This window comes from Giraffa tippelskirchi, chromosome 9 (genome assembly GCF_054371585.1).
Source record: "Giraffa tippelskirchi isolate mGirTip1 chromosome 9, T2T-mGirTip1v1.2.pri, whole genome shotgun sequence".
Taxonomy (NCBI): Eukaryota; Metazoa; Chordata; class Mammalia; order Artiodactyla; family Giraffidae; genus Giraffa; species Giraffa tippelskirchi.
Window position 1 is genome coordinate 48,443,187 of NC_137283.1, and position 509,997 is coordinate 48,953,183.

The 509,997-nt window shown below is 49.3% G+C and overlaps 21 protein-coding genes, 5 long non-coding RNA genes, 1 other non-coding gene and 3 pseudogenes across 109 annotated transcripts; 16 read left to right on the forward strand and 14 right to left on the reverse strand.

Annotated features, from left to right (window-relative positions):
• Positions 1-341: 341 nt before the first annotated feature.
• On the reverse strand, positions 342-81,474 carry RBM6 (RNA binding motif protein 6). Of its 7 annotated transcripts, none has more exons than XM_081525419.1 (21): positions 81,389-81,474; positions 69,277-69,387; positions 64,359-65,637; positions 62,611-62,700; positions 61,254-61,323; positions 46,830-46,903; positions 17,178-17,252; positions 12,598-12,658; positions 10,254-10,520; positions 9,718-9,878; positions 8,794-8,891; positions 8,059-8,101; positions 7,837-7,918; positions 7,526-7,611; positions 6,624-6,770; positions 6,217-6,312; positions 4,907-5,167; positions 3,807-3,881; positions 3,032-3,129; positions 1,330-1,459; positions 342-588 (listed from the first exon to the last, which is right to left on the reverse strand). In XM_081525419.1, the coding sequence occupies exons 2-21, from the start codon at positions 69,318-69,320 to the stop codon at positions 463-465; spliced, it is 3,363 nt and encodes a 1,120-aa protein (XP_081381545.1). In that variant the 5' UTR covers positions 69,321-69,387; positions 81,389-81,474; the 3' UTR covers positions 342-462. The 7 variants fall into 7 exon arrangements, with proteins under 7 accessions (XP_081381545.1, XP_081381547.1, XP_081381546.1 ...); XM_081525421.1 differs by having other exon boundaries at positions 64,359-65,913; XM_081525420.1 differs by having other exon boundaries at positions 80,840-81,474.
• A 7,446-nt stretch (positions 81,475-88,920) lies between these two features.
• Positions 88,921-99,881, forward strand: MON1A (MON1 vesicular trafficking associated A). 4 transcript variants are annotated; one of them, XM_081525560.1, is made up of 7 exons: positions 88,921-89,202; positions 92,469-92,587; positions 94,929-95,068; positions 96,348-96,833; positions 97,852-98,617; positions 99,344-99,491; positions 99,584-99,881. In XM_081525560.1, the coding sequence occupies exons 3-7, from the start codon at positions 94,942-94,944 to the stop codon at positions 99,722-99,724; spliced, it is 1,668 nt and encodes a 555-aa protein (XP_081381686.1). In that variant the 5' UTR covers positions 88,921-89,202; positions 92,469-92,587; positions 94,929-94,941; the 3' UTR covers positions 99,725-99,881. The 4 variants fall into 4 exon arrangements, with proteins under 4 accessions (XP_081381686.1, XP_081381687.1, XP_081381689.1 ...); XM_081525561.1 differs by having other exon boundaries at positions 92,469-92,564; XM_081525563.1 differs by lacking the exon at positions 92,469-92,587 and having other exon boundaries at positions 88,992-89,202.
• Positions 99,882-104,125: 4,244 nt separating this feature from the next.
• On the forward strand, positions 104,126-117,712 carry MST1R (macrophage stimulating 1 receptor). Of its 5 annotated transcripts, none has more exons than XM_081525451.1 (20): positions 104,126-105,580; positions 108,452-108,640; positions 108,715-108,843; positions 109,017-109,187; positions 109,915-110,075; positions 110,694-110,859; positions 110,973-111,109; positions 111,540-111,701; positions 111,798-111,891; positions 112,045-112,254; positions 112,364-112,510; positions 112,600-112,762; positions 112,933-113,034; positions 113,113-113,316; positions 113,589-113,669; positions 113,824-114,005; positions 114,135-114,244; positions 114,497-114,662; positions 115,048-115,184; positions 117,176-117,712. In XM_081525451.1, exons 1-20 carry the CDS (start codon positions 104,339-104,341, stop codon positions 117,429-117,431), a joined length of 4,209 nt encoding a protein of 1,402 aa, XP_081381577.1. In that variant the 5' UTR covers positions 104,126-104,338; the 3' UTR covers positions 117,432-117,712. The 5 variants fall into 5 exon arrangements, with proteins under 5 accessions (XP_081381577.1, XP_081381573.1, XP_081381575.1 ...); XM_081525447.1 differs by having other exon boundaries at positions 104,256-105,580; positions 112,954-113,034; XM_081525449.1 differs by lacking the exon at positions 113,113-113,316 and having other exon boundaries at positions 104,256-105,580.
• A 4,044-nt stretch (positions 117,713-121,756) lies between these two features.
• Positions 121,757-130,316, reverse strand: LOC145520080 (uncharacterized). Its single transcript, XR_014064205.1, has 2 exons — positions 129,001-130,316; positions 121,757-122,463 (listed from the first exon to the last, which is right to left on the reverse strand). It is a non-coding gene; the product is annotated as an uncharacterized LOC145520080 (long non-coding RNA).
• Positions 126,526-145,978, forward strand: CAMKV (CaM kinase like vesicle associated). 8 transcript variants are annotated; one of them, XM_081525442.1, is made up of 13 exons: positions 132,768-132,852; positions 133,323-133,453; positions 133,566-133,840; positions 141,501-141,609; positions 141,720-141,851; positions 142,035-142,109; positions 142,325-142,463; positions 142,607-142,727; positions 142,882-142,957; positions 143,056-143,192; positions 143,351-143,429; positions 143,670-143,757; positions 144,054-145,978. In XM_081525442.1, exons 4-13 carry the CDS (start codon positions 141,515-141,517, stop codon positions 144,624-144,626), a joined length of 1,515 nt encoding a protein of 504 aa, XP_081381568.1. In that variant the 5' UTR covers positions 132,768-132,852; positions 133,323-133,453; positions 133,566-133,840; positions 141,501-141,514; the 3' UTR covers positions 144,627-145,978. The 8 variants fall into 8 exon arrangements, with proteins under 8 accessions (XP_081381565.1, XP_081381568.1, XP_081381570.1 ...); XM_081525444.1 differs by having other exon boundaries at positions 133,323-133,847; XM_081525446.1 differs by lacking the exon at positions 133,566-133,840.
• LOC145520075 (uncharacterized) lies at positions 140,441-147,303 on the reverse strand. The gene is made up of 3 exons (XR_014064201.1): positions 147,158-147,303; positions 146,667-146,708; positions 140,441-141,187 (listed from the first exon to the last, which is right to left on the reverse strand). It is a non-coding gene; the product is annotated as an uncharacterized LOC145520075 (long non-coding RNA).
• A 137-nt stretch (positions 147,304-147,440) lies between these two features.
• Positions 147,441-165,587, forward strand: TRAIP (TRAF interacting protein). Of its 2 annotated transcripts, none has more exons than XM_081525589.1 (15): positions 147,441-147,646; positions 154,122-154,179; positions 154,674-154,757; positions 156,774-156,813; positions 157,741-157,868; positions 159,058-159,152; positions 159,580-159,693; positions 160,442-160,529; positions 161,277-161,366; positions 161,805-161,893; positions 163,736-163,891; positions 164,117-164,165; positions 164,429-164,578; positions 164,684-164,734; positions 164,942-165,587. In XM_081525589.1, the coding sequence occupies exons 1-15, from the start codon at positions 147,549-147,551 to the stop codon at positions 165,065-165,067; spliced, it is 1,416 nt and encodes a 471-aa protein (XP_081381715.1). In that variant the 5' UTR covers positions 147,441-147,548; the 3' UTR covers positions 165,068-165,587. The 2 variants fall into 2 exon arrangements, with proteins under 2 accessions (XP_081381715.1, XP_081381716.1); XM_081525590.1 differs by having other exon boundaries at positions 159,061-159,152.
• On the reverse strand, positions 148,539-150,858 carry LOC145520070 (small nuclear ribonucleoprotein G pseudogene; annotated as a pseudogene). The gene has a single exon (XR_014064196.1). The product of XR_014064196.1 is annotated as a small nuclear ribonucleoprotein G pseudogene (transcript).
• Positions 165,588-169,129: 3,542 nt separating the features above from the next.
• Positions 169,130-178,241, forward strand: UBA7 (ubiquitin like modifier activating enzyme 7). Of its 5 annotated transcripts, none has more exons than XM_081525501.1 (24): positions 169,130-169,322; positions 169,407-169,575; positions 169,672-169,806; positions 169,916-170,022; positions 170,340-170,430; positions 170,523-170,658; positions 171,054-171,151; positions 171,236-171,382; positions 172,036-172,218; positions 172,380-172,487; positions 172,645-172,725; positions 172,807-172,962; positions 173,058-173,223; positions 173,302-173,507; positions 173,605-173,669; positions 173,761-173,944; positions 174,021-174,095; positions 174,349-174,532; positions 175,038-175,111; positions 175,381-175,473; positions 175,566-175,757; positions 177,310-177,402; positions 177,478-177,578; positions 178,034-178,241. In XM_081525501.1, the coding sequence occupies exons 1-24, from the start codon at positions 169,267-169,269 to the stop codon at positions 178,143-178,145; spliced, it is 3,012 nt and encodes a 1,003-aa protein (XP_081381627.1). In that variant the 5' UTR covers positions 169,130-169,266; the 3' UTR covers positions 178,146-178,241. The 5 variants fall into 5 exon arrangements, with proteins under 5 accessions (XP_081381627.1, XP_081381628.1, XP_081381629.1 ...); XM_081525502.1 differs by having other exon boundaries at positions 172,036-172,131; positions 174,349-174,523; XM_081525505.1 differs by having other exon boundaries at positions 169,173-169,322; positions 174,349-174,523.
• On the reverse strand, positions 170,773-176,727 carry LOC145520079 (uncharacterized). Its single transcript, XR_014064204.1, has 2 exons — positions 176,150-176,727; positions 170,773-175,914 (listed from the first exon to the last, which is right to left on the reverse strand). It is a non-coding gene; the product is annotated as an uncharacterized LOC145520079 (long non-coding RNA).
• A 167-nt stretch (positions 178,242-178,408) lies between the features above and the next one.
• INKA1 (inka box actin regulator 1) lies at positions 178,409-184,184 on the reverse strand. 2 transcript variants are annotated; one of them, XM_081525617.1, is made up of 4 exons: positions 184,113-184,184; positions 182,352-182,570; positions 180,514-180,633; positions 178,409-179,252 (listed from the first exon to the last, which is right to left on the reverse strand). In XM_081525617.1, the coding sequence occupies exons 2-4, from the start codon at positions 182,556-182,558 to the stop codon at positions 178,452-178,454; spliced, it is 1,128 nt and encodes a 375-aa protein (XP_081381743.1). In that variant the 5' UTR covers positions 182,559-182,570; positions 184,113-184,184; the 3' UTR covers positions 178,409-178,451. The 2 variants fall into 2 exon arrangements, with proteins under 2 accessions (XP_081381743.1, XP_081381744.1); XM_081525618.1 differs by lacking the exons at positions 180,514-180,633; positions 182,352-182,570; positions 184,113-184,184 and adding an exon at positions 179,986-180,169.
• Positions 182,427-189,737, forward strand: CDHR4 (cadherin related family member 4). 2 transcript variants are annotated; one of them, XM_081525527.1, is made up of 19 exons: positions 182,427-182,475; positions 182,863-183,047; positions 183,394-183,556; positions 183,629-183,711; positions 184,198-184,308; positions 184,918-185,021; positions 185,208-185,344; positions 185,602-185,785; positions 185,882-186,035; positions 186,265-186,358; positions 186,593-186,796; positions 186,877-187,016; positions 187,248-187,398; positions 187,489-187,709; positions 187,935-188,077; positions 188,567-188,623; positions 188,725-188,812; positions 189,041-189,071; positions 189,592-189,737. In XM_081525527.1, the coding sequence occupies exons 1-19, from the start codon at positions 182,427-182,429 to the stop codon at positions 189,645-189,647; spliced, it is 2,355 nt and encodes a 784-aa protein (XP_081381653.1). In that variant the 3' UTR covers positions 189,648-189,737. The 2 variants fall into 2 exon arrangements, with proteins under 2 accessions (XP_081381653.1, XP_081381654.1); XM_081525528.1 differs by having other exon boundaries at positions 189,044-189,071.
• Positions 185,553-191,984, reverse strand: LOC145520072 (uncharacterized). Its single transcript, XR_014064198.1, has 5 exons — positions 190,284-191,984; positions 189,609-189,707; positions 187,298-187,381; positions 185,927-186,014; positions 185,553-185,777 (listed from the first exon to the last, which is right to left on the reverse strand). It is a non-coding gene; the product is annotated as an uncharacterized LOC145520072 (long non-coding RNA).
• On the forward strand, positions 191,592-228,773 carry IP6K1 (inositol hexakisphosphate kinase 1). Of its 13 annotated transcripts, XM_081525596.1 has the most exons (9): positions 191,993-192,256; positions 193,053-193,135; positions 205,388-206,468; positions 208,339-208,426; positions 211,245-211,595; positions 220,434-220,644; positions 222,377-222,558; positions 224,650-224,825; positions 225,344-228,773. In XM_081525596.1, the coding sequence occupies exons 5-9, from the start codon at positions 211,373-211,375 to the stop codon at positions 225,875-225,877; spliced, it is 1,326 nt and encodes a 441-aa protein (XP_081381722.1). In that variant the 5' UTR covers positions 191,993-192,256; positions 193,053-193,135; positions 205,388-206,468; positions 208,339-208,426; positions 211,245-211,372; the 3' UTR covers positions 225,878-228,773. The 13 variants fall into 13 exon arrangements, with proteins under 13 accessions (XP_081381723.1, XP_081381724.1, XP_081381726.1 ...); XM_081525598.1 differs by lacking the exons at positions 205,388-206,468; positions 208,339-208,426 and having other exon boundaries at positions 191,735-192,256; XM_081525600.1 differs by lacking the exons at positions 193,053-193,135; positions 205,388-206,468 and having other exon boundaries at positions 191,735-192,256.
• LOC145520069 (aminoacyl tRNA synthase complex-interacting multifunctional protein 2-like) lies at positions 214,649-215,488 on the forward strand (annotated as a pseudogene).
• Positions 228,774-229,077: 304 nt separating the features above from the next.
• GMPPB (GDP-mannose pyrophosphorylase B) lies at positions 229,078-231,558 on the forward strand. 4 transcript variants are annotated; one of them, XM_081525616.1, is made up of 10 exons: positions 229,078-229,132; positions 229,350-229,483; positions 229,599-229,679; positions 229,767-229,815; positions 229,953-230,095; positions 230,306-230,464; positions 230,551-230,629; positions 230,704-230,831; positions 230,915-231,097; positions 231,176-231,558. In XM_081525616.1, exons 2-10 carry the CDS (start codon positions 229,355-229,357, stop codon positions 231,305-231,307), a joined length of 1,083 nt encoding a protein of 360 aa, XP_081381742.1. In that variant the 5' UTR covers positions 229,078-229,132; positions 229,350-229,354; the 3' UTR covers positions 231,308-231,558. The 4 variants fall into 4 exon arrangements, with proteins under 4 accessions (XP_081381742.1, XP_081381740.1, XP_081381741.1 ...); XM_081525615.1 differs by having other exon boundaries at positions 229,129-229,242; XM_081525614.1 differs by having other exon boundaries at positions 230,915-231,558.
• On the reverse strand, positions 231,528-260,439 carry RNF123 (ring finger protein 123). 17 transcript variants are annotated; one of them, XM_081525481.1, is made up of 40 exons: positions 260,199-260,439; positions 258,764-258,907; positions 254,848-254,965; positions 254,483-254,567; positions 251,812-251,891; positions 251,591-251,685; positions 251,200-251,254; positions 251,002-251,087; positions 250,620-250,706; positions 250,333-250,400; positions 250,016-250,141; positions 249,530-249,644; positions 249,341-249,445; positions 248,794-248,919; positions 248,592-248,684; positions 248,441-248,514; positions 247,638-247,755; positions 247,383-247,476; positions 247,116-247,177; positions 246,856-246,927; positions 246,550-246,670; positions 245,926-246,027; positions 244,621-244,727; positions 244,033-244,231; positions 243,512-243,657; positions 243,135-243,218; positions 242,293-242,400; positions 239,609-239,786; positions 238,813-238,887; positions 238,574-238,661; positions 238,398-238,485; positions 238,233-238,317; positions 236,817-236,956; positions 236,523-236,711; positions 236,361-236,436; positions 236,066-236,150; positions 232,395-232,537; positions 232,142-232,236; positions 231,932-232,017; positions 231,528-231,858 (listed from the first exon to the last, which is right to left on the reverse strand). In XM_081525481.1, the coding sequence occupies exons 3-40, from the start codon at positions 254,927-254,929 to the stop codon at positions 231,738-231,740; spliced, it is 3,939 nt and encodes a 1,312-aa protein (XP_081381607.1). In that variant the 5' UTR covers positions 254,930-254,965; positions 258,764-258,907; positions 260,199-260,439; the 3' UTR covers positions 231,528-231,737. The 17 variants fall into 17 exon arrangements, with proteins under 17 accessions (XP_081381607.1, XP_081381609.1, XP_081381617.1 ...); XM_081525483.1 differs by lacking the exon at positions 260,199-260,439 and adding an exon at positions 259,318-259,883 and having other exon boundaries at positions 254,848-254,958; positions 258,764-259,216; XM_081525491.1 differs by lacking the exon at positions 260,199-260,439 and having other exon boundaries at positions 251,200-251,372; positions 258,764-259,503.
• On the forward strand, positions 233,124-234,954 carry AMIGO3 (adhesion molecule with Ig like domain 3). Its single transcript, XM_081525586.1, has one exon. It carries the CDS (start codon positions 233,333-233,335, stop codon positions 234,869-234,871), a length of 1,539 nt encoding a protein of 512 aa, XP_081381712.1. The 5' UTR covers positions 233,124-233,332; the 3' UTR covers positions 234,872-234,954.
• Positions 257,507-262,456, forward strand: MST1 (macrophage stimulating 1). 5 transcript variants are annotated; one of them, XM_081525540.1, is made up of 18 exons: positions 257,507-257,600; positions 258,476-258,623; positions 258,702-258,814; positions 258,895-259,009; positions 259,091-259,227; positions 259,310-259,430; positions 259,574-259,692; positions 259,887-260,055; positions 260,225-260,355; positions 260,442-260,544; positions 260,687-260,823; positions 260,913-260,940; positions 261,033-261,161; positions 261,320-261,397; positions 261,540-261,686; positions 261,767-261,873; positions 261,976-262,115; positions 262,222-262,456. In XM_081525540.1, exons 1-18 carry the CDS (start codon positions 257,507-257,509, stop codon positions 262,381-262,383), a joined length of 2,178 nt encoding a protein of 725 aa, XP_081381666.1. In that variant the 3' UTR covers positions 262,384-262,456. The 5 variants fall into 5 exon arrangements, with proteins under 5 accessions (XP_081381666.1, XP_081381668.1, XP_081381669.1 ...); XM_081525542.1 differs by having other exon boundaries at positions 261,976-262,058; XM_081525541.1 differs by having other exon boundaries at positions 257,541-257,600; positions 260,913-260,948; positions 261,041-261,161.
• A 434-nt stretch (positions 262,457-262,890) lies between these two features.
• Positions 262,891-271,425, reverse strand: APEH (acylaminoacyl-peptide hydrolase). Its single transcript, XM_081525539.1, has 22 exons — positions 271,392-271,425; positions 271,184-271,316; positions 270,572-270,698; positions 270,107-270,194; positions 269,932-270,007; positions 269,679-269,842; positions 269,376-269,513; positions 269,189-269,280; positions 269,066-269,106; positions 268,859-268,980; positions 268,347-268,407; positions 267,145-267,242; positions 266,631-266,682; positions 265,698-265,786; positions 265,133-265,271; positions 264,564-264,647; positions 264,396-264,476; positions 263,961-264,049; positions 263,660-263,850; positions 263,450-263,552; positions 263,251-263,357; positions 262,891-263,157 (listed from the first exon to the last, which is right to left on the reverse strand). The coding sequence occupies exons 1-22, from the start codon at positions 271,401-271,403 to the stop codon at positions 263,052-263,054; spliced, it is 2,193 nt and encodes a 730-aa protein (XP_081381665.1). The 5' UTR covers positions 271,404-271,425; the 3' UTR covers positions 262,891-263,051.
• Positions 271,426-276,294: 4,869 nt separating this feature from the next.
• BSN (bassoon presynaptic cytomatrix protein) lies at positions 276,295-355,008 on the reverse strand. Its single transcript, XM_081525435.1, has 12 exons — positions 354,730-355,008; positions 311,678-312,086; positions 302,216-303,082; positions 294,621-295,109; positions 287,531-294,175; positions 283,245-285,336; positions 282,142-282,932; positions 281,917-282,016; positions 281,265-281,396; positions 280,972-281,026; positions 280,515-280,607; positions 276,295-277,632 (listed from the first exon to the last, which is right to left on the reverse strand). Exons 1-10 carry the CDS (start codon positions 354,927-354,929, stop codon positions 280,986-280,988), a joined length of 11,766 nt encoding a protein of 3,921 aa, XP_081381561.1. The 5' UTR covers positions 354,930-355,008; the 3' UTR covers positions 276,295-277,632; positions 280,515-280,607; positions 280,972-280,985.
• A 214-nt stretch (positions 355,009-355,222) lies between these two features.
• Positions 355,223-359,248, forward strand: LOC145520073 (uncharacterized). Its single transcript, XR_014064199.1, has 3 exons — positions 355,223-355,319; positions 356,469-356,604; positions 358,622-359,248. It is a non-coding gene; the product is annotated as an uncharacterized LOC145520073 (long non-coding RNA).
• Positions 359,249-365,187: 5,939 nt separating this feature from the next.
• On the reverse strand, positions 365,188-417,706 carry DAG1 (dystroglycan 1). Of its 10 annotated transcripts, XM_081525519.1 has the most exons (5): positions 414,776-415,095; positions 386,045-386,112; positions 384,978-385,048; positions 380,738-381,139; positions 365,188-370,041 (listed from the first exon to the last, which is right to left on the reverse strand). In XM_081525519.1, exons 4-5 carry the CDS (start codon positions 381,020-381,022, stop codon positions 367,639-367,641), a joined length of 2,688 nt encoding a protein of 895 aa, XP_081381645.1. In that variant the 5' UTR covers positions 381,023-381,139; positions 384,978-385,048; positions 386,045-386,112; positions 414,776-415,095; the 3' UTR covers positions 365,188-367,638. The 10 variants fall into 10 exon arrangements, with proteins under 10 accessions (XP_081381645.1, XP_081381651.1, XP_081381648.1 ...); XM_081525525.1 differs by lacking the exons at positions 384,978-385,048; positions 386,045-386,112; positions 414,776-415,095 and adding exons at positions 408,050-408,219; positions 417,591-417,676; XM_081525522.1 differs by lacking the exons at positions 384,978-385,048; positions 386,045-386,112; positions 414,776-415,095 and adding exons at positions 416,170-416,229; positions 417,591-417,676.
• A 14,426-nt stretch (positions 417,707-432,132) lies between these two features.
• LOC145520066 (NEDD8-conjugating enzyme UBE2F-like) lies at positions 432,133-432,693 on the reverse strand (annotated as a pseudogene).
• A 7,107-nt stretch (positions 432,694-439,800) lies between these two features.
• NICN1 (nicolin 1, tubulin polyglutamylase complex subunit) lies at positions 439,801-444,127 on the forward strand. Of its 4 annotated transcripts, none has more exons than XM_081525645.1 (6): positions 439,801-439,990; positions 441,259-441,435; positions 441,701-441,814; positions 442,263-442,334; positions 442,651-442,755; positions 442,830-444,127. In XM_081525645.1, the coding sequence occupies exons 1-6, from the start codon at positions 439,859-439,861 to the stop codon at positions 442,869-442,871; spliced, it is 642 nt and encodes a 213-aa protein (XP_081381771.1). In that variant the 5' UTR covers positions 439,801-439,858; the 3' UTR covers positions 442,872-444,127. The 4 variants fall into 4 exon arrangements, with proteins under 4 accessions (XP_081381771.1, XP_081381772.1, XP_081381773.1 ...); XM_081525646.1 differs by having other exon boundaries at positions 441,265-441,435; XM_081525647.1 differs by having other exon boundaries at positions 441,319-441,435.
• AMT (aminomethyltransferase) lies at positions 442,870-449,284 on the forward strand. Of its 5 annotated transcripts, none has more exons than XR_014064186.1 (10): positions 442,870-444,717; positions 444,821-444,988; positions 445,504-445,584; positions 445,896-446,027; positions 446,423-446,501; positions 446,783-446,928; positions 447,015-447,195; positions 447,323-447,374; positions 447,803-447,958; positions 448,060-448,948. XR_014064186.1 is itself a non-coding variant. In XM_081525606.1 (10 exons), the coding sequence occupies exons 1-10, from the start codon at positions 444,628-444,630 to the stop codon at positions 449,062-449,064; spliced, it is 1,245 nt and encodes a 414-aa protein (XP_081381732.1). In that variant the 5' UTR covers positions 442,870-444,627; the 3' UTR covers positions 449,065-449,284. The 5 variants fall into 5 exon arrangements, 3 of the variants coding, with proteins under 3 accessions (XP_081381732.1, XP_081381733.1, XP_081381734.1); XR_014064185.1 differs by having other exon boundaries at positions 447,323-447,369; XM_081525606.1 differs by lacking the exon at positions 447,323-447,374 and adding an exon at positions 448,984-449,284 and having other exon boundaries at positions 448,060-448,190.
• Positions 449,232-452,118, reverse strand: TCTA (T cell leukemia translocation altered). The gene is made up of 3 exons (XM_081525656.1): positions 451,865-452,118; positions 451,466-451,520; positions 449,232-450,488 (listed from the first exon to the last, which is right to left on the reverse strand). The coding sequence occupies exons 1-3, from the start codon at positions 452,085-452,087 to the stop codon at positions 450,446-450,448; spliced, it is 321 nt and encodes a 106-aa protein (XP_081381782.1). The 5' UTR covers positions 452,088-452,118; the 3' UTR covers positions 449,232-450,445.
• A 446-nt stretch (positions 452,119-452,564) lies between these two features.
• Positions 452,565-499,883, forward strand: RHOA (ras homolog family member A). 3 transcript variants are annotated; one of them, XM_081525652.1, is made up of 7 exons: positions 452,565-452,690; positions 456,613-456,692; positions 476,438-476,610; positions 489,773-489,930; positions 494,104-494,224; positions 497,995-498,125; positions 498,640-499,883. In XM_081525652.1, the coding sequence occupies exons 4-7, from the start codon at positions 489,775-489,777 to the stop codon at positions 498,811-498,813; spliced, it is 582 nt and encodes a 193-aa protein (XP_081381778.1). In that variant the 5' UTR covers positions 452,565-452,690; positions 456,613-456,692; positions 476,438-476,610; positions 489,773-489,774; the 3' UTR covers positions 498,814-499,883. The 3 variants fall into 3 exon arrangements, with proteins under 3 accessions (XP_081381778.1, XP_081381779.1, XP_081381777.1); XM_081525653.1 differs by having other exon boundaries at positions 476,442-476,610; XM_081525651.1 differs by lacking the exon at positions 476,438-476,610.
• Positions 499,884-500,945: 1,062 nt separating this feature from the next.
• Positions 500,946-502,074, forward strand: GPX1 (glutathione peroxidase 1). 2 transcript variants are annotated; one of them, XM_081525649.1, is made up of 2 exons: positions 500,946-501,253; positions 501,518-502,074. In XM_081525649.1, the coding sequence occupies exons 1-2, from the start codon at positions 500,993-500,995 to the stop codon at positions 501,872-501,874; spliced, it is 618 nt and encodes a 205-aa protein (XP_081381775.1). In that variant the 5' UTR covers positions 500,946-500,992; the 3' UTR covers positions 501,875-502,074. The 2 variants fall into 2 exon arrangements, with proteins under 2 accessions (XP_081381775.1, XP_081381776.1); XM_081525650.1 differs by having other exon boundaries at positions 500,946-501,115.
• Positions 502,075-504,145: 2,071 nt separating this feature from the next.
• Positions 504,146-504,248, reverse strand: LOC145522088 (U6 spliceosomal RNA). The gene has a single exon (XR_014065904.1). It is a non-coding gene; the product is annotated as a U6 spliceosomal RNA (small nuclear RNA).
• Positions 504,249-509,997: the final 5,749 nt, after the last annotated feature.

The following is a 509,997-nucleotide window of genomic DNA, read 5'->3' on the forward strand; positions in this document are numbered from 1 at the left end:
ACCACCAACAAAGTCAGAAGAGCACTTCTAAAGGTCTAATGAGTAATAAACCCACATATGGAAATAAGTTCAGCCCTAGCAGTTACAATAATGAGACGCTGTTTTCACTAATTAGATTAGATCTGACAGTATTCACACAAGCCAGTGTTCAAAGGTCCCTGCAACCCGTCCTCTCACACTGACAGTAGGTAGTGTTCCAGGGCTCACTAAAGCCCTTGCTGCCATTTCAGCATCACCTCAAATTGGCCCACATCAAGGGATTCTCTCCCTCCTACCATTAGCCGCAACCCCCACCCATCTCTGGGAGAAAAATTTAACCACCCCACCCCCCAAAAAAAAAATCACATTGAAAAAAAGTTTATTTAAAAAAGTTCTAGCAGCAAGAACAGTAACAAAACAAAAAGAGAGACGGACAAACAAAACAAGAAGGAGGTTGTGTCCTATGGGACTTGTCTCCACTCTTTAATCGAGTTCTTTATACCGAGCAAACATGACTCTTCGCACAGCATCTCGGTAAGTCTCATTGGACTGTCTCTTGCTGGTTCTTCCTGGAGTTCCCACATTGGGACCCCTCATCCGACTTTCAGTCTGTAGAACAAAGACAAACATTGAAGTGGGCTCTGTAAATTAATTAGCTTCAGGGCTGGTCTTTAATATTTCTGGACTAGTAAGGAGAGCAAGATTTAGGAGAATTTTTAAAGAATGCTTAATTAATAAACACTCAAGGTGAATAAGAAGGATGGTGACACCATGACTTCAGGATTCAACATCAGAAATATGAGAAGCCAACCTCTTATACTTGACATTTTCAGACGGGGACTAAGACAACACAAAATGTGCACTGTTCCCTTGTATCACCTTTTCTATCTTCTTTTCCTGAAACATGAGGGGTGAGGCCCTTCATGAGAACCAGGACTAACATCATGCTCCTCAAATTTTAGCCATCAAAAACCTCTGATGACAATTCATCTCTGAGATGCCTTTGTACCTTTTATTGCTGGTTCCCTGGTTCTTTTCACCAAATTATTCTTCACTCTCAAATGGCCTGATTCCCACGCTGCCCCATGTCTTACTCTTTGTAACAGTAAAAAGAGCCCCATTCAGACTTCTCTCTCTGCTTCCCATTGCTAATCAAACTGCGAAGAGCCTAGCATGCCTAGCTATAACCTAGTTATCAAGACTGACAGGCTTCTCAGCTCTCAAGTTCTTTGCCAGCGGTGGAGAAAGCCCATCTAATAGGCTGGGACATAGTTGTGGGCCACAGAATGAGAGGAAAGCTAAGTATACACCAGGTTCATGATACCCCTAACAAGACGGAAACCATTTCACCTCCTCCGCTGAACCCAATCCTGGATGGCCATATCCGAGGCCTGCCCCCTTCCTCCAGCCAGTGGCCTGTTGGACATAGCCTCCTTTGCTGCTATTGTCGATGCCTTCTTTACCAACAGGTTTACGATCGCTGCAAAAGAAGCATACATACTAAGACACCAGTGATATGCTTGTGAGCCCAATAAAAACCTCTGTCCTCTTGATTCGGATATGCCTCCTCTTAAGAATATTAAACAGTTAAAAAAATAAAAGAGTATTAAACAGTATCTTTCAGTGCTTGCTCTCTACGAAACCAGCTTTGTCCTGGGGATACAGAGACTAAGACCTGACCCTGTCTATGGCAAAGGATGTGAGAAGGATAATATGTCAACAGATGGTTACAGCACACTGAAGAGCTCAGCCATGGATGTGGCAGCAGTAGATATCTATTATGGAAATAAAAAAATCACAAACCTGAAGTGGTATCATCACAAATGAGGAATTCTAACAAAAAGGTATATACCTGAACTGGTTCTCAATGAATGATGAGCTTGTGAGCTAGAAAAAGCATGGGAGGAAAGGAGAACACAAGCACGGAGAAGTGAAAGAGGAGTGGTAGGAGTTGACCAAAGGCTGCTTGAGCCAGACTATGAAAAGCCATGAACATCATGCTAAATCATGACCTTTTTCCCCAGAGGCATGTTCTGTCCTGGCTACCAGTTCTTTCACTTACCAATGAAGAGACCTGCTCAAATTTCACTACATCAACACCCTACTTAAAATCATTTCATAACCTCCTAGTGCCCTAAGACAAAATCTTAAGTAAGGTGTTCAAAGAGCATGAACTTCATGAACTGGACTGAGCCAGCCTCATCTCCTTGTCACTCAACCACATTTTCCCAGTATTCAGCTCATCAGGCTATGTACAACTTCTCAAATGCATCACGACTTCTCTCTCTTTCATCCATGAAACATGCAGTTCCCTGCAACTGAAATGCCTCCCCCTTCCTCACCGGATTTCTGTGTCTGCCCTATGAGACAAAATACCACTGAAGCCTTCCTTATTCTGTGTTCAGACAGCCAAAGATAATATTTATCTTATCCCCCTGAATATTCCTTGCACTCGGTACAGTATCTGTACACAGTGGGCTATCAGAAAATTTTATAACTCTGGACTCAAAACTTGGGAGCTCTCTAACCATAAACAAGCACAGGAAGCTACAGATTATGTAACACCAACCAACCACTTATTCAGCACTTATGTAGCAACCCATTCCAGTATTCTTGTCCGGATAATTCCATAGACAGAGGAACCTGGCCAGCTACAGTCCATGGGGTTGCAAAGAGTCGGACATGATTGAGCAACTAGCACACATACACGTGAGAATGGAGGTTCCCTGTAGAAAAAGTGCAAGAGTGTGACATTCTTATCAGGTTAATAAAGAGATACAGCACTACTGATGAGAAAAGAAAGGGTTCCCAACCACAGCCACTCCAGCCCTGGTTTTGAGCAGCTAAGCAGCCAATGATTCCTTCATGCAAACATATATACTGCCTGTGTTAAGACAGGTGGTCAAAAGACTGGGGTGAACCTCATGCTCAAGAGTTCAGACAGAACCTGTTCCCGATAACCTCACTATCTGAGATTAGAAAAAGGCAGCAAGTCGGAGAAAGAGATCACTAGGCCTTGAGGTGCAGGCTGAGTGAAGAGTTTCTAGTTTACCTGTCAGTTTCCCTGGAGTATTTAATGCGTTTCCTTTCTGGAGAATCCAAAGACTGGAGCTTTTCCCTGCGATCATTTCCTTTTTCTTTAAACCTTCCCTGTTGGTAAGGAGAAGAACAGATCTGAGATTTCCATCTGAGGGGGTGGGGGAGTGGGAAAGTTTCACTTTATTCTGGGTATTTCTTATAACCAGAAGGGAATTCAACTGGTAACTCCTGGAATCTCTCACTTTAAACATTCGTGAGAAAGTAGTGGCTTCTCTTAATGGTAAATTTGCAAATAGGTTATCTTCCCCTCCTCTGAGAAAAAGATAGCCTCCACAAATGGATTCCTAACAATCACATAAGACCCGTCATAGGCCGGTAAAGCCTGTAGCTGCCTAAGTGAGTCTGCCTAATTGTGTGGTCTAAATAGCAAGTCCATTTAGCTCTCAGACTAAGCTACTTCCTCCAACTTGGCTTTTAACCATAAAAGATGCTATTTCAGCAGCCCGGGCCAACATTCTTTCATTGATTTTAAAAGCTGGGCAAGAAAGAGGAGTGTTATTTGATCTACCCCGAGACCCTAACATTACTTTTGAAGAAACAAATTTTATTAAAGTACAATTTATAAATAAAAAAATGCAACCACTTTAATGTAGTTTGATGAGTTTTGAAAAATGTACACACCATCTTTTGGGGCTTCTTTGTTCTCTATCTTCAGCACAGCCTGCATATGTTACACCAGAAAACTAAAAGAGTTGGGGTCAAGGGGCTAACATGCCACCAAATCTTACCTCCCGTTCTCTCCTCTCCAGATAGGCTAACTCCTGCTCAGACTGTTTTATCTTCCGGTGGATTTCCAGGTTTTGCTGAGAAGAGAAGGAGTTCTTTGAGTGTAGGTCTAAAAAAAGAGTGGTCCAAGCAATGCCTCTAGGCCTTTTCTGATAGCTGTGTTAGGACTGTGGCTCCTTTCACCAGCCAACTCTCCTAAGTGATCACTGTACTACGCAAGCAGCATCCCCTAAATCTTGCATTAACCTCACCAATGGGAACCCATGTTCTGACACAAAGATTAGTTCCATGTTGTGGCACAAGGCAGAATTTTATCCTACTTCTCCCCAAAATGTAGAAGACATAAACCTGGTTTCTATCTCTTTATCCAAGGTAAAAATGGGAGAGGGGACTCTGAAGACACCACTGAAGAAAACCAAATACCCACATGTTCTGCCTACCACCACCATCACCAGCCATTCTCAGACTGTAGTCACTCTTTCAAGCCCAGAGAGAAACATGAAAAGGAACTCCAAGGACACAAAACAACAGATTGCTCTGAGAGTCCTGTACTCCTTGAGGGTACCCCACTCCTCATGAGTGGCTTCACTACACAATGCCCTCTGGAATATATAAGAAACTTAAGGTGTCTACATGAAGATATGGCAGAATGTGACTCACCTTTCGAGAAAACTGCACCCTGTCAGAGCTAGATGGAACCAGGTAAAGCCACCAATATTAGAGAAGTAAAGGGCTTTATCTGAAGACCAACTGTGAAGTTAACAGTAGAGCTAAGATGAGAAACCCAGCAAGTGAGTGTCCTTTTCCATGACCCCTGCTCCTCCTGACTTCAGCACAGCCTCCATCCTTGGTGCCTCAACCCCAGCCATGCTGCTTGCCTTGTGTCTACACACTAAAGTTTTCTGAAGCTGGGCACAGTCTTAATGCAGAGCGACTCATGAACAAAAAGGTGGAAAAACAACTCATTTTTGAATTAGACTGATTTAATTAGAGAAGCTGGAGGAAGAGACAGGGTGAGAAGGACAGCATAAGCTTCTTCATTTACTGTAATGATCAATGATGACAGTCAAAGTTCAGAAGGTCAGGGCCCGTTCCCTAATACCTTGTGCAGATCTGAAAGCTGCTGGTGTTTGATTAAAACTTCTTTATTGGGAAACTGTCTTCTGCAGAGCAGGCAAGCCAGTTTATTCCAGTCAGTGAGCTTGTCTTCTTCATTCTCCTTCTTGGTCAGCTCCTCCCGCTGTGGGGGCTGTGCTGTGCGGGGCTGTGGAGGAGGGGTCTGCTCCTCCTCCTCTTCCTCCTCATAGTCACTGTCTCCTCCATATTCACCCAGGAGGCCGATCAGAGGGTTTACCACCTTAGGCTAGAAGGAGAAGGCCAGGGATTAACACAAACTCAACCTGTATCTGGGGCCTGTTTTCTAGATATTCTGATATGGGCATGTCATTTCTTCTCTTCTGGTTTGGATAATGAACTGGGTTCAAAACAGGCCCATTGACCACACTGTTCATTTTCCAGATGGAGGCAACATGGCTTGAACTTGATTTTTCTCCTTGTCCACTGAGATAAGCCAGAAATGTTCCCTTAGAAGTTATGCTAGCAATAGAAGAGTGATGAGAAGAAGAGAAATGGAAACTCACATAGCCCTCAAAGAGTTTAAAAGTTACAAATTACTTTTAAAGAGACAGAGATAGCAGTCATTTCCAAGTCATTGTAACCCATGGAGAAAAGACAGCTTTCATCCAGGCCACAGAAACCCCTACAGCAAGAGAGATTTAGAAGAAGGACTATAACTAACTAAAGGATAAAGACCCAGGTAAACAGATCCAGCTCCTGAATCAACAATGTAGAGCAGCAAAAAGTATTTATCATGAGTTTATATAAAATGTTAAATAGTGACGCATGATCATTGGCCTAGCATCAAAATAACTTTTGATTACCTTGAGACTATCCCTTTTAAGGCATCTGAAAAATGGGTACCAGTGTTAGCCTTGTTCACTCTGGCAGGCAAACGATAAAAATGACATATGCATGCACTTGACATCTAAGATGTTTTCATGCTGCATCAAAAAGTAGAAAACATTAGGGCCAGGAAAATATGTTTCCTTGGTCATTTAGAAGAGAAGAATTAACAAAATCAAGATGCTAACTTAAAAATGGCTGGCATTCTCTGGTCTGGTAGGAACGGCACAAGGTAGAGAGTAAAAGGACAAATAACGGCCTCTGAGTCTCAAGGAACACTCCTATTAACAGACAGGAAAATTCACCTCATGTTTATACTCAAGAGGAGTCCTTGTCTGTGAGACACAGAGAACTACAGGACCAATACCGAAGTGAGTCATCAACCTTTGAACTTTCTTTCCCATTCGCAATCAGCCCCAGCCCTAGCCCAGCACATCAGCTTAGCCTTACTGGTGGAGGACTCTCTTCCTTCTTCACAGTGGGAGGCAGAGGCTTCTTAAACACATCTTCTGGGGGAGCTGTCCCCTCACTGGCATTTTCCTGAAACTGACCAAAATCCCAGGTAATTTGTATATGATACTCATAAAAGCTGGGTTTAGAGTTCACCTGTTGAAATGAGTCTGATTTTCCAAACTTCTTAATTTGTGAAATATCTGTGATATTACTATAGTGATTCCAAAATAAAAAAAAAGGTTTAAACACATTCCATTTAGTATATATTGAGTGATTACTCTATGTCAGGCACCAGATAGTACATTTATATACATTATCTCCTTCAGCCTTTACTACAATTCTATCTAGAAAGATACATGCATTTAGTGTGTACCGTGGCAAAAAGGATTCACAAGTCCTCTTACCCTCGTGACTCCTCGGTCTTTTTTCTCCTTGCTGTCTCTTTTAGATGTTTCCTTCTTGCTACTTGACTTTCCTTGACTGCTGGGTTTCTTCTCCTTGATATCTTCTTCCTCAGGGGACCCAGGATCCTGGGGTACATAGACTTCTTGCTGCAAAACAGTTAAGTCTATAGAACATTTCACTTTCCCAGAAATTCCAGGTCTAAGGAGCACAGGTCTCTTCTGAGGGAAAGAAACAGCTTTCTCCCTCTTGCCTAAGAGGAGAACATATCAAACAACCTAAAAACCCATTCCAGGGGTCAAGAGGTAACCAGACCACTCACTGTCCATTTTTCCCAAGAGCAGCACTGTTCTCGCCTGTAATGTCACAAGGCATTGATTTTTTTATATACATAACAGTTAACATGAAGATTACCATCTTTAAAATCCACCTACATAATTTTAACTCAATATAAAACCTGGACATTTAAAAACACCCCCCCACACACAAAAAAAAACCAAAACAAAACATACACACCAAAATAAGGACTTCCCTTGTGGTCCAGTAGTTAAGAATGCCTGCCAATGCAGGGGACAAGGGTTCCATTCTTGGCTTAAGAAGATCCCACATGCTGCAGAGCAACTAAATCCATGCACCACAACTACTAAGCCCATGATCTACAGCCTGTGAGCTGTAACTGCTGAAGCCCCATGCCTAGAGCCTATGCTCGGCAACAAGAGAAGCCACTGCAATGAGAAGCCCACTCGCTGCAACGAAGTGTAGTTGTAGTCCCCACTCACCACAACTAGAGAAAAGCCCGTGCAGCAATGAAGACCCAGCACAGCCAAAAATAAATAAATAAATCTTTTTAAAAATAAATAAATAAATAAGAATCATTTACAAAATAACAAAGCCCCAAACTCACCTGTGTATTGGGGTCATAATAAGTTCCTGCCAAGGGGTCATAATAGTAGCCAGTAGCAGAATCATATATGTAGCAGTCAGATGAAGCTAGAGGGAATAAAACCAGAGCCAGTGTTAGCCCCTGTCCAAAGAAGCCCTTGCTGGGGACTCATCAAGAACAATCTAAGAAGGAGGCCGGCCAACCTGAAAACCTGTAAATGGAGCTCTCTGAGTGAGCACCCCTTGTCTCTTGCCAACTTTGTGACCATCAAGATTTCAATTAATGGCAATCAAACCAGAAAGAACAATAGAAATAAGACAGAGGTCACTCACACTGTTGTCCTTGTCGATTTACATCGGAAGACCAGTCTGAATTTCTGCCACCTCCCCGCCTATCTCGGAAATATTTTTTACCCTATCACAGAAAAACAAGTTAAAATTATGGAACTTCGGGTAGGCATTTACCTTAACAATCACCCACTACAGTGAACTGAAGATCACTTTTTCAGTCACTTGAGGATCTTAACAAAGCACTCCCCAACTGCTGAAGCCTACCTGATAGTAGTGCATATGGTCAGAATGGTCCCCAGAATCATTTCTGCAACAAACAACACAACATGTCTTGAGCCTGCTACCAAAAGCCACTTGAGGGGTGCCCAACCCTAACAGATCTGCTGAGAAACTCTATTCCTCCCGTGGCATGGAAAGGAATCAACCCAGACAGCAGCAGGTCTGGTGATGCAGAGACTCCCGAAGGGAGAAGCAGCGGGACTCCTGTATAACTATCTGCTGGAGGAAAACAGCAGTTGAGTTGAGGGTACCAGAACAGAGCTGCCCCCTCCCTGTAAGCCTGCCTCTCTGATGCTGCCACTTCCCAGTTACCACTTCTGGGTCAAGATGAGTGAAGGAGTAAAGAAGAATAAGATTTCCCAGCACTGTGGGGGTATGAACAAAGTCAAGACAGCATTTTCTTAGGATTCCAGGGAGCAAGGATATATTGCAATTTTTTTTTGCACATCCAAGGCTGTACCATCACCTGGGGCCCAAAGATACTGGAAAGTTAAGAGGGGAAAAAACTAAAGTACTCAGTACTACTATTTAAAAGGAAAAAAAAAAAAATCTAGGGAAAGAACAAGGCAAGCTATAGAAAAAGAAAATATACATGTGTATCTGAAGCCAACTCACACTGGGAAAGCAAGCTTTACTATCTGTATCTCCAGTCAGAGGTAAGAGCTGCCTCCCAAACATCTGACTGGGATAACACAAAGGAGTCCCACCCCTCTGCTTTACCTTCGTTTTCCAGTGGCCAGGTTTACAGCTACCATTTTCCCAGCAATGCTAAATGGTGGATCAAGGTTCTGCAAGATCTTCACTACTCGAAGAGCTTCCTGGGGAAACAAAGACTCATTTGAACCCAAAGAGAGAAAAGGACATGTCCTGTGAAAGAAAACTGAACATGGATTTTCCTTCTCAAAAAAAAAAAAAAAACAACTTTATTAAACATTATGTTCTGGTCATAATTATAATACTAAGAGCACACTGGCAAAAATAAGCAACTCTCAATGAATCGTTGATCAGAATAATGGTCAGTGTAGGCATCAGTTCTTAGTATCAATTTCAAAAGTTCAAATCCTCTTCTTTTAGTCTGCAACTGTCACTGCATCAGATTCAGTTTACAAAGTCTCTTGTGATTTTTGAGCACAAAACATAATTTTCATTGCTACCCTTGCATTACTTACATGGAAAAGGGCCCCACAACTAGAAATTCAAGGCACAAGAATCTATTAAAGCAACACTTTGAGGAAAAATGGCGAATGTTCTGTTACCATCAAACATAAAACTGTGATTGGTCAAAATGATTTTAAGAAATTAGAAAACTCAACAAAATCTTGAAAAGGTTCAGTACTCAGATTTGCCAAGTGACCAAGCTGTCACTTTATTTTAACTGGAAACTGAAATGTCACCAGACAAAAAATGGACCTGGAAAGCCACTCAGAGTTCCAACTTTCAAGGGCAGTCACTTCACCTGAATGAGCCAAAGGAAACAATAAGAGGGGTTATGGTACCAAGTGGCACATGACAATTCTAAGGATCAAGTCCTTCAAACCTTCCTGAGGTTTCCATAGCCAGTTGTTCCTAGGCCATCCTGGGGTGAAAGAAGAGGGTGAGGGGCCTGGGGGATGGGGATGGGGGTGATGGACAACTGCAACTCACTGCGTGGGAATCCAGGTCAATAAAGCCATAGGTGTGGCCCATGTGGCCCGTTCTGTTCTTGATGATACGGATGTTGGCAGTAGTAAGGCGGACGTAGGGCTCCAGTACTTCCACTATCACCTCAGGTGGAGTGGAACGATAGATGCGTTTTAGCATGATTGCTGAACAAACCAAGCACAAATGGGAGAGGAAAAAGGAAAGAGAGAGAAAGGTTTACAATTTTGAAGTCTTCAGAGTTTGAGTGTATTTTTTTTTTAATACTGCAGATGTTACCCTGCTCTACCAAAGGTGATTCTATAACAAATACTTCACACTTTTCTTCACAATACTTAGAAATCTAAAGTTATGCCTTATTGCATTTGAATAGCAACTTGCTAGTTGGAGGATATAGATTCTGTCAGCGAGGCCTGCAAAAAACAATAGCGTCTACAATCAGGTTGAGCTCTTCTACTAGGGTGTAGGAAGTCACAGTACAGGTCATCTATGCTCCAACCGTGGTGGTCACAGACTGGTACATGCCCTGACAAACCACTTACTTTTACTTTCCCCATCCTGGCGTGTCTCCCCAGACCATGGGTCCTTCTCTCGGTCTCTTCGGAAGGTGAGCCCTTCCCTTCGAGGAGGCAGATACCTTTCTGATTCTCTCTTTTGATGTCCCAAGCGTGGTTCTTGTCCTTCTTCCCTCTTCTTGGGTTCAGATTCCTTATCAGCTGACCTTGAGGGTTGGCTGGCTTGTTTTTCTGATAGTGCTGGTATGGATGTTTTCTGAGGCTGAGGGTAGGTTACTAATTCTTGCTTGGCTTCTGTCATTAGATGAACAGAAATAGAAAGAGAATCTCCAACAGGTTTTAATCCCCCAAACACTACTCTTGTGATTTCTCCTTACTTGCCAACAAATACTCACACTAGAATGTTTTATTTTTGTTTTTTTTGGCCACACTGAACAATATGTGGGATCTTATTTCCCTGACCAGGGATTGAACCTGTGCCCCTGGCAGTGGAAGCTCAGAGTCTTAACCACTATACTGCCAGAGAACTGGCTTATATCCTGCAAGCTGTATGGCTTGCAGGATCTTAGTTCCCTACCCAGGGACTGAACCTGGACCAAGACAGTAAAAGTGCCGAGTCTTAGCCACTGGTCCACCAGAAAATTCCCTGGAATATTTTTCAAAGTAAAAAAAAACAAAAAACAAAAAACAACCAACAGCAACAAACCTACAAAAAAGTCCTCTGACAAACTTTAAGCAGAAAGGCTAATAAGACAGTAAATTGAACAGTTTACAGAAGAAACTTAAGTATTTAAAAAATTTAATCTTATGAGTGAGTTTTTTATCACTTCCCCAACATTTACATCTTTCATGAGATCCTGAACTTTACTATTATACCACTAATAAGAACAGATCTGAGGACAAAATTATTAAACATATGGTCTTTCTAGGAGTTTGCTAGAAACATTTACATCAAATGTGTTATGCCTAGGAGTCTTTCTTTTTCCAGTGTTACAGTGCTAAAATAGCTGCTCAAATTCTGCAACACTAGACACCCTAGTCTTCTGCAAAAGTAAGAAGAGACCTACCTGTACAAGGCTCATTTACATGCCAATAACTATAACAGGTAAACGCCCTTCAAAATATAAGTGATTCATTTCAAATCTCTTTCTATATCAGGATAATGTGTCCAGTTAATTGGGGGCATTTTTTTTTAAAACAATTAATTCATTCTTAAGGGAAGTCATGTGGCTCAAAGAGACATTCTGCGGGAGCAGTGTAGAGATTACTTAACAGTGGTGACAGGCGACTAGTGAATGCCTGCCACGTATGTTTCTAGCTTAAAGCTGTTTCAGCCATCTTAGTGGTATGGTGCTCAAGGGTTTATATAAACCATTTATTCATTTGTTAGAACAGACTGAAAAGATGACTTTCTGGAGGGAAAACACAATTTTGCCTAACTGGAGTAATACAACAAGTCTCCCACCTGTCGATAGGAAAGTTATTTACTCACCTTGCCACGTGACAGTTTGGTCTCTAGAGCATATACAGCCTCCCCACAAAGATTTTCAAAATACCTACTTCGCACCCCTCACTCGAGAGAGAATCTCCACTTACAGGCCAAAAGCCCAGCTAAAAAATTCCTTGGAGGCACACTAAAGTCTAACCTTGGAACAAACAGATCTTTTAGAAGACTACCAGGATCCCAGCACTGAAGTGTATTTTACTGTCAGATACTAGCTTTCCTTACAGGATAATATCAGAAAGAGGCACATAACAGTCATTGTTATAGGACTACTGTTACAGATCCCTTTGACAGACTGTTAAGGTTGTTTACCTAGAGGTTCTCAGCAAAAATTAACTTTAAAACCAAGTCACTGAGAAGCTGGTAGGTTTATCACTCTATAAAAATAACACATTCCCTCAATCCTAATTTTGTCTTGTTTATACTTTTACTGTTACTTTAAGGAATGTTTTTGTGTTAAGATCCTCAAATGTTTAGAATATAAACGAGAAAACAATAACAATAGCAAATTATCCCCAATTGAAGAAGTGGGGGTGGGGGGTCACATGGACTAATGCCATGTAGACTCTTCCTCAACCTAATATCCTTAAACTGTAACAATATTCTAAGTAACAATGCTGCTGACCTCTGGTCAGCTGCCCAGGCTAAGTAGCCCATAACCCATCTCCTGCCCTTGGCAGAACTCTGAGACCCAAAACTATTTACTAACAGGTCACACAAAGTTAGCTATCACATTGTACTTTTAAGAATTTTACAGATGAACTTGTATTTAGGGATGATCACTCTTTAAAGCCAAGGAAAGCAGGAAATCTGTCATGTTCAGTGTAAAAAATAATAACTACCACCTCCGCCTCTACTACCACTCACCTTCCCTTGGGCACTTGCAAAATGAACATGAAGATCGGTGTCCACCAGTGCTGGCCTTACACTGCACGGGAAAAGAAAATAATTCAATTTGACAAAAAAAAAAAAAATTAACCATATATATATATCTAACACAGTGACAACTGCCAAAAATGAAAGAAATAAGCCATATCCCAGATTCCCATAAAACCTAACCAGTCTGATATCCTCTACTCATCAGAGCTGGCTGGCACAGAATCCAGTGAGCTGCTGTCTGAGAGCTGCCTCTAGCAGGGTATCTGGCTGGACCTTTGAACAGCCCCAAATACCTTTGCTCTGGACAAAGATTTCTCTCGGAAGTAAACTTAACTAAGGAAACTGGACTATTAAGTGGTTTATAGGAGATTCTGCCCTAAAGCTGTGACTGCTCAGCCTGCATCCCAAAATCTGATTCTGAACTGGTTATGATGGCCCGATTCAGGCTTGGTTGGAACCGAGAAGAATTCAGTGATCAATTCCTTTCTCAAACACTGATCTTAAAAAGGGCATGGAAGGAGGAGGAAGATCCATAGGTAGCGCCTCTGGTAGCTGTTCTGAGGATGTTAGAAGTGTTACAGAGCATTTACATTGTATTATCTACTATACGTAATCTAGAGATGATTTTAAAGTATATGAGGGAATGTGCCTAGGTTATATGCAAATACAAAATCATTTTAATAAGGGACTTGAGCATCTGTGAATTTTGATACCAAAATATAGGGGAACCTACTCCCTATAGATACCGTGGGAAGATTGTACAGCAGAGCTTTAAGTGGGGGAGTTATGATCCTAACCTAGGTAGCTATAGTTTTAGACACCATAAAATTGGTCAGTTTGGGCTGCTGTCTATGGGGTCGCACAGAGTCAGACACGACTGAAGCGACTAAGCAGCAGCAGCAGCAAGTGTTCAATTCAAGGATTTCTAGTACATCTATAGTAAGATCATCACCAAAATTTAACTTTAGAACATTTTCTTCATCTCCCAAAGAAAAACCTAGTGTAGTCATCTTCCATTCTTACCTTTAGTCCCACAGAATTGATCTTTTGTGTCTGGCATAGTATTTTTAAGTTCATTCATGCTGCAGCACTGATCAGTACTTCATTCCTTTTTATTGCCAAATTGTATTCCACTGTATGGTTATACTACATTTAGTTTATCCATTCATCAACTGATAGGCATTAAGGCTGCTTCCACTTCTTGGCTATTATGACTACTACTGCTATGAATTTTTTTTAGAAGTCAGTGCATTTCACATCAGGCCAAAGATTCCATATGCAGGACTGGCAGTTCAACCCTTCCAGAGAAGCACAGAAATTACAAAATACCCCTGAAACAGCTAAAGGAGTGGCCTGATGTTTTAGGGGACAATCTAACCAAGCCATTCTGCTCTTTCAAGTAACATCCTTGGCAACAGTTGTATAATTCTGACATCAGATACCAACATCTTTTTTTTTTGCTGGTTAACAGAAAACAGTTCAAAAATTTCTCTTTAATGCTAGCTCCCTCCAGCTCTGATTATAATAAACAATACATGTGCATTATAACTAATTATGGAAAGAGATGGGGGAAAATCACTCATAATTCCAAGATGTAGAGACAATCACTATATAAATGCAAAATGTTCTCAAAATTCTAATGGCCTTTTTGCAGAAATGGAAAAGATGATCTTCAAATTTATACAAAAGTGTAAAGAGACATTGAGTAGCCAAGACAAGGAAAAGAACAAAACTGAAGGACTCACACTTTGCAACTGCCAAAACTTATATAGAGCTGCAATAATCAAAACAATGTGGTACAGCATGAGGACAGACATATAGATCAACAGAATAAAACTGACAGTCTATATAACTAAATCTATATATCTATGGGCAAATTATTTCCAATAAGAGTACCAGAACTATTCAATGGGGAAATAATAGTTAACTCAATAAATGGTTCACAGAAAACCGAATATCCACATTCCAAAGAAGATAGACCCTTACTTCATATCCTGAACAAAAATTAACTCAAAATAGATCAAAGGTCTAAATATATTTAAAAGCCAAAACTATCAAATCCTTAGAAGAAAACATAAGGATACATCTTCAAGACCTTGGCTTTAACAATACTTTCATGATACCAAAGGGCAAGCAACAAAAGAAAAAAAAAAAATAGATGAAATGGATTTTATCAAAATTAAAACTCTGTATATCAAAGGATACTATCAAGAAAGTAACACACAGTAACAACACACACAATGGGAGAAAATATTTGCAAATCCCCTATCTGACCCCGGTTCGATTCCTGGGCCGGGAAGAATCCCTGGAGAAGGAAACGGCAACCCACTCCAGTATTCCTGCCTCGAGAATCCCAAGGACAGAGGAGCCTGGTGGGCTATAGTCAATGGGGTCACAAGAGTCAGACACAACTTAGTGACCTAAACGACCATATCTGATAAAGGATTAACATCCAGAATATATAAATAAAGAACTCTTACAACCTTTTTTTTTGCAGGGGGACCCACAGCGCACAGTTTGTGGCTTATAAGTTCCCTGACCAGGGACTGAATTTGGGTCATCACAGTGAAAGTGCTGAGTCCTAACCACTGGACCACCAAGGAATTGCCAAGAAGAACTCTTACAACTTAACAAAAAGACAAACAACCTACTTAAAAATGGGCAGAAGACTTGAATACACATTTTTCCAAAACAGATACACAAGTGGCAACAAACACAAGAAAAGATGCTCAACATCACTAGTCATTAGGGAACTGCAAATCAGCATCACGATCATGAAGATGAAATACTATTTCACACCCACTAGTGGTTGTTAAATAGTTTGATGACTACTACCAAAAAAAAGGTGGGGGGGCATTGGGGGGGCAAGAAAATAACAAATGCTGGTAAGGATGTGGAAAAACTGGAACCCTTAAGACACTGTTGATGGGAATGTAAACTGTGCAGCTGCTTTCTATGGAAAAGAGTTTAGTAGTTCCTCAAAGAATTAAAACATGAAAGTACTATATGACCCAACATTTCTGCTCTTGGGCATAAACCTAAAAGAACTGAATACAGGTTTTCAAACAAAAACTTGTACCTGAATATTCATGGTATTCTTATTGTCAATAGCCAAGAAATGGAAACAATGCAAATGTCCATTGCCTGATGAATAAACAAAACGTGGCATATCCATTTATTATTCAGCCATAAAAATAAATGAAATACTGATACACACTATAACATAGATGAACCCTGAAAACATGGTAAGTGAAAGAAGGCAGACAAAGGGTCACATAATACATGGTTCTACTTACGTGAAATGTTCAGAATAGGCACATTCAAAGAGATACAAACAGAATAGTGGTTTCCAGAAACTGAATGAAAGGGGAATGGGGAATGACTATTTAATAGATATGGGGTTTCCTTCAGGGTGAAGAAAAAGTTCTAGAATTAGTGTTGGTGATTGCACTTCACTGTGAAAGTACTGAAGGCTACTGAATTACATGCTTTAAAATGGTTAAAACAGCAAACTTTAATGTTATGTTTAGTTCATCACCATTTAAAAAGTAATTAAATGTCTTTCTAAATTGACAGCTTATGGTATATATCCATGAACTATGAATGCTTTGGTTAATGACAACTATATCTATTTAAATTGTATTTCAAAATGTCAAGCTAAAGCCATTACTTAATTTTATCAAGTTCTACAATACTTTTAGTGAATCTTGGTTCAGAAACTTTATAGACTTTTCAAACTTACTTTTGAAACTAAATAGTGTGATGAAAAATGATAAAATGTTATGTTCACACTCATTTGCAATCAAACTGGACATCTAAAAAGAGTATAGCCTAAAATCTTTAAATATACCATTCAAGAAGAATATGAAGTTAAACAGAGGATAAATACTACGTTACCTTAAGTTCTATATCTTTGCTGCTGCTGCTGCTAAGTCGCTTCAGTCGTGTCCGACTCTGTGCGACCCCATAGACGGCAGCCCACCAGGCTCCCCCGTCTCTGGGATTCTCCAGGCAAGAACACTGGAGTGGGTTGCCATTTCCTTCTCCAATGCAGGAAAGAGAAGAGTGAAAGTGAAGTCTGACTCTTCGCGACCCCATGGACTGCAGCCTACCAGACTCCTCCGTCCATGGGATTTTCCAGGCAAGACTACTGGAGTGGGGTGCCATTGCCTTAACCCCTGAATATTCAAAAAAAATGTATACCTCTCATAGATTCAGCCTCTGTATATAGATTTTTCGAAAGATTAATAAATCCTCTTTAACCTCTCCCAGGAAAGGTAACTGGGGGTAGGCTTTAAATCAAGGGACTGTTTTTCTTTCAGTTCAAAATCAACAAAAACATGGCATATGTCCCTGGGAAAAGGTCTCCATCTACAGGCCTTGAATCCTCTATGGCCACAGGCAGTAGCTGGGATGACCTTGCCCTGATCTCCAGTTCATTTGAAGTGAACCAAGAAAGAAAAACTTTGCCCTCGGCAATGTATAATACACCAGGCACATTCCTGGAAACGTGGAGGAACTATGACGCTGGATCCTTACTTCTAAAGAGAGGAATTCTAGGCACTCACCCATTTGCAGTACCAAAAATCCAGGCTTGGTACATACTCGAGTGTGACCTCTTTGTCATGGATCATTAGAGTTCCCTGTGAAGACAAAGACAGAGCCATCAACATTAACCCTTGGAGAAATGAAGAGACAGGAAGGCACAGAGAGCCTTTCCAGTCCCCCACGCTGAAACATTTTACAAAGAGTGAGCTTATTCATGGACAAAAGAAAATGGCTGTTATAAGCCAGTCTTGGGGCAGTGTCTGCTGGCAGAGCAAGCTTAAGCTTAGGGAAAGGGAGTGGGAGAAGGTGAGATTGGTCTTCGGCCTTGGCTCTTGTGGGTTGGGGGCGCTGTCTTTGGGCAGGTTAGGCCCGGTCTATTCCTCCAGAGGTCATATAATCCCAGCAAGTCCCCCACCTGGCTAGGGAGCTAGCACACTATCAAGAAGCAAACTTCTTCCTTCTCAGCACAGAGGCACAGGAGCCCTCTCAATTTCCTTCTTTGCCATGGCTAACTCAAATCCCTGTGGTAAGGTAGTAAGGGCTCTTCACTTTGGTGCCTGAAAACTTTTTTTTTTGTAATACTGCTGCGTGGCAAAAGCACCAAAAGAAAGAGATACAACACTGAAGACAGGAAGGAAAGAGGACTGTGAAAGCTTCACGGCAGGTCACATCCTTAGAGCAGGAAACTGAGTGGCTGCTGGTGGTGGCGGCGGTGGCGGCAGCGTCACTGCGGCTTGGAGCCTTTGGAGTGAGCTGGCCGTGAGAAGTGAGGAGCAACCACTGGCATATGAACACTTTGGGAAAGTCTGGCACAGGAACAGGTGGGGAAAAGGGGTTCAACAAGCCTGCAGTTACAGAGCTCCTTTGCCTCTGCATTTTGGACAAAACACGAATTCTTTCACACCAAGAAAAATGAAATAAATTTTGTTTAATAATAAACACTAGACAGCAGATAGGTGTTAGAGCAGAGGGAAAAAAAAAAATCTCTGCCTAATGACAAGGGACCCTCACCCACACTTGCAAGTGAACTAACCGAGGATGCGACTCTGGAACTAGCCCCTGCGCTGTGTTCATTCTCCGCCCTCTAGGGTCCTCTGTGTCTCCTCAGACAGGGCTCTGAGTTATACAAGGCATTTCTTTGCAATTGGACCTCAGTTTCTTGCTTGAATCCATACATCTGTCAAATAATGCTTTACCTCTCTGCTTTTCACACCAAAAGAGTCAAGAGAAATACACAGAATAAAATTATTGTCTTGTCAAAACCAAAAAAAAAAAAAAAAACCTGCCCGCCTACCTAGGTCTTAGAATCTAGTCTCTGAGAAACTGTTTTGTGGTTTGCTCTCAAGACCAGAGGATGATGATAACAAAAATTTGCTAACCAACTTGAAGTGCTTACTCAGAGCCAAAGATTAAGTGTGTTGTTATCTTCTTTAACCCCTAAATGATGCCATGATCATTCTCTCCACTTCACAGATGAGGAAACATGCTCAGAGAGGCAAGGTTACCTAGCTCGTCAAAGGCAGAGTCAGATTCACTTCTAGGGCTGTAGGTAAGTGGCTACAGGCTGCATTTGGCAACTCCTGCTCACTCTAAGGGTTAGGTAAGCTGCCCGAGGAGTCAGTCTAGAAAAAAGAGACAGCTGTGTAGACAGGGAGGGTCAGGGGATTATCACTCTGCCAAGCCCTATCATATAGGAGGTTGGTGAAGATGGTATCCTTCCACCCAGAGGCAGTATATCATTTAAGTCACTTAAAAGTATGGACTCTCAGTCAAGTTCCCTAAATTTGTATCCTGCCTCCACTCCATGACATTCAGCAAGGTCCTTAACTTCTCTGAGCTTCAGTTTCCTCTATTTGTAAAGTAGGAATAACAGTATGTATACCTCATAAGGTGGTTATGAAGATGAATTAATTCATGTCAAATGCTTAGCATGGGATATAGTTAGGCTTAATAAGTGTATTTCTCACTTGCTTGTCAGGGGTTAATATTTCACACCCCATTTCAATCTATTGAAAGACTAAGCTTTCATAAGGGCAGGGTCATTGCCTGTCAGAACCTATATTTTTATGACGGCCTTTAGTGTTAGTTTTCAACTGCTGGACCAAATCTGATCAACCAGGCTAAATCTTGCTGGTCTTTTGTTATCAGTACTCAGCCCACTACTTAGTACAGAAATGGAACTTAATAAGCATTTATGGAATGAAAAAAAAGACTTGAATGCATCCAACTATGCCTGGAAGACTGGCATGCTCAGCATATAGTAGCTCTGAAGGAAGATTCTGCTGTCATAGTGCACATCTATACACCCAGTCCATAAAATATGTGGGATGCTATTTGAACAGTGAACAGTGCCATCAGAACAAGGCACTACTGTGAATCGCAGTCAGTTGCAAACTCTGATTTCACCACTTGGAGGCATCACTAGATTCAGGAATTCCTAAGGCAAGGAGCACATTCTACTTCTCAGATAACAAATACAATGTTCCAGGAGCCTCTGAGAACTTGCTGTCAAGGGTAGGGAACTCCCCCTGCTAGGAGTACTCACAGAGGATCAATTGGAGATCACCTTCAATTCATGTTACAAAGGTCATGTATAATTTTTTTTGACTGCACTGCAGAGCTTATAGGATCCTAGTTCCCTGGCCAGGGATTAAACCTGTGCCCACTGCAATGGAAGCACAGAGTTCTAACCACTGGACAACCAGGGAATTCCCCATGCACTGTCTTATTTCTCAGGGTCCTCCATCTACAACTAAGACGGCCCTTTCTTTTCCACCCGCATATGGCTAGATATAAGGCTACCAGAGACCACTGCTAAGGAATACAAAATGGTTGTGAAAGCCATCACTGTTGAAAAACAGCCAACTGTTTGAATAAGAATAAACAGACACAGAAAAAACTTGAATGGTTGACTTATTCCCCAGTTGCTATCATACATCAGCTGCTCAGATATACCAAGCACAGGTGTGACATATACTGTACTCCCCCCATGCCTGTCAGGTCTTTTCCTCAGGTTTCACAGAGTCAATATCTGCCAGTGTCTCCTAGGGAAACAACCTGTGGGGAGTTGGGTAGGATGATTTCATCACTGTTTGGTTGTCCACATTTCATTGTCTATTACCTACCATCTTCATTCACACACTAGAAATTTTATTCATCATTTGAATTAGTGGGATATTTATTAAGGCCTGAAGCAACCCCATGAAGACTACAAGTCTGATTAACCACATCAAGCTCCTAAAGATGTACCACCATATATTTGAAAGTAAAACCAAAGACACCTACCCCCCTTTCTCAGTCGTTGAAGATTAGGCTTAAATTAGATTAAAACCTGCTTGAATCCTCCTAAACCGAAAGCTCTCACTTGACAAAGTCACACAGATGCGTTCCTAAGTGTATCTTAACGTGAAGCTGCAAGGACTGAGAGATAATTAAACTTCTGAACAGCAAAGCGAGTCCTTGCTCTCCACCTCAGGGACAACCATACTCTGTGCCTGAGGGCTGCTAAATTCAACATGCACATTTCCATTTCCCTTTTCATCTGCTGCTTTTGGAGACTTGATAACTCCATTTTGTGACCTGTGAAAAGAACTTGGGTCAGAGAATTGAGACTCTACCTTAAGTTTTAGCTGGTTTATAACCAAGCCCAAGGATTCTTACGGTACTAGGGGGTACAGGAGAAAATGGAAACAAAAGAAAATTTCTGGCAGCAGCTCTGCATCTTTGTTGAAGATCTCCCACAAGCACAGTCACAGTTCTACTTTGTACTGAGAATACAGCTGCTGTGTGACATAACAGGTCATCCCATTCAAGAACGGAGAGAGACAGGCAGGATCAAGGGCAGGGGGAAAGTATGTGAGCCTTGTGAATACAACTTACACTGAAAACTCAGCAAGCCCTCTTTGTAGATTTGTGCTTCTTCCAAGCACAGGATGGGAGAATCAGGTTACTGATGGCTGAAAACTGGTACTATCAGAGATAGGAATCTTTATTCACAAAGCAATTACAGTTTACAAAGGCATTCTTCATGAACGTCATCTTGATCGATCCTTGCAAATAGGGGATATATAAAATCTATTTCCACGTGGGAAAGTATGACTGAGATACACAGAACAACTTGTTCAGGATTATAGAGCTAGTTAGCAATATACATGGGACTGAACAGCAGATTTTCTTTTCACCATCTTGCTTTTCTTTGTTTTTAAACTTCCCGAGTGTCAGCTAACTTGTAACACTTGCCACACCACCGAGGTGGCTTCTGATGAAAAAGCGCACAAGCGAACGTCTAAAGAAATTCACAGGCGATGGCACCATAGGAATTTTTAGAGAAACTGTCACAAAGATCCTGATAGTGTTGCCAGTCCTCCAAACTGGCCTGCTCAAGGTATTCTTAATGTGCTTAAAGCACCTACGATTACTTTAGGTGCTGTATCTAAGACAAAGATGGCTGCTAACTGGTACACTACAGGGAATTTCAATGACAACAATCAAATGGATGGGCAGAAAGAATAAACCAGTAGGAACAAAATAACAGGCTTAACACAGATGTACAGTCGTCTCTTGATAACCACGGAAGACTGGTTCTGGGACCCCACGGATACCATAATCCAAAGATGCTGCAGTCTGGCACAAATGGTGTAGTAGAGCTGGCCCTCTGTGTCTATGGATGCAGATCTGTGCATGTGGAGGGCTGATTATACGTCATTCCCCTCAGTATAAAAGGGAAGCTTTCTGTAGAAATCCTTTGTAAAGCAGCTAGACTCACTCTTTCTGGTACAAGGATATGTAACAGCTCAAACATCTCGTAAAACTAAGTATTCTCAAAGGCCAAAACAAAAATGAGGCAGAAAGAGGAAAAGGACAGGAAGGAAGGAGAGGCCAAGAATCCTGATGAAACTACACAGAATGCTCTGTGACAACCTTAGCTTGGTCCACTGACTCCCAGGTACCCTTTGCTTAGAATGGCCTTTCACCTGACAGGAGCCAACTTGTCCTCTGAGCAAGCACGAGGTGAGGTCCTGAAGGGAACTCCGCTAGAAACAGAATCGAACTTGAGGGTCCAAATAAGACTGAGGAGCAAGGAGACAATGCCCTCTGGGCAGCTACTTATCTTGATATCTTTTCTTGTCCAGATGAAAGCACAGTAAACATGTTTTCTAAAATGCTCCTTAATAACACTATTTTTCTACCTGACCAATTTACCTGTCACTTCCTAAAAGGAAACAACTTGTATCATGCTAAAACTAAAACCTTATATGTGTTCTCTGAAGCCATACAGCTGGCCTGCGTTTCACTGAGCAACCCCCACCAGGCTCAGCCTTGGTGGAAGTAAGGTCTCAAGATGAACTCTGCTCCAGGAACACAACACAGGTCCCAACGACACAGGCATTTGGTGCTGTGAATATGAACTGCCCACTCCACCACCACTCCCTGCCATTCTTTTGTGGATCTTAAAGTGAGATTCTAGCTCCTCTAGAGAACGTCTCTGTCATTGTCAAAGAAAAGCAGTGATCTGCAGTTTTGGAGATGATGTCATAAACTTAGTCCAGGAAGACTTAGGAAGAAATCAACTCATCTACCAGGGAATATATGAGACTCTCCCATTCTGAGTCATCTGAGCAAAAACAAAGAGGCAACGTAAAAACAAACAAATAAATGAAAAATCAAATAAATTAAATGATCAAAACAGCCAAAAGTCTTTTCTTTCCTTGTTAGAAGATGAGGCTCTGTTACTGCCAGGCAGATGAGGCACTCAGCAAATTCCTTCACCACAAAGAAACGATTTACAAGCTCCAGCTAACGGTACTGAGAAAAATCAACAACTACGAACCACTAAGATGCAAATCATTTTTGAAACTTTCAGTTTGTTATAATTTTCCATAGTTTAGAACAATGTTTCAGCCAAAATTTATAAAGACCTCAGTTAAGATTTCTCTGGTTAATCAATTATTAATTTCCAAATAAAGATATGACCTAGATCTTTGTGGAAGAGGACATCAGCTTCGAACATAGCTTACTGATGCTCAGAATTCCTTTCAGAATTCAGGCTTCCATAACCTCCATTTTATTCTTTCATATTCTGAGATAACTACTGTTCTAGTTTCCCTGGCTCTTTTCTTATGGGAAAAGTGGACCCTAAATTCGACATACACTCAAGCTTCACTGTCTAGGTCTCTAAATGGAGTCACTATAGGGGAAGAAAAAGGAAGTTTCTAACATCACTGTAGAAAATATAAAGCTTATTTTGTTTTGTTTTGCTGAATAACATTCAAACCATTTCTCTCATTTCTTTTTCTTTCAGAGCTGACAACTGGAGGTAGCAGAAACAACCAAGAGAGTAGATAAGGCCCACACGTCCTAAGACACTCCACAGGCCACACAGCTGAGCCCACCACAAAAGCCGTACAATGTTCCCCAGGCGTCCCCCAAAGAATCAGCAGCAGCTATTCTTCCGGCCTCACCAATGAAGAGATTATTTCTCCTGGCTCTTTATCTCCAACCTCCCAACCAAGAACCTTAGCTCTCTCAAAAGCAGTCTCTATTAGCCTCTCTGGCTTCAATGTCCTGGGCTCAGACATTTCAGAGAACCCAGCTGACATACTTTCTGCAGAAACAGGGCCTTGAAAAGATGAATAAAATAAAAAGCTGCCAGATTTCTGAACACACACTGTTCAACTGCAGGGAAGCAACCACCCATCATTCTTTATTTCTTAGTCAAAACGCCACAGACCCAGTGCCACACTGACAGAAGCAACAAGACCAACGATGCAAGCTTCAAGTCAGAGAAGGTTCACTGGGACAGGATCCTTCACTCTTTTAGATCTACTCCTTCTCACATGCAAATAACACAGAATTATCAAGCTTCAGCCCCTAATAAAAATAAGGGATGGCTTTTCACATGGAAGATGTGCCCATGTTAAATTGGTCCACACTGAGGAAGCAACATCTGCTGAGCTGTAACGTCATGGCTGCTACTGTAGCAGGTATGTCTAGGAGAGAAGGGAACGATCTCTGCACAGGGCAGAAATCCAGGAGCCTGGGAGGAGACAAAGCCAGGAAGTCTCTAACACTATCCCAGCTAGAGGTACTATCAAGTGCTACAAAGGCACAGCCTCCGGCCATCAAGAAACCCTCCTGCTCAGACCTGTATGCTCTAGAAATCTAACACACACTTAACCTTTGGATGCCTTGAAATATTCTCAAGACCTAAGGATACACCATCTAGTATATTAAAAGGTATTCCTTTTATTTGTTTGACGATCACCAGAATAACCAAGATAAGTGATCATATACATAAAAATTTCTCCTCTTTTTAAGAAAAACTCGGGGAAACATATTAAAAAGGGGAGATTTGAGCAGTGTCAGGAAGCATCCTGAAGTTTACAGCACACAGAAGAGCAGGCATGTCTAGATTTTTTAGGATAGTTCCGACTTTGTGTTTTGTCCTGTCAAAAGGCAATGCACACCAGTTTGAAGTTTAGGAAGGTAGTCAGACATTACAACACAGCTGGCTCCTCTCCAAAATATTTCAGTTCAGTATACTGAGATTATTTGTTCTTGTGGGAAGACTTCTAGAGTTTTACAGATTAAAAATGCCTTTAACCTTTTCCCTACTGCCTCCTCATCCCACAAAATCCGTAGCCAGAACAGGCTATGTTTTCATTATTCAAGAGCAGCTATTTCCTCACAGCAGATGAAATATGGGGGGTTCAGTAGTGAACAAAATCTAGCAATGCTCTCATGAAGATTATTTTTTACGACTATTTTTCAAAGCACGAGAACAACAAACAAGTACCATTTTAAACAAATAAGGAACACATATCTTTACGTGAAATTCTTATCAGGAGAAACACACACTGGAAAGTGTTTTTTATTATTACCAGAAGTGAAGAAAGACAAATGGAGTGAGAAAGTTTATGCTAAGAGGTCAACTGTGTGACATAGTTCATCACATATAAAATGCACTGTGAGCAGCACATACAATGGACAAAGCTGGATGTACCCAGAGAGGAGAAAATGATAAACCACACTTAAGTGAGAGAGCCAGCAATAAGTAAGATCAAGATATATATATAGATAGATAGATAGATATTTTTTTTGATAACATAAGCCTGGCAGAAATGTTAGTGCCTTCAGGGAGGGAGCATTCTATTTCTGCCCTCTATAAATCGTATAGTTTACAAACAATAAGTCATAGAACAACTCATACAGAAAGGCTATACCCAAAGCTGCCTAGTTAAAATATGGTCTTTATCATGCTCTAACTTCTCTAGCTTCTGAATTCAAATATTAGACACTAATATCAACAGGTTTTAGAAAAGGCAGAGGAACCAGAGATCAAACTGCCAACATCCACTGGATCATCGAAAAAGCAAGAGAGTTCCAGAAAAACATCTATTTCTGCTTTAGTGACTATGCCAAAGTCTTTGACTGTGTGGATCACAATAAACTGTGGAAAATTCTGAAAGAGATGGGCATACCAGACCACCTGACCTGCCTCTTGAAAAACCTGTATGCAGGTCAGGAAGCAACAGTTAGAACCGGACATGGAACAACAGACTGGTTCCAAATAGGAAACGGAGTACGTCGAGGCTGTATACTGTCACCCTGCTTATTTAACTTATATGCAGAGTACATCATGAGAAATGCTGGGCTGGAGGAAGCACAAGCTGGAATCAAGATTGCCAGGAGAAATATCAATAACCTCAGATATGCAGATGCTGCTGCTGCTGCTAAGTCGCTTCAGTCGTGTCCGACTCTGTGCGACCCCATAGATGGCAGCCCACCAGGCTCCCCTATCCCTGGGGGAGAACACTGGAGTGGGTTGCCATTTCCTTCTCTGATGCATCAAAGTGAAAAGTGATAGTGAAGTCACTCAGTCGTGTCCGACTCTTAGTGACCCCATGGACTGCAGCCTACCAGGCTCCTCCGTCCATGGGATTTTCCAGGCAAGAGTACTGGAGTGGGGTGCCATTGCCTTCTCCAATATGCAGGTGACACCACCCTTATGGCAGAAAGTGAAGAGGAACTAAAGAGCCTCTTGATGAAAGTGAAAGAGGAGAGTGAAAAAGTTGGCTTAAAGCTCAACATTCAGAAAAATAAGATCATGGCATCTGGTCCCATCACTCCATGGGAAACAGATGGGGAAATAGCGGAAACAGTGACTTTATTTTTCTGGGCTCCAAAATCACTGCAGATGGTGATTGCAGCCATGAAATTAAAAGACGCTTACTCCTTGGAAGGAAGGTTATGACCAACCTAGACAGCATATTAAAAAGCAGAGACATGATTTTGCCGACAAAGGTCTGTCTATAGTCAAGGCTGTGGGTTTTCCAGTAGTCATGTATGGATGTGAGAGTTGGATTATAAAGAAAGCTGAGCACTGAAGAATTGATGCTTTTGAACTGTGGTGTTGGAGAAGACTTTTGAGAGTCCCTTGGACTGCAAGGAGATCCAACCAGTCCATCCTAAAGGACATCAGTCTTGGGTATTCATTGGAAGGTCTGATGCTGAAGCTGAAACTCCAATACTTTGGCCACCTGATGCAAAGAGCTGATTCATTTGAAAAGACCCTGACGCTGGCAAAGATCGAGGGCAGGAGAAGGGGATGACAGGATGAGATGGTTGGACAGCATCACCGACTCAATGGACACAAGTTTGGGTGGGCTCTGGGAGTTGGTGATGGACATAAACCTGGCATGCTGCGGTTTATGGGGTCGCAAAGAGTCGGACAGGACTGAGCAACTGAACTGAACTGAACTGATGCCACAGTGTCTATTTAGCTACTATGTGTCTATTTAGTGTTTATTTAGCTACTATTTAGTGTCTATTTAGCTACTATGTATCTATTTATTTAGCTACTATTTAGTGTCTATTTAGCTACTATGTGTCTATTTAGTGTTTATTTAGCTACTATTTAGTGTCTATTTACCTACTATTTAGACACTAATATCAACACTGTCTATTCCAGTGTCTATTTAGCTACTAGTCCTCAGTCTGTGTGACATTTTAAAAAATACAAAAACAGAAGTGTACATTTTAATATTTTATTTATATATTTTATTATTGTTTAGTATTTTTTATTATTAGGATAATTTTATTATTGGGATAATTATTTTATTAGTAGTATTTTATTATTCATAATTTTGTTATTATTAGGATAAAGTTAGAAAAAATAGGTTTCATACATTACCTAAAAGAATTTGGAATCTGGTTCTTAGCCTGGAAAATTACAAGACTTGGAGTAGTCTCCCAATGCCTATTTGCTTCCTTATTCTTGGAAGCAAATCCTTGATTTTATGGGTACATGGCTGCCTGGAATAAGAACTTTCCCAATCTCCCTGCAGTTACATGAAGCTGTAACTAAATTCGAATAAACTGGAAATAAGCAGAAATAGTACTTGCAGAGTTCAGGAAGCATTCACTCTTGAAGGAGGAACCATGTCCATTCTCGTCCTTTCATCTTTACCACTGGCTGGCAAGTCAAAGTGATGGCCGACGCCCAACGCGCCACCTCGGACAATCAGGTCGCAGCCACACGTTGAGGATGATAGGGTCACACAATGAAAAGAGCCCCAGTTCCTGACGATCATACCACCCTAAGAACACCTGGATAGCTCAGACTTCGTTTATGTTAAAGAGAAATAAATCATCTCAATTTAAGCCATGGTTAATTCTAGTTTTGTGAGTGAGTTTTCTGGTGTGTTTTGTCACTCACCAAATCTAATCCTAACTGATCTAGATGCTTTTGGAGATTATCGGTGATAGGCAGAGGGAGGTATTATTCTGCCCCAGACTAGGACCTTAAAAAAAAAGGTGAAAACTAGTTAAATAGTGGAACAAAAGATACAAACAGTAACAATGAAAAAAACCACATGTTTATATTCTGCCAGTCACCGGTACTGAATCTCTATCAGTAACCTAAAGATCCTGCTGTCAACTTCACACTCAACAAGCATCTTCACCTCTCCCTTCCCAATGCCTTCCTTTTCCAGATGTTTACTTTCCATTCAAGGTACTACCGTTCTTCTAACCTCTGAGTGGCCTCTAAGTCTGCTCTCTCTCTTGTCCCTCTCTCCAACAGCCAGTGTTACCAAACCTTAGAGTCTTCTTTCAAGCCTGACTTTTCCATTACATACCTGCTCCCAGCCTCTAGTGGAAGCCATAACCTCCTCTCATCTCAATTTCTGCTCCAGATTCTAACAGACTTTTTACTCTGCAGTTTCTCCCCTCTAGTCAAGTCTATATTCTATTACAAGAAGAGTTTCCCTATAGTGTCATTCTTGTGGTTCCCTCATGTTTTTAAAGACTAAATGTAGGCCCTTGACAACCTACTTTGTACTTTCCAAGCTCTTCCTTTCACTACTGCCTGGAGTACGACAAACAAGATGTGGTGACCTCTGTTAGAACACCAATACTATATTACCATCTGCTACCAAACATAATAGGGTAGAAACCTAACAGAAGTACCAGAATCTGGCAGGTCAAGAGGCTACTCAAGTTGGGAGGGTAAGAGCCCTCTAACTGTGCAGAAACTAAAAAGATCACCAAAGGCTTATGAAGAAGGAATAGTCAGAAACCCCACTTTCAGTGTGCATTGCCATAGAGAAACAAATATTTAGCACATTATGTGCTGCCAGTTCAGTTCAGTCACTGAGTTGTGTCTAACTGCAACCCCACTGACTACAGCAAGCCAGGCTTCCCTGCCCATCACCAACTTCCAGAGCCTGCTCAAACTCATGTCCATCAAGTCGGTGATGCCATCCAATCATCTCATCCTCTGTCATCCCCTTCTCCTCCTGCCTTCAATCTTTCGCAGCATCAGGGTCTTTTCCAATGAGTCAGTTCTTTGCATCAGGTGGCCAAAGTACTGGAGCTTCAGCTTCAGCATCAGTCCTTCCAATGAACATTCAGGACTGATTTCCTTTAGGATGGACTGGTTTGATCTCCTTGCAGTCCAAGGGACTCACAAAAATCTTCTCCAACACAGTTCAAAAGCATCAATTTTTCAGTGCTCAGCCTTCTTTATGGTCCAACTCTCACATCCATATATTGGAAAAACCAAAGCTTTGACTAGACGGACCTTTGTTGGCAAAGTCATGTCTCTGCTTTTTAATATGCTGTCTAGGTTGGCCACAGCTTTTCTTCCAAGGAGCAAGCGTCTTTTAATTTCATGGCTGCAATCACCCTCTGCAGTGACTTTGGAGCCCAAGAAAATGAAGTCGGCCACTGTTTCTCCATCTATCTGCCACAAAGTGATGGGACCAGATGCCACAATCTTAGTTTTTTGAATGCTGAATTTCAAGCCAGCTTTTTCACTCTCCTCTTTCACCTTCATCAGAGGCTCTTTAGTTCCTCTTTGTTTTCTGCCATTAGCATGGTGTCATCTGCAAATCTGAGGTTACTGATATTTCTCCCAACAATCTTGATACCGAGCTCAGTACTCTCTTGAAATTACCTAAGCACATGCCTGACAACACAGAATCCCATTCATCCCAAGTACTCAAGAGACACAAGAGGCACTTTCCTAGGCAAGGCACCCAAACTCATGTTCTCTGACCTTAAAGAGGTCCAGTTAAGCTTAGAAATATGACAGGAATAAACTCAAATGTTTCTATGAGCTGTCTTTCTTCCAGTTCATAGTGAATTCATGCATTGCTCCGGATTCACAGCGCACAAGAACCAAGTTAAAGAAGGAGAAAAACACCTTTACTCTATATCTTTAAACTCAAGATACCTCAGGAATTATTAAAGAAAAAAAAAAGTTGACTCTGAGCAGGAGAACCTGTAAGGAATGAAAAGAAGAAAACTGACTGTTCAACTGCAATTTCTGGATATGCTCAAAACCAAGTAACAAAGGATGATCCATGCCCAGGGCAGCAAGTGCTTAAAAAACCAAAACAAAATAATCCACAGTCCAAGGGAAAATTCAAAATGGCAGTGTGAATGCCCAAGGCATCCAAGACAGAACTGAAACTTGGTCATTGGAACTGTGAGTATTCCATGTTTTCAATACCACACCACTCCAGTATGGGGCCTAATCCATTAGCAGAAAGCTCTTGAAACAACAACAACAAAAAGCTCTAGCATTTCCACTCCTAGACATATACCCAAGAGAACTGAAGTTTGTTTATACAAAAATCTGTACATAAATGTTCATTTAAGATTCAAATGAACTTATCTACGAAACAAAAATAGACTCACACACATAGAGAACAGACTTGTGGTTGCAGGAGTGGGGGGAGGATAGATTGAGAGTATGAGAGTAGCAGATGCAAATTATTATATATATAATGGATAAACAACAAGGTCCTACTGTACAGCACAGGGAACTCTATTCAATAAACCATAATGGCAGATAATATGAAAAAATGTATATATATAACAGAATCACTTTGCTGTACAGTAGAAACTGATACAACACTGCAAATCAACTATACGTCAATTAAACAAATTTTAAGAAGACATACCACATTCTGAATCTGTGAATAATGTTATTGTGGGGAAATTTATCCTAAACCAGGAGTACTTTTTGTCATGAAACCACAATAGTGAATTCTTTCATTGATCCTGTAAGTGAATTTGAATACTTGTTTTAATAAAAATGCTATCCAATATTTTATTTTTGAGATTATAACCCTGGAATAATCACTGAAACTGTGTTCAATTTCTTTGCTTTCTTTAAAAAAAAAGGAGGGGGGATTCTCTTTTCTGAGAGATAATTCTTGGGAAACACCAGGTCATATTCAGGTAGTATACTTGTTTTCAGCATTTCAAAAATTCTAATAGATAGCCCGTATATATCTACCTTAAGACTAGACAGGGTGAATAAGGTGTCCTGTTGCTTTTCCACTTCTAGCTGAATATGTATCAGGAACCAACAATTTACAAAAGAAAAAGTAGTAATCAAATATAAAAACATTCTATTTCACTAATAACCTAAGGCAAAATTAAATCATTCCCTTCTTTGCTACACTGGTAACATATTTAAAAAATTATGAAATATTCCAAACACATAGAAAAGTAGATAATACAATAACAAATATTCATGCACCACTACTCAATACAAATATTTTGTTATTAATACTTTGCACCCATTGGGACATGGGAAAGACAGGTATTCTCAAATACTGTTGGTAAAAAAATAAATAGGGCAATTTCTGGATGGCAATTTGACTACATTTATTAAGTCATAAAATATGCTTACCACTTGATCTGGCAAGTCTACTTGGGGGAATTAACTTAAAGAAGTAATTAAGGATGTGTGACTATTTAGCCACAAGAACATTCATCATAGCATTCCTTAATAAAATAAAGAAGCAATCTCAAAATATCAAATGAAGAACTAGTTAAATCTTGGTAAACTATACTATGGAGTATTATAAAGTCATTAAAAGTGATGTGAGAAAAATGTATTTAATAACAAGGAAGTAGGTCCACAATACTTGAAGTGAAAATGTTATAAAATCAAGTGCTCAAGATTATCTTACAGAACAAATGGCAACCCACTGCAGTATTCTTGCCTGGGAAGTCCCATGGACAGAGGAGCCTGGCGGGCTACAAGTCTGTGAGGCTGCAACTTGGCAACTAAACAACAACAAGATAATCTTACTTTGTAAATACAAAGGTTATAGATGACATGTGTATAGGAAAATTTGGAAGGGCACACATCAAAATAACAGTAATAATCTATTCAATGATTACAGACTATTTTATCCAAAAACAGAAAAATAACACATTCTTCTGAAGCTCAGATGGAACATTCACTAATATAGACAGCATTCTGAGGAAAAAAAAAAAACACCTTAACACTTTTAAAACAGAAACCATACAATGTATGTTCTAAGATCACAACAGAATAAAACTAGAAATCAATAACAGAAAGATAGCTGTAAAATCTCTAAATATTTGGAGATTAAATAACACATTTCTAAATAACAAATGGGTCAAAGAGGAAAAATCTCTCAGAACTTTTTTAAATTTGAAACTAACTGAAGCTGAAAACACAACTTTTTGAAATTTGTGGGATGAAGAGAAAAGAAAGCAGTGCTCAGAAGGAAACTTATAGCACCAAACGCACATAACAGGAAAAAAGGAAGATCTAAAACTCAATAATCTCAACTTCCACCTTCGAAAACTATCAAAAGAACAAGTTAAATCCAAAAGAAGCAAAGGAAATAAAAATCAGCACAGAAATCAACAATATTGAAAACAGAAAATTCATAGAGAAATATCAATGAAACCAACAGCTGGGATTTTTAAAATATCACTAAAATGGAAAAATACCTAACCAGACTAAAAAAAGAGAGATATAAACTATTAACATCAAAAATGAAATAGAGGCCATCAGTATTGATTTCATGGACATTAAAAGGATAACAAAGGAATATTATGAACAATTCCATGACCACAATTTGATAACCTTGATGAAAAAGGACCAATTCTTAGAAAAACACAATTTGCCAAAACTCACACAAGGTGAAAAAGACAATCTGGATAGGCCTATATCTATTAAAGAAATTATAATCTTTAATAATCTTCTAAAACTGAATGCACCAGGCACTGATGAGTGCACTAATGAAGCCTACCAAACATTTAAGATAATTATACTAATTTTCTACAGTCTCTTCCAGAACACAGAAGTACAGGAAACACGTCCTAATTCATTCTATGCAGCAGTGTGCTGTGCTAAGTCCCTTCAGTCATCTCCAACTTTTTGCGACCCTATGGACTGATCCCGCCAAGCTCCTCTGATCATGGGATTCTCCAGGCAAGAATACTGAAGTAGGTTGCCATGCTCTCCTCCAGGGGATCTTCCCAACCCAGGGATCGAACCCGCATCTCCTGCAGCTCCTACACTGCAGGAGGATTCTCTACCGCTGAGCCACCAGGGAAGCCCTCTGTGCAGCAGACATCACCCTAATATTAAAACCAGACAAAGATATTACAAGAAAATAACCAGTATCGCCCATGAATGCAGATGTAAAAACTGTCAACAAAATACAAGCAAATCAAATCCAATAATGTATCAAAAAAATTATATGTTGTAACCAACTGGTTACAAGTATGCAATGCAAGGTTGGTTCAACTGACAAATCAATTAATATAATCCATCATAACAGGCTTAAAAAAATACAGTCATATCAACAGATGCAGAAAAAGCATTTACAAAATTTAACAGTCATTCATGATAAAACAGAAGGCAATGGCAACCCACTCCAGTGTTCTTGCCTGGAGAATCCCAGGGACAGGGGAGCCTGGTGGGCTGCCGTCTATGGGGTTGCACAGAGTCGGATATGACTGAAGCAACTTAGCAGCAGCAGCAGCAGCAGCATGATAAAAACTCTGAGCAGAATTAGATGGGAACCTTCTCTACTTGCTAAAGAACAGGGGTGGAGTGAGGGTGGGGGAGAACCTTAGAGATGGCAAATTAACTTATGAAAAGATGTTCACATCCTATGTCATAGGAGAAATACAAATTAAAATAAGTTACATGGGGCTTTCCAGATGGCTCAGTGGTAAAGAAGCTGCCTGCCAATGCAGGAGATGCCAGAGATGCAGGTTTGATCCCCTGGAAAAGGAAATGGCAACCCACTCCAGTATTCTTTCCTGGAAAATCCCCTGGACAGAGGAGCCTGGCAGGCTATAGTCTGTGGGGTTGCAAAGAGTTGGACACAACTGAATGTGCAAGCACACTCACACACAAAGAGCCACATAGCTATTAGAATGGTCAAAATTCTGAATACTGACACCACCAAATGCCAGTGAGGATATAGAATTCTCATTCATTGCTAATGGGAATGCAAAATGCTATAGCCACTCTAGAAGACAGTTTGGCAGTTTCTTACAAAACTAAAAATACTCTTACCATGAGATCCAGGAATTACACTCCTTAGTGTTACCCAAATGAGTTGAAAACTTATGCCATATAAAGACCTACACATGGATGTACTTCATAGCAGCTTTATTCATAACTGCCAAAACTTAGAAGCAATTAAGTTGTCCTTCAATGGGTGAATGAATAAACAAACTGTGGTACATTCAGCCAATAAAGTATTATTCAGAGCTTTAAAAAAAGAGCTATCAAACCACAAAAAGACATGGAGGGATCTTCAATCCATATTATTATGTGAAAGAAGCCAATGTGCAAAAAGCTACGTACTATATGATCCCAACGACATGACATTCTGGAAAAAACTATGGAGACCAAAAAAGGGATTTGCAACCTAGCAACCATTAAGGAAAGGATGAACAGGAAGAGCACAGCAGGTTTTTAGGGCAATGAAACAGCTCTGCGTGATACTCTAATTACTGATACATGTCATCATAAACTGATGCAAACTCAAAAATGTACAGCACCAAGAGTGAACCCTCAGGTAAACTATGGACTCTGAGTTGATAATGATGTATCAGTGTTGTTTCACTGATTGTAGTAAATGTACTGCAATGGATGGTGAGAAAGGCTGTGGGTGCAGTGGTGGAGGTGGGGTGCTCAATTTTTTGTGTGAACCTAAAACTGCTTTAAAAACAAAGTCTATTCAAAAGGAAAAAAGGAAAAATCCACTAATTCATCTTTTTTAAAAAAACAATAAAGAGATTACTGGAGAAGTTAATGCTTTTCACTTAACTTGTGTTTTCTACTTTTTGTACAGTGAAATGAATAACCACCACACAGAAGAGTGGGTGAGGTGGTGGAGAACTAACCTAACGAACTTGAGAAAACAGTATTTTGATATATACTCTCATGCTAAAGACAAAAAAAAAACTCTACTCAAATACTGTAGTCCACTTTTACAGGGGTTTAATTAACAATTCTGAAACTAATTTATGTATACTCTAGGATTGAGCAAATAAGTCAATATATTGTGGATGAGACCCAGGATTTTTACTTTGGCAAAAGGAATTACAAATAAGGAATGAGGTAAAGCTAGAATGAACTCTGTAATACTGGATTGGAATTAGGAAAGATAACATGATGAAATTATGGTTTTTTAAAATATATACACAGATATAAAAATGCATACATGTGTATACACCATACTTTTTAGTTCTGTTCACTAAATAAAGGATAAAGAATGGTTCATCCTTAAAGCAGAATTCTAACAAACATGTAAGAAATGATGGAAATAGAAAACTACCCTTAGACAAAATCCACAGTAGCAACTTTACATGCATGCATTATTAATGGATGCTAAAATTAAGTGAAAAGGGCATGCTAAGAAATAGGATATTTATATAATCTCAAAGTATATCCTCACAAAAGTTACTAATTATAATTAATTAGTAAGTTAATTATACCTCAAATAGTAACTTTACAGTGGTGAAAGCTGCAAACACCACCTTAACCAAGTGCTCTGTTAGTATCTCTAGTAATAGAACAAAAGCACATGCTATCTGATGACGTATAGGGAAAGACACACATCACTTCTGGGGTATTTTTGCTGAAAATGCATAACCTGAATTTAATCACAAGAAAACAGACAAATGCAAACTGAGAAAAGTCCTACAAAATAACCTCCAATACTTTTCTGAAGTGTCAAGGCCATGAAAGACAAAGGAAGACTAAGGAGCTGTCACAGAGAATAAAAGGAGACCTGTGCTCAGTTGCTCAGTTGTGTCAGAGTCTTTGCAACCCTTTAGACTGTAGCCTGCTAGGCTCCTCGGTCCATGGGATTTTTCAGTCAAGAATACTGGAGTAGGTAGCCATTTCCTCCTCCAGGGGATCTTCCCAACTCAGAGTTCGAACCCATGTCTCCTGTGTCTCCTGCACTGCAGGTAGATTCTTTACAGCTGAGCCATCAGGGAAGCCCCATAAAAGGACATACTACAACTCAATACAACATGTGATCCTGGATTGCATCCCAAGCCAGAAAAATGACATTAGGGGATGACTGGCAAAATCTGAAAAGCTCTTTATATTAGATAATATTATATCTATGCTAACAATGATTTTGATGACTACACTATGAAATGTTGGAGTGAAGAGTATTGGTCTTCTTTCTACTATTTTTGTATCCCCTTTAAAGTCTGCGATTATTCCAAAACGAAAAGTCTTGAAAATAAAACATGCTTAAACAGCCTCCTACTACTAGACTATATGGAGACATGTTCATTTCACTCACTAATAGGCATATACCACCTAGTCCAGGGTCTTACACATCGAAGTGCTCAGTATCGCCACCCTAACAAAAGCTAAAATGAGTTGCTTCTGATATATCCAATGTGACTCCAGACAGACCAACCAGTTTTCATAGCATGGTATGTCTCATTTACAATCAAATGGTATTAAAATAAAATATATACAGTATATGAATCTTTTACTTTGAGTCTCTATAACTACTTCGACATGCTGGCTCTAGGTAGAAGGCTCTGTGAAACCTTCCAAAATAAAGTCAAATGAAAAGCTGATCCAAAGACTTCCAACATTTAATATCCTACAACCAAGAGCTATGAAAATCAGCACTCACATTTCAAATTTTCCCTGGAAAAATGACAGTGAAATACAATCTGTTTAAGGAATTCTCAACTTTTTGGTGTTTTGAGTAGTAACTGCTGCTTTTTGGTCTAATGCTAACTAGCTTACAGTCCTTCTTTGTGTATCAGGCATCCAAATGTCAGCTCTTCTACCATACAGCCCTGCAATCCCACTCCTGGGCATATATCCGGAGACAAACATGATCTGAAAGGATATATGCACCCCAATGTTCATTGCAGCTCTGTTTACAATAGTCAATACACGGAAGCAACCTACATGTCCACTGACGGAGGAATGAATAAAGTAGATGTGGTACATACACACAATGGAATGTTACTCAGCCATTAAAAAGAATGAAATAATGCCATTTGCAGCAACATGGATGGACCACGAGAGTCTTCTACCAAGTGAAGTAAGTTAGAGAAGGAAAAGTATCATATGACATCCCTTATATGTGGAATCTAAAAAGAAATGATACAAATGAACTTGCTTACAAAACAGAAAGAGACTCACAGACTTAGGAAAATTAGCTTATGGCTCCCCAAAGGGAAGGGATAATTAGGGAGTTTGGGAAGGTCATCTACACATTGCTATATTCAAAATGGATAACCAATAAAGACCTATTGTATAGCACATGGAACTCTGTTCAATGTTGTGTGTCAGTTTGGATGGGAGGGGAGTCTGGGGGAGAATGGGTACATGTATGTGTATGGCTGAGTCCCTTCACTGTTCACCTGAAACTACCACAACATTGTTAGTTGGCTGTACCCCAAAACAAAATAAAAAGCTTAAAGTTTGAAAAAAAAAAAATGCCAGCTCTCTCATGGGGGAAAGCATTTGTTCTTTTTGTTTTGTTTTTAAAGACCTTCAAAAACCTTACAGTGTGCAGGAGTGCAAGATTTGAATCTGGCCTTATTTCCCATCCTCCAAATCTAAACCCCAAGCTCACTTCTGCCCAGCAGGGAACCCTCTTGAATGCACAGACAACGTATCTTAAGCCCTTATCACCTTACAAAGCAACCACTCAACCCACCAGAACTTTACATATTACTCTCCCCAACCAAAGAGTACCTCAACCACCAAGTGAGGGAGTGTGACAGGAAGGCAAGTTCAGTGATGCCTCTTCAAGAGAAAAGTGTAAATCACTCAGTCGTGACTCTTTGCAACCCTATAGACTGTAGCCTGCCAGGCTCTTCTGTTCATGAATTCTCCAGGTAAGAACAGTGGAGTGGGTTGCCATGCCCTTTTCCAGGGGATCTTCCTGACTCAGGAATTGAACCTGGGTCTCCGGCATTGTGGACAGATTCTTTACCATCTGAGGCACCTAGGAATCATTCAAAAATCTCTGCATCCAAATGTGGTAAAATGTTACCATTTGGGGAATCTGGGTACAAAGCACATAGGAATTCTTTGCATTATTTGTGCAACTTACCTTTAAGTCTGAAATAATTTTATTTTTAATTTAAATGTATCTCTGAATAGGAATCTTAATGATTATGGTTGCATGACTTGGTAAATTTACTAAAAATCACTGAATTATACATTTAAAATGGATGAATTTTATGATACTTAAATTATGAAAATAATAATTTTTTTCCTTTAAAAAAAAAAAAAAGAACCTCTGTATTGCTCTGGTACTAGAGGTCAAAGATGACAGCCACAGTGTCAATACTGCCAAAAGAAACCCTCTGAGAAAGATATACATATACAGGGAGGGCATAGCCTCATCAGTGATTTGGCCTTCTCTACCCCCACACCTCAATTTTGAGCTTTGGTTAACAATTCCAGGAAACCAAGAAAGATCCACATTGATACCTACAAAGCATCTAGTTAAAGGAATATCACCTAAAAAAAAAAAAAAAAAGATTTCCAAATGGCTTTTTTGGGGTTTTTTTGCATGGCTTGTGGGATCTTAGTTCCTGGACCAGGGATCGAACCTGCAGCTCGGTAGTGAAAATGCCAAGTCCTAAATTACTCTGTCAACAAGGTCCGTCTAGTCAAGGCTATGGTTTTTCCAGTGGTCATGTATGGATGTGAGAGTTGGACTATAAAGAGGGCTGAGCGCAGAAGAATTGATGCTTTTGAACTGTGGTGTTGGAGAAGACTCTTGAGAGTCCTTTGGACTGCAAGGAGATCCAACCAGTCCATCCTAAGGGAAACTGGTCCTGGGTGTTCATTGGAAGGACTGATGTTGGAGCTGAAACTCCAGTATTTTGGCCACCTGATGCGAAGAGCTGACTCATTTGAAAAGACCCTGATGTTGGGAAAGATTGAGGGCAGAAGGAGACTGGGACAACAGAGGATGAGATGGTTGGATGGCATCACCGACTCAATGGACATGAGTTTGGGTAAACTCTGGGAGTTGGTGATGGACAGGGAGGCCTGGCGTGCTGCAGTTCATGGGGTCACAAAGAGTCGGACACGACGAGCAACTGAACTGAACTGAACTGAAGCACTGGACCACCAAGGAATTCCCTTTCCCTTTATTTCTGTGTGGACACTAAAAAAGAAAGCCACTTGACTCTATTGAGCAACTACTGTGCACAAGCCTAACAGCCACTTCAAATGTCCACTTCAGATGGGGCTTGTTACCAATTCCATCCATCACCTTTCAGACTTTTAGCTTAAATGTTCTTCTATGGTATGTAGATACTATTAACAAATAAATTCTTCATACATTTTAAGATCAAAGTCTTAAATCTCTAGCTTTCAGACAAACTGACAGACTACCTTTTTTTTTTTTTTTTGGTAAGTGAATCTGTATTTTATTTTAGACCTTGATTCGCTCCTATCAGGCTGGGACCCTGAACTAATTTCCAAGCAAAGTTTAAAGACTTTTTTTTAAACTTCATATGCCATAAAATTCACTCTTTCATAGTACCTTGTACAATTCAACGAGTTTTAGTATATTCACAAGTTTGGTCACCCATCACCACCATCTGATACTAGAACCCTTTTACCACTTCAAAAAGAGACCCTATTACCTATTAGCAGTCACTCACTCTTTCCTCTTGCTTTCCCTCTCTTTAAGTGCCTGGTAACCAATTATCTACTTTCCATGATAATACTTCTTTTTCTTCTTTATATTTTCCTTTGGAAACAGCATTTATATAGATAAAATACAAATTTCATTTGGTCACAGATTCTAGTAAAATAAGCGTTAGTATACAATATTAGCACCACTAATGTCACCATGTGAGATTAAAGGTAATTATTAACTTGGATGTTTATCCAGGACTATCAAAGTCACATCAATACTCTTAACAAGAAATGTGTATATATTATATATAATATATGTTAAATAGGTACATATTTATGTATCTAGCTCACTCACATACAAATGAGCAAGATGGTAGAATGACAACACCTGAACCCTTAGCCCTGTGGACAGTGAGACACAAAGATGCAAAATAACCTCCAAGGTCAACTTGAGTGGAGAAGACACCTAATAAACATTTGATGCCAGCTGCAGCTTAAGTGACTCCTGTGCAAAACTACCAGCATTGCTAGATTCAGAAATAAGGCTCTCCACTGTGGGATGCTGGAATGGCCATGGTCCTCTGCCCTCACATGCCTGTGCACTTGTCCCTCAGATGCTGTCATGACAGGTGCTACCCAGCTTCTTTCACTTTCAGTCCAGACACCTAAGTTTCAGGGAAGAGACACTGGACAACAGCACTACACAAACTGGCTGCCACTCAAAGCAATGCTACCACTTTTTAGGTATCTCTGAGTCCCAAGAGGTGGATTAGCAGCCAAGAAAAACCCAGGCAACCAAGTACAGTCCAGTGTTGTAGAATCACTCTGTACTACTGAATATATACCAGGTGCTTCACATACATTACATGTTGAAATCTCACAACTGCTCTGAGGTAGGTACTGTGATTGTGGAAACTGAGCTTCAGAAATTACAAAACAGTTAGGAAGTGATGAAGCTGGAATCTTAAACCTGTCTGTGCTCCTAACACTATGCTGTCTGGAGGTTTACAAAGTCATAAACCAAAGCTATAACCAAGACCACAGAAAGTCTGTGCCTCTGTGTAATCCCTGAACTACGTAATTAGTTATACATATTCTGCTTTTTTTTTCAATAACTGTCTTCAATCAAGTTCCAAAATTAGCACTTTGGACAATCTCATTTTTATAAAAAGTCAAACATTAACTAAAAATACAAGCTGAATGAAATAAGACAACATCAAAGTACAAGGTTAAAACATACATGCACATTTCCAATTTAGAACAAATCAGGAACTAAATTACTTCAATCCACAGAAATGAACCATGAAATATGTATAACAAAAATAATTATAATCTTCATCATAGGAGATACATTAGAAATTCCCCTTAAAACTGCCAAATGATAAGTGTTTACTTCTTAAATTCAAGAACACTAAATTGAATCCAATTTAGAGTACCTTTTACAATAATTGGAGAAAGTCTGAGATATTGGAAAGCCAGGCTAGTTATCAGAGTTTAGGGTTTTAGAGTCACAGGCTAGATTTCCAATGTGGTCTAACTATACTTCATGCTCCACGGAAGGTACGTTTCTTGCACTTTCTCTCGAGAAAACTGGTGATCTGAACATGAGGCAGTAGAAACTCCCAGAGAGACCTGGAAGCGGTACACTGAAAATCAGTCCCAGTCAACAGGCTAAATGAGAAGCATTGCTGATGTAAAAATAATCCCCTGGGCACTGCCCCCAAATCCTTTTTTAACCATATACGCCATGAAGCCAAGACTGGAGTTGCTGCAACTTCAGGACTTTCTTGTTCCAGTCAGATGAGAAGCTGTCATGTTAATAACAAACACTCAATGTTCACTGCATGCCAGGCTCAGTTCTAACCACCTTACATGCACTAACTCATTTAATCCCTAGAAGGATGAGAGGACACTAAGACACAGAGGTGTTGTGTTAGGCCACTTGCCCAAGTTACACAGTAGAAGGTGACAGAGCTGGGAAACAACCCCCAGCAGTCTGCCTCCGGAGTCCATGCATTTACTCACCGAGCAGGTCAGATGGAGAAAAGAGGTCATGTATTTAACTACTATGATATACTGCTTGGTGCCCAGCCAAGACTCAAATCACTGGACAGATAACCAAACTGCATAATCATATCACCAATCCTTAAAATCATTTTTAATTTTCCTCAATACCCCAACTCTCCAAAGAGGGAGAATCTTCAATAATTGTCAATTTACAAAAGAATGACATGACTCAAGCCACAAGTTATACAGGTGAGCTCTGGCCAGAATGCCACATTCTCTTCAGTGAAGTAGTTTTAGCATGAGGGTTTAGGCAACATCACAGCCTTGAAGGAATTAATAAAGACTCTTATTTTTTGGTTACCTGGAAAGCACACAATTTAAGTATTAAAATGTCTCATACAATATTGCTACCAACCTAAAGAAGATTCAAAAAAACTGGGTCTTTGCTCATTTTTTCCATCGTGCTCTCAGAACAGTCTTCCCATCCCCCAAAACATAAGCTTTTCCTATTCATCTCATTTCAGGGAACAGATTCCATTTAAGATTTGGCTTCCTTCACATACCTTCAGAAATACCCTGGCTATTCTGGTATCTGCAAAAGCTCAAACTCTCTTAAGTTTGTTGACACAAAAAAACACTCATAAAGCTTCATGTATTCTACAGCCTTCATCCCACGTACTAGGATAAGTCAGTGTCTTAAGGAATTTTCATGTTAGATGATAACAGCATTCTTTTCCTTGGACTTTATAAAATTAGGCTGATACTGTCATGTAGCCAAGTCATCTCTGGCTAAAGAATGCCACCGATGCTAGGAAAGTTGAGTAAAATCTCCAGAAATAACTTCTTCTCCCAGAGCCCTATAAGGGCATTTTAGTGACTGTTTGGTTGAACAGAAATAGTCAACAAACATCAACCTGCAAATCTGAGAGAATAAAATGCTGCAGACCAAATGACAATGGTTTGAGAGGGCGAGTATAACTGGGCAACCACTGACACAGATATTCTAACACAATGCTTCTTACTCATCTCCTCAGGTCCCAGTGCAATGGCACACACAGTGAAAGGAGGTAACAGTCACCCTCAATCCCCAGGGACTTGGACAATAACGAAAGCCAAGGGCATATGATACTGCTAGAAATACCTTTCCCAGGAGGGGATGGTATAAAACGCTCTGCACCTCACAGTGTTTGCTGGCTTTCCAGTTCTCCTACACAGAGATGGTATGAGTTGACAGACCTCTGCAGGAAGTTATTTTCCCAGACAGATGGCTGTTGGCTAAGAGCTGCCCTGATAAGTCCCCTTGGCCACCATGCTCAGTACTGCTGCAGAGCATCCTATTAGTTTGATGTTCCCATTAAGGCGCTGGGAAAGAGCTGGAGCGGCTTCAGTCATCATCCTGAACAACCTCATTATGTACACATACCCCATAGTATCTGACAAAGCAAGCTAGCAGAAGGCTCCTTTCTCCCCTTCCCCTAGACCTGTAAGTTATCAGTCTATGAAAAATAAGACATTTCACATTGAGTCAGACAGCAAAGAGTTATAAAAAATTCAATACAAACCATCTCATAGAAACCTCCTCAGAAGCATACATACAGACTACGCAGAGGTGCCCTGAAGATAGTGACTCAGAATCCATACTGATTTGGTCTATAAGTAAAACTCGGAAGGAAGGAGAAGAGATGAATAGACATCTTTCACAAACACTTCCTCCTTACCCTAAGGACTTCTTCCCCCACATTCTTATGGCTCTCATAAGATTCTGAACTTTTGAACTGGGATTTTGAACTGGGAGCTTAATCCACATCCATTACCTTAAAGAATATTCATATGTGAAATTTTTTCCCCAAAATATGGTTGGAAATTATTTGACATGAAGAAGAGGAAGAGGAGGATGAGATGACAGTATAGTCTCAAATGCTTGCTAGATACCAGATACTATGGTAAGTATTCTGTATACATTATTCACCAAGAGTCACTACTCAAATGCCATGTTATTCTTCAAGAAGTTTCACTAACCACTTCATCTAAAACTGCCCTCATATGCATTCTCTTAATGCCCTGCTTCAGTATTTTTATAGCATTTAGCACTATCATGTATTATTTTAGGTTCGTCTACTTGTGCATGCTCTGACTTCTATAACTAAAACAGAAGTTATATGTTTCTTGTTTACTGCAGCGCCTCCAGCATCCAGAAAGGTACTTGGTACACAACAAGCACTCATGAACGCAAGATTTCATGGATCTGCTCCAGAGTCCCCTGAGATACAAGTAACAGAGGGAACTGAGGCCAAGGGAGATTAAGAAATTTGCCAGAGACAACCCAGCTAGGAAGTAACATTAACATCTGACCACAGAACCTACACTCTTCTTTTCTATGCTGTTGCTGCTGCTGCTAAGTTGCTTCAGTCATGTCCGACTCTGTGTGACCCCATAGACGGCAGCCCACCAGGCTCCGCCGTCCCTGGGATTCTCCAGGCAAGAACACTGGAGTGGGTTGCCATTTCCTTCTCCACTGCATGAAAGTGAAAAGTGGAAGTAAAGTCGCTCAGTTGTGTCTGACTCTTAGCGACCCCATGGACTGTAGCCTACCAGGCTCCTCCATCCATGGGATTTTCCAGGCAAGAGTACTGGAGTGGGTTGCCATTGCCTTCTCCTCTATGCTATACCACCTAATTACAAAAGTTCTTCCCAATATCCCATTCTCAAAACTTTTCTTATCAAAATGATTTGTACACATCTGAATTGTGGTGAAAATGAAAGTCACTCAGTCATGTCTGACTCTTTGAGACCCCATGGACTATATAGTCCATGGGATTCTCTAGGCCAGAATACTGGAGTAGGTAGCCTTTCCCATCTCCAGGGGATCTTCTGAACCCAGGGACCAAACCCAGGTCTCCCACATTGCAAGCGGATTCTTTACCAACTGAGCTATCAGGGAAGCCCTGAGTTGTCGTAAAGGTTATTAAAAAAAAAATACTGATCACATCATGAAGTCTAAGCAGTTCAGTGAGAAGATTCTACTGCATGGCAGTATTAGCAGGGTGACCTCTGTCCCATGACTAGGGGAGAATAAAAATCTAGGGAATGAGGTCATCTGGATAAGAATATAGCGATGTCTTATTAAGAAATAACTTTAGTGAACACTGAAAATGTTACCAGACAGAAATCTGGAGTCTGTTTGAGAGGACACTCTATGGAATCCATGAATACTATATAATCTCTGTTATTCTTCTTAGTCTGAGATTATAAGCTCTTAGAAGACAGAGGCTGTCTCTTACTTGTTCTCCTGCACAGAGTAACGTATGGTACCCTAAGCATGAGGATGGCTACCCATCAAAACAATCTATTTCACATGTAGAAAAATTCTGGCCTTGCTCTTGTTTTATCCTGGTGTACCATTCACTGGGCAAGGGTCATTCATGAAGGATCTAGGAGTCCTAACAGTGTTCAAAGAATGTGTGGGAAGGGTGGGGGGAGAGATGTCTATAGGCCTCACCCCCTTGACACTGCTTATATAAATGAACATTTTTCCAGATGTGGCTCTAACAGAAATCCAGCATAAGGATAATCCTTATTTTTAAAGAAGCTTGCCATAGTTTTACATGACATCACTCTTTAGGAGGCTGGATACTTTAAATAGATAGGATTTGGGGTAGGGATAGAGGGAAGAAGCAGTTAAGACACAATATTGTTATTTTTTCAGATTAATCAGCTATGATAAAAAGCAACACCCCTCTAGGAGAAACACACAGTTGGGAGAATGGCACAAAAGAAATGGCAACTGCCATAGCTTGCCAGTTCTGTTTCTACCACTCATACACAGTATTTAGAGCAGTGGCAAAGGATTTAAAAGTTACTCACTGATAAAAACAAAATACTTATGGGTTAAATGAGTGTTCTCAAATTAGCACAGATTGTTAGAAAGGAATCAACCATAAGTATACAGACTAGGACTTTTATTCTTCTCTCCAAAAATTGGCAGGTAGCATTCTGTGGCACATAATCAGCATCTGCTAAACGACTGACTCAATGATGGACACTGAACAAATCAAACAGGAACTCTGTCAAGGGGATATAGCCCTAATCCACTTACTGCCTAAGGATCTAGCAGTAGTTACACTACTAACAACAGGAACAGATATGTCAGGTTTCTTCTAATTACTTCTTGATCCCAAAAGATTTTGAGTTATGTCATCCTCATTGACATAAAGGGAGAATATGGTCAAAGAAGGGAAAAAGTGCAGTGTAATGAGCCATGCTGAATGGAACAAAGCTGATGAGAGGGCATTAGGCTATGAAAGAGGAAGAGTTCTCATGCAATACTAGTATGCCCCGGCAGAGCCTTCTTTTAAGATTCTGGGTACATCGTAATCACAGTATTAAGCACAGGCAGTGGGTATGTAAAAATCAAATTTTATCACTAAGCTTCTTTTTCCCACTTCACAGATGGAGGAACTAAGACATCACAAAGAAAACAACTTTCCCAAGGAAATATGATGACAAGAATTCTACCCATTTCATAATTCCTCCCAAAACTATCAGGCAGGGTTCAGTTAAAGACCCAGATGATAGTTCTATGTGGCAAGCTAAATACATCTAGGTGTTTCAAACATAAGGTAAGTACAGATTTCGATTCACCAGCTCTGACTATAATGCAGCTAAGAACTTGAGTGCGGAACTCCAATTTGTAAAGAACAATGACGAATGCACAAGACCCCCACAATTCAGCCGGTCTCTTCTCCCCAACGGCCCTCTTGCAAAAGTAGCACATGCAGGCAGGACCTGACTGCCACAGGACTTGCTACTGGTAGTCTTCACCCGAGGTCTGGGTATTAAGTACTGACCTAAAATTCCTGTGCCAGGAAGTTCCTTGAGATCACAGATAGGCAAGGATCGTTTTTTTGCATCTGGATCCCAAGCTCAGTCACACTCTGAAGGGAAGAACTCCAGACCTGTCATTTTTTTCCACCTACTGTCTTTGGAATATGATCCAACGATAACTGAATGCGTTTCTAAAATACACTCTGTGCCCATTAAATTTTCTAGAGAAACTTCCTCAGCCTCTTTTAAAGTTTCTCTTGGTTGGAATGTGGAATGCTCTAAATATAGATTTCTGGTACCTTTCCAAAATTTGATCATTTAAAGCCCTCCCTCCCCACTCATGAAAAATATATCCTTTCAGCATCATTTGACCGAAGTATAAAGCAACCTGGTTGGCCTCCATGCATCCGATGGCATCTTCCAAGAGTGAAAACTCCACGCAGACATAGCCATAGTCGTAACCTGGGGACAGCATTTAAATACAGACGGGAGTGGTGTTAGTGCCTTGAAAACACAAAAGACACACTTTAAATCCCCTGTTTCCGAACCCCTTAAACACAAGCCCTCCCAATGGCCCCTCCCTCCCAAGCAGAAAAAAGTACTGCTTCCCCAAACAGAAAAAAAGTACTGAAGGAAAGTCTGGATGTTTCTGGATTTAGAGAGTCATTCCAAAATGGCCTTTTCTATTAACCAAGAAGATCCTCTGCCCTCTTTAGCACTGATGATCTGGTGAGGGTATCCCAGAATTGGGTAATCCCACAGAAAGCTCAAAGGGGGACCTGAAACATTGTAACCACAGGCTAAGTCTTCTGGAAAAACAAAGTCAACAAGAATAGGAAAGTATCTGGATAAAAAAAAATGTATCCCAAAACAGGAAGGAGAAGCAATTATTCAAAAGCTATGCTAATAGTCACCACTTTTCAAGCAGAAACCACCTTCAAAGACAGAAGTGCTGACAGACTGAGGCAACTATTCTGTTTGGATACCACAGGAAGCTTCTGGTTGGCAGGGGACAGACCATATCAGGTCTTCTTTTTTTTTTTCCTTGTTTCAACTCAAGTCATAAACCAGCTAAAATCTTTATGAAAGGAAGAAGGTGTAAAAGCATAAATAAGTACAAATAGTTGGGTCCAAAATTGTGCTTATGCACAAAGCTGGGGTAGGCTGGGGAGAGACAGGAATTGTTAGCAATCAATACATGTTAAAGAATTAAACATACCATCAGACTACAAAAGACTCTTCACCTTTTTGCTGAGAACTGTCATCGTCGACACTCATGACCCATGAAATGGGAAGTCATGGGATTTACAAATTGATACACTCTAATACTAACCCATCCTATAATTTCCTTGATACTGCCACCATATGACTACAATACACCTGTTAATGCAATGCTCCTCAAATGGCTTCCATGCTTCCTCCACTGCCTCACAGGATAAAGAAGCTCATCTTTAGGAGTGACACTGTGCAGATGGAACAGGAATAAAAAGATGTGATCTGTTCAGATGAGAAATAAAACTCAGGGAAAGAGAAACCACATGAAACCTAGGTCAATTCTGAGCACAAAGTATATATAATAATAGGAAACTGATATCACTGGATCAAGGTAATAACCCCCCCCAAAAAAGCCAATAAAACTAGGGCAATAGAAAATAGAACTTAAAAACAGACCAAATTTGGTGAAATGGGTTGGATTCCTTGTCACAAGAAATGAATAGCCTGAAATGTTTTATTATGATAGCAGAGTTGTGACTTTACATTTGTTAAATACTTCAAGTTCATTACAAAATGTTACAATGGTGCAATTTGAGTCTCGCTTTGCATTTTGGGAAATAACCAGGAAGAAAAGAAAGCTACTAGAAATCTCAGCACCACCATCAGTGGACAGAGACTTTCTACCTGATTTTACAGCTTTGAACAACACAAACTAGAATTCCTAAAATCTCTATTTAAACTTACCACAACAAAATCAGTTTTCTCTGATTAGTAACTATTTGAAGAAATGAAACTACTTTAAAAAGATACAGTATATGCATTTGTCTTTATCCTATCACAATAGCAGAAATTGTTTTGTTATGTAATTCCTTTCAAGTGGACTTTCTTGATTAAATTCAGTGACCATCTCACACATAAAACATTCTGCTTTTTATAAAGGGCTCTGAATATTCTTGGGAAACACTGCAGAATAGTAGAAGCAACAAAGGTGCGTTTTCTCACGAAGTATCTACTGTAAACATTCAAATGCATGTCCACAATCAGAAAAGGGGCAGCCGTAGAACAAGCATTCTCTCAAGTGTGTTTATTACCTCAACAGAACATTATCAAAAGAGCATCCAGGTGTGTGGAAAGCAAACCCTCTTCATAGCTACCAAAATGAAAAACACAGAGAACTGACACCAAATTGGCAAAGTCCTGAGTTTCCTTTCTGTTCTTAAAGAAGTAACTATTGTGGCCCAGAGGAGCACACAGAATCCGTGTCTAGAAAAAGAATGGACTCATGACAAAAGTCACAGCTCGCTCAAGGACAGACTCTGATAATTACATCACTGGGAGGAAAAGATAGCCTAGAGGAGACATAAGGGACATCTAATAGCGCCTCTATACAGTCCTGAGATACTACATGTTGACAATGTACTGTAGATATAGTATTAAATTCGGAAGTCCAACACTCAAAATTCTTCTGCCTGAAGCTTTGGCTGTTAGACAAAAACAGAAATTTAGTTTAGGGAATTCCCTGGTGGTCCAGTGGTTAAGATTCAGCATTCTTACTGCTGGGATCTGGGTTCAATCTCAGGTCAGAAAACCAAGATTCTGTAAGCCGTGTAGTACAGCCAAAAAAAGAAAGAAAAAAAAAAAATTTAATACTTATAATTTTAAAAATAAACAAATAAAAATTTAAAAGTACCCAATCTTGATCCAAGTCATTTTGTGTGTCCAAGACTCATAGTTGTACTATGAGGATTTTCATAAACTGCCAAAACCTGTGATGATACCAAGTAATATACACACAGCCCTTGTTGGTACAAAGCTGTATTCTAAACATTTTACATATATAGTTAATTCTCACAGGACTATCATATAAGGTAAAGATTATTAACTTCATTTTACCCATCATGGGGAAGCAGTCAAAGAAAGAATAAGGAATTTGTTCAAAATCATCTCAATGGTAAGCAGAAATACAAGGTTTCAAACTCTGGCAGTCCAGATTCAAACAAGTGCTATTAACCACTGCACTGTATTAAGTTAACCTGATTTCTAAACTCTACAGAGCCCAATCACAGAAAAGACCCCAGAAGTCTGAGCACAAATAAGACTATGCCTATGGTTACGAAATACTAAACTTTGAGCACATTAGATATTCTGAAATGTCTACAGTAGAACCATTATTGCAAGTGGGCCCGAGTGTGCAAGTTATAAGGCATTCACTCTCTTGAATTGAATATATTGGCTATCAAAATTCTTTTGAAAAGACAAAAAACCCAAAAGTCCTGTTGTGAATGATGGTTATAAAATTTACAATGTAAGATACTTGATTTACTATGTTGAAATACAGTATTTTAAAAACTTAAAAAAATGAAACCAATTATATATTATAAACTGTGTACAGAAAAAAGGACTGGAATTAAATACAATGAAGTTGCATCTAACTCAGAGGTTAGAGACCAAAGTCAGCATAGGAGATGAAAACCATGCTCTGTCGATATACTCAAACACCTGAAGGGGAAGAACAACATACCATCTCTCAATATAGATTAAGTCCAGCACTGACAGTTTTTCCTCCAGCGTCGCAACAGATCACTTTTCTTTTGGCTGCCACCAGATGAAGAGGTTGGCTTGCATGTAAGGGCCATAATGTATGAAAAGCATATCACTTTAAATGACAGAAACACAGCCAGTACAGTGAATGCTCACACTCAGAGGAAACTGGAGAGACCACCTGAAGCCACAGCCGGGTCACACCCCCATCTCTCATGCTCGCTCCATGAGAGGGAAGATGGGGTCCATGTGGGGCAAGGGAGATGGGTTGACCAAGCACAAATTTGAAAATAATGTAATGTGACACAACTGTACATGAAAATGATTGCAGTGGTTGTATTGTTATATTGAGATAATTGGGATTTTTTTTTCTTTAGTTCACAAATGTAATTTTACAATTCACAGAAAAAGTTCTAGTAGACAAATATGATGCTCTACTTGGAGACCTAACTGTTCTGAAGACCACCAACCAACCTTACCTTCAGAATTGCTAGGAACCATCTGGAATCACCAAGATGGTAAACTCAAGTGTTAACAATCCCACAGACAGATTCTCACTTAGAAAGAGTAATAAAGTCTCTTTTATCACCTTTTTCTTCCACCGTCACATGCTGGGAAGAAATCTGGTGAGCTGATGGGTCTTTTTGGCTTATTCAGATGACTATTAAAAAGCGTATCTTACTCCATTTTCTAACCTAAATGTATAGATTTCTCATAGAAATATGAATGCTTCTTAGACTTTTTTTTTTAACACTGAGACAGATGAGAACAAACCAAGGGAAAGAAATCTATAAAGGTAACATTAAATTTTCAGTTCTTTCCGTCTTCATTAACTATGTGATTGCTTGCTAACCCCAAAAGTATCTGTGATAAAAGCTAACAGGTGCTTAGAGGAAAGCGAGATACAGGAAACAAAGCCCTGATAAGTAATATCCAAACCCAGAATTAATCCTTTAGTCTCTGCCCCTAGAAAAGCTGACTCGGTGATGCTAACAAACATGGCTCTTCACCATTCAAGACAACTGTTAGTCTAAACCAAGCCCAACCTTCATAACACTTATACATCAAGATTTTGATTTAGGCAAATGAGATAAGCACCCTTATATTCAAAGTGATCTAGAAAAACCCAACTAAACATAAACAAGTCCAGCTGAATTGCCCATTAGGAGAGTACTGGCTGACGAGGAAACAGCCCAGAATGTACATACCAACTATGAAATGTAAAAAAGAATCAAGATTGTAAAGAATATAGGCAGAGGGGAAAAGAAATTTTTAAAATGTTATCTGGTATCTTTGAGGAAAAAGAAAACACATGGATTTCCCCCTGTAAACAAGGAGTATTATTTCTGTGGAAATGAAGCATTATGAATATAAAAAGCAACATGAAAAATCTTAATAGAAATTCAAGAGGGCTTAGTACTATCGGTCTTACTTTCCTAATTCCACTTCACTGGGAATACAATGTTTAGAAGAAAAGTAGAACATTATCAGGTTAGAGACGTTACTAAGTCAAACAAAACTGATCCAAATGTCTGAACTCCCATCAAAGGAAGTAATGCGACAGGGAAGGCTTATGTGAAAGTCTCCAACAGGTACTTTGCTCTGTTAAAATCTCAAATTTATTTGAGTGTGTACCTGTAGCTTTCATTAGGAAAATATCTAATTTATATGTCAAACTATGATCTGGGAAGAATGAAACTGGCCCACGTGATATCCATCACTTTGACATCTTAAAGCCCTTTAAATTCTCTCCCCTTCAACCATGCATATAAGGATTGTTGGTTCAAAATAAAACACATGAAACGAGGAAGATATGCCCTGATGATTACTTGCTAAATTTTTGAAAACTGCATATCGTTCAGTATTTTATCTAGCTTTCCATCTACACCAACTGGTTATTTTTGATATATAGATATATAGTTGTATTTTTTTTGGTTTGTATTTTCAAGCAGTTTTCAAAATCCAAAATCAATCTTAGGGTCACTTCATCCTGATGATGGTTCTGTGGGCCCAGCTTGACAGTTGTCAGAAAATTATCACCTTTATTCAACTCATGTCAATTCTACTGACATTAACAATACTATGTGAGTACAGAGGAGGGGTGTGCCCTGGCCCTCAGAGAGCTGAGTCTAATGGAGGAGTTATGACAAGTAGATAAGCATAGATCATCTCAAAATGCTACCTAAGTCAAAAAAGGGAGTATCTATTCTTTTTTTTTTTAAACTATAATTGACAAACAACATTATATTACTTTTAGGATATAACATGATGATCTGATGTATGCATAAACTGCAAAAAGATTTCAGTAAGTTTAGTCAACATCCATCAACATACATAGTTAAACAATTTTTTTTCTTGTGATGGGAACTTTAAAAATCAACTCTTATATTGTAATTAGCCTCCAATTAAAATAAATTAATTAAAAAAATCAACTCTTAGAGCAACCTTCAAATACACAATAAGGTACAGTTAACTATAGTCACAACCCTGTATGTTAGATCCACAGGACTTTCTTTTTATCTGGCAATAACTACTCTTCATAGAGCCAATGATCTAGTCCAAATTTTGTTCACTTGAAAACAAAAAAACCTACAGAGTAACCATTAGGAATAGGAATAAGATCTGCTCATGCCACTACCACCGCCCCCCACGCCAAGCTTAGGACACTCTAACCTGCCCCGGCTCCAAGCTAAGGACACTCTAACCTGGCAGGAAAGACAGTGCAGGAACGGCAGAAGGATCACCCAAGACAGAAGCAGCATCAATGCTGAAGCAAACTGCCCGTGCAGAGATGATCCCAGAGAGGTCCCAGACTAAATGGGGAGGGTCTTTTCATTTCTGTTCCTCCAACACTAGCATAATACCTGGCAGGTGATGGCACTCGTCAATGCCACATCACTTGTAATGAGTATCATCCCTGAAGCAACACACAAGAAAGTAATTTCTACAGTTCTGTACATAAGCAGGAAATAGCTAATTCACCATTCGCTCTCAGGCAGGACATTTTTCTCTGAGCCTGGGTTATCTCACAGGCCAGGTACCAATGACAGTTAATTCTTTTCTAGAGTGGTTTCGAGGGTCCATGAGATAACGCATGTTAGTACTCCTGTGCTTCTATTACAAGGCACTATTAGGAACTTACCTGGTAGCTCAACTGGTAAAGAATCCGCCTGCAATGCAGGAGACCACGGTTTAATCCCTGGGTTGGGAAGATCCCCTAGAGAAGGGATAAGCTACCCACTCCAGTTTTCTTGGGCTTCCCTGGTGGCTCAGACAGTAACAAATCCGCCTGCAATGAGTGAGACCTGGGTTCGATCCCTGGTTGGGAAGATGCCCTGTAGAAGGAACGGCTACCCACTCCAGTATTCTGGCCTGGAGAATTCCATGGACAGAGGAGCCTGGCAGTCCATGGGGTCGCAAACAGTAAGGCACGACTGAGCAACTCTCACTACTCACTATTAGGGACTCAAGATGAGACAGTTGTCCCTGTTGGTGCTCAGTCACTAAGCTGTGTCCAGCTCTTTGCAACTCCATGGACTGCAGCATGCCAGGCTTCTCTGTCCTTCTCTATCTCCCAAAGTTTGCTCAAATTCATGTCCACTGAGTTGGTGATGTTATCTAACCATCTCATCCTCTGCCACCCTCTTCTCCTTTTGCCTTCAATCTTTCCCAGCATCAGGGTCTTTTCCAATGAGTTGGCTCTTGTCATCAGGTGGCCAAAATATTGAAGCTTAAGCAACAGTCCTTCCAATGAATATTCAGGGTTGATTTCAGTTGCCTCTGTGTTGCTGCTAAAATTTTAAACGGATAAATTTCCTCACTGATTTCCAGCGTATACTAAAAACATATCTGATTTTCCCACAGGTACAAAGGTATTTTTATTTTGACTGGGAAGGAAAAATATGGCCCCCACTGCCTTGGTCCTAGTACAAAAAGGACAATTCACCAATGTCCCAAGGGGCTCTGGGAACATTCCAGAAAGATAATGTCTTCTTAGCTGGAAGCTGTTCAGGATGACAGCACACCACACTAGCCCAGCCACTCACCTATTCCAAAAGTGAACTAGTATCAGAGAAGAGTTACTAGACAACTGGCATGCTGTGAGACTCATGCTCACCAGAACACGAGCCTAGGTCAGCTCTGACCTATAATAGAGAACTAATGCCCAACTAAAGGCAACAGGTACCAGCCAGAGGTAGCTGTAGAATTTCCATCTGTGGTATCATAGAAAGATATTGGTCTTTGTTCCAGTTTCCTGACACAGAGCTCCTAAAACTCTGGGAATTTCCTGAGTGTAAGAGTGATGAGTCTTTTGTTTTAATTAGATGACTCTTGGTGGGCTCCTAGAGAGCTTCAGGATGGCACCTGGTCAACAGAAAACCAAGACTTCATTAGAAGCACGGAACTTTCAACCTCATTCCCTAACTTCCAGGGAATGGAAAAGGAAGTGGCAATTGGGTCAATCACCAATGGCCAATGAGTTAATCAATAATGTCTACATAATGGAACTGCCTAAGAACCTCTAAATCATAAGATTTGGAAAGCTTCCATTGGTGAATGCATCTACATTATAGGAGGGTGGTACACCCTGACTTCATGAGACAGAGGCTCTTACTCTTGGAACCCTTCCAGACCTAAGTACCTATCTACCTCTTCACCTGGTCCTTTATAATAAACTGATTATTTCCTTGAGTCCTGTGAGCCATTCTAGCCAATTATCAAACCTGAAGAGGGTGTCGGATTATGGGAACCTCCAACAGAAGTATGGGTAACCTGTGATTGGTATCTGAAGTAAAGGCACAGTTGTGGGACTGAGCCCTTAAACCTGGAGTCTGATGCCAACTCTAGGTAGTTAGTGTTGGAACTGGATTGAATTATAGTCACCCACTTAGTGCCAGAACTGATTGATGTTAGGGCTTCCCTGGTAGCTCAGTTGGTAAAGAATCCATCTGCAATGCAAAAGACCCTGGTTCGATTCCTGGGTCAGGAAGATCCGCTGGAGAAGCAATAGTTTACCCACGCCAGTCTTCTTGAGTTTCCCGTGTGGCTCAGATGGTAAAGAATCTGCCTGCAATGCAGCAGGCCTGGGTTTGATCCCTGGGTTGGGAAGATCTCTTGGAGAAGGGAAAGGTTACCCACTCCAGTACTCTGGCCTAGAGAATTCCATGGGCTGTATAGTCCATGGGGTCGCAAAGAAGCGAACACAACTGAACATCTTTCACATAGGAGGAGGAAATAAAATCTCTCATCATCTCTCTGCCTGCATGACACAGAGGCATATACTGCTTTCTGCTGACATCATTTCAGAACATGTTAAGACGTCCATTTCTCAATTTACATGAGGTTTGTCACCCTGCTCCCCTATGTCAAGTTCAACTGCAAACACCACTGTAATCAGCTAACTTACCGGCAGCACTTGTCCTCCATGCAGCCATTGTAAAATACAGGACTACTCTTAGTTAAGGTTTACCAAAGCTTTTCATCAGATTTGCTTGTACACTGTCAAACATAGTCATTGTCTGATAAACTAGGTGAGCACGTTCTAGGACTTGATATTGATCCGAACGATAAAATGAAAAATTTTAATTTTCTAACAAATATAAAATTTTAAGTACTTACACAAACCGAACAGAAAACTTGACTCCCTCAACATAACACCACTGCATAGTTTTAGAAACTAAAGTTAAGTTTGTCAGAATTTCTGACAAAAATTTCTTGAAAGGATCTACTCATCCAGTATATTACTTCCAGAGTTAGCACTAATACTTTCAGGTTGAAGAAACACATCACAAACTGAACTAATACTTTCAGGTTGAAGAAACACATCACAAATATTATTTAACCTCCAATTCACACATAACCTCACACATTGCTGCCAGGAATTTTTGTAGCTTGGAGTGTGAGATAAGATAACAGGACTAATATTTTTTTCTTTGATTTGGAGAAAAGCAATTGCAAGAAATAATGTGACATAAATTCAATTGCAAGGTTACTAGGAAAAACCCAATGAAGCTTAAGCTTCACTCATTAAGCAATGCTTTTCCTACCCTGTCACCATCACTCAGGTACATCTGATTCAGTTTTTAAAATGTTATCTAAACAAGGTCCTAAAGGTCCTACTGAATAGCACAGGGGACTAAATTCAATATCCTATGATAAACCATAATGGAAAAGAATATTAAAAAAAAAATGGCTATATGTGTACAACTGAGTCACTTTGCTGGAAAGCAGATTGGTACAACATTGTAAATCAACTATTACTTCAATTAAAATAAATTTTTTAAAAATGAGGGCAGGAGGAGAAGGTGGCAACAGAGGATGAGATGGTTGGATGGCACCAATGACTCAACGGACATGAGTTTGCGCAAACTCCAGGAGGTAGTGAAAGACAGGGAAGCCTGCTGTGCTGCAGTCCATGGGGAGGCAAAGAGTGGAACACGACTTCGAGACTGAACAACAACAAAGTACTCCAGATCATTTTACAACTCCCTGAAGGCAAAGCAGCCCTTTCTTAGTAAGAAGAAATAATAGAGACACGTCCCCCGTAACGAAATTGAAACAACCAAGACCTTTAAGGTCTCCAAAGGTCTCCTGTACAGAAAACAGCTCCTCTCTGGGAATTTACAAATTCTTACAACACAACTACATTTTTAGAGGTTGAAAATATTCTTTTTTAAAAAACATGCATTGGAATGGAGGTATAACCAGCCTTCCACAAAACACAAAAAACAGTCAGGTCTATTTGTACATATTTTTCTCTACTTCTTGTCTGACCATTTCCTATAATACTCATGAAAAGTTGATTAATTTCATTTCTCTGACACTCAGAGGACATCAGTTTATTTGATCTCTCTGACCAATCATTATCTTCAAGCATTCACCCAGCTGAATAAGGATGTTCTCTTACATAACCACAGTAGTACCAACTTCAGTGAATTTAACAATGATTCACCACTGCTACAATCAATATATAAAACTGTTCCAGCATGCCCCTCAATTCACTCATGCTTCCATCTTACAGTCAACTCCTCCCCCAATACTTTGGCACCACTATTTTCTATTCTCGTCATTTTTCTTTTTCCAGAGAGTCACATAAATAGGATCATACAGTATGGAGTTTTTTAAAAAATTATGATCAAATACACAAAACATAAAGTGTACAATTCAGTGACATTAAGTACATTCACCATGTTATGCAACCACCACCACTATCTAGTTCCAGAAGAACATTTTCATCACCCCCAAAAGGAAATCCCATATCCATTAAGCAGTCACTCCCCATTTCCCTCTTCTCCAGCCCCTGACAACCACCAAACTACCCAATCCACTTTTTGTCTCTATGGATAGGGCTATTCTGGATATTTCACGTAAATGGAATCAGACAATACTGTGGTCTTTTGTGCCTCACTTCTTTCATTGAGTATGAAGTTTTCAAGGTTCATCCAGGTTGTAGCATGTATCAGTACTTTGTTTCTTTTTACTGCAGTATATAGCCTTTTGAGCCCAGTTTCTTTCACTTAACATAATGTCTCTGAGATCCACCCATCTTGTTACCTGCATGCAATACTTCCATGCATAGTACCATCATTTTTGCTGCTGAGTAGTATTTCACCATTGTATGTATATACCAGAGTTTGTTTGCCCAGTCACCAAAAGACATTTCATTCTTGATACTTTCCCCAAAAATGTAATCATATAAGTGAAGGTATTTTACAATTAATAGGGCTACTATTATATCTGCACTTGGCAATAGAAAAATTCAAATGTACACAACAGGTATAGGTTCATTATGCATTATCTGAAATTCCAAAATCTAAATATCCCCTAAGTGTCAAGTTTTTCAGTAAATTTTCAGTGAAGTCATTTGGAGATACATCTTGACCTATACTATAGTCTCTTTATCGTCTTTTTTAAGTCTTCTTAGTGAGAATATTCATTTCACTGCAGAAGTATTATATCTTATACACATTCCACTGGGGGATATAATTCACATATAAGCTATTGGACCACATTTACCTTTCTATAATCAGAAAAATTCATAAATTCATCTGACCCCACAGATTTTAGATAAAAGTTGTGGCCCTGTACTTACACAGTCCTAAATGAGACAAAAATTAAGCTGATAATTACTCGAGTCAGTGAAGAGGCATTAAGCTTTTCTCTGTTACAGACTAGCTCCCCAATACATCAACTACAAGGAGGAACATTACCCCACAACCCCCCTCGTATGAACAACATTCAACCTACATGGTCTTTGCAGGTTATCCTAACCTAAAAACTTGATGGCTGTTTATAAAAGACAACATTTCTGCTGAAATTCAGACATAATCTTTGAACAGGTACATGTTAAAGTTCTCAGAACATCTGACTGTCTCAAGATATGTTCTTCAACACTCAGGAAGAGTGCACTGCTGTAAAACCTAAAGTAACCTGTAATGCCATGGGGTCTCCTCACTTGAAAGGAGACCACAGGGGCTCTCCAAATACATTATTCCATATACACCACATTATTCATTCCATGCATACTGGGAACCCATCTGGGCTAGGCAGAGAGTCAAGAACTGGGGAAACAGGAGGGAACAAGCCAAACAAGGCTCCTACTGTCATGAAGCTAACTCTCCAATGAGAGGAATAAAACACACAAAACCACTGAGAAAAATATCTAAGCGATAAACCCTATGATGACAACGATACAATATAAAATGACTGAGAAACGATTTTAGATTGGATGGTGACTCAAGGCCTCTGAGAGTTGAAACTGAAGCCAAGAACTAAACCCCCAAAGAAAGTGAGAATCAGAGAGAAGAGCAGTGCAAAGGCTGTGACAAAGCAATAAGTCCATATGGTCAAGGATGAGAGAAGGCTCAGGATGGCTAGATCATGGTTAAGAAAGGTAGAGAGTGTATGTGATGAGGTCAGACAAAAAGCCAAGGGCAGGCTCATGCAGGACTGTGTTAAGTCAGAACAAGAAGTTGGGAGTTTCTTCCAATTGAGATGGAAGAGTGTTAAAGGGTTTTAGGGAGAGGAATAACATGACATGACTGATAATTGCAAAAGCTCATTCTACTTGCCATACAGTGGTATGATACAGACAATATGGGACTGGTAATCCAATCCTTTCAATTCTTTCATTTTAAAAAGTATATATACGTGTGTGTGAGCTTATATAAATATGGTGTGTGTGTGTGTGTGTGCACACGCACACACACACGTGCGTGCGTGCACTTATACAAATATGGTGGCATCTGTGGTAGCTCAGACCAAGTTAAGAATCTGTCTGTAATACAGGAGACATGTGTTTGATCCCTGGGTCAGGAAGATCCTCTGGAGAAGGGAATGGCTACCTACTCCAGTACTCTTGCCTGGAGAATTCCATGAACAGAGGAGCCTGGCAGGCTACAGTCTATGAGGTCGCAGAGTCAGACATGACTGAGCAACTAACACTTTCAACATTTTCATATATGCATATATATTTTTAATACACTATCACTTCATGTATTAAAATGCCAAGAAAAGGCAGAATTTCCTGAAAACTGATTTTTTTTAAACTACTGTCCTGAATGATTTCACATGTGTATCAATGTCTCTGGTCTTCCAATTATGATTTTAATAGCTGCCAGAGCCAGAAAATTTAAGGACTTCCTCTGTGAACCCTACAGATCAATGTAGGTTTTACTCTGCTAATAAATCTGACAATACACGTAGAAAGCCAATGAGTACCAAAGAAATGAAGAATTAAAGTTGCCGTTATTTAAATACCAAGAAACATCTTTTTCCTAAACACCAATATTTAATGAAAGCACAGTTCATGAAATAAGAGCAAAGCTGAAGTTATTGCCCTGTGAGTCAAAAAGCAGCTGCAGCCTATAAATTCTATTTTTAATTTCCAAAGTTAACAGTAAATCAGAAAAGTCTGTATGCGACACATGCCCCTCATCCCAAAAAGAGTGGTGTTTGAGAACATACCTACTCTTAGTCATGTTTCCACAAATTTAGAGCTGACATGTTTCAAACAAAGAAATAATTAGCTTTCTGAGAAATAATGCTCCTGAGTTCACTGTCAAGTTACAGAAAAACAATTTCTGTACTTAACACAAACACTAGATTACTTCAAGCACCAAAATTTTTGTGGACAGTTTTATTCTGTAAAACCAATCAGAAGAAGTTATCTAGTTAATGCAAAAATGTTATTCCATGGTGAACTGTTTAAAGGTAAACTATATACTCAAAAATATGGCTTGCTCTTACTTGAAGAGTTCTTTAACATGAATTACTGAAATCCTAAGACTGTGAAAAGACTAATGCTCTACTTTCTTTAATTTAAAATAGATCACTTTAAAATTACCTTTATTTGTTTCATATTGGGTAGTCCTAAAAGTACTGGTCCAATACCTTGAGTGCTTGGCATTTCACTTTTGACAATTTTTTCTATAATAAGATTTGAAGAAACTGACCAAATTGGGTACTCTAAGATACTAGGAGGATATTCTGAAAATCTAATCTGCAGTTTAGACCACAGAACAGAGGTCAAAAAGAAAGGTCTTCTGGATCTATTCATGGATTTCAACAAAATAGCTGGTGCAGGACTCTGTCCTCAGGAAAGACTAAAATCTCAAGAAACCACTCATTTGTACAATTTCTCTGGCAAGTTGAAAATTCCATGCTGAAGCAACGAAACGTAAAGTTTTACATATAGTAAGGTAATTAAAATCTTACCGGGCTCAAACAGAAACATTCCACCACCATGAAGAACATCAGCAGCAAGTTTAATGACTTAATTGCATAAAATATATTTGGGGACAAATTCTACGACGCTCACTTTGTATCTCATAGGCACTCAGAAGTACTGGAACATAGATCCTCATCACCCGTGAGTGGACAAACATCCACAAAGAACTACAGCTAAGGGTATAGCTGGCTGTTGTTTGAAGGCATCAACAGGAGGCTTCTGGAAATCTTAATTATGGCTTCTTAAAAAAAATTTTGAGGAGCACAAGATGCACAGATCTGACAGACTCTTCCTAACCCAAGGCTGCATGCAAGTCATGAAACTCACCTGTGTTATACTCCTTTAACTGCAAGTCCTTCACAGGCATGCCATCAGGAGTCCAAAAGGCGTTAAGAATCTGTAAGAATATGGTATGCATACTAATGACACACATCATAATCAAATACTGAACTTTATATTTCCCCTAGTGGTTTTTATTCTACAAACTTTAAAGCTATGATTACTTTACAAAGGCCAAATTAAGCCAAGTACACTCCAGGTATTCCAAAACTATTCAATGAGTAGAACATAATTACTCAAAAATTCTCACATACAAAAAAAAAGGCAGAAGAGCATAACCTCAAGAGCTCAAGCTCTGAAATGAGACTGCCAGTATTCCAAGTCTCTCCTCCTCATGTGGTGTGCAACCTTTCGGCACCCAGAGTCTCATTTTCTAAACGTAAGATCATGCGATGAGCTCCTTCCTATCCAGGGCCATGGTCCCTGAACTCCCTCAGCCTGGTCAGTTCTTTTCCCCATTTTCAAATGGACTGTTCTCTCACTTGCATTCAGGCCTGGGCTCAAATGTCACTTCCTCAGTGATGTCTTCCCTACCTGTCCAACCTAACACCACCTGTACCCAAGTGATGCTCTAAACCGTTACTTTAGTTTTCTTCACAGCATACATCACTGCTTGAATTTTTTTTTTTTTCTGCTTATTCTTTTTACTATCCATGGAAGCAGTGACTTTATAATGTTCACTACTGTTTCACTCAGTGCCTAGAACACTGCCTGGCATACAAAGGTGCTTCATTTTTGAATGAATGAATAAAGAGTACCTGCTTCATAGGATGTTGTGATAAATAAATGAACTAATGCTTTTAAGTACCACACAATGCCTAACACAGAGTAAAGCTCTGTTTGCTCTGGTGGTTGTATATTCTGACCAAATTCTTCCTTAAGGTCATCCATAATTTAGTTACCAAGTTCTTTAACACTGAGGAGTTAGGCAGTTCCCAGTTTTTACCACTATAAATAAACTGCATCTTTATGTAAGCACTCCAACCCTCCTCCCTCCCACTTGGATTATCCCTTCAAGGATGATTATCAGGTCTGAGAACAGCAATCACTTGTTATATATATATATATATATATATGTATGTATGTATTACAAACCTCACCTCAGTGAGTACTCAGTAACTGGTGAAATACGAATGATCTCTATGGATTATACTAAAGCTACTTTCCTGGTTTAGCTACTGCTCTATAGGCGGGGGAAGGCTGGGTGAACAATAACCAAGACTTCCCTGAGTATTTCTTTGCACCTTCGTGTGAATCTACAATTTCTCAAAATAAAGTCTTTAAAATTTCTTAATTGACCAAAAAGAAAAGGAAAAGGAAAGAGAAAAAAGAACATGAGCCTTACCTCTTCCTTTGTGGCATTTTCAGGCACCCCATTTAATCGAATAAGCTTGCTTGGTTTCTCCTCACTTGTGCCAGTCCTATAATCTTGATCCTTGAATCCGAAGCAAAAAAACTTATTTCAGAAAAAAATACATGTTAATGTGCAAAATGAAACAACCTGAAATACAGGTACTCGGGATAAAAAAAATCAAAATGACTTGCGCCATATGAAGATATAAAAAGTTATAACTGTCTCTTTTTCTGAGTTCCAAAATTTGATTTTTTTTTTTTAAAGTGGGATCTTACTTCCCCAACCAAGGACTGAACCTGGTCCCTGGCAGTGAAAAGGCAGTCTTAAGCACTAAACCACCATGGAATTCCCCCCAAATTTTATTTCAAATCATTAGAATATAAGTGTTCTAAGATCCATGCTCATTGCAGGAATTTTGAAATAGTAAAGCAGAAAATGAAGAGAAACAACATTGAAAGGGACTTTTACAAACAGGAAAAAAAAAAATCAACTAGATTCTCAAAACTAGAATTTTCTTTTCCTGAATGAGAAAACAGCACATAAATAAAACCAGATGTCATTTATCAAAGATGTCATCTATAAACAATCTCCAGAACAAAATCAAAAGGTGTCATCTGACGATGTAACTTAACAGTACAAAATCAGAGAAATCTGCATTTTCCATATGCACAAAAGTCTCAGCTCTGATTCTCCTCCATTTCAAGCTATAAAAGGGTTTAACCTTTGGGAAAAAAGTCTCCTACAACTACCTGACCACACCTACTGTTCAAGCATAATTACAAATAGTGTCCTCTTTTACTCTTGAAAGTGTCCTGACTTGAACAATAAATTATATGGCCATCCAGTTCTAACATTCTCAAAATCCATTTTTTAACCAAATATCTAACCAGCCTGTCTTAGAATTACTATCCAAAATAACAGAAACTGCAATAGAGATGGGTAACACCTATTTTTAAAGGTAATATTTTCAATGTCCAACTGCAAACATAATTCTAAGATTATATGTATGTTAGATTATATATTAGACATATAGAAAATCAACATTCAAGTCAATTAAGTTAGCTTCAATACTTGCAACATTAACATTGCCTCCTCCTAACTAGGTATTTTCTATCTCTTATCCTAGGTATTCTCTAAATGATTTTAAGTAAGAAAATGAACCCCAAACAGCCACGAGGCCTGACTATGTAAGAGATGAGAGAACCAACTCCCAAAGACAAATACTTTCAAACTAAATTATCCCAAGGCATTTAAATCAGCACCATCAACAAGATAATGAAGAGACACACATCAAAAGTATGATCTGAACTGAGGGCCCTTTCTCTAGAGATGTACACTCCACTCGTGACTACAAATCTTGCTTTTTAATGGCTGTATAAAGTAAGACCCAGGACTAACGGACTCTATACTTCATCCTTCAGAAAAGTCTTATGAAGAAGCAAAACTCAACAAAGCAATCCAGGGCTTCCCTAGTGGCTCAGTGGTAAAGAATCCACCTGCCAATGCAGTAGACATAGGTTCAATCCCTGATCTGGGAAGATCCCAGATGCCACCGAGCAACTAATCCATGCGTGCAACTGCTGAGTCTGTGCTCTAGAGCCCAGCAACCCCAAGAATAGCCCACCGCTCTCCTCAACTAGAAAAAAGCCCGCACAGCAACAAACACCCAGTACAACCAATAAATAAGTAAATAAATAAGATCTTAAAAGGCAAAACAGTAGTCCACTCTATTAACATACCTGAAGGTCCCGTTGGGCATCTTGGGAAGTTTTGCCCTCGGGAAAAGACTTGCTCTGGCCATAGCCAAATATCTGGCTTCCGGGCAGTCTGTGATCCACATCACAGTACTCCATGCTTCTGTAATCAGTGTCCTGACGGCCAAGGAAGTCCAGCCCACCTTCTTCTTTAAACATACCAGCATTCGAACTCGGTTGTTCACCTCCAGAATGCTGTGACTTGTCCTGGTCTTGAAGAGGACTTTGGCTGTTCTGAAAGTCTGGTGGAGATGCATGGTCAAAAGCTACACCTTGTTTTTCTCCTTCTCCTGTTTCTGAATGCTCAAATTCTCCCTTTTGAATGCCAAAAGCAGGTCTTTCCGTTGTATGGTCATGTGCAGATTCTTCTCTCTTGTTCACATTCAGACCAGAATGTTCTCTGTTTTGTGTGGAGGGCTGAACGTAATCCAAAATATCTGGATCCGCAGAGGGCATCTCCCTATCTTTAAATTCCATACAAGGTCCCCCCTCTCTGCCCCTAAAATCCTGATCAGTCCTGGATCGGTGTCTACCTCTGAAATCTGCATGTGGTGTATTTCTGTCCCTAAAGTCTAGATCACTAGTACCTGAACCTCGGCCTCTAAAGTCCACTTGGGTTCCGTCTTTGTCCCTGAAGTCCAACTCAGATACATCTCTATTCCTAAAATCAGAACGGGACTGATCTCTGGCCCTGAAATCCAAATCTGGTAAATCCCTTCCCCTAAAATCTGCATGGGCTCCATCCCGCCCTCTAAAATCTAAGTCGTAAGTACCCCGGCCCCTGAAGTCAGGAGGAGGAGCATCCCTACCTCTAAAGTCACCAGTATGAGCCTCCCTGTCTCTGTAGTTCATGTGAGATGTCTCCCTGCCTCTGTAGTCCAGAGAAGTACCGTCTCCACCCCGATAGTCCACAGGTGGTCCTTCTCTATCCCGAAGGTCCCCAGAGTGGATGTCCCTACCTCTGAAGTCCAGCTGTGATGAATCTCTGCTCTGGAAATCAGAAGATGAAAAATCTCCCCCCCTGAAATCATGTCCATGGCCCTCCCCTCCTCGATAGTCACCATGCTGTCCGTCTCTAGCTCCATAGCTGAAAGAATGCTCCTCTACATTTGCAAAGGGAGGCCCCGAATGCCCCTGGAAATCAAAGGGAAGTGAATCTCTGCCAGGAAAGTTGCCAGAGTGTCTCTCTTGAGCATGACTCTTAAGGGGAGGAGGAGGATAATCCCTGTTCCACCCGGGAGCAAACCTTTCTTCTTGGCTCCCACTGTAGAAACAAAGACAGTGTTATTCATATTGTCCAGAGAGTTTGAAATCTACACACCAGCATATTCTTCTCTAATCACAGCACATTCTTCTGTAAACATTTTTTTTTTTTTTGGCAGAGTTCTGTAACAAGGTCCTAGATCTGCAGAAAACAGCAATGTTTTGCTATTTTAAGACGAAGTGGCGGAGTAAACTTTTAAGTTCCCATTTCAGAACACGAGGAAAGTCAACACAAGGTTTTCAACATGACTGCTGCAGAAAAAGCTTTCACCCAGTCCTGCAACAGGGAAAATCCGCAACACCAGATAAGCTAGCAATGGTGACACTCTACAAAAATTTCCATTTCCTACAGCCAGGGAACTTAGAATTCCAAGATCAACATGATGATTCCTATACATCAGAAAAATCAACGCGCTGTAAATTTTATACAGTAGGTTTCAGGATGTGTCTTTCTCATTGGTGCAAACAAGAGTAACATTCCAAAATATCTGATTGACAGCTACAGAGTGGACACCACCCAATCAGAACGGATGCAGGCCCCAAATGAAGAAAACACTGGCTGTAAGCCACTAGTTGGAGTACACTAGTGTTCACCAGCTGAGCATCACCCCTGGCTGCATCTAAACCTCAGTTCCATAGTGGCTCCACCTAGAATCGCTCTCATCTGGGTCCTATTATTATAACTACTCAAGGGTATCTCAGAAGGCAGCATGAATCATGCCACACAGCATGTGTAAGTTGACCAAACCAAGCAACAGCATCTAGGAGCTTAATGCTGAAAGGGACCTAGAGAGAGCATTAGGCTTTCATGCTTTATCCCCAGGTCCCAAATGAAGAAGCTGATTTTTTAGATTCTAATGCCTCATCTAATTTTTCATGGCAACACAATATATTTTAAAACATTGTATTAAATTCACATTCTCAGTTTACAGAACTCAAGACATAAATGAGAACTGGCCCTATCTTTCATACTACCTAGCTCCAGACCATTTTATATGTTTTGACTTTGGTAAAAGACAGGGAATTTAAATAGGCAATTAGGTACCTAGGATACTGAGCTTGAAGGGGAGAGGAGGGCATGAAAAAGGAAAACGTAAAACAATCTGAATGGTTACTTCCTATTCAGCAGCAAAACAAAAGTATTAAGAGATCAAGTTCCACTCAGTTCTCTCCTCTCAGAAAATATAGGCTCTATTATATGACCCTTCTAAACTCAGACTACACTGCTATAGAAAGACTCAACAGACAACTGCTTCTGGATTACTCAGTTCAAGAGCAACAGTTACAATCCCAAACCCTTTCCTGGAGTAATAGAAATTTAACAATAGTAACCCAAACAGTAGAATGATGCATATTTAATAGATTTTCAGAACATAACTTCCATTAGCTTCATTAACACAAAAATATTAACATTATTTATGTGTATGGGGTTCATCATAAGAGAAGCAAGTTTAAATGTGCTTCATAAATAATACAACTTAACACTAAAATTAAGACACTACCACTAGTTCTAATGTCACCCATATTTAAAATCATTCAGATCCCAGTAGTTAGCTTGTAGGAAGACTTAAGCCTAAGCAGACATTCATGGGCTGAATGCTGAGCTATCTAAATCTACATGTTCTCTGACCAAAACACATACAACAGTCTTTGAATACTACCCTAAGGATTACCTTACCAGGTAAAACTGAAATCAAATACATCTACAGTATTCACTATACTAGGGTTCTCAGAACTGTATTTTATGTAGACCATTCAAGAAACAGTTCTACTAGTTTAAAACAGTGGTGGCTATGAAAATCATTTTCAACCAAATTTTTAAGACAAGTTGTTAAAATAAATACAAAATCATTTTCCTGCAAGATACCTTTTTTCACCCAAATCAGTCCCCTCCCAAAAGTTACGCTATATAAACTATGCCTCTCTCTGATCAAAGACCTTAAAAAATGGCATGTAATGACTTATATTTAAACTAAAATTAAGGTGGGGAAATACAATTTTATATAATAGATTCAAAGAAAAAAATGTTCTGAAAAAAATTTTTCAGTGATGCAACAGAGCTAAAGTTATTTCTTTAGCTCTGAAGGCTTAGTGTAAGCAGCCTTACAGAGAAAATTATCCATAAGTATAAGGATAGATTTTTAAACATTAAAGTACAAATGCACTAATCTAGACTAGGGATCTGCAAATTTCTTCCATGAAGAGTCAGACAGTAATTACATTAGGCTTTACAGTTTCTGTCACAACTATGCAACATGAAAGCAACTATAGACAATTTGTAAACGAATGATCAGGGCTATGTTCCAGTCAAACAAAAATAAGCTGCAGTCGGTTGACCACTGATCCAGACCTTACTTTTTTTAAAGGAAAAACATAACCAGCATCACTACCACTGCTTTAAAGATTGCTAAGCAGAAAGTAAAGATCCCTTTATTCACAAAACTAGCTTTATTAAGTGTTACATGGATTTATTTTTAAACTTACTTTTCTACCTAAATTTTCCATGGGAACCCCAAACTTCAGAATAATAAAATAACTGTTGAATTTGCACAGGAAGATCCTGCAGACTGCCAAGTCCAAAAGAAAACTTACTTGTAACAAAAGTTTCAATTGGAGCATAAATTTTTTATTTTTTTGGCCATGCCGCAGAGGCTTGTGGGATTTTAGTTCCCCGACCAGGGTTTGAACCCAGGCCCCTGGCAGTGAGAGCATGGAGTTCTAACCATTGGACTGCCAGGGAATTCCCTGGAGCATAAATATTTTTTAATGTATAACTTTAAAAGTAAGATTTCTTTGCCATACACAAACTGCAGCCATAAGTCACATTCCTATAGCATTTCGTTAATTGCAAACACAATGCAAAAGTTTTAAAATATCATCATCAGTGTTTATTACACTGGCTATAAAAATTCACTCCCTACAAATCTATGATATAATTCATTTACAACTATGAATGGTACCACCTTCTCCACTTATCAAATTGATAATATAATTCACTTTACTGAATTATAAAATCAATAAAATTTATATAGTTTTATTGTATAGAAAGAATGTAATTCATTCTCCCTACAAATCTATAATATAATTCATTTACAACTATGAATGGTACCACGTTCTCCACTTATCTTTGTACCCAGTAACCCCTAAAATTGTAATGCAGCTTAGGAAACTGCATCAAGTAAATAATTTTTCTTTCTCACAACTATTTCTGGTGGCTGAAATACAATGTGTCATAGGAAAGACAGAGCTCTGGATTCTAGACATAAATTACTGAACTTAATGAAACATTCACATTCATTTATAAACACTTATATACATTTTTACTAGCTTTCCTTATTAGTTGAGTACATATTACTTTGCTAAAAAAGATAAAAAATATTTTTAAAAGCTGGGGGATTTTTGTTAATATTTTAAAAATGCTAATACACAAAATACTTGGCATGCTAGGTATTCACTCTCACGATCACTCTAGAAATGACTAGAAAAATTTTAAGTAGTTTCTATTTTTAAAAATCAGAAAAAAAAAAATCAAAGCTATTTCTACACAAAGAAAATATCCCTCTTTATAGTAGGCCATAAATGTTATACAGTATCTACATTGTTATAATAGACATTTCGATATTCAAATTTTAAGACTTACCGAAAAGGTCCTGTTCTGTTAGCAGATCGAGAATCCCCCCACATCTCTTTCTATGTCAAGAGGGCCCAATAAGTATATCCTTTTGCTACCAAACTCTGGTTATAGCAGTACCTGCACAAAACAAACCACAATAAATGAGTATGTGGGTACATGAAGTAAAGACTAAACCAATTTCCTCCTGTTTGGCTTATCAGGGACCACATCAGCAAGGATATTTTTAGAAGTCACTTTTAAACATTTACATATTAATTTACAGCAACAAAAACACATTTTAAATTTAAATTTTAAAAAGGGCACCATCAATCTCTCAAAGTACTAAGAATGCTTCATAAAACATTTATTAAATTTTCCAACACCCATTCTATATTCCTTTTTGGAAACAGCACCTTACCATGTTTATTTACTACCCTCAGTCCACATGGTTGATCCTACACTATTCAGCATGGCCAATCAGAATAGTCTATTACCACAGTGATTGCTCTGAAGATGAGCACATGACCTAAGCCTAAGAAGTCCTCATAAAACCTCCACTCCAGCTACTGAAAAAGAGGCAAACTTTTTTTTGGTCACACTGCACCGCCTGTGGCATACCAATTCCCCATCTGAACCCTGGCCCAGGCAGTGAGGAGCCAAGTCCTGACCAATGAACCACCAGGGAATTCCCAAAAGGAGGCAAACTTTTACGACCTTGGATTTGGCAATGGTTTCTTACCATGACAACAAAAGAAAAAACAGATAAAGTAGACTTGATCAAAACTGAAAACTTTTCTGCATCAGAGTACACTATCTAAAGAGAATGAAAACACAACCCACGTCAGCAAAAATAGCAGACTATGAAATTCCAAAGCCTTCTTCCTCCACAGAAACGTGAGAAAACAAGCAGTCTGAACCAACTTTGTCCGGCCTTTAAAAAAGTCAAAGCTTTACAATGACCAAATGAATGCTCAATGAAGAAAAAGTCATCCTTTAAATAATCAGAAAGTTTTGGGTGATCCCTGACCCACCCCTCACCCCAGCATGGCAATGGTTTTTGTCTTGAAGCAGTGGCAGCCCACTTTCCCAGCTCCCTCCCTTAAACCAAAAGGAAAGGTGATTTGTAAATTACTATGTACTTCTGTTCTAGTAATGTTCTGTTCTATATGGGGGAGAGGCTAAAGGACTGATGCAAGGTACTTGCCTCTGTTTTACCTAACAGAATTCTGAGGGGAAAAGCGGTGGGCACTGCTAATAAAACTAAAAAGCAGACTATAGACTCACAGATATAGGAGAAGTCACGGTGAAAATACTGTGAGAAGTCAGACATTTCCAAGGCAATATATATACATGAAAAAATTTAGAATGCCACAAGCATACCCAGGCAGGACACATGAGTTCACCTGGACTTACATCCTAGTTTTCCTCACCACAGTGCCCCTTCTACTTACTGCTGTGCTGCATCTACTGGGGGTGGGATCTAGGCAGCTGAGGTGGCAGGCCTTGTCTGCAGGTTCAGATCTTGGCGGTGGTAGTAAATAGGCAAATGAGAGTTTTGACGGTTGAAATGAAAAGTAACTCCACATGAACAGTGGTTGAACAGGGGTCATTCTGAGAGACAACAAGCATCACATTAAGCTATAGACTACAATCCAGTGATGCACTTCTCATGGATTCCTTTAATTTTCAGCTTTACAAGCACACTCCCCCAGAACATAAAGAAAGACTTTGGTTTCTTGGAAACCAACCAGTGGGTTTGGGAATAAAGCCTCCCCATTGTAGGTCAGTGGCCTTTAAGGTTAGAACCATGATGTCAGATGACTCTTTTCGAGCTTCCTCTGCCTTGATTCTTGATTAATCAAATATTCTTGGCAAATACTTTGATTCGGGTCCATCCTGCACAGGTCCAAGAAATCGACCTCTAGCAGCACAATATCAAAACCTGGGGCCATCCCTCTCAAATTATGACCTAAGTTCCAAATGCCAACAAAGCAGACTGGGGGTCCCATTCCATTAGTTTTAGCTATGGTCTACAGCAGGCCTGTTCCTGCTTTAAGCACTCAAATTTTTCCAAAGTAAATGCTTTGGGGCAAACAGGACACTCAGTTATAGCATCAGGGGGTCACGACAGGCGGGGATTGGTGTGAGCATCTACCCAACTAAGATCCAACTATGAGTTTTTAAACAGCAGCAACTTTAATATGCCCTTTTGGAGCTAGAACTAGTGGCTGCTGGAAGTACCCTTGCTCCCTATCCCCTACAAATTCTCATTAAAAAAAAAAAAAAATTAAATGTATTCATTTCAGTTACAGGGCCTTAAAAAGACTGCTCCTCAATTGTGATAGTGGTTTTTCAGGCTTCCTCTCCAGACCCATGCTTTGCCTAGCATCATACCACATTCAAAAGTTAAAATTGAAACTGGATCTACATAAATGTAGAAGCTAAAACTATAATGCTTCTAAAAGAAAACATAGGGAATTCCCTGGCAGTCCAGTGGTTAAGACTTGGCACTTTCACTGAGGTAGCCCAAGGTCAATCCCTGGTTGAGGAACAAAGATGTCAAAAGCCAAAAGGCCAAGTAAAAAAAAAAAAAGACAACCACTGAGATGGTATCAGCAAAGACTTCTATAAAGGAACCAGAAAGCATTAATCATAAAGAAAAATACTAAAGTTAAAATCTGTTCTTCAAAAGACACTGAAAAATGAATAGGTAAACTACAGAACAGGGAGTAAACATTTGTAACACATGTCTCACAAATGCTCACTATTATTAGTCATAAGGAAAACAGATTAAAACCACCGATACACACCCACTAGAACAGCTAAAATTAAAAAGACTTACAAAATCAAATATACAAGGATTTCCAGCAATCAGAACTCAACATATACTACTCAAAAGACCGCCAAATGGTACAACCAATTTAGAAACTGGTCTGAGAAATACTACTCATGACCCAGCAACTGAACGTCTAAGTATCTGCTTAAGATACATGAAAACAAAAGACAGGTAGAAAAATGTTCACAACAACTTTATTCATAATAGCTTTAAAAAAAAAGAGAGAGAACAACCCAAATATTCTCCAGTGGGTGATGACATAAACACTGTTTGGTGTTGGAAAGGGGATCCTCCCTGGGGTAGTGTATTTCACTTAGATATCAAATGGAAAGGTGACTTTTTGGTAAAATGAGAGAAGCATTAGTAAGAAAGCGAAGGGAAAGTCACTCAGTCGTGTCCAACTTTTTTCGGCCCCATGGACTATATAGTCCGTGGAATTCTCCAGGCCAGAATATTGGCGTGGGTAGCCTTTCCCTTCTCCAGGGAATCTTCCCAACCTGGGGATCAAACCCAGGTCTTCTGCATTGCAGCTGGATTCTTTACCAACTGAGCTACCAGGGAAGCCCCCATTAAGGGGAGGTGGAAATGGAGAATCAATAAAAATCATTTTTAAAAAATTATTTTTAAAATTGTGAAATACATTTAAGTTTATCATTTTACAGTTAAGAGGGATTAAGTACATTTACAGTGTTTTGCAACTTTTATCCCCATCCATCCAAGCTTTTTTCATCTTGTAAAACCGAAACCCTGTACCCATTAAACGGTAACTCCCCACTCCTCTCTTAACCTGGTCCTCGGCAACCACCATTCCACTTTGTCTATATGGTTTTTGACTACTCTAAGTACCTCTTAATTGCAGTGGAATTAAAGTATTTCTTCTTTCATGACTGGCTTTTTTCACCTGGCATAGTGTCTTCAAGGTTCATACATATTATAGCATCTATCGGAATTTAATTTCTTTTTAAGGCTGAATAATATTCCACTGTGTACACTATATTTTACCTACTCATCCACTGATGGACATTTGGACTCTCCCATCTTTTGGATAATGTGAACAATGAGCATGCACATACAAATATCTGAGATCAGTTCTTTTGAAGATATATACACCCAGAAGTAGAACTTGTGGGCCATATGGTAATTCTAGTTTTAATTTTTCAAGGAACCACCATACTGTTTTCCACAGCAGCTACATCATTTTACCTTCCCACCAACAGTGCGCAAATGGTTCTGTTATGGACTGAATTGTGTTCCCCACAGCTTCAAGTCCTAACTCCCAGTGTGACTGTGTTTGGAGATGCAGCCTTTGAGGAGGTAATTAAGGTTGACAGAGGCCACAAGGGTGGGGCCCCAATCCAACAGGACTGGTGTCAGTGGAAGAGACACCAAAAATGCATACACAGGGAAAAGCTAACGTGAGGACATGGCCAGGAGAGGGCCTTCTGCAAGTCAAGGAGAGAGGCCCCACCAAAACCTAACCCTGCTCATGCCTTGATCTTGACATCAGTCTCCAAACTGCGAGAAAATAATTTGCTGTTGTTTAGGCCACCTAGTCTGTGGTATTTTGTTATGGCAGCCCTAGTAGAATGACACAAGTGCCAATTCATCCCCATCCTCACCAACACTTACTACTCTGTTGTTTTGTATTTTAATAACAGCCATTCTAGTGCATGTGAAGTGGTACCTCACTGTGGTTTTCATTTGCATGTCCCTTATCATTAATGATGCTGAGCATCTTTTCATGTACTTATTAGCCATTTGTATATCCTTTGGGAGAAATGTGTATTCAAGTCCTTTGCCCATTTTTTGATACAGGTTATTTGTTGCTGTTGTTGAGTTTAGGAGTCTTCTACATATTCTAAATATTAATCCCTTACCAGGCACGTGATTTGCAAATATTTTCTCCCATTTTACCTTTTACCTTGTTGACAGTGTTCTTTGAACACAGAAGTTTTTAATTTTAATGAAGTCCATTTACCTATTTTTCCCTTTGCTGACTGTGCCCTTGGTGTCATATCCTTTAAAAGATCATTCCCCAAACCAATACATAAAGCTTTCCCCTTCAGTTTTCTTCCAAGAGTTTTAGAGTTATAGCTCTTATATTCAGGAGCAAGATCCAATCTTAAGAACAGCATTTGTGGAAGGCAAAGTTCTGCATATTGATTTGTTTAATATACAAGCCCACAATCTTCCTGAAATGTTTTTGTCTACTAGAAGATTAAAGACTGTAGTCTGAAGAACCTACCCATATCTTGTTCTATCACTATCATTTAACTATTTTTTTTTTTTTTTTTAATATTTGGCTGCATTAGGTCTTAGTTGCAGCACAGGCTCAGTTGCTCTGTCGCATGTGGGATCTTAGCTCCCTGACCAGGAATCGAATCCACACCCCCTGCATTGCAAGGCAGATTCGAAACCACTGGACCAGCAGCAAAGTCCCTTAACTCCTTTTTTGACCTATACTACCACTCTGCTTTTGTTTGTAAGCATTCATATAAAACACATAACCGCCCCCCAATACAAAACCTTTAAACATCAGTTGACTAAATAAATGAATGTCCAACAAATATGCTAACTAGGCTCTATTATGTTCCCCAGCACTGTTCATGATGCTGTCCCTGGGTGCTATGGACTATACTGAATGTGTGTGTCTCTCCAAAATTCATATGTTTAAGTCCTAATTTCTGCCTTGATGGTAACTGAAGATAGGGCCTTTAGGAGGTAATTGGGTCATGAGGGTAGAGCCCTTAGGAAAGGGGTTAATGCTCTTCTAAGAAGGAATAAAAGAGAGTGCTCTCTCTCTCTCTCTGTACCATGTGAAGATACAGCAAGAAAGCAGCTGTCTGCAAACCAAAAGGATCTCACCAGGAACCAAACTGTCTGGCACCTTAATCTTAATCTGCCCTGCCTCTGGAACTGTGAGAAATAAATTTGTTATTAAGTCACCCAATCTAGGGTATTTTGTTATAGCAGTCCAAGCTAAGACACTCGCCAATCTTGTCCATTCCCAATTTAATCACTATCACTACCATCTCTACAATTATAATTTCCACATCTCCAAAGCTTAGACTTTCCTATAAAGTCCAAATGTCTGCCAGAAATGGCCATCCTATAGGAATCTCAAGCTCATGTATAAATTAGACGTCACTACTGTTGGGAAACATTTAAACACTTCATTAGAGCCACTTGTTCTTATGAACAGAAATTTTCCAGATTTTAAATATTCTTATATCCTCATCCCTTACATCAGCAAATTACAGTCAGGTTCCTAGTTTAAAAGTGAATTTTATAAGATAGCAAAGTGAGTTTTATAAGATAGCACAGTGTGGTGGTGAAGGGACAGGAGTGCAGTCTCTGGACCTACTGTGCTGGGGTTCACAGCTAGACTGCTGGGAGGGAAATCGTGGCTCGGCCACAAGGTACATCCTTGAGCAAGTGATTTAACTTAATGCCTCAGTTTACTTATCTGTAAAAATCCGGAATAAAGATAATGTCTACTTCATAGTTATCAGGATAAGATGACAATGCAAATTCACTAGAGCAGTGCCTGAAAGATAAATTGCTCAGTAAATGTTACTACTATTTTAAGAGTTTATTTCAAAAATGATTGGAACTTAGAATGTTCCCACTGATGCAGACTCATTTGGCTAAATGACTGACATTAAGGTTTGATTTGCCATAAATTAAATGCAGACATTTTCCATAAATTAAATCATCAGTTCCAAGATTTTCTCAACTATATATTTAAAGCACACATGCAATATATTATGCCAGAAAATACATCCTTTGCAGCCATCTATGACAGAAGTGTTAAGATGTCAACTTAGAAATGTACAAAGTGGTAAACAATTTTTTCAAAATTTTAGGGGTGAAAAATTTTTTAATCCTTTTAGATGGTTCAAGGGAATTTCAAGACCACTGGCCTACGTGAATGTGTTTTAAAGTCAGACTGCCTGGGTTTGAATTCAAACTCCAGCTTCTGGGAATTCCCAGATGGCCCAGTGGTTAGGACTCCATGCTTCCAATGCCAAGACTATAGCTTCAATCCCTGGTCAGGTAACTACGATTCTGCATGCCTCTCAGCATAGTCGAGGGGTGAAAAAAAGGAAGAAAAGATTCCAGCTTTCTATGTGTCTTTGGTAAGTTATATTTAAATTCTATATGCCTTGAAGCTCTCCTCCTACACAACGGGAATAATAGTGGTACCTACCTCATATCATTACTATAAGGAGTAAATGAGATCGTGCATAAGAAGAAGTATATTGATAGCAACATTATTATTATGAATAATAGCCAAACACTGAAAAGAATCCAAATGTCCATCAACAGGCAGATGGATAAACAAACGTGATATACTCACAAAAAAGAATGCAACATGGAAGAATCTCAAAAAATTATAAGTGAAAGAAGCCAGATATCCCAATTGTATGAAATTACATAAAAAACATAAAACTACAGAGGCAGAAAGCAGATTAGTGGATGCTAGGACTTGCAGTTAGAGTGGGAAGTGGAGATTAACAACAAACAGAAACTAGGGAATGTTTTGAGGTGTTGGAAACATTCTAAATCTGAATTGTGGTGATGACTGCATCAAACTGAACAGTTACAGTCAGTGAATTTTATGATATATAAGTCATGCCTCCAAATTTTTTTTGAGAAATTTTAAAGCAACAATGTACTAAATATTATTATTACTGCTGCTATGCTCAGGTGTTTAAAATCACAATCACATTAAGCTGGAAAGGACCTTTGTGAGTATGTCTAACTTTACTCTCTCAAACAAGAATAATAAAGGCAAGAATAGCTGAGGACTGACTCTGCCACAGTTATGCATTTTACATGGGTTCTCTCATTTAATCATCACAGGTCCTCCATGGGGTAAATTCTGTTACAATCCCCACTTCAGAGACTCTGAAAATGAGACTCAAATAGTTTGAGAGGCTTGTCCCAAAACAATATAACTAATAGGAGGAAAAGCCAATCTGCAAACTCAAGACCATCTGATTCCAAAGCCCATCCTAAAATTCATATGAAATTTCATAGGTCTCTGAATAGCCTTGAAAAAGAACATAACTGGAGGACCCTCACTTCCCAATTTCAAACTTACTATAAATTTACAGTAATCAAAACAGTGTGGTATTGGTACAAGGACATACAGAACAATGGACTAGAGATCCCAGAAATGAACTCTCACATACATGGTCAAGTTATTTTCAACAAGGGTGCCAAGACCATTCAAGCAGAAAAGACAGTCTTTTCAACAACTGGGCATAGGGTAACTGGAAATCCACATGCAAAAGAATGAAGTGTGACCCTTGCCCACCACCATACACAAAAGCTATCCCAAAAAGGGTTTAAAGACCTAAACCTAAAATTTAAAACTCTAAAACTCAGAAGAAAACAAACCAGAAGCTTCAGGCATTGGATTTGGCAGTGATCTTTTGGATATGACATCAAAAGCAGAGTCAACAAAAAAAACACACGAACTGGAATTCATCAAAATTAGAAATGTCTGTGTTTCAAAGAACACCAGCAAGAGAATAAAAAGGCAACTCATGAATGGGAGAAAATATTTGCAAACCACATATCTGATAAGGGATTAATATCCAGAACATACAGAAAACTAAAACTCAACAACAAAAGACAACCTGATTCAAAAATGAGCAAAGGACTTGAATAGACATTTCTTCAAAGACACACAAATGGCCAATGAACACATAAAAAGACTCTCAATATCATTAACAATTAGATAAATGTAAATCAAAATTACAAGATGACCACTTTATACCCATTAAGATGACTATTAAAACAAAACCAAACGAATCGAACAGAAGCTAGTAAGGATGTAAAGAAATGTGAACCCTGTGCATTGCTGTTAGGCACATGCAATGCATGCAGCCACTGTGTAAAACATACAGCAGTTCCTCAAAAATTTAGAACAGACTTATCATACGATCCAACAATTCCAATTCTTCCGGGTATAAACCCAAAAGAAAGGAGAGCAGACTCAAGTAGATATGTGGACCCTTCCATGTTCATTGCTTCATTATTCACAACAGCTAAAAGGTGGAAGGTGGAAACAATCCAGTGACTATCAACAGATGAAAAGATAAAGATAATGTAATATAGACATACAATGAAATACTATTCAGCCTCAGAAAGGAATGAAATTCCGATAGATATTATAACATGGATGAACCTTGGAGATATTCTGCTAAGTAAAATAAGCCAGTCATGAAAGGACAAATATAGTATAATTTATGGTTCTATGTATACGGGGTACTTAGGACAGGCAAATTCAGAGAGATGGAAAGTAGGATGGTGGTTGCCAGGGGAAGGGGTGGGGAGAATGGGAAGCTATTGTTTAACGGGCACAGAGGTTCAGTCTGAGAAGATGAACACGTTCTGAAGTTGGATGGTAATGATGGTTGCACAACAACGTAAAGGTACTTAATATCACTGACAGGTACATTTTAAAATGGTCAAAATGGTTAAGATAAAGGGAGGCAGAAGGAAGAGATGCAGGGACTACCTCACACCCATTCAGGTGGTTACTGCCCAGAAAAACTCAGAAAGTAACAAGTGTCAGGATGTGGAAAAATCAGACCCCTTGTGTATTACTGGGGGGAACATAAAATGATGCAACTGCTGTGGAATACAGTATGGTGGGTCCTCAAAAAACTATACACAGAAATTATCACATGACCAATTCTGGGCATATACACAAAGATACCGAAAGCAGGGGCATGAAGAGATATTTGTATACCCATGTTCACAGCATCATTATTTACAGTCGCCAAAGGTGGAAACCCAACCGACCAGCAAGTGAACAGATAAGTAAAATGCAGCCTATACATATCAACTGAGTATTGTTCAGCCTTAAAAGAGAACGTAGATGTCAATTACATCTCAATTTTTTTTTTAATTTAAAAAAAGGAATGAAGTTTGGATATACACTATGACATGAATGAACCTTAAAAACATTATTTTACCTGAAAAAAGTCAGACATGAAAGGATAATTATTGTATGATTCCACTTACATAGGGTACCCAGAACAGGCAAATTCAGAGACAGAATACAGATTAGAGGTTACCAGGGACTAGAGGGAAGGGGCAAAGGAGTTACCTGCTTAATGGTTAGAGTTTCTGTTTAAGGTGATGAAAAAGTTTTAGAAATAGATGTGGTGATGGTTTCATTACATTGTGAATGTAATTTATGCACTGAATTGTATGTGAATTTTACATATAGAAATGGCTTAAATGGCAAATTTCATCACAATATATGCAACAAAATACATTTATCACAACTTTGTAAAACAAAAAAGTACTGTAATATATGAAAAAACATCGAATTAGACACCTTAAATGGGTGAAATGTATGGTGTGTGAATTTTATCTCAACAAAAATTTTTTTCTTTTTAATTTTTTGGCTGCACCATATGGCATGTGGGATCTTAGTTCCCAGACCAGGGATGGAACCTGCGCCCCCTGCACTGGAAGCATAGAGTCCTAACCACTGAACTGCCAGGGAAGTGACAAAAATTTTTTAAAAAGGTAACAGTGGTGGCTAACACTTAGTGAACACTTTCCTCACACCAGGCACTGTCCTAAAAGGATTACGTAAACCTCACAATAACCTTCGAAGTGGCTGCACTTCTTAACCTCATTTCACACATGAGGAAACTGAAGTTAGGTAATTTGTCCAATGTTGCTCAGTTAGTGGAGGAATCAACAGTTCAAACCCTATTAATTTCTAGAGCTCCTACAGTTCCTATCACAGTGCGATAGGAAGGTTATAAAAGGTACCCAATAGATGCCCCCTTAACTAAGTGAATGAAATGAACAACTACTGTGGAAGTCTAGCAGAAAAGTCTATTCTAAGCAAGATGACTCCATGATTTAGATGTTTAAAGTTTCAGAATTTTCCAACAGTTTTTTAATCTTAATACAACTCTGAGTTAGATTATTAACACATTATTTTATGTATTTAAACACTGGCAGAAGAGTATAACCTTGCCCACGTATCTTCAATAAGACAGGAACATTCACTTTGTAACCTCTCCATTGAGGTTACATTCTCCTATGAAAGGCTACAAAAAACTAGGCTCCCAAAGGCAACAAAAGTAACCCAATTCTGGTAACAGAATTCAATGAAGAAGGATGCTACAGATGTCCAAAAACAGCCTATCCTATGGGCTAGGTACCCGGTGATACTAGTTAACCAGGCAAGGTTCAGGTGCAATTTTTGTGTGTTTCACTAAAATGATAACATACCATTAGACATTGCTTGTCCTACCCTCACTTATCAGTTCTTGAAACCTCTCCCTATAGTCCTCACAAGTCTGCTGATGTTGACATTATTAAACCATTCACAGTGGTGGCACTACTCAACAGGAAGTTGAAAACTAACAAACCGAGGGCACAATCCAGAGTTCAGAAAAATGAACCGGGTGACCGGGCGCATCAGAGTCTACTAAACTCCACCTAGATCCCGCAACTCTAACGTTCACAAGCAAACCTGGAATGTGCAAAAAATACAATTACCCTTACAGTTTATGTACCCTACAAAACAAGACCCTTTCCTTTATTTACAAAAAAATGCACGCCCAGAGTTAAGCCCAGTAGCACAAGACCAATTCTAAAGTTAAGAGAAAAACAGACTTATTGATACACCACTAAAAGGAATCTAAAGAGTGCATAATACGAGGAAATAACCCTGTCCTCCCACATTCGCCCAACTGGCACAGGACCCACCAGACCACTCCCCGGGATCCAGGTTCTACAGCCCGGCGAGCTGGGCTCCGAGCTCTCGCGCCCTGTTGTCCGGCAGAGCCCACTCCGGTCTGTCCAGGTCTGAGGGCGAAGCTACGTGCTAAGCACAAGAAAAACTCCCTCTCGAGCGATGCCTCACAACTGGATCAGATTCCTGCAAATGCAGGGGAAAAAAAGAGGAAGAAAGGGCCGCCTGCCTGCAGCCCCTCGGACGAAGAGCACCCAACCGTAACCACGCGCCAGCCACGGACCCTCGAAGCCGGCCGCCCCGAGAGGTAACCGGTAATTCCACCGCCAGGCCGGGCCCCGCCCCGGGCCCGCGACCGTTCTGGGGCGTTCCTCCCGTGGGCGGCGCCTTCCTCACCACACCGCCACTTGGCTCTCTTCTTCCTGAGCGAGGCCGCGGCAGCCCCGCGACACCGAAGCCGCAGCTTCCAGGCCGCGCGGGCCCGCGACGTCCAGAGCGGCCTGGCAGGCCGGCTCCTTCCCCGCTGGCTCCAGCACGCCCTCTCTACCACCCAAAGCCCTTACCGAGGCAGCGCGGCCTCCGCGGCCCGCTCCTCCTAATCCTCAGCTGCCGCCACCGACCCAGCACCGCGGAGACCGGAACTTCCTCCGCGCCGGGCCGCTGCCTCCACAAAAGCGCCGCCGCCTTTAGCGCTCGGCCCGCCGGGAGATGGAGTATCCAGCAGCGGGTCACGCCGACTCCACTCCCGGCGTACCCTGCGCGGGGGCCGGGGGCGGGGCGGGGGTGTGTGCTTGCCTGCGGGGGCGGGGCGTGGGGGGCACGCTATTGCCCACGTCCAATGGGAGGGTGCGCTCCCTGCCCCGGTCCGCTGGGCCTGCTGGGGGTTGTGGTTTGGCCCTTAGCCCACCACCGCTCGTCTTCTTTGGCTCTTTCGAGTATGAGCAAAGCGTGCAGTCTGTGAGTGGCTTGGCTTTCTCGAGATTTGCTCCCTGCCAGAGTGCGGAGAGGACCCTGGCCTGCCTAGCTTAAAAAGGACTTATTCTCCATTAATGTGAAGGAAATGGAAGAGAGCCTTCTCCGCCCTAAGCCTTCCGGGGCAGGAGTTTGTCGCCCACACAAGAGCCTGGCTCCCGACCCTCCCATAGGATAGAGGAGCAGTAATCACACGCTTGTCCTCTTTTCCTTCTGGTGGGTTTTCAAATTAGGCATTCCCAGCTCAAGAATGGAGAAGGCAATGGCAACCCACTCCAGCACTCTTGCCTGGGAAATCCCATGGATGGAGGAGCCTGGTAGGCTGCAGTCCATGGGGTCGCTAGGAGTCGGACGCGACTGAGTGATTTCACTTTCACTTTTCACTTTCATGCATTGGAGAAGGAAATGGCAACCCACTCCAGTACTCTTGCCTGGAGACTCCCAGGGACGGGGGAACCTGGTGGGCGGCCGTCTCTGGGGTCGCATAGAGTCGGACACGACTGAAGCGACTTAGCAGCAGCAGCAGCAGCTCAAGAATATCACTGGTGGGTAGTAGTACTTTGTCCTTCAAAGAGGTAAACATATGAAGGAACTAATTATTTTTGCCTTATGCCCACTCTCTTTGGGCAATAATAATTGCAACCCTTCATCACAACTCTGCTCCTGGCCTTGTGCTGACCCTTCATTATCGCATTTAATCATCAGTGCTATTCACAGATACACTGGTGGGTATCATCTGTCTTAAAGGTTTAGTAGCCCTACCTATAAAGGAAAGCCCTTCCTATCAAGGAAATTCCACTCAGTTTCCAAGAGGCCTTGCTAGCTCACGGGCCATAAATCTGGCCAAGAGTGACTTGTGCGAGGTTGCAGAGGAACTGGAAGTTATCTGCAGATCAGCAATCTAGTGGAAAACAGGGCAGCACAGCTCTCAGTGTGCAGCTCATGTCCAGACTCTTCTCACAGCTAATGTTCTTCAAATGGAAGCTCCAAGCTTCCAAGTGGATTGTACATTGTTGATCTGCTTGTTGATTCCAGCTACCCCGTATCCTCAGACAGTGGCCCCTCAGGGAAGGTAACCTGATTATAGAGCCTGAATTCAACAACATGGGATCAAAGCAGTCTGCTGCAAGGAAAGTCTATAAATCATTCTAAAATAAAGTAATCCTCATCTGTAGAGAAAAGTGATTAGGTTAAGTAGTCTTTAAAGTTACTTTTCCACTCTTCAGGCATCTTGTCTGGAAGTCATTCATTCAAGAACTGCATGAAGCACCTGCTATGTTCCAGGCACTGGATCAGGTTCTGGCATTAGAGGAACTTGAAGAAGGCTGATAAACTTTGCTGCTCTGGTGGTGATGGGGGTGGGGGTGGCTACTGAAGACAGAGGACAAACTAAACAAGATATACAGTCTCTGCTCAAAGGAGTTTGGTTTCCGTAAGGAGGAAGATGGAAAGCTGTTAGGGAGCTCTAAACAGAATAATATCATGATTTCTAGGTAAATAGGATCCCTCTGGCTTGTGTGTGGAGAATAGGCTGAAGGTGAAAAGGGCAGAAGCAGGCCAGCTGGTTAGAAGACTGCCTGGAAAGATGGAAGAATGTGGGAAGAGCAATTTTGGCAGGAAGAGGAGGAGCTCAGTTTTCAGTAGGTAGTTTTTGATGCCTAGTAGACAAGATGTGGAGTTGGCAATTGGCCACATTTGCCTCGAGTTCAAAGTAAAGGTCTTGGAGAAGGCAATGGCACCCCACTCCAGTACTCTTGCCTGGAAAATCCCATGGACGGAGGAGCCTGGTAGGCTACAGTCCATGGGGTCGCTAAGAGTCAGACACGACTGAGCGACTTCACTTTCACTTTTCACTTTCATGCACTGGAGAAGGAAATGGCAACCCACTCCAGTGTTCTTGCCTGGAGAATCCCAGGGACGGGGAGCCTGGTGGGCTGCTGTCTATGGGGTCGCACAGAGTCGGACACGACTGAAGTGACTTACCAGCATTACCAGCAAAGTAAAGGTCAGGGTTAGAGATGCAAATCTGAGAGATATCAGCATATCACTGGTGCTGGTACCTAAAGCCTTGGGCCTGGATGAGATGGCTTTGCGAATGAAGGAGTGAGTTATAGACTGGAGAGCAGAGTTCAGCCCTGAGTCCTGGGGCACACCAGCACTAAGAGGTTTCAGGGAAGAGGAAGAACACCTACACAGAATTGTGGGTACTTTGCTTCCCAAACTGGGCCATTATTGGTGGATCTCTCCCTTATCAGATAGTACTTTGTCCTTCCAAGAGGTAAACATATGAAGGAACTAATTATTTTTGCCTTATGCCCACTCTTCTTGGGCAATAATAATTGCAACCTTTCATCACAACTCTGCTCCTGGCCTTGTGCTGACCCTTCATTATCTCATGTAATCTTCACAGTAACCACATGATATCCTCTTTTGTAGTTATGGAAACCAAAGCCCAGAAAGATTAACTTGCTGCAGCTGGAAAGTAGAAGGTGAAGGTATTCCAACTCAGGTCAGTCCTACTCTAGGGCTCATGCTCTTGACAACTTTCCTCTTTTCCTTAGGGTGATGATGGAGGGTTTTCAGAGGAAGCATCTGGATTTTTCCTTTTTTTTTTTTTAATTTACACTAGCCCATAGTACTTGTAAGGCTGTTAATACTACCTAAGACCAAAAAGTGTGAACTGTTTAGAAGAGCTGATCCAGAACAGCACCCTCACCCAGAATAGGGAGTACAACATCCAGTTGCAGAGGTGGGTTGGCTCACTTTCAGCCCCTAAAATTCTCACACAGATGAACCCAGCAAAGAGGAAGGCCGCTCTGCTGCCTGTGGTTCATTGCTGCCTTGATCACACTTGGGGCCATGACTCTTCAGCACTGACAGTAGAGACTTGATCAAATGTTAAAATGAGAGACAAGAACCAGGAGAGATACAGATGATACAGGGACCACAGGTGAAATTTTCCAGCAGATTAGGAAAGACAGTTGCTTTACCAGGAACTGCAAAAGCATACGGAGAAGGCAATGGCACCCCACTCCAGTACTCTTGCCTGGAGATTCCCATGGATGGAGGAGCCTGGTAGGCTACAGTCCAGGGGGTCGCTAAGAGTCGGACATGACTGAGCGACTTCACTTTTACTTTTCCCTTTCATGAACTGGAGAAGGAAATGGCAACCCACTCCAGTATTCTTGCCTGGAGAATCCCAGGGACGGCAGAACCTGGTGGGCTGCCATCTATGGGGTCACACAGAGTCAGACACAACTGAAGTGGCTTAGCAGCAGCAGCAGCAGCAGCAAAAGCATAAAGGCAGGAAGGAAAACCTCTTTGAAATTTCCAGTAAAGGACTGACTATTATTATTATAAGTTCAGAATACTTCATATTATATAATCTTGTATTTGTAGGCAGGGGAAACTGTTGAAGATGCTGAAAGAGTCATTAAAGAATTTGCCCTGAGTCACACCAGCAAGACAGCAACAGGGCTGGAAAAAATCCCAGCCTCTGGATACAATCGGGCCTTTTCACTTCAGCTGCAACCTCTTCACAGCACCTCAGGTTCTGAAATGTCCACTCCAGTTATGAAAAAAAAGAAATCTGTGGAAGAACAGAGGTCTTTTACCTTTGCACTTCCTCCTGGTAGCTCAGATGGTTAAGAATCTGCCTGCAATGCGGGAGACCAGGTTTGATCCCTGGGTCAGGAAGATCCCCTGGAGAGAGGAATGGCAACCCACTCCAGTATTCTTGCCTGGTGAATTCCATGAACAAAGGAGCCTGGTGGGCTGTGGTCCATAGGGTCACAAAGAGTCAGACACAACTGAGCGAGTAACACTTATTACTTACAACTAGTCCTCATTACTGCTGCTGTAGAGATGACACACTGGGTCCATGCAAATCACGGCCTGGACAAAACAGAAAGGTGAGATTTTGAGGAGCCCCTGACTTGGAGGTGCAGGGTAGCCTAGTGTTTGTGGCAAAGCCCAAGGCTTAAAGCAGTGTCATACAGTGCCACAGAGCCATCACAGAATTGACAAGCTCTATTATCCCAAAAGACCTAGATTTATTTCTTTGTAATTCTATCAGCAAAAGTGACATTTAGGAAGGGTTGTCCCAATATTCAAATATAGGTCAATAGGTAGCTTAAAACAGAGGTTTTTTTTTAAGAGAATTATGTTTTTAATATTTATTTACTTTATTTATTTGACTGTACCAGGTCTTAGTTGTGGCACATGGATCTTTGATCTTTGTTGCAGCATGCAGGATCTTTAGTTTCAGCATGTGGGATCTAGTTCCCTAACCAGGGATTGAACCTCGGCCCCCTACATTGGGCACTCAGAATCTTAGCCACTTGACCGCTAGGAAAGTCCATAGAGTGACGTACGCTCCAGTGTTACAAACTCATTGGGTATATGGTCACTTGCTTGGCTAAGGAGATGCAATATTTCCAAGTGACAGTGGTGCTATCTGATAGAGCTGATGTGCTTGAAAGCAAGAGTGAGACTCAAAGAAACCCTGAGGTCACATGGAGACTGTTGTGGTTGGTTGCATATGTTAGAAATCTTTAAATTTGTCTTTGGGGATCAATTCTATGGGCTGCAACTTCTGGTTAATGGAATGTAGTCAGCATAATTCTGTTCAAATCAGAGAATATGAGATCTTCTTGGCTTATACTCTTGTAATATGGCAGGATTAATGAGAGTAAAACTATATCAGTGATATTTACTTTAAGGGAGGAAGTCTGTCCTCCTGAGCCAATGAGAAGCAAAATTACTGAGTGACCTGTGAAGACTTGGAGAGACTCCTCTTCTTTCCTTTCCAGGGGAACAGATAGTTAAGGAATTGGGCATTTTCTCACATATTCTTAACTAAAAGGGAAGAGAAATCTTCCCTTAAACTATGTGCATGGGTTTAATAGCCCTGAGCAAAGCCATCTCTCGTAAAAGGCAGCTTTCTCACAGTGTCAGTCACAGTCCAGTTTGTGGACGTGGGCTCCAAGTGGCAGCTGTATGAGACTGTGAGAAAAGCCCAGGGGCAGGGCTCCCCGAGTTCCACTGTAGGACTGAGATGGAGACAGGACACTGCATTGGGGTGCTTGGAGCTTGGTGCTTTGGACTTTTTCCTTCATCCCTAAACTGTTGGGTGAATTAACCATGAGGCTATTAAGTAATTTAATTGCTTCAGAGACACATGAGCAGTATCGTTGTTAATCCCTAATTTGATTTCTTTAAAGTACTCTCCAACAATAAAATTGTTGGGAAAGCTTTATGTTGTCCTGTTTGTTTTTTTAATCACTTTGCATCTAGGAAATTACAAATGTTCATAGGAGAGTTTCCTTGCCCTGGCAAATTACCTGGGAAGTTTTAAAAAAGATATGGATGCGTGAGTCCATCCCAGTCCAATTAAACCAAAAGTTCCAGGCATTTGTGTGTTTTAAGTTCTCCAGGTCATTCTATGTGCAGAATTGAGAACTACCATTCTAGAGATTCAAAATCCTCCAAACCAGGCTTCAGCAATACGTGAATCGTGAACTTCCATATGTTCAAGCTGGTTTTAGAAAAGGCAGAGGAACCAAAAATCAAATTCCCAACATCCACTGGATATCGAAAAAGCAAGAGAGTTCCAGAAAAACATCTATTTCTGCTTTATTGACTATGCCAAAGCCTTTGACTGTGTGGATCACAATAAACTGTGGAAAATTCTGCAAGAGATGGGAATACCAGACCACCTGACCTTCCCCTTGAGAAACCTGTATGCAGGTCAGGAAGCAACAGTTAGAACTGGACATGAAACAAATAGGAAAAGGAGTATGTTAAGACTGTATATTATCAGCCTGCTTATTAAACTTCTATGCAGAGTACATCATGAGAAACGCTGGGCTGGAGGAAGCACAAGCTGGAATCAAGATTGCTGGGGGAAATATCAATAACCTCAGATATGCAGATGACACCACCCTATGGCAGAAAGTGAAGAAGAACTAAAGAGCCTCTTGATGAAAGTGAAAGAGGAGAGTGAAAAAGTTGGCTTAAAGCTCAACATTCAGAAAACTAAGATCATGGCATCTGGTCCCATCACGTCATGGCAGATAGATGGGCAAACAGTGGAAACAGTGGCTGACTTTATTTTTCTGGGCTCCAAAATCACTGCTGATGGTGATTGCAGCCATGAAATTAAAAGACGCTTACTCCTTGGAAGGAAAGTTATGACCCCTAGACAGCATATTGAAAAGTGGAGACATTACTTTGTCCACAAAGGTCCGTCTAGTCAAGGCTATGGTTTTTCCAGTGGTCATGTATAGATGTGAGAGTTGGACTATAAGGAAAGCTGAGCGCCGAAGAATTCATGCTTTTGAACTGTGGTGTTGGAGAAGACTCTTGAGAGTCCCTTGGACTGCAAGGAGATCCAACCAGTCCATCCTAAAGGAGATCAGTCCTGGGTGTTCATTGGAAGGACTGATGTTGAAGCTGAAACTCCAATACTTTGGCCACCTGATGTGAAGAGCTGACTCACTGGAAAAGACCCTGATGCTGGGAAAGATTGAGGGCAGGAGGAGAAGGGGATGACAGAGGATGAGATGGTTGGATGGCATCATCAACTCGATGGACATGGTTTGGGTGGACTCCGGGAGTCGGTGATGGACAGGGAGGCCTGGCGTGCTGCTGTTCATGGGGTCGCAAAGACTCGGACACGACTGAGTAACTGAACTGAACTGATTCTAGAGACTCATATATTAAAACGTGATTGAAAAGATGTCCTTTTACCATCAAACCGTGTGCCTACATCCTTTACAGCCAGTGTTGCCAGGCTCACTTATGACATTTATCCAGCCCCCAAACTTTGACTGTCCTTCCACAATTAGTGGAGGAAACTACGCTAGGGAGGAAAGCAAGTCTCTTTTCCTCGAAGTAAACCTCTTGTTGGCTCGGGCAAGAGGAGCTGGGGAGTTTGGGCCTGCCGTCCACCCGGGGCTTTGGGTTTGGGGAGGTGCCTGGGCTTGGCTGGGACCCTACAGAAGGCGGTGCGGGATGCGGCCGCCCCTGGCCTGGGTCAGGCGCCGCCCCGGGTTCTGCCCAGACCCGCGACCCTCCTCGCCCCGCGGAGGCCGTGCACTGCGGACTACATTTCCCATAATGCACACCAGGGGCGGGCAGGGCCAGGCCCAGGGACTGGAGCCGGGCCTCCGCCGCGAGAGGCCGGCGAGTGCTGTCTTCCTGAACCGGCAATCGGGCAAGGGGCGGTGGGAGGGAGTGGTGGCCTGCGCCGTGGCCATGTCTGCGTCCGCAGGGGGCCGTGGTCCTGCGAACCTGAGCCATCAGTCCGGGCCCGGCCGGATACTCGTGCCCTCCCGGGGGTCCGGCGGAGGGCAGTGATCGGCAATCTCTGTATTTTCCCCCTACTCCCTTCCCCGAGAAACAGGTGAGTCCGACTGCCAACCCACGTGGCCTGGGGGCGCCGAGAGACTGGAGAGCTGTCATCTTTGGAGGGAGGGGCTTGAAGACGGGGCCCCTACTTTGCTACTTGTCTACTTGTTACTTGCGGTAGGAGAACTGGGTCTCTCTAGGGTCCCTTAGCAGATTCCCAGCTGGGGAATACAAAAGCGAGGCCTGGAACTCTTCCTTTGGCTGGAAGGGCAAAGTCCTATAGCGGGCAGTGGCCAAGGAGTACCCGCCCACACTTAACGCACACAGATTCGGCCGGGCAGAGTACTCTCAAAGATTGGCAGAGGTTGACTGTGGGGTGAGAAGGCAGCTCCTGAAGGTGTATTGGGGCTTGGGACTTTGCTCTCAAGGGTGCCCTGGCTCAGATAACCAAGCTGCCTCTTGTACCTGGTGAGGCTCCCCTTTCTGGTCTCGAGTTTGCTGCGGGAGGGTGAGCAGCCTTTGTCAGAGAGGGGAGTGGCCACCAGCAGTGGCAAGTACCAGGCTATACTCTCACCATGGAGTAGACATCCTGCTGAAGCAGCTACAGCAGAGCCTGACCTGGACCCTGTCTGCCACACATCCAAGCACCCTGGCACCATTGTCCCAGACAGCTCACTTGCCAAGGATCAAGGCAGATTAGGGCACTATCTGAGCAGGAAGAGGGAGCAAGAGTGCTAGGGAGCTAATAGGGAGGGGTTCTTGCCAGGCCCTCCCACTCTCCAGACCAGGCACCTAGAGGAGGGAGGCATACCAGAAGGGCTCATTGAGCTAACTTGTTTGGTGACATTGCTCAAAGGCACAGCAGAGCACTTCTGGGGAAAATAGCAAGCCCTGGGGGCTTCTGGAGAGGCCGCCAGAGAAGGGGCCCCATGGGAGACTCTGGGACTGGTTCCAAGAGACCTCTCTTGTTTAACTGCTTCAGCCACCCAGGAGCTTCTGCCACACAGGTTATGGCTCCAATAGGGTTTGGAGTGGAGTTTGCTGTGAGTCATTCACCCTCTCTGCTTAGTTTTTTCCCATGTTAAGTGTCCAGAGAACTATTTATTTCTTCAGGGCTTTTGACTGGATCCCCAGATTGGCCTTGGAGATCTTGAGGTACTGCATGATCTCAAGTGGTTGGGGAACTGTTAGGAATGAGGTGTATGCTAGCCCCAGCCAGCTGACTCTGCCCTCACTCCATGCAGGTACCATGTTGAGTAGTACTCAGCTATTCTGGTACTCAGCTCAGTTACCTGAATGCCAGGGTGTCAGTGGGAAGTGGGGCCTCAATACATTGGATAAGTGCTATAGCCCTTGTTTGAATCTTTAAGTCAGAAGCGCAAGGCTACAGAGCAGGAGCATGTGGTAGAAAGGAGTTCAACTTGGGAGAGATTTCTGGGAGCAGCAGAGAACCAATGGTCTGTCCTGCCACTTCAGGATGGAGTGAGAGTTCCCTGGAGGAACTCCCAGCCCTAGGCCCAAAGGCATCTCTTTGTCCCAGCATCACAGATGGGTCATTTCAGGTCAGAGCCCACCTAGCTTCATGAGGTCAGAAGCACATTTTCCCAGGCCTGTTCACTGAAGGCCTGGCTCAGGATGAGCAATCTCTAAGGACTAATTTCTATTCCAGAGACCACTGGACCAGTGTATAAGTGAAGGTGCACACGGTCTGAATGTTAACTAAAAATAACCATGATACGCTAAAGATAGCTGAGTGTATACATGCCTACTCTGTCTCAGAGTAACCAAATTACATGCCGTATCTCATTTAAACCTCACACAATCCAGGGAATCAATGCTATCATCATCCTCATTCCATAGGTAAGAAAGCTGAGACTTATAAAATCAAGTCGGTTTAATCCAGGTCCCTCTGACTCCAGAGCCATTTTTTCCCAAACTCTGAGGACAAGACTTCCCTGCAGGCTGGAGTCTCCTGAGGTTACATGGGAGCTGGGTGTTTTTTGAGGATCTTTCACCTTCTCCCTTTCAAAGTGATTTATCTGACAAGTGTTCATTAAAATCCTTCTCCCTATGGAGCTGACATTTTGCGACAGCTCATGGAGTGGCCTTCGATGTAGAAAAATAAAATAGGGCTAGGGAGATAAGAATCCAGGATATTCCGGGAAAGCCTCTCTGATAAGGTACCTCTTGAGCATCAACCCGAAGGAAGTGACAGAGTGACTCATGTAGATATTTGCCCAAGTAGTGGAATAGGTGAGGTGGGGGGCAGGAGAAAAACAGGGTGGTATGGTCCATGCAGAAAGTTCAGCAAGAGCAAAGTTCTGAAGTGAAAGAATACTCAGGAATTACATTTACACTATACTTGTTGTTGCTGTTTAGTCACAAAATTGTGTCGGACTCTTCGTGACCCCCACGGACTATAGCCCACCAGGCTCCTCTATCCATGGGTTCTAGGCAAGAGCACTAGAGTGGGTTTCCATTTCCTTCTCCAGGAGATCTTTCCAACCCAGGGATAGAACCCACGTCTTTCTTCTGCATTAGCAGGCAGATTCTTTACCACTGAGCCACCAGGGAAGCCACATTATACTTATGGAAAGGCATGAAATCAGTAAAGCTGGGTTGAAGCAGAGCAAGTAGGGGCAAGAATAGAGATGAGGTCGAAGAAGTAATTGGGAGTGGTGGTGCAGGGAAGCAGGTGTGGACAGTGGTTCTTATGCACCCCTGTGAAGAAGCTGGCTTTCTCACTGGATCAGGTATGACTGTTAAAGACTTGTGAGCAAAGAAGTTACATGACCTGACTTCTGTTTCAAACCAATCAAGTTATGTACTGTGAGAAGGACAGACTCTCCAAGGACAAGGACAGAAGCGGGGAGACTTGTTAGAAGACCGTGGCAACCATCTGCCAGAGAGGTCGTGTTGGCTTGGACCAGTGTGGTAGTGGTAGAGGTGATGAGACGTGGTCAGATTCTGATTGCGGGTGGTTCCCCCGAACATCAGTAATCTGTTTCATGAAAGTTGGACATTCTGTCCGGAATCAATAACTTTGTATCTGTTGCCCACTTTTTTTTGTCATTTAACTTTTTTTTTAATTGGAATACAGTCTGTTGGTGATGGATAGGGAAGAAGGGAACACTGATGATCTGAGGGGGAGGCGACAGCTGCTGAAGCCATATGCCTGGGTAGGTGTGATGGGCTGGAGTGGAGGCGTTAGCCCTCAGTGGAGCCAGGATAGCTCATCTTCAGCAAGAAAAAGGAAGGAAGAGTCTGGCAGGTAAGGTGAGGTGGTGGTGGGCATCTTGGAAGTTCTATTTGTGACTTCAGTTTCCTCAGTGAACTAGAAGGAAGATTCTCACTGATAGAGCTGAGAGTGAGCATGGGAGAAGATGAAGGAAGCTTGAGAAGAGAGATGATGTGAAGGTATCGACAGGGGGAGTGGGCAAGTGAGTACACATAGAAATGCGAGGCATGTGCAATGCTTCTGGACCCTCTCCTTAGAAAAAGGCACATCCCAGTCTAGGTCTCCATCTACGGAGCCAGGTCCAAAAGCCCTGGCTTCTCCTCTGCCTGCATCTGGACAGACTCATCTGTCTGTAGTCACTCTTTTTACACAGCAATGCAGACCCCACCCTGGCTTTTAAGTTAGCTTGTGGAAGAATGGTCTACGGGGTTGCCGGTTTGGGCTGTGTCTTCTTGCTCAAGACCTGGACATGCTCTAGTTGCCTTCCCATCCACTGCCCCAGGCTCTGTGGCTTTGTGGTGGCTGTTTTGGCCTGTTTTGGCTTGCTTCTCTTGGTCTCAGTTTCAAAGGAGACATTTCTGGACGCCTCCCCGGGTTTCTGTTGAGACCATGCAGCTTCTTAATTACCCTGGCCTTTTGTCAAACAAGGTGGCCCACACCTTGGTCTTCTGGGCTCTGACCCTCTCTGGGAACCACCACTCTTGACTGTCCTGGTGGACAGGTTTGGGTGGGCCTAGAAAATCCCCAAAGGTAGATGTTCTCCCAAATAAACTTCCTTTGAAGGTTACTCAAAGCCCGCTCTGTGTGGAGTGATGCTGTTGGAAAGTGGTCCCCCTTCTTAGTCCATGGTGCTCCAGGAGCAGTGTGGGAGTGGCCATCAAGCCAGTCTCTGGCCCCTGCTTCCCTGTCCGTCTGTTTTGCACATTGAACTTCTGTAAAAGAGTAATTTGAAGAAAGGATCCTGTGGCTTACCACAAAGATGACAAGAAGAAGAGCTTGAAAATAAGTTCTTTGGGTCAAGAGGGTGGTCAGAGAGAGAGGTGTGAGACACAGATAAGCTGGAGCTACGCCAGTGCTAGCGATGGTGACGTTGCTTCCCTGAAATCACTCTTTTCATGAACGTTTTTGAGCACCTATTTCATACCAGGCTCAGGGTATTTGCCCAAGGTGACAGAGCTAGTAAAGGGACAAGCCTCAGTTATTCCCTGTGGACTCTGCCCCAGGAGGGCAGAGGCAGGGTCTCCTGTGCTCACACTGACATCAGCCCCACCCAGGCCCCGGGCCTGCCTGCAGTGCCTGCCTCGTGAGTCCTTGGCTAGTCTCTGCTCCCCTTCTAGCCCAGCCAGTCAAATCTGTCTCCCCTAAAGTGTCAATGCCTCAGATGGAACCTGTCTTCTGTAGATGGTATGTTGCCTGCCAAATGAAGACCCTTCAGCCCGTCATTCGGGGCCATAAAGGCTGGGCCTCAGTGAATCCACCCAACTTCGTTATCCCTGACATCCACTCTCAGCCACATCCCCCTGACCCTGAGGCTGTGGGAGGACTGAGAGACCAGGCTCCGTCTGTCCTCAGTGTCCATCAAATGGGCTCTGAGAACCCACATGTCCGTAGTTGGTTTTGACTGGAAAGGGGAGCCCTGGTGCCAGATTCAATAGATACAAAATGCAAGTGGAAAAACAAGGCTCAGGCCTGAGGATAAGCCAGCTTGCTCTGACTCACTTCTTTCTTAGCGCTTAAATATCAAAAGGAACTGATCGGTCAACTCGAGTTTTGAATGGAGAAGTGTTCACGGTAGGATGTACAAGGGAAAATATCAGGATACAGAATGGTTTCAGCGCTTCTTTCCTGTCGCGACCTTGAGTGAGGTGCTTACACTTTCTCAGCCTCAGTTCCTTCATCTGTAAAGCTAGCCTGACAACAGTGCCTCCTCAGAGAGGAGTGATAAGGATTAGATAAAAATCCACATAAACTTAGCATGCTACCCTACCTTCAGAGGGGTTAGCAGCTATTATCAGTTTGTAGATACATAAATAAACAACGAACATTTTATATACATTGTTTTAAAAAAGAGTAGAGGGAATTCCCTAACTGTCCAATGGTTAGGACTCCATGCTTCCAACGCAGGGGGCATGGGTTCAGTCCCTGATCAGGGAACTAGATCTCACATGGCACAGGACATGGACAAATAAATAAATGTTTTTTTAAATTAAAAAATTTTTTTAAAAGACTAGAAAGAAATATACTAAAATGTGAACAGTGAGAGATCCTGAATGGTGGGGCAGTGGTGACATTCCTTTCTATTTTTCTTTTTTTCTATTTTCCAAGTTTTCTACAATGAATAGATACCATGTGTTCTTTCTTTCATAATCATAAAAAGAAGAGCACACTTTTTTTGAAGGGCATATTCAGAACCCATTCCCTAGAGGTCTGAGTTACCTGGGTCCTGGTGAGGGGTACTTTTCTGTACTTAACCACAGTTAATTGTGCCAGTGACCCCTGCCACTAGCACCTTCGCCTCAATGATGCCTTTGTTTGCTCCACAGGAGAGCCCAAAGGATGGCCGCTGACATGCAGAGGAAGAGAAGCAGCGAAGGCCCCGATGGCACGTTGGCGCCTTCTGATGGGCAGAGTGTGGAGAGAGCAGAGAGCCCCACACCAGGACTGGCCCAGGGGATGGAGCCAGGTACGGGCAGAGTCCTGGGCAGCCCCAGCCAGCTCACGGCCAGAGCAGCCCCAGGAGGGGCAGTCTCGATTCCCAGCCACTCTTTTGCCCCTACTCACTCATGCATGTGTTCACTCCCTCACTGGCTATTTGTCATGAGCTGGGGATATTGGAGGGATCCAGGCTCAGTCTGCCTCTGGCCTTCCTCTCCACTTCATGTTGTGCCATTTGCCCTGTGCTGTCTGACTCCCCATGTGGGCTTTCCTCCTCTTTCCTGGGTCTACAGGTCCCTCCCTGGCTCCCTCTCCCTCCTTCAGCTCTCACCTTAAATGTCATCTCCTCACAAGAGAGGCCTGCTCTGACCACACTCTGTACAGAACACTAGTTTTATCGGGGTTGTATTTGTGTGTGTAGGTGTTGCCCATCTCTCTCGTCCACAAGATCGAGAGCTCTTTGAGCACAGAGCTGTGGTACCCGTGTTGTACCCTGATGCCTGGTACAGTGCTGAACTCATAATAGAGACTCAAAACTTACCTCTTGAGCTCTTCTGTACCAAAAAAAAAAAAAAAAAAAAACCTCAGTAAAGGAAGATTGACCTGGTCTCTGCCTTGGAGGAGCTGCAGGCTAGTGAGAGCATTCCACTGGAAGGTGGTTCAGAGCCATGGGTCCCTGCATGGGCTCAGGGAGGTGTCTCCCAAGGAGAGAGATTCATTGAGCACAGTGGGTATTCCATGCACAGGGCAAGGTGCTGGGCACACAGTGGTGAACAACCAGGTTCCTGCCCTTGAGGGGGAACTCCACTGCAGTTGTGGAGAAGGGCAATAGCTGATAGGTGCCCCATGAGAAGTCAAGGAGGGGGGATATGATAGAGTGCTTGGGGCTAGGGGTCAGGTGACAGGGACAACTAACATCTTTGCTGAGAGCTGAAGTGTGACGGGAGAGCTGGCCTGGGAGGAGGTGGGAGAGGCTTCCTGACAGAGGGAACAGGAGATGCAAAGGCCCTGAGGTAGGCAAGGGTATTCAAAGAGCAGAGGGCGAGGGGCTGTGAGATGACAGTGAGAGGGGCAGGTAGATACCAGCCACCACCTCAGCCTGGAGGGGTTTGGGTCTTATTCCCAGTGTGACAGGAGGAGACAGATGAGCTGTAAGTCACATGACTTGTAGCAGACTATAGCCAGAGGGAGCGGTGGCTTGCCTCATCTCGACAGGCAGTCAAGCTAGAGTACTGTATGGGGCGCCATGCTGGTGAGTCAGTCTGCCAGCAGCTACCACTCTAAGCTCCAGTGCTTTTGGCTGGCAGGTGCTGGACAGGAGGGTGCCATGTTCGTCCACGCCCGTTCCTACGAGGACCTGACTGAATCAGAGGATGGGGCGGCTTCTGGGGAGAGCCCCAAGGAGGGTGCCGGGGGTCCCCCACCTCTGGCTACAGACATGCGTCAGATCAGCCAGGACTTCAGTGAGCTGAGCACCCAGCTGACAGGTGTCGCCCGAGACCTGCAAGAGGAGATGCTTCCAGGAAGCTCTGAGGACTGGCCAGAGTCCCCAGGGGCAGCCAGGCGGCCAGCCACAGAGTCCCCAAGGGATGGCGCTGGTGAAGGGGACGAGGAAGAGGCTGCCGAGGCCTGGCGACGGCACCAGAAGCATGTCTTTGTGCTGAGTGAGGCGGGGAAGCCTGTGTACTCCCGCTACGGGTCGGAGGAGGCACTTTCCAGTACCATGGGTGTCATGGTGGCCCTGGTGTCCTTCCTGGAAGCTGACAAGAATGCCATCCGTTCCATCCATGCAGGTGAGCCCCCTGGAGGGAGTGCTGGGAGGTCTCCCTGGCCACACAGTTCATTCACAGCAGGTTTTGGGCCCCCAGGGACTAGAGGGCTGGGATATACTGTGTGACCAAGTCCTTCCACCTCAGTGAGCCCCAGGTCTTCATCTGAACACAGGGAAACAACAGTGACTGCCTCATAGAGCTGTTGTGAGGTTCAAAGGTGGCTTGCGTACGGACTTTGCCCTTAGAGTAAGAAGCCTGGGGAGATGACCAAAAAATTGCAGGTCTTGAGTCCACCCAGCTCTTGCCACTTAAGTTAGCCCAAGAATGTGTGGGTTTTGTTTGTTTATTTGAGGCTTTTCTTTTAATTTTTTTTAAAAAATTTATTTCCATTTTTTTATGCCTTTTTTTTTTCTATTTTTGTTTTAATTTATTAAAAAAAATTTTTTTTGAGGGGGGGCATACTGTAGGGCATATGGGATCTTAGTTTCCCAACCCAGGGAACCCAAGTCCCCTGCGGTGGAAGGGCAGAGTCTTAACCACTGGACCACCAGGGAAGTCCCAAGAATGTGTAAACACACTGTCCTGAAGTGCTTCCTTCGTTTTAGCTGGCCCCAGTCTATGAAGCTGACTCCCTGGTAGCTCAGTCAGTAAAGAATCTGCCTACAGTGCAGGAGACCTGGGTTGGATCCCTGAGTCAGGAAGATCCCCTGGAGAAGGAAATGGTAACCCAGTCCAGTATTCTTGCCTGAAAAAATCCTATGGACAGAGGAGCCTGGCGGGCTACAGTCCGTGGGGTCTCAAGAGTCAGACACGACTGAAGCGACTCAGCGCGCGCGCACACACACACACACACACACACACACACACACACACACAGGCACGCACGCACACGCACACGCACGCGCGCGCACGTAAAGGAAGGTGACAAGCTCCAGCTGAGAAAGCGGGGCTCTGACGGTGCTCGGCCAGGTCAATCCGGGAGGGCTTTCCCGGGAGAGGGGCTGAAGCTGATGCCACCCCCATCCATCCACCCCATCAGATGGCTACAAGGTAGTGTTCGTGCGCCGGAGCCCACTGGTGCTGGTGGCGGTGGCCCGCACGCGGCAGTCGGCGCAGGAACTGGCTCAGGAGTTGCTCTACATCTACTACCAGATCCTAAGCCTGCTTACGGGCGCGCAGCTGAGCCACATCTTCCAGCAGAAGCAGAACTATGACCTGCGGCGCCTGCTCTCCGGCTCAGAGCGCATCACGGACAACCTGCTGCAGCTCATGGCGCGAGACCCCAGTTTCCTGATGGGGGCGGCACGCTGCCTGCCCCTGGCGGCGGCGGTGCGCGACGTGGTGAGTGCCAGCCTGCAGCAGGCTCGCGCCCGCAGCCTGGTCTTCTCCATCCTGCTGGCGCGCAACCAGCTCGTGGCCCTTGTACGCCGCAAGGACCAATTCCTGCATCCCATCGACCTGCACCTGCTCTTCAACCTCATAAGTTCCTCCTCGTCCTTCCGCGAGGGCGAGGCCTGGACGCCAGTGTGCCTGCCCAAATTCAACGCAGCCGGCTTCTTCCACGCACACATCTCTTACCTGGAGCCTGACACAGATCTCTGTCTGCTGCTCGTCTCCACCGACCGCGAGGACTTCTTTGCGGTCTCTGACTGCCGCCGCCGCTTTCAGGAGCGCCTACGGAAGCGCGGAGTGCATCTGGCGCTGCGGGAGGCACTGCGCACGCCCTACTACAGTGTTGCCCAGGTGGGCGTCCCCGAACTGCGCCACTTCCTCTATAAGTCAAAGAGCTCGGGACTCTTCACCAGGTGAGGGAGGGCCTTGGGGACGCTGCTGGAGGGAGACAGGGGCGTGGGGAAGGGGCGCCTGTTGGGCCTGAGCCCTGATGCTATCCTGAAGCTGTCGACCCCTCTGGGAATGAGCCAACTTGCTGCGTCTGTCTGACTGACACTAGGGAACCTGAACCCCTATCACCCTGCTCCGCATCAGGCTAGACCTCTCTGCTTCATTCATTTCCCAGAAGGCCTTGAAATACCCAATTCACCCAGGGAAGGAAGCTTGAACAGAGGTCTCCTGGGTCTCTGGCCCTGGAGCTACTCTGCCTTAGGGGTCAGTTTGGTCCAGCCCAGCAGGCAGGACTCCTCCACTTCCTCCAACAGAAAGGCCGGGGCCCGATGAGGCCTCTTCTATCCTTCTGTTACCCCCTTTTTGGTCCGGAGGGTTCCCAACTCAGTTCTCCTGGCCTGTCACTCTCTCTAGGATACCTAAATTCAGATTGGCTTCTCCACAGGGAGGTTCCCCAAAGCTGCCATGAACTTGAGGGCGAGGGGAGAAGAGGGCTGCACCCCCCCCGCCCCCCACCCCTGTCCTGGGCAGTCTTCAGTGGGGAGGAGACAGTGGCTTGGCCGTGGGTGGGATGGCATCCGGAGGGTAGGACACATGGTGGAGTCTCCCTGGCTAGGAATAGGCATTTCTGGATTTCCAGAGAAGCCAGTGGGAGTCATTCCTTTGCGAACCCACTCCCCCATCTCCAGCCCTGAGATTGAGGCCCCCTACGACAGTGAAGAGGAGCAGGAGCGGCTGCTGGGCCTCTACCAGTACCTGCATAGCCGCGCCCACAATGCCTCCCGCCCCCTGAAGACTATCTACTACACCGGCCCCAACGAGAACCTCTTGGCCTGGGTAAGGCGGCTGTGGGGTGGGCTGGGCTGCCTCGGGGTCCTGGGCAAGGTCCTTAGACAACCTGGATGACCACCCTGTGCCCCCTCCTCCAGGTGACGGGCGCCTTTGAGCTCTACATGTGCTACAGCCCCCTGGGGACCAAGGCATCAGCCGTCAGTGCCATCCACAAACTGATGCGCTGGATCCGCAAAGAGGAAGACCGCCTCTTCATCCTCACGCCCCTCACGTACTGATGAGAATGTGTGTGAGCGCAGCCCTCCTAGGCACAGTGGGCTGTGGAAGCCATGGGAGCCTCCAGGTGGCACTGGCCTCTCTGCCCCCCTCCCCCCGCTGCAGCAGCCAGCAACTATGGGGTGGTGTGTGCATTAAAGTGCTTTGGGAAGACACTGAGGGACCTTGTCACTGGTTCCTTCATTCACCCTCTCTCACTCACATACAAACCCTGGATCCTCCTCCCTAAGCCCTGCCCGTGCTTCCCCATGTACAGGGGCACATGCACATTTTTTGATAGAATTCTCTTATGATTTTATTTGATTTTATTATTTTTTAAAAATTTTATTGGAATATAGTTGCTTTAGCACATGCACATTTGAGCCTCTCTTTCCCCTCCCTTGCACAGCATCACATGCACTCAGAGTCTGCCCCTGGGCCGGGCTGTTTTCATTCAGCTGGAGTCCTGCCACATGTAAAGAGTTCTCTGGGACCCCAATGGCATTCCCCCCCAACCCTCTGCAAAGCCCCACCCCCACCCCCAGTCTGAGCCCCTGGTGCCTCCCCTGTCACTCCTTGGTGGGATCCCCAGTTGTGTGCCCTGAAAGACTACCCAACCACCTAGGAGCCCTGGTTGATGCTGTGCGTAAGGGGCTGCTGTTGTTCAGCAGGGGCTGTGCTGAGTGAGACAAGGACAGCCAAGGGGGAGGGTCTGAGCCCTGGCATGGCTGGGAGACCTTGGTGAGGTGACCTAGTGTTAAGCACAGGCAAAGTCAGAGTCCAGCCTCGCTGCAGCTGTAGGCCTCTGGGAAAACTGTCCCACCTTAGGCTTCCTCATGAAGGCTGTCCACCTCAGCTCCCCTACCTCCAGCCAGCACATTCCTCAGGATGGCCTCAAGAGTCAGCTGGAGAACCTGAAAGAAGATCCAGCTGACCTCTAGGGTAGGAGTGGATCCTGCCCTGAGAAGAACAGCCGATGCCCTCTTCAGTCACCCTGATGCCTGGCATGGCCCAGCCTACATGGGTCACCATGAAGATCCCAGGAGGCTCAGAAGTGAAGGCCCTGCCCCATTCACTCAACCATGAGAACTTTTCTGGAAAGAGCCTAAGGCACAGTGCAGAAAGCCTCTACCTTCCTGCTGGAGGCTCTCCCAGTTATGCCACAGCTTAACCATCTCATTGGGCAGGGGAGCAGAAGACCTCAGAAATATTATTGGAGAATAGTGTCCATGGAATATGGTCTTCAGACTATAGAGTGAATCACCCTCATGCAGTCTGAGTGCCAGACCAAGACACTCTGCCACTAAAACGAACCCATGCTAAAGAATGTGTCTGTGTGGGTGGTATGGGCCAAGGATGCACTGGAATGATTCACTTACTGTCCCAGGAAATGGCAGCATAGTCCTTCCCCTTGGCCCTACCCCTTGGCCTCACCCCAGATCATACCAGAATGGATTAGGCAGCAAGCTATCCGCCCAGACCCCAAAGCCCCTATGGAGCAGCCAGAGGCTTGGTGGCTGCCACTCACACTGCACATGCCCTGCATCTCTATTCTGCCTGCTTCCTGTTTTTATTCCTTCCCTGAATTCTGGCGAGGGCACCAAACCCATCTCTGGGGCCAGAATGATGCCAGGCTACCTGTCTCTGACAGCTACTGGTGTTCTTTCGGGTCAGCGGTCAGCCCCCCAGTGTCCCTGCTGGCTGCCCTGATCTCTGTAGGGCTCCCAGCTTCTTGCAGTTCAGCACCTATTCTGTGTGGGGGTGCGAAGAGAGAGTCACAGTTAGATAACTGCATATACCTAGGACAGTAGGCACTTAGGAGCGTGGGGTTTACCTGTTTGGGTAGCAAGGAAGGAACAACAGGCAAATAGGAAATGTGTTCCTAGTGGAAGAACCAGTGGAAGAACCTAGTGGAAGAACGTGCAAAAGGATGAACCTGGTATGAAACCTGATATGATAAAGAACCCGGTGTGACAGGTTCATTGGGTTACAGTGAAGCTGGGGTAGTCTTTAAGGCCTAGGGTTCTCAAACTCCAGGAAAAATTCAAGCAATGGGGAAGCCATTGAATATTGTAAAGCTGCTGAGTGATCTGGATATTTTGTGGTTAGAGAGATCCCCCTGCCACCACCAGGATGATCTTTTTTGGGTTGGAGAAAGAGGCTAGCACTAGTCCTTGGTGGTAGTGTTTACAGGGAAGTGAGAGCCCAGAGGGCAAAGTGGCTAACACTCTGCAAGGGCAGTGGGGTGGGTCCTTAAGCTGAATCTTGGCCGGGCCTTGGGAATTCATCTTGAGAAAGCACTTGTTCTCAGTACTGCAAGGCCTCATTAGCTGACTTCCCCCACTTGGCTTGCCTGCTCCCCTCCCGCAGACCAAGCAGATGAGGAGGGAGGAAAGGGCACTCTTATCGAAAACCAGTGCTGCTGTCCAAAATCTAGGCTACCTGAGAGGAGATGCCAGCCTGGAAGCAGTCAGCAGCTTGGCCACATGATGGCAGCAGAGAACCAACTGTTGACTAGTGCACACACATTCCCCCCTCCCAAACAGGTGACCAGGGAAGGCCCTTGAAATTTATTCCCAACCCCTAGAAGTCTCTCCCAATATCCTGAGCCAGGATGGAGGTCCCAAGAACTAATGCTTCGGTGCCAGGCAGGGAACATTTTATTTCAGTTTTGTCCCGCTTGACTACCTTGTAGACATGTTAACTGTGGAATATAGGAATGATGCCATAACTTCTGAAGGTGTCTATTCATTTCCGGGCAATTCAGGTTACAGAAGGGAGTGCCTTTTATGTTGCCTCAGGCACAGTATCCTTCCAGCACTGGGTGTGGCCACCCTGTGCCCTTCCCCACCTCCCACCAGTTGCTCCAGGAGCTCCAGCCTGGAGGGGTAGGGGAGTCCCGAATTAGGAATCGGTGAAGGGGGGAGTAAGTTATTCAGAGTGAACTGTGCTGGGGTAGGTATAGCACAGGGTGTGTGGGACCCACAAAATGGACTTGGCACCACCCAGATCAGGTAGGCTTCCTGGAGGAGATGCCATGTACCTTGCAAGAGAAGGAACGGGAAAAGGTGTTCCTGGAAGGAAGAACTAGGAGTATAGGCTGGAGATGAGTGGCGGAGGTTCTTGTAGGGCCAGGCTGAATCTTGTTGGGCTGTCTCCTCTTCCCACCCACACTTCTTACCCTACAAATCTCTGGGACTCAGAATTCACAGGTCACTCAGAACTCAACCTAGGGTCACTCTGTGAAGCTTTCCCTCTCTCCAGGGTCCATGCCCACTTGGCTAAGGGGGATATCAGGCTAAAGATGTTCCGCAGGACACTTCAGTGTTGGGAGGTGTAGTTCCCAAGGAGCAGATGCTGAGAGATTGCAAGAGCAGACTTGGGTTGACTCCCCTACTCCCGCCCTGCACAAATCACAGCCTGGAGAGAGAACTCTGGGCAACCACCTCATTTCGGAGACTGAAAGGCTGAGACCCAGCAAGGCTAACAGAACAGGTTAGAGGAGCCCTGAAAGCCAAAGCCCATGTTTCCCGCATATCAGGGAGTGCTGGAACAGAACCAGGAAGGAAGGCCAGCACTTTGTGTTCTGTTGTCCCCATCCCTACAACTGCCACCTACTGAGGCAGTGGTGGACAGACCAGAGCTAGTGTTGGGCCTCCATGTAAGTTGCTTCTCCTCTGAATCTAAGATCCAGCCAACAGTGTGGGCCCCATCTTATAACTCCCACTGCCCTGGGCAGGCTGGATGCAAGGCAGTAGCCTCTGACCGCCATCCTGTCGCAGTCAGCCCAGAGCAGGTCCACAGAGGGATAGTCCCAGAAGGGAATGGCAACCCACTCCAGTATACTTGCCTGGAGAATCCCACGGACAGAGAAGCCTGGCGGACTACAGTCATAAAGAGTCGGACACTACTGAATAACAATTTCACAAAGGGTAGTGCCACTCCTGGGGTCTCCTCACACCTCCCCTGTGGTTCTCCACACATTCTTGGCTTCTGATCCCCACAAGGAGGGTCCCCTGAGCCCTGACCAGGAACAAGTATCTGGAGATGTTGCCGTATCCTGGAGAGAAGTATACCAAGTGGTCCTCAAACGCGCTGGGGCAACCCCTCCCACTTCCGCCCAGTCGATCGTCGCAGGGCGGGACAGGACAGCTCAGATCTACTAAACGTCTCTCCAGGCCACTCCACACCCACTCACCCACAGGCCACTGAGAAAAAGGGGCCCAAGCATAGGTGTAGGACCCAGGCTTCCGAGGGCGGGGAGAGTCGGCTAGACAGAGGGGCGGGGCTAGGCCAGCCAGCCAGCCAGCGGGCCCCGCCCACAGCTCCGCCCCAACGCCCTGGTCCTGTCCGCCGCGCCAGGGTAGCTCCGACAGACTTTGCTCTAATCTCCGGCTGGGAGCGGCAACAGGAGCAACAGGTGAGGCGGCCTCTCTGTCTGCGTGTGTCCGCCCGCGCCAGGCGCTCGGACCCTGTGGGCAGGAAAGGGCGGTGGGCATCTCAGGAGTCCTGGTGGGGTCAGCTGCCCCGGGGCTCCCAGGATTGACCCTCGACGCGGGTCCCAACCCAGACTTCGAGTCTGCTCCCAGCCAGGCCCGGGTCTGCGGGAACCTCCACGGGGCCCTACCTGGGCCTCGATGGATCTCCACCCGCCGCTGTTGCAGCCTTTCCTCTTACTGCTGCTGCTGCTGCTGCCAGCACTGCCGGTGGTGCCCAAGACTGGCGGGTCCTGGCAGTGCCCGCGCATCCCGTATGCTGCTTCTCGTGACTTTGCTGTGGAGTACTCGGTGCCCAGCTTCTCCGCCGGCGGTCCGGTACAAGCCGTTGCGACCTATGAGGGCAGCAGGGAAGGGAGTGCGGTGTTCGTGGCCACACGCAATCGCCTGCATGTGCTTGGACCTGATCTGCAGCCAGTTGAGAGCCTAGCCACCGGCCCTGCTGGGGCCCCTGGCTGCCAGACGTGTGCGTCCTGTGGCCCAGGCCCCCACGGCCCGCCAGGAGACACAGATGCGCAGGTTCTGGTGTTGGAACCGGCGCTTCCCGCACTGATCAGCTGTGGCTCCAGCCTTCGTGGCCGCTGCTTCCTGCATGAGCTAGAGCCAGGCGGAACAGCCCTGCACCTGGCGCCACCGGTCTGCCTTTTCTCAGAGCACAATCGGCCAGAGGACTGTCCCGACTGTGTGGCCAGCCCGCTGGGCACCCTCGTGACCGTGGTTGAGCAGGGCCAGGCGTCCTATTTGTACGTGGCATCCTCACTGGACTCGGCGGTGGCCGCCAGCTTCAGCCCGCACTCGGTGTCCATCCGGCGGCTCAAGGCCGACAGTTCAGGATTCGCAGCAGGCTTCCCAGCACTCTCGGTGATGCCCGAGCACCTCGATTCCTACCACATCGAATACGTGTACAGTTTCCATGCCGGAGCCTTCGTCTATTTCCTCACAGTGCAGCCTGCCGACGTGGCAGCCGCTCCTGGCGCCTTGCACACGCGCCTGGCACGGCTCAGCGCTGTCGAGACCGACCTGGGCGACTACCGAGAGCTGGTCCTTGACTGTCATTTCGCCCCTAAACGCCGGCGACGAGCAGCCCATGAGGGCGGGCAGCCTTACCCGGTGCTGCGGGCAGCCCACGCTGCTCCAGTGGGCGGCCACCTGGCCGCTGAGCTGAGCATCCCTGAGGGCCAGGAGGTGCTCTTCGGGGTCTTCTCAGCTAGCAGGGACAGTGGCCCAGGTGTGGATCCCAACTCTGTGGTCTGTGCTTTCCCCGTCCACCTGCTGGACACTCTCATTGAGCAGGGCGTAGAGCGCTGCTGCGATCCTCCGGTCCCTCCCGGCCTCCGGCGAGGGCTGGACTTCTTCCAGTTGCCCAGTTTTTGCCCGGATGCGGTAAGCAGAAGGAAGCAACGCTCACTTGTGAGCAGTGTGTGTTGACTTCCCATCCACCGCTGAGAGGGTCTGGGAGGGGGAAGGCAGATGGAGAGAAGCTTTCTCTTCCACCCAGTTTCTTAGGGGGAGTCAGTCAAACACCATACTGAAAGCTCATCTCCTGGCCAGGCTAGATCCTATTGCTAAACCCTTTTCTTATTTCACCCTCTCGCTTACCGTGGCCTTTTTGGGTAATTTCCCTGGTTATGGGAAAATCGGATTGCATCATAACTGTCTCTCTGCCGGGCACACTTCCAAACTCTGGGTACAATGGTGGTTGTCCCTTTCTACCTGCCCCCAGTTTATACACTTAGGGACACCCCCAAAAAGCAGCCCCTCACCCCCAATCCACAGGCAGATACTCACAAATTCACCCAGACTCACATCTACTCACCAACAGTTTCACTTTCCCTGTGGGAACGCTTGTTTGCTCTGCTTTCCCAAGAGGGTGGGGCAGGAGTTGTCAGAGAATGCCCCCCTCCACCCCAGTTCCATAGATCCTTCTGGGCCTTGGAAGTTGGGGGCTTGTCAGGGAGCCTGCCTGCCCTAGGCTTTATGGACCCATTCATCACTGATTGCTCTCCGTGGGGTGACTGGGGGAGGAATCAGGACATAGTGGGAAGGCGGCCTGGCTCTAGTGGATTCCAGGAGACTCACCCCAGTCTTGTGCAAGCAACTATAAACATCTGCTTATGAGTAAAGGCCTAGGAGGGACTGGCTGGATTGGTTCACCATGTAGGAGTCCCAGGCTTTCTTTCACCATAGTTGGGGCCCTTCTCACCCCAGAAAGGAGGTCTCCCAGCCTAGGCTGAACTAGGTGCTCCTCCTGGCAAACCCTACGTAGGCTCCCTTCAGCCATGGTGTCAGGGAGCTGGAGCAGAGACTAAGAGGACGGTCCTTAAAATGCTTTTGCCCTGAGGACAAACCTAAAACTGACTTCTGAGGCCACTGAAACAGTCCCACCCTACTCACAAGAGATTAAACCAAGGAAAATGGGTGAATGAATGGCCTTGGACAAGTGGCCTTTCAGGGAACTAACCCATAGTCACTGGTCTCAGAGTCGTTATCTGCCCTGTGGCTCTGGCCCTGCTGTGACATTCTTTGCTGTCTCCTTTTGCTCTGATTCATGCCCCAGTGGCGGGAGGAGAGTTTACACACAACGAAGGGTGGGGGATCTTCAGCCTCTTCCTTCAGCTGACTCCATCTGGTTTGAGGAGGCCCTGGGGTGGGAATCCCTAGTCTGGGCTTAAGGAACCCTCTCTGCTCTCCTCTCCTTCTCTCTGGGGAATCAGGACCTCTCTCTGACTTGGCTAGAAGTCAGGAGATCAGAAGACACCCGGCACCACTTGGCAGTACAAGGCTCGGAAGGGCTAATCTCCAGCCCTGCCCACAGTCTGGCCAGGCCCCCAGGCAGTGTGTGAACCAGCCCGTCCCATGTTTGTCCAGTGACTGGGCACACAGCCTCTAGGACGAAAGCCACTCTGTGTTCCTTGTGGCTGCCCTCACGAAGCCTGAGGGCCTCAGAGCTGGTACCTGCCCTCCATAGGTTCAGGTGGGATTTGAGTCTGGTGGAGTCACCCTCCTCTATGGGGTATTGGTATTGTTTTCAGGAGGCCGGGGCCCCCAGGCAAGCCTAGGAATCCAGAACTAAGGCCCTGCAGCCCAGGCGCACACAGACAGGGTAGGGCCTCTGACTAGGGTAAGGCCTCTTTTCCAGCACACAGCCCCACCTGTCCCTGAGTCATACAGAAAACACCTGGCTGGCTTCCTGCTAGGATCAGGACTTTTACTCACCTCCAGTTAGGACAGACTCCTAGTCCCCACCCACCCATGCTATAGATCCAGTGTGTGGGGTTTCAGGGCCCAGCTCTATGCTGAGGTCTTGCTCTAAGACTTACAATCAGTGCTGAGGTCTCAGGACTGGGTTAAGCATAGATCATCTGACAGGGGCCTCCCGTCAGGAGGAGGACCCTTAGAGTTGGCAAGGGAGGGTCCCAAGTTACGAGGGCTACAGAGCCTTGCCTGCACCTTGCATCCAGCTCCAATACCCTTGCATCCATACCCTCACTTCTGGTTTCCCAGAAGCTTCCACAACCCTGACCTGGGGCACTGGGTGTCCCCCAAACACCTTCCTGATAAAAGCAGGGGAGAAATTAGTGTCTCCTGGCACCCAGGCCTTCAGGTCCTGGTTTATCCTATCTGTACCTCAAAGGACATACAGGTAGCGGCTGGAGGTGCCGGAAGATCTTTGGCGTCTCAGGGAGAAGGACCATGTTACCAACCCCATGCTGCCCAATTAATCTCAGAGTTCAGCTCGTTAAGCAGGTAGAGACATTGAAGCCTAAAGAGGGGACAGGGTTTGTTGAAATATGGGGCAGGACCAGCAGGGGGCAGGAGAGGACTCTGGTCAGGAACTCCAGACTGTCAACTCAGCTCCTTTCCTGGGAGGTGACAAGGCCTTTGACAGGTGGGCAGACCTCTCTAAGCCTGTTTCCTTGTCTGTAAAATGGGAGTGATGAGAGAAGCCAACTTGACAGCGTAGTAGTGAGGACAGAATGGGGTTGTTTCTGGAAGACTCCAAACATTATCAGAATGGCTGTGGCAGGGAAGGGCCAGGCATCGGGGGAGCCAGCCTTCTGGCCTTGGCCTTCTTCCCTGGCCTGGCTACATCTGAGAGCCCCATGGTGGAGGGTAGGGTGCCTGGCAGGTCCAGGGCCTTCTCCAGCCAGGCCAGGTGAGGAGTGGGAATTTAGGCCACTGTGGTCCCTGACAGAGGCCTGAAGGGTTTAGTGCATGGAGATGAGCCCTGACTCCTTCTTTGACCTTCCCCAGCCTGGTCTGGGGGCCTCCAGCCCCAACATCAGCTGCCGCCACTACCCTCTGCTCGTCAGCAGCAGCCTCTTACGGGTGGACCTATTCAACGGGCTGTTGGGACCAGTGGAGGTCACAGCACTGCACGTGACGCGCCTCGACAACGTCACAGTGGCCCACATGGGCACAGCCGACGGGCGCATCCTGCAGGTGGGTCCCTCGTCTCCGTGGCCCCTCATCCCCGGATCCCCGTCCCCATTTTGCTCACGGCCAACCTGTCTCAGGTGGAGCTGGCCAGGTCTCTCAACTATTTGCTGTACGTGTCCAACTTCTCACTGGGCAGCGATGGGCAGCCCGTGCGTCGGGGTGTCAGACGCCTTGGGGACCACCTGCTCTTTGCCTCTGGGGACCGGGTAAGGTGGACAGGGTAGGGCCTGGGGCTGGGCTGTTGGGAGCACAGGCTCCCCCTCGAATCCAGGGAGTCACTGACACACAGGTCTCACCACCCTGATTTACGGTGGGACCAGGGGTTCTAGGGGGCTAGGCCTCCCCCTTCAGCCACCCCTGAGATACCTGTCTGTCCAAGGTCTTCCAGGTACCGATCCAGGGCCCTGGCTGCCGCCACTTCCTCACCTGTGGGCGCTGCCTACGGGCACAGCGTTTCATGGGCTGTGGATGGTGTGGGGGCATGTGTGGCCGGCAGAAGGAGTGTCCTGGCTCCTGGCAACAGGACTATTGCCCACCTGAGCTTACTGAGGTATGGCCTGCCTGGTAGGGCGCAGTTAAGGGATGGGACTAGCTGGGCCTGGGGTGGGAGTCAGCAGGTCTTAACCATGATCTTCCTCAGGTCTGGGATGTCCTAAATAGCTACAAGGAGGGCACATTCAAAGACTTTGAGACAGAATAGCATTGAATGAGGACTAGCATGTGACCTAGAGCAGGGGTCCCCAACCTCCGGGCTGCAGATCAGTACCTCCTGTTAGATCAGCTGCAGCATTAGATTATAAATAAAGTACACAATAAATACAATGTGCTTGAATCATCCCGAAACCATCTCTCCTCTTCCTGGTCCATGGAAAAATTGTCTCCCATGAAACCAGTCCCTGGTGCCAAAAAGGCTGGGGACTGCTGACCTAGAGTGAAGGGATTCCCAGGTGGCGCTAGTGGTAAGGAACCCACCTGCCAATGCAAGAGATGCGGGTTCAGTCCCTAGGTCGGTTAGAGCCCCTGGAGGAGAGCGTGGCAACCCAATATTCTTGCCTGGAGAATCCCATGGACAGAGGAGCCTTGTAGGCTATAGTCCATAGGGTCACACAGAGTCAGACATGACTGAAGCGACTTAGCACCCAGCACGCAAACACGACCTAGGGTGACTGGAGTGTGTGGCAGGCAAGGAATATGGCAGAAAACTTAGGGGAAAGCAGACAGGGCAGAGAGTCCTGACCCTTAGAGGGACTCAGGCTATGTTCTCCTCTTCCTTTCAGTTCTATCCCCGCAGTGGACCCCTAAGGGGCAGCACAAGGCTGACCCTATGTGGTTCCAACTTTTACCTGTACCCTCCGGGTCTGGTGCCTGAAGGCACCCATCAGGTCACTGTGGGTCGAAGTCCCTGCCGACTGTTACCTAAAGGCAACTCAGACCTCAGGTATAACCTGGTCCCTGCTGTTTCTGTCACTGATGCGGGTAACCAAGCAGCCCCTTTGCTGTGAGATCCTGTCCTCAGCTTGCATGGCGTAAGCTGCGGTGGCTCTGCTTGTTTTGTATCTGGGGTGACTCCTCTATTCCTTATGAGCCTGCATGTTGAGTTATGGCCAAACTAGTCCCTGCACCAACAGTTCCTGTTGACCCAGGATTAAGGCATGGGTAGATAGATGCTCGGAGAAAGCAATGGCACCCCACTCCAGTACTCTTGCCTGGAAAATCCCATGGATGGAGGAGACTGGTAGGCTACAGTCCATGGGGTCGCTAAGAGTCAGACACGACTGAGCGACTTCACTTTCACTTTTCCCTTTCATGCACTGGAGAGGGAAATGGCAACCCACTCCAGTATTCTTGCCTGGAGAATCCCAAGGATGGCGCAGCCTTGTGGGCTGCCGTCTATGGGGTCGCACAGAGTCGGACACGACTGAAGTGACATAGCAGCAGCAGCAGCAGATAGATGCTATCTTTAAGCTCAGAGGAGACCTGTGATTTGTGGTGGGCAGGCCATTAGGCCTGTGTGACCCACCCCCACAGCCGACCTTGAGTTCCCTTGATGTCCCAGCCGACTGCCCCGGAAGGACTTCATAGAGGATTTTGAGTGTGAGCTGAAGCCCTTGAGCACGCAGGTAGCCGGGCCTGCCAACGTCAGCCTCACTGTGACCAACATACCACTGGGCAGGCACTTCCGAGTAGATGGCACCTCCGTGCTAGGAGGCTTTTCTTTCATGGTGAGGCCACCTTGCCTTGTCTGTGTCCTTGGGCAGGTGGGCAGTTCGGGCAGGGAAGGGTTTGGAGGGGAGAGCCCCTTATTCCAAGCTAAGCCACCTCCATGCCCTCTTAGGAGCCAGTGCTGACAGCAGTTCAACCCTTCTTTGGCCCTCGGGCAGGAGGTACCTGTCTCACCCTTGAAGGCCGAGGCCTGTCTATTGGCACCAGCCAGGCTGTGCTGGTCAATGGGACTGAGTGCCCGCTGAAACAGTAAGAGTCAGTGGGAAGGGGGACGGGAGGCAACAGGGTCCCACATAGGGGAACCCTCACCAGGTAGGGCTTGGATCCCCTACAGGGTAGGGGAGGAGGGCTCAGTCATTCAGTGGAGGGAACGGTCCAGGAGAAGAGGGAACTGTCCAGGAAGAAGAGTCTGTTGCTCCCTCCAGCCCAGAGGTGGTTTGGGGATGGTGAGAGAGCCCATTGCAGTGTCCACTGGCTGCAGCCAGCACTGTGGGGACCCTTTTCCCTGATTTCTTGGAGGCCTTACTGGGGCCACCCTGTCTTCAAACAGACCATGGAGTCTGGGCAGGTCGGGGAGATGACCAACAGAGGAACTGGGAGGGGTCTGTCGGCCCCTGGAGGAGCTGGGCCTTGCCATCACTTGGAAGGTGCCCCTGAGCCCAATCCCCGTGTTCTGCAGGGTCAGCGAGGGGCAGCTTTTATGCACCACGCCCCCTGGAGCCGCTTCTGCCAGCGTTCCCATTCGCCTGCAGGTAGGGGGCGCCGAGGTGCCTGGCTCTTGGAACTTCAACTACCGGGAAGACCCTGTCATCCTGGGCATCAGCCCCAAATGTGGCTATACGTAAGTGTCACCTCCTCGCCCACTCTGGTCTCTGAAGGATGAGGGATCCAGTCTCAAAGAGCACTCCAAGGCCCACCACCCTGCTCTCCTCCACAGCGGCTCCCACGTCACCATCCGTGGCCAGCATCTGACTTCAGCATGGCACCTCACGCTGTCATTCCATGATGGGGTCAGGGCAGTGGAGAACAGGGTGAGCAGGCGCTGGCAGCTGCTGAGTGGGCACTAGCCAGGAGGGAGGAAGGCCACGCCAGTCCCCTAAGTTCCAGCCCCACGCTGGGCTTAGGGGGCCGGGGTGGCCAAAGGTAGGATACTGGGGCTTACCGCTCTCACCTGGGCCCCACAGTGTAAGGGGCAACTCCCAGAGCAACACAGGTGCCGCCTGCCCGAATACGTGGTCCGAGGCCGCCGAGGGTGGGTGACAGGGAACCTGAGTGTCCATGGGGATGGAGCTCCTGGCTTCACACTGCCTGGTTTTCGCTTCCTGCCTCCACCCCACCCACCCAGCAAGGACCTGGCCCCACTGAAGCCTGAGGAGCATGCCATTAAGTTTGAGGTAAGTGTGGGGGGTGAGGGGTGAGGACAGTGGAGGGGGTAGGGCTGCAGCTTCGCCGAGGGAGCGTGGCAGAGGGGGCCCTGGCCAGCCCCCATGACTGTCTCTGCAGTACATCGGGCTGAGCACTGTGGCCGACTGTGTGGATGTGAACGTGACCGTGAGTGGCAAGAGCTGCCAGCATGAGCTGCGGGGGGATGTGGTGGTCTGCCCCCTGCCCCCCTCCCTGCAACTTGGCAAGGACGGTGCTCCACTGCAGGTAGGCAGCTCTGTTGGCCCTTCTCAGGAGACACGGGTGTGTGTGGGGGTCTACAGGCTGGGCCTGAGCCACCACCTAATGCCCCCCAGGTCTGTGTGGATGGTGGGTGCTACACCCTGGGCAAGGTAGTGCGGCCAGGTCTGGAAGGGGTCCCCCAGAGCACGCTCCTTGGTGTCCTCCTGGCTCTGCTCCTGCTTGTGGCTGTGCTGGCTGCCATATTGGTGCTCAGTTACCACCGGAGGAAGCAGCTAGGTGAGCCCTCCACTGCCATCCTGACCCAGCCCTCACCCCCAAACTATGACATCTCCAAGCCCCTATATCCTCTCTCTGCCAAGGCCGTGGGGGTCTGCCCACACCTCCCGGGTCTGGGTCAGCCTCTAGGACCTTGGAGTGGCTGGCTACCAGCAGGCATTTGTCCATAGTTCGTTCTCTGAACCTTGAAGACTTGGCCTCCCCGGACCGGACCACTGGAGCCATTCCTCTGCCTCTGTTCCACTCAGGCTCTGACTACAGAAATGGCCTTGGTGAGATACTGGAGGTGCTAGAAGGTAGGACCATACTGTCTGCTCCACCAGCCCCTCATTCCCTCTCTTCCTCCACAGCCCCTCCTATCACTGGCCGGGATTCCTCCACTCAGGTCCACAGAATATCCTCCTCAGACAGCGGGGATGGGTCCCATGTCCCATTGCTGCGGAAAGGATCCATCCAGCTTGGGGACCTGGACTCTGTACTCCTGGCTGAAGTCAAAGATGTACTGATTCCCCATGAAAGGGTGGTCACCCACGCTGACCGAGTCATTGGCAAAGGTATGGGTGCCAGACCAGGTGGAGCGGGGGCAGAGATGGAGTCCTGAGATGACATGGGCTCCAGGGACAGTCGGGCAGGACTCTGAGCCTCCATTTGCTCATCTGTGAAATAGGAACTCTGTCTTCAGTGGGTTCTGGTGCAGATTAAGTGCATATGGGAGGGCTGCAGGCTCTGCCATCATGAGTTGGAGCTCTGAGGTCTGGTTGCCGGTGGGTAGGAGTGGTGTGAACTCTGGGCCCTGGGGCCCCTCTCACCATCTCACCCTCATCAGGCCATTTTGGAGTTGTCTACCATGGAGAATACACAGATGAGGCCCAGAATCGAATCCACTGTGCCATCAAGTCGCTGAGTCGTAAGTGGAACAGAAGCTGAGAGGATCCCCTTCCCTGCTGTGCTACCACTCGGCTCCGTGACCCTGAGCGGGAGACTTTTGTTTCCTCCGTTTCCCTATCTGACCCCTTATCAAGGGATTCCCTGCCCTGGGCCTGACTCCAGCCTCTCTGCAGGCATCACAGAGGTGCAGGAGGTGGAGGCCTTCCTGCGCGAGGGGCTGCTCATGCGCCGTCTGCACCACCCGAACGTGCTGGCTCTCATTGGCATTGTGCTGCCCCCAGAAGGGCTGCCCCGCGTGCTGCTACCCTACATGCGTCACGGAGACCTGCTGCAGTTCATCCGCTCACCCCAGCGGGTCAGTCGGTGCTTAGCTGACCCTGGGTTCTAGGGGGTGGATAGGTAGGCGGGGCTTGGGCAGCAGCTGGGCATGAAGCTGCTCTGCCCTCATCTACTAACCCACCTGTGCCCCCCCACCCACCCCCAGAATCCCACAGTAAAGGACCTCATCAGCTTCGGCCTGCAGGTGGCCCACGGCATGGAGTACCTGGCCGAGCAGAAGTTTGTGCACCGGGACCTGGCTGCTCGGAACTGCATGTGAGTGGCCAAAGTGAAGCCAGGGGGCGGAGCACCAGGGCGTGCAGCTGAAGGTGCCCCCAGGGCAGGCCTACACTCCATTCCTTGCTCTATAGCCCTGGACATGTCCTTCCCTCTCTGGTCCTCCATTTTTCTGTCTGCCCAGTGCAGGCTTGGGCTGGACGCTGTGGCTCAGAAACCCTGTGAGGGCCTGAGATAGATGGGTTCGGGGCCTGGTGGGGACCAGTCCTGAGTGCGATCCTCCCCTCCCAGGCTGGATGAGTCATTCACGGTCAAGGTGGCTGACTTCGGTCTGGCCCGTGACGTCCTGGACAAGGAGTACTACAGCGTCCAGCAGCACCGCCATGCTCGCCTGCCTGTCAAGTGGATGGCGCTGGAGAGCCTGCAGACCTACAGATTCACCACCAAGTCTGACGTGGTGAGGCCCCACCTGCCCCAGAGTCCACCCAGCCTCAGACAACACTCGGCCTTGCCCATTCAACTCTGGATGTTGATGAACCCAGGGAACCCTGTGTTGGGCTGTGCCCACAGCCCATTTGCCCATCTCTGGGCAGGTATCAGGGCAAGAGATGGCTCTTCACAGGCAATCCGGGCCTTGACAAGCCCCAACTCTGGGCACGCTCAGGGATGGTGGGTGGGGACAGAGCGAAGATGCTTGTGAGGTATAGAAGAACGGTCCCGATTTGGGGGTGGAGTCCCTCATTTCCAGCTAGCTGGCTCTGGGAGGAAGCAGACCTGGAGGGGTCCACCTGTCCCCAGATTTGAGCTGAGAGTTGAGTCCCTTCACCTGTCCCCTCCCACAGTGGTCATATGGTGTGCTGTTATGGGAGCTGCTGACACGGGGTGCCCCCCCATACCCCCACATCGACCCTTTTGACCTCACTCACTTCCTGGCCCAGGGTCGGCGTCTGCCCCAGCCTGAGTATTGCCCAGATTCTCTGTGAGTACATGGACATGGTGATGGGGAGGAGACAAGAAGGGGAGGAGGGGGCTGGAAACGGAGTTCTTGCCTGGATTTCTGACTCATTCTCAGGTTGAACTAGAAAGGGACCCTCTCTGGGCCTAGTTTCCTCATCTGTGGACTGGTTCCACCAGCATTGGGGCTTAGTGCTAGAAGGAGATCATGGTTGCCATGGTAACAGCATTCCTAACTCAGAGTCTGGGTTGAGGCCAGTGATTTCATTTCCCAACACTCCTCTCCCCACAATCCCCGCCAAGGGGGGCTATTTTCCATCGTTTCCACTTACTTAACCTCAAGGAAAGGTTCCATTAGCTCCCACACTAAGCCCCCTCCACATCTCCAGATCAGAAATTGTTTTTCATTGGATATAGTTTCAGATTCCCTATTCCCAGAGGCATGGCGGCAGCTGTGTTTCATCGGTGCCTGTTGGCTGGTTCAGCTTCATAAGCAGCATGCATGCCTTAGCCATGCTCAGGTCTTTGAGGTTAGAACGGGAAGAACCAGGTCACAGGTAAAGGTGACTAATGATTCCTGTCTCACTCAACTTGTGTTCCAGAAGGGTATGAGTAACCCTTCCTCACAGCCCCCTGCCTTGCTTTTGCTTTTCATTATTTATTTCACTGATGCATCTGCTTCAAAGTCAGGGAAATTAACTTCTGCCTTCGGGTTAGGCTCCCTGAAACAGATTCTGAGATGGAGATTTACATGCAGGTGGTTGATTCCTAGGTTGGGGGGAAGGGAAGCAGGACAAGGTAGGCAGAGAAGTAGAGCTGTGATGCAGATGTAAAAGAGGCTGGCCATCCATCCCCGGGGACCTCTGGAATTGGGATTGCCCTTCAGAGTTTTCTGAAATTGAGACCCAGGGGCCCGGGTCTTTGCACCAGACATCCATCAGTCACTGCTTATAGCTGTCCAGGAGGAAGGCGTGTGAGCCTAGAGGAGGCATTTCTTTTCTGCCTAGGGCAATTCCTAGAGGGCACCTCAGTCAAGAGCCATCAGCAACCATAGGGAGAATGAAGGGGACAAACCGGGGGGCATGCCAGAGCATCCTCTAAACCAGAGGAAGTCCCTTGTCTCCGGTCTTCAGTTTTTCCTCATCTGCAAGGTTAGAGTGATCACAGTACCACCCTCAGAGATCTGAGAATTATACAAGGTTATCATGTATAGGGCACTTTTAGTATCATTTAGGGCAGGGATGACATTTCCAAGATAAAAGGGCTACTGTATTAGGACCCACCAGACAAACACAAAGAAACTGCTTGGGATCCATGGTGCCAATGAAAGTGAAAGAAAAGTGAAAGTGTTAGTTGCTCAGTCATGTCCGACTCTTTGCAACCCTGTGGACTGTAGCCCGCCAGGCTCCTCTGTCCATAAAATTCTCCATGCAACAATACTGGAATAGGTTGCCATTCCCTTCTCCAGGGTATCTTCCTGACCCAGGGATCGAACCGAGGTCTCCCGCATTGCGGACAGAATCTTAACCACCTGAGCCACCGGGAAAGCCCATATGATGCCAATGAGTTGCCCCACAATCTCGGGGCTTTGAATCCCCATTTCCTCAGACCTGGGCTTCCTTCCTGGAAGACCTATGATGATCACTGTGATGGCTTGTGAGCTAGGCCCTAAGTTCCGAACTTCATAGGCGTCTTCTCACTGTATGCCCCAACAGCTCTGTGATCAGAGAATGATCCAGAGGCACAGAGAGGTTAAGGAACTTGTTGAGATCACAGAGCCCAGGTCACAGGACACAGGAGTCCAGCCTCTCAACTCCTGAGGCAATTCGACCTCTGCCTGGGTAAGAAGGCAGGCGGTTATAATAAGAGCTTCCCTGTAATTGGGTGAGGCAAGGCATCCGCCATGTCACCCGCTCTCATCCACTGTGGCCTGCCAGGGGGCTAACCGCAAGTGGACAGCCCAGAATCTCTGGGTGGGGGTGCACCATGCCCCTAATGTTTTCCTCTACCCGGTAGGTACACTGTGATGCAGCACTGCTGGGCGGCAGACCCCATGGCACGACCCACCTTCGGAGAGCTAGCAGGGGAAGTGGCACTCGTGGTAGCTGCGCTGCGAGGGGACCACTACGTGCAGCTGCCCGTGGCCTACGTGAACGTGGGCCCTGGTGCCCCTGACAAGGCAATCATGCCCTCGGAACAGTCACCGTCCCCAACAGTGCACAGGAGCCCAGGGCGGCCCCGGCCCCTCTCAGAGCCACTGAGGCCCACGTGACCTCAGCCCCAGGCAGGCCTCAGGGCTTGGACCTGCATAGCGGTGGCAGTTACCCCAAGCTGCCTCTGGGCTGGCCTCTGCCGTGTCCTGGTCCCTGCACCTTCAGGGGCATAGGAGGACTGCAAGGCATACTGGTCTCTCACTCCTCAGGGGGAGCCAGTCTGCGGGGATCCTTGATGCAGTATTTATGAGGTGTCTGCTGCGTGCCTGGCTGCTGGGCACAGGGGACTCAGTGGTGACCACTGGCCCTTAAATCAGTAAATGAACAAATGAATATTTAAGTACACTTTGTGGTAAATGCTATGAAAGGAAAAGACAGGCTGCTCTGAGGGAATGGAGGACAGCCCTAGATAGATGAAGAGGGAGGTAAGGGAGTTCCCCCCGGGAGGTGACATTTTTGCTGGAATGTTGTCAGATGAGAACTGCGCCAGAAGCAGTTGGGGGAAGAGAGTTTTGGCAGAGTGAACAGCCCATGCAAAAGCCCTGAGGCTGGAAAGGGGTTGGGTCAGCAAAAAGGCTCCAGAGAACAGGAAGGGCAGGCCAGGCCCACATCCAGATTACAGGGCCCTGGGGACTTTCAGATGGAACCAAGAGGGGTGGGTTGAAAACCCAGACATGCAGCAGCCATGATGGCTTCTGCTGTTGCCCAGTCCACCTGTCCCATTCCCCAGGCCCTAGCCCCACTCCAGGGCTCCCTGCTCCACCTGCACCCTTCCCCTAACTGGCCGCCCCCACCCACTGTTAAGGCATGGAGACTTGTCCTCCTCCCCTCCATATCATGCCAGCATTGCTCTTGCAGCCTTGAGAGCGATGAGCCCGCAGTAAGGCCTCAGCTTCACACTTGCAAGGCACCAGCTTCGAGGTGCAGACGGCTCAGGCTATTTATACTCGTCAAGGCCACAGTACAATAGCCACTGGAGGGGCAGCTCCACCAGAGAAGGTGAGCATCTTCCTCCTTGGACTGCTGCTTCCCCATGCCCTTAAGGCTGAGGGGGCCGCTGGGCCCTGTTTGGTGTGGACACTTGGGAGACCAGGGTGACTGGGCCCCAGACCTGCACCGTGGTGGGTCCTCTCTCTTGCTCAGGCTTCCCATGGCCTCTTTCTTATCAGTTGGGGGACCCTGACTCACCCTAAGGGAAGTAGGCTCCCACCCCTTTGAGTTCTCAGCTCTCTGGCCTGTCATGCATGGAACCCTGGGTTTGGAGCAAGAGCCCCCTGGTAAGCAGAGTAGGGGTCTCCTTGGGACTGGAGCTGCCTAGCTGTTTTCTACCCATCTTTTGCCCACTCTGTCACCTCAGGTCAGAGGGAGGCCCAGATATGGGAACCTGAAGGACTCTGAGGACAAGTAGGTAAAGCTGAAATGGAGACTCAAGCTCTAGTGCAAGGGTCTGAAGATCAGGGCTCTAGAAGCTGGAGAGGGGTAGAGATGGACTCCATCTGCCTGTTTACCACCTCACCCCTGATGCCCAAGAGTGCAGGCACAGAGCAGGAGGATGTAGCCTTCCACACTCTGCCAGGGACCTCTGGGCTCCCTCCTTTGGCTTGTGTCACCCCTGAGGCTGGGAGAGAAGGGAGTGGAATGGTCCTGGAACCCTCCCACAGCTGTGGTCCCCGTACCAGTTGGAAAGGACTGTCTCCATCCCTCCACCTGGTAGTCCTGTGCTCTAATCTCATCCTGGGGAGCTAAGGGTGACCCCAGGCTTGGAGCTGGGTGGGGAGTGAGGACAAGGCTCAGACACTTCACTGAAGTTAGACTGAGGCTCCTTCCCCACTGGGTCTCTGCAGCTTAGGGACCATGGGTTTATCATGAGCCCGGATAAGAAAGGGACTCAGGGAACTTCTGTGGTGCTTCAGTGGCTAAGACTCCATGCTCCCAATGCAGGGGGCCCAGGTTCAACCCCTGGTCAGGGATTAGATCCCACATGCCACAACTAAGAGTTTGGACGTCTCGACTAAAGATCCTGAATGCTGCAACTGAAGAGTCCACGCGTTGCAACTAAGACCTGGTGCAGCCAAATATGTATATATATATACAAGAGAGAGCGATTCAGAGAGGTAGGGGATTCTCTGGATGGGAGGGAAGCTTATCGAGGAGAGGAATCTCAGAGAAGGGAGACAGAAGACGCTCAGCAGGTGTCAGTTTCCCGTGTAGCCAGAATGTGGGGCTTCGGTCCTGTTTCTGGGCCAAGGGCCTCCAGGACCAGTATTCTCCAGGGAGGGGACACACTTAAGCAGGTGCTTGACACAATTGCACCACCTCTCCCCAACACTGAAGCCCCCAAGCTCTGAACTCTGTTCTCAGAGCCTTTGATAGTCCTAAGTCCTGATTGAAGATGGAACTGCTTCAGGGTTTCCAATTCCTACTTGGGCCACCAGGGAAAAAAGGAGAGGTTAGTTCTAGCTGCCCCCCATGGACTGAGCAGAACAGGAGCTTTGAGAGGCTCATGAAGCCTGGGTTGCCTTTCCCTTATTTATTTATTTGTTTGTTTTTTGCTTCTCCCTTGGGGGAGGCCTGAGTAGTGGCCGGAGCAAGAGCGAAATTGCTGGTGGCCCTGGGCCTGTCACTGGGGTTGGATGGGATGAGTGCAGGTTTCTCCCACGGCTTTGGGAGTCCAGTCGTCCCATCACGAGCTGTGGGGAGTGGGTGTCAGCTCGTCCGCCTCATCTCCCTCCATTGCAGCCCAGTGGGCCTGGGGGCTGGCAGGTGCCAATAGAGGCTGGAGGGAGGCCAAGCTGGGAGCTGGGGCTGAGGAAGCAGCAGGTGACTCACACCTTCCTGATTGCCCACTGGTGTCAGTGTAGTCTGGCACCTGGAGGGCAGACATGAGGTAGACCAAACTGCTTTGATGGAGGACCAGGAGTCTGGTCTGGGATTCCCCTTATGCCAAAGCCCCAGCCTTTCAGAGAATTTCCATAGGGATCCAAAGGCTCTCTAGGGGTCACCCCTGAGGGCTCCAGGCACAACCCCATTTCAAACCCTGAGACCTTTCTGGGACAATGACTTCATCGGTCATTCCCTTGATGCAGCCCATGAGGCCCCGGGTCCACCTCTGGTGCCACTGCATGAACTAACTCCCTGCAGCTGTATGAGACCCGTCCCTCCCCCAGGGCTGGGTGGAGCCGGGGGGACCGTGGGTGCTGCTGGGAGGGTCTGAGGCTCAGGAAGGCCCAGCATGCATCTTTCACACTTAGTGTCTCTGCCTGGAGAGAAGCAGCCCTGAGAATCGATAACCGAGCGCTGATCTGGGATCTGCCAGGCCCTGGTGAAAAACACCTATTACTCCACGCTGGGCTGGAGAACTCTCCTCCGTGAAGACCCAGGAACCAAGCATCTCTTCACCCACAGCCTCTGCTCTACCCGTGTGAGAGTCTAGCCAGCTCAGAGGTGGAGCTACTCCAGCCTGAAGGAGGGGGAATGACTTGAGGAATCACCCCCAGCGTTCCCCATCCAGCACTGGGGGCCAGCTGAGCCTCAGTCTCCCCCTCCATTCTTTTGGGGGTTAATTCCAGTCAGAGTTTTTAGCCCGACAAGCCTAGATGCCAAGAAACGTATTACCAGCTCCTGTCCCTCTGTGGCTACCTATTTGCCCATAACTTCTGCTCCACCCCATCCAGGTCCTGGGACCTTGGAAGGGAAGCAGAGGTATTAATGGTCCTGACAGCCAGCCTGTGCTGTGCAGGTGGCGGGAGGGCCCTCGGGTTTGGCTCTCATCAGTCTCATTGTTGCTCTGTGGGAGCTCGAGCTCTTGGGGCCCGGTCGGTAATGGTTTCTATTCTGAGCTCAGATGGTGGGAGTGGAGGGACATTGCTGAATCCCTGGGGCTCTGCACGGGCAGAAGCAGACAGAGCATGAGATCCAGGGGCATCCTTGCCTTCTCTCTCATTCATTCCCCTTTATATTGGTTTAGTCACTCGCACACTTGTGATCTTAGACTGGGCAGTTGGGATCTGGGAATGCATCAGGGAAGACAGGGGACTCAAAAGCAGCTAGTGACCAAGATCGCAGGATTCAATTAGCTCTGAAGCCAGATCTCCCTTCCTCGTGCCACAAGTCTCCCCACCTCCCCCACCCCCCATTCCGGTGCAGCCGGGACCATGGAGACTTAGAGGCTCCCAGAGGCACACAGCCCACATGTCTGGGCTGTGCTCCTGCCCGGAGTGCCCTCCCTCCACAGATCTAAGTGCTACCCATGTGCAGCCTCTGGGACACAGGGCTAGCATCTAAGCTCCTGGACAGTAGGCAGGGATGAGCTGCTAGGGAACCAGGCATTGCTTTTCACTCCATTAGCAAGTGGTTGGCTGCACTGGGAGCCCTTTAAGACTTCTTTTTTTTACGTATTTTATTTTATTTACTTATTTGGTTGCACCAGGTCTTAGTTTTGATACATGGGCTCTTTAGTTGCAGCATGTGGGATCTAGTTCCCTGACCAGGGATCGAACTCAGGACCTTTGCATCAGGGAGCGTGGAGTCTTAGTCCCTGGACCACCAGGAGAGTACCTCAAAGGCTCCTCTGTAGTCCCCCTGGGCTACAGGGTAGTGACAGCTTCAGCCAGCCATCGGTCCTGCTGACATGTCTCTCCAAGCTGGGGAGCCCCTTCTTCAAAGGGGGAAAGGAATTCTTTGGGCTGCCCCATCACTCTGCCCCCATGGGCTCCTGCCCCGCTCTCTTTGACCCACCATCTGTTGTTAAAGTCTCCCCCACCCTCCACAGGGACTGTGCGGGAAGGCAGCCCTCCTCACATCCCCGTCGCAGGTGTGGTGGGAGGTCTCTTCTCGCTAGTCTTTAAGTTCTCCTTCTGGCAGCAAGGACTCCCTCCTCTCCTTCCTGACTCCTGGCTGGATGGGGGGCTACTCCCAGGGAAGTGGGGGGGAGGTGCTGGCTGCAGCCCCTCAGCCAGCTGTGGAAAGCAGTCAGGGTGGCTGTGCTCTTGTCCTCCCTCGTGGCTGGTGAGGCTGGCCATCTTTCACGCAGAGTTACGTAAGCTTGAGTCAATTGGAGCTCAGAGCGGTTCATTGTGGGCTATTTTTAAGCTGTAACACATCACAGCAGAGGGGTCACTGCACCATGGCTTGCAGGCAAGGTTGTTTAAACGTCTGTTATTTAAATTTCCCTGCACCTTAGAGCTCAAAAGTCACGTTTTCCCCGCACTCTTGGATTCTGCCTTTCACATCCCAGGTGAGGAGTGTATTATCAACCCCTCATCCTGCCATAGCTTCCTCTAGGACTGGGCTTTTCTGCACCATAACCGCCATTGCTTGGGATCAGGCAGGGAGTGGGGCAGGGCGAAGGTGCTAGCTCCATAGAATGGGTGCACCCTGGCCAGAAGAGACTTCCAGGGAAGCAGGAAGTTAAGAGTTCACAGGGAGGAGAGGAAAACACAGGGTGCTGGGTATAGAGCTGAGAGGTGGCGAATACAGCCTTCCTCCTGGGGGGCTTTGGTTTCCCATCAGGACCCACCCAGAGAAGGTTGATAACAAGGTCCTTTTGGGGGGCTTTTCAGAAGCCTGCCTTTGCCTGGGCTGTCCTCCTGCCTGAAGTGCCCTCCCTCCACAGATCTAAGTGCTACCATGTGCAGCCTCTGGGACACAGGGCTGGTGTCTGAGCCCCTGGACAGTAGGCAGGGATGAGCTGCTGGAGAACCAGGCATTGCTTTTCACTCCATTAGCAAGTGGTTGGCTGCACTGGGAGCCCCTTAAGACTTCTTTTTTACATATTTAATTTTATTTATTTATTTGGCTGCACCAGGTCTTAGTTGCGGTACATGGGCTTTTTAGTTGCAGCATGTGGGATCTAGTTCCCTGACCAGGGATCAAACTCAGGGCCTTTGCGTTAGGAGCGCGGAGTCTTAGTCTCCGGACCACCAGGAAAGTCCACCTCAGGCTCCTTTTGATCCTAGATTTTTTTAAGATGTCTAGAGTCTTCCCAGAGTACAAGGCGGGAAAGGCAGGTCGCCTGGAAGAGTGCAGGGCCAGGGACTTGACAGAGCTGACCCCTGGGAATACCATCAAGCCCAAGACATGTCTGTGTTGAAGAAGCAGGTCTAGGGGACTTGGCTGCTCACAGGGCCTTTCCTGCCTACCGTCCCCAGAGCCTGCTGGGTAGGAGGATTCCAGCCTGATCCACGGGGGTGGAGGTTTTTTAGAGTGAGCGAACTGTCCCCATCTCCTGAAGTCTGACCCTCTCCCCAGGGTTTGGGGCTCCCTCAACTCTCCAAGCCAGCCCGGAGTGGGTCAGGTGAAGTGTGAAGAGAGGCAGCGCTGAAACCTGCCCTCACAGAGGAGTCTCGGTGTGGCCTCCCCCCTCAGACTGAGCTCCTCCCTGTTGCTTCTTGGCCCCTTCATCCCAGACAGCCCTCAGCCTGGGGAATGGGCTCAGCCGGGGGGAGGGGCTCTCCAGGTTGCCATGGTAACACGTTGGCCCTCCTCACTTTCCAGAATCAGAAATAGAATTGGATGCCCTTCTTCCTGGTGAGAGACTATTTAAAAACATGTTGGGGGGAGGGGTACAGGGGCAATGTCCCTGCCTGATCCCCAGTGGGGGCTGGGTAGAAGGGGCCCAGCCTGGGAGCTTCTCTGACTGCCCGGCTGCCCCTCCCCTCAGCTGGATGAAGCGAAGTGGGCTTTGATCAGCCAAGAATTGTGAGTACAAAAGACTCAGCCTGGTCCCACAGGGTAAGTAACTAGCCCCTACTCAGCACCGCCAGTTTCCTGGGAGGCACTGGCTTAGTGCCCCCCAGGAAAATGCCCTCTCCCAGGCCTGAGCCACCTGCAAGCTACAGGGAGGAGCAGCAGGGCCAAGTGGGATATAGCTTGAGTATCAAGGGATTGAGGCTGCAGAGCTTGGAAGGGAGGCATGTTGGTTCCCTTCCAGCAGAGTCCATGCCCGCGTGGTCCTGGGCATGACACCCAGTGGTGGCACCGGAAGTTACTGAAGTGTGGGCCCCGAGCTTGGTGGCCTGGCCTCGGATTCTGCTCTACAACTCACTAACTGCAACCTCTGCAGGTTCTCTCTCCTCCTTGTGCCTTGGTTGCCTTGTCTGTAAAATAAGGATGACAGCACCTGGCTCTCACTGAATTGCTGTGAGGCTGGGTCACGGTGCTCAGCACTGCCGGGCACAGAGGAAGTGCCCAGTCCACAGCAGCCACTGTTCTCATTGCCATCAGGGGTGTTTGCATCCCAGGTGGGAAAAGCCATTTCCCCTCTCCAGACTGCCTTCTCTGGTCCTTCCTTCGTGGGCCACACCCTTCTCAGGTCAGTTTGTCGCTGCTGACCTCAGCCCTGACAGAAAGGGTTATGCCTCACTTCACCAGGAGGTGGGGGGATGGCCAGGCAGTGATTTTCAGGGCCTCCCTCCCTGCCCCCCATCTCCAGCCCTCCCACAAGAACAACAGGCTGCTACTAGCATCTCTGTCATGGGGAAAAACAAAACCAGATTTAAAAAAAAAGCAGTATGCTTGAGGACAGCGATTACTGAGGTGAATAGTGTTCAGCAAGCCTGTGTGTGTGTGAATGCATGCACGCGCAGCCCCAGAGCATTGGGCCATGCCACCTTCCTGGACCATAGTGTGTCATGAGCAGCAGTGTCCAGAGACCTCTGTCCCCCTTCTTCATCAAAAGCGGCATCTGAGGAAGGGGGAGGGGCCCTGGGGGCCTGAGCCGTGGCTGAGTCAGGCTTTGCCCAGGAAGGTACAGATGAAGCACCAAGGTAGCCTTGGTCCCTGGTCACATCGCTTCACACCCCACGGTCAACGGTAAGCACTATTTTTAATTTTTGTGAAAACACAGTTTCAGAGGACAAGACTACAGCTGCGTTCTCCACAGACCCATTTCCTGGGTAGAAAGACTGAGGCCTGAGAGGATAGCCCTGGAGGACAAGAGGGAGGAGGCCCAGAGCTCATAGCTGGGGGAGAGAGGAAGGTCTGACCCCACCCCAGTCAGAACTTCCAGACCTAGGCCTTCAGCAATGGGGGGGTTCCCCAAACCGAGCCTGTTCTCTATGGCTACCGGGCACAACTGGGCCTGGGCTGGTGGGCCAGGAGGGTCCCATGCCTCCTTGACCCTCTGTTTGCCCATCTGCGAAATGGAGTGTGGAACCACCCACCTGGTCTAATACCCTCCTTTTGTGTGTGCTGTCCAAGCCCAGTCCTTCGTCCAACTTGTCCTCACTGTGTGTGGCCCCAGTACCCAGTCCTTCACCCACCATACTCCCAGTGTGGAACCAGCCCTGTGCCCTCGGTGTGGGCAGTCCCCTAACCTCTGTGTCCCTGTTGTGCCCCATTGTGTAATTGCTCCTTGGCTGGCCCAGTGTCTGCCGGAGCCTAGCCCTACGCCCAGTATTCTGCCAGCGTGAAGCTGACACAATGTGACAAGAGCTAGAACATTGTGACTGGAAGGTTCTGAGCAGAGGCCCCACCCCCGCCCGTGTCACCCCCGTCCCCTCCTCTGTGGGACACTGGGCTGGGCCTCAAGGACATGTGGCTCTGGGGAGGGGGCTCTGGGAGGCACAGGCAGAGGAAAACCATCTGGAGCAGAAAGACTGCCAAGGAGCAGCTGTCCCTGGAGCAGGAGCCGGGGAACATGGGGGAGGGGAGTTAGAGCCTGAGTCTGGGCCCCTCACCCACTTCCGCCTCTTAGGACTGAGTGGTGAAGGGGCTTGGCCTCCCCTCTCTCCCCAAGGGCCTCACACACTTGGAACGGCATCTGTGGGTCAGGGTTTAAGCATCAAGTTGCCACGTGGGAAATGGGGAAAGAGAGCCAAGTCTGGCATCCGAGGTAGACTGCAACCCAGGGTTTTCCCTCGACGTCTCCCCTGCTTACACTTTCTTCCCCTTGGCCTTACACAGGCCTTCACCTCCAGGAGCTCTGTCCTCACTCTTGGGCTGGCCTGGGCAGAGTGACTATCTGACTGTCAGAGAAGAGGACAGTCTAGGATTGCCAGACTTCACGGGGATCCCTTGCTCTTTCCATTACCCAAGATTCCCTGGGCAGGCCCCCATTCCTCAGGAGGGTGGGGCCCCTGGTTTCCCACACTCTCTCCCCCTCCCCCAGGTCATGGGGGGGGGCGCTGTGATGTGTGGGGTTGCCATGGCAATGAAGCGGGGGCAGGGCACCTAGGGCATGGAGCAGGACTATGGAAGTCACCAAGAAAGTGGGGGGCCCTGATCCATCGGGCCCCCAGGGCCACCCCTCAGTTGGCAGCCAGCAGCTGGGGGGTGGCCTTAGAGGGTCCCAGGGACCATGGATAAACTCAGGATCCGTACACTTGAGGCACAAGGTGCCATTGCCCACTGAGGCCAACTCTGATGGGGCCTATGGCTCAGCCTCCCAGGCCTGCACCCACGAGCCTTGTAACCAGCACCTCCGGGAGCCTGCGGAAGTTACCTCCCAATGTGGCTACGAGCGGGCCTCCAAGGACACCCTGAGGCTTCCCTCCACTAGCTCATTCCCAGGCTCTTTCGTGGGAGCCCAAACACATCGCGTCACGGAGAACAGGACCCTGGCCCTACCAGTGTACACGCGCAGTGATGCCACCAGTGACATGGCCCAGCACGGACTCTACCGTTCCCGGCTTCAGGTGCAGGTGGTGGGGGAGAGCAAGGCTCCAGCTAAAGTCCTCGTAGGCTGGGGCAAAGGCCCCCGCAACCCAGAGCAGACTGCCCCAGTGGGCATTAGGAGGAGTCGATGGCTACCGTATAACCCTTCATGGGAGGATGGCTCACCTTCAGCCCAAGGTCCTTTTCTGGCTCCAGGTCATGATCAGGGCCAGGGCAAGGGCCCAGGCCCGGTTCAGGCTCCTTCAACTCCAACTCCAACTTGGGCCAGTACTCCAGGCCTGGATCCAATCTCAATGGCAGGAGCAGAATCTTACCCCTGCAACCCTGACCACCTGACTGATACCAGTGCCACAACCAAGGACCTGTCCCAAGACCTCTTGCCTAGGAAATGTGGCAACCAGCGGCCAGTCCAGTTGGATTCTTCCAAAGGGGTCACATCCTGCCACGACAAACTGGATTTCCATCCTCAGGAGGAGCCTCCCACCCCAGCATCCACCCTAAACAAATCCCCAGACCAGACCCAGGTTTGCGAGGTTACCCAAAGGCCAGTGTTACCCAGGCATCCCAAGAACCAAGTGGAGAAGCCTCTGGTCAGTACCTCTAGGCCAAGCAGCCCTAAACCAGGCTCAGGGCCCCCAGGAACCCCCAAGTGCCAGAGGGACAGCCAGGAGATCCACATCGCTCAGCAAAGTCATCAGCCCCTCAATGTTTGCAACAACCCCTGCTCCAGCGGGCCGCCATCTGCCTACCAATTAAGCAGCCACAACCCAGCCCCAGTACCTCCCAGGGAAGCCATGCAGATACCTGCCTCCAGTGCCCCTACCTGCCAGCTTCGGGATGCTGTGGAAGACCGCGTGCTGGTGTTTGACATGGCCACAGGCAACACCAGGATGGGGCTACTGTGTCATGATCCCGCGGGCTCCCGGGCAGTGCTGGTGGGCCTCATGCCCAGCCACCCACCCATCTATGCCTCCGAAAGCACGCAACCTACCCGCCCGCTGCCCACACCCATCCTCACCCCTGACAGCGATAGTTCCAGCTTCTGGTCCACCATGGCCATGGTGTCCAGCCCTGTGCCTTCCAGCCTTTCATCGGGAAGCTACCGAGAGGTGGCCCTGGTTCCCAAAGAGGCCAGGATCCACCTGGAATCACGAGGTTCCCCTGGTGCTGAGACACCCATGAGGATGGGGATGCTTGGTGGGCCCATTCCACTGGGGACGCCGCTCCAATTTGGAGAGAGGATCCTGAGCCATGATCCTGGCTGGTCCAAACCTGATGCTGAAGAAAACCAAGGGAGTCGCACTATCTGGACGCTGGATGCCCCTGGGATGCAGGACACCTCTCTGGGCCAGACCAAGAAACAGCAGTGGATGAGCTCAGAGCAGACCACAGAGCCGGTGCCACCAGCCAAAAGCCAGGAGGTGCTCAGACCCCCACTCCAGGAGGATATAGGCAGCCACAATCTGAAAGAGAGCTGTCACCCTGACAGCCCTCAGGTCAAATGTGCTGGGCAGGCCCCCCTCAGTGGTCAGCCCCCACTAGCTGAGCAGGCCCCCTCCACCAAGCAGCCCCCCCTTCCTGCTCAACCTCCTCTCACTGGAACCCCTATTTCCAGGCAGCCTCCCTTTTCCCAAGAACCTTTCATCTCCAATGAGTCCACCCTCTCAAGCGGTGCCCCGACCGCTAGGGAGCCTGGTCAGGCTTCCACCCTGGGCCAAGAAGGTGAGCCACTGGGCCTGCCTACCCATGCAGAGGTACACTGGATGCCCCTCGAGGAGACCTGCGTCTATGTAAACAGAGAAAAGGTTGGTGCCAGTGCTGCTCAAAGCTCCAGCTTACATCGGCTCTTGTCCTGGCAGCATGGCAGCTCCCCCAAGGTGCAGGAGAAGCAACTTTCCCTGATTGCGATCACCACACCCGGCTCCGGTTGCAAGGTCTCGCCCATAGCTGCAGCGAGCACTCAGCTCCAGGGTCCCCAGTTCAAGCTGACAACCGAGGACACGACCCACTTACCAGTAGTCGCACACCTCGGCCTGCTCCACAGGGCCTGCTATGAGCTGGTGCCCACCATGGATGCTCTGGCCATACGGTCCCCAGTGCTCTGCCGCCACTCGCTGGGCCCCTACCAGAACATGGCTGCCGTGGTGATTGACACAGGCACAGGCTTCACTAAATGCGGGCTGGCTGGAGAGGACCATGTCCTCAGTGTGCTGCCTTCACGCGTGCAGCTGCTGCAACACCCAGTCAAGGGCCAGCCCAGGTACACGGTGCCCGAGAAGCAAGAGCCCTCCTACTCGGTGCTGAATCGAGGCGTGGTCTCTGACTGGGATGCCCTGGAGGTGCTGTGGCAGCACCTGTTCTACTGCAGGCTGGGCGTGCAGCCCGAGGAGCTGGCTGTTCTTGTGGCCGACTCACCCATCTCCCCGCGGACGAACCGAGAAAAGGTGGCTGAAATCCTCTTTGAGCGTTTCCATGTGCCAGCCATGCAGACAGTGCACCAGGCCCTGCTGGCGCTGTATGCTTACGGGCGCACCACTGGGCTGGTGCTGGGCAGTGGCCACGGCACGTCCTACGTGGCACCCATTGTCACTGGGGATCTGGCCCCCCTTGACACCTACCGGCTGGACGTGGCAGGTTGTGACCTCACAGAACACCTGGCTCAGCTGTTGCTGGCGGGTGGCCAATCACCACTCAAAGCAGGGCTGGTCAACCAGATTAAAGAGACCTGCTGCTATGTGGCCATGGACATGACAGCTGAGCTAGCCCGCATGCAGTCCCAAGCCCGGGTGGACTTCGTGCTTCCGGACAAGCAGATCATCACGCTGGGCTCCGAGCGCTTCCGCTGCCCGGAGGCTCTTTTCCAACCCAATCTGCTGGGCATCAATCAGCCGGGCCTTCCACAACTAGCCCTCCTCAGTATCAGCCGGCTGGAGGCCAAGCAGCAGGAGCAGCTGCTGGCCAACGTGGTGCTGGACGGTGGCAGCACCCTGTTGAGTGGATTTCCTGAGCGCCTGAGACAGGAGCTGGGCCCCGGTGCCACCGTGCTGGGCTCCCCGCATCGGGCCGTCGCCGCTTGGCTCGGAGGCTCCATTATGGCATCTCGGAACTCCTTCCAGAGCCTGTGGCTCAGCCGCCGTGAGTATGACGAGGAGGGCCCATGGGCCATTTACAAGTACCATCTATGAGCACATAAATGATCTGTTTCTGCTTGTTTTGACTACCATGGCGTATTTTAGGCACAGGGTGGCAGAGAGAAGGGCAGGGGTTGCAGGCGTGGGGTCAAGGATGGGGATCTTGGCATTCCCAAGGTACACCCTCCTCTACACACTGGAATTCCGTGGGCCTTGGCAATTCTGTCCTTTCCAGGGAGGCCCAGAGCCCCTTGGCTGACTTGGCCCCAGGCTAGCCTGACCTTTACTGCACCCCAAGGGCAACCAGAGAGAGTGGCTGCTGTGGGTTTTGCCCTGTTGCCCTGGCGACAAGCTCAATTACCCTTGATTGCCAGCTAGTTGCCATGGCAATTTCAAACATAATGAAATAACCCACACAGCCTGGAGTGAGTCACGAAGGGGGGGGAGCCCCCTCCCCAAGCTCCAGAGGAAAAGACTGCTTGCCTTCCCTCATGTTGGGTCCTCCATGGGGGCCGAGTCCAGAAACATCGACAATAGGCAAATAGTTCCGCCGATGGCTGGGGGGCCTGGAGCTTTGTTGCCCCCAAGGGAGGGTCTGTGTCAGAATCTGGGCTTCTTGGGGGAGCTGACCTGAAAATGCAGATTCCCCCTGAAGTCTGAACCATGGCTGGAGCTCTGTGCTAGGTAGGCAGGGTCTTCTGTCAGCCAGTCAGAATACGAAGGAGTAGGGGTGCTGGCCTTTGATGCCATGGGGCAGGAAATCAGGGTAGGGGGCTCATAAGTCCCGGGTCCTGGGTGGGAGATACAAACTGAACTGGAGGGTGAGGCTCCTTTGTAGCCTCTGTGGATATGGAGATTCCCACCGTATCCTGCCTCTCTGGTGGGAGCCAGAACTGTCAACTGTGGGGTCCCTTTGCCTCCTCTGCCTCCCAACCTGTGCCACCCATGCCCACAGGGTGGATAGGACACAGATCTCGTTCGGAGATCCTAATAGAGGCTATGGGGTAATGCCGATGCCAACTGCCCTGTTTAGGCCCAAACTCCACCATGTGTTAAAGGGCCTCCCATTGGTCAGGGGGCGGCTAGAATCCATGGCCCCTGACTTGTCTAGCTCTGAAGAGTGGAGGTAGGAACAAAGGTCTGTGTCTCCCATGGCCAGGAAGAGGTGAGAGGAGGCATTCAGCTGTGTCGCTACTTCATCTGGAGGGTAGCTGGTGGCCGAAGCCAAAATACTGAGGCCCTGCCCTGCCTGTGCCTCTCTGGCTGAGGGCTGAGGGACAAGCCATGCCCCTGTCCCAACCCTGGGTTCTCATCTTTAGGGTGCCCTCTCCACAAGGGACAGAGACCTGGCTATCCCCACACATACCTGAGAGTGAGGGACGGCCCTTTGTGGACAGACTACAAATGGCCAATGATATAGGGTCATCACAGCCCCCCCCACCCCTGGGCACAGTTTGCCCTCTTCCTGCGTCCAGCTTTCACACCCTGAGTCGGACTCCCCAATCCTGAGGCCTGTGTCAGGCAGGAAGGGGACCAGGACTAGCTAGCTACAGCATCAGTGTGCACATGCACGCAAGCATGCCTGGTTGCACACAGAATGCAAACATATGCCCCTGGGCACCACTGCACACACTGTGCTGTTGCCATCTCCTTTGGCATAAGAGCACACACTCACAGACATCATCACACGTGTGCACATACACCCTGCCACGTGCTCACCCACAGGCACATGGAGTGTGCACGGGACCCAGAAGAGGTGGAGCACTGCCAGCAGCAGGCAGGGCTCTAGCAAGCCACCTCTTCCCCCGCCTCGAAATCCCCCACGTTGGAGCTTCTCCTTGGCCCCGCGTCTCCACCATGATCTTCAGGAAAGGCAGAAAATGTGTGTGACATGTGGGGTCAGCAAGCCATGGATAAGGTGCACCATACAACTCAGAGAACTCCTGTTTCAATGACAGTGGGCAGACAGCAGAAAGGACTGAGTGCTAGGCCATTCATTCATTCATTCATTCTACAGACATGAATTGAGCACCCAGAGACAGGACACAGGCTCTGGCCTGTGCCTAGCTCACCAGGAGAGTCCTCACCAGTGGTGGAGTCAGTGTGGTGACTGAGACCACCCACAGCCCAGGAGCCAAGAGACTGTGACCAAGCCAGGGAAGGATGTGAAGGGCTCCTCAACACCCCCTGAGGAGAAAGATACTGATGGGTCCTGTTTAAGCAGTCATGTCTCAAGCTAGACTTCCAGCCCCAGCCCCAGCTTCAACTTCCTGACTTGGATACTTGCAGCCACAGGGAAACATCCAGGAGAGACTCACTCATGGCCAAGGGTTTGGAGATGACCCCACCCAGGATGGGGTCAGAAGGGTTCAGGCGAGGTAGGGCCCAGCTCCAGGCAAGCCTAAGTCTGGTCTTCAGACAATGGCCTTAAGGCTTGGGCGGGGGGTGGGGGGATGGCATGGCAAGCATTTGGTCCACTTGCATCCATGACAAGGGACAGAGAAATGGCCAAGGACTTTCTTTCTTTTTTTTTTTTTGGCCAAGGACTTCCTGCAGAGCCTCCTGGCAGTTCTCAGCCTCTTCCGGTCAGGAGGCAGGTCTGCTGGGACTCCTGGGGGCTGTAAGTTCTCTTGTATCCCCGTATCCTAGCCCAGGCCACCAGGAGTGATGCTGCTCAGGAAGTGCTCAAGGATGATTAAACTGGAAAGAATGCAGAATCTACACCTTATCATAGGTAACTTTCAGAGCTTGAGAAATTCAGAGGCACACTGGAGGGGGCAGACTGGGCCATCCACCCTGGCTGGGACTTGGAGATGGGAAAGGCTCTGACTTGGCAGGAGGGGACGGAAGGGTGGGCAGAGAGACTGGCACCAAGGTCTGGGGCCCTCACTTGCATGCACACACACCCCCCATGTGTTTACTAGCTAGGGGAGGCCAGTCTATAGTGAAGCTTACCCTAGTGACTGCCCAGTTGGTTCTTTTTAGTGGGTTCCACTCTTTGGGTCAGGTTTTGGGAGCTGGTGGGTTCAGCTGGTAATGAATCTATCTGCAATTCGGGAGACCTGGGTTCGGTCCCTGGGTTGGGAAGATCCTCTGGAGAAGGGGATGGCTACCCACTCCAGTATTCGGGCCTGGAGAATTCCATGGATTCTATAGTCCATGGAGTCGCAAAGAGGCTGACACGACTGAACAACTTTCACTCAGTTTGGGAGCTGGAGAGAGCGCCAGTACCCTAGGGATCACTACCTGCCAAGACACTCCTGTGCAGTTTCAGGACTCAGGCTTTCTCCCCACATCTTCTACTCTGCCGCACCCTCTACAATGAGCATCATAAGGTACCTCCAGTCCCTGTCTCCCGGTCAGTCCGAGGGCCTAAGGGAACCTTCGAGAGCCTGGCCCGGGCCGCGCAGGCCAGTGCTCATCGTCTCTGCTGCCACCCCTCATCAGCCCTTCTTCGAGTGGGATTTCGGGCTCAGGCTCCTGCAGGGTCGGGGCGGAGCCGGCTGAGGGAGGCCCCGCCCCCACCCCGCCCCCGGCCCGGGGTGCGAATCCGGTGCCGGCGAGCGGCGGGAGATGCTGGAGGTTCGCGAGCCGAAGTGGCTGCAGCTGGCGCCGCGTCTGCCCCGCGTGCCCGGAGCGGATTCTGCCCGCCGCCCCCGGAGCCCTCGGCGCCCCCACTGAACCCGCGATCGCATCCTCCCTGTGACCGACCAGCGCTGCAGGTGCGGGGTGAGCCGGGAGGGAGTGGGCCCCCGGAACACACGTTGCGAGGTCTTAGGGGATTGGGTCTCTGGCTCGAGGTTCGGGTAGCCGAGTGCGCGGGGGCGCTGCAAGGGCTTGGGGTCCTGGCGGGGGCAGAGTACGCGGGTTCTGCAGATCCAGGGCTCGGCGTGCGGGGTTGGGCTGAAGTTCCCCATCACCTCAGACGGCTCGGGGGTCCCAAGGGAAGCCTCTGAGACTCAAGTCCAGGCCAATCTCCCCTCCTTGTCCCCCATCCCACCCCCCGTCTCGCTGGGCTCCTAATTGTGAAAACATTAACCTTCCAACATTAAGCTACCCCATGGGGTTAGGGGCGAGGGCTCAGCTATCCCTCTGGACTCCCAGAGCCGCCTCCAGCCCCTCCCAACTGCCCCCGGACCCCCCCTCCCTCCAGCTAAGCAGTCACTAATTTCCATGACAACGAGAGTTCTTTATGGGAGACAACCTGAAGGGGGCTGGGCGGGGCTGCCGCGGGGTGGGGGAGGAGGCTCTAGCCCTTGGAGGGCAGCAGCCCCCTAGCCGAGATCCAGCTTCCAAGCCTTAACTCGGGGGGGGGGGGGGCCTGCCCGGGGGTCCAGGGTACCGACCCATCACTGCGCGGTGGGGGTGGGGGACGCACATGTTTCTGCCGGGAGGTGCGGGGCTTGGTGCTCACACGTGTGCCTCCCGCATGTGTGTTGCTGTGCCAGCGGGGGCGAGTCAGCAGCACTGGGGAAGGGGGTCAGGGTGGCAGCACGGTTGGGGAGCAGGGCCCCTGGCTGGCAGGGTGAACAATGAGAGAGTGAGTCTACCTTCCCCAGCCTGTAGCGTCTGGCAGAGACCCTAGGCTCTCCCAGCCCCCCATAGCTGTGCCAAACTGCTTTTGTCTGCACCCCCTAGGCAGAGCCTGCTTCACCAGGTTCCTTCAGAGGAAGCAGGGCTCTCTGTCCATCACCAAAAGCTCAGTCTGCAGCAACCCAGCTACTGTCCAGCCACCCTCCTCCAAGGGTGGCTTTGAGCCCCCCAAGGACCACCTGCAGGGACCTGGTGTCCTCCCTGTCCCCCACCCCCAGTCAATTCCTGTCAGCTTTAGGCACCTGCTGGGCCCAATTTTCATCAACTGAGAAATTGGTGTCTCCACTCCCCTCTGTCTCAGGTTGGGCCCTGGGCTGGAGCAGAGGTCTCTCTCCTTTTCTTTTACAGCATTTGGTAGGGATCCTCCTCCCATATCAGCTGCCTCTTTCCATATCAGCTACTGGCCCTCCTCTCTCATCCTTGTCCTGGCAGTTGGGCAGTCCTTGCCCTGGGAGAAGGCCACAGAGTCAGTGATCTCCATCCAGGGAAACTGAGGCAGAGTCGGTGTAGGGTGGTGGGAGGATGCTGTGCAGTTGTTATCCTGTTTCTAGACGGCTCGGGGTGCTGTTTCTGGCCTTCAGACAAAATCCACCGTTGGGGAGGTGGCTGGCGGTGGCAGGGAATGAGGCTGAGCTTCCAGAGAGGCCCTGGGGACCCAAGGCCTCTAGGGAACAGCAGATGGGGGTGGGGGTGGCTGGCGAGTCCGGGCAGAGCTGGGTCAGCTGACAGGAGGGGCTGCAAAGGGGAGCAGCCAGGTCTCCAAGCTTCATTTCCATCCCCCATGCCTGTGCCTTCGACATGTTGGACCTGCCTTACCTAAGCTGCCTTGGTGACAGGGAGAGGGGCCGAAGAGCTGTTGTAACCGAGGGGACCACAACAGATGGCCTCTTCCAGCACCAAGTTCAGTGCATGTCTAGGGGGATACAGGAGGGGTCAGTCTCAAAGGTCCAGGCATCTGGACCAGGTGTGCAGAGCACATGGTCATGGAGACCTTAGGGCTCTGCTGGACATCCATAGGCCCCTTCAAAACCCTCAGCCCACCTTTTCTCCTGTGTCCTTGTGCCTGCATCCTTTTCACTATATGAGTTCTTTACCCTCCTTCCACCGCAGGTTGTGCCTTTGTCTCTCTGTGGCCCTGCCCCTCTCTTTCCTAAAGTCTTCCAGTTCTTCCCTGATGGAGACCAGGTTCACAGAACCCATAGGGAAGGAATCAGAGCAAAAGTCTCAGGGAATTCTTAGAGAAGGGGTTTGAATAACACCTCTCCTTTCCCCTCCCCCCCTTTAAAAACTTCCATCACCATAGCAACCCTTTACTCCCTTTGGGCCTTCTCCGCATTTCTGCTCCTCCACTCAAAGGGCAGCAGGGCCCCCAGAGGTTCCTTCAGGGGCTCAAAGCTTGGAACCGGGTGCCTGGAAGTGGTCAGTTGGCTCCTGGCTCAGCCTGCACGTTTGAAGGCTGAACTTTCTAGAGACAGCACTGGACTGTATGCCCACCCCGAGACTGGAGAGCATTCCCCCCAACCCTGCATGCACTCTCATTAGATGGGAGATAGTCAGCAGCCAGAACTAGTGACCAAGGCCCAGCCAGGGCAGGCCCCTGCCCAGTTACCTAAAGCATCTGGATGGTGGATGAGACACTTGACTCTGCCTCCTGACGCAGACCGGAGAGTGAGGTCTCTATTTCTGCCCGTCCTGTGGATGAAGTCTCTGCTGTATGCTCGGCAGAGCTTGGACCAAGGCATGTCGATTACAGCAGGAAACCCAGCTCTGGTCCCTGAGAGTAGAGAGCAGGGAAGGGGAGGGGGTGCCTGCAGGCTGGTGTTCACAGCTGCCACTAAATCGGGAAGTGTTGCCCACAGTTGTTGGGAGGCTGCTGGAGGCCTCCTGGGCCCCTCCTGGCCTCCCTAGATTTACTGCAAGATCTGGAGCCCCACATGGCAGAAGACTAGGGTGGCAGGAAAATCCTTTTTATGGCTACGAAAGGTGGGGCCGGAACCAGGCTGACCCCAGTAGAGGAGGGGCCAGGACTCTGTGGGACCCCTGGACCTCTGGAGGGGCCTCTGTTCCATTCAGGCTTCCCCTGGGCCAGACATGCCTTAGGCTGCCATAGGGCCTCTTGGGACCCTTTATTACCAAGGCACCCATAGGCTGAGGCTCCATCAGTGTTGCCCGAGGGGTCAGACCTGAGTAGCTAGGGAATGCTTGGCCCTCAGGCTCCCTTAGAGGCTCCCCAGGCTCTGTGCTTCCCTCAGGCTCCCTTGGGACCACCCCCTGTGCACACCAGTCAGTTTCTCTGCAGAGAATGGAAGGAACCCTGTCTTTAGGGAAATGGCTGTGATGGAACTTCTATGCCCTCCTATGTCCCAGTGTGGACTTGAGGTCCAGCCAGGGCCCCATGTCACTGGGAGGGAGCTCTGTGCTGTTGGATGTTGACTCTGGGCTGTCCAGGCCTTGGCAGTTGGGGGGCTGGTGAGAAATGCACCCTTTCTTTCTGCCTGGCCTTCTACTGTTCTTGACGATGTCTCAGCTGCTCCTCCCAGCTTTGGGGCCAGGGCTGCCTTTGTTGCAAGCAGGTGCCTGGAGATTGGTACACACACCAGCAGCCTCCTAGGCAGCAGCAGTGGGTAGCAGATGGGAGAGTGGGTGGGGGTGGAAGGGACCAAGATACTAATTGGAATTAGGGCCCCTCTTTCTCCTCTCTTCACCCTGGGGCCAGGTTGGGGGTGGAGGCGAGTGAGTACAGTTAGATGGGTGAAGGGAGGCAGTGACTGGCTGAGATCAGGGCAACCATGGAAGTGGGGAGGCAGGTGTGTCCCACCACGAGGCGTCAGGACATGGCTTCAGGTTGATGTGACTGAACAGAGGTCCCCATGGTGGAGACAGACCCCCAAGACTGGCCCTGGGTCCCTGCAGGTCTGAGTGCATATGCATGACCAGAAGCTGGGCCAAGATCAGGGATAGGCATATACAAAACCTCCCACACTGTGCGGCTGAGCAGGGAGCTATTGCCGTGGGGCTGGGGGGAGGTGGAAGTTGTGGAAGTTATCTCAGCAAAGGGCCGTGTTGAACCTGGAACCTCAGGATGGTCGCTGATGATCTGTGGCACAAATAACCTTAGAACGTCGGGAATCACAAGGAAAGAAGAGATTTAGCCCTGGTCTCGGTACCCAGCTCACGTGGAGGCTGCTCCATAGGGAGGCCAGGATGGGTAGTGCCCTTGCCAGTGCCCATACTTCCTGCCACTGAGTGGACGCAGTTGAGCTGGCGAGTCACCTGTTGTTGGTTGTTTAGGTAGTTGCTGATTTTTAGAATGTTATAAATAACTCTGCCGTGACAAATAGGATACTGATGGGAGGCTTGGGGGGAAGGGCATTCCTGCCAGAGGGAATGGTGTAAGCAGAGCAGCAGAGCTGAGCCATAGGTCCCTCCCAGCCCTCCTGGGGGACCTGTAGGTTGAAGTATCACCCTCCAACCCAGTACAGGGCCCTTGGATTGCAGCCTGGAAAGGGAATCGCTGCACACCAGAGCCATTGGGGGGACTGATGCAAGCCCCCTCCCTTGGATTGTTAGGGCTTAGAGATGGGTGGCCAGCAGTGGTGGGTGGCCTCGCCTCTGCTCTCAGCTGTGAGAGTGGGATTCCAGCCACATGCTCCTTCCCGGCAGATGCAGGAGCCAGGCTGTGACCACAGTGGCAAAGATACGCAGTCGGGGACTATCTTCAAAGCTTCTCTTGTTTGCCTCTGCAGTACTTCACAAGATGGCTTAAGCCCTGGCTTGAATCACGCTGATGAAAAATGTGTTTGTGTTCCCTGAGCCCAAAGAACCTGGTTGAGGGAATGGTAGAATTTGTTCCCTAATGCGGAGGGCAAATTTGAGGGAGAATTTGCAGGACTGGGTGCCCTGGGAAGCGGGTAACCTTCTCCTGGGAGGAAGCAAGCGCTAGCCTGGGCTGGCTAAGGGGCTTGTGTGGGTCCTGGCCTTTGACCCTGGCTGGCAGAGTCCATCTGAGCAAGCGTCTTCCTCAGGTGGGAGTGTCCTCTCTCTTCCATACCCTGTAGCTGTGAATCACTTCAGGCAGGGCGCCTAGGTATTCAAGGCCCCAGCCTGGGCGCTTTGCACAGCAAGTGCTAATCAGGCTGGTGAGAGACCGTGCACAGTCAGAGAAGCAGAGCAGTTTGAATGCAGCCTTTTGTGTGAAGTGTGTTATCACCCCAGTGTCACACCAACCAGGCATTAAGGAGGCCAACTTTGAGTCAGATCTGGGAAGGTCTGGACTCTCTCACCAGTTCCCCTCCTGAGGTTTACCTCTGAGCAAGGGCTGCGAAGGCCTTTTCCTGCGGGTGCGGGCACCAGTCCACCCTGCATCCCAGGTGAAGATTGGGCTGGCAGGGTGGCAGATCCGTGGGGTGCCACGCTCCAGGTACCAGAGTGCCTGGAACCTACTACAGTCAGCTGTGCTCATCCTTCTGCCTGGAGTAGCCACCCGTGGCTAGAGGCCTCTCCCCTGGACCTAATGGCCAGGTCTCCTGTGGGCCCTGGCAGTGAGGCACAACGCAGGCTTGTCTTGCTTTTCTAGACCATTACCCTTGCATGCCTCTTGGCAAATCCTTTCCCTCCAAGGCCCGGCCTTAATGCTGCTTTTTCCCCAAAGCCTTTCCTCGCTTCTCTACCCAGATGGGGGTTCTCCCTCTGAGGAATCCCCCAAGCACTGTGCCTGAATTCGGTATTTATTAAATCAGTAAAAACAACCACAGTACAAATTCTAACAGAAAATTAATGAACAGTAGACATCGGAGAAGGCAATGGCACCCCACTCCAGTACTCTTGCCTGGAAAATCCCATGATGGAGGAGCCTGGTAGGCTGCAGTCCATGGGGTCGCTAGGAGTTGGACACGACTGAGCGACTTCACTTTCACTTTTCACTTTCCACTTTCATGCATTGGAGAAGGAAATGGCAAACCACTCCAGTATTCTTGCCTGGAGAATCCCAGGGACAGGGGAGCCTGGTGGGCTTCCATCTATGGGGTCACACAGAGTTGGACACAACTGAAGCGACTTAGCAGCAGCAGCAGCAGCAGACATCATCGACTCAATGGATGATGTTTGAATAAACTCGAGAGACAGTGAAGCACAGGGAAGCCTGGCATGCTGCAGTTCATGGGGTCGCAAAGAGTCGGACACGACTGAGTGACTGAACAACAGAATAAATCTGTCCCTCTGACACCCAATTCTTTCCCCCAAGGGGGATTCTTATTTTCTTCCAGAAAAGACTTTGAGTGTACACAGATACATAAAGTTTAAAAAATTTACCCCAGTGTAGCACCCTTTCGGAGAAGGCAATGGCACCCCACTCCAGTACTCTTGCCTGGAAAATCCCATGGACGGAGGAGCCTGGTAGGCTACAGTCCATGGGGTCGCTAAGAGTCGGACACGACTGAGCGACTTCACTTTCACTTTTCCCTTTCATGCACTGGAGAAGGAAATGGCAACCCACTCCAGTATTCTTGCCTGGAGAATCCTAGGGACGGTGGAGCCTGGTGGGCTGCCGTCTATGGGGTCGCACAGAGTCGGACACGACTGAAGCGACTTAGCAGCAGCAGCAGCAGCAACACCCTTTACCCACTGTTCTGTGCCCCGGTTTTTTCTCACACTGTCCTACTGCAGCACATTTTGATCTATTTCATTCTTTTTAATAGCGATCAAGTATTCGGCAGTATGAATGGCCATAATTTTTATTCACATTTTTTATTGTGAAATATAACAAAAATCTAGGAATGAACCCAATACGTGTATGCACATTTGTCCAAATTATTATAAAGCTTAGACCTGTGAAACTACTCCTCAGGTTCAGAAATAGGTCCTCCAGAATCCCCCCAATCACAACCTCTTTTATTTCTCTTAGGAGGTCTCATGGTGTTTACTTCCTAGTGTTGCTTTATAGTTTGACCAGTATGTCTGTATCCTTAAACAGTATAGATTAGTGATGCCTGTTTTGAAGTCTGTATCAATAGATTCACATTCTATTTATTTGGTGGTTTTTTTCACTCAACACTTGTATTGGTGAGATTGACCATGTGGTTGGGAGAGCTGTAGTTCCCTCATTCCCCTCATTTCCATTGTTGTGTAATAATATTCCATTGTGTGACTCTCCCACAATATATCCTGCTGCTGATGGATATGTGGGCTGTTTCCAGTTTGGGGCAATTCGGAATATTGCAGCCATGAGCACTCTTGTATGAGTGTCCTGCTGCACAAATGTATATGTTTCTGTAGGATGTATACTCAGCTGTGCAATTGGTGGTTATTAGGCAATGTTCGACTTCAGTAGTTTCACCAAACTGTTTTGCAAATGGGAGACTTGCCCTCCACCAGCAGTGCTCATGTTCTTCGCATCTTTGCCAATGCCTGGCATCTTTAGACTTGTGGAGATGACTCTGATGGGTGGGTAGCTACAACCCCCTTCATCTGTGAAATCACTGAAATTTAAATCAATCATTTGATAAATCTCTTTCTGATTATACATAATGCAGAATGATTCTAGGATATGTCAGTTTAATATATTTTTCATAAGCAGGGGCTGCTGTAGCTTGGGCAGCCAAGCTGAGTGGCTGAAGTATGACCAAAAAAGACAGGGGTTGGATCCCAGTCTGACCACTCTCTAGCCCTTCCTGGTGTAGACTCAGCCTCTGGCTTGATCTGAGCCAGGTTAGGGTTTCCCAAAGACAACCTCTACATTGTGTGGAGAAGTGGGAAATGGGACAGCTGAACCAGACCCCATCCTGTCTGCAGCTCAGAGCCCGGCAATGCCGTTTGGGTGTGTGACTCTGGGCGACAAGAAGAACTATAACCAGCCATCAGAGGTGACTGACAGATATGATTTGGGACAGGTCATCAAGACGTGAGTGCCGGGTCTGTTGGGCTAGGGTGGGCGGGCCAGGGCTGGGGAAAGGGGAGTGGAGTACAGCCCATGCTGAGGCCAGGGCTGAGTGAAGTGCCTGCTGGCTGCAGTGAGGAGTTCTGTGAGATCTTCCGGGCCAAGGACAAGACGACAGGCAAGCTGCACACCTGTAAGAAGTTCCAGAAGCGGGATGGCCGCAAGGTGCGGAAGGCAGCAAAGAACGAGATAGGCATCCTCAAGATGTGAGTGTGAGGCCCTGGGGAGGGGAGGGAGAGGGGAGGAAGCAGGGCAGGGCTTCAACGGCCAGGGACTTCAAGCAGTACCAGCCTCCAGCCAGTGAGTGTGCTGTGGCCCACAGTGGCCACCAAAGCCTCTCTGAGGGGCTTCACCCAGCTCTAGCGCTTGGCTCTTCTCTCTGCTGCCAGGGTGAAGCATCCGAACATCCTGCAATTGGTGGATGTGTTTGTGACTCGCAAGGAGTACTTTATCTTCCTGGAGCTGTGAGTGTGGGTCTGGGGTTCCAGGAGTCCTTAGTCCTCCCAGGTCTTTACCTATTCTGCCCTCTGCAGCCAGGGCAAGCCCCCCTTCTGGACCCTTGGGGTCCCAGGTCCATGTGCCTTGCCCAGCCAGCTGCCTGGTGTCAGTAGCCTGCCCACATACTCCTGCCCCACCCCCGATCCTGCCCACGCCAGGCTCAGGGGCTGGTGTCCCTCAGGGCCACGGGGAGGGAGGTGTTTGACTGGATCCTGGACCAGGGCTACTACTCGGAGCGAGACACGAGCAACGTGGTGCGGCAGGTCCTGGAGGCAGTGGCCTACCTGCACTCACTCAAGATCGTGCACAGGAACCTCAAGGTGAGGCCGGCAACCAGGTCAAAGGGTCAGTTGGCAGCTGGCCTGGGGCTAGCGTGGGCAGTACTTCGGGGCCATGATCCAGCCTCTGAGGGTTTCATGGTGTCTTCATCTGCCCACACGCATGCCATTCCCGGCTGGAGCAGCTGGAGAACCTGGTTTACTACAACCGACTGAAGAACTCAAAGATCGTCATCAGCGACTTTCACCTGGCTAAGCTAGAGAATGGCCTCATCAAGGAGCCCTGTGGGACCCCTGAATACCTGGGCAAGCAGGGAATGGGGCAGGGCAGGGTGGGACACAGCCTTCAAGAACTGGCTCTGGGTAGTGGAGGAGGAAGTCCCCATCCCAGCAAATGGGTGTGGGTGGTACAAGGCCAGGCCAGGCCTGATATTGACCAGCAGATGGATCCTGTTTGCAGCCCCAGAGGTGGTAGGCCGGCAGCGGTATGGACGCCCTGTGGACTGCTGGGCCATTGGAGTCATCATGTACATCCTGTGAGTGGATAAGTGGGCAAACAGGCTGGCAGTGAGGTGGGACGAGGGTCTGCATCCATGGCCTTCCTGAATGACTTTGAGCGTGGGCCCCCATGCAGGCTTTCAGGGAATCCACCTTTCTATGAGGAGGTAGAGGAAGATGACTATGAGAACCACGACAAGAATCTCTTCCGCAAGATCCTGGCTGGTGATTATGAGTTTGACTCTCCATACTGGGATGACATTTCGCAGGCAGGTGAGGAGGTGCCCAGCATGAGGGCAGAGTAAAGGGCTGGTGTGGGGGACTGCTGTCAAGCTTCTCTGCCGGATTCTGATCCCATCCCCGAGCCCGTTTATCACCTCTAGACTGTGAGAGGGGTGCCCATGCCTAGACTCTTCCTGGCTTTCTCCCAGCCAAAGACCTGGTCACGAGGCTGATGGAAGTGGAGCAAGACCAGCGGATCACTGCAGAAGAGGCCATCTCCCATGAGTGGTGAGCAGGGAGCAGGGGGGCGGGCAGCAAGGATGGGAGGAGAGGCCAGGGATTCCTTGTCCTCTGTCTTCCTCACACCTAGCAGCCTCCATCCTTGAGGCCTTGAGTTTGGGTTCAGGGGGTACACAGGGCTCAGGCCAGCTCAGAGGGTCTGCCTAGGATCTTATAAGGAAAGGGTTGGGCACAGTCTCCATGAAGGCCGTATACCTTCAGATCCAGACACACTTGTACCCTTTCCAGGATTTCTGGCAACGCTGCTTCTGATAAGAACATTAAGGATGGTGTCTGTGCCCAGATTGAAAAGAACTTTGCCAGAGCTAAGTGGAAGGTAAGGCTTGGATGGCTCTCTTTCTTGGCTTGATCCCCAGTGCTCCTTCTGGCACCACAGTTTCTTGCCTGCATCACACCCCTGCAGACATACACAGGCTTTTCTTAATCCATCAGGTGTAGCTGTAGTCACTGTTATGACCTTAGGCAGGTGTGCTGAGCAGCTGGGTCCCTGGCCCTGGGGTGGTCAGAGGCAGCCAGAGCCTCCTGGAATGGTCTGGGTTTGGCCTTTGTGAAGAAACAGATCCAGCTTCCATAAGCCTCACTCTGAGCCTCTCTCCACTGTCCTTCTTTCAGAAAGCTGTCCGAGTGACCACCCTCATGAAACGGCTCAGGGCCCCAGAGCAGTCCAGCACGGCTGCAGCCCAGTCTGCTCCAGGCACAGACGCTGCCACCCCTGGCGCTGCAGGCGGGGCCACGGCTGCAAGTGCAGCTGCCTCAGCCCTTGGGGGCAGTGCCACCCCAGCCACAGCGGGTGATGCCACAAAGAGCGAGAACGTGGCCCCCACTGACCGTAGTGCCACCCCAGCCACAGATGGCAGTACCACCCCAGCCACTGATGGGAGTGTCACTCCAGCCACTGATGGGAGCATCACCCCAGCCACTGATGGCAGTGTCACCCCAGCCACCGACAGAAGTGTCACTCCAGCCACTGATGGGAGAGCCACACCAGCCGTGGAAGAGAGCACCGTGCCCACCACCCAAAGTAGTGCCACACTGGCCGCCAAGGCTGTTGCCACCCCTGAGCCGGCTTTGGCCCAGCCGGACAGCACAGCCCCAGGGGGCGCAACAGGCCAGGCTCCACCCTCTAGTAAAGGGGAAGAGGCTGCTGGCTGTGCCCAGGAGTCTCGGAGGGTGGAGACCAGCTGAGGGGGCAGGCTGTGGGGGGCGGGGGATGGGCAGGAGGGTGGGAGAGTGGATGAGGGGCTTCTCACTGTACATAGAGTCACTGGCATGATGCCCTCGCTCCCCCCCCGCCCCTGTCTCCCAGCATGGGGCATGTCTGGGGGCCACAGGAGACCAGTCTCATCTCCTGTATGTGCGTGAGTGGTGGGCAGGCCAGAGGTGGGACCAGCCCTAGCCCCTGCATGGATTCCTTGTGGCTTTTTCTGTCTTTTGCTAGCTTCATCAGTTTCTGTTTCTTGTGGGATGCTGCTCTAGGGATACTCAGGAGGTCCCTGCTCCCCTGTCCCCCCTCCCCTCTCTGCCTCACAGTTCCCCCCCACCCAGGCAGGCCCTGAAGGTCCCATCCTCTCCCAGGCCCTAAATTGGGTGGCCTTGCCCTGAGAGCTGGTCCTCCAGCGAGGCCCTGTCAGCGGTCTTAGGCTCCTGCACATGAAGGTATGTGCCTGTGGTGTGTGGGCTGCTCTAGGAGTGGAAACAGGCTGGTATAGAGAATGCTGTAATCTTGGGCAGTATGCTTTAAGACAAGACTGGTCACATGGCTGGGGGCACTGCTTGGTAGCCATGGGGGTCCTCAGAAGTGAAAGAGAATGAGTTGGAGGGTAGAAGCTCCCATCTCTGTCCCTGGGATGTCTCTCCTAAAACCCTTGCGCTGTTTCCTGCCCTCCTGGGTCCCGCAGTGGGTTGCCCTATGCCCTGAGCTTCAGGAGCCTGCAAGGGGGAGACGGAGCAATTAGGATGTGGCGATGAGATCTGGGAGGGCGGAGTGCAGACCCAGGACCTAGCGTACCAGCCTAGCTGGGTCCTTACCCTGGGCCGAACAAGGACAGCTGCTGCTGGCTCTTCCCAGATGGGTTCCCTTAGACTCAGTCCACAGTCCTCTCCATCCAAGGCAGGGGGCCTGCTGCCTGGCAGTGTCCCGTAGTGTGATTTGGGGGTTTGCCCTTCATGGGGCCAGATTTTCTGCTCTCTCAATTCAACAGTGAAATAGACAGGAACACTCGCTATGTTTATGACCCACTTCCCCTTCTATCAAGGCTTAGAGAGAGGCCCAGGTGTCTCTGGGCCATGCTGAGTTGCTTTTGCTGGAATGAGGGAGTGAATAAAGCTCCTCAGTTTCCTAATGGAGGCTCCTGGCAGGTGCCCTTTGTCAGACCCTACTAGAGCCTGGGCAGGCAGCCACACTGGTCCCAGCCCTTGCTTGGCACTCGGGGGTAGTCCTGCCCTTCTCCCTGCATGCCTGTGGGTCTGCTCTGGTGTATGAAGGTCGGTGGGCTGTGTACCTGCTGAACCTGGCAAATAAATGTCACTCTGCCAAAGCCTCTGGCCACCCTCTCGCCTTTGCTTCCTCTATATTACTGGGGAGGGCCCCTGGAAGGCAGTGGGGAGGGGAGAGGCTGGGGGTAGGTTCGCTGGTAGTGGTCTGAACTCAGTGCCATCTGGATTGCTTGGGATGCCACAGGATGGTCCTTGATGGTAGGGGTGGGGTCCTCTGGACTGTAGAAAACCATGTGGGGCTACTGTTCTGACAAGTCTTGTTGAACAGGGAGTCCTTATTTTGACTTAGGCGTAAGACCTGGAACCCACCAAGGGCCATCCACCATAGGGAGAGACCTTTTGTACATGGCCAAACTGGGTTTCCCTGGGTTGTGGAGTGGGTGCAGGATAGGCATTACACAATGATTCTATCCTGCCCTTTGTGTTGATTTCTCCTTCCTGTAAACAACACCATCGCTTTCCACATAGGTCCCAAGGACTTCACTCTGGGTCCACTTCAAGTGGAACAGATAAGCTTTATATTATGGGGCTGTGTATAAGTTTTTTTTCTGGGAAGACGGGAGTAATACTACTGCTACTACTGCTACTGCTGCTACTGCTAAGTCGCTTCAGTCGTGCCCGACTCTGTGCGACCCCATAGACGGCAGCCCACCAGGCTCCTAAAAACAGTTAATCACCAAAACTCCTAGGAGTACTTGTTCTAGCCGAGATTAGCCCAGGTGAACTCACCAGGGATGCCGCTCTTCCTCAGAGAGGATCCCAAAGACAACTCTGATGTGGGAATAAGAAAAAAACGTTTGTTAGTCACTTGTCTAAGATGCATCTGGGCCTCCAAAATTCCAACTCAATTGCAGTCCCGAGGCAAAACTGATCCTCCCGAAAGCTAGGACCAAAGTCAGGATACTGGCCCTGCCACCTCTAACCACCTCTAAACTCAGGAATCAAGTCTTGCTTGTATCGGCGTGAGCTTGAGATGTCCTGAGTGGTTAGGACTTGTGTCCATCTTTCTAGGACCATTCAGAAAGGAGGGCTAAGAGGGTGCAGCATTCTTTCTGTCTGGGAACTATGGGTTTCCACTATATGGTCAAGCACCGCCCAGAGCCCAGGGGACCCGCTCTCTATCGTAACTGTCGTCCCATTCCCTACTCTACTCTCTGAGAGTAGAGAGTAGAGAAGGCTGCGCTGAGAGAACAGGGCTCAGAAGCCCGTGCCCAGCGCACCTCGAGTCACCTCTGGCTTGGGACCATAACGCCCTGTGTTGCCCCCAAAAGGGGCACGGCTGGCAGCCTAGCTGGTCCCTGTACCAATCCAACGCTGCGCTCCCGCTGTACCTACGGTGTTAACCGCGAGCAGCCTGAGAATCACCGCTTGACAGTTTCAGGTCCGCGCTCCGCCCCAGGATTCTTCACGGCCTGGGGGCCGCTAAGCCCCGCCCCCTGAGGGTTCGTCCAATCGGGACCTAACCTTCCATGCAGCCACTTCCGATCCTCTCCCGGAAGTTGCGCCGTGGAGCCAAATTCGAAGCTAGAGAAGACACGGAGGCACGGCCACCAAGCCTGACCCGTCGCCGTTTCCTTGGCTACCTCGGCGACTGGAGACCGACCAGTCATCATGCCTATCCGTGCCCTGTGCACCATCTGCTCCGACTTCTTTGATCAATCCCGCGACGTGGCCGCCATCCATTGCGGCCACACCTTCCACTCGCAGTGGTGAGTGAGCGCTGTGTTGGAGCTGGGCCCTCGCTCCCGTAGGGCTACAGGACTGTGGGGTGTCGGGGCTCCGGGCGACCCGTCCCGGAGCCCCAGACTGGTGATGAGGAAGGCGTTAGATGGAAGTCCCACGAGAGTTCCTGACCTGGGCAGAGGCGAGTTGTATGGCAGGCTTCCCCGAGGAGGTGACAACTGAGCTGAGGCCGGGGCTTGGGGTTGGGGTTGGGGTGGTGGAGGGGAAAGTACAAGGCTTGGTTTAATGAAGACAGAGTAGAGCTTTCTTTGATTGGCTTGCAGAGAGATGTGGTTTCAAAATTATTTGTCCGTGCAGATGCTTTCACCAAATTAGTGAGCTCTTTGTTTTCTGCCAGACCTGGTAGCCAACAGTCTACTGGATTTGTTGTGGTTTGCTTGATGGTTTGGAATGATTCTGTCCAGAGTCATCTTCTTGGTCAGACACTCCACTGTATTGACTGACCTCAGCAAACCCAAATTAACATCTAACGGCAAGGAGGTGCTCTGGAATCAAGGTGTTCTGCTGACTGGTAGGACCATTCTGTTGAGAGCGCAGCTGGTGGGGAGATCCCCCTGGTAGCTGTGGACAGGCTGAGTCCGAGTTCGTTTTTTAAATTTTGATGAAATAAAATTTAACATAAAATTAACATAACATAAAATCAACCATCTTTTCCTTTTCCTTTTTTTTCACTATACACTGTTCTATTGTAGAAATATATATATATAAAACATAACATGTAACATTTTGCAAAAGTTTACTTAACAAAAAAGTTCAGTATGAAAATATATACGATCTGATTTTTATATCATAGTAAAACAGGCCCTTTGGAAAGGACATATGGAAGCAATTGATTTCTCTAGTGAACACAGCCTTTGTTTATACTTGCTCCAAAACTTCTGACATGATGATACTGTTTTCTCATATTACCACCATTTCAGTATTGTTCTGTTGCCCAGCTTCACACATTCATCTCTCACAAGATTCATGAAGGGATCAAATTCCTGCAGTATTTCTTGGACATGTCTGCCTCCATTTAATTTCAATGACAACTTCATAAAATTTAAAAAATTTTTCAGGAGATTGTTTACTCAGTGAGCTCAAAGATGCCTTCCATTTTGACCATTTTAAGGGTGCAATTCAGTGGCATTAAGTACATTCATAACGTTGTGTAACCTTCACCACTATTTCCAGAACGTTTCCATCAGTCCAAACTAAGCACTGAATCCTTTAAACAATAATTTTCCATTCTCCCCTTCCCACAGCCCATGGAAACTTGTTTTACTTTCTGTCTCCTTGAATTTTTCTTTTCTAGGGACCTCCTATAAGTGAAATCACAACAGTTGGTTCTTTTAAGTTTGGCTTATTTCTCTAAGCATAGTGTTTTCAAGGTTCATCCATGTTGTAGCATGTTTCAGAATTTTACTCCTTTTTATGACTAAAGGATTATTATTCATTATATGAAAATACCACATTTTGTTTGTCCCTTCATCTGTTAATACACGTTGGGTTGTTTCCATGTTTTGGCTACTATGCGTAATGTTACTATGAACATTGGTGTACAAGTATATTTTCAAGTTCCTAGTGTCATTTATTTTGGATTATCCCCAGAGGTGGAATAGCTGGATCGTATGGTAATTCTATGTTTAATGTTTTGAAAAGCTGCCCTTCTGTTTTCCCGTGTCAGCTGCACCATTTTACATTCCTACTAACAATTCACAAGGGTTCCAGTTTCTCCACATCCTTGCCAAACTTGTTTTTTTTTTTTTAATAATAGCCATCATAATTGGTATCTTCACTTTTACTGTGTGTGTTTAAAGCTATCAGTTTCCCTCTTGGCACTGCTTTAGCTGTCTTACAGTTTTGATATGTTTTCATTTTCATTAATCTCATGGTATGTTCTTATTTCCTTTGCGATTTCTTCTTTGACCCATTGGTTGTCTAAGAGTGTGTTGTTTAATTTCTACACATTTGTGAATTTTCCATTTTTCTTTGGTTATTGATTTTTAGTTTCATTCTATTTTGATCAGAAAATATATTTTGTGTGATTTTCAGTCTTTTAAAAACTTTTAAGACTTGTTTTGTGGCCCACCATATGGCCTATCCTAGAGAATGTTCCATGTGCACTTGAGAAGAATGTGTTTTCTGCTATTGTTGGAGGGAGTATACATCTGTTAGGTTAGTTAGTTTAAAGTGTTGTTCAAGTCTTCTGTTTCCATATTGATCATCTGTCTGATTGTTCTATCCATTATTGAAATTGTGTAATATTGGTACCTCCAACTTTTATTGTAGAACTTGCTATTTCTCCCTTAATTCTGTACAATTTTCTTTCATGTATATTTTGTTAGGTATATATATGTTTATAATTGTTATTTCTTGTTGGAGTGAGCCTTTTCAGTTCAGTTCAGTTCAGTCTCACAGTCCTGTCCGACTCTTTGCAACCCCATGAACCGCAGCACGCCAGGCCTCCCTGTCCATCACCAACTCCCGGAGTCCACCCAAACCCATGTCCATTGAGTCGATGATGCCATCCAACCATCTCATCCTCTGTTGTCCCCTTCTCCTCCTGCCCTCAATCTTTCCCAGCATCAGGGTCTGTTCCAATGAGTCAGCTCTTCGCATCAGGTGGCTAAAGTATTGGAGTTTCAGCTTCAACATCAGTCCTTCCAATGAACACCCAGGACTGATCTCCTTTAGGATGGACTGGTTGGATCTCTTTGCAGTCCAAGGGACTTTCAAGAATCTTCTCCAACACCACAGGTCAAAAGCATCAATTCTTTGGTGCTCAGCTTTCTTTATAGTTCAACTCTCACATCCATACGTGACCACTGGAAAAACCATAGCCTTGACTAGATGGACCTTTGTTGGCAAAGTAATGTCTCTGCTTTTTAATATGCTGTCCAGGTTGGTCATAACTTTCCTTCCAAGGAGTAAGCATCTTTTAATTTCATTGCGGCAATCACCATCTGCAGTAATTTTGGAGCCCAGAAAAATAAAGTCGGCCACTGTTTCCACTGTTTGCCCATCTATCTGCCATGAAGAGATGGGACCGGATGCCATGATCTTAGTTTTCTGAATGTTGAGCTTTAAGCCAACTTTTTCACTCTCCTCTTTCACTTTCATCAAGAGGCTCTTTAGTTCTTCTTCACTTTCTGCCATAAGGGTGGTGTCATCTGCATATCTGAGGTTATTGATATTTCCCCCAGCAATCTTGATTCCAGCTTGTGCTTCCTCCAGCCCAGAGTTTCTCATGATGTACTCTGCATATAAGTTGAACAAGCAGGGTGACAATATACAGCCTTGACGTACTCCTTTTCCTATTTGGAACCAGTCTGTTGTTCCATGTCCAGTTCTAACTGTTGCTTCCTGACCTGCATACAGGTTTCTCAAGAGGCAGGTCAGGTGGTCTGGTATTCCCATTTCTTTCAGAATTTTCCACAGTTTATTGTGATCCACACAGTCAAAGGCTTCGGCATAGTCACTAAAGCAGAAATAGATATTTTTCTGGAACTCTCTTGCTTTTTCGATGATCCATCGGATGTTGGGAATTTGATCTCTGGTTCCTCTGCCTTTTCTAAAACCAGCTTGAACATCTGGAAGTTCACGGTTCACGTACTGTTGAAGCCTGGCTTGGAGAATTTTAAGCATTACTTTGCTAGCGTGTGAGATGAGTGCAATTGTGCGGTAGTTTGAGCATTCTTTGGCATTGCCTTTCTTTGGGATTGGAATGAAAACTGACCTTTTCCAGTCCTGTGGCCACTGCTGAGTTTTCCAGATTTGCTGGCATATTGAGTGCAGCACTTTCACAGGGTCATCTTTCAGGATTTGAAATAGCTCAACTGGAATTCCATCACCTCCACTAGCCTCTTATCAATATATAAAGTCATTATCTCCTGTATGCTTTTTTAACTTAAAGCTTGTTTTGTCTAACAATAATATATACCTCAATTCTCTTTTTGTTACTGTTTTTATTTATTCTGCTTGAAATTCATGAGGTTTCTTTAACTTGTGGAATAATTTCTTTACTCAGTTCTGGGGAACTATCAGCCATTATTTCTTCATATATTGCCTCTATTCCATTATCTCTTTTCTTTCTATATTAGCATCTCAATTCTGCTGTAACAAATTACCACTAACTTAGTGGCTTAAGACAACAGTAATTATTTTATAATTTTGGAGATCAGAAGTTCCAAAGTGGGTTTTGCTTGGTTAAAATGAAGATGGAAGTGGGGCTGTGCCTTCTTTGGCTCATGGCCCCTTTCGCCATCTTCAAAGTCAGCAGTGTTACATCTTCAAACCTCTCTGTATGACTCTGACACTCCTGTCTCTCTTATAAGGACATTTGTGATTACATGAGACACCCCTGGATAATCTCCCCATCTCCTTAACTTAATCACATCTCCAAATTACTCTTGTTGTATATGGTAGCATATTCACAAGTTTTGGTAATTAGGACATAGAGGGGAGGGCATTATTCTACCTAACACTTTCTTCCTGGAACTTCTAATTATATGTATCCTAGACCTCAAGGTAACTTTTATATCTCTTATCATTTCTTATGTATTTTTCCACCTTTCTAATTCTCAGTGTTTCCTCTGACATATCTTTCAATGTACTGATTCTTCAACTCTGCCTAAACTGCTATGAAATTCATCTGTTGAATTCTTAATTTGGGCCATTTGTTCAGTTTTGGAATTTGTTTATTTCTTATTCAATTCTGATATATTACCTTTTATTCTCAATTTCTCTTTTGGTATTTTAAATCTTAACTTTTGTTTATCCGGCATAGTGTGTCTGTCACGGTGGGTGACAATTCCAGTGTCTGAAGTCTCTGTGGTTATGTTCTAGTTTACAATATGCAGTGCTTTCCCTTGTGTAACTGTTTACCTTAAAACAAAGCATTATACTGAAATATAGTATAATACATAAAAGTACAAATATAAGAAATGTATAGCTTGCAGAATTTTTGCAAACTGAACACACCCATGCAACCAGAATTCAGAGCAAGAAACTAGACATCAGCACTCCAGAAACCTCCTGTTGAGAAAGACTGGGACTTGGGACACTCTTCCAGAGTGCTTGCATTTGCACCTGGACAAATGCCTCCTTAAACAACAGAACACAAAGAAACTCTCAAGGACTAAAAATAGCTACATGCAGGCTCAGCTGGGGCAAACTATGAACAAGAAGATACAAAAAGACCAAAACTCAGCTGCCATTTCTGAGGTCCTGGAGCAAAACCAGGGTACTGTACAGGATCCCTCCACACAGGACCACCAAAGGGGTGGGCACACCCACACCTAAGCTACCCCTGTGGTTCAACCTGCCAATCCGCCTGCTGCACTCACCCCATATGAGGAACCCACTCCTCACTCCCCGCCCCCCAGCGCCGTTGCAAGCAAGGACCTGTTGCTTATTTTTGCTCCGTCCTGGTGCAGTCCCAAGAAAGCCTTGCCTGCATTTCTCCTCTGGCCTCTTACCAGTCTCTGTGGATTAAAGAGTCCAAGAGCAGTCTTCCAGTTACTCCCACCAGCCCGCCTTTCCTCCACACAGAAGGATAGCCACTGTCTTGATTTCCAGCAATATAGATGAGTTTTGCCTACCTTTTACTTTATGTGAGTGGAATTAAACACAGTGTACTGGTTTGGGGTTTTTTTGGTATCAGGCTTCTTTTCTTCAATCTTACGTTTATGTAATTCACCCATAATTTGTTCTGAGTTGTAGACTCATTCATTCTCCTTGCTGTGTAGTAGTCCGTCATCGTGCATGGTTATATGTATTTGAAAAATTATTTACGGAAAAAAATTGCAGTCTAGAAAGATGGTATCATCTTCCTGAAAGGACAGTTTTTCCTGCTCCCTGGAGGGGGATTGTCTGCAAGTAGGCCAACTAGTAGATTGTCTACTACATTGTGTTTTTGTTTTGACTGCACCACCTGGCTTGTGGGATATTAGTTCCCCAACCAGGCAGTGAAAGCACAGAGTCCTTTCCCACTGGACCACTAGATAATTCCCTAGTAGAAGAATATTTTAATTAAAGTTTAGGGCAGATTGATGGTGCATAGCTGGGCTGTGTTTTACTTTTACTTCTGCTTGCTACCTCTAGTTTACCCTCACTTTGAAAGTTACCCCTTTGGAGTATTATAATTCCTATCTCTGAGGGACCCTGACTTTGACCATTGCCCCTAACCCCAATCAAAGGCTAGAAGGTTGATAAAATTACAGCTCAGGGGAGAGAAGTCCAAGCCAGCAAGGGCCAAAAAAAAAAAAAACGGCCAGTTGGTTGGATTGCTTGTACCAGTCAGGCCTTGTGGGATATACCATCACTACCTGAGGTACTGCCCACCTGGGTGGGCAGGCAATGGGTTGGGGAGGAGCAGGACAGATGCTGTAATGGTCAGGGTGGCTACCTGGCCTCTATGTCTCCCCCTAAAACCAGTCTGTTTTTCTGTTCTCATTCCAGCCTAATTCAGTGGTTTGAGACAGCACCAAGTCGGACCTGCCCACAGTGCCGAATCCAGGTGAAGTTGGTGGGGTGAAAACTCCTCAGCTAAAGACACTCCTTGCCAGGGAGCAAGGATGAAGAGAGATCTCTGAAGCAAAGCAATGTCTTTGACCTATCTGGACCTCCTAGTTTGAGGCTGGTTGAGCCTCACTTGTGTTCTTAAGTGGCTCGGGAGGCCTGCTTATGCCCAAGGGTAGCTGGCAGATGGACTCGTTGCCTGGGCCAGTCTTCACCTGGCTAGATTTGGTCTGCTTATCTGCCTTTCCCCTGCGATGCCCGGCACCTAGAGTTGGGGTATCTTTTGAGCAGTTACCACATGGATCTGTAATGACATGACTTCAGTAACTAGTGGTACCCAGCTTGGGACACCTACAGGATTGCAGAGGTCACCTCACTCCAAGGGATGTGCTGTGAAAGGTTAGGCGGGAGATGGGAGATGGGCTGCATGTCCCCTGTCCTCCTTGCCCATGACCCAGCTATGCAGTCACACTGTCTCATTCTTTCATTCAGGTCGGCAAAAGAACCATTATCAATAAGCTCTACTTTGACCTTGCCCAGGAGGAGGAGAATGTCTTAGATGCAGAATTCTTAAAGGTACCCAGACTTTATCTCATTCTGCTGAATCCCAGGCCCTCTGAGAGTTCACTTTCTGCTCCTACCCAGAGAGGGTATCTAGAGCCTGGAGATGGGTTCTGGAAGGGGAGACTTGATAGAGATTTCAAGGGACAGTGAGAGCAGAGAATAATTGATAATGTTCTAGTCATTGGAGAAATCCTCCGTCAGGGAGGAAGGGAGCCACTTGACTGTGAGCCCTCCCCTTGGGATTTCAGAGCAGTTCTTACCATAGTTTAGAATGTGTCTCTCGAAGTCCCCTCACCTTGCAAAGGATCTACAACCATCTTTTCCAGTCCTCAGCCAGGGAAGATGTGTGAACCAACTGTTCGCAAAGCTGCCTGTGCCTCACAACTGCCTGGGCAGCTTGGTATGTATCCAGGTGCCTGAGTCTTTCCCAGAGCAGGAGTGGAGGGCAGGGCCCCTGGAATCAAGATACGCAGCCAGGATGGAAACCCACCTGCAGGGGAGGGTGGGTGGATTCCCTCCCACACTGCTACTGCTTCCCCTCCAAGCCTAAGATTTAGCTTGCTTTGTGCACAAAGGGGTTGGATTGGCAGAAACCTCTCAAGGAAGTGGGATTGGGGTTCGCAAGTGAACCTGGACTCTGAGGGTTAATTTTCTGGGCATCTGTCAGATTAGGATTCATTTGGCCCTGGCCCCCGGGGGGGCTGTGACGTCCTTGGAACCTCACTGCTTCAAGAACGTGGAGCTTTTGTGCTTAAAGCTAACGTGTTCATCGTCATGGCAACTGCTCCCAGTTTTGTTTTTTTTTTTGCTCCCAGTTTTAAGCCGTGTCCTCCTTGTGAGAAAAGCAACAAAGGCAGCTTCAGTTCTTTCTGATATTCTAGGCCATATCTGGGAGACAGGAAGGCAAAATCTTGAGTAGTTTGGAGCAAGGGCTTGGAAGGCACCCTGCTTGGGTATGGAAGGTGCTAGGGGACTAGTGGTAAGGTTGGGCTGGCAGCTGCTCTTAGGCAGCCCGTGTGTGCCCTTCTCTACCCACGGCTTCCACTTGAGATGTCCAGCCTGTTTAACCAGCTCAGCCACCAATAGCTCCTGCCCCAGAGTCTTGAGTAGAGAGTTTGACAACAGGAGCTTAGCCACAAACAGGGACCTGGCCTTGTGTTGGTCATAATACTGAGTCTTGCATTGACCTGGGAAGAGTAACCTGGATGAGGATTGTTCTGCATCCAGCTACCACCGTGGACCCTAGGCCAAGCCTTTCACGTCTACTGAGCCTGGTTTTCCTGCTTACGGAGTAGACACATCTCTTGCCCACAAGTGTGTTGAGTGCATGGGACTCCTGAATGGGAGTGGAGCTCTCTTCTGCTCCAGCCTCTCAGTGGTTCTGTGGCAGTGACTTTGGAACATAGGCACAGGCTTGGGGAGGCTCGTTTGACCCTCACAACAGTCTGGTTAGAGCCTAGCGCAGGTGAGGTTTCATCCAGGGGTGCAGAATTGTCTTGGCTCCCCTACCCTATTGGATTCTGGGGCTGGAAGAGTCCTGGTACACAGAGCCAGCTTAGGGCTGGGAATGGGTAGACCATGAAGCAGGTAGGACCCAGGGTGGAGGGAGCAGTGTGGCCCGGGGTGCTCGGCAATCCCAAATCTGTGTCCCCAGTGGGTCCAGCTAATGCCAGGGAGGGTCAGGGCAGGCACAGGCCCGAGGAAACGATGGAAGCCTCTGCCATAAAACCGACTGCACAGGCCAGGCTCCACTTCTTTTGCCCCCGTTATGCCTCTTTTCCCGTCCTAGGGTCTTGTACCTGAGATTATCTTCATTTTACTGACTTTTTAAAACGACACTCAGAGACAAAGCAAGGCTTCTGTCTCCCTTGTTGATCTCGCTTGGCCTTGAGGAGCAGCAGGTTCATGCTTCTCTGGGCCCACAGGCCTCATTGTCCCTGCCTGGGGCTCCCCACAGACCTTATGTGAGTCTGGGTGGGGGCCAGCTGTGATGCCTTCTTGCTGCTTACTGTGAGTATTGCCTTGCAGAATGAACTGGATAATACCAGAGCCCTGCTTTCCCAGAAAGGTGAGTTCCCAGGGGCCTTGGGAAGCCCCCGACTTGGGTACTGAACTGAGGCTTGGGAGGAAGGCCTCAGCCTTCTGGGATATCCAGGGGCTCTCCCTGCTTGATATATCCAAGACATATCAGCTCTTGTGATGGCAGAAAAGGAAAGGAAAGGGAGATGACTGATGCTGTTCACCTAGATGAGGTGAGCCTCTTCTTTGTCTGGGGCTGCTTGCCTAGGACCCAGTCTGGGAGGAGTCTACCTGACAGGTCAGAATATTGTAGTTGAGGGTTCCGCTGCCAGATTTGGCAGGAACATGCTTGAGGGTTTCCCTCATAGCTCAGTTGGTAAAGAATCCACCTGCAATGCAGGAGACCCTGGTTTGATTTCCTGGTTGGGAAGATCCCTGGAGAAGGGATAGGCTACCCACTCCAGTATTCTTGGGCTTCCCTTGTGGCTCAGCTGGTACAGAATCTGCCTGCAATGTGGGAGACCTGGGTTCGATCCTTGGGTTGGGAAGATTCCCTGGAGAAGGGAAAAGCTACCCACTCCAGTGTTCTGGCCTGGAGAACTCCATGGACTGTATAGTCCATGGGGTCGCAAAGAGTCGGACACGACAGAGCAGCTTTCACTTTGACTTTTTCAGTGCTTGAGTTCTGGGATGATGAATTAACTAGACCCGTGAGATCAGGGAGCAGTGAGATCTTTACTCCACAGATGCTCTACTCAGTAACTCTGAGCAGCAGAAAAAGGGTCTCATCCCCAGAATGGCTGGGCGTCCCTGGTTTGGTGCTTGCCAGAGAGATAAGCAGGCTGCCTGACTTTGTGGCCCATGACTTGTTCCTCACCTGGCTCTGGGGTGTGGTGCTGGGGCCCAAGGGCCCAGATTTTCATAGTGCACAGTGGACAGGCCTCTCCTCTCCCTCTGTCCCCCACCCCTGCTCCAGAGAAGGAAAAACGAGACAGCCAGCTCATCATCGACTCTCTGCGGGACACTCTGGATGAGCGCAACGCCACTGTGGAGTCCCTGCAGAGGGCCTTGGACAAGGCCGAGATGCTGTGCTCCGCCCTCAAGGTGGGTCCCCAGCCCCCGTGGGCACAGGTTGCTGGGGAGATACAGTCTTCTTCCTGAGCTCACCACACTGGGCTTGTCTTTTATGTCTGCCTTGGTCAATACCGTGGTCTGTATAGTTGTAAAATAGAGGGAAATTCCATCTTCCCCAGGCCTCCTACCCAGCCCATGAGAAAAGGGTCTTGCCCGCACCTGTGGATGTTGTACTAGTTAGTTTGGAGAGGTGAGGCCTGCCCAGTGCTTCGTGGAAGGACTGCTCAACCGAGACCTCAGTGAGCCTAGGCCATGTTTCCCAAAGTGGTTTGTACTCCACTGACAAAGCCAGCCTGAAGAACCTTCCATTAGCGAGCCTGTCCTTGGCTGGGCTGCTCTCTGGAGCCACATCAAACAGCATCCCAGAGAGAAGCAGGGGGCCTTTGAAGTCAGCTGTGCTGAGCTGACCGGGCAGATCAAAGCCTGCAGAGCAAGCAGCTCTAGACCCAGATGAATTTTGTATCAGCCTGGGTTGGTGAGCCTCTTGCTCTCCAAGGGGCAGGAGGTGATTGATCTGAATCCATAGTTGATATTCTGACCTCATATGAAGGAGCCAGTCCTTGCCGGATGCCATTTGAAAAGGAAAAGGACCCATCTGGGTGAACAGATAGGGCCCCAAGGTGTTCACCGTTTCTGGCTCTGCTTGGTGGCTGGATTGGATCACGTGGCCTGGCCAATGGGAAGGAAGGAGTGAACCAGCACCTGGCCGCAGAGCAGGAGTGTGTTGGCGTTCCCAGGTTGGAGATGAAGTGGCCAGGTGCTGAGGGCAGCTGTCCTACCCTGGCAACTGTCCATAGCTGATGGATAGCATGTCTTGGATCTGTGTTCCAGGCTTCTTCAGCTTCCTACACAGTAGGTCCCTGGACCCTGGCAGCCCCCAGCAGGCCTTTAGATGCTGAGAGTGGGCTATGCTGATGGTAAGACGTATCTCAGGAGGAAGCAAGCCAGGGGAGTGAGGAAGCAGCTGGTACAGGGCCTCGTAGCAGCAAAAGCACACACCAGAGTGGGGCCCAGGAGTCTTACCTCCTGGGGCTAGAGCACATGCTTATCAGCATTTTCAAAAGCAGACAGTTCTAGGGTGGAGTTCTCCCAGCGACTTTAGCCTTGACCCCTGGGAGCCTCCAAGCAACAGACATGTGGGGGTGCATTTGCTCTTCAGAAGCAGATGAAGTACTTGGAGCAGCAGCAAGATGAGGCCAAGCAAGCACGGGAGGAGGCCCGCCGACTCCGGAGCAAGATGAAGAGCATGGAGCGGTGAGCTTAGAGCTGGGGCCTACCTTGTGCCCTTGCACCCCCGGGGCATGGCTCTCAGGGCTACAGCTGGGGTTGGCTCAGCTCAGTGGCTCTGCTCTCCGTAGGCCACAGGGGCCTCAGGCCTTACTCAGCCTCTGCGGGCTCCTCCACCTTCCATGGGAAACCTAGCAGGGCTTTTGTTCCAAGAACCTCTCCCTGGGGATCCCTGACCTGAGGCCCTCTGTCAGCACCCCTTCTCCCTCAGCAGTGTCCCTGCAGCTGTGCTGAGCTCTGCACTGGGGCCTTTCTTTGGGCAGAGCCGCCTGCTAAAGCATCCTAGCAGCTCAGGCTGTCTCCATAGCAACGGCAGCAAAGGGAGGCAGAGCTGCACTGGGTACCTACCCATCAGCCTCCAGATTTTAAATGCCGTGGGCCGGGTGTTTTTCAGAATCGAGCTCCTACTCCAGAGCCAGCGGCCCGAGGTGGAGGAGATGATCCGAGACATGGGTGTGGGACAATCCGCGGTGGAGCAGTTGGCTGTGTACTGCGTGTCCCTCAAGAAGTGGGTACTCTGGCCCCTGTATCCAAGCTGAATCATGGCCCCCAAGCCATGCCCCTCCGCGTGTTGCCCGTCTCTTGTGAAGCAGAGCAGGCCGAGGAAGGAGCAGGCTCTGGAGCCCTGCTGCCTTCGTTTGAACCACATCCCACCTCTTACTGTGTGGCCAGGAGCCAGTTTCTTAACGTCTCTGATCCTTAGCTTCCTGAATGGAGATAATAATAACCTGCCTCACAGGATTATTGAGAGAATTGCATGTGAATTATAAGTGTTATTTCTAAGGAGGTTGGCACAGCTCGCCGTTCTCCAGTTTGATATCTGGAGCCTGTTCCCCATTAGCACGCGGTTACTGACCCTGCCTGGCTTGCATCAGAAACTTAGCTCAGGTGTTCACTCCCATGGGTGTGGGGTTGGAGAAAAGGGGCCACTTGGCTGACAGGTATGAAGGATCCCCTATGCCTTGTGCGCAGCCAGGTGATGTAGGGGGCCTCCTAGTGGGGCCAGGGTTTCCTGCACACCCTCTCAAATCTCCAGTGCCTGCAGGCAGGCAGGAAACAAGAGCTTCACTAGCTCTTCTAGCGTCTGGGGTGCTCGACCCCCCACAGCACCAGCTGGTCCCTGCTGGGCTCGGGTGTCAGAGTTGGAATGAGAAGGGCCAAGGGGTTGGACCAGGCTTTGTGTTTGCTTGGTGCTGTGACTCAGTCTGACTAGGGGGTGTCCTGGGCTGACATCTCTTTCCGTGGTCCCTTCGTAGAGAGTATGAGAATCTAAAAGAGGCACGGAAGGCCTCAGGGGAGCTAGCTGACAAACTGAAGAAGGACTTGTTTTCTTCCAGAAGGAAGGTAACTTAATGGGGAGCCGAGGGTGAGGGGAGAGGTGGCTGTCCTTTTGTCATGCGTGTGAGTGTCTCCTAGGCAAGGCCCTGGGGCTGTGGGATGACTCACAGAGACTGGCTTCTGGTCCTCACTAGGCACTGACTCTGGCTTGCATGGCTTGTCTGCTTAGGGTGGTAGGTCACGTACCTGTCGCCCCAGCACCTGCACACTTCTGTTTTCCTCTGCTCTCTGGGTATCTCTCAGCTGCCTGGGGCACATAGGTCCCAAATGTAATGGCTTCAGGGGCCTGTTTTTTGTTCCAGGCCTAGAGGAGGAGGCCTCTTGTTCTTTTCTTTGCGGTTGATTTTATTTATTTATTGTGTGTGTGTTTTGCCATTTGGCTTATTCCCCTTGTTCCTCGGTTCCCTGACAAGGGATTGAACCTGGGCCATTGGCAGTGAAAGCCCAGAATTCTCACCACTAGACCACCAGGGAACTCCCTGTAGAAGGCCTCTTGAAACCTGAATCAGTCAACACAGCTGCTTTTATTTCTGGGCATGGTGCATCTCGGCATGGATATAGGGAGGAGCCCTGGACTGCTCCAGATGAACGCTGCCAGACTAAGACTAAGGTCCAACCCCATGGAGCTTGGGTCTTCCCTGTGTCCCCCGCTCCTCCTGGGCCTGGGCTCCCATGAGCTAGTGTAGCAGCAGGTGGGAGCAGGGCACACAGCCACCCCTGTGTTCATCCTTCACTCCTTACACTTTCTTGCAGTTGCAGACAGTCTGCTCTGAACTGGACCAGGCCAAGTTGGAGCTGAGGTCGTCTCAGAAGGACTTACAGAGTGCTGACAAGGAAATCGCGGTGAGGAACATCTATGAGCAGGTGGGAAGGAGAGGTGGTTTATGTGCCCTCCAAGAGCTGGGCTGGGTGAGTTCTGCCCATGAACCCAGCATCAGTCAGTGGTCGCAGCTCTGGGCTCCCTGTATCCTCCTGGTTTGGGGTGGGTCAGGACAGGAATCTTGGCCTTTGGTCTGGGCTTCTCAGCAAAGGACAGAAAGCATAGGGGTCTTGCTCACAGTCTGTCCTGTACCTGCATCCTTGAGGTCACCAGAGGAGGGGCTCCGCCAGAGCGGTTCTGAGGTCAGGTGATCCTGGCCTCCTGAGCCTGATATTTGACTATCAGGCCTTGTTCTGGTCCCAGTGGGCTTGCCTGTCATACGTACTGTGCACATCCTTGGCGGTCACTGTGGACTTGGTGCCTCAGCCTTTCTTTCACACTCTTCTCTTTCCTTCCTGAAGAGCCTGAAAAAAAAGCTGACGATACTGCAGGAAACCCTGAAGCTGCCACCAGGAGACAGTGAAACTATCAACCGCCTCGTTTTAGAGAGGTTTGTTGACCCTCTGGGGTGGAATAGGGACTCCAAGCTGGAGGAGCTCCCTGGTAAGGGTGTCTTCACCCTTTCTGGCTTTGTTGGGGGTAGGTGGCCCAGGTCGGCCTGAAGGTTGTGGACCTCCTGCCCTGAGTGACAACCAAGACTGAACTGGAAAGCAGCTTTGAGGCAGGTCCTGGGCTCTGACAAAGAGAGACCAGAAAGGACCTAGGGATGGTCAGAGAAAGGAGAGGAGCATCCTGTGTATGGAGCAGCTCACCTAATATATCCGCCTGCCCCAGGTTCTGAAACAAACACGAAACCACCCACCAAAAGAGCTCTCCTCTGATCCCAGCACCGTCACACTAAAGCTGCCAGCAGAGGGAGCCAAGAGGCCAAGGGATGGGTGTCCCTGTGTGTGTGGCCTCCTGGAAGCCAACAGGCTGAGGGTCCTCAGGCCTGGCTGGCCCGCTCGTGGTCCAGACAGAAAACACAACCCAGCGACCCAGCTGCTTTTATTCGAGCCACTTTTCAATGTTGGAAAATCACTATGCTGCTTCTTCTGCGCATCCACTCATTTGCTCAGAGCCTGCCCATCTAACTTATGAGCTGCCTCCCTGGCCCTTTCCCTTGCTACCACCTCTGTGTGAGGCTTGGGACCCATCCTTTTCTCCTCCCATCTGTCCAGCATAGCAACCCCTAGGCATCCTACCACTCCCTTGCCAAACACCTCCCAGGACCCTCTGCACTCAGCCCTCATGGAGCTGGCCTTGTGGGCGGGGTGGACCTTCAGGCTTCAGGCCAATCGCACTGCCCCTTGCAGCAGGACACCCCTTGCCTTACTGCTCCGTGTCCCGCTGCTCCATGTCCTCTTGCTCTGTGTCCTCTTGCTCTGTGTTCCCCTGCTCCGTGGCCCCCTGCTCTGTGTCCTCTTGCTCCATGGCCCCCTGCTCTGTGTCCTCTTGCTCCGTGTCCCGCTGCTCCGTGTCCTCTTGCTCCGTGTCCCGCTGCTCCGTGTCCCGCTGCTCCGTGGCCCCCTGCTCCATGTCCTCTTGCTCCATGTCCTCCTGCTCTGTGGCCCCCTGCTCCATGGCCCCCTGCTCTGTGTCCTCCTGCTCCATGTCCTCCTGCTGTTCTCCACACTGAAGGGTCCACTGTCGTCTGCACTCCCTTCCCTAGTCTCCTCAGAAGAAATGAGCTTACTGTCTTCTGCACAGGTACTGCTTCATATTCAGATGCCATTGGGTGCCAGGGGCCACAGAGGTGCTCTGGAGGCTTGTGTACACCCTGGTCCCCCCTAGGATGTACACACCCAGCTGTGGCACGTGAGATCTTCCCCGACCAGGCATCGAACCCTCATTCCCTGCATTGCACGGCAGATTACCAACCACCAGACCACCAGGGAGGTCTCTAGGAACACTACTTGAATGTATGTCTCATATTCAAGCTCTGAAAGTGCCAACCCCCTAGGGGAGTTGTTTGGACAGTCTCTAATACTGTCCACTGGCCATGATAAGTAGCACTGGAAGGAACATCCATCTGTTTCAGTCTGTGGTCACCTCTCTGACAGGATCCTTGCATGCACTCTGAGAAATGAGGCTTCTTGAACAAAAGGTTTTTCATTTGTGTATTTGGATTTTCTGTGGGTTTCTGCTTGCTTCCTTGCATGTCTTCCAGACTTCCACCGTGTGAAGGACCAAGCCAAGGACTAATCTTTTTTTTCTGGAGAGATTAGGGTTTCCTTGCAGGATGGCTCTAAACCAGGTGTGAGCTCCAGGCCCCTGGAGCTGATCCATCTCTAATGCTTGAAGGGCTGTTGCCACTGTGATCTTGAGTAACCAAACTGTCTCTGCCTTATAGCCCAGCTCCCGTGGAGATGCTGAGCCTGAAGCTTCGCCGGCCAGCCTTTGGCGATGATATTGACCTCAATGCCACCTTTAATGTGGACACTCCCCCAACCCAGTCCTCCAGCACCCAGCATGGCCTTGCCAAGAGGCTCTTCCCTGAGAAGGCACAGTAAGTGGTAGTCCCCAGCCCTTCCACAGCCTGGAGGGAGGATGGCTAAGAGATCTCTGCAGATCCTGTGCTAACAGCTCTGAGTGACTGACGAGGCACTGAGGGTCACCTGGGTTTGGACATGAATCTGGTTCCAGCCACCTCTTCTTCTCTCTCCTGAGTACTCACTCTATACAAAGCCCTTCTCTTGCTTATCTCATTAATCCTCACGTCTCTCTCTTGCAGTTCTCCTGTTCAGGACATTCCCAAGAAGATGCCCAAAGGCCCCAGGCAGGTAAGGCCCCCGATCTTCAGGCAGTCACCTTCCTTGGCCAGGACTGAGTATGAAGCTGGGCTTCTGAGAGGTCAGGGTCTTGCCAGAGCCTTCTCATTCCTGGAAGATTAAAGCACTCTGGAGCCACCCTGGGAACTCTACTGCCTCTCCTTCCCACCTCTGGATGAGGCACCAGAGATCCTGATCCTGTTCCCACATGCCTCCCACCCTCCTCTTTGCTGCCACCTGGCTCATCGAATGTGGCTCTGGGGTCCCCTCTGCAGGAGTCCCAGCTCTCGCTGGGGGGCCAGCGCTGTCTCGGGGAGCCTGATGAGGAGCTGGCTAGTGCGTTCCCTGTCTTCATCCGGAATGCTGTCCTGGGCCAGAAACAGACCAAGAAGGTCAGGGCAGAGCCCTGCCGCAGCACAGATGCAGTGAGTGCGGTTTCCCACAAGTGAAAAGTGTCTGCCTTCTTGCAGGTGGGGCTGGGTGACCCTAGCCCATTAGGCCAGCCCACTCACCTCTTCCTTCTGCTTTAGGTAAGGATAGGCTTCGATGGACTTGGAGGCCGAACAAAATTCATCCAGCCTGTATCCTTATTTTGCTGTGTTGGGCTGAGCTAAGCTATGGTGTCCACGTCATCCCTCACCTGCACCCCCAGACCCCAGCTTACTGGTGGCTGCAGCCCCAGGTGGGCAGAGCCAGACCTTGCCCCATGTAGCAGCGCTGCCCACCCCCAAGGCTGAGCCCTGCATTCCAGTCCTCTCTGTAGGCCTCTTCCTTGACATTTCCCTCAGACCGACACAACTATGATCCGCCCACTGCCGGTTAAACCAAAGCCCAAGGCCAGGGCTAGGCAGAAACTGGGGGCCAGGACAGTGCCCACCCCCTCCCAGGCCACACTGGACAATTTCCTGTGGTAGTTTGAACAGTGAGTCTGATCAGTGGCCGGATACATGCCTCTGACTTACAGGCTGAGGACTGGTGATCGGCTTGGCAGAGGGTTTGGCAGGCATGGCCCCTCTTCTAGGACCAGCCCTGTGGACAAGGATAAATAAGAAGATGGGGGTGAAAGTGGGGCCCAGAAACCTGCTTTTCCTGCACACACCCTGCCCCACCCCCCATCACAATGGGTCTCCCTGTGGGGACTGATGTGATCAGCTCAGTGTTCCTGCCAGCAGGGCTTGCCCCTTGTTGCAGACTTCCGTTTATAGCCATGATCAGATGTGGCTGGGCTAACTTCTGGTCCTTAGACCAGGGTCTTTTGTTGACTGTAAGCACCAAAGTCTTGAGGCTTCTCAGGCCGCCTCGGCCTGCCCAGGCTTCTGCCTGCCTCTGGCTTGCTGTTGGCATGGCCTGGGCCAGGCAGGGCAGGGAATGGGCAATAGGTAGGGAAAGGAGGGGGCAGATTTCTATGTGAAATAAAAAAGATATGGTCTTTTCTTCTTGGCTCTGGGAGGGTAAATTTGCACTCACTTCAAAAAACTGACTTGCATGATTTTCTAAAGGGGCGACTTTCACCTAGACCCAGACCCAGAAATTCCACCCTTAGGCATGTGCCCTCTCAAAGGGCACAGGGAGACTCTAACAAGAGCGACGTCACCTAGCTTGTCCACAGTCTGTAACCTGGGCACAGTGCAAGGCCATAAGCAGGAGAGCAAATGGGTGAACCAGGGTCTAGACACACAGGGAACTCACAGCAAGCACAACAAGTGACCTGTGACAACCCCCTCTTCACCTTTCAACTCTGCCAGCCAAATTGCTAGCCTGCGCAGCTTGGCTTCAAGAGCACTTTCTCCCAGAAGACTTCTCTTTGAAGTCCTAACTTGGGTGAGGACTTGGGCTTCCCTAGTGACTCACTTGGTAAAGAATCTGCCTTGCAGTGCAGGAGACCCAGGTTCAATCCCTGGGTCAGGAAGATCCCCTGGAGAAGGAAATGGCAACCCATTCCAGTATTCTTGCCTGGAAAATCCCATGGACAGAGGAGTCTGGTGGGCTACAGTCCATGGGGTCATAAAGAATCGGACACAACTGAGTGTCTGAGCATGTTTAGGTGAGGACCCCTAAACTTCCCTCTCTCATTACTGGGTGGGTGTTCACCTGTTTCTGCACATTCCAGCATGGACCTGGCACAAGAGAGAATGCTTCAGTCTGAGAGTGCCCGCCTGCTCCCCTGCAGGTGTGTGGGAGCCTGGGGCTTCTTGAGGGGGGAAGTGATGCTCTTGGTTATGGGAGTTGGACTCCTTTGGTGCTGCCTTGAGCCAAGGATGGTTAGGGAGGGGAAGTGCAGCATCAAATTAAGGGTGCAATGGCTGGCTAATAGCTTTCTTATAGATCAGTAATCAATTAGAATTAAAAACCCAGAAACAAAAAGAAGAAAAAATAATAACATTAAAAACCCAGTACCATTTAGCACCAAGAAAGAAGAAGAAAGGAAACAAATATTTAGATATAAATCAAAAAAAATATGTGCAAGATCTCTGTGAGGGAAAACTACAAAGCTCTAGGTCTATACTTACAATGGAACATTATTCAGCCTTTAAAAAAAATTGTGAAACGTGCTACAACGTAAGTGAATCTTGAAGACACTAAGCTACGTGAAATAATCCGGGGCAAAGGACAAATGCTGTAGGATTCCATGTATATGAGATACCAAGAGTAGTCAGATTCACAGAGACAGAAGGTAGAATGGTTATTGCCGAGGATGGGGAAGGAGGGAATGGGAAGTTATTGTCTAATGGGTTGCGAGTTTCAGTTTGAGAAGGTGAAATTCTGGACATGAATGGTGGTGATGGTACAACAACGTGAATGTCTGTAATGCTACTGAATTGTATATTTTAAAACATTAAATTTCATCTTATGTATATTTTCTCACAATAAAAAAAAAAGGACCAAAATTCTGGCACATGCTGCAACCTGGATGAATGTTGTAAAAGTATGCTAAGTTAAAGAAACCAGACACAAAAGGGCAAATATTTTATGATTCCACCTATACTCATTATCTTCAGTAGGCAAAGTCATGGAGACAAAGTACAATAGAAGCTCCTAGGAAACAGGGGATGGAAGATTGATGAGTTATTTTTTAATCGTACAGTGTTTCTCCTTGGGCTAAAGTTGTAGAAATAGTGGTGTGGTTTTTAATGAGAGTGAAAAGAAAATCAAGACTGGATATTGAAGGTCATCAAATGCCTTTTGGTGTCTATTGAAGATGGCACTTACTTCAGAATCTGGCCCTGGTTTCTATACCTAGTACATATGACACATCCAATAAATGTTTATTGAATGAAAAAAAAACCAGAATTGCCTACCACTTTACACCCACTAGGATGGGTATAATTTGAAAAAAAAGGAAAAACCAGTTGGACCATGTTGTGGAGAAATAACTTAAGTACATTGCTGGTAGAAAATGGTTTGTTGGTCTGTCAAAAACTTAGAATTGCCATACAACCCAACAATGCTACTCCTAGGTATATACCCAAAGGAATTCAAAACAGGTGCTCAGATACTTGTTCAAGAATGATCATATAGCACTATTCATAACATTCAAAAAGTGTTAACAATTCAAATGTCAACCAGTGACTGGATAATGTCTTCCCTGGTAGCTCAGCTGGTAAAGAATCAGCCTGCAATGTGGGAGACCCGGCGTCGATCCCCGGTTTGGGAAGATCCCCTGGAGAAGGAAACGGCTACCCACTCCAGTATTCTGGCCTGGAGAATTCCATTGACTGTATATAGGGTCACTGGATAACAAATTGTGATACGTGCCTCTCATAGAATATTATTCAGCCACAAAAAGGAATGGTGTCCTGAGACATGCTACAATCTGGATTACCCTCAAAAAGATTGTAATGGAAACAGATACCAAAGGTCACATTTTGTACAATTCCTTTTATATAAAATATCCAGAATAGGCAAATCCCTAGTGACAGAAAGCATGTGTGTTTGCCAGGCGATGGAATGGGGGTGTGTAGCGGTTATCCAAGGTAGTTGTGTCTTTCGGTGGGTGATGAGGTTTTGAAAGTAGAGAGAGATGGTGATTGCACATTGTCAATACACTAAATCCCACTAAATTGTATACTTTAAAATGGTTATTTTAATGATGTATAGGTTTTACCTTAATGTTTTTTTAAAAAGAATTTTTGATAGCACTTGGTTTAACTAATGTGGAGTTTTGTGGGGAACTGTGGTCCATCCTCTATAGAGAACTGGCCCTGGGTTCCTAAGAAGGCAGAAGGAGACATCTGTGGAGAGGGTACCCCCTCTTTTCTATTTTTCACAACTTCCTCTGAATGTATAATTATTTTAAAATATAAAGGACACATGATCATAGCTGCCTCTAGCCTTCCACTCAGGGCTGGCACACAGAGACTGACAACCCTCTTTGAGTCCTGGGACTCATCAGTGAGAGATCCTGACTGGCCGCCTGGGGCTGCAAACTGTCCTGGCTGGGCACTGTGGACAGAGGGGAATCCCTGATCCCAGAGGAGATGACTCCGGGACACACAGGCACTCCCAATAAGACTAGGCTGCACCCCAAGCGTGTGGTTTAAGCCCTGGATGTGAGCAGCATAGCCCATAAACTCTCTCAGCCTCTGGGATGGGGTTGGCTTGCCCTCTAGGGTCTCTAAGTCTCTGTGTGTAGACAGGAGGCCAGGTGAGCCCTCAGGACAAGGGCGTCCCCACCAGTCCTCGGGGCAGGAAGCCCATTCAGACAGGGACCCCTGAAGAGGATAGGAGCTTGCGGTTCGGGACATCTAGGGAGCTACAGGAGACCACAGGGATCCCTCCCATGGCCCTGCCCTCTTTCTTCCTTAAGAGAAATACCTGCTCTCCCAGAGAGAAACAGATCCAGGAATTTTCTCCCCACTTGCCAGCGCCTTAGGGCTGCCAGAAGTCTTTGCCAAGCCAGCCTGTGCAGGGCAGACTGGAGGCAGGTCCACGAGCCCGCTCAGTTTCACTTTCACTTTTGCTTTACCCGAAATGACACAGGAACCAGGAAGAAAGCTGCCAGCTGCATCTTTCATTTCTGAGCCTTAGCGCCTGTTTGCACCGGCCACCACTGGGCACTGGCTCTTGCTGGCACTGCCTCCTGTCTACAAGCCCTGTAGCCCCGGACCTCAGGATGGATACCCTGGAGACCTCCAAGTCGCTGGATAAGGAGCTATACTCGCGGCAGCTGTGAGGCTCAAGGTGGGGAGGAGAGTGGGGTAGCCTTCTAACCCCTGATCTCCAATTGCCTGCCCTCTTAATTCCCACCCACAGGTATGTGCTGGGCTTGCCGGCCATGCAGAGAATTCAGGGAGCCAAGGTGCTGCTGTCTGGCCTGCAGGGCCTGGGGGCTGAGGTGGCCAAAAACTTGGTCCTGATGGGCGTGGGCAGCCTCACTCTCCATGACCCCCACCCTACTTGCTGGTCTGACCTGGCTGCCCAGGTGAGGCTCCTGGGGGGGCTTTGGGTTTCCAGGCCAGGGTGTGGGTGGGGCCCAAGAGAAAACTCCTTGCTAAAGCCAGACTGGGCATCTCTTTAGTTTCTGCTCTCAGAGCAGGACTTGGGAAGGAGCAGGGCTGAGGCCTCTCAAAAACTTCTGGCTGAGCTCAATGGAGCCATTCAAGTGTGCGTCTACACAGGTGACATCACCGAGGACCTGCTGCTGGATTTCCAGGTGCCCTCCCATACCTACTCTCCAGGCCAACCTCCCCCACCCCCAGCCCTTAGCAGCAGGGTGGGCTTGAAGTAGTTCTGGCCCTACTGATCTCATGAGGTCCACTCAGGTGGTGGTGCTGACCGCCTCGAGGCTGGAGGAGCAGCTGAGAGTGGGCACCTTGTGCCACAAGCACGGAGTCTGCTTCCTGGTGGCGGACACCCGAGGCCTTGTGGGGTGAGATGGCTCGTCCAGCCTGCCACATCACAGGCAGTGACCCATTCCAGTTCCAGACTTGCTCCAGAGCCCCTCCACCCAACCCCAGAGCTGTCCCCACTTTGCCCTCTTAATCACAGTCCCCAGTCCCATTCATCTGCTTCCTCTATCCCAGCCTCCAGACTTGCTCAGTACAGCTTTCAAACTTCAGTTTCCAAGCCTGTCCTGGCACTTTTTCCCCAATTCCCTGGGGCTTGCCCTAGTGCCTATTGCCCTTCACCACAACCGTGGCGGTTAAACACTGAGCCAGCTCAGTGAACCCTGCCACCCTGCCACAGGCAGTTGTTCTGTGACTTCGGTAAGAACTTCACTGTGCAGGACCCCACGGAGGCAGAACCCCTGACGGCCACCATCCAGCACATCTCCCAGGTGGGTGCTGGGAGGCGGGGAGCACTACCCCTACTAAGGAGCCTGTGAAAGGCAGGGCTAGGCCCCCCTGAGCAGGTCCCCTCTCATCACAGGGCTCCCCTGGCATTCTCACTCTGAGAGAAGAGGCTGCTGCCCACCACTTTCACACAGGGGATTGGGTGACTTTCTCAGGCATTGAGGGCATGGTGGAGCTCAATGGCTGTGATCCTCGGCCTCTCCACGTGCAGGGTAAGTCAACCCCACTCCAGGCTTAGCACCCAAGCCCCCATGGGGGTGGACACAGCCTGCTTTTTGGAGATAAGGTCTCTCTCTACCTTCCTCAGGGCAGAGCCACATTGAGAATTTTGTTTTGTTTTAATTGTTTATTTGGCTGCCTCGGGTCTTAGTGGCAGCGTGTGGGGTCTTCCATGGCTCTAGCTGTGGCCTACAGGCTTAGTTGCTCCGTGGCATTTGGGGTCTTATTTCCTGACCAGGGATTGAACCTACGTGCCCTGCATCACAAGGTGGATTCTTAACTAACTGGACCACCAGGGAAGTCCCACCTTGAGAATGCTGAGGCAAGACAGGATGGGCTGTGGGGAGCTACTCAGGTTCAGAGATTGACTAGGCTCAATCTCCCCCAGAGGATGGGACCTTGGAGATTGGAGACACAACAGCTTTCTCTCGTTACTTACGTGGCGGGGCTGTCACTGAGGTCAAGAGACCCAAGACTGTCAGCCACGTGAGTGCAAGGTCATCTGGGGCTGGGTGCCTCGAGGGGCCCACAGGGTTCTGGACCTGACCCTAAACTGAGTGCCCCCTGCAGGAACCCCTGGACGCAGCCCTCCTTCAGCCCCGTGTGGTGGCCCAGAGTCCCCAGGAAGTTCACCGTGCCCGCTGCCTGCATCAGTCCTTCCGCGCACTGCACAAGTTCCAGCAGCTCCATGGCCGCCCTCCCAAGCCTTGGGATCCTGTGAGTGGCCCCGGTGCCCCTCTCCCTAGCCTCTGTCTTAATGGGGCCTCAGCCACCAGGAGGTGACAGTGACTATCTTACAGATCCAAGTTTGAATCCAGAAGCAGTGTCCCACTGATATAAACCAGACAAGATGGGCTGTGGGGAACTGATAAATAAACACTTATCTCTAGACCAGCTGTTCTAAGTTGCTCAGTCGTGTCTGACTCTTTGTGACCCCATGGACTGTAGCACGCCAGGCTCCTCTGTCCATAGGGATTCACCAGGCAAGAATCCTAGAGTGGGTTGCCATGCCCTCCTCCAGGGGATCTTCCCAACCAAGCGATCAAACCCAGGTCTCCTGCATTGCAGGCAGATTCTTTACCAGCTGAGCCAGCAGGGAAGCCATAGACCAGAGGCTGAGTTCATGAAGGAGCCAAGCACAAAGCCTGGGGACTCATGCTACTCCTCACCCCTCAGATCTGGCCTGGAAGCTGCTCCCAGGTTGGGGGAGCCTCCAGGGCCATTGTCTGGCACCAGGCATTGTCTAGTGGGGCCTTCCCACTCAGGCTTCTGCTTCCTCTTCTGTGGAAAAGGGGGCATGGCTGCCTGAAGAATTTAAATGTGGGGTGGAGCTCAGGCTGGGGCTGCTTTAACAGAATTCTACTCGCTAGGTTGATGCAGAGATGGTGGTGAACCTGGCCCAGGCTGTGGGACCACTGAAGGGGACAGAAGGCAAGCCTCTGGAAGAGCAGCTGGATGAGGCTCTGGTGCGGACAGTTGCCCTGAGCAGTGCTGGTAGCTTGAGCCCCATGGCAGCTGTGCTGGGTGCAGTGGCTGCCCAGGAAGTGCTGAAGGTGGGCACAGGCAGAGACAGGGTGGGGCTGGGAAGGGTACAGAGGTCACTGTGGGTGCCACAGGGTGCCCAACACTAGACCAACCTGGGTGCAGCCCTCAGCCAGGATCTCAGGGGATTAGGAGGTGCCAAGAGTCCCCAGACTAAATCTCTGACTTATAGGCGATCTCCGGCAAGTTTATGCCCCTGGACCAGTGGCTGTACTTCGATGCCCTGGATTGCCTTCCAGAAGATGGGGACCCCTTTCCCAACCCTAAGGACTGTGCACCGGTGAGAACCTGGGGTAGGGATGCAAGCCTTAGCTAAACTCAGGACGCAGGGAGAAACATGAAAAATGGTCCTGAGGTCCTGACCTGGAAAACTGGGTGTGAGAGGGAGACCCAGCACAGGCTGGCGGTCATCACCGAGCCCTGTCTGTGTTCCCTAGAGATGCTGCCGCTATGATGGGCAAACCGCAGTGTTCGGGGCTGATTTTCAGGAGAAGCTGAGCCAACAGCACTACCTCCTGGTGAGCCATGTGGTGAGGTCGGGAGTGTGCAGAGGGGTGAGGCCTGGCTCTCTGGCTAAGGTTGCTCCTGCCTGCCGGCAGGTGGGTGCTGGCGCTGTTGGCTGCGAGCTGCTCAAAGGCTTTGCCCTGATGGGCCTGGGGGCCGGGGGCCGTGGGGGCGTGACCATTGCCGACATGGACCATGTGGAGCTCTCCAACCTCAGCCGGCAGTTCCTCTTCAGGTCCCAGGACGTTCATGTGAGTGCCGACCCTTCCCCACACCCACGTCCTGGACTGTCCTCCCACAGTACCCCCCTCCCTCCACCCCCAACATCTTCCTGCTTTCTTCTCAGAGGCAAAAGGTAGAGGTGGCTGCAGAGGCCACTGGCCGCCTGAACGCAGACTTGCGGGTTACCCCGCTCAACCTCCAGCTGGATCCCAGTACAGAGGACATCTTTGGAGACGACTTCTTCTCTGGTGTGGATGGCGTGGCTGCTGCCCTGGACACTTTCGAGGCCCGTGAGTACTCAGCCTCAGAACTCACTCTTGTCCAAGGCTGTGCCAGCCCCACTTCTGACCCTCTGCCTCCCTTGCCAGGGGACTATGTAGCTGCTCGCTGCACCCACTTTCTGAAACCACTGCTGGAGGCGGGCACCACGGGCACCCAGGGCAGTGCTGGTGTGTTCATACCGCATGTGACTGAGAACTACAAAGCCCCCTCCTCAGATGCAGCTTCTGAAGATGCCCCCGACCCTGTGTGCACTGTGCGGTACATTCCCACCACAGCCGAGCACACTGTGCAGGTGGGAGGCACCCCAGAGACTCCCCCCGGCCTGGCTCGGTCCTCTGCCTCAGACTCATTTCCTAACTGGCCCCTCATGGTTCCTCCCTCCCCCGCAGTGGGCCAAGGGTGAGTTTGACGACCTTTTCTGTGAGTCTGCCAAGACCATCAACAGCCACCCACAGTAAGACCCCCGACAAGGGCGAATGGGAGTCCAGGGTCCCTAACACCAAGAGGCTCAGGGCTTAGCCTCAAGCTTTCCCAACCATCTGCAGAGCGCTCTCATCTCCAGAAGACTTGGTTAAGTCACAGAAGCAGCCCCTGCTGCAGACAATGCGGGGTGTCCTGACAGAGCGTCCGCAGACCTGGCAAGACTGCGTGCTGTGGGCCCTTGGCCACTGGCAGCTCCGCTTCCATTATGGCATCACACAGCTGCTGAGGACCTACCCACCTGACAAAGTGGGTGGCTGGGGGTCAGGAGGCTGAGGGCTTGGGGGCGACCGGACTGAGCCCAGCAGCCTCTGTGTTTCCCTAGGTGCAGGAGGATGGAACTCCATTCTGGTCGGCTCCCAAACAATGTCCCCAGCCCTTGGAGTTTGATGCTAGCCAAGTGAGTGGGGTCCCTTGGCAACCCTGAGATGGAAATGTGGCCCCTCAGGGCAGATATGGGTACCTCTGTGTTTTGCAGCGATACTGAGATGCTGAGAGGGAGACAGCCACATCTGTGCACATGTGGGTGTCCACATGGAAGGCAGAGGCAGGCCCTCCAACAGATCTTCAAGTGGGCGATGACCCCCGCCCCATGCACCCACACACACTCACTCAGGCCCATGCAGACGCCCCTGCTCTGGGTCTCATTTCAGGATACGCACCTCCTTTACGTGCTGGCAGCTGCCAACCTGTATGCCCAGATGCATGGACTACCTGGCTCACAGGACCAGACTGTGCTCAGGGGACTACTGAATTTGCTGCCACTGCCTGACCCCCAGAACTTGGACCACATTTTTGCTAGTGAGCTGGAGCTGGATTCGCCTTCTGGTGAGTTTGGTGAGGTCCCCGGCCCTGACGCCTCTATGCTGCCACCCAAAGGCCTGAGCCTCCTCAGCCTGTGCTGCAGAAAGAAGATGGGTCTGGGAGCCCTGAAGTCAAGTCACAACCTATCAGGCCCTCTGACCTTGCTTCTCTCTAGCCCTGGGTTCATCCCATGGTCCCGGAGTAGGTCCTCTCCCTCCTTTACCATCCTCCCCACCCCATTCCCTTGGCCAACACTCAGCAAAGGAAAAAAACCCACAAACCACTGGGCCCTGGGGAGCAACTAGCTGTGGCCCCCAAGATGAGGACAGGGCCGCATAGGTGTGGGTGTGTGTGTGTGCAGGCACACATACGTGAGGGCTGGGGCTGCCAGAGAAGAGATTGCACCATCCATCAAGGGGTCTCCCTGAAAGTGGTAAGTGATAGACTTGGCAGGGACCAAAGATAGGCAGGCAAGCTCAAGAAGAGTATAGGACTCCGGGGCTAAGGACTGCCTCAACCCTCCTCCTCCTCCCAACAGGCTGTAAGCAACTGCATGAAGACCTGAAGACCTGGAGCAAGGGCCCTCCCCTTGAACCCTTGACATTTGAGAAGGTCGGAGCCCAAGTGGGAGTGAAGGGCTGGGCCAGAGAGGTTGATGGGGAAGGTCAAGAGCTAAGTTGGTAGCTTTGAAGTCCCTGGGCCTGAGTTTTCCTCCCTGAAGGAGCCCAGAAGCAGCTCAGCTTCCCTGAGCCTCTGTCTCCTTACCTGTTAAGTGGGGCGATGTGAGACTTCACTCCACAGAACCGTATGAAGACCTGTGCAGCAGCACAGGTTTGGGGCATTGGGATAGTGTTCACACGACTGTGCATTGGGTCTCACAGGACAAGGACAGCAACTTCCACGTGGATTTTGTGGTGGCAGCGGCCAGCCTAAGAGCTCAGAACTATGGGATCCCAGCGGCTGGCCACGCCGAGGTAACCTGCCCCTTGGGGCTCAGGCCTGGAGGTGGCGGGTCAAACCCTAGCCTTAGGCCTTGGGCCCAGATCAGATCTCTTGTCCTTGGCAGACCAAGCGAATTGTGGGCCGGATTATCCCAGCCGTTGTCACCACTACAGCGGCAGTGGCTGGCCTGGTAGGCCTGGAGCTGTACAAGGTGGTGGGTGGACCACGGCCCCGCCATGCCTTTCGCCACAGCTATCTGCGCCTGGCTGAAAACTACTTTAGCCGCTGGGTACCTAAGGCCCCAGCCATCCAGGAGGTGAGCCCTGGACACCCCACCTGTACCAGACCTGAGTTTTCCCTGCACCTACCCAAACAGGCCCTACTCCAGCTTCAGGCTCTCATAGGACCCAGACTCTGGGGGAGTCCTCAAGGCTTCCTTCAGCTGCTTCCCTGCTGCACAGCCAGGCTGGGACCTGTCAGACACAGGAAGTAGCCGTCAGCCACCCCCAACCCCCAACCCTCTGGGTCTGGGGGAGCTGCAGCTTTAACTCATTAGTGGAGCCAGACATCCATCCCCCCCAGTCCCTTCCTTCCCTGAGGGGGAGGGGGGACTAGGGCCCGAGCCTTAAACAGAGCCTAACGTCAGGCTGCCAGGCATGGGGATCCTCGCCCGCCCCCCTCAAATGAGTTAAAGGGCCCTGAGCTCACCAGCATGGGTGTGGAGGTGTTCAGCCCTGGCACAGGGTGTGCATTCCTGTCACAAGTGGGAGGGCACCCGGGTCTGGGCATCCCTGGCCCCATGGTGTGTGGCCGTGGAGGGAGCATGCTTGCACATCTGTGTGCCAGCAGAGCCTGCAGGGCCCTGTCCTGATGTGGGCCTGCGTGGCTCTGCCTGGGGGTACACATGTGGGCTTGCGTGCAGGTGTGTTCCTTCACCCCGGCTGTGTGCCCAGGCTCTGCAAAAGTTGGCATATCTTTGGGGGCACAGGAGAGGGTCTGGAGAGAATTCTCTCACCAGGGCAGAGGGGAGAGGTCATGGGGCGGCACTGGGCTTAGGCTGAGCAGCCCTGGGGTCCCTCAGGGCACAGCACACAGAGCCCCTTTGTGAGGGCCCCTCCTCTAGCTAGAACATAAGCTGCCTTTGTCCATGGAGGAGGGGGAAGGGAGGGGAAGGGTCCCCCACATCACTTCTGGTCCTGTCTCAGCTTGACCTCACTGTGTTTTCTGGGGAGCTGGCAGAACCCCTCTAGTCTTGGTCCCTGGCTGCCTGCCACTCTTATGCCCTCAGCTCTGGGTACCAGAGCCCCAAGACTCAAGAAACAAGGAACAAAGGGACAGGAAGAGAGTCCTCTGTGGATTGTGTCCCCGCTGAAGTCACTGTGCCCCTCACCCATGTGTCTATGAGAAAGTCCAAGGCCCTGGTGGTAAAGGATTAGGGGACCGGATGTACTCGCCCCCCACCCTCTCTTCCAGCCTTGCATTTGAGGAACAGGCAGCTTTATCAGAGATTGCAGCAGCCCTGCTCCCGCTTCCTCGTCCTCGCTTCCTCAGGAAGCATTGCCCCCCCCCAACAAACTCTCACACACACACACACACACACACACACACAATCAGGCTGTGTGATGGATCGCCTGTTTCCCCGTGCGGGGGGCCCCATAGCCCCATTTCCTGTCCCAGCACAGGCGGGGAGGGTGTTGAGATTCTGGGCCCAGATCCCACCTTCCATCCCCACCCCCTGGCTTCTGCTTCCTGCCTCTAGTCCAGCTCCTCCCCTAGGAAACGGGCCATAAGCTATTGGCAACTGGGGCAGGGAGAGGGTGTGTGTGTGTGTAAGAAGCTTCTCACTCCTCCCCACTACCACCCCCCAGTTCCATCACCTGAAGTGGACCTGTTGGGACCGCCTGGAAGTGCCTGCTGGGCAGCCCGAGAGGACCCTGGAGTCGTTGCTGGCCCACATCCAGGTGTGCCCCAGTTCTGCCCTGCTCCCAGGCCTGGCTCCGCCTGGCCCCGCTGGCCCCTGACCTGTCTCTCTCTAGGACCTACAAGGACTGAGGGTGACGATGCTCCTGCATGGGTCGGCCCCGCTCTACTCAGCAGGATGGTCTGAGGAAAAACAGGCCCGGCACCTGTCTCGCAGGTGAGCCCGCACCTGGCTTTAACCAGGCCATGGAGGTTGGAGGTGAGGGACGCGCAGCCTCTCCTCTTCCCAACCCCGTTTGGGCCCCTCACACCTTCCTGAAGTTTTCTTTTGCCAAATGGAGCCAGCAAACGGGCTGGGGGTGGGGTGAGGGCCAGGAGCCCTCTCGGAGGGGCCTCTAGGAGCTGCCTGCTTGGCCAGCCCCACCAGCTCCTCCACACCCTCCTCAGCTCCCCTTTCACGGCCCACTCCCAGGAGACTCACAGCTTCCTGCCTCCTGCTCGCCCCGCCAGCCGCTCCTAAAATAGTTTTCAGATGTTTCCTGTCTTGGGCTGCTCCTGCTCCTGGCTTGGGCTCCTTATAGCCCCCCAGCACTCTGGAGCCCATGCCAGGACACTCTGCCCATCACCGCTCACCTACCCAATCTCCCCACCCCTCTCCCCCCACGCCACCAGGGTGACAGATCTGGTGAAGAAGGCGCCTGGGCAACGGGTGCTGGTATTGGAACTTGGCTACGAGGGAGAGGAGTATGACACTAACTTTCCACGCTTGCACTACAAGCTATGACAAGGCAGCAGCCCCACCACCCAGCTCCGAGCCCTGCGTCCCGAGCCCTGCATCCCAAGGCCACAGTAGGCACTCAATAAATGCTTGTTGAAGGAAGGTGTTCAGTGGACAGGACAGCTGATGGAGCAGACACATGGCATGTGACACAGGCATGACAAGGACCCCTGCAGGGAGGGAAAAGGCTCTTTGAATTCGCCTGCCTGAGTTGTGCCTTGCAGGGCTGGCGCTGCCTCCTGGAGCCTTGGGGTGTATGGAACCAGGACTGTCCAGAGAAAGGCCTTTATTGTCCCAGGCTGGAGGGCAGAGTCAGAGGTAGCTGACAACATCATTGCAAATGATGGGCTGCCGACTGCGGCAACTCATGAGGGCTGCAAAGCGTGAGACATCCGCAGGTAGTTCGGGTTCCGGGCGAGGTGGGCATGACAGTCGCTTTCCTGCCAGCGCTGCCCGGCGTGCCCTGGCCAGCTGGCGCCGCAGCTGCTCAGAGAGGCCCAGCAGGAACTGGGGGGGCCGAGCACGGGCACGGGGCCCACCCCCATTGTCCCCCTCACCTGCTGCCTCGGGCAGCTCCATCCAGTTGTGCACCAAGTCCGCAAAGCAGTTGTCCCCCAGCACCAGGGGCTGGCGACTACGACCCCTGCTCAGCAGGGCCGTGGTCCAGTCCTCGGCTTCCAGCCCCCGCCAGTGCTCCAGGCAGGCGTCTGGGGTGGACTTGGGCCGTGGTCGGTGGACAGGTGGTACCCGGGCCACGGGTGCTCCGCCAGGCTGGGCGACACCACTGGTTGAGAGGCGCTGTCTCCGGGGGGGCCATGCCGAGGGTGCTGGGTGCTGGGGTACGGGCAGCTCTTCCTCTCTCCATGTGCTGCCTGACACCTCTGAGAACCCGGAGTCCCAGTCCAGGCCGTGCTCCCTGGGGCCCCCCAAGGCTGCACTCCTGTCTCCCGTCACCCCTACTTCGTCCTCCTCTTCCTCCACACCACAGACGGAGTCCTCTTCCAACGCATCTGAGGCCCTGAGCTGGTGCTTGAGCCGCACACCTGAGTGGTGTTTGGGGGGTGGCGGAAGGGGACCAGGCATTGGGGGTGAGCCGGTGTCCCGGCCACACAGCTGTGGAAGAAGAGAGGGCAGAAGTGGTAGGAGCAGTGCTGGTCACTCCGGCCTGCCTGGTCAGGCCAGTTCCAAAACAGAAGGCCCAGGAGGGCTGGACAGGCCTGCAGGCCTCAGCAGCAAGGCCTCTAGCGGGCACCAGGCCGGCATGGGGCGCTGGCACACGAAGCTCGTGTGGCTCCCATCGGCCGACCTAATGGCAGTCCGGCAGGCTGCAGCACGCAGAGCCGGGCAAGTTGGTACCCGCCACCAGGGCGGGAGGCAGGGTTGTGGGCCTGCATGGGGAAGTAGGTCTTGCTCAGGGCTGGGGGGGCATCCTGTGCCTCTTGAGGGATTCAGCTCCCCAAAGCCCGCAGCAGAGAAGAAAAGAGCACCTTCCAGGAAGACAAGAGGTACAGGCCAGCCTGGAATAAGGGGCATCGGTAGTAGCGCCACCACCTCTATAGTTCCTTAAAACCCCCTGCTCCGCCCCACAAGAAGTCCCCCCCCCCCAACTTCCTCCGCTGCGCCGGCAGCACGGCCAGCTGGGCGGTTGTTACTTGATGCCCAGCGCAGCTCCCAATCGTCAGAAACCCGACGCGGGCCATCTGGGCCATCTACGCCGCCCCGCCTCCATCCTGTCTTGGATGGGCACTCGGGACAGCTCCCCCACTATCCGAGTGTCGTTCGGGTAGGAGGGCACCCGAGCACCCCACACACGTCCTCACGAGCCACGCCCGCCCCTAAGCCTCACCAGTTCCCAGCGCAGCTGGCCCAGGAAACTGTCAAGCCGAGCGCTGTGCATGTCCGTGCCGCAGCCCCCTCAAGGCCTGCCAGTTCCTCTTCGAACTCCAGCGAGAGCGGTGCGGAAAGGGCCCGGCGGACCGGCCAGCGGCGCCCTTGCCCTCCGCCTGGCTCCGCGGCTCCTCCCTCTCCCCAGCTCTTGCCGCCGCCGCCACCGCCGCCGCCCCAACATCTGGCGGCCCCGCCCCGCCCCTGGCGCCGCAGCCAATGGGGCTGGGGCGGGGCTAGTGTGGCTCCACCCCCGGGGCCCTGCCTGGTGGGCTAGCCTGACGCCCACTACCCATTCCCTAGAAGAAGCTCTTATGGGGAAGGGCGGGACTGTAGCTGGAAACCCAGTGGGATCCGGCCCGGGACTCCTCGAAGTCCCAGACCGTTGAGCTGACTCCCAGGACAAGTCGCACCCCTGCGGTAGCCTCAGTTTCCCCATTTTTCCCAGGGGAAAGTTGTGGTCCCTCCCGCAGGGGTCCCTGGAGCGTACGGGTACCGCGGCTGCGCCCTTGAGCGGGTAGATCGGGCCCAATCGTCGGGTTCGGCAGTGCTGTGGCCCACTCGTGGTCCGACCCACTGAATCTGCTCCTGGAGCCGGCCTCCACAGTCCCTGGAAGTCATGGTAGGGGTCCGGCCCCTGTGAGGACTCAGGGAGCGCAGAACCTCTCTGCAGCACCGGGGAGGAGCCCCCGGTCAAGGGCCAGCCTCCCACTCCCTTGTCTCTCGCCTCGGCCGAGCTAAGCAGGGCTGCCCTCTCGTGGGGATTCCCAACACCCGCATCCTGTCTATCCCGGACCACAGGCAGGCTGCGTGAATGGAGGGGGTTAGTTACCCCGGGGGGGGTTCTTTGACCAAAGGATTAGAGCCCGTTCCCTGAGGTGGCTAGGGCTAGGTTCAAGGACACAGACTAACTGGAGACAAACTAGTTAAGTCAGTAGACAGGAAAATACCAGGGAAGGCCTAGATATTTCTGATGGTGGTAGCTGGGGGGGTACTGAAGAGGTCAGCAAAACCAGGCTCCTAGCAGTTTTAGAAGGGAATAAAGGGTTTTGGTCTTAGTGTGGTGGGGAGTGCTAGGGGGCTTTTGAGCAGGGAACGACGTGGGCTGGCTGCTGTTTAGATAATCCCTGCTTTGGGAGAACCACTCTGTAGTCAGAGCGGAGGCTCCTGCCTCATCCATCAAGGGAAGGGAGGGCCTGAATCTGGGTAGGTCTAGTGCAAACATACCTCAACATACTTTGAGGTATGTTTTGGAGTTAAAATCCAGCCTAAGCATGAAGCATGACTCCTAGACTTCCAGGCTGAACTACTAACTGTATGGAATTGGCACGAATCAACCAAGCAAGACTGGAAAAGAGTGGTCTTGGAGAAGAAAATCAAATAGTCATTTGTGGACATGTGGACAGAGGATGGCAGCGACAGGAATGAACCCTGGAACACTCCACTGGGTGGAGGTAGGGAAGATGAAGAACCAGCAAAGGAGCTGAGCAGGAGCTGCCAGGGAGGTGGGAGGAAACTAAGAGACTGTGGGCACTTAGGAGCCAAGGGGAGCAAGCATCAAATGCTTGCCGAGGAAGTGAGGATAGAGCAAAAACTGCTGGACAGTTGGCAGGTCTCTGAGGACCCTGACAAGGGCATTTTTATGGGGAGAGGAACAAGCTCAAACATACTGGGTAGAAAAGAGAGAGGTGAAGAGCTGGAGAAAGCGTGTGAAGACAACCTTTTAAAAACTGGCATATAATTGTAAATAAGATGAATGGACAGCTCTTTAACGGTATGGCTCTATACATGTTAAAATCTGTAGACACCTGTGTCACCCAGATCAAGATATAGAATATCACCAGCCACTCCAGGAGGCCACCTTTTGTCCCCTCCAATTGCTATGTCCCAAAGTAACCACCATTTTTATTTCTGTCACCAAGGATATCTTTTGTCTGTTGAATGTAGACAGATTTTGAGAGATTTCGTTGATGGTTGGCCTCAGATTTCACAGGCAGATAATGTTCTAATGGGGGTGAGCAGCTGGAGTTCAGGCTTTGTGGGGTAGCAGGCCCTGGGCCCACTTTTCCTGGCTGCTATGCGTGCTCTGTCTCCAAGAACTGCATGACCAAGACTTCCTTGAGCCTTAGTTTCCCTATCTGAAGCTTGGTCTCTCTCCCCTCACATCTCCTTCGAATGGTAGTGATAAACAGGGAAATTCATTGGTAGCAGTGAAAAAAATGGTTTTCCAGGCCTCTTGATAACCTATAGCGTCTAGAGCTCAGTCACCAGGGGCTGGGTGGGGCTAGAATCTTGGAGGCCAAGGAGTCCTGTGTTTGAACAACAGACCTGGCAACAGGGTGGCCCTGACAAAACACGTCTGCCCTTCTGGAGTCTCCTCTGCTGTCGTGTCTTCGGGCCACTATGGTGCTGCTCAGGCCCCTGGCGCTTCTTCTTGCTCTGGTTGTCTCTGGTGAGGAGCTGGTGGGTGGGGGAACTCCACTTCTCACCCCCAGTCCACAGTGGAGTCCTGCTCCCTCTCAGATAAGCTACCATGGAGGACAGGGGCTGTGGGGAGCCAGGAAAAGGCAAAGATCTGAACCCCTGATGCTCATTCCTTATCTTGGCCGCTTCCTCGCCCAAGTTCCCACTGTCTCCCTACCCTGGGGACAGTGGGAAAGACAGGACCTAGCCCCAGTCTGTGAAATGAGCCAATCCGTGGTTGGATGTGAGGGACAAGGGAAGACTTTGGCTGCTTTTCCCCAAGATGTGGCCAGGCCCCAAGGCAGAAGGGAAGGACTCTGTGTACCTGGTTCCATGAGCATGGGGGTCTCTAGCCTGAATCGTCTCTTCCTCACAGAACTCTATTGCCTGTCCTGGTTCATAAATGTCTCTGAGAGCCAGGGACCTGGTGCGATCCTTCTGTCTTTCCCCTTCAACTGCTCTTCATACACACCAACCCTGGAGTTGCTCCGTGTACAGCCACCCACCACCTTCTTCAACCCACCTAGCCTGACCAGGTGGCAGGGGAACTATGTGGGCAAGGTAGGGTCATGGGCACAGCTGGGGACAGTGGGGGAAGGGCAGACTCTAAATTCACCAAGTCAGAGATGGTGTGAAAGTGATGGTGTTAGTCACTCAGTCATGTCCGCCTCTTTGCAACCCCATGGACTGTACCTGCCAGGCTCCTCTGTCCATGGAATTCGCCAGGCAAGAATACTGGAGTGGGTTGCCATTCCCTTCTCCAGGGATCTTCCCGACCCAGGGATCGAACCTGAGTCTCCTGCGCTGCAGGCAGATTCTTTACCATCTGAGCCACCAGGGAAGCCCCTGGAGGTGGTGCCGGGGATGGAGATCCTAGGCCCCACATGGCACTGCCCACCTGCCACAGGTGACCTTGAGCAGCTCGGCCCGGCTGGATGCCCTGACAGTGAACCACTATGAGCTGCAACTGAAGTTCACATGTGGCAACCAAGAGACGGAGGTTCGGCTTTCTGTGGATGTTCAGCGGGACCCTAATCGTGACCAGTGTGCTGGTCGATTTGCCAGCCCAGGTAAGGCAGCAGGTGTGGGGGGGTGCGGTGGGCAGGCATGGCCTGAACCTCCCTTACCTCCCCTCTGGCCAGCTGGGGAAATTATTCAGGTTCAAGAAACTGTCACACCTGGGACGCCGCTGTACACTCTGCTGCTCCCAGGCCAGGGAGTTCAGGTGAGGCCTGTATGTGGGCAGTGGTTGCGGGTGGGCTAGGATGGGGGAGATGGGAAGACCAAGGCTAGCCCCTGCCTGGCCAAGAATAGTCTGCAGAAGGACTCTAGTCTATAGCTGAGCCTCTGCATGATGCATGTTCTTGAAGAGAGCCACTGAGGGCTTTCCAACCCCCAGTGTTCCCGTGGGGACTTCTCAAGGGTTGAGTTCTTCTTTAAACTTCTTCTGTGTTCTAAATTCTCCACACAAAAAAATTCTGTATCATTTTTGCAATCCCCAAAAGAAATGTAGTTAAAAAACGGAACAGTTTAAAAGCAGAGATGATTGTGGATCATGGCCAGGGGAGACCAGGCTAGAGTAAGTGGCAGTGGCAGAATGCAGGAGATTTGAGAATGGGCAGATACCTGTTGTGTTCTTGGGGGATTTTGACAGGGTTGCTTGGGGGCACTGTGGTAGGGAAGGGGGCTTCCAGCATCTCTTTCCTGTCAGATGAACATCACCAGTGCCCAGGACCCTCCGTACTTCCCTGGACCTTTCTCCATCGATGGGCAGGGTCAGCTGTGGGCGCCATCCCAGGGACTCAAAGGCCAGGCTCAAAAGGTGAGCACGACTGGGGATCTGGCAATATCTATGAACTGGGCATAAAATGGACAGAGCCATTACCTCATGGAGGATTGTTTGTTCCTGGCCTCGTCAATCATGCTGCCTTTCCCAGACATAGCCCATACCTGCTGCCCCATGCTGGCTGTCCTCCCACCTTGGCTTGGTTCTGTGCTGGGCTCTGGAACTTTAGAAAGAAGAGGGATCCCTGGCTCCAGAAGCCCACAGTGCCCCTTACAGAAAGGAGAAAGTTCTGAGCAGTCACACAGGAAGTGAAAACTCTGAGTACAGTGGCGAGTGTAGTCTGAAGGAGACTAGAGTAGTTCCTTCCTTAAAGCTTCCACGTCTTGGTGATTGGCTCTTGGCAACTCTACGATGCTAATTCATGTTGTGAATGATTCAGATATTACTCATTTGGGGGCTGTGTGCATCCAAAGAGAAGGACTTATGACCCAGAAGAGTAAGACACGAAGGAATATCTGTCAGCAGAGTGACAGGTCATGGGGTGGAGTGAGTGTTGGGGCTCCTTGTGGAGGTCCTGAGCAGGGCTGGACACACACATATGGGTAGACACACCGTGGTTCCCTTTTTGTTTTGTGTGCATGCCAGGTCTTCCAACTTCAGATCCTGGTGACCTTTGGACAAGGCCGAAGCTGCCGTGGGATGCTGACGGTGAAAGTTTTGCCTGCTCCCTCCAGCCAGGTCTCTTTCCCGTAAGGCTCCCCTACCCTGCGGACAGTGGGAAAGACAGGACCCAGCCCCAGGGACTCGGGAGTAGGGTTAAGGTGTAGGGCTGCAGGAGCATCCCCAGCTGGCTGCTGTACAAGGGAAGACCCAGGGGAGGGGCCTGCAGACCCTGCTGGGAGCAGGCAGGAGCCAGTGCTCCCATTTTGGTCCAGGCAGCAAGCCCAGAACATCACCATTTCCGAAAACCTGGTTCCCGGAAGTAAGGTGGCTCAGGTCCAGGCCTGGGGCTTCGACGTGCGCTACGAAATTGTCTTCCCCGTGCCCTGCCGGCTCTTCTCCATCGGACGCGGTGAGGGGCATGGAGGGCCGGTAAGGGGATGCCTCAGCGGCTGGTCTAGAAGTGACCCGCAACGCCTGGAGCCGAGGCAGAACCTAGGGCGAGGTCGCGTTTGGGGGCCCGGAGTTAGAGATGAGCCTTGGAGGCGGCGGCCAGATGGTCAATCTCTGCACCCTGAGAGGTGGGCGCGGAGAGGTGGGAGGGTGGGAACGGGACTGACCTGGGGACAGGGTCGAACTCTGCGTCCCCCGCCCTGCCACCTCGCCCAGTCGACGGCGTGGTCCGGACCACTGCGCCCCTGGAGCTGGCGCAAGCCCCGGATGCTGTGGTCACTAGGCTGCGGGTGAAGGCTTTTGAGCGACTCCGGCCTCAGGACAGTGCCGAGATTGATTTCTGGGTGGATGTGCAGTCGGTCAACCGCTGGCCCCCGCGCTGCCTCCCAGCACTGCTGGTGTGAGTATTTGGGAGTCTTACCTTGGCTGTTGGGTGAGAGCCAGGGTTCACAGCCCAGCCCCAGCTCCCGCCCTGCTGCCCGCCCTCTGCTCCCAGGACTCAGATTCCTGAGACCACGCCTGTGGGCACCGCGCTGAATACCTTCACTTGCACTGACCCAGACTCTCCTGGCTCCACCCTGGACTACCAACTGCTGTTCCACAGCCCTGCCAGCACTTCCAGCCTCTGCCTGCGAGAGAGAATCCTGGAGGTACCCCGAGTCTGCCCTTAGACCCATGTGTAGGGTGCTTGGACAGGAATGGGGTGGCCCTCCCGTGGGAGTGGAGACCATGAGGGTGAAGGACATGGTGTTGCAGCCAACCCACTTTACCGGAGGGTCAGGGTAGGCTGTGTGAGAATAACCTGGCCTGAGGCAGCCCAGTGGGCTCAAGGCTCTCCTAGGCCTTGGCTGCGCCTCACTCTCCTGCCCCTCTGGCTAGGTGAATGACACACTGGACTGTGATGCTCCTGACACCTGCTTGCAGCATACAGCTTCCATCCTGGTGCTTGACAGTGGTCAGCCTCTGATGACCAGTGAGTGACCACGCCCAGGCCTGGACATTCAGGACAGGGCTCTTCTGTGCCCCTCTTCCTGTCCGCAGGATGGGGTCATCTCTCCTCCCTCAGAAACAGATATGGCAGGGTTGTGTCCACTAACAACCCCTGGGTGAGCTACTGCTCCCCCCCCCCCAGCCTCTCCCTCCTCTGACCCCCAGGGCAGGGCTGGGCCAAACCAGGCCAGCTCCCTGACTTCCAAATGGCTTCCAGCTGAGGTGCCTGTGCTGGTGATGGTGACACCTGTCAACGAGTTCTCCCCAACCTGTGTCTCACGCACATTCCGGGTTCGTGAGGATGCAAGGCCCCACACCCTGCTGGGCTCTGTGGTGGGCAGAGACATGGATTACCCACAGGACAGCATTGAGTACTCCATCTCTGGCGGGTCCACCCCCTTTGCTGTGGACCGTCTCAACGGTACTCCCACCACAAGGCTGGGTGGAGAGGGTGGAGCCAGGGTTGACTCTGCAAGCTGAGGCTGTGGCCCCCTCTTCTAGGGGAGATTCGCCTCCTGGGGCCTTTGGACTATGAGCTGCAGAAGTTGTACAGGCTCACTGTCCTGCTGAATGACCACAGCCAAGACCAGGACCCCACCTACCACCGTTCAGGCTCCTGCACCATCACCATTGAGGTTGAGGTAACTGAGCCCCGAAGCTTCAGAAAGAATTGGAAAGAGTTCATCTCCTCCTCGGGCGCTCTGCTTCTCTCTGCTTCAGTTTCCTCCACTGGTTAGCTGGAGAGGGTTGGGGCCTCGTTGTGGAAAGTTCTGGAAACTATTGGCTGACACTGAGATTCTGGTTGTGGTGGGAGGAGGCTGAGGGGCTGGACTGGGGGTTTGGGGGTGGGTGATCTGACTACCTTCCGGCAGGATGTGAACGACCATGCCCCCGAGTGTGAGCCCCCATTTCAGGAACTCACCATCTACGCTCACCTGGGCCGTAGCTTGGAGGTGACCACAGTGTCGTGTCGGGTGCCCCAGGAGCCCCAGCGCCTGGCTTTCTCCTACGGAATTGTGGGAGGTGAGGGCCATGGGGGCCCCCCCCAGGCTGCGGGGGAGGGGCAGGCCAAGGCCAGCCATGGTCCCCTTCTTCTCCCACTCTGTTTTTCAGGGAGTAGTCAGAGACGATTCAGCCTGCAAGGAGCTGTCCTGGTGTACAACGACCTCATGCTGGGGCCCCCCTGGCCAGAGCAGCCCCATACATATGAGCTATTGATCCGTGTGGCCGATGCAGGCCCCTCCAGCCCCCACCTAAGCACCACAGCCACTGTCATTGTGCACATAGTGCCCTGGAGGGCCAGCACAGGGGCCACCAGCACCCACAGAACTACAGTGAGGGGCGGGTCCTCAGGCCCTTGCTGGGTGGGGAGAAAGGATATAGTTTTCGAGGTGGAACAATTGGGGAAGGCATTTCAGAGGAAACTGCTGAGTGCCAAGAGCCTGGCAATACCGAGGAGAAACCTGGGGTGTGGGGTGGCCCAACCCTTGGAGGGGTTTGAAGGTTGGATGATTGGGGCGTTTTGGCAGGACAGTGGTGAAGCTGTGGCCCCATTTCAGGTGCCTTCAAGGATGACACCCCTGCTTGTGACAGACACAGAGGTTTTCTGGCAGCCAGAGCCCTGGTTTGTGGTGGTGCTGACAGTGACCAGTGCCCTTCTCCTCCTGGGTTTGGGCTGGTTCCTCAGCTGGCTCCTGCGGGGGTAGGGTTCCTATCCCTGTACTGCTTGCCTCTCCCCAGCCCTTGCATCTGTGACAGCTGGTTCTGCCCAAGACTGCCCAAGCTGATGTGCAGACAGAATGACATTAAGGAGGAGTGCCTTCCCTCCGGGGGTCATCAGCTTAGAGGCAGAGAGACACTGGGAGAACGTTCTCTCCTTTGCTGGCAGAACCCAGTCTGGAATGGGATGGGTGTGGATAAGGTCAAGGGCTTTAGACTCTTGAGTCTGTCATGCATTGGGTATTTACCCCTATTCCTCAGCCCTGCCTTCCACCTGAAACATGACCTTCCCCCAAGATGCTGAGTTTCTCGTGAGCACAGGACTGAACCCAGAGAAAGATGGGAGTAACAGTGTGGCCAGTGCACACGGACACAGGCTATCTCCAATAAGAGCGGCAGATGAATGGTGCTGATTCCTGAGGCCAGCAGGTCTGCTGTTCTCACTGCTTGGTCTCTCCTCCTGGCATTTTAGGTTGACCCAGGTGCTACAGACATCAAGCAAACCCACCCAGGCTCTACTGCCAAACAGGTAAGCTTCCTTTGCCTACCTCTATGCCTGGAAGTCCATCTCTGAAACTCAGGCTGGGGCCCAGAGCCCTATCCTGTACTTCTGCTCCTACTTTTCCCCAGTATCCAGGGAACTGAGGGATCCATTGAAGGGTTCATGGAGGCCCCGAGGATGGAGACACCCCAGGCACCCAGCAGTGTCATGAGCCTGGTATGTCAACCTACCATCCTGTGTGGTGGGTACTGAGGCTGCTGCTGAGTGCTCCCTGCCAAGCCTGCCCCCTTTCCCATGGCTGGCTGTCCGTGTGGGAGGGCCCATACAAGAATCATCAGGATGCAGGAGGCAGGTGGGTTCTTGACCCTTTTGGGGGGGCAAGCTTCCACCTGCTCCCCATGGGCAGGGTTCACCTCGTTACACCCTCCCCATTCTTCCCCTCAGCAGCATTTTGATGGCAGAGCCCAGGACCCCCGTGAGTTCCCCTTTTTCCAAACCATTCTCCACTTGGGCCCACTTTCTCTCCAGACCCCATCTCAATATCTCCGCCTACCACCAGGCATCCACTATCTACCCTTTCCCTGAATGGGGTCTCTTCTCACCCCTACTCATCTTTCAGCCAGTGTTTACCAAACACCTGGGACCCTGATCTGGTTCCTGCCCCTGGGGGAAAATGGGGGGAAAGTTGTGAGGGAAGAGGCCCCCAAATGGTCCACCGTCACCATGAATTATGGTAGAGTAATCTGGCACTGGGCTCAGGGGAGCTGATGTCAAGTTTCGGGGACTCATGGATGCTTCCTGTGTATCTGAGCCAGACCTCAAATGATTTGTTGAGAAAGGAGGGAGAGGACAAGCCGGATCAAGCAGGAGGGAGCAGGGGGTGGGGGGGTCCACACCAAGGGTCCTGGAATATCTTTCCCTGCCCTTAGGGGAGGGAGGCAGTTCTGCCGAAGCCGGCAGGGCTCTCTCTCTCTCCCCTGACCATCTGAGCTCAGGTACAGGCAGAGATTACCTGTTCAACACGCACACGGGAGCCCGGCGCTGGCTCTGAGGCCCAGGAGCTGCATCGTATTTGAGGAATTTCTTCTTCACATGATCACGTGTTTTCAAGCTGATTCAATAATAAACAAAATTACCAACAGAAGAGTCCTTGCCTGGTAACCTACATGTGGGAGAAGCTCTGAGATCTGTGCTTCCTTGTTCTCACTTGGAGGATGCCCTGTCTTGTGGGAACAAGGTTATTTTTTCTTTCAAGAAGGAAAGCACTGTACAATTACAGTGCTGACTGTGATTAATGTTCTGCAGAGGTAAGACACCGTTATCCTCGTCAATGACTGAGGGAGCCTCCAGTTGGCCTGTCTCCTCAGTGGACACCTACTCTAGCAGATGGGGAGGGCCTAGGAGCCCCACCAACTTCCAGGGCAGTTTGCTGACTGTATGTGGAGGTTTTCTTGCATCTGGAGCTTTTGCATTGAAGTGAGGGTTGGTGTAGACTTGAGCACCCTGTGGCATGGGTGGCCATGGAGAGATTGAGAATAGCCCCCTTTTGAGCAGGTGTTCTCATATCCTCCTGATCTCTGGTTCTTGGGCCCTCTGTCCTCCTTGTGCTGCACATGGCCAAGTGGCCCACAGCAGCACGCAGGAGGGCGGGTTCTGTTGGGGGGCAGTGCTAGCCCACTCCGCATACCCAGCCTGGCATCAAGTCTCAGGATACTGCCAGCTCTCCCAGGAGACCTGCTGTCTTGGTGGAGGCTATCTTAACTGTGGTATCTCCAAGTTCTCTCAATCTTCTTCCCTCTGTCAAGTTTATGGATCTGAACCTTCTCAGAGTAGTTTCCCTTGTGGCTCAGCTGGTAAAGAATCTGCCTGCAATGCTGGAGACCTGGCTTCAATCCCGAGGTTGGGAAGATCCCCTGGAGAAGGGAAAGGCTACCCACTCCAGTATTCTGGCCTGGACAATTCCATGGACTATGTAGTCCATGGGGTCACAAAGAGTCGGACACAACTGAGCCACTTTCACTTTCACTTTCAGAGTAGCTGAGGACCTCCCTTCCAGAGCCAGTAACAGTGCCCCAGGCAGAGGAAGAAGTCGAGTGCCTTCTGTGGGCAAAATATGCTTCACGGTGCTTCCAATGAAGTGAGGGTGTTAGAGCTGGCCTCAGAGACAGCAACTTGACAGCAGGATGTTACAGGAAGCAGCTGCGGGCAGACTTTTCCTGAGCACTTAGAATGCTCTAAGGGCTCATTAAATGCTCGTCTCTAAGGAGCTTGATTTTTATCCTCATTCCACAGATAGAACAAGCAAGCCTCAAAAGTCACAAAGCTAGCTAGTCCAGTCACTTGATGTGAGTCAGGCTGTGTGATTACATTTGATGCCAAGCCCAAAGTAACAGTCTTCCCAAGGCTTGTAAGTTGCGCTCGGTGGCAGAGCATGACAGTCCAGGTCAAAAGATGCTGTTATAAGAGCTGGAGACAAGATGCCCTAGGGCAGGAATAAGAGTGCCTGTTATGTGCCAGGGCTTGTGCTGGGGACTGAACTCCAGGCAGAAGGACAAACGTGGGTAACAGGCCAGAGACTGCTGGGGCACAAAAGGCTGATGAAGGGCAAAGCTAGGGAACCCACTGGAAAGACGGCACTGTACACAGGAGCCAGTTAAGAGGAGGCGCGAAACTCGGTGCTTACATTTCCAGAGTTGGCGTAACCTTGGCCCAGCCTCCCATACTGAGCCTCAGTTTCCTCAGTAGTGAGGGACAAGTCCTGCCTTCCAAGGTGAGTGACCAAAAAAAGCATATCGCAGACATTCCCTAAGTGTGCATGCGTGCGTGAGAAGACGCTGTGGCCGCGCACGCACGGATGCCAAGGGCGCTACGGCCTCCGGGGTAGCTAGCAAAAGCTCTTGCCTCCAACAACTCTGGGAACGGCGCGCATGCGCGAATCCGTGCCGTCACAGTCACGTGCTGAAGCGTTCAGCTTGGGCCGCGAGAGGCAGGCTCTGACTGACAGGCCGGCCAACCTGTCATCGGGAGGCACTGCCCTTGGCGTCGGGCAAAGAGGTTGTTGATTGGGAGTATTCTAAGCTGGGGGCGGGTTCTTTGCCGTCCTGGTTACTATGACGCCCGGCCCCCGCCCCCTCGGCTGGCCGCCATCTTGTTGTTGATCCGTACCTAGTGGGCAGCGCCGGGAGCTGTACCGAGCGGCCGGTGCGGGGCCGCTCCTGCGGATCTCAGCCACCTGCGCTGCCTGCCAGGGGGCGGGCCGAAACCTGGAGGCCCGGGGGGCCCAGCTCCCGTGGGGAGCCGTGGGCGCCCGCTGCCCGGGCCGGGCCGGTGAGTGACAGGAGCCGGGCCGAAAGACCGGCCTGACGCCGCGGGGCGGGAGGCTGCGGGCGCGGGGTTGGAGCTGGCGCGCGCAGGGCAGGGGCATCGGCTAAGCATCGCCCGAGCGTCCTGATCGGCCGCCCGTGAAGTCTCCTCGATGCTGGTGCCGAGGTCGCAGGACGGCCTCGGGGTAGAGGTCCGAAAGTCCCGCGCCTGAGGGCTGGCCGGCGGGGTAGCGGGAAACTAGTTTCTGTGACTGAAGCCCTGGGCTCCACTGACCCGCAGCGCTGAAACGTGTCCAGTGCCAGCTTGATGCTCTCCGGGGTCTTGTGTTGTTCCCAGGTGAGAAATACACGTACTATTTTCTTAGATGTCGCTCCTGCGAGTGACTTTCAGACCGATTGAGACTAAGACTAGGTCAAGCAGTCGAAAGCCCCCGCAAAGCGGGCCGGCCAGTGTGACAGCCCTTGTGATTCAGACCAGGTGAAGTCTCCTCTGCCCAGCACCTGCCTCCTGGACTCCTCGGAGCTCACCGTTTGCTTCTTCCTGAAGGGCCTAATCAAATGTCCCTGATGCCCGGATTTTGTTTTGGGATATATATGTATATATATTTAGTTGTTGTTGTTGTTTTCTGGATCACCACTCTTTGGAGTTGTGGTAAGGGCTTCCTCTTTTGGCTCTGGCAGAAAGTGAGTCTTATGGTGATAACTTGATTGGTTTTATCTCCTAAAAAGATAATCTGCCAAGTGTAGTCAAGGAGACAAAAGAAATGTAAGAGGGTGTTAGAATCAGAAAAAGAAATGAAACTTCTTTTTGTCTGGTGAATGCCAAATTAACTTTTAACAGAGTAAATGTATCTTGCCCAATGAAACAGACTTCCAGGCCCCCTTCTTTTGTGAGGGTAGGAGGGTTAGAGACCCCTCCTAAGGTGTGCAGGTCTAGGAAACGTGCTGAGGGCTCTAGAAAACATTTCTTTTTGCCTGTGGTCCCTTGGCTTCTCAGCACAGGCTTCTGTCTGTGGTCATACAGAAAGCCTGCCTGAGACGGCTAAGAAGTTGAACAACAATACTTTGTGCTTGTGTCAGGATCTTATCACCTCAGAATGTTTAATTTTGCAAGAAACTATCCCTTTGGTCAGGAGATGCTTTTGGAGAAGATGCTGAAACCAGAGGCAGCTGGTGGCCTGTTGCTGTTTGCCTTGTGAGGAGAGAGAGAAGTTGAGTGAGTAGTCTTTAGGTATTTCTTTACCCTCCCTTGGGCCATTTTTTGAATCGTGAATGAATTTTCATTTTGGTGAGACCAGTTCGTTGCTTGGGCAGTTCTTTACAAGAAAGGAAGACACGAAAATATTAGGAGCTTCTCAAAATGGACTCAAGCTAACTTCCCCCCAATTCCCCTCTGATTAACACTTCCTTTAGAAAGTTAAGGCTGCCACCGGGTTAAATGCTTGTTGTTTTCTGTGAAAACCCTAAGTTAGGCTCTTAGTCTGTTTTGGGTATCTTTGAGATGTAGAAAGAGAACAGATCTCTTCCTTAGTCAACTACTCTAACTTTTGCATGCAATTTTAGATTCAGGGGTCCATTACAGTTCATTCATAGTCTAACTCTGTGTTAGAACTGTTGCCCCAAGGAAGTTACAGAATAGCCAAGAACTTTTATTGCCTTTTTAAAATGTTTTTACTGCCTTGTGAATACTTGGGAGTATTAGATGGTGCTTGCTTGATTAAGCCTATTTTGTTACTCAGAGATAGCTAATAGCAGTACTTCTGTGCTGGGCATTTTTAAGTGCAAATAAGTAGGGATATTAGAATAGCGGACCTTCCATCTACTTTAACTTTGTATGTACATAATTCATCTGTAAGTGTCAGCATGTTTAACTATTATGAGCAACAGACTTAATGAGTCAAAACTACTGCAGGCGTATAGGATGAGATCTGATGTCCTAAGGTGGCATTTAAGGTGCTGTTGCCCAGCTGGTCCCAACCCACCTCTCCCAGGTTTGTCCTAATCCTCACTACCTGAATGGTTTGGAAATCATTCCATGTGTGATATTTTCTTACACAGATCCTGTTGCCAACTAATCCATTTCCTTTTGCCCCTCTTGGGGATACCCTTTGCCTTCAGTTTCACTTCTCTTTTCTCAAGTCCAGATCAGGTCCTTCCTACCTCCTTTATGAAACACTCCCCAAAACATTCTTGTCCTTGGGAATACTCTACTCCCTCTGAACTGCAGTGGCATTATTGCCCTTATTAAAAACAATAACACAGTATATACTCTTTTAAGAATAGCCTTTTTTTCTGATTAGACCTAACACCTTTCCTGCAGAGATTGTAGTTTTGTGTCTTCTTGTACCTGCGTATAGTAGATGAGAACTAAATGTTCACAAAAATGTGCTAAATGTGCCTGAGTTGAAACACCCTCTAATTAAACAGGGAATTGGAGGGAATAGGCAGGTAGAAATGAGCCTTTCACCATGGATCTCCACCTCCTACACTGCCCGGAGGGCTTGCACTCTAGCACCGCTCGGAGGCCCATCATTCTATAAGAGGCAGGACTTGTGCAGAACTGAAGCCCAACAATAGAGAGTGATTCTGCGTCTCAGAAATGGCTGTGTGGGTCACCCCGCTTCCTGGCTACTTTTGACTCTCGGAAAACATGTATTGGGTGAGCATAGCATTGAGATTCTTAGACTCTCTTCTTGGTTGGGTCTTCTCACTGACACCTTGGGCTGCTGTAAACGTGTCAGTAGTATTTGTAGCTTGTCCTCCCAGTCCTGCCCTGAAACTGTAAGGAGCAGTGATGGGTAGAGCTGGGGATGCCAGGTAGAGCTGTCTCTGGCTTGGAGCAGAGAGGCATTTTGTACGTTTGCACCAGTAGATCTATGCTTTTGCCCCGATCTTAAATCAGATTTCATTTCTCTTCCTGTACTACAGCAGGATTTAAGCAACGAATTCTGTGTGGGAAAACCTAAGCAATCTTGGTTCTTTTACAAGAGGTGATAGATTGAGACTCTCATTCATGTTTGCTGCTATTACAGTTTGAAGTTGGGTTTATGGAAGAGGCATTGCAAATGAGTTTTGATGGGAACATATGTTCATTTCAGTGCTGGATCCCTGATAGAGACTTTGTTTTTTGAATACTTAGAAAATCTCATCTCTCCTGTAAAAGTTTTTATTTGTGGGTGGGGATTTAGCTCATTTATTCCTGTCCCCTCATTTTCCAGAAGGTGAGCAGGCTAGGGAGCAGGCCTAGGACTGGACTCTTTTCAAATCTAAATTTTGATGTCAGGAAATAAGAGTACCTTGAAGACCATAAAAATCTGAGCCTGTTATGATCGAATGAACACTTACAAGCAACTTAACTCTGTAATCAAAAAGTTAAATAATGAGAAGTGTTGGTGAGGATGTGGAGAACTCAGAGTCCTTATACTCAGCTGGTGAGAATGTGAAATGATGCAGTCACTTTGGAAAATAGTCTGGCAGTTCTTCAAATGGTTAGAGTTATCAGCAATTCCACTCCTAGTTATCTACCCAAGAAAAATGGAAACATGTACAAGCGAAAACCTATATATGAATGTTTATAGCAGTATCATTCATAATAACCAAAGGGGAAACGACCCAAATGTTTGTCAACTGATAATGGATAAATGAAATATGGTATATACATATTTTATGTATACAATGGAATAGCATTTAGCAATAAAAAGGAGTGAGGTGCCAAAATATACTTCATCATGACTGAACCTGGGAAACACGCTAAGTGAAAGAAGCCAGACACAAAAGGTCACATATTATATGATTTCATTTAAAAAACATATCCAGATGAGGCAAATCTACAGAGATAGGAAGTAGATGAGTGGTTGCCTAGGGCTTGGGGTGAGATGAGAGGTGATGAGTATGTTCTAAAACTGTAGTGATGGTTACACATAACTTCTATATACTAAAAGCCCTTGGATTGTACACTCTATTTTTTATTTTATTTTTTTTTGGCCATGCTGTGTGGCATGTGGGGTCTTAGTTCCCTGATCAGGGATTGAACCCGTGCTCCCTGTGGTGGAAGCACAGAGTCCTAACCACTGTACCACCAGGAAAGTCCCGTGAATTATACACTTTAAATGGGTGACTTGTATGCTGTGTGAGTGATATCTTGAAGCTGTTATAAAAAGTAACTTACCAGTAATGTATATTCACTAGTTTAAAAAAAGATAATATATGAGTAATGAGGAATAAAAACAAAGGACCATCCATAATTTCACCGTTAGTGTTTTATTGTTCGACCGTATTTCTTCAAGTGATTTTTTGTAAGTTTTACAAAAATGAGATCATGCAGGACATCCTAATTGGTACCTTGTTGCAGTCAACAGTGTATTATAAACTTCTTGGTTGGTAAATGATGTATTTACATCAGTGGCTAGCTGGCAGTAAATTAGGGAAGTTGAAGGGGAACAAGGTGCCACTCTGCTGCCTTTTTTCAGCTGTAGTACAGATTTGCCTTGATTTCGGGTGAAAGTAGAGTGCGCCTATAAAACCTTTCGTGAGCCAAAATGACATAAAGTGAAAAAAGCAATTACCTTAGGACTCATCTTGCTGACTGACGCACAGTTTAAATCAAGATAACTCACAGATGCTCACAGACAGTTCAGAGCTGGAGCAGCTTGAGATGCTGAGTGTAGTTCCCAGGAAAGGAGCTTGGCAGTGCCGCTCTCGCTGCTCTGGGGGTACTCTGCCTCTGTAATGACTCCCTGCAAAACAAAGACTGAATGCTGTTTGCACTTGCTGCCTTTTCATAAAAGTGAAAATGCTCTTTGGATCTGTTTTGGTTAGTGAAAGCAGTACTAATGTCGGTCTTTCATAAAAACAAAGTGGCGTAAAGTGAATTTTCGAAAATTGGGGGATACTCGCTCTGTAAATAGGTGTTCTTTTCGTGGTCTGTTTAGTGGCATGATTTTTCATATTTTTGTGTTTTGTATGGATAATTTCTCTGGTTAAAATGGCTCCCAAGTAACCAAAGCTGGAGTGCTGCCTAATCTTAAGTATAAGAAGGATGTGAAGCGCCTTATGAAGAAAATACACGTGTTAGATAAGGTTTGTTCAGGTCTGAGTTATAGTGCAGTTGGCTGAGAGTTCAGAGTTAATGAGTCAACTATATATTTAATAAAGTGTCTTTAAACAGTAATATACATACAAGGTTATATATTATATGTATGTAGCTCTGAAAGGTTAGAAATTGATTGGTTGGTGGAAATGCTGTGACCAGAGGCTCACAGAAACTTAACTCTGTTTCCTCTAGGGAACAGAATAGTCTGTTTCCTCAGTATTCACTAACTTTTTTTTTTTTTTTCAGTGACTTTATAGAACATAACTGTGAGTACTGGAAATTGATTTATATTTTCTTTCAGAGGATCTAGTTTCTTTTGCTTAGTATGATGTTTCTGAGATTCATCTGTTTTGGTGTCTTCCTTTTTATTGCTGAATAGTATTCCTTTTTATGACCATATTGTTTGCTGATAGGCGTTTGGGTTGTTTCTAGTTTTTGGCTCTTATGAGTAAAGATGTAATAAATGTTCTCATACAAGTCTTTGTGTGTACGTATTTTCATTTCTCTGGTAAATATCTATTAGTAGAATTCCCCTGACTCCCAGACTACATCACACAGACACTATTGAGGAGAAAATTGAACAGTTCTATGGACTCTGGGCCCAGTTTTGTTATTCTTCCTCCTTGTAGTTCTTGGCTCGAAGCCTTATTTTCTGTTTTTTTGCCAGATTTCCAGATATACCCATACTAAGTCAGAAACGAATGAGCATTCTGTTGAAGTGGAAAGTTGGAATAATTAGAAACTACTGCAAGGAGACACGAGCTTCTAGAAGAGCTTCAGTTACTTGTCACGATTCTGGGTTTCTGTTAATTGATGCAGGTTAGGAGGCTTCCTGGTCATGCACAGGGTTCATCCTGCAACTCTTTGTGGAGCCTGGCCATGGTGATTTGCGCCTTTGTAAGTAACCAAGCTCAGTTACCGCAATTGGTACTGCCTCTTTAGACTGTTGGTCATGTGGCTGGTATTTTGCTGCCTAAAAAAAAAAGGTATACATGTGGATTAATTTTAATTCATATGCAATTTTTTTTTTTTTTTTTTTAAAGCTTGACTCTTCTTTGTCTGATGATCTTCTGTGGGTGCTGTTTGACAACTAGCACCAACCAGAGAGTCCTAGCTAAGTATTTTAGATTATAATTTCTGGGAGCAGTGAGCAGTGCTTTTGGTGATGAGTATTCATCCCTAACACCCCGTCCCATTGAAGTCATTTCTACACTGCATATTCATACCTATGTTTGGCAGATTGAATTCTGTTTCATTGACTTCTTGTGCCAGTGTTCGGTGACTAGTTCTTTACAGCTGAGAACTTGACTATCAGCATCCTCTTTTAAAGCGTCTCAAATCTCCTAAAGAGTAACACTGATTCTTACGGAATTGCTAAAATGCTATTTTCTGAATGGAAGGTAAGGTGGGTATTGAAGATGAATGAAACTTTCATGTGGGAGTGGACTGAAGCGAGAAAATTACTCTTGAAGTACTGCTTCTTTAAGAGAGCCTTTTAGTAAAATTTTGAGCTATCTTTTATTTTTAGTTTACTGTATTTTTTATAGTTTGTTCAAAGAGAGAACTAGTATGTAACGTTCCTCGTTTGATTGGAATCTATAGCCCCTGGTCTTCATGGCTTTTTTCCTTTTTTTGAATAACTAAGTGGATAAAGGAGGAGGAATTTCTTTTTTAATAGACCCATGAGACACGTAACAGTACATTCACTTTACATTTGAGGAAACTGAATGCAATGTTCAGGCCACACAGCCAGGGAGTGTCATTGCTCAGACAGTGCCTGTGCCTTTTCATGCTAGATAAACTCTGCCTTCCAGTGTTAGTTTAAGCACAGATTTCTTTTTCCCCTCAAATGATTGGTTTTTCCCTGTTAAATTTTTGTTTCCTTTTAAAGTAACTTACTAAAGTATAAAATATTTATAAAGTGCACAAAATTTGATGAGTTTTACACCTGTATATACCTAAACAACTGCCCAGATGAAAAATTAGAACATTTAAATAATTTGGCTTTGGGGGGACTTCCCTGGCAGTCCAGTGGTTAAAACTGCACTTTCACTGTAGAGGGCATGAGTTCGATCCCTGGTCGGGGAAATTAAGATCTCTCATGCCACATGGCATGGCCCAAGAAAACAAAACAAAATGAAAAAACAAAAGCAAAAGAAATAATTTGTTTTGATGACTCAGTGGTAAAGAACCTGCCAATACAGGAGATACAGGCGACTCGGGTTCAGTCCGTGGCTTGGGAAGATCCCCTGGAGAAGGGAATGGCAACCCAGTCCAGTGTTCTTGCCTGGGAAATCCCATGGACAGAGGAGCCTGGCCGGCTACAGTCCATGGGATCACCAAGAGTAAGACGTGACTGCACGACTAAGCACAAGTATATGTATATGTATGTGTGTGTGTGTGTAAAGTGGAACTCAACCTGTTTGCTCTCAGCCTGGTATCCTCAGAAGGGTGCCACAGGGTCCCTTGCTCCTGGATAGGACCCAGATGTCTAAGCAACCTCTTCTCTGAGGATAAACAAAATGGATACCTTTAAACCTTTTTTCCCCTTCCTCTTATTTCAGACCTCCCAGATTGCTCTAGGTCTTTGCACATATTTCTGGTTTCTAGGTGAGGGATGACCCAGTCCCTGGTAGATTGGAAGGGCAATCAGATTGGCAGCTATACTTACCTCAAGAATGTTCTCTATGTTTCCGTCTTCCTCAGAGGTGAGGTTTGTGAGCATCTTGGGGTGTGAAGGAAGGAGGACTGTTCTCTTTCACCCTCATAAGTATAACTAATCTTATCAGCACCTACAGTCTCATGCGTGCGTGCTCGGTCACTTTAGCCGTGTCTGACTCTTTGTGACCGTGTAGACTCTAGCCCACCAGGCTCCTCTGTCCATGGGATTCTCCAGGCAAGAATACTAGAATGGGTTGCCATGCCCTCCTCCAGGGGATCTTCCTGACCTGGGATTCGAACTTGTGTCTGCCTGCGTCTCCTGCATTGCAGGCGGATGGATTCTTTACCCACTGAGCCTCATGGGAAGCCCCTTATAGTCTAATACGTATTAATAAAAGAATTGACTTGAATTTAAGAAAACATTAGTTTCCCTTGATTATATCCTTTAGAAAACATAAATGCTTTCATGTTAGTTTTCAGCTGTGTAGTTTTTTTTGTCCTTGAATTTCAAAGTATTTGAGAGTATCTTTTCCTCTTAGAGTCTGAATCAGCTTTTTATTTCTGAAATAGTTAGAAACACGTTTTCATGAAAGTCCAGAGCTTTATGTGTTGTTCTTTTCTGTGAGAGTGACTTATCTGTCCATTGTGTTCTTTTCAGTTGAGTGATTTTGCTGTTTTTCCCTTGGAGAGTAAAAAACAAACCAAAGATAGATTATTGCATTATTGCCAAAATTTTACTTAGCATTCTTGCCTTACCAAGTTTAAATTACTTTTTATAGACTTTTAAAAGACTAAATACATTTCATATGCTTTGTTTTAAGGGCATGATACTTTGGCATTATACTTTTAGTGCTTGAGTATATTTAGTTTTAGAAGTAGAAATACTGGATTTCTGAACCAGTTTTAATGTAAATATGAGGAAATTTACAAATATACCTGTGCAGTGTGAAGATAACCAAGGATACTTCTTTTTATAAAAAGATTGCATACCAAACTCAGGTGATTAGTCTGAGGCTATAAAAATACATTGGCCACAAAATTACCAACTCTAAACCAGCTCCTTAGAGTGCCCGTCTGCTGATATGCATTTTGGAGTGTCTGTGCCCGCCAGCTAAAAAACTTGGACAAACTTGGTGACCAGGTATTGTCTTTCTCTTTCTGTGAAGACAATGCCTTCCTAGTTCTTAAAATAGTTTGTACCTTATTCTCCACCATATCTGATTGGAATTTCTCTGTCTTTGCCAGGGCTTTTATTCATTGCCACTTTCTAGGCTTGCTGTGTTGTTGAATTAAAACAAGCAAAACTAGTTATATCTCCTAAATTTAGTTTAAGTTCTTTGAGATGGTTTATTCTTTATAATTGAGATTTTCTGTATATTTGTCTGATTTTTCACCCCTTGTTTCTCTTTTGTATTAGTAATAAAAATGATCTTACGATCTTCCTCATAGGCTATCTTCTTTTTTTCTTACATATCTTGTTTAGTTTCTGTTAATTGCCGTTTTTATCCAGGTACATTTAAACCTCATTTTTCATATATCAACTCTTTTTAGAGTCAAAACAGAGAATTTTACGTTCTCTTTCTTTGGCTTGGAATTCTATCCTTTGGTTATCATACTTTCTTCTCTGTAAAGCCACGTTAACTCTTTGTTCTGGTTTTGGTAGCCCTAGGTTAGAAGTCTGTAAACTTTTTTGACTTACAATCCTAATAGTAAACAAAAAAAGAGAAAGAGAAAAATCTTGTCCTGTCATGAACATTTTTCATATGTCACGTACTTTTACTGCTGTACACATCTGTTATATACATCATATACATACATCTGTTTATTCATCTGTTTTTATTGTGTCACTACCACATGCTGGACATTTTGGGTAATATATAGTGAAAAAATATGCTTTCCGTCATGAATCTGACATCATTAATAAACTATAGACATTATCAATAAATAAAACATAGAACATGCCATGAAAAAAAGAAAAAGAGCAGAGTAAGGAAGATAGAACATTCAGATGAGTTTGCAGTTTAAACTTAGGGAGGTTAGGGTAGACCTCATGGAGAGAGATTTGAGCGAAGGAGGTGAGGGAGTTAGCCACTTGGATATCTGGGGGAAGAATGGTCCAGACAGAAGGAATGGCTGGTGCAGAGACCCCAGAGTAGGACTCTCCCTGTGTGTCTAGCCAGTGTGACTTAGAGTGAGGTAATAAGCAAAGGGGAAGAGGGTAGGAATCAGATTAGAGGGAAAATGGGTGTGGGGAAGACTGCAGAACTTGAAGGTTATGGCAAGGCCTTGGGTGAGACAGGAGCCATTGCAGGGATTTGAAGAGAGAAGTTACATGCTCTGACTGTCAGTTTAACAGAGCCCCTGGCTGCTGTGTTGAGAACAGGCTGCAGGAGGGCCATGATGGAAGCTGGAACGCCAGTGAGGAGGGGGGAGGTGTTGGTGATCATACTAGGTGGTAGCACTGGAGATGGTAAGTAGCTGTATCTGGACATGTTCTGAAGATAGATTCAGTAGGATTACATGATAGCCTACTGAGATGGGGTTTGAGAGAAAGAGAGGAGTCAAGAATGACTGTCAGGATTTTTGTGAGAGCAGCTGTAAAGGTGGAGTTGGGATGGGTAAGACTGCAGGTGGAGAGGTTTTGGGGCTTTGGGGAGATGAGTTCTATCTTGGCAATGTTAAATTTAAACTTCCTAGATCAAATAGGGAGTCAGTTATATGAATTTGGTGTCCCAGAAAGAGGACTGAACTGAAAGTGTACCTAAACAAAGGAGGACCAAAGACTGAGCCCCGAGGCCTCCAGTGTTAAAAGTGTGGGAAGAAGAGAAAGAACCAGCAAAGTAGATTGAGTACCAGGAGAATGAGGAGAGTGTGGTGCTTGACAGCCAAGTGAGGAAGACAGATCAAGGAGTTCTAAGGTTTTCTACCCAATTAGGGCTTTCCTCATAGCTCAGTCGGTAAAGAATCTGCCTGCAATGCAGGAGACCCCGGTTCGATTCCTGGGTCTGGAAGATCCCCTGGAGAAGGGATAGGCTTCCCACTCCAGTATTCTTGGACTTCACTTGTGGCTCAGCTGGTAAAGAATCCACCCGCAGTGCGGGAGACCTGGGTTCGATCCCTGGGTTGGGAAGATCCCCTGGAGAAGGGAAAGTCTACCCACTCCAATATTCTGGCCTGGAGAATTCCATGGACTCTGTAGTCCATGGGGGTTGCAAAGAGTTGGACACGACTAAGCAACTTTCACTTCACCCAATTTCAGGTATTCATGCCCTACTTTGGAACCATTGCTAGCATGTTCTTCTGTCATTTACTGTGTATTAACATCAGGCTTTTAGCACTGTGAAAGCTTTTTGTTTTGTTTAAAGATATACAAGTTCAGAGAATGATACTGGTGTACTGGGCACAGAGATTAGAACATGTTAATATTTTGCCATATTTGTTTCAGACTTTTTAAAAAAGAAATAAAAAATTATTAAAAGAGCTGAAGTTCCCTTTTCTTCCTAGATAACCAGTCTCCTCCTTTCCTTTCCTCCTGTAAAGTTGATGCACATTCTTCCATTCCACATCATTGTTCTTGTTAATACACATATGTGTCCATAAATTCATGTATGGTGTTTTATGTATTAAAAATTTACAATGATAGCATACTAGAAATATTTCCAAACATGCTTTTTCCAATTTGTTTTGAAATGTATTCATGTTGACACATGTGGATTATTAATTCGGAACTGTACAATTTATGAATACACTCATTCATTTATCCATTCTCCCACTGATAGACCTTTAGGTCAATGGCCATTTTTCTGTTACAGCAATGCTGCAGTGAACGTTTTTGAACCTGCTCTCTTGGATACATGCTGGGTTGTGGAGGGCACACAGCTTTGGTTTTGTGTTTCCATCATCATAATGAGAGAAGCCATTTCTGCCTGGCTGGCCAGTGCTTGGGATGTTTATACTTTTTATTTTTCCCAGTCTTATAGAATTGAAATCGTTTCCTGTTTAAGTTTGCATTTCTCTAGTATTTGTGAAGAGGGGCATTTAATCACATGTTTATTAGCCACTGAGCTTCATCTTTTTTTCCATTTTCTTATTTTCTTCCACTTTTATTTATAGGGATTCTTCATATATTGTTTACTGATTTTCTTGATAATTATCAATATTGCAAATACCTGTTCTTTGACTTTTATCTTTACTTATGATTCTCTTATACAAAAAAGACTAATTTTATTGTGGCTGGTTGTAGGAATGGGGCGATTGCGAGTGGGTATGAGGGGTCTGTTGAAGTGATAGAAATACTATAAAATTAGGTTGTGGGGATTGTTGTACAACTCTGTAAATTTACTAACAATCATTGTATTGTACACTTAAGTGAATTTTATGGTTTGTAAATTATACTTCAATAAAAGCTGTTACAATTAACATTTTTTTTTAATGTGGTCTTATTCATCAGTGTTTCCTGTTGTGGTTTGTGTGTTTTATGTCTTATGGAATTTTACCTAATCTGTTGTCAAAAGGCATTTAAAGTTTTTTCTAATTACCCTCAAGCTTTATTTTGCACATTTGTATGTTGGGAATTTATTTTGGAGTGTAGTTGGAGGTAAGGATAGAATTTTATCTGTGTGTAGCCTGTTATGAAATATGTCATCTTTTTCAATTGATTAAATGGGTATTTAAATGCTACTTCAGTTACACATATCCACTCTCAAGTCTGATCCTAAGATTTCTTTGCCTCTCTTTGCAAAATACCATACTCTGTCTTAATTGCTATAATTTCATAAGGAGCTTTGCTATTGGGGAGGGCAGATCATCTTTCATTACTCTTTGACATTGCTGTTTAGCGACATTCCTTACTCTTTACTCCTCCATGTGAATATAAAGTCAGATTGTCAAGTTTGTCAAAAAAACTCTCTTGGAATTTTTATTGACATTGCATTGCATTTCACTGTTGAGCCCCACACCCCATGAATATGGTGTATTTATGTCTTCTGTTAGGTCCTTCAGTAAAGTTTTATTATTCATCTGTAATAATTTTTAAAGATTTATAGGTACTGTATATAGTTTTGGTTGCTGTTGTAAATGGAATATATTTAAATATTTTTCATTTTCTAATGTATTCTGCTGGTGTAGAGGACTACTCTTCTTTTTCTTTTTTCCCTTTTAAGTTCTGACTTATAGTAAAGTTCAAAAATCTAGGCACACAGCTCAGTGCATATGTACAGTGCTCATCTTTGTCACCTCTACCTTCATGTCCCTTCTCAATTAGTATTTTCCTAGAGAAACCATTGTTGTGATTTTCATTATCATTTTGAATTTCATATATGTATAGAATCACAGCACATGGCCTCTTGTATCTAGACTCTTTCTTGCTACATCACACCTGTGAGATTCTTCTATGCTGTGTTTGGCAGTATTGGTTCTTTTTCATTTCTCTGTAGTATTCCACTGTATGAATATACCACAATTTACCCCTTTTAATTTTTTTATAAAATTAAATATTCCAATTATTAATTTACAAGCCATAATAACACCTGATAATCATTTTACCTCACAACAGCTTTCGCTTTGAAAAAGGAAAATGCTAAAATCAGCAATATGAGAAACTTTATTTTATTTGAATAGAGACATAATTCATGTCAGAGTTCAATTATATGTTCAAGAAGTTAGTTACTATAACCGGAAGGTCAGTCTAACTAATGTTAACTAATGTCTTTACAGGGCAAATTGATTTGCATTTGTTGCTGTTTACCAGTGAAAAAAATTCACCTTGAGAATCTCAGCAAGTTCTTTTAAAAAATAGCCTTCCCATTTTATGCAGTAAAATGTGGAACCAGAGCTTTCTAAAGAAAATGAAGGACAAACAGAGACTTCTGTAGCTGGTGGTGCACAAACTCATAGGCAGAGCAGTGGAACCCTGGGGAAGCAGTCCAGTCATAAGTGACAGAATTTTAACCATTTTAATATAAACTGCCAGTGATCTGAAAGAACTGATTCACACAGACTGTTTCCTCTCTGAACATCAGTCACCAGGATATTTGGAGGACATTGCTGCTGATTAAGCCACTCTTACTCCAGCATCCACATTTGTGAAGAATATCTGCTGCTTCTCATCCCCAGGTGTTAGATTTTTGCTCTGCTCGTGAGGCTGGTGACAGTGTTGAAGAAAGTGCAGCTGTTGCTGAAAACCCTGCAAACCAAACCAGTGGTCCTTTCATTAGGGCACAGACTGTCTTTCTATGATAAGACAAAAAAGGACTAAAACAGCATCTGGTATTTAGGGTGTAGGAGTCATGTAATTTTAATCACCACATGATTTTGCCAAACCCAAAACTTACCATTTGCCAGAGAATCTGTTTTGGCAAACCAAAGCCTAACTTGGTGCTATGTTTTTCCTGCCTCCCCTAGAGCCTGATTCAGACCACAGTACAAACAACCCAGTGAAAATGACACGATAATCAGGACAAGTGGTCTTGTCTACTCTAGTGCATAATATTAGAGAATATTGTTGATTAGTTTTCATTATTTAAGATTGTGTTCATCAAAAAGGAACTTTACTACTAAATACAGAAATGTATCATGTTCCCACAGAGGGAATTTTCTCATTTTTAAACATTTTAAAGTAAAGTAATTTTCAAGCTAATACCCAGAAAGCTACAACTATTTTCATAGAAAATAACAGTCTCCTTTTCACAAAAACAAGATTTCCTCACCAAAATAGTCTACCAAGTTGCAGCAGAAATGGTGAAGTCTAATCAGAAAAAGCGTAGATACTGTGGCAGCAGAGCTTGAAACACTGATTGTGAGTTCTGCTCTAGACTGAATGTTTGTTTTCCAGATTCATGTGTTGACAGCTAATTTCCAATGTGTTGGTATTTGGAAGGGGAACCTTTGGGGTGATTAGGTCATGAGGATGGAGCCCTCATGAATGGGATTAGTGCCCTTATAAAAGAGGCCCCAGAGAGCCCTTTCACCCCTTCCACCATATGAGGACACAGTGACTCACCAAACATCAAATTTGCCATTGTGTTGTTGAATTTACCATCCTCTGGAGCTAAGAAACAAATTTCTGTTGTTTGTAAGTCATTCAGTCTGTGATATTCTGCTACAGCAGCCAAAACAGATTAAGACAATTTCCTTAGGATCCTTCCAAAACCCAGAGAATGTTCCTCCTTGTAGTTACTTTCTTTTCATAGTCTTTAATGCCTCCAAATGAGAAATGCCTTGTTTATGCCAAGGACAAAAAGGTATAGAGAGGAAAGAAAATAGTACATTTCCTTTCAACTCTGAATCTGAGTGAATGCCACTGCAGACGTTAATGTCAAAGAATTAGGCTATAGGAATTCAATACTAACTGCAATTGCTTTTCACTCTGCATATTTGTCAGTCATAGCAAAGGGCCATGAGGATGACTGGGGAAAGTGTGGGAGCCTGTTTGAGTCCTGGAAATGTTTTTAATAAATGCCAGCTTTCTGCCCCTCAAGTTCTTCCACACCTGTGGGTCCTGGGTCTGCGTGAGTAGTGGAATTGAAGTGGCTATTTTGTGGGTCTTCCCTGGCGGTTCAGTTGTTGAGACACTGTGTTTCCGCTGCAGGGAGCATGGGTTCCATCCCTAACTGGGAAACTAAGGTCCTGCATGCCGTTCCGGGTGGCCAAAAAATAGGAGGGAAAAAGTGACTATTTTGTAATGCTTAAGCACAGTTCTTCATTCCTTTCCTTGACATCCAGGAAGCCAACCCTTGCCAGCATAGAGGTCTATATCTGTAGGGATTCCACCTTTCCAGAGAAAAGCCTTATTGAATGTTACCTGGAAAGCAGACAAGACTGGTAACTTGGAAACACATTTACATGAGAGCAGATCTCCACAGAAAACCGAAACTTGGCCAGGATTTCTAAAATGCCACATGGGGGAAAGAGTGCTATTTATTAATACAAAGTTTTCCCCTGGGAAAGCCTTTGGAGGTTTTGTTTACAAAACAAAAAACGTCCTGGTAGGGAGTTTTTTGTTTGTTTCTAGTTCACCCCATGAACTAGAATGAAACCAGGGTACCTCATGATTTCAGTTATGTGATATTTTTGACAGTTTGTAGCTTTTTAAAGAATTCACAAGTTTTTCTTCATGCTGGGAGTTTCTTAAGTCTAGAAAAGACTGCAGAATCTGTTGACGTCTTGAATAGCATATACTTGAAGTAGTATAAATCTCTTTTATGGTCTGCCTCCTGTTGAAGCAAGGTAGAATCAGTTCTAAGCTAATTATTAGAACATTTGGTGGACAGGTTCATTTCTGCATGTGAGAAAATGAGTTTTCTGTTGGTCAGATTCTTATTTAGTATCTTGGTACCAGCCCTGTGGACCAGACATAATTCAGATGCTCTGCCTTCAGGGACACTGGAAAGATTATAGAAGCACATTTTTCATTTTGAGGCTTATGGAGAATATGCCCTTTGTCGTTAGTGAGAGAGCTTGTTCATCATTTGTTGAAAGTCTCCTTGTTGTCATCAGAAAACAGTTAGTGACCGCTTTATGTGCAAAGTGTATTAACTGGAGACTTTGGGATTTTGATGCAACTATTTCTGTCCTTTCATTTATGATGGTTTTGACTGCAAGTGACAGAGTACCTTAATATGACTGGCTTAAAGAATAAAGGGAAACTTATTTTTGTTACATAACAGGATATCCAGTACTTCAGTGACAGCTTCAGGAGCCCTGATTTCTTCTTCCTGGTCTGTGTGTGCAGCCTGTTGGCCTTGTCCTGGGGAGGTATGTTTGAGAGTCATGGGGTAGCTGCAGTAGTTTCAGGTGTCACATCCAGATACTGGAATAATAACCTGAGGAAGACGAGGTGCCCTTCTCATGTGTGAAGAGCAAGATAACTTCCCAGAGAACCTCTGACCAACTTCCCCTCATCTCATTGGGAAAAAGAGTCACATGCTTTTTCCTAAGTCAATTCATAAGAAATGAAGTAATGTTCAGGATTCTCGCTGAGCTTGAGTGGAGTTTCACGTTCCCTTGAGGTTTGGCTCAAGGAATAACATGAACAACGCGTGAACAGTGTTGTTCAATGTACGTGAACAACATTGGGGCTCCGTTAGGAAAGGAGGAGTGGAGATAGACATCATCATCCATAGCTCTTTCAGCCCGCAGGTTTTTCAGTGGGCCTTGGTGGACCCCAGACGTCAAGAACAACCTCTGGTTGTTTATCAAAAAGAGTCAGAGCTTTTGCTAGAAGTTTCAGGACTGCTCAGTAGGCGAAGCAAGCCCAAGCCCTTCACCTCCATCAGCATATCCCACAGAGCTGGCAGCAGGCATGTCTTCATGAGGAGAATTGAAGTTTCTGACTTGTAAGTCATTACAAGGCTCTTTACCTTGTAGACCAGTGGGTATGTCCACGTTTTCAGGTTCCCAGTTTATTTAAAAAGAAATGCCAAAACAGAGCTATAGAAACATGGTATATTTTACATGTTTATTTCCAGGAAAGTATTTCAGACCCAGAAACAGTACCATGACTTTATGTAGACATCCTGTGGAAACAAAACATCAGAAGTCCAGATCTGACTGGAGATCGGACAGAATTCTGCCTTTCGGTCCTGTGGAGGCTACAGAGGATCCCAGAAAAGACTGCAGAATGTTGAACTCAGAGTCCAGGGAATGGCCCTAATGCCTAACTCCTCTGGGGCACTTGGCACTGTTGACCCCCTCTCCTAAAACAGATACCAACTGATACAGACTAGACAGCATAGCACCTTCTTGGTATCCCATCTGTGGTCAGAGGCCATCCCAGGGTGAAGGGGAGGAGGCAGGGCAGGAAGCACTTGACATTGCTACCTACAGTCTCCTGCCATAGGGGGCACCTCCAGGAATCCTGAGAAAAGCCTTCTGCGGTTGATTCGTGTCCTAAGCACTGCCACTCTCCTTTCATATTTTGTTTTCATATAGTTGTGCTTTTACTCACTGTGGTCCTCTTCCTCGGATTATTTAATTCATTTTAACAAGCCTTTTTTTGGGGGGCAGGGGGGAACTGCTCTATGCCAGGAACTGCCTCGAACCTGAGATGGAGTTGAGAGAGAATGGTTTGGTGGTGGTGACAGATGACAAAATAGATGACAGGACTTTGAATGTATTGCTGCTGTAGAGTTGGCACAGGATGCCACAGGAGACGCAGAGGTGTGCATCAAACTCTTGTTTGAAGAGAGTGGAATCTGAGCCATATCCTGAAGGAGAACTTAAAATAAATACCTTTAAAGGGATGCTGATCCGTTTGGGGGAGTGGGAATGGTATTGATAGCGCATAGTTTCCTGGGCATCTTTGGAGTAAAGAAAATTTTACATTTTGCAATAGTGTTATTATGTAGCTGATTTTGCTTCCCTGGTAGCTCAGACGGTAAAGAATTCACCTCCAATGCGGGAGACCTGGCTTCCATCTCTGGGTTGGGAAAATCCCCTGGAGGAGGATGTGGCAACCCACCCTAGTATCATGCTGGCAGAATCCCCATGGACAGAGGAGCCTGGCAGGCTACAGTCCATGGGGTCGCAAAGAATCAGACACGACTAGCGACTAAGCACAGCACAGCATAGCTCATTTTGCCCATAATTAGAAGGTTCAGAAAAAATAATAGGTCATCTCTTACAGGCAAAGCCATATTTCTGCTCTATAAATACTTTTTTAGTCTTTCAGATGTTGTCTTGCCTACTATGTTCCTTTTTAAGTTTTAAAAATTTTATTGAAGTATAATTGATTGACAGTACCATGTTAATTTCTCTCGTACAGCCAAGTGACTCAGTTATACATGCTCTTTTTCATTTTCTTTTCCATTATGGTTTATCACAGGGTATTGAATATAGTTCCCTGTGCTCTACAGTAAGACATTGTTTATCCATCCTGTATATGATAGTTTGCCTCTGTTGATCCAAACTCGCTATCCTTTGCTCCCCCACCTGTCTACCTACTACATTCCTAATTTAAAAGATATATTCATTATTAAGTGTCGCACTATAGTAACTTTCTTGAGAGAAAACTTATATTAAAACGAGGTTATTTAAGTACAAAGAGTTTTCCCGTGTCCCACTGTTTGTGTAGAACCAAACAGGAAGGGATACTGTGTGGTGCTTGGCATGGTCATAAGTTGATGGCCATAGATTTAAAGTAGAAGAAATATGAAGTCTGAATACCTTTGGGGAAAACAAAACCTTTTTATGCTTCTACGACTCAGGAGGGAATGGCTTTCCCTCCCAGGTCTTTGACACCTTAAGCAGAAAAGTTGGGAGTCTCATGTGACCTGATTTTGGAGGCAAAACCCTTCCTTCGAGTCAGGGAGAGACCCTTACCAGTAGTGGATGTTGTGAGACATCCAGACAGAATGGTACAAAAGATGGGTGGAGGCGACCAACATTGCATCATTCAACAGAAATCAGTCCAGCTCGTTCCCGGGGATCTGACAGCGTTGTCATTCTGGGGAACACATAGCAGGGAGCAAGACACAGCCCCTGTTCTTCCTCAGGAGTGGATATTCTGTGAACTCCAGAGAAACTAGCTTGCTGGGTGTTTTGATTCCCTCTTTTCTTCTCTTCCCTCTGTTAGGAGAGAAGCAGCAGCTGAATAGACTCTGACCGTTGGTTTTCAGCCCGCCAGGACCTTCTGTGTAGCTCTCCTTTCGTGGCTCATGTGCTACATCCTCTGCCCTCAGTGTGCAACCGGCCCCCAACGCAATGTGTGTTTGTCAAACCATGGAAGTGGGGCAGTATGGCAAGAACGCAAGTCGGGCCGGAGACCGGGGAGTCCTCCTGGAGCCCTTCATCCACCAGGTGGGCGGACACAGCAGCATGATGCGCTACGACGACCACACTGTGTGCAAGCCCCTCATCTCCCGGGAGCAGCGCTTCTACGAGTCCCTCCCTCCCGAAATGAAGGAGTTCACCCCTGAGTACAAAGGTCAGTCACTGGCCAGTTTGGAGAGAGCAGCAGCGTATAGGCCCTCAGCCCGGTTTTCCTTGTTCTGTCGGCCATGTGATAACGATTGTAGGTCTCTGTTGTCCCAGTGCAGCTAAGTCACTTTGTTAAGCAAAATTTGAAAGCATCGGCGAGGCCTTTATTTCTTGAAAACTGAGTCCATTGATAGGTAAACCCGAGAAGAATTCACAGCATTAAGTCCTGTTGGCGAAGAGCATGCTGTTGTCTAGGAGGTTTCCCTGTTGGGTGGGATGGTCTAGGAGAGAAGGGGCACCCCTTCTCTGCTCCCAGAGAAGGAATTGGATGCTCTCCAGGCTCAGGGGATGAGGTAGCTGGTGAGGAGGCGCTGTGGAGCTTGTGTCTGTATGTGCTGGGGGTGAATGGATGGTAAGAATTTTAGAGAAGGACTGGGGCCTGGAAGTCCTAACTTTTAAAGGAAAAATAATCTGCTTTATAATGTAACTTGATAGACTAGAACCCCATGAATGTATACCAGAATTTAAGTCACTTTGTTTTAAAATCTGATTTTTGTCACTGTGTGTATACATTTTTATGATTGACCCTCATGTATAAGATGGGGCTTCCCAGGCAGCGCTAGTGGTAAAGAACCTGCCTGCGAGTGCAGGAGACATAAGAGATGCGGGTTTGATCCCTGGGTCGGGAAGATCCCCTGGAGAAGGGCACGGCAACCCAGTATTCTTGCCTGGAGAATCCCATGGACAGAGGAGCTTGGCGGGCTATGGTTGCAAAGAGTCAGACATGACTGAAGCAACTTAGTATGCATCCATGCATGTATAAATTACGTTTTTTGTGTTCTTTTTATTTTGGCCGTGCTGCATGGCTTGTGGGATCTTAGTTCCCTGACCAGGGATTGAACCCAGGCTGCTGCAGTGAAAGCACTGAGTCCTAACCACTGGACTGCTGGGAAATTCCCTGTGTTCTGTTTTTTTACCTTTTCCAAAGCAGTGTGAATTCAGTCATGTTTGCACCATGCTTTACTTGGGAGAGCCTCGATTTAGAAAAACCAGTCCATATTGGTATTGGCTTTTGTTTCCTTAACTCTTTCATTGTGGTGAAATATACATAAAATTGAACCATTTTTTTAAGGTGGATGCAGCTTTTTAAAAAATTAAAGTATAATTGATTTATAATACAGCAAAATTTACCATGTTTAAGTGTTTAATTTAATGGCATTGAATACATTCACTATGTTGTATACCATTACCATTATCTATTTCTGGAACGTTTATATCACCTCAAACAAAATCTCTGTACCCATTAAATAACTCATTTCCCCCCTCACCTGGTACCCTCTAATCTACTTTCTGTCTCTATAAATTTGCCCATTTTAGATATTTTATACAAGTGGAATCATGTAATGTTTGTCCTTTTGGATTTGGCTTATTTCATTTAGCATAATGTTTTCAAGGTTCATCATGTGTCAGAACTTCATTTGTTTTTACTGCTGAATACTATTCCATTGTAAATATATGCCGTATTTTATTTATCCGTTGATCTGTTGATGGACACTTGAGTTGTTTCCACCTTTTGGCTTTTAAGAATAATGCTTCTGTGAGTATTACCTTACAAATACCTGCTTGAGTCCCTGATTTCAATTCTTTTGGGTATATACCTAGGAGTGGAATTGTTGGATCATATGGTAATTTTGTGTTTAGCGTTTTTGAAGAACTGTCAAACTGGTTTCCATAGTAGCTGTACCATTTGACAGTCTTACCAGCAATGTTTCTTTTTCTCCACATCCTTACAAACCCTTATTTTCCATTAAAACAATAGGAACAACTGTGTACCCACCCAAGTGGGTGTGAAATGATATCCCATTGTTATGATACATGTTTTCTTAATGACTAATGAATGATGTTGATGTGCCATTGGCTGTTTGTGTATCTTCTCTGGAGCAGTGTCTATTCAAGTCCTTTGTGCAGTTTTGAATCGGATGGTTTGTTACTGTTTTCAGAACAGAATCAGAAGCATGTTGAATTTGGAGGAATAAATACTCTTAAGGCTGCAAAACGAGAGAGAAGCGAGAATCAAACACACTGCTGTCTCTAAGTGGCTAAGAAACAAATTACAAATGCTTTATAAATGTAGCTTCAGCCGCCCACCCATCCACACTCAATACATCATGGCCAAATCTTTTGCTATAAAAATGCCAAAACCAGAAAAAAAAATACAAGCCCTGTTAGCTCACGGAGTCCTCTTCTGATGCTAAGGGGGAAAAAAAAATCCTTTAAAATGAAGTGGAACCCCAGGCTCCAGAGAAATGTTTTCTAAATCACAACCACCAGAATTTGGACTAGTTAGAATCTCAAGGTGCCACCAGGGAAGGATTGTCAGTCATATATTGGTTCAGTTTTCCTTCCAACCTACTCTCAGATTGGGGAACAGTCTTTAAAAGCCATAGCAAGTCTTTAGTATCTACTTGATTTTCTTTCTGATTTTCTTTCCTCAGGCTGCATTTTCACTAGGGAAGAGTAAATACACTTTCTCAAAAATACAATTAAATTGAAACTGATCTCTTCTTTTTTTTAAGTCAAAGGAAGTCCCGATAAAATGGAAGATATGATGGGTTCGATTCATGTATTTCAAAGACTGATACCATAGGGCTTTACTTTTTTCTTGGCTGTTCTGAGGGCATGCAGGAGCTTAGTTCTCTGGCCAGGGATCAAACCCATGTCTCCTTCAGTGGAAGCACAATCTTAACCAGTAGACCACTAGAGAAGTCCTTTACTTTTTATTTTGAAATGTAAAATTACAGAAAAGTTGCAAAAGTAATACAGGTCCTCTAATGCTCCCATGATGCCAGTATACCGAGTGAAGCCCTGTCACTGTGCAGCTCACCTCTCCATGGAGATGCCTGTACTGGCTTTCCTGTGTGCATGGCAAGACCATCAGCCCTGGGTGAGATTCAGGAAGCGTCTTCAACCTCTTGAGTTCTGCCAGGATGATGGTTTATTTTTACTTTTTCCACCAAGATGATATTTTAAAATATCTGTGTGAATTGAAAGCTGCAGTTGATGGTTCTCTCCAAGATGATTCAGATGCCAGAAGTGGATTTGGATATAACCAGTAATCCAAGCTGATGAACCCACTGCTTTTGCTTCCAGCACAGTGGGCTGAAATTCAGTGTTTGGAAGGGATTACAGGGCACTGAAAGACATCTTGATCAACACAAACTCAGCTTTGCCTCTCCTTCCTTCCCTTCCCCCTCCCTCTCCTCCCTTCCCCTCCCCCTCCCCCTCCTCCCTTCCCCCCTCCTCCCTTCCCCTCCCCCCTCGTCCCTTCCCCTCCCCCCTCCTCCCTTCCCCTCCCTCCCCTGCTTGTGTTGTACTGGCTGCTCCATGACCACTACAGGGTCCTCTCTCCCGTTCACACATACTCAATGAGAGCCTGCCGGAAAAATCGTCTTGAGTGCTTTGGTGAGCAGATGAAAAAACAGCCCTCTCATGAATCAGCTGGGTCTTACTCTAATTCGGAAGAATGTGCTAAAGACTCAAATGAAGTTCAGTGTCCCAGTGATGTATGCCATCGGAGGAGAAGGGAACATAGACAATTTTTGGTTTTCTCTGCTTGACCAGAAGCATAATGCTATAGATGTAACCCTTATTGGTAGCTGGGTAGACAGAGCTATTTTTCAACTAGAAGAGGGAAGCCCCTGAGTTCTGTTCCATGAATTCAGCTTTCGGAAAGAGCCCCTGGCTTGTTGGGAGTGGACTCACTGTGGCAGAAATTGTGCCGTGGTCTGTGCTCTGGCAGACAGGAGGCTGCAGTGTGACGGTGCAGCCAACGTCAGGAAGTGGGTGAGGGCCTGTGAAAACCTGGTGCTTTTAAACATTGCCCTTAAGTTCCTTAAGTGAATTTTAGTACGTGATTTTAAAGGGTTTAGATTTTAAGAATGCTGCTATTTCATACCTATTGGATACTAAACTCAAAGGCTTTATTTAGGCTGGTTGTCTAGTATTAATAAATAAAAGCATCATTAAAAGATACATAACCATATCATGGTTTATAATTACCAAAGCTAGGAAAGGAGCTTTGGTGTAATACTATTAGCTAATCTGTACACTTAATTCAAATTTTGGCTGTTTTCTCACTTATGTCATTTTTCAGGTCCAGGATTTCACATTGTATTTAGTCCTCCTTGGTCTCCTCTAGTCTGGGACAGTTTCTCACTCTTTGTCTTTCATGACCTTGATGCTTTTGAAGAGTACTAGTAGTTATTTTGTAGACTGTCCCTAAATTTGGATTTGTTTTCTCTTTCCTAATGATTAGATTCAGGTTATATATTTTGGGCAGTAGAAATGGTCCACTGTCCTCTTCAGTTCATCATGTCAGGAGGTCCATCTCTTGTTACTGGTGATTTAACTTTGATTGCTTTGTTAAGATGGTGTCTGCCTGGCTTTTGCACTGCAAAATTATGACTTTTGTTGTTGTAATTAATGAGTTTCATGTGGAGAGATACCTTGGGACTCTCTGGGTATCCTGCTTCATAGCATACTAGTTTTCCAACTGATCACTGGTTCTTTCCTGCGATAATTATTAAATTGCAGAGTGAGGGACAGGGAGGCCTGGCATGCTGCAGTCCATGGGGTAGCAAAGAGTCAGACATGACTTAGCGACTGAACAACAACAAAATTGCATGCCTAATGATGACATGTCTTTTCATCATTTCTTCTATACTTAGTAGTTAAAATAAATTACAATTCTATAAGGAAGAATTGTCCCTCCTCACCCATTTATCTATCAGTGTGGATGTATGTATATTTTATTCCTCAAATTATTCTAGATTTGGTCACTGGGACTCCTTAACATTGGCTCTTGTGTACTTTTGACATATACCCCTCATCATTTTTGCCTATTTCATTACTTTCAGTTACCACGAGATATTCCAGGCTCATCTTGTATTTTTTTTGTCCTGATTCAGGAACCAGATTTTACAACAAGCTTTTCTTCCTTGTATTGTGGGAATGATAGTCAGAAAAAACAAGATCTTGGTGCTGGATGTTCTGATTGCCACTGGAGTGGCTTTGCTTTTAGGCCCTTTCAACACAGAGGTTTAGAAAATGCATATATTAATTCTAACCCACAATCATATACACATTTCTTTATTGCCAGAACCACAGGTGTTTTTAAAACTCAGCTAAGGAAAAATGCCAATAATATTCTATATTTTGGCAGTAGGTTTGAAGAGGGATTTTCGTTTATTTAATATGACCAGCTGTAGTCATCAAGCGTTACTGCTTGTAGTGCTAACTGCATTGTATCATTTTTCAAAACCTTGCCTCATTCATTTATCAAGTATTTATTGAGCATCTACTGGATGCCAGGCCCTGTGCTCATTAGTGTAGAAGACAAAAAAGACCCATATCTTCATGGAGCTTACATGTTAATGTGAGAAAGAATAAACAAATTATAGATAAAACAATTATAGATTGTGTTAAGTACTTTGAGTAAAATAAGTAAGGTTCTGTAATTGACAGTAATAAAGCTTCCAGCCAGAGCCCTTGATATAGGATGATTGGGGAAGGAGTGTCTGGGGAGACTTAAAGGACTGGAGGATGAGGTGCAGCTGTGGGCAAAGGACAATGGAAAGAACATTCCAAGCTTCCAAGGATAAACAAAAACCCTGAGGTAAAAAACAACAATGGACAAAACTTCAGTGCTCTAAGAAACTACTCTAGCTCTTTTTTGCCAATTAAGAGTTAAGAAACAACCCTATTCATAAGTGGTCAAAGGACTTGAATAAACATTTCTCCAGAGAAGACACACAGATGACCAACAAACATATGGAAAGACAATCAACATCACTAGTCATTAGGGAAATGCAAATCAAAACCACAATAGAGACTTCTCTCACTCAGTGAATGGCTGTTAAAAGGAAGAAAAGTGTGGCAAAGATAAGGAGAAATAGGAACACTGCTGGTAAGAATGTCAAATAGAACAGCCATTGTAGAAAACAGTTTGACAGTTCTTCAAAAACATTAAAACACAGAAATTGCCAGCAATTCCATGTCTAGATATATACCCAAAAGAATTGAAAACAGGGACTCAAACAGATATATGTAAAGTAATACTCACCGAAGCATTATTTATAATAGTCAAAATGTGGAAGCAACCCAAGCATCCATCAACAGATGAACTGGTAAAATAACATTTACATAATGGATAAATGGCATACATTTACAGTGGAATAGTATTCAGCCATAAAAACAAATGAAGTTCTGACACGTGCTACAAGGTGGATGAACATTGAAAACGTTATACTAAGTGAAAGAAAGAAGCCAAACCCAAAAGGATAAACGTTACATGATTTCCACGGTGATTCAGTATACATATATGTCTGTTCTTTTTAATATTCTTTTCCATTATGATTTATCACACGATATTGAATACAGTTCCCTGTGCTATACAGTAGGACCTTGTTGTTTATTCTCTATATGTAATACTTTGCATCTGCACATCCCAAATTCTCAGTCTGTTCCTGCCCCTCCCCACCCCCCCGCAAGTCTCTTCTCTGTATGTGAGTTTGTTTTTGTTCCATAGGATAGATAAGTCCATTTGTGTCATATTTTAGATTCCACATATAAGTGATACCATATGGTATTTGTCTTTGTGTTTCTTACTTCACTCAGTATGACAGTCTCTAGGTCCATCCATGTTGCTGCAAATAGCATTAGTTCATTCCTTTTTATGGCTGAGTAGTATTCTATTGTATATACGTACCACATCTTTATCCATTAATCTTTCAATGGCCATTTAGATTGTTTTCCTGCCTCGGCTATTGTGAACCGTGCTGTTATGAACTTAGGAGTGCATGTATTTTTTCAGATTATTGTTTTGTCCAGATACATGCCCAGGAGTGGGATTGCTTGTATCATATGGCAACTCTAGGTTTTAAGGAACCTCCATACTGTTCTTCATAGTGGCTGTACCAATTTACATTTCCAGCGACAGTGTGGAAGGGTTCCCTTTCCTCCACACCCTCTCCAGCATATATGATTTGGAGATTTTTTTCATGACTGGCCATGAATCATGTGTGACGTAGTATCTCCTTGTAATTTTGATTTGCATTTCTCTAATAATTAGCCATGTTGAGCATCTTATCATGGATCTGTTGACCATCTGTTTCAAGTATCTATTCTTAATACAACAACAATAATAATAACAAAACTCTCAGCAAACTAGGGATGGAAAGAAAGTTCCTCAAACCTGATAGAAGGCATCTATGAGAAATCTACAGCTAGCTTCATACTCAGTGATGAGACAATCATTTTAGCCCCTAAGATCGAGGAATGAGATAAGAATGTCCATGCTCTCCATTTCTAGTTGACATTTAACTTGGAGGTTCTGGCCAGTACAGGTAAGCAGGAAAATAATAAAAGGCATTCAGATTGGAAAGGAAGAAGTAAAGCTGTCTTTATTTGCAGACAACATAGAATTCTGTCTTCAGCTAAACTATCCATCACTTGTTGGAGTAGAATTCCCACAAAGAACCCTTTTTTGTTAGGAAGTTACTTGAAGATGTATTCCACTCAGATTACGAGGAAGCCAAGAAAAAGGGGGGAAGGAGAGGATCGTAGAAGGAACAGCTCTCACTCTGGTCAGCTCCAGCATGGGAGCTCTGTGGCAGGCCTGGAGGATACTTCACATCAGAGCACGAGGGGGAGCCCAGGAAACAAAGAATATTGTAGACCAGAGGGCTTTCAGGCTTGAACAGAATTGAAGCTCTGGAAAAGACAAAGGGAAGAAGTTATGAAGGCGGAAACCTGTAGGAGAGGCAAGTTACCTATGTAAGGAAGCCAGGGTATGGTTGTGAAGCTCATTGAAGTGAGGTGTGCATTTAAGCAATGTAAGAAAAGAAGAATCCATTACACGTTGATGTTTGAAGGGTTTTTTCCCTCCTGAAAGAGACCAGGGTTTAAGAGCAGTGTTCTCCTGGAGAAGGAAATGGGCCAAAGAAAAGGATGTTCTTGGTCTGGCATACTGACATATTCTTGAAGGCTTGTCACCGATTCTCAGATCATAATGCTGATTTTGCACACCAAGAGTGTAAAACGAGACATGTAACTGACAGAAGGCTGGATTATGGAAATCAGATGAAGGGCAGCCTGGACCTTTTTAACAACCAAAGAAACTCATTGAGTTAGATTTCTAGGTGCTGTGTTTCAGCTCCTTTGGTAATGATCCGGAAGAAGCCAAGGACAAGCTGTTTGGTAAAAATGGACACAACAAACTTGCATGAGTACTGTGTGGAAAATAGCTGTTTCCACTGAGGAATGCTGGTGCTTTGCTGAGGCCGAAGTTCTGCCTGGTGAGCCTAGACTAGCCTGATCCTCAGTGTAGAGACATAGTTTGGGGGCTGTCTTGGAGGAATCTTGATGTCTCTGTTGGTGACACTGTCAGGCGGAAGGAAACCAGATCTAGAGGAGGACAGAGGAGATGACAGCAGTGTAGGGCAGTTCAGTAAGTGGAAGTTCAATTATGTCGGGTGTGGATGTGTCACCTGGAAGATACAGTTCTTTTGAATGGTACAGAAGGCAATAGTTGAAAGCAAGAGAGTTAGATAAGAGGATGGGAAATAAATATAAATTTATCCAAAATCAAAGGTGAATGGTGGACTAAGGATGGGGAATGAGTGGGTGAGGTATGTTCTAGAAAGATGCCTGCCACTCGTTGTTCCTACAGTGGCTTCAGGGAAGATGATGACTGTGTGTGGAGGGCCAGCAAGGGCCAGCAGTCTGTGCTGAATGGACCCAGCCTGGGTGGACATTTGTTGACTGGCTGCCTCTTTTTCCCCAACAGGAGTGGTATCCGTCTGTTTTGAGGGGGACAGTGACGGTTACATCAACTTGGTGGCCTACCCGTACGTGGAAAGTGACACCGTGGAGCCGGATGACACACCGGAGCGGGAGCAGCCTCGGCGCAAGCACTCCCGCCGGAGCCTGCACCGGTCGGGCAGTGGGAGTGACCACAAGGAAGAGAAAGCCAGCCTGCCCCTCGAAACCTCGGAGAGGTAAGGGGGTGGTGAGCAGGGCTGGCGATTCACGTCTGGTGCTGTGAGCACAGATACTCAGAGTATTGCTAGCATCCTGATGCATCACGGGGAAGCAGGGCTCAAGGTGGAGGGATGATGGCTGATGTTCACAGGTTCACCCGCATCGTGCCGCCTGCCGCCTGCGTATTCCATCACCCCGGTGAGGCCCGCTTCTGAGTTTGGCTGTAGCTGGTCGAGAGAGAATGGAGTTCTCTCAGCTTTTTGGAAGCAAGAACACGCTGTTGTTTTCTTCCAGCTTTGTTATGTCTTGCATCCCCAAGGCAGAGGTGGAGATGCACTGGCCCACGGGGAGGTCCCACGTGCTTTCTCCCCTGAGGACTGTAGAGCCCAGAGGCAGTGAGTGCAGCCAGGCCCATGCTCTTTGAGAGTTTTGGAGTCAGATCTCTGAAACTCTGATATCACCTGTTAACTCTTGTGCTGCATCTAAAATTCAGTTTATTGAATTGGAAATTAAATTTTCTTGTAGATCAGGAAAAAGAATTATTTTTCTTGATACATCATGCAAAAAATGTGAACCCCCGCAAGCATGGCCATAGTCAAAAGGATAGACAAAGTTTTGTTGAGGTTATGGAGAAACTGGAACCCTCCTATGTTGCTGATGGGAATGTAAAATAGTGCTGCCATTCTGGAAGACAATTAGGCAGTTTTTCAAAAAGTTATGCAGCAACTGCACTCCTAGGTATATGCCCAAGAGAACTGAAGGAAAATAGTCACACCTAAAATGTGTACACCAATGTTTATAGCAGCGTTATTCCTAATAGCTCCAAACTGGAAACAACCTGAATGTCTATCAGTTGATGAATGGAGGATATCACTCAGCAGTGAAAAGGAATGGAATACTGACACATGCTACAGTATGAATCAACCTTAAAAACATATGTTAAGTGGAAGAAGCCAATCACAGAAAACCACATATTGTATGGCTCCATTTATTTAAAATGTTCAGAATCGGTAAATCTGCATCTTTTCTGTCCAAGAGACAGAAAGTAGGTCAGTGAATGCCAGGGGTTGAGGGGGTGGGGTTGATGAGAAGTGGCTACTGCTAATGGTGAGAAGATTTGTTTTGGGGGTGATGAAAATTTCTAGAATTTAGATAGTGGTGATGTTTTCTAACCTTGTGACTATACTTAAAACTACTGAATTGTAAAAATAAATAAAACTAATGTAAACAAAAAATAATGTGAGCTTTTTGAACCAAAGTGAAATCAAAATTGTATGATTGAATTACTTTGTACATATTTAATCTCACTCAAAAATAAGTTTCAGTGAGGGAATCCATGGCAGTCCAGTGATTATGACTTGGCACCCTCATTGCCGAGGGCCTGAGTTCGAGCCCAGGGAAATGAAGATCCTGCAAGCTGGTGCAGCATGGCCAAAAAAAAAAAAAATCAGTAACTAGACTGCTCTGTGACTTGACTTAGAATCAGGGCTTTTCTTAGACTTGGCAACACACAGTTTCTCTCTGATATCAGATCGGGTCAGTTTAGTAGCTGGCTGCACACTCTTGCTTACTGCTTACACCATTTGCTCACTTGAAGGGGCCCATGCCTCTGGGGCCATGTGTCACCCATCAGAAAGATCTGTGGATGGCACATTAGACTTGATCCAGGCCTCCCCAACCCTATGTAGTGAGACCCTAGAGGATGCCTCGTTTAAGCCCCTTAGCAATGTATATGTTCTTTCTTCTTAGCCCCCAGGAGGCAAAGAGTCCGAAGGTGGAGCTACACAGCCACTCGGACGTCCCTTTCCAGATGCTAGATGGCAACAGCGGTCTGAGTTCTGAGAAGATCAGCCACAACCCCTGGAGCCTGCGCTGTCACAAGCAGCAGCTGAGCCGCATGCGCTCCGAGTCCAAGGACCGAAAGCTCTACAGTATCCTTGTTACCACTCCTCCAGCAGCACCTGCTACTTGGGACCACGGCTCCTATGTCAGGGCGCCTCCCAGTACCATGATCAGCACCCGCTCTGTTCCGGGGCTTATCTTTTGTCCTTATCTCCCTTTACCATAGGCTCTTCTTCCTCTTTATCCTTCATATTTATCATTTTTTTTTCCTGCCTTTTGTGCCTGGTAAGACTGAAGCTTAAACTTGGCAGTCTAGAAAAGTGATATCCAATAGAACTCTGTGACAATGGAAAAATCTGTGCTAAAATTTTTGGTAGCCACTAGCCATACTGTAACTGAAATGTGGCTGACTGAGTTACTCAATTTTTAATTTAATTAATTAATTCAATTTATTTAATTAAAATCTACATTTAAGTCAGCAGGTATGGATAGTGGTTGCCATATTTATCAGTGCATGTCTAGAATCGGGGGGTGTGTGCATATGAACACATGTACACATGTGTATTTCTCCCCTCCCAATAGATAATATTAAAAGTAACGTTAGTATTTTTTTCTAAAGATAAACAATATACCAATGTGAAATAGTTTTAAGATAGCAGAAGTTAAAAAAAATACTATGAAATGAGAACTCGTAAAATCAGTTAATGTTTTGAAACAGTGGACAATAAATAACTAAGACTTACTGAGAAACTGAGGGGAAGTGTGCTGAGCACTTCATATGTACTTACTCAGATTTCCTGTCTTTTGAGGGACACCTGTACGATTCCCATTTATAGACGAGTAAATGGAAGCATGGGAGGATGAAGTGTTGTGCCCAGAGCCAGTGAGTGGAAAGGCAGGGTCCTACGCCCTCAGGCATCGTGAGATACTTCTGTAGTCTTCTTTGAGTTTTATTGTTGCTTGTTTATAAATCATAGCAGGCAGTGAGACTAGTTAAAAGCTGCACGTAATGAATTTCACATTACTCTTTAAAGAATTAGAGAATGTTAAAATGTTCATCATCAGAGTGATGCTGAGGGTCTCACCCTCTAAGACTACGTGATTGCTCCATAGTCCCAAATATGAAACTGAGGGCTCGGCTGTGAGCCTCGATGATGACCGTTGGCAGACCTGTGACAAGCCAGTACCTTTATCTAAGATCATTGTAGACAGGAGATGTAGATGAAGACCTGGATGTAAGCAGAAGAGCCTAGAAGTACTAAGGGGTAAGTTTAACTTCATATGGCTTGAAGTTTAGTCATAAAACGGCAAGAGAGAAATTTAAATCCAGCTTTTTCTAAAGATTTCTGTTTGGGAATGTTAAATCTGAGTCATCATTTTTGCAGTAGAGCTACAAAGGAAGTTTCTTACTTCTTACGCCTGAATGACGCACTGGATTGAGCAGGGTCGTGGTTTACTGATGGTGCCGGGGATGTATGTGAAACTGCCAAGTCTTCTTTGGTTTCTTTATGTATGCCTGCAAGACAGAGCTAAAGAATAAAATAAAAATGATGACATCAAAAAATGTGGCAAATACATACGATTAAAAATTATTCATAAAAAGGCATGAAATTTTGTCACATGCTATAGAATGGATGAACCTCGAAACCAATTTGCTAAGTGAAGTAGCCAGATATAAAGGGACAAATATTCTATGACTCCACTGATATGAAGTACCTAGGACGGGCACATTCATAGCAACAGAAAGTAGAATAGTGGTTTCCAGGGGATGACGGGCGGGGGAGGAACAGGAGTTATTGTTTTAATATTATCTATTGGGAAGGGAGAAATACACATGTGTACATGTGTTCATATGTGCACACACACACCCACACCCACCTACCCCTGAACAGTTTCTAATTTCTGTTTGGGAAGATGAAAAAGTTTTGGAGATTGGATGGTGGTGATAGTTACATACTTAAAAATGGTTAACCTGGTAAATGGTGTATGTATTTTCCCATAATAAAAATGTTTTCCAAGAAATAATAAGCTACCGGTGTGATACCCACATTTGAGAGTCTGTGAGGTGAATACACATTACATTAGAAGGGAGTGCCTCTTTTTGTAGTAAAACTGGATTGTCCTTTCCTGGCTGGGACTGCTGGCGAGTATGGTCATTATTCCCCTTGACCACCGCCCAGAGTTCCTCTTGCTTGAGAACGTGGTGCACCACTTCAAGTACCCCTGTGTGCTGGACCTGAAGATGGGCACCCGGCAGCATGGCGACGACGCATCCGCCGAGAAGGCCGCCCGGCAGATGCGGAAGTGCGAGCAGAGTACATCAGCGACGCTGGGTGTCAGGGTCTGTGGCATGCAGGTGAGTCAGCCTTGGCAAGTGCCTAGGTGCTTGCACGTTTTGGGTTGTGTGTGTGTACCTGCTTGCTGTCTGTGCCAGCTGTCCTCCTGGCCCACAGTGGTCCAGAATCTCCTCTGGGAGGCTGAGTGCCTGTTTGCATGTTCCCTGAGCCCCTCTCATCCTTACCCAGGGACCCTGGACTGGGCTCTAGTGCAGAACCACTGTGAGAGCCTGTCGCCTTGACATTGGGGCAACTAAGACTTGTCTGTCAGCACGATCGATATGCCCAGTTTGAGTCCACCTGGTCTCCCAGAGGGCTCCACAGGTAATGGCGGAACACCTGCAGGCCTGGTCTCCACACTCTCCTGCCTTTACCACAGGAAAGCTCAGGGCAAACTTGGCCTGCTCACTCCAGCTGTGCAGGGAGGAGCAGAATAGCGCAGGTTGGTCAGAAGTACTTTCCAGACCGTGCCTGTTGAGGGCCCCGTGAGGTCCTCAGACCTCCCTGGTACTCACCCGGCTGTCTCCTGGGGTTTTAGGTGTACCAGCTGGACACGGGGCATTACCTCTGCAGGAACAAGTACTATGGCCGTGGGCTCTCCATCGAAGGCTTCCGCAATGCCCTCTATCAGTACCTGCACAACGGCCTGGACCTGCGGCGTGACCTTTTTGAGCCTATCCTGAGCAAACTGCGGGGCCTGAAGGCGGTGCTAGAGCGGCAGGCCTCCTACCGCTTCTATTCCAGCTCCCTGCTTGTCATCTATGATGGCAAGGAGTGCCGGTCTGAGTCCTACCTGGACCGCCGGTCCGAAATGCGTCTGAAGCACCTGGACACCAGCCTCCCGGAGGTGGCCCCGTCCTGTGGCCCTAGCACCAGCCTCAGCAGCACCAGCCCGGAGGCGGGCCCCTTCTCTCCGCCCAAGGTGGACGTCCGCATGATCGACTTTGCACACAGCACGTTCAAGGGCTTCCGAGATGACCCCACAGTGCATGACGGGCCCGACCGAGGCTATGTGTTCGGCCTGGAGAACCTCATCAGCATCATGGAACAGATGCGGGACGAGAACCAGTAGGCCCAGCTCGGGGCCCCCGGACCCCCTTCCTCTCCACCCGCAGGCAGGGACCATTGCTCTCAACTCGCCGTGAGGACACACAGACTTGCTTTTAAAGGGTTATATTTCTCTTTGGTGTAAACTAAAAGAAATGTTTTTAGCTGTAGCCTGGAATCCATATGTATAAAGTGAAGGAGGGCAGAACACGTCCTCTCAGCCAGGCTGCCTAGCTCGACGCTCTGACTGCTGTGTCCAGGCTGACTTAGGAAGGAAGAGGTGCCCCTGGTGGGCCTGGCAGCAGGGACAGGTTGCCCTTGGACTTTGGTTTCTCTTGCCCAGGTCTTTGGGGTCTGTGACTGCAGGCTCCTGCTAGTTGCAGGGTGAAGCCCTGGGTTGGCGCAGGGCCCCTCCATGTTCATTCACCCCTGGTTCCTCAGTCATAGAGGGTTGGGTGCCCATCTCTTGGGGGACTTTGTAACCTGTGCTGTGGGTATCACCCATCTCTTTGACAGGTGTTCCCAGGGTACCACGGGGCCAACTGCACATAGCTGGACCCTTCCTGGTTCTGACCTTGGCATGAGGCTAGATTCATGAAGCTGTGCTGAAGCCAGCTATGGCAGAGGGCAGGCTCTGGGATCCCCAGGCACTGTTTGGCACTTGAACCTGCTCTTGCCTGCACACCCCAGCCAGCCTTTCTCACCAAGATCCCTTGCCTAAGGAGGCCATCCCCTCTTACCCCACTGGAGGGGGCCCTGCTGTGTGCTGAGGAGAGTCAGCCTCCCAGCAGGCTTTGGGGCCTCTGATGGCTCTGACCCAGACAGTATTTGCAGCCCCTGGGCTGTGGGTAGGAATCCACTTCCTCTGGCTTCTTGGGCAGCTCTGCTGCCTCGGAGAGACTGCTCCTTCCAGGGCTCAAAGGCTGTGGTCCGCTCAGGGTCTCACCTCTCCCCAGGCCAAGCTCAAGGCAGCAGTCCACTGTGAGGAGCTCCAGGCTTGTGAGGGAGAACTTTAAGCTTGTTTGCTTTTGAGGACATTGGGCACTGGGTGCAGATGCCCGGATTCTGCTAGTGAGAGTTTTGTCTTACCAGTACTGGGGTCCATCCGTCTGTCCATTCGTCCATGTGCCAGCCCCTGTGATCTCTTCCCCTGGGGTGTAGCCTTGTTCAATAGTAAGTATTGATCTCCCTCATGCGTCCCTCAGCAGAATATCCTCTTTCCCATTTATGAAGTGAGCTTTTGCCCCTGTGCCCTTCCTCAGCAGGTGCTACCATTTAAAAGTGGTAGCAAAATGAATTGGAGGAGGTGTTTGCCTGCTGGCCCAGCACCCTTTCTGTGAGCCTGCGGCATGGCCCCCTCGGCACTCAGCGTTGACAGTGCCACAGTGAAGACCTGGGGGTTGACCCCTTCCTTGCCAATGGTTTCAGTGATTTTGCTGCCAGCCCTTAATGGCACAGAGACCTGCCACCTCTAGCAGATGTGGCCAGGAGCTCACCTAGCTGTTTCTGAGGTTAGTGCCCTCCCCTCTGAGTCCAGGGCCACTGTCATTGTCACGGCTAGCATGTCCCTGTTATGGCATTAATGGTAAGCCTGCCAGCCTGTGTCTTCGAGAGGCCTCGGTAACTGATGGGCTACTCTCCCGCTCCTAGAGACGCAGCCTCACACAGCTTAAATGGGCTCCACGATGGGATCCCATCTCTCTCGGCCCTCTGATCCTGGTGCCATTGGTGGGCAGGTTCCCATTCCTGGGGGCCAGGAGGAGCAGCTTGCCTGTTTCTGGTCAGTAAAGAGCATCTTCTCTCATGTACTATTCTGTGGCTTCAGCCATGGGGGCAGTAGCTCTTCGTTAGCATGGCTAGTCAATTCCTGGCGAGGCCGAGGCTAAACCAAAGGGTCTGGGCCCACTCGGGACCCACTTGATGGCACCTCCCCAGTGTGGGGATGTGCCGTGCTTCCTGAATTAGTGTATTGTGGGAGTTGCTGCCCCATTCTGCTCTTCATTGTGAGAGAGGTTACACCCACTTATATTCAGTATTTTCCTGGCACTAAAAGAGCAGGGCTGGTATTTGCTGCTTCTTTCCCAGGGCAGGGTCCCTTTTTTTCAGCACTTTTGAACACTTGCAAGACACAGCCCTGTTGTCTAACCGGTGGCGGGCATGTGTGTCTGCACTCGCTCTTTGCCACTATTTTGCCCTGCTCCATGCTAGAGAGCCCTGTCCCTGCCAGGCCCTGCCTTCCCAGCCCCAACTTGGGACCAAAGTGCAAGATGGGATCACGGGTTGGGGCGGCAAAGTGACCCCCCTCTATAGTGCTTCCGTGGGCCAAGTCGACACCAGCCCCCTAGCGGGGTGGGATGGGCGGTGCTTAAAGAGGAAGGGGACCAGTGTAGCAACTTGCCAGGGACCCCACCCCTCCCTCACATCCGGGCCTGTGCAGTGGGCGTGGGGATTCTCCTAAGGGGCCAAAGGCCTGGGCTTGTTCGGTATTCTCTGCTCCCTTGCTCTCATCCGGCCACATGCACTCTCCTAGATGCAGATTGCTTTGAACTTTAAAACTGTTCAATTTGGTTTTGTTTGTACCGATTTAAAAAATGTTTTAATGGGGAAAATTCGGGGGAGAACCGTGGGTAGGGCCTGGTTTCTTTGCTTCTCGGGGAACTACAAGGCCTTGTCTGGAGGACCGCTCTCTGCTCCACTTTCCTGGAAGCTGCCTAAGCCTGTCCACGCCGCCCGAGCCCTGCGCCCGGATATGACACGTGGCTCCGGTCGCGTCTGGGCGCGGCTGCGTTTTCTCGGGACCTTGCGTTTAGGGAGGGAGTGCTCAGGCGTTGCGCCGAGCCCGCCCTTTCTGTACACCTAGCGCTGCCCGCCCCGCTTGTGTCTGAGGTCGTGTATGTCAAAATAAAGCCGCTAGAGACTGACGCGTGTCCGTGTCTTGAAGAAAACTCGCGGACTCCGGGAGTGTGGCCTGATCAGGTCCAGCCGCGCCCCCGGTCCCACCCCTTTTCTCCGGTCCGGCGGGGTGGTGCCGGAATCTGCCAGGGATCGGCGTAAAGGAAGCCTCGCCCTTGGCGCCAGCTCCGCTTTTGGATCCACCAATGGCCAGCTGACCCGCAGGTCCGGGTCCCGGTTCCCATGGCAGCCCGGCGCGCTCGGTTCTCATTGGCTGCGTCTGTCGGGCCTCTCCTCCCGGCGCTCCTGCGCTAACGGCGTGCCACGTATACCGTAGCTGATTGGTCTGCCCGAGCGTACGTCACTTCCCTCCCGCCGCCAGCCAGAGGTAGGAGCCTGAAGCTCTTCGTCCGGCGTAGGGTCCCTGTTTGCTGTGGCCGCGGAGCTAACGTTAACGCGGACTGGGCGGACTGGGCGGACAGGGCAGGGTCACAGTTGGTCAGTCTGGCTGGTGAAGGGCACGGCAGCGGGAGTGTGCGGCAGGGTTCCGCTAGGCGGGCCGTGAACACCTCGGAGCCTCGGACTCACTCTCCGGCCGCCCACAGGTGCAATGAAGGCATTGATTTTGGTGGGCGGTTATGGGACGCGTCTGCGGCCGCTGACGCTAAGCATCCCGAAGCCGCTGGTGGACTTCTGCAATAAGCCCATCTTGCTGCATCAAGTGGAGGCGCTGGCCGCGGTAAGGCCCGGGTCGAGGTCTTAGTAGGTCGTGGGACTGGTCAGGGATTGGGGATCGGGGACGTCCGTGCCTTCGGCTGAGCCCGCCTGGCGGCCGGCGCTGTTCTGTCCCCCAGGCCGGCGTGGACCACGTGATTCTGGCCGTGAGTTATATGTCTCAGGTGTTGGAGAAGGAAATGAAAGCTCAGGAGCAAAAGGTGAGGCACTGACTTTTGGCTCCTTCCCTTGGTCCCTGCTCTTCACTCTGATGAGAGGAATCTGACAGGGGCGCTTCTCTCTTCCAGCTAGGAATCCGAATCTCCATGTCCCACGAAGAGGAGCCTCTGGGGACAGGTCAGGAGAGACAGGAAGATCCCTTGGAGAGGGTTTAGGGCCAGGAAAGGACAAGATTAAGCTTGGATGGGGATTGCTGAGCCTGGTTCCAGGGGCTCAGACCCTCAAGATGATGGTGGCCTCTTCCTTTCCCCCAGCTGGGCCCCTGGCCCTGGCCCGAGACTTGCTCTGTGAGACTGCAGACCCTTTTTTCGTCCTCAACAGTGACGTGATCTGCGATTTCCCCTTCGAAGCCCTGGTGCAGTTCCACCGGCACCACGGTCAAGAGGGCTCCATTCTGGTAAGATAGCACGTTTTCTTTCTCAGATACTCACATCCTCATGCCCAGTGTCTCCCACTGTGCAGCCTTGAACTACCCGGTGGTGATGTGGGTGCAGAGCTGTGCAGTTTGTGCCTTTAAGCACTGGGGACAAAGCATGGGAAATTTAGTACAGCATGTACATCAAGGCTCAGGAGTACTGGACTAGGCCTGAAGTCCCCCTGCACTCAGGTGACCAAAGTGGAGGAACCCTCTAAATACGGTGTGGTGGTGTGTGAGGCAGACACAGGCCGCATTCACCGGTTCGTGGAGAAGCCGCAGGTGTTTGTGTCCAACAAGATCAATGCAGGCATGTACATCCTGAGCCCTTCAGTGCTACGGCGCATCCAGGTGTGTAGAAGCCAGCTGCTGGGTGGGCTGGGGTAGGACAGGCCACCACTGCCATGACCCTGCTCACGAGCTGCCCACTCTCACAGCTGCAGCCCACATCCATTGAGAAGGAGATCTTCCCTGTCATGGCCAAGGAAGGGCAGCTCTATGCCATGGAGTTGCAGGGTGAGGAAGGGAGGCCACAGGGTGGGGGTGGTCTGTAGCTGGGCTGAGCCCCCTGATGCATTCTCTCCCTGCAGGCTTCTGGATGGACATTGGGCAGCCCAAGGATTTCCTCACTGGCATGTGCCTCTTCTTACAGTCTCTGCGACAGAAGCATCCTGAGCAGCTGTGCTCAGGCCCTGGCATTGTGGGCAACGTGCTGGTGGTGAGGCCCTTGCACAGCCCATAATCGACCCCCTCCATCTTGGAGGACAGGTGGCCCACTTGGATTTTCCCCACTGTCCTCAGGACCCAAGTGCCCGTATCGGTGAGAACTGCAGCATTGGCCCCAATGTGAGTCTGGGTCCCGGTGTGGTGGTGGAAGATGGCGTGTGCATTCGGCGGTGCACCGTGCTGCGAGACGCCCACATTTGCTCCCACTCCTGGCTGGAGTCCTGTATCGTGGGCTGGCGCTGCCGTGTGGGCCAGTGGGTAAGCCTCTGGGCTGGGCTCGGTGGGGAGGGTGGGGACTGCTTCTGCCTCACTGTCATGCCTACCTCCTCCCCCCAGGTGCGCATGGAGAACGTGACAGTGTTGGGCGAGGACGTCATAGTGAACGACGAGCTCTACCTCAATGGGGCCAGCGTGCTGCCCCACAAGTCTATTGGTGAGTCGGTACCGGAGCCCCGCATCATCATGTGAGGGGTGCTACGGGGCCAGTCGAGCCTCAGTTTCCCCAGTGACAAGGGGAACACTGGCTCAACACATCTGAAGGCCCTGGACTCATTGCCATTTGACTGGGGAGGACTGGATGAGGCTGCAGTTGCCAGACACCTGCCTTCTCCCATGGACATAATCTGGCAAGATCCTTGTTGGGCATACCCTACAAAGCCCACTCCCTTAAGAACAACTGGGCCGGGACTGTATGGAATAATAATTTAATGCTCACTGCAGCCCTGACTGAAAATCAAGCTGAGGCACAAACAGGGCCTGGCTGGGCCCCTGCTGACGAGGTTCACACAGGCGAGGAGGTGGGATGGGGTGGGGAGAGGGGGCCAGGGCAAGGGGCTTATAAATAGGGCCCAGCCTGGATTTGAGAGGTGGAGGTTCCTGCTGTGTGGGCCAGGCAGGCCTAAGCAGCTGAGGAAGTGGCACTTGCGTTGGCTGCCTTGTCCCAGTCCTCCACTGACACGATGGTGGCTTTGCAGAAGAAGCAGTCCTTATTGTTCATCAGGTGCTGGTCGATGCAGGCTCTGCAACAGAGGAGGGCGTGCCAGTGGCCGGTGTAGCCCCACCCTGTCCCCTGTGCCCGAGGGTCCCACATACTTGCAGGACTTGTGGCCACAGGGCTGGAACACAGCAGAGATGGGGTGAGCGTAGCAGATGGGGCAGAGGTCTTCCTCACTGGTGGGCTGCAGGGAGCAGAGTGCAGGGTGGGCTGGGTCAGACACCCAGACAAGTGAGTGTCCACTACACACACGGTTGTGCTGACATGTACTAAGCTGGTGTGGACCCGGGTGCTGTGGCCCCACTCACCAGGGAGGCAGCTGCCGCCTGCGCAGATGCAGAGGTTAGGTGTTGCAACATCTGTTCCACCTGGGCCAGCTCCTCCACGCTGATGTAATCTGCATCTGTGGCAGGGGTGGGATGGGAGGAGGTGTCAGGCCAAATGTGGCCTCAGAACCCAGTGCCTCATGAGTATTCCCAGCCTGAGAATTTGCTCTTAAGACAACTGACCTGACCCAGCCCCAAATCCCTGTCTTTCCTGACCCACCCCTGGCCCACTTACAGCTCTGTAGGGAGAAGTGCTTCCGGTCAGGGGCAGGCAGGGCAGTGCCAGGGGTAGGGGGCTCCGGCTGCCCCAACAGGTAGGATATGGAGCGGAGCTGGAAGCAGGGATCAGCCAGGAGCACTGACGTGGCTCTCTCTGTCCTAGGTAGGAGAGGGTACAAGGGAAGTCAGGAGGCTAGGCCTGAAATCCCTATTATTGGAGGGGTGGGGTCCTATGAAAGTCCAGCCCACTCCCATTACCTCCTTGTTCGTCCCAACCTATCTTCCTGCTGCTCTCTGATCCTCCCAGTAAAGTTCTAGATCTCAGTAAGGACCCGCCCCTGAGCAGGTCAAAGGGGGCCCCACCATGAGATGCTGAAAAGTCCACTTGCTCTCTCTTACACATTAACCCTACAAAGGAAGCATCTGCTCCTCATACACAATAATCCTTCAAGGAAAACACCATCTCCCTAATACACGTTTATCTTCAAAAAAAACACACAACACAAGCAGCTGGAAGGCGTACCTCCCAGGCTTCCTCTTCTCTTCCGGGAGACTGGTCCTCTGGAAAGCCGCCGGCCAAACTCGCGCCCCCTGGCGGCCGCGCGAGGACGACAGTAGCGGCGGGGCGGGGGCCGGACGCGGCGGCCCCGCCCCTCCAGTGGGAGCCAATGGGAGCCGGCGGCCCCGCCCCCTGAGAAATCTCCTCCCGGGGAGTATTTAGAAGCTTGAGCGCGCTCAGGAAGGCACTCAGGGAGCTGGGGAAGCCCGAAAAGGGCGTGGTGAGCGAGCGCGGCCAACTCACATCTCCAAACCTGGAGCCGGTCGGCCTTGCGAGACGGAGCCCGCATCCTGGCTCGCAGACCGTCGCCCGGCACTTCTCACCGGAGAAGCAGGTGAGTCTCGGATCTGTGCCGCCCACTGAGCTGCCCTGTCCTGGCCCCGGCAGCCTCCGATATGGCCCAGCTGGTGCTTCAGAGCACACTACTGTGCCTGCTGCGCGTCGGGTTAGGCACCCGGGACTCGGACAGCTTCCTGCCCCACGCGCCTCATAACTGCCCCCACAAATGCGTCTGTGCTGCCGACCTGCTGGATTGCGCCGGCCTGGGGCTGCGGGAGGTGCCGGTCACGTTACCGACCGCGGCTGCAGACCTCGACCTGAGCCACAATGCGCTCCAGCGCCTGCCCCCCGGCTGGCTGGCGCCCCTCTCCCGGCTCCGCGCCCTGCATTTAAATCACAATGAGTTGGAGGCGCTGGGTCGGGGAGTTTTCACCAATGCCAGTGGCCTGCGGTTGCTCGATCTATCATCTAACACCCTGCGGGCACTTGGCCGCCACGACCTCGACGGGCTGGGTGCGCTGGAGACGCTGCTTCTGTTCAATAACCACCTGGCGCACTTGGATGAACGTGCCTTCCACCGCTTGGGCACACTCAGTCGTCTCTACCTGGGCTGCAACGAACTCTCATCCTTCTCTTTCAACCACCTGCACGGGCTGGGCGCGGCCCACCTGCGTATTCTGGATCTCTCCTCCAACCGCATAGGACGCACCCCTGTGTCTGACCTGGCTGCGCTGCCTGCCTTTCTCAAGAACGGCCTTTACCTGCACAACAACCCGTTACCCTGTGACTGCCGTCTCTACCACCTGCTGCGACGCTGGCACCAGCGGGGCCTCAGTGCCGTGAGCGACTTTGCCCGTGAGTACACCTGCCTGGCTTTCAAGGTATCCACCTCCCACGTGCGCTTCTTTGCGCACAGCCGTGTCTTCGAGAACTGCTCGGTGGCCCTGGCTCAGGACCTGGAGCGGCCAGAAGAGCAGCTGCACGTGCAGGTGGGGCAGTCCCTGCGGCTACACTGCAACACCAGTGCCCCAGCCCTGCGCGTGGCCTGGGTCTCCCCGCAGCACGAGCTGCTCGTGGCACCAGGATCTCGCAATGGCAGCATCGCCGTGCTGGCCGACGGCAGCCTGGCCATCGGCAGCGTGCAGCCGTGGCACGAGGGTGTCTTTGTGTGCCTGGCCACCGGGCCCCGCCTGCCTCACAACCAGACACACGAGTACAACGTAAGTGTGTCCTTTCCCCACCTGGAGCCCGACGCTTTCCACACCGGCCTCACCACACTGCTGGGCTGTGCCGTGGGCCTGATGCTCGTGCTCCTCTACCTGTTCGCGCCGCCCTGCCCCGGCTGCCGCCGCTGCTACCACCGCACCTGCCGCTGCTGCCACTGTTGCCGCCGCTGGCCCCGAACACCCAGCCCGCTCCAGGAGCTGAGCGCACAGTCCTCGGTGCTCAGCACCACACCACCCGACGCACCCAGCCGCAAAGCCAGTGTCCACAAGCATGTGGTCTTTCTGGAGCCTGGCAGGAGGGGCCTCAATGGTCGTGTGCAGCTCGCAGTAGCTGAGGACTTCGACCTCTACAATCCCTCAGGCCTGCGGCTCAAGGCTGGCTCTGAGTCCACTAGCTCCACAGCCTCTGAAGGTCTGGTGATGACCTAGGCTGCCCATGGCCCCCACCGAGGCTGCTGCCTGCCCGCTGCTTTCCCTGCTCCCAGCTGCTGCCGGGAAGCCCTGGGCTTGGTCCTCCAGCCTCCCACAGCGACCCCACTCACTGGTAGAGAAGTTCAGGTCTCCTACCTCTCTCCTGCTTCTCCCCAGCACCGGAACCTAGCAGGGCCTGCATGTGCCCATGAGGATTGGAACCGAGGCCCAACTGGAAGAGCCCTTGTAATTAGAGCTCCAGAATGAGTGGTGGGGCCGAGGCGGCCAGCCATTATGGAGAGTGGTGGTGAGGCAAGGAGCCGTGACTACTTCCCACTCCCCAAGGGGACGGGAAGGGAGCGGCCTGCAGGGGAAGAGGAGGAGGACTTCAAATGAAGACCAGTCCCCACCCGCAGGATGCGAAGAGGAAATTCCAAGCCCTTGCTCTGGTGAAACGTGACTCCCCATGCACCTACATTCAGCCTACTTCAAGCTTCACAAGTCCATGCAGTCTGGTGAGCAGGCAAGCAACAAGTAAGCTCAAGGGATCCCCAGGGGCATCACAGGCCACTGAGGGCAGGGCCTCTCCCATGGCTTGCAAGACAGCAGTAAAGGGTACCATGGCCTGTGACCCACAGCTGGTCTGCAGTAAAAAGCCTGCCGAGCCTGGCTGAGACTGGAGGCCCAGCTGGAACTCGCTGTCCCCTGAGGGTAGAATCCTCTTAAGGGCTGGCACTTGTCTCAGCCCTAGGCTGAAGCAGTGCCCTGGCTTCACATGCATCTCACCACTCCCACTGTAGGGAGGCCAGGGAGGGGGGCTGGGCCAGGGGGCCCACAAGTGTCCTGGATCCAGCTGTCATGGGATTTCTCAATAAAAGCAGTACGTGCTTGTCGCTGGAAGCTTCACAGACACAGCTGTGTGCGCTCAGCTCTGAAGCCTAGTCGTGCTGTCCTGGCATAGCAGGATGGCACCCCTGCCCCTACCACTGAATCTGGGTGCCCCTACCCCCACCTGAGGCACAGCCACAGCCAGCGGCTCTGCCCGAGGCCGGGGCGCCCTGCGCTGCTGAGGTCCTGGGTTCTCCTACTCCGAGCTGCTGTCACTGCCACCTAGTTACTCGTTACTGTTACTCAGTTCACACCTCTTCTAGCTCCTGGCCTGATTGAGACCCCGCCCAGCCCCCAGAGGGGAGTGGACTCCCCAGCACTCACCCTGAGGCTGGGCCATGCACCAGGAGTCGCACCAGGATGCCAGTCACTGCCACCAGAATGGGGTAGTGGTCCACACTCTCCAGGCCTGCGGGGAAGGGAGCAGGGGGTGGGCCTCAAAAGCGCTCCTGCTGCAGGGGCTCCAGCACTTCCCTCTGCCCTCCCTGCAGATGGCTGAGCTAGGCTGGGGGTGCCAGGCCCTGGCGGTCTGGTGCAGGCTGTCGGGTCAGGCAGCACTGCTCTGGGCAGAGGAACCGAGGCCTGCAGTGTGTTGGGTCCTGGGCTTCTAGGTCCTCACCAGGCAGCTGCAGGGTGACTACACGGTCAAAGAGGTTCCTCTCAGCTGTCACCCGGTTCAGCACCTGATTCAGCAGCTGTGGGGCAGGAACCCGTTGGTGGGTGGGTGGGCTCACCACTGGGGTGTCCCCAGGGTCCTGACCCCTTGCCCAGATGGACACACCTGTGCGAGCCGCCGCAGCAGCATCTCGGAGGTCGGTCGGGCCCAGTCAAGGAAGATCTCCGGCACCAGCGTGATGGACATCTCCAGGACGCGCAGCAGGCTGACAGACAGGTCAAAGCAGGTGGCACAAACCTTGAGCTGCCGGCTGTCCACGATGTTCCGCTCCAGGCGCTCCACAGCCTGGTGGATCTGAGCCCCGCCGGGTAGGTGGGCAGCCGTCAGGGGTCTGCCCACACTGCAGGTCATGCCTCATCCTCTGCCACCTCTGGCCCGCAAAGTGCCCCCATGACCCACCTCCTGGATCATGCCAATGAACTCGGAGAAGGCCCAGTTGAGCTGGTTGAGGACACTGTTGAGGAAGCTGGGGGCCACGTCCGGACCCTCCCGCAGCAGGTCTGCCATGTGCTGCTGCAGCAGGGTGGAGGGGCAGGGCTCTGTGGGCACAGGGCAGGCGTGGTGGCTGGGCATCATCCCACCCCAGTCAGCGGCCCCACCTGCCCGCCTCTGTCCTCCCTTACGGGGCCGCTGGTTAAGGGCAGAGAGACGGCTCTCTGGGAACCTCAGGAGGGGCACAGTGCTACCAGGGGTTAGGGCTAAACCTGTCCCCTCCCTCTGCTGGGCCAACCACAGGCTGCAGTTGTTCCCAACCCCCATCCCACCCCAAGTTCTAGAACGGCCCCCAAGCGCCAGCAAGTCCTCAGTCACATGCCCTTCAGGGTGTGATAGACTGAGACAGGGCAGCCCAGAGTGCGCTCTGCTCATGTCAAGGCAATCCTCCCCAAGAGCCTACTTTGAGCCTTGCCATCCTCCAGGCCTCTGCTGCCCTTGGTGTGGCCTTGGCATACGGCTGAGGTGGTGGGCGCCAAGTCTGGGCTGACAGGCAGCAGTAACCAGAGCCCTCAGCCGCCCCCGGGCTGCCCAGCCCTCCCCCGTGCAGATCAATAGTTCCTGCGGCAGCAGGACGTGGATCTGCCCCCCTGCTCTCCACAGGCAGCTCAGGTCCACCCTACAGCCAGGACCAAGGCAACTGGCAAGGACTTGGCATGTAACTGCACAAGGCCTTGGCCTCTGGGGACCCCATTAGGCCCAAACACTGCCGACAATGGCAGAAACATACCCCATGGGCTAAAGCGGGCCACTGTGTGGGGCAAGTACAGTGTGGGGGAGGCAAGCTGTGCAAGCTAGACTGCCCAAGACCCTGGGCTGGGCCCAATGATGGTCCTCGGGCTCACAGGATAGAGAACGCAGACTTTGCTTCCAACAAATGGCCCCTTCCTCCAGATAGCCCCATGGACACCCTCTGGGGCCCTGGCCACCCCCCCAGTCTGTGCCCCTGCCCTGACTCAGGTAGCCAAGGTCTGGCACCACCAGGTGGAAGTAAAGGGGCAGAGGACATGGAGTTGGGATAAGGCTGGAGGTCAGGGAGCTGGGTCAGAGGACAAGGGACAGGGCATGCTCGGTGCGTGAGCTGCCAGCAGCCTGGGAAGATGCTGCCCCTTTCACTGTGACCCAAGGGCATATGTGGGACTGCAGAGATAGTCCCAGAGTGTCCTCAGATTGGAGGAAGGAGAGAATGGAAACCCTGAGGGGTGGACAGGGAGTTCGGGGCCCACTGCGAGTCCAGGACTGGGGCTGGGAGAAGTAGGGAAGTCTGTGAGAACCTCAGAGCAGCGGGTGAGGGCCCCCTGCCTGCCAGACCCAGGTACTCACTCTGGAGGCTGGGCAGATTGGCATCATCGGGTTTGGTTTTTAGCAGGTGTGGCAGCCGCGTATAGCGGTACCCGAACCCACAGCCCTGCAGGTAGAGGCGGCAGGAGGTCAGTGGGGCAGGGAAACCCCACCAGCCACAGTCACTTCCCCTCCAGCCAGCCTTACCCGCCAGAGCCGAACCAGGATCCAGTTGGTCTGGGCCCAGGGCCGTTGCTCATAGGGAGCCAGGAGGCTCCTCACCATGGCAATGCGCCTGTGAGAGCAACGGACGGTGGGCCCGGGGTGAGGCTCCTGCTGTGCAAGGCAGCGTGTCTGCCCCCTGCCCCCGGACCCCCACTCACTGCTCCTCAGGAATCCGCTCCACGGCCCGCAGGGAGTTGGGGTAGCACACGTAGCTGGCCAGGGCCTGCATCAGTGAGTCCCGGATGTCTGCCAGGACAGGCCACATCTCAGCAGGTGCCTGGCATGATCCTGGTGCCCATGCCTTACCCCCACCTGGGCGGTAATCTGTGCAGAAAATGGCCAGCCTGGGGTGCCACCCTGTCCCCATCCCCCCCTAGTCCTCTGTCCAGCGCCTCACCAGTGCCCACGATGCGTGTGTCTGCGAAGTGTTTGGCAAGGATGGCGGCCAGACGGGTCAGGGTCTCCTCGTAGCCTGTGGGGTGGGGTGACAGGATGAGCTGGTGGGGAGTGCGGATGCCAGAGGCAGGCACCTCTCTTGGTGGGGGGCTTGGGGAGCAGGCTCCAGAGCCAGCTCTAAGGGCCAGTCTGGGCCCAAGCTGCCATCTGGGGACTTTAGGCTGTTCACTAATGGTTGGCCAGAGACTAAGGCACAGACTCAAGGTGGGGGCTGGGCAGGCCCCAAGGCCGAGGGCAGAGCAGGGGACAGGCCAGGAGCCTAAAAGCCCACAGCCTAATCCAGTCAAGGCCATCCTGGAATCCAGGGTCTGCAAGAAGCCCCCGCTCCTTGTGGCCACCAGCAGGGCTCCCACTCCTTGCTGTGATGTGCAAAGCCAAGCCCACCCTGCCCCTGCATGGGATGCCAGACCCATGGTCAGTGCCAGGGCAGAGGGTGAGAGGCCGGCTGGCGCCTGGGCCACAGCAGCACCAGGAAGGAAGTGACAGTCCTGGCGGGGCGGGGCGGGGCGGGGCTCCTCACACCCTGTGCTCCTTTCCTGTGCTGCTTTCCTCCTTACGCCAGGGACCAGCTGCCAGGTCTGTGGCTGCTGGTCCTAGGACGGGGCTCTCTGCCAAGCAGGACTTGTGCAAATGCTTGTCTGATGCTGTCTGAGCCCACGTGGGATGTGTGCTTCTGGGCCACAAGGGCTCAGAACAGGGCTCCCAGGGCTCCCTCCCAGCCTGAATGACCCCCTCACCTGGGAGCTCCTCCATGCTGTGCACGGGGCCGAAGTAATTCTTGAGGGCGCTGTAGCTGTTGATGGCCACGCTCAGGTGGAACTCGGGCATGAAGGCAAAGAGAGAACCCGTGCGGTCACTGTGCTCGATGGTCCGCAGGCAGACTCGAAGCAGCCAGTAAATGTCCCGCATCTTCTCCTGCGGGGGGGTGGGGGGGTGGACAGGTACTGCTAGGCTGCTGCGGGGGCGGGCGTGTCATGGGGTGCAGCTCAGTCGGGGGATGAGGAAAGGCCTCCCAGGAGCACGATGTAAGGGCTGGATTCCAGGAAGCGGGAGAGGCGCTCAGGTAGGGGTGATCAAGCACTGTGCTGGGCAGGCAGGCCAGGCCACCAGCCTGGAGACGCAGCGCTACAGCGCCAGCCAGAAGCCTGTCTGCACTGTTTTAAGGTACGCAAGGCCTTAAGCGAGAGGGTGCCCTATGACCAGAAGCCTGTTGGGACGCTGCCCAGAGCAGATGGGGCTGCAGGGGCAAGTGGGGATGAGGCCGCGAGGAAGCTACAGCCACGGCCAAGTCCAGGACAGCAAAGGACTGGACCGCCAGGAGTGTGGATGCACAGATGGGCCGTGGGGTCGAGGGACTTTCCTGGTGGTCCAGTGGCTAAGACTCTGTGCTCCCAACTAAAGAGTCTATGTGCCTCAGCTAAGATCCAGTGCAGCCAAATAAATTAATATTTTAAAAATGTTTAAATGTGCATCAAAGAACACAATCAACAGAGCAGTAAGGCAACCCACAGAATGGGAGAAAATACTTGTTAATTGTAATGTGCTAAGGGGTTAATATCCAGAATACAGAAAGAACTACAAATCAAAAACAGAAAATCAAATTAAAAACTAAGCAAAAGGACTGAATAGACATTTCTTCAATGAAGGATATATAAAATACCCAGTAAGGTCAACATTACTAATCTCTAGGGAAATGCAAATCAAAACCATAATGAGATACCACTTTACACAGGTTAGGATTATTAATGAAAATATTTTATTTAGTGACAATTATTGGTGAGGATAGGCAGAAATTAGAACCCTGTGTCCTGCTAGTGGGAATGGTACAGCCACTACGAAAAGCAACACAGCAGTTCCTCAAAAAAATTAAAAATAGAATTACCACACGATCCAGCAATTTTGCTTCTGGGTATACACCCAAAAGAATTTTAAAAAATGTGATCTTGAAAAGGTATTAGCATCCCCATGTTCACAGCTGCATTATTCACAACAGCCAAAAGGTAGAACCACCTCAAATGTCCACAGAGGGATAAGTGGATAAACAACACATGATACACACACAACGGAATACTTACTCAGTCTTAAAACGGAAAGAAATCCTGACCTGTACTACAGCATAGATGGACCATGGGATAGTAATGCTACGTGAATAAGCCAGTGACCAGGTCTACTTACGTGCAGCACCGAGAGCACTCAACTTCAGAGACAGAAAGCAGAACCGTGATTGGGAGCAGAGGTGCGGGGGGAGTGGGGAGTTTGTCGGGGGAGTAGGGAGTTAGTGGGTCTAAGTTTCAGTTTGGGGAGATGATGGAAAGAGTTCTGGAGGTGGCTGCCCAATGATGTAAATAGACTTAACACTATTGAACTGTGCATTTAAAATGATTAAGATAGTAAGGCACATATTGTATCTTACCATGATTTTTTTGAATGGTTAAGATGGTAAATTTTATGTTGCTTATATTTTATCACGATTCAAAAAGAAGGTAGAGAGATAGGAGGGTGAGGTTCCTAAGAAGACAGGGCCGGCGGGGGTGGGGTGGTGGTTGCAAGACTGCCTATGGAGGGAGGTGGATGGGCATGAAATACCGGTGGTGGGAAGACAGTGCCCATCTTCGTGGGGCTGGAGCAGAGGAGTAACAGGTGGAGGTGGGTGGGGTTGGGCAGGAGCCACCAGAAGAGAGAGCAAGCAGAGACGGCTGGGTAGAGACAGGGAGCCCAAGGGCTGTGATCACCCACTTATGCAGGAGGGGGATGCCCAAGAAGATGAACAGACGCCCTGACACAGGCACCTGGGGAGCATCCAGAGGTGCTCGCTTGGTTGTGGGGGAGATGCCAGGGCAGCTGGGGAGATAAAACAAGTGCTGTGGGTCCAGGGCCGGGGGAGGGGTGTCAAAACACAGTCACAGCAGGAGTGCACTGTCTGTTCATCTGTCCTGGGAGGGCAGACTCAGCTTTCTGGTTCGCTGCTGAGCTACCAGGTCAGGAAGGCACGTGGCATTCTCCAGGATCTGGGCACGTTATTCAATGAATGAGGGAATGAATGAGTGAGGAGGGAACAAGCCAGTGTCCTTAAGAGCAGGGGATGGAGGGAGTCAGAGAAGCAGATTGAGGCTGGGGGAGGCCAAGCGCCCTGGACCTGCTGGGAGAAGAGGAGAGGCAGCAGACCCGGGAGCAGGTGGAGACAGGCTGGTCCTCCAAGGGAGGACCGTGAGAACTGTAATGGGGAACTGGGGTCCGCAGACGGCATCCGCTTAAGTTCATGGGCATTAAAAAATCAGGGGTTATGGCACGGGGTGGGAGGAGGGAGGCTGAGGAGCTGGGAGGGCAGGGAGCACCAACGGGTGGCACCACCCGGCCCAGTCAGTGACCAGTCCGTGAACTGGGGGAGGGAGCAGCTGCTGGCCAAGGCCGCCCTGCTCACCTGGGAGTAGACAGTGGCGTGGACCCAGGCCAGACGGCGGCTGAGGTGATCCAGCTTTTCTGAGAAAACCTTCTGGCTCTTGGTCAGCTCTGCCAGGATGTCCTTCCTCTGCCACCCAAGGAGGAGGAGCAGAGGGCAGTCAGGACAGGGCCCCATGCCCAGACCCATACAGCTTGGCAGGGCCCACTGTGCCTGGGGCGGACCCGGCTCCACTCTTCAAAACCCCCCTCAGTCTGACCTGCTGGTGGGCTTGGGCAAGCCAGGGCCTCGGGGCCCCTCAGAGCATGGACGTGGGGCTGTGAGCTGAGTCCGTGGCAGTGACCCCCAGGAGTGCCACACTAGAACTGCAGCTCCGGCAGCTGCTTTTGCCCTGAACAAGCCTGGGCTCTGTGGGCAGGCAGGTGGGGGCCGGGGGCTGCCTGGACAGGGAATGACTCTGGTCCCCAGGTCGGAGAGCTACGGCAGGCACAAGGACTCCAGGGGAGGGAGGGTGGCAGGCCCTGCTTGCTGCTGACTCTGCATGTGGCTGAGGAAGCACTCAGGGGGCGAATCCATAATTGATGAGGAGAGTGGGTATGTGTCAGCACTTAGTGGCCGGGGTGCGGGCACCTTGGCACAGGCCATGGCTCGCTAATGGGGCTCAGGCCGGGCCTGGCCCTGCTGCTGGCCCCGTTCTCACTGCCGTGGGCCGGCCAGGGTGAGGGCGGGGACAGGGGAGCTGCTGGGCAGCCCCCAGGGGCAGGGAGCAGTTTTCCCTCCTGGGCTGCCCTGGGGACCCCCAGCGAGCGAGCTGCCCTGCCACAGCCCGCCCTCCCCAAGCCCCACCTGCCCGCCCACCTTACCCGCTTGGGGCAGCGGCGGAGCTTGCCCTCTGTGTCCCGCAGGGCCATCGCGTACTCGTTGACATCGTCGGATACTCCCACCATCTAGGGCACCGGGTACCAGACACCACACGTCCGGGGGACCCTTGGGCACCTCGCACACAGGGTTCTCCACACACAGCCTGGACCCCAGCCCCACCAAACCCTTCACCTTAGGAGGACAACCCCCTCCCACAGAAGAAACAACCGGGTCAGACCCAACTGGCACTGGCAGAAACACTAGTCTTGCTGTGACGTATGCTCACACGCACAGCCATGCCCAGGCACCCCTGCAGAGTGGGCTTGTGGGCACACACAGACGCATGCACAGAGAATCCCGTGACACGCGCGTGCGAGACCTTGCCCAGCTGCTGGTGAACGCTGAGGTTATACATCATGACGGCACCGTCTAGGATTTCCAGCAGGGAGTTCTCGGTGAGGGGCTGCTCAGGTTCCTCAGGGGGCCGCCCCACCAGCAGGCCCTCATTCCACTGGCTACCCTCGACTAGGGAACAGGGCAAGGACAGGGTCAGGGTCAGGGTCAGGGTCAGGGTCAGGGCCATTCCAGTTCTAGTCTAAGCCTATGGAGCCAGGAGGGGCCTTGCAGCAGGAGAAGGAAGCCCTCGCCCCTGGCCTGGGCCCCAGGAGGGACCTGCAGGGAGAATGTGGGAGCCGGGTGGGGGCAGGGAAGGTCCTGCCTCCAGGACCTATTTCTGTAGCATCGATCTCCCGCCCTCAGAGTGCACTTCCCATACCCTTGAGATGCTGCCAGGCCACAGGACCAGGAGGGAACGGGTGTACTTGGCTTTGTGTGGGGGAGAGTCTCACAGGACAGAAGGTTCTGTCAGGAGGGCCCCGCCCGGCCCTGCCTGGCACCTACTATCCTCGCGGGTCCTCTGCTCTGCACTCAGCGTGCGGACCTTCACTTTCTCCGAGGCGCTCAGGGGCCGCCGTGGGGTCATTAGGCTCACAGCTGCGGTGCTGAGGAAGCGGTTGGCTCGGCCCAGGGTTGGAGAACTGAGCCAGCCGGGCCGAGGCAGGGGCAGCGCACCCCCCACGGCCAGGGCCTGCATGGGGCGCTGCGGTGAAGAGAGGAGGCCAGACTCCACTCAACGATCCCAGGGCCCGGGCCTGCTCGGGGCTCCCTTGACTCGTGGGCTGGGGGATGGGCCCCGCGGGGTCCCATTGGCTGCTTCAGCTGCACCTCGTCCTCTAACTGTCCCCTCTGTTGGAAGGGCAGTAAGGCAGAGCCTTCACTCTGCCTCCCAAGGCCCAGGGTCTCGTACAGCCTCAGCAGCTGGTGGCCCTCCCACCACACCGGCCCTCCACGCCTCCCCTACAGCAAGGGACCCTGCTGGGTGACAAGCTCCTTGCCGGCATGGACGGGGAGATGGCCTGGGTGACACCCCGGCCCTAATGCTAGAGGGACAGCCCAACACAAAGCCCCCGCCTGCCCCTACCGCGGCACCTGGGCCGCAGTCGGGGCTGGCTCCTCGTCCTCGTCCAGGTCGTCCATGGTGGTCGCCTGGAGCTCCAGCGGGTCAATCAGGATGTTGGCCTTGGAGGCAAGGTCATCTAGGAGGAAGGGCAGGAAGGCTCTCAGGAGAGTGGAGGGGCGAGGGGTCACAGGTGGAGCTGCTCAGGACAGCGAGAGGGTGCCAGAGTCACATTACCACGGCGCCTGCACCTTGCCCTTCACCTGCTCCAACCCAGTCTTCACTCTGCACCCCAAGGCCCTGGGTCTCATGGGGCAAGTCCTGCTGAGTGAGGCAGGAGGCTCTCCTGTCGCTCCCTCTGTCTTTATCTCCGTGACCTCACTCTCTCCAGGGCCCGCCTAGTCCTTTGACTTTCTTCCTTGTCCTGCCCATAAACTGAAGCTGATCCAGAGCTGTCCAGGCCTGTCCCCACCTCTACTCTGACAGCCAGACATAGCAGCTCCACTTCCAGCCCAGACCTTCGTCCTGGCTGCATCGCTGGGCCCTCAAACACACTGCACTGCCCTCTCCTGCAGCCTGTTCCTGAGAGTGCCTCAACCCCACAGCCTTTGGTAGGAAGCCTGGGGTCATCCTTGACCCCCTCTCCTTCCCCCGTGTCCTCCTACCTCCTCTGCTGCCTGGACGACTTCGCTTCCTTGCCTTCTTTCTGGGCCCTTGCACTCCACGCTCCACACCCGAGTCCAGAGGGAGCTTCTTACGATGCAGACTCCCAACCCCAACCTCGCTCCTCTGCTTCAGGACCTTCCAAAGCTACCCCTGTCCCCGAAGGAGCCTCCAGCAACTCTGTAGCCCATAGGCCCTCAGACTCCACCCTGCAGACTCCCCGGCCTCATCTCCCACTGTTTCTCGCCTCTCATTTTCCCCTCCGGCACACCAGCTCCGGCCCACCTCTCCAGGCCATGCTTGGCCGCCACTGGCACCTCTGCCACCACTCACACTGTGCCCTCAGCTCTCTGCACTGGAGCCCCTTGTGCTCATCCTCAAAAGCTGCTCAAGCAGCAAACATGCGCCACCTCACCCCACCCCTCACCGAGACCCCGAGGTTCCCCTGCTCCATCAGCCCTCAATTTCATGACAGGGCTCCTAGACCTCCTCTGCGGTGGATGCAAGGGAAGGAACAGCTGGACAACAGCCAGAGGCAGAGGAGGGCCAGCAGCACCGTCCCCGCTGAGCAGGTGGAGAGCTCGGGCGCCCTCTGGTGGACACAGCACAGCTCAGCAGTCAAGGCAGGGCTGGCTCAGGGGCTGCCCTGCTCTCCACCCCGGGCCCCCGCGCACCTTTGAGCGTCTTCCGAAGGTGTGAGAGGAGGCCTCCGAGGCGCTGCAGGTCGAAGTAGTCCACCTTGCCGTTATAGAAGATCTGGGGCGGGATGTAGGCCTCTGCAAGGTCAGACCAGCAGTTAGAGCCCAGCAGGACCCCTGGCCTAGGCCACCGACCTGACCAGCCTTCCCCTATCACTCCTGCCCTCTGCTATTTCAGGCCAGTTCCAGGCACGGCACAGCTTGGGATGAAAGGGGTATTCTTGGTTGTGCGTCACCCGGGGGAGAATCAGAGGGCCCTGACCCAGCCCTGTGGGAGATCCCCCAATCCAGGCTGCTCCCACTGAGCCTTGAGGACTCCGTTCCACACAAACACAGGGCCCCCAGCACCTCAGAGCCCACCCAAGGCACCCCTGACGAAGGGCTGGGCAGGCAAGGACTGAGGAAAGGGGCCTACGGAGGACAGGAAGCTGGGGACCATCAGAGCAAACACTGTGCCTCAGGGAGCAGGGCTCCATCAGGCAGGAGGCCTGGGACAGTGCCCCCAGCCCCGGCCTTAGCCAGCCTCCACACCAACGCCCGGGGCTGCCCGGTGCCCAACTCTGCTCAGCGCCTACTGCGTGAGGCCCGGGCCACACTCACCCTCGCTGAAGGAGGTACCCGGGTTCGAAGCCTTGTACTCGTCCCAGTAGAAGCGCAGGGCTGAGATCAAGCGGTGCAAGAAGCAGACCATGTACTCAGGGGGGCAGAGCATGGGCGTGTTCTGGAGACATGGGTGTAAGACACGCGTCTATGTGGCCCAGAGGCCAGCCTGCTCCTCATGCGAGGCCCTGCCCTGGGACCTGGGGCTCAGTGGGGAGGGCGGGGCAGCAGGGGATGAGCAGACGGTGCCCGAAGCCAGGTGCAAACCCCACGATGCAGCCGGGGGGCCATGGTGGGGACACCTACCCCCCGGCCGCTGGCATTCTCCTGCAGAAACTTCCGGAACTTGGTCAGGAAGATGTACCTGGAAGCTTCACCCTTTGGGGGAAGGAAAGCTGAGGCTGTGAGGAGCTGAGGATGCTGGCCCCAGACTGGACCCAGTGGCGCGTCCCAGCCCGCGCCCTGCACCCTGCCACAGGGCCTGCGCCAGCCCTGCCCTCTGGGTCTCCAGGCCCCATCTGGCACTCTCCCGACCAGGGACACAGGCAGGCCTGGGAGTCACTCACCCCGTTGTCATCCTTATTGTTCAGCAGCAGCTTCAGGATCTGGACCTGTAGTTCTTCCACCACTGGGGGTGGGGTGGGGAACAGGACACCCTCAGGCCGGGCCGGGCCCTCAGGCTCCCAGGGACGGGCGGGGAAAGCAGCTTTGGATCAGGGCTCCACCACCAGGGATCCCCGCATCCCACCTAAACATGGTCTCCATCAAGCACCCCAGGTACACCCACACACAAATCCTCCACCCCGACCCAGTGCCCGAGGCTGGGGGCCAACCTTCAATGCGCTTCTTGAGCCTCTGACAGCCCCGTTCGTAGGCACGCCGCCGGAGCCTCTCCTCGGAGGTCTCTTCCCTCACTTCCTCTTTGCCCTGGGCAGGGGCCGGGGGATCTGAGATGGCAAGACTCACCCAGGACCCAGGAGAGCCCTGCTCCCGCCCTCAGCCCAGGAAACTGCCTCGTGCACCAAGCGCACGTGGTCCAGACAGCCTGGGCTCACTGTGACGCGCCCACCCGCCTCAGGCCCGCTCACCTCCCTGGGGGAGCGGTGGGGCCACCACGTGGTCGGGATAAGCTCCTGGAGGCCTGCCTCCTCCACGCGCAGCGGGCTCTTGATGTAAAAGAAGACGACGGACCGCAGCGCATCGAAGCTAGTGGTCGTCAAGGCAGAGCTCTGCTCACCGCCAGGGCTCCAGACACCCTCGCGATCCTCCCTCGGAAGCCCTCCCAGAACCTGCCCTCCCCTATCTCAGGGGCCCATGGCTGCCGTGTGCTTGTCTGCCCTGCCTGTGAGCCCTGAGAAAGGGGTGTGGTTGTCAGTTCCCCGCCCAATTCCCTGCAAGCGCCTGATCACAGCTTATCACAGAAGCAGATGCTGGGACAGCTGGGCGGAGGGCTGTGGCCTCTCCATGTGCTTCTGCCTCCTGGAGGCTGAGGACCCCAGAGAGAGGACAGCTACCCAGAAAAGGCTTCCTAGCCAGGGTCCCGAAACTATGCTCTTTCCTACTTCTGCCGTTCTCCATGTTTTTCTGGAAACACAAGAGCTGCCTCCGTAAAGAAGATCTCACAGGAACACCCACCATGGACCACAGATAAAAGTGCAGCGCTTTGGCTGAAGAGTGCAGGCACGGGTGGCACCTCACCCACCTCCGCATAGCGCTACCCTCCCTGCTCTGGAGAGAAAGTGCTGGAAGGCTGAGTCCTGAAACAAGGTGGCTCTGGCCTTCCTGAGCCTCTGTGGGGAGCCCTGGCTGAAGGCACACCGTCCTCCCAGGGCCTCTGCTGACTCCAGCGGGCACCACAGGTCTGGCCTGCCTGGCAGCAAGGGGAGGATACAGGACATTGCTAAGCAGAAACTTGCGAGACTTCTGGTGACTGAGGATGGCGATGGTGAGCTGCAGGTAGCGGATCTGTGGGGAGAGGGCGCTCAGAGGGGGCGGGGGAGGCGCGGGGGGCGGGCGCTCAGGGCCGGGGCAGGAGCTCCCACCTGCAGGCTCAGGTCGGGGACGATGGGCGAGAAGCGGTACAGCCGCAACAGGGACATCATCAACTGCTTGAGGCAGTCCTGCACCTCATAGTCCTGGAAGAGGGGGTCAGGCTGCACAGTGAGCCGCCGAGGGTGGCCCCAGGCCAGCTGTCCGCGTGGCCTTCTCCAACACCTCCCTGCACCTCCCCCGTCCTGGCCTCACCTCCATGAAGAGCCACAGGAGGTCCAGGACATGGTGCACCACAGTCTGCGCCTGCTCAGGGGAGCCTGCGTCCACGACGCCCAGCAGGAAGCTCATGAGCACAGCCTCCACCACGTACACCTCACGCTGCACCAAGGCCGGGTGCTGGTGAGGTGGCGGCCTTCTGTCCCACTCAGGCCCACCCCCCACGCCCTGACCAAGGCCACAGATGGACTCCTGGACCCCCTCGAGCAACCCTCAGACATGCAGGAGCCCTTCCGGGGTCTGACGGAGACACAGGAAAGGCCGCTGCCCCACGGCCCCTCTGGGGCTCTGCATAGGCCGTTCCCTCGGCCTGGGATGTCACCAGCCCTGGATCTTTTCTAGAAAGGCCGATACCCTCAGCTGGAAGCATCTCCTCCTCCCTGCCCCACCGCTGCCCCATGATGTCCTTGAGGTCTGAGAGCTTTGGTCACGGGGGCCCCCGCCAGGTGATGCAGCTGGACCTCACGCACCTCGGCACCCCAGCCCTCAGCCTGGGCGTTTCCCCTCCCTCGCGTCCCCTCACCAGAAGTGGTGCGAAGTGATGGAAGATGTGGGCCAGGGTGAGGAGGATGGTGGGCTGGCCCTGCAACTGCCACTCAGAGCTATCCTTCTCCACCAGCCGCCCTTCCTGGGGATGCGGGGGACGAGAGGACGGTGAGGGGCGGAGGGCCACAGAAAGCCCCCAGCCCACCCAGCCTGGATGCTGGCTCACCACGGGGTCCAGCTCCACGCTGAGCACTGCCCGGAAGCAGCCCAACAACTTCTGTGCCCGAACCAGGTCGGCACTTGGAGGGTCCTGCAGGGGCCGGTAGCCCGCCACTGGGTAGGTGCCACCGAGTTAAGCCAGCAACACATGCTCTGTGGCTCAGCACGCCCACCCCTCCCACCGAGACCCCTGTGGTGGGGCCTGGGCTCCAGGGCAGGGCTGCGCGGTCACACTGCCTGGTTTGCACCACCCCCCTCCCTCCCCTTTCTCTGTGGACTGAAGCTTCTCTTGCCCTTTCATGCTTTTCAGTGTTCAACCAAACAACGATGGTTAGTGTAAGCATCATCCTTGACACTCACCTAAGCCGTACCCTGTTCACTCCTCATGGCAGCAGAGCCCGCCCCAGCCCACAGAGCTCCTGGAGCAGGGAGCCCCCTCTCCCAGTTTCCTCAAGCAGCCAAGCGGCCCACAGCCTTCTTCACAAAAGGATATCGCAGGGGACGGCTGCCGAAGTTGAAGGCCACAGACTCCTTGAAGGAGAGGCTGATGGCTGGGAAGTAAGCCATGCCCAGGCCCCTGGATAAGTTCTCAAAGGCAGTGCCCAGTGACACACCATTCCTAGAGCAGAAAAGAGGGCCCGTCAGCCAGGGCTAAGAAGGAGGTGGCTGAAAGGGACCTGCAAGCAGGCCTCTGTGCGGGCTGCCCACCCCCCGGCTGCCAGAGCCAAACCCCTTACAGTAGGGCTAGGACCATGAGGGCAGCTGGGGGATGCCCCAGAGGCCAGGCTTGGGGACAGAGGGGAGACTCACAGGGAGAAGGACAGAGTGCCTTCGTCCAGGTCAATCAGGCAGCTCACGATGTCCCCCGCCGCCCACGCCTGCCAGGGGAGGAAGCCATGCAGATGAGCAGAAGCCCAGGGCCCTGCCCACGCTGCCCCTCCCACTGCGTCTCCACTGCACCCAGGGGAGACTGGCCACAAGGACAGAGGACTTGAGTCCTTGTCCGCCTCTGGTGCCCTCCATGCCCTCACTGTTGCCTGCACCGAGCCATGGGGAGGGACAGAGAGCAGGCGGGCAGCAGGTGAGGTGGGCCTCACCTTTCCGTAGTTCGTCGTGGTCACGTTCCACTTGCGTACCCGGTTGCCGTCGTAGGCGTAGGAGTTGTGTGTATCTCCAACCCCCTCCTAGGCAGGAGCCCTCTGTGAGGTCCGGGGAGTGGGGAGGGGCAGGGCCAGAGCCCGCCAGGCACCAGCCTTGGACCCACATGGCTCTACTGAAGGGGGCTGACGCGTTGAGGGAAGGCACAAGGGCTGTTTCGGGGCTGGGGTGTCCTGGGATGGTGTGGGACATGGTCCTCCTCCAGAGGGCAGTCCAGGTGAGGGTCCTGAACGGACCCCATCGGGCTAGGGGGTTGCCTGAGCCCTGCTGAGGCCTGCTGCGGACAAGGTCTCCCTGGGAGGGGCCCCTCTCCGCCGGTACCTCCTGATTGAAGCGGCAGTTGATTGTGCACCAGCCAATCTGCATGAGCCCCTGGGAGGAGATGAGCACCTCGTAGATCCACTTCCCTGGAAAGAGTTGTGTCAGACCCAGCAGGGAAACAAAGACTGCCTCCTGTCTCGGGCCTGGGCCCTCGAACTCCTTGCCAACTCCCAGGGCCATGGCGGAACGCAGTCTCACCTTTGTATACACACGTGGTGGAGCGGATCGTCCCAAAGTTGCTGTGTCCAATCACCTGGGTGGGGAGCAGGGGGTGGTGAGCCTCCTCCCGGGCACACAGGGGGCCTCCCCAAGGGAGCACAGTCCCACGCCAACTCGGCCCGCCTCGGTGGCGACACCTGTCACGGCCAATGCTGAACCGTGCCGGAACAGGGTGGAAGGGCCCAGGCCCGGGTCAGGAGGGAACCTGGGCCGGAAGCGTGATGGGAGTGGGCTGCGTTGGGAAGACCTCGGGCTGGGGTCACACCAAGAGGGTTTCGGGACTATGTCAGGAGGGTTTGGGGGCTGGGGACTCAATGGGCCACATCAGGAGGGGCTTGGATCTGGGGCCCCATGCCTTGCCCTTGCTCACCCCCAAGAGGTCATCATCCACCAGAAGCAGCCCTTCAAAGCCACCTGTGTGGTCGAGGACCACAGTGGACGGGCCAAGCCGCCCTTCATCCCGTTCTGAAAAGCAGAGAAGAGGGTGAGGGGTTGGGCCGGGCACAGGCTCAGGCAGATACAGAGAGGGCACTGAGCCCCCCAGGCCCACCCAGCCCCTGAACCCCATTCCAGATTTATGCTGCCACCTACCCTGGCTCTCCTCCTCCTCATCGTCCACATGTAACAGCTGGTCCAGATGCTCTGGCAGGTTCTGGAAGTTCAAGGGTTTCCTGGGGAGAGCGAGAGGCTGAGAGGGGGCCCCCAAGTCTTTGAAACCAGCCAGATGATGCCAAACCCCTCTCCCAGTCCCCTTCTCCTGAGCTGAGGAGGGTGGCTGCCCAGACTCCAGAACAAGGGGTGTGCCAGTCCCACATTCTGGGATGCTGGGGGTCAGAAGACTGGGTTATCCACTAAACTTGGAGCACTGCAAGACTGATTTTTAAAAAAAAGAAGAAGAAGAAGGAAGAGCCCTCTGTCAGCCTTAATCCCCTCATCTGTACAAATGGAACAACAGCTGTATGTCAGAGATGCTGTGAAGAGTCCGAGTAGTAATGCTCCCTGTGTAGCCCATGACCTGCCCACTCCTGAAGGTGGCTTGTTGATTACGCCTGGGCCAGGAGGGCTGGGAGAAGCGTGGAACCCCAGGATGCTCAGTACCAAGACCAGCTAGTCCAATCCTTGACCCTAGGTCTGTGGTCCCATCCAGGGAAGCCTGTGTGTTGAATGAGACATGTCCTGGGAGGATGCAGGGCTCAGCCCTCTTAGCTTCTGGCTGGCTGTGTTCTGGACCCACCTGCAGAGGAGAGGAGAGCGCACGGCAGGCCACCTGCCCCAGCCAGAGGGGCTGGGAGGATGTGTCTGAGTAGCCCCCTCATCCTCCCAGCACACATGCCCAGAGGAGGAAGAGCTCTGCCTAATGCTGGCCAGCTAATCCTGAGCTCAGCTGCTAAGAATAGCCAGGAATGAGGTGGTGGTAACTAGCAGGGCTCCAGGAGCAGAGGCCGGAGGCCCATCCGGATCCAGCCCACAGGCTGCTGGCACCTGCTCTTCCATGTCGAATCCCAGCTCACACCCTGCTCACTGCCCAAGAGGTCAGGCTCTGGAAAGGCACGTGGATGGGCCAGCCCACCAACTCTCTGGCTAGGTAGCTTCAGCCCAGGCCCGGGAGCTGTATGTTCCCACACCGTGAGCTACAACTGACCTTGAGCTGCCAAGAAGGAGAGACTCACGAAGCCTCCTCCCCACTGCTGTGGAGCCCCAGGTCAAGGCCAGGAGGCAGCTGTGCAATGGGGTGCCTTGCCAGTAACATGGAAGGCTGGAGCCCCTCTGTCTCTCAACACCCCAGCGGGCCCACAGATCAAGCAGGCTTCCTCAAGGGTACTTCTTACAGGCCCACGCTGGGAGGGCTGCTCCAGTCCTGTGCCTGCTTTTCAGAGCAGCTACGGGCCGGCAGTCGGAGGCTCGGTCTCAGTGAATGCCTGCAGCCCCTCCCATTTGGCCACCCTCAGCCCTGGCCTGGCCTTTCTGGCCTGCCCAGGTCCTGGCCCAGAATTCTGCGTCCCCACCACCACTGACTAACGGCTCTGCCACCTGCTCTCACTCCTGGCAACCGCAGCACCAGTGGTAGCAGAATCATTTCTGCTGTCACATGAGGGAGGGATCGGGTGGCCCTGAGGACAGGCCAGGACTGGGGCTAGGGTAGAGGTGGGCCTCCACAAGTGGAAACCCTTTGGCCACCATGGCTGCTAAAATGGAAGAGGGGGTCCTTTGGGCCTGCCCAGTGAGCAGAGACTGTGCAAGACAGAACAAGGCTGGCTGGTGAGGGGGCTGAGACATAGGGACACCCATGCCTCACTGCAGGGAGGACGAATGTTCAGAACCCTTTGAAGAAGAAGAAATTCACCAGCAGTCCTACAACTGACTGAGATTCAAACACTCCAGGCATGTGATGCCAACCCTGGGCATCCATGCAGCACTGTTTACAAAAACCAAAGTCCCCTAAACCAAGGGAGTGCTCAGGCAGATTCCTGGCCCTAAAAGATGCCCACCAGTATCAATTTGTAGTGTAGAAAACCATGCAGGAATAACCTCTGAGGACAAAAACAGGATTTAAAACTCCTATAAACTTTTGGGGGTGAGGGATATGTCCATGCAGTTTCTCAGGTTATCTGTGTCACAACTTACTAGATGGTGTGCTTTAAACACACGCAGTTTACGGTATGCCACTTATTCCTCAATAACTTTAAAAAAACTGACAGTGACAAAAATTTAAAGCAAATTTCCCACACGGCAAAACCCAAACTGCATACATTATGAGATAAAGAAAACAAAATGGAATCACGCATGATTGTTTATATTAGAAAAAGATGGCAGATGCTTTTGCTTTTATAAGTTGCTGCTAAACTGCACTCATAACTTGGATATAAGCTCAACTTAAATACACTAAACATGCAAGGAATAAAGGGCTGATGGGGTCTGCATATTATAGATCCAGCAGAGGCTACAGAGGGCCAGGGTGCAGCAGAGGTAAGGCCAGGTGCACACAGACCAGATGCTGCGTGTAGAGTAGATGTGAAGCGCCATGCTGAGGACTAACCCTGCACCGTGCCCCTGACCTCTGCTACAGCCTCAGAAGGGAGGTACCAGCACCGCCAGGGCATAGACTCTGGGACTCTCTGGACCACAGGTCTCACAATCAGAAGCGGTAGAGCGAGGACGGAACGCAAGCCAGCCTACCCAGAGCCCAGCCTCCCTCCCCACAACCCAGCCTCCAGCCTCTGGTCTGGCCCCGCAGAGGGAGGGGAGAGCCATCCGGCCATACCTGCTGGTGGCTGCCGCGGGGCCGTGATCAGGAGAGGAAAAGACACGGTGCAGGTACTTGTTCAGCAGCTTCTCATGCACGATGCCTGGGCCACAGGTTAGAAGGGGGAAGGGACACCCGGTCAGTGTGGCTCCCAGTCCCTACCAGCCACAGAGGCTCCTGGTCCTAGCCCAGCCACAGGGGTCAGAGGAGCAGTCCCGGTGGGCGCCCTGCTCCATGGCTGTTGGTGGAGAAGAGGGGGCTCACGGGTACAGGGAGGTGCAGGAGGGCCTGGGGCTCAGTGGACCTGGGACATGGTTGCCTCTGTGTCTTCTTCCTGCTTCCCTCAACACTGGGAGCCTCCTCCCTGCTCTGCCAACCCTTACCTGTGACCCTGGATTTCTCAGCATCTGAGGTCAGTTTGTAGCTCTTGCGGGAGAAAGCCATGCCACCCTCCTTGGACGCCATCTTTCATCTCTTGTGGGCAGCCTATGGTCCTGAGGACTTAAGCAGAGGCAGAGCCTGTCTATTTGAAGAAAGCCAAGGGCTCCCATATTGACCTCAATCCTGGGGTGTCAGGAAGGCCTAGGAGCAGGTGAAGCAACTGCATGTGCACTCACGCAGGCATCACCCCAGGAAGTCTCTCACGGCTCTGCCAGACCCTGGGGCCCTCCAAGCAGGGGTTTCCAGCTTCCTACACAGGGAGGGTGGGTGGGGGTCTGGGACCATGTGACAGTACCCCCACCACGTCCCAGTGCTCACTCAGGCCCCGACAGAGAGCAGATGCCAGATATGCGTTTGTTAAACCAAACTATTAACGAATGCCTCAACCCAGTGGGAAATCAGACCCAGGTGTCCAAAGGGAGGTGGCCCAGGAACAGAGCTCCTGTATCCTTCTCAGCTATCAGCCATGCTGGGTCCACATGTGGAAGAGAGAACCCTACACCTAGTCCATCATCCAAAGGCCTTGGTGCCATCTCCAGCTGCAAGTCTTATTGACATCCACGGCCAGGACCCCCTGCCTCAGTTCCAGGATCCTCCTCCCTTCTCAGTTCCAAAGACCTGCAAGTTTTCTTGTCCCTACCAACAAACACAACATCCTACCCCCTTACAGCAGTACCCCTGCCCTCATTACAGAACACATTGTTCCCACTGCTGTCCATCCCTCACACACCATGGTGTTGTTACAGCTGCTTCTGAAGGGGCCTAGGTCGCTGGTGCCAGCCTCACTGATCTAGAGCTGTGATGCCCAACACAGCTCTTTAAATTTCAATTCAGTTTCAGAAGGCTTCCCAGGCAGCGCTAGTGGTAAAGAACCTGCCTGCCAATGCAGGAAGACCTAAGAGATGCGGGTTCAATCCCTGGGTCGAGAAAAGTTAAAAAATTTAAAAGTCAATTTCTCAATTAGAGTGGTCACGTTTCAGGGATTTCCGTGGCCCCATGTGGTTAATGGTTACTGGACTACACACCGAAAATAAAGAACATTGCCATCATCACAGAAAGTTCTATTAGTCGGTGCGGGTCTAGAGCCTAGTCCGCCAGCAAAGCCTGAGATAGAACTCCTCTCTCTTATCTCACCCCAAACAGCTCCTCTGCTCCCGCCACACACTCTTGCCCACTCCCAGTCGGCACCACGCCTGCCCCTCAAGAAGGAGACTCCCTGCCCTGCCGCCCACCACCGGCCCTCTGACACAGAGCAGGTGCACGACAGGTTAGACGCTGTCACAGAACTGATGAGCAAACCTTTCGGGCATCCACTCCGGGTGTCAGGTGCTGAGGACCCAGGTGGGAGGCGGGCCTTGACTTTTGCTCGGGGGCTCCCTGCCACGTCGTCCCGTTCAGCCCCACCGAGGGTTCCGGGCTCGGAACCGAAGCCACCCCCAAGGGCGCGAGGGCACCGCTCCTCTCCCCCAAGTCGCCTCCGTCCCGCCCCCAAGCTCTGGAGGACCCTCCAGGCCAGCTCCGGCCCGGAGTCAGGCACCACAGGCTGCGATCCCTCGCGCGGCAAGCACTCTCACAACTGGATGGGCCGGGACGCAAGGGGAGCCACGGGGAAACCCGCCCATCTCGGAGCCCGGCCGCCCCTCACTCACCCCGCAGCCTCCGCCACCGAGTCCTGGATCACAACATCCGCCCAGCTGTCGGCTACGGCGCCCGTCCGGGGCCAAACCGCGCGGCCGCCGCGCAAGCGCACTGCCGCGCACGCGCACGCGCTCCGCCCCGCCCCGCGCCAGGCCTCCGCTAGGGGGCGCACCCCCATCTGCAGCCTCCAAGCCAGGATGTTCCCGGAGCCCGCCTCGCCTCTCTGCCCCCACTGCCCAACCTCTTTCGCCTCCGACCCCCGCCTGCGCGGGAGGGGCTCCTGGCCCAGCCGTGCAGTTAACGCTGTGTCCTGAGAGACCTTAGCCGCCTCTCTCTCTACTCCTGCCCGTATTTGGAGATCCGGCCCACAGGTCCGCTAGGACGTCCGAAAGGCTGCTCCTCCCAGGGTCCCTGCCACCTGTCACCCTCAACTCCATTCAGGCCAGACGCGTGGCCTCGCTCACCTTTTCCAGGGATAGCACCTCTGGACGGGCGAGGAGAGCTTCCCTGGGCTCTGCTGACAGGGGCGTGGGCAGACATGCCTCCGGCGGGGGCCCATCAGTCATCAAAGCAACAGGGAATTTTCTCCACTTTACAGGGGAAAACTGAAGCTCAGAAAAGTTCAATATCACTACTTTCAGGCTGGAACCCTGGCCTCTGGCAGCAGGCATATCTACACAGCCCTTCCCTTCAGAGGGGCCTAGGCTGTGCGGGCCGCACCCCCACCCCACGGCACCTCAAGTGTCCCCAGTGAACCCTTCCAACACTGCCCACTATATTGGGAGGCTTCTTGGGGGTAACTATGCCAGAGTGAGGACTCCCGTACCTCACCTAGGGGGCTTGAGGCCTGGCACCACCCCCATTACTGCCACCGGGTCTCAAGTCAGATCCCAGCAAGCCTAGAGTGGGGGTGTGGAGACAGAGCCACCCAATCCCGTAGGGACAGGTTTCACAACTTCCCGGATGGGGCAGTGGTGGGTCACAGTGCAGCCTCCAGCCAGGAGGATGGGGTGGCTGCCACTCCTGCTGCTTCTGATACAGTTCTCAGGGGCCCCTGGTAAGTGCCCTTCCCCTCAGCCCTGATCCCCATCTGCCTCCAGAAAGGGGTCGGCCCCAGGTCCATCCCACTATCTGAGCCAGGAACTTACTTTCCTACTGAGTGTGTAGCAGTGAGTGACCTTGGCTTCTTTCATAGAGCTGGGCAGCCACAGGAACACATAAACACACTGCCTATTCAGGCCTGCGGTGAAATGTCTGCTGTAGCTTTGAGGCAGTGTTGGGACCACACAGACACATACACACATGCAGGCATTTATCCCTTATGAGCCAGATCTAATCCTCGTACCTAGCATATACCCTTATGCTGGTTAGGTGGCTCAGACAGTAAAGAATCTGTCTGCAATGTAGGAGACCCAGGTTGGGAAGATCCCCTGGAGAAGGAAATGGCAACCCACTCCAGTATTCTTGCCAGGAGAATCCCATGGACAGAGGAGCCTGGCAGGCTACTGTCCATGGGGTCGCAGAGTTGGACAGGACTGAGCAACTAACACTTTCAGCATTTACCCTTATGCTGGTGAGAACTTAGACTTGGAGTCGGAATGCTTGGGTTGGGCCTTTGCCTTGTTAATAAGATAGCTCTGAGCCTTCGCATCCTCACCTGAGAAATGAGATGGCATAAGCTCCATAGGGCCAGCACCATCATGCATTGCACTCAGAGTGTATGTTTTACAGCTGAGCCTAGTGCCTTGCCCACTAAACAGGTGCACTAGTAACTACAGTCACATCTGAGCCTGCTCCTCCCATCCAGTACAGGGGTCTGACCCTTGACGGGATCACAGGGTGCACTCCAGAGGTCTTGTATTTTGATCTCCTGAATGAATAAAGTGTGCACGTGCTGATATACATGTGCTGATTCGCATGCCCACCCTGCAGGGCAGCGCTCGCCCTTGAATGACTTCCAGGTGCTTCGGGGTACGGAGTTGCAACACCTGCTACACTCAGTGGGGCCCGGGCCTTGGCAAGAAGATGTGGCAAATGCTGAGGAATGTGCAGGCCGCTGTGGGCCCCTCCTGGATTGCAGGTGAGTGGCCACTGGACCTAGATAAGACTGGAGGGAGAGGAAGCTGGGCACCGGTGACCCTGTGCCTCTTCTTCCCAGGGCCTTCCACTACAACTTGAGCAGCCATGGTTGCCAGTTGCTGCCATGGACCCAGCACTCACCTCATACACGACTGCAGCGTTCCGGGCGCTGTGACCTCTTCCAAAAGAAAAGTGGGTAGCTGCGAAGTGTGCGCTGGGGAGAGGGCTGCTGAGGTCTCCGGTCTTGTTGATCCTGGGTCTTTTGCTCCCAGACTATGTTCGCACCTGCATCGTGGATAACGGGGTCGAGTACCGGGGCACTGTGGCCATCACAGTGGGTGGCTTACCCTGCCAACGCTGGAGCCACAGGTTTCCCAATGACCACAAGTGAGACAGACAGCAGCTTCCCTCTGCCTCTGCCGGCCTGGCGCCTGCCCCCCAGCACGCACTGTATTGCTGCTCTCACAGGTTCACACCCACACTCCGGAACGGCTTGGAGGAGAACTTCTGCCGCAACCCGGACAGGGACCCGGGAGGTCCCTGGTGCTATACAACCGACCCCGCCGTGCGCTTCCAGAGCTGCGGCATAAAGTCCTGCCGGGAGGGTAAGCGGCTCCGGGTCAAGCCTGGGGCGGGAGGCGCGTGCCCACGCCCGTCCACGAACCCATCGGCCCCGTGTGTCTCCAGCCGCTTGCCTTTGGTGCAATGGCGAGGATTACCGCGGCTCGGTGGACCGCACCGAGTCAGGACGCGAATGTCAACGCTGGGACCTGCAGCACCCGCATCCTCACCCCTTCGAGCCGGGCAAGTACGCGTGGGCGAGCTCGGCGCGAGAGGAGGGCGGGCAAGGGGAGGGCCGAGGTCTCCAGGGGCGGGGCGATAGAAGGCCCAGTGGATGGGGTCAGACAGGTGAGTACCAAGCTCTTGTTTACGCCCGGCCACCGCCCCCAGGTTTCTGGACAAAAGTCTGGACGACAACTATTGCCGGAATCCGGACGGCTCGGAGCTGCCCTGGTGCTATACCACCGATCCGCAGATGGAGAGAGAGTTCTGCGACCTCCCCCGCTGCGGTACAGCGTGGGGGCGGGGCCGGGCCGGGAGGGGGGGCACCTGGGGGCACCTGGGACACGTGGGGGCGTGGCCTGGGGCGAGAGGCGGGGCTGGGCGTGACCCGGCGGGGGTCCAGAGACCCTGGGGCTCCGCACCAGCCCCCGACCCGATCTCAGCTCCGGCTCCGGCTCCGACCGGCCTCCATCCATCCAAGGGTCCGAGGCACAGCCGAGCCAGGAAGCCACGACACTCAACTGCTTCCGCGGGAAAGGCGAGGGCTACCGGGGCACAGTCAACACCACCGCCGCGGGCGTGCCCTGCCAGCGTTGGGATGCACAGCTCCCACATCAGCATCGCTTTGCGCCGGAAAAGTATGCGTGCAAGTGAGTTGGCTGGCAGCCGCTGGGAGCTGAGTATTCCTGGGGGTGGGACCTGAGGGGGGTTCCGGGCGGGGCTTGAAGGAAGGCGGGGCCTGGGGAGAAGCTGAAGGCTGGACTGCGACTCCTGCTGGCGGGCTGGGACCCACCTAGGCTGAGCAGTTTGCCTGCTCAGGGACCTTCGGGAGAACTTCTGTCGAAACCCCGACGGATCGGAGGCGCCCTGGTGCTTCACATCGCGGCCTGGCATGCGCATGGCCTTCTGTTACCAGATCCGGCGCTGCACCGACGACGTGCGGCCCGAGGGTAAGGCCGAAGCTGGGGTTGGAGGCACGGGGCCGGAGGGCTAGGGTGAGAACCGCCTAACGGTCGCCTTTGTCCGCCCACCGCAGACTGCTACCACGGCGCGGGGGAACTGTACGGCGGCTCTGTTAGCAAGACCCGAAAGGGCATCCGATGCCAGAACTGGTCGGCTGACACCCCGCACAAGCCACAGTAAGCTTGTCCGCGCGCCTGGTACCTCCCAGACCCAGGCCACAGGCCCCGCCTGGGACAACGCCTAGGGTGGCAAGCCTAGGCATCTCTCACTGCGAGTGCTTGGGGTTACCCTTTGATCTTGCTCCCCTCTTCGGCCCAGGTTCAAGCACACTTCTGCCCCACACGCGCCCCTAGAGGAGAACTTCTGCCGGAACCCAGATGGGGATAGTCACGGGCCCTGGTGCTATACGATGGACCCGGGGACTCCATTCGACTACTGTGCGCTGCGGCGCTGTGGTGAGCACCAGCGACTCAACCCCGGGGCACCGCCCTTAGCCTCCACTGCCAAAGGCTGGCTCCCTTAATGCTGAATTTGGATCTTTCAGATGATGACCAACAGCCGTCCATCCTGGAGACTGCACGTACGGACTTGGGCCAGGCGTTCCTTGTGGCCCCTCTGCACCCCCCAGGTCCATCCAGTCGGGGGTCTCATTCAGCACACTCTGTCCCCCAGACCAGGTGCTGTTTGATAAATGTGGCAAGAAAGTGACTCGAGTGGACCCGTGGCGTTCCAAGCTGCGTGTGGTTGGGGGCCAGCCTGGGAACTCACCCTGGACGGTCAGCTTGCGCAACCGGTGAGGCTCGACTGCCTGATTCCCCAAGATGGGCCGAAGCTATATCCTCTGTGCCTGTGCCAGTAGCAGGGTGGGAACCTGCCCCTACCTGGAGGGGACCTGGAGATGGCAGGTCCAGCCTGGGTCTCAGGACCGTTTCCTAACCCGCATTCCTACAGGCAGGGCCAGCACTTCTGCGGAGGCTCCCTAGTGAAGGAGCAATGGGTTCTGACTGCCCGGCAGTGTTTCTCCTCCTGGTGAGCCTCCCTTAGGTTTGGGGTCCCAGTCCCAACCCCCTGCCTTCATCTCCCTCTCAGCCACCTTCCCCGGCAAGTCACCAGGTGAGCGCTGGGCAGCAGACCCTGAGTCTCAACTCATCTAGCAGAGCTTCTCTCTCAGCCATATGTCTCTCGCGGGCTATGAGGTGTGGCTGGGCACCCTGTTCCAGGACCCACAGCCCGGGGAGCCAGACCTGCAGCACATTCCAATGGCCAAGATGGTCTGCGGGCCCTCTGGCTCCCAGCTTGTTCTGCTCAAGTTGGAGAGGTGTGTGAGAAGTCAAGAGGGTGTGAGGTGGGGTTGGGCCTTGTGGCCTCAGACCCTGAAAGCCCTCATTCTCACTCAAGACCTGTGATCCTGAACCAGCGTGTGGCCCTGATCTGCCTGCCCCCTGAACGGTATGTGGTACCTCCAGGCACCAGGTGTGAGATTGCAGGCTGGGGGGAGACCAAAGGTAAGAGAACAGCACAGGGGGCACGGACTTCTCCAGGCCAATAGGCCCTGACTTGGTTCCTACCCACAGACCCTCTCCTTCTTCTCATTCCCTTCACTGTAGGTACAGGGGACGACACGGTCCTGAACGTGGCCCTCCTGAATGTCATCTCCAACCAGGAATGTAATGTCAAGCACCGAGGACGCGTACGGGAGAGTGAGATGTGCACTGCGGGACTGCTGGCCCCTGTGGGAGCCTGTGAGGTCAGTGGCAGGGTCCCTGGCCAGCTAAAAATGTACTGCTTCACCCCCGAGGGGGCTAGTCCCTGCCACGGCCCAGGCCCCCCTCACCAGCTCTTGCACCTACCAGGGTGACTACGGGGGCCCACTTGCCTGCTTTACTCATGACTGCTGGGTCCTGCAGGGAATTATAATCCCCAACCGAGTGTGTGCACGGCCCCGCTGGCCAGCCATCTTCACGCGTGTCTCTGTGTTTGTGGACTGGATTCACAAGGTCATGAGGCTGGGCTAGTCCCAGCCTCAATCCTGTGCGCCTTGGCAAGGCCGAAGCTTTCTGTCCGACATAAAGCCACCTTTCCTCTTGATGTCTGTGCAGGGTGCTTCTTAGCCTCTGCTTCTGGGGAATGAATTGGCAACTCCTCAGCAGGGCCCGCGTGGCTCAAGTCCAATACATCTTAGGTGGGGTGATCTGCCCTAGGACTGCCTTAACCTGTGGGTGCTATGGAAGGGCAGGGCCTCACTAGTCCCCTAAATCAATGGCAGGGAGGACAAAGTGGTGTAGGGCAGTTTCTAACACAAGGGGCTGCAGCTGAGGGAGCGAGCCTGATGGAGAACTACTTGGCCAGGACAGGTGACAACTGAGCCTCTCACTGTCCCCCTCACACTGTCCCCTACCTCTCATACTGGAGGTAGATGCCAACCTGATGGCTACCATACCCAGGGGCCTATGGTCTCTGAACCCTAAGGCTGGGGCTGGGGTTAGGGGTGGCTTGGTACAAAGTACCAGCAAGAACCAGACTCCGCGTCCTCATTTATTATGAGTATGCAGCCCACGTTCCTCGGCTCACCCTTCCATGAAGTCCAGAGCCCAGGAAGCCTCTCGCTGCTCTGCCAGACCCTGGGGCCCTCGAAGAGCCCAGTGTGGCATATGCCACCCAGCTCGTGCCAAGGGGCAGGGCTTCAGGGGCCCAAGTGCGTACACATCCAGATCACAGCATTCATGAAACTGTCGGATTCCACCTCCACCTCTGAGAGTGAGTGGGTGCTTTTGGGATAGAGCAGGACCCTGGGGGATTGAGCAGCAGTGTGTGAGGATCGAGGTGCCTTTGCTGCTCACCGGCCCACCAGCTGCGAGGGCTGTCTTGCCGCATGCACTCACCGAACAGGCACGTTCCGGGCCTTGAGGGCACGGTAATACTCCATGCCCTGCTTGAAGGGCACACGCCGGTCCTCCTGGCCAAGCATCAGTAACACTGGTGTCTTTACCTAAGTATGCGGGGAGCAGTGGTGAGCAGGGCCCAGGGCCCTGGACAGACTGGTGGTGCACTGGTGGTGGGGAGGCGAAGAGGGCTCCATACCTGAGGGGTGTACTTGATGGGTGACTTGTTCAGCATCTCAGACCACACACTTGGGTCTGGCAGGCAATCACTGCTGTAGAGGTAGCCAGCCTCCACCATACACCTACAAGACACCACGCTGATGCAGGCCCAGGAGCGCCGGGGCCCTCGGGAGCTCCATGAGGATATGGAGGGGAGGGGAGAAGGGAAGGGGCCTGTGGGCACACCCACCAGTCAGGGATGTCCGTGGAGCCCATCATAGAGGCAATATTGATCACAGGGTTCCGCACCACGCAGGCGCCGTAGGTCTCGGGGTACTGACCAATCAGGTGGCAAGACAGGAAGCCGCCATGGGAACCACCCATCAGGGCCACTCGGCCTGCGTCAAAGTGTTCCTCCTGGAGCACCTGCTCAACTGCAAACTACAGGGTGGGGCAGATCATGCTGCAGCCAGCGGGCCTGCCAGGCTGAATAGAGCCACACCCTGGCTGTCCAACCCTCCAACCTGTCCGGAAGCCCCAGTCCCTGCTACCTGGACGTCCTTCACATCCTGGCTGCCCACATTGCCGGGGAGGGAGAGGATGCTGTCCTGGCCAAACCCCGTGGAGCCACGATAGTTCACTGGAAGCCAGGGAGGGACCAGACAGGGTGGTCAAGTGACATTCCTGGAGCCCTGGATACTCTTTCACCTCTATGTGAAGTAGGCCTTGGGGCCAGCTGCATCAGATGCCAGGGGAAGGGGCCAAGAGGTCGGAGATGGCCCAGTGGCCACATGCCCTTTCATGGAAGTTGCAAGTTAGTCCATGGAGCCCGAGGCTGGGCCAGGGCAGTTTCTGATAGTGATTACCAGTTCAGGGCTGCAGAGAGGCCTAGAGATGAGGGCAGTACCCGCAACACTTGTACCGACCAGGCCCACCCCATGACCACCCCACAGCCCCACCAGAGCTGCAGGGCCCTGCCCCCTCACCTAGTAGTACTGCAAAGCCCATCTTGCAAAGCATGGCTGGGAGTAGCATCCAGGAAGTGACAAAGGATGAATGGGGTCCCCCTGCAGATAGGGATCAGACAGAGGGTGAAACAGCCAGCTAAGGAGGGGTGGAGAGGGAGGGCAGGGGCTGTTAGGCTAGTTGCCTACCGTGGGGCATGACCACCATGGGCACCTGGGTTTTATCTGGAGGGTCGCTGGGCTGGATAAGGATCGCTTCAAAGTCAAGACCAACTGCAGGGGAGAAACAGCAGTCAGCAGACCCAGGGCTACTGCCCGGGGCTCTGCCAGCTGAAGCCTCTGGTAGCTGCAGGTCTGGGGCTGACCTTTGACACAGGAGGCTGGGCCAAGGAAGCCCACACTGTGATGCATGGACCCCAGGGGGTTCATTCATGCTCCTTCTACCCTGGTCGGGGAGTCCAGGTCTTGGCAGGGACAGCATTCTGGAGGAGGTGAGGTCATAGGGGCCTCACGTACGCCTGGCTTCTTTGGGCTCCACTATCCCACCACAGATGACATGGCTTGATGATGCCCAGAGCAGGTGCTCAGATGCCTGGACACTACTCCCCATGATCGTCCACAAGAGGAGCAGAACAGCTCTTACAGACCATTTCAAACCCCACCCCCCCAAAATGTGAGACAAGACAGGAAAAGTGACCACTGATGCCGTGTGCTTAGGGAACCTGGAGAAGGTGTCCCTCTGCCTCTGCCCAGCTCACCATACTGCGCATGCTCTTGCTCTGGGGGTGGCTGTAGTACCCGGATGCTCCAGGAGATGTCAGGAATGGGATCGGCCTCCTCCAGGGACATCCACACCACCTCCTGCTCCATCCCCGCAGGAGGCAGGAACCCGACTTTCTGCCAAGGGAAAAGAGTGGGTCACAGGTGGCCTGGCTGCCTCCCAGCCACTGTGAGCGTGGATGGCCCTTGCTCTACTGGGCCGTCTGCCCACCTCCAGAGGGCACGGCGTAGACTCCTGTCGTAAGCTGGTATATACACAGGCACTCACCCAACCACATGGAGGTACCCCTCCCTCCTCAGCCTCTAGGCTATTTTACACCAGAGGACTAAGCACTTTCCCAGGCACCCTGTTCTGTATGGAGCAAACTTCAGCTCAGGCGTTCCTCCCCATGGTGCCAGATCTCATGGACTATCCTCAGCTGAGTCCACGTCCTGGCTGCTCATGAGCTGACCAGCCAGTCAAGACTTGGGTCAGTTCCCTGACCTGGGAACTCCACCTGCACAGAATCCCTGCCTCCTGGTCTGTGGCCCACCAACACTCACCAGGCACGGGGGAAGGTTGGGCGTCGAGAACTGGGCCACCATGAGGTCCCGGTCAATTGTGAGCAGCTTCCAGCTTCCACCTGACCCGCCTGGAGAAGGCAGAGGCCACCACTATTTCCACACACACACCCCCACCCCCGCCACTGTAGAGCCAGACCCCCAGACTGGCGGCTTTACAGCCAGGTCTTCCACCTTGAACAGCAAAGGGATGCCCGCAAAGGGATGCCCACAAAGGGATGTCATGGCCAATGATAGCCAATTGCACACAGCTCTGGGAGAGCCTCCTTCTCAGCCCACCCATCCAGTAGCTGTGCCCTGGGACTGCCGGATCTGGCGACACACCAGACCCCATGGTACATCCACCCACCCTTTGGAGGCTGGGGGCGGGGGTGCGGTGCTGATTCTAGGCAGTGGGGTCCAAGGAGAGTAATATTCCTAAGCCGGGGACTGTACAATGAGACACAGTTTGGGAACAACACTTTGGTAGCTTTGTGGAAGGGTGAGTACAGCCTGGACAGGTAGAGGACTCAAAAAACATTTTAGGGGCAGGATCATCAGGCCTGGGTAAAAGGAAGATGAAGGAGCCAACCCAGGGCTTCTCCTGGGCCCTGGAGAGGCAGAGGTGCCTCTGCCTGAGGTTTGAAGAGTGGGGAGGATGACTCTGGCCGATCTTGGCCAGAGAGACTTGTGTGGGTTTGAGGAGCCACGTGGGGGCTGTGCTGAGCAGTGCCAGGACACAGGCGGGGCAGGCAGAGGCGGGGAGGCAGTCTGTTGGCTGGCTGAGGGTCCTGCAGAGGCAGGGTCTTCAAAACTGTCAGTAGAGGCTGCGGGACAGTCAGTGGTGCAGAGTGGACGCAAGCGCTGCTGCAGCCCCGTGTGCTTGAGCTCTGGTCCCTCCCCCGGCCTGGCTGGCCCCTCCCTGACCCTGCTCACCAGCCGTCAGAGGGGTCACAGTGCCCATCTGGGTGTCCACAGCAAACAGGTCCTGAAGCAGAGGGGAGGCCACGTGTGGCACCACATCCAAGGGCCCTACGGGTCCTGCCCCTACCTCCTCTCTACCTTCCTGGGGACCCTGAGGCCAGGCTAGATCTGTGAGTGACTATGGCGACAGCTACTCAGAACAGTAGGTGCAGCCTGGGGACCTGGGTTCAAATCCCAGTTCCATCACAACGTGCTGAGAGACCCTGGGCAGGAGAGGGAATGCCTCTGAGCCCCTTCCTGCTACCCTGAGGACCCAGTGATATCACACCCCAAAGGAGACTGGCATATTGTTGTGTCCCCGCCCAATCCCGGGGAGAAACCACTGTCCCACCTCCATCAACTCCCCGTATGGTGGTGTTCAGGGGCCCACTCCCATGGCAGCCCCTGTGTCCCCCCAGATGTCCCAGGGCCGCAGCTCCTGGGGGCTGGTCAAGGGCTGCCTCTCAATACAGTCGGGGCCCCTTACCTGCCGGCTGCGCTGAGCTGTGTCAAAAACTACTCTCCGGCTGTCAGCCGACCAGCATCCCAGAGGCAGCAGGCTGCAGTAGATCCCAGAGAAGTTCTCTGCAAAGGCAGAGGGCTGGGGGCCACACCCAAGAGTGCAGGCAAGGGGGGGCGGGCAGCAAGACTATAAGGAAGGCTGAGTTGCTGGGGAATTCACCTGGGGCCCCACACATGGGTACCCGAGGTGATGAGGAGCTGCCTGAAGTGTGGGCTGAAGGGCAGAGGCCTCTGAGGGCCCAGGAGAGGGGGAGCCTAAGAGCTCCTGAGGGAAGCAGTAGGCACTGGCATCCCTGTGAGCTGCTCTTATTGGGCCCTTGGTAGGAGCAAATGCTGTAACCAAGGTAACACCTGTCTGTCCGTTACCATACTTAGCTGACTGCCTGGCCCAGGGGCCTAAATAAATCCTACCCTCTAGTATCATCACTCATTTAACCCTCACTACAGTCCTACAAAGAGCAGGGACAACCACTTCCCACTCACATAAAGGAATGGAAACTCAGGGGGTCAGGACATTGCCCAGGAACACCCAGCTAATAAGGGGCAGAGCCAGAATTCATATCAGCTGCATCCCTGTAACCCAAAGAGAGGAAAAGGAGACCATCCCTTGTCCCTGACTCCTGGAATGGACCAGGTGGCCTGAGAAGGCAGGAGACTCACCCCTCACATCCTTGGGATAGCCTGGGATCCCAAGCAGAGCTGTGAGCACCCAAGACTGTGACTGGAGCTTATCAGCCAAGAGCCACCCTCCCAGAGACCCTGCCGCCTCAAGGGCTGGGACTGGACATATGCTAGGGTGGGGTTTGGGAGTGGGAGAATGAGCACCCTTGGGGGTAGGACCTGCCAACCTAGTGTACTTTCCGAGACCCCATGAAGGAGCAGGGGCTTTAATCAGCCACTAGAAGGACAAGAAAGATCTATGGGTAGCAGCACGAATGAAACCGTCTCAGCTCTGGTCCAAGTGACTTCCTTCTGTCAGAACCATGCCTGATGGTGATGGCCCCAACCCCTGCGGAGGCTGAACCTGGGGTGGTCCAGCAAAAGGGGAGACTTCAGAAGGAACTCAGGACGGAAGAGCTGAAGAGGCTGGCCCCAAGCAAGGAGAACAGATGGCTAGAGAACATAGCTGCAGGCTCCGCGGGACCCGCCCCGCCACACACCCCTTACCTCCCAGTTGCCGAGGCACGACATCCACAACCACTACGGTGACCCTGGTATACCAGTCATACTGCAAGACAACAGGGCGGTTAGGCCCACCAGGGGACTGGCAGTGCCCTCAGGGCAGGGAGGGGAGGACCTGAGAGGACCCTGATGTATCTCCTTTCTGGTGACCTGGACCAGAGGTCTGGAGAGGCCTCTGACTTTCACGAGGGGCCCAGAGCCCACTACATCCCAGTCCCTTGCAGAGCCCGGCCACGTGCAGATGAGAAGCAAAGAGAGGAGCATTCCTATAGACAGAGAATGCTCTCCAAGTGATGAGTCTTGACTGTTCAGAGCCTCCCAGGACAGCACTCTCAGCCTCTAGGCCCTGCCTGGAGAGAAGGCCGGGCGGAGCTCACACCATCACTGCACCCAGGACAGGAGGTGCACTGAGGGGCTCATGGGGAGTCGCAACTGACTCTTCAGCTCTTATCCACCATCCCCTCCTTCTGTTGACCTCCCCCACCCCCCCAGCTCACCAGGCACAACTGGCCACACTGCTGATGGGGGACCAGAGATGGGAATTGCAGGTAGACGATGCGACACTGGTCCGGGCTCAGCCGGGGAGAAGTGACAGCCAGAGAGTCATCCGAGAGGAGCTCTGGACCAGACAGAAAGGTGAGCATCGTGCAGGCTGCCAGGGCCCAGTGTGGGTCAGTAAAGCATGGGCAGGTGCCAGCACGTACCGCAGTTCCCCCCAGTGAGATCCACGTAGTACAGGGCTGACCTGGAACCGCCAGAGAGACACTCAGCTTCAAGGCCAGTCTGAGCTGCAAGGCGCCCTGGCCCACCCCTTCGACTGTCCTCACCTCCGATTGGTGCAGAAGCGGATGCCCAACCGGAAGGGCTCATGCCACCAGCCTGTGAACACCACACCTGTGTCTCCAGGGGCCCAGAAGGCCTGTAAACAAGACCACAGGGCAGGTTGAACAAGGGGCAGTCACTCAGGCAGGGCCCCCAGACTCCAGGAGTGATGCAGGCCAAGTCAGCACTAACCTGGCCAGGGGACACACTCTCAGGGACTCCCTCAAGCACAGAGATGTTGCCACTCTCGACATCCAGCACACAGAGCACAGGAGTGCCTTTGGAAACCATGTTTTCTCCCCAGTCTTCGTAAAACAAAAACTGGTCCCCCTGAGAACACAAGACACTCAATGCCCAGCCTGTCTTGCGGGAGCCTGCCCCGCCCCTGGAAGCCAGTGCCTCCCCGGTTCTGGTAGGCACAGTGTGGGCAGAGAGCCTACTGAGCTCCAGGGCTGCCCGGAGGGGCCTTCACCAACTGGCCATGGCTGTGAGCACCTTAATGGCCTGGTCTGGCTTCTTCGGCCTGGCCATCTCATCATCACTGCCACTGACGTCTAATGCTTTGGTCTGAAAGAAGGACTCAGTCTTGGGGCGCTTCTTCTCTGCCACATATAGTAAGTGTGTCTCCGAGTGTGACCAGGACAGGCAGCCAAAGCAGTCTGGGTGCAAGGAAGGCCGATCAGGGGGAGCCCAGGGCTATGGCTGCCCCTCCTGTCCACCCTGCCTGCTCACCAGCCGGCTGCCTCACCATCCTCGTAAACCGGCCCATGTTTCTCCAGCGCTGACAGGTTGAAGCTCTTGAGCTTCCGGTTCTTCTCCCAGACCTGAGGACATCTGGTAGTCAGGCTGCCTGTCCTCCAACAGAGCCTCATCTGTGGGACGAAGCCCCCGGCTGCCCACCACCTGGTCCTGTGCAGACTCACCTCCAAAAACTGCTTCTCCTCCCCAGTGCTTCCAGCCTTGCGCAGCACAGCTTTCATGGTGCCTGAAGGAGATTCTCTGCTTAGCAGCCTGAGGACGATACAGAATAGCCGGTCAGGATGACCTCCCACCCAGTGACAGCCCATCCAGTCCCCTTACTGGTCAACCTCTTGGACTAGATTCTTGAGGCTCCAGCCCACATCCACCCCTGCAGCCCTTCTAGTCCTTCCACAGCAGCTGCCTGCCTCCGCTTCCTCGGGCAGGACCTCTAGTCCCATCCCAAGTTTGGAACAGGCCTCCAGCACTTATGACCATGTCACTAGAGGGTGCCTGAGCTCCCAAGGAGCAGGAACCTGGCTCTGGGCTTCCCTTCTGGGTCATACCCACACCAAGGCCCACGGTAGGCATTCAGAAAAGGCTTGCAGATGGCTGGGGCCTTGCGCACAAGCTTCCTCCCTCAAACTTACTCCCCCCGGGTCTCCACACTGTTGCCCGCAGGCCCTGCAAACACCACTGAGTCCCCATCATGGAACACCAGGTACTGGCGGCAGAATCGGATGTTCTCCATGCGTTCCAGGTCCCTCTGGGTCCATTCTGCGAGGAGAGGCATGAGACTGCTCAACTTGACCAGTCCTGGCACGGGCTCCCCTCCCCCACCTCCATCTCCCTCAATCTGTCTCCAGATATTCTGGGGGCAGGATGGGTAACACTCGAACCCAGCTCAAGTCTAGGGCTCCAGAGCCTAAGCTGACAACATCTCAGGAGAGAAACCATTACTGCTCCTAGCATCCACCCTGGAACCTTGAGGGTGGGTGTGGGATAGGACGATGAGGGTAACCCTTACAAGGCCCACGCTCTGCACTCATGGGCACCAGCTCATAATACTCCAGGGCACCAGCTCATAATACTCCAGGTAGCCCCACCCCCACCCCATACACCAGTGTGCACAGGCCTCTTGGGGAGGCACCCTTTCACACCCACTTTCCAAGAACGGCCTTCCTCCACACACCCGTGTGCACCGTCAGGCAGCGAGCCCTCCACGTCCCCCTCCTCTCCCCTATTCCCCTCCATACACACACCAGTGTGCACCGTCCTGTAGCGACCCCCGTACTGCGTGGTGACCTCCCGGCCCAGGCAGGCGGCGCTCAGCGCGGGCTGGCGGCTAAGGCCCCGGTACAGCGCCGCCGCCTCTTCGGGCTCGCTCAGCAGCACCTGCGCAGGGGACACAGCAGGGTCAGGCCCGGCCCGGGCTTCAAAGACCACAAGAACCGCGAGCCGATCCCTCACCTGCCGCTCCATGGTGGCTCTGGGGCGCCAGGGCAAGGCGTGGCCTGCTGGCTCCCGGAAGTGAGGCTCCGGGGGCGGAGCCCGGAGAGGTCCAGCCCGCCCCCGCCACGGGCTTGCAGTGAAGTGAGAGGGGCGGGATTTTCGACGAATGGGCGAGGACGGTTAGCCAGGGGGCGGGACCTCGATGGTAAAGAGGCGGGGCCTGTAAGGAACAAGTAGGGGCTGCGGTCCCTGGAGTCCTGCAGGGTTACGGCAGGGATCTCCCGGAAAGGAGCGAGCTTCTCGGGGCGGGCTAGGCTAATGAGAGGCGAGCCCTGTGGGCCAAGTCTTCGCCTGTTACTGGGAGGGGACGGAATAAAGGCGCTGGTCTTTAGGGAGGGGCGAAGTGTGCGGGTAACTACAGGGCCCACGAGAAGAGGGGTTGAAGCCAGACTATAGACCGAGGACTCTTCGAAGACGCGGGAGTTGGGGGCGGAGCGGGAGGTTCTGAGCCCAGCGAGGGTAAAGTCGAGTCCAGCGAGAGGTGAGGGGCAGGGCCTAAGAAGCGGGATGCAAGCCAAAGTCAGCCCCAGCTGGGGTCTCCCGCAGCCCGGAGGCTGGCTGTCGGGTCCTCCTGGTCTATTGCTAGGCCTGCATTCACCAGGCGCTGCTCTGCAGGGGGTACTATGGCCGAAGAGCAAAGAAGCGCGGAGGTGTGCTCCTGGTAGAATGCAGAGCTCCGGGGCTTATGGCAAAGAAGGGCGGGTACAAAGTTCACCCAGGGTGTTGCCAGGTCTTATCGGACACCAAGCCTGCCCCAGAAACTATCTGCCCCTCCAGGCCTTCCCCACCCTGCTCAGTGGCACGTGGATGAGTGCGCATGACCCTCTGTTTGCCTTCCCAGGCCTCAGCCCAAGTTCTTGGGTGCAGAGGGCCTGGTGGGGACAGGCTCCACCCAGAACCAGAGTCCTTCCTGTGGAATGAGAAACCTGGGCAGGAAGGCTACCTCAGGACACTGGCACTGGACGGGGCAGGTTACCATGCCAGGAGAGGCTGGCCAGTTGTCAGGCCAGAAGCAATGGATGTCTCCTGAGCTTGGCTGGAGGCAAGGACCCTGGCTCCCTCAGCACCCTGGGTTCCTGTGCCCTGCCTTGCCTGTGACTCAGATCCCACTTGACTGGCCTGCAGCTTCCCCTTCCCCATCAATCACATCAGACTAGTCAGGTAAAAATAGTTTCCATTTTCTGAGGCCACTTATTTGTGAGCATCCGTAGGTGCAGGTCTGTTAAGGCCAGAACTGGGAGCAGAAAGAGTGGCCCCAGCCACCCATTTGGGTGGAAAGTTGGAAATGAGGATGTTCATTACAGCGTTGTTTACAGCAGGAAAACTGGGAACATAGTGCCTGTCTTTGAGGGCACTTTCAGTGGCCTGGCTGTAAACTTATGGTGCAGCTCTCTGGAGACTGGGCACTGGAGGATGAACATCTGAGTATCTGGAATGAACATGTAGAAATTAATGGAAGGCTAGAAAATAGAAACTGCTGTATCTTCTGGCTCTATTTAAAATGAAAAAGAAAAACACAGGAAGGAAAGACATGCATCAAGGAAAGACGTGCATCAAGATACTAACTTTGAGAAAGGCCAGAAGTGAGGCTGATACTCTTTTCACTTATCCGTGTTTTTAAACATTTCTAGACACTCAGAGTTACTTTGATAAGGAGGCTTTCCTAGTCTGGGGAAGGACTAAGATATAGTAGTCCCCAAGAGTTTGGGGGTTGGAGTGGACACCACCAAGGCAGACAGGTGTAGGTCTTGTTGGCGGCACCAGGGGGCAGCACCTACTCACTTGCGTCCCCAGGAACCAGGCCCCAGAAAAGTGTGCACCCCACACTCGCAGACTGTGGAGGCACCCTCAACAGTCTGCCCTTGAGGAGGGGTAGGTAGGAGGGAGGGGATATATGTATACTTACAGCTGATTCACCTTGTTGTATAGCAGAAACTAACACAACACTATAAAGTAATTCAACCCCAATTTAAACAACTTTAAAAAAATATTAACAAGTCTGCCCAGTGAACTGCTCTCTCCAGGTTCAAGCATTAAACTTGCCTTTGTGGAGGGACCCACTGTCTTTGGCCAGATTGCTGTGAACCCTGCCCTGGCCTTGCCAGTACTTCCGCAACTTTGCCTTCTCATTCTTTCCCTTTAACCGTGAAAACACAGGGCTGTCACAATTGGGGGATTTGTTCCTCTGCCTGCACCTGCCCATTTCAGAAACCATCCCAGAGACAGTCTGTAGGTTGTTTATATCAAGTCCTTTTATTCTGATACCACAGAATTACCTTGTCACAATACAGGGGGAGGGACACTGAAGTACCACGAGTTCTCACAGAGCACAGGAGGACGGCACACGGTTCACAAGGTCACGTGGAGGACTCGGGTCATTGCACTTACAACTGTAAACTTGTTTGTTTGACTTTGTACAGCACTCTTCCCCCCTCAAAGAAAGAAGGAGAGAAGGAAAGAAGGGAAGAGAGGAAAGAAGGGAGGCAGGGAAGGAGTGTGTGTGGGGGAGCCAAAACAAGACATGGAAGCTAGCAGAGGAAAGGCGTGGGGCAGCCACCGCTCTCCAGGGTACTGCTCTGAGAGAGGACGGGCTTATTGGATCCCAGAGACCGAATGAGGCAGACACGCACACACATACACTCACACGTTTGTTCACATGCACACACACACGATAATCTCACGACTTCATGGCTCTCCCGCACCACCCCAGTGCGCATGGCAGCAGGGCTGCTGGTACCCAGGGAGACAGAAATGACATCTCTGAGGCATTTCAGTTGATCAGGCCTGTCCCTCTGACCCTGTCGGAGTCCACGATGACAAGTATTTACAGAATGGGGGGAAGGGGCACAAGGGCAAGGGAGGGGCCAACAGGCCAGGGCCTTGTTGCCATGGCAAAGGATTGGCCTGGAAAACTCCCCACAGGCTCCAGAAGACAGGACATAGTTGCTGTCACTGCTGCCTCTCACCATGGGCCCTGAGACCACAGTCTCTTCCCAAGGACTAAGCAATGGTGGGGCAGGGGTTGTCGCTGTGAATGCATTGGGCCCTGAAGTAGACAGAGGAGGCAGTGCCCTTATTCATGACACTGGGTCGGGGGAGGGTATAGAGAAGGCCTGGACTGCTTCCCAGAGACACCCCCTTGCCTGTGTGGAGATGTGCTTGGTGCTCCCCAGCACCCAAGGCATCAAACGCTGATCCCTCAGCCTCTGGTCCCCGGAGTCACAGCTGTATCTACACAAGGGCCAGCACACCTGTGGCCCAGAGGCCTGCTCCAGCCACCTTCACAAGGGGGTGATGGTACAGATGTGTCCTGTGGATACGCTGGGTGGTGGGGAGTGGCAGATGTCAGAAATGTCCAACTCAGAGAGCTTGACCAGAAAGGAGATTTGCTGAAAAGTCAATGTGTGAGAGCCTGAAACTAGCCTTGATGGAGGCTGGCCTGCTGTCATCTCCCTGCCTGTTCCCTGCTTCTGGTCCCGTCCCTTGGCCTTCTGTGGGGAGGCTCACTGCATTAGTCCCTCATGTATCCAGCCACTAGGCATATCTCACAAAAACCTGGCCCTGGGTGGTCAGAGGGGCGAGATGATGGCCTCCCTCAGCCCTCACACAGATGGCCTCACATAGCCCAGGCCTGCTCTCTGCAATGAGGCAGGTGTCCCGTTGGATGCGTGAAGCCCAAATCCAGAAGGGCAGGGCCTGGGCCCAACAAAGCGGGTAACAGCCTCCTATCTCATCCACAGCTGCCAGAGGTGGGCCAGGATCCCTCTCTGAAAGGGCCTGTAGACCTTATTGGAAAGCAGGAGAAATGCGGACCCCTGAGAAATGCATGGTGCAAACTCTGGAGGAAGGCCAGGCCTGGAGGGGTCAGGTGCCTGCTGCTTGATTGGCTCAGTCATGAGCAGTGGGATGCTGAGGCTCCAGAGATGGGGGCTGGTGGGGCATTTAGGTCCTGGGGACAGATGCAGAGAGTGTCACCACAGAACCTTCTGGAAGTTTTGTTATTGAGATGCTTCCCCAAAAACTCCGCTTGAAGCCACTGTCTATGGGAACACCCACTCTGTCAGCTGTCCACGCCACAAATGCAAAGGTCCAGCCCTCCCTGAGCACCCTCTGGCCTCCGGTCCTGGCTTAGATCTCCTGGCTCACAGACCTTGGAGCTTACAAGCCAGAGGAGAGGCACAGAGCAGGTGCAGTCAGGAGCTGGGGTCCTAGGACACCGGCAGGCCCCACTCTTGGCTTCTGTCTCTCTGGCTGCAGAGGCAGCCCAGCTCTGCCCTCAAACACTGCCCTGCTGGGAAGGGGTGGCCAGATGTCTCTGGCTCAGGGCCAGGGTAAGGGCGGGGGGCAACTTACAGATGGAAATCCCACAGCCAACCTTCCAAATGTTCACGTGCACACATCCTGTGTGGGCTCCCACCACATGTCTCCCCAGAGACGTCTTGGTCAGAGAAACCCACAGGGTGTGTGGGGCCTTGTACTGCCGGGCCCATGGCCTGGTGTGCTAGGGCAGCAATTCCAGCTGTCCTCACTAGCTCGTGCAGAAGTCAGCTAGAAGCACTCCTGAAGGAGAGGATCTGAGACAAAAAGAACTCCAAGCAAGAGGGTCGAGCATTTAAAATGGATGAGATCGTGCAAAGAGGCTGTGAGCTGTGCATGCTCCGCTGCAGGACCGGCGGTGACTCGCCTGGCAGCAGCGAGTCCTGTCACAGGTCGAACATGCCACAGACTGAGAACTTTACGCACACGGTGGGAGCGAGGGAGGGGGAGGGGAGCAAGGGGTCGGATATGAGCTGATCTAGCCAGTTTCTCAATTGCATCTTCGCAATTAACTCCTTATACATAACACGGAATTTAATAAATATTAACAGTTGTCTTTGAGGGTTTATATTTCATTGCATAGAACGTTAGAGATGAGACTTGCGGCGGTGCCCAAGATGAAGGGAGGCCCCAGACGAAAGGTTCTCAGGGAGAAGCCACCCCCAGTCCACTGGGGTGGATTGGATGGCGCCACCCACCCCAGCGCAGGGCTCTGGGCCCTTCCCTCACTCGGCTGGCAGAAGCCCTGGCCCCTCTGCTCTGAGCACGTCCACTGGTGATGGCTTAAGAAGGACTGGAGTTCCACAGTAAACAGAGGCGGGCTGAGGGGCCTCCCTAGACCCCGCCCTGGGCTTGTGCTCTTGGTGGCCTGCTGCCCACTATTGCTTCTTAGTCAACATTCTCCCTGTGCTGAGCAGGGGCAGAGCAAAGAGGAAACCAAACCATCAGTCACAAGGTGGTGGTGGAGGGGAGAGGCAAGGAGGTGAGCCGAGAGAGGGAAGAGAGAAAGGAGGGGTGGGGGAGAAACGAAAGAACAATGTTTATGAGGTATACACTTAAATCAAACTGAAATGATTAAGGCTGTTCTTGAAATCAAAAGAAATCCCCAGGTGTACGAACGAGGAGCCGGCTGGTCGAGACAATGGCGGGGCCGCTGGGATGCTCACGATGATTGGGGGGAATGGCTTTGAAGATGGCGGCGGGCGTGCTAGCACGCGGCCGCCCACGGGCTGGGAGAAGCCTCAGCCAGTGCCCACGCTGCTTTTCGGTGCTATGGCCTCTGATTTCAGCGATGAGACAGTGTTAGGTCCTAATGTTTGTAAAGTTCTCCCAATCCCACACTAGCCACGTGAACGCCTGCTCCGGTGTCACCCAGAGGATAGGGTGACGGGGGGCAGGGCCCTGTGGCCACGGAGGGATCTGGGCCAGCTGGAATGTGAAGGAAACAGAGCCCGGGGCCCCCAGCCCTCTGTCAAAGCCCCTCTCCAAGGCTGTGGAAAAACTTCTGGCATGGTGGAGGGAGGGCAGCATCCGTCAAAAACAGGCAGCGTGCGCCCCAACTCTGTGTATAACGCATTGGAGGCCGGGCTGGCCGGGCCGCAGAGGGCAGCTATGGGAAGAGCAGCAAGACTGCCATGTGGCATGGTCTCCAGAGAGCGTTCCTCCCTCCCACTGATGGCTGCGCCTTGACGGTGGTGCCTGGAGGAGAGCAGGGTCTCTGGGAAGATAGTCACGGGTACCCGAGTCCAGTGGTCCCATGTGACCAGCAGATGCTTCACCCCGGCAGCTGCTGTTAGAAAACATCCTGTCCTTAACTGAGGCCCGACAGCCATGTCCCACCTCGTGTGAATCTTTGGGCCGAAGGTTTGTCAGATTGTAGATGCTTGGAGGAGAAAAGGAGGAAGGAGAGAAGGAAAAAGGAAAGAAAAATTTGGTCAAGCACCATGGACAGCTGCCTCCCGCCCGCCCTCCTTCCAGCTGTCGGCCACAGGCTGATGGCCCGGCTTCTCCACACCCACGGGATCCCAGCCCCACTGAGGCGGAGGAGATGGGTGCTGGGGCAGGTCTAAGGTCATAAAGAAAGGTCAGGAAGAAAGAAGAATCAGGTTGGCCAGGAAGGAACATTTCTTTAGCACAAGTTGCTTTATATATATCTATTATATATAATCTCCAGTATGTGTGAGTTTATCTGTATTGAGAGAGTCTGTGTTGTGCTGTCTGTTTTGTTACTGTAAAGTTGAATTGGCCATTTCTGAGACAGTTTAGGTTTCAAAAAAAAAAATGGTGCCCTTTGACTGATTAGTACTAGCAAATAAGCAACAAAATGTGGCTCTGAAAACAATAACACTGAAGAAACAGTACTCTAATTTGATGTACAGTCTATGGCACTTCATGAGAATCCTTAACAACATGGTACTTACAGCCATGATGTGGTTTAAAAGATACACAGTTGTGGTTTTGCTTGGCACATTCATCTCTGTCAGATCTCTCCCTCACCACATCTTAAAATCTATTACATTAAAAATATTACTCAAACAAAAATGACTGTGCATGCACGCTCTCATCTATAATGGCAATTTTAAATACAAGGTACACCTTTGTTATTTGTAAACCTTGAAAGAAATAAACTTATTAAAAAAAAGAATGAGGGAGATGGGGTTTTGTTTAAAATGATGAGCCTCTCCCAGGCCACTTCTGAAATTTCCACAAAAGACACCAGGAGACAGACACTCACAGCAGCACTGACCGCTTGGACCAATCAGCCGGATGCCAGACCTTGAGGGAGACTCCTTGAAGTCCACAGTTAGTGGCCTCAGTGGCCCGTGCATCATGGGGCGGAACGTGGGACGAAGCCATGCCGGTGGCTCCTTTCGCTCCCCAGTGACACAGCCCTGGCCCTACACTCAAGGCGGATCCTGCGGTGGGCCTGGTCCCGAGATGCCCCTACCTCCCCTCCCTTCAGCACAACTTCCCATTTCACCTCTGTTCCACAGCAACTCAGAGAAAACATGTGGCCGAGCGGGAAGGTGGCAGGGAGTCCGCTGCCCTGGGGGTGAAGGCGGGATGAATGCTGGAGTGCTGTGCTGTGACTAGTCTCCTTAGAATGAATTCTGGGCTCTCCACTTTGGCCTGCAAAGCCCAGCCCAGCTGGCTCCTCTGACTACACTCTTGGACATCTCTCCCTTCCTCTATGGCTATGGCTGTGCTGGCCTTCTGTCTGTCCCTGAAGTCTATCTGTCTCATTGGAGGCTCTGCAGGTGCCATTCCCTCACCTGGGCACATTCCACAGCAGCCTCTTCTCCCCACTAGAGCCTCACCTTCACTGACCACCTTCTCTAGAGTAGACCCCTCTGCATCATAACTGCCTCACTGGCTTTAGAACACGTAAAACCTTCAGAAATTCCTTTTTGTTTTTTTAAAAAAAAGACTTTTAAAAATAGATTCATATGCTTCTCATTTTTAAAAATGTTTTCTTTTTCCTTAAGGACTCACTCAATTTCATTTTATTTAATATTTTTGGCCACGCTGTGTGGCATGTGGGATCTTAGTTCCTCAACCAGGGATCGAACACGCACTCCCTGCATTGGAAGTGCAGAGTCTTAACCACTGGACATCCAGGGATATCCCAGAAATTACCTTTTCATTTTATTTTTTTTTAACTTATTTCTTCTCTGCCCCTCTTAACGGGCTGCCAGCTTCAGAGGGCAGGGACCCAGTCTTGTTCTCTGCTGGATCCTCAGCACTCTTCAGAACAGGGCCCAGCACCTACTTGTACCTGACAAACACTTACTGAATAAATGAATAAATGGATGGGAACTGGACCTTTCCAGTCACCCCACTGGTCCTCCAGAGACAGGTGGCCCTTTCAATCTCACCCCTTCCTACAAGCAGGCCAGGCCTTGGCAAAGGCCCCGGCTGGTCCCAGGGCTCCCTTGTGATTTGATTGTTGAGCGCCTGGCCCTGCCACACACATGCCTGCCCACCATGAGGAGCACCCATACCTCCATACTCTTAGCAGCAGAAGTGGCACAGGAGGGGTAGGAAGAGGACCCCAAAGTTATGGAATGCGAGGAGGTGGTCCCTGGTTGTGTGCAGAGCAGCACAGACAGCCAGCACCCTCCCCGCCATCCTTCAGGAGGTACCACTTCTTCCTGCCTGCCTGGAGGCAAGGCCAGGGCCAGAGAAGGCTCTAGGCCCAGGCTTCTGATCCTGCTTTGATCACCACAGCCCAACAAGAGCCAGGGCCCCCCTCCTGAGGCCCTTCCGCTCTCTTCCTGGGCTGACCTGGTCTGGAGCTGAGACTCCTGTCTGGGTGTCCTCCCCCGACTCTCTGTCCCTCTCCCATCCACCTCTCCGCTCATTCTTCATGTCCATCTTGCAACTGTGAGGTCAATTTTATTTTGACGTCACACTGAGGACTGCTAACTCTACAGGGTTTGGGGACTCCAGCTTCATCTGAACATCTGGAGCAAAGTGACCAGCACTAGGCCTCAGAGATGGGGCTTTGGAATCAGCACCCAGGGTATGGAGCCCAAGTTGTGGGGCACTGTTGGTTCTGACCGGTCCCTTCTTAAGGTTACTACCTGAGTCATCTCAGCCGGCTAAGTTGTTTCTGCCTCCAGGTAGCTGCTGGGCCTGTCCTAGCTGAAGGAAGCTCCCCCAGGCCCCTCCTAGCTCACACCTGCAGAAGCTGGGTCGGTCTGGTCGGCGGCCTCGGCCCTTCACCTCCTCCTCTGCCCAGCCCAGCCTGGTCCTGATACTCACTGTTATACGCAGAGTCCAGAGCTGCGCCCAGGCCTCTGACTCCAGAGATTTTTCCACAGCAATGATATCATCTCCCTTCATTTCTTCAAGAGCCTGTGGAGTATACACAAGGGAGGGCTGAAAGGAGCTGCACCCCTGGGGAGCCCCCTACAACCTAATGTCAACATGTAGCTTTCAGAGCACTGTCAGGGGCTGGGGGTGCTGGAAAAGGACAAAGGGAAGCTGGCCCTGGCTTCTCTTCACTGGGGACCTCTACTGTATAGGCCCCACGTTGGGCCCTCTGTGCACAGGGCCCCTCCTCCCCTTCCTCCTCCCACACTCAGGGGAGGACACCGCAGCTCTGACCCCATCACCCGCTGCTGAAGACCATGCTCCTCCCAGAAGACCTCCCCCCACCCCCCATCAAGTGCTTCAGGCCTTTCCCAGGGGAAGGTGGGTACAGGAGGCTCATACTCACCCTGCAGGGCATGGTCACCAGAAGGAGGAGAATTTTTTGCCAAAAGCAGACACAGCTGTGACACAGAAGAAAGGAAAGTGGTGTCAGAAAAGTGGGTGAGGCTACCTTCTAGTCAAGGCCATTCGGTGCGCCAAAGCCAAGCTTGGCCCGAGGGGCAGGGACCGCTCTGAGAATAACTAGGCAGCCACAGGTGCCGGGTGGCCCAGCCTGGAACCATTCCCCAGACCCGAACTCTGCCACGGTAGGGCCCGCAAGCACCGCTCACCACGGACCCGGCCGTAGGCACCGCTTACCTTCTGTCAGCTTGCCGGCCTGCTCCGCGGCCCCACCGGGGAGGATCTTGGAGAGCACGCTCTCCCCTTCGGCACCTGGCTGGCCGGCAGGAGCCCCTGGGGTCCCTCCAGACTTGGCTCCAGCCTTCACGCCTAGGGGGAAAGGAGCCACCATCATGAACCGTGCCTGGACCGGCTCTTCAGAGTCTGAGCAGGCGAGTAATGGCAACACAGGTGCCCTGTGCAATGGAAGGTGGGGAGGAGGATGGAGAAATCAAGAGAGGAAGGTAAGAATAGGAAGAAAAGGGGCGTGAAGAAGCAGAAAAAAGAAAGAAGTTGAGAACGATAAAGAAAGAGCAAGGAAGGGAAAGGCAAAGAAGAAGAGGGAGGAGGGAGGATGGAAAATAAGGAGCTAGGTCTTCGCACTATGCTCACCAGCCCCTCCCAGGCACTCCATTCGGAGCTGCTTGGGCCCTAAGACCCCCGTACTAGTGACCCGCTGGCTAATTCTAAGCCCAGGCTTGTTTCTGCTGGGGAGGCCTGCAGCGCTGCACTGGACACTTCTCAGGAAGCAGTGACAGCACGCAGTGTGGGGAAGCTCAGGGTGCCTGTCAGCGTAGGAAGAGGGCAGGTACTCTGGGTCATAGACAAGAGTGTCCAAAGGCAGGCTCACCTGCAGGGCCAGGTCCCAGTGGTGGCTGGGCCTGAGGAGGCCTCCCCTGCTGGGGTGCTTTGGTGGTCCCTTTAGAGCTGTTCGCCTGCTCTGCCCGTGGCTGCAAAACAGAACACAGCTGAGCTACTGCCCATCTGTTCTGCCCAGCCTGGAACCCAGGCCCTGTCCAAGCTGCGGTCCCAGCATCCACCCTGCGGGGGATCCGTGTGCCGGAGCCCTACTTACTGGTCCTGATGGCTGGGGGCCTGTGGCTGTCGGGGGGCCTGGCTGAGGCTTCCCTGCTGGCTGGCTGGCAGCAGGGGCCGGACCCCGGGCAGCTGGCTGGCCCTGCTGCTGCAGCCGAGCCTGCGATGGGGCCTGCTGCGGGGGCTGCAGCCCGAGCCCTTGCTGTGGCTGCGGCTGTGTCTGCGGCTGGCGCGACGCTGTGGCCGAGGGCGTCTGCCTGGATGGCGGCGGCTGGGATGGCTGTGGCCCTGGGGCTGCCTGCCGGCCTTGTGGCTGCGGTTGGGATTCTAGCTTTGGCTGCAGTGCTGCAGGCCCGGGGTGGGCCTGCCGGGAGCCCTTCTTGCTCTCGGAAGAGTGATGGTACGCTGACGGAGCACGGGATGGCTGTGAGTATTCAGCGGAGCTGGGGTACCCAGGCTGACCTTTCTTCTGCACAGCCGGGGCAGGGCTGGGCTGCGGGTGAGGCCGGGCCTCATGGCGACCCACGTCCCGAACATGTGGTTTGGCAGCACGCCGGCCCGGCTCCTCGCTGGCGTGGCGGCCCGAGTGCCGCCCGTGGTCACTGTGGTGTCGGTGTTCCTTGGCTGAGGCGTGGCGGCCCGGGCCACCCTCATCGTGTGGCCACAGGCCCTCCTCGGGGGGCTCATCGTAGTCGTGGTAGCCGTGCCTGGCAGGGCCTCGCTTCTGGGAGGAGGAGGAGACTGCGTGGCCCCCGTGGTGCCTGAACCGGTCAGAGCGGACATCCCGGGGCTTATCAAACCAGTCTGTCTCCTCCTGGCCCAGGTGATACGCTTCAGAGACCAAAAACAGAACACGGTCAACCCCCCGGGCTGGCCGCAGGGGGCAGGCCCAGCTGAAGCCATGCAAGGAAAACAGAGAGTGGGCGCCACAGCCACAAGCGTAACGCCACGTCCCCAGCCCCCCCTCCCACCGCCGGGGCCAGGGCGTGGGTGGAGCAGGAGGAAGGGCAGCCAGCAGCAGGGCCCACCAGGTGAGGCACCAGGCCTAGCCCCGCCGGGACATCTCAGGGCTCAGGGCCCCATGGGCAGGCAAGGCCCCCCAGGTGCTGAGCATCCGCAGACATCACCCCCAGCTGCCATTACCTTCGCTGTCAGAAACTACGCAGTGGGAATCATCCAGGATGTAGCCCTCGTCACGCTTATATGAGTGGGACCGCGGTCCCTCCTTGACGTGCTCCTGGACATCGGGCATGGAGTGGCTGGAGCAGAATGGTGGGCAGGTGTCCCCGGGGGGGAGGGGGCCCCCAGCAGGGCGGGGCCGCCCCAAGGGGCTGACAGGGCTCTCCTCTTCAGAGGCCTGGCTCCGCATGGGGGGCCGGGTCCGGCCGTGGGCCATGCTCAGAGATGAGGGCTTGGAGCCCGCTTTTTGAAGTCGCTCCACAGCCTCCCGTTCCCGTTCGTATCCCTTGCCCCGGCCCCCGAAGTCATGGCTGGACAGCTTCTCCCCGCTGTATGCGGGTGCCCCCCGGGACCGGCTGCTCCCACCATACACACGGTCATCCTCCTCTGCTGGGTCCCGGCTGGACACCCCATAATACCGCTGTTGCTCATACACATTCTTCTTGAGCCCGTAGGTGATTTCATCCTGGAACTTCCTGCCCCGAGAGGCCAGGCTGCTGCTGACTGCTGAGGAGGGGTAGGAAGCCAGGTCTGACTCCACATCCTTGGCCTCTTCGATAGGTGAGAACTTGGAGATCTTTTGCTCCATGCCCTGCTTCCGGTGCTTGCTGCGCTTCGAGGGGACGGCAGCCGGGGCCAGGCTCTTGGAGGGGTGCTTGGGCCCCGCAGGGCCTGGACTATACTTGTCCACTCGAGTGCCGTGTCTGTAGTCACTGTCGCTGTAATAGTGGGTGCTGGCTGGTCGGCCATTGCTCTCCACACCCCGGTGGTGGCTGCTCTTACCATGGGGGTCGTAAGAGTCTTCCTCGGATTCTTCCTCCCCTCTGGTATAGCAGCAGGGCAGTGCGGACCCTTCAAGGATCCCTGGTTCTCCTGGCTCTTTCGTTGGACGCCCACTGCTGCTCGGCCCCAGGGGCTCCAGTCGCTGGCTTTCAGGGGTGGTGGAGGTGCTGTCCTTGGTCAGTTCACTGATGTCGTCAATCATCACGTAGTTCCGCGGGACAGTCTGCTCCAGGCTGGTGTAGTGTGAGTCAGAGGAGTAGATGGGGGCTGGGCTCAGGCTCACACCGCCACGGTCACTGGCCCGTGGCAGCTCAGGAGCCTTGCCCTGTTCATAGCTGCTGCTGGCGGCGGGGCTGGGGCCGCTGTAGCTGGTTTCCGACGGGGCTGAAGACATGGCCATGATGGGGCTGGCGATCACCTCGTAGTTAGTGGGTACTTTCTGCTCCAAGTCAGCCAGTGATGTCTGGCGTGGCTTCTGTTGGGGGGCACGGCTGTCAGCCTGGGCTGGGAAAAGGGTGGTCTGTGTGGTTGGCAGGGGCGTCTGGGCTGTATAATGGCCCGGGGGACGGAACGCTTGCTGGCTGGGCAGGCCAGGCTCAGCGGGGTAACTGGTGCTGGGAGGAAAAGCAGGTGCTGGATATGTGCTGGGACCGGGGTAGGTGGGTGCCTGGTGGGCTGCAAATCCGTTCTGAGTTGGCCCAGCGCTGCCTGCAGGGTACAGCGGCGCTGGAGGTGGGAACCGGGGCGGCTGGAAAGCAGCGGAGCCGGAGGGAGTGGCAGGGGCGGCGGCAGCAGCAGTAACGGGGAACTCCGCGTACTGGCCAGCTGGGGTAGCGCAGCCCTGGAGCCGCAGCTGGTTGAGCTCACTGTCCGACAGGTAGTCGCGATGCTCACTGAGACCACGCAAGGGTGGGTAGTCACGGCCACCCCGGTCTTTGGCCAGAGACTCTTTGCGCTGGGTGATGCCCAGCTCCAGGTACTTGAGCTTGGCGTCGATCTCCTTCTCCTCCTCGTCCAGTTCCGCCTGCTTCTTGCGCAGCTTAGTGGACTCATGCTCCACCAGCCGTAGGTCCCGGTCCAGCTCCCGGAGCAGGCTGGCCTTGGTGGCGGGGACAGCGGCGGGCCCTACCAGCCCACGCTGCAGCAGGCTGGCTGCAAACAGCTGCGGGGGAGGAGCCTGGCCAGCCAGGGGCAGGTGAGCCTCCTCTGGAGGGGGGCTGGGCAGTGTCCGCTTCACCTTGCGGACCAGGCCGTTGGGCGGCAGCGCCGACACCTGAGACAGAGGGAAGGGCGGGCAGCACTGAGACCCAAGGTGTGGGTGGCTTGCTGGGGCACGGGGTAGAAGAGCCCTGGCCTGGCCGGGGTCAGCACCCTGGTTCTCCAGGCAGCCTTGAGGCCTGCCCTGCCCACTCAATGGCCTTGGAAGGAGAGCCTGTGATTGTTCTGGGCCTTCTCCTTCCCAGAGCTCAGGGCGGTGGGCGAGGAGGAAGGAGCAGGAAGGGGATCATCTGTGCTGATGCCCAGTACTGGCCTGGCCCCCAGTGGCTCTGAGAACCCCTGCTCATCTCCAGTGGGCTTATCACCTTCTGCCTCCCACTGAGTGTACTGAGGGCAGGAGAGTACGGGTTTGGCTCTGGGTGTGGGTCTGAGCAGCTGGCAGGGGCCAAGGGCAGCAGAGGGCCGTGGACAGGAGTGGAGAGGGTCTTGGGCCCACCAGATTCCCTAGAGGATCACAGCCAGGGGTGCGTGCTGACGAGGTCAGGAGCTGCAGGCTCTGAGTCTTTTCTGCCTCCTGCCCTCCTCCTCTCTCAAGTGAAAGGCAGTTCAGCCGCCTGTTCAGTCTCCTCCCCCCTGCAGCCCTGTATCACCCTCTGCCAGGCCATGCTCTCTGCCTGGCCCCAGCTTCCTTCACATCCCTGTCAGCCCCCATACTCTGAGGCTGCCAGACCCCTTAAGGGCCTCTGCAGCCGTATCTCCGGCTCCTTGGCTTCCTGGTCAGGGCTCCCTAATGTGCGCTCCGTGGGGCCCTGCTCACCTGCTTGTTCTGTGTTGCCTCAAGGTCCACACTACCAGAAGCTTTGCTCTCCCACTGTCTCTAGCTCCCTGGCCTCTGGGTTTTATGGACCACCCAAATCTCCCAAATACACTGGGGACTGACACTGGACTTCTTATGGTCTATCTTGCCAAGCAACTACACAAAGACCTCTCACTTGTTCTCAACAACGTGTCTTAAAGGAAATGCTAATCTGTCCCTAAACCTCAGGATGAAGGGTGGCCTTTGAAGGAATGGAACAAATTTCCCTCTTTGAACTCCTCATGCTGTTGTTCATCTCTTGTCATTTTGATCACATGCTATGAGTGCTCACGGTAGTGCGGCCAGTGCATGGGACCTCTGTGCTGAGCCTAGTGTGGAGCCAGGACCCCCTGCCTCTCTGACCTGCTCTCCCTGCCAGCGCTGACTCCATATCGCACCCCCTCCCCTCTGGGCTGCATACCCCAGGGCTCTCCTCCACAACCCCACCCCTCGAGGGCTCACCTCTCCCTTCTCTGCATCCTACCTAGAAAACAGGTCAGTATACCTCATAATGCCTCTGGCTCCTGCAGGCTCTCCCCAGGGCCACTGTGCAGGCACTTTCTTCAGTCCACCTGCCCACATTCTGCCCAGGAAGCTTCCTAAGATACTCATCTCGTCCTGTCTCACCTGCCTGAAACATCCAGAAGCTGCAAGCGCCTTTGAGAAAAGCCCATCCCTCCTGGCCTGGCATTCAAAGTCCTTGGTGTCAGGCCCTTGCCATCCCCATCTTCCCAACATGCCAGGCCCTCTCTCACAGTTCCAGGACATCACTGGCAACTAAAGTCACAGACAAGGAGCCGCTATCTAGGGGAGAAGACAGGTGTGTGAACAGACTCACTGAGGGTGGGATGGGGGCAAGGGACAAGATGAGGTGGAGAGCACACTGTAGCCTACGGGGATGGGCCCTGAAGGGTAGTCCAGGGGGCTGGGGCTTTGTGTGGGGCAAGGGGAGCCAGGCTGGAGCTGGGGACTGGGGAGCAGCTCAGCCAGGCCCATGTTACTCATTTTCCCAGGAAACATCCAGAGAAGACGTTTGGACTCGAAGGGGCACAGGCTGGATGGGAGAGCTGAGGAGGCCAGAAGGAGGAGGTGGCAGAGTCTAGGCCAGCTGTGGGCTGTGAAGAGGCAGCTCTAGGGAGGGGCTGAAGTTTCCAGCAGGGTCTAGATGGCCGTGGGGGCCCAAGTGTGAGTGTGTCTTGCCCAGGATCACCTTGCTAGGCTGTGGGCTCCACCAGATATGCACCCAATGTGCCTCCGACCATCGACTTCTAGCTCTGGGCCTCTGGAGCTGGAGGTGACTCCACTCCCACCCCAGGAGGTGCCCCTCCCTGTGGGGCCCCCCAGGCTAGGCCGAGACCCCTGTCCCACCCTGGCCCAGCCCCGGTGCCCATACCTGGCTACCCAGTCCCCCCTGGTGCTGGTAGAGGGGGAACCTCTCTTTGGCAGACTCCTCGGCGGTGGGGCTGAGGGGCTTAGGGTCAGACAGGGAGCGCTGTAGTGTCTTCATGGGGCGCGGCAGCGTCTGCTGGCGGAAAGCGCTGTCAGCTGTGAAGTGCTTCTGGGGACTCACGTGAGCCTTGTTCAGCCTCTCACTGGAAGCAAAGGAGGTGTCCAGGAGCCGGTGTGGGGACAGGGGGGAGACTGGTGAGTAGAGGACCTGGGGGGACTTGGGAGGCTGGCGGCTCACAAGCTGAGAGAGGGACTCCGGGGGCAGGTGGGCCTGGTATCCGATCTCCAGAGGATCCGGCTTCTTCTTTTCAAATCTGCCCAGGGGCCCTGGGGTGACGATCTGGATGCCAGGCAGGTAGGGACTGATGGCGGTCGGCCCCATGAGCTGCGGCCCGGCCACGCCCTGAGCTTGCCCCTCTGGCTCCGTCTGGCAGGCCAGGCTCTCGCCGCGCCCAGTCTTCTCAGGCGCCGATATGTACCTGATGATCTCCACCTTGGGGTCGGTGACTGCAGTGATGTGGATAGCTGGAGAGACTCGGGGTAGCTGGTCAGGCTCCGTCTGCACGGAGCAGTCGCTGATGGTCTGGATGCCCACGCTGCTCGTGGCCCTCGCGGCGGGGGCAGCAGCGGAGGAGGAGGCCATGGGATCGTGCTTGCTGTCGGAGCCGGAGTCTGAGTGGCGGGAGAGACGGGACCGGCGGCGGCGCACGGGCTGCTCCCACTCGGCGCTGTCCTCGTCGTCGGTCTGGACGCTGCAGTCGGTGCTCCGCCGCGCCCGGCGCCGTCGGGTCAGGAGGTAGCGGCCCTCTCCATCCTCGTCGTCTGTCTGCACACTGCTGTCCGCGATCCTCCTGACCCCGCAGGGCTCGGGCGCCGACTCCGGCTCGCACACGTCCCGCAGGCGTGGCATGGAGTGCCGCTTCTTGAGGCCGCCGCTGCGGCCCGCCTCCCACGGCTCCTCTGTCTGCAGCGACATGTCCGAGGCGGAGCTGGGGAGACCGCGGTGCGGCATAGGCTCACGCGGCTGCCCGGACCCCTCAGGCAAAGCGATAAAGGCCGCATGGGTCAGGGGTGGCCAGTACTGGCCGTTCTGGGCCAGCTCCGGGGCGGCCGGGGGCGGCCCTCTGCCAGGTGCCTCACAGGCCACAGGGAAGGGTGGCTTCTGCCGCTGCTTCTGTTCCTCCAGCTGCTGCTGTAGCTGCTGCTGCAGCTGCTGGATCTGCTCCAGCTGCAGGCGCTGTTGGGCCAGCTGCTCCCGCTGCAGGGCAAACTGCGCCTGTCGCTCCTCCTGCTGCTGCTGCAGCACGTGATGCTTGAGGGTCTGCAGCTCCTGCAGCTCCCGCTGCACCAGCAGCTGCTCCTCCTCACGGTGCCGCTGCAGCTCCACACGCTCCCGCTCCAGCTCCTCCTGCAGCCGCAGCTGCCGCAGCTTTTCCAGCTCCACCCGCTCTCGCTCCAGCTGCAGCAGCTGCTCCTGCTGCTTCCGCTGCCTCTCCTCCGGCAAGGCATCCTCCTTCTCGAGCCCCGGCCGGCCCAGGGCCCCGCTGCCACCCCCGGGAGTGGCCTCTCCCAGAGGCTTCTGGCCCGCCCCCAGGGCTGGGGCTGCTCCCACCTCCTTGGCAGCAGCAGGGGGTGCTGTGGAAAGTGGTTCTTCCTGAGCAGCCCCGGCAGGCAGCTCTGGCCTGGGGGGCCCCCCAGTCCCTGGGGCCTTGGCAGCAGCTGGCTTCCCCAGATAGAGGGGACCCTCAGCGGGTGCAACACTGGCAGGGGTGGGGAATCTACTTGGTACAGGGTATCGGTACAGCCCCGTGGGCCCGAGAGGTACGCGTGGGGCAATCATGGGCATGCGCGTCAGGCTGGCAAGTGGCACGGCTGCGACTCCGCCAGATGCATAAGGCCTGTATATGCCGCCACGCACCATGGGCCGTAGGACTGAGGCAGGCTGCGTGGTGATGGGCAGTGTTGCAGCAATTGGAGTGTTGATGGTTGAGTAGATCATGCCGTCGGCTGCCCGCACGGTGGCTGTGGATGGCAGCAGCTGTCTGACTGCTGCAGCCTGGCCAGCTGTAGGCCGGTACTGGGCCAGGTTTCCAGGACTCCCCTGGCCCTCTGGGAAGGTGGGGTTCCCAAGGAGGCCAGGTCTCAGGGGAGCCAAGCCCTGCGGGGCACTGAGCCCGGGCTGGGGCTGATACTGCATGAGATCAGGGCCCCCACCACCGCTGCCGTGCCGCCCTCCGTACTGGTCCATGGAGTTGAGGGCCGCACACATACGGCTTATCTCACGGGCTGTGGTGGCGCTGTATTGGGCCAGGCTGGCCTCCTGGAAGCCAGCTGCGTCTCCCCGTGGGCCATACCTGTGGTCCGAGTAGATGTTTGACACTGAGCTGTAGCGCCGCATGGGAAGTTGGTGAGTCAAAAGGTCTGTGGGGTGACGTAGGTCAGTGAATGAACCGTACTGCAAGCCCTGGCCGAGGTAGCGGCCATCTGCAAAGCCCAGGCTGTAGGAGTGCTTCAGGGAGCTGAGGTCCATGGCCGAGTCTCGCCCAGGGCCCTGGAAGAGCTGCCCAAACCTGTGGGCGTGGTAGTTGAGGCCGGCCTCAGCCAGATTGGTGTCAGACATAGAGGAGTACAGCCTGCCGGGGAGGCCTTGTGGGTAGGGCCTCTGCTCCTCGTGGGGTCCAGGTCCCCCAACCACCTGCGCCCGGTAGGTGGGGGGCTCAGGAGGTTCCGGGTCCCGGGGACTGTAGAAGGGGCCACTGCTTTGGCCGGATGGGGCAACTTCTGCCACACTCCTCTCAGGTGCACTTGGGGTGGCGCGGAAGCTGCCCGTGCAGCTGCTGCCAAAGGGGAACTTGTAGACCATGTCGCAGCATGCCAGCTGGCTCTCAGGCCTCATCCCCGTGAGGTCCAGGGCCCCTGCCGCCTCCTCTGGGAGCAGTGTGCTCACGGTGCCTGCTGCGCCTTCGCCCACCTGCACCACCACCGTGTGCGGCTTCCTGGCACCTGGCAGGGCGTGCGACCGCAGCTCTGTAGTGGCAGCCCGATGGGGTTCGGTACCAGGCTCTGGCACTGGGCCCGACTTGAGGCCAACACTCTGGGCCGGGCCCACCTGAGTGATCAAAACGTCCCTTCTGGCCAGAGGTGCTACCTGGTTGGACAAGTTATACCTGGCAAACTTGGTCTCCCGGGGTCTTCCCCGAGGCCCACCACGATACGGCGCGGTCTGGACGGCCTGCTCTACCTGCTTGACCTGGGATAGGCACACTGGGCTCCCTGCACCCTGGCCAAAGTCAAGCCGGCTCTGGGAGGGGTCTCCATAGACCACAGGCTGCTTCTGCTGAGCCATGAGCACAGAGGAGGCCATGGTGATGCTCACGGTGGTGGCAGTGCTGAGAAAGGCATGTGTCTGCTCCTGGGCATTGAGGTTGATCACCAGAGGCTGCACAGCGGTTGACTGGCGTCCCGGGATTGGATCCAGAGCCAGGCCGTACTTCCTCGCTTCCACGGCCAGAGAGGTTAGGTCCATGCCCTGGTCAGTGAGGATGATGGGCGTGGGCTTGATGGCGGTGCGAAGGTCTACCACGGCACTGCCCGGGGGCCTGGGGCCGGGCTCAACCCTAGACGTTCCAGGGACGGAGGAGATCCGGCACAAGGAGATGTTCTCGGCAGGCAGGGCGCCCCAGCCATACACTGCCAGGGGCCCATCTGCACCAGCGCTGGGTGCCCGCGGGAAGCCAGGGGGCCCAGGCAGCTCGGGGGGCTGAGACCCACTCGGAGGTGTTGTCTGGCTGTAGCTATGGGTGGTGGGCTGGGTGTCAACAGGTGAGCACACTGGGGAAGTGGAAGCACTGGCATGGACCATCTTGGTCTGGCTGGAGGCATCTGATGCCAGGGTGATAACCATGAACGGGGCATCCTGAGAGGACTGCTGCCATACCAGGTGAGGCGTGCTGGGTCGGTGTGGTGTTTGTGTGCCCTGAGCCACTGTGGGTGTTGGTGCAGGGGCACCAGGGCTCCGTGGCATGTCTGAGGCAGGGGTCGGGCTTGGCGTCTGTGTAGAGAACTCCACAGTGGCCCTTGGGCCCAGCTTGCCAGGGGAGAATGTGGGACTCTCTGAGGGAGAAGATGGAGAGAGAGGGGGGCTGGAGCCCGCAAAGTAGGGATATCCCCGGGAGGTCTGTGGGGGGCCACTCTCACCCTCACTCACGCCCAGGGGCTTCTCTCTGGTAACCCGCCCAATGACAGCTGGGCCACGGGGGCCCTGGGGTAGCTCCTCAGTTTGAGACCCATAGTTTGCAGTGGCCGGGCTCTTTCCATAGCCATGGCCAGCAAAAGAGGGCGAAGGGCTACGCTCAGAGGCTGCTGGGGAAGTTGGAGCCATGTACCCTCGTGGCAGGCCAGCCGGACCAGGGGTTGCAGCCATGGAGGCCGAGGCCCCGGGGCCCTGGGCAAAGCCTATGCCTACTTCCTTGGAAGTGGAGCTGGGGGAGGCGGGAGTGCTGTGCAGCTTGATGGGGTCCTGAGGCTCCTTCGCAAAATGCTGAGTCACACGGACATCAGGGATGACTCGGCCCCCGCTGCTGTCTGAGGTGGTGGAGGTGGCGAAAGACACGGGGGCAGCGAGCTGGGTGGGACTGGTACCAGGGGTGAGTGGGCCGCCATTCTGTTTCATCGGGTCCATGTACGCACTCTCGGCATTCAGAAACTGCTTCTCCTTCTTCTTGTCCTCAGCAAAGGCCAGGTCCCGCGAGGAGGCCTGGTGCATGCGGGCAATGTTCTGGGATGTCTGGAGGATTTCCTGGTACACGGCTGCTCCCAGGCCGGCTGGCGTGCCCTCCGCGGCCGGCTGAGCAACCCCGCCATAGTCACGGTCTGGGGTGTCCTGGTATTCAAAGGAACCCTGGGCCCGGGGAGCTGCGGGCTGAGAGGGACCACTGTGGGGCCCATGGGCCCCTGCTGCCTGGCCCTGTTGCCGTTGGAGCAGCTCGGCCTTCCGCATCATCTCCTCGTAGGCCTCCTCAGCGCTCTTGAGGGGCCGGCCGGAGCTGGGGGTCATGGTGCTGCCCGAGGGGGTCTCAGTCGGAGAGTAGAGGGACATGAAGGTGGGAAGGTTGTACTCGCTGCCTGACTTGTAAAGCCGGCCGGGGCCCCCCTCCGGGGCCTCGGCCTCCGAGTCGAGGGAAGGTGAGGGCGAGTACTCGGAGCAGGAGGAGCGATGGAGCTCCTCCATCTCGGCCGCCTGCCTCAGTTCCTCCGTGGGTGAGGCATCCTCGATGGGCGACAGGTTGCTGGGGGGTGTCTTGGAACGCTCGCGCCGCCGCTGGGCCCGCAGCTCCTCCTTGTCCCGCCGGGTCTTGCGGGCTGTGCTGCGGATGCGCTGCTGCTCCACCTCCCGCATCTTCTCCTGCTCCCGCAGCAGCTCCTCCTCCTCCCTCAGCTCTTCCTCCTCCGAGGAGTCCTCAATGGTGGGCAGCAGAGGCCCGTGCGAGCGATGCCGGGCCTTGCGCTGCTGCTTGGCCTCCTCCAGCCGCTGCCGGCGGCTGGGGCTGCTGTCACTGTCCTCCTCCAGCGAGGACAGGGAAGTGGGTGAGGTACCCGACGTGTAGCTGGGCGTGGAGGCCGGCAGCGTGGACGAGTGCTCCCCGCGGGAGCGGTCCTCGGGCGAGCCCGTCAGGCTCTCCATCTCCAGCTCGGGCTCCCGGTCCAGGCTGGGGTCGGGGCCCGGGCCCATGTCCAGCTCATGGCCGTAGCTGCCCGTGCTATTGAGCTCGATGGTCTTGAAGCGGCGGAGCCCGCCCTGCAGGGCCCCGGCAGTGCCATCCACGTCCTCTGGGGGGCCTCCCTCAGACAGCAGCTCCTCGTAGCCTGTGGTGGCATTGTGGGGCAGGCGCCTCTTGGGCGGCGCTCCCGGCTCTTGGCTGGGCTCGGGCCGGGGCCGGGGGCCGCCCTTCTGGGAGACGTGCTTGGCCGGGCCGGGCCCAGCGGGGGTGGCCTCGTCCTCCTCCAGGTTGTCTTCCTCGGCGCTCATCTCCAGGATCTGCCGCCGCATGAACTCCTCGTCGGTCAGGTCTGCCGCCCGGGCCGGGGGCTGGGGCGGGAGAGGGGACAGGCCGCCCTCGCTGCTGTCCTCTACGTAGTCGTGCCGTAGCTGGCTCCCAAAGTCGTCGGAGGACTCCGCTGCGTCCTGCTGCTCCCCCCGGCGCCCCCACTCTGCGGAGTCTTCTTCCTCCTCCAGGATCTCCTCCAGCTCCTCGTCGGAGTTGAAGGCCTCGGGCATGATGGACAAAGAGTGGGGCCGCCGCTTCTGCTCCTCGGCCCTGCCACTCGGCGGCCTGCTCCGCGCGCCACTGGGGACCGGGCCCTGGGCCTCCAGCGAAGGCCGCATGCTGCTCCCCACCTTGTGGAGCTCCGAGGGGCTGGGTGGGCGGGGCCCCGTCACCCCGGCGCTGTCCAGCTGCTCCACCTCCTGCTGCACAACACCGGTGATCTCGCTCTGCGAGCTGGAGATGCCATCGGACGAATAGCCTGTGTCGCTGAGGCTCTGTGGGCTCCGAGACAGGTCCTGAGAGTAAGCCTTGCCCCCCGGCTCCTACAGTGGGCAAGAAGCAGATGCTGACTGCCGAGGGCAGACGGCTCCTGGGGGAGCCCCAGCCTCTCTGTCAACCCCCGGGGCCCTAGGGAGGGGGTGCCTCCACCCCCAGGGGAATCAGGGCCCACCACCCACTCCATTTCTCTGGGCTTGCATAACTCACAGGTTCCATGTCAAGCCCCAAGCATTCCTAGGTTCTCAAAGAGAAGTGTTACTAGATCTAATGGTAGCAAAGATGCAACAAAGCATCTAAAAAGGTATCCAACACAGGATCAGCCTAGAACCCACAAGCTCCAGGCCCACCATGCCTCAGCGAGGCAGCCCTGCTGTTGTCCTCTGTAGCCCAAAGGGCCGTCCCAGGTCCACATCCCAGTCTCGTGGGGAGCTAAACCCTTATCCACACTCCCCTGCCTGAAAGCCAGGACCCCTAGGAATGATGACTGACCTCCGTCTCCCCACCCTTGGGGGCTTCTGGAACAGCCTTGGTGATAGGGGTGGTGGGTTCGGTCCTCCGCACCCCAGCCTTTGCCTTAGGAGTCCCAGGGGGCAGGGTGGTCTCTGGAGGGGGCTTCGGCACAGGCTCAGTTTTAGCTGGGACTCCTGTCTTCTTTTCCTGGGCACTGCTCGGGGTCCTGCTGGGTTCAGAAGCCCTGGCAGGCTTGGCCTGGGGACTGGCCTTGGTGGGCAGAGGACTGGCCTTGGTGGGCAGGGGACTGGCCTTGGTGGGCAGGGGGGTGGTCTTGGCAGGCAGGGGGCCTGATGGCTGGCTCAGCCCCTGTGGCCCTTTCTGCTTTGGAGGAGCTGTTCCAGCTGTACGGTGAGGGGCCCCCACAGGGGGCTGCTGTGAGGTGGGCAGCGGCAGGGGCGTCGGCTCTCCCAGGCTGCCCTCCAGAAGCCGCTTAGTTTGGCAGTTCAGACAGAGCCACTCGGTTTTCTGTAAGGAAACGAGAGAAGAGGGTTTTGATGAAAATCACAAAGACACTGAAGTACTTAAAGATGACTTCCGTGACTATTTCTGTAAACATAAGGAGGAGAAAGTCTCCCGAAGCATGACACTACAGGCACGAGGAACAAAAGACTGATGGGTCTGTTGGTCCCAAATGACAGAAGGCCCCAGCCTTTAGATGCTCGTGTACAGAGTTAAAAAGACAAACCCCAAGCAAGGGTCCCTTCCTTACCCCACAGGGAGCTTTTCACTAGGCTGAAAAGGAGGACCTGTATGAGAGAGGAGGCTACAAAAGCAGCACAGGGTCTAGGGAAGAGGGGGGCTGGGGACTCCCTCCAGGGTGTGGACAGCCCCTGGGAGTGGAGCAGAGTCCCCCAGGTGAGCACCATTTCAGGAAGGGCATCAGGCTGGGAGCACCTCCCAGATGCACTGCCCCTCCCCAGCCTCCTAATTTTCAGGCCTCAGACACCATCCTCCATTCCCAAGTAAGTGCTGTGCTGGGAGGGGACCGCCTCTTGGGGCCAGGGGAGGCTGTCTAGGGGAAGTCCTGCTTGGTGGTTGGGGGCGAGGCCAAGCAATCCCCTTTGCTCACACCTCCCAACCCAAGTCACCTTGTCTTAGACCAATAAAGACCCCCATGCAAAAGCATCCTCCTGCTCCCTGGGCTCTGGGCTGTTCTGATGGGGACTGTGCGCTGGCTCTGAGGCCAGGGGCCCTGCTCCCTCCAGAGCCGGGCTGGGATCCTCCTCCACCATCAGCCCCTCACTTTCAAGACTACTCTCTTTGTGTCAGTCTCAGTGCTGGGGGCTGGAGACACAGCCATGACTAAGACGGACACATGGGCTGGTACACAGTCTTCAGAGCCCAAAGGGGTCGTTCCGAGTATGACATGGACATCAATGGTGAAGTTTCCAGAACCCCAGCAGTGAAGTCGAACCCCCCCAGGTGCCACCGTCTGCACAGGGAGGGGTCTGAGTGCCTCTGAGCAGGTGATTTCTGTAGCAGCTCAGTGGCGGGCAGGAGATGTCTTCCAGGGGCCTCCTCCAGAGTCAGAGCTCCTCCTTGGCGGGACTTGGGCGGGGAATGAGAGTAACAGGCACCCCAGTGCCTGTTCTCGCCCCAGGGGTGCAGAGCCTTGGCACCCCTACTGTCCTGCTCTTACACATGAGGGTGCCCAGACCCTCGGGCTCCTGCCAGCAGCTTGACCATCAGGATGGGGTGTCAGGGGAACCAGGAGACATGGAACCACAAGGTCAGAGAGCCAGGGATAGGGTTAAGAGAGAGCCCTTGACCCTCACCAGCCCAGAGGGCCAGAATCCTTAGCACCCTTACCTCACATACTGCCCCTGGGCCCAGGACATCCCTGAGTCCACTCAACAGAACCCTGGAAGTATGGCACTTCCAAGATGTCTGCCCTTGGCCTGGCACCTGCAGGCCACCATGGTTGGTGCGGTATCAATGGTTCTGCCCTGGGCCCTGGTGGGAGGCCAGGCCAGGCAGGTGGCATGGCCTGGGTGTTGACTGAGGGATAGGGCTGCTCCACAGGCTTGGGACTCGGGGCCTTGAGACTGCTTCCCTGAGATTGGAGCTCCAACCCTGCCTGGAGGCTGAATACCACACCCAGGTCCTGAGCAGAGGGGCTTAGCTATGGAGGGGAACCCTTCAGAGGTCCCGCATGTCCTCACCCTGCTCCTTGCAGAGCCTGGTTCCAGCACCACTGCTGACTCCCTGGGACCTTATCGGATGCTCTGTGTGTCCCCCATACAAAGTCCTACAAGGTCATGGGTGCCGGCCCCTGGCTGGGCCATGGGCTCACTTGGTGTCTAAGGAGACTGCTGGGTGCGCTGAGCCAGCATCACCTTGGGTCACAGTGGGAATCCCTCCATGTTGGAGAGGACTGTGAGGTGGCAAAAAAATCCTAGAGAAGTGGGAAGGGTGTCGGCAGAGGCCCAGAGAAAGTTCTAGAAATGAGCAAATAGTCCCTTCCCTAGCCCCAGGATCAGCATGATGGGGTGAAGATCTGGGCCTGGATAGGGGGCCAAGCCAGGGTAACACTGCCCTGGCTCTCCCTTGGGCCCATGTACATGGCCATCCAGGTTAGGCCTCTTGAAGCTTGGTCATCTGCCTTGTTCACCTTGGTGGTTTGGCAAACCTCTGACCTCCACCTCTGGCCAGCAGACCCAGCCCCAGAAAGAACAGTCTGAATGAAGCAAGGACGCCTTGGAAGGGTGGCCAGGATGGAGGCGACAGACCTCATGCCAAGAGCTCAGAGCCAGCTCCTGCAGCGGCCTGCTTACCTGAGCCCAGAGGCTCAGCCCTCAGCAGAGTGTGTCAACTGTGGTCACAGGCTCCCTGGGGCCTTGTTCCTTCCCACACTTACTCCTCAAGGAGGCAGCCAGGCTGCAGAAGGGGTGCCCAGTTGGCCCTCTTGCTCCTGGCTCTGCTATAGCAGGCAGCGGGGGAGGGGGGGAGGTGGAGGCATGTGAGGGAAGAGCTAAAAATAAACACCTGACCTGGCAGCTGGAGGCCCTTCCCCAGCCCCTTGGGGGTGGGGGGAGAAGGGTATAGGGCATTGGGACCATTAGAGGGGGAGCCAGGGGAGACCTTGGGCCAAGGCCCAAGTCTTCTGGAGGATGAGGATGGGATGAGACGCAGGCCGTGCCTGGGGGTGGGAAGGCAGCTGGGAACTACGGCTCTGACTCCTCTGCTCATGCTGCTCGCATCTCTGCCCCTCATTTGCCCCCACTCCACCCCCACCCCCACCCCTTCATTCCCTGTTCATTCATTCCCTCTCCCCATTTAGTGTCTACCCCTCATTCATTCATTCACTTGTGTGTTCTCGGTCATACTCTCCGCCACCCAGCCCCAGTTCTGAGGAGCTGCTTGCTTGCTCTTTTCCTACCCTCTTTGGCAAGTGGGCTGGGGATGATCTGGGACTGGGAATGGACAATGGGAGGCTCTGATGACCATGTCAGCTTTGCCTCCCTCTGTCCAGTGCCTTTCCAGGGGTAGGAAGGTAGCAGCCCCTGAGGGCAATCACCATCTCACATGTGCTTCCCTTCAGATGGAGCTAGGTGGGCTCAGGGCGAGGAAGGGGATGTGAGTTGTCAGAGAGTTGGTAGGGACCCCTTGGCAGGCATGTGAGACCTCCTACTTTCCAGAATCACTAGCTGCTGTGCCTCGTGGGCCGAGAAGCCCAGCGCGGCTGTCGTGGAAGCCCTGCCGAACATAGTCTCTCCGTATGTATTGCTGGCCGAGGTGTCCACCTGGTCACAGTGACGCTGGGCTGGCTGCCTAGCCCAGCGTATCCCCGGTCCTACTGCCAGACCAGGGACAGCAGACGAGGACTCCTGAGACAAGGATGCCCAGAGGTTAAAAAAGCCCAAGAATGGCACACTGGACCACAGGCATGGCCATCACTGGGCTGCTGTTCCTCTCCTGACTGTGGCCTCTGCCTCCGATAAGAGGAATCCTCGCTGATAGCCCCAAGGTGTGCCTTCACGGTTGGGCTGCCCTCTACTCATGCTGCAACACCAAATGTGTTCGTTCTCCGGGGCCGAACCTGATGAAACGAGGGGCTTCGGGCTGGCCATGGGCCACGGGCTCAATTCACACCCAGGCAGTCAGGGCTGGTAGGGACTTTCTTGTCCCTGCAGAGACTTCCTTTTTGGACACTCTGGTTCCAACCTCCTGGCTGAAGGGCTGCCTGTGTGCTGGACCTTGCACAAGGATCTGAGGTATGGCATTTCACTGGTTCTCACAGAAACCTAAGAGAGAGCGCTATGGCTCCCATCCTGTGTGGAGGAAACAAGACCCCAGATCTCTCCCCAGAGCCAGACTGAGGCAGGTGTAGAGCAGAGGTAGCCTCCACCCCTAGTCCCTCTCACACATCACAGGCTCCAGGCCCTCTGCCGGGTGAAGGCCTGACTTCTCAAGACCATGGCTGCTATTTCAGCAATTATAATAAAATAAGAAACTGGTGGCATTACTCTAACTATTCCAGTTGCACTAATTTCTTCACAAACACTATTTTGAACCAAAAGCCAATTAAAAATTAAGCCAGAGGGTACAATTATCCTTCAAAAAGATAAATAGGTAAAAAAAAAAATTGGAATCAACAACTCTTAATTATGAAATGACTCACTAAGTAAGTACCACTATGGTTAATTTTTCGGAGGAAATTTCAAAGGGAAAAGGGATCTAGCTTTTCAATGCCTCCTCCATTATGTGCTCTGGACTCCCTCTGGAGAAAGAAGGTGGAAAGGTTTTTAACAGCTCAGATATGTTGGGGATGGTCCCCACCCTGGCAGCCCAGACAGGTGGCTGGGGCCACAGCAGGTCTAAGAGGCCTGGAGGGAGCTGGTCCGTCTCCCCCTGGTCCCCAGCACGCATGCTGACATGGGTCCCTCTGTTTCACATTGTGCATAGAGGCAGCTGGATGGGGAGAGACAGCTAAGGCAGACTTAACCCTTGGTCCTGGAAAAGGCTCTCTTCTCCACCTCCTCCTGCCACCTCCCTCCCAGGGAGGGATGTGTCTGGGCCACCTGCTGAGAAACCAACAGCTTCTTACCAAGAACACACAGGGAAACACAAAACTGCTCCAAGAGCCAAGTGACCATTCACTGAGACAACACCAAAGATGGCCCAGGGCCTGGTTAAGAGTCTCACTGAGGACAGGCAACAGTGCTGGTGGGAAAGGCAGGGGAGGGGGACACACCAAGCACCAGTCCCTTCCCATCAGCCCCTTGCAAGACCCAAAGCAGGCAGAGCCGTGAGACAGCTCTGATCATTGTCTGCACAGAGAGAGAACAAAGGCTTAGAGTACGGCCATGGCTACCGGGATGGAGAGATGGGGCCAGAGTCTAGCCAGTGAGAAGGCAGAGCCACAGGGCTTGGGCCACGGAGGATGCTCAGGGGGACAGGGAGCTGAGAATGTCCCAGGCTGCCAGCTGGCACCGCTGATGGATGGTGGTGGCATGGTCTCATGGTGGGAACCACGGGAAGTGGCATGATGGCTGCCCATCCACACTTCCCCAGGAGCAGCCCCAGGCCCTCTGGGGATAGCAGCTTTAAGCAGCAGGGCCCTGAGGAGAAATGAGTCAGAGAAGCTGGGCAACCTCTGGACAGCTATCAGGAGCACAGGACCAGGATGCCCAGCAGCTTTGCCGTCAAGCCCATGGAACCCACAGATCCTGTGGAGGCAAGGGTGGCCCTGGCCCAGGAGGAGACAGTGGGGCAGGACATGGAGACAGCGGGACATGGACAATGGGGGCAGAGGCCATGACCACCAAGGGGCAGAAGCTCCAGAGTCCAGGAAGATGACAAGCCAACCTCTCACAAGAGGCTGAGCTGAGAATCCAGACCACTCACCCCGAGGCAGCATGTGACTGAGACTTCTGTTTGGGCAGAATCAGCACTTCCTCTGGCCCGGCCCAGAGGCCGCCAAAAGGCACTGTCAGGAACATTTATCCTCCTGGCCAGAGACAGTTCTGCCTTCCCCTCTGCACAGCCTACTTAATGAGGAAATGTGGGCCAGGAGGTCTCCCGGGGACAAGGTCCTCTGGGCTGGGCAGCACAGCAGGCCAGAGGGGCTCGGCATCAGGCCCCCCGCCCAGCTGTGCGTGTCTGGCTCTGACCGGAGTGTCTCTGCTCTGCGGTGGCTCCTTGGTGTCCCCTCACCTCTCTGGGCTGCCAGGCCAGCCACCCTCCAGTGAGCCACCAGACTTAAGGCTTGGGGCAGTGGCAGTGAGGGCCTGGAGGGCCACATGGGCATCCATGAAGAGGTCACCTGTTTTGCTCAAGCCGCCCCTCCCTGCCTGTTGGAAAACATGGCCTCTTGCGGCCTAAGTTATTTTCCTTATCGAGCTGCTCCCACAGAGGCCTGACCCAAGCCAAGTCAGAACTAGGTGCCGCAGAGCCCATTCCACCACCACACACACTCCTCTGTTGTCTCTGGGCCAGCGGTAGTCATGGCACCACACTCTTTTGCCAGCCATCAGTTACACATGGCTTAGCCCAGGGGCCCCAAGACTCAGGTGACTGCTGTGTGCCGGAGAAGGGGGCTTGACATCTCCTGATGTGACACAGCTAGGGACATATCTACCTGCCCAGATGAGCCAATCATAGAGCCCAAGGGCACTCTCAGAAGGGGACACACTCAGCTATGTGCAAGGCAGCAAAAGTGGGGTTCACATGGATGAACCGGGTGGGGCGGAGTGGGGTGAGGGAAGGAGCCGGAGCAGCCTCCCAGCCCAGGCTCACCCTGCTCTGCCAGGGTAGCTCCATGGGGCACCTTCGGAGCCTCCCCGGATGGGCTCCGAGCTTCACGAGAATACCAAGCCTCCTGCTCGCTTTCACTCCACTCTGCACAGGGCCAGAGCCCTCCAGTGGAAGAGGGACTGCAGAGAGATGGGCCCCAACCCCAGCACTTCCTCAGGCTTCCCTCTGGGTAAGAAGAGCATCTCTGAGCATCCCCACGAATAGCTCCATGGACAGCCAGGCCCTGCCAGGGAGATTTTGTGAACCAAAGTCTATGGCATTGACAAATAGACATTAACACCCATGACCTCGGAAGAGGGGATGAAGGGAGGACATTGCTGGCTGGGCTGCCCTGCTGAAGCCTTCTGCCTGGCCCTGGGCATGGGGGCACAGCCCGCTGCCTAACTGCCCTTCTACCCGTGAGGGTCACAGACAGCAGGCAAGGTGGGACCTCAGGCCCTTCTTGCATGCACAGGGGTGATTCGAATCTTCCATCAGGGCTATGCCCATGATAGCTGGGAATGGGGAGGCCAGCGCAGGGCCTCCTAAGCCTGGTTACCTTTGGGACCAGCCTCAGGCAGTGGTCAGCTAGTCAGAGGAAGTGGGCACCAGGACTCCATTCACTGCACCAGTTAACTCTCGGAGTGGAAGAAGTGGAAGGAGAGGCTGGGGTGAGGGCCAGATAAGGGAGCGGAGCCCTGCTGCGGCTATAGGGGCAGCCCCGTGACTGCTCCAGACTCAGCTTTCTGCCGCCCTTTCTGACTCTGATGCCCTCCATCACCCCAGGCTCGGCCCCTCACCAAGGCCCAAGGGAACCTGCTTGGTCCAGCTCTTACCTCCACCAGGTGGGGCGTCGGGTTGAAGCCACACAGGTTGCACACCTGGAGTTTGCAGGTGGTACAGGTGTTATAGTTGGCGGGGCCCTTGCTACCCACGTGGAGCTCAGCTTGGCACAGTGGGCAGGTGGCCCTTTCCTTCGGCGTGGTCTTTGGCTTGGCAGCAGCCTTCAATGCTGCCTGGTGTTCTGTTCTGCCATGCTTTGGGCTGGTGGTTCCCCCAGTTCTCGCCTGGGCTCTGGGCCCTGATCCAGGCTCAGTTTTGGCTCCAGTTGCAGGCCCGGGCCCAGACCCTGAGCCTGGGGGTCTTGGGCCAGCCTCCTTGCTGGCATCACTGAAGACAATCTTGGGCGGCCCCTTGCTGGGGGCAGGCTGGCCCTGGGAGTCCACTTCAGGCTGCGCAGACATGAGGGTGCTCGCCTGGGTCAGCAGCGATGCACCAAGGCCAAAGAGCTTCCCAGTGAGGCCCTCCTGGGTCGGCTCAGCAGCACCAGGCCCGGGGGGTGCTGCGGTGGCACTCTTGGCCGGGGCCTCTCCTGCCGGGGGCCTGGGCTCGGCTGTGGAAGGCTTGATGGGGAGAGAGGGCTGGGGAGACACCCTCCCCACCTCCGGAGGGGCGGCGGCTGGGGCAGGCCCCGGCACTGAGGTGGCCCTGGCTGTCTCGGCCTGGCGGGGGCCAGGCTGTGGTCCCCCTGGGCCCCGAGCTCTCTCTTGCTCCGGCTTCCCCAGGGGCTGTTTGGCTGGGGAGTGGGCAGGAGATAGACCCGGGGAGTGAAGCTGCTGCTGGCTCTTGGAGCGAGGCGCCGTGGTCATGTCCATCCCTAGAGCCCTCTGCATCTGGCAGTTCAGACACAGCCACTCCTTCACCTGAGGAGGAAGCAGCAGGGTCACCAGGGCGGTCAGGACCGGGGTGCCCACGGTCCAGGCATCGCAGCCCCGGCAGCCAGGGCCAGCTCCTAGCACAGGCAGGAGCACCAAGCCCGGGGCAGGTGTTTCTGGGCTGCCAGGAGGCGGGCTGAGGGGCAGATGGTGCCACCCTGCCCTCTAGGAGCTGCCAGGAGCACGGAGCTGAACGGAGGCAGTCACACACTCCCCAGCCCCAAACTGCCAACCCACTGCCTGCCAGGGTCCTCCCCACACCCACTGGCTGTACCTGGGTACATCATGCGTCTCCACGCCCCACCTCACCAACCCACGCTCCCATCCTCCTGGTTGGATGACCCCACGTTGTGCATGCTAAGTCGCTTCAGGCATGTCTGACTCTTTGCGACCCCATGGACTGTAACCCGCCAGGCTCCTCTATCCATGGGATTCTCCAGGCAAGAATATTGGAGTGGGTTGCCATTTCCTTCTCCAAGGGATCTTTCCGACCCAGCAATCGAACCCTGTGTCTCCTGCATTGGCAGGCGGATTCTTTATCACTAGAGCCACCTAAGATAGCCTCCAACTGCTCACTCTCTTTCCCCTGCTGCCCCCTTCAGGTCACTTCCACAGGGCAGCAGAATGATCTTTTTAAAACATATATCAGGACAGACCGCATGGCCCTAGAACAAGTGCCTGGTATGCAACAGGCACTCAGTAAAAACTTGCAGAATGAATAAAGAAGTGAAGAGTAGTAGGTGGGAGAGGGAGGAAAAGAAAACAAAAAGAAACCATGATGCCTGTCCTTGAGGAGCTCAGAGTCTTGTTGAGGAGAAAAGATATAAATGAGACATCTTGAGAGTGAAATAAATGAGGGCAAAGTGATGCGACGTGAGTGACATAAGCTCAATGAAAAAATCTTTTGCTTTCTTAAGGAAGACAAATTTTTTTAAAGGAAGTGGGATAATTTGTGCCTCCAGACTAAACAAGGCACGTGTTGCTGTTCACATGATGGATGTATTGTTTCTCTCTGCCATTAACTCCTTCCTAAGGAGAGGGGGCTCATATTCGGGTTGGGCCAATCGCTGGTTTCAGCCTGGGTTGCAGGGATGGGCACATGACCTTGCAAACAGGGTCAATCAGAGCCCTTCCATGTTTCAGGGTGAATGAACAGTAGGAGATAGGGTCACTCATCAGAAGGACGTAGCGGTGGAGTGGGCAGGAGCCTTCTTGCCCAGCGTGCAGAGAGGCACTAAGAATGAAGTGAAGAGACAGTCAGAAGTGGAGCCAAGACAGGAGAAAGGAGCAGACCCCATGGCTTCATTTAATTCCCTGGATTCAGCTCTGCCTTAAATCTTCCCTCAGACTCCCAGTTACACGAGCCAATGTTATCTTCCTCTCAAAATGCAAATATAAATCAGAGCATGTCACTTACAGGCTCAAAGCCCTCTAGTGGACTCCCTCCTCACTTACCATGGGAACTCTTTACTGTGATCCGGGAGGCCCCCAATCTACTCCAGCCTACGCCTCTCTCTGTCCCTCTTTCCAGCCCTCTCACCTCGGGCACGTTGGCCTCCTCTTATACCAAGTGATCCTTTGAGCTCTCTTCCATAACCAGGCCTTTCACTCACTCTTTCCTCAGCCCCAGAGCCAGCTATCTGCGCATGTCTCAGCCAGGATCACTTCCCCATCAGGGCCCTTCCTGGCCATACAATTGAAAATCCCTCCGAAGCACTCTGTAGCTAACCACCAAGTTTGTCTTCATGGTACTTGTTCTTTCCTTGTTCTTACTGAGGTGGTCCAGGGACAGTGCACAGTGCCTGGCACAGAGCAGGGCTTACTCCACAGAGTCTTGCTGGGGGATGAAGCCTGATAAACTATTAATAGGGGCATGGCTCTTACAAGGCTACAGCCATGAGACTGGAGAGTCAGCATCCCACGGTGTGGAAGGAGCTCCTCCTTCTCAACCTGAGCCAAGGCAGAGGACAAGTCTGCTCATCCATGGTTGCAATGAGAGTCTTTGAAAGCACCACAGTAGCCTAGTTGTCAGGGAAAGGTCCAGTCTGGTCCCTGGGGCAGAAACCCCTTCTGCCCATCCTCAGTAGGTAGCTCTGGCCCTGCTCTCTGCCTTGAGGTCACAGGGCTCTATGGCCGCCACTGTGGCTGACTTGGAGTTTGGGAGCCTGGGCTTGGCTGTCTTGCCATGAAACCAAGAGTAGCATCTGAGACAGCGGAGAAGCATACACTTTGGTGAGTACCCCATGGCACCCTGCATTATGCAGGGCATGTTTGCAGGCATTCTTTCATTTTGTCTTCACTGTAGAGAAAAACCAAGGTCTAATATGATTTAGCCTCTGGCTCTTGCGGTTACCTGGCTAGGAAGTGGTGCTGCTGGGGAGACTGGACCTGCCAGCCCCGCCCTGCTCCTGAGCTGCAGCCTGGAGCCCAGTGCCTTTCACATGTCTACCTCTTCTGCAGGCCACTGAGCCTCATGCAAGTCAAGTCAGAGGTCTAGAAGCTGCCCTCGAGAAACTCAAAGACCAAGCCCAGCTCTGGAGACCATAAGATCAGCGATGCCATAGCACTGGGGAGTGAACTGCCCCACCCCAAGCCGGGAACTGTGAACTCACCTAGGTGCTTTGAAGACCCAAGGCAGCTCTGTATACTTTTGGACAGAGAAAGCCACAGAGAAGACAATGTGTGTCCTTGGGACTCAGCCCCAAGACTCCTTTAAAGAAGTCATATTTGGCAGGGGTGACAGGGTTCACTTTTGTCCAAAGTAGAAGCTCCCAGAGGCATGTTTGGGCTAACCCTCAAAGAGACCTCAGGAGATGATCACCCTCCTGAGCAGGGTGCCAAGGCCCTGGCCCAGGATGGAAGCCACAGATTCAGTCCCTGAGGTGGGTACACTGCTCACATCCAAGGTCCCGTCTCTGCAGCACACCCTGAGGCGGCACTTCCAGAGAAGAGGAATCTGGGAGGTGAGACCCTTGATTCTGAGACTTCAAGGAGACCCTGTTCTGGGTCTCAGATCAACAAGGGGTCAACAAGGGGTCAACAAGGGCCTGTGCTAAAACTCCTGCACTTGCCACCAGAAGCTTCTCTTATCCAGCCCCTGGCACCCAGGCTGTCACAGGCGTCTCACCTAAAATAGAACCTCGCCAAGAAACGGCTAAAACGCCCCTCAGTGAGTCATCTCCCAGATGGGCGCAGCTATTTCTATCTAGCATCTTCCAGACGGCGAGGAGCCTGCACTGTGCCCTCCCCCAGCCCCTCCCAGGCCCAGGCCTGGGCTGAGAGGACCAGCACACAGGCCTCCTGGGGAGGATGCTGGCTGGGGAAATCTCTGAATCCATAAGACTCCCCTCTCTGGCTCCCCCGTGGACCCCTAGGAGCCTGCTGGGAGGGGGTCATCCTCAGCCTCTTCCTCCCTACTCCAAGGTCTTTATCCCACATTAGGGACATAGGGGTGGCCCACTGGTTGGGCAGGGAGATGGCTGTGCATCACCAGCCTACCTAGGGTATGGATCCATGACCAGGCCTGGGCAGGTCCCCAGAGTCCGGGACCAACCTCAGTGAGAGTCTTCCTTGGCTGGACCGTGTCTGTAGCTCCTGGGCACCCTCCTAGCCGACTGCCCACTAGAATCAGAGGGCAGGCCTTCCACCAGTGTGACAGGGGACCTCTTTTAGAGCCTTGTTATCAGAGATCTCCGTAAGCCTAACTTGGCACTCGGCTGGGAGATGTGCCACTCATAGACCTCCTGTCCTAAGACCCAGAGGTGGAGCTAAGGGGACCTCCCAGGGCTCCAGCTACCAGGTAGATGGCTCTGCCAGGCGGTGGCTGATCCTTCTTGCCACCGAGGGGCCCATCCTGCCATCTCAGAGGTGCATAGGCCCCTGCACCCAGCCCAGTGGGGACTTGAGCAGCAGCAGGGATGGGGAGGCTCAGGACGGTGTGCTGGTTGGGAGGTGGGGAAACAGAGGCTCCGGGAAAGTGGCTCCCGGCAGGGAGGCAGTGCCTGCGCTGTGGGAGCCGGCTCGAGGGTGAGCACAGCAAGCCCCTGGGCTCTGAAGGGACGTCCGCCCTGGGAGAGTCTTCTCAGCTGCTCCCTAGGGGCTCTGGAAACCACACGGTCTGTGTGGCCTCTCCCTCCATGGGGCTCCAGGGCAGGAATGGGAGTGGGGACGCCTTTTGGGAGGGATTTCTCTATCTTTCCCACAGGGATGCTGGTGGCACTGCACCTGCCGCCCTGTGTCTTAGCCCCAGAGGGTAGAATCCAGCCTTGCATGTGGTTATTTGGCCCCAAAGAAGGCTGCCCAGGGCGGGGCCTGCCACATTGTCACCTCCATGGCTGCCAGGAAGCTCTGGGCCCCCAGCAGTAATGGGGGCTCCCGCAGCATCCCCTTCCACGTTGCCACCAGCAAGGAGGAAGGAGGGGGACACACGTCACGTGGCCTGCCTTCCTGCGGAGAGCAGCAGCTTGCCTTGGAGCCCAGCCCTCCCAGGGAGAGCAGGCAGGCAGTGTGTCGGATCACTGCACTGACATCATGCCTGATGCTGCATTCACTCTTTTTTCCATTTTGGTACAAGCTGAAACATCACAGAAGCAGGTTATAAATGAGCCCTCCCTGCTGGTGCCAAGTCCAGAGGTTCCTGGGAGGGCCCCACTGGCCAGTATGATGCCATGCTCTTCCGGGCTATGAGTCACTGACCAGGCTGTGACTGGAGGCACGTAGCCCACTGTGGGCCGGGGACAGGGGCAGGCCTGTGCCCTCACATTGCCCACAGCATTGGACATGTCACCTGCTTTATCCAGCATCTGACTGTTCCAAGTCTGCCACTAACCTGCTTCCCCTGTCAACTGGTTGACCTCAGGCCTAGAAGTGGGTACCACAGGGTCCCAAAGGGCAGGGCACATTCAGCCAGGCCTGGCCTACAGGGGAGGTCCATGCCAATGTCATCGGGTCAGGACCCTGAGAAAGGCCCTTGGAACCTGCCTAGCATCTGGGGCCAGGATTTGGGGAGTGGAGGCTGAACCCAATTGCTGCTTGGGGCTGAAGGCCTCACTAACCTGAAGCTCCATGAAAGGGAGAGAATTTATCCCTTGCTGGTCCTTCCCCATCTCCCAAGAGCCCTCAACTCCCCCTGTCCTACCCCAGATGGCCCCCCTCCCTCCCAGGCTTATCTTCTCTGTGCTATATATTCATTCTCAGATAATTTTACAGCCCCCTCTCATAGCTAAAGTTAGGCGTGCCACGCCTGATGGTTGCAGCAGTGAAAAACCCCCTCTCCTGCACAGCAGCCTCATCCATCTGCCCCCAGTGACTCTAGCCTCCACCTCGCAGTGATCCAAGTGAGATGGCCAAGAGGCCTAGCTCCTGGGAGCACGGGCTAGTGGGGCTAGCTGCCCAGGGTTGGCTGAAGCTTCAGGGCATTTCCCCACTGACTTGGAGACTGTTTGGATCAAAGTGGCTACTGCCAAGCAAACCGCCCAGAGACTAGATGTAAGAAGGGACAAAGGCCACCTAGAGGTCCTTTCACATCCCCTCTGTTTGGAGGTGGAACAGGGAGGGCTGGGCCCAGGAAGAGAGGAAGACACCTTAGCCGCTCCTCAGTCCACTGCTGATCCATGTCCTTCTAACACGTGCTCCTCTTTGCTCACGGCCTGGGCGGGTAGTAAGGTGACCAGGAGGGAGCGGAGGGAAGGGGGCAAGGCTGGAGGCTGCGGCAGAGGGATCCGGGCTGCACTCACAGCACCACCCCCGGGCCATCTGGTGGCCCAGCCCTCGCCGCCGCCGGAAAGAGTGGGATGCAGGCAGGAGAGGAAGAGGCTTGTGGCCACTGCGTCTCTCCCTCCCTTCTCCACACCACCCACCCTGGGTACGTGCCTAAGCCCAAGGTTTGCCAGGGGGGTGGGGGTGGGGTGATGGCACAGTAGCTTGGTCTCGACAAAGTCTAGACCTTGGAACAGGTGAAGAAAGACCGTGATCATGTTTCCGTAGTTTTCTTAGAGGGGGCTTGTGAGTGATTCTGACTAGAGCAAGGGAGATGGAAGGCACATGGGCTCCTGGACCTGGAAGACTAGGGATGAGGTGGCAGCCCTGCTGTACCCACAGGGGCAGCGGGTGGGCACCCCTGGGTGCAGGCTGCAGGCTCATTTTGGGTGGTGTTCCAGGAGGATTCTGCTGATGCGAGTGAGAAACGCAGATGTGCAGTCAACCCTGCCTCCGCACAGCACTCATTCCCATGGTGCTGTTCCTGGGGTGAGGACGGACTCCTCTGGAGGAGTTCCAAGCCAGGATGCGCTGCTGGGGAGCTCCGAGTGGGGCAAGGAGGCCCCCGATGGGGCTGACAGACAGGGCATGGCTCGTCCTCTCCAGGAGTGACTCCCACCCCGACCTCACCGTTTCCCTCCACTTGCTGGCCCACAGCCACACCTGTCTGCTTCACCCAGCTATCAGAACAGGTGTCTCTGTCCTGGAGGAGAAAGGGGTGGCAGGCCGGAATGCTGAGTCATTGAAGAGCAGAGAGGCTGGCTAAGGGGGCAGAGCAGGCTTGGGGCATCGGCAAAGCCACTGAGGCTGACACCCACACCCTGCTTCTTCCTGAGAGAAATGCGACATTTGGGAGGTTAAGGTGCTTGTGTAAGAACCAACATCCAGGGAGAGAACAGCCTTCCTGTCTTGTCCCCATCACTGGGCACTGGATAGGCTTAAATGTGAACACCTCTGGGCTCCTGGCCAGTGCATCCTCACTGGGAGGGTCTCCTGGGGCTGGTGAGAAATGTTCGGACCCTATCAGGTGAGCACCTGAAGAATGGTCAGCATTTCCCAAACTGATGTCATACCGCAGCCCCTAACATTCCATAAAAGCAGGTCTGGGGAAGGCGGCCAGTGACAGCCCCATCTCGGAGCTCCTGGCTGTACGTACCTTGAAGGACCTGGCCTGGAGGCCTGCTCTTCCTCTGCAGTAACTTGGGGGCCCCTTTCCTCCTGGCCCTGAGCCTCAGCTCCTCCCAGCACAATGAGGCAGATGGACCGAGTGTCGCCAGGTCCTCCCACTCTGCTGTTTTTCCAGGCGCAGCCCAAGGCTGGCTCCCCTCCCTGCTCACCGAAGGTCCTCGGTGTGGGGAAAAGACTGGGAGGCCCACCGGGAAACGGGTGCTGCCATGTGTGGCTCTCCCTTGATCTCCACCTACCTCATCCAGCGTCATTCAGGTCCTGCTGCTCTATGAGCGTCTCAGGAGGCTGGATCCCAGGGGGCAGGGCCAGCATAAAGTGGGGCAATTCCCACAGTGGCCTCTCTCATCCCTGCCTGCCAAAACCCCCTGCTCCTGTGAGGCTGGGTGCTTCTGGCTTCTCGGTGGCAGGAACACAGGTGAGCTTCCCTGGCCTTCATCACAGTGCTCTAGATACTACGGAGCAACACTTACCTAACTGATCAGTGCAGGGACGGGCCATTTCTAATCACAGATGTAATAATCACAAGTGTGCACGCCTCCGCAGGAAGCCCCCACACTCCAGGAGTGACTCCAAATGCACTGAGTCATCTCCCCACACCGGCAGCTCCTTCCTCGGAATCTCACACTTACCTCTCGCAAACCACACGTCCCACACCCACAGCACCTCATGTCACAAATAGACCCCGACCTGTGAACGATTCTCACTCAGCCCTCCCCCACCCACGGGGTCCAAATGGCTCCTGCTGCTGCTAATTCCAGCTGCAGCCACGGCCACGCAGTCACCACGCTCCAACCAGCCCAAGAGCAGAGCTCTGGGGGGACAACCGGAGAATTCGGGGGTTACCGCAGTGGAGAGGGAGAGAGCCACTCATTTCAGAGGCATGGGCGCCAGCCCAGCTAGTATACTGGAGCACCTGGCCTCCAGGGCCCCTAAGAGAGAGAGGCTCCTGGGCTTGGCTGAGCACTCCACAGCAATTCAAAGCATCCCAACACAGCCAAGGTGGGGCTGGGGACCCTGGGTCCTCTAGGGCAGAAAGGGGGCCAGTCTCATGGAAATGGCCTTCCAGTGGCCTCGCGGTGAGGGTAGGACACTGTCACCATGTGAATCCTGGCTCTTCTCCTGGGAAGGGGAGCTGCTCCACCCCCTCAGGCCCCAGCTAACCAGAATAGGGACCCAGAGGAGGCTCTTCCCGAAGCCCAGTCTCCTGCCTCCCTGCTCCCCTCCCCTGCTCCCCTCTCCAGGACCCACTGTCAGGGAGGGAGGCTGGCCAGGGGTCAGGGAGATCTGCCTCTCTTTGGGTCCTGAGGCTGCTCATGACCCTCTCCAAGTGTGCACCCATGGGAAAAGCTGTTTGTAAGGCTCTCTTTGGCCTCCCTAAGGCATTTTTCCAGGTCCGACATGGTAGGAAAGTACCTTCTACACAGGTCTGAGCCCAGGCTTTCAGGAGGCACAGTAATCAGCCCCTCCAGAGATCTGGGACCGGGACTTGCTCTCTGCTTCCACACCTGGGAGCCAGAAACCCAGCCCTGGGAAGACGCAGAGGCTGGCGGCCGAGGGAAGTGACCAGGAAGAGCAAGGGAACCAGGGGAGGCTTGGGAAGGCAGGTGGGGCGGGGGAAGCCGGCGCAGAGGTGATTACCTGGGCGAGGTGCGGGTTGGGGTTGAACCCACACTGGCTGCAGACCCTGTTGTGACATTGGGTGCAGGTGTTGAAGTTTGGCTGGCTGGGGGTCGACGTGAGGTCCGAGGTCTTACATATGGGACACAGCGTGCTGCTGGGAAGGGGGGCGATCTGGGGGACGGAGTAGGGCGATGTGGGGGTGCTGCCTCTGTCTGGTGACACAGAGGGGGACCTCCCTGATCTCTGCGTCCTGCCGTCTACCTGCAGCGTCCTGCGAGGGCTGTCAGCCTCTTGGCCTGCAGGGCCCTGCGCCCTCGTCTCCCGGGGGCTCTCGCGGCCGGGAGTGGTAGCAGAAGGCTGCTTCGGGGTTGGGGAAGCTGCTCTCTGGCTACCCAGGGGCTCCTTGGGGTCCAGTCTCCGGGGAACGCTGAAATGACATTGAAAATGACAAGGTTAGAGAAGTCACCTGCAGAGGTCTCCACCAACCCAGGTGACTGCCAGGTGCCCTCATCATCCCCCTCTGCCAGCTGGTGCCATTAGCACAGCCCTCCATTGGCCCAGTGCTAACTGTGCCCCATGCTGAGCCCTGACAAGTGTCCCCACCTGAGGCCTCAGCACCAGGCCATGTGGCCGGCTCAGGAATGTTCCCTTTTACATCCCCTGAAGTGCAGAGTCTCATTCAGTAGGTCTGCGGTAGGTCTGCATTTTTACCATCTCTAAGGTGATGCCTTTACTATGGTCTGCAGACCACACTTTGAGAACCAAGGTTCTAAACTATATATGAGTAACACCTGGACTGATTTTAACATTTCTGACTCTTAGACTGCACACCAGACAAATTACATCAATATCTGAGAGCAGGACCCTGGCATTAGTATTTTTTTTCCTCCCTAAGTGATTTCAACATGCAGCTAGTTTAGATCAACTGCTCTGGCAGGTCTGTTACATTCTGGCTTGTCTGCTTCAGAGGCCAATACCAGGCAGCTGGAGGTAAGCAGGGGAGGCCCTCGAATGCCCAGCTAATGCCACCTCCAGCAGGGACAATGGCACCTTTCTTCTGGTTGTCTTCTAGCAGGTCTAATGCCAGAACAAGTCCATCAAGATGGGTGATGTGTTTGTTACTTTTCTGCTACTGTAAGGTAGGACAGGGCCGGAGCTCTAGGATCCAGGCCTTGAGGAACCATTGAGGGGATTTCAATGTGCCTGACCCCCACCTCCATCCGACATGGCCTGGCTGCACCAGAGCCAACAGAGCTGAGTAGAAGGCAAACCATGAGGCTAAATTCAATGCCCCACATTCCTTCTTGTTTGACCCATCTCCCAGTTTTCCAGTTTGAAGAAGTGAAAGTGAAAGTGAAGTCGCTCAGTCGTGTCCGACTCTTCGCGACCCCATGGACTGCAGCCTACCAGGCTCCTCCGTCCATGGGATTTTCCAGGCAAGAGTACTGGAGTGGGTTGCCATTGCCTTCTTGTTTGAAGAAAGCCACGTACAAAAAGCCAAAGGCAAGGCTTCACACTGCTTCCGTGACATTTTATACTTGCTTCAGTGCATATTCATTTGGGTGGATGCTGGCACCCAGGCAACAGGGCAGCCTGGCTGAAAGTCACTGTAGAGGCCCGGCCACAGCCGTCTGTAGAGCATCCTGGCCTCGCCCCTTCGGCCCCAGTGCTCCCGGTCCTTGTAGGGTCTGACTAACAGGAGGAGACTCTAAGTCTGCTGCCCTTATGTGAAGGCCATCTGCTTGCCAAAAAGATTCAGGAGCCCACTGGTAGGCTGTCTCAGGAAAAGCCATTTTAGAGGGGAGACACAGAGCCCACCGGGAGACCCACTCCAAGACATTCTGCGGTCCTTCCTCCCTTCCAAAGAACTGCCAGGGAGGAGACACACCCTTGGTCTAATAAAGACTCTTCCAGGAAAAAGAAAAAGGACACTGTTAACTGTCTGTTAGCCAACATTCCACACACCCATCCATCCGGTTTCACAGACTGGCCACTCCGGATGACCGGAGCCTGAGTCTAGCCCTCTGGAAGTCACCTTTGCCACCAGCTGTGAGGCCCAGTGCAGTGTGGTGGCTGCAGCCATCTCTAGGCCCAAAGAGCTCCAGGGCCTTTCAGTAGACTAATTTCTAGGTATCGTAAAGAAATAATCCCACTTGGTTAAATTCATCGTTTCATTTCTTAAATTACTTGGGGCTGGAATTTAAAGAGCAGCCCTTGAGAGCTCATCAGAAGCTATGGAGAGCCCTTCATAACATGCGAAGGGACCAGAACCCTGTTTCCAGGCTAGGCAAGGTCCATGGTTTCTTCTGAGAAAGTAAGCAATTTCTACTGTGTTTGTTTTGCATGGTGTGTGACACAGTGACTTTTTAATTCAATGTTGCATCACAATGCAGTCTTTCTGGGGGCACTGTATGTGACAATCAGGGATCCAAATTCAGGTTAACTTTCAACTCAGCCGAGGTGACAGTGAACAAACAAGCAATGCTCTCTGCACCCAGCAGAGCCTGCGTGGCAAGGCCGGCGCCCCCTGCACATAGGCCTGATGTGTGTCCACATACCACACAGTGGCTTCAGCTGACACCCAGCAATCGCGATACACACTCGTGAACCCTTGACTCTCCTGTCTCCTGGACGACTCCTCACACCTTCTCCTTGATCTCCAGGCCGCCAGCCGCCTCCCTCTCCTTATTGTCACTGACAACCTATACACCATCTTGCTGGGAAAGTGGGAGCAGCTAGAGGGGAATCTATACAACTAAGGCCTCTCGATGACTGTCCCTGTGTTTGCCAGTCTCCTGCTCCCAAGGCCCACTTCTCACCTTCATAAATTCTCCCCTTTCCTTCATCGTCCTTGTTTACCTCTCTATTCAGATGATTTCAATGCCCATACAAACATGCTTCTGCCATCTTGAAAAAGAAAAAAGAAATCTGGCCCACTTTCCCCTTCAGCTACTGCCTCATCTCTCTGCTGCTCTTACAGCAAAACTCCTTGAAAGAGAGGCCTCCACTCACAGCCTCCAGCCCCACTCCTCCCTTCCTCTCAACCAGGCCACCTCGCTTCACCCATCCTTCCACAGAAGTCACTCAGGTCACAGTCACCGGTGACCTCCATGGCATCAAATCTGAAAGTCGCTTCTAGTTTCTTCCTCTCACCTGATCATCCCCTGGCCCGACAGCACTGAGCCCTCCCTCTTTCCTGAAAGAAACTCTCAGCTTCCTCCGGAACACCACCGTCTGCCAGGCGGCCTCCTCTCTCCTGGTCACACTGTTCTGAACTCTTCTGCAGGTGCTTCCTCGTCTCCCAAACCCAGAATCCCACTTCCTACATTTCAGGGACTCAGCCTTTGTGCACATGAGGCTTCCAAGCCCACAGCTCCCTGAGGCTCAAGGCTTTATCTGCTACTCCCCACTGGCAGCTACAAATGTGTGTCTGGCTCAGACCCCTCCCCTGAACTCCCCCTTCATCTCTTTGCCGACCCCATGTCTTCACTGAGATGTCTTACAGACACCTCGAACGTGACGTGCCTAAGCTGAGCCTCTGATCCTCCCACAAATGTGCTCTTCTCTGTCTTCCCCTTGGAGACTCTGACTCCTCCTCCTCTCCGGCCTTATCAGTCATCAGTAAATCTTGTGGGCTTCAGTGTCTGACATCCCCACTGCCTCCGCACTCCACCTGGTTCAAGTCAGGGCGCCCTCTGTTTTCCAGTTTTGCACAAGCCGGGCTGCCCTCTCTTGCCTGTCTACGGTCTTCTCTGTGCAGCAGCCAGGATAATCCTTTATACATATGAATCAAACCACTTCCCTTGTCTGCTTAAACCCTCCTTTCCCTCCCACAGGAAGAGCCAAAGGCTTTATAACAGCCCGTGAGGTCCCGCGAGGTTTGGGCCCTTTCCCTCCAGCCTCCTACTCTCTCTCTCGCCCTGGGTCTGCTCCCCTTCTGCCAGGCCCGTTCCTGTCTCTGGACATTGGCACCTGCTGGCACTTGCACACAGACTCAAGAGACTGCATGTAGATACAAACGCCCAGAGACAGGAGCCGGCCTGGCGGAAGGGGAGCAGATACAGGGAGAGTCTTGGCTCTGGTGGCATCGTTTTGGCGACACTTTTGCGGACCAACCTATTAAAAATGCAGCTTCCAGATTTCCCTGGCCATCCAGGGGTTAAGACTCCACCTTCCAGTGCCAGGGGTGTGGGTTCAATCCCTGGTGGGGGAGGCCAAAAAACTAAAATATAAAGCAGAAGCAATATTGTAACAAATTCAAGCCCATTCTTTACCGTCTGAGCCACCAGGGAAGCCCAAGAATACTGGAGTGGGTAGCCTTTCCCTTCTCCAGGAGATCTTCTCGACCCAGGAATCGAACTGGGGTCTCCTGCATTCCAGGTGGATTCTTTACCAGCTGAGCTACCAGGGAGGCCCTAACAAATTCAATAAAGACTTTTAAAACGGTCCATATAAAAAAAAAAAAAAATGCAGCCTCTGTCCCTCCGGCCTCTCCACGCTCCACGGCACTGAGACCTCCCAATTCATCATTGCTAGACATACTGCATCTGTGCAACCTCTGTGGTCCCAGCAGCAGCCTGCCAGTGCTGTGCCGGCAGGACCTCTGGGCTTCCTCCACAGCTGTGCCCCAGAGCCCAGCACTTGCTGGATGCTCATACGTGTCTCCTGGGTGGATGGACTGCACTCATATCACAACTCAGGACAGTAAAACGTGGCCCCTAAATGTGTTTGAGCTGAGGAAACACGGCACGTGATGGTCGTGCACTCGGCCCGCCCTGGATCTGGCCTCATGCAGGGCAGAATGGCAGGAGCGACACCTTGAGCCGTCTCCAGCCACTGGCTGTATACCCCCAGTCCCACCACACAGAACACTCCACTGACCACAGAAGTGCTCATGCCACCCGTGTCTTCACCCTGAACACCACTGTGTGCCAGGTACCTGGCACACGTTAACTCCTCTAAGCCTCATGGCATATCCATGTGGTAGGATGCAACTTGCCTATTTTACAGATGAGAAAACTGCCACACGTAGAAGTTAAGGAACTTGCAAAGCCATTATGACCTGTAAGTGGTGGTGCTATGATTTCAATACCAAGGCCACCAGTTCAGACTTCTCTGTCAGCCCAGTGGTTAACACTGTGATTCCACTGCAAGCAGCATGGGTTCAAACTCTGGTTGGGGAACTAAGATCCCACATGCCACATAGTGTGGTCAAAAAAAAAAAAAAAAAAAGGCCACTAGTCCATGTTCTTAAACACATTCCACATTGCCTCTGGGTGAGCACGGTGAGGCTGCAGAGGGGTGGGAAGCACTGCAATGTGATTCACAGAGAAAACCACACTCAAGTCACTTGCTCATTCAAGCATTCAGTCATTCACAAACATCCACTGACCCCTGGAATGATAGCTCCAGGCTGTGTGATAGGTACTGATGGTATGAATGGATTGTAACTCTTACAAATGGAAGGTGGGTCCACAGGTGCTCACTGTATTGCTATTCTTTACATCTTATACATATTTTATAAGTATTCTTATATTCTGTATAAACACCTATTTCAATATTTAATTAAAATAAATTTTTTAAGAAGTGGATCAGACAGGGATCCAGTCTTCTGGAAGCCTCCAGTCCAGAGAGGAGACCAGATATGCAAACAAATTACTTCAAGACATGTCCACACAGTCTGGGGCAGAGTTTGAGAAGGCTTTGAGAACTCGGAGGGGTCCAAACCAAGTCTTCATGGATGGGCTGCCCGCCACACCCCCTCCCAGGTAAAGGGCAATTGAAGCAGAAGGGAAAACACGTGCAAAGACCCAGATGCATGACAGGGTGTTGCTGTTGTTGAGTCACTAAGTCAAGTCCAACTCCTTGCAACCACATGGACTGTAGCCTGCCAGGCTCCTCTGTCCATCGGATTTCCCAGGCAAGAATACTGGAGTGGATTGCCATTTCCTTCTCCAGGGGATCTTTCTGACCCAGGGATCCAACCTGTATCTCCTGCATTGGCAGGTGGGTTCTCTATCACTAAGTCACCGGGGTAGCTCCATGACAGAGTATAAGTCAGTGCTATTCTCAGCACTTAGAACAGCTCCTGGAGACAGCGCGCAGCAGCAAACAACCTGAATTCAGAGGCAAGATAGAAAGGGCCAGGAGAGCAGGGCTTTTAAACTTTTCAAACAAGGAAGTATTCCACTCTGTGACAAAGAGATGGTGGAGGTAGGGAGACAGAGAGAATAAATGAAAGTTGTTCAGTTATGTCCAACTCTTTGCGACCCCATGGACTATACAGTCTGTGGAATTCTCCAGGCCAGAATACTGGAGTGGGTAGCCTTTCCCTTCTTCAGGGGATCTTCCCAACCAAGGATCAAACCCAGGTCTCCCACATTGCAGGGGGATTCTTTATCAGCTGAGCCATCGGAGAAGCCCAAGGATATTGGAGTGGGTAGCCTATCTCTTCTCTAGAGGATCTTCCTGATCCAGGAATCAAACCGGGGTCTCCTGCATTACAGGCTGATTCTTTTCTAGCTGAGCTACCAGGGAAACCCTACCAGGAAGATAGAATAAGGTGACAGCCCAAAAGAGAGTCCAGGGGCTGAGAGAGAGGGAAGGCTCAGCAGGGGTATTCAGGCCTGGGGTCTAGGGAGGAGGGTCCTTTTGACTGAGCTGGAGGATCCAGGGAGAGAAGCCAATTGGTGGGTAGAGGCTGGGGAGTGAAATGGCAAAATCACAAGGCTGAGCTGGTTTTGTCGAATCGGTGATCTCCGTGGGGGCATCCAAGAGACATCAGGACATGGGTTGGAGCTTGGGTTCAATTCAGACAAGTCTAGATATTTTTACCTGGGAGAGTTAAGGCTTCAGTTCATAGGCAAGTCTCAGGGGATAGAGATCTCATGGAGAGCAGTGGTCCAGAAAAGATTGCTGGGGAGTACCAACATTAATGAAAGCAGAGGGATGTCAGAAATGGGGACATCAGAGAGGAGAATGGGAAGACACAACCCCCAGGGTTAGAAAAGTTCCCACAAAGAGGAGTATTCAACAACTTGCTCCTGACTCCACGTCCTTGCAGGCTGAGAAGCCTCAGAAGTGCTGAAGGAAAGGCTACACCCATGAGGGCCATGAGCCCTCTCCCACTCTGTCCAGTTGAGGGAGCCAGTTCCCTAGCTTGCTGGACACAAGGGTCCACCCATGGCCAGAGATCCAGCTCTGTCTGTGACAAACTCCTGAATACAAGTCCCAAGGGGGCCAGGGCTGGAGTGGCCTAGGGCCTCTTGGGGGTGAACAGAGGTGTACCCTCCAGGAGACTCTCCTCAACAAAGGTCTCCACTGGGCGCAGAAGGGAGGGAGGGAGGTGTCCATATGCAGGACCCAGCCCAGTCTCAGGAAGCCCTGGTTTCATGGATGTGCCTCATCAGCAGTGAGAGCCCTGGAGGACAGTGCACTTCCCTCAGCCTCCGGGAGCCCTGCTCCGGTGAGCAGGAGGGGGAGAGGAAACTGCCATAAAGTGGGAAAGACACAGGAGGACAGGCAGGCGGAGGAGGGAGAGGGCAGAAGCACGAAGGAGTGGCTGGAAGACAAGGAGGGGAAGACTAAAAATGCCTTATCCAGGCTAGATATTTTTAAAAGATGGCCACGAAAGGTGGAGGATGTAAAAATAGCTATATTTCCACCAGCTCTCCTCCCTTTCAGCATTTAAGGCTACTGACTGATCAGAGACAAGTCTTAAAGCTGGTTAGCAAGGCAGGAAGGAGCCTCCACCACAAGGCCCATCCCATCGGCCTCCCCCGCAACTCTCCTCAGTAACCCAAGGCCTGCTGTCCCATTCCATGACCACTGCCAGGAGGAATAATCCAGATCGCGCTGGTCAGAAGCTGGGCTCTGCTCTGTCAGAAACCCCCAAGAAAGGCAGAAGGCCAATAAGCTCCAGTGGCCGAAGATGCTCTGACCCCAGGTACGTCCCTAAGGGCAGAGCCGGGGCTGCCCTGGCAGGTGTGCTCAGGGGGGCCTGCTCAGGCTGGGCAGACTGGCCGGAAAAGCGGCGAGAGACCGTGAGGGGTCCCGAGGGAAAACTAGGCTGGGTTCCACATGGCAGCTTTCTAGAGCATCACCACCCGCCCCGCCGCCCCCTGCCGCCTCCAGTTGAGTACTTGAAAGAAAAATACTTCACACAAATAAATGGCTGTCTTTGCTCACCGGGAGCGTAGTGAACTTAAGGACACTGTTTTTTCTAAGTCAGAGCAGCCGGAAGAGCCCCACAGGCTTCAAACAAGGTTTTTGATAAATCCCTGGCTGACCTTTCTGTAACGGGCAATTACGGCCAGGGAGATGCAGTGGGGAGGACTTCTTTAAGGCCCAGGCTAGGAAGGACCACGAGGACGGCCCAGCGGCCCCCGTGTGTCCAGGCAGAGAAGCAGGGGCTGCAGAACAGTGGGCACCAGGATCTAGTTCTGGGCCCCGGAGCAACTCTCTCAAGAAGGGATGGGAGAATTGAGAAAGTTTGAGTTTAAAAACAAAAGGCCAGTTTTCACACAAAAAAACATTTCTTGGCTTGCCCACTTTCAGGCCAGTGGCCTCCTGCCTTTTTGATCACCAGTCCCTATCAATAAAACATGTTCACATATCCCTGACAGATGACTATTTATTTACCAATTAAGTGCATATATATTACTGCTAAAACATACCTCCCCAACTGGCAATGTTTGAAAGGATGAGATAGGACACAAATGTAAATAGGAGTTTTCACGTTTTTCTCCCATGCCTCAGTTGACTGTCCTGTCTCCCTCCCAGCACGCATGCCCCAGTTCAGAGGGAATTCTTACTCTCCCAGTCTTTAAAGGGGTCTCTGCTGGTTTCCAAGACCAGATTCTCTCCTGCTCTCAGGCCTGCCCCATCGCAGGTATACTGAGGTCAGAGTCAGGGAGGCCTGAGGCTCTCGGGGTCCCTCCCCAGCCTTTCTGACCACTGATGAACCAAAAAGGAATTGTCTTGCTAAGAACAGCAACACAGAGGTGAGGTCTCCACAACACTCAGCCGCAGGCTTCAGGAGCCTGTGAGTGGACACAAAGCCAGCACCACAGGCTCAGAATGCATTTCTAGAAGTTTTATTTGTTCATTCATTTTTTTAAAAGTTCATAGGAACCTTGTTCCCTAGTCTGGGTCTCAAGCCACAGGCCCCTACCTACCACATCATCCTGTCTCTCAAGCATTGTCCCCTAACTCAAGCCCTGCCTGAGGCCTGGGAGCTCCCCAAGGGGCCAGAGGCTTTCCTGCATCCATGCACACAGGCTCCCCAGAGGGCTGGCTGAACAGCACCATTCCAATGTGACTTCTGGCGTGGAGCTTCCCGGGGCTCCCCTCCCTATGTGTCCCCCACCAGCTGCTCCCAGTGCTGCCCCACAGCAAGGCATTGTTCACTGTCTGTCTCTTTGGTCAGACTGGGCACGCCAGGAGGGCAGGGGCTCCCAGAATCTAATCTGGTTGCAATCCCTGTTTGCCAGTTGAAGGAAGCAGAAGTTCACACAGGTAGTTACAATCAACTGGTGAAAAATAACTTGCAATTAGGCAAGATTTGTAGGAAATGAGTCTGGTAGGGCTTGAAAGCAACTTCGTATTTTAGGTGAATTAAACAGTCATATTTACATCATTTACCTTTTACAAATGTCTGGTTCAGCCAATTACCACAAATTCCAAAGGGAAGGGATCCAAAGATTGGTTTTACTATAGCATATAAAGGAACTGGCTTCCTTAGGTAAAACTCAGTAGGAGGGGAGTGTTACTGCTTTTAGTGTTCTAATGTCTTATTCCCACTTATTCATCAGTCTTGGGTAACAGCTCATCAGTAGGAGATTCCTGAGGGAGCCAGCAAAAGTGGGGCCCTGCACTGGGAGCCAAGAGGGCCAGAGGAGGGAAGAAGCAGCAGGTGGCCAGACCAGAGTCACCATCCAGAGCTGAGACCCAGGTCAGCAGCTTCTCAAATGCTCTCCCCACCCCCTCCCAGGCGTTCCAGGTGGCTTGACCTGGGGCACCAGAGGAAACAAGGGCCCCACCTTAGGGACCCTTCCCTTTGAGCACCATAAGGACTGGACCCAGGATGCTGACATTCGTGTGGACTAATCCCTGCACATTCCTGTCCTAAGGCCTACGGCATCGACAGCATTTGAACTTTAAAGAACTCCCTGGCCTTTCGAGCCTGTGGTGACCGGGGTACCCTTCAACAGTACATCCAGGCCAGTCACATGCCCCTGTGGACTCCCCTCCCAGGCTCAGCTTTCTGAGGACACACATGGCGGACAGGCAAATTCTTCACCCCTCCTACAGCCTTCTCAAAAGCTCTGGCCCCAGTCCAGCCCTTGGTTCTCATTTACCAACCCTGTCTCCCGGGAGTGGCGTGGCCCAGGAGCTCTAACCCAGCCCAAGCCACTGAGGCACCTGCCCCCAGCCAGTCCTGGGTTTGCAGACATCTGCACCCGGACCTCACATGAGGACCACTTGGAGCTGTGAAGCATCCCAGTTTTCTGGCTCAGGGGGAAGATTCCTGAGCTAGGAAGCTCTAATCAGGAGTCAGGCATCATTACATAAAGCTGAGCCAGCCCTTCCCTGCTTCTCGCTCCAGCAAATTCTACAACCGTAGCCTTTTACCAAGGGGACAGTGTTATGCTTGTCAGCTCGCCTCCAGATTCTGCTGAAACCAGGAGATAAGTTAAGAGGAGACTCTAACTCTTTGTGACAATGGAGGTGGCAGGCTTCACCCCTCGCTCCAATCAGAAGCCACGACTCTGGCTCACAAAGCTTGACAAGCTTCGGCCCTGTCTTCAGACCCAGCGCAGCAGACTGAGCCCTCAGCCTGCCCTAGGGGCCAGGGACACATCCTGTGCCACAAACATGGCTATCAGCCTGCTTCACGTCCGGCCCTGATCCAAGCACTGGAAGGAAGACGGGCCAGAACAATGCTGTGAGTAAGATAAGCCAGTGCCTGCATCATTAATACGTGAGCTAGCTGAACACCTGCCGAGCGCAGCGTACCAGGTGGGACCTGAACACACCTCAAGTGTCTGAGGCTTCCCAATGCCTGCTCTTCCAAGACCAGCAGGGAAACCCCACCAAGCCTGAGGAACCCTTAGCTCCCTTCTCCTGGGAAGCCAGTGGGATCCAGAAACTAAATCTATTGTGTATTTTGGGAGAGAAAGAAACACCAAAGTAATAACTCCATGTTAAAAACCTCTCTGTCCAGAAATAAGGCCTGCTCTTTTCCTTTTTTTGCCCCCTAGTTTAACATTTTTTTAAACTAGTAAGAGCTTGCCTGCTCTTTATGTTTCTATATCATAAGGAAAAACTGACCTGTGACCCAAAAATGGTAAAAGAAAATTGTGACTGAGGATTATCTCTGGCCCTTAGTTTTAGCTCTAAATGAAACAATATAAGGGGGGTCCCCACCTACTCATCTCCCAGAGCCACCCTGCCTGCACCTGCCCTTCTGTCACTTGCTCCCACAGCCCAGGGCACAGAGCTAGTCCTTGGGCAGGGCTATTCCAACCACTAAAGAGTCCTGCCTTCCGACAAAGGACCTGTAGCACTGCAAACAGCAGGTCCTGAAAAGAGAAGAGAAGCCTCTGAATGATACCTTTGCCTGGCGATTTCAAATTTCTTACATTCAAGGTGCTGAAGAAGTGTTTAACTAGTGAACGCAATTCTTTACAGGGCCTGTGAAAAAAATCAGAATGACACAAAGCTGACATCTCAAGATGGGAAATGAGACTCAAGATTCCATCAGGAAAAAGCATGCCGTCTTCATTAAACGACACTGCAAAAGCAAGGGGTACCCACCACCCTTCCAGCCTTCAGCATCATCGTGCCCATTGTTCTACCTGCCCGTCAGCCTAGTTGCAGAAAAATGCACATGGCTTGGGGCTCAGTTTCCTTGTTTGCCAACTTCACAGTCTTCCCTCTGTGGCTCTCTTATCTTTCACTTCTGAGGGCTCTAACTCAGAGGGAGAAATCTAACATCTACTTGTGGCACTTGGGTTCCTGAACCTCCTTCTCCCTTAGACTGGGAGGGCCAGGAAGGTGCTGGGGGTTCCTTTCTAGATCCCTCCTGTTGGGGGTTCACCTACCAGCCCCCCAGGAAGCTTGCCTGCCACTGGGAGAGATTTCCCAGTAACATGAGAGGCCAGGGAGGCTTCCTATAGGAGGCACTCCCCTCGCCCCACCCCTCCTCACCCCACCCCATTCTTCCTCCTGCTTCAAGGGGCTGATTCTCATGCTCCCATGGTTCTGCTGCTGTAGGGTAGCTCTCTCGCAAGGCTCCTTGGGCCTGACCTAAGGCTAGAACTTCCTATCCAAGGAGCCTAAGTCCTTTTCAGGTGGGGCCCTTGGCCAGGAAAAGCCCTCAGCCAGGAGCTCCCTTCCCTACTCTCCTCGCTTTCCCAGGGTTCAGCCTCCGACCAGCACAGGCTTGGGGATGACCATGTTCCTACCTGACACGTGTTCACATGTCGAGAGCATTAAACTCAGCCACTTGGGCTTAAAAAATCCATTAAGACAAATGCACTCGTAAGGAAAATGTGGGTCTGAGAGTGGTGATTAAGACTGAGATGATGAGATGCTCTGTGAGTGGGGGTTACGTGTGAGTGCTCACATGTGTGTGCAAGGTTGTGTGTGCATGTGGGCACTAGTGTGGGTGCTGGTGTGTGCGTGGGCAGTTCACTGCACATACACATGTGTGAGCACATGTATGACCACGTTTTTCATGGTACATGGAGTTACAGGGGCTGGGTGAGTAATAAGTAAAATCCAGGAAGTCTGCTCCCAAGGGGAAGGGCAAATGTCCTGAGGGACTAACCCAACCTTGCGTCCCCACCCAGAGTGCCCAGGCCAGCCTGAGCCAACAGAGAGAACAGGGTCACCCCGGTCTGAAGAAGAGCAATGCCAGGTGCACAGTAGGCGCTGAGAAAAACATGCGCTCTTTCCTTCCTCCCTTCCTTCCTTCCCTGGCTTACAGCAAGGGGAGTGGGCAAGAAGCCTGGGATTCTGATGCCAAAGTCTTTAGGGAAGTGGCAAGTAATGAGAGGTACAGGCGCGATGCTGAGGGAGAGAAAGGAGCAGAACCATATGGCCAGTGGCTGATGGGAGAGGAAGGACCGGGGTCTGAGGGCCGGGCTCATGCCACCCCAAAGGCCCCCTGGCCAGGAAGGACAAGTGAGTGAGCAGGGGTCTGGATCACCCTGCAGAGGGTGTGAGGGGAATGCTGCATCCTCACACAGAGCCAGGCGCTCAGCTGGCAGAAGTGGAGGGAATGTCTGGGGAAGGTGGGGACTCAGGTGGTCTGGGGTTCCAGATAACAGGGTGATGCCTGGACAGAGGATGTGGTGGGTGTGATCCAAATGCATGATGGGGAGATAAAAGGGAGTAGGGCTCCGGCGGCAGCCACAGCGGCACAAGTGTGAGGCGTCACTGAACACCCATTTTCCCAAGAGCTCCAGGGCGCCTGGCACTGGGCTGCACTGCAGACCATGGTTACCTAGCAGTGAGCAAGGCAAACAAGGCCTCTCTTCTCCTGGAACTTGCCGTGTGGTGCAGAGACAGGCAAACACTAAGAAGACAAATGGGTAAGCCTGACTCATTCAGAACAATATAGATGAGAAAGGAGGGGGAGGGCCCCCGGAAGAGGGGACACTTGGGCAGAGCCGCACAAAGGCCATGGGACGTGGGAGCAGACCCTGCTTCTGGACTCCTCCCCAAGCCTCAGGACCTCGTCCCAGGGCCAGGCTATGTGTCTGTGCTCTCCCTGTCCACCAGGTTGCCAAGATTCAGGATTCCTGCATTATTCACAACAGCTGAAAAGTGTAAACAACCCCAAGGCCTATGGATGGCTAAACGGATACACAGAATGTGGCACATACACACTATGACATGTTATTCAGACTAACAAAGGAATGGAGGCTGATGCATGTCACAGCATGGATGTTCATATTGAAGACATTATGTTAAATTAAGTCTGGGTAAATATTACGTGATTCCACTTATATGAAGTACCTAGAACAGTTAAGTTCATAGAGGCCGAAAGTAGAGCAGTGGTTACCGGGGGCTGGGGAGGGGGAATGGGGAATTCTGCTGAATGGCCAGAGTTTCAATTTGGGATGATGAAAAATTTCTGGAGATGGAGAGAACTGTGAAGATGGCTCCACAACAATGTGAATGTACCTAACGCTCATATACTATACACTTAAAAATTATTATAATGGTAAATTGTATGTGATGTTTGCTGCTGCTAAGTCGCTTCAGTCGTGTCCAACTCTGTGCGACCCCATAGACGGCAGCCCACCAGGCTCCACCGTCCCTGGGATTCTCCAGGCAAGAATACTGGAGTGGGTTGCCATTTCCTTCTCCAATGCACGAAAGTGAAAAGCGAAAGTGAAGTCGCTCAGTCGTGTCCGACTCTTCGCGACCCCATAGGCTGCAGCCTACCAGGCTCCTCCGTCCATGGGATTTTCTAGGCAAGAGTACTGGAGTGGAGTGCCATTGCCTTCTCCGTATGTGATGTATACTTTACCACAATAAACAAAACAAAAGGAACAAAATACTGATTGATGCTATAGTGTAGATGAACCCTGAAAATATTATGCTCATTGAAAGAAGCCAGACACAAAAGGCTACATATGTTACGGTTCCATTTATATGAAATATCTAGAATAAGTAAATCAATAGAGAGGGAAAGCAGACTATTGGGTGCCAGAGGCTGGGGGAAGAAATGGGGAGCCACTACTTCATGGGTATGGGGTTTTCTGTGGGGTGAAGAGAATGTTTTAGAACTAGATAGGTGTGGGGGCTCTGCAGTTGCTGGGAGCTGGTGAGGTTAGCTGGCCACTTCTTTGGGCTGAGTTGGGTCTTAAGCTTCAGCACAGAGTGACAGCAAGGCTCACCAAAACCTGCTAGAAGAACAGCCAACAGGAAAGAGATCTCCCTGGGCCTTCGGAGCTACCGGTACCCTTGTAGGGAACAGCTTCTGGGTGTCTCCAGCAATGGAGTGGGGTCCGCTCAGGACTCCTCACACAATGCTCACTCTTGAGAAAGGCTCTGGTCGTTTGCTAATTCTGTACTCATGATGCAACCTGATAGGCCTGTGTGGACTAGGGTGCCAATCTAGTGGTGCCAATCAATCCTGTGACACACCCTGGGCAGCTGGGAAGCTGAAGAAGGAATCAGGTGAAGCTGATGGCATCTGCTTCCAGTGGCCTCACAGTCACTTCAACCAGCCGTTAGGTGGAGGAGCTCACTGAGGTTATCTGCTGGCTGGGCAGCACACCACCAACCCAGAGGTGAGGGGCACGGGCACGTCCTGTGATGGTTCGGAACAAGGCCCCCTGGGCTCAAGCAGAAGAAGAAAGTAGCAGTGTCGCACGCGTGCCCCTCAGGAGTCCCCAGGCTTCTGGTCCTGGAGGAGCCGGCAGAAGCCGTGCACGGCTCTATGGGCCCAGCCCCTCTGATGGGTGTGGAAGGCCAGGCCCCCGCTGCCCAGTAAGAGGCAGGTCTGTGAGCAGCAGAGTGAGGCGGGCCGATCTTCTGATCACAATGAGGCTGGGATCTGAGAGCAACTCGCTCCGCCCACAGAGCAGCCACCCTCACAGGGTGAAAGGGGACACGACCACCTCACGTGCTGTGCCCCCAGCTCCCAGCACACCTCTTCTTTCATTCAGCACATGAGGGGCCCGTCACTGATGAAGGAGCTGGCAGAGGTCAGTGGACAAATTGCATGGATCGCACGTTGAGAAGTTCTCAGGAAACAGGGTCCTCTTCCCCACATCTTTGCATGTGAGGCTTGGGCCTGACAGGCAGGGCCAATCGTGGTGAGCTCCCAGAACACCAAGTTCTCCTGCCTCCTTTATAGCTTAGTCACAGAGAACAGAACTGGAGACCACGCAAAGGCAACAGATGGAGTCCTATCTATTTCAGCCAACTGCTGTGACTCATTTAAACAAACCCCACATTTCCCAGAAATCTAATAATTACCTCCTATGGAGAAATAAAAGTATAAATTCTTCAGAAGCAAACAATGCTAGTGATAACACACAAAAACTTGGGCAGCTGTCTGGTGTCTTTCTGAGACTAGATAGAGAGCCTTCACTCTGAAGCATCATGGAGCGAATGCAGTGAGGAAAACCACATCCAGGGGAATCTGCCCTGGGGACTAGCACCAGAGCCTTGGCCTCTGTTTACCAGCTCTGGACTAGGCTTCACCCTCAAATTTTTTGGCCAAGACACAGAGCCATAAGGTAGCACTGGAAGAGCTGTTACAATCAGAAGACCAACCTCAAAGAAACCATGTTCTTACTAAGGTCTTTCTAGGTTTCTGGTTACTCACATAGCTCTCTAGGCCTCAGAAAGGAAAGCAAAGTTAAGCTCATGACACTGGAGTGCAAGTAAGCACCTCCTTAACTTCTGCAGAACCTTCAGGGGGAAGGTCTCATGTATGATGTTCAGGTAGCTCTGAAGGTTGCCACCTGTACTGCAAGCCACCTACTCAGTCCCTCCAGTTTTTATTCCAGCCTACCACACCCGCCATGGTTTCCCTTTTTTCTGGAGCCTAGGAACCTCCCTACTGTCTGTCTTCTCTGCTCCCCCAGAGAAGTTCCTCTGATACAGCACTGGTACCTGCCACTGGTCACTGACCATGTCATGCGGGCAAGGAAAATAAATGGGGGCTTCTTGTCTTGCCTTGGTCTAGTCTTGAAGATGGCTCCTCATCTACTTCTTCCTCACTTCCTGCGGGCCATTCTTCTATCTCAGGCCCATGTTCAGCAGTCTCTGACAATGGCTCCAAGATGAGGCTTTGGGCTATGACTACAGTCTCCACTCACCCCCAGGGCTCCAGGCTCCCCTCCTTGATGAATGTCACAGACAGTGTCTGGAAGAATTTCCTTAACAAACTCAAGTCCAAATCCTGCTGGCCACTCCAAGCCCTCTGGCCTCTGGCCTCATTGCCCCTTTAAACCTGATACCCAGACATCCCTTGGCCCAGCACTCCCTCACCACTCTTTGTCAACGTAGTACTGCAAATTCTAACTGCTGTAATAAGGCAAGTAAAAGGAATAAAAGACATCCATATTGGAAAGGAAGAAGTAAAACTGAATATATTGCAGATGACATGATTATCTACATTAAAAATCCCAAAGAGTCTACAAAAAAATAGAGTTATTAAATAAGTTCAACAAGGTTGAAAGATACAAAATAAATATATAAAACCAATTCTATTTCTAGATAACAAACATGAAGAAATCAAGTAAAAACACAACATCACTTATAATCATTCCAAAGAAAATAAAACTTAGGTAAACACTTAAAATTTTTTTATAGAATCTGTAGCTAAAAATTACAAAATGCTGATGAAAGAAATCAAAGAAGACCTAAATAAATGGAAGAGCATACTATGCTCATGAACTAGAAGATTCAGCATAGAAAAGATGTCAATTCTCCCCAAATTGATCTATTAGGTTTAATGCAATTCATAGCGAAATTCCAGTAAAGTTTTTATAGACACAGACAAACTTATTCTAGAAGTTATATGGAAAAGCATGGGACCTACACTACTAAAATAATCTTGTTAAAGGAGAGTAAAGTGGGAAGAATAACTCTATCCAGTATTAAGGCTTAATATATAACTATATTAAGAAAATGATATTGTTAGGAGGATAAACACATAAATTAATGGAACAGATTAAAGGATTCAGAAATATATGCACACAAATATGCTCAACTGACTTTTTACAAGGTGCAAAACCAACCAACTGAGGAAGGACAGCATTTTCAACAAACTGTATTGAAGCAACTGGACATCCGAAGACAGAGGGGGAAAAAAAAAAAGAAAAACACAACTCCTTGGCCTAAGCCTCAGACTTAATACAAAACCTAATTCAAAATAAATAATAAACTTAAATGTCACAAAAATATTCAAGATCTAGCTAGGCAAAGAGTTCCTAAACTTGATACTGTAAGTATGATCCATTACAGAAAAATTGATCAATGGACTTCACCAAATTTCACAAGTTTTGCTTTGTAAAAGCCTATGTAAGGAGACTGAAAAGAAAAAGCTACAAAGTAAGAGAAAGTATTTGAAATCACATATTCAATAAAGGACTAATATTCAGAACATACGAAGAACTCTCAAAACTTGACAGAAAAAATATCAATTATAAAATGGGCAAAAGACATGAACAGACCAAAGAGCACACATAAATGGCAAATAAGCACATGAAAAGATGTTCAACATCATTAGCCATTAGGGAAATGCAAACTGAAACCAAAATGCATATCAGAATAACTAAACTAAAAAAGTAATGAATATACCATAGGCTGGAAAGGATGCAAAGAAACTGGATCGCTCACATACTGCTGATGAAAATGTAAATGGTACAGCCACTTTGGAAAACATTTTGGCAACTCCTTTAAAAACTAAGCATGCAACTGTCAAAAGACCCAGCCGTTGCATTCCTGACATTTATCCCAGAGAAATGAAAACTTATGTTCACATAAAAACCTGTGCATGAGTGTTCCTAAGAGCTTTCTTTGTAAGAGACCAAAACTGAAGTCAGCCCAGATGTTCTTCAACAGTGACTGGTTGAACAAACTGTGGTATATACATACCATGAAGTACTATTCAGCAGTAAAAAGGAACAAACAACTGATAGACACATCAACTTACACAAATCTTGATGGAATTATAGGTGAAAAAAGGGAAAAAAGCTAATTAAAAAGGTTATGTACTGTAGTGATTGCACTTGTGCAACAGTCTTGAAAGGACAAAATTAAAAAATGGAGGACTGGTGTAGCCAGGGATTAGGGATGGAGAGGAGAGCAGAGGCAAGAGGGAGGCTGGATGCAATTATACAAGGACAGCACACGAGAAATGTGCAGCTGGAACTGTTCAGAATCTTGACAATGGTAGTGGGTACCCAAATCTATGCCGGTGATAAAACTGTATACCTTAGTAATTAATAAGCACACATACAAATGAGTACAAGTAAAACTGGGGAAACCTGAATAATATGGTATGCATGTCAGTATCTTGGCTATGATATTATACTATAGTTTTACAAAATGTCACCACTGGGAGAAACTTGGCAAAATGTACAAGAAATGTTTCTGCATTGTTTCTGAAACCACAAGTGAATATACAATAATTTAAATTTTAAAATGTGTCTCAAATTGTCCATATTTTAATAAAGCCAATTGTCCATTGGCTTGCCATTAAAAATTTTTTGAACATTTTAAATAGTTTTTAAAAACTGTGAATAAGAAATATGTTGATATTTCATCATTTCATAATATGACTCTGTCCTTTTGGTTCTCAACCTGATCAGAGCCAACAATCTTTTTAATAACAAACATAAAATGAATTTAAAAATCTCTGGAAAAACAGATATTTTTAAATGGAGGCAAAATAAAGCATTCTCAGATAAACAAAAGCAGAAAAAAAACTGTTGATATCAAATTGCCTCATAAGAAACAATAAAAGTCGATTATACCTCAATAAAGATGGGCTCGATAAAGGTCAGAAATGGTATAGACCTAACAGAAGCAGAAGATATTAAGAAGAGGTGGCAAGAATACAGAGAAGAACTGTACAAAAAAGATCCTCATGACCCAGATAATCACGATGGTGTGATCACTCACCTAGAGCCAGACATCCTGGAATGTGAAGTCAATTGGGCCTTAGAAAGCATCACTACGAACAAAGCTCGTGGAGGTGATGGAATTCCAGTTGAGCTATTTCAAATCCTGAAAGATGATGCTGTGAAAGTGCTGCACTCAATATGCCAGCAAATTTGGAAAACTCAGCAGTGGCCACAGGACTGGAAAAGGTCAGTTTTCATCCCAATCCCAAAGAAAGGCAATGCCAAAGAATGCTCAAACTACCGCATGATTGCGCTCATCTCACACGCTAGTAAAATAGTGCTCAAAATTCTCCAAGCCAGGCTTCAGCAATACGTGAACTGTGAACTTCCAGATGTTCAAGCTGGTTTTAGAAAAGGCAGAGGAACCAGAGATCAAATTGCCAACATCCGATGGATCATCGAAAAAGCAAGAGAGTTCCAGAAAAACACCTATTTCTGCTTTATTGACTATGCCAAAGCCTTTGACTGTGTGGATCACAATAAACTGGAAAATTCTGAAAGAGATGGGAATACCAGACCACCTGACCTGCCTCTTGAGAAACCTGTATGCAGGTCAGGAAGCAACTGTTAGAACTGGACATGGAACAACAGACTGGTTCCAAATAGGAAAAGGAGTACGTCAAGGCTGTATATTGTCACCCTGCTTATTTAACTTATATGCAGAGTACATCATGAGAAACGCTGGGCTGGAGGAAGCACAAGCTGGAATCAAGATTGCCGGAAGAAATATCAATAACTTCAGATATGCAGATGACACCACCCTTATGGCAGAAAGTGAAGAGGAACTAAAAAGCCTCTTGATGAAAGTGAGAGAGGAGAGTGAAAAAGTTGGCTTAAAGCTCAACATTCAGAAAACTAAGATCATGGCATCTGGTCCCATCACTTCATGGGAAATAGATGGGGAAACAGTGGAAACAGTGGCCAACTTTATGTTTTTGGGCTCCAAAATCACTGCAGATGGTGATTGCAGCCATGAAATTAAAAGACACTTACTCTTTGGAAGGAAAGTTATGACCAACCTAGACAGCATATTAAAAAGCAGAGACATTACTTTGCCAACAAAGGTCTGTCTAGTCAAGGCTATGGTTTTTCCAGTGGTCATGTATGGATGTGAGAGTTGGACTGTGAAGAAAACTGAGTGCTGAAGAATTGATGCTTTTGAACTGTGGTGTTGGAGAAGACTCTTGAGAGTCCCTTGGACTGCAAGGACATCCAACCAGCCCATCCTAAAGGAGATCAACCCTGGGTATTCATTGGAAGGACTGATGTTGAAGCTGAAACTCCAATACTTTGGCCACCTCATGCGAAGAGTTGACTCGTTTGAAAAGACCCTGATGCTGGGAAGGATTAGCGGCGGGAGGAGAAGGAGACGACAGAGGATGAGATGGTTGGATGGCATCACTGACTCGATGGACATGACTTTGGGTAAACTCCGGGAGTTGGTGATGGACAGGGAGGCCTGGCGTGCTGCAATTCATGGGGTTGCAAAGAGTCAGACACGACTGAGCGACTGAACTGAACTGAACTGAAAGCTAAGAAGATAAAGAAATAATAGAGGAAATTCTCTAGACAGATAACAAGTGATACCATATAGTAATTCAAATCCACACACAAAAAGGCAGACAGTGCTGGTGAAGATAATTATGAAACCAAGTATAAAAGAATGTATAATTGCATATTTTTCTCTTAACTGATAAGAAGGCAATTGCATAAAACCGTGTGTGTTGTTGAGCTTATAATGTATAGAAACATAATATGTTTGACAAAAAGAGCACAAAAGAGGTGCGTGGGAACAAAGCTATATTGAGGAAGGGAAATGACATCAGCTACTAACTTGAAGTCTCAGGAAAAAATGAGGATACTCAGAAATAGTAAATAAGAAAGTCAGTATAACAAATTCTGCAAATATATACTTTCTCCCCTTTTTCTCTCAATTTCTGTAAAAGGTCTTACAAGATTGTATATAACATTACACAATATTATATAAAGTGCTGGGAAAGATTAAGGGCAAGAGGAGAAGGGTGTGACAGAAGATGAGATGATTGGATGGCATCACTGACTCAATGGACATGAGTTTGAGCAAATCCTGGGAGATAACAAGGCACAGGGAAGGCTGGCATGCTGCAGCTCATGGGTGGCAAAGAGTTGGGCATGACTTAGCAACTGAGCAACAACAATAATTATAATGATGTACTGTTCAGTTCAGTTCAGTCACTCATTCGTGTCCAACTCTTTGCGACCCCACGAACTGCAGCACGCCAGGCCTCCCTGTCCATCACTAACTCCCGGAGTTTACCCAAACTCATGTCCATTGAGTCAGTGATGCCATCCAACCATCTCATCCTCCTTCGTCCCCCTCTCCTCCCGCCCTCAATCTTTCCCAGCATCAGGGTCTTTTCAAATGAGTCAGCTCTTTGCATGAGGTGGCCAAAGTATTGGAGTTTCAGCTTCAACATCAGTCCTTCCAATGAATACCCAGGACTGATCTCCTTTAGGATGGACTGGGTGGATCTCCTTGCAGTCCAAGGGTAGAGATATAGTACATGTAACAATAATCACATAAAAAAAGGGGGGAAAGTAATAGAATTGTAAAGGAGTGACATTTCTATATTTCAATCAAATTAAGTTAGCATAAATCTGAAGTAGATTCTGACAAACCAAGATGTACACTGTGTAAGTCTTAAAGCAACTACCAGGCAGATAATCTAAACATATGTAATTTAAAAATCATCGGAGGAACTAAAATGTTACACCAAAAAGTGTCTACTTAATACAGGATAAGGCAGTAAACAGGAAAAAATGAATTAAAAGCAATGAGAACATAAAAAGCAAACTGGCAAATGTAAATCCAACTACATCAATTGCTACTGCTACTGCTAAGTCACCTCAGTCGTGTCCAACTCTGTGCGACTCCATAGATGGCAGCCCAGCAGGCTCCGCCGTCCCTGGGATTCTCCAGGCAAGAACACTGGAGTGGGTTGCCATTTCCTTCTCCAATGCATGAAAGTGAAAAGTGAAAGTGAAGTCGCTCAGTCGTGTCCGACTCTTAGCAATAACATCACTTAAATAAAAATCAAACAATCTAATCAAAAAGCAGAAACAGTAGACTTGATTTTAAAAATTCAACTATATACGCTCTACAAGAGCCATATTTTAGAGTCAAAAATATGGCTTGAACTTTTTTTAATGGGAAAAGATTACCACATAAACAGCAACCATAAGAGAGTAGAGTGGCTATACTAATATCAGATAAAGTAGACTGTAGAAGAAAAGTGTACTGAAGATAAAGATTGATTTTAAGAAATCAATTCGTTATAAAGATTTAAGTTATATATAATCATAACTATATATAATCAGTATATAATATCTAACTATATACAATTATAAACATATACACATCTAGAAACAGAGTGCCAAAATACATGAAGCAAACACTGACAGAATTAAAGGGAAAAACAGAAAATTCAACAACAATAATTGGAGACTTCAATACCTTTTTTTTTTAATTGTTTGGTTGCACTGCATGGCTTGCGGGATTTTATGGGCCCAGCACGCTTCCGCTGCGCCACTCTGCTCTGGCTTGCGGGATTTTAGTTCCTTAACCAGGGACTGACTACAGGCCCTTGGCAATGAAAGTGCAAGTCCTAACCACTGGGCCACCTGGAAATTTCCTTCAATACCCTATTAGCCATGGATAGAATAACCAGGCAGAAAATCAACAAGAAAGCAGAAGACTTGAACAACACTATAAACCAACTAGAACTAACAGGCATCTATGAAACACTCTGCCCAACAATGCAGAATGTGCATGCTTCTCAAGTGCACATGGAACATTCTACAGGTCAGACCACAGGCTAGGCCATAAAACAAGCCTCAATAAATTTAAAAGACACAAAATCATAAAAAGGATGTTCTCTGAACACAACATACAAACAATTAAATTAGAAATCAATAGCAGAATCCCAGGGACGGCAGAGCCTGGTGGGCTGCCGTCTATGGGGTCGCACAGAGTCGGACACGACTGAAGCGACTTAGCAGCAGCAGCAGCAGCGGCAGAAAGAAATTTAGGGAATTCATAAGTAACTGTAACTTATACAACATATTCCTAAATAGCCAATGGGTCAAAGAAGAAATCACAAGGGAAATTAGAAAATCAATCAGAAAGAAAGATAATGACACATGTGGGCAAGGATGCAGAAAAAAGGAACCATCATTTACTGCTTGTTGGAATGTAAAATGGTGCAGTTACTTTAGAAAAAGAGTCCAGTAGTTCTCCAAATGTTACACATAAAGCTATCAAATGACCCAGCAATTTAACTCCTAGGAATTCATCCAAAATAATTTAAAACATATGTCTACAGAAAAACTTGTACTCAGACATTCATAACAGAATTATTCATAATAGCCAAAGCCAAAAAGTAGAAACAACCCAAATGTCCATGAGCCCAATGAGGCAATAAAATTTGGTAGATCCATACAATGGCGTATTATTGGGCAGTAAAAAGGAATAAACTAATCACATATGCAACATCACGGATGAACCCTGAACACATGCTAAGTGAAAGAAGTCTGACATAAAAAAACACATATTGCATGATTCTATTTAATCATGAAATGTCCAAAGTAGGCAAATCTATAGACACAAATAGTATAATAGATTATTGGCTGCCTGACCCTAGGGGTGGGAAAGAATAACAAGTGACGGTTAATGGATGTGAGATTTCTTTTGAGGGTGATGAAAATGTTTTAAACTTAGACTATAGCTTTTGTTATACAACTCTGTTCTAAAAACCATCGAATGGTACACTTAAAATTGGGTGAATTTTATGGTATGTGAATTATAACTCAAAAAAGGATTTCAAAATACTACCCTCAAATATGCAATACTCATTTCAAAATTATAAGCATGTGCTATTGTGCTAACGTATTAAGCATTCACAAAATCAGAAAATAAAAAGCAATATTTAAAGAAAAATCTTGGCTGATGAAATACATAATGGCTTCAGTGCCTTTCGTTCACTGGGAGTCAGACCACAAACACCATCATGCCCAGCACCATCACGCTCTCAGCTCACTCAGTGTGCCAGACTGGCCCTTTACATAATTGACCTCCTGACAACCACGCAGGGTGGGTATTCTTATCATTTCCATTTTTTTTTCCAATAAGAAGACTGAAGATTAAAGAAATAAAGCAGTTGGGATCTCCCTGGTGGTCCAGTTGTTAAGACTCCATGCTTCTAATGCAGAGAGCACGGGTTCAATCCCTGGCTGGGGAACTAGGATCCCATAGGCTGCGTGGCCAAAAAATAAACAAAGAAATAAAGCAGCTTAAGGGCACCAGAAACACGGACAGCAAGGCTGGGTCCTGGCCTAAGAACTTCTGCCCCTCCAAGCCCCACTCTCATACTCCCAATCCTTAAAACTAACTGCCTGGGCTTCCCTGGTGGCTCAGTGGGAACAATCACCTGCCAATGCAGGAGACAGAGATTCCATCCCTAATCCGGGAAGATCCCACAGGCCGCGGAGCAACTAAGCCCATTCACCACAACTACTGAGCTGGTGCTCTAGACCTGGGAGCCACAACGACTGAGCCCCATGTGCTGCAACTGCTAAAGCCCAAGCACCTAGAACCTGTGCTCTGCAACAAGAGAAGCCACTGCAATGAGAAGCCCAAACACCGCAGCTAGAAAGTAGCCTCTGCTCGCCACACTAGAGAAAAGCCCACACAGCAACAAAGACCTAGCACAGCCAAAAATAAAATAAATAAAATTAAAAAAAAAACAGAGCTGCATTAAAAAAATTAATGCCTCATCAGAAATATACCAAGGCTAGTTTCTAGAAAACATGCCTCCTGTTTGTTTGGCATTTCAGAGGAGATTAAAATTTTAGTTCCTGGTAGGATAGAATCTGAGTAAAAACTCAGGGAAAAAAGTCTTGTGATTTATTTAGCTGGACATTTAAGTTTCATGTTCCTGAGGCAAATTTAGAGGCAAAAGCCTCCGCAAGCAGTGAGGAAACCAGCAAAGCAAAGAAGAAATTTGGGAAGAGGACATGATTAATAGGCAACAGTAAGGACTGCCTAGAACAGTACTTACATGTAGTATGTGCTCAATAAATATTTACTGAATGAATAAATGACCTCAAGTACTATTCTGTCCTGAAGTGGAGATGTGACCCAACATGGAGCTGGGCGGCACTAAAAAACCTTCAAATTTCAAACATCAAAACTCTTGGTGGGAAGAGGTTAGAGAGTTGGGAGTCCACCCTCCATCAGATTCGGGGCTGGGTCTCTGCAGGGACGTAGGCAGTGTGTACTAATACAGGCCACCAGGGGACCAAGAAGAAACACAAGATGCTGGCACAGGTGACTCCTCATGCTGCACGTGGCCCTGCCCTGCAAGCAGTCTTCAACTCAGACGACTGAAGAGCGCAACCTGCAAAAGGTATGAAGAAAGAAAGGGAATTCACACCACATGTCAGGGAAGAAAAAGGAACTTTGCAGGGATCTCTGCATCCAGGAGACAGCCCTAGCTGGCAAAACAGACTAGAACCCTGAAACTCTCTGAAGCTCAGAGGCAGAGCCTCAGGGTCAAGGCCACTGTCGTACCCCTGCAGGGTGCTGCTCTAGCTCATTCTTCCCTCAAAGGCTGAGCAGTTAGGTGTCCAGCTAGACAAAGGACTTGTAGCATGCCTGGAGATACACCTGGGACGCAGGGGTGACCAGCGGACTCCAAAAGGCACAAGGATTACTCCCATTCAGGAAGGGACAAGGTGACAAAAGGTTATCTAGGGACCAAACAGCTGATTCTTTGAAAAGTGGGAGGATAGGGAGAAATGTCTCCTCACAGTGTTCTGTGGGGGGAAAAAAGGCTGGCTGCAATGCAACATATTCAATGTGATCCCATTTCTTAAAAAAAAAAAAAAAGTATGTGTGTTGATCTTTTAGTGGCCAGTGGAGAGGGTGGGTGGATTCAAGATGGCAGATGGTGAAGGAGCCACAGGCACAGTGGAGGAAGGTGCAGGAGCCATGGCCAATGCAGTGGATGCAGTTGGTACCACTGACAGCCAAGGTAGGCCAGGTGGCCCTGGAAGCCCCAGCAGCTCAGGTCCTGGCACCCTAGGGACTCTGGGTGATCCTAAGGCCCTGGTATCACGGGAGAGGAAAATGTCATAGCCTGTGGCACCCCCCAGATAGAACAGGTACCCTACACACCAGGGCCTGGTGGCTCGAGGTCCATGTAACGCAGTGCCCCAATTCAGCTTCACTGTTCCTTTGCTAGCACCCATGGAGGTGGAGATCACCCACCAGTTTCTGACTCCAAATGCTTAACTCTGAGGGACAGTTCAGATGTAGCTCCATGTGAATGGCTGAAGACCCTGGTTAACTCCAAATTTCCCATTCCTTCCTGTCTTGACCAGCTTTCTCTGGTGGTGCAGAGCTTTGTGTCCTATTTTTTGTGAAGCCTTAGCAGGGAAAAAGGAAGCTGAGTCTAACTCTGTGCCCCTCCCAGACAGCACATCCTTCCCCAGGGCACTGATTTCTGGATTAGCTGCCACTTTATTGTTGCAGCCAAACATTTTGCCTGTCCAGAGGGGCCATAAGGTTTGTTTGGTGATTAAATGTTTGTTACTAGAGAAAATAACACTGAGCTATTTTTAAAAAGTGTGTGTGTATGTGTGTGTACACAACAGATTCAAGAATATAAATGCTCAGTGATATGAGCAGTTATACGCATGGGATAAAACACTGGGCCCTTGTAAATGGAGGTGAAGTTGCCGTTTCATCTCTTCTCCATGGTCTAGACATTGCTTCCCTGTCTAAACGTCCTGTGTAAGTAGAAGTGAATTTCTTCATGGCCTTACTACTGTTGAATTGATCTAAGACTATTGCTATTGTTTTAAATAGCACTAAGGCTCGTACCTCTGCATCTGTCGTCTTACGTGGGGCAAATGATTTCATGTGTGACGAGATGGAGCGCTCCTTACACGATGCCCTTTGTGTGGTGAAGAGAGTTTTGGAGTCCAAGTCTGTGGTCCCAGGTGGGGGTGCTGTAGAGGCGGCCCTTTCCATTTACCTTGAGAACTACGTGACCAGCGTGGGCTCCCGGGAACAGCTCGCTATTGCAGAGTTTGCAAGATCTCTTCTTGTTATTCCTAATACTCTGGCAGTTAATGCTGCCCAAGAATCCACAGATCTGGTTGCAAAATTAAGAGCTTTTCATAATGAGGCTCAGGTTAACCCGGAACGAAAAAATCTAAAATGGATTGGTCTTGACTTGGTCAATGGTAAACCCCGTGACAACAAACAAGCAGGGGTGTTTGAACCAACCATAGTTAAAGTTAAGAGCTTGAAGTTTGCAACTGAAGCTGCAATTACCATTCTTCGAATTGATGATCTTATTAAATTACACCCAGAAAGCAAAGATGATAAGCATGGAGGTTATGAAGATGCTGTTCACTCTGGAGCCCTTGATGACTAATATGTTTTATTTATAACAATGTTAGATGCAGCTTGCTTGTACCTTGAATATTACACATTAAAGTGCAACAGGCTAAAAAAAAAAAAAGAATATAAATGCTTGGAGAAAGATTTTAGAAGTATAGATAGAAAAGCAATAATGCTAGAAAGCGAAATGGAAGTTTTACTCAATCCATGATTGGATGGTTTGAAGGTTTACATCAAAAATATATTCAAGTCTTACTTATATAATTTTTAATTAATTCCAGAAGAGTCTCATCAACAAAATTGAAACTCAGAATTACCTGGATATATCAGGAGGAGGGAGAGTAACATAAAAAAGGGAAGTCAAGAAAAAGCCCAGGAACAGAGACAGAAAACAAGCCTCACTGGCAATAGAAGTCCTGCTCAGGCAAGATCTCCGAGAAGCAAGGGGGCAGCAGGATCCAAAGAGGACCCTCCCCACAAGATTCCTTCCCAAAGTCCCTGCAGAGGGTCCATGCCATTCCTGGGGCCCCCACTATGTCTGGGATGAAAACGTAGTAAACTTGCTCTCCATGTCCCAGTCATGCTAAGCAACCACACAGTCAGCACCTTGGTCAGTGGTATCACGGTCACCCGGTGGAAGCCACCCCAGGCAGGCTTTCCCGCCCCCCTGCCGCCCGCTCCCCTCCCTGCCTCTCCTTCCTTAGTGGATGTATCCAGACCAGTGGGACAAGGGGATCAGTCCTGGGGAGGAGGAGTGGGCGAGGGAGGCAGGGTCTCTGTTCCATCTGTCTGGAGGCCTGGCCTTGGCTTCCCAAAGGTGTGACTTGTGCTGTGGGGATTTTAAGAGGCTCACCTTGAAGCCAAAGTTGCAAGAAGGCCTCCCTGTGAGCACTGTCACAAGCTGATAAGGCTGATGAGAGCTAGCGGGCTTGCTCCAGAGAGCCCTTGCTGCACACCTGCTTAAAAAAGGGAAATTGGCAGCATCCTTAGGGGAGATTCCAACAGGAGAGACGAAGCATTCAACTCCAGGAGAAACACCTGGGCCCACCCAGAAGCTTCTGCACAGGGAGGCCGTGATTCACCACTGCCTGCCCTGAGCCCCATCCCTCCCCAGCGTTTCTCACTCCTTTCTCTGAACTGGGCGGCTCTGGCTGAGTCCCTCATGCTCAGACTGTGGGGTCCAAGTAGGCTGACTACTGCATTTCCTCTGTGAATCCGGAGCCTGCACAGACCCAGATACACTGTGGGATTAATAAAGGCTTGTTGAATGAACACACACTGAACAAAAATAAATAACGAACAAAAAATGTGAGACAAAGAGACAGCATTCTCAGGATGGGAATCGTTTGAGAGCAAAGCCTTCCCTGGGGATAAAGCCAGGCCTCTGGAGAAATCAATTTGTCGGGGGAGAGTGTTGGTGCTGCATAGACCCTAGGTGTCTACACCTACCTCCCAAGGCAGGTCGTGGGATAATAACTAGCATGCTTTATCAGAATTGCTTATATGGCTGTGGGTCTTAATCTGAAGGCTGTGCATGACACAAGATCCTGGAGCTTGTGGGTTTGTTCACAAGGGCCCCCCTGCATCCACGCCAGCACATGAGACGACTGAACTGACTCTGTCCTTGCTCCCGACTGCACCCTGAGGTCTGGCACGGAGTGAGTGCACTACAAGACTGAGCTGTTCCGAGGAGTCTGCGGCAGAGGCCTTGCCCCTGAACTCCATCTAGTGGGGGCTGGGCTTTTCTCACTGGCCCTGGAGCTTTATACCCCCAGGCCACCCTGAGATTGTCACCGGCTCCCCATCCAGAGCCAACTCTACCCAGGGGCAGAGGGGGTACCAAGCAGGCCAGCCCTGCACACTGGATGCCTGATCCCTTTGCTGGACACACAAGAGTCTCCTTATCAGGAGTGGCCACGGAGACTCCCTGACCCTGTCCCACACCACAGTCCAGCCTTCCTGGAGTTTATGAACACAAGGGAGGGTCAAGAGGGAAAAGTGATACTCCCCTTACAGCGAGAGGGTGCTCTCTGGGGCTCTGGTGGTCTGGGCTTCAGATCCAACCAGCAATGAATTCTGAGAGCCTGTGGTATGGGCCAGGACTTTCAAATAAACTGTCAGGTCTGAGGCTCAAATTCTGTATCTGCTTTAGTAGCTTTTTGTGAAGATGAGCAGGATGGACCACAGTCCTCTCTGCATCCTCTGAGCATCTCCCAGAGGGCAGAGACCATACCTTCAATCAAGCTTAATTTAAAGATGCTCTGTAGCAGGAAACAGGGATGCTAATCTACCTGTTCATCTTTATATCCTCAGCTCTGGGCAGGAACCGGGCACCAGCTGGTATTTAATGCCAGGCCTCTTGTGAGTGCTTTCATTTCTAGCATTTCATTTGATAAAGTAAATGCTTGTAGAGCTAAATATACTTGACTTGCCCTCTTGGAACTCCAGTACTGCCTCAATTTATTCCTCTTTCTTATCTCTTACTCCGAGTGCTTGTAGGAACCAGGTGGCATTAATATTAAAGCATTTGCAGGTGAAATTCTGCTTTATTTTTTTATCCTAGACCAGACTTAATGACCCCACTGCCTACCTAACATCTCTCCTGGATGCCCCTAAAACACAAGCTGTCCTGGAACAAAATCATGATCTTAGACCCATCCTTGTTGCTGCCAGTGTACACAGACACTCAGGCCAAAACTCAGGGGTCCTCTTGACTCCTCTCTTTTTCTAACTCTTCAGAGTCAACCCTCCAGCCACCCAGCTGACTCTATGTCCAGAATCTATTCAGAAGTTGAGCACTTTTCAGCACTCTCAGCCCCCTCCCCACTTCCCATCACCCCCTCCTCATCCTCATCCAGTGACCATTCTCTCACACCTGAATACTGTCCAAATGCCTCACTAGCTCCTAGCTTCTACCTTTGCCCCTCAGACTTGGCAACACAGAGAAAAACATACATTTACCATTTTCATTCCACATCCAACAGGAAACTACCCTGTAGATACACTGGAAAAAACACAATGTACCCCATAGATAACACTGGTAAAGTATCCCATAGACACACTGGTAAAAATACAAAATGACATACACACCAGGTTTCTCACTGTGGTGCTCTTTGTAAGAGCAAAAGACTAGACACAGGCTGATGTTCATGGATTAACCATGGCATGACCACATGCTAGAGCAGTGTACACATGCAAAAAGGAATCAGGAGGATTTCTGTATTCTGCTAGGAAATGATCTTCAGGATACATTAAGTGGAAAAAAGGCAAAGTATAGCATAGTGTTTAGGGTTTGCTGACTCATATATAGAAAAGAAAAGTAAAGAAATGTATTTTTTCCTTATATTTTCAAAGAGAAACAATCTAATAAAAGTGGTTTCTTATCACGGAAGGCAGAGAACAAGGTGGAAGGGAACAAGATGGAGCTAGCTCTCTCTTATTATACCTTGTTTTATTTGGAATCACATGAAAGTTGTACATAATTTTAAGAAAATTAAGTGGAAGAGAAAAAATAGGATAGATGGCATTGTTCTTCAATCTTTACCTTCCCTGGATCTCTGCTCTTTACCATGTGACTCTGCAATTTTTCCCACTAGAGGTGCAGTATATTTTTCCAGCTGCAGCAGACTCTATTTTTGAAAATAATCTCAGCAAGATTTCCAGTCTCATATGCTTTTTTTTTTTTTGGCCAAACCACATGGTACACAGGATCTTAGTTCCTTGACCAGGGATGGAATTCATGTCCCCCGCAGTGGAAGCGCAGAGTCCTAACCACTATACCACCAGGAATTCCCTCATATGCTCTTATAGAACCTGGACACTCTCAATCAAGAGATGGGGTCTGTCTCCCCCTCTCAAATCTGGGCAGGACTTTGTGACTGCCCCAATGAACGGAATGTGGCAGAAGTAACAACGCGTCTTTTGAGATTAGGTAATAAAGGAAGTGGGCTTCCCTGGTGGTTTTCCACCAGGGAAAGGCAGGCTTTCCTGCCTGCTAAGGAGGAAATGCACAGTTTGATCCCTGGGTTGGGAAGATCCCCTGGAGAAGGAAATGGCAACTCACTCCAGTATTCTTGCCTAGAGAATTCCATGGACAGAGGAGCCTGGCAGGCTACAGTCTATGGAGTCACAAAAGAGACGGACATGACTTAGCAACTAAACAACAACAATAAAGGCAGCGTAGCTTCTACCTGCTTCCTTTCTCAGTACACCCTTGGAACCCAGGAACGATGTTGTGAGGAAGCTCAATCTAGTCCGCATGGGGAAGTACTGTGGGCCCCAGCTAATAGCCAGCATAAGCTGTAAGACATATTAATGATGAAGACATGTCAAATGATTCCAGTCCGCCGCCTTCAAGTCTTCCAGCTGAAGATTTGGACGTTGTAGAGCAGAAATAACCATCCCACTGTGCTCTGCCTCAATTTCTGACCTACAGAATCTGTGAGCAAAGTAGTGATGTTTTACACCACTAGCTTTTGGCGTAATTTGTTATATCGCCATTGTAAGTACAGTACCCCACCTTGATGTTGGGCTTAACTATAAATTGCTTTGACTCAAGAAATATTAGTGGATGTGTCATTTCAAGCAGTGGCTTGGAATGTGTGTGTGTGGTTAGGCATGCCCTCCTGTGCACCTGTCATCACTATGGGAAAAACATGCCCTGGCCAGCCTGCTATCTGAGGAGGATGGGAGACACACGGAGCAGACCTGGACTCACCTGCAGCCTGGAGTCCAGCCTAGATCAGTGAATTCTAGCCAGCAGGCAAATGCATGAGTGAGAGGTAAAAAAACAAACAAACAAAAAAAAACACTGCTTCTGAAGCCACTGAGTTTGGTTGATTTATTGTGCAGTATGACAGTGGCAACAGATAAGTGATCAAAAAGCAATCTCTACAAGCTGAACACAAACTGGAAAAACAAACTTAATTGCGTATCCTCTTAATAGCATAACTAGACAGAGAAGAATCATTTATAATAATTCTAGAACACAAACTTTGACTACAAATTCCTGAAAAGATATACGCTAAGGACAAAAGAAACCACAAGGGAATCTTAAACTACACTCATTAGTATTACTGCTAGTAAAAATATCTATATTATTATTTTGAAACAAGCAAATATATATATATACAAGATATGTTTACATTCTGATGTGAAAGAACAAACTCTAAAATGTCATTTTTGGAAATCACATTTTTCTCTGAACTCCCCCAGACATACATAAATAAAAATCTATCTTTTCTCTTGCTAAAAAAAAGTTTAATTTAAAAAATTAAAAATAAAAAGTCATTTTTGAGATAATCAAGGAAAACTGAACATGGACTAGGTATTAGGTTATACTAAGAATTTACTAACTTTGTTGTCTGTGATAATGTCACTGGATGAAAATAAAAATATCTTTTAACTATTAGAGGTACATCCTAAAGTATTTATGACTCAAATGATATGTTAGGATTTTGATTGAAAATACTCCAGCCAAAAAAAAAGTGGGAGTAATATATATGAAACAAGCTGGCGAAACATTGATCATTGCTGATGCTGGGTGATGGGTTCATAGGAGGGAGCTCACCCTGTCATCTTTTCTCCTTTTATGTGTGTCTGAAACTCATCTGCAGAGCATCTGCTGTCCCAGAGACGTCTAACCTACAGAGCCAAAGGCCAAGGCACCCTAAAGAGTGGCCAGCATGACCTGGCCACCAGGGAAGGACAAGACTGCACCAGGTCTGCCATGGCAAAGGTGCTGGCAGTGGCTGCCTCTCCATTCGAGCCCTGACTCTGCCACCGTCCTCAGCTGGCACCACTCCAAACCCAAGCCGGCAAGGCTGTGGCCTCTAGAACCCAACACTGGCCACTCAAGAGCAGACAAAGGGGTATGGAAAGTGGGCTCGAGGGGCCATAGGAAGGGGAGAAGTTCTCATAACAAAATTACCAAAACAATGACTGCCTTAGTTATTACCCCAATTCAGAGGGAAGAATCAGGATCCAAAAGGGGTATCACTAGGTTGGAAGGGATCTCTAAGTGCCACCAGAGAAGTCATGCCAGGGACCCCTGCAGAACCCCCAAAGATTCACACTCAGGTCGCACAAGCCCAGGAAGGAGGGAACCCAGCTTTCATGATGAGATGCCCAGAATGAGGCTGGACAACGGTGGGGTGCAGTGCCACGGAGCGCTCAGAAGGTGTAGGGTGGTGTTTTCAGGCTGCATGAGCCAAGGCGCCGCATCCTCAGACTGCATCACTCACAGTCCACGTGACCTGCTGAGCCCTGTTCTCTGAGCTCCCTGGCCTCAGGATCTGACAGCCCTAGGAGGACAGCCCAGGAGGGCAAGGGTCCCAGAGCCACTTCCCAGCCACGGGAGCTGGAGAAGTCGTCTCGAGAGAGGACTGGGGTTGAGGAGGTGAGAGCACCATGTAATCCTGCCAAATCTTTAGGGGGTAAGTCAGTGGGTCCAGAGGGCAGAGCCAGGACCAAGAGGCGGGAGGTGCAAGGAGACCCACAAAGGGAGAGAAGAACTTCCCAACACGGGGGTCATCTGCTTGGGCGGGAGCAAAGGCCCGGACCACTGGGGAAGTCACACCAAGGTGGAGCTCCTACCTCTGGGGAATATGGAAGCCGTCCTGGCATCCCTCAGGGGTTTGATTAGATGCTCAAAATGAAAGGAGGACAGAGCAAACATATCACGTGCTGAAGCTCAAACATGCTCCTGAAGGAAGTGGCCTCACAGGCCAGACCTTGACATTGGAGGAGACCTGGCCTGAACCCACAGAACCCATGCAACTGCAGGAGAAACTGCAGAGAGGACCACGTCCATCTCCTCACTCTACAAGTGGAGGAAGCCTCACAGTTGCCTGATAGGAGAGGGCAGAACTAGGGTCTCCTTCAGGCCAGCCCTTTCCACACCCCACCTCCCCCACCACGAAGGGTTTGCCAACCCCCGCTCCCCTGGAAGTTGTGAGCACACAGGCTGCCACCAGAGCTCCTGTGGGATGTGGAGGGGACAACACGCAGGAGGTGAACCGTCGAGCACAGTTGGGGATGGGGCGCTGGCAGCAGGCTCTGCCGGCCCGGCTGGGCGCCTTGCTGGCTGGCCGGCCAAGCCAGTAGGAGGCCGTCAGCTTTTCAAGAGCCCCTGCTTATCAGGAGTGACCAAGTGGCAAGGCGGCAGCCAGTCCCCCTCCTGGCTCCCGGCTTGATTGTGAAGTCATTTTGTCCACTCCGGAAGATCTCCGGGCCACAATGGGAGAGCAATCCTCTTCATTTAAAGCTCTTCTAATTAACCTAAAGGCGGCGGCCGGTTGGACTTGTTTTCTCTACTCTGTGAAGCTGAACAGCGGGAAGCTTCCCCTTTCCTTTTCAATCATCTCACAGAAATAAGCTGTCAGGGGTGGAGGGGACTTCGGAGATTAGTTAAATTTCTCAATTTACAGATGGAAAAAAACCGAGGACCGAGCCCACAGGTACAGTCCATTTCAGGCAATGTCAGCACTCATTAAAACCTGAGTTTCTGACCCCCTCCCCTTGCCCGCCGCCCAGGAAGTCTCCACTGTTCTTCATCCCCTACCCCACCCTACCCTCTCCTTTGCTCAAATGTCCTACTTCCAGATCTTTTCCCTGTCCTCAAAGCCCTCGCCATCCTCTTGCTAAATTTTCCATCTTCTGAGAGCAGGAGGCAGGGAAGTGACGTGGTTCTCCAGCTGTGCTCAGTGTATGGCATTTGGGTTTGCTAAAGTCAGCGAAGCTGGCTGTTCTTCTGAAATCTCTCATGTGAATCTCTCATCCACATCTTAGACCTTTGGAGCTCCCGACAGAGTAAGTCAGTGCTGTGAATGTGTTTTGTAAGCTGTAAAACATCATACAAATATGTGCTCTACTATTCTAGAAGATGAAATGATACAACCCCTTTTCATGGTGCGCTCTTTCCCCTTACCTCTGTGAGACAAAGGCAGGAGAGAACTCTAATTTAAGGAAGGCGAGGGTAAAGATCTGAACTGAAGTGTCTCTTTCTCTCCCACCGCACTGTGAGCCCCTTGAGGGCAAAGCCCACCTCCTGAGCCCTTCTTTGTTCCTCTCATTTCACCCAGGGATAGGCATCTGGTAGCTGTTTAGCAAAGATTTCCAGAATACATGGATGAACTTCACTTTAAAGTCCTCCTACTAATAAGTAGAATTTAACTGTAGAAATCCCTCACATATATGACTCCTCATATCCACTCCCATATATGAAAAGTGCAGACGACCCTGATTACCTACCAGCACACACAAATGTATCCAGGTACGTATGTGCCTACCAGCAAATTTCCTTACCTCCCCTTTCTTTCAAAGCACCCAATGTCTTACTGGTTCTTCCAGCATCCTTGGGGGGACAGCCCCCTCCCTGAGCCTGGGGCAGTGGACAGCTTGGGCTCCTCTGGGTACAAGGGGCGGTGCCAGATGGGACCAGGCCCAGTGACCCCTCGTGTGAGCTCCTGGACAAGCTGTGGAGGCTCCGTGATCTCCAAGCCCTTCTACAACTCCTTAGGGAAAATCTCATCCTCACCTTTGGCCCTGACAGTAGTCTCACCACTTGAGAAGTAGCCAGGTCCCTCCAGAGAAATCTGGATTTGACCCCAGGGGTGACCTACAATGCCCTGGAGACTACCAGTATGACTCCAGGTGAGCCTCTTGTTAGAAAGAAGTAGGGATACCAGGTAAGAGATCTCTGCTAGAGCAAAGTTCTCTTAAGAACCCAAGATGATCCTAAGAGCAAAGTACAGGAAGGAGAGATCAGAGCCGCCCTGAGAGCAGCCTGGGTGTCCAAGGCACAGCACAGGGGAATCAGAACATGCACCTTGGCTCCGTCCCACAGGCTCAGCTGTCCCACAGGCTCAAGGATAAGACCATGGGCTAAGAGAATACCAGAAGGGGACAGGCCCCCAACCGAGACCCAATCCACAGCGGGTGAGTCACCAGAATTCCATCTCCCTGAACACAGGCCAGGGTCCCAAGTCATCCGGCAGCTTCGACCAGCTCCCACCACTGCACTGGTGAGTGGAGACAGCAGATGGCCCTGTTGGAAAGGAGCCTGAGCAAGTCCTCCAGAGGCAGAACCAATACCCGCATGACACACTCAGGCATCAACTGAGATGGGAGTCCCCACAGCTGGAGTGCCCACCGAGGCCCAGCTGACCAGGAGGGCCTCCAGTCCTAGTGTGACACTCGGCCCTTGCTGCAGGCATGCAGGTCTCCGCTCACCATTTCACCATTTTTAAAAAAGTGAATCCCTGGGCAGGAAGGGCAGGTAAGGCCAGGACAGACAGAGCCTGCGAGAGCTGCATGGCCAGGTAGGTGGAGTGAGGAATGTGTGCATGCTCAGTTGCTCAGTAGTGTCCGACTCTTTGTGATCCCATGGACTGTAGCCTGCCAGGCTCCTCTGTCCATGGGGATTCTGCCAGCAAGAATACCAGGGTGGGTAGCTATTTCCTACTCAAGGGGATCTTCCTGACCCAGGGATCGAACCCATGTCTCCTGCATTGGCAGGTGGATTCTTTACAGCTGAGCCACCTGGGAAGCCCGGAGTGAGGAATAAGTGTATGTAAAACACCTAGAGGAATGATTGTGATGGAGCAGGTACCCAGCAGTGGTAGTTATAACTGTTACAACAGCTTTGCCAGTCTACCTCCACAGTCAGCCCCAACTCACTGCACACAGGTCACAGGCTCCAGGAATAGACTCTCCCCAAGTAACCCACACATAGCAAGGTCTGTCCCTTCCTGCCTCCATCACAGACAAGGGGAAAGGGGCCCAGTGAAATGTGCAGGACCTAGGAAAGAGGGAGGATTTACTGAAGCCCCAAATCTTATCCCCTGGCAGCTACTTATACATATACAGTATATAAAATACACATACAGGGAAGGCTCTGCCTGTGATGCTGGAGTAAAAAGGCATGACCCAGGGGTCCAAAAGCTTTGACTTCTTAAACTCAGAACCAAACCTACTCGGTGGAAGGAGAACTTTAGAAAAAGAATGGAAAAATGACCCATGGAATCGTTCTTTGTTCTCAAACTAGTCCAAAGTCTGGATCTTCTTTCAATGAACTCCTAGCCCCTTCCAATCAGAAGTGCTCAACAAACTCTTTCTTAAAAAGCTAGAATTTCTTGGCCAAAAAAACCCTGATGCAATTCTGAATGCCTTCTGGATGTAATTCCTTGTTTTGAGGGAAAATATGGAACAGGGGAACATTTCAAATGACACCACAGGGATATAATCAGCATAATCCAGAATATGAGTGTGTGTGTGTGTGTGTGTGTGTGTGTGTGTGTGTGAAACCACAAGAAAAACCACACAGCCAATCATAAATCACAAGGAGAACTTACGGATTTAAAGAAACTGAAGAGACATAGCAAACAAATGCTATGTGCAGACCTTGTTCAGATTATAATTCAAACAAACCATTATAAAAATAAATTAATAAAATAATCCAAAAAAATTGAACCCTGATATAATATTCACTGAGGTTAAGACGAGAATGTTACCCTCTTTAGATGTAATCATGGTGCTGTGGTAATGTTTATACAAAGCCCCTATTTCCTTTCTTTTTCACCTCACCATGCAGCATGCCAGAGCTTAGTTTCCCGTGAGCACATGCTAAAGTCGCTTCAGTTATGTCCAGCTCTTTGTAACCCTATGGACTGTATCTCACCAGGCTCCTCTGTCCAGGGGATTCTCCAGGCAAGAATACTGGAGTGGGTTGCCATGCCCTCCTCCAGGGGATCTTCCCAACCCAGGAATCAAATCTGCATCTCTTACATCTCCTGCATTGGCAGGTGGGTTCTTTACCACTAGTGCCACTTGGGAAGCCCCTTAGATCCCCAACCAGGGATCACACCTGTGTCCCCTGCATTGGGAGCATGAAATCTTAACCTCTGGACCACCAGGCAAGTCCCCAAAGCCCTTATTTCTTAGAAATATACACTGAAACATTGATGATGAAATGTTGGAATATCTGGAAGATGCTTCCATTGAAGATGCTTTAAGTAGAGTAAGGGAGATAAATAAACTTGATCAGCTATGAGCTGATGATGGCTGTGGCTGGGAACATGGCAACGGGAACATGGCAGTTCATTAACTTATTTTCTCTACTTTTATGTATGTGTGTTTGAAATTTTCCACAGTAAAAAAACTTTAAATAAAATAGACTTTCTCTCCCTAACACATCCATAGCTTTTTTTTTTTGGACCTATGGCATCTTATCAGTTTTACCAAGGCTACAAACAGCTATATTATCAAAACTGCCCCTCTTTCCCGGGCAAGAAATGCAAAAATGGCTTCCCTCTTAGGGTGAGTTTTTGACATCATCACCATCCAGATATTAGGGTCACTTTAGGACAAACTCCATGACATGTCCTGCATGAGAATCCAATGGCCTAACATAATCTCTAAATGATAAAGGCCCATTATTTCTAAACCTAATAATTGTATCCTTTCTTTCTGGCCTTACAAATTAATCCCAGATTTTTCTAGAGCCTGACTGTTAGCTGATACAGTATAACAGGTCTGGCTAATCTCAGACCAGAGATACTTTGCCTGACAAACCTAGTTACTCATTCATTAATTTGAGATTTAATTACGGCAAACTTTATCTTGAGAAAGGAACTCTGGGTATGGTTCTCAGGGCAGCCTCGCCTACCTTCCAACAAATGCCCAGGCTCCCTTTGCCCAGATGCATTGGGCTCAAGATGTCTCCTTGGCATATGGCGTGGAAGTGAGTGATAGCTCAGCACTGATCACTGATTTCGATGGGGTAACAAGGAGGTGCCTTATCCGCTTGCCGCAGTTTTTCACACCCCTGCACTCAGCCCCAGTCTCTGCCTGGGTAGACCACGTGCCTCATGTCATTTCTTCCTCTCTCTACCTCACAGGACCACCCCCCTCACTTTCCCAAGGAGACTTGGGATTCTCCTTCGAAGCCTGGCTCTGCCTCTCTACTCTTCTCACTTGACAAACTGTCTATAAGCATTACCTACTTGAATACTCCTCAGACGCTGAGCTGCCTACAGTGTCACTCCTAGGATCCTTCTGTATTCTCCGAGAGCTCTTCAAGAGCTTTCTGACCAACCAGACTGTGAGGTGCTAGAGGCCAGGGGAGCATTGTATATCCTTCCAGATCCTCCACAAAGCCCAGCACAGTGCTTGCTCTTGATGCTGGTAAATATACCTTGCTTGATTGACTAAAGATCAGTTTGCAAATGTCAAAGCTCGGCAAGTCCACAGAGCTGGTGTTGATTAAACACGTCGCCTCTGGTCTACATGGCTTCTTTGCGCAATTTTTTTAAGGTGCTTTCTGGAGTACTGATAAAGTTTCTCTTGAACTGGTTTATGTACAGGTAAAAATCCCATCAACTCGGGACCTTCACTGAACATCAGGCATTCAGCCATAAAATGAACTGAATGAATGAATAACTGAAAGGTGCCCCTTCCTGCAGGAAGATGCAGCCCACACCAAGGCATAGAACTTGGAGCCTGAGACAGAGTTCAGCCTTCCCTGATCTGGCACTCCTCAGAGAAGGCACAACCTATGTAACTGCGCATGTGACCCTGGGACCAGAAGCAGAGAGCCCTGCCTTGAGAGAGTCTCTGATGCCCAAAGTGCCATATCATCCAAACAGGTTAAGAGGCAGCACTATGGGTGTGGCGGCACTGCTACTCACAGGATTCTAGCTGAGCTCTTCAGCCGCAAATGGTGAAGCTAGCCCCTCGCAGGGCCCAAGTCCGATCAGTATGAGGAGGAAAAGACTAATTCAGCCTGAGGTGACAAGGGGTAATACAGCAACAGGAAAGAGCCAGGAGTCCAGTCCCCCAGAGCCTCAGTTCCATTCCCTTCTGAGGTCAGTAAAATGATCTTCCCCTTACCTGACCCTCCACCTACCTCTATTCACCATGTAATTCCCCCAAATTCACAAGGTGGCTTGAAACTATGCCAATGCTCTTTCCCAAATGCCCAGAAGCACATGCCACAGGGCTTTTTCTCCATCAATGGGCCAATCTGTTCAGCAGCATCTCAGAACAGAATATGCTAAATTTGGCATTAGGTACCTGAGACGCTGGGTGAGAGGAAGTGAAGCTATTCGGATGCTGAAGGAGAGACATATCATGGAGGTGCAGCTCGGCTGAGGTGCCCAGACAAGAGAATATCAGCTGGAAGAGTAAACCCCATCTCCTAAGGGCCCCCAATCCCCAGCTTTAGTGACAAATAGCCAGCTCACCCTCTGAGCTTGATAGCTGTAGGACCATAGCTAAACAGGCCCATGTGGATGCACTGCCTACAGCCAAGAGCAAAATTCTGTGACTGCTAAATCCAGCAGGAGCCCATGATTCCCTACCTCACAGTGGTTCATGGGTCTGCCCTGTAGTAGAATACATAGACAGGGTAGAAAAGAAATACTGAAAAGGAATATAAATAGACACTAGCCTCTTCCTGTCTCTTTGAGCTGTCCAAGTCTTTCCAAATATTCATATCCTTGGCTCTGCAACATCAGATAAACGATAAGCAGAGTAGCCTGCTTGGTTACCAGAAGGGAAATGTCGAGTTTCCCATATAGAGAACTCCCAATAACAAGGTGTTTTTCCACACAGCTGTAGAGGCTTTCCCTTGGAGGGACTGCTCTAAAGCCTGAGTGAGCCTCCCTCAAGCTAAAACTCAAAGAGCAGCTCAACACGCAGCAAAACGGACAGTATTTGCAGTGCTAAGAACTGTGTGCTCTACAACTGCATTACCAAAAAAGCTAATGTAAAATGGGCAAATTCCTCCTTTAATAGGGATGGTCACAAGCTGGCTTGTCTGCGGCAGGTTTCAGGCTACTGAGCACTTTTCATTACCGTTAGTTGTCTAAGAAACGACTTCTGAGAAAATAAGCCCATGAGAGGCACAGTTGGGCAGCTGAAGAAGCAAAAATTATGCTCCCTTACAGTTTGTGGGACACACAGAAAGACCAAGGCAACATTTATCAGCAGACTCACATGGATCCGAAGCACACCCCAGCTTCACTACTCCCCAGGTCTATCTGCTGTGAAGATAACGCCTTCCATTTTATCTTGTCATCTCTTAGCTTTCCTGAGTTTTCAGTTGACTGATTTATTATATATTGGCATTTCCTTCCACTCCATTTACTGCCACTTAACTGTTTATAGGACCGTTACATGCATTTTAAACAGCTGGTTTCATAGTATTTCATCAGATATGTTCTGTTTAAAACATGTCACTGATTTGAGGCGGGACTCTAGATCATGAGGCAACAGAACATATTTGGTTCTAGATGATTCAACAGCATTTTTGCTTCACCCCAAAGTGTTTCACTAAATCATAATGAAAGCACATGACCCTGTTAGTACTGTTGAGCCTAAATAAGTACCTTTTGGTGTCCAGTTCCCCTCCTCCAAAGATTTTAGCTACTAAATGCCTGAGGAAAGCGCATGACCAAGTTCATGGTTCAACTATTTCCACATCTTTCTGCTCCTCGCAGTGACACTTATCTTCCCTGACAGCCACTCCCATTGTGCTCTTTCCTTGGCCCAACACAATGGACACAGGCAGATACCAGCAGACAGGGAGGACGTTTTCCATCCCATTGCTCCCCAGTGCAGAGGGACCAGGCTGAGGTTACATAAGCCCCTCCTTAGCCCAGCATTGGGGTGAAGAGAATTTGGGGTTCGTGACGAAGTCACGGTCGGCAGGCCCGGACTGACCCTGCGCTCAGCATCGTGCTTTATACTAAGGCAGGGCGGCTGTAAAGGGAGGGCCGCGTCCCGCGACCACCCTCCCTCATGCCACCCCCTCAAACCAGCTGGGTTCAAAGTGTGGCCGGACATCCGACCTCGCCGTCCAGACTAGACCTCAGGGTCGTGGGCTCCGGCAGTGGCCTCCGCCTCAGGCTGCACACTCCCGTGCCCTCCTCCCCCAGCCCCCGGGAGCTGTGCCGCGCGCTTACCTGCCCGGGCCAGCCCCAGGCCCGGGGCCTGGACCCGGTGGTCCGGCGGTCGCCCGCGCCCCGCCTGTCGCCGGGAGCTGTCCTCCTCCTGCCGGTGCTGAAGGCGGCTTCCCTGCACCGGGGCCCGGGCCGGGGCCGGAGCCTCCGGGCGGCAGCGGCCCGTCGCCGGCGCCGCCCTCCAGGCTGGCCTCGTTGCCCATGGCGGGCAGGCGGGCGGGCAGAGTCGGGGTCGCACTGGGCCCGGGCCGGCGACTCCCGGGCGGCTCTCACACGCTCAGCGCCGCCGCCGCCGCCGCCGCCGCCGCCGCCATCTCCCAGCTCGGCTAGCGCCGCCGCCTGGCGCTGCGCATGCGCGGCTCGCGTGCCCCTCGCTGCACACGCCCCCCCCCCTCCACGCGTGCGCGCGCTCCCGCCGGCCTGTGAGGACTTTAGTCCACGAGCCTGAGGCTGGATCGCCGGGATACAGCCGCCAGCGCCGGCGCATGCGCCCTTCGAGGCCGACGCGGCCGGCGGATGCTACCAGGCGTGTGCCGCGAGGGCTGGTAGGAGCGTCCAGCCTAACCAGGATTGGAGGGACACGGACAAGACGGGTCTGTGGGGGGCGTCACTCCGTGCCCTGCCCTGAAGTCAGTGGCGCTTTCTGACTCGGGGAACTTGGGCGTGGGGGCTCTCATTTGGGTAACTTCAGTGTCCCAGCTTTTGGCAGACTTTGTGGGAAGGGGCCTCAGAGAGGGGACGCCTAGTGTGGAGTTAAAGGATGTTTAAGAGTTGGAAATGCTAATGAACAAAGAGTGTTCAGAGGCGCAATGTCATGGAAGGACGAAGATTTTAAAGGATGCTGAGATATGGGGCTGGTTATGAGGTCCTCAAAGGCTAGCTGGGGAGTGAAGACTTAATCCAGGTGGCATGGTGGCAACCATCTGGGATTCAAGCCCAGGCTTGGTCCTGGGAGATGGGAACCTCAGAAACTGTCCCTGGGAAAGGTGGACGGTGTGTCAGGGTTGGCCTGAAGCCAGATGGAAAGCTGCCTCAGTAGGCCCTGGGACACTGAGCTTGGGGATGGGGAGGGGAGAGAGTTGGTACTTCTTGGAGGTTTTGAACTGTGGTTCCCAGGGACTGTCAGATGAGGGGCTGCAGGCTGCCTCTGCATGGACCTGAGAGCTTACCAATTACTTTTCCTGCACCTCACTTTTACAGACTTCAGTGTTTGCATACTCTGACTCCTCGCTTCTCACACAAACCTGTGCTTTCCTGAGGGAGATTATTTTTTAGAAGATATTCCAAACTATTCCTGGCTTCATAGATCACAGCTGTGTAGAGGACCTTAAGTAAACTTGGACCTATTTTACAAACTCATCTAATTCTCCTAATGTTGGAAGTGAAAAGTGAAAGTGTTAGTCGTTCAGTCGTGTCCAACTCTTTGTGACCCATGGACTGTAGCGTGCCAGGCTCCTCTGTCTATGGGATTCTCCAGGCAAGAATACTGGAGTGGGTTGCCATGCCCTTCTCCAGGAGATCTTCCCGACCCAGGGATTGAACCCAGGTCTCCTGCATTGCAGGCAGATTCTTTACTGTCTGAACCACCAGGGAAACCTAATGATGGAGAATATATCAAATGGGATGTCAGCAGTTCTAACCTGACCTTGCATAGTCCAGGGATCCCTATGAACAGATAACCAGATGGACAGATCTTAGCTGGGCCTTCCCATGCACACTGATCTGCTCCCTATGACCTCTAGGATGGAGTTTCCATGAAGCCTGGACTGCTGACTTGACTACCTGACTCTGACTGCCTGGAACAACGAGAGCCTCTATGCCCATGTTATGATGATCTTCACTGTGTTTCCTCCTGTGTTTCAGTCATCTTTGTGTCTGGTGAGTATGTGTATCTCGGCTCCTCAAGGATCCACACCTCAGCCCTGCCACTTCCCAGATGGGACCTTGGCAACTGACTTAAACTCACCAAGCCTCCATGTCCTAACCTGCAAAGTTATATAATACTAGCCCCCTCTAACATGGGGGATTGTGAGAGTGAAGTGGCTGTTACAAATAAAACACAAGAACAAGGGCCTGGTGTACACATGACCAAATTTATTATTAGTTGTCTCTCTGGTGGATGGTCTGGGATTTGGGGATTTTGTGCCACACCTTTCCTCCTGGGGAAGAACATGTACACAGGCACTATGAGCAGGCCAGTGAGCTGATCTTGGCCTGACCCAGGCCCTTCCAGCTTCACAGACACCAAGCAGTGTGGGCTGGACTGCTTGAAAGTGGGGGAGAAAAGGATGTTTGTTTCTGTAAAAGCCATAAGAGCTATGGCTTCCCACAGATTTAAATCAGCATGCCCCTGGTCCCAGTGGGGGTAATTAGCCCTACCTGGGCAGCGGGCCTGGGGATTTGCCCTCCTCAGAGTGGGTTGTTGGCTGTTAGCAGACCTCCAGGGTCTCTGCTGCCTTGGTAACAAAGGACACAGTGCAGTGGAGACCTGGAAGTGTGGGTTAGTGGTTCCCCTGCCCTCCTTTCCAACTGTCAATTTCACTTCCTCTGAGAAACATCCCCAGGAACACAGCTGCCACATCCACATCCACCCCCTCACATCTGGCCCAGGGACTCCTGCTGACCACAGGATGGCGCTGGCCTCTAGCGGTCTGGGGCTCTGACTCAGTCTCTGGTTTTTATTCACTGTTCCAGGAGTTGTTTCCTTCCTCCTAACTTAGAGTGGGGGCTCTTCAAGAGCAGGACATTGTCTGGCTTGTCCTGTTCCCTGGGCTGGCCTTCAGCAGGGCTTTGGGGTTGCTGGTTGGGCTAACTTCTCTAGGCAGCTCTGGGCATTTCTCTCACTGGCACTTCCAAGGGCTTCACCAACCACCAGGCTAAAAGGACCCCAGAGGGACCTTTGACTTGAGCCCCTGCATCACTGAGTATGGGTTATTGACTTCATGAATAACAGGGAAGGTGCTGAGGTTGTGCCCAAAGTGTCTCCTGGTGGAGGGGTCACAGATGAGCTGCTTATACTAACTAGGAGAATTCACTCGGCTTGACTTCATGACAAGTGAATGCACAAATCTCTAAGTTTATACAAACCGGCAGTTGGGATGTCTGGTACCCTTTCCTCCTGGGTCCAGCTGCTGCCCAGCCAGGGACAAAATGGACCTGGAGCCCCTACAGAAGTTTCCAAGCCCCCTAAACTTCATTTGCCGAAGGTATTTTCTTCCCACTTCAGTGTGATGTATGACCCACAGCAGTCATTTTGGAGAAAGCCCAGATGGGAAGAGAATCAGTCTACATGCCAAAATAGAACTGATGGATGGACACACATCCACTGACTTCTCCAGTCTGTGCTCTCAAACACTCATAAAAGGCCAGAAGGAAAATGTGACTGGGGGGAAAAACATCTATCCAGGTAGAAAAAGGCCTATTCAGAGCCAGCTTGCTGCTCGAGTTTGTGGAAATGATTAGTCATTGGGAGGCAAATCTTGAAAGCATGAAGAGATGCAGGGCCTTGGGAGCTGCACTCGGATGCCAGCTGGGCCATGGGTGAGGCACCATGCAGGCGAGCCCAGGCACAGGAGGGGCAGCTTGCAAACTCTGAGGCTTTCCTGCCTCCCCACAGAGCCCAGTTCACCCCAGGCCGCTACTTTCAGCATGGTGACCTCCACAGGGAGGCTCAGGAGCCAAAGATGAAGATGCCGAAGGTGGTGACGAGGCATGACAAACTTTGCCAGCAAGAAGGGGAGGCAGAGGGCATGGAGGTGGGAGGGAATGAGGATGGATGGCTGAGGACAGTTCTGGATGGTGTGATGCCACGGGCTGTGGACTGTTCCAGAGAGAAAGAGTGGGAGAGCCAGCTCTCGGGGTCTCCTGACCTCTCTGCTCTTCTGTTTTGTTGTAGTGCTCCTGAGGCCTGTCTCACCTCCCAGGGAGAAGCAACTCAGGAAACTGGATCCCTGTCTGCATTCCTCCACTGGGATGGCAAAACAGAACTGAGGAGGAAGGAAGGAAAGAAAGAAGCGTGAAGAAACAGAAGGTTTCCCTCCTGGCTGAGGTTTGTCAGCACCACCCACTAACACGAGCAATAAGGCAGCTCCCCAAGCAAGCCGCAGGCTGGTATGAGGCTACAGATAAGAAACCCGATCGATCTGTGTCCTGCTCAGCAGCCCATCCGGGCTGGCCAGGACACTTTTGCTTGTGTACTAGGTTCTTCAGATGAGCCATGCCTTTGGTAGAGTAGGAAAAGGGAGCAAAACTGAAAAGTATAGAACTTGCTGGAGGCCTTGTCTGCCCAATTCCTTTCCTGTTGCAACGTGCGAATCTTTACTTGCATTCTGTGAAAAGAGCCAGGGGAAAAAAATCATCAGAAATGTTTATCACCAACCTAGCCCCACCGCCCATGCAGTGCTCCCAAGAAAGCTCATTAAGCCCCATTGCTATTAGAGTTATATGCTTCTAAAGGCTTGTTGTGACAAGAAAAAAATAATGAAGACATGCTCTCTCCAAGTTGTAAGTGCCCAAGTCAAAACACGCTGCTTTTCCTTGTCCTTCTGCCTTCCCTCAGACAAGCCTCCAGGCTGGCTTTGTGGATCTCATTCATGCATACCCACATACTCATCCTTCTTCAGCCAGTGCCAAGCCAGTATTTACTCAGTACCAGGCCCAGCAAAGACTAAGGGTTCCCTCAAGGAGTTCAGTTTGCAGAATGGGAGAGACAAGCACATAAACGGTTTCCTGTAAACTATAGAAAATACTATCTCAATCCTCATTGCAATCCTTCCCACAAGGATTCTAGTTTCCATGGAGTTGCCTTCACCTACCTCTGTCCCACAGATGCGGAGGTAAGGGGTGGGGAACAGACCCAGGTGGCAAGTCATGTCGGTATGGCCTCTCCTAACGAGCCCATGTGTCCTACTCCAGGCAACAGAGGTTCAGACATGACTTGGACAGTTCACAGGAAAGGGACAGTTTAGTTCAGCCCCTTCATCAGACTCAGTTCCACAGTCTTCAGGGAAGTCTTTTAAAGGGAACCCTACCTCGTGAGACTCTGTGGCTCTCCTACTGCAAATCCAAGCCCATTACTGAGAATTACCCTTTACCACCAGGGATTTCATGGGACATAAACTGTGGAAAATTCTGAAAGAGATGGGAATACCAGACCACCTGACCTGCCTCTTGAGAAGCCTGTATGCAGGTCAGAAAGCAACAGTTAGAACTGGACATGGAACAACAGACTGGTTCCAAATAGGAAAAGGAGTATGTCAAGGCTGTATATTGTCACCCTGCTTATTTAACTTATATGCAGAGTACATCATGAGAAATGCTGGGCTGGAGGAAGCACAAGCTGGAATCAAGATTGCCGGGAGAAATATCAATAACCTCAGATATGCAGATGACACCACCCTTATGGCAGAAAGTGAAGAAGAACTAAAGAGCCTCTTGATGAAAGTGAGAGAGGAGAGTGAAAAAGTTGGCTTAAAGCTCAACATTCAGAAAACTAAGATCATGGCATCCAGTCCCATCACTTCATGGCAGATAGATGGGGAAACAGTGGAAACAGTGGCCGACTTTATTTTTCTGGGCTCCAAGATCACTGCAGATGGTGATTGCAGCCATGAAATTAAAAGATGCTTACTCCTTGGAAGGAAAGTTATGACCAACCTGGACAGCATATTAAAAAGCAGAGACATTACTTTGCCAACAAAGGTCCATCTAGTCAAGGCTATGGTTTTTCCAGTGGTCATGTATGGATGTGAGAGTTGGACTATAAAGAAAGCTGAGTGCTGAAGAATTGATGCTTTTGAAGTGTGGTGTTGGAGAAGACTCTTGAGAGTCCCTTGGACTGCAAGCAGATCCAACAGTCCATCCTAAAGGAGATCAGTCCTGGGTGTTCATTGGAAGGACTGACGTTGAAGCTGAAGCTCCAATATTTTGGCCATCTGATGCAAAGAATTGACTCATTGGAAAAGACCCTGATGCTGAGAAAGATTGAGGGCAGGAGGAGAAGGGGACAACAGAGGATGAGATGGCTGGATGGCATCACCGACTCAATGGACATGGGTTTGGGTAGACTCGGGGAGTTGGTGATGGACAGGGAGGCCTGGCGTGCTGTGGTTCATGGGGTCTCAGAGTCGGACACGACTGAACGACTGAACTGAACTGAGCTATGCTCTGCACCGAGCTTTGTCTTTTCCTGGTCAGAGTGGATTAACATCGGGTTAGTTTGTCCAGGAAGCTTCCAGGAGTCATTGGAACAGTTCCTGCCTTCCAGAAAAAATAGAATAGCGCAAGTCAGTGAAGCAAAACCCTTTTGACAAGTAGAAAGGTCCACAGTCCCTTAGGCCTCTTCCAGATGGATGATTTCAATTTCACTAAATTCAATGTAGTTAAATTTCAGTTCAGTTTGGCACTTTCGAGCCCTAGGACAAAGACAACATCACACTAGGCCCCAGGGATGCAGCAGAAACTAAGACCGTTGAGCCCACACTACCCTCACTGAAGCTGCAGTCTTCAAGTCTGGCCTTTGCCTGCTACTCAAACCAGGCCCTGATTCTGGAGGCCCTGACTGCTGGCTCTCTGTGCAGGGACTGCAGGCATCCCCTGTAGCCCTGAATGTGGCCAAAGCAGACTCGACCAGGCTGTGAGGGCTGAAGTCACACGCAGATCTCCCCAGGTTCTGGAGTGGGTAGCAGCAGGTGTCAGTTGTACAGAAGCATCTGGGTTACCACCGCTAGTTATGTACTGATAACTCCCCCAGTTGGCAGACCTGGCATAAGCATCAGTTCTCCCAGGTGGTAGCCTTTCTGACCAGAAGCTAATAGTACAGACTGAGGAATTCCTAGTAAGGCCGAACAAGGGACAGCCTCCACTTGCCACTGAGCCTTCCCTCCCCCAGTCTTTGCTCATTTCAACCAAGCCCTCTCCCTCATCCCCGGATCTGCTCCAGAGATCTTCCTGGGGCTCACGGGGTAGCTGTGTCCCTCTCCTAGCCCTGCCTGGCCCAGGGCCTCTCTGAGGAGAGGCCTGGGACCCAGGGCTGGCCTCGGGAGGCACAGTGGCTGCTGAGTCAGAGCCATTGGGGTCACAGCGGATGCTCCTCCATCTCTCATTTGCACTCTAATCGCTGTAGTGGACACAGGGACGCAGAGCTGGCCTCCCCACTACACACGTGTACACCTTGTGCTCCTCAGACAAGAGGAGGACTCCACCCTCTTCCACATCCCCCAAGCCCAGGCACGTGTTCTCTGGGGGCAAGTGCATTCAGGACAGAGCTGGTCCTCTCCCCCAGGCACACCCAGGGACAAGCTGCTGCCACCTCCTACAGGACCTCCCCACTCCTGATATTGTGGGCTGGAGCCAGCCCCTTTCTTCACCTTTCTTTCCCCTGACCTTGTGCAACAGAGGTGCCGAGGGAAATGGGGTGTGATCCCTGGAAAAGGAGCTGACTGACCTGGCCTCAATTCCCAGGCATTTTGGCAAATCCCAAACCTGGGCTTTGCCCTCTGTGACCTGGGGCTGCAACACCATGAGGAGGACACAAGACAAGAGTACGCTCAGGGTTAGGCCCTACCTACCGCCTTAGCCCTCCTCGAGACCTCGGTCCAGTCCCTGGCCGCCTTGGCCCTGCCCTAGATGGGGCCCTGCCCTAGGCGGGGTTCCACCCTCCCACAGCCAGCCTCTCCCAGCTCCCAGACTCTCCCCCCAACCAGCTGTGACTTAACCCCGCCCACAGTCTGACTTGCCCGTTGCTGTCAGGCTTACTCCAGCCTGTGGCGCCACCTCCTGGGAGCCAGTGGACACTGTCCCTCCTCTTTGGCCCAGAGGGCCTGGCAGTTGGCTCTCTGCAGGGCTCACACGGGACACACCTCAATCACTACCAAGGTAGAGAGCTGCCCCTCCGACCACCCAGAAACCACCCAGGGGTACCTCCTGGACACACGGAGTCTTCGGAGGGACACAAACAGAACAACTTCGCCCCATCTCAGCTGTGATTCTAGGGTCAGCGCCACCAAAACTGAGGGCAGAGGGGCTAGCAAGGGCCCCAGTGGCCAGGTCTCCATGCTGCCTGCAGGTACGGGAGCACCCCACTCCCAGCGGATGGGAACCCTCACTTTGAATCTCTTGCCCTACCTTCTCTGGGTCTAGTAGCATCCTCATAAGGGAAAGGGTGCCCCTATCTCCCGGGGTGAGGGGAGGGGCTTCAAATAATTTGTTGCTGCTCTACCATAGGAACAAAATTTTATAATCTGGGGGGAAAAAAAAAAACCTATTTAGAATTGAATCTGTTTTGCACTGGCCACGGTACCTAGACCCTTGTCTTCAAGATAGTGGATTGAGAAGGGAAGCATAGCAAGAAGTGTTAGCTTAAAAACTTTAGCCGATCTGTATTTTTAAGTTACAGTAATAGGAGTGAAGTGTACCTTTGAAAGGTGAGTGGGGCCTTCCATGCTTTAGAGGAGCCAGAGAAGGGTCTCTTGTAGGAGACTTTTCTGCAAGTGGGGAACAAGGTGAGTCACAGGGAGCCTCCAGTCCTCACCGAAGTGGTGATGTTCTAGACAAGGCTGGCCAGGAGCTCTCAGACACCCTAGTATTCTGCAGCCAATGCCAGGGCCCAGGCCTGGCTTGAGGTAGTGCCCTTACACCAGGAGGGATGGAAGAGTCTTCTTGCCTTGCTTGGATTCCCTGCCCTTTCTAGAGACAGACACACTGGGGGTGACTTGTTATCCCAACTCCACCCCACAGTTCCCAGGATTTCTCAGAATCCCTTGGAGACGAGCACTGTCCTATCTCACAGATGGGGAAGCCAGGCCCGATGGATCCTGGGAACTTGCCCTGGGTCAGAGGCAAAGGGGAAGGCAGATTTCTGTAGGTCAGACAGCTCCCTCTCCCTAACTGTATCCTTTTTTTCCTGCCTCTGCCCTACACCACCCGCTCTAGTTTGAAAAAAACGTGAGTGGATGGTCCCTGTCCCCACCAAGATGAAGCCACAGAGATCTGGCAGGAGTGCGGTGGGGCAGGGGCCCACCAGGCCAAGATCAGACATCCCTTAAGGAGAGAAAGGCAGGGCAGAGGCAGGAGAAACTTGTGGCTTCTCCGGCGCCCACCCCCCTGATCTTACTGTTCTTGGTTAAAATCAGAAATCCCTTTGCTCGAGTTCGAGAGGGTGAGTCCACTCAACCCAGTGGCTTTAGGTTAAACATTAAGCAGAACTTCCTAAGGCCGACAGAGCAAAGGGCAGGGTCATTTCCTAGGCTCCTGCTGCTGGGTCCTGGGGTGAGGTATATGTGTTTCTGAACACTTTCCTGGGGACAGCTTTTCCTGGAGCTTATCAGTGTGGTATTTAGAATGAGGCACTGGTGGCTCAGAAGGTAAAGAATCTGCCTACAGTGCAGGAGACCTGGGTTCAGTCCCTGAGTTGGGAAGATCCCCTGGAGAAGGAAATGGCAACCCGCTCCAGTATTCTTGCCTGGAGAGTTCCATGGACGGAGGAGCCTGGCGGGCTACAGGGCTACATTCCGTAGGGTTACAAAGAGTCAGACACAGCTGAGCAACTAACACTTTCACTTTCCTCCTCCAAGTAGTTGTCTGACCCTCAACTCCCTGCTCTGGGACTGAGTTCTAGCTGCAACACAGGACCAGTCTCAGCACTGGATCTTGAAGGTTTTGAGCAGAGCAGCAGCCTGGGGGCTGTAGGTGGTGAGGGCCCTGTGGCGGTGGGAGTGAGCCCAGAAGAGGCACCAGCTGTTCCATGACCAATGGCCCCTGATCCTGCCTCTGAAGACACAGCTGCTGTATCCCCCGCCTCCCACGCCCCGGGCAGTGTCCTCGGACAACCCGGCCCTTCCTAGGCACTAAGTCATAGTAAGCCTACCCAGCTGGCCTGTCCACCCCCGGCGGGGCACTTATGGGGCAGGCCCCCAGAAACTAACCATAGGCCCAAAGAGGGCAGAACAGCCTGGCCAGAAACCACCCTTCCCTTCTCCCCACTCCAAGGCCAAGGCCAAACTGCCTGGAGACTCCCTGGGAGGTCTGGCCAGCCTCAACCCCACAAGGTGGTGGGCAAGGGGCCCAGCCTGAGGGACCCCTGCCTGGGACCCACTATGGGGCAGACCTCCTCTAGTAAAGACCTCTTGCACCATCCTCCCCTCCCACCCAGTGTCACTGGGTTTTCCTGCCTATTCTTCCCCCCACCCCCAACTACAGATGAGGAAACTGACGCACAAGCTGTCTCAGCTGGTTTAGGCAGAGGAGGTGCTAGGGAGGGCTCACTGGTTGCCAGAACTTCCGGTGCCAACCACCACCCCTCTCAGAGACACAGAAATGGTAAGGATGTGAAGGCTATCCGGACAGCTGCTCAAAGGCCACCTCTGAGTGGGCCTAGCCGGGCCCCCTGTCACATGGACTCCAGTCCCACCCTACACTCAGTCGTGTAGGGGCCAGGGAAATAGATGCTTGGAGGCAATGGCATTGTAATAAAGACACTGCTTTTATTTAGTTCGATATGTTTCTATACAGAATGCAGAAAACACATCTTAAAATCATATAGAAGGAAATAAAAACACGTCAGTGGTTGGTGAATACTTGAATGTGAGATTGGCTCTCTGTCTCACAGAGTCCAAAGACCATTGCCAGCCAGGCGCTCAGGGGAGGAGGCTGCCTGCAAGGGCATTGTTGCTGTTGTTATTCTGTTCACTGCCCCATTGCCTCCTGTTGCTATGGCAACAGGCCATTCTGGGCCAGCCACGTCTCTGCGTGGCAATGCCCAATGGTGGGGTTGCTAGGGGCAACAGAGCTTATTTGGAAGGCCTTTCAAAGCCCTCACCTGGAACACTGGAAATTGTTTATTTTTTCAGCGAGGTCATCAAAAAAATCATCCCACCAGGTCAGACCCAGCTTGCACTCCTGACTCTGGGGCACTGGGGGAACTCCAGCTTGGATCAGGACATGGAGGCACAAGGGCCAGTCACCACAGGTCCACTGAGCCCTCACTACAGGCTCCGCCCAGCGGGGGCACCGCTCACCCCACCGGTGGGCCAGGCAGGAGAGAGAGGCTGGGCCCTGTGGGAGGAGGTGCAGAGGGGAACGCCCTCCAGAGAAGGGCAGGGTGAAGACCCCTCCACTCTGACCATCCCTCCCGCCCTGAGGCAGCACACGCGAATCCTCTGCAAAACGGTCAATATGGCTTAGAAGTGGCTGCATGATGTGCACAGGGAGCCTGGGTCCACCCACCCGCCCTTGATCATGGAAGGGACACATTATTGCAAAAGGCATTCCTCCCTAAAAGGTACCCAAAATAACTCTCAGACATCAAGAAGTCCTGCTCAAAACAGTTTCTTCCAAAGGAGGAGAATCAAAGCTGAGTGGGTGCCCCTGAGTCACGGGACAGAGATGCGGATGGATGGACGGACGTTCTGCTAAAAAAGGCAAAAGGAGCCCCAGTGTAATTCTGGAATTTAAACCATTAGGAAAAGAAGGGGGGAAAAAAATCAAAAATGAGCAAAGCCGTCAGTCCCATGGAATCAACACTAAGAGCTTGTACAAACTGCTGTAAGCATCACCATTTTTAATCTTTTTTTTTAATAAAACAATTTGAGGCTGTATAAAAACTTTAGTAAAAAATTAGCTTCGAGAGCCCACAGATTTTTTACTATGAACTATTGCTGGCACTCCTCCCCAGCCACCAGACCTTGCCCAGCTGTTCAGGCCCGAGGCCTGGGACTGGAGCGCCAGAGAAGAGGGGTGATGTGGGTCAGGGTGGGGCTGTGGACTTTTGGGACAAAGTGGCCAAGGTCAAGTGAGGAAAGAGCATCACATGACATAAAAATATTGCATCTTCACCAAAATGTCCCCCACTGAGTGTTTCAAAAACCATGATATTCCGGGGGGGGGGGGGGCAGAAAAAAACCACACACAGAAGGATAAAAGAAAACAGATTGATGTGGTCGAGTTCCTCGACCTCCCCAGCCGTCCCCACAAGCAGCTGGCCCACCCTGGAGCACCTAGGTTGGGGGCCACGGCCACCGCCGCCTCTCGGAGTCCCCTTTCCATGGAAATGAAGACCCCTTGATGGTGGGCCGCTAGCGTGCATGGGGTGGGGGGTGTGGATGTCCTTGGCCTAAGAGGCCCCCTCCAGCTTCCAGCCCCTGGCAACGGTGGGACAGCAAGCCCAGCACCAGGGCCCTGGCCCCTCAGCCAGGGCCAGGAGGCCCCCAGGCAGGCTCTCTGGGGTATCAGAGCAACCAAGTTTACGTAGTGTGAAAAAATAGGATTCCTTTGATAAAAAATACTGTCCCTTGGTCTTCTCTAAGTTTGAAACACCCTGGGAGCTTATTTTTAGCAAAGCAATTTCCCATACCCACCCCCAAATGATACATACGAGTTTAGGTAAACAGCAGATTAAATGTAAAAACTTAACCTTAACGTCTGAAAGTCCTTTGAATTTAATCTTTAGCTACTGTTTTCCATGTTACATCCTGCAGCTAGACACACGTGAATAGAAAAAAACAGTACAGTTAGTGTTAAAGGCAAAACGCAGAGAGCCGCTGGGAGGCTGCCCAGCACTGCCTGCGAGTTCATTCACGGTTCCTCGCTCCCTTCATCTACCTCTACTCCAAACGGTGCTTTCAGAGCAGCCAGCCTTCAAAAATGCAGCGAAGGATTTTCTATGAACAAACAAGAAGCTGTTAGGCAAAAATTAAAAGGAAAAAAAAAATGTCCCCAAAGTCTCTCCAGCGGCTTTGGGGTTTAGGAGGACCGGAGAGGGCGGGCTTGTCCAGGCCCTGTGTGTGGGTCAGTGTGTGCTAGGTCAGGTGTCGGCTCCCGGTGGGCGATGGTCTGCAGGCCACCGGTCTCCACAGACAACACCGTGTTGTCTCCAGGGCCCTGCCCTACCCCTACCTCCACCCAGGCGCTTGTGGGTTAAGGGGGCACGTAGGGAGGGGGCGACCGGTAGGGGGTCATGTTCTTGGGCCGGGAGCCCTTGCCCTCCATGGGGGCTGTGAAGGGCGGCGGGGGCTGGTAGGGCGGTGCGCTGGGATCCTCATCCCGCAGGGGTGCATACTCTCCCACGGTGTCCTGGTTCAGGGGAGTGGTCTCGGGCACGCTCTGGTTGGGATACTCGGGAGGGGGGAGGGGGGCTTTCTCCTCTTGCAGGATCAGCGGCATGCTGGAGGAGGGCGGGGGCTTGGAGTCGTCCAGCTCGTCCGCAAAGATGATGGGCACCCCCTTCTTGATGAAGGTGGCTTGGTCCTCCAGGGTGAGCTTGCCCTTCCGCTTCTTGCGGTAGCAGATCATGGCAATGATGCCCGCGATGAGCAGGATGGCCGCCACCACCACGGCCGGGATGACCGTGTGCAAGTACACGTCGTCCTCGCTGCTCTTCTCAGGGTCCCGGTCTGGCACCTCCGTGGCTGGTGCCTCCGAGGGCACCCTCCTGGGCGGCGCCACTGGGACAAACTGGAGATGCCGGCAGCTGCCGGAGCCCACCACCGCAACGCTCACGGGCTGGAAGTCGGGCTCCAGTGCGTTGACGAAGGTGGCTCGAGGCTTCCCGTCATCCTCGGCGATCCTCCGGCTCAGCGCTGTGATCTGCTCCTTGGGGCAGGGCTCCAGGGGCAGGGTATTGTTGGTCCACTCCACCACGATGGAGCCCCGGGTGATGTTCTGCAGGGTGATGGTGCTACAGTTGCGGTCCCCGAAGGCAAAGGCCAGCTTCTTCACTAGGGCAATCTTCTTGTGAATGTCGTTTGTCACGGCTACGGGGTCACCTGTCAACTTGGCCTTGAAGCGTGCAGGAGCCTTGTCCCCTTGTGGGCGCCTGTGAACATGGATCTCAAAGGCATCCACCGCCGACAGACCCCCCTTGTCCGTGGCGTGCATGAAGTACTCGTGCTTGCCCACGTGGCTACTGTCTGGCAGGCCATACATCAGCTGGCTGTTGCTGTTGAACTGCACCCACGACTTCTCACCTACCAGCTGCTGCTCCCGAAGCTTCAGGGTCAGCTTCAGCTTATCGGTGGTGGTGTCCTCTTTGTCGTAGAAGGTGTCCGATGGGATCTTCACCTCAAAGTAGGTGCCGACCCAGGCGTCCACCCTGTCAATGTGGTTCTTGAGCTCTGGGCGCTGGTTGGGTTCCCCTCCGTGGGGCACCCCGCTGGCGGTGGTGCGGATGCGCGTCGGCGGGGAGGCGGTTTCTGGTCTGGTGATGGGCGCCTTGGTGGTGACCCGGGGCACCGGTCGGGGTGTCCGTGGCTTCTTGGTCGGCCTTCGAGTGGTGGTGGTGGAGGAGTCAGTAGAAGGTGTGGCTGGTCTGGGCGTGGACACTCGTGGCTTCTTGGTGGTCATCGTGGGAGGGGTGATGACTGCCGTGGGCTCCACGTAGCCAGGAATGGTCATTGTTGGGCGGATCTGGCCGGGAACCGTGGTGCCAGCTTCTGACACCCGAGTGGGCTGGATGGGGCCAAGGGTTGGGGTCTGAATAATGGCACCTCGAGTCCGAATGGTGACTGTGGGCTTCCCGGGAACAGGGTCCCTGACCGGAGGAGCCATGGTCTCGGTTGGAGGAGCAATTGCTGGAGACGTGGGGGTGGGCACAATTCTGGACGGTGGCTCCTGGATGGCTGTGGTGGGGGGCCCAATGGCTGTGACAGGCGTGGGTGTGGCATGGATCTGCCTCCGGATGCGTTTGGGGAGAGGGGGTTTCTTGTTGGCAATGTGCCAACCCACCACAGGGTAGCCGAGCTGGGCAGACATGGCGCCCTCCCTGGCGGGGACCTCCACGCCACGAATGTCAGGCACACTGTTCTGGTTCAGGGCGCAGCCCAGCTTCCAGGAGAGCAGGGCCCCGTTCTCCACCACCTTCTTTGCGTTGCCTGGGCCTGCCATGAAAGCCGACATGTCAAACAGTCTGTTGTTCACCACCGGCACCAGCTTCATGTTGTGCAGCTCCACTTCAGAGAAGCCCCGCATCCGCTGCAGCAAGTCGATCCTTTGCTTTGGGGTCATCTTGGTGAGGTCAGCGTCCAGAATGACTGTCAGGACGGTCACAGGCTCATCGGCAGCACAGACCGAGGACACCACCTCGCCGGGGTCCGGTGAGGCCGCCCGCACCGACTGTGGCTCGCTGTGGTCTTCAGGGTAGACCTCGATAGAGAACACGCTGGAAGTCTGGGGGACGTGGCTCCCGTTGGCCCCCAGTCGTGCAGCGCTGACTGAAATGTAATGCACCCCCTTATCAGTGTCGAGGGGGAGACCCTCCAGGGTGTGGCTCTGCGGGTCCCAGTGCAGCCAGGATGGTAAGGCCTCCTTCCCGGTGGCTGATACCTACAAGAGACATCAGTGTGAGTTAGTCGCTACGCTCGCTGCATAACGTGATCACAGCAGTTAACCAGGGGCCTAGCCTGTGGGGCAGGCCTGAGGTACAATTCAGAATTCCTGTTGGAGGAACCACCTCTGCTTCACCTGTCACAAAAGACTGGGGCCACCCGATGGGCTAGTGTGGAAGGCCAATGACTCGCCCAAGATAGTCACACAGTTGGGGGATGGCAGGGCTGGCATAGGACTGATGCCACAGAGCTTAAGAATGCTGCAGGCTTTTATACCGGTGACATGCCTGCCACCTACTCGCCCACTCTGCCTGCAGGATCAAGCCCGAGGGTCTCCTTCCTCAGCACTCCTTTCCACCCTTGCCTCAGACTTCTCCCCTGGCCCTCCACAGATACTACAACTTTGCTCACGTCCTACACTTGGCCTGGAGTGCCTCTCCTGCCCAGAAGCAGAAATACAGTGGGGTGCAGGGACAGCTCAGTGCCCCCAAGTGACTCATTTTACAAATGCCACGCTACATTCCAGTGCAGTGGGGCACATCTGGTTAGCTGTAGCTCATGTCCCCACTAACCCTGCTTTTCTAATCTCAAGCAAAACTGCAATGCCCAGAGAGGGGGGAATGGAAACAATGGCTCTAAGGAGAGTGTTTACCAAAGGCATCCCAAGGACCTCTGGTCTCTCTAAGAGAGAGTTCTGTAGTCGGCTTCATTTGGGAAATACGGAGCTCACCTCTGCCCTCGGAAAGCCGGAGCACAGAAGCAGGCCTCGGGAACTCATCCCCTTTTTCACCCAGCAGCACCTCCCAGACTTAATTCAGGGCCCAAGTCCTCTTCCACTGTGAGGTGACTGGTAATACGTAAAGCCCCCCAGGGAAATGCTGCCATAAAAACTTCCACTGTCAGCTGACAAGAGGGAAACAAGACTTACCTCTCGTCCAGGCCCAACTATGACTCCTCTCATCTTTGGGAAACACCCGCTCCTACTCCCCGTGCAAGAAAGGGGGGGACCCACTCTCTGGTCTGCCTCAAGGCACTCTCAGCTCCACTGTCCTGTCCATCCAGTCCAGAGACACACTGGCCAACAGATGGTATGTCTCACTGCCAGCCTCAGCCCAGGGACTGCCCTTTGTGGTCACTGCTTCTCAGGAGAGGGACACCATAACAGGCTTCCCTCCCTGTGGCAGGAAGGCCAGAGCTATGTCTGCTGGGTTCCCCAGGGGCCCTGGTTCCTCAGGCTTCCTCCTTTTTTTGGCTTCCTCCTTCTAATTAGCCAGGTGGCTAAATGACTGGGGAGGAGACCCTGACCTGTACCTACTCTTCCCAGCCGGGCCCCAGGTGGACGTCCATGTGGCACGCCATTCCACCAGCCTTATCAGAGACCCAAAGTTTACCCCGCTAATAAAGAGATTTCCCACCTCCAGCAAACAAGCCATGAGAAGACATGTAACGTTATCAGAAGTTGTCCCTTACTGACTGCTCTCTGAACCACTGAGTTCACTAAGGGTTTGTGAACACATTCTGTCTAATTAATGTATCATCAAGAATCACCCATCTCATCACTCACCATGTACTGCAAATGCAACCAATATCAGAAATACATTTTACTGTATACAGTTATATACAGTAAAATATATACTGTATAACTGTATAGTTATTTCACTGTAAACACAGGTGTCTTCAAATCCATGGAAAACACTAAATATATTCTTCCTTTACAATCTTTTTAGCTACAAAAATACTTATTACAACTGCTTTGACTGAAAAACCTAAGCTTTAAATTTTTTCAGTTCATGTGTGCTAAATACAAAAACTGCCACATCCACATATAAACATGTACAGCAAAGGCTGAACGATCCAGATGTGTGAAAAATGTGTACCAAACGTGTAAGGCCAAATGGAGCAGTCAGGGGACAATGAGATGTTTCCCAGGGGTGGGGTAGGAACTGCGGTGCTGAGAGGAAGACAGTGGGTAAGCCAGGGTGTAGACCCAGCTCTCCAGCCAAGAGCTGGAGCCACCTGTAGAGAAGATGGAACAGGCGCAAGAGAGACCAGGAGAGGCTCCAGGTGGCTCCCAAGTGGCTAGCCTCAGTGGTCGGGCAGTTAGGCCTGCGCCCAGCCCCATTAGTACAGATGAGTGAGCAGTCCCAGTGCTTTTTCAAGTCTGTCTCAGTTATGTAAGGGCAGTCTATGACAGAGAAGGGCGCCCACCTCCTCAAGCCACCCTGGCTACTCGCTTCTTGTTCTGCTGACCCCAAGAGCCACAGTTCTGCTGTCAGACATTTCCAAGGAATAAACCCAGGTTGGCCAAGACTCCCCATATGGCCAGTCTTCTTTAAACTATGCCAAGTAACGTTTTAACATGTTAATAATGTGTTAACATAAATAACAAACATTAAAGAAAACCCCAGGTTTTACCAAAAAGCAAGTTATAAGGCTCAATCTCAAACCGGGTGATGGAAGAGCAGACTGTGTAGCTTTATTTTGGTTATGGAAACGAATTCTTTCACTACGGTCTACCCACAGCTTTATAGACATGTGGGGTAAGCCAAGTCAGAAAAACAGAGCCAAGTCACTCCAACCTGCACCTGCCTTCCCTTCTGCAAATTCTCGCTCCTTGGGGTCCCGGAGCCCTGGCCACAGGGCAGGTGTTCCTTCCGAATCTAGAGCCCTGAAGCAAACAGTCCCCAGCATCGTGGGTCCTCCTCAGACAGGAAGGAGAGGCACTAATGTGCATGGACTGAAATCCATGCATCTCTGAGCGTCTTGGTGCTGCAAACATCAGATCCAGGCTGCACTTTGGCTGGCACCGATTTATTTTAACAGAGGGGCCACGGGAAGCAAAACAAATCCAAGTTCCACAAGAAACCTAGCCAAGACACAGGTAAGCTGGCACCTCTGCGTTTTCAAGGACATTTTAGGGAAAGTCCCTGAACTGGGAAGTCTGAACATGCCTGAAGGTCTGGCAGTGTCTACGTCCTCAAGGATTCCACCAGCCGCCCTTACCTCTCGAGGGCCCTCAGTTGAGGAAACACTCTGAGATGCAACACCTGCTCTACCTTGACAAAGCAGGAGACCCCCCTGCCCCAGGTCCACAGGAACTCTGGACATCCTCCCCAGCTTTCAAAACTTCCCAGTTCCAGACCACTTCTCCTCTTAGGGCCTGAGGGTGAAGCAGGATATGAAAGCTCCTTCTCAAGAGACACAGCGCCCGTGACAAGCCAGGACTCATCTCTATAATAACATCCTACCCAAGGGGAAGCCCCATCTTCAGGAGCTCTTGGCTGACTCCCAGCTCCAGGCAGTCTGAAGCTTCATCCAGCCTCAGTTTTCGCATATCTAAAAACAGGGAGAAGATGCCAACCTTGTATGATCACAGGGCCAGGCACACGCTGGACTCTGTCAGTGCTGGTTCCCTTTGAGCTGAGAGAGGACACAGCGCACATTGTGAGGCTCACAGCCACAGGAATGGGTCCAGGGCGTGTCCAGGCTCCACTCCCCTATCATCCTGCCCAACTGGCCTCGGACCCAGCAGACACTGAGGCCTTGTCTCCCTGTTCATAGCCCAAAGCAGAAACTCAAAGCATCAAAGGAGAGAGGAGAGGCCACAGGAAGAGGAAGCCAGGACCCTCTAGGGGAAGCAGGCCAAGGCTGGGGACCCTCAGGGACTTGCTTACCTGTTAAGACCTGTTTGCTAAGAGTGGATGAAAACATCAAGAGGGCATGAGGGCGGGGAGAACCCGCTGTCAGTGACAGCCCACAGCCAGCACTCACCTCCTCTAAGTCTAAAACGGGTGTGACTGATCCTGGCCCGTTTGCACATGAGATTCTGACTACCCTTGGAATCCTTCGTTTACTTGTATAGAAATTTCTGTCCTCGCTGTACTGTAGCCAGCCACGACTAACCCCTAAGAGCTGCTAGGCTAGGAATGGCAGGCAAGAAGCAAGAATCAGAGCTCTATGTGAAGTGCTATAGCAGCAGCACATGTATGTAGGGTGACAGGCTGTCCTGGACATGGAATTCCCCCAGGGTTTCGAGTCACCCAGCCCCCCCCCCCCCCTAAATACCAGCACAGCCTTAGAGTTGTGAAATGCAAGGCCTTCTGACCTTCTAAAACAGCCATCTTGGAAAGGAGACCTCAGGCAGTGGGAACATGAGGCAGAAACTGCAGGAGGAAGCCTGACTTGACATGCCGGGCTCCAGATCACAGGTCACCCAGAAAGAGCCAGAAACCTTGTCAGTTTCAGCAACCCTCAGAGAGACCACCCTTCTGAGATGGAAGGTAAGCCCAGCACGGAGGAAAACAAGATCTTGAACAGCTATACAACCAGTTTTAGAGATCCTGATCAATAAAGTACATTCAAAAACATTGGAATCAAATCACTGAATCAAAATCACAAAACCTGAGCAAACCCACAAGGACTTCTAAAGACTACCTGCCCTGTGATGCCCACAATTAATCACCATGACCAAGGACTGGGCAACTACCAAATGGGAAGGTTTTGGTCACGCCTCAGTCTATACTAGCAAATGACTAGTAACGGACTTCCTGTTCAGTTCTCAGACATTCTCTCCAATTGCTTATCTGGTGCTTTCTCTTGCACAGTAAGCCTGTCAAGCACACAGTATGAAAAAAAAACCTGTGTTAAACCATGCAACACACATAGAGTCTCTCACCCCAAATCGGTATCCTTCCACACCTAGAAGAACAAGAAATGGGCAGAGGAGCTTCTACTACTTCGTCCTTCATCAAAGGGCAGGTATCTGCCCACAGTCTGGGCCACAGAGCTAGGCAGAACTGAAAGACAAAACCGAGGAGTTGGACTCACTAAGGCCTAATTAACTCTTATGGTCACTGGCTCCTAAAACCAAGAAAACCTAAGTTTTATCATTCAGAACCCATCAAGTGGTATCTTATCCATGCAGGTGTTACGGGACTTATAAATGGCAAGCAAAGACTCCAGAAAGATGGATGAGCAAAGACTCCAGAAAGATGGATGAGCACTTTCATACTCATGTCACTTGGAGGGGCTGATGACAGCCAGCAAAGAAACTTCTCCTCATTTGGTGGGAAGTCCCTGACACTACAAACCTTTTGGAGGGTCCTCTGGCACCTTCCAACCAACACCTTGAGCCAGGACAGTCCCAGGGGATCAGCCTGGGCCCTTCCCTGAACACTCAACCGATATGCCAGCAGAGGGTATTCTCAGGGGTCCATTTCATAGAGGCACAAACTGCTGCCCTGTGACACCACACTGCTTGGGCCTCTGAGCAGCCTGCCCTGGTTAAGCCCCTGCCTTCCCTCAGACCTGCCCACTGGCTCCTGGAGCCTTCAGCCCCTCTCCTCTCAGGAAAGCTACAGACCACCTGTCTGTGGCTGGGAACCACAGGCCACACCCTGAAGGTACTGGCACATGCAGCAACCGTGCGGTGGGCTCCTGTACTGCTCGGGGTGAGGAAAATAGTCCTTCTGATGGACTCAGCTTCCAGTTTCAGGGCCCTCCATGGCACTCACTCACGTTCAGGGTGAGCCTCTGTCTGGCAGTGGACTATGACAATGAGACAAATCTGCTCTGCAGCCAAGCTCAACTCGTGCAAATGATACACGTGGACAGTCACATGGCTAGGCTGTGGGGAGATGGCACATGCCAAAAGGAAGAGCCTCTGGCTGGAGGTCAAAGGGCCAAGGCTTTGCCCCCACATAGGGGAAGGAACCACAGTGGACACATTTTGCTTTGCTGAAACATGATCATTGGTCCTGCTGCATGACATTCAAAGCTCACACCGGAACATGTCCAATGCCACAAAGGCCAAGGCCACGGGATCACATGTTGAACACAACTTGTCCAGCCTAATCGGTGCCCCTCTGGTCTGAATTACGAAACATTTTACCTGACATTAACTGTTCTCATCCAAAAAAAAAAAACCCTCAAAATTCATCATTTTCCCCCCAAAGTAAGGGACAGCTGAGCATAATTATAGTCACTAGTAAAATTCTCAGAATCAGTCTGTCAATCCCAAGCCCTGAGATCAACCATTTTCACTCTGTCGTGTTCTTTCAGTCATCGTCAATAATTTTTTTTCTCCCTAAAACATAGAAGCCTATATATTCAGTAAATATTTGAGCTGATGTGTCTGGGCAAATGCCATTCTGACGACCCACCCCCAAGGATGCCTTCCTTCGCCAACCCGCATTTCCCGGTGTGCCCTGTTCACAAGGGAGCCATTCAGAGCCAGGGAACACCCACTTGAGGCAGGAAGAAACTGCAGTTCATCTCACGCAGGCGGGGTGGCCACAAAGCTCTCAAGCATCCAAAGAAATGCTCCTTTCATGAGCTCCCCTTCCTGGCCAAAAAGAGTGGCCATTGTTCTGTGGGGAACAATTGGGGGCCGATGCCAGCAGCTGAGAGCACAGTCCCAGGAAGGGCTGCTCCCAGTCTGCCGACATCTTGGGCTGGGAGAAATTCCACATTGTCTCCAGACAAGGAGGCTGAAGGGAAGCAGGGATGAAAAGCCATCCTTAAGGGCACTACCAAAATGAGACATCCAAGGGGGGCCCCAGAGAGGCAGGCCAATCGTTCTGTGAGACGCACAGGTTTCTGACCGTCCCAGAGAGGAAGGGTTGGAAGGTCTTGTCATATAATCACCTTCCTCAGCCGTTCCTGCTTGCGTCCGTGCTCAGTCACTTCAGTCGTGTCCGACTCTTTGCGACCCCATGGACTCTAGCCTGCCAGGGTCCTCTATCCATGGAATGCTCCAGGCCAGAATACCGGAGCGGGATGCCATGCCCTCCTCCAACGGATCTTCCTGACCCTGGGTCTGAACCCACATCTCATGTCTCCTGCATCTGGCAGGCAGGTTCTTTACCACTAGCGCCACCTGGGGAGCCCTCAGCCGTTCGTACACTCACTCAAGTCAGAGGACAGGCGCCCTCAGGGAGCCGGCGCCAATCCTGCGGGGAGTCAGGAGGGTCACTTACACTGTGGCCTCCTTGGAACAGCTCTGGATCTGCCCAGCAAAGGCAAAGCTGGCTTCTCTGGGACCTCTCCCCCCAGGACCTGCGAGATCTGCCTGCATCGGGGTGGAGGAAAAGGGTTCCAATGCTGAAACTGAGCCTGAAAGAGGTGGCTGTACCCATGCTGACAGAAGAGAAAAAGAGCCAGCGGCCTGGGGGGTCCTGAGCTTGGCGTATCTGCTGGGCAGAAAGGGGCTGCTGCGCTGAGACATGGCATGCACAGGGCAAGGGAAGAGAAGAGGCCAGAAGCCAGATCAAACAGGGCTTAATCCTAAGTGCAGGGGCGTGGGGAGGCCTGTTCTGAGCAGATTCAAGCTTTACAAAGATGTCTCCTGCCTCGGTATGGAGAACAGACTGAGGGGTTAAGAACAGAAGCAGGGTGCCTGGGAAGAGGTGAGCGACTGCTACTTTGGCTGATAGTAATGTTGATGGATATGACTTGGAGGCCACTCCAACAAGGCTCCTTGGGACCAAGATCTGAAATGTTCCTCATATACCCAAGAATATTGGGCAGCTGTTAAAAGTTAACACTCCCAAAGAATACTTAAATAACAAAGGAGAAAAACTCAAAAGTACAATGCATGAAAAAAAGCTTAAAAAATGTGATTTCAGGTCTGTCTAAAATGTCTGTGTACGTATGTGACATGGATACTTGTTAATGAATGCAGAAAATGATGTACGAGTACGTTAGTGGTAGGAACCACCAGAGGTTTTTTTTGCTCCCTTTCCTACAATGTACATTTATACACTGTTATTTTAACAGCGTGAAAAAAACTCCTTTAAAGACTTTTCAATCCTGTTTTACACATAGGGAAACCAAAGCTCCAGGAATGAAGTCAAGCTTTCTATTTTTTTTTTAAGAAGACCACTTTTAAAGTCTTCATTGAATTTGTTACAATATTGCTTCTGTTTTCTGTTTTGGTTTTCTGGCCGCAAGGCATGTGGGATCTCAGCTCCCCAACCAGGGATCGAATCCACACCCCCTGCATTGGAAGGTAAAGTCTTAACCACTGGACCACCAAGGAATTCCCCGAAGTCAGGCTTTCTGATCTGATTCCCACCCCACACAACCCTGATGTTAAGACTGGGACGAAGAGTCACACACTTTCATCTGTTTTTCTACAGGTTAATCAGCTACTAAATGGTCAGCTTTCCACAGATAAATACGCTCAGATAAAATCCTGTTTTCCTAATAAAACCTCTTTGCTCCCCTGGTGAGTAAGCCTGTTAAACATCTCTCTGCCAGCTACAGCAAATAGCCAGCTTGCTGTATCAACTCAAGGCAACTCTGGTCAAGACTAATCCATGTACAACGTTCCAGTGGCCAACAAAACAAGGGTAATCAATCACTACAGGGTTTGGATATTCAGAAGATGAAATGTGATGCTGGGTAAGAAATGTACTTCCAAAAATGTCATTCTTCATCTAATAGTGAGACTAGAATCTGGCTTCCTGGGCTATTATGAAGATTACATGGAAATCTTTTGCAAAGACTCTACAAGCCAGAAGAAGCTCCACAGAAGTGAGCTAGGATCTTTAGAAGTATGACTACCTCTGAGAACACGAGGCCACCCTAAGAGCAAGCTGTGACCTAAAGAGAGGGGGCCGAAAAAAAAAAAAAAAAAGAGAGAGGGGGCCGAAAAGGAAAAGGAAGGGAACACAAGGAGGGTCAGGTGAGGAGTGAGTCTGCCAAGATTCAAAGGGGCAGAGACACACCTCTCAATGGGAAGAGTGGTATGGAATTTGTGACCATTTCTAATCTAGATGCCCAGGGTTTGTGAGTCAGAGAGGGGCAAGCTGGTGAAGGCTCATTAGAGCCTCACTCTGCTTTGACCAACGGAGTACAAAGGAAGTTCCAAGCCCAGACCTTAAAAGATGGGCAGCTTCCACTTCCTGTATCATGGAATACTCAGTCTTCCGAGGAATACCTGTACACAGGTACAACCCAGCTATTGTACCTGTGAGGAAATCCAAGCACCGTGGAAAAGTCTACATGGGGAGAAACCAAAGACTTTGATGGGCAGCCCCAGCTAAGCTCCTCGTCAACAGCCAGCACCACCTTGCCAGCCGTGAGTGAGCCATGTTGGAAATGGATCCTCCAGGCCCAGGTGAGCCACTCTAACTAGTGCGGCAGAGATGAGATCCCCAGATGAGCTCTAAAGCTCTGAATTCTTGGCCATGAAATTGTGAGCAAAACAGATTGGCTGTTTCAAACCACTATTTTTGATGCTTTAAATATACCAATAAATCTCCAGGACACTATGTGTACGTAGAAGTCTAAGTACAAAACTGATATAAAAACTACCATAACAAAGTATAGATATTGGAATATTTTTAATTCATATTCAAGTCATGTCTCTGAGGAAAGTATGCTATAGGGCAAGGGTCAGAAAATTATGGCCATGAGTCAAATCTGGGCTGCCATCTGTTTTTGTACAGCCCATGAGCTAGACATAGTTTTTGCCATTTTCAAACGATTGAGGTGGGGGGAGGAAATCAAAAGAAGATACAACATTACTTGACATGTGAAAATTATATGAAAGCAAAATTTCAGTTTCAGTAAAGTTTTTTGTTTTTTGTTTTTGTTTTTTTTTTTTAATTTTTTTTGGCTGCAATGGGTCTTAGTTGCAGCATGAGAACTCTTAGTTGTGGCATGTGGGATCTAGTTCCCTGCCCAGGAATTGAACCAGGGCCCCCTGCATTAGAAGCAAGAAGCCTTAGCCACTGGACCACCAGGGAAGTCCCAGTAAAGTTTTTAAAAGTACAGTTTTATTGGACCAGAGCTACGCGCATTCATGCGCACAGTGTCTGTGACTACTTTCATACTGCACTGGCCAAGTTGAGGAGTTGCAACAGAAACCATACAGCCAGCAAAGCCAAAAAAATACTTACTGACTTGTTAAAAAGTAAGTGTGCTGATCTCTGCTCTAGAAGATGCTCATAGCCTGAGGGGTATACACCACCCACCCACACGCCACCATGCAAACTCACTCAGGAGCTAGGGGAAATTCCATAACCCTAAAGGGATGATCCTTCTTCACCCAGAAGCTTCCTGTTGCACCAAATTTCCATCCTTCATTGGCCATCACTCTCCTGTTACATAGATCTCAGGTTCCCTTGTTCTCTGGGTTGCTTGAGAACAAAGGAGATGAGGCAAGGCTGAAATTTATGTACTAATTTTTGGTCTTAAGGGACCAAATATATTAGTAAACATAGAAGACCCAAGCACAGCAAAACTCTTGAAATTTACTTATACCTTATATTTAAAAAATATTTTCAAAGCATTTAAAAGTTCCATATTTCTTGGGTTTAATGCCATGGTTAATGAAAGGAGACTGCTTCCTTATATACAAGCCCTTCCATCAAATCCCTAACTTGATGACCAAAAAAATCTTCCAGAGAACAGATGTAAAAGATTTGAATAGTGACACTCTCAAAATGGGAGTAAGAACAAAGGTTTCGGATGCTCCTCTGAGGAACATGGGGACCCTCCAGTGAATGTCAGCAGCTGTCCCTCTCTTAAGGAAGGAACACTTAACAGGTCCTGAAAGAACTGAGCTCAGAATTGCTGGAAAATTGAAAAACTAAACTTCAACTAAAATAATCTAAAACTAACACTAAAATCAAAATTAAACTGCAAGATGAGAATTCTTCCTCATTACAGTTTCTGTCCAGTCTCACCTTGATGACTTCTCCATTGGAGGCAATTAAATCTGTTGGAATGGTCACTCGAAATGAGCGTCCGACGACAGCTGTGCCATCAGGAATGCCAACCACCGTGGGCACAGCCTCATGGAGGTCTGAGAGTACTGAGTGCATGGATGCCTCGAGCTGGTTCTCCCAGTCCCTGACAGCCTCCGAAGGTTCACTGGGCCAGTGGGACTGAGTCACGGCCACAGACAACAGAAGGAGAAAGGTCCTCCCCCAAAAGGGAAGCAACAGCGACGGGCCCACAGACATCCTCATCCCCGGCTCAAGTCTGTTCAGGCAGATAAGTCTCTCCAAGAAAGGAAGCAAGCGACGTGGTCCCAGAACTGGGTCCTCACCCTCTGCACACCTGCTCCATCGCAGAGCAGCCAGAGCCTGAAAAAGAAGAAGAGCAGACTCAGACTTCAGCAGCTTCCAAGGTTTCCAAGTTGAGCACAGGCACTTAATACCCTCTAAGTGTTCCTGCCCAAAATATCTACCCTGAGTTGGAGCAAGTCTCCCCCTGCATGGCCCAGGATAAGAGCCACCAGCTACACATGGCTCCTGAACACTGGAAACGTGGCTGATCCATTAAGTATAAAACACACAGCAGATTCTGAAAACTAAGTATAAACAAGGAATGTAAAATATCTCATTAATACCTTAAAAACATTGATTACATACTGAAATAATATTTTGGATATAAAACTCTCTAATACAGTTAAGTAAATATTAATAAATAGTACACAATAAAAATATTAAATACATGATTAAAATTAACTCTACCTGCTTATTTTTATTTTTTTCCATATGGCTACCAGAAAATATTAAATGATATAGTGGATCACATCATATCTTTGCTGGGTAGTGCTGCTCTATACCTAACTTCCAATTTATAGGAAACACAGGGCCATGAAGACACAATCAGACAAATCTGGAATGTATGACAGGAACTGCTACAAGATAACTGATCTGGTCTTTCCAAATGCTGACACCTCTAAATATAAGGGGACTCTTCTAGATTTATAAAGAAGGAAATGCCAACCCACTCCAGTATTCTTGCCTGGAGAATCCCAGGGACAGAGGAGCCTGGTGGGCTGCCGTCTATGGGGTCACACAGAGTCAGACATGACTGAAGCGACTTAGCAGCAGCAGTAGCAGCAGCATTCTAGATTTAAAGACTGCAACCAGATGCAGTGTGTACATCTTGACTGGACCCTGGACTTACTTTTATTTTTTATTGAAGTACAGTTAAATTATAGTCTTGTATTAATTACTGTTGCACAGCAAAGTGACTCAGTTATACATATATGTACATTCTTTTTCATATTCTTCTCCATTATGGTTTACCACAAGATACTGAATACCATGCCCTGTGCTATACAGTAGGGCCTTATTGTTTATCCATTCTATATGTACCAGTTTGCATCTACTAATTCCAAACTCCCAATCCCACCCTCTGGCACTCCCCGCCAGCTTGGTAACCGCCAGTCAATTTTCTATGTCCCTGATTCTATTTCTGGTTCATAGATAGGTTCATTTGTGTTGGAGTTACTTTAAAAACAAAAAACAAAAAACACACAAGACCAGCTCCCAAAGGGATAACTGACAAATTCTGCATGTGGGCTGGAGATTAAATTTATTGTTAATTTTCTTAGGCGAAATGATGGCAGTGTGGCTTGATAACATCATCCTCAATTCCGAAGTATTTAGAGATGAAGTATCAAAAATCTCTGCAACTCATTTTGAAATGGTCCACTGGGAAAAAAAAAACGTGTGCACGTATACACAGAGATAAGACAATGTGGCAAATACCACAAATACTTTTGGAAAAACTGAAATACCAAGCATTTGCACAGAGGAGCGTGGCAACTGCCCACTTCTTACACCTCCAATACTGCCTATATTTGCACTCAGTGCTAGTGAACAAAATTTACTTGAACTCTCTTGCCCCTCAGCCCCAACAGTACCTAAAACCCTGCACATTGTCCCGTCTGCCACACCAGCTTCAAGCAGCTCATGACCTGCACTGTGGGGCTTTCTGGGTGCCCACAGATGGCCACAACCATCACAAGCAATTTCCCATTCTGAAAAAGGAAGAAGCTCTGCCCTGAGCCAAGCTGTCTCGGGGCCACGTGATACTTTCTGACGTGGGTAATGCAAAGTAAATAAAAACGCTGAAGAAAACAAGGTCACTGAAACAGCCAGCATACTCTAAAGTCAGTGTAAGTCCAAGCCAAAGCCAAAAGGATTTTTTCAATGTTGCTTTTGCTATTCCTGTTCTTATTTTTTGAACTAAAACTCATGGGACAAAAGCCAAGAAAGTATAACAATCCTGAGGGTTGGAAGTCCTATCCTACCAAACCAAGACTTATCACAAAGCTACTGTATCAGGTGGGGCAGAGGAGACAGTGGACTGCGGAACCAGTGAAACCGGAAGTTGCTCAGTCGTGTCCGACTCTTTGCCAACTCATCATGGACTATACAGTCCATGGAAAACTCCAGGCCAGAATACTGGAGTGGGTAGCCTTTCCCTTCTCCAGGGGATCTTCCCAACCCAGGGATCGAACCCAGGTCTCCTGCATTGCGGGGGGATTCTTTACCAGCTGAGCCACCAGGGAAGCAGAGGGAGAGCCAAAACCAGATCGCAAAGGAGATGTTCAAAGGCGCCAGGACAAGTGGCCGTCTATGTAGAAAAAAAGTTAGGTTCTTCTGTCATTTCTCCATCGAAAACAAAACAAATCCCAGGTGGATTAGATACACAGATGTAAAAAGAACGCTGAAATTTTTAGAATATAGTAGAATACCAGCATAAGGAAGGAATTCACTTTTAAAAGATATCCAAAAACACAAAACTTAAAAGAAAAAGACAAAAAAAAAAAAAGAAAAGAAAAAAAAAAAGAAAAAGACAAACTGGACTTTCACTTCTAAGAAGATGAAGGTGTATTTCTCCTTAGTTTCCCACCAAATACAAGGGAAAATTCTAGACACTATATATAAAAAATAAACATGAGACTTTTTTTTAACATGAGACTCTTAAAAAAAGTCCAGAGAAGAAGGCAGAGCGGCTAGGGACCCCAGGATTCAAGGAATGATAAAAGTAGTGAGTTCCCTGTGTCTTCTCTTTGACTCATATATCCCAGAATTGGGAGCTGAAGAAGCTGGCAACCCAGAAATGCCAACAGATGAGGCAAAAAACATCCTAACAAAAGTCTGTTCTCTTTAGCCAAAGGAGCAGGAAGGGGGTAGGCTAGCAAGACAGAAAACATTTAGACAATAAAAGCTCTATTCGAGCCAAACACCACAGAAAAAAACTGTGGCCCTACTCCTACCCATGCTGGCGAAGGCCAAGTGGGGAGCCTAGACTTCCACCCTCAAGAGGCTGTAATAGACACCCTAATATCTCCACTGGGGAGGGCGCTGGGACTTTCATCCCCACTGGCCAGTAACAATGCACCACCCTCTTCCTCCAGCCTCACGGTATCAGTGGAAACTACTTGGGAACCTAGACTTCTATATATTCCCACCCAAGTAATAAGAAGCAGCCTCTCCCCCTCCCTGCTGGATGGTGTCAGAGGAGGACTGGTGCAAAGTCAAAACTTTATAATCACTGTCCAGCAGTGGCAAGGCCCGCAGAACTAGAACTCGAGATCTTTGCTGCAGTGTGCAGGCTTTTCTCTAGATGTGGCAAGCGGGCTCCAGAGTGCATGGGCTTAGTAATTGCATTTCAAGGGCCTAGGTGCCCCATGGCATGAGGGATCTTATTTCCCAGACTAGGGATCAAACCCGAGTTCCCTGCATTAGAAGGTGGATTCTTACCCACTGGATCACCAGGGAAATCCCCATTTATGTAACATTCTTGACAACATTTTTTAGAGAACAGATTAGTGGTTGCCAAGAGTTAAAGAGGGAGTTAGGACATGAAGCAAGTAGATGTGGCTCTGAAAGGTACCGTGATGGATCCTTCTGGTGATGAAAAGGTTCTGTATTTTGACTATACAAACATCAATATCCTGCTTGTAATATTTTTTAAGATGTTATCATGGGGGGAAATATGTATGGTAAAGGGCATACAGATCTCTCAGTATTATTTTTAACAACTGCATATGAATCTACAATTATTTCCAAAAAAAAAAAAATGTTTTAACCTGCCCCCTAAAAAAAGAAATCAGAATTAGAATTTTAAATTTCTGTACAATAAAAGGATACCATAAAGAAAGTAAAAGGGACCAACCACAGCCTGGGAGAGAGCTTTTTCAGGGCATACAGTAGCTGAAGGATTCCTATCGAAATATGCCAGGTGCCCTAAAAATAAAAATGGGTTGAGGAGATAATAAGTACTTTACAGAAAATCTGATAGCAACAAACATACAAAAAGATGCTCAACCTCACTAGTCATCAAGGAAAAGAAAATTAAAGCAACATGAAAAACACGTCTGCCCACCAGACTTGCCAGCAGTATTAAATGCCATACTTCTCAAGGGGGATACCAAACAACCATGGATTTAGAAGCTGGGGTCCTGCAGGCATTGGTGCCAAGAACGACTTAACTCCCAGTGAGGTCCTCTACCAGGAAAGGCAAGGCAGGAAACACCCAAACTCTCCAACAGCTGTGTTCACTGCACCATGGGTGGAGGTCTTCTCCTGAGACCCTTATAAACTGCCCCAAATTAAAAGCTTTTCTTGAAGCTCTTTTCTATGTTTTTGTTTGCTTGTTTTTAAATATCTCCCAGTTTCTTAACTGTCTGTGCTTCTGTACCCCTTTTACAGTTTATCACTTATTTTTTTTAATTTTCTGGGTCTTGTTTTATACTATCTTAGATTGTAACTTTAGAGTTTCTTTTACTGTTCCATAGTGCTTTCTCCAATGGGCTTTTCCTTTCTTATACATAGTAACTATTATTTAGTAAATGGTGCAGCTTAATCAACACCCCCACAAGACTGTAAGTTGTAGAAGGCAAGGGCAGGAATGCAACCGTTGCAATCACTAAGGTATGCCAAGCACACACCTAATACATGAATGGAGAGGATACAAGAGGTGGTTTGGGTTTTTTTTTTTTTAATTAGTTTATTTATCTATTTTTTAACTTTACAATATTGTACTGGTTTTGCTATACATTGACATAAATCTGCCATGGGTATACATGTGTTCCCCTTCCAGAACCCCCCTCCCACCTCCCTCCCCATCCCATTCCTCTGGGTCATCCCGGTGCACCAGCCCCGAACACCCTGTATCATGCATCAAACCGGGTTGTTTTTTTTTAATATTGTTCCCATGACTTCACTCTTCTATGCACTTACTTTTTTATTTATTAGATCCAGATGATCTGTTACTTTTCTGATCCGATTCTCCATTTAAACATTCTCAGCTTATGTGAAAACAAGCCAACAGTATGAGACACACCCTTTCCTAGCAGGAACATAAGCTCAGTCTGCTATCTGCGGACATATGACGACACGGGGTATCTGGTTCATGAGCATGACTAAGTGTTCTGCATTTAGCAAGCGGGCAATGACCAGGGCACAGCTCCAACTGCTGCTATGTGCTGGTTTTCCATGTTCTGGGGAGAAAAGGTCTTCTTGAAAATTGGCCTTGTATCTTTCTGATACTGGCTTCCAATAAACAAGGATCAGTCTCCCTGTGCTAGGAACTCGTCAGGCTGGATCCAAACACCAGGATTAGGACATCCCTCTGGGAGGTTTTTACACAAAGTCATATACTAGGTCATCCAGAGGCGGAGGCACCACAGAGATCCTCCTCCCCATTTTTCGGAAGTAAGGCCTAAAGAGAGGTAACACTCAACCATGGTCACACAGAGCCTGTGGCCAGAACATGGTGGGAGGAGAATGTGCACAGAAACCAGAGAAAGACTATGGTCAGAGTCACCCAGTCTCCCTGACACAGCTGCTCATTTCCACACTGCACATGCACACTCACAGGATACCCTCTGGAACCAGGAAATGCTAACAGTAGCCCAAGAATACATCTTAGCTGAACTCACCACTGTTTGGCTGACAGAGGCTGCCGAAGCTCTCCTGCTGAGAAATGGGTAGTGGTTTTGGGTAACGTAGTCCTCTGTGCCAGGCCCAAGTGCAATGTCCACCACCGAGCGTGAGCTGAGCCAAATCCAACTCTGTGAAGAGGGACCTTCCCAGAGCCTGGGTGAAGCCCCTGGCACTCTGAACACCTGCTCGGCCAGCCACGGCATACAGTGTGGGAAATGGGCGCACTTCCTTTTTCCAGCTGAAATGCTGAGGACTCTCCAGTAATGGGCAGAAATAGAAAGCCAAGATTTCAGCAGTTGTCTACAAAGTGGTATCCTCTGTCAAACAAAATATATCCAATCTGCCTTGGAGGCAGGTGCATTTCAAGTTGACCACATCAGGCAGCAGGGACACAACTAGAGAATCAACAGCAATTACTCAATGACAGACAAGGACCCCAGACACCAGAGGCAGAGTTCACCAGAATGAATGCTTCTGGCCTCCCTCCTGTCACTAATCCCTATCTCTAGGCAAATGAAGCACGTGGAGGGGGCAGGCAGAGCATCTTGTGACCCTGTCCAGACAAACCCGGATCCCTGGGAACTAGAGGACTCCCTCTGGAATTCCTGCCCCAGGAAAGAAGCCATTCTATTCCACTAAGATTATCTCCCAGACGTACAAGTGCCACAAACACAGAGGAGGCTCAGGCAATAAGAACTTTCCACTCAAAAAACTCGAGGAACAAATGCATACGTGGCACTAACTCAATTCACAGTGAACTCAATGTTTCCTCACATGCAGAAAAACCTACAGAGAATGAAACTTTAAAATATCTTAACTAATATCTCTGAGAGAATGGCTTCCTACTAGTTTTTACTTTCTAGGAATGAAGGAAAAGTTAAGGGATTCAACCCATTATTAACCAAATGAGGCAGAGGCAGCCTACTCCACCACTGGCAGGAACTCCTAAATCTCCAACAGTTATGTTAGCTACCTAAAAATGGTAGTTAAACTGCCCCATTGCTACCATTCACCATGGTAATTAAGACGTGTAAGGAAAATGGGATTTGTCTTTTTAAAACCAAATGAAAACAATAACATTCCATGACTTTATTTTAAATGGTGAAAAGGGATAACCTTAACTGAAACAACCACTTTAGGTTCCATCCAGCAAGAAGGCTTTTGTCCAGTCACTCAGAAGTTAAAAGTAAACGTTAAACGTCTATTATTAATCTAAAAATCCTGGAGAGTTAACCAGTTTAAAACTGCTCAATCTGACCGCCAACAGGATGTACTCAACATAATGGAAAACAATAGTGTGAAGTCACTGTTTACTTGAGTTTTAAATACTAAAAAGATGGGCAGATTTCTCTGCTCTGAGTTTAAAACCGGCCTTTTCACACCTTGGCGTCAGATAAGGAAGGCGCTGAGCCAGGTCACTGGTGAAGATGCAAGGTGTCACCTTCAAACTGTTCACAGCACACAGGAGGCGGTCGAGGTTCCCCTGACGCGAGGCAGGTTCCTATCTGGCCTGTGCGCCGTGGGGGCATCACCAGGGGTGCGGGGGCAGTCTGGCAAAGACACCAACAGGGAGCTCAGGAATGTACCAAGCATCTGGGGCCACATACACAGCAAGAGACTTAAAAGTGAAAAACAATATGTGGGAGGAAAAAACGACCACCTGTGAGAAGCAAGCACTACTCAACAGTCTATCAGACAGAAACACCATGTGAATGCCTTTCTCACTCGGAGAACTCTTGCAGACGCTCAGTGATCACAAATACCAAAAGCGGAGGTCCAGGAAGGACACTGGTTTCTGCTGATGGTGGTGTGGTTTTCTCAACAAAGGCAGGAAGGAAATAAAGGTCTTCTACCTGGGCACAAACCCACTCAGGTGCAAACACATCCCAGAGGAAGGGAAGAAAGACAAGGTTCAGAAGCCAGGGCCGAATGGCCATTTCTCCACTGGACCGTGATTTCAAACCTGGGTAGATTTTTAACATTCTATGTGATACAGCTCACGGAAAAACCAGCTCCTTTTACACTCCACTGAACTCCATATGCTGCTGTTAAACATTACGCAGTACTCAACTGCACACTGAAAACAATTGGGATGGTAAGTTTTATGCTGTTTATCACAATTTTTAAAAAATTTAACGGTTAAGGTGGCAAACTTTGTTATACATATTTTACTACAATTATAAACATTTTTTGAAACTCCACATCACTCAAGAGTTACACCAATTAGACTTTAGGAAAAACACTTACGAGACTTAGATCAACTTTTAATCATTGATTAAAAGTGCCTCAAGCAAATTCCCTGGCAGTCCAGTGGTTTGGGCTCTGCGCTCTCAATGTCCAGAGCCTGGGTCCGATCCCTAGTTGGGGAACTAAGATCCCATAAGCTGTATGGTGCAGCCAAAAAATAAATAAAAGTGCCTCGGGTAAGGCACCGAGGCTGGACAAGGATAAACTGAGAGCCCAAACACAAGGACCAGGCATAACTGTTCGTTTGGCTGCAGCAGCTGGAATAAGTGTGAGAGGTGGGTGGCCAGACCCAGCAGAAACAAGCAGGAATGAATTACTCCATTCACGTACCCTTTGGCATGAAAGGACCCAAGTAAAGTAAATTACAATTATCCCAAGACAGCCCCACAATAATTAACACTTCAGTGAATGTTTACCGACTACCTACCCAGTGCTATGTGTGAGGCTTCATTTGCTACACATGTAGTCTTTCCAAGTTTCATACAAAAATAAGTCAATTAAGATTTACATACATTACTAATAAGAGGTAATAAATGAAATACTTATATGTTATACACAAGAGGCAGCAATAAACTAAACACAAGTGTTTTTCAAGTAGGTGCTTACTAGAAGATACAAGTTGCAATGATACCCCAAACTTCCTCCGGCTATCCAACCCATCTCAGGAAAAAGGTAGGGCTGGGATAACACTGTAAGGGCAGGATGGCTGGGACCTGTTGGGTCACGGCTGGACGCCAAGGGTTGCCCAGAGAGTAAAGGGAGGAGCAGAGGTGCCCCTCCTGGAGGGGTCTGCGGCCACGTACGCTCTGCTGCCCTCTCCCCCACTGGCACCGAGCACCAAGCAGGCCCTCAGCAGATACCAGGGTATAGCGACAGGGTTTCCACTGAACCCCCAAAATGATTCGCCAAGCACAAAGCAAATAATCATCTGACTTCACACTCTGAGGGCTTCCCTTGTGGCTTAGCTGGTAAAGAATCCCCCTGCAATGCAGGAGACCTGGGTTCAATCCCTGGGTTGGGAAGATCCCCTGGAGAAGGGAAAGGCTACCCACTCCAGTATTCTGGCCTGGACAATTCCATGGACTGTATAGCCCATGGGGTCACAAAGAGTTAGATATGACTGAGCGACTTTCACTTCACTTCACACTTTGAAGTTAAAAGCTGAGCTTTCTGATATTTGTTTCCATTGTTCTACAAAAGACTAAAAATAAGTACCCTGGCTCAAAACTAACATGCTAATTAGGCTTCAGTGAATTAAGGTTAGAAAAAGATAGTTGACCGCTGGCGTTCCTGACCTAACTAGCTAATCAGATTTCAGAACAGAGGAGTGAGATGAAATATCCAGGAGGCCCCAGCTACTACCAGCTCCCTCCTCAGGTCCCCCATTCCCACAGCCCCCTTGACCCCGCCAGCAACCTCTCAATACAGGCCTCAGGAGCCAGACAAGGGAATCCCAGCCCAGCCCCTGGGAGATCTTGCACCTTCACAGGAAGATGCCATTGTTCTGGGTGTTTATCTAGGCAAATACGCAACCTTCAGCATTAAAGCTATGACCTGGGTGGGAGGTAGGAGAGAGGTTCAAGAGGGAAGGGACAAATGTATACCAATGACTGATTCATGTTGATGCATGGCAGAAACCAATACAATATTGTAAATCAATTATCCTCCAATTAAAAAGAAATTACAAAAAAAATTAAGCTCTGACTTGCTTTTGACTATAATCTTTTGGGGGGCCACACATTCTTAAGGCTCAACCATCAAGAACATTTCAATCATGCCAGAAATGGCCAGATCAACAAACCTTGTTTACAAAAGGACAAGACACAACTAGCACCCACTCCGTTTGCTCAGACTTTCTCGCTAGCAGAATTCCTTCCCTCCCACATATGGCTCTGTCCGACCTACCTCTGTTTACCTACCTAAGCCTTGCCACAGCTACAAAATCTAAATAATTGCAAACTTCTCTGGTTGGTTTTAGGGGTATGCTTCCAAAGGCTGGAGCAAAAAAGCCAAAAGATGGCCTTGCAGACTCTGGGAACCCCTGCGCTGGAAAGCCACAGTGACTCTGTGACCAGGCAGTGAAGCAGTGAACAAGACCAATGCTAAGAAGGTTATGCCATGCGTGACCTCAGAATCAGGCCTGGAGTGGAACGGACTTACATCCGGGTTGAACACAGCTGAAGAAACCCTTGAAGATGCCCTTGTCCTCACCTCCCACTGCTTCTACCTCCTCTTTCTGCAGGCTTTGATCCCTCCTTGAGCACAAAGGAAGAAGTGGGTGTCCACTCAGTAGTAATTATTTGGAAATTCCTTCATGACTTTTAGAACCCAAGGATTCAAAATTAAAAACAAAAACAGATAAGGGGAGGACAAATGCAGAGGACCGTCTGTCTTATCAAAAGGGTGCAGACACAATTTATCTCTTTCCAAGTACTGGGGAGACAGTAGCAGCTACCAAATATTGTACTTTTCAGCAGTGGCCAGCCTCCCCTGATGCACAAAGGTGTTGTTTTCTTCTTCCAAACAGAGCCGAGATCTTCTAAATTTCCAAGCTGAGCCACCATCAAGCAAGAGTGGACTCCCACTGCACGAATGAACAAAGATTCCCACCAGCCCATAGCTTCATTCTTCAGATACTCTTCACCTCTTCTTTTCCCAAGGATCTTTGACTAGCTTCTAATGCAAGCACCAAAGCACCCTGCACTCTTCCCAGGCTCTAGGTAAATCATTTGTGCTGGGAGCTAACTGCTTCTTTGTAAATGACAAGTTTATTTCATGTCTTCTCATTGCATACCAAATCCAGTGAATCTTAGAAGTTATGTGGCCTTAAGAACAGAGCTAATCAAGAGTCAGGAACCTCTTTGCATTTATCTTACACAGGGATGAAGCGGACATTGGGAGGGATTCATGGCAACACAGTCCCTCTAACAGGCTGGCCCCTCAAAGAACCACAGGGATAGCTGCTGCCCACCCATCAGAACGTCCTTGGTCAGGAAAGGAGACAGGAAGGTAGAAAGGTCACAGGCAAAAGAGAAAGTGTGAGTAAACTAGGTGGAGCTCTGTTTCTATCTTCTCAGACCCAAGCGGCCCCCCGTAGAGCCTGACTGATAAGAAAGGACTAGGTCTCTGCCTCTCCATGTGTTCCCTCACCTAGTTACCCCTTGATAAGATTTCTGTATGGGGGAGTGGGCGAAGCAGAGACCAGACAGTCAGGACAACAACCGACAGGAACTGGAAAGAGTGCCCTCCACACCCTGTTCAAGCTGTTTATTCTAAGGCAGCAAGCTAGGCTAGAGACATTTTAGTGTGCTGAGAAAATGGCCACAAAGACAGCAGTCCTCACTCTCTAGATGCCTTTTTAGGGTCCTTTCTGGGATTTCACTGACTGTTACAACCCAAGTAGATGTCTCACCATCAACGTGACTCAGAACTGGACAGGGAGCAAATGGAGCCTCGAGCTCCTTGGAGATGCTTCTCATCCGAAGGAAGAGAGCAGACTAAAGAGAGTAAATTCACCAGTTATCAAGAACATTTATCTAGAGAGCAGGTTTTTTTGTTTTCAAGTCAAGCTCTCTTTATTAACTCGTAATCCTCAGACACCTCAAGTCACTCAAGCTCTCTAAGGCTAAGAAGCAGGAAGTCACCCAGCACGCTCTTGACACCAGAGTTTGCCACCTCTCATAACCCAAAGATTAGTGCAGCTGCAAACTTGAGCAGCGGTCTCTGAGAGGGTCCACCCTGTAAACGATCGTAGCTAGTTCAAAGAAGAGCAATTTAAAGCGTGCATATGTTTTTTGGTTTACCTGCAATGCAACCAGGGACCTCAGCTATCTTTTGCTTTTACAGACAATTAAGTATTTGATTTTGACATTGACCATGGAACCAGTCAAGTGACAAGGCCTGAACCTCAACAGGCATATGAGACTCAGTGAGCACCTCACCCAGGACTGGGGTGCACCTGCCTGGTACTGGTTATTCCTCTGTAGTTCACATCCTGCAGGATGACCCACAGCAACGAGTAGAGGGCCTGGGCACCGAAGCCTGTAAGTGGTTAATGCACGGCAATTATTATAGGATGGAGCACAACAGGCTTTAAAGGAATCACGCCCGAAACATTCTCAAGGAGAAAGAACATGTTCTAACTTCATCTACACCTCAACAGGGAAGCAGTGGTCCTGCCCAACAGAACCTCAGATGTGGCGGCCCTCTGGGGATGGGACAGGAAAGAGGTCTGTGGTTACCAAAGGTTGCAGCAGTCTAGAGTACAGAGCTGCCAGCCTCGTAAATGCTGCTTCCTCGAGAAACCCACCCACCTCAGTCCTCCATTAACCAATTAACCCTTCACTATGCCTTCTCTTCTTTATTAAATCCTCAGAATAGCGACAGCCCAGGGGCCATATCTGATTTGTTCACATCATCTTAACAATGGCACAGGGGGAGCACGGGCCAGATCCAGGTCTCCCCACGACACCAGAACCCACCTGGGGAAACTAGGTCAAAGGCCACCTGAAACACTAGGACATATGAGCTTCATGACCTGGATGGATACTGCCATTACCCCAAAGCTCTGACAACAGAGCTTGTGGAGCTGGGCTTCAGGCAGTCCATAGCCCACAACAAGGGTCCCCGGCATCGATATTCAGATATATCCTTCCTCTTCAGAAATTAGCTCAGTGGTTCTGCTAATTTCTGTAATAGTTAAGCAGAAATAAATTATTTTTGAGCAGGTGAAATCTTCTTTTATTTTGTTGCTAAAGTCCATCTCACTCTGTTAATGTCGTGAGTTCACTTGTTCCACTTATAGCAAAAATCAAGAACTGGAACTCCTTTATTCAATTCATGAAATGCCTTTATTGAATTGCAACATGATTAAGTAACTGAATACAAAATTAGATTTATTTTAAAAGACTTCAGTAAATAAACATATGTACCATATGCATCCATATCCTGGCTTCTAACTGCTACTTCAACTAAAAGAAACCAAGGCTCCTTGTGGAAAGGGTTGACACCAGGCCGGGGAAAGGAACCTGAAACATCTTGTTGCACTGGAAAGTCAGGAAGTGCTCAAAGCACAATGGAGACATGTCAAAAGAACACAGGAGCCAGCCTGTGTTCCTGTTGGCCAAACCTGGGACAATCTGGGCCTCAAAATGAATAATGACAAGAATGGGTGATATCACACTAAGTTATCAATGTGAAACACATACACAAAGCAATGAATAGACAAGTGAAGGAGACGAGAAGGCTCTTGTTTGAGTGAGATGACAATACAGAAAGAGTGATGGTCTTAGAAGCATCACTGCATGCTGAAAGCAGAGGGTCCAAGTCTGATAAGGAACAGGATATTTACATAGTGTCCTCCCATGAATTACTTATTAATTGCAAAGGAAAAAACAGCAACTTCACAGAGGAAAAAACTGTTAGGTACCTTCCCAGCCAGGGCTGATCATCAGGACAAACCAGCATTGTGTACCTACTCACATGGGGCTGGTTATCAAAGGCACTGTTGGAACAACTGAGGAATCTAAACATGGAATGTATTAACAGATTAGACACTGTACCAATATGATATTTCCTCATATTGACAGACATATTGTGGTCATGTAAGAGAATATCCTTATTCTTGGGAAATACATGATTAGGTATTTAGGAGTAAAGGGGCATGGTGTTTGCCAATCACTCATAGATGGTTCAGGGGAAAAAAATGTATAGAGAGAAAAAAGAAAGAGAATGACAAAGCAAAAAGGAGGCAAAATAGAAACAAATAGTGACTCAAGGTAGCGTATTTAGGAGTTTCCTGTACCACGCGAGCAATTTTTCTGCAAGTCTTAAGTTGTATGCAAATTCTGAGTTACAAAGATATAAGCTATGTGACCTGAAAAGAAGCTAAGAGAAAGGAAGGTGGGGCGTGGTCTGCCTCTCAGAAACTCAAAGGAAGGTGGGGCGTGGTCTGCCTCTCCTCTCAGGACCTCAGTTCTTCCCCGAAAGAGCAGCAGTATTCATCGGCAGTTGTGAGGCAGTCAGTAGGTGAGCTCTGTGAACCGTGATGGCTTAGTAACCCTCATCCTTCCACTCTCCTCACACCCTCGCACTCTGTCCACCAGCGTTCAGGTTCCAGGCTCCAAGCTCCGTGACTACGTGATTCAAAACACAGCCCACCAGGCCCCTAAGTCCTCCTCTATAAGGCGAAATGGGAGTATCTTAAAACCATTTCCCTCTAGAAACACTACAAATACAAAGTACACCAAAAAAAGACTTTGTTTATTTAAAAGTGACTCGGATGATAATGGAAGAAAATGTCACACTGGGGCCTGAAATTACTACACTGGGCTATGTTTGCTCAAGATTAAAAATAGTTTCATCCTTCCTTCCCAGGAGCCTTTCTGTCCTGGAGGGAAAAAAACCCTGACCAGACCTTCACCAAGTTCAGAGGCCCCAGAGCTAAACACAAGCTCTGGGCACGCTGAAACCAAAGTTTCCCAGTATCAGATTTCCCACTAACAATCCCCGGGCATGATACAGAAGACACACAGTAAGCCTTGCAATGATGCCATCAGCTGTCAGGTCCTTCGGACTCACTGCAATAAAAGTAATTCACATGAAGGTGAAACAAATTTCACCAATATCCTACAACGTACGTACGTGAGGCTGGGTTTCTTCAGCAGCTTTCCACAAATGACACATTTAACATTATCTCTAAACACCTAAACTAGGGCATGTCTTTTTATTTCACTCTTAAAGTTCAAATGGAATCACATAGCTCATAACTATTACTTTTTACACTTTACTAGAACTGGAAGACCTCAGCCAGAGTGAGTAGATCCACCTCCTCACCCTCTACTGCTGCTTGTGGCACAGACCTGTCCAAGTATCCTGCGTGTTCTGGTCTGAAGGGTGCTCTCTCCCTCTCAGACGTGCATGCTTCTGGCAAGAAATTGGAGGATAAAATCCTAGATGTAGAATTGCTGGGTCAAAGGTTATGTACCTTAGAACTGCTAGACTGGCAAAATACCCTTCAATGTCCATTCCAACTGAAACATATGAGTGACTTTTCCCTTTCACTAAAACTGAGTTACTGTTAAACTCCTTCATTAATAACATGAGATGGAAGAGGAAGGAGGGAGGGACTGGTTGAAAGAATATGAGACACCCTGCCCCTCTCATGCTGTTGGGATTAATGGGCAGGGTGGGCAGCAGGTGTCATAAACTCAAGCTGGGAGTAATGGTGCTTCATAGTTAGCCAGCATGAAAACAGGGGAGTGTGAGTGTCCAGATGACTAATGAATCAAAACACAGCGCTATGTTTTTCTAGTCAGACTTGACTACCTCAGAGGAAAATTGCTATGAAAAATTTACGAGCTAATTACTCCCAATAATAAGGTATCTGTGGTGCTCTCTGCTCCTATTGTGGGCCAGCCCTGGGCCAGGGTGCCTCCTGGGCCCACCCCAGAACAGCTCTGGGCTCAGGGTAGCGGGGACGCAAATACAAGTGCTGAGCCCAAGGAGGACAGGAGAGGGACGCTAGAGGGTACTTGGGGGCTCCCAAGTCTAATCTTCATACTGTAGCTTCACTTTTCTGAAAAACATTAACCTTTTCTAAATCGTATTGCTGAATCTAAGTTTGAGGCCTGTTGTCTTTCACCTGAGGGGCAGGGTCTCAGAGGAATGCTGGAGCCCAGCTGTCCTGGGGGTCACACCCTCCAGACTCCAGCAGCACTGGGGGAAGAACCATGTGTCCCAGGCCCGTGAAGCCATCTGGGACAGGGAGTTGTGTGTCTGAGCACAAAAGAAGTACTCACCAGTCCAATCCCATCTTCCTCTTGGATCAGCCTAACTTGTACACATGACAATTAATCCAACGGAAAGTGGTGCCCACCACAGTGACGGACATACCAAAGTCCTAAGATGACCCTCCCAGCTCTACACCATGCTGGCTCCTGGTTCAAAAGCTGCCGGAAAAAGCAGGTGACACAGGCAACTCGGTCAAGATGAAGAGTAAACAGCAACTGGGAACCACACTCTACCATGAGGACCATGATACAAACCCCGAGTGAAGGACACGAGGACAGAGAGGAGCAGGAAGCCCTTCAGCAGCTGCTGTGGTTCCATTACCTTTTACAGGTACACGTTAAACTACTGATGGATGAAATGACAGGATGTCTGAGATGTGCTCCAAAACAATGGGGGGTGGAGGGGGACAACAGTCGGGAGTGTGAATGCACAAGACTGGCCCACTGATGGATGGAAGTTGATGGGTGTTGGGGCTGGTGACAGGCCCATGGGATGCATGTATTACTGCCTTTCAGTGCACTAGAAATTCTCCACAAGACCAAAAAGAAAAGACAACAAAAGGCATACCAAGAAAATTCCCAGTAATTTAAATGCGAAGTGTATCTAAGTCACTCTTAGGTGTTAGAAGCCATGGAAAAGAATGGTTTTTTATCAGTATTATTCATGATAGTCAAAAGTTAGAAACTACCCACATGTCTACCAACAGGAAAAGCAGTAAACTGGGGTATATTCATATGTGAAATACTATACAACAAAAGAGAACAAACTGCTGTACAGACCCACAAAGATGTCAGAGACCTAACATTCAGCAGGCAAAGACAGGCACATCAAAGTACATATATACTCTATATCATTCCACTTACAAAAAGGTCAAGAGCAGTAAGACTGGGCTCAAAGCCAGAACAGTGGTTACCTCTGGGGAGATGCTGATTGGGTAAAGGCATGATAGAACCTACTGGAAATAGTCTATCTCTTAATCTCAGTGGTATATACATATGTAAAACTGTCAAGCTGTACATTTATGATTTATGCATATTACTACATGTAAATTTTGCCTCGGCTGTTTTTGATACTAACAGTAAAAAAAAAAAAAAAGTCAAACACTACTAGTCAGCAGGCGATTCAGTGAAGCAACATCTATAACAGAACAGATTCTCAAGAATGAGATGCCTCTGCTCCGGCCTGGGATCATTTTGGTCGGGGTCTGCTACCCACCTGCCACTTGTTAACACTTGAGGTAAAAGCAAGGACTCCCTCTAAGGACCTTCCCTCTTAGGAGTGAAGAACACCAGAGTGGCCAACACCAGAAAACATGGCTTTAACTCCTGCTTCACCACCTAAGCAACCAGCCATAGCTGCGGTATGGACCTCACCAAATTCCAAGGAATTCAATTCTTAAAAGTAGTGGTACAGACCTCGAGTACAGGACATCCAGCGCTCCCCTCCCCGCCATGCCCACTGCTGACATCGGCTCCTTTGGGCAGCTCCTGAGCAGTGCCCAGTAGCCTCCCTGGCCCTTCCACCAGCCCAGCCCACGCCTCCCTGACTCTGGAATTCCTTACATTCTCCTCCCTAAAGGACAACCCTCAGAAAACTTGGATTCAAGACAAAAAAACAAAGCCTGGTCAGCCTCCTTAGGCCTAAGCAACCTTCATGCACACAGAGGATGCAAAAATCTGAATGTACCTGGCTTCAAAAGTATTTAAGCGTAAAAATAAATGGAATTTTTAACGTGTGACTTAACAGCACAATGAAAACACCACAGGCACGTGGGAGTGTCATGGCACCGGGGTAAGGCCAGATCATTTCTGGTACATCAATCACAAGACACCTCTTCCCAGGGTCAGTTCCCATCTGAAGGGCAGTGGGCTTGCTATATATTGGGTTGGCCAAAAAGCTCATATGGGATTTTCCGTTACAGCGTATGGAAAAACCTGAACGAACTCTTTGGCCAACCCCACTCGCAGGTATAGGCCAGCCGTGAGCAGAGCCCTGATCCTCTAGGGCCTCACGTCAACAGCTGGCCCAGCAGAGGTCCTCTGAGGTGACCACGTAGTTGGCCCCACACCAGACCCTGCTCAGGTTGCCCATCAAACTTTGGGGTAAGCTGGGGTGGGCTTCAAACAAGTCCCTGGGCCTGAACCCTGAGGCTACCCTCACATAGAAGCAATGTGCATCTTGGCCCTCCGCGTGTCCACCTCTCCAGCCACCAGCCAACAGCACTGGCAGCTGACACACCTCCCCATCCTGTCAGGTGAGTCTCTGCACCCAGGGCTTGAGAGCAGCAGGTGCAGCCACGACCACAGCTCACAAAGGGTCCCATTATCCTCCCAACCTCCCTGGCCTGACAGCGCAGATATGGCGAAAGACTATGGAGTCTGGCTGCTCTCTAAGCTCTGACGACTGGGGCTGTGAGCGCCCTACGTGGAGAAGGCAGAGGCGCTGGCTTGGGGAGAAGGGCAGTGTGGAGGAACGAGGGAGAATCCACCTCGGTGAATTAGGTTGTTTTTTAAAGTTATGACTCTTGTTTTGTATTTATTTATTCATTAATTTTTGGCTGTGCTGGGTCTTCGTCCCTGAGTGCAGGCTTTTCTCTAGTTGCAGTGCATGGGCTTCTCACTTTGGTGATTTCTCTTGTTGCGGCTCAAGGGTTCCAGGACGTGGGGCTCAGTACTTCTGTGGTGCACGGGCTTAGCTGACCCGCGGCATGTGGCATCTTCCCAGACCAGGGATCGAACCCATGTCCCCCTGCACTGGCAGGTGGATTCTTAACCACTGGACCACCAGGGAAGTCCCATCAGCGAATTAGACCGGAGAACAGCTTTTTCCCCTTGCCACACCTATCACACCCGTGCTGGAGAAACTGGTTCGACAAGGACGGCGGAGCCACTGAGAGGCTGAGCAGGCCTGGCCTCTCCTCAGGCCCCACTGTCCTGCCACAGAAGTGGCGCTCTGGGTCCCTGCCTATGAGCAAGATACGGAACAAAAGGAAAGCAAAGGCCCAAACCACCTCCACCTTGCCAGAAGGACCAGAGCTGAGGCCGATCGAGCCTTTGGATCCAGCTACAGAGTCACAGTGAACACAGAGGAGGGTGTGCTGATCTGTACCCTGGGACACACTTCTCAATCTGGACCGGGAGAGATCCCACAGGTCTAATGGCCCAAGTTCTACAGCAGATAACTGCCAGGAAACAGGACAGAGCGGGGAAAATGTAGATAAATAAACTTAAAACACATGCTAATTAAAAGAAAAGGTGGACAAATTAAACTGCAGTGCCTAAGGACAGACATTTGGGAGAGTAAAACCATTAAAAAAAAAAAAAGTAAGGAAACGGATATAAAAGGACAGCATGGGGTCACCTTGGGAAGGAAGGGGAAAAGCGGGCTGTGGCAGGATTGGGGAGCACTGAGAAGCCTCTGGGGGAACAAATAAAGCTCTTTTCTTGACCTTATAATTTACTAAGCTCTACTTTTTTTGGAGGGGGGTGGGCTTATTTTCTCCATTTTTGTTTTATTTTTACACTAGTGAAGTTTTTTCCAAGTCAAAAATATATTAAAAAACAAAAATAAGATTAAGTAAACATAAAAACCCACTAGGGCTTCCCTGGTGGCTCAGCTGGTAAAGAATCCACCTGCAGGGCTTCCCTGGTGGTCCAGTGGTTAAGAATCCACCTGCCAATGCAGGGGACAGCGGTTCGACCCCTGGTCCAGGAAGATCCCACATGCCGCAAGACAGCTAAGTCTGTGAGTCACAACTGCTGAAGCTAGAGCCGGTGCTTGGCAACAAGAGAAGCTCCGCTTGCCACAACTAGAGAAAGCCTGCACGTGGCAACAAAGGCCCAGCACAGCCAAAAATAAATAATTAAAAATTAAAAAAAAAAAAAAAAGAATCCACCTGCAATGCGGGAGATCTGGGTGTGATCCCTGGACTGGGAAGATCCCCTGGAGAAGGGAACGGCTATCCACACCAGTATTCTGCCCTGGAGAATTCTACAGTCCACAGGCCGCAAAGAGTCAGACATGACTGAGTGACTTTCACTTTCAAACATAAAACCAGTCCTGGAAGAGCTTGAGGGCTTTGCGAAGTAGCATTTGCAGAAAGAGAATCGCACCAGGAAGCGTGGAAAAGAGAGGGTGGCCTCACAGGCAATTGGGAGGGGACGTCCTCTAATTCAGGGGTTCGGCCTTGGGAACCACCACTGGCGGCTCACCCAAGTCCCACACTCTCCAGTAGCTCTGCTGGTTGTTAAGCTGGTATTGCAGTTGTAACTGGTTCCCACGGGCAGAGTAGTGTAGTTTTTTAAACTGGGTGCCCCCAAATCCTGACATGTCTAGTCATTAGTCCCTGCACAGCAGATTTTCCTGACTCCCAGGGCCTGAAGGGTTTTTAACTTGCTCCCTTGCAAAGCACACCAGCACTGCCTTTCAGGCCCCTCAACTCAGGGCGAGTCCAACCTCACAGCCTCTGTTTCTGTTCAGTTGGCTCTATCTATGTGGCCAGAACTCTGTCACCTCAGGCCAAAGTCACTATACTCATCTCCCACCCCTACCACTAGCTGACCTGGCCCATGGTGGCTTCCAAACCCCACCCTTCATCATCCCCAGACAATAACCCCTTGCACCCCTGCCTCCTACCTCCTCCGCTGACTTGGGGATTTAACAATGAAAACAGCCAAGTTCCTCCACACACTGGGAGTGACCTTCTCCCTACTGACCTCTTTCCAAGGTTCACGTTCCCTAATTCCCCTCCCATCTGCTCTTGCAGCTTCCCCAATTATCCCCAAAGCACCCCCCCCCAACACATACACTCTCATCCAAATCAGCACCAAACCAAAGGGGCTCCCCACAGTTAACTCTGCCAACTCCCTTAAACTCCAGCTCGAAGGCCCTGCCGGAATCACAACTAAGGAATGGCATCAGGGTCAGGAAAGAGCCCCACAGGTCACAGACACCTCAGTGTGTACCTGTATGTCAGCCTGGCTTTGAAAATAATCTATTACTGCCTGCCAGCTCTGTAAGGTCCTCTCCCTGATCCCTCACATCACACACCTTAAAATATATATACAAAATACAAATGACCTTAATCCAGTCCCCCACAATCTCTGACGGTTTTAATACTTCTGTGCTTCAGACAACCTAAATGAGCAGCCTAGCGAAGGAACGTGGACCTCACTATGTACACCTCTGGGCGTCCTGCTTTCTCCACCCCAGATCCAAATCTGAAATCAAACTGCCAAGGTCAATGATCCCCTCACAATGGTAAGGAGTCTGCAGTGCCTGCAACAGAAACGGACTACTTCCACAGCAGGGTTTTCTTCTCTTGTCCTGAGCATCAGCTCCTCACAGTGGCCTCCTCTGTGAGGCCCTGCCCTGACCCTTCTCCCAGGCTGGGAAAAGCCCTGTGGGCTCTGCTTCCTTTCAGAGGGTTTAGTGACCATTTAGAGATTTTCCGCTCCCCTCTGGGGGGTATGACGTCATCTTCTTATCTGATAAGAGCCGACAGCTTTATCCTCAATGCCTCTAAAACAAAGGTCAGAGACCAAATGCCTTCACTATCTGGAAATCACCTGGAGCCTTCTCCAGTGGGAACCCACAGGCAGCTCCCTCTGGACACAGAATCATAAAGCCTGGTGCTTTCATTATCTGGAGGCTGGAACCAAATTTTTGTCTTTAGGATAATTATCCTCCACTCAGAAATCAGGCAACAGTGCCTGTACCCTTATCTTCCTTATACTCCGCAGCTCTAAGCTCGGTTTGTCCCTCAGGGAGTCAAGGAAGCCCCAAACACTTCAGGTTTCCAGGGAGGATGCTGACTTTACAGAGTAAGGTTCTGACATTCCGGACTAAATTCATCCTACTAAGCAACAAATTTTAAGTCTTAAAATTCCTGTTCTAAAGAGTTCCAGCCCTACAGCTCAGCTGGACTGTATGTTCCAGGTATAGAAACTGCTGCTGCCCAACATTCAACCAGGCACGCCCACTGGCTCCAAGTCTCTTAAAATGCATCTGCTGGCTGAAAAGTCAGTTTTCTAAGTTACCTAGTCAAGAAGTCATATGGTCACATGGGGAAAAAATAAGCATATGTAAAAAAAAAAAACAAATAAGCATACGGGTAGCCCTTTGAAAACCAAGGGCTTTTCACACCAGGCATGCAGTGCAGTTGAATGTTCTGAGAGAGATAATTATACAAAAGAAAAAGGAAATCAAGCACTTTTAGTCAATCAATTCAACTGACAACCTTGCCAGGCTGAGCTCCTTCTACTGCACTAGTGAGGCTCGAGAAAACAAGCTGGGCACATCGAAGAATCGCCAAAGGAACTCCTTAAAAATACAAACAACACTGTCTAGCTACTAAAACCCTTGATCCTCAAACTATTTTTGTCTTTTATTCATCTCGCTGGGGCCAGTCCCTCCTGGATCAGCCACCCTAAGAGAGACACCACAGTGCTCAAAACTCCACAGGTGAGCGAGCAGTCAAGCCAGTGCTGCTTTCTGGGAAGCACAGATGGGAGAATCCCAAGGACAGAGGAGCCTGGACACAGAAGTCCACAGGGATGCAAAGAGTTAAACATGACTGAAGTGACTTAGCATGATGGGTTCATAGTCTAAGGCTTTTTAAAAAAATATATAAGATACTACTTGGTGCACATAAAATATAATCTATTACATATGTAAAATAAAACACAATTTAAAAAAACTCTGAATCAATCACTTAGCCTAAGAAACATGTCCAGCCTTTATTAAATATTGGGCTTCCCTGGTGGCTCAGATGGTAACCAATCCACCTGCAATGCAGGAGACCCAGGTTCAATCCCTGGGTTGGAAAGATCCCCTGGAGAAGGAAAGGGCAACTCACTTTAATATCCTGCCTGGAAAATTTCACAGAGCAGCCTGTCGGGCTACAGTCCAAGGGGTTGCAAAGAGTCAAGATGCGACTAAGCGACTGACACTTTTTTTTTTAATTATTAAATATTGGGCTCTCGAGTTTACACCAGAAAAAGGACAAGTGTAAGAATAACAGGTACCAATTATGGAGAGGTATAGGACTCACTACCAGGAAGTTTTACTTTCTCTTCAGCAGCCTATGGGGATGATAATCTCTCCCAATTTTACTGAGGCAGGGGGGACAAGGGAGCTCAGGACCTCTGGTAGATTCCCTTCTCAGGCTCAGGTTTCTACTGCTGAGGGTACTCAGTGTTTTCACTGTCCAACCTCATCGAACTTGTACCACAGACCCTTGCCTGTCTTGCTAAACAGCAAGGGCCTTTAGTGGGTAGACCTCACCTCTTGGGAGGTCACGACCCAAGAGACCATAGCATGACGAAGCACTATCTGAAAGAACAACTCTCCTTTAGAAAACTCAATATCATTTATAAAAAGAGCTGGCATCTGCAGTGTTATCTCAGCACAGCAAGTTTTATTTCTTTAATTGGTAAAAACGAGTGCCACTCCCAATCTTAAAACAGAGAAGGAAGCAGATTACTCTGCTCAGGTAGCAGGTTAAAATAGGCTAGAAATTTTTTTTTCCTGTAATAAAAGAAAAAAAAAAGTAGGAAGGCAAACATCCAGAGCAGTGCAAGTACCAGCTGCTCCTTTCACAAGACACTTCCCAGAAAACAAAGAAACTGTGCATGTTGAAGCCTCACGGGAAGAATGGATTTTTTTTTTTTTTACTATGATCAAGAACAATTTCAAACCTAGGCATTCGTGGTACAGTGGGTAGCTTAGCCGCCTTCCAAGAACAATTTCCAGGACCGTTCCAAAGTCAACCTACCTGGGTTTCAGAGGAGCAAATTTCTCCGTAGCCTTCCAGGCAATCAATACAGACCTCACGTAGAAAAGGCCTTCGCCAACTCCAGGAAGGCCTGACTGGGCTCTCTCCATCCCCCGTTCCACTACCAGCTCGCTCAACTACCCTTCACATAACCTGCTAAACAACTGCTGATGACAAATCTGGCTCCTTATCTGAAGCCGACACCCTTGAAAGAGAAGCAGCCAGTAACCACTATCTGTTCACTCTTTAAGTCATTAAGGTCTCCCTTAAATTATTAAGCATCTCTTACATTTTTTTTCCAAGGACACACTGGCCTGGGGTCAGGAGAACTACCTGATGGGTAAGGCAGTTTGGTATCAGGAGAGAGCTCTGGTATCCAGAACAAGCCTCTTTTTTAAAAGGCTGAGTCTCAGGACTTCCCTGGTGGGCCAGTGGCTTAGACTGCATTCCCAATGCAGGGGGCCTGGGTTCGATCCCTGGTCAGGGAACTAGATCCCGCATGCTACAACTGAGAGTTCCACATGTCGCAACTAAGACCCAGTGCAGCCAGATAAATTAAAAAAAAAAAAAAAAACATTTTAAGTTGAGTCTCTCTGGCTTTCCCTATCCCATATTCCAGCATTTCACATCTTCAAGTTCTACAGTTGATTAAGGCCACAGTAAGTTTTCCCCCAGCTCTACTGAGATACAACTGAAGGCCAGAATAAATTTGAAAAGCAAGAATCTGAAGTCCAGTTTCATTCACAAACAGATTAGTCCGATGCTTCCCAGTGGATTCAGAAGACAACTCCCCAGCCTCCTGTGACCAGGCACTCAGCCACCCTTGGGAGCAGCAGGCCTGCCTCTCCAAATATGGCCTGAGATCTGCCGCACGAGTGAGCTCAGCCCTGCAAAGGGGTCCACAAGAATGCTGACCAAGACATGACAAAATCAGAGGGCAGCCCCGAGGGCAAACACAGCACAGGCACCATCGCTCAGAACACTCCTGAATGGCAGGGCAGCCTGTGAGGAAATGATGGCTCGTCGGGCTCGTGGCCCCCTCAGCATCCCGTCGCCACAGCAGACTGAACAGAGGCCACGGCAGGCCGGACACTTAAGTGGAGGGCTGTGCACAGCCCACAATGGGCCCCATTCTCCCTGGAAGCGCATGGCAGGAGGGGAGAGGGGAGACCGGGACATTCCTTCACCCCCTCACATGGAGGGAGAGGGCACAGGCAGCCCAGGGCAGCAGAGGCCTGCCGAAGAAGACAGCCTGAGCAGCCATTTTCCTTTCGAGCTGCACAAGCCAGAAAGGACCCCTCCTGAAAAACCAGGAGTCCTGAGGTGCCAACTGATTAAGTCATGTGGATTAGATGGCCTACACAGGTGTCCTCTCTCTGGTCAACAGTGTCCAGCCAGAAGGGAAAAAAAAACCAAACACTCAGGCACCTCTCAGTCCCCGTCAGCCCAGGGCTCGTACTGCAAGAACAATCAACTTTTCCTGCTAAAGATTTCTTCCCAGGGCCCAGGAATCCAGTCACTTTTTAGTCTACTTTTAAAACTGGATAAAGCACATGTTCAGACTGGCAAACATTGTGTTAAGTCTATACTATTGACCCTTCTGACAAAATATTGTGATCTTTTCCAGGTAAGGAGAAGCAACAGCTGGGAACAACCCAGAGAAGGAAAGGAGACAGGAATTCTGTTATCTGTGACTTTAATGAATTCTATTTTTAGATCTTTAATAAAGAGTTTCTAGTTTCCTCCTACCAAATTTCTCTACTCAGGCAATTCAGCCTTCCCAACACTGCTCAAAAATCTAAAAATAAAAGACACTTAGTCCAAGATGCTTAACATAACAGGTAGAGCAAAGTTCTCGACACTTCCTCATTTTCCACAAGATCCAGAATGCCCCCCTGCGCAGGGACTACTCATCAGGCTAGTCTCCGCTATTCCAAAACCCAGTAAGTGAGGCTCCCTGAGGTCAGGGCAGATCCAATGCAAAGACAATCCACCAGCCCAAGCAGAAGCAGGCACAGGATATTTACAGCAACAAGAGATGAATGCTTTATGAGAGCATTTCTTGTACAGTAAGGGCCCAGAAAATAGATGGTGTACCATGTGATTAATAACCAAATAAAAAGGAAATAGTATTTGCAGTTCTATCATTGACTTCATCATTTTTCTCAGCAAAAAGTGGCTAAAGAATCAACCCAGCCCTGAAGAACAACTAGGCTAATTAAAAGAGGCATTTCCGAAAACCAAGGCAGAACTGGTTCACTTCTGCCACAGACAGCCTTGGGAGCCTCCTTAAGTAATCCTTTATCAACCCCTGGAATTCCTGGGGGAAATGTTCCCAGTACAGTGAGAAGTAAAACAGAGACAACTCTAACATTTGCCAATACAGGCATCTTCCAATTCCACAAATTTGTTTCAATACATACACATTAACACCAGCTATTAGAAAGGACTCTGTAAGCAGCACTTCTTATTTGTGGATTCCCATACTCCATACACAAAAACTCAACATCCACAGAAATGAAGACCAAATGCCAAAACAGACAAAAATGGGCACTGGCCTCTCTTTCCCTGAGTATGACACATCCTTCCAAGGGCTTCACTCATCCTTAAGCTTCCCTCAACTGGCACACTCCCCTATATTTAGGGTATCCGAGGGCTGTGACTGCCTCAGGAAGAATGAATCTGTGGCTACACATACCCCCAATGGCAGGGAATATCGAGTCTTGGCCTCGATGCAGCTTTAAAAATTGCACACCCACGCAAGTCACAGAAAAGGGACTAGGGAAAATGTACACAGTGCTTAAAAAATGACCTTCAATACAAACCTGCTTTACTTGATGTTATAAATGGGCTCCTCCAAAACTGTAAGTCACACTGCACTTTTTCCAAAAGTTTTATATTTAATATTGTGGAGGTAAGAATAAAATTCTAAAAAAAAGAAAAACTATGTACAAAGATGTCAACCGCAATATTATCTACTATAACTAAAGTAAGATTAACAACTGTGTAAGAACTGAAGGCAGGTTAACCATCAGAAATGTTATATTTATAGAACAATGAATACTATAATGTTCGGAGGGCAAAAGCAAGATTAAAAATTAAATTTTAACTTGGTAAAAGTGCTGCCCAAGGGCCATCTCTGGAGGACACCCAGGAATCAGGGGATGCCGGCTGCTTCTAGGGAGGGCAAGCAGGGACTGAGAAGGCAGATGGAAGAAAGATTTCTTTCCCCTGTACAAAAATCCTTTAGAACTTTTTGAGATTAACTGTGTGTTAGCATTTGCTATTTAAAGAAGGAATAATGTTGGGGAAAACAAGAGATTTGCCCCTTACTTTCGACTTTTATCTTCCACGTTTCTTTTTTTAAATACATGTATTATTTAATACAGCTTTTACCCCACCACAGTGTTTTAAAATTCCATGATCATTTTGCCAAGTACGTGATTATCCCTCATCTTGCTTTAGCAGCAATCTCCCTTTCCAAGTACCTTTCTTCAGGCTCTAGTGCCAGGCTGCTTTAAAAGCCTTATCTTAAGGGGACTTCCCTGGTGGTCCAGTGGTTAAGACTCCTCACTTCCACTGCAGAGGGACTAAGATCCACATCCCGTGCAGCAAGGCCAAAAAAAAAAAAGCCTTATCTTCTTGGAGAGCAGAAGCCCTACAGGAAAAGAAGGAACCAATATTGGTGAATGTCCACAACCAAGGCAGCATTACATACACCACAACCACCACATCCAAAGGAAGTGGGGCGTGCCGCTCAATCTGCCCACACCACCAGTCACCCTTTATTGCCAAAGCATGACAAAGAAAATGAAATGTCTTCTGCAGAGTCAATCTAGGATCAAAAAATTATAAACAGCTTCAAAACATGTAAAATTAATTTCAATGTCTAAAATTTAGACAGGGGTATTTTCAAAAACAATTAGCTCAAGAAGGTGTAACTGAGAAGCAAAACCTCATATTAAATGCATCACAGGATGTGTAGGTTAAAGACACTGTCATAAAAATGAATTTTTATATTCAGCTGATTATTCCCATTAGGATTCTACTTGCAAAATATAAATTAAGTCAACATACTGCAAAAGTTCATTCAGATTTACTTCACTCCAGCAGAGAACACAGGACAGTTTCATCAACTTAGACACGCTCAGTTCATGATATTGTACCACGGCATGCCATCCATCATTCCACCCTGGATCCAGAGCCAAGCTAAGAAAATGCTTAGGTCTCTCAAACGCAAGGAATGGGAAAATAGGAAACCCTATTCACTAGGGCTAAATTAAGCCCTCTGGCTGGTGTAATTTTGTAAACTACTCTAAAACCCTATTTATAGAAATTGCTATCTGAGCAGTATCACTGACTAATGATCAGAGTGAAGAGTTGCGGTCAAAAGGCGAAGCAGGTTATGCAACTCACAGGAAGACTACTTTAAATTAGTGCCCAAAGGCATGGGCACACAAAGACCTACTGGGAAATGACCAGATTAATCACTGGCATATTCAAAACCACCAACACCTTACTCCAGGACTGGAGTGTCAACCCAGGAAAAGCAGAGAAAGATGGGGGCGTAAGCAATAACACAGTAACACTGACAAAGGCACAAAAATACTCCTGAACATGGAGGAGGGAGAAATCCTTGACCAATACACAGAGCACCTAGAAGCCCACACTACCTGTATTCTCGCTCTGAGATCCCTTATGGTTCGATACTCTAGTCTCCCTCGGGGTCCCCTTCCATGTTCACACCAGCATTTCTTAATTCTTTGATACTCTGGAAGCCTCCAGCCTCCAAGTGGTTACACTCTGCAGTGGCTCAAATCTAAACAACATACCCTGGAACCTAGAATATTGAATCAAACTTCTCATTGCTGACTTCCCACACTGGTTAGGAAAAAAACTCTTAAGATGGGACTTCTCTAGTGGTCCAGTGGCTAAGACTCTGCTCTCCCAATGCAGGGGGCCCAGGTTCGATCCCTGGTCAGGGAACTAGATCTCACATGCCCCAACTAGGACCTGGCACAGCAAATAAAAATATTAAAAACAATAAAACTCATAAGACCTCACTCTTATTCTTGCCCACCCACAAAATGAGTCTATCACCACTTGCCATTCAGCTAAGCTAGTTATGTGCCTCTTAATCAAGAAGGCTATGAGAAACCTGTATGCAGGTCAGGAAGCACAGTTAGAACTGGACATGGAACAACAGACTGGTTCCAAATAGGAAAAGGAGTACGTCAAGGCTGTATATTGTCACCCTGCTTATTTAACTTCTATGCAGAGCACATCATGAGAAACGCTGGGCTGGAGGAAGCACAAGCTGGAATCAAGACTGCCGGGAGAAATATCAATAACCTCAGATATGCAGATGACACCACCCTTATGGCAGAAAGTGAAGAAGAACTAAAGAGCCTCTTGATGAAAGTGAAAGAGGAGGGTGAAAAAGTTGGCTTAAAGCTCAACATTCAGAAAACTAAGATCATGGCACCTGGTCCCATCACTTCATGGGAAATAGATGGGGAAACAGTGGAAACAGTGTCAGACTTTATTTTGGGGGGCTCCAAAATCACTGCTGATGATGATTGCAGCCATGAAATTAAAAGACGCTTACTCCTTGGAAGGAAGGTTATGGCCAACCTAGATAGCATATTTAAAAGCAGAGACATTACTTTGCCAAAAAAGGTCCATCTAGGCAAGGCTATGGTTTTTCCAGTGGTCATGTATGGATGTGAGAGTTGGACGGTGAAGAAAGCTGAGTGCCAAAGAATTGATGCTTTTGAACTGTGGTGTTGGAGAAGACTCTTGAGAGTCCCTTGGACTGCAAGGAGATCCAACCAGTCCATCCTAAAGGAGACCAGTCCTGGGTGTTCACTGGAAGGACTGATGTTGAAGCTGAAACTCCAATACTTTGGCCACCTCATGTGAAGAGTTGACTCATTGGAAAAGACCCTAATGCTGGGAAGGATTGGGAGCAGGAAGAGAAGGGGACGACAGAGGATGAGATGGTTGGATGGCATCACCGACTCAATGGACATGGGTTTGGGTAGATTCCGGGAGTTGGTGATGGACAGGGAGACCTGGCGTGCTGCGATTCATGGGGTCGTAAAGAGTCGGACACGACTGAGCGACTGAACTGAATTGATGATCAAAAAAAAAAAACCACCAACCTAAAAAGGAAGCATGGGGTAAAGGGGTTCCAACGTCACACCATCATGGGACACCTTCAGTTTGCCTTGCACAGGTCAAATGTGCAAGTCACTGGCAATTCTTTACCTGAAATCCAGCCTAAAGCTACATTACACCCACCATGATTCTGAGTATCCAAAAGTATAGATGTTTCCCTCTACCTACCAAGTGGGTCAACAAGTTGTGCTCTCTTTCGTAAGTTTACCTCTTTTTTGCCCTGCTGCTTGCCTGCCACAGAAACTCAAGCCTTCCCCTCTTCAGGCAGTCTAGGGGTCCTTCATTTTTTTTTTCTGGCCATGCCACACACCTTGTGTGATCTTAGTTCCCTGACCAAGGATTGAACCCAGTCCTCTGCAGTGACGTGCAGGGTCCTAACCACTGGACCACTAGGGAATTCCCTAGTGGCTTCCCTGGTGGCTCAGACGGTAAAAGCATCTGCCTACAATGCGGGAGACCCGGGTTTGATCCCTAGGTTGGGAAGATCCCTGGAGCAGGAAATGGCAACACACTCCAGTACTCTTGCCTGGAAAATCCCATGGACGGAGGAGGCTGATAGGCTACAGTCCATGGGGTCGCAAAGAGTTGGACTAAGTGACTTCACTTCACTTCACTTCTTCTTTAGTTGGAGTTTCTCAAGTCCTCACCAGTGCTTGGCTAATGCAGCCTTATATCCTCATCTTTTCACTGTCAATCTCCTGCCTCTTTCACTCAGTGGTAGATCCCTGCTGGTACCAGCAGCATTCAGGTCCCTAACATATGCTGAACTGGCTCATCTTGAACCTTCATCTCCACTGCCCTGCTGACCACTGTTCTTGTTCAGAGCCACTATCTCCCCAGTGGACCACAGCAGTAACCAACCTGTCTCTAATCCAGCCCAACCTCAACATCCACACTGGGGACTCACTTCTGAAAACCCAGAGCTGATCCCATCACAGTTGTGTTTTGAGATCTCCAAGGTTTCCTGTTCTTCCATAACATCAAACTTCTCCATGTGGCCTTCTGACTCCAACCCAACCTTCCAGAACATACAGAAAAAGAGCCCAGCCTTCTCCCCGACCCCTTTCCTCTGTTCACTTCTTTTTCTTCCACACAATTGTGACCTCCTTGCCACTACTCCTTCACCAATCAAACCACTAACCCTTCTTGAAGGTCTAGCTCAAATGCAGTTCTCCCCTAAGGTCTGCCCTCCCCAGCCTAGGACCCAAGTTCATTGGCTTACTTCTGCACAGTGCCCAGAGCCACCAGCGCTGGGCTCAAGAAGGCTCTGACAAACCCTAGATTTCTGAAAATGGCCCCTCAGAGCATGTTCCTGGAGTTCCATGTGGGATTACTGATCACTTTATATCGTCCCAGCATTCTGCCCACCACCAAACACCTGGGCTTGGTCTTTGCCGGAGAAGGACCCAACTGAGACCACCATTATTAGTCTGATACAACACAAACACAGATGGGTATGGTATAGCCAAACGTTCAACCAGGGTTCAAATCCTAATTCTGCACACATGACAGCTGTGTGACCTTGGGAACATTCCTTCATCTGTGACTCAGTTTGCTAAGCCACTGGAAAGGACTCTCAGAAGCATTCACAATAGTGCATGTAGAGCAGAAACTCAGAAGGCCCTTGACTGTGCTGGTGTAGATCCATCACATCAGTGATCCAGAGCTCAGGAAAGGCTGGAATGACTGTGAGGTTAAAGGACTGAACATGCTCTCATCTGCCTCAACAAGGATGAACACAGATCTATCTACTTCGGGGGTTAATATACCAGCCCTGCCCAAAAGAAACTGCGATGCCCCCAGTTCAAGTGAGAAATAAGGTTGTTTAAGGTTGTTAACCAAAAAACGCCATGCTTCTCCTTTTGTAAACAACAACTCCAGTCTAAGCGGCCTGAGGGTCTCTCCAAATTCCACCATATTCAATGTTCAAGAGACACTAGCAAATTTACAGAAGAGGTGATTTAAAGCCTTGGTCATGTTAAATATTCTGGCCCACACATTCCTGAATAGAGCCTCCTCCCTCATCACAGTTTGGAATTCCCTTTGCTCAAACTTTTCAGCCAGTCTTCTCAGCTGGCTCCTTCACCCTCATCTTTCCTCTAAGGGTTTAACTCCGAGCCAGAGGTCCTTTTCCCATCCTCTCCCTGCACTACCTATGTGGCCACCAACAAGACCTTTCTAAACATAGGTCTGGACCATGCCACTCGACCGAGGAAAACCCTTCCCAGACTCTGGCACCTTGAGTATGAAGTCTGAACTCCTCAGCACAAGAGAAAGGCCAGGGGCCCCCACCTCTCAAGCTGGAGGACTCACAGGTGCTATTTTAGGCACTCATGTACATGTGGTTCCCTGGGTCGGGACCTTGCTGTCCCCCAGCTAATTTCTGCTGGCCCTGTAAGCCTTGGCTCAGGAATTCCCTCTCTCCTCAGGCTCCCAAGAGCCAGTGGGCAGACACTGAGTGGGCAGACACTATCAATCACAGGTTCCCCATTCCCCACTGTCCACCATACTGACTTCCGTAAGGGCAGAACCAGGCTGTTTTTTAGGGCTGGCCAAAAAGATTGTTAGGGCTTTTCTGGAAAAGTGTATGAGCAAATCTCAATGAACTTTTTGGCCAACCCAATACACGGGTCCCCTGGACCTACCACAGAATCTGCTGAGTAGTGAACCCAAGTATTTGTTAAATAAATGAATGTATTTTGCCAAATCAATTTTTCAGAACAGTGAAGACTGGCTCTCTGCTTCTTGCAACAGAAAGCAACACAAGCTTTCATGTTCCAACCAGATGTTTGTTGCTCAAACTGCATTGCTTACACCTCCTTTCATACAGTATCCTGCAGGCCTTCAACAGGCTCATCGAACCCCCTCCCCAAATCTCACTGCTCCAAGAAATGGCTCCTCAATCTCCTTTAAGCATGCAGGCGAGGAGCTCTGATTACTTGGCCAGCAAAGTTCAATTCAACTTCTCCATATTCAAACTATGCCTCCCATGTTGAATTATTTTTTTTAAAAAAAAAGGACATTTCAAAATTACCTCTCTCAACAGCTAAGCAAAGAACAACCTGATAAAGTTACAACAACCCATCTACACCAAACTCCCAAATACCTAGTAGCACATTCAACTCTTTATCTGAACTGATGTCCTGTAAACACCACCTCCCTGCACAGAAGTCGGGCTTCCAAGCCAGGAATCTTGTCTACTCGCTTATTTAGGGAAACAGCAGACCGGGCTCTTAAGTTAGAACTCTAGGCTATAACCGTGCTGTCCCAGGCTGTAGCTCTCACCAAGGCCAAACTTCACGGTCACCATTAAAACTCATTCTGAAGTTCACAAGTCGAAGAGCTTCTCAAGTCATAAAGATTAAAATACGGATTTTAAATCAGTAGCTGAGTTGGTATGAAATTAACTTGAAATTTACGGCAGAAGACTTCTAAACCCAGAGAGCCATTTCTCCGGGGACATTTTTCCAAATATTCCCGCATGTGAAGATAGTTTTCCAAACGCTAAGTGAAAAGGTGAAAAGGTAGCAGCAGGCTTCCAAAGAAGCCCAAGTGTGTCTGTGTGTGAAGGGGTGACCCCAAGTCTCTGAGCTCAGGCTCCGGCGGCTGCGGCGCCCCTCCCCGCCTCCTGAGGGGGCTCAATGCCCCATCCTCGGGATCTGGCCAAGCTGGAGGTGCGACCCTCGGTGGAAGCCCGGGAGGCAGTCCGCAGGCCGGCCGCACACGCCCGCGGCCGACGCGCAGGCCCCGCGTTCCCGGGAGCGCGGGCCGGGTTGAGGCCTGGCCCATCGCCGCGGCGCGCAGCCCGGGCCCAGACTCTGGACGCCCCCAGCCCGCGCCTGAGGGGCCGAGAGCAAGGGGCGGCTCTACCCGGGCCCCGCCGCTGCCTCACCCGCAAGGACGTCCGCGACCGTGTCCCCGCCCCGGGCCAAACAGCGAGCAGCAGCAGGTGTTCCTCGGGAGGCTCCGCCGGCGACGGAGCTGGGGGGCCTGGGCTGGCAGGCTCGGCGGCAGTGCACGGGCGGCGCACTCACCGAGCGCCGCCGGGCGGGCCGCGGCAGGTGCTCGCTCTTTCCGGCCGCGACACGCTGCCGCCGCCGCTGCTCCCCGGGGACTCGGCGCGAAGCTCCTGCCGCCGCCGCCGCCGCCGCCGCCGCCGCCGAGCCCCAGGAGCGCGAGCGCCGCACCGCAGCCTCCGCGCTAGCACGTACCGGGCGGTGAGAGGGCGCGGAGCGCGAGGGCGGGGCGCGCGACTGAAGCCTGGCAACCCCCTGACACGCGAGTGCCGCAGCCAATCCCGCGGCCAGCTCCGCGCAGCGCCGACCGGCAGTCCCCGCGACGCCCGCTTCTGCCTGCGTCGGCCGCCCCGCAGCGCGCCGCACCCGCGCACAGGCCCCGCCCCCGTCCGCGCCGCTCTGCTCATTGGCCCGCCACGCCCCCGCTCGAATGGACACGCCCCCATCCTGGAAATCCCGCCCGCGGCCAGCGCGGTCGGTCCCCGGGACACGCCTCGGCCCGTCCGGGTCGCCCGGAGAGCTCAGGACTGGGGGTGGGGGAAGGGCTCCCCACCCAACCTCAGGCATTTGGGCGTCTGAGAGACATCCAGCCTACCCGGGTGGTCAGGCTGGATAACCTGGCCCGGCCGCAACTGGCCACCCATAGACTGCCTTCCGCCTTCCTGATTTCCCTCAAACTCAGATCAGGTTATTTGTAAGCCAAGAAAACAATCAGGAAGCGTCCTCCAGATTGGAACGATGATGGCCCCGTTGCCCGACTCTTATATTGATGGGGAAACTGAGGCGAGAGCCGGAAGAACAGGAAGCCGGCCCCTCTCCGGGGGGCCTATCCCCCAGCAGGCGGGCGCGTCCGGGAAGTGCCTCAGGCCTGACCCTCCTCCATTCCCCTCCTCCTGCCCTGAACACCCACCCGGAATCCGATGCCTCCTCAGGCGCCAGAAATAGCTCTGACCCGCTGGCACTGGTCACTCACTCGAGGCCCCACATTCTTTCAGGGAGTTGGGTGAATAAAGGGCTGGGAGTTACTGCTGAGGTCTGTCTCTCTTTAAGGAGAGGGTCCTAAAGACTCTCTCACTCTCCCCAGGGCTTACCTAGACCCACTATCTCAAAGGCCCCAGACTCCACAGATAAGGGATGACTCTGGGGATGCGACCTGAGGTGGGCTCTGTTCCCCAAACCCTGTTCAGGATGGTTCCATCCCTTTCTGGGCCCGGGGCCAGCCTGGAATTCCAGGCCCGCACTCTTGTCAGCAAGTACGTTCTGAACACAGAACTGGCTGCTGCCTGCCATGGATTCCTCCCAGAGAATCCCAACAGCTCTTGGTCTCCCCTGCTTTCTCCTCCTCGATAGGGAGGACTGGAAGAAGCAAATTTCAGAGAGCAAAAAGAACGCCTTGTCTCCAACACACATACCTGTTTTTGATTCTTTACACTTAAATGCAGAGGCTCCAAACTTCATTCACTGGAAATGAACTGGAAAAAGAACTAAAAATCGGGAAAAAGTCCCAAATTCTCTAATCATCCCTTGGATGTTAAGCCTAAAAATTGGACGGCCTCTCAAATCCAGTTTTAAAACTCTGCTGCTCCATAAAGGCTAAAAATGCAGGAATTTATTCAGGTTTCTAAACAAAATACATTCTTTCATTCACTCCTTCAGCTTAGAGTTTCCCTCCCACCCACAAAGGCACACCAGACACTGCTTTGCAGCCTGAGATTCTGCTGGGTATTTTAGTGTCTGACCATATAATTACATATATATATGTATGTGTGTGTTTTCCCAAAACAAAAGACAGCAGTGAGTATAGGCCTCATCTCTCATAGCATCTACACAGAAGCTGCTGTGTGAGAGTGTGTGTGTGTGTGTGTGTGTGTGTGTGTGTGAGTCGCTCAGTCATGTCCTACTCTTTGTGACCCCATGGACTGTAGCCTGCCAGGCTCCTCTGTCCATGGGATTTCCCAAGCAAGAATACTGGAGTGGGTTGCCATGCCCTTCTCCAGGGAATCTTCCTGACCCAGGGATCGAACCCGGGTCTCCTGTGTTATAGGCAGATCCTTTACAATCTGAGCCACCAGAGGAGCCCAAAGACTACTAGTTGCTCTTTGGTCCTCACTGACCAGCAATGGACACTAGAATAACTCTCCTTCTTCATTTTTGGCACTGGTCTTGCTAGATGAGGCACCAGGCTTCAATCTGGCAGCTGGCGTCCCACCCCCCCATGCCCAAGCTCCCCCAGAGTTCCAACCAAGAGAAGGTCGCTACCTTAACTAGCTGATGCCAAAAGGTGGGATAGGCCCTTCCTAGTCCTAGGAGGAAAGGAGCAACAGCCAGAGTTTGCCTGAAACCCTTACAGCCAAATTCTTCCAGTCTTTGTTTCTCCAGGTTTGTATCAGCCCCAGGTTTGGGGCTCACTGGCTGATGCTGTGGTCCCAGGCTGGCTCTGATGCTCTTCCCTTCCCCCAGTCCTCCAGCCTTGGCAGATCCTCCCACAAGGCCAGAACAGCTGCGAGCCCTGGGCCTCATTGTTGGCTTTCTTCTTTTTTGCCTGGAGGTGGGGTTCCCCCAACCCCCTATTCCTTCAGGCCCCAAAGGTAGGAGACCTGGACAGCCAGCCTATTGGGGCCTAGCAAGCCCAGACTGGAGGCCAACCAGCCCACATGGAGCCCACTTCAGAGTAAAGAGGGAGGCCGACAGTCTTCATGGGCCCCTAGGTTGGGCAGGGGCTGTAAAGTCAAGGCCCTGATACTTCCTGTGGTCCTGAGAGTTGAAGCCTTTCCCCTCCCGGGGCTCTCAACAGCTCACCCTAGGGCTCAGCACAGGGTCCCCAGTGACTCACCCTTGGGAGATTATACTGGAACCCCAGCAGTGTCTAGGCCATCGTAGGTCAGGCCTGGTGTTCACAGCCAGTTGGAGAGCACAGTCAAGAGTGAGGCCCAGGGCACACCCAGGAACAGATGCCCAAAGGACCCACGTGGTATGCGCCCAGAGAGAACTGATCAAGAGGCGGAGAATGAAGCTCTTCAGGCGTGACAGTCGGCCTTCAACTCGCCTGGCTGTATAGCCTCCTGTGCATCCTCCACCCTCCACTTAGACCCCCAGTCAGAGGCTTCGGGAAGATTGTCAGATTAAGTAAGGTTTGTCTTCCACACTAGAGTATGAGCCCTTGAGGCCAGTTATGTGCGCCTGCCTGATCCCAAGTCCCAATGATCACCTAACATCACGCATGTAATAGAGGCTCAACTTCTGTTTGGGAAGGTAGGAATCAGGGAGTGCTGCCTCCCTCTTGGTTGGCAGTTATTCCCCAAAAGTCTAAGCCTTGTACAAGGCCCACGGCAAATGACCCAGTGCTTACTTGGGGCTGATATGATTGAACCAAGGGCTTTGGTTCTAGCTCAAGTGAAATCCAGCAGACACCTACCTGGACCACAATTTCTTCTGGTCTTAGGCTTCCAGAGCTTTATTATTCTAGCATATTCCCTAGGAACCGAGGGCCAAGGGCCAGTGCCCAGCCTCAGACTTTTCCAGAGAGAGGGAGGCTGGTATTCCTGATACTCCCTCAAGGCCCCCATGGAGAAGGGAAGGGGTCAATGCTGGCTGAGAGTGGAGGCCTGATGATACAAATGCTGGGCCTGCAGGTCTGCCGGAGGCTGTGGGCTTGGCGAGCAGGAACAGCCAAATCAGAGCAAGGGAGGGGTCCCTTTTGTCTGGCTTTAACAGAAGGCAGATTGTCCAGCAGCTCTTGCAGAAAGGGCTGATAAGTTCATCTGGGAGAAAGTGCCAGTAGGCGTGTTTGCGGGTCACCACCAGCCTTCCCAGAACGCAGTTCCTCCCCTTGTAGAGTCCTCTAGCACAGCTTTTCCACCCGACCCCTTCATATGTGTCTGGCCAGGGCCTTCCTCTAGCCAGCCAGGTAGCTGGCCTTCCGAGAACAGGCAGTCCTGTGGGGACAAGAACTTCGTGGAAAGGGTGAGGGTTGGTTGAATGAATAAAAGTCATCTCTCGGGACTTCCTGGCAGTCCAATGGTTAAGACTTTGCCTTCCAATGCAGGGGGTATGGGTTCGATCCCTGGTCAGGGAGCTGAGATCCCATATGCCTCCTGGCCCAAAAAACCAAAGCATAAAAGAGAAGCAATATTGTAACAAAGTCAATAAAGACTTAAGAAAAAAAAAAGTCACCTCTCCCCTGGATGGACACATGTCTGCTGCCCTTTCCCTTAGCCACATTCCACTCCTTTCTGACTCAGGGATAAGATAGTCCCCCAAGGCCAACTCTGGGTGATTATTCTCAAAACACTGGGCTTGTGGCCTTGAGCACTGGACTAAACACCAGATTAGGTCTCATCTGGCCGAGGAGCCAGTGGAGGCAAGCAAAGCTGAGGGACCTATTTGTTAATTCTTTTCAGTCACTGACCCGCTGGTCCCTAAACCCAGAGTCTAAGGGGAAGTTGCTCACATTTTTTTTAAATTTTTTGCCACACAGTGGCTTCTGGGCTCTCAGTTCCCCCACCAGGGGTCGAACCTGTGCCACCTGCAGTAGAAGCTCGGAGTCCAAACCACTAAACCGCCAGGGGATTTCCACCACCACACTCTTCTTGTTCAGCCAGATTGAGAGTCTCTTCCCCACGTTTAGTCATATGTCCATGTCTGGCTCCGAGTTCAGCCAGAGTTTCTCCAGGACAAAAAGACCTCTTATTCTCAGAGGGGGCCTGTGATCTGGGCTTGTGCCTCTCATCAGCCTGGGCTCGTCTCAGTGGCCTCTTAGTCAAGAGACATTAATAGGCTACCCCCCAACCATGGGTTCTGACTCTGCACTCATGGCTGATGTGAGTGTCCTTAGAACACTGGAAAGCATTGAACCTCTAGTGGACAGATAGCCTTTGCTCTAAGCTGTGTTGACACATACAGGCAGAGCTGCTGGGAACTCCACCTGTGGTCTGGGAAATCCCCAGCATTGCAGGGAAGAATAAGAGGGATTCATCCAAACATCTTGAGGGGCACTCATAAACAGTGGGACTTCCCTGGTGGTACAGTGGATAGGATTCGGCCTGTCAATTCTGGAGACGCAGGTTCGATCCCTGCTTCAGGAAGATTCCACATGCCACGGAGCGACAAAGCCTGTGGGCCGCAACTACCAAGTCCAGGCTCTAGAGTCCACGAGCCACAACTACTGAAGCCCTTGTGCTCCACAACAAGAGAAGCTGCAAGAGAAGCTTCTCAACAATGAGAAGCCTGCACATGTAGCCAAAGAGTAGCCCCTGCTCACCTCAACTAGAGAAAAGCCCGCTGACAGCAACAAAGACCCAGCACAATTAAAAACTAAATAAGGGTAAAGAGCGATGGGACTTTCCTGATGGTTCAGTGGCTAAGATTCCATGTTCCCAAAGCAAAGGGACCTGGGTTCGATCCCTGGTCAGGGAACTAGATCCCACATGGGGCAACTGAAGATCCTGCATGCCACAACTGAAACCTGGCACAGTCAAATAAAATCAGTAAATATTTTTTAAAAAGAGAGAGAGAATGTTAGTGGATCGGCCAAATCTCCAGGTGTGTCCATATGAGGAGTAAGCCCCCACTGGGACCCCGAGCTGAGTTCGCTGTGTGACCTGAAAGAAGCTCCCTGCCTTGTCTGAGCCTGTCCCTCATTACCAGGCGCCCTCCGATATGGGCTTCAGACCTGCCTGCTCACTGAGAGTGAGAAAAGAGCACGTTCGGTGACTGAGTCAGAACCAGCGTGAAACATCCATCAGTGTATTGTTGATCCGCAGATATCTGCTGAGTCTTTTGTATGCTGGAAACCCAGCAAAGGATAGAAGGAACAAGCTGCTCTTGTGGGGCGCAGATTGTAGTGTAACAAGCTCTACAGTAAACAAAAATGTAGTCACCGGGGGATGAGGGACCCGGGAAGGGCCAGGATCTGCTGTGTGGTACAGCTCATCAAGGACGCCCTTTCTTCGAAGGCAGAGGCCGCAGGAGGTGAAGGAGGGAGTCCTGGGGGTTCTAAGGAATGGCCACCTAGGTGAAGGCAGAGGAGGAAGTGGCCAGACTGGTCTGAGGAAGCCAGGAGGTCATCATGGCCTGACCAGTGAATGGAACACAAAACAAGGGAGAAAGAGTGACCGGGGGTCGGGGGAGGGGGGAGGTAGCAGGCGCTGGAGCTGGATTGAACCAGGCTAGGCTTTGAATATAGGATCCCAGAAGCCAGGGGCAGGGAAGCTGGAGGTGGGAGTGAGGAGGAAGGGAGTGGGGACCGTGCCCTCAGGCCTCCTGGAAGGAATGCAGTGGGGCCAGGAATGAGGGGGCAGCAGCTTGGCCCCAGCCCTGGAGCACCTCCTTCCCCTAGTGGGGAAGGAGGTGGGTGAGCCCGTAGGGATGGGGCAGAGATAGGGGCCCCTCGGGGGGAGGGGCACCAGGAGCCAGGGAAGTCAAGTCAGAACAAGTGTTTAGAAAACAAATTTCTTCCTTTCCTTGCCTCCACCTTCCACCGGAATGCAGTGAGGCCAGAGAGGCAGCAGCATCCTCTTCTTCCAGCCCCAGAGGAGGAAGGATGCAGGGGTGCATGCCTGAGGGGAGAGGAATGGCCTGGGCAGCTCCTGTTTTACCCTGCAGGCTTTAGGAGACATCCTGCAGAGCCCACCAAAGGGCCTAGAACCTTCTCTCTGAGGAAGGGAAGCCCGTGGACTGGGTCCAGGTGAAGGCGGGGCGAGAGTAGAGGAGTAGGGGAGGCTGTCCCGCCCCAAGACGGGGGGGGGGGGAGCCCCCCACACACACACACACCCGCCCACCCAACTCCCCTGGGACTGCTGCCAGACACAGCTTGCAGGAGGCCCTCAGGACACACGGGGTGTCACCTGGCAAATGCATGAGGCTTCAGCCAGCTGTCCCATCCATCTCTCTTCCCCTCGCTGATCAGGGCCCGTAACCTTCAAAGGTCCCACCCTGCAGTTGCCACTTGGCCAGAATGGACGGAGGTCCTGGCTGGGGTCACCCGGGAATGGGCAGGAGAGGATCTGTATTCATCGGGTGGGTTCAGTCGACTGAACCTGACAGGGGACCCCAGGGACCAGGTAGGCCTGGAAGGGGATGGACTGGGGACTGGACACAGGATGAGCCCTTGAGATAAGAGAGTCCCCAGCTTAAAGCCAGGGCACTGGACCTCTGGCTGTGGGCACGGCTGGCTGTAAGCATGGCGGTGACTCTTTGCAGAGGCCCTGACAGGACCTAAGAGCCCTACAGAGACCCATTCGTGATCCCTGGAGAAGTTTTACAGAAAAGGTAAAAAGAAACATTTCCTCCCCATCCCAACTCTCCGCCCCTAAGCGTCTGAGGGAATGTGGCAGCTGGAAAAACACAACCTCAGGGACCTCAGGTGGAGAGATGGCTGCTCCCAAAGGGGAGAGTCTGGGCCTCACAGCAGTGCCAAGCAGCTGCTCCTCTCAGGCTGCGGGGACCCAGGACGGAACACTGGCCTCAACTGACCCCCTATCTGCCCGGTGCCTGAAACTTCCTTGTACCCACCCTGCTACCAGGACCCTCAGCAATTGGTTCAATGGCGGCGGTGGTGCTGAGGCCCCGGGATTGAGGTGGGCAGACAAGTGGGAACGCACAGGCCTCTTTCCTGCACCTACAACCACTGGGACTAGCCTCACTCCCCATTAGTCCCCTCAATTTCCAATTCACAGGAGGCAGTTCCTGGCCTGGGGGTGAATACCAGGCCTACTTGCTCAATCTCCTTAGAGCTGAGGCCCCAAGGGCTGGGTGCACCCAGGCTGGGGGCCCTGGCACCTGCCTCTGACTGACTGGGACCTTGGGCAAACCCCTTGCTCTCCATGACCCAATCGGCCAGAGCTTTCTGAAAGGCACCGGTTGTGGTGGTTTGCTTTCCTTTCTAGAAGAAGGGCCAAGGCACAGGTACAGATAAGGAGCTGAGGAGTCAGGGAGAAGGGGGGAAATAAACAGGGAGTAGGGAGGGGGAGGGCTCTAGAGGGTTCCTGAGGGAGCCAGTGCAGCCCAAAAGAATGGCTTGGTGGGGGAACCACTGGAACATGAAGGAGATCCCTTGGCCAAGATCCCCTACCCCCAAACTCACCCCAGCCTTTCCTTTTCAGAGGAATTCCAGTTGCCTCTGAAAGCCTGGAGCCAGGCTGGCCCTGTGGGCAGCAGATGCTGCGCCTCCCAGCAGGCCCTCCCACCCCTCACTGGCTCTCAACCTCCGTTCCCACAGCCCAGCAGCCAGGGGGCTTCTTCACCTGCTGCCGCCCGGGGTTCCCTCCCCCTTCCGGGCCAGCAGCTGTTCCCTGACAGCTGGATCAGAGCAGGACACTGCCTCCCTCTGAACCGCCACGACTTCCTCCTCCCCTGCCCGGTGGCCCTGCTGGCCCACCCACAGCCCTGTGGTTCAGATGTCCTTGACCTCAAATTCTGGGGACCCATCACAGCTGTGGGCTGCCTGCTGCTGCTCCCAGGCTCCTCCAGGGCCAAGGTCCCCTTGCCTCTTTGTCAGCCCGACGGTGAGGTGCCAGCCCTCACCCTTCACATCCCCTTAGTCTTCTTGGGCCTCAGTCTCCTGAGCACCTTCTCCCATAAAACCACTGGGGGGACTTCCCTGGTGGTCCAGTGGCTAAGACTTTGCTCTCCCAATGCAGTGGGCCTGGGTTCGATCCTTGGTTGGAGAACTGAATGCCACATGCCACAGCTAAGAGTTCACATGGCGCAAATAAAATCAACGTGCTGCAACTAAGACCTGGAGCAGCCAAATTTAAAAAAATTAAAATAGACAAATAATTTTTAAAATCCTCTGTGGCCTGCCAGGAGGGGACATTGTGGGGCCAGGGCCACTGCTCAATCCTCTGTCCCTGACCTCCCACTGCTGCTGGGAGCAGGGCAGGGCGGCAAGGATCTCTCGTTCACCCTGGCCTGCCCAGCTCGGCCCCCAGCGTCCACTTCTCTCAACAGCCACCCTCCCATCTTTAATCTAGCTTTTCTTTGCACAGGACCCCAGAAACATGGAACCTCTTTAAGTTCCCACAAACACCACCAAGCATCTGCCAGCTCCCCTTAAGCCTTTCAAGCCTTCCCATGTGTGACATTTCTGCCTGCAGCGTTCTTTGGCCACTTGGCCGACCTTGTTCCTGCTTATCCCCGTCTCAGTTTCTGGCTTGAGCAGGGTTTCCCTGCTCTGGAACCTTGTCTACCCCACCATATTATTAGGTCTCCTTTAGAGTTCATCCCTGGGACAGACAGAGGGCCTGTGTCCGGCTATGCGCTTCATTCTGGGACCCTCTAGGACTGGAGACAGGGCCTGGCACTTAGAAGGTACCCAGTAAAATTGGAATGAGTGAATGAACACTTTATTGAAAGTGAGGCCTCTTAGAGCCTTAAAACTGTGCTGGAGACCCGGAGCCTTCTAGAGAGACCTCCCAGGGAGTCCAGTTGGCATTTTGGAGCCCAAATCTTACAAACCAACATATCTTCAGAGACTTCTAGCCTCCTACACAGTAAATTTGCACTCCATTTTACACCACCCTGGGCTATAGGGACCTGCCCCAGAATGGTCAAGATGCCCCAGTCTTGGGACTTCCCTGGTGGTCCAGTAGCTAAGATTCTGCATTCCCAATGCAGGGGGCTTGGGTTCAATGCCTGGTCAGGGAACTAGATCTCACATGTTGCAACTAAAGATCTTGTATGCCACAATTAAGACCTGGCACAGCCAAAAACAAAAAGATTCGCCAGTCTCTCTGCTTCGCCTCAACTCACTGGAGAATGCCACCTGCCTGGGCCCCTCTTCCTCTACCTACCCAAGTCCTGCCTACTCCACAGAAGAGCAGCATCCACAAGCCTTCTCAGCACCTGACTCCCTATGTTTCCTGGAGACCTCAGGCTTCTGGAGGACGAACATATCCCTTGATAATAACAGCTGCCATCGCTGACCTCTGTCCTGCACCCTGGACACGGAAAATCTCACTTGGCTTCCCAACAGCACTCTGCAGCAGCTGTTATTATTGGCCCCATGTTACAGATGAGGAAACTGAGGCCCAAGGGTAAAGTCACCAGAGGTCACACAGCCAGTAAATAGCCAAGCTGCAGATCTGTGTTGCAAAATCTCACTTGGCCTCCCAACAATGCTCTGCAGCAGCTGTTATTATTGGCCCCATGTTACAGATGAGGAAACTGAGGCCCAAAGGTAAAGTTACCAGAGGTCACACAGCCAGTAAATAGCCAAGCTGCGGATCTGTGTTTATTGTCATAGCCTTCACTGTGCCTAGTCCAGAATAAGGAACTCCACTGGCGCTTGCTAAACGAGTTGTTATTGTTGTGCAGTCTCTCAGTCGTTTCCAACTCTTTGCGACCCCATGGACTGCAGCACGCCAGGCTCCCCTTATGAGTGAACAGATGGATACAGCTGGGTCAAAACTTCAACTCCCAAGACCTATCCACCTCTGGAGCCCCAGACACAGAGGCCTCGAACCATGAGAGGGCTTTCCAGACTTGGAAGAACAGGGCCAGGTCTTTGTCTCCTTCTCCCTTTGTTTGCACGGCATCGCCTTGGTGGGGTCTTGACCCTGTTGAGTTGTGGGAGTGATCAGGGACCAGGGAGGGCAGGGAGAAATCAGTGAGGAAAAGGCAGAGGACTCTCGGTTCAGCCAGCCCCTTTTAAAGGGCGAAAAGAGGGACTTCCCTGGCAGTCCAGTGATTAAGGCTTTGCCTTCCAATGCACTGATGCAGGTTCGATCCCTGGTCGGGGAATTAAGATCCTACATGCTTCTTGCACGGCCAAAAAAAAGAAAATCCCCACGTCCTTTACTGTGTTCCCAGACATGCAAGAAGGTCAAAGGCAAAGAACTACAAGTCACAGCCATGACAACAGAAAAGTGCGTGTTCCAACTCCCCTGGGAAAGCTGCAAACAAGGAGGGGGACATTCAGGCAGCCTGGCCCTGGGCCAGAAGCGCACCTGGAGGAGAGGTCTCCGAAGCTGGGTCTTTCCTGCTGGATCGGGGGATTCCCAGGAGGGCTTCTGCGGCAGCAGAGCCAGTCCAGGCCTGGCCATGTTGACAAGAATGGCATAGAGGTGACCACCTGAGCAGGCCCTGACTAGGCATCCTAGACTCTGCTGAAACTTGCCTGACTCCAAACAGAAAGGTCTGGAACGGGATAGAGGGTGGGGGCTGGGACGGAGGAGCTCAGAGAAGGAGGTAGGGGAACTGACCAGACAAACCATGTGGGCAGCCTCCTGCTGGTCCCGCATTGTCCAGCACTAGAGTCATCTCGTTCCAGATTCCTTTCATAATGGGATAAAATGTACCAACAGTGAGGCCAGAGTGGGGCCTGGCAGGGCCCAGTGACTTCAGTGTCAGGAGAGCAGGTCCCAGGAAAGCCAGGGAAACACGGGCAAGCATTCCCTGGCTCCCTGTCCCTAGCAGCTGCAGGAAGCTGCTCCAAGCGCCCAGCTGTACCCAGCAGCCCCCAAGGACCAGAGAAAGTCTTATTTCCTGCTACCCCTCCTACCATTGGACACAGGCTCCTGGATGAGAGCAGCTGTGTCCTCCACAGGCCCCAAGGGAGCTGGGGCTGCTGGCCAACCTTTAGGAAGACAGCGTAGAACCTGTGTGCACACCAACTCTGGGAACCAGGAACCATGGATTTCATTCCTTGCGGCGGAGTCCCCCGCCTGCCTTAGCTCCATAATTGGAAAAAGCAATCGACACTTTTCCCCAAATACTCTCTAAACGCACAATCTTGCCTCTCATTTAAAAAGATCCAGACTTCCCTGGTGGTCCAGCAAATGAGAACTTGCCTGCCAGTGCAGGGGACACAGGTTGGACCCCGTCCAGGAAGACCCCCAGGTGCCGCAGGACAACTGAGCCCCTGTCCTAGAGCCCATGCTTCGCAATAGGAGAAGCCACTGCAGTGAGAAGCCTGTGCATCGCAACCAAGAGTCTCCCTGCAACTAGACAGAGCCCTGGCAGCGGCTACCAAGACCCAGTACGGACAAAAATAAGTAAATAAAATAATTTTAGAAAATACAGAAGGCCCTGAACATCCTGCAGTGCTCGCAGGCCCTCCAGGCTAGAAAGCTGTGTAGTGTGCTTAACGTCAGAGAAATGCTAGGCTGGTTCCGCCCCAAGTGGCTGAGCCATGGGCCAGCTCCTGGCCATCTTGACTTGGATTGCCCTCTAGAGCCTGAGAGGCTGGGCCAGGGAGACTCAAGGGGCCGGTCTGCCACGCCACCTCTTTGGAGCGGCTTCAAATTATCTTATTGGAGATACAGTAAAGCAGCCATCCCCAAAGTTTTGGGCACCAGGGACTGATTTCATGGAAGACAATTTTTCCATGGGCTTGGGGTGGGGGGATGGTTTGGGGATGATTCAAGCACATTACATTTATTGTGCACTTTCTTTTGGGTTCTTTGCACTTTGTTTCTTATCGAATGTTGCCACTGGTCCGACAGAAGGCACCAGTCCTCAGCCCAGAGGCGGGGGCACCTGGTGTAAAAGAAAGGGCTGCTTCAAACTCAGCCGAGAAGCTCATGCTGCACTCACCAGGGCTGGACTATTACACTTACATCCCAGTAGGATCTGCTGCCCGCCCGCCTTCCAGATGGGTCTGGCCACCAACCTGTGGGCCTCTGGGAATTCTGGAAGCTCTAAATGCTCATTTACACACACACACCCCCATCAACACACCTCGTGGGTTTTTGTTTTATTGCTTTCATTTATGAGCTCTATCAGTCATTCACTACCTTCACTGAGCATCTATTATGTACCATGCCTTGAGCTAAATGTAGCTCAGTTTAAATCATGTCCATATTTCTGGATGTTTCCTGAGCCTCAGGCCCTCCCAATCTTCACTGCCCACTCAGCACAGCCCTCCCAGTTGGTTCATCTTGAAACTGAATCCCTCATCTACTCATTCAGGGCTTTGGGTGTGGCTACCTTTAAGCAGAGCCTGGCCTTTTTAGTCACTTTCTTGCCACCAACTTTCTTTCCTGCTGCCAATCAAAATGCTGACCCTAGGGTAGGAAGTGGGGAAAGAACTATTGTCTGCCCTAGGATCCAGGTGGCCTTTTTTCTTTTGCCACGGGGTTGGCGGCATCTCACTTCCCCCTTCAGGGATTGAACTGAACCCAGGTCACAGCAGTGAAAACACCAAGTCCTAACTACTAGACCACCAGGGAATGCCCCTGAAGGCTTTTAACAAAGGGCCTAGCTGAATCCTAGCAAGACTGTGTTGGATGCATCACCTGCTGTTTTGTTCAGAGTGCTTATCACTTGTAGACATTATATGTGAACTGATTTATTTGTCTTATCTCCTCCACAAGAATGAATATTCTATGAGAGGAGAGACTTGTTCACAGCTGTATGCCCACGTTAAAAAAAAATGTGCTCAGTTTATATTTATTAAATTAACAAAATCGTAGAGTTGAAACCAGATTCTGTATACAACACAGTGTCCTTCTGCTAAAACTGAAACCCTGTATGACCACTCATCAGTTATATGGCCCTGGGCAAGTATTTCAACCTTGCCACTCATTTCTTTTACCTGTAATATATAATTGTGATTTCTACCTTGAAGGGGAGTGGAATGAAGAAAGAACACATGCACAAAGAGACCAGTGCCCTTATTTAGTAAATGCTAAATGCTAGTGGTTGTTATTACTGTTATTATTACTATTCTGCTTTGTTTACTCAACATTGCTAGGCAGTTTCCCCACCTGGATCAGAAACTTGATTGTTATTGGAGACTATACCATTAGACAAGGATGCCATCCATTCAGCACAATTTTAAACACACGGACTCTTTCTGGAACCCCATACGTTACAAGCAAGAGCAGTGTGTGTGTGTGTGTGTGTGTGTGTGTGTGTGTGTGTGTGTGTGTGTGTGTGTGTGTGTGACTGGGCAGGGTGTTCCCTGGCAGTTCGGTGGTTGGAATTCTTGGCTTTTACTGCCGAGGACACAGGTTCGATCCCTGGTCAGGGAACTAAGATTCCACAACCTGCCAGGGGTGACCAAAAGAGAAAATAATGATAATAAGGATTGGGTAGAGGGCTGGCCTGTAGAAGACTTTCAGGCAGTCATTTCCCGAATTCAGGTATAGACAAGGCCAAAGGGAGCCTGGCAGAGTCTCCTTGTTTTTGATCATTGATAGAATTCTTAATATGATAGTTACTTTGGTAATACTAAGAGATAAGGTCTGAGAAAGATTTTTGGAAAATTGAGGGTCCAAGACACAGGTAAGGAATAACATTCCAGGCACCCAGAGCCCACCTCCACCCTATATCCCCCTCCACCAGCCTTGAGTCCTGGAGCCTGATTCTCATGGGTGCATTACCCTCATTTCCCACGAGAGGGTGGTGTTGTCTCTATTATGTCAGAGGGTTGCCCTCAAGGCGCTGTGTTCAGAGAGCCCGGACCCGATTCCCATCGGTGTGGTACCCTCCATTCCCCACCAGATGGTGCTGTTGTCCCTATTATGTCAGAGGGCTGCCAGCCAGGTCCGTCTAGTCAGAGCTACGGTTTTTCCAGTGGTCATGCATGGATGTGAGAGTTGGATTATAAAGAAAGCTGAGCGCCGAAAAATTGATGCTTTTGAACTGTGGTGTTGGAGAAGACTCTTCAGAGTCCCTTGGACAGCAAGGAAATCCAACCAGTCCATCCTAAAGGAGATCAGTCCTGAATATTCATTGGAAGAACTGATGCTGAATCTGAAACTCCAATACTTTGGCCACCTGATGCGAAGAACCGACTCTTTGGAAAAGACCCTGATGCTGGGAAAGATTGAGGGCAGGAGGAGAAGGGAACGACAGAGGATGAAATGGTTGGATGACATCACTAACTTGATGGACATGAGTTTAAGCAAGCTCCGGGAGTTGGTGATGGACAGAGAAACCTGGCATACTGCAGTCCACGGGGTCATAAAGAGTCGGACACAACTGACCGACTGAACTGAACTGAACTGCCAGCCAGGAGATGTGTTTGAAGAAAGCTGGGACGTGATTTTCATGAGTGCATTACCCTCTCATTCCCGTCCAGATGGTGGTGGTGTCCTTATTATGTCAGAGGGTTGCCAGCCAGGAGATGTTTTCTCAGATTCCTGGGACCTGTTCTAGGGAAGGGTGCCAACTGCAGGCCATTCCATTAATTTACAAATCCAAGAAACACTAATTAAATATACATTATGTATATTTGTTATATACATAACACGTATGCACTGGGTGCTGGAGATTTAGCCAGGAACAAGAAAGACCAAGCTCTTCTTTTTTAAAAAAAAAATCTATTTGGCTGTGCTGGGTCTTAATTGTAGCATGTGGGATCTAGTACTCTGACCAGGGATCAGAGCCGGGACCCCTGCATTGACAGTGTGGAATCTTAGCCATTGGACCACCAAGGTAGTCCCCAAACTCTGCCTTCACTTTACATTCTAGAGCTATGCTGTCAAATACGGTAACCACTAGCCATAGGCTACTACTGAGCTCTTGAAATGTGGCTAGTTTGAATTGAGAGGTGCTGTAAGTGTAAAGGGACTTCCCCCATTGGCTCTCGTGGTAAAGAATCTGCCTGCCAATGCAGGGGATGATAGAGATGCGGGTTCCATCCCTGGGTGGGGAAGATCCCCGGAGGAGGGCAACCCACTCCAGTATTCTGGCCTGGAGAATCCCATGGGCAGAGGAGCCTGGCAGGCTACAGTCCATACAGTCGCAAGGAGTTGGATACAACCAAAGTTACTTAGCACACATGCACGCATGTGAGTATAAAATATGTACCTAAAATCAAAGATTTAGTAAAAAAAAAAAAAAGTCAACTGTCTAATATTTTAATTATTGATTTTATATTGAAATGATCAGGGAAGCCCATATTCAGAGTATTTGGGGTTAAATACCTTTTTTTTTTTTTTTTACTGTTTTAACATAACTACTGAGAATTTTTAAATTACATATGGGGCTCACATTTCTGCCTTGCATTTTATTTCTGTTGGACAGTGCAGTTCCAAAGGGTGGTCAGACATATAAACGAACGTGCAATATGATGTCAGGTAAGGAGATATTAAGGCTGAGAAGTGACAGAAAGGAGAGAGTGAGCAAACAGGTGGAAGTAAACCTGTAAGCCTGGGACGATGTGGAGACTAACGTGGCAAGAGCAGGGAATAGAATAGTGTAAGAGATAGATTAGGAAGGGAGGACCAGAGATGCAGCTTAAAGAGATTATTGCTTATTGCTATTTTGGGAAGCAAAGGACCATTTGAGGAAGAAGTTTGATGTTATTGATTAAATGTAAGAATATTCATTCTCTCACAGCCATGATCTAACAATTTATAACCCCTAGAACAGCAGATCTCAAAGTTTTTAGTCTCAGGAACACATACACTCTTTTTATTTTTTGTCTTTCATATTTTTTTGTATTCTTCCTCAAAAGCTGCTTAACCCCCCCAAAAAAGTTTCTTGACCTAACATCTTTCTGTCTGTGCTATACAATGAAAATACAAACTAAATGAAAATAGAAAAACAAATAAAGTATTAAATTGTACAAATAACAAATCTGTCCCAAAATATACTTGTATTAAATAAAATATGCATTTCATTAAGGGATCTACATGCATTCTGGGAAGCTTCATAACATCTAGGCAGGACTAACATTCGTGGAAGGAGCTAAGAGAATTTGCGTGCAATCACAGTTTGAAGCGTGTTTCTGATTGCCAACCTGCAAGCTACAATGAACACATCATTAGCATCACCTGAGCAGGGAACTGACTGGGAAAGTGCTGAGAAGGCAGCTCTAGCCTCAATGTTGAGTTCATTACAACTTCTCGAGAATCTCATCAACAGCCTGTACAGTGCCGTTTCCCAAAAGTAAACATGCTAAGATGAGCAGACAACTCTTTAGAGCCCCAAACACCTTTTCTTCCTCTATTTATGTGTAACTCTCTGTCTGCAATGGGCAGGCATGGAGCGGTTTTTACTTGACTGGGGAGGAAGCAACCTTCTGGTTTCAGTTGAAGGCAAACTTCTTTTTTTTTTAATATATAATTTTTAAAATTTATTTATTTATTTTGGGCTGCGCTGGGTCTTCATTGCTGCACGGGCTTTTCCTTAGGTGCAGTATGCGGGCTTCTCATTGCAGTGGCTTCTCTTGTTGCGGAGCACGGGCTCCAGGGCGAGCAGGCTTCCATAGTTGGGGCATGTGGGCTTAGTAGTTGTGGTTCCTGGGCTCTAGAGCACAGTTCAGTAGTTTAGTTACTTCTTGGCATGTGGGATCTGCCGAGACCAGGGATTGAAAACTGTATCTTCTGCATTGGCAGGCAGATTCTTTACCAGTGAGCTACCAGGGAAGCCTGGAGATAAACTTCTTGATGCACAATCCATGGCCTTGCAGGCTTCTACTCCTATCATCTGGCCTAACGCTTAATGTAGTCTTCGACTTTATTCCGGAAGTCCTCCTTGTCCCACAAATGATGTTCTGCAGCTTCCATATTTAGTGGATCATCGAGACTCAAAAGATTAGTAAACAGTTTAATCCCCAAACAACGTCCTTCTGTGTCCTTGTGCGAGTCCAGCCAGTGCCCCAAACAGTCGAGAACATTGAGTTTTCTCTCAGTAAACTTAGGGGTATTTCACCTGTCTCTGTGATGCTGGGGGTGCCAGATCCTGGACAAGCATTTCACTTTGGGAGGCAGCATGTCATATGCATTGGAAACTTCAGTTTCTAACTGAAATTTGCCACCCTGGTAGTAACCCTTATCCGGGGTGACAGCTGAAAGGGATGGAACTTGTTCAGATTAGGAAAATGCACTTTGCATTTACAAAGTAAATTAGCTTCAGGTTCTTCCACCTCTTTAACAAGCAGCCTGTTTCACAGACACACACCCAGTGGAGTCAGAGGCTGTAAGTGACACCCAGGACTCTTTGAGACCACCACCCTGCTTCAGTTTGCCTGGCAGTGTCAACATTGTTGTTGTTTTTGTAAAGTTGAGCCCAACTCTTTGTGACCCCGTGGACTGTAGCACGCCAGGCTCTTCTGTCCTACACTCTTAAAATAACCAAGGACAACTCAAGAGAGACTTTATGTGAGTTATGTCTCTCTTGAGTAGATGTTTCTGTGTTCGAAATTAAAACAGGAAACTTTAAACTTTTCTTTTTAGCTGCACTGCCAGGCACATGGGAATCTTAGCTTCCTGTGCTCTTTAGGTCGTTCAGTCGTGTCCGACTCTTTGTGGCCCCATGGACTGTAGCCCCAAGGCTCCTCTGTCCATGGACTTTTCCAGGCAAAAATACTGGAGTGGGTTGCCATTTCCTCTTCCACGGGATCTTCCTGACCCAAGGATCAAACCTGTGTCTCCTGCGTTGGCAGGCAGATTCTTTACCACTAGCACCACCTTAGCTCCCTGAGAAGGGACCCAGCTTGTGCCCCCTGCAGGGGAAGGGTGGAGTCTCAACCACAAGATGACTAGGGAAGTCCCTATTTACTTATTTAAAATAAGCGACAATATAGCAGTAGACCTGCCCTACAAGAAATGCTAAAGGGAGTCTTTCAGGTTTAATTGAAAGGACACGATGTAACTTGAAACCATCATTTAAAATAACACTAGTAAAGGTAAATTCAAAGGTAAATATAAAAGCCAAGATCAAGATACTTTTGGTTTGATTTGTAACTTCTTTCTTCTACATGATTTAAAAGGCAAATGCGTAAAACAACCATTATAAATTCACGTCCAACTCTTTGCAACTCTATGGACCGTAGCCCTCCAGGCTCCTCTGTCCATGGGGATTCTCCAGGCAAGAATACTGGAGTGGGTCGTCATGCCCTCCTCCAGGGGTTCTTTCCAACCCAAGAATCGAATACAGGCCTCCTGCACTGCTGGTGGATTCTTTACTGTCTGAGCCACCAGGGAAGCCCCAAGTAAGCCACTAAGAAAGAGTTTAAAAATATACCAAAAAAGTTACAAAAAAGGAAAGAACGGAATCAAAGTAATATAATACAAAAGATCAACTGAATTTTTTTTTTTTTGGCCTTGCCACATAGCACGTGGGATCCAGGCTCCCCAACCATGGACTGAACCCCAGCCTCCTTCAGTGCAAGCAAGGTATCTCAACCACTGGCCTGCCAGGTAAGTCCCTACATTTAATGGAGTAAATAAGGCTTCCCTGAACCTTGTTTCAGGGAATAAGGTTTCCCCACAAGGTGTTTGAGAGTGTAACTCAATTCTGATACTATCTATCTGGAGATAGAATCAAATTCCATGGGTCAAGGGCTCAGTCCCACAAGACTGCCCTCCACTGCAGACAGAGGTCACAAGGCCAGGTTGTTACCTGTGGTTCTAACCAACTGGCTACATATTGAGTTTACAATAACCCTCTCCAACTTATGATGCCAATCTCAACTCTTGTCATCCAAATACCTGCTTCTCAATTTCCATTAATTTGCAGAACAATTCACAGAACTCAATGAAACATCTTAGTTACTAGATTACTGGTTTATCCTAAGAGGATTATTAAAGGATATCCATCAATAGCCAGAAGAAGAGATACAAAAAGCCAGGCACGGGAAGGGGTGTGGAGCTTCCATGCCCTCTCCAGGCACCACTCTCTGCACACCTCCACATAGTCACCAAACCGGAAGGTCTCTGAACCCCGTCCTTTTGGGGTTTTTATGGAAGCTTCATTACATGATTGATTAAATTATTGGCCACTGGTAACTGACTCAACCTCCAGCCATTCTCCCTTCCCTGGAGGTCTGCGGAGTGGGACTAAAAGTTCTCCTGCAATCAGCCCCCACCCTTGGGTGGGATCCAAAAGTCACTTTCCCTGAAGGGTTTTCAGGATTTGAGGACAAGAAGCCAAGTATTATCCCATTGCTCTTATCTCTCAGGAAATTCCAAGGGTTTTGCAAGTTTGTGAACCAGAAACTGTGGGTAAAGATCAAATATATATGAGAAATATATATTTTGGTCATTCAGATGACATATATAGTATTTTTATTATTTATTTATTGGCCATGCTGCACAGTGTGTGGAATCTTAGTTCCCTGACCAGGGATTGAACCCAAGCCCTTGGCAGAAAACAGTTGCACGCTCTGTTGTGTCTGATTCTTTGCAACCCCATGGACTGTAGCCCACCAGGCTCCTCTGTCCATGGGATTCTCCAGGCAAGAACACTGGAGTGGGTGCCCATTTCCTTCTCCAGGGGATCTTCCCAACCCAGGGATTGAACCCAGGTCTCCTATGTCTCCTGCATTGGCAGGCGGATTCTTTACCACTGAGCCACCTGGGAAGCCCAGGGCGTGTGAGTCCAGTCCTAACCACTGGACCGGTAGGGAATTCCCCAGATTGAATGTTTTTTTGTTTTTTTTTTTTTAATGGTCTATCTATATGTATCTATAAGAGACTCACTTTAGGTATAAGGGTACAAAGAAGTTGAAAGTAAGGGGTGGAAAAATATATTCCATTTGAATGGTAACCAAAAGAGAGCTGGGTGGCTGTATGATTGTAAGGCAAATTAGACCCAAGTCAAAACAGGTTACAAGAGACAGAGAAAGAAAATATTGATAAAAGGTACAATAGAGCAAGAAGATGTAACAGTTATGAACGTACGTAGATCTTACAACAGAGCCCCAAAATATTAACATATGAAGCAAAAATCGACAGAATTGAAGGGAAAAAATACACAGTGCTCCAATAATAGTTCATTACTCCACTTTCAATGATGGATAGAACAACCAGACACAATCAATAAGGAAATTGAGGACTTGAGCAATACTGTAAACCAACGAGACCTAACAGAGATGTTCAGAACATTTCACCCAACAATACCAGAATATACATTCTTCTCAAGTGATTGTGGAACATTCTCCAGAGTAAATCATGTGTTAGGCCGCAAACAAGTCTCCATAAATTTAAAAAGATTGAAATCACACAGAGTATTTTTTTCCTTTTTGGTCATAATGGAATGAAATTAGATATCAATAAGATAAGGAAAACTGAAAAAAAAAAAAACCTCATATATGTAGAAATTTAAAAACATACCAAAAAAATACTGTGTGATAATTAATTTTATACATCAATTTGAAATGACCATGGAGTATCTAGATATTTAGCCAAGCATTATTGTGGGTGTGTGTCTGAGGGTGTTTCTGTGTCAGATTAACATTGGTTTATTTCTTTTCTCTCTCTTTTTTTTTTTTGTAGTTTTTGAGATTAATATTTGAATAGATTGAGTAAAGCAGATTACCCTCCCCAATATGGGCAGGCCTCATCCAATGAATTGAATTTCTGAATAGAACAAAAAGGCTGAGTATAAAAGGAAACCCCTCAAATCTGACTGGTTTTTTTTTCCAGCCTTTGGGCTATGACCAAAACATCAGCTCTTTTAGGGTCTCCAAGCCTGCCAACTATTGGACTGGAATTTATACCATTAGCTCTCCTGTTTCTTACACCTTCAGACTTGAACTAGAACTACACAATGGTGGGACTGCCCTGGTGGTCCAGAGACTAAGACTCGGTGGTACTCCCAAAGCCTGGGATTCAATCCCTAATCAGAGAACTAGATCCCACATGCTGTGTTAACTAAAAAAAAAAAAAGACTCCACACATGGCACAAGAAGATCAAAGGCCCTGCCTGCCACAACTGAGACCTGGCACAGGCAAATAAATAAAAATAAATTATTTTTTTTAAAAAAGAACTATACACTGGCTCTCCTGGGTTTCAGATCCGCCAGCTGCAGATCTTGGGAGTTCTCAGCCTCTGTAGTCACAGGAGCCAACAATTTGTAAGTTCATAAACTTAATCTTTCAGTTGAGCTCTCTCTCTTCATACATATATGGTGCAGAGGCAGCTGTCTACCAGAGAGACGTGACGTGAGACTCATCTGTGATGAGGGGCCTCATGGGTCTGGGTCTGCTGTCAGAGCTGAGTCCTGAAGGCCACAACCTGTCTGTGTCCTCCTGATTCTCAGGAGGCCTACGGTCCTCTGGGATGTAGGGAAGCCTCTGCTCCAGTATGGGGCAGGGAGTGCTGCTGCCTGAAGGGGAAACCCTCAGGAACCTGGAAGGACCCAGGCAAGGAGTCGTTAGTCTGAGTCAAAACGGAGATAGCAGGGAGCAGTCTGAAAGGCCCAAAGTTCCAAATTATAATGAAGGAAGGAGGGTTTTCTGTCACTGGAGGCCTCTAGGTCTGGGCTGGGAAGGCTCAGCTCCTCCAGACTCCTCCTTGGACCTGCCTGGAATTGTGGTTTGTGTCTGTTTGATGCCCCACTATAAGAATTCTATGGGCTACACTGGGCCTGTGACTTTTGGAGACCTCACACAGAGAAGGCGCGGGTCACCAAAGGTGGAGGGTTTGCCTGGAGGGTTCTGACTGATGAGGAAGGAATGCAAAAGAGGCTCTACTTCCAGCTCTATTCCATACTGCTTTTTTGGCTTGGGGAAATTACTGAACTGTGTCTGGCCTCAGCTTTGTTATGGCCTCCATAAAGGAGGCTTAACAGACAACTTCTGGGGCATTATTTCCACAGGTATCTGGAAGGATGGTGGTGATGATAAATACGATGGTGAATTTTTTTCTTGTCGAATTATGGTTTTTAGGGTATAGCTTATTTTTGTTTGTTTTTAAATTTGTTTATTTTTAAATGAAGGATAATTGCTTTACAATATTGTATTAGTTTCTATTATACATCAACATGAGTCAGCCATAGGTATCCATATGTCCCCACCCTCTTGAACCTCCCTCCCACCCCTTTTTTCTTTTTTTTTTTTTTTTAAATTATTTATTTATTTGACTGCACCAGGTATTCGTTGAAGCATATGGGATCTAGTTCCCTGACCAGGGATTGAACCCAGGGCCCCTGCATTGGGAGCACAGAGTCTTAGCCACTGGACCACCAGGGAAGTCCCCCCTTTTTTCTTCTTATTATCTTTATTTTTTATTTCTTTATTGAGGTATACTTTTTTTTTTTTCCAAATGAATATTTCTTTACTGTGGCCCTGCTGTGTGGCCTGCAGGATCCTAGTTTCCTGACAAGGGATTAACCCACGCCCTAAGCACTGGACTGACAGGGAAGTCCCAAATGCAGTATAATTTATATACAATAAAGTGCACATATATTGAGACTTCCCTGGCAGTCCAGTGGTTAAGGTTCCATGCTTCCAATGCCAGGTTTGATCCCTGGTCAGGGAGCTAAGATCCCACATGCCCTGTGGGGCAGCCAAAAAATTAAAAAAAAATTTTTTTTATTGCACATATCTTAAGGATTGTTTAATGAATTTTGACAAAAGTCTAAAGAAATACAACCACCAGCCAATCAAGTCATAGAACCTTCTCATCATCCCCAAATATTCACCTGCGCTTCTTCATAGTCAATCTCCTCCCTTTACCCTTGGCCCCAGGGAAAACTGTTCTGATTTATATCATTCTAGGTTAATTTTCACTTTTCTAGAATTTCACATAAGTGGGACCATACCATATGAACTCACTTGAGTCTGACTTCTTTTGCTGAATACAGTACATTTGAAATCTGGTGGTGGTATTGTGTATATCAGTTGTTCATTCATTTGTTTTTTATTATGGTAAAACATACATGACATAACATTTACCATTTATTCATTTAACTGTATACATACTTCATTGGCCTTATGTACATTCATAGTGCTGTGTACTTCTCACCACTATTTCCAGATTTTTTTTTCATCCATCTTGAACTAAACCTCTGTACTCGTTAAGCAACAACTCTGTATTTCTCTCTCCCCAGCCCCTACAACCTGTATTCAACTTTCTGTCTCTATGTGTTTGCCTCTTCTAGGTACCTCACATCAGCGGAATTATACAATATTTACTCTTCCATATCTGGCTTATTTACTTTGTGTAATATTTTCAATGTTTATCCATGTTGAAGCCTGTGCCAGAATTTCATTTCAAGGCTGAATAATTCCATTTTGTGTAATTACACTGTTTACCCATTCATCTGTTGATAGACAAGTGGATATGTTCAGTTCTTTTTATTGTTGAGTAGTGTTTCATTGTATGGCTATACCACAATTAGCTAATCTGTTCATTTGCTCATCTGTTGGACATCTGGATTATTTCCAAACTTTGGCTGTTATGAATAAAGCCCTTGAAGGGACGCACAGTCCATTTCTCTTGGGTTAATACTTAAAAGAGTGCAATGGCCGGATCATATTTTAGGTATAAATTTAGTTCATAAAGAATGGCCAAACTGCTTTCAAAGTGGCAGGAAATTATCAATGGATAAGGGTTCCACATTTTCCTCAGTTTTTAATTGTAGCCTGTCTAGTGGGTGCTGCTGCTGCTGCTAAGTCGCTTCAGTCGTGTCAGACTCTGTGCGACCCCATAGACGGCAGCCCATAAGGCTTCCCCGTCCCTGGGATTCTCCAGGCAAGAACGCTGGAGTGGGTTGCCATTTTCTTCTCCAATGCAAGAAAGTGAAAAGTGAAAGTGAAGTCGCTCAGTCGTGCCCGACTCCTAGCGACCCCACGGACTGCAGCCTCCCAGGCTCCTCCATCCATGGGATTCTCCAGGCAAGAATACTGGAATGTGTTGCCATTGCCTTCTCCAGTCTAGTGGGTGCAGGGGAGTTCTAATTTGTATTTCCCTGATGAATACTCATGTTAAGCATCTTTTCATGGGCATATTGGCTATTTATCTTCTTTTGTGAATTATCTCTTCAAATCCTTTGCCCTTTTAAAAAAAAAAAAAAAGGAGGGCTTAATATATTCTTTTGCAATCAATGTCTTCCAGACACTATGCTCACTCATGCTCGTAACTTTACGCGCTAAGTTAAGTCCGCCCTGCCCAGCGGCAGAAACAGAATAAGACTTTGGGTGCCTAGGGAATTCAGCACAGATTGGATCCAGACGGCTAGGCGGTTCCTGAGCACGGTCAGTGACTGACCTCTACAGCTCGATCGCTCAGTGATTGGCTGAAGGAGCACTTCCGCAAGCACTTCCGAATTCCGGCCCGCCCGAGCCTCGGTGACTGGCCGGGCTGGCCTAGCGCGAGTCCTCTCGGGAGTTGTAGTTCCTGAGGCCCTGCTGAGGACGCCGGGAAGACCCATTGGGCGGAGGCCGGGAGCGGCGGTTGTGTGTGGTCGCGGCCGCTGCCACCATGTCCCGCGTGCCGGTCCCGTGCCATGTGAAAGGCACCGTGGCCCTGCAGGTGGGCGACGTGCGGACCTCCCAAGGCCGGCCTGGTGTGCTGGTCATCGATGTCACCTTCCCCAGCGTCGCGCCCTTCGAGGTGAGCAAGCCCTGTGGGCGCGACCGGGGCTCCTGGGCGGGGCTTATCTGGGAACTCGGGCGTGTCCCAGGCGATGAATCGTTTGCTGAAAGCCTTTGCGGTACCTCGCCCATAATAATCAGTTAACCATTTCTTTATTCCTTTTATTAACACATACTAATTAGAATGCAGTTTCCTCTAATCTCACTTCAACATCTCTCCCCTATGTCCAGAACCGTGTTAACACGGAAGTGCCAGAATAGTAGGCTAGGTGCTCGAAATAACAGTTTTGAACCAAACAGAGGTGCGAGGTGATTTTGTCCTTGGCCACTGGCTAGGTATCATTTGACAATGAATTACCCCCATACCTGCTGCCTGCCCATTCCAACAGACCCTACTGTTCAACTCAAACCTCATCAGGATCTTCCCAGTGGCTGCAGTTTCCAGACTCCAGTTACCCTTCCACATCTGCTGGTTGTGTGAATGGACACTGCAGGACCTCAACACAGGTCAAAGTCCACTTTCTAATGGCCTGACGTTCAGAGCCACTTTGTGTCTTTGCCCTCCTTGCCTCTTGTCCGCACCCACTTTGTCCTGTAGTGTATGGTTCGCACTCAAGCTGTTCCTTTCTCTAGGCTGGGAGACTTCATTAAAGTGCCTAACCCTGGAAATCCTGATTCTGTAGGTCTGGGGTGGAGCCTGTACACCTATACTTTAAAAAATTCTCCCTCCAGTATATATATATATATATTTTTTTGCCACACCACGTGGCATGTGAAATCCTAGTTCCCTAGCCAGCGATTGAATCCCAGCCCTGGCAGTGAAAGTTCTAACCACTGGGCCACCAGGGTATCCCCTCCTTGATTAATTCTGATGGATATCCAGTGATGAGAACTACTGTAGCTAGGCTGAACCACTCTCTGTCACAGGCGTGTGCCAGGTTCACTTCTTGGTGCTCCTTTGTATATGCTGCTTTTACATTTTCTACCCTTTGACCGTCCACTTGAGGAACTCTTCTGTACATTTTCTGACTCCTCTAGAGTTAGGTAGGGCTCTGACCTCTGGTAGCATCATGGACATGCGGCGAGACCTGAGATCATGGTTTGTTTGCACGATGTGCTCATTTAGACTGAGTTCTTTTAGGAAAGCAAAGCCCCCGTGGGTTCTTATTGAAATTGTTAGATTGATGGAAGAGTCCATTTCTCAGTGGAGGAAGAGGTGGTGCTTTTGAAACCCCTTCAGCCCTGGACCTTTGTCTGATTTGTTGTGGTGGGTTGTGTGTGCCCTAGTTGCAGGAGATCATGTTTAAGAATTACTACACAGCCTTTTTGACCATCCGTGTTCGCCAGCACACCTCAACACACACTCCAGCCAAGTGGGTGACCTGCCTGCGGGACTATTGCCTGATGCCTGATCCGCACAGTGAGGAGGGAGCCCAGGAGTACGTATCGCTGTTCAAGCACCAGGTCAGCTGGGACTCAGCATGGCCAGGGCAGCCCAGATGAGGGCTCCCAAGGGGCCTAGGGACTGGGGCAGGATACACGCGCGAAAAGGGATGGGCAAGGCTGGTCTGAGTTGTGGTTCTTTGGTAAGTGTCTTGGAGGAACTACTTTTCCTTCTCCAAGGCCTGGGGAGAAGGCCCCTCGGCTCGATGCTGGTTGGCTCCTGGGCAGTGAGCTGGGGCCTCTCTGGGTCTTTGTGTGTGTGTGTGTCTGTGTGTATATATGTCAGATGCTGTGTGACATGGCCCAAGTACTGGAACTGCGCCTGATTCTGCGACAGCCGTCACCACTGTGGTTGTCTTTCACGGTAGAAGAACTTCAGATCTTCCAGCAGGGACCAAAGGTGAGTGACCAGCTTGGAGCTCTTGGCTGGCCCTTTCTCCACCGGGCTCCTAGCTATGGCTGGAAGGCCTGGGGGTGTGGGTGGCAGTGGATGGGTAAGGATGGGGAGACTCAGAAGGGGTCCTTCAGGGAAATTAGCCAGGTGGGAATTCTGGAAGCTCATGATGTGAGGTGAGGGCATGTCCTCATATCCCCTGACTTTGGGGGCTACTTGTCTCTTTCATATATGGAACTTTCATGGACCAGAATCTGCTTCTGACCCTTGTCTTCATGGAGCTTCCTTCTGCACAGCAGAAGAGCTTACATAGTCTATGTGCCCCTGGATCCTGAGGAGGATTTTCTCAGTGTCTGGGGCTCAGGGGCCCTTCTCTCTGTCATCAGGACCTTGGGCTCTGGTTCCAGGGCTCTCCTACTGTGCCCCACTCAGGGCAGTACCCTTTGCTTTGCAGAGCCCTTCCATGACCTTCCCCAAGTGGCTGTCCCAGCCAGTGCCTTGTGAACAGCCCATTCCCCTTCTTGAGGTAAGCCCTCGCCCTGGGTGAGAACCATGTTTGAACAGCCCTGGTGTCCAGCACAAGCCCAAGGGGACACCTTTCCACAAGAATCTGGGGCTGGACCCAGGGCTCTTGGTTCACCCTGTGGGACCTCCCTTCTGGGATCTGAGGCATCTCTGTGTGGGGCTGGGCTGCCTACTGCACATCAGGCCCCATCGTCCTGTTTCACAAGTCACCTGGGAATGTCAGCTGGAGGGCCCCACAGCCCCGCTTGGCCTCTCTGGAGTTCTAAGGGCGCTGCTGGGGAGAGACCCATGGCCACTGACCCCTTCTTCTGGAGCAGGGTCTCCCAGACCCCAGCAGGGTATCCTCCGAGGTCCAGCAGATGTGGGCCCTGACAGAGATGATCCGGGCCAGCCACACCTCCACAAGGATCGGCCGCTTTGACGTGAGTGATCGCTTCCCTCTGCCGGGCTCCCGTTGGCCTGAGCAGGTCAGGTCTGATGGTCTTTTGTGTTGCAGGTGGATGGCTGTTATGACCTGAACTTGCTCTCCTACACTTGAGCCGTGGCTCGTAGTCAAGATGTTGGCCGTCCATGCCCACCTAGGCCCGGTTTGGACCCCCATCAGAGGCTGAAGTGCTGTCCCCATGCATTCCAAGTGTTGCCTGCATGCGCCTTCTGTCAGGACCACGTTCACAGAGTCAAGATCCCTGGGGGCTCACTGTGTTGCTTTAGCATGAGCTCCTAGAGGGGATGCACTGTGTCCTCAGCTGACTGCAACCTGAAACTCCTCCTTTTCCCTAAAAACACTCCAGTTCTGTTACTAAGAATCCCTCTGTGCCCTCTGTTTCCCTGCCAAGCTGCACATTCCTGTCTTCTGCCTGCTCTTGCACCCCAGAGTGCAGCAGGCTAGGGGCACCTCCCAGAACCTTGGAAGTCGGCTATATTAATAGCTTGGAAGCTTGGGGGAGAAACAAGAATCCTATTTCTTCCTTCTGCACCTCCTAATGGTCTCTCTCCCTTTGTGTTATGCCCACAAAAAGAAAAAATTCCTGTCTAAACCCTTCTGCTGCTCGCCTAGGGAGCCACACAGGGCTGGGAAGTGGGGCAGCCCAAGTCCCTTGGTCCCTGAGCTGGCTCCTGGATGTGTCTTCAAATGGGTCTGTCCGCCTGTTGGGTCTGGGCGGGTGCCTCCGGCAAGGGTGGGGCCTGAAAATGAGTCCTGGGACCTATCTGCCATCTGATGGAGCCCAAAGCACATCCTTGCCCCTCCTCCATTCACCCCCTTCTATAAGCCATGCTCAGTGTGACAAGGGATCAACCTTGGTGGGGAGGTGGGTCCGGGTGAGGGTTCTCAATGGTGTTTTTTGAGAAGCTGAGGTTTCCTACAACCCCAGGCCAGCAGCTGAATAAGACAGGCTGTTTTCCTTATGAGAAAATCTTGCTTCTCTCTGGTTTTTCGTGGCTTTCTTCTGGGGGCTATCGGGAGGCAGTTCGGCAACATGTGTTGGACCTGGCCAACTGGATGTCTGTGGCTCAACAGCTTTCTGGGGGAAGGTCAGCCACCTTTTGTGGTCACCTTCTGCTCTCTGCCATCAGAGTTCTTGCAGGTGGAATCTGCCTGCAGGGTCATTGACTTAGCCCCATTCAGCTTTTGCTAAGAGGGTAATGATCACAGTCTTGTGCTCAGGGAGTAGTAGCCCTCAGTGTGTATGCGTGGGAGGGGGGAGGTCCCTGGGATGGCAGACCTCCTGCACAGCTGTGTCCCCAGCACAGGGCCTAGTGTGCAGCAAGATCAATAAATACCTGTGGAATGCATCCCTGTGCTGGCTATCTGTGTTCGCCCAGGGAGAGAGAAGACCCTCCCAGGAGGCCAGGTTACAGTGGTATTCTGCCTGCCAGGCTGGCTCCACCCTCTTGTGCCCTCTCCACCCCTTCCCCTCCCCCTAGGTGACCTTACAGGCCTGTTGTCCCAAACTGGTGATTCAGGCCTTTCAGCCCTTTGCAGAACTTTGGCCCTTTGGAGGCAGGGCAGTCAGCCAGGGGAGGTCTAGCCCCCAGCTCTATTTCTGAGTGGCTTCACTGGCTCCCTATCTGCCCTGATCAGATGGAAGAAGCGCCCAGGGCTATTTCCCTGCAAGAGGAGTCAAGGCACTGTGTGTGCTAAAGCCCCGCCTGCCCTTGGGGCTGCCCACTGCTTGTGATTCCCCCAGGGCGGGGGGAGAGAGACCTATTTAAGCAGGGCCTGGACTACATCTCCCAGCGTGCCTGGCAGAGTGGTGGCCTCTGTGCGTCGGCTGTACCAGTTGTGAGCAACCATGCAGCGGGCTGGGAGCGTGCTGTCCCGTCTGGGCTCTTGTCTGCAAGCTCTCCCCTCGGCCCCATGCCGTTCGCTCAGTTGTGCGCAGGTGGGCCGGAGGCTGCTGGGTTGTGTTGCCAATCTTGGAGGGTGGGGGAGGGGAGGGGGCTGGGGTCTGGGGCCTTGGTGGCACTGAGCCTGGCCGCCTGCAGGACGTGCTCCACAGGACACCGCTCTATGACTTCCACCTGGCCCACGGCGGGAAGATGGTGGCATTCGCGGGCTGGAGCCTGCCCTTGCAGTACCGGGATAGCCACGTGAATTCACACCTGCATACACGGCAGCACTGCTCGCTCTTTGACGTGTCACACATGCTGCAGGTGAGCCGGGGGAGTGTGCCCACTGCCAAGCCTAGGGTCCTTGCCATCCACAGCAGTGCAACCCTTGGCTTTCTTTGCTGGGAGCTGGATGCCCAGGGCAGCCCTCTCAGGAGAGTTGGAGGTTTCAAGGGTGTAATAATGGACTATGGCCAGATGAACTTCTCCTGCTCATCTCCGCATCTCATCTCTCCAGCCTGCTCCCACTTAAGGCTACCTCAACGTCCCGGGGGTTTCTGGGGCTACCACTGATTGTCATCCACTGTTCTGAGTGTTGGTTTGGAAGAGGGGGTATTTTAGGAGGGTGCCAGGCCCTTTCAAGTTCCCTAACCTCTCTCAGTGCATCTCTTGAATTGGTGGATGTGGGGGAGTTAAAGCGGGGATTCTGCCTCTGGCAGAACAAAAAGACTAGTCAGGCACTTTGGCTGAGTTGGACCGGGCTGTGGGGGGAGGGAAGATGCTTCCTTGTCCATTGCCTTCTAGACTGTAGCCTTGACGCTTTTTGATCTCTTTCCCAGACCAAGATATTTGGCTGTGACCGGGTGAAGCTGATGGAGAGTCTAGTGGTTGGAGATATTGCAGAGCTGAAGCCAAACCAGGTGGGGCCCCTCTTTTATTTCTGCTCAGTGGGTGTCCTTAGATGTGAACCAGCAAACCCGTCTGAATCCTGGCTTCGGGCCTGGGGGCACAGAACTAGAGCAGACATAGCTTCTCAGGGCCTGTATTCTTGGAGGATGGAGTCCCTACAGGGCCTGGGCTGACCCACTTTGCTCCTTGCGCTGCCATCCCTCAGCCCTGCACATGAGGGTTTATGAGTCTGTGGTGGCAGGGTGGGGCCAGGGGTGGTCTGCCTCACACTTGACCTTGGCCTCTTGGAGCTGGAGGTGATGATGCTCCACTTTGATATTAGGGAGCCCTGTCGCTGTTTACCAACGAGGCTGGAGGCATCTTAGATGACTTGATTGTGACCAGCGCCTCCGAGGGACACCTGTATGTGGTGTCCAATGCTGGCTGCAGGGAGAAGGACCTGACCCTCATGCAGGTACAGCCCCTCGGTGTTGCATTCTAGGTACCCTGTCCTCCTTTTTCACAGAGTTGCATCCTTGTCCAGGACAGACCTGGAATGGATAAGGGGTTCAGACAGTGACTCTATGAAAGAAAGCAGGCCAGAGTGGGCCCTCCAGTGTTGAAGGAGCGGGGGGCAAGTAGGGAGGTGAAGCTGATCATCCTAGGGAAGTGAGCGTCCTCTGGTGAAGGTGGAGGGCTGGAACCTGGTGTTAGAGCTTGCAAACCTGGGCTAGAGTCATCCCTACCATTTAGTAGTTACATGACCTTGGAAGATGAGAACCCACTGTGCTGAGCTCTATGGCACCTGGCCCATAGCAGGTGCTCAGGGAAAGGGATCCCGGAGCTAATGGGTTATTTCTTTCCTTTCAGGACAAGGTTAGGGAACTTCAGAACAAGGGCAGCGATGTGGCCCTGGAGGTGATGGATAATGCTTTGCTGGCCCTGCAAGGTAAGTGGGCCAGGCTGGGCTTGCCGCTGACCTTCGCCTTCCAGATTTCCTCTATTGCTTGCATGAAGGCTGTGCCTGGGTTAGGTGAGGGTGTTGCAACCTAATTCTATGTTTGGTATCATGCCCTCCTTATACCTGCCACGAGGCTCTGTGGGCAAGAGCATCTCCTTCCATCGACAGGGTGGGGCTTGCTCAGGGCTTGTTCTTGTCCCTGAGGGTTGTGATCCAGCTCCCTGGGGCACTAGGACCCGGACACTTGGTTACTGGCTCCCTGGACCCAGGTCCCACTGCAGCCCAGGTGCTACAGGCTGGTGTGGCTGACGATCTGCGGAAACTGCCCTTCATGACCAGCGCTGTGATGGAGGTGTTTGGCGTGTCTGGCTGCCGCGTGACCCGCTGCGGCTACACAGGAGAGGACGGTGTGGAGGTTGGTCAAGAAGTAGGCATGGGGTGGTGCCGGGCACAGGACTCTGGGGCCAGCTGCCCACCTGCTCTGTCTGGTGTCTCTTGCAGATCTCGGTGCCATCAGCAGAGGCCGTCCGCCTGGCAGCAGCTCTGTTGAAAAACCCCGAGGTGAAGCTGGCAGGACTGGCAGCCCGGGACAGCCTGCGCCTGGAGGCAGGCCTCTGCTTGTACGGCAACGACATTGATGAGCACACCACACCGGTGGAAGGCAGCCTGGGCTGGACACTCGGTGAGCTGGGGTAGCACTCAGGGAGGGGATACTGAGGGTCCGGGAGACCAGCCAGCCCAGGACTGCTTCCAAGGTTGTGTAGCCTGGAGCAAGGGACACAGCCTCCCTGAGCCTTCATTCTCTGAAGGTACCACAGTGGCTTTGCCCAGCAGATGCTGAGGACTCTCAACAGAGGTGAGGTGGGCAGCACAGCCTTCAAGACCAGGGGGCAGGAGGTGGGTGACTAACTGCACTGCAGGGGAAGGAATCGGGTCCAGGTGGGGCCTGAACGAAGGGGCCTTGATGGATGGATGTTGTACACGTGGGTGTGCTCAGTCGTGTCCAACTCTTTGCGACCCCGTGGACTGTAGCCCGCCAGGCTCCTCTGTCCATGGAATTTTCCAGGCAAGAATACTGGAGTGGGTTGCCATTTCCTACTCCAGGGCATCTTCCCAACCCTGGGATTAAACCCGTGTCTCCTGTGTCTCCTGCACTGGCAGATGGATTCTTTACTACTGTGCCACCTGGGAAGCCCTGGAGGGATGTTACTTGGGGTCCTTGTTGCTGGGACCTTCTGTGGTCAGAGGTCTGATGGACGGTGGCTTAAATCTGTTGTGTTATGCTCCAGGGAAGCGCCGCCGAGCTGCTATGGACTTCCCAGGAGCCTCAGTCATTGTTCCCCAGCTGAAGAGCAAGGCACAGCGGAGGCGTGTGGGGTTAACATGTGACGGGGCTCCCGTGCGGGCACAGAGTCCCATCCTGAGTCCAGAGGGTACCGTGATTGGTAGGTGGACCAGGGAGGCTGGAGAGCCTTGTCCCTCCCCTAGGAGGGCGGGGGCCCTGGGCTGGCAGAGGGGTGTTGACACACGGCCTCTGCCCGGACAGGTGCTGTGACCAGTGGCTGCCCCTCACCCTGCCTGAAGAAGAATGTGGCGATGGGTTATGTGCCCTATGAGTACAGTCGGCCAGGCACCCCGCTGCTGGTAGAGGTGCGGCGGAAGCAGCAGCCGGCTGTGGTCAGTAAGATGCCTTTTGTGCCCACAAACTACTACATCCTTAAGTGAGGATGGCTGGGGGACAGGGCCCTTCCCTCCGGGAGCCTCACTGGAGGGCATCTACCAGGGGTTAGTCAGGAAGCTAAGGCAGAAACACACCCGAGGTGGGTGGCTAGGTGGATGCTGGTTCTCGTCTGGGTGAGCGGGGACACACCACTCGTTGCTGCCTCATCCGGTTGCCACTATATCTTCAAGAGCGCATTTCTGAGTGATGGACCAGCCCATGTGCCATTGACCCCTCTCTTGCCTGCTGGAGAAAATAGATTCTGGTATCTCATCCTTCCAAAAGGCTCACTTCAAGGGGGGAGAAAGCCTGCCAAACCTACCTCACCATGGTTTCTCACACTGCAGTGCCGCCTACCTCCTCGAGTTCACTGGCCATGAAGGCAAGCCGTTGCCTCTCCCCGGGCAGGGATGTGATTCCTGACTCATTGAGGGTTGGCCCAGTAGCACTGTGGGGCCCGTGTATAAACTCGGGGATGGCTGAGGCGGGCATGGATCCACTCTTTTACATTCTCCAGTTGGCCCAGACTGCTGCCCAGTAGCCAGCCACGCCAGGCCAGGCTCACCAGCTGTTCTGAGCCCCAGGGCTGCTGTTGACAGGCTGGGCCTCCTCCCGGCTTGCCTTATCCTGGGCTGACCTTCACCCCGGGACTTATTATTGGACTCCACAGACTACGAAAAAAAAAAATTAAATGAGCTTCCTTCCTTCTTGTTCACTCGAGTCTCTAGCTTCATTGTTCTCTGTCCACAGGCTTCCTGGGGTGCCAGTCTAATGCCGGCCTGCCTGGCTGAGGTTCCAAGTGGGTTCCCCTTGAGGCAGACAGCTCTATAAGAACTAAAGAGGTGCCCCTATTGGGCACCATCACGGCTGGCAGGAAGCGGACATCCCCTTTCCACCTCTGCAAGTCTGGGTGCTCAGGGGCAGCGGCCCCCAGGGTGTTCCCTCCCGTTTCCGCTGTGCATGCGCACTCCATCCTGTCTGAATAACCACACAGTTGATGCACTTCCAGGTTTAATAAGCCACATCCTCAGCTGAGCCTGGGGTGAAACGTGAGACTGATTGTGAACGTGGTGTTTGTTGTCAGTGGGCGGGCCCGAGGCTGCAGAACCATCATCCCAGCACCAGTCCTCATGCACGAGCTCAGCACAGCCCTACTCCCGTGCACACTGCAAAGATGGCCCAGGCTGCCAGATGGCAATGTGACATTTATCAGAGAGGAAGCAGGCAGTGGGACACTGAGGTAGCTGCTGGCCCAGCAGAAGCAGGCAGAAGTATGACCATTGGGGAAGGAGGCAGGTCTGGGCCCACACTGCTCATCTGGAGCTCCTGTGGCCCACTGTGGAAGTGGCAGGGCTGCCTAGCGTACAGGCAGGACGAAGCTCCTCTGGTTCTGGGTAAAGATGGGAAGTGGGGAGGCTGCAGGGCACGATGGGGCTGCTCTGCACTAGCTGGTTCGTGTGTCCCTGTGACTGGTGGGGCACAGATCCACAACCCCATGGGCACTTAGGCAGTGGGGGTGGGAGGTCACCCGAGACTCACCCTCTTTTAGGTACCCAGCTTCCTTCCAGGAGGGATTAAGAGGAGTATGAGTATGATGCTTGGGAAAAGAACTTACACAGCCTGACTCCCACCTGGAGAGGTCCAAGGAGGTGGGTGTTTGGTGCCCCCTGTCTTATACTAGAATGGCCAGCTAAGTACCACAGAATATAAGGCTGTGTCCAGGCCAGGATTCCCTGGCTCCCTGCCAGCAAAGCAAAATCAAAGACATACAGCAAACTCAAGGTTCAGGGGAAAACAGACCTGCCTGAAAAATCTCAGAGGTGGTCAACCTCAGGTTCCCTCTCAGGGACAAATCTCTACAGGATCACATCCCGGGAGGATGGGAGGAGGAACAGGAAGAAGCCAAGACAGAAAATGGACTGTTGGCCTGCCCAACCGCAGAGGTTTCTGAGCTGACCCCTGAAAGGAGGAGGAGGTCTCTCCTTAAGGCACCCAGATCAGGGTAGAGGCAAATTCTTTACTGGCCCAATGCCTGGGGCTGCTGAAAGCAAGGCCAAGGGCAGTGGAGGCCCGGCCCTGCGAACACTGGGGTACACCCTGCCCCCAACCCCATCCCTTCTGCCGTCGTCACTGGGGTCTGGGCAGCAACAGGACTCAGTGTGGGAGCCAGCAGACCTGGTGATATCCCTGGAGACCCCTCTGCTGGCTTCCCTTATTCTCTGTGAGTTTTGAGAGGTTCATTTGCTGCTGTTTCCCTGAAAGTGACAGAAGAGAAGAGTTAGTCCATGGACAGTACAACAATCTACTTAAGGGGGCTGAGCTGGGCTCAGTAAGGCCACACTATAACCTAGACCTCTCCGCTGAGCTTCCACAGCCCTCACTGGGGTGGGAAAGGGTCCACCACCTTTCACCTGCAGGCTTATTCTTCCTCCTGTTTCTCCACTTTGTGCATGGCACTCCCATCCTTCACCAGTTGCCAGGGACAGAAACCTGTGCAGTGGCAGGCCTCCTAACTGGCCTTGTGCCCTCTCTATTGGATAGGGTGTTCCAGGTCCCTCCATGCCTTCATGTTTGACCTCTGACGTCACAGCCTTGTCTATCCTTCCAATATGTCACCCTTGTTCTTGCCTCCGGGCATCGTTCTGTCCATTCTCTGCTTGGTACACCGCCTCGCCTTTGCCCTTCATTTAGGTGTCTGACTTGGAAGACACCTGCTCCAACAGTCCTCACCTCTGCACCGCTGCCCGCCCTCCCTTTAAACCTCTAGCTTCCCCTCTGAGCAGGGCCTGGGTTATTGTTCTCTGGACCCAGTGGGGACCTGCCATGTGGTAGGAGCTCAGAGATCACCTGAATGAATGCTCTGATTAGTGACTTCATGTTTTACACATGAGGAGCTGATCCTGAGGAGGCCAGTTGGGGCACCAAGGACAGAGGGTCCTGCTTTTCCAACTGAGGGGCTTACAGTGGAGTGGAATCCTCCAGACTTGCCACTTTATCTCTGAAATTATGACAATAATGTCATCTGCCCCACAGGTTACTGAACAGGTTATGGATGGGCTATTCAGACATCGGTGTCACGAAGCCTGAGGTCTATTGCAGGCCCTGGAATGTGCTGCGAATGCCACTAAGCTGGCGGATTCCTACCCTGAGAACTCCCTTCTCCTGTCCTCAGCTCAGGAGTGGCTTCTGCCTACTAAGCGCATGGGGTAGAAATCAGAATAGATTTACTCACCAGGAAGGGAAATGCGTGGAGCCATCAGGTGTGGATCCGTTCTGGCCGCCCAGACCTGGGGGCAGGAACACATCCAGAAATGCAACAGGCTGGGGGTGGGTATCTGAGCAGGCATCAGCCCAGGTCAGTGGTATAGTTTGATAGACAGAGTAGTGGAAGCCCTAAGGGACTAGTGGTATTGTCTGATGGGGGGTTCGAAGGAATTTATACGTGATGGGTGGACTGGTGGGGTTTCCGGTGTGAAATGATATGTTGACATGGGTCAAGGGTACAGCGTTAAGTTGTGATGAGGTTCTCAAGGGATCAGTGGTAGTCTGGGGGGGATTCGGGGGAGCCCAAAGGTACAGTCTATGGCGAAGGGGGTGTAGCCAGCCCATGGAAGTTGGTGGGGAGTCTCACCTGGGCGGTGATACAGCCCGGTCACCGTACTCCCGTAGAACCCCCACGCCAGCTGGATGCTCAGGAGACTTAACACCAACCAAAGCAGCAGCAGCTTGAAGAGAGTCACGCGCATGTCTTGCGCCTCCCACTCCCGAAGGAACTCGCTGCCGAGGGCGCCCAGCGCGCCCAGCACCGTGGCCGGCAGAGCCTGCAAGGACTGCCCAGACCAAGGCTCCGCCATGACTGCCCGGCGCCTCACCCGGGGGACTGTCACCGCTGTCCCCACTGCGCAAGCGTCTGGTCTTCCGGGCCCAGGTCCGCTAGTGCGCACGCGTAAACCTAGGCAAGGCGCGTCTACCTTGCTTGCGCGAAGAGTTGGCAGTTTGGGGCGGAGTATCAAAACCGCGCACGCGCACCTAGTCCCAGACTGCTAACTTAAAGGATGAGTGACTCGAGGAGTATAAAATAGCAACCAGGTCTTTTATAGCCCCAGAGTTCCCGTGATGCCCCACGCGGCTGCAATGATTGGTTAAGCGCCTTGCCTTTAGGGTGTGGACGCGCTCCTGAGCAATCGTGGCTGAACTGGAAGTGCGCGCGTGCGCGGGGCCGCGACTGGGACCGGCTCGAGCCCGCTGGGCACGCGGGGGCGCGCACGTCGTTCCCCGCCCTCCCGCCGCCGTCGCCGCCCGCTCTTGGTTTCTCGCGCTCCCCGCCCGTCGCTTTCCGTCGGTTGTCTCGTTAGTCAGCCGCCGCCTCCTTAGCCACCCGCCGTAGTCTTCGAGCTTGCGACTCGCGGACAGGCGTCCTCGGCGCGGAGAGGCCGGACTCGGAGTCGTCGCCTGAGGTGAGTGAGAGGGTTCCCTCCTGGCGCCGCGGCGCCCCGGGCCCGCCCGCCCGGCACTCTTCCGGCCGCCCGCCGGCCGCCGCCCCGCCGCGGCCGCGCCCCACCTGCTGCTCTCGGCCGGCAGCACCAGGACCCTGGCCCCTGACCCCGACTCCAGGCCGGGGACCCAGGCCCGGCTTCCCAAGGCGGCGGCCCCGCCCGCGCAGTCCCCGGAAGCGCGCCCCGCGGCCTCCCGCGCCCCTTCCCCCGCCCGGCCAGGCCTGCTAGAGCCCAAGCCGCCCGCCCGCGGTCCCCGTCGCTTCCTCTCTTAGGGCCGCGCCGGGCAGGGCGGGGGCTCTGAGCCGGGCCCCACGACCCGCCAGGCAGCCGGCCCCTGGGAAGCGCGCGTGGCTGTCGGAGTTGAAATGGGAAAGAAACTCTTTACAACTCCATTTTGGCTTTTGCATTTAATATGGAACATGAATCACCGTTTTATACTGCGTGAAGTCCAGTTATGTTTTGGATATTTTCTTTTTTAATGCAGTATTCTTTGAGGTTTTGTAAGTAAAGCATAGTGTTGAAATCTTAGAGGTTAGGATTCTTCGGTATTGAAGGGAATTTTCCGGTTGAAAGGAACATTTTTTTTTTATGATTTAAACTGTAGAATCAAAATAAAGTAATAATTTGCTTAGTCTAAGTTGCTACCTTGATTAGGAATCAGCTAAACATCTGTGCTTAGTTACCTATTAGATCCAGTTACAAGTTCATTAAATGGCACCATTTGCAGTCAGTTTGGTCAAAAGCATGTTTAGTAGTTTATAATGGAAAATTGGCATTCTTTTTACCTGGAGTTGGTTTCACTCGTGTTTCTTAATAGTCCTGATTGAACATTTTTACCTCTGTTGGTAACTTGTTTGCCTCTTTTTGTGTTTTAAGTCTTTTTAAATAAATCTTTCTTGCAGGTGTGTAATGGGATTATATTCCTGCCAGATCTGAAGGGGGAAAAATACTTAAAAAACATTTCTTTTAAATGTTGTTTGTGGTGAGAATTTTTCTGCCACTTAGTGTCGCACACCCAGATGTGTAATGCTTATGTACCAGTGCTTGATTGTCACTTTAGACATGGCTCAATTGCGAGAGATGTTGTTTTGAGCGTTTGGCACAAGTTACATTGTTTGGACTGAAATACAAGATTAGTTCTTAATTGTAAAGGATAATTAAGAAAGATCTCTTTTGATAAATTGCCTTAAGTAGTACTTCTTTTTTTTTTAGAGCACTGGTGGGTGGCTCTTGGAGACATAAAATATGTAAGATTAAAAAAATATATGTATATATAACATGGAATTTGGTTTTAGTCAAAATCTAGTCTTAGATTTATAGCCTCTGTTCTCATAAAAATCCATACTAGAGGCAAGAAGAGATTAGGAATCCATTAATTTTTTTCATTGATCAAGAATTTTAGACCTGAAAGGAATCTTCAGGACCTGTAGTCCCAACCTTATTTGCAGATGGGAAGCTGAGTCCCAGAGACTTCAGTAAATTTCCCACAGTTGTATGTCTAGTCAGGTGCCAGCCAGAACTATTTTCTCTGTAAGATCTTCTCCATGTCCTCCCAAACAGCTTGCTTAGAGTCAGCTAAAATTCAGGACTTTCAGCTTATTCTAGTGTTTTTCTTTTTATGTATTTTTTTTTTTTTTATGTGTTGAGAGAATCTAAACATTTTTCCAAGCAAAGTTCAATTCTTTAGCTTTTCCTCTCCTTTCTGTAATTTGGATGGTCCTATAGCAGTTGATTGAAATAGGTAAATAAATATACAGGGTCTCTGCTTGGTGTAGTTTCTGGTTTTAGATGTTATGGCCTTTTCAAGGGACCCAACTTCTTCCGGAGGCAGGACCAGGCTCCCCTGCTCCAAATCCAATGTAATTAAGCCCTGATAAGTTGTAATAGGCAACTGTGGGCTCTTTTGACTATTGATTTGAGGTGGGATGGGGAGAAACAGCGTATATCAAGAATATAGTTTCATATGTATGTGGTGGTGGTTCTGCTGGAGTGTTTCCAGCCCTGATTCCTTTTTTGTCAGTTAACTGCTTTTTAAAAGTTTAACCTGGGAGACTTCTGGTGGTTCAGGGTTAAGACTGCAGATCCAGTGCAGAGGGCACAGGTTCAATTCCTGGTCAGGGAATTAAGATCCCATATGCTTCATGGTGTGGCAGAAAAAAAAGTTTAACCTGGCCATGTGGGGGTGTAAGTTATTAGGAGAGTAAAAACGTAGATCTTCAGGTGTTTCTTGTTCATAGGGTGGAGTCCAGGCAGTGGCTGGAGGAGGTGGATTGCTACTTTGTCCTGGAGCTGAGAGATTTATGTTAACTTTGCCAGAAGAAAGACTGATATTTCAACTTTAAGAGCACTAATTTGGATTTGCTGGGCTTCCATAGATAGCACCTCGGGTTTAATTGCATTGTGTCTGCTAGTGATAATTTTAAACGGGATTGAACATAATCACTGGATTTTAATCACATATTTGTCATTTAAAAGGGAATTGAAAGGAGAAAAAAGGAATTAAGGGAATTTCTTCTTCCCTTACCACTTAGTTTATACCTTTATGCACCTGGACTGTAGAACTGTTTGCTTGCATGTTTACATTAATGTAACCAAATTTTAAACTTGTGTTAATGTTTCTTCCTATAGTCGGCTCTTTGGGGACATGCTCATTGTTAAATACTTGTGAGATTAATAAATTAAAATTTTCAAGACAGTTTGAAGTTAGTAATTACTGTAAAATTCCTATTTCAAGTGACTCATTTTTAACCTGTGGTGCTGTAGTATTAAATAAGGGCCTTGTATACTCATAATTATGGTAGTCATGTGACCAAAAATCAGATAGACATCGAAGCTGCTCGTTCTGGGTGTTGGTCTGAGTTTATTGGTGCTTCCTCCACATGATTCGGAATACATTTTTATAGCAAATAATCATCAAAAACATGAGATACTCTTAAATCTGAGCCAGTTTGTAGTTGATAACAGATAAGTTGTTTTTTTTTTTTTAAGAGGATGAGTAAAGTAAAGGTGCTTAAGCATATTTATAATAGCATCTTAATATTCCAGTAAAGGGAAAGAGAATGTAAGCAGCCAGTGGAATAAGTTTGCAGTGTAGTGAAGGGAAAAGTAGGAGGTAAAATGAAATTAGAGAGGTGGGCAGGGACCACACCATGTAGAATCTTTTAGGACATGGAAAGATTTTGGATTTTTTTTTAAGTGAGGATGATGATACGATCCTACATTAAACAGTTAGAATCATTCACCAACAGTAGGGGATATATCTGAATCCACTCTGACTTCAAACAGTAAACTAATACTGATCATTTCTGACCAAAGTATCAGAAGGATTTCATATTATTAATGTCTTTAGCCTAATGACTTCAACCTGTGTTTTTGACGCCATTGGCTTTTGGACAGTTGTCTTTTAGTCTGCAGTTTCTCTGTAATGCCTGTGTTAAAAAGGAAATGTGATTTGATAAAACAGATCATTCAGATGTTCATGGTAGGCTGGGTGGTAGGCATACAGGTGTTCATTGTAAAATTCTTTTACCTGTGTTGTGTGTTTATAATGCTGTGTGTTGCATGTTATAATTTTGGAAAATTTACATAAAATTCATCTGCTTTTGATTTTAGCTTTTAAGAGGGCAACGTTAATTTATAACATTCAGAAAATAAGGTTGATACTGTGCATTTTGTTGAGTGAAGGAGGCCAAAACATTTAAAAGTGGTAACTTCGTGGTATGTCAATTAAAATTAAATTCTGCATTTATTCCTTTTCTGGATTCTGAATTACTTACCAGATCTTTGGGCAAACCCGTTTTACATCTTGTGCTTTGTTTTTTTCCTCCATGAAATGAATAGACATAATTCCTGATTTTGTTTTATTTTGTGTGTGTTTTTATAGTGCCTTTCATCTGAGAAGTTCAGGGCACTTTTGTAGAACTTCTGCCATACAGGCCGTGGGTCTTGCAGTACATTTGTAAGGTATGTAAATAGCTTTCATTCTTCTTTCTCCATGTAAGAGAAATTATTATGTATTACATATTAACATAAGTTCTAGGGAAATGTAGGTGCAGTACTGTTAATGATTTTCTTTTCCACCAACCTTGAGATCTTTATCTTACTCCTAACTTTCCCCTCTGTTCTCATTTCCCTATGTCTCTCCATACGATACTCCTGTAACTTCCTTTTTCTCTTCTATTCTACCAGTATTTCTTCCTTCAGTTCAGTTCAGTCGCTCAGTCGTGTCCGACTCTTTGCGACCCCATGAATTGCAGCACGCCAGGCCTCTGTCCATCACCAACTCCCGGAGTCTACCCAAACCCATGTCCATCGAGTCGGTTATGCCATCTAACCATCTCATCCTCTGTCGTCCCCTTCTCCTCCCGCCCCCAATCCTACCCAGCATTAGGGTCTTTTCCAATGAGTCAACCCTTCGCATGAGGTGCCCAAAGTATTGGAGTTTCAGCTTCAACATCAGACCTTCCAATGAACACCCAGGATTGATCTCTTTTAGGATGGATTGATTGGATCTCCTTGCAGTCCAAGGGACTCTCAAGAGTCTTCTCCAACACCACAGTTCAAAAGCATCAATTCTTCGGCGCTCAGCTTTCTTCACCGTCCAACTCTCAACATCCATACATGACCACTGGAAAAACCATAGCCTTGACTAGACGTACTTTTGTTGGCAAAGTAATGTCTCTGCTTTTAAATATGCTATCTAGGTTGGCCATAACCTTCCTTCCAAGGAGTAAGCGTCTTTTAATTTCATGGCTGCAGTCACCATCTGCAGTGATTTTGGAGCCCCAAAAAATAAAGTCTGACACTGTATCCACTGTTTTCTAACCTCTTAATCTTTAAGAAGATGTGTTTACCACATTTTACACGTACTTCTCTCACTTCTGTATCACTCTCATCTTAATTCTTTTTTTAATGTCTTTATGTTTTCATTTTTTCTATAGTTTGGTCACCTTACACACACGTTACCACAGCCTGTGCTGTGGGTATGTCTGATTGTCAATAAAAAATAATTCAACCAGACAAAAGGAAAAAGAAAAAAAAAGAAGAAGAAAAAATAATTCAACCAGAGAATGAAGATTGGAGGATAATTCTTCTCTTGCCAGAGGAGTCAGCAGTAGTACTGGTTTGAGTGGGAGCAGTGTTAATATCAGGTGTAACAGCCCATCCCGGGGCTATTAGATATTTTAAACTGATTACAAATAAAGAAAATAGAATCATCTAATTTAATTGATACCAAGTATCCTGATTTGGTATCATTTTGACTACCTTTTCTTGTTCTCCTTGGGTCGAAGGGAACTCCATATATAAAGAAGAGAGAGCTGTTAAGAGGATGAATATTCTCTTTTGGTGAGATGGGCTTCCTGGCAGGGAAGTCACATAATGGTAGTGGTTTTGGTTGGCTTTGAACTTCTTAGCGTGGTAAGAGGAATGGCCAAGCTAGCTTGTCATTTTTCATTCATTGAAGAAGTAGTTCCTCGGGAGCTACTATGTGCCAGGTGCTGTTTGGGGACACGTTTGAAGAAAACAAAGGCGGTCCCTGCCCTCAGATAGTTTTTTCTTTCTTTTACACTGTCTTTATTCCTAAAAACATTAACATTTTGAATCATTTCATCTGCTTTTCTCAGTATCACTGATAAGAAAGTAGAAAGTACATCAAGGGTTAATGGTCACAAAAACATTAATAGCACTGCTCATTTTTATTCTAGTAGGGAATACTGATGACCTATGGCAAGAGATTAGCCAGTGCAACTGCTGGACATAGGATGACAGCTAGACTAGCACTGCTGGCATGATACTCTGTTGCAGTCCCATGAAGCTTGAAATTTCTCCTTTCAGCAGATTTGAGTGATGCTTTCAAGTGGTTTGATTGATTACGTCTTTTAAAAAATAACAGATTATGTTTCAGGGTTTTCTTAGTTCAGTTTTTACATTATTGAGTTAAAAACAATAGTAAGGTTATGCCTTTGCTCTGTAGGTTTGCTTAAATCAGAATTTTTTTTTTTTTAAACTGGAAAGGCTGATGGCCCTATAATTACAAAAGAATTCTGCCAAAGATGGACTGCCTGCCTAGCTAGCTATCTAGCTATCAATCTGTCTTTAAGCAGATTATTTAATTTCTTTGAAACTCAGGACCTACGTTTGTGAAATGAAGATTCCATTTCATAGGAATTTTAGATGAAATAATATGCGAAGAGCATAGTGCTCAATGCCTGTTAATTTTCTCCCTTGGTGGAAATACTTGTTCTAACTCTGGTAGATCCTTCAGGTATATTTTTCTTTTAGGATATCAGTGCATTGAATTTATATGGTGACTGTTAGCTTTCAGAATGATGAGGCTTTTGATAGGAAACTTAGTTATATGAATTTCTTTACTGCCACCTGACCGTATAGGAGAAGCACGCGTTTGTTGTTGTCTTTTGTTTGTTTAACTGTAGGAGTTAGTATGTTGGACTAAGGTTTTACCATCATTTTTATACATGTTAACTGACATCATGAATAATAGTTTGGTAAACATGAGACCATGTTAATCACAAGTTGTCTAGATTCATTCTTGGGTTGTAGTAGTGATTCTGCCTTTATCTGACAATGGAATCATTTAGTTTTACTCTTAAGCATCAGTAAATAGTAGCGGCAGAGATGGCACTCTCCAAGAAATGGACAGAAAAATAGATCCAGGGGGTGGAGATTTTTTTCTATTGTTAGTTGCTGCCACTGCCTTTTATAACTGAAGGGGTTTTGAACAATATCTAATCCATGCCAACTCATACACATTCATGTGTCTAACTGTAGCTGAAGAATCTTCAATCACAAAGCATGCATTTATCCTGTACCAACTATATGCAAACTTCATTTATCTTTCAGACTTACTCTTTAGAAGTATTATTTTCCGTTAATTTCATTTTCCAACCTTATCTTGCATCCTTACCATAGTCCCTAAGGCAGAAGTCCCTAAAACTTACAGGAAAATGTTTTGAACCACTTTTGTCAATTTAATAGTACCCCCTCCCCCGCCTCCCCAGAGCAGTTCCCACATTAAAAACAGATCTGTTTTTGAAAGGAGAGGGACAAATGAAGATACATTTTTATTTTCTGAAGCGCCTAGCAGATCTAAAATACAGAGATCCTTTTCCATACTTGAAAAATTGTTTGCTTTGACTTTAAGCATATGGTTGAAAGTTCTGTTGTTATATGTACTCTGTTACTTTTACCTTGTTCCCATGGCGGTTGTGTCTAAGTTGGTATAGTGCAGATGAGTTGTCCTCTGGTGCCTCTTCCGTGGGCCCAGAGGGCAAATGTTGGTCCAATCTTCTGGTGTACTTTTACATAACCCTATTGTTATTCAGGTTTTGAGGCCTAAGGAAGTATGTTTAAGGTGGATATTTAATGTTGTAACAATACAGATTTTTGGCCATGAGATAATCTTATTACATGATTTGGCAGTTTTGCTAGAAATACTACAGTGTCTTTTGTGGAAAAGTTCTTTTTTGGATGAAGTCTTTTGTTTAACTTTTAAAGTAATTCAGAAGGAACTCTGTTTATCTTTTGACGGTCTTAAGCTCAGAAAAGGAAAGCAACAAAATATCTTAGGTAAGAGCATGGGCTCTCTGGGGAGAACTTGACAGTTGAGTACTAGCTCTTACACTCAACATTTTATGACTGGATAGAAATTATGACCCCTTCGTAACTCAGTCCCTTCTCTGTAGAATGGGGATAACAGAGGGCTGTGAGGGTGCAGTGAGAGAGAAACACTTAGCCTCAGTGCCAGACAAGCAGATGCACCTCTTTAACTTTCCCTATTCAAGTTATAATTTGTGGTACCTAGTAATCACACTTTAATTTGAAAGGTAATTTTTTTTGGAGGGGGGACTAGCACCCTAAGAACTAATTTTGGGAGAGAGAAACAGGTCTCTGTACTGAATCCCTGTTGCTTTGGAACAGTGGTTCCCAAACCTGTTTGTTCCCATACATGGGATCCAGTTCTTAAAGCTGGAATTACTTTGAAAGGCTTTTTAAAAATCACTTTTATTGAGATATAATTTGCATAAAATAAAATGGGCTTATTTAAATAACAGCTTAATAAGTTTTTGGTAACTATATGACAACCCACTCCAGTATTCTTGCCTGGAAAATTACATGGACAGAGGAGCCTGGTGGGCGCAGTCCATGGGGTCACAAAGAGTCAGCCATGACTGAGTGACTGAGCACAAATACGCCTGTGTAATCGCCACCCAATCAAGATACAGAACATTTGTTTGGGAGGCTTTGAGATTTTCTATTTTTAACTAGTTTTTTATTTAAAAACAGTATATACACTTGGTAGGACTGTGAAATACAAGTCAGAACTACAGTGAGGTAAGACCTCAGACCCATTCAGATGGCTGTGTATAAAAAAAAAGTGTTCTCAGGAATGTAAAATGGTACCACTATGGAAGACAGTATAGAGGGCCTTAAAAAATTAAAAATAGAATTATCATATGATCCAGAAATGTCACTTCTGGGTTAATACCCCAAAGAATTAAAAGCAGAGTCTTGAAGAGAGATTTGTACAGCTGTGTTCACAGTAGCATTATTCACAGGAGCTGCAACAGGGAAGCAGCACAAGTGTCTACTAGCCAATGAATGGATGAGCAAACTATGGTATATACATACAATGGAATATTATTTAGCCTTAAAGGAAATTCTGCAGTGTGCTACAACATAGATGAACCCTGGGAACATGCTAACTGAATTAAGCCAGTCACAAAAAGACAAATACTATATGATTCCACTTCTATGAGGTACTTAGAGACAAAGTGGGATGGTGGTTGCCAAGGGTTGAAGGGGAGGAGGAATAGTTGAGCGGGGGAGGGCAGTTAATGTGCAGTGAGTATAGTTTTAGACTACAAGATGGAGAGTTACTGGATACACTGGTGATGGTTGTGCAACATTATGACAGTATTTAATACCACTTAACTATACACTGAAAAATGGTTAGGATAGTAAACTTTGTGTAGTCCTTTGCTCAGACTTTTGGCTTCTGTGGGAGCTTTAAAGGTATTTTAGGGCAAGCGGGTTGGTAAAGGGTGGATGTTCAGTGCAGAGCAGAAGGGGTTGAGCTTGAAAATAACAAGCCTTTCTCACATCTCAGCCTCCCAAGGTTCTCAGAGAAAACCTTTGTACCTGTTTCCTGTATATAAACCAAGTAACTGTTCCACATGGATCCTTCCAGTGATACTCTGTCCCTTTTTTATATACAGACTAATGCACATCCCACTGTTATACATCTGTTCTTTCCCCTTAACAATAGGTCTTGGTAATTATTTGACAAGATAGTTGAAAGTATACATTGTGGAAAATAGCTTGGCAATTCCTTACATAGCTAAATATAGAATTACTGTGAGACCCAGCAATTCCATTCCTAGGTATATACCTAAAAGAATTGAAAACAAGTACACAAATGCTTGTACATAGATGTTCATAGCAGTACTATTCAAATAGCCAAAGAGTGGAAATAATCCAAATGTCCATCAACAGGTGAATGGGTGAACAATGTTTATACATACGATGGAATATTATTGGCTATTTTTTAAAAATGAAGCACTGATACATGCTGTAGTATGGATAAACCTTGAAAACATTATGCTAAGTAAAAGAAACCAGACAGAAAAGGCCACATATTGTATAATTTCATTTATATGAAGTGTCTAGAATAGGTAAATACATAGAGACAGAAAGCAAATTGGTGGCTGCAGGTGTTGAGGGGAGAGGAAACTGAGGAGTGACTGCTTAATGAGTATGGGATTTTCTTTGGTGGTGATGAAAATGAACATGTTTTGGAATTTGATAGAATTGGTGGTTGCACAACATTGCAGATATACTAAATATTACTGAATTATGCACTTTCAGAAAGTTAACTTTATACTATGTGAATTTCACCTCAACTAAAAAAATTGTTTTTTACAATATATGTTGAGGCCTGACCCTGAAGAGCTTTCAGTTCGTTAGTTCTGGAAACTTGAGAAGAATAGTGATTTTTGTGCCAAAATGCAGCGTCCCTGGCTATGCACTGTCATTGCTGAAACATCTGAACAGGCCCTGAGCAGCTTGGGGCTCTTGCTTCATTTTCCTCTGTGTGTCATTTCTCTAGTCAAGCAATGCCAGTGGAGAATTAGGTTGCACAAAGTCCAATTCTGATTCTGTGCATCTATTTAAAAGTTCACCCTGCAATATTTACATTTTGAAGTCAGTGATACAATGCTCCTATTAGGAGGCCAGGAGGTGTGTTCTCTCCCAGTGTTTCTTGGCCCCTTACCCTGCAAAGAATTTAAATCTGGGATGATTCCTTGTTGGCAGTGTTTTGGAGGCTTTGTCGTTCTCCTCTGCTTATGCACCTTCTGCCTGCTGCTCTTGGTTTCCAAGGTCCCAACTGCTTGATCAGGATAGCTGAATAATATTGATAGTACTAGGCTCAAGCTCATTCTGAGCAAATGGACAGATGGTAGTTTGGGCCTCCTTGCCACCTGGTTTCCAGTGTAGTTCATAAATGGCTTTGTTTTCAGTTTACTTCCCCAAGTAGTTACTGGTGTTTCCAGTGTGCTCAGCAGAGTCCTAGATATGGGTAAACCCGGTTGATGATAAGACAGATTTCTGCTCATTGCATTGAAACATAGTTTCTTCGTCTGACTTAAGGAAAAAGTATGTATTCTATTCATTTGTATGTGTATTTTAACAAAAGGACCAAAACAGCAGTATGGAGGAGGGTACTGGAGAAGGGAGTGCTTATTATGAAAATCTACACTTGTTTTCAGCCAGGTTTATTCTTTGAAGAAGAATCTGATTCTAGTTTGGTTGTTACTTTTAGAACTATCTGAAGGAAAGCCAGTATTTTGACTTTTATTTTCAGTTTTATAGTTCTGATAGCTTTGCTTCAGGAGGGTGCATTGTAGGGCATCCTGTAAACGTTCATTCGTGTGTGTTTAAGGACAGGAAGTATGGCTCGAGTAGAAAAATTGAGGTCCTAAACCACCGAGATAGTATTGTTGTGTTCTGGATAACTGAAGTTTGCATCTTTAAGCTTTACAACTTGTTTTATTCCTATAATGAATATCTTTTTCTCTATTTGTATCTGGGCCTTAAGCTTCCCTGTGTAATGAGGTCTTTCCTCCTAAAGGATTTTTAAGGTCTGTCCTTAGAGTATGTTGAATTGCTTTAGGACTCTGGTTAGGACTCTGGCCTGGCCTGAGTGGCACTTCCCTGCCTCCTCATTTTTACATTTCTGAGCCTGATTTACAGGGTTTTTTACTTCCTTGTCATAGGCTACACCTCTTTCTCACTCACGCATGCATTTTCCTAAATTACTGTGCACTTAGCTGCTGCCCAGCTAGACTTACAGAGTTCGCTAAAATAAGAACAAATAAGTTCATAGGGAGGATTTGAGTTTTAACACTCCTTCTATAGATAATTGCAGTTCCTGATTATATGAGGGGTTTCTGTATTCTTAAATTGCAACAACTGTGTCTTAGAAGGTAGCTCACCACTGGTGTACATAGCTGATCTCTTTTTCTAACCATTTTCTTAAAAATTTGCACGCAGCAAATTGGTTATATAAAGTTTCTTTGTTAAATGTATTTTCAGATTTGTTATTTGAACACAATTATTACATGCTTGGGCCTGTGCTTGTCCAACAATGATGAATAAGAGATGTGATTCTTAAACTAATTGGAGTTTGGCAGGAAGAAACTTTGGAGGGGTATGATGAGTGAGGTAGAGAGAAATGTTACGGGTTCAGAGTACTTAAGGGGCCTGATCTAAATCGGGTCAGGGAAGGCCTGAGAGAAAGTGACTTAGCCTTAAGTATGAGGTTATCTAAGTGGGGGAAGGGTGGATGATGTTCATTCAGAGGAGAGGAATGAAGGAAACATGGCTTAATATGCTGAATTATAGGATATTGTTTTGGCTGAGGGTGGTTGTATGTTTTGGGTTTTATAGTTTTAGGTTAGTGGCTTGGGAATTGAAGTTTCTCATTATCTGCAGTATGACATTTTGTACCCATATTTCATCCAAAATATTTTTTACACCTCTTGAATTGACACTACTTCCTTCCACAGAAGGACATCAAGAACATTGACAAAACTTAGATAAAATTGGGGGTAGGTTATTATGTACATTAGGATCATTGTTCTTCATAATGAAATTCACAGGATTTTTACGAGTCTTAAATTTTCCTTGTAAAATTTCAAGTTTAGTTTCCGAAAGACTAGACAGTTTTTGGTTTTATAATAGTCATATGTACAATACTGATTTGTAACTTCATTAGAGAAATAAACTATAAAATTTCAACTGGATTACATAATTGAGGCATATGGATGCTAACAAGGTAAGTCTTATGAACTCAACTTCTAATCTGTTGTGTCCTCTGTGTTTAAAATAATGAATGTAATACAAAAGTAAAAATTAAGTCATGTCCAAAGCTGTGCTGGTGTTAAATGCTTTTATTTCTTGGGTGATTGAGAGATGGTAGAAAGCTTGCTGTAATCATCACTGTTTCTTTTGTGCAACTAATCCCTTTGAAGAATTACGAGGTAAAATAATTTTCTCAAGTATGCTGAGTTAGTGATTTTTTTTCAAGCTGTGATTATTTTCTCTGCATGGTAATTTTTTCATTATCTTTCCAAAATATTGTAAAGATCTTGATCCAGCAGAAGCAGTACAGTTATTCAGTTGAATTATTTCTACTTCTCTTTCTTGGCTGGAGAACTGTTTTGTGCCTGCTTATAATGAATGTTTAGCTAATAAATGTCTGTGTATATAATGCATTCATTATAATCTGGTAGCATCATCTTAAAAGTCTTTGGTGGCTCCTTATCTGCTAAAAATTGTGCACAGAGGCAGATTTACTGTGAGTCTAAGAAAAAAAAATTCATAAAAATGTGTGGTCCCTAACCAAGTTATCAAAATTATTTAGCAAATTTACATTGTAGAATTCAAATTTCTGTCTGCCCCTACAGTTTAGCTTGAAGTCATAACTCAGCCAATCCCCTCCTCACCTAATTTAAAGCCTATTTTGTTTTAATATCAGGAGGGACTCAATCTGTTTCTCTGAGATAACAGCATGGTTATTGGTCATGGAAAAATCAGACTTGAGTACATCACAAAAGGCACTTAGAAAGTATTAAGAGGAATGTGATTGTGTGTTTATAGCAGATTGACATTGGTTTAAGAAAGTTATGCCATTCAGAAAGTTATGAAAATCAGACTCATTTGATGGCAAAACCTAAACGGAACTGATGAGAAGTTGTGTAGTCTTCACCCTACTTGGTGTGATTGTTGATTTATTTTATTGAAGAACTGTTAACCCAGTTTGTATGTTACAGAATATTTGGCATTTGTACCATGTTACCTTTCTAAATATGAAAAATTCTGAATTTAGAAACGTCTAACCCCAAGACTTTTGGTTGAAGAATTGTGGGTCTGTGGTTATTGCCAGTAAGGGAAATGCTAAGTCTTTTTCTTTCATGGGAAAGAATAGTGCAGGATGAAGTATGGATGGGGTATGCACTTTGGAAAAATAATTATCTGCTAGGCTGGTAAAAGTTTCATTTTAGGAAAAACATTCCTTTCAGATCAGGCCATGTTATAAACTGTTCTTCAAATTCTGGACAGATAGAATTTGAAGGGACAGAGTTGCTGTTTGTATAAAATAAGACCTAGATAATAATGACACACATTTATTGAACATTGACCTATTTTGCATATAGGGAAGCTCTTTTTGTATAATATATTATTTAATCTTTATGATAGTTTTGTTTGGAAGGTTCTTTTCTTCGCTTGACAGATAAGGAAATTGTAAAGAGGCACAAAGCTAGTAAGATAACTTCCAGGTAATGTAGCTCCTTTACCGCTACTGTAAACTGCCTTCTTTCGATGCAGTTACTTCCTATAACTGGAAATTAATTTCTCAACCTTTTCTTTGGCTAGTCTGTGTGAGACCTATCCATGTAGTGAATATTTCTCATTTTATGTAGTAGTCCATATAGTAGATGCTGTATGCTTGTGAGACACACTCAGGATGGGACTCTGATTTTGAACCCCAAAAGTAATGTTTGGTCAAGTAACATTGGTGAGAGTGTTTTGGGTTGGGAGGGGTGGTGGATCAGAATCACTGGAATTCTGAGAGTTTGTGTCAGCTCTCCCCTTCCTGAATATGTGGATGGTGGAAGGGTTAGAGTGTGTGTGATTACACCTTCCTCCAACTATAGTGAATGATCAGGATTATTCATAAGGTAACATAACAGTGGAGATGCACAGTTTCCAGGCCTTTTCCCCTTCTGCTTGGAAGGACTCAATAGAATGCATGGAAGGAATGCTTATGGGCCTTAAAACATATACTGGATTAGGGAAATTTTCATTTTAGGGAAAAAAACACCACTGTATTCAGGTAGCCTTGACTTTGCTTTAATTTATGGAAAAAATAAATTTCTTGTATCTTCAATATTTTAGTTATTATTAACAAATTATTTCGGAGAAGGCAATGGCAACCCACTCCAGTACTCTTGCCTGGAAAATCCCGTGGATGGAGGAGCCTGGTAGGCTGCAGTCCATGAGGTCGCTAAGAGTCGGACACGACTGAGTGATTTCACTGACACTTTTCACTTTCATGCATTGGAGAAGGAAATGGCAACCCACTCCAGTACTCTTGCCTGCAGAATCCCAGGGACGGCAGAGCCTGGTGGGCTGCTATCTATGGGGTCGCACAGAGTCGGACACGACTGAAGCGACTTAGGAGCAACAAATTATTTCTGATCCCCTATAATGAATCTCTTCATCCTGGTTGAACACTTACGCCCCCTAAAATATTACCAGAGCACTGGTCTTTTGCTAAAGGCCTTTTGCCATACCTCACCTGGTAAGATAGACATTTAGCCCTTTTTTCTCCTTTTACGGTGTTGTTTCATACACGAGTGTAGGGGCTAGCTACAGTTTTTATATACAGTGGTTTGTTAATTGTAAGTCTTGTTTGAAAAGAAATAACTTCCTACTTGAAGAATGAGACTTAAGACTAATTCAGGAAAGCAGGCAAGTAACTAAGAGGAAGTAAATTTGAAGGGTAATGTCTATTTTTAGTAACTTGGGCTTTTGAAAGTTTCCTTTCAAAAAGTTAGAAAATTAACCCTTTCTTATACCAACATATTTCTATCTATGAACTTAGGAAGGCTATGTTTCTTATTAATTCATTTGATGAACACACTTCTCTTCAGTGATATTTTTGACCTTGCTAGGCATTGTAGGTCATATAGAAATGAAGATGGTTATCCCTCATGGATTTGACTCCAGGCTCCTCAGAGATAACAAAACCTGTAGATGCTTATATCCCTTATATAAAGTGGTGTAGCACTTGTATATAACCTGTGCACATCCTTCCATATACTCTAAATCATCTCTAGATTACTTCTAATACCTAATACAGTGTAAATACTTGTCCCTTAGTTTACATGGGGATTGGTTTCAGGACCTGACCTGAATACCAAAATCTGGATACTTAAGTCCCACAGTTACTTGCATTCAGCCAACCATAGATTGTGTGGTGGTATGGTATTTATTGAAGAGCCAAGTATAGGTAGACTTGGGTAGTTCAAGCCTGTGTTGTTCAAGGGTCAGCTGTAGACATAAATTCAGTGTATCACCGACTGAGCTATGAGTGAAGCACAAATTCAATGTAAATGATATATAAATAGTTGTAGGCATATGGCAAATTCAAGTTTGCTTTTTGGAACTTTCTGGACTTTTTTCCCCCAAATATTTGATCCATAGATGAACAGTGTATAGATGGGGGGGCTGACTGTGTAGTCTTTTTTTTTTCTTCTTTTAAACTGGAGCTTACAAATAATAGTATCCAATAGTAAAGCATTGGCTGTTGTGTGCCAGGTGTTTATTCTAAGTAGTTTCTTGTGTTAACTGAATAATTAGCACTATCTTATGAGAGTAAGAGCCATTATTTTCCCCATTGCCAGATGAGGAAGTAGCTCAGAGGAGTTGAGTAACTTACTCAAAGATTGACAGTTGCTTTGTACCCTAAGCACCTGATTTCAGAAGACTTCTCTACCAGTGCAGCGCATCAAGTGATGCAAACTTACACAGTCGTTTGGGAAACAGCTGTAAGAGTTCAAAGTTAAAGAAGAATTTGTGCTGGAGTAGCCAGGGTGTCATCTCTGGGGAGGGCGTAACTCTGGGCCTAAAAGGAGATAAAGGGGAGTGTTATGAGTAGTGTGAATCAGCCCTTGGCAGTGTTCAACTGCTTGAACACAGATAATCTTGTTTTACCTCCTTGTAGGGAAGAGAGGGTGGACAGTGTTGGTTAGCCTAGGGAAATTAAGTGAGAAGGGAGCAATATGCTTCTGTTAGATTCAATATACAGGAAGTCAGATTCCAAGATGGAGTCTTGCACATGTGCTGCTTTGCCCCCCCTCCCTTTTTGCCTAATATATTACCTAGACCTTTCCAAGTCAGTCATTACTAAAATTCATTAATCATTTTCAAAAACATAGTACATACATTTCATGTTGTTCAGTTGCTAAGCTGTGTCCAACCCTTTGCAACCCCATGGACTGCAGCATGCCAGACTTCCCTGTCCTTCACTGTCTCCTGGAGTTTGCTCAAACTCATGTCCATTGAGTCAGTGATGCCATCAAACTATCTCATCCTCTGTCGCCCCCTTCTCCTCCTACCCTCGCTATTTCCCAGCGTCAGGGTCTTTTCTGGTAAGTTGGCTCTTCATATCAGATGGCCAAAGTATTGGAGCTTCATTATCAGTCCTTCCAAGGAATATTCAGGGTTGATTTCCTTTAGGATTGACTGATTTGATCTCCTTGCTCTATCAAGAGTCTTCTCCAGCCCCACAGTTCAAAAGCATCAATTCTTTGGCACTCAGCCTTCTTTATGGTCCAACTCACATCTGTACATGACTACTGGAAAAAACATATATTTTATAGATTGAGACAATGCAAAAGGATGTATAATTCCTAGAAGCAACCATTAAGAATTTCTTGTGTATTTTTTGAGAGAAAGTCTGTGTATATACCAGTGTTCATTGTCCTCTGGTGAATGTTAATTGTGTCTCTCTGCCAGATTCTGTTCTGTATATCTGTACATCCCACTAATACACAATGGTGTGACTGTAAATACTTAACATCTTATTTTTTTAAATTTAGTCTTATCTTTGAGATCAGTCATTAACACAGATCTTTATTTTTAATGGTTGTATAATATGCCATTGCATGGATACTTAAATCAGTCCTCAAAAGAGACACCTAAGTTGTTTCTAATCTTTTGTTAATATATTAATAATAAAGCTATTGCTGAAGTAACATAATATTGAACATAAATATTTACATCCATGTGCATATGTTTATGAGATAAATTCTTATAAGTAGAATTGGCTGGTTCAAGCAATGTATATGCAGTTTATTATTTACTTATTTTGGCCACACCTTGAGGTGTGCAGGATCTTAGTTCTCTGACCAGAGATCGAACCCATGCCACCTGCAGTGGAAATGTGGAGTCCTGACCACTGAACTGCCAGGGAATTCCCAATATATGCAGTTTAAATTATGATATTGCCAATAACCCTAGAGAGAAGTTGCTCTCTCCATTAATAGTGTGTTCTTTTTATGGCTTAATCCCTTTACTACTCAGACACTGAAATCCTTCAGTTCCACTGGGGTTTACAGTCCATTGATCTTACTACCCTTTTACTGCCCTTCAATCTCCTTCACTTCCCAGTTTCCTCCTCAGAGTTCATAGTTCATCACTGTAATCACCTCTTTTATATATTTTTAACTCATACCCTTCCTCACTTCATCTTATCTGGCAAAACCTCAGCCCTGGTTAAATCCAACTCTTCATTTATTCTACCCTTTTACTGATTGTCAGGAGCAGGAAAAAGATGTGCTGACTGGTCTCATTTTGAACTTACGACCCATAACCTCAAAAGTGGCTCTTCCTAAGTTAAACACTGACTAGCCATCCCACTAAGATTCCTTAGTCCATTTATTTTATTTTCAGGACAATATGGCACTACCTCCTTAGTTCACACCTGTTTCCCTTCACCAGCCTCACTGTCAACCAGTGATCTTGCTTCTTCCTTAACTGAGAAAATGGAAGAGTCCACCACTACATCTGCTTACCTACATTTGGCTGTTATGAGCTGCTTCCTCCTCTGTTACCGTGGAGTGGTCCTTTGGGAGTCCATTAGCCTCCCCGCTTGTGTGCTACATGCTAGTCCCCTCTGATCTCCTCAGAACTCTGCTTTAGCAGTTTTCCCCTCCCCTGCATCAGTTCTACATTCAGTCTATTGATGAGACCTTCATACCCCACCTAGCAGCCGCAGAGTTGGGGGATGTAGTTTTTATTGTTGGTAGCCATTTGACCAGGAAAGAGAATGACTGGTTTGAGGGAAGCACTGAGCAGTGTCTGCCACACTTTCCAGACTTCTTTTTCCACTTGCTGGCAACAGTTTTATTGAGATACAATTCACATGCCATACAGTTTACCCAATAAAGGTGTATTTAAGTCGGTGTGTTTTAGTATATCCATTTATTTGTGAGGTCAACTTTAGAACAGTTTAATCACCCTGAAAAGAAAAGAAACTCCTGTACTTTCCAACTATCATCCTCCAGTCCCCCTATGACTAGTCCCCAGCCTTAGGCAACGACATCTCTGTAGATTTGCCTGTCCTGGATGTTTCAAGTGGAACCACATAATATCTGGTCTTCAGTGACTGGCTTCCTTTATTTAGCATAAAGTTTTCAAGGTTCGTCCTTACTGTAACATGTATTTTCTAACTTGAAAGAGCATTTTATCCTACCTTTCTCAGTGCCCTCATCTCCATCTACCACAGTGTGGCCAACTGAATCCTTGCAGTGTGGCCAATGTAATCCTCACCTGTGGCCAGTAGAGAAGTTTTTACCCCTATGCTGCTGGAGACCTAATGACTATGTCTGTGCCCTTTTTGCTAGTCATATAATATGGAGCATTTCCTTGAAATGCTGTTTCTCTTGGTGCTGGTTCTATCATAGCTTTCTGACTGCTCTGCTCAAAAATCTGACTTCCTCATGTCACCTCTTTCATGTTGCTAGCAATCTCTGTGAATAGATAGATCACTATCTCTTCCTATTCCACACATTGAAGACTGTGCTGTTTTTCCCTGTGCTGCTGCTGCTAAGTCGCTTCAGTCGCGTCCGACTCTGTGCAACCCCATAGACGGCAGCCCACCAGGCTCCCCCGTCCCTGGGATTCTCCAGGCAAGAACACTGGCTGCTGCTGCTGCTAAGTCGCTTCAGTCGTGTCCGACTCTGTGCGACCCCACAGATGGCAGCCCACCAGGCTCCGCCGTCCCTGGGATTCTCCAGGCAAGAATACTGGAGTGGGTTGCCATTTCCTTCTCCAGTGCATGAAAGTGAAAAGTGGAAGTGAAGTCGCTCAGTCGTGTCTGACGCTTAGCGACCCCATGGACTGTAGCCTGACAGGCTCCTCTATCCATGGGATTCTCCAGGCAAGAATACTGGAGTGGGTTGCCATTTCCTTCTCCAGTGCATGAAAGTGAAAAGTGAAAGTGAAGTCGCTCAGTCGTGTCCGACGCTTAGCGACCCCATGGACTGTAGCCTACCAGGCTCCTCCGTCCATGGGATTTTCCAGGCAAGAGTACTGGAGTGGGGTGCCATTGCCTTCTCCGCTTTTACCTGTAATTAGAACTTAGTCTGAGTGCCAGTCTTTTTCATCAGGTTGGGAGAAAATGTGCGTAGAGTTAGAAAAAAGCACTCTCAGACCCTCACCATGGTCTTCTCATTTCTATCCTCATTTCACCTCCTAGCCCTTTCTCATGCTGCTGCAAAGCTCTTTTTGTTAGTCACAGATCTGATGGTGCCGTTCCATTGGTTTTCTCTTGTTTACAGAGTAGAAGTCAGGTTGCCATAAATGACATTCTGGATCTTTCAGTCTAACCATCACTCATCTTTGCAGCTTTATTGTCTGCTCTCTGACTGCTTTTGTTTAAGGTCATTTGCTCAGGCTGTTCCCTCATGTTATAAAGTATTCCTGAGCCACCACCTCTCTTCTCAGCTCCTCCCAGGGGACTAATCCTCATTCTTCCAGGTCCTGGTCAGATGTTACATTTTATAAAGCCCTCTGGCAGAATTGCTTACTTTTCTCTCCATTTAAACCAGAGGGCATACTCTTCTCTTAAACATTTAATTACTTTGTTGTTTTCTGTAAGGGTGTTTTTCAATAAGTCTGCTCTCTAGCACCTACAATAGAGAATGGCCCATAGAAAACTATTGGTTTGGGTTAGACTGATCAAGTGTAAGGGAAATAAGAATTGAGACAAGGACACTGGATCTGGCAGGAAGGTGATCACCATTGTGTTGCAGTAGTAAGAGTGTAGGTACTAAAGGATGTAAGAGTAACTAACTGGGGATTGGATGACAGTGCCTTCTAGAATTTATCTTTAAATGACCTGATACTTTTTCTGTAATGTTTTCCAGAAAAATGTGTAACATGAAATTATCCTTGTAGCATGCAAAAAAACAGAACACTGAATAAGAATCCTGTGTCTACCAAATAGCCATGGGAGAATTGTTTAGAATCATCGTGTCTAGTAGACTTTCTGTGATGATGTTGTATTGTGTATCTCCCTGTTCATACAGTAGTCTTACGTGGCTGATGAGCGTTTGAGATGTGGGCAGTGTGACCAAAGAAGTGAGTTTTTCAATTTAATTAAAATATTAAAAAATTAGTCACGTGACTATGGCTATCATGTTGGGTGTTGAAAGTGTAACAGTATCAGTTTGGGGAGTAAATGCAAGCCAAACATTCTGTCTCGTATTCATGCTTCAGGCAATGACTCTGCTTCCCTGAACATATTTTTTCATTGTTTTTGTATTCCAGTTGATAACTATTGTTGAAGTCTTTGACTTCCTTCCTGCTTATGAATAATTTAGATATGAGAGAAGTCTTACTTAAACATGTTGAGGAGAGCTTCACTAGTACTTCCTTTCAAAGTCGGGTTGAAGTCGTTTTTATTTCTCTTGTGTAGCAGCCAGTGTGGTAAATTATATGGTAGCTTTCGTTCATTCATTCAGCAAACACACAGTGGAGAGCCTACTAGTGTCTGGCTTGGCCTTGGTCATCTAAAAATAAAACTGTCCCTGTTGTAAGTTAGCTTTCAGTCAGTAGGAGTCATCTTATTTGTGTCCGACTCTTTGCGACCCAATGGACTGTAGGCCACCAGGTTCTTCTGTCCCTCTGTCCAAGGAATTTTCAGGCAGGAATACTGGAATGGGTTGCTGTTTCCTACTCTAGGCGATCTGTATGTCTGTCTGTATACTAGTACCACATTGCCTTTTGGTTTACTACCATAGCTTTGTGGTGAGTTTTGAAAGTAGGAAATCCTCCAACTTAATTTTTCTTTTTCAATATTGTTTTGACTATTCTGAGTCCCTTATTTCCATATGAATTTTAGGAGCAGCTTCTTAATTTCTGGCAAAGAACTCTGCTGAGATTTTGATAAGGAATGCATTGAATGTATAGATCAATTTGAGGAAGATCAGTTTGAGGAATATTGCCACCTACCTTCCATGACCACAGATGTCTTTCCATTTATCTAAATCACCTTTCTTTTTTGCAACCCACTCTCCCAACTTTCTTTTTCTCCATACTTGTACCCAGAACCATAGGCATTGAGTTAAAGGTAAAGAAGCCTTGTCTTCCACTACTTTGTAGAAAATAAAAGGAAAATTGCCAGAAATAGGAAGCACTTAAGTAATGCTTTTATAGACTGTTTCCTTTATATGAACACATCTAACTCTCATAACTGCCCTATGGGATAGAGCCTATATTCTTATTTTACAGAAAAAGAAATTGAAGCGCAGAAAGGCTAACTTGTCCAGAGTCACACAGCTAACCAGTAAGGGGCAGAACAAGGCACTGAACTAATAAACAAATTTGTTCCACAGACTGTATTCCTAAACACGCAATTCTTACCCTCCTCTCTCCCCCCACAAGCATCAAGAAGCAATCCTGCAGGTTTTAGTATCCTTTTCTCCTTTGCCTCTTCAAGCAAATCTTGGTGATATTGTGAAAGAGTCAGTTAATCTGTAACTCAGAGTGATTGATTACTCTGAATAATTTCTCCTTAACTGGGTTTTTGATATATTTGCTCAAAAGTCTTGTGGTTGTAAACACTACAGTTCCCATTTTCCCCATCTTTCTATCCTTTTTTATTATTTTTTTGTACACATTCTTTTTAGACTATCATTTACACAGCAGAGGAAGAGAGCTACCAAATGTCAAGTACGTTTGAGTTGCTGTAAAGTCATCGACTTAGTTCTAGTGTGTTTTAGTCTGTTTACTCTCATTGGGAGACAGACGATGTCAAGGAGGTGTAGCCGCTTTCTGACTTTCAGGAAGCTCTGCTACAATTAGACTGATAAGTGGTGGCCAGCTCTTTTCACACTTCTTTTTACAAGTCTCATGATTCCCTCTGCTTACTACAGCCTGTTTGCACTCCTGCCTGTCATGCTTACCTTGTTGCAGTGGGAGTGGTCCTTCAGACATTTCTCAGCTGCTTCCTGCACTTGGGTAGGTAAACTACAACGATGCATTAACATTCAGTTCTCTCCATTTCACACAGCAGTCTTCCATGATTTCCTCATGTTTGTGTAACCATGATGTTGACTCACTTTTGTCTGAATAGCTTCCTGAAGGCTTTCTGGAGCTGTTTTAGTGCCTAGAGTTTAGTATGCAACATTCTGGAGTCTTCTAGATTGAATTGGAAATTAAAAATAACTGCTAACTGAAGGTTAGCAGGCAGATATCGTAAGGCACTCATGATTGGCTTAGTTCTCCCTTTTTTTTTTAGTCTTTAGTCTTTAGTCTTCAGTTAATGAAATCGTCCTATTAAGGTGACTCTCTCGGCCTTCAGTGGTTCTCAAAGTGGTCCCTAGATTAGTGGTGTTAGCATCGCATGGAATTTGATAGAAATGCAAAGTCTCAGCCCCTGCCACAGAACTACCAAATCTGAACCTCTGGGAGTTGGGTCCATTAGTCTGGGTTTAAACAAGCCCTCTTTCCAGGTGATGCTGATGCAAGGTACATTTTGAAAACCTCTTAATCAGTGTATGTACTACAGGAGTAAAATGAAGCACCATTTACCAGTTACCCCAGAGTAATTTTTACTGAATCTTACAATTTTTAGTAAGTCTGAAATAGTTTTATGTGCTTCTCAGTGATTGATAGTCTGACCTACTCTGTTACTCTTGGCTTCTGTTAAAAAAAAAAAAAAACTCAGTCTACATCTTTGTATGTTTCATAGGTATCTTATTTCCCTAGTAAAATTAAATTTCTTAGTTCAAAGTAATCGTTTTTCACAAAAGCAGCTTTCTAAAATGGCCAGTAAATTAAGGAAAAGGGGTTCAACATCATTAATCATCAGAGATGTGCAGATTAAAGCACAATGAGATATCACTACACACCCACCAAGTTGGCTAAAATTTGAAGAAAATCGTTGAATGGAAAGCAGTTACTGCTTGTGGGTGTGTAAAACTACTTTGCAAAGCTGTTTAGTAGTATGTGCTAAAGCAAAACCTTCTCTTAGGTATAAACCCACAAAATTGTTTAGTAAGTAAGTATACTAAGCCATGTGCAAGATTTGCTGTAACAGTATTTATTCCTAAAAGGCAGAAATCATCAGTCAAGAGCAGAATACTGCACAGCAATGAAAGTAAACCAAATGCTATTTGAAGCAAGCTGGATGAAGTCTCCGAAGGATTGTTAAAGTAACCCCAAAGAAAGTTCAAAATCCAGCAAAGAAATTTAAACCCAGGGAAAACCAATCCACAAGAAAAACCAGGTTAGTCCAGGAATGACTTAGGAGGACAGGGACACAGGGACCTTCTGGGATGCTGGCTGTGCTGTTTCTTTATCATGGTGGTGGTTACATGGATGTGCTCACTTTGTGAAATTCCTTACAAAAATTTGTTTTTTTTACCCCCACCCCTAAATGAACTTCTTTCCGGTACTTTGTTTCACAGTTTTCTTTATTGCTTCCGTCTGACATCTCAAGACCTTTTGAGATTTGGTCTTTGTTCTTTTTTTTTTTTTTAAGCCCCCCCCCCCCGCTTTTTTTTTGCATATACAATTTAAGTTGAGAGTTATTGAGGAATAGTCATGGAAGGTTCATCTCTCATGAACTAACCATCTACTAGGTGTTTATTTGTGTTTTCACTTTATATATTATTACTGCACGCTTGGTTTTCCTCACACCTAGCTGACAGCATAATGCAGGGAATCAAAAATTTGTATTGAAAGAATTGACTTGGGAGGGGGCAGAATTTTTTTTAGAAAAGCAGCCTTGTTTGTTTGCTTTCATTCCCTCTGAGAAAATGATTTTCCCTTTCTGTAAATGGGTTTTCACTTCATTGTTAAAAATTTTTAAAGAATTAGGAGTAAGGCTGTGGTATATATTCAAGGGTTCCGCTTTACTCCATTTGTGTCATAAGGAAAGGTCCTTACGTAGACAATCTGGTAAAGCCAAAGAACTCTGGAATAGCCTAAGTTGTCTGAGTAAACCTAGGTTATAAGTTTTAAAACTAAAGTGAAGTCGCTCAGTCGTGTCCAACTCTTCGTGACCCCATGGGCTGCAGCCTACCAGGCTCCTCCGTCCATGGGGTTTCCCAGGCAAGAGTACTGGAGTGGGGTGCCATTGCCTTCTCCGAAAAGGTCTCTCTAGACATTGTCAAAAGCCCCCCTTTGTCGTTTCTGGTTGAGAACCACAGACCTCATCCTTGGCTTTAAATACTATCTATACACACTGGCGGCTGTATAACTTGTCTGTAGCCTGAACCTCTCCTCACGCTGCCTTCTCATTATCTCCAATTATATATCTAATCAAGTACATCTCACTTAACACATCAAAACTAGACTTCTGACATACATCCCAACCCATATGTACCCTGCTCACCTTGCTTGGCATCTCTCTTGTTCTCAACTCTCACACTTTTGTTCATCAGTAAAACCTACTAGCTCTGCCTTCAAAACATACCCCAATTTCTAAAACTAAAATAAGATTTAAAATTCTTACATATAAGGCCTTGAGCAGAACACATCTCCCAGAGATATTACTGGGCATCACTTCATATCTTCTGCTGCCAAATCTGGGCTCTCATCAGGAGCTTGAAAAATTCTAGCTTGTGGCTTGAGTAAGCCGATTATCTTGCTGGTACTTTGATGACTGCCTATGGAATTTTCAGAAAAAAAGTTGGAATGCTAGACCCTGGCCTGCATGTCTTATGCAGTAAGACCTCAGGCTACTTTATTTGGGGAGAACTCCTATAGATTGTGCCCTAAAATGAATTTCAAGAAAGCTATTTTTTTTTCTGCTAAAGGCTACTAGTAATATTAGATGGCTGTTGCCAAATTAGTCTTCCATTACCCTTTAATAGCTCTTGTCCTGTGTACATGGAGATGGTTTAAGTTGCAGATTTTCTAAGGAGATTCTTACAGAGACCTTAACCTGGGCCAAGTATAGATCTCATCTCTTTGGAGCAATGTAAATCACTCTATAGACATATGGAGGTGAAAATGGTTAGTTAGATTGGGGTGAGGGGTGGACTGAAAGTTGCAACACTAATCCCCTGGGGTTTATAAAGCAATCTAATTCTCCTGCCAACCAACCCCCATCCTTAGGGACTTTCCAAAAGTCACCTCATTAACTTAAACTCAGGTATGATTGAAAAGAGCTTGTTATGAATAACAGGGCATTCTTCACCCTGATCATTGTGGAGCTATTTCAGGAACTGAAGCTATTTGAGGACAAAAGACCAAATATTATAACAAATAACTCTCCATTGCTCATGTCACTTAGAAAGTTACTAAGGTTTTAGTAGTTATGTGCCAGGAGCTAGGACAAAGACCATATATGTATTTCTTATTATAAGTCATAATATCACAGTTATGCATTTAAAATAAAATAGTTAAAATGGCAAATTTTGCTATATATTATCACAACTTCTAAAAATAATGTGAAGTGCCAAAAACTATTGAATTTTGTACTTTCTTCCCAGCTTAATTGAGATACAATTGACATTGTATAAACTTAAGGTGGATGATGTTAATTTAATACACTTAAATTGCAAAATGACTACCACCAAAGCATTAGCTAACACCTGCATCATGTCACATAATAACCATTTTTTGTGTGTGAGGTGACATCGTTTAAGATTTATTTCCTTAGCAACTTTCAAGTATATGATAGAGTATCATAATCTGTAATCATTATGCTGTACCTTAGATACCCAGAATTATTGGATTCTTCAAGTGGATAAATTGTATGTGAATTTTATTTCAATTGAGATATTTTTAAGAAAGATTTTATATGTGTGTTGCACACACACACATCCACTATATAATAGTGCACATATATAATACATACTGTAGAATAGCTTCTTTTCACAAGTGTCATGTTCTTCCTCTCACCTTGTCCCCTGACAGTTGGACACCACATGCCTTTCATTGGGTATCAGTACAGGGTTTCGGTGACATGTTTGCTTAGTAGACCTGGCCTGATTTATATATTTACTGGCAGAAATTTAGGCTAATGGAGTTTGGTTGATTTGTAGGGCTCTTCAGTTCAGTTCAGTTGCTCAGTTGTGTCCGACTCTTTGCGACCCCATGAACCGCAACACGCCAGGCCTCCCTGTCCATCACCAGCTCCCAGAGTCCACCCAAACCCATGTCCATGGAGTCAGTGATGCCATCCAGCCATCTCATCCTTTGTCGTCCCCTTCTTCCCTCAATCTTTCCCAGCATCAGGGTCTTTTCCACTGAGTCAGCTGTTCGAATCAGGTGGCCAGAGTATTGGAGTTTCAGCTTCAACATCAGTCCTTTGTTGTCGATCTCAGTAGCACAAGTTACATTTCAGTAACCTCTCCAAAAACTGGGTACCTTGTGCTAGAACAGTGTTCCAGTTTGAAAATGTATTTTAATAACACAGTGGCCTTATACTCAGTAAAATATAGTAACTCTAAGCTTCTTGTCTCCTTAGTAAAATGAATGATAATTACATCTGCCTCTGGAGAAATTCAGAATCAAATCAGTTCCTATCAAATGTGTAGCAAGTGACTTGTGATACACCATTGAAAAGTGTCATGGTGGCTGATCAAACAGTGTAAGATCTGTTGCAGTATGGTGTATTTTGAAACTTATAACACCATCTGTATCATTAAAGGGAGAACCAGAAGAATGATTAGCATAGTGTGTTTTTTGAAGAAGTTGTGTGTCAGGTAATGGGGTGAGGCAGAAATGGAGTCGAGAGCCACAAGTAGCTTATGATGAGCAGTAGGCATCACTGTCGCATGTGGCAGTGAAGTGTTTTTCAGTGGTTGTCCTCTAAAAGCCCAAACCTCTGATGGGGCCAATGAAGTCTGTGCCTTGGAAAGTGTTTCATCATCAGTGCCAGCAGAAGAGTCACCCTTGAATGGGGCATTGGTCCAAGTACTTAAGACTGTGCCAGCCAGGATTTGCACATTACAAAAAAGATGTTCTTGCCCTCTGTCCTCAGTGCTGTTCAAGGAGGATGTTTATGTGCAGACAGCCCTTATTTCCTCTTGTGGAAGGAAGGTGGTGGTTTCCAGAAGGGTGACCTCTTGTCATTCACTCCTAGCAGTGCTGCTCAGCAGCACAGCCAGTCCTGTGCTGAGTTCCAGTCTTTGATAAGTTTCGAGTCTTTGAACAAATAAAACAGAAGTTTCTGTTGCCTAATAGAAACCTTACAATAGAAATTAATATTTTTTTAGTTGTATTTTATGCTTTAACCACTAAATCATTGAATGCCAGGTCCAGACAGCCCCCTGTGTGGCCTTGTTGAGTTCACCTTGTTGCTATAACTTAAAGTATCAAGCCATCTCAACACAGTCAGAAGGCCTGGTTGGCTTTTTTGATGTGGTTATCAGTAACTTTGTGAATGAGACTATACCTGGAAGACTGTGGGTCTTTCTTGTTGCCTATAGAATAGTAACTGTTAAAACAGCAAAGCAACAGGGAGATTCCCGGGAGGTCCAGTGGGTAGTACTTGGTGCTCTCACTGCCAGGGCCCTGAGTTTGATTCCTGGTCAAGGAACAAAGATCGCACAAGCCGCCTGGCGTGGCCAAAAAAGCAAACAAAATTCCCCAAACAAAAGCGACGCAGCAGAGGCAAGACAGACTCCACATCTAAGTCAGTTTTGAAATGAGTCAGTTCTTCCCATGAGGTGACCAAAGTATTGGAGTTTCAGCTTCAGCATCAGTCCTTCCAATGAATGTTCAGGACTGATGTCCTTTAGGATGGACAGGTTGGATCTCCTTGCAGTCCAAGGGACTCTGAAGAGTCTTCTCCAACACCACAGTTCAAAAGCATCAATTCTTCGGTGCTCAGCTTTCTTTATAGTCCAACTCTCATATCCATACATGACTACTAGAAAAACCATAGCTTTGACTAGACAGACCTTTATTGGTTTTTAATGCTGTCTAGGTTGGTCATAGCTTTTCTTCCAAGGAGCAAGCGTCTTTTAATTTCATGGCTGCAGTCACCATCTGCAGTGATTTTGGAGCCCCCACAAAATAAAGTCTCTTTGCTGTTTCTATTACTTCCCTATCTGTTTGCCATGAAGTGATGGGACCAGATGCCATGATCTTAGTTTTCTGAATGTTGAGCTTTAAGGCAACTTTTTCACTCTCCTCTTTCACTTTCATGAAGAGGCTCTTTAGTTCTTCACTTTCTACCATAAGGGTGGTGTCATCTGCATATCTGAGGTTATTGATATTCTCTCGGCAATCTTCATTCCAGCTTGTGCTTCAGCCAGCCCAGTGTTTCTCATGACATACTCTGCATATAAGTTAAATAAGCAGGGTGACAATATACAGCCTTGACATACTCCTTTCTCGATGTGGAACCAGTCTATTGTTCCATGTCCAGTTCTAACTGTTGCGTCCTGACCTGCATCCAGATTTCTTAGGAGGCAGGTTGGGTGGTCTGGTACTCCATCTCTTTAAAAATTTTCCACAGTTTGTTGTGATCCACACAAAGGCTTTGGCATAGTCAATAAAGCAGAAGTGTGTTTTTCTGGAACTCTCTTGCTTTTTCTGTGACCCAATGGATGTTGGCAATTTGATCTCTGGTTCCTCTTCCTTTTCTGAATCCAACTTGAACATCTGGAAGTTCATGGTTCATGTACTGTTGAAGCCTGGCTTCGAGAATTTTGAGCATTACTTTGATAGCGTGTGAGATGAGTGCAGTTGTGTGGTAGTTTGAACATTGTTTGGCATTGCCTTTCTTTGGGATTAGAACGAAAACTGACCTTTTCCAGTCCTGTGGCCACTGCTGAGTTTTCCAGATTTGCTGGCATATTGAGTGCAGCACTTTCACAGCATCATCTTTCAGAATTTGGAAGAGCTCAGCTGGAATTCCATCACCTCCACTAGCTTTGTTCATAGTGATGCTTCCTAAGGCCCACTTGACTTTGCATTCCAGGATGTCTGGCTCTAGGTGAGTGATCACACCATCGTGGTTATCTAGGTCATGAAGATCTTTTTTGTATAGTTCTTCTGTGTATTCTTGCAACCTCTCCTTAATATCTTCATCTAAGTCAAGGTCACCTTAATTTGTCATTGTTGTGGTTGATGTTGAGAGGGTGCAGCAGCCACTGATACTGCTGTAGTTCCCATCCTGGGAATTTTTGAGCCCTTGAAAATCACAGGGCAGAGCTGGGCCCAGTATATTTGGTACACTGTCCCCTTTGAATAGTAATCACTAACAGCAGGTATCTTTGCTGTGATGCTACTTGCCTTTCTGATGGCATTTTACAGGGCTGTTTTGAGATGTGAAGGATCCAACTGCAATACAGTGGTGGTAGGAAGTATATAGTTAAAATTGGGGGCTTTTGTTTTTCCAGACTTTTATAAACTTTTTATTTTGTTTTGGGGTGTAGCCTATTAACAAAGTTGTGGTACTTTCAGGTGAACAGTAAGACTTGGCTATACACATACATGTATTCATTCTCCCCCAAGCCCCCTGCCATTCAGGCTGGCACACAACGTTGAGCATAGTTGTATGTGCCATGCAATAGGTCCCTGTTGGTTTTCCATTCTAAATATAGCAGTGTGTACATGACCTTCCCCAAATCCCTAACTATTTCTCTCTGCCCCCCAGCAACCATAAAGTTCTTTTTCTAAGTCTGTGAGTCTCTTTCTGTTTTTTAAGTAAATTCATTTGTATCATTTCTTTTTAGATTCCACATATAAGGGATGCCATATGATATTTCTCCTTCTCTGTCTCACTCACTTCACTCAGTTTGATACACCCTAGGTCCATCCATGATGTGACAAATGGCATCATTCTTTTTAATGGCTGAGTAATATTCCATTGTATATATGTACTACATCTTTATCCATTCCTCTCTTGATGGACATTAAAGTTGCTTCCATGTCTTCGCTGTTATAAACAGTGCTGCAGTGAACATTGAGGTGCGTGTATCCTTTCGGATCATATTTTTTCCCAGATAGATGCCCAGGAGTGGAATTCCAGGGTCATATGTAGCTCTGTTTTTAGTTTTTTAAGAAACCTCCATACTGTTCTCCATAGTGGCTGTACTAATTTACATTCCCACCAGTAGTGTAGGAGGGTAAAATAGGGGGCTTTTGAAAGGCAGATAGCAAACATTATACATGGTGTATCAGACCTAGACGGGAAGCTGGAATGTGGAGACTCTGAAAACATCCCTAGTAAGACAGGCAGAGATAGCTTCAGGTGACACACTTTGGTGTAGTCTGTTTTTCAAAGGAATGACATTGAAATACTGTGAGTATATAGCACATGTCCAGGTCCAGTTAGTATTCCACACTGAAGTCTTTTTCAGTATTTTAGTACTTGACCTGTGGTAGTTGGATTGGAATTTCAGTTTTTTGAGCCTTTCCAGGTTTTTCATCAGTGTTTAGGAGAAACACACCCCTTTTTTAGACTTTTCTTCCTCTGTACATGGACTCCATTCAGCATGTCCTTGCCACTTTAACATAGCTGAGAATACAGCTTCAAGGGATAGGCCAGCCAGACCCTTAGTCCCTGTCCTGAAGGAACTTTTCTGGGGAATGGATATGAGTCATCCAGAAGGAAAAAAAAAAACCCTGCCACATCTCTCACATAGAGTAGGATGCCTGGTAAATGTGGTTGAACCGATATGTATAAAAACCAAGAGTGGTCCAAAGCCCCAGGCGTTAGGATTAGAGCACAGAGGTCAGGTGTGTCAGGAGTTTGAGAACAAGGACTGGATCAGGAATAGAGATTTGAGAATCATGTGCATAAAGGTAATATCTGAAGAACTGAAACCCCCAGAGATAGGTAGAGTAGTAGGAAGGTAAAATAATCTTGAAGGGAATCGTTAGGTATGGAGGCTGTAGCTGGGGAAACGGAAAACTTAAGAGATGAGCGTATTAGCATATTTTGTCAGGGAGGTTCAAGGATAGGAAGGTAAGGTGGTAAAAAATATCGAGGAGAATGAAGACTGGATTTTGTGAAGGTAAGTCACTGGTGACTTTAGAGAAAGTTTCAGTAGAAGTTTGGACAGAATGCAGATTGGTAGAATTTAAGCAAGTGAATGGGTATGAAGCAATTGAAAATGTATACCTTTTCTTTGAAACAGACCAGAGAGAGGAAGGTTAGTAGAAGAAAGCACGGACGTGGGGAGAGTCCTTGTTTTGAAATAGGCACCCTGCCCCTTATGGTAGACTGAAAGAAGGAGCCAGTAGACAGGAGGGATGAAGGGGGTGTGAGATACCCCAGGTGGCAATACTGTATAAATTGAAAGGTGCTGGAGGCGGTAAGGTTAGGCCTGGGCAGGAGAGACCTTAGTGGGAGTAACTTGCTCACTGCGTTCCTCTGTCTTACACCAGACCATGTAAGAGATGTAGAGATCCCCGTAACTCCTCTAAAGAAACAGACACTCACTTGCATGCTGTTACAGGTGACTTAAATAGATATCTTACAGCTGACTGTTACTGGAAAAACAAACCTCTACTCAAAACTTGTAAGAATTATATCTGGAACAATTCAGAGTCTAGAAAATAATACATCTGGCAGAGAGACTGCGGAGAGAGCCCAGTGTGATTTTCTTTCTCAAGCTGGCAAGCCATGTACTTGAAAAGATGCTGGATTATAACAACATGGAAAGGAAAGATACTAGAGTAAAAAATTCCTGGGTCATTTCAGGAAAAAAAGTAGTGAGTTTCATTTTCTGATGTTTGTACTTTTCACATCTTGTCAACAACTCTGGTTGTGTTGCCAGACTCCCAGAAGTCACCTTGTAATTATAGACTTTCATTTTCATTTTGTCCCATAATCACTTGTGATTTCATTTCTTTATCATCAATAGAAGCTGAATGGTTTTATATTTTTCCTGGGCAGAATATTCCCTAAGGGAAATATTCAAGAGCCTTTTTGGTTGCTCCCTGGCATTTTCAGTTTGTGTGTCCTTAACTGTATTTGATTTAGAGGAATTATTTCTTAAGAATTGAGTACTTTCAGAGAATTACAGATACATTTTGTTTGCATCCTATAAAGGTCTTGATTGCTGGACTTTGGGCACACACCAATACCAAGATAGGCCTGGGAAGTAAAATCGTGACATGAATTTGAGAGCATAAGAAAAAATAGAAAATGATTTGTGAATCCTATCAAGATGTTAGCAGCCAGACTGAACATAGAGGAAAGACTCTTTTAAAAGATAAATTAGTGTCTGTGACCTGGATTATTTAATAGGAGACTAAAAATGAAGTAGTCTATCTCTCCTTTTTCATTAAAATGTTTTGTTTTTGGATTTACTTAATAATATGTATCCCACACCCCCTTCATCCCTCCTGTCTGCTGGCTCCTTCTTTCAGTCTACCATAAAGGGCAGGGTGCCTATTTTAAAACAAGGAATCTCCCCACGTCCGTGCTTTCCTCTACTAACCTTCCTCTCTCTGGTCTGTTTCAAAGAAAAGGTAGAAATTTTCAATTGCTTCATACCCATTCACTTGCTTAAATTCTACTACATGTCCACTAAAGTACGGAGCCACATAGGGCTGTGAAGAAATATAAGATATTTCCTTTGCTCTGAGGTGATCTGTAGTCTGGTTGGAAGACAAAACACAAGTGAATCAAGTACAGGGCCTTGAAGTGGGTCCCATATTTATTAGGAATCAAAAACAAAAATGGAGAGAGGGGTATAGGAGCTGAATGGGTGTCAGAAGTGCTGAGCTATAGTTTAAAGGGCTAGTCTCTATTCAGTACTGTTTTCATTGTGTGGTCCTGTGTTTTAAAGAATTGTATTGAGCACATTTCCCTTTTATGTAAATGCTGGTTATTGTGCTTTCATTAGTAGTAGTATCCTTTTTTTTTTTTTTTAAGTATTATCCTTAATCCTCTTTCTGCTTTTCACAGAAAATAAGTCTTTAACTGTTACTAGATAATACTGTGAGTTGGTTAAAACTTCATAATATATATGTATATTCTTAGCCAGCCACATATTCACTGCACCACGCATGTTCTCAGAACTCACAAATGAGTGACAGCAGCGTCAGCCCTTCCCATTACAGAACCTTATGAGTTTATGTGTATTAAATTTTAAAGCTAAATTTCTTAACGTTTTCCAGACTAAAAAAGAATAGTTTCTAATGTTTTACTTCATGTACCCCAGTGGATTGTCACCCACTCCAGTTTGAGAAACGTTCCCTTGAGACAGTATGATTTTGTCAGTGAATGTATTGTTGAGGATTAGTTTGACTATAGATAATGGGGACCGGAAAAATACTACCTTAAACAAGACAGTTATTTTTCATTCACATAAAAGAAGTATGGAAGTAGGCAGTCTTGGACTGAGATGATGGCTCCCAAGATACGTGGGATCTAGGCACGTTCCATCCTTTATTCCTTCAACTCGAGGGTGTGGCTCTCATATTCTAGGATGACTGTTCAGAAAGTAGCCATGACTCCAGGTTTAACCAGCAGGAAGGAGGAAGGAGATGAAGAAGGGCAGGGACTTCCAACTTTAAGGAAGATTTTCTCGAAGTCCCACAGAATACTTCTGATTATATCTCAGGGGCTAGAAGTTTGTACATGGCTATATCTAGTGTAAGGGAAACTAAGAAATGTCTTTTAGCTGGGCAGCAAAGTGCACAATTAAAAATTGGAGTGCTGTTCTAAGAGGTAATGGTGAGAGTTCGGGTTGACCTCTAGGCTGTGGCAAGTGGAGGTAGGGAGTCTTCATGCTTTTCGTTTTTTTTTTGGTAACAGCTTTCGTAAATATCCACACATTACAATTCACCCATTAAAAGTTTACAATTCAGTTGTATATAGAATATTCATCGAGTTATGCAACCATCTGAGAATCATTTTGGAAACATTTCATCACCCTATAAAAAACCTCACTGTTCTTTTGGTAGTCATTCCCTGTTCCTCCCTCCTCCAGCTCCCTTCCCCTGGCACTCACCAGTCTACTATCTCTGCGTTTGCCCGTTCTGGACATTTCATATAAATGGAATGACACAACACGTGTTTCTTTGTAACTAGCTTCTTTCACAAATTGTAATGTTTTCAGGGTTCATCCGTGTGTAGCATGTAGTATCCCCCCACTTGATTGTTGAATAATATTCCATTGTGTAGATAAATCACATTTTGTCCATTCATCAGTTGTTAGACGTTTGGTTTGTTTCTACTTTTTGATGGTGATGAATAATGCTACTGTGAACATTCATGTAAATTTTGTGTGAACATGTTTTTTATTTCTCTTGGAGTTTTGAGTAGAATTGCTGGGTCATAGATATAGTCAGATCCTTCGCCCAGTTTTAAATCGCATTGTCTATCTAGTTACTATTGAGTTGTAGGAGTTCTTTACATATTGTGGGTCCACATCAACCTTGATTGCAACGAGAGATCCCGAGTCAGACCACCAACCTAAGCTGGTTTTTTGTTGTTCAGTTGTAGGAGTTCTTTATATATTCTAGATATAGGTCCCTTATCATTTTCTCCTATTCTGTGGATTATCTTCTCATTTTCTTGATGCTATCTCTTGAACCACAAAAGCTTTAAAATTTTTTATGAAGTCCAATTTATCTTTCTTCTTTGGTTCTTGGTAATATATATATTTGTAAATACACTGTTCACAATACATTGTGAGAAATGTATTTTTTAGCCAAAAGGTGGAAGCAACCCTAGTGTCTGTCTGCAGGTAGATGGATAAATAAGATGTGGTATATATCAGTACATACAATGGAATATTATTCAATCTAAAAAGAAAGGAAATTCTGATACATGCTACAAAGAGAGGAAACCTCTAAGACACGCTGAGTGCAATAAACCAATCACAAAACGAAAAATACTGTATGATTCCACTCACATGAGGTAGTTGGAGCAGTAAAATTCATGGCGGTAAAAAGTGGAATGGTGGTTGCCAACAGTGGAAGTAGGGGAGATGGGGTGTTAATTGTTTAATGAATATAGAATTTCAGTTTTAGAAGGTGAAAAAAGTTCTGGAAATGGATGATGGTGATAATTGTACAACAGTATTGAATATATGTAATGCCACTAAAGTATTTACTTACAAATTGTTTAAATGGCAAGTTTTCTGTATGTTTTACTGCATTTTAAAAAATATCTTGCAGTTTTAGCTCTTACATTTGGATCTGTAATCCATCTTGAGTTCATTTTGTACGTGATGTGAGGTAGCGTTCTAACTTCCTTCTTTTGCATGTTATCTGTTTAGTTGTCTCAGCGCCATTTGTTGAAAAGGCTGTTTTTTCTCCATTGGATTGTCTTGGCATCCTCTTTGAAAATTTACTTGACCCTAAATGGGAGGGCTTATTTCTGGATTCTCAAATCTACTCTATTGATCTATGAAAGTGTTAGTCGCTCAGTCATGTCTCTTTGGGATCCCATGGACTCTAGCCTGCCGGGCTCCTCCATCCATGGAATTCTCTAGGCAAGAATACTGGAGTGGGTAGTCAGTCCCTCCTCCAGAGGATCTTCTGTCCCGGGGATCGAACCTGAGTCTCCTGCATTGCAGGTGCTCTTTACCGTCTGAGCCACCAGGGAATTGTTTATATCTTTATAACAGTGCAACACTGCCTTGATTACTGTACCTTTATAGTAAGTTTTGACATCAGGAAGTGTGAGTCCTTTAACTTTGCTCTTCATTTTCAAAATTGCTTTGGCCATTCTGAGTCCATTGAATTTCTGTGTGCATTTTCTGATCAATTGTCAATTTCTGCAAAGAAGCTGGCTGAGATTTTGATAGGGGTTGAGTTGAGTCTGTAGATTAATTTGGCGGATATTGCCATTTAACAGTATTGGCCTTTAGTCCTTAAACGTGAATGTCTTCCCATTTATTTAGATCTTTTATTTCTCTGTATATTTTTTTAAAGTTTTCAGAGTATGTTGCATGCATACTCTGTAACTTTTGTTACATTCATTCATGTTTTATTCTTTTTGATGCTGTTGTAAGTGAAATTGCTTTCTTAATTTCAGTTTGTTCATTACTAGGATATAGAAATACAATTGATTTTATATGTTAATCTTGTATCCTGTAACCTTGCTGAATTTACTAGTTCTAATACTGGATTTCATTTGGGTTTTTAAGTGAATTTCCCACATAAAAGGTTATGTCATCTGCAAATTAAAATAATTTTACTTCTTTTCCAGTCTGGATGTCTTTTAGGTTGTCTTTTGCTTAATTGCCAGAACCTCCTTAGAAGTGGCAAGAGTGGACTTTCTTGTTTTGTTCCTGTTCTTAAGGGAAAACTTTCAATATTTTCACCATCAAGTATAATGTTAGTTATGGGGTTTTGGTATGACTTTTTGATGCCACGTGGAAAGGTGTTACTAGCATTTTATATCTTATATTTTTAGTGTGTTAATACAGGCTTGTGCCCCAGGGGCAGAAAGTATGTGCTATAAATTAAAGCTGTTGTGGATTCTTGTACATTTAGACAACACTTTTGTCTTGTTTCAGCAATGGCTGCTATCCGGAAGAAACTGGTGATTGTTGGAGATGGAGCCTGTGGCAAGACTTGCTTGCTCATTGTCTTTAGCAAGGACCAGTTCCCAGAGGTGTATGTCCCTACGGTGTTTGAGAACTATGTGGCAGATATTGAAGTGGATGGAAAGCAGGTGAGTATACTATTCAGAACAACTGCTACTGTTTTTTATGTTAGGCTATTCATAGAGCCTTGAGAGAATTAGGCCTCTTCAGTACATAATATAACAATAACAAAAAGTTAAAATGAGAAATCTGTTCTCTTTTCGCCTTTTCAATTCAGTTCAGTTGCTCAGTCGTGTCCGACTATTTGCGACCCTGTGGACTGCAGCACGCCAGGCTTCCCTGTCCATCACCAACTCCCGGAGTTTAATCAAACTCATTTCCTTTAAGTCGGTCGTGCCATTCAACCATCTCATCCTCTGTCGTCCCCTTCTCCTGCCTTCAATCTTTCCCAGCATCAGGGTCTTTTTCAATGAGTCAGTTCTTCACATGAGGTGGCCAAAGTATTGGAGTTTCAGCTTCAGCATCAGTCCTTCCAATGAATATTCAGGACTGATTTCCTTTAGGATGGACAGGTTGGATCCCCTTGCAGTCCAAGGGACTCTGAAGAGTCTTCTCCAACACCACAGTTCAAAAGCATCAATTCTTCGGCACTCAGCTTTCTTTATAGTCCAACTCTCACATTGTACATGACTATTGGAAAAACCATAGCTTTGACTAGACAGACCTTTGTTAGTTTTTAATATGCTGTCTAGGTTGGTCATAGCTTTTCTTCCAAGGAGTAAGTGTCTTTTAATTTCATGGCTGCAGTCACCATCTGCAGTGATTTTGGAGCCTCCAAAGGGAAAGTCTCTGCTGTTTCCATTGCTTCCCCATCTATTTGCCGTGAAGTGATGGGACCAGATGCCATGATCTTAGCTTTCTGAATGCTGAGCTTTAAGGCAACTTTTTCACTCTCCTCTTTCACTTTCATGAAGAGGCTCTTTAGTTCTTCACTTTCTACCATAAGGTGGTGTCATCTACATATCTGAGCTTATTGATATTTCTCCCGGCAATCTTGATTCCAGTTTGTGCTTCATCCAGCCCAGCGTTTCTCATGATGTACGTTAAATTAGCAGGGTGACAATATACAGCCTTGACATACTCCTTTCCTGATTTGGAACCAGTCTGTTGTTCCATGTCCAGGTCTAACTGTTGCTTCCTGACTTGCGTATAGATTTCTCAAGAGGCAGTTTGGGTGGTCTGGTAGTCCCATCTCTTTAAGAATTTTCCTGTTTGTTGTGATCCACACAGTCAAAGGCTTTGGCATAGTCAATAAAGCAGAAGTAGGTGTTTTCCTGGAACTCTCTTGCTTAGTTCAATTTTATTCATTTTAAACTATTATCATCTAGATTATGTCCACATTCGTGCATATTTCACATGAGGAAGCCTTAGAATGTGTTCTTTCCAGCTTTATTTATATTTCAAATTTAGTTTGTTGCCAAATGGTTAATACTAAAATGAACCTTTGTATGGATGGGCTTTTTTTTTTTTCTGTTGTAGTATTTCATTAAGTGCTGAAGTTTGAGATTACTAGGTCAGTGTGTTCTTATTGATTATGCTTCTCAAAGGGTTGTACAGCTCTGTACCACCAACAGTGTGACATTTAAACAACATGCTCACATTTAGGTTTGAGGTTTTTTTTTTAATGTCTTTTGACTTCAACATAAACAGGCTGCTGCATTTGCTTCAGTTAACTTGTCACTGGCGGTGAGGACAGTGTTTCTTCCTTTCTGCCCTGAAAGCCCGCCAGCAAGACTGGAGCAAAACTGCTGAAATTAGAATAGTTTCTCCCTTTTCTGCTCCCTTTTGTTATCAAAATAATATCCAGATTCCTGTCCATCTTTTGAAGAGAAATGAAATTCTCATTGCAAATGGGTTAGCTGAAAGGAAAAGTAGAACAATGGGCTGTTTTCCAACACACTCAGTCCTCTTAGGCATTCAGTCACATATCTCATGCTGCTAGCACCTAATTTATTGGCTTCCACAATTCTGTCTTGCTTCCTTCTCCTCTTCTTGCTTTCCTGCTGTCCCTTTCTGTCCCAGTACTACCTAACCTCATTTTGTGGGACTGTGTGTGGAAAGCACATTAGGCCAGCTGCTTCGAATTCTAGGGTTCATCATTACTTGATACGTGCTTGATACTTCTATGACCATGAGTAAGCTGTCTAATCTTTGAGCCACTTTGATTTGTAAAGTGGTTTAAGCCATTTTATGGTTGACAGCAAGGGTCTATGAAGTGACTGAAGGCATTTGGAAGCACCATAGCACTTGACAAATTGGACTGAACAAGACCATACTCAACACCCCCTATTATAGTTTATCCAGTAGCCATGTGGGCCACAGTTGATGCTCTCAGGCCATCAGGAACCCCATGGGACCCTTCTGGTCACGAATGGATGAAAAAACCACAATGAATTCGTGCCTGAGAGAACTTTGTCTGGGTCCTGTACCCTGCTGGTAGCCAATCAGTATAGTGTTGCCAATTCAACTTTCAATCAGTTCTCTGAGTGGATGCTTGGGTACAAGTTTCTGTGGGCTTCATAGGAAGATGGGTTTTGCGTAGAGACAGGGCCCAGTTCTGACAAGCTGGTGAAAATTTGGGCCTGCTGTCACATACCAGACCTCGTACCCAATTTAGATAGCCACACACACACACACAGAAAGACCCAGTGGCTTGAAGGAAACAGGTTTAGGTTGGTGTTTTCATAGCACATTTCTCAAAGGCGTACTGAATGTATATTGCTGGGTTTATCTTGTCATTTTGAGAATGACAGCTGTTGGTTGCCATGTGTCTCCAATCATCAGTTGGGAAAGTCTTTTCCATCTGTGGCAGTATATGTCTGGGGGGTACTGTTGGCTCTTCTGTCCTCTTGGAAGCATCATTTTTGCCTTGGGGTCTTTGGAATGACTAGGATCTTCTTACCTTTAAGAAATATAGGGATTTTGACGTATAAACCTGGAGGAATGATCAGTGGGTATCTTTCTTCCTCTGCCCGACCCTGGCAAAATGAAAGCCCTTCAACCAGGGAGAGAAACCCTGAAAAGGGGGTACTTGAGGATATCACATCCTAGCTACCTACCTCAGAGCAAATCGGTACCCCAGGGTGAGAGAGGGCGCCTCCTGCAAATGTTCTCATAAGAGTAAGCACCCACAGAGCCCAGGGAACCATCCAGGATTATAGATGGTTATGGGCCAGGGAATAGGTCTGCCCAAAATGGAAAGGCCCATTCTGTCGTGAGACAGGCCTGGCACCCTGGAATCATTTATCAGGAGACAGAGTTGGCTCTTCTGTCTGACGGAATGCTCATGAGGTGTGGAGGTGTCAGGGGAGTGGGATTTGTGAGAGAATGAGCTGTAGCATCCTGAGGTCAGACCAGTTGTGAGGGTTGGGGATCAATATGTTATGGATTCCTGTACCAAGCTGATGGTAATGTGCGTGACAGAGGTACAGTGGGACTTGTGGAAGTTGTGAGTGACACATCCTGGGGCAGAGGTTGAAGGTGGAAGAAATAATTAGCCATCATCTTTAAGGTAGGAATAATATTTAGATACTGAAATATGGGCTCTGAAGGTGTTAGGAGGAGAAGGCTACTCAAGGCATTGGAGGGAGAACTCCTTGGGCCCCAAGGGCTAAAAACCACTGTGATTGTAAGAAGTGAGTGGGCTGACTACAGTGCCTTACAGGCATGGGGGTGGTGGAGTCCTATCTAAGTCCAGGTGTCTGTTTGCCCTCCTCCCACTGGAAAGTGAACAGGTTCCCAAGGTGAAAGGAGTACCCTCTTACCTATATGATGCTTTCATTCAGCCATTCAGACATTTTTTTGAGCAGTAAAAGCAGAGCCATAGGCCTTTCCTGTCAGCTCAGACCTTGCCCAACACCCAGGATGGTGTCTTTTCTTACCCGTCAATTCAAGTACAGTCTTATTTCCTCACTGGAGCAGAGTGATGAGACAAGGTAAGGAAATGGTTGAGTGAGACTGTATTAAGAAAAATTACTTGTTCTGGTTTTTCCCTGTTTTGCCTTGTATACCTGGTGGGATGTTGTCTATGGTTCATTCACTTTCTTTCCTCTGTAGAATGTTATTTGTAATTAAATGCTTATAAGCTACAAAATTACTTTTGACTTGACACTAATAAAACTGACCATTTTTGTATTTTACTATGTGGACAGTCTGTCATTTGAAGGTACAGTTGTTTCACTTCTTCTGAAAGTAAGTAGTGGGATTAACCTGCACTCTCATGTTTATTTTTCCTGTCATAGGTAGAGTTGGCTTTGTGGGACACAGCTGGGCAGGAAGATTATGATCGCTTGAGGCCTCTCTCCTACCCAGATACCGATGTTATACTGATGTGTTTCTCCATTGACAGCCCTGATAGTTTAGGTGAGTAGCCCTGCAACCTGACGTTTGTCACTGCCTGTGTGGTGGTCAGTTGTTGGTTTCTCAGGCCCTTTCTGGACATCAGGTGGCTGAAAAGCAGACATGAGTTTCAGAGAAGGAGATCATCAGTGGCTAGAGAGTCCTCGAGTCTCGGGACTGTAGACCTTGAGCCCTGAATCCCTTTTCAGCTTAGGTCTCCCTGGACTGCCATGTTCACCTTGTAAAGTAGGTGGGTTCCAAATAGAAAGCTATTTTTTGCCCCCCTCCCTTTTGTAAAGGGGGGCAAGGGTCGGGGGTGGGCATGCAGCATGCTCTGACCAGGGCACTGAACCTGTGCCCTCAGCAGTGAAAGCACGGAGTCCTAACCACTGGATCTCCAGGGCATTCCCCAAAGCTATTTTCTGGACTGAGATTTGGGGAAGGCTTTTTTTTGGGAGTCCACATCTTTTTTCAGTACTTAATATTGAGCCTGCTGCCTCCCAACATCTAGACTGATGATTTGCTGATTCCTAGTGGTGTTTTTAAAGCCCTGTTTTAGCCCTCTTATAAAGCCCCTTAGCTAATGGAGAGAGACTTGAACCTGACCATTACACTAGCTCAGTTGGTCACATGTTACAGAAGCTGCTTTCCTTCAAGGGAAAAAAAAAATGTGTGAATGATGCTGATCTCTTATTCTGCAAAACAGAGCACCAGGGTCTGAAACAGAACTTGCTTTTGGTTTGTACTAAAGATGATAAAACATCTTGCTTGGTGCCGTGGTGCTCTGTTTTAACAGGGCAGTGGATGGTGCAAAGATACTGTCATTATTTACACAAATGACAGTTGAGGGCTGGCTGGTGGCCTGGGCTGTTGCTGGGGAGTTAGGGTTGGAGTGACCCTTTGTGTGTTCTGCTTGTAGTCACGTAAATGACAATACTGAGGGGTGCTCTGAGACTTAGAACCGATTGCTCAGCGTCATGCAGCCCAAGGAACCAAGTTGAGATGGAGCCCCCTGTGTGATACTTCCCGGGACCGAGACTGGGGGTGCTGCCTGCCATTGTCTCACTTTGGTTCAACAGTTGTGTTTTAGTTTCAGTTTTCAAATTAATCTGACTTCCTTTGGTGGGACTCTCGGAAGGCCCTTGAAGCTGAGCTTTAGAGAGAAAATGGACACCTTCCCTTCAAACACACATATGATGAACTTTGCCTAAATCCTGTAGGAATGAGGACTGTGCACCCTTTGCCACCTCATCCAGGGTATAATCTTTTAGGGATAAGAATACCTTCAGAGCAAAAAATTACTCTTATTCTGTCTCACTTTTTTCTTTGAACACTGTATCTCCTGGTCTCGAAGGAAATCTTCAGCTTTTGACCTCTGTCTGTCTACTATGACTTGTTTTTTGCTATCCCCTCACCCAGAGGGCAGGTTCTAGGGAGGAACGCAGAGGTAGAAAGCAAAGAGAGATTGAGCTCCCTCTGTGGAGTACAGATACACCTGGGGGTGGGGTGGGCTGGGCTGATGCTGTGCCTTCACTGTTGGTCTTGGCAGGAGTATCACAGGTAGGTAGGGCCCCTTTGCTGACCTGAGTTACCTTAGTTTTTCCAAGGGCCTTTTAAACGTTCTCTTATTTTGGCTAGGGAGTAGCAGAGAATTCCACTGGTAGTTTGTCCCAGTAAAATGTGTCTTGGGAACTCAAAAGTTCTTATCAAGAAAATGAAAAGCTAATGTCAACCAAATGTTGGAATTTGTTTTTTATGTATGGTTGGATGTTAGACCATGGCCCAGAGTCTGGGTGTAGAATAACAAGTTTGATCAGCAATCAGAATGTTGGTGTGCAGGTTTCAGCCCTGTTGCTGGCTGATCCTGTGTAAAAGGCCAAATAGTAAATAGTTTAGGCTTGTTAGCCATGTGTTCTCTGTTGCATTTCCTGAACTTGCCGTAACTACTCAGCTATACTGTTGTAGCACAAAAGCAGTCATAAAAAATATATCCATGAATGAGCTTGGCTCCGTTCCAGTAAAACTTGACTTATAAAAGTAGACTCTGGATCTAGATAAGAATTCCTTTTCTCTAGCTTAATGGAATTCACAAAGACATCCAAAGCACTCCACTGTAAATCTATGTAAAGTGATGTGTCCTGATATGATCAGATTACTTTGAGGGTAGGAGCAATTATAGGCGATTGCCTTCACTGAATTAGAAGGTAAAAAAATTAAATTTTAAAATTATTCATGAAAAGTGAACATAAGAGAGGCATTTTATTTCACATGTCCTGGATTCTGGAGGTGGAGAGACTATTAGAGTAATAATTTTGTATGTTTAGCAAATAATTATTGAGCACCTACTTATAGAACCTATATTCTAAATGGAGACAGAAGAGCAAAAACCTAAATCTGATAGCAGGAAAGGTTACAAATAACATTCATGGTGGTGGATATGGAATAGGCTGTGGTAGTATGGAGTGTTAGAAGATGACCACATGCTGCTGGTCAGGAGCCTCACTGAAAAGGAGACCTCTGAGCAGAGGTGAGGGAGGCCAACAAAAGACTTCCCAGGCAGAAGGAAGGAGTCCAGTGTGCTGTACAGAGAGCAAGGGTTGCCAGAGCCATGTGGGTAATGGTGTGGACCTCTCCTTTGATCATGAGAGAGATGGGAACTCTCGGATGGTTTGAACACAGGAGAGATGTGTGTGATCTCACCTACTCTTTAAAGTGATCACTGTTGTAGCCTCACTGAAAACTGACCACAGGGTGCAGAGCCAAGAGCAAGATTGAGTGCTGAGGCTGTTGGGCTTCCGTGGCAGATATGCTGGCCCTTGTGTCTTTATTGCTCTGCAGTTCTTAAGGATCCCCTTTGTTCTAGAATAAGGCTTTGAGTCACATTAGTGATTGACTGTAGCTGCTATAGCAAAGGAGAAAAGTATCTGTCTTGTGGGCTGAGGAGTGGAGTGTTGAATTGAGTTTCCTGACCTTACTCATGTAATTTCTCTACCTTCTAGCCAGCAGGCAGGGCATCTTTCCATATTGTAACTCCTGCCTTTTGGTCTTGAAGTCAGAGAGGGAACAGTTTATGCCTAAAACGTAGTCTCAAATTATGATCAGTACCATTTAAATGATCATCATAGTAAGTATGCTGTACGCATTGAGTCAGAATAACCTCATGTGAGGTCTTACAGTTATATCCAATTTATAACATCATCCGTGACTCTGAGATGCTCAAGGTGGTGGGTGTGGGAGCTTGAACCCAGGCCACCTTATCTAAATTACTATAGTATTGGCAAGAAGCTGCAACTGGTTATGATTCATTTTCAGAAGCCACTGAAGCCCTTTGAAATTCCAGTAACCCAAGGGTAAGTCATCCTGAGGGCCCATGAGTAAGGTGTACAGAAAGTGTGTGAACCCTGGGCTAGCTGTAGCTGCAGAATGGGGACTCCTTCTGTAAGCTGTGGTCAGAATCACCCAACAGTGATGTGGATGGCCGGCCAGTGGGGCAGGGGGCACCGTTGTGGAGCCACCCTGTGTTCTGAACTGAACCCTTTGCTCCTCTGTAGCCTTCACCTGGTGCCACCTCCAGAGGAGATGAGCTCCTTGGTATGACTGAGAAAAGCTGGTGATTCTGTACTTAAGAGAAGGGGGGTTAGATTTTGCCTTTTTCATGGTTTTGAAACTAGTGAAATTCCATTATATGTCCAGCATGATTCTGAAGTTTCTTCGCAATTTAACTAGGGCTTCTGGAGATTCTTCAAGATAGAATTATATGTATCCCCAAATTATGTGTATTTTGCTTCTTTCAGAAAACATCCCAGAAAAATGGACTCCGGAAGTCAAGCATTTCTGTCCCAACGTGCCCATCATCCTGGTTGGGAACAAGAAGGATCTTCGAAACGATGAGCACACAAGGCGGGAGCTAGCCAAGATGAAGCAGGTATGGTCTGGGGCAGGGCTCTGTCTTCTGTAGCATTTGAGAACCCAGGACCCACGATTGGAGATTCAGGGAGCGAGGCAGAAACCCTCATAGGCCAGGCTGTTTGAGAGAGAGTCCCAGGAGCCTCTCTCTGTCCCTCTGGCCCTCACTGACTGGGGCCTGCACCGAGGGCCCCTAAGGCTCCCTAGTCCTGTAAGATGGGACCTCTCTTGCGGAGACTGCCTCCCTGAGAAGGGACCATCACAGCAGGAGTCAGTGTGTCAGATGCAGGAGCTTTATCAGGCTTTCAGTCTCCCTGTCCGGTTATTACCTTCGTATACGTGAGCCTAGAGATAAATTGGTGGCAACTGAAGGATCAGGCAACCTGGGAGTCCAGACAGCCCTAATGCCTTTTAAAAGTGATGGGGGTGACACCTTGGCTTCTGAAGTCTTTTAGCAGAGTTTAAATACTCTACACCTACTTACTATATGTATGTAACACTGTTAACTAAACGTGCTCTCTTCTCTTTGCTAGGAGCCAGTAAAACCCGAAGAAGGCAGAGATATGGCAAACAGGATTGGTGCTTTCGGGTACATGGAGTGTTCAGCAAAGACCAAAGATGGAGTGAGGGAGGTTTTTGAAATGGCCACGAGAGCTGCTCTGCAAGCCAGGCGTGGGAAGAAAAAATCTGGGTGCCTTGTCTTGTGAAACCCCTGCTGCAAGCACAGCCCTCATGCGGTTAATTTTGAAGTGCTGTTTATTAATCTTAGTGTATGATTACTGGCCTTTTTCATTTATCTATAATTTACCTAAGATTACAAATCAGAAGTCATCTTGCTACCAGTATTTAGAAGCCAACCATGATTATTAATGATGTCCAACCCACCTGACCCACCAGGGTCCTTCTGACACTGCTCTAACAGCCCTCCTCTGCACTCCCACCTGACACACCAGGCGCTAATTCAAGGAATTTCTTAACTTCTTGCTTCTTTCTAGAAAGAGAAACCGTTGGTAACTTTTGTGAATTAGGCTGTAACTACTTTATAACTAACATGTCCTGTCTGTCATCTATCAGCTGCAAGGTACTCTGGTGAGTCACCACTTCAGAGCTTTACTCCTTTTAACAGATTTCATTGGCATAGCTCTGGGTGGCTATCCAGTTTTTTGAAAATGTGCTCAGCCAGAAAGGCCCAAGTCCACGCAGCTGTGGTAAAGTTACAGTTCTGTGGTTTCATGTTAGTTACCTTATAGTTACTGTGTAATTAGTGCCGCTTAATGTATGTTACCAAAAATAAATATATCTACCCCAGACTAGATGTAGTATTTTTTGTATAATTGGATTTCCTAATACTGATATTTGTCATCTTCACAGAAAGTGTATTGGTTTTTTTTTTTTTTAAAGAAAGTGTATTTGAAAATAAAGTCAGATGGAAAATTCATTTATAAAATTCCCGTTTTGTCAGTTTCTCGGATAAAAGATGGCCATGTCCCCCCATTTCGGCCCCACATATTCCAGTACCCCCTTCCCCAGAGCTGGGCTAAGTAAGTAGGAATTCAGCCTTCTGCCTGAGGCACTTAGACACTCAGAAGGTGGCATAACCTGTCTCACCTGGACTGCAGGTCTGGCTCTTTCTTCTCACTGTATCCAAGTTCCCTCCCAGAGGAGCCACCAGTTCTCTTGGGCAGCCCTCGGTTTCTTTCTCCTCTCCAGCTGACAACTTTTTTTCTGTACCAGTTAATTTTTCCAACTACTAATAGAATAAAGGCAGTTTTCTAAACTTCCTGTATCCTGGTGTTTGTGTTGCTCTCTCCAAGGCTGGGAATGGGAGGATGAATTCTGCCTAGCTCACCTTTCCTTCAGGGGGCAAAGTACCAGCTTGCCCACCCCCCCCCCCAAACCAGCACTAACCTGACTTCTGCCGAGGAGGTGGAAATGAGTATTTTGTCACATTCAAGTTCACAGTGGGGTGGAGTAGGGAATACAGCCTACTGAGGAGTAGGTATTCCAAGCAGTCATTCTTCCAGACAAATCTCAGGAGTGTGATCTTTTCCTCTTACTACCTGTCCATTCTCGGTGTCTTTTTCTGGCAAGCCTGAGCTCCAGATGAAGTTGACTAGGTATGAGGATAGTCTGAAATCCACTTGAGTCCCCTTGGCCCTGCATGCTTTTGGGTTCCGCTCCAGGAGTATGGAGCAGGGCCTGAACAGTGACCCCAGAAACCCTGTGTAAAGGCAGTGCTGCGCTGGGGGTGTCAAAGTAGGTGGGAGACCGGAGGCTAGGATGAGAGCACAGGCTAGGGCAGCGCCAGAATGCAAGGATACGAGAAAGCTGGCTTTTGCAGTCCATCCCTGACTGCCTGCCCCCTTCCCCGCAGCACTGCCCACCCTCTTCCAGTTTAACCTTCAAAGCTCCCAAACTGCGTTGGCAGCTGCCGCCAACTGCATCACCCCGCGCCTGCCAACAGGGTTCGTTCTCCAGGAGTAGTGATAACGGCACAGGCGGGGAGGGCTGTGCGGCCACAGACAGCGCACGCTCCTGTTGCTGGTCACCCTTCCGGAGCCAGGTCCAATCCCTGAAGAACCATTGAGAAAGAATCCGGAGCCTGTCTGGGCCCTGGGCAGGAATCATTCGGGCAACTACCGCACTGCCGGCGCTGCACTCCCTGGGCCGGACCAAACGTGCCCGCGCCTCCTCACGGTCTGGGCGGTGTCCGCATCCGGCCCGGCCGCACCCTTCCGCCCCGCGGGCCCGCAGCTGGAGGCCGGAGGCCGGAACAGTGCCTGCACCACGTGACCCCCGGTTGCCCGCCTTTTAAAAGCAGGCGCTTTCCAACCCCCTTGTTCTTCAAGTCCGCGGCTCCCTACTCTCCATTCTGATACCCACGCCATGTGCGCCGCTCAGCGCTCGGCGGCCGCCCTGGCGGCAGCGGCCCCGCGCACGGTGTACGCTTTCTCCGCGCGCCTTCTGGCCGGCGGGGAGCCCTTCCACCTGGCCTCCCTGCGGGGCAAGGTGCTGCTCATTGAGAACGTAGCATCGCTCTGAGGCACAACGGTGCGGGACTACACCCAGATGAATGACCTGCAGCGGCGCCTCGGACCCCGGGGCTTGGTCGTGCTCGGCTTCCCTTGCAACCAGTTTGGGCATCAGGTGAGCCTAACCGGGCGGAACGGGGGTGGGCATGCGACCCGGGTTAGGAGCGCCCGCTAGTGCTCCGCCGGGCTCCAGGGCCCAGAGAGGCGGGGCTTCGGCTCGCAGCCCTCCGACGCTTTTCCCGGCTGAGTTTCAAGTCCACCCTGGAGTTACGCAAGAAGGGTCATAGTCGAGTGACTCATGGAAAACTCCAGGTTTGCGGTTAGAAGGCTCCCCTTCCCTCTCGCAGCCCTGGTTCCCAGCTGCTCTCCCCTCTCGCAGGAAAACGCCAAGAACGAGGAGATCCTGAATTGCCTGAAGTACGTCCGACCAGGCGGCGGGTTTGAGCCCAACTTCATGCTCTTTGAAAAGTGCGAAGTGAATGGCGAGAACGCGCATCCGCTCTTCGCCTTCCTTCGGGAGGCTCTGCCCACGCCTAGTGACGACGCCACTGCTCTCATGACCGACCCTAAGTCCATCATCTGGTCCCCGGTGTGCCGCAACGACGTCTCCTGGAACTTCGAGAAGTTCCTGGTGGGCCCAGACGGTGTGCCCGTGCGCAGGTACAGCCGCCGCTTTCTGACCATCGACATCGAGTCTGACATAGAAACCCTGCTGTCCCAGGGGGCCTCTGCCTAGGGTGCCCCTCCGACCCCTGCTGCCTGGCGGTCAGCGCTGCTCTCCGGGGATTTTACCCATGAAGGTGTTTCCTCTAAACCTACGTGGAGGAATGCCTGATGTCCAGGAAAATCCCGAGGTGGGCGCTTGTCCTGTCCATCCCAGCCTCCCCTTTCCCAGACCACAGCTCCTCATGAATAAAATGCCAAATGTGAGCACAACTGTGTGTGTCCTGTGTCATTGACAGCGGGGGACACCTTTCCTACTAACCTCATTGTCGTAGGGCTGGGAGCTTAAGCCCCCATTTCTTGGCTGGCCTTACGACGCCAAGCATGAATATTCCAACACTTTGTCTGCAGTGGAATCCACTCCTTCCTTTGTGGGAATCCAGGCTCCTCTCCCAGCGTTTCTCCCTCTGCCAGGACATGCAGCAGGGCCATCCTGAGGCCCTGTTACGAAAGAAAGTCTTTATTTAAAAAAGAGGAAGACGAGTCAAGGGCTGAAACTGCCTAACTCCCTCTGTAGTTATGCCTCTCCTTTCTGAGTGTCTGTTCCGCTCAAAATGACCTTCACAAATAACACCCTGGGCTCCCATTCACATTTGTTTAGTTTGTGGCCTTGTAACTGCAGAGCCAGCCCAGACTGGCCCTCTTCTGTTAATACCAAGATAGTGAGTTGTTCTTCAGAGACAGCAGAACAAAACCACAAATGCACCCAGAGCATGTGCACAGGAGAAAAATTTTGACCTCTAATAATGCCTGGAATCAAGTTTTTCCACCTCCACCCCACCTCCCTGACATAGAATCAAAATAACCTGGATATAACCATAAGGTGCACGCTGGAACACTTTGAAAAGTGAAAAGTCCATTGTCCAGGAAGACCATACCGTAAATGGCCAAGTTCTAATGCCCTGCAATCAAAACCTGCCACACTAGTGCTTCCACATACTAACCCATCGTCCCCTAAATAAAGGTTGATCAAACTCCAGATTCAATTCAGTTCAGTCGTGTCCAACTCTTTGCGACCCCATGGACTGCAGCACGCCAGGCCTCCCTGTCCATCACCAACTCCTGGACTTTAATCAAACTCATGTCCATCTAGTCAGTGATGCCATCCAACCAGCTCATCCCCTGTCGTCCCCTTCTCCTCCCGCCTTCAATCTTTCCCAGCATCAGGGTCTTTTCAAACGAGTCAGTTCTTCGCATCAGGTGGCCAAAGTTTTGGAGCTTCAGCTTCAGCATCAGTCCTTCCAATTAATATTCATGACTGATTTCCTTCAGGATGGACTGGTTGGATCTCCTTGCAGTCCAAGGGACTCTCAAGAGTCTTCTCCAACACCACAGTTCAAAAGCATCAATTCTTCAGTGCTCAGCTTTCTTTATACTTCAACTCTCACATCTATACATGACTACTGGAAAAACCATAGCCTTGACTAGATGGACCTTTGTTGGCAAAGTAATGTCTTTGCTTTTTAATATGTTGTCTAGGTTGGTCATAACTTTTATTCCAAGGAGTAAGTGTCTTTTAATTTCATGGCTGCAGTCACCATCTGCAGTGATTTTGGATTAGGGACACAGGTTTGACAGTCTTGCCTCCTGAGTCCTTGCCCATCAACCTCCTAGTTAAGGTCACCTCCCAGTAAAACTCTTCTCAAAAGTGGGTGCCAGGGACTTCCCTAGTGTTTTAGTGGCTAAGACTCCAAGCTCCCAACTTGGGGGCCGGTGTTTGATCTCTGGTCAGGGAACTAGAACCCATGTGCTGCAACTAAGGATCCCATGTGCCAGAACTAAGATCCAGTACAGACAAATAAAAAAAGTAGGTGCCGTAGTATTGGCTTCTATGCCCATCAGGCAGCGAATCCTATTTTTGGTAACAGCTTCTCCAGGTGTTAGGACCATATAAGTCTACTTTACACAGTTGGCAGCTCATGCGACATAACTTTCTTTCCCCAGGACACTGCTAGATCTTTGCATAGGTCTACCCAGCACCTCTGTCTGCTCTGAAGCTGTGCTCACTGGTTGCTGCTGCTCAGGTAGTCAGCAGAGTACACAGTTGGTTGCTCTGACCCTGCCCAGCAGTTGCAATTTCAGGGCAAGGCTCAGGGTGGGGCGTATCTTAGAGGCCAGCTGCCACTTCCCAGGTGTGGCTCAGTTCCAGTCCCTCCATCTGTGGTCCCTGCTGTCAGTAATCTCTTGAGACAGACAGATCTGGAGCCACTTCCTATCACCGTACAAGGGACTCTGCAGGGCGGTACGCAGTGAAGCTGCTTCTATATTTTTTCAAATTTTTTTTTTAAATACGGACTGCTTCTCGAATTTGTATGTCATCCTTGTGCAGAGGTCATGCTAATCTCTTATCATTGCAATTGGAGTATATGTGGTCCCAAAGTGAGCACTGTTATGCAGCTTCTGTTTGGACAAACACCCAGATATTTCGCTGTCAGTCCAGAATGTGGTCCAGAGATTCTGGGGTCCCAGTGTTCATGGTCACATTGGTGACTCAAGTCCGTGCTGTGTTGGAATCAACTCTGAAGAACTTCTCTTCCAACCCTAAGCAGAAATCTTTGCTGCTGTTCTCCCTGTCTGCCCTTAGGTCATTAAGGGCAGTATCTGTTCTGGCTCCCTCTCCCTCCATCATCAACAGGCCTACCACCTCCCTCTGGCTGCAAGGCCTCTCCACCTCAGCTTTTTTTTACTGTTTGGCTGCTCCACATAGTGTATGGGATGTTAGTTGCCCAACCTTGGATGGAACCTGCGTTCCTGGCATTGGAAGCGCAGTCTTCACCACTAGACTGCTAGGGAAATCCCCTCCACCTCAGATTTTGAGGCCCCTCTGAGGTGACCAAAGGCCAAGCTCTGTTGCCCATTTAGACCCCACCCTATCTGTGCCCCTCTTAGAACCAAGACCTGATGACATCTGTGAGTGACTCGTCTCACCCCAGAGGGTGAGAGTCTGGGTGCCCAGTGACTCACCCCTCATCACCCACTTTTTTTTCTTCTTCAGTTTATGCCTTGAGCTCTAAGAGAAAGAAACTTCTGAGATCCCCATGTGGCTGATGCTGGCTGATGACTACTCCTCCCCAGACTTGAAGTTGCCTGCCTCCTTTAACTGTCTTTTCCAACTCTCTCTTTTTCAGGAAGTCTCAGACTAAAGCCCCGTTAAGGGTTCATCTTCCTCCGCATAAACTAGACCTCTTCCCCAAAAACACACACACAAACATTCTTTCCCATTCAACAACCACCCTACTGCTACTGGCTGGGACCTGCACCCACTCCACCCCATTGTGAATCAGCAGCTCAAATTAACAAGTAAAAGTGAAGGAATCCCAGCAAGTCTGCCTGAAGTCCTGGCCTTTGGTAGTACTGCCTCCGGGACACTGCCTGATCTGGGAGCAGGCAGCAGAACTGAGTCTACAGGTCTTCCGAGAAGGGCTGGGCCCTGCTGTTATGCAACAGGTTCAGAAACCTCCATTTCAGAAGCTCTTCCAGAAAGGCTGGTTTAAACTTTCTCTAAACATTAAATCCAGTAAATCATGTATGTGTATATTGTATCATTATGTACACACTAAATAGTTTACAGATTTATTTGTCAACTATACCTCAACAAAGCTGAAAAAACAAAATCTGATTCAATCCATTTGGTGAGGCCCTTCTTGCACAATTAGCCCTTTGTCAGATGACTTACTTTTTCTGTCTTCATGGAGTTCCACAAACAACACTTAAAACAAGTTTATTTTCAGAGACGTATTCCTGGCCCAATCAACCTTTTCTCATATATTTTTTTTTTTTTTTGGCGGGGCGCACCCTGCAGCATGTAGGATCTTAGTTCCCAGATTAGGGATCCAACCTGTGTCCCCTGCATTGGAAGCACAGAGTCTTAACCACTGCACCACCAGGGAAGTCCCTCTCGTAAGTTTTAACTTTGGGGTAATACTGAGTGAAAAATAATGGCTAACGATTTCCCCAGGAGAAATGAATCCATGGCTTTATTATAAATCCATGGCATGGATTTATAAAGAATGGACAGGGATCCAGGTCAGAGTACTCCGAATTTGGCAGGTTTTTGTTGCTATGGTCACCAAATAGGCTGGAAGAGCGTGCTTCCATAGAGGTGTGACAGGTGTGACACACCTGTGCTGGTACTAAAATAAAACCCAGCTGGAGCTGGTCAACAAGTTACTGGGCATCGGGAACTGCTGGATTGGGAAGTGGGAGCTCAGATGAGAGAGGTTCTTGCCTGAGGAGTGAGGGCTCATGGGCCCTGGCCCTGAGGGTAACAGGGAAGACGACTTGAGATCGGACATCCTTCAGCTTTGCCCCACGCGAGAGCTCAACTCCAGACCTGTCACGTGAAAAAGCAAAAACAAAATCACCAGCTAGGTGGGTCACTTGCGGGTGGGTATTCTGTAAGTTGCATCCAGAAGCATTGAAACTGACAGGACATGACAGTGATGTTCTGGGCAGAGGTCCAGCAGCCTTGCCATCATTCATCCTGCAGACAGAAATCCTATTCCCAGCACCCCTCCCAGGTCTAGGGTAGCCGTGGCCCGCAAGGCCAAGACAGCAGACCCAAGCACAGGCTCACTTAATCCAACTGCCTAGGGTCAGGCAGTGTCCAGGCACACATGCAGCCCACCTTGGATGGTGTCCTACGGTCCTGCGTATCTGTTACCCCAGCCTCTGTCCCCAGCTTGTGACTGTGCCTGTGTACCTGTGTATGAATATAAAGAAGCCCTGGTCTGGGACTTCCCTAGCGGTCTCTAGTGGTTAGACTCTGTTGTTTCAATGCAGGCGGTACAGATTCGATCCATCACTGATCAGGGAATTAAGATCCCACATGCCCCAAAGCGTGGTTCAAAAAATAAATAAAACAGCCTATTCCTAAGCTGTCTAAAAATTTTTAGAAAATGAAAAATAAAGAAGCCCTGGCCCCTGAGGATTCCTTGGCAGACTCACTATGCATCCTCAGAGGCCAGGAGGGATGTTAAGCATACCTTTGTTTCCTACACCAGTTGCTTATATTATTTTCTTCCTAGGCAAGTGTCTACAGCATCACCCTCCATGTTCTCCTAGCACTTTTTTCCCCCTAGCACTTTTATCACACAATGCACTATAATTACACGTGAAAACATCTTCCCCAGCCACATTGGAGGGTAGGGGCTGTGAGTACACAATAGATTATTACTCAAAGGGAAAAAATGACTACTATCTGGATAATTCTTTCATTCATTCACCCAAGAAATGCTTACTGAGAATTTGCTCTGTGCAAAGGGCAAACAACACACACAATTAATACCTAAATACTTTTTTAAGGTTCAGATATTGATGGTAGCAGAATTCGAGCAGGAAGAGAAGGCACTGCCACACCCAGGCCCAGGGTGCAACACCTTCCTCGCCCAATCAGGGCTGCCTACTGACAGGGGCATAACCAGAACAGAATCTGTGCAACAGCATGAGTCTCCAACATGGGGGAAAATGACCCCACATCCTCTCTGTGAGATTCGTTCCATTTTTTGCCTCTGTCACCTTCCTCGGTGTGTGTGTTCAGTTGCTCAGTTGTGTCCAATGATTTGTGACCCCCATGGACAGTAGCCCACCAAGCTCCTAGGCCCATGGAATTTTCCAGGCCAGAATACTGGAGAGGGTTGCCATTTCCTCTTCCAGGGGATCCTCCCAACCCAGGGATGGAACCTGTGTCTCACACATCTCCTGCTGGCAGGCATATCCTTTACCACTGAGCCACTCTGGAAACAACCTCATCCTTCCCAGGTAAACCTACCCCTTATACCACAGAGGTGATAGTGTCACTGGTAAGAGATTTAATTGTTCTAAAAAGTATCTCTAGAGCCTTTCTCTTTTTCACTGTCCCCCGGGCAAGCTAAAAAAGCACAGGCAAGAAGGAAACAAAAAATATTTCTCACCTGATGCCACCTCTAATCAAAAGGCGCTCAATATTTGTGAACACAGCCACATGTGCTCTGTGACTGCCAGGCAGGTGTGGACCAAGGGTGACTGGGGAGTAGGTTTAGAGTAAGCCATAGCACCAGCCAAGGAACGAAGTTTACGATTTGAAACCAAATAAAACTTAAAGTTCACACACCCAGACATTACAAACCCTCAATTAGATCATCCCCATCTAAGATTGCGGGTATGTGACCAGTCAGTCAGGCCTGTTCCCTCTAGTTCCCTTTCCTGCTTGCCTTCCTGTTGTGCTGCAAGATCCCCTGGCAATGGGTGAGTTGTTCAGTTCTGAGGTTTGGTTACAGGGCCAACAGAGGGGCCTACCAGGCCTATACCCCTCCCTAAGGGAAACAGCCCAACAGAGAATCCAGTCCTGGGGCCAGGGTGTGTCCTGGGTTGAATTACTCAACTCCTTTCCTCCCAAATCCGTGGGTCGCTCCCACAATAGCAGGAACATGCAGGCAAATGTTCCTGGTTTCTAGTTCTGTTTTTAACGTGTAATAATCAAACTCACTATGAAAGTTTGAAAACTTAAGAAATAATGGTGATCTTCTGATTATGAAGTGTCACTTTATTCCCTGCATTTTAACTTCCAACACTTGGTTATTCGAATCTAAATTTTTAGGAACTACTCATAATTAGTGTACTTTTTTTTCTTTTTTTTTTTTTACAGCTATTGAATAGCATTGAAGAGATGCAGGCTCAAAAAAGATTTTCCAAAGTTTTCATTTTTATAATTAGGTTTTGTCCCCCTTTCTAGTGGTGCTGACTTGTCCTACTTCCTTAAGAACCTGACCCATGCCATAAATGGTATAGGAGGAACTGCTAAAAAAAGAAGAGGGAAGCAGACACTGTAATGTAGGTTCAGTCATGCCCATTAACCCAGCTTTCATTTTCCATAAATAGGACTAAAAGCAGTGGTTCTGGTTTGATAACAATTTTAACAATTCAAGCGAACATTCACAAAAGGGCACTTGGGGTGTCAGGATCGAGATGTAGAATTATCATTTGATGGTAACTCTTATGTACATGGGATTAACTGCTATGTAGTTATTCAAGGCATTTTTAAAAATTATTATTTATTTATTTGGCTGCTATGAGTCTTAGTTGTGGCATATGGCATGTAGTTCCCTGATTAGGGATTGAACCTGGTCCCCCTGCATTGGGAGTTCAAAGTCTTAACCAGGGGACCACAGAGGAAGTCCCTCAAGGCAGTTTTAATTCCAAATTACCTTGCCTCACTACCTACCCAGTTGCCAAGAGGCCTCTGTTAGCAGATAGTGCTTAATATATTAATTTCAATTAGCTGAAACTCAACCTAAAAAAAGTAGTGAATCTGTTCAAATGACCTACCACCACTTCACCAGGCCAGTTCTCTCATCTGCACCTGTTTCTTCTCTCTTCCCTCACAGACATCTTTCCAAGGGGTTCTTAGTAGGTCTGTGGGCTGCACCTCTGTTTAAAGTACCCTCAGCTATTTCTCTCTGCTCTCAAACCTCCTACAATATCTGTATACAGGATATATGGTCCCCCCGGCCTCCCTTATAGCCTGAGATCTCAGGCCCTTTCAGTAGTCTGTGTCCAGCTTAGCTGGCCTAATCTTCACTCTATAATCTTTCCCTGCTTGTTCCAGAAATTTCCTGTAACCCCTCTAGTCTCCTCTCCTTTAACATGCACCATCATTTCTATGCTTTCAAGATCACACTCAAAAGGTACTCAAGTGAAACGCTCCGTTTCACCGCTTGGGGTCTACAGTCTTTGATTCATACCCTTTAACCGTGAACTTCCAGATGTTCAAGCTGGTTTTAGAAAAGGCAGAGGAACCAGAGATCAAATTGCCAATATCCGCTGGATCATCGAAAAAGCAAGAGAGTTCCAGGAAAACATCTATTTCTGCTTTATTGACTATGCCAAAGCCTTTGACTGTGTGGATCACAATAAACTGTGGAAAATTCTGAAAGAGATGGGAGTACCAGACCATCTGACCTGTCTCTTGAGAAACCTGTATGCAGGTCAGGAAGCAACAGTTAGAACTGGACATGGAACAACAGACTGGTTCCAAATAGGAAAAGGAGTACGTCAAGGCTGTATATTGTCACCCTGCTTGTTTAACTTATATGCAGAGTACATCATGAGAAACACTGGGCTGGAAGAAACACAAGCTGGAATCAAGATTGCCGGGAG

Excerpts from the sequence above, each read along its gene's own strand:
- RBM6 (XM_081525419.1), bottom strand. The coding sequence starts at position 69,320 with ATGTGGGGGGATTCTCGATCTGCTAACAGAACAGGACCTTTTCG. Across the intron at positions 61,324-62,610 it reads AAAATGCCACAAAGGAAGAG|ATTCTTAACGCCTTTTGGAC; the intron begins GTAAGGCTCATG and ends ATATTCTTACAG. Across the intron at positions 9,879-10,253 it reads CCAGGATGGGGAAAGTAAAA|CAATCATGCTAAAACGCATC; the intron begins GTAAGTGGTTTG and ends TGGTTTGTTCAG.
- MON1A (XM_081525560.1), top strand. The coding sequence starts at position 94,942 with ATGGCCGCTGACATGCAGAGGAAGAGAAGCAGCGAAGGCCCCGATGGC. Across the intron at positions 96,834-97,851 it reads CATCCGTTCCATCCATGCAG|ATGGCTACAAGGTAGTGTTC; the intron begins GTGAGCCCCCTG and ends CCACCCCATCAG. Across the intron at positions 99,492-99,583 it reads ACGAGAACCTCTTGGCCTGG|GTGACGGGCGCCTTTGAGCT; the intron begins GTAAGGCGGCTG and ends CCCCTCCTCCAG.
- MST1R (XM_081525451.1), top strand. The coding sequence starts at position 104,339 with ATGGATCTCCACCCGCCGCTGTTGCAGCCTTTCCTCTTACTGCTGCTG. Across the intron at positions 112,511-112,599 it reads AGGACGGTGCTCCACTGCAG|GTCTGTGTGGATGGTGGGTG; the intron begins GTAGGCAGCTCT and ends AATGCCCCCCAG. Across the intron at positions 112,763-112,932 it reads CCACCGGAGGAAGCAGCTAG|TTCGTTCTCTGAACCTTGAA; the intron begins GTGAGCCCTCCA and ends ATTTGTCCATAG.
- CAMKV (XM_081525439.1), top strand. The coding sequence starts at position 126,564 with ATGGAAGTCACCAAGAAAGTGGGGGGCCCTGATCCATCGGGCCCCCAG. Across the intron at positions 130,123-141,500 it reads GAGCCTGTGGCTCAGCCGCC|CTCAGAGCCCGGCAATGCCG; the intron begins GTGAGTATGACG and ends TCCTGTCTGCAG. Across the intron at positions 143,430-143,669 it reads GAGGCCATCTCCCATGAGTG|GATTTCTGGCAACGCTGCTT; the intron begins GTGAGCAGGGAG and ends TACCCTTTCCAG.
- TRAIP (XM_081525589.1), top strand. The coding sequence starts at position 147,549 with ATGCCTATCCGTGCCCTGTGCACCATCTGCTCCGACTTCTTTGATCAA. Across the intron at positions 164,166-164,428 it reads TGCCCAAAGGCCCCAGGCAG|GAGTCCCAGCTCTCGCTGGG; the intron begins GTAAGGCCCCCG and ends TCCCCTCTGCAG. Across the intron at positions 164,579-164,683 it reads CCTGCCGCAGCACAGATGCA|GTAAGGATAGGCTTCGATGG; the intron begins GTGAGTGCGGTT and ends CTTCTGCTTTAG.
- UBA7 (XM_081525501.1), top strand. The coding sequence starts at position 169,267 with ATGGATACCCTGGAGACCTCCAAGTCGCTGGATAAGGAGCTATACTCG. Across the intron at positions 170,023-170,339 it reads GACACCCGAGGCCTTGTGGG|GCAGTTGTTCTGTGACTTCG; the intron begins GTGAGATGGCTC and ends ACCCTGCCACAG. Across the intron at positions 175,758-177,309 it reads AGGCCCCAGCCATCCAGGAG|TTCCATCACCTGAAGTGGAC; the intron begins GTGAGCCCTGGA and ends ACCACCCCCCAG.
- CDHR4 (XM_081525527.1), top strand. The coding sequence starts at position 182,427 with ATGGTGCTGCTCAGGCCCCTGGCGCTTCTTCTTGCTCTGGTTGTCTCT. Across the intron at positions 183,557-183,628 it reads TGGTCGATTTGCCAGCCCAG|CTGGGGAAATTATTCAGGTT; the intron begins GTAAGGCAGCAG and ends CCCTCTGGCCAG. Across the intron at positions 185,345-185,601 it reads GCTCTTCTCCATCGGACGCG|TCGACGGCGTGGTCCGGACC; the intron begins GTGAGGGGCATG and ends CACCTCGCCCAG.
- INKA1 (XM_081525617.1), bottom strand. The coding sequence starts at position 182,558 with ATGGTAGCTTATCTGAGAGGGAGCAGGACTCCACTGTGGACTGGGGGT. Across the intron at positions 180,634-182,351 it reads CAGGGCCACCCTGTTGCCAG|GGACTGTGGAGGCCGGCTCC; the intron begins GTCTGTTGTTCA and ends CATGACTTCCAG. Across the intron at positions 179,253-180,513 it reads AGGGCGCAGCCGCGGTACCC|CTGTGTGGCCGGGACACCGG; the intron begins GTACGCTCCAGG and ends CTTCTTCCACAG.
- IP6K1 (XM_081525597.1), top strand. The coding sequence starts at position 211,373 with ATGTGTGTTTGTCAAACCATGGAAGTGGGGCAGTATGGCAAGAACGCA. Across the intron at positions 211,596-220,433 it reads GTTCACCCCTGAGTACAAAG|GAGTGGTATCCGTCTGTTTT; the intron begins GTCAGTCACTGG and ends TTTCCCCAACAG. Across the intron at positions 224,826-225,343 it reads TCAGGGTCTGTGGCATGCAG|GTGTACCAGCTGGACACGGG; the intron begins GTGAGTCAGCCT and ends CTGGGGTTTTAG.
- GMPPB (XM_081525614.1), top strand. The coding sequence starts at position 229,355 with ATGAAGGCATTGATTTTGGTGGGCGGTTATGGGACGCGTCTGCGGCCG. Across the intron at positions 230,630-230,703 it reads CTATGCCATGGAGTTGCAGG|GCTTCTGGATGGACATTGGG; the intron begins GTGAGGAAGGGA and ends CTCTCCCTGCAG. Across the intron at positions 230,832-230,914 it reads TTGTGGGCAACGTGCTGGTG|GACCCAAGTGCCCGTATCGG; the intron begins GTGAGGCCCTTG and ends CACTGTCCTCAG.
- AMIGO3 (XM_081525586.1), top strand. The coding sequence starts at position 233,333 with ATGGCCCAGCTGGTGCTTCAGAGCACACTACTGTGCCTGCTGCGCGTC.
- RNF123 (XM_081525481.1), bottom strand. The coding sequence starts at position 254,929 with ATGGCGTCCAAGGAGGGTGGCATGGCTTTCTCCCGCAAGAGCTACAAA. Across the intron at positions 251,892-254,482 it reads CCCGCGGCAGCCACCAGCAG|GAAACCCTTGAACTTCCAGA; the intron begins GTATGGCCGGAT and ends CGCTCTCCCCAG. Across the intron at positions 248,920-249,340 it reads ATCACTTCGCACCACTTCTG|CGTGAGGTGTACGTGGTGGA; the intron begins GTGAGGGGACGC and ends GCCTTGGTGCAG.
- MST1 (XM_081525540.1), top strand. The coding sequence starts at position 257,507 with ATGGGGCAGTGGTGGGTCACAGTGCAGCCTCCAGCCAGGAGGATGGGG. Across the intron at positions 261,162-261,319 it reads ACGGTCAGCTTGCGCAACCG|GCAGGGCCAGCACTTCTGCG; the intron begins GTGAGGCTCGAC and ends GCATTCCTACAG. Across the intron at positions 261,398-261,539 it reads CGGCAGTGTTTCTCCTCCTG|CCATATGTCTCTCGCGGGCT; the intron begins GTGAGCCTCCCT and ends CTTCTCTCTCAG.
- APEH (XM_081525539.1), bottom strand. Across the intron at positions 268,408-268,858 it reads AGTGTGGCCAGTTGTGCCTG|TATGACTGGTATACCAGGGT; the intron begins GTGAGCTGGGGG and ends GTTGTCTTGCAG. Across the intron at positions 263,158-263,250 it reads GCCCGGAACGTGCCTGTTCG|GGTCCTGCTCTATCCCAAAA; the intron begins GTGAGTGCATGC and ends TCAATCCCCCAG.
- BSN (XM_081525435.1), bottom strand. The coding sequence starts at position 354,929 with ATGGGCAACGAGGCCAGCCTGGAGGGCGGCGCCGGCGACGGGCCGCTG. Across the intron at positions 312,087-354,729 it reads CCTGGGGCTGGCCCGGGCAG|CGTTCCCCGGAGACTGGACC; the intron begins GTAAGCGCGCGG and ends ATGTCATTTCAG. Across the intron at positions 294,176-294,620 it reads CCAAGGGTGGGGAGACGGAG|GAGCCGGGGGGCAAGGCTTA; the intron begins GTCAGTCATCAT and ends TGCCCACTGTAG.
- DAG1 (XM_081525521.1), bottom strand. The coding sequence starts at position 381,022 with ATGAGGATGTCTGTGGGCCCGTCGCTGTTGCTTCCCTTTTGGGGGAGG. Across the intron at positions 370,042-380,737 it reads CCAATGGAGAAGTCATCAAG|GTATCAGCCACCGGGAAGGA; the intron begins GTGAGACTGGAC and ends TGTCTCTTGTAG.
- NICN1 (XM_081525645.1), top strand. The coding sequence starts at position 439,859 with ATGTCCCGCGTGCCGGTCCCGTGCCATGTGAAAGGCACCGTGGCCCTG. Across the intron at positions 442,335-442,650 it reads AGCCCATTCCCCTTCTTGAG|GGTCTCCCAGACCCCAGCAG; the intron begins GTAAGCCCTCGC and ends CTTCTGGAGCAG. Across the intron at positions 442,756-442,829 it reads CAAGGATCGGCCGCTTTGAC|GTGGATGGCTGTTATGACCT; the intron begins GTGAGTGATCGC and ends TTTGTGTTGCAG.
- AMT (XM_081525606.1), top strand. The coding sequence starts at position 444,628 with ATGCAGCGGGCTGGGAGCGTGCTGTCCCGTCTGGGCTCTTGTCTGCAA. Across the intron at positions 444,718-444,820 it reads GTTCGCTCAGTTGTGCGCAG|GACGTGCTCCACAGGACACC; the intron begins GTGGGCCGGAGG and ends GGCCGCCTGCAG. Across the intron at positions 444,989-445,503 it reads ACGTGTCACACATGCTGCAG|ACCAAGATATTTGGCTGTGA; the intron begins GTGAGCCGGGGG and ends TCTCTTTCCCAG.
- TCTA (XM_081525656.1), bottom strand. The coding sequence starts at position 452,087 with ATGGCGGAGCCTTGGTCTGGGCAGTCCTTGCAGGCTCTGCCGGCCACG. Across the intron at positions 451,521-451,864 it reads CGGGCTGTATCACCGCCCAG|GTCTGGGCGGCCAGAACGGA; the intron begins GTGAGACTCCCC and ends TCCTGCCCCCAG. Across the intron at positions 450,489-451,465 it reads TCCACGCATTTCCCTTCCTG|GGAAACAGCAGCAAATGAAC; the intron begins GTGAGTAAATCT and ends TGTCACTTTCAG.
- RHOA (XM_081525652.1), top strand. The coding sequence starts at position 489,775 with ATGGCTGCTATCCGGAAGAAACTGGTGATTGTTGGAGATGGAGCCTGT. Across the intron at positions 494,225-497,994 it reads TGACAGCCCTGATAGTTTAG|AAAACATCCCAGAAAAATGG; the intron begins GTGAGTAGCCCT and ends TGCTTCTTTCAG. Across the intron at positions 498,126-498,639 it reads AGCTAGCCAAGATGAAGCAG|GAGCCAGTAAAACCCGAAGA; the intron begins GTATGGTCTGGG and ends TCTCTTTGCTAG.
- GPX1 (XM_081525650.1), top strand. The coding sequence starts at position 500,993 with ATGTGCGCCGCTCAGCGCTCGGCGGCCGCCCTGGCGGCAGCGGCCCCG. Across the intron at positions 501,116-501,517 it reads TGGCCTCCCTGCGGGGCAAG|GAAAACGCCAAGAACGAGGA; the intron begins GTGCTGCTCATT and ends CCCCTCTCGCAG.